This window comes from Castor canadensis, chromosome 2 (genome assembly GCF_047511655.1).
Source record: "Castor canadensis chromosome 2, mCasCan1.hap1v2, whole genome shotgun sequence".
NCBI classification, from domain to species: domain Eukaryota; kingdom Metazoa; phylum Chordata; class Mammalia; order Rodentia; family Castoridae; genus Castor; species Castor canadensis.
The window spans coordinates 138,902,783-139,479,498 of record NC_133387.1 but is presented as its reverse complement, the minus strand read 5'-3'; the positions used below and the strand labels follow the sequence as shown (position 1 = coordinate 139,479,498).

Genomic DNA, 576,716 nt, shown 5'->3' with positions numbered 1-576,716 from the left:
TTGATCTAATGTCCACATATGAGGGAGAACATTCGATTTTTGGTCTTTTGGGCCAGGCTAACCTCACTCAGAATGATGTTCTCCAATTCCATCCATTTACCAGTGAATGATAACATTTCGTTCTTCTTCATGGCTGCATAAAATTCCATTGTGTATAGATACCACATTTTCTTAATCCATTCATCAGTGGTGGGGCATCTTGGCTGTTTCCATAACTTGGCTATTGTGAATAGTGCTGAAATAAACATGGTTGTGTAGGTGCCTGTGGAGTAACCTGTGTCAGTCTTTTGGGTATATCCCCAACAGTGGTATTGCTTGATCAAATGGTAGATCGATGTCTAGCTTTTTAAGTAGCCTCCAAATTTTTTTCCAGAGTGGTTGTACTAGTCTACATTCCCACCAACAGTGTAAGAGGGTTCCTTTTTCCCCGCATCCTCACCAACACCTGTTGGTGGTGGTGTTGCTAATGATGGCTATTCTAACAGGGGTGAGGTGGAATCTTAGTGTGGTTTTAATTTGCATTTCCTTTATTGCTAGAGATGGTGAGCATTTTTTCATGTGTTTTTTGGCCATTTGAATTTCTTCTTTTGAGAAAGTTCTGTTTAGTTCACTTGCCCATTTCTTTATTGGTTCATTAGTTTTGGGAGAATTTAGTTTTTTAAGTTCCCTATATATTCTGGTTATCAGGCCTTTGTCTGATGTATAGTTGGCAAATATTTTCTCCCACTCTGTGGGTGTTCTCTTCAGTTTAGAGACCATTTCTTTTGATGAACAGAAGCTTTTTAGCTTTATGAGGTCCATTTATCTATGCTATCTCTTAGTTAAAAAAGCATGAATTATGTTTCTTCCTGCCTATCAGTGGAGCAGCCCAGTGAGGAGTCAGTAGCAACACTGCCTCCTACTTTAGTTTCTCTAGCTCAGCAATATGCAATCAAAATTTTAATGTGAGTCATTTAAGTAAGTTCTAATTTACTAGTAGTTACATTTAAAAAGTCAAAATAAAACATGAAATTAATTTAAATACCATGTTTAATTAACCCAGCACATCCAATATATTATTTCTATGCATTCAATACAAAAATCATATTGATTATAACTGATGTACTAATAAGCTATTTTACAAATTTTATATTAAGCCTTCAAAATCTGGTGCATATTTTATACCAAGAGCACTTTTCTGTTCATACAAGAGGCATTTCAAGTGCTCAAGGGTCAGGTATAGTGGCTACCATATTGGACAGCATAGTGGTTTCCCACTATTGCTAATCTGTAGGTTGAAAAGCCTTGTTTGGCTTTTCAGTCACTTTATCACTTGTGTAATTGGTTCCCAAAATTAAAAGTCTTCTATTGTAAACAGTTTCAGAGTGGGGGAGGAGTGATTAGAGCTGGCTGAAATAAATTATTTAAAAATGCTAAGGAAGGACTGAGAGTCAGTAAATGGGAAACTTTAGCAGCAGTCACCAAAGCACCATCCAAAGAGAGTAATTTTTGTCAATTATATTTTTGTAATTATGAGGGACTACATTGCCAGTCATGCTGGAAAAGGGGTCTCAAAACTTTTAGCAAGCAAACAATGATTCATCTCCTTTTCATTTCCTTCCTTTGTCCCATTGCTGCAAGTCAATGCATCCTAAGCAATCTGCATTCAATATGGCCTCACTAAATGGCAGCTTTAAAAACCTGGGCTTTCAGGGCACTTGTGTTCAAGTGTCTCTTCTCTGCAGAATCTTGCTGCACATAACAGGCCCATCAGGAGTGTGCTGTATTGCTTCCACTCAGACACCTGGCCTTCCAGGTCTTAGCTTTTTGTACTTAGGCTAACTCTCCTTTTGTAAAAGAAGAAATGGATTTGATTCAGCTTTTATGTTCATAGAGAGGTCATAGGAAGAAACTGTAGTGTCAATTGTTTCAAACCCATAATTTTTACACACAGGAAAAGAGAGGTCCATAGAGATTAAAACGTTTGTTCAAGGTTATACAGCAAATTACTAGTAGAGCAGAGATTAGGACCTATGTTTTCTGCTTCTTGGAACAGGGTTCTTTTATACTGCATTGCCTATTAGATTGTTGCCTTACATCCTAAATAAGAATCACAAAGTTAAACTTGTTTAATAGTTGGATTCTATAATTCAGGAATTCATATATTACTTGGCCCACCAACAATTTTTGACATTTTATTTGAAAATTTATGTGTAGTTTACTAGAATATTATGTGTGGATTTGGCCATGAGAAATCAGGTTAGGATCTGAAATGCTGCATTTAACATCTTAGACCCTTGAGCACAGTGTGCTCAGAGCAGGGTTGGTAAAAATATGTTGTGCTCCAAGCAAGTGTAATCAAGCTATCATTTGCTGAATGGTGCTGAGAATGGTAACATTTGGAAAATGAGCAGAATTCATTTCAAATAGCAAACTTTTTAAAGCTTGAAGATAATATTTATTAAGATTCAACCAATCAAAGTAGAATAAGACTCATTCATTCATTGGGTTTCTTTACTGATTCTTGCAAACACCCTGCTGTTGCCAACAGTGAATTAGTGAATGCTGAACCATTGTTTCTAGTGGGAATACAGGATTAGGTTCTGTGAGTAAATGATCATAACGCTTTTGTCAACAAATTAATATATAACTGTTTTACATGTGCTTTGCTTAAAGGTTATCTTATTTAATATATGTTCTTAATTCATTAACATTGAACTCAAGGTCAACATCACTATAAAACATGCCTGAATTGAGCTTACTTAATGTACATATTTTCTCTGAAAGGTATAGCACAGTCTTATTGTATTCAGTGTACACTAAACAGCATTTCAGCAATGTACAAGAGGTTCATTTTAAAGAACAAGATAACCAATGAAAGTGTGAAAATGTGAGCAATATTAAGTAACTCCCCTAAAGTCCTACAGTTTGTAAATAGTAGAGCCCAAACTCCTACCCTGGGGTCTCTGAATCCAAAAATCTACATTTTAAGCTCTTATCCCTTAATGTGTTGCCTACTATGAGTTTTTATTGCCTCCCAAAACACTTCTTTTTCTGGGTAGAGTTCAGTGGATGAACACCATGTTTTGTAGTTTGAAATGGTAACTTTTCTTATGTGTAAATCTAGGTATGACTTACCCTGTCAAACATAGAATGCCTCTTTTTTCATTTAACTGTTATGTCTTCAAGCACACTGCCTTCCTGCAGAATGAATTGGCAAGGTGTTTAGCCCAGATAGTTATGTCTGAGTTGTATAATAGGGAGAGTGAACAATGCTGTAACAGACCCTTCTGAACTTAAGAAATTTAGCTCCAAAGTTAAATTCCATGTAGTATTTGAGGTAATGGAATCAGATTGCACATCCTCACTGAAAGACAAATATTAATTTTAACATGATAGGGAATGTGACCTTCTGTATTAAAATAGCAAAAATACATAATTATAAAAGGCATCACTTACTGAAGTCTTATTTAATTACTAAATGAAAACACACTTGGTGAGGCACTTACTGCTGTAGATAAGGAAAAGCAATGAATGTTTTCAAGCTTGCAAATACTTCGCTCCTTTTTCTTCAAATAAATACCCTATGGATCTACAGCTCAATCCTTGTATAGCTTCCAAAATTTTTCTGCTACTGGCTTATTGATAAAGTGTTTTTTAAATAGATTCTGCAAGAAGTATTAGTTCTATGCATAAATGCAGAGCTTGTTAAACTGAGCACTTAGAATACTTGTCTCTAGCAACTCACTACTCCTGATTGTTCTGTATTCATCAAGAATATTACTTGCCAGTCCCCACTGAATATAAATAGACCATATTTAGCAATATGACATGAAAACAATGACTATCCTTGGCCCCTTTCTCCCTTTCTCATGAGGGCGTGGTGTTCATTGTTTATTGCTTGGAGAGTTTTGCCAAGAACAATGGCTACTCAGGCCAGTAGCATTTATTCCAGTTACATCCTGAATTGATTAAAAACTATTTCTCCTTGCAACAATTATTTCACCTTGAGCCAAAGGAGGAGTTTAAGGGATTTGGTTGGATCATTAGAGAAATAATGATATGGAAAGCAAGAATGAAATGATAATTGTGTTTGTCAGCTACAACATGAATGCACAATTATTAAGGTTTGACGAAACCAAATAGCAAATTTTTTGACTTAAAGATAAAACATTATTTTTTCATCCATTGGATTTTAATATTTTTTTGAAAATTTGGAAAAAATGAGTTGATGATAAAAATGGGAAGTTTTTTTAGTTAGACCAGGCACTCTAAACTTTATTTTTAGTTTGTGATAGGCACAAAAGTAGAAATCTTCCACTGGGCAAAAATAGTAATACTCTGGGGGTAATTTAGGAAACTATCAACAGATACAAAAAGAAGTAGTAATTCAAAGGAGCTGGAAGGAAAAAGGGTGGAGTGGCTATTTTGAAACAGTCTATGCATTCCAGGGAATGGGCAAGTATTGAAGTTAAAATAAGTTCCAAAGAAATAAAAACATCCAAGCTGAATTGGATGAAAAATAGATATAATTCAATAATACAGATATTTAAGAAAATAAATACTTTGGTCGAAGATTTTCATAACTACTCAGAATGGTTTCTAACTAGCCATTTGGAAATACATGAATTTAGATGCTAATGAATGGATGAATCAGCAGAATACATTAAAAAAAAACCTGAAGTAGATATATAAGAAATTTTGCTTTCATCTTTAGAATAAGACCAGATAATTTCTAATTCCTCATGAATTACAGAAATTTTTTTTCCTGAAAAGTCTAGTTTAATCTGTTCAAGGAAAAGTCTAGTTTAATCTGTTCAAGGAAGGCAGGAGATTTTGTCCAAAAGACAGGTAGGTTAAGGAAAATATGAAGTTAAAATTGAGTATTGAATATTGGTGGGCTATCGGTGCCAAAAGGGAAGAGAGGAGCTTTTAATTAAACTTTAAAAATTTAGCTTACAGCCAGGCATGGTGGTCCATCTGCCCCATCTCAACACTTTGGGAGCTAAAGCAGGAGGATCATGAGTTTAAGACCTTCCTGAATCACAGAGAGAGTTTGAGCCAGCTTGGACTACATAGCAAGACCTTGTCTCAAAAAATTAGCATATATAGTATTCAATGTATTTAAATATATGTCATCACTTGGTACATATGAACTGATGTTATGGTGTTCTCTTAGCAATGTCACCTGACAAGAGGTCAGGTTTGTTAGGTTATTTATGGATTATCCACCTTCACTCTTTTCTTCGAGACAGAGAGACAGGTCATTCTGAGTCCCTATAAAGATTGCCTTCAGCTAGGGAATAACAGTGTCAGTTTTAAAAATACTTGACACTCTTCTTTTTTCCTTTTTAATCTAATCTAGTTAGATTTTCATTGTTCCCTTATAGCATGTGAGAATATCCTTTGACAAGCATTAGTCCTTCTTTAAAAGTGATAATTGTTCTGATTATCATATTTTACAGAAAGATCTACTGAGTCTGCATGTATACATGTAAATTACTTAACACATGCCAGGTACAGTGTAAGAATAAGCCTTAGTAAGCCACATTTCACGTATTTCATATAAGAACTATGAAGACCTGAATGACAACAGTAACTATTGACAATAGCCCATTGTGCTTAGAACTCTAGAAACAGGACAAAGCATCAATGTCAATGCTGGCGGAAAGCTTCTTGGGAACTTAGTGTACATAAGCTGAAAGAAGTGGCATTCCAGAGAAGTTGGTAAGACATGCGTACTCACTCAAACTTCTGCTCCCCACTACCTAACACCCACTAAATCAGACCCCAATATGAGACAAGTCACTGAGAGCTAGACTACTATGTATTTTTGGTGGAAGTTCAAGAACATGCAGTTATTTCCTCTTCTTTTTCTCTCAAATCCCACTTCAAAAATAAAATAACTTTTCACATTTGTCTGAGCATGTTTTGAGCAACAGCCTAGGCCCAGAGGTCACTGAGTTAGGGTCATTGTAACAAAAATATAAAATACATAAACATCTAAAAGACTTCACTTTAATTCAGTTAAGACAGGCAATGAAAATAATATCTGTTTAAGAGAATTAAGCTCAGCCAAAATTTTGCCCAAACCCTCAGAGTCAACTTCCATTGCTGTCAGTTGTAATTAGCCAGAAATATTTAAAAAAGGAAATTCAGATCTATGATGCATCATTATGCCAACACTTTTCATCTATTGCATATTGTTAGTTTTTTCTCCCCAACCACTTGCCAAAGTTTAAAATCAAGTATAAGGTAAAATAAATTTTTGAAGCACTTAATTTAATTCCTTAATATTCTTATCCAAGGAGAGGAGAGAAATAAAACATTTCTCAACAAATAGGTAAGTCTTAACATTTTTATCCTGTCATGCAATAAGGGGATGGAACATAGAATGGCAAGTTGTTTTATATTTTCATGGGAGCTGTTTCATGTGTTATGGGTTCTCAAGAAATGTCTGAATTCATTTTCTGACTCCTAACTCTTCAAGATACATATAGTTTTCTCTAAGCTTCCATGATGTAAGCACTCATTCAATAGTTTTCCCATTGTCCTAGAGTGTAATGAGTTCTCTCTTAATTTCTCCCAGAAATTCACAAGTCAGGAAGCCAGAAAACCACTGCAGACAAATACTGCTAACTTTTTGGCTGGGATTGTAGATTATATTAGGGGTATCTCTCTCCAAGTACAGGCTGTACCCATAACAGAATGACAGGCATGCCAAGCTACTCAAAATAGTTCTTCCAATACCAACACATCAGTTTGTATTAAAATACTATATTATTATACTTGGAGAGAATTATTTGACTTTTCCTTTTAGGGTCTACTTATGAAAAATAATGAGCAGAATAAAATTTATAGAGTTGAAGAAATAACTAAATCCAGTTTCATCTTTTCCTGTGGACTCACAATTCACATACCAGACTGCACACGAGGCATCTTCACCAGAATGTCACAGGTGCTACAATCTCAACATGCCTAATATGTTCTCTGCAAGACATGCTCTTCTTCTGGGAGGTTCTCCTTCAGTTAGTGACATCATCATGTACTCAAATCAGAAATTCAAGAGGTCTTTCCTCCTCCTGCATTTCCCTGATTTCCCACACTAATTAACCTGCCCTGCCTTCATGGAGGATCTTAGCAGTATCTCTCAGGTATATTTCTCTTTTTTCCCTCATATTTCCCAACCATTCCCTCATTTTGGGCCCACTGTATCTCTTCTCTGAACAACTGTAATTGCCTTGAAACTAGTCTCTTCAGTCTTCTATGTATCATCCCTTCACAAAGCCAGGGAAGGAAATTTCTAAATCATAATCTTATTACTTCCCTTCTTAGCCACTCTCTTCTTGGTGACTTCTAAAGTTTTACGTATGAAAGGTCAAGTTCATCAGTATGGCATCTGAAGCTATTCAAGGTTTTTCCCTTCAAGACCATGTTGTCATTTTTTCCTTCTCTTACAGTAGTGAGGTCCCCAATTCACTTCCTTTAATAGCTACTGTTTAGTAACATCCAAAATAGCATACTGGGCCAGCTATTTCATTAGCTATTATTTGCATGCACAACTATAAAGACTTCCCCCCAAAAATATCTAAAGACCCCTCACAGCTAGGGGTGTTATCTAGTATTGCTCTAAATCAATCACGTAGATTCATGATTGTCGCTATGTTGCACCAATATTTCCCTTTGGTTCCCAGTATAGTTTTGTGATCTACTTAGCTTTTTATCCAGTTTTTCCTTAAAACATGCCTCTTGGTTTCTTACATTTGTTTCTGAGCAGGAAAGCCTTCAGAAAAGTGATGCTCCACCCCCACATCCTACCCCAAGTTCCCTGAGTTGATCCTAACAAGGGTCCATCTGTAGCCTGGGATGAGTCTTTGCCTTTGGTTAGAATACAGATACCTTTCATTGATCTAGCTCAAATATTACCATCTCTGCGAAGCTTTTCGTGCTTTATCTGGATTAAGATACTCATTTCTTCTTATTTACAGTTCTATACCTTACATAAATTACTATTTCACTTCTCACTCTGTTGTGTGACCAATATCTTTAAGTTTGTTATGCTTGATATACGAAAATGAGAAAAATCAACTCTGAGTTGCCATCATACAATAGATACTCAACAAATGTTTACTAAAAGCTACTGGTGGAAAGCCATATCTATTATAGAGATCAAGAATCGCATTTTTATAAATATAAATTCCAGTTATTTGCATTTCAAATCTGTAACCCTGGCTATAACTGGGTCTTCAATCTCACAAAAGGTCTTAGAGAACTACATTGCATTAGACAAAAATATTAATAATTATGAATATACACAGTCTTTGTGTATTACCGCTAGTAAATAGAATATTTATTCATACAATGGTCTGCTTACAATGAAGTTGTTCAAGGAACTTAAGAGTGTTGTCATTTGGTGAAACACTGTCACCTGTGATAAACTGCTGAACTTAGAGCCACAATTTATAGATAGCATGCCTTTGCACAAATATATCTTAACATCAGTGTTTCCTATATAACTCAAATATCAGGAAGTAGTGCAAGGATTCCTTTTAGAGTAATTCTATTCTCTAAATGGAACAGATTTTAAAAATCTGTTTTCTATCCTTATCACATCATTTAATAGTCACCAATACTGGTATTCTGTCTTTGTTCTTTTTACCCTCTTTGCACTCACTATTTGGTACTCTTGAAACCCACTTTCTTCTTTAAAACATTTTCCTCTTGGTTTCTATAATGCTTAGCTATTCTGATCTGTTTCCAAACATGTCCCTTCTCAGTTTTTTTTCCTTTCTACAGCACATAAATATGGGTTCCTTCTTTGTTTCTTGAGTTTCTGTGCTTCTTATTCTCTATTCTTTTGCTTCCCTAAGATGAGCAGATGGCACGCAATCAATATCAGTCCTGCATTTATCCCAAGACCCAGTTTAGAATTTCTTTCTGTCTGTTAGCTATTTCCACAAATTCATGTCAATCAATATTTTAACTATATCCAATTGCAACCCTCTCAGGAATGAATTCTGTCTTTGCTAATGATGCTCAATGCATTAGTCATATAGATATTTGATTAATGAACAAAACATCTTAAGTATATTTTCCTCTGGCCAATTGGAAGTAAGATATAGATACAATCCTCACTTTTTAATAATGTTTACTTTACTTTTAAACTTTTCTATCATTAATAGGACTAAACTTATCCAGATGGATAATCAACATAATAAATAGTGATAAAACTAATTTTAAAGAAAATATCCCTGCCTTTTTCTCCTTTAAAAGGGGAAATAGGAAAAATAAAAGAATAATGCACAAAATTTTGTGTTTTTAAAATTGCAAATAGTATGCTGTATGTACATTTTTTGTTTTTTTTTTAAGCAGGGAATTTCCTACTCATTCTCTTGTTCTCTTTTCTGTCTTTCTTTTTTTTTTGGCTGTACACTTGTTTATTTATTGGCTGATAACTCTGAGTTTGTGTAGAAAGTTGTGAAAATCTATAGAAACCAATTTAAAAACATTTCCAATCTATCTTCTATTACTGAAGACATTAATCAAAACCATTTTCCAAGAGATATTTGGAGTTTTGATCAGTTCTGCTATTTGATCAAGGTTATGTTAATCTTAGTCTATCAGAATTTTACAGATTTTCTGACTTTATAAACCTATTTGTAATAAATAAAATGGTTAAAATTCTAACTCATTTAGAAAGAGAAGAGAACTCATTTTACAAAACAAATGCTTAGAAAATAGTAAAGTAAGAGCATGAAATATATAATGAAAATCTAAAAATGCATTCTACGATATTATAGAATAAAAAATAATTATGAGTTAGGAGTTCTAGGTTCTAATCTACTAGAATACAAATAAACAATGACTCCTTGAGCCTTAGTTTCCCCATGACTATAATAATGCAGGACCAAGTAATTTCAAAAGTTCTCTGATTTGATGACTTTTCCAATTTTCATATATATATATGTATATATAGTGTAAGAAATAGGGCTCTCATTATGGCATTTAACACATGCATATAATGTACTTTAACCATATTGGCCCCTCTATTACCCTTTCTCATTTTCCCTCCCTCTCTCCTTTTCCCCCCTTCTACTTCCTAATAGCCCTCCTTTTACTTTCTTTTCTTTTTTATTGTTCTGCTGTGTAGGGGGCACATTATGGCATTTACAAAAAGGTTCTTCCAATATATCAAATATATCGTACTTCAATTCACCCCTCCATCATTCTCCTGTCTCATTCTTAAGGAATAGCCTTTTAGATTTTAAGATTGTCAATCTATTCCAATTTGTACATTAAAGTTTTCTACTAAAAAGTATCTTGAGGATTTCATTTTACAAAAATTTAAGAAAATAATTTCCATTAGATCTGTGCTTAGCAAAACATGCTCCATCATCACTTTCTCCATGTCTCCAACAATACCCTACAAAGCTACTATAGGATAGATTCTCCTTTTTTGTCCCTCCTGGTGGTGGTGAGCTGCTGGTGGAGTTCTTCCAATGCTCCATAGACTCATGAAAATCATATGTGTAAATAAAACTCACAATTGGCTGAATTTCTCATCTCACTGTTTAAGCCTCACCCATGGGATGATTCAGATTGTGTTTACTCAACTGTAAACTATTTTTCTGAACTCAACATAGAAAATCCATGAAGCAAGCTAGTTCTTAGGGCTATGAGAAGAAAGATAGGATGCTCACAGAAAGTCCACAGATGAAAAAGTGTGTTCTTTTCAGGGTCTCAAAGACTTTTGCCTTTAGTTCAATGGAATTATGCTTTACATTATGCAAATAAATAGTTTTAGTATTACAGATACTAAGCAAAGATGTCATGGCAACTGTAAGCAGTGAATAAAACCTCATACAGAAAAATCTTTTCCTTCCCTTCTTAAGAAATACATTTTGCTCCAGTTTTGCACCTAACAAAACCAAAATCACCTAACTTAAAAACAAAGGGATAAAAAATATGCTGAAGAATGATGAACTGAAGGAGACAATGCCATGTTGGGGACCATACAAATCTTTGTGTGGTCTTTCTGCTTTAATAATATTCAGATGTCAACTACTTTCTTTTAGATTTTAAAAATACAGCAGTATGCCCCCTGGTTTTGCAACATTAGGCTCAATAAAGGCTTCTCTTGAGTGTTAAAAAAAATAATAAAAATAAACAAATAGAAATAAAAATACAGCAGTACAAGATGTGAGGAGCTACTGGGAAATCTATCTAATGGTCAGAACTTAAAGACAGTTAACATTTGTTTCCTCCTCCCACCCACTTCTATTTGATCTCAAGATTCTTTTGAAATTTGTATAAAACAAATATTTTACACTTCAGAGAATTTTTTACTACAGTTTTCCTGTGTAAATTGCCAGAAAGCTTTGGCTAAGCAAACTGCTCAACCAAAATTAGAGTGTTCTAGAATGTTGGTTACCATAAGAAGAAGCCATCTATAGTAAGTCTGTGGTTTCCACTCCTGCCTGAAATGGGGTTTGAATTTAACTGTTTGCTTATTTATTTATTTCTGCAATTCTGAACCCAAACTTCATTTTTAATCTAAGATAGTATTCAAGATTGTGAATTTTTTAAATTCTATCCAAAAAAACACCTGTGGCTATTTCACTAAGAACAGTTGATTTGGACCATCTGAAACAAGTACATTAAAAGTCAATGCCTGAAGGTATCACGATACCTGACTTCAAACTATATTACAAAGCAATAATGATAAAAACAGCATGGTACTGGCACAAAAACAGACATGAAGACCAGTGGAACAGAATAGAGGACCCAGATATGAAGCCACACAACTATAACCAACTTGTCTTTGACAAAGGAGCTAAAACTATATGATGGAGAAATAGCAGCCTCTTCAACAAAAGCTGCTGGGAAAACTGGTTAGCAGTCTGCAAAAAACTGAAACTAGATCCAGGTATATCACCCTATACCAATATTAACTCAAAATGGATCAATGATCTTAATGTCAGACCCCAAACTCTAAAGTTGATACAGGAAAGAGTAGGAAATACTCTGGAGTTAGTAAGTATAGGTAAGAACTTTCTCAACGAAACCCCAGCAGCACAGCAACTAAGAGACAACATAAATAAATGGGATCTCATAAAACTAAAAAGCTTCTGTTCATCAAAAGAAATGGTCTCTAAACTGAAGAGAACACCCACAGAGTGGGAGAAAATATTTGCCAGCTACACATCAGACAAAGGACTGATAACCAGAATATATAGGGAACTTAAAAAACTAAATTCTCCTAAAACTAATGAACCAATAATGAAATGGGCAAGTGAACTAAACAGAACTTTCTCAAAAGAAGAAATTCAAATGACCAAAAAACACATGAAAAAATGCTCACCATCTCTAGCAATAAAGGAAATGCAAATTAAAACCACACTAAGATTTCACCTCACCCCTGTTAGAATAGCCATCATTAGCAACTCCACCAACAACAGGTGTTGGCGAGGATGCGGGGACAAAGGAACCCTCTTACACTATTGGTGGGAATGTAAACTAGTACAACCACTCTGGAAAAAAATTTGCAGGCTACTTAAAAAGCTAAACATTGATCTACCATTTGATCCATCAATACCACTCTTGGAGATATACCCAAAAGACTGTGACACAGGTTACTCCAGAGGCACCTGCACACCCATGTTTATTTCAGCACTATTCACAATAGCCAAGTTATGGAAGCAGCCAAGATGCCCCACCACTGATGAATGGATTAAGAAAATGTGGTATCTATACACAATGGAATTTTATGCAGCCATGAAGAAGAACGAAATGTTATCATTCACTGGTAAATGGATGGAATTGGAGAACATCATTCTGAGTGAGGTTAGCCTGTCCCAAAATACCAAAAATCGTATGTTCTCCCTCATATGTGGACATTAGATCAAGGGCAAACATAACAAGGGGACTGGACTTTGAGCATATGATAAAAGCGAGAGCACACAAGGGAGGTGTGAGGATAGGTAAGACACCTAAAAAATTGGCTAGCATTTGTTGCCCTTAATGCAGAGAAACTAAAGCAGATACCCTAAAAGCAATTGAGGACAAAAGGAAAAGGGGACCAGGAACTAGAGAAAAGGTTAGATCAAAAAGAATTAACCTAGAAGGTTAGACACACACACAGGAAATTAATGTGGGTCAACTCCCTGTATAGCTATCCTTATCTCAACCAGCAAAAACACTTGTTCCTTCCTATTATTGCTTATACTCTCTCTTCAACAAAATTAGATAAGGGCAAAATAGTTTCTGCTGGGTATTGAGGGGGTGTGGGGGAGAGGGAGGGGCAGAGTGGGTGGTAAGAGAGTGGGTGGGAGCAGGGGGGAGAAATGACCCAAGCCTTGTATGCACCTATGAATAATAAAACAATAAAAAAAATAAAATTAATTAATTTTAAAAAAAAGTCAATGCCATGTCTAGCTTCAATAAGACCTCTGAGAAAGATCCAGTCTGTATTACAGAACCCCTGCTTCTGATCACAACCTACATTCTGATTTTAAAACCTGTGTGAGAAGTCACTTCATTACCTGCTTGGACACAGGTTTAGTCATAAGATGTTTGAGTCACTGTATTATTTGTTTTTAATTCTTCAGGCCATGCATTTTGATTATTTTGCAGATTACCTCACTATGTCTTCATCAAGAATTTGAAACTCATTAAGCCTCAGATACTTTGGTTTTCTAACATAAAAAATTGTCTGACAGAGGCAATGTAAGGAAATGTGCTTTAATCAGATAAATATCAGTTAATGGGACTAGCTGAGCAAACCATATCCAGAACCAATCAATATTTGTGAAGTCCTTCAAATATTTCTTTATTCTAATGTACTGAGTTGGAAATTAAATAGCTATTAAATCTCTAACATAAAGTTACTGCTGTATGAATTTGTTCATTCAGCAAGCAAAAGGTGCTTTACCATCAGTGTATAGTATATAAGAATACAGGATATATGAGTGGAAGCTTCCAAGGTCAAGGAGTTTATACAATTAGGTCTTCTGCTTGATTTTTTTTTTTTGTAGTGTATGCTGCTGTTACAATCTCTTTTTTGTACTACCTCCTTCTAAATAGCACCTTCAATAAGATTGGCAAACAGGGAAAGAGAAATTAGGAAATAGTGACCTCATTTTAGTATGAAAATTTAAGATTTGGGGGATGGTTAAGGGTATTGTGTTAGCTTTCCATCACTATAACAAAATACCTGAGAAAGTCAAATTAAAGGAGCAAAGATTTGTTGTGGCTCATGGTTTGAGAGATTTCAGTTCATGACCACTTCCGCTGGTATGTCTGGGCTGTGATAAGGCAGAATGTTCTGGTGGGGAGCATGTGGTAGAACAAAGCTACTCATCTCACGGCTTTCAGGAAGCAGACAGAAAAAGGAAGGGACAAAATATACCCTTCAAAGGCTCAGTACCAGTGACCCACCTTTTCCAACTTGTCTTACTTCCTAAAGTTTCCACCACTTCCCAATAGTGCCGCCAGCTGGGGGCCAAACTTTCAACACATGAATATTTGGGGGACACTCTGTACCTAAAGTATAACAGGTGTTTACCACTCACCCTAGCAACTAGAAAGCCTATCTGCTCCCAAACTAACACTTAGACACAGTATGGGCCGACAGATTTAGCAAATGAAATTATAGCCTGCTCCATTAAATTTGAATTCTAGATAAACAATGGAGTTTTTTAGTTTATAACCCCCTGCATTATTTAGAACCTACTTACACTAAATGATTTGTTATTTATCTGAAATTAAAATTTAACAGGACACCCTGTGTTTTATCTTAAATGACTGATTTCCTACCTATGTGAGGATACCAATAAGAGACCTGTTATTTACCACTCCAGACAATCTCATTTCTACAAATGTACATGAGGACTAAAAATGTAAGTACCACTCTGAAATAAAGCAAATCACTGTGAAGTTAAAAATAGTTGAAATTATGGTACCTTTCCTTCTAATCATACACATGATTCTTTTTAAAACATTTTTATTTTCATTGAAGTATTTATTTTGCATAGTTTGAGAGATCAAAGAGCAGTATAATGATATAAGTAATAAGAGCTATTCCCTACCTTGCTATGGAATCCTACTTCCCAGACAACCAATTTCAATTTTCTGTTGTTTCTCCTGATGTTTACTTCAATATTTCTCAGTTGTGTGCATTAATGGCTATTACCTTTTAGATAGTGTCTGTTCATTTAGGTCTGTAAAAATTAGAATATAGCTATCTTACACAGCTCAAACTCCCACGTACATGGTACCTTCCATCCTCACTTTGCACCTATTCTCTCAATATAACTACAGCAAGCCTCTGATAGAATAAATAGGAATATTACATCTTTATTAACATGTAAATGTGGTTTACAACAAAATCACACAGTGTGTATTATATTTTCTTCCTTATACAATTTTTGTTTCCCTGAAATTAGAAACAGCTGAATTTTTCAGTATTTACTCTTCAAGGCACTAACTGTAATTTATTTCCAAATTCTTCTAAAGAATTCTAAATCCCTTTCTAATATGTCAACTATAACATGTTATAAGATCCATTTTATTTTTTTCTTAAAGGAGATCTATGTCTTCTTGCCTCATATGAACTAGTTACTATGAAGGCATTCTACCCAAGTATTGATCTAATCTTTTTGTTCACTGATGTGCTGAGACTTCATTCATATTTATTCTATTGACCTACTATTATCTTAAATCCTGTGTCTTCCTCTTTGTTTAATTCCTTATGTTAGTAGAGCACATATTTAGGACTTTGGGAGGAAGGAAGGAAGGAAGGAAGAAAGGAAGGAAGGAAAATAAAAGTTTGTTTCAGTTGAGTCTAATGAAAATGATGTTGAACAGGATAGTACTTTTGCAATTCTTCAATTTATACCCTTTTCTGGCCCTGAGTATGAAAGTGAAGGCATTGCCTATATGTAAACAAAGGTCTTTCACTATTAAGCAAAAATATCAAACTTTATATCAAAGAATTCTCAAAGTTGACCAGGCTTCCAGTGATAACAGATCCAGAGGACTATGCTCTGGGTTTGTGCCTAATTAATTAAAATATAACCTGCTTTAGAAATGTTAATGTTAGCACACAGTGTTATGAACTCTTTTCATCAATTCTTGAAATGCTTTGCATCCATGGAATTTTCCTAGCTTCTGAAATCACGCGTCAAATGGTTTGTGATCTGTTGAAAGCTATTTGTGACCTTTCTTTAAGCTTGAAAAGAAATAATTCAATCTGTTGGAATCAGCACCAGGGAATTCTGGAAAGGGAGAAATCTCAGAAGTACGGAGAAAAGAAAGGCATTTTTTCTCCTGACCTTTGAAATTGTAGTATCATGTTAATTGAATCTGAATTTCTTGTTAACAGCTATTTCATCGGAACATTTCTGGGAACTGTAATAAATAAAATGCTTATAGGAAAGCAGGTGCTTCCTTTCATGTTTGTGTGTTTTTATATTTTCTACACAATATCCATTTCTCTTTTTTCTGAGTAATTCACTCTAATGTGCTCCTGACTTTTTACCTTGTAAATAAATCTCCTTCAGTGAATAATTCCTTGTTTAACAAATACTTGTTGAATAAGTAAATGACTAAATAGTTGAAAGCGATACTTTCTCCCTAGTAAACAATGTGACTTTATCAGTAATCATTTGAGCCATAGAATAAATACTTAATTGAGAGAGCCCCACATAAATATAATCTGTCCATTTGCACTTTATTTCATTTTGAAATCACTTAAGTTAAAAAAATAAAGAAAAAAATGCTTTTCATATTTACCTTTAACTATTTCCTGGGATCTTCATTTCCTTGTTTAGACTGGCAGAAAGGAAGAAGAGAGAAAGACAGAGGGAAAGAAACACAGACAGAAAAGAATGTCAAGTGGACTTGACCATTCTAGGATTGTTTTCTTAGCTGCCTTTGATTGCCGATGGGTAGATATTCTAAACTCCTCAATAAGGTTTCAACTCCTCCGCCTGCTCTGAAAGAGCACTGTCAATCACAGATCCAGTGGGTGGTAGACTACTTTTAGAATGAAGTAAAGTGGGACTGGGAAAGAGAACATTATAGAGCTCTTCAGAAAGACTATTTTTGTCATGGGCCAAGCAGAAAACTCAGCCAGCACAGCTGGCTGAAGGCCTTCAATAGCCAAAGCAACCAGCCTCTCTTATCAAGGCCAAGCACCCATTAAAACACCACCATATGGGCAAGAAGCTAAAACCAAGTGCTAAATTGGGTGTAGTCTTTTGAACCCCAAAGAATGAGTGAATTTAGCAACTTGGCATATCCTGTTAATCATCCTGGGAGGAGTGTCACGGGCTCCAAAAGTGAAATGCTCCTCTCCAACATATTTGGTCTGATTAACCGGAGTACTAAAAAATAATCCAAGTTCAAATTCTCCTACTGTTTTTTCTTTACATACTAAGCTGCTCCTGAGGCTTATTCTCATGAAGCTCAAGTAGAATTCCTCTATGTTTTCAGAAAACATTCCTTAAAATTCATGGACCTCTAGTTATGAGTGGGCACAGCCCTGAACACCAAGTGAAATCCTAAGAACACTCATTTTATCCTCATTATCATAATTTCTGGGATTCTCAAAGTCCATAGTTTACCTCATGAATGATTCTTCACATGATTCACCAAAGTCTTTCATTCACCTTATTTTTATTTCCATAGCTTCGATGAGGAATTAGAATTAATCAGGTATACTTTAGGAGATTGTTGATGCACTGTTTCTAGAGTCTTCTTTTGAACTGAATTTTCCAGAAAAAATAGTAAGATGTGGCATTTTTTCAAAGCTCAGGGCTGGACATACTGTTGTGGCAATTGATTTGATTTTGGTCTGGATTTCTAATATCAGAAAATTCTGTCACAGGTGTAAAGCACACTCTTACTGGCTATATACTACCTCATACCTTCATTCTAGCATGTTTAATATCACAAAATACATTTTCTCCCCTTCTCTATGGTATCTTAGCACTCAAACTTGGAATAGCTATGTCCAGATCAAGTTTCTTGAAGGAAAAGTCTTTCTAACTAGACATCTTGTTCTGATCTGAAATCAAAGGAGAATGAAGTTTATTAGAAAAGAAAGTTAGAAAAAACAGGGTGATCAAAATTCCCTTTCTTTAGGGGACCAGGAACTAGAGAAAAGGTTAGTTCAAGAAGAATTAATTTAGAATGTAACACATATGTACAGGAAAGCAATGCAAGCAAACTCCCTGTATAGCTATCCTTATCTCAACTAGCAAAAACCCTTGGTCCTTCCTATTATTGCTTATACTCTCTCTTCAACAAAATTAGAGTTAAGGGCAAAATAGTTTCTGCCTGGTAGCAAGAGGGGAGAGGGGGAGAGGGAGGGGGGCAGAGGAAAGGGAGGGGAGGGGGAAGGGGGAAGAAATGACCCAAACATTGTATGCATGTATGAATAAAAGAAATTTTAAAATTCCCTTTCTTTTACAGCATTATTCATTATAGCCAAGATATGTAAACAACCTAAATGCCCATCAATTAAAGAATATGTAAAGAACATGTGATATATATACCTGTATATATGAATGCATAGTGGAATAATAAGTGACCTTTAAAAAGGAATCCTATAATTTGCCACATTATAGATGGATTTGGAGGACACTATGCCAAGTGAAATAAGATAGACACAAAATAATCATGACCTTGTTTTTTATGGAATATTTTATAAAAGAGCTCAAAATACACACAGATACAGTGGTTACTCCAAGAAGAACATGGTGGGGAGAGTAAGTGCAGATATCTAGGTCAAGGAACGTAAAATAGCAGATATGTTGAATGTACATGTTTAGAAATATAAACTACAACATGAGGACTAAAGTCAATAAAATAGTATTGTTAGAGATTTTTGCTAAATAAGTAGATTTTAGGTATTGTTACCACCAAAAAGGCAATTATATAAGATGACACACATTAACCTGTTTCACTATAGTAACAATTTTACTAACTATATGCATCTCATAACATCATGTAAACCTTAAATATGTACAATTTTCAAAATTCTTACCTCCTAAAAGAAAGCACTTGATATTGATTCTCTAGCATTTTCAACAATACTTAAATTCATTATATCTGCCTAGGTAGAGGATTTAATGATATGTACTGAATGCTGTTGAATAATGGGGAGTGGGAGAGAAAGGTTAAGGAAGAGTAACAGAGGGGGGTTGAACAGACTAAAGTCAAGTATATTCACAGCTGGGATACATCAAAAAAACGCTTTGAACATTGACTTTGGAATTAAAAATGAAAGAACTATAAAATAGGTACAGTGAGTATGGGGGGAGTATTTGTGGGAGGGGAAATTGTGAATGAAGTTGATGAAGGTGAGGGAATATGGTTGATGGGCTTCATATACATACATGAAGTATAATGATGAAACCTCTTGCAATTGCTTTTAAGTGAAGCAGGGATGGGGATACAGGAAGGAGATGGTGAAGACAATCTAACCAATGTACAATGTAAGGCTATTGGGAACTTGCACAATGAATTCCCCCTATACAATGAATATATGCTAATAAAAATGGGGAAATAAGAAAGCACTTGAGAAGCTAAAGTTTTAATTGAAGACACAAAGGATGGATATCAACCAACCTAAAGCTTTAATGTTATCAGAAGCTGAAACACTAGAATCAGATAGGAAGAATTTCAAAATCTGACTGTTTCCCTTCATCCACAGGTGAGCATAACAACAGAACTTTGCCTTCCATTTGTTTTTTTCTTTCCCTGTATCCCTTGCTGGGGCACAATACATGCTAAATCCAGCCTCCCCAGCTGCCTCCTTGTCTTCTTGAAGCCAAGAATTCACCAAGCTGGGATGACAGAAGTGAGTATTTAAAAAAGTAATTCAGAAAGAAAATGAAATATTTTCACAGTGGCACATTATACTTATAGTTCTTTTGATTCAAGTCACTTTTGGCAGTGTGAAAAGCATAATTGTTTTAAAGATTATCTTAAATGAATCAAGCCTTGTATGCACATATGAATAATAAAGAAAAAGAAAAAAAAACAATCAAAAATAAAAAAAATTTTAAAAAAACCAAAAAAAAAAAAATAAGGATTATCTTGAACATAGTTGATTGTAATGACTGAATTGATGGGGGAAATAAAGGAATAGGAGACAGACTAATCAATCCCCATCTCTACCTACTTTAAGCTCACTCAATTTTATCTAGGGGATAGTCTGATGGAAATAATTAACAGAGAACTCAGACCAAAGCCTGGAGAAAGTAGACAAGTTTCCTAAGGTAGAAAAGACAGAGCAATCTAAATTGGTAAGAAAAAAGAGGTTCTTCATAGGGGAGGGAATTCCACATATGTATATGATAGTATCCTACTTGGGTAGCACATAGAGATGAGAAAGTAGACCCATTATCCTGATTAGCTACTGGAAGCAAATAGGATAAGTGACTCATCTTCCCCATCACAAAGCATGCTTTGTATAAATTGCAATCAGTGGCTGAGGTTAGAATCTATTCTCTGCACTCTGGATAAGGTTTTTTTTCCCCCAATGGAGTATACTAGCATGACTTTTTACATTTAGGGTTAATAGAGAAAGACAGCCAAAGATGGTGGATTGCAAGCTTCCTCCCTGCAACTCCATGAATGACAAGAGTCAGGATAACAAAGGACAGAATATATTCTGAAAGGGAAAAAGAGAATCAGGAATCAAGAAAGAGGTAAAAGGAGAAATAAAAGGTACGAGGAAACAGAAATGCATCATGGAGAAAAGTAAGAAACAGTCCTTAGCTCCAACCAACCCTAGTTGCCCAGGGGACAGAAAGCCAAAACTGTAACAACAAGATGTAACAGCACTTGTTTTCTCCTCTCTAAGTAGTAATGGCAATCAAGCAATCAAGAAAACACTGATCACTAAGAATATCCCCTTTAAAATCAGAAGAGATATCCATCTCAAAAGATGCACAAATTACAACTTAGAAACACAGAATTTTAAAAGAGCAAGGTCACATGGCTCCTCCAAAAGTTCATAAGTCTTCACTAACTGAATCCAAAGATAATGAAATGGTGGAAGTGGCAGACAAAGAATTCAAAAGTCTGGTTTAAAAAATGATCAATGATGTCAAAGAGGATTTTTTGTTATTATTTTATTATCATATTATTGTTGTACTGTGGGTACATCATGACATTTACAGAAGTTCTTACAACATATCATAGTTGAATTTACCCCCTCCATCATTCTCCTTTATCCACCCATCCCCTAATTCCTCAAATAGTTTCAACATGTCTCATTTTTTCCATTTTCATGCTCAAATAGAATTTAAATAAACAGAATGAATGAAGTTGAGTAGTCAAAGACCTGGACAAGAAATTCAATAATTTGATAAGAAAGTCAGCAGTTTGGATGAAAAATTCAGCAAAGAGATAGAGATTCTGAGAGAAAAAAATAAGAAAAAGAAAAAAATCCATGGAAATCTTGGAAATGAAAAGACCTCCAGGACATGATTAAGAGACCAAGCATAAGAATCTGTGGTATAGAAGAGGGAACTGAGATTCCAACTAAAGGGATATAAAACTTATTCAGTAAAATTATTATCAATTTTGCAAATCTAGGGGAAAAATGGACATTCAAATACATAAGGCATTTAGAACCCCAAATAGACATGACCATAAAAGAACCTCTGCATATCATATGATAGTTGAAATGCCAAGGGGACAGAACAAAGAAAAAAATATTAAAAACTTCAAGAAAGAAGAGTCAAGTTACATACAAAAGTGAAACTATCAGAATAACAGCATACCTTTCAGCAGAAACACCAAAGACCAGGAGAGAAAGGCCAGATGTATTTCAAGCCCTGAAACAAAATTAACTGCCAACCAACACTTCTATATCCAGTTACCTTATAAAAAAAAATCAAAAGAGAAATGAAGAACTTCTGTGATAAACATAAACCAAAGCAATTCATGACTACTATGCCAGTAGATCTTGCAGAAGATACTTAAGGGAATACTACACACAGAATGGGAAGAAAATTAAAGATACAAGAGCTTAAAGATACAAAGAGAAATAAAGATACAAGAAAAAAGATACAAGAAAAGATACTAAAGATACAAGAAAAATCTCACTACAAGAATAGATAAACAAATGAGAAGAAGGAAAGAATCAAACATTATTAACTCAGTAAACCAGCAAACCTCTAAGACAAAGAAGGGAGACATTAGTACAGACCTCTCAATTATAACCCTAAATGTAAAATGATCTTAAATTGCCAATTAAAAGGCTGACTGAATGCATTAAAAAAAAAAACACAACTGTTTACTGTCTGCAAGAAACTTACCTCACTATTAAAGACAGACTCAGTGAAAGGTTGGAAAGTGATATTCCAAACAAACAGAATCCAAAAGCAAGAAGGAATTTCTGTACTCATATCTGATAAAGACTTCAATTTGAAATTAATCAGAAGGTATAAAGAAGGTCACTACATATTAATTAATGGAACAATTCATTAAGATGATACAATTATAAATATATATGCACCTAATGTCAGTTCACCCAATTTCATAAAAACACAGTACTGGACATAAAGGTACAGAGAGGAAAACATATAATGAGAGTGTATGACTTCAATACCCCACTCTCACAAATAGATAGATCATCCAGATAAAAATTCAACAAAAAGACTTCGGAGTTAAATTATACCAAATATCAAACTGTCTTAACAGACTTCTGTGGAATATTCCATCCAACAGCTGCAGAATACATGTTCTTCTCCACTGCCCATGGAAACTTCTCCAAAATCATTATTTTAGGTCATAAAGCAAATATATATATATATATTTTTTTTTTTCTTTTTTAGCAGCATTGGTGTTTGAACTCAGGATTTGGCCCTTGCTAGGCAAGGGCTTTACTACTTGAACCATGCCTCCAGCCATTTTCGCTTTAGGTAGTTTTTCAGTTAGGGTCTCAAAGTTTTGCTTGGGGCTGGCCTTGGACAATGGTCCTTGTACGTATGGTTCCAAATACCTGGCATTATAGGTGTCTGGATCATTTGTTGAGATGAAGTCTTGCTAACTTTTTGCCTGAACTGGTCTCAAAAACCAGATCCTCCCAATCTCCATCTCTTGAGTGGCTGGTATTACAAATGTGAACCACTGTGCCCAACCCATAAAGCAAGTCCTAACAAATACAAAATATTGAAATAATGTCTTGTATCTTATCAGATCATAATGGTATACATTTAGAAATCAATACCAAGAGAAAGAACAGAAACTATGCAAACACATGGAGATTGGACAATACACTTTTAAATGATTTAGTGAGTGAAGAAATCAGAAAGGAAAATTTAAAATTCCTAGAATCAAATTAAAATGAAAACACAACTTACTAGAACCTTTGGAATATAGTAAGGTACTTCTAAGAGAAAAATTTATAGCTATGAAAACCTACATTAAAAAATCAGAAATAGTTTAAATAAATAACCTAATGATGAATCTCAAGGCCTTAGAAAAACAAGAACAAGCTAAACTCAAAATTAGTAGATGGAAAGAAATAATAAAGATCATAGTGGAAATTAATGAAACAGAGACTAAAAGAATGGTTACTTGCAAAGATGAACATGATTGAAAAATCCTTAGCCAAAGTAACCAAAAGAAAGTGAAGACCCAAATTAATACAATTACACTTGAAAAGGGATATATTACAACATATATTACTGAAATACAGAGGACCATTAGGGAATACTTAAAAATTTTATATTCCAGAAATTGGAAAACTTGAAAGAAATGAATAAATTTCTAGACAAAGTTGACCTAAGAAACTCAACCAGGAGAATATAAACAACCTAAACAGATCACAATGAGCAATGAAATTAATGCTGCAAAAGAGTATACAAGTACCACATTTTCTTGATCCATTCATCAATAGTGGGGCATCCTGGTTGTTTCCATAACTTGGCTATTGTGAATAGCACTGCAATAAACATGGGTGTGCAGGTGCCTCTGGAGTAACCTGTGTTGCATTCCTTTGGGTATATCCCCAGGAGTGGGATTGCTGAATCATATGGCAGGTCTATGTTTAGATTGTTAAGAAGTCTCCAAATTTTTTTCCAGAGTGGTTGCACCAGCTTGCATTCCCACCAGCAGTGGATTAGGGTTCCTTTTTCCCCACATCCTCACCAACACATGTTGTTGTTGCTGTTTTTGATGATGGCTATTCTAACGGGGTGATGTGGAATCTTAGTGTGGTTTTGATTTCCATTTCCTTTATGGCTAGAGATGGTGAGCATTTTTTCATGTGCTTTTTTGCCATTTAAATTTCTTCTTTTGAGAAAGTTCTGTTTAGTTCACTTGCCCATTTTTTAATTGGTTCATTGATTTTAGGACAGTTTAGCTTCTTAAGTTCCCTGTATATTCTGGTTATCAGTCCCTTGTCTGATGTATAGCTGGCAAATATTTTCTCCCACTCTGTGGGTGGTCTCTTCAGTTTAGAGACCATTTCTTTTGTTGTGCAGAAGCTTTTTAATTTTATGATGTCCCATTTGTCCATCCTTTCTCTTAGTTGCTGGGCTGCTGGGGTTCTATTGAGGAAGTCCTTGTCTATACCTATTAGTTCCAGAGTGTTTCCTGATCGTTCCTGTAGTAACTTCAGAGTTTCAGGTCTGATATTTAGGTCCTTGATCCATTTTGAGTTGATACTAGTACAGGGTGATAGATATGGATCTATCAGTTCTTGCAGAAAGGTAGCCACTTTTCCCAGCAACATTTGTTGAAGAGGTTGTCTTTTCTCCATCGTATGTTTTTAGCACCTTTGTCAAAAATGAGGTGGGTATAGTTGTGTGGATTCATAGCTGGATCCTATATTCTGTTCCACTGGTCTTCATGTCTGTTTTTATACCAGTACCATGCTGTTTTTATTGCTATTTCTTTGTAATATAATTTGAAGTCAGGTATTGTGATACCTCCAACATTCCTTTTTTTGCTGAGTATTGCCTTGGCTATTTGCGGTCTCTTGTGTTTCCAAATGAACTTTAGAGTAGATTTTTCAATCTCTGTGATGAAAGTCATTGGGATTTTGATGGGAATTTCATTAAACATGTAGATTGCTTTTGGTAGTATAGCCATTTTTACTATGTTGATTCTACCATTCCATGAGCAAGGGAGATCTTTCCATCTTCTGTAGTCTTCCTCGATCTCTTTCTTCAGGAGTTTGTAATTCTCCTTGTAGAGTTCATGCACATCCTTTGTTAAATTTACTCCTAAGTATTTGATTTTTTTTGAGGCTATTGTGAATGGAATTGTTTCCATATGTTCCTTCTCAGTTTGTTCATTGTTGGTGTATAGAAAGCTAACGATTTTTGTAGGTTGATTTTGTATCCTGCCACCTTACTGTAGTTGTTTTGGCGTAGAGTTTTTTGGGTCTTTAAGGTATAGGATCATATTGTCTGCAAATAAGGATATTATGACAGTTTCTTTACCTATATGTATTCCTTTTATTTCTTCTTCTTGCCTAATTGCTCTGGCTAGAAATTCCAGTACTATGTTGAATAGGAGTGGGGAGAGTAGGCACCCTTGTCTCATTCCTGATTTTAAGGGGAATGGTTTCAGTTTTTCACCATTAAGTATGATGTTGGCTGTAGGTTTGTCATAAGTAGCCTTTATAATGTTGAGGTACATTCCTTCTATTCCTAGTTTTCTTAGAGGTTTTATCATGAAGTGGTGTTGGATCTTGTCGAAGGCTTTTTCTGCATCTGTTGAGATGATCAAGTGGTTTTTGTCTTTGCTTCTAGTGATGTGCTATATTACATTTATAGATTTGTGCATGTTGAAAAACCCCTGCATCCCTGGGATGAAGCTGACTTGGTCATGGTGTATGATCTTTCTGTTGTGTTGTTGGATTTGGTTTGCCATTATTTTATTAAGGATTTTTGCATCAATAATCATTAAGGAAATTGGCCTAAACTTCTTTTTGGAGCTGTCTTTGTCTGGTTTTGGGATGAGAGTAATATTAGCTTCATAAAATGAGTTAAGCAGTGTTCCTTCTCTTTCTATTTAATTGAACAGTTTAAGGAGAGTTGGTATTAGTTCTTCTTTAAATGTCTGATAGAATTCAGCAGTGAATCCATCAGGTCCTTGACTTTTCTTTTTTGGGAGGCTCTTGATTGCTGCTTCTATTCCTTTTTGTGTTACCAATCTATTTAGGTGATTAATATCTTCTTGGTTCAGTTTTGGGTAGTTGCTAAATTTCTAGAAATCTGGACATTTCTTCAAGATTTTCAAATTTATTAGTGTACAGGCTCTCAAAGTAGTCTCTGATGATTTCCTGGATTTCCATGGTGTTTGTTGTTATCTCCCCTTTTGCATTTCTGATTTTACTGATTTGAGTTTTTTCTCTCCTTATTTTAGTCAGGTTTTCCAGGGGTCTGTCAATCTTATTTATGTTTTCAAAGAACAAGCTTTTTGTTTCATTGATTCTTTGTATGGTTTTTTTGGTTTCTATTTCATTGATTTCAGCCCTTATTTTAATTATTTCTCTCCTTCTGCTTGTTTTGGGATTTGCTTGTTCTTATTTTTCTAAGAGTTTGAGCTGTAGCATTAGGTCATTGATTTGAGATCTTTCTGTGCTTTTAATATATGCACTCATGGCTATAAACTTTCCTCTTAGGACTGCCTTTGCTGTGTCCCACAGGTTCTGGTAGGTCATGTTTTCATTTTCATTAACTTCCAGGAACCTTTTAATATCCTCTTTTATTTCATCAATGACCCATTGTCATTGGGCAATGTGTTGTTCAGTTTCCAATTTTGGCATATTTTTTACTGCTATTTTTGTTGTTGATTTCTAGTTTTAATGCATTGTGGTCAGATAGAATGCATGGGATTATTTCTATTTTCTTATATTTTCTGAGGCTTGCTTTGTGCCCTAAGATATGATCAATTTTGGAGAAGTTTCCATGGGCTGCTGAGAAGAATGTGTATTGTGCAGAAGTTGGATGAAATATTCTGTAGACATTGGCTAAGTCCATTTGATCTATAGTGTGATGTAGTTCTATGATTTCTTTATTGATTTTTTGTTTGGCTGACCTATCTATTGATGATAGGGCAGTATTAAAGTCTCCCACTATCATTGTGTTGGAGTTTATATATGTTTTTAGGTCCTTCAGAGTGTGTTTGATGAAACTGGGTGCATATAGGTTGATAATTATTATTTCCTTTTGGTGTATTTCCCCTTTTATTAGTATGGAGTGCCCTCCTTGATCTCGTTTGATCAATATAGGTTTGAAGTCTACTTTGTCTGAGATAAGTATTGCTACCCCTGCCTGTTTTTGGGGGCCATTGGCTTGGTAAATCTTCTTCCAGCCTTTCACTTTCAGCCAGTGCTTATTTCAGAATGAAATTTTACTCAGCCATGAAGAAGAATGAAATCTTATCATTTACAGGTAAATGGATGGAACTAGATAACATCATTCTGAGCATGGTCAGCCAAGCTCAGAATACCAAAAATCATATGTTCTCCCTCATATGCAGACTTTAGATCTAGGGCAAATCCAGCAATGTGGTTGGACTGGGATCACATGACAAGGGGAGAGCACATATGGGTGATATAGAAATAGGTAGAAAACCCAAAACATGAAAACATTTGATGTTCCCACTCCAGAGGAGCTAATACAGAAACTTTTAAGCAACAGAGGTTATCATGAGAAGGAAATCAGTAACCAGTGTAAAGATCAGTTAGATATGAATCAACATGTATCATAACACATGTACACAAAAGCAATGCTAGGAATATTTTTTTAGTTATCCTTAACTCAACTAGCAAAAAAAGTCTTCCTTATTATGCTTCTCTTTTCTTCAACAAAATTAGTGATAAAGGAAGAACAGGACCTGCCTGAAAGTGAGGGGGAGAAGGGGGGAGAGGGTGGGAGATGGGGGCAGGGGGAGAAATGACCCAATGTATGCACATGTGAATGAATGAATAATAAAAAGAAAATGGGGAAAAAAGTATACAAACAAAGGAAAGTCAAAAATCAGGCAGGTTCAATGCTGAATTCTATGAGACTTTTGAAGAAGAACGAAATTGTGTCATTGGAAAGAAAATGGATGCAGCAAGTGACCATCAGATTACATGAAATAAACCAGAGACAGAAAGACACTTATCCTAGTGTTTTTTTAAAGGCATAAACGTTCAAGGGGGACAATTTTGGAAGCAGAAGCAGAGAGCAGGGATACGAGAAAAAAGTTAGCAATGAATATGACCAAAGTACATGGTATCCCTGGATTAAAATAGAATGAAATCAATTATTTTGCACAATTAATATATGCTAACAAAAAGAGATTATAGAGAAAGAAAATAGAATTCTAGAAAGAATAATGAATGTATCTGAGTTGAAAAATTCAAGTGCAGAGAGATTTGTTTGTTTTCATCTTACTGGATCCATGTATTATTGACCAAAGCCTATCTATTTAGATCAAGTGACTCTATTTGGTGAATACATTTTTTTTGTTCATATGTGCATACAATGTTTGGGTCATTTCTCCCCTCTCCCACCACCCCCTCCCTTAATTATCCACTCCATCCCCTCCATGTCCGCCACACCACCTCGATACCCGACAGAAACTATTTTGCCCTTATCTCTAATTTTGTTGAAGAGAGAGTATAAGCAATAATAGGAAGGAACAACGGTTTTTGCTAGTTCAGATAAGGATAGCTATACAGGGAGTTGACTCACATTGATTTCCTGTGCATGTGTGTAACCTTCTAGATTAATTCTTCTTGACCTAACCTTTTCTCTAGTTCCTGGACCCCTTCTCCCATTGGTCACAGTTGCTTTTAAGGTATCTGCTTTAGTTTCTTTGAGTTGAGGGCAAAAAACGCTATCTAGTTTTTTAGGTGTCTTACCTATCCTCATATCTCCCCAGTGTGCTCTCACTTTTATCTTGTGATCAAAGTCCAATCACCTTGTGTTTTCCCTCGATCTAATGTCCACATCTGAGGGAGAACATACGATTTTTGGTCTTTTGGGCCAGGCTAACCTCACTCAGAATGATGTTCTTCAATTCCATCCATTTACCAGTGAATGATAACAATTCGTTCTTCTTCATGGTTGCATAAAATTCCATTGTGTATAGATACCACATTTTCTTGATCCATTCGTCAGTGGTGGGGCATCTTGGCTGTTTCCATAACTTGGCTATTGTGAATAGTACTGCAGTAAACATGGGTGTGCAGGTGCCTCTGGAGTAATCTGTGTCAGTCTTTTGGGTATATCCCCAAGAGTGGTATTGCTGGATCAGATGGTAGATCAATGTTTAGCTTTTTAAGTATCTTGCATATTTTTTTCCAGAGTGGTTGTACTAGTTTACATTCCCACCAACAGTGTAAGAGGGTTCCTTTGTCCCCGCATCCTCGCCAACACCTGTTGTTGGTGGTGTTGCTAATGATGGCTATTTTAACAGGGGTGAGGTGGAATCTTAGTGTGGTTTTAATTTGCATTTCCTTTATTGCTAGAGATGGTGAGCATTTTTTCATGTTTTCTGGCCATTTGAATTTCTTCTTGTGAGAAAGTTCTGTTTAGTTCCCTTGCCCATTTCTTTATTGGTTCATTAGTTTTGGGAGAATTTAGTTTTTTAAGTTCCCTATATATTCTGATTATCAGTCCTTTGTCTGATGTATAGCTGGCAAATATTTTTCTCCCACTCTGTGGGTGTTCTCTTCAATTTAGAGACCATTTCTTTTGATGAACAGAAGCTTTTTAGTTTTATGAGGTCCCATTTATCTATGCTATCTCTTAGTTGCTGTGCTGCTGGGGTTTCGTTGAGAAAGTTCTTACCTATACCTAGTAACTCCAGAGTATTTCCTACTCTTTCCTGTATCAACTTTAGAGTTTGGGGTCTGATATTAAGATCCTTGATCCATTTTGAGTTAATCTTGGTATAGGGTGATATACATGGATCTAGTTTCAGTTTTTTGCAGACTGCTAACCAGTTTTCCCAGCAGTTTTTGTTGAAGAGGCTGCTATTTCTCCATCATATATTTTTAGCTCCTTTGTCAAAGACAAGTTGGTTATAGTTGTGTGGCTTCATATCTGGGTTCTCTATTCTGTTCCACTGGTCTCCATGTCTGTTTTTGTGCCAGTACCTTGCTGTTTTTATGATTATTGCTTTGTAATATAGCTTGAAGTCAGGTATTGTGATACCTCCAGCATTGTTCTTTTGACTGAGTATTGCCTTGGCTATTCGTGGCCTCTTGTGTTTCCATATAAATTTAACAGTAGATTTTTCAATCTCTTTAATGAATGTCATTGGAATTTGATGGGAATTGCATTAAACATGTAGATTACTTTTGGGAGTATCGACATTTTTACTATGTTGATTCTACCAATCCATGAGCATGGGAGGTCTTTCCACTTTCTAGTCTTCCTCAATCTCTTTCTTCAGAAATTTATAGATTTCCTTGTAGAGGTCGTTCACATCCTTTGTTAGGTTTACACGTAGGTATTTGATTTTTTTTGAGGCTATTGTAAATGGAATTGTTTAAATATATTCTTTTTCAGTTTGTTGATTAGTAGTGCATAGAAATGCTAATGACTTTTCTATGTTGATTTTATATCCTGCTACCTTGCAATAGCTATTGATGGCATCTAGGAGCTTCTGAGTAGAGTTTTTTGGGTCTTTAAGGTATAGGATCATGTCATCTGCAAATAGGGATATTTTGACAGTTTCTTTACCTATTTGTATTCCTTTTATTCCTTCTTCTTGCCTAATTGCTCTGGCTAGGAATTCCAGTACTATGTTGAATAGGAGTGGAGATAGTGGGTATCCTTGTCTAGTTCCTGATTTTAGAGGGAATGGTTTCAGTTTTTCTCCATTAAGGATATTGCTGGCTGTAGGTTAGTCATACATAGCTTTTATAATGTTGAGGTACTTTCCTTCTATTCCTAGTTTTCTTAGAGCTTTCATCATGTAATGGTGTTGGATCTTATCAAAGGCTTTTTCTGCATCTATTGAGATGATCAAGTGGTTTTTGTCTTTGCTTCTGTTAATGTGATTATGTTTATTGATTTTCATATGTTGAACCATCCCTGCATTCCTGGGACGAAGCCTACTTGGTCATGGTTGAATAATCTTTTTGAAGTGTTGTTGAATTCAGTTTGCCAGTACATTGTTGAGGATTTTTGCATCAATGTTCATTAAGGAGATTGGCCTAGAGTTCTCCTTTTTGGAGTGTCTTTGCCTGGTTTTGGGATAAGTGTAATGCTGGCTTCATAAGATGTGTTAGGCAGTTTTCCTTCCCTTTCTATTTCATGGAACAGTTTAAGGACAGTTGTTATCAGTTCTTCTTTAAAGGTCTGATTGAATTCAGCAGAGAATCCATCATTTCCTGGACTTTTCTTTTTGGGGAGACTCTTGATTGCTGCTTCAATTTCATTTTGTGTTATAGATCTATTCAGGTGATTATTATCCTCTTGGTTCAGTTTTGGATGATCCTATGTATCTAGAAATCTGTCCATTTCTTTAAGACTTTCAAATTTATTTGAATATAGGTTCTCAAAGTAGTCTCTGATGATTTCCTGGACTTTAATGGTGTTTGTTGTTATCTCCCCTTTTGCATTCCTGATTCTGCTAATTTGGGTTTTTTCTCTCCTCATTTTAGTCAGGTTTGCCAGGGGTCTGTCGATCTTGTTTATTTTTTTAAAGAACTAACTTTTTGTATCATTAATTCTATTTTTTTTTTTGTTTTCTATTTCATTGATTTCTTTTACTTGTCTTAGTTGTTTGAAGGTTTGATTGTGTGTACCTAAGTTGAGGTTACTCTCTCCCTTCTTGCTTTTCCTTTTCCTGTAGTTTGGTGCTGCCTGTCCTTTCATGCTTATGTTGGGTTTCACTTTCTGTGTGCAGAATCCCTTGAAGAATCTTTTGTAGTGGTGGCTTTGTGGTCACATATTGTTTTAGTTTCTGCTTATCATGGAAGACTTTTATTGCTCCATCTATTTTGAATGATAGTTTTGCTGGGTAGAGTATGCTGGGATTGAATTTATTTTCATTCAGTGCCCAGAAGATCTCACCCCATGCTCTTCTTGCTTTTAATGTTTCTTTTGAGAAGTCTGCTGTGATTTTGATGGGTTTACCTTTGTATGTTATTTGTTTTTTCTCTCTTACAGCCTTCAATATTCCTTCTCAGGTCTGTGTATTTGTTGTTTAAATGATAATATGCCATGGGGTAGATCGATTTTTGTCTGATCTTTGTCATGTTCTGGAGGCCTCTTGCATCTGTATAGGAATAGCTTTCTCTAGATTTGGGAATTTTTCTGTTATTATTTTGTTGAATATATTATGCATTCTCTTTGCTTGCACCTCTTCTCCTTCTTCAATGCCCATGATTCCCAGGTTTGGTCTTTTAATGGAGTTGGTGAATTCTTGCATTTTCTTTTCACAGGTCTTGAGTTGTTTAACTAATAGTTCTTTGGTTTTTCCTTTAATTACCATTTCATCTTTGAGTTCTGAGATTCTGTCTTCTGTTTGTTCTGTTCTGCTGGATTGGCCTTCCATTTTGTCTTGTAATTCTGTTTCGTTCTTTTTTTCTGAGGTTTTCCATATCCTGAGTCATTTCCTCTTTAATTTTATCTATTTTTGTCCTGAGTTCATTTATCTCTTTATGAATCGTGTTCTGTGTTTCACTTTGGTGTTTATACAGGGCTTCTATGGTTCCCTTTATTTCTTCTTTTGATTTTTCAAATCCTCTATTTTTGTTGTCTTGGAATTTCTTGAGTGTCTCCTACATTTTGGTTGACCATATCCAGTATCATCTCTATAAAATTCTCATTAAGTACCTGTAGTATGTCTTCTTTCAGGTTATTCTTTTGGGCTTCATTGGGTTCTTTGGCATAGTTTATCCTCATTTTGTTGGAGTCTGGATCTGAGTATCTGTTTTCTTCATTTCTCTCTGGTTCCTGTACTAATTTTTTGCTGTGGGGAAACTTGTTTCCCTGTTTTTTCTGTCTTGCCATCATTGCCCTTGGTGTTATTATTGTCTGTACTGTGTGCAATTAAGTATTTTCTAGCTTGTAAAAATAGCACTGGTGATATTTAGAATGGAAGGGTGAGAGGAAATGGAAAGCAAAGAAGTTAAAGGAAAAGGGAAAAGCAAATAAACAAGTAGAAAAAAACAAAACAAAGAAACAAACAAAAAAGTTTCAAAGATATAAACAGGGACAGATAGTGTACTAATCAACTGTAAGCTGAGCAGGCATTAGAGAGACAGAGAGAGGATTGAAAATAAAAAATAAAAATAAATAAAATAAAATAAATAAAAATAAAAATAAATGAAAAAAATATATATATATGTAAAAATAAATAAAATCTCCAAGTTCAAATGCAAGAAAGTTTCAGTCTTAATAATTTTGGTGTTCTTCCCTCAGCCTCTATCCTGGAGATGGTGCCTCAGAAGTAGTTCTGTGGTTGTCTCATGAAAGGGGAAAAAGACTGGAAAAACCAAAATAAAACAAAACTGCACAAAACAAAAAGAAAACCCATAACGTGTCCCAAGTTCAAAGAAATACAGTTTCAGTAAGTTTTTGAGCATGCAGGTGTAGTTCAGTTGTTGTCTCATCAAAGGTAGTGAGAGAGAAAAAAAAGAGTCTGGAGACAGTTCTGTGAATGGCTATCTGTGGCTGTGGCTTGCCTGCCCGCTGCTGTCAGCCTGCTGTTGCTGGAGGCTTTATTTATGCAGATCTCAGGAGTGAGCTTAATACTCACGTGGTCCCGCAGGCTTTGTTTACTCAGAGTTCTCCTGTGCGCGAGCCACTGCTACAGGCTTTCCCCTTTCCAAGCACACTAGGGTAGGTGACACTGCACCTGCTTTCTCAGGTCAGCATGTTTATTTACAGTGCACATGGGAAGTGGGCCTTCTCCCCTCTCCTGTGGAGTTTTCCTCTCACTGCCGCTTTTACAAGCTTTCCCGCTCCTGGTTGCTGGGTATGTGCCTCCATACCTGCCTTCTCAGGCTGGATTGTTCATTTACAGCTGACATGGGAAGTGGGTCCATGTCCCTCTGTCACTTTTACAAGCTTTCCCACTCTTGGTTGCTGGGTATGTGCTGCTGCTCCTGCCTTCTCTGGCCTGGCTTGTTTATTTACAGTTCCGTGAGGGATTCCTCTCCCCTCCCCTTCAGCACTCAGGGCACCCCACCCTCTTTGCTACGTGTCTCTTTTTTTGTTGCTGTTATTGCTTATTATTCATTTTTCTTTTTTCCCTGGGTGGGGGTCGGTCTGTCCAGGGGGCTATGCTGATCTGGCCCAGGCTTGTCTGTGGGGGTACCGCATACACTTAGATCACCTTGTGGTCCGCATCTTCCCAAGTCGTCTGGGCACTGGCATTTGTCCGCGGCGCAAGAGCCCTCCTGGTTTCTCCCTTTAACGTGAAGTGGAGATACTCTGCGCAGGCTGGAGGTGTGGAGAAGTCAAAGTTTTGCCTCTTCTCCTGGTGAATACATTATTCTAATTAACTACTTAATAGTATTGATCACTCAATTCACTTTTAACACTTTAATTTATAACCCTCATGTTCACATGAAAGAAAATAAGTGGTATTTGTCTTTCTGAATCTGACTTACTTCACGTAACATGATGATCACTAGTTTTAACCATTTTCCTGCAAATGACATAATTTCATTCTTCTTTTATGGATAAATGATACTTCATTGTATATATGCCACATTTTCTTTATGCATTCATCAGTTCATGAGTCCCTAGGCTGATTTCATAACATGGCTACTGTGAATAGTGCTGCTATAAACATGAGTGGGCAGGTATCTTTATTGTATACTGACTTAGATTCTTTTGGTATGCCCTCAGGACTGGCATGGCTATATAATATGATAGTTCTACTTTTAGCTTTCTGAAGAACCTCCATACTGATTTCAATAGTGGCAGCATTAGTTTACACTCTTACAAACAGTAGACAAGACTTTTCCCCACTTCCTAACCAGCAGTTAAGGTTGTTTGTTTTCTTGATGATAGCCATTCTAACTTGATGAGATATAACCTCAATGTAGTTTTTAATTGCATTTCCTGGATTTCAAAGCATGTTGAAAATTTCTTCTTGTTTTTATTGGCCCTTGTAGTTCTTTTTCTGAGAACTGTGTGTTGAGTTTTTTGCTCATTTACTTATTGGATTATTTGTTCATTTGCTATTTAATTATTTGAGTTCCATATATATATTCTGTATATTAATCCACTGCTAGATGTATAGTATTCTGTAGGCTATATCTTCATATCTTTGCTGTTCAGAAGCTTTTTAATTTGATACAAACCATTCGTCAATTCTTGCTTGGAGTCCTATTCAGAAAGGCATCATCTATGCCTATGTCTTGAGGTATTGTCCCTATTTTCTTCCAGTAGTTTCAGATTCATATTAAGGTCTATGATCCAATTTGATTTTGTTATTTCCTTTTTCTTTCTTTTTTTTAACCAGTTATTTGGGTTTGAACCACTTGAGCCATGCCTTCAGCTCTTGAATTGATTTTTGTAGCAGGTGAGAGACAAGGATCTTTTCCCAGGACCACTTGTTAGAGACTGTCTTTTCTCCAACATATGTTATTGCCACCTTTTTTGAGAAACAGGCAGCTGTGGCTGTGTGTGCTTATTTCTGGAACTTCTATTTCACTGTCCCTGCATCTGTTCTTGTGGCAGTACCAAGCTATTTTTGTTATTATGGCTCCATAGTATAATTTGAAATCTAAAATTGTGATATCTCCAGCATTACCCGTATTGCTCAGGGTTGATCTGGTTATTTGAGGTCTTTTGTGTTTTCATATGAATTTGATTGTTTTTTCTATGTTGATATAAAATGTAATTGGGGTTTTGATGGAGAATGCATTTATCAGTTTTGGTAATCTGGTCCATTTTCACAATGTTAATTCTGCCAAATCCTAAACATGGGAGGTCTTTGCATCTTCTAGTGTTTTCAACTTTCTTCTTCAGTGCTTTACAGTTTTCATTGTAGAAGTCTTTAACATCCTTGGTATTGTTCATTCCCAGGGTTTTTTGTTTTTAAGATACTGTGAATGAGATTGTTTCCCTGATTTCTTTCTTGGCATATTCATTATTGGTGTATAGGAATGCTACTGATTTTTTATGTTGATTTTACATCCTGTTACTTTCCAGAAAGGGTTTAATCAGATCTAAGATATTTCTGGTAGTCTTTACAATCCTTTAAGTATATGATCATATCATTTATATATAGGGTTCATTTGAGCTTTTCATTTCCTATTTGTATCCCTTTTATTTCTTTTTCTTGTGTTAGTGTTCTACGAATTCAAGCATTTATACTAAGAGTGAAGACAGTAGACACCATTAGACTTAGTTTTTCCCTGTTGAGTAAAATGTTGGCAGTAGGTTTATTGCAGATAGCCTTTATTATGTTGAAGTATGATCCTTCTAGTTCTAATTTCCCTATTATGAAGGGATGTTGAATTTTGTCAAAGGTTTTTTTCTGCCTATTAAAATGATCATGTGATTTTTGTCCTTGATTCTATTATGTTTTATGATTCTATTATGTATTATGCTTATTGGTTTATATATGTTGAACCATCTTTCTATTCTTGGAATGAAACCAACTTGATCATGATGTAAGACTTTTTTAATGTGTGGTTGAATTCAGTTTGCAAGTATGTTTTTGATGATTTTTGTATGTATGTTTATCAGGGAAATTGGTCTACAGTGTTCTTTTTGATTATATTCTTATCCGGTTTTGGTATCATGATAATACTGGCTTTGTAAAATGAATTTGGAAGCCTTCCTTCTCTTTCTATTTTATGGAATATTTTGTGGAACACTGATGTTGGTTATTCTTAAAGTCATGGTAGAATTCAGCACTGAATCCATCTGGTCCTGAGCTTTTCTTTGTAGAAAATTCTTTACTACTGCTTCCATCTCAGTGCTGTTATCATTAGGTTTATGTTGTTTACATATTTTGGTCCTATTTTGGTAAGTAATATATGTCTAGAAATCTATGTCAATGTGTATCTTTGCTAATAATGTGAGGTATCTTTTTTCTTTTTTTTTGTGGTACCTGAGTATAATTCCTCAACATTCTCTTCAGTCCCTGATACTGTCTTCTGCTTGGTCTAGTCTGTTATTGATGTTTTCCATTGTTTTTATTTGGCTTTTTGAGCTTTTCATTCCCAATCACAATCTCTTTCTCTTTGCTGGATTTCTTATCCAAGTTGTTGAATTTTTAGTCCAGATCTTTAATTGACTTCATTCATGTGTTTAAGTTCTGTTTGTGATCATTGATCATTTGAAAAACTAGACTTTTGAATTATTTTTCTGGCATCTCACCCATTTCAATAGCTTTGAATTCAGTTACTGAAGAATTGTGAAGTTTTGGAGGAGCCACATTGCCTTGCTTTTTCATATTTCTTGTGTTTCTAAGTTATGACTTATGCATCTTTTGGGACAGATACTTCTTCCAGGTTTTTTGAGAGGGGTCTTTGTGAGCAGCCTTCTTTTGAGGTTTCAATCCCTAGTGCCACTCAGAGGAGGGAAAATAAATTGCTATAACAACACGAGTGTGTGAGTTGACAGCTGGATCAGTCAAGGGTCAGTTGTCAGCTCCAGGGTTGCATCCACTTTAGAAGCTTCCCTCCTTGCATACCTAAAGAAACTGCTGACCTCAATGTGTTGCAGTCTGTGGACTTGAGAGGCTCCCAGCTGCTCCACAGGCACCCCAGTGTAGACACATGGTGGCAGCAAATGTCCAAGTTAGGGGTGTGTCCCGAATGTGTCAGAGAATGGGCAAAGCAAACAGAGTACTAAGATCTGCACTGGAGAGGGAACCAAGCATTCTGCCTGGAAGTCTTAAGAGTTTTCAGAGCCTTTCCAGTAATATATAGCACTGCAGGAGGGATGAGGCTGGAGAAATTGGGCAATTTGCTAGACCTAGGCTCAGAGCTTTTAGTCCAACCTGGCAGCAAACCACAAACAATAGGGAGGCAGCACTGGTGGTCATGCTATCAGCTGGCCATGGGCTGGGAATCCTTACACTCTACTCTAAAAAGGTGGGGCAACAGACCACCATGCCCTCACAGCCTGAGATCAGTGCCTGAACTTCTCAGCAGATCCACCTCTGACCCTCCTGTTTCTCATGACTGTGTCCTACCGAGACACTGTGGAAGGATGTCCCTTAGCTCTCTGACTTGTGATTATTTCTTTTTTTCAGGTCCCCAGGGAAGCTCAGTCTCAAACAACAGCCCCTCTCAAGATGGCACCAGCTGTAGCTCTAGAAGATGTAGAGAGCAACACAATGGATTTCTTCTCCAATTCTGGCCTGCTGCTCATATCAAATCCCTACACTGGATTTAGTGCTCACAAGAAATGCGGGCCTATTCTGTGGTGAAGTCTGCCATTCTACTGTCACCAGATTTGCCTTAACTTTTTGTGGATCTGGCTTTCCCTCTCCCTGAGGAGCCAGGGTTGAATCCATGAGCTGTTTCCTACTTTTCTCTGCATAGCCTTTCTGTTTCTCTGTACTTTCCAGCTGTCCTGACACCTTTTTCATGATTTTCAATGCCCTTCCTCACTTTCTTTCTTTGGCTTAAGCCTGTACTTTGTACCCTTGACTCTTCTCATTCACAGAGTTACATGGAGGAAGCTTCTAATCCATCATCTTTCCAGAGCTGACTTTTTTTTTTTAAATCACCATGTGAGAAAGAGGTAGTAATGGGGGAAGGGTCAGTTGCACTCCTTATCACTGCTCTCTGGTGAGTGTCTCCAGGAAGGGCTCCTGAGGATTTTCAGGCATCTGGTGATAATAAAAAGCAGAACAACTTTTAGTTGGCTTTATTACTGTTTTTAAATTCTCTACAGAAAATGTATCTCCTTATTGCCTGCACCTAGTGCAGAATGCTCTCACAGCCTACACATCATCTCCCCTTGGGAGCCATCGCACTTCTGGGATTTCACCTAGATACCAAAAACTTACAATGGAAGTATCATTGAAAACTCCACCACCACCACCTTTCAGGAAAAATTTGTCTCAGAGACCTGTCAATTTCATATACTATTTGAAAAAGGCTGAAAATATTATGCTTTCCTGCTTGCAGGAGATAACAGAGAAATAAAGGTTTTATTTCCTGAGTAGAACGCTAGGCAAGATTAGAAAGGAAAAAGAGTTTAAGAAGGCTTTGATCAATGTCAACAGAGTCTAAGTAAAGATTTCTCAACAACCATAGTATTTTTCTTGACTTGGACACAGTGATTGTTGACATGGGTGCATCATACTAACTTGCATGAAGTGGAGATTCTACATTAAGAACCAGCAAATCTGAGTTCAGACCCTAACACCACCATTGACTTTCTCTGTTGTCTTCAACAGATTGTTAAATAAATATGTATTTTAGTCTCTGCTTTTTAGAAGATGGGTTGATCATATCTGCTGTCTTCCCACAGGGTTGTTCTGAAACAATGTGAAGACAATAAAAGTGGGACAACAAGTGTGGCAATAAGAGATAGACAGAACCTTCCCAGTCAGATGACTTCTGCATCTCCTATCCTCAAAAAACAAGTGACCACTTACCATAAGGTATATCCCACATTCTACTGGGTGTACTTTTATATACTTTCATAGTATATAAAAGACTTACTGGTCTATGTTCTTTGCATTCACTGAATATATAAACTGGTGCTTGGAACCAGTTTATACTGATACCTTGATTTTTATAATCATTATGACTATGTATTTCTATAGAATTAAAACATAAATAGTGAAAAACACATAAATCACAAGGGTATATCACAATTATTTATCAAAAATTGAACACATCTGTTCCAATAACAAGAAGTAGAACATGAACAGCACCCCAGGAGTCACACTTGTGCCTCTTTCCCACTGTTCCTCCCAAGGTTGACCACTATCCTGACTTCCACTGTCATGGTTTTCCTGGTAGCTCTTTAGTAGGATAGATACACTACTCCTATGCAGTTGCTAACAGCTCAAACTGATATAAATATTTCTTTTTGCAGAATGTACTTCTTAATAATTTATGTGGGAGAGGTGGGTAAAGTACAAGGATAGACACAGAAGCTAAGACTGGAAATTATCTCCACAAAATATTTTTAGTTTCCAGAAGGCATATGATTTTATTATAGTTTTGGGAAAGGAAAGCTTAATGAAATTGGAACTATGTGGTGCTTTGTCTCTGATATGTTGCAAAATATCATTTATAGAAAAAAGTTTTAAAAAAGGAAAGCGTTTCTTTGTGACTTAACTTGGTACTTGTTCATACTTGGTGAGAGTTAAGAGAGGTGCAATCTAATACTGTCATTTTTAATTTTTTAAAGTCCTTTAGCATGATATTTCAAAGACTACAAACAGAATCCAAATGCCAGATCTTGCCCTGATCACCAACGCATTTCCTAGATGATGATGAGGGCACTGGGGAGAAGAAATGGCAGAAGGGGAGGGAACAGGGTCTATGACCAACCACCTCAGGGCAGGAAACCTAGCTTCCTTTCCCTTCCCCCATATCGAATCCTCAACCACATTCCACAGTTTGTGGGGCCACCACAGCTGTGACTGTTTCCAAAATGAAGATGGACTCTAGCCATACTTGGATTTAGTATTCCCTAGAAATGCTGTTTCTCTGGGCATTATTTTACAAAGTATCATATATTGCATAGGGATTTCATTTTTCTAACTAGCATGTGAAAAAATAATGCAGATCCCTTTTCCCCCAAATATAAAGGACTGATCTGAAAGTCTTCTCTTCATTACATTTCCTTTGAGATAGTCTTATCCAAATGGAAAAAAGAATATGATTGCTTGACACAGCTCTGCCTAAAAAATTTTTTGTTTTCCTCAGAGCAGATAAATTGTATATCATAATAGCCATAAACTGCTATGTATTTGACGTAAGAGTCTATGGCAATTTCTATGGCAATTTCTTGTTACGTGGACTGCTCAATAAGATCAACCAACATTTTCTAAGAACCTACACTGTACCAAGAATAGTGTCAGATACCGGTGATAAAATTACAAGTAGGACATTGTCTCTGCTGAGAGGGACTTTACAGCCAGGCACTAGTGGCTCACACCTAAAATCCTACCTACTCCAGAGGCAGAGATCAGGAAGATTGTGGTTAGAAGCCAGTCTGGGCAAACTGGTCATGAGATCCTATCTCCAGAAAAAAAACACCCATCAAAAAAAAAAAAAAAAAGGGCTAGTGGAGTGGCTCAAGGTGGTGTAGGCCCTGAGTTCAGACCCCAGTACTGCAAAAAAGGACCTCACAGATCAGTAGGAAAGTAAAACCATTAATAACTATATAATTGCTTATTATAATGAAAGTGCTATGTACAATGGCTTGTATAAGAAATTATTTATTCTCTCTGAATGCATAGTCAGAGAAGACATCACAGAGGAGGTGTTGCAGAATAATTGGTCAGCAGAGAAGAGAACCACACATGCCAGGCAGAAGGAATAGAAAATACAAAAGTACAGAGAAATCACATAGCCTATTGTTATTCAGAAACTCTAGAGATGAAAACTAAGCATAAGGTGGAGGATGGCAGTCAGAGAAGCTAAAGCGTAAGTTTGGGGCCAGATCATGGAGTTCACTGTCCAAAAGGTTTTAAGCAAAGGACCAACAGAGTTAAATATGCAGCTTAGGAACTGAAGCTGGCATGGGAGAAGCTCAATTAAAAGAGGATGATGAAGGCAGAAGACTGTTTCAAAAACTGATGCTGTTCTCAGGTTTAAAATACACAAAGGCACTCATGTACACACTCATTCTCTTCCTTACTATTCTCTTGTTCACTTCTCCCTCTTTTATTTTTATAACTGCCTTTCTTCCTCCACACCTCTATAGATCTTCCTTTTACTTTAAATGTAATACAACAGAAATGTTAGGACAAATCCTTAAGAACATCCTGTATCATCTCACAGCTAATATGCCAAGTTCCAAAGACATCTTAGTAAAGGAAATGAGGATGTTAATACAACCACTAAAATGATATGTCATGTTAATTTTTCTATTATTGTAAGTATCTTGGAGAGGGAACCTGTTAAAAGAATAGATGTGTCTGGTACTTCTTTCCTGGCTCTGTTTAAATGATGGCAGAGTTGGTAGCAGGGATAGATATGGTTTCACTACCCTAATATATAGCTAAGAAGAAAGTTTGTCATTACTAGTGACCTCTTGGTGATGCCTATGCTTCCCTGGAACACTTACTTGGCCTTTAGTCTTTGGTTTACCAGCTCTGATCTCATGGGATGTGACATAGTGATTCCTTTGTACACTTCTGTATAGGTTAGCTGGCTTCCTTGTATCCTGATCCCCTCTGAAGAGCATGGGTTTACAGGGAAAAAGGAAGAGACCATCTGTGATGGGGAAACTGCTCCATTTCTGAACAGACAGATGAGCCACAGTCTGACCAGTTAAGGAAAAGGCAACTTGAAGTGAAAAAGAAGACTGCCAAAGGATCCCCACATGGGCAGGTATAGATGAATCTGATAGGCATAAATGATTTGCTCTTCCAACTGAGGAAATGTATAGGAAATTCAGGAGAGAGGGACAAGAATTTGAAAAAATATCTAAAATGACCATTTAAAAAATGTAAGCCAAAAATGTTTTATTTGCTTAGAAAATTCAAACATATCAGAAGAAAGGTATGGGATATTTACATCTGTAAAAAGGAAATATGAGTACATTTTTGTTTCTTTTCTGCAAACTAAAAAACATTTCTCTAACCTCTACCCCTCTAATTCACATGGTCAGAAGGAAGCAGGAAGGAGTGGTCAGCAAAAAGGAAAAAGCTCAAATTCAATTCCCACTGCAGTAGTTTAAAATATTTTTTCCTTCTATTGTTAAAGTAGCCCCTTTGTCTCCAAAAGTATTATCCCTTGAAAGAGATATTTGAGAGGGCATGCCTTTGAAAACTGTACACACTAGGAAAAAATATATTATTTAAAGCCACTTGCAATTGGCAAGGAAATAAAATATTTAAAGTCTGTTTGCAATGAAAAAAGAAAATCTGTACATTTCCTAAATAAATTTGACTTTTCCTCTTTAAGCAAAAAAATAAAATTCACTTTCATAAAGGCCAACTCAGGATAAAGAATTATATTGCACAGTATCTAAGAGACTTACAGAGCTCTTATAAGCTTTTAAAAAATACTTCATTGTGGTATAATAGAAAGAATATCAACTCTGTAGTCAGAAAAAAGGGTTCAATCTACAAATTAAACTTCCACTACTTGCTAAAATGGAGTAAGCCTACTATAATCTCTCTTTTATTATAGAACACTTGAACAACACTATCAACCAAACTGTCCTAATTGACACTTGAAAGAAACTTCAAACAGTAACAGCATAATATACATTTTTTTTTAAGTTCTAATGACTGGGGTACTTCATTTGTTCCTCTACAGCCTTTCTTTCCCTATAGTTAGTCCGGGACTTGCCACGTGACCCGCTCTTCAGCAGTATAGCCTGGATTTCTGAAGATTCCACATCCAGATTTAAATATCTCTCTTTACATTGATTTCATATGAGAACTAAAATTAATTTACTTTTAGAAGAACATCTTAACTCCCATTGTTAAAATAAACTGAGGTGTCCAGACTTAAATTTGGAAAACATTTTTAGCTTTACAAAACTATTTTCCAAAAGTAACAAAGACTTCTATTTTTTTTTTAATTCAAACAACATGTTTTCAGGGAAATGTGTTTTTGAAGAAAAAAAGAAAAAGTAATTCTTTCCCCTAAGATTGTAAAACATTAAGCCACTTTGTTCTGTAAGTTTTCTTCCTTCCTTCCTAGTTTCCTTCCTTTCTCCTGCTCCTCCCTCCCTTTATTCCTTCCTCTGGACAAAGTGCTTTAAAAATCACAACTTATGTTGTATTGAAGTATTAAAGAATTCTTTAGTTAGTAAGATCCCATCTCAACAAATAAGCTGGGCATGGTAGTATGTACCTATAATTCAAGCAATATAGGAGGTCATTGTTAGGAGGACTGCAGTCCGAGGATGGCCCTGGGTAAAACCACAAGACCCTATCCAAAATAATAATAATAATAATAATAATAATAAATTTTAAAAAGGATGGGGGGAGGAAGAATGAGCTCAAATGGTACAGTGCCTACTTAGCAAGCATGAAGTCCTGAGTTCAAACTGCAGTACTGCTGGTACTGGAATAAATTATTTGGGAGTCATCTTTGAAGGCTATGTTAGCCACCATTCACATGCAAAACCATACTCATTCTGTACCATAAAGTTTTTACTGCATTATGGCATGAGTTTAAGTTGAGTATCATATTATCTAAATCATGTCCAGATAGAATAAAATTCATGCAATTGTTTCTCAGGAGCAGATGCTTGTGAGTGGCACTTCTTAGTCCAGGTTTTCTAGGAAAGGACCACAACAGAAGAGGGAGCTGGGGAAACAGAAGGCACGAAAGTAAAATTGTTGTTAAGGTTCCCTACAATAAAGGCAGGGGATGTTCCTTGATCTTGGTTCAGTTTAGTCTTCTGGGAGGGGTTTCCTAATCCATTGCTTTTCTCAATTCTTGGCTCCTCCCTCTGGGATTTTGACTACATCCTGGAGTCATCCTTTCTCATAAAAATTCACAGGTTATGGGTTGGAAATATTTCCACTAAATTCTACTTTCAAATTGAACAGTGCCTTCTTTAGTTCACATATGTCTTCCTGTACATTATCATGTATAGCTATAAGAAGTTACTTGGTACTTTCAATATTTGCCTAGAGATCTTTTTAAGAGATCGACAGGCTCATAAGGTTCATTTTCTGTCGTCGATGTTAAGACAAACATTCTATCACTGCATAACTTAGTTAAATAAATAACTCCAGCATTTAGTAATTGCTTTAACAGACTCTAGTAAGGCCACTTTCTAGTAAGAGTTTGTTCATTCTCTTCAAGGCTTGACTAATAGCTTCATGTTACTTTTCTCTTGCTTCTGTAAAAAATTACCATAAAATTAGTATGCTTAAGCAACACACTATTATATAGTTCTATAGTCTAGAAGTCCAACACAGATCTCACTGGATTAAAAGCAAGATTTTGGTTGAACTATAATTCCTTTTTGGAGGCACTGGAAAGAATATTTCCTTGCTGTTTCTAGCTTCTTAGATGTTCCTACATTTCTTGGATTGTGGTTCCCTTTGTCCATTCACAAAGCCAGAAAAGCAATGGACAACTGAATCTTTCTTATTTTTCATCATTTTGATATCCTTTCATGTTATCTAATTTCTACTTTTAAGGATTTTTGTGCTTCTACTGGGCCTATCCAGGGTAAATGGTCCACTTCAAAGTGTTTAACTTAATCACATCTGCAAAGTCAGTCCCTTTTAAGATATAAGGTAGCATACTTAAGGTTTTGGGGATTTGAATGTGGACACCTTTAAGAGCCATCATTCTACCTACTCCACTGTCTTCTTGGCCTCCCCTACAGTTGCCTGGCCACTCTCAATTTCTACCTGTCACATAGTCCTAAAGCCAATACTACCTATTCTAACTTTGTTATGATAACACTCCACTCCTGATAGCAATTTCTATACCTACTACTAAATAACAACCTACCTCCAAATTTTTTTTAAAATACTGATTTATTATTTCTCACAAATCTGTTAATAGTTTTTCTCCACATGTGTGATAGGGTAAGTTCTGTAGCTCCATTCAGCTGACTCTTTAGTTACCAGATGCAGGAAAGGCCTGCCCTCAAGTTTAGCAGCATTTTGTATTGAGTCAGGAGACAGCTGAAAGCTGCTGACCTCCTTTCTTACAGGTGGGCAGGGAGTCCTTTCTTGAAAGTAGGAGGATCACAGGCTAAGGTTGGCTGGCCTGGGCAAAAAACATGAGACCCTATCTAGAAAACTCCAAAAACTAAATGCAAAAAAATAAAATAAAAATCAATAAAAATTAAAAAACAGCCAAAAGCAAAAAGACCAGAGGTATGACTCAAGTGGTAGAACAGCTGCCTAGGAAGCATGAGGCCCTGAGTTCAACCCCCAGAACTACAAAAAAACCCCAATACCTATGTACTCAGTTTTAGGAATTAAAAACCTGCTCTCTTACAATTTCTGATCTCTCCTTTATTCAGAAAAAGAACCTCCTGGATTCATCCTAATCATATTTTTCCCTCCTACTTTCTGAGAGATTAAGTGGAAAAAACAAACAAAAAACAAAAAAATAACTTCATGTTAGGGTTAGATATGACCTTTAAAAAGAAAGTCTAAACAATGTCTTGTTGTTTGATTAGCTAGTTAATTCATTCTAGTGGCAGTGGAAGAATTACTGAATAAAGACACTGAGGTCATAAAAAATAATCAGCCCAGCACTGGTATGAACATTACAGCACAGGTGAGGCAACTCTCTCCATAAAACACAACATTCTATTATACATATTCAATAAGATTACAGTGGTCAGAACCTCAAAGGGATTGAAAAACATAATGGTTAAAAATAACTTGGAGTACAGTGGCCTATCTCAGAAATCCTACAAGAAACTTCCTGTTACAATGATATCATACAGTATATGTACAGATCAGCACATGAAGACTTTCATTCCACCCACCTAATGCTCATTTTTGTGAATTTATGATAGCTTTTATTTAAATAATCCCCAACCTCCTTTACAACAAAGGCTAGTATTGTCTTTCCTTTTAAGGTTTTCTCTTATATTAAATTCAGGGTATCTGTAGTTTGTTTTTTCCTTTATAACCACAGTTGAGCATTAAGCTCTTAGAAATTAGAATTTCCCTATTCTGCTACTGTATTTTACCATCTAACTACTGTACTGAATATTTTAGCAATTACTTTTTAATTTCTAAGATCTCTTTTGTGTTTGTATTTTTTTTGTACTATATCATTTTTTAACAGACTCCTTTCCTGAAGATATCTGTTTTCTTTTGTTCTCTGTTCATTTGGGTCTCCCTTTCTCCCTTTCCCCCTGTTTTTCATGTGAAAGATTTTACCAATTGTCTAGTGATAGTTGTCTCTTATGTATGGGTGGTGATTTTCAACTGGTGCTCTTCAATGTAGGCTCATTAAATGTTTAGCTAAACTTTTCAATGGAGCCTTTTAACTGTCAGTACTTGGAGACAAAAAAAATTGGTCAATTATCTTCTAATAACATGGAAGACAGAAAATCTACCTAATGTACTCATGACATTTGGTGAGATTCTGAGGCAGAATAATAAACTGGCTTCTAGTCACTATAGTAGATAAGGTACTTTAAGAAGGACAAGATCAAAAGTACAGAGGTGGGTATATAAATAGAACTGAAAGGAAATACAGAACCTAGGATATTCAGGATTGGGAAATCATGCCCTTATCAAATAAAATGTGACCATTAAAGACAATCTTAGGACAAATACCAAATCAAATGGCCTCAAAGAAAATAGAATTTTCTTTTAAAAATTAGCATATACTACTATATACTTCTTAAGACTTCTAATGGGATTAAGGGGTACCTGCTACCTGCTAGCTGAACCAAAGTGCTCCTAGAAAGATTGGGAAACTTGATATATGTAGGACTGAGAAGTCTCCACAAACTGAGTCATGGGTACTTTGAGCATCTGTAAATGTCTATGTCTCTAATCCTCCTCTGCTGCAGCCTTCCACAATGTACTCCGCCAGTAACTCTAACTCCATATTTAGGTGAGTCCTAATTCCCTGACTCAACTTCTTTGAAATTTATGTAATACTTGTATTGAGTCTCCGTTCCTAATCAAATCCAGATTAAAACACCTGGCATTACTAAAAATAGAGAGTCTGAGAAGAAGATTAAATCTATTACTCTATTAGAAGGTATTTCCCAGGTTGGCAAGAAAGGAAGTGAAGGATGGGAAGCAAATGCAAATTGATAAATGACTGAATAACAACTACTGCTATTTCATGAAGAGCCATTGTCAATCTTGGCAAGTATACTTCTTAGCTAAGTGGTACATCTCTGGACCAGCAGGATTAAGACAGTGCTTCTAAATAATCCATCAGAGGAAAGGACAGGAACTTATGACTTCTTCTGTCTACTGATCAAGTTAACTTTGCTAATCTTCCAGACTGCCATCCCTACACCTTTTGACAGTCACTAGGGAAGCTCTTTGGCACGGCATTCCTACAGCACAGATATGTTGGGATGGGCCATGGATTCTGGGAATGCGGCTAATTGAGCTCAAGCAGAGGAAGGAAACACACAGCCTGCAGGTAGTCTGTCACTACATAAGGTGGCAGCGAAGGCAAATCAATTGGTCAGGGTCCAGGAAATAGTAAGGCTGAAAACCTGCTCTGGTGCTTGACATGAATCTGCTATAGTATCCCCAAAATGGGATCATCTATTGCCACAACAATGCTGGAAAATAAACAGATAAATGTCAGTGGCTTAACAATAGGCATTCCTTGCTCATAGTTAGGTGAGTTTCCTAACCTTGGCTGGGGATCACTCACATATTTGAGGGTTGGTTATCAGCCAATCTAGACAGGATTCAGTCAGGGTAACAAGGGCAACCTGGCTCTGTTCTATGGGTGCCTCGTCTTCCAGCAGGACAACATAGCCATGCATGTTCATATGTCAACAGCCAAAGCACAAGAGTTAAGTAGAAACTCAACAGATTTTTGGACATACATATGGCTTAGATTCAGGAGAGGGTACTTCAAAAGAACCTAAAAAAAAGGACCATCAATATGAGGTGGGGGAGGAGCATAGAAGTAAAGCCATTTTGCAGTCTTTCATACCAAAGAAAAACAAGACAAGTACAGCCAATTCATTGTTCTAACAGGTATTATTATCTTCTTTTGGAAAGAACTTGAGATTTTATCTGACTTTAGTTGTACATTGGCTTCTTCTGAAGTATGTAGGTCATCTTTCTTATGCCAGCTGTGGGATGGGGACAAATGAGTGATAGGATTATTCTTTCTCTCTTCTTTTTCTTCTCCCTTTTAACTTATGTTTAGCTGGTTTGTAAAGCAAGTTAAATGGCAATACATTTTGGCTCGGGGAAGTCTAAATTTAGCCCAAAGAAATTCAACCCTGGCCCTGCTTAAATCAATTCAAGCCTTCCTCTATTTTCCAGGGCCAAGTTTAAAATATGAAGAAATCTATTTTCTATTTTAATTGCTAAATAAGCCAGTTTATTTGGCTAAGATGATGGACCTAATAATGTTCAAAACTTATATAATCCACATTCCTATTTATAATGGCCACCTTACTGAACCAAACCAAGTAAGAAATTTCAGATTTTAGACCATGTTCTGCCACTAACTGCTTGTGTTACCTATCAACAATTTACTTAATTTCTTTCCTCCTCAATTGCCACATGTATATAATCAGGAACTGCTCTAAACTACAATATCTCAAATGTCCTATTTCCACTGGATGTTAACAGACATTACACAGGCAAGTAAGTTTAAAGCACACTAATTTAAACAAAGTTCATAATGTTTATTTCAGGACTTTTCACAACCTTTAATATGTATGCTTTTTGAGTCTCCAAGAGAGAAATATAATTTGCAGCAAATTAATTTCACCAAAAACTTTTTTCTCATAAACATATTGTGTCCAATGTGTATATACAATGGTAAATGTATAGTTATTTTTAATATCTATAGTCAGAGTCCCAGAAAGAAACAGAAGGTGACTTCAAATGAGGACATTTGAGAAAAATATAATAAAAATGATTATTTACAAAGGTAAAAACAGGGTTTAGGGAAGTAACAGAGACAATCTTCTACCTGGAGACTTATTAACAATGGAACCCATTACTGCCCCAAAGTAAAAATGGGCAGAGTGAGCAGGGATCTGAACCCAGAAAGGAAACTAGGATAACTACTTGGAAAGGGAAAGGACACCTGATAGAATGCATTCTGTAGAGGGACACAGCCAGCCCATGTTGACCTAGCAAGAAAGGAGTCAAGAAAAATAATGATTTCATCTTCCTCTCAATCTCCAATGTCATGTTGGTGCTCCCCATTTGCTGAATCAAACCAAAAGCCAGAGAACAAGGGAACCTACCTCACAGACCAGAAAGCAGAATTGAAAACAGTGGGGATGTTCCAGAGGAGCAAACAAAACCTATCCAGCACAGTAGGGCTAGACTTGTCAGCTACACCTATGTGATTAAATAACATAATCAGGACTTAGTCTCTCCTTTTATCTCACCACTCTGCCTTCCTTTTTGGGATTCATTATAAGACATCAGTCTTTTTACCTGGTAGCATAGATAGCCATCATCAGCTGCAGGCTTAAATCATTCTTAGCTCACAAATTCTAAATAAATAATTAAAACAGGAAACACACATGCAGTACTTATATTCTATGTGCTGCTGAAAACCCATTATACACATTCATTCAGTTACTTCTCATAATAATCCTGTAGAGTAGCTACCATATCCCTCATTCTTTACAAATGAAAAACTGACATGGCTGCTAAGTGGAAAAGCAAAGTTAAGATTTAGACACTTTGTCTAGTTTCACAGTCTGTGCATTTAACCACTGTACCATATTACCTTTTGAAAATTTAACTGCATTTCCTACAGCATCCATAATACTTATCAAAGTTGGGTCATGTGCTCATCTTTGGATCAGTCACTGTGTTCAGGAAGAGTTGGGGCACTTAGCTTGCTCAACTAGGTCCTATGTTCATCCTTAAGTCAGGATCACATGATTGTTAGCACTTTCCCCTAAGAAAGAAAAATGCCAGGCAGATATGAAATGTCCATCACAGTGTGAACTTTGAGAAACAGCACAAGAAACTCGTTTTGCCTGTGTGTGTCACTAACCTCAAGCAAATCACCTAACATTTTTTTTCAGCAAAAAGATTCTGACCTCATCTCGGTCCCAAGGTGGTGGTGAGTACATGTGAAAAGATAAGATCTCTAAGCTGACATCAAATTATAATTACATAAATATAATACATTATATTAAAATGTAGCAACACAATTGATATGCCAAATTGAAAAAATCACTTCTGAACTAAGTTTTTCAATAAACTCTATATTGAAAAATTGCCTGAGGCACAATTTCCTTTCTAAAAAGATCAGGTAAAGTGAATGATACACAAGACTATTTCTCTAGAATAAGTGAAGTACGACTATAAGTTTATTAATTTTAGAAAAATAAAATGACAGATGACTTGTTAACTAATGGGTAAGTTTTGTTGATTCTTTATCTCCAGCGTATTTGGCATTCTTTATCAACTGGTACATAAAAGAGTAGAAAAATAAAAGATTGTCATATTGTCCTCTGTATTTCTCTTTTAATATGTCAGTATGGTAGTCTACTAGAAAGTAATAAATGGCTTCGATTGTGGAGAGGAAAGTATCTGGCTTCCCTTTTTGATGGCGCCAAAAGCAAGTTTTCCTTGTTTTCAATTCAACTTGTAACAACCCTGCCAAAAAAAAAGGAAAAATGTAAATATGCTGTATAGAGTTGGCACAATAATAATGATTTTTCTTAATTATTTTAAGGATTAAAAAAAATAGTACAGGTAAATCCCTTCAATCCTGATTCCAACCAGGAATTTATCTTAAGTGCATTATGGTACATAAAGAAGCAACATAACACAGAATGAAATCTTACCCAGGACAGTCACCTCCCAGTCTTAGACCTTGTAGCAAAATGTAGTTAACTTTAAGTTCTTCATTTGTTTCCATCTTCTATCTACCAGAGTCTTTTCCAGTTTTAACCTGTTGCAGTACTAAATTCACCAATTTTCAAGAGTTTCATTTACTAAAACTGATTTTTAAAATGTCACTCCAAAACTCATTAAGAGAGATGGGCAGCTTAATGGTAAAGTAAAAGTTCACTTTTAGCCTGTATCTTTGTGAGCAGATACCTAGAGTTATTTCTTTAGCTCATGTCCATGCGTCAGAACTTCAATGATAAAGTGAACTAGATGCCTTGCTCTCGGACATTTCAAGAGGAAATGATTAATGAAGCAGTGCTAATCTCTTACGACTCATTTACCAGCATGCAAGCCCAGAATGCTCTTAGTTCCTTAGACCCGTGGTCAGACTCACGCTATATTTACCACTTTTAACATATCTTCTTATAAAATAGTAAAGAGAGAAGTTAGCATCAAAATTGATCCACTGGCCAATCAGGAACTTCAGTCATCAATGATTTCCTACTGTTACATCAAATGTCTAAAAGCCTGTTTATACAGACAATACAGTTAAAATCTTAACATAGGATTCTGACATCATCAGCATAATTTATAAAAAACAAATTAAAGATGACTTAACAAAGTGTTTTGGTTTCTCTAACATTTCTAATTGTTCTAAAGATGTTAAATACAGAAATGAAGACTTAGTGGTTATCACCACTAACCCAATCTGTTTTTAAAAATTGCTGGAAAATATATAAGAACCTTTAAAAGTTTGAAATACATATATGTTAGATTATATTAAAAAATAATACTTATTTAAAATTCAACATACATTTAAATTTTTCTTTTGCTAGTATATCTGGCAACCAGTAACTTTTAAAGCAGAGATTTACAGATAGCTTTTCCTTCCAAAATTGTTGCCTAAATTACTTCAACTGCAAAATGAGTATGAAATTCTTAACCTAACCTCATATTCTTGTTGTGAGGACTGAATGAGGTACTACAATTATTGACTTAGACATGTGGCTTATTTTTTTTTCCAGTTTATAGTGGTCTGAAAATGATGCATGTTCAGTAGAAACCATCCTTCCAATTGTCCTCTGAAGGGGGCGCTGTTTCTCATGCTCCCTCCCTTGCTGAAGCAAGCTTTTCTCTCTCTCGCCTTGGTTATTACTTGACCTAACTGGGCTTAACTGGAGGCAACTGGAGATTTTAGAAAAGATACAGGATAGACAGACAGACAGACAGAACTTTGGGGTGAGGTGTGTTGTGCGCTTGGCTGGAACGCACAACCCTCATTGCTTCTTTTTCTCTATCTTGATTCTTTAAGGCCTTGCTCCTTGCAGTTCTTTAAAACTTTGCTTCTAAAACCTTCTTTAAAACCTTGTTTAAAACCTCTTTCCTTAGGCTCACACTGTTCCATGTTTGTGCTTAGCTTATCTTTAGCTCAATTGCCCTTAAAGTCTTTTGCCCCTAGGCTTGCACTGTCCCATTTCTCTTAAGCTCTCTCAAAGCCTCAGTGCTCAAACTTGCAAACAGCCCAACCTGCATATGCATAACTCTTAAAGTCTTGGTCCTTAGACTTGCACTGTGCACTGTCCCATGTTCTCTTTGTCTTTTCTTTAGCCTTAGCTTTCCTAAGGCCTATGTATGAAGTTCTTTCTCAGCTTTGCTTTCTGAAACCTATGTTAAAGTTCTCAGTGCAGACTTTCTATCAACCCCTCTTTAACATTTTCCCTTCAATAACTCTTTTCCCTTCCAAAAGCTTCCCACACCAAAAAGCCCAAAGTAAAACCCCCAAAAACAAAAGCCCAAAGTAAAACCCCCCAAAACAAAAGCCCAAAGTAAAGTCTCAAAAGGCAAAAGCCTCTTTTCCTCCTTCAGGGGTCTTTTATAGCAGCGAACAGGGTGGAGCCATGGGGCTGGGCGTGACATTGTAACAGGAGAAACCTGTGTTTCTCCTTCTCTGAACACAGCTTAGCAGAGGCAGCTGTTCTGCCTTTCCCTGCTTCATGGCCAGGGGCTGTGCCTATCTCGGCCTACAGGTAAAAGCAATTAACTGCATCTCGCCTTGCTTGTGTCCAGTTCTCATAGGCTTTAATCCACTCCCCACTGTCCTCTTTTCCCAGGCTAGTGATATGCAGAATGATGACCTGCTGAGGTACTGGGCAGCAACAGAGAGGCAGCTTCCAGTTGGCCATGAGATCAGGAGAGTAAACAACTGATGCTCTAGAGGAGACTGTATTGCTAAGCTATGACATGAATGTAGGTTAAGTGTATCAACAGCATTTTCAACTTAATATTTTAAAATACTTATTGGGATGTAAACCCTATGCAAGTAGATGAGTGTCTGTATATGACTTAGACTCTCAAATGACACAGTGAGAATGCTTATAAGATGAACAAAAGTACCACTTCAAAGGTTGTATCAATACAGTCAAAAGTAAGAGAAACAGCCGACTAACTTTTGCAACAAATTAAAGTACAGTGTCATTTTTAATCATTTTGACCCCTCTTACAAAAGGAAGCTATCTTTCCTTCCCATTTTCTCAAAGCTTCCTGTGGTGAATCTTCAAGAATGTTATATCACTCTACACTTGTAGTTTCCAGCTGACTTTTTATAATTAAATTAGGCATTCCACCTTCCAGTGTTTTATTTTGACAGTGAAACATCCATTGTTAAGAGTTCTTAACCTCAGCATCCATAATAAGAAAATGGAAATGTAAATTCTAATACATTACATATGTGGTTTTACTGAGTTAGTTTGTTCAGCTTAACTCCACCAAATGATGAAATGATTTAAAACCTTAAGCCAATGATTTACAACACACATAGATTATTTCTTGTGGAAGTAACTTGGTTTATCCAGAAACTGGTATTTCACACATATACAGGTTATAAATATGTGCAAAGCCCCAATTAATCCCTGTACTGCAATGAGGAGCCATAGGGAGGGGAGTGAGTTAGGACATAAGTAGAAGCCTGCCTTTGGAAATGTGTTTATTTCATGATTTAAAGGGATTCAGAAACCCCTTTTAAGAGCTGTGAGTGATCTAGGGCTGGCAGAGTGGCTCAAGTGGTAGAGCTCCTACCTAGCAAACTTATAGGTCCTGAGTTCAAACCTCAGTACCTCAAAAAAATCAAAACAAAAAAAAAGTTGTGATCTAACACAGAATTGAAACATGCTTTCTATGTGAACTATGAAGGAATAACAGAAATCTTTTACAGAAATTTGATTTTAGGCAAACTTAAAACAGAAGCAGACTTTGGATGATGCCAGAATCATTCCATTTATAGCCTTTTCAAGTATTTTTACTTATAATTTTTCAGTTGATACTTGCAATTACCATATAAGGTAATAATAAAGAAAAACAGCCCAGAAAACCTTCTAAACTGAGAGGTATGTTGCTGCTGTAAACATCTAAGGGAATGGAGCTGGCGGTGCTCCCTCTTCCTTTTTCAAAGAACAAGGGCATTAGGGGTTTGTCTTTCTTTAAAAATCAGTAACAAAATTCTTCAAAGGTACTATGCTCTGTAGTTTCCCTGCCCCGTGTCTCACACATATAGACAAACACAAATTGCCAAAGCAACCTTACTAACTTTACTAACATGTATGGGTATCTCAGAGGTATAAACTATATAAATAAAGCTAGCTAAATGGAGTGTTGTCACTTTAGCTTGGGACTGATGAACACAAATCAGTCTGCAATCAAATGCCTCAAATTTTCTCTTCTAGATGATTTACATTTCTAACAATAGCCTAGGAGAGCTCCCATGCTAAACCTTTTGGCAACTGCCTAATACCAGCTAGGTAGTTCTCTTGCCTTCTAATCATACAGAAAGTCATCAAACAACTGGGAAAAAACAAACAAACAAAACTGTAAATCTTTTAAGGAAACTACTGAGAAAACCTGAAGAACTAAGCAAGATATAAGGAAACAAGAGAGGCAGCATGAGTTCCTATTCTTCAAATGACTAGTTGTATTACTTGGGAAGTAAAGTAACTTTTAAACCACTGTTATTTAAGATTAAGCATTTCACTCAAGAGAGAAAGAAATACAAATATAAAACAAAAGAAATAAAATTCCTGTAATATTAAACCTAAAACAAGACTATGTGAAGTCATGATACATATATATTTATTTTCCTTAGCTCTGTCCCCTGAAGCAATGACATCCAAGTGGTAATCAATTTACCAGATTAGTTTTTAGTATCATTTCCTTCTTAAAGGAACTAAGGTCTTTAGAAAAATGATCAATTCCAGGTATGAAGCAGAAAAAAGTACTAGCAGATTTGAGATCTCCTGTTGCACCAGAAAAACTAATGAAGCTGTGCCACAAAGGACTTGAAAGGTTCCCAATGGTGAAATTTGAGACAATTTGAGCATCAAAAAGTATAGAATCATGAGAAATTACACCATATTGAATTATAAATAAAATCATTAAGATTAGTGATCTTGAAAAGAAGTGTGCGTGAAAGGAAAAAAGAACAGGGGAAAAAAGAAGCTGTCCTTTATGTAAGAATGTCAGTTAATCAGCAAGGTAGCCTGGTGCCTATAGTCCCAGCTATTTAGCCCACAGGTTGGGGACCAGACATAGTAAGACCTCTCAAAGCAAGAACAAGAACAAAGAAAGAGAAAGAGAGAGGGAGGGAGCGAGGGAGGGAAGGAAGAAAGGAAAGAAAAAAAGGCAGCTAACACATGTAGAAGAAACAATATAATTAAAAATTGTGCCATTTTTCAATTCTCAGTGTAGCTACTGATTTAAGCAATGACCAATGCTTAAAAAGTTGTTGAGAAACAGTCTATACATAGCCTGAAAAGTATCACTCCACAGATTATTACTGATTATAAATAGAAAAATAAACCTTCATAATGGAAAAATCTGGCAATCAAATAATCAATTATCACAAACAATGAAACAACTTGATTTAATGTAACAAATATAACTACATGTATGAATTCCTTAACCATACAATTGATCAGCTAAAGGTTCATTTCTGACAGTAAAAGGATACGCTATTAATAATTCTACCAAATAATAGATTAAAAAACTGGAATAGTCACAGACAACCCTGGATTTATCCTTATATATATCCTAGCCGAAATACTTACACTGACCCTAATCATGAGGCATTCAGACAACTGCCCACTTCACAAAAACTTAAGCCATGAAAAACAAAAATAGAGAACTGTTCTAAATTAAGAGACTAAAGATATATATAATAACCAAGTGAAATGTGAGAAGTTTAAATGCTGTATCAAGGGGGAAAAAAGCTACAAAAGACATTTTTGGATCAATTTGGGAAATTTGAAAAATAGACTGCATATTAGATGATATTGTGGACTCTTTATTAATTTTCTTAGGAGAAATACTAATATATTTATTATGCAAGAGAATATCCTTATTCTTAAAAAGATATATACTTAAGTATTTAAAGGTAAAGTGTTGCAAAGGCTGCCACTTGCTTTCAAATAGTTCAACCAAAAATATGCATCTGCAAATACATATTTCAACCCAAAATATGCATCTGCAAATACATATTTCAACCCAAAATATGCATATGTAAATACATGTATACACATAATATATAAAGAGGAAAAAAGGAAATTTGGGAAATGTATAGATATTCTATGCAACTCTTCTTTCACCTTTTCTGTAAGTTTGAAGTTTTTCAAAATAAAAGTTGGAAAGGAATAATCCAAAAAACATATTTTTCCTACCTTGAAGTCGCTCATCAGTGAGTATTTTGTTTGTTTGGTTCCAGGTGCTATCTATAAAGATAATTTTTTTCAATGTTGTGCCTTTGCCCTCATTCAAATCACAACCCTCCTGTTCTTCAGTTTTCTTGCGTTTAAAACATGGCTTGTCAGGCTCATCATTTTTGCCTCTATCTTTATTTTGAATCCTTTTTTGCAGATGAAAAGAAATATCTTTTATTGAAATAGACTGAGGTCCAGGAAAAACAAGAGCAACCTAAAATAAAGAAACTCAGGTTAGCTGTGTACTAATGAGATCCTCAACATGAATTCTGATTGACTTAACACTTTAAGAAAAAAATATATTGAATAGCTGAGAAATAAGCATTTCATTGGTTCTATTATACGTTTCTTCAATATAAAGTTCTGACTCTTTCCTAATAATTTATAATCATATTATAGTACTGAAAAGTGTGACTTCAAAATTAGGCCAAGTTAATAATACCTTGAATCAAATAATGAATATTTTATAAAATAAAATGACAAAGTGTATCATGCCTTACAATAAAAGAACCACTGAAAGCTATTCAATGATTAAATGCCATTCTCACTTATGTAATAAGCAAAGATAAAACAAAATGGTGTAATGGGCCTTTATAGCCATTACTAAGGCAGGGCTAAATAGTATAGCACAGTAGAGCATGGTGGTGCATGCCTGTAACCCCAGTACTCAGGAGGCAGAGGCAGAAGGATCTCAAGTTCAAAGCCAGATTGGACTACGTACACTGTCTCAAAAATAAAAAAAAGAGTCTAGCACAGTATATTCTATTTAATTAACATAAAAGGATAAAAGGTATATAGTTGACCACAGAAGGAAATACAAATATATTCCTAGACCAAACCACATATTATTTACAAACAACTTTTCATATAAATTAAATCAAATATAGAAAGACAGAAAGAAAAATCACATACGTATGCATATATATACATACATATATTATATATATGTATACATACATATATTATATATATGTATACATACATAGATAGATAGATAGACAGGAAAGTAAAATAAAAATTTCCCAAGTTCGTTCTGAAACAAATTAATATATTAATTTTTAATTTTGTTCTATGTTACCCACACTCACAAATGGCTCTTATGAAATCAATATGCTTCTTTCACAAGTACCCAATGCCTAAGTTTTTGAGATCTATTTAAAATTATTTTTCAGCAAGAAGACTAGTAACATCTCACCAATGTGATACACTGTGTGAAAACCAATTAAGAATCTAGAAATAAACAAGGAAGACATCTGAGCAGCCAAAAGAAGAATTATAAAGACTATTACTAAGCTCTTGATTTAGGAAGACTCCCTAAACTCATTCATTCTTTTCTTCTTTTAGAGGCATTCCAACATTTGTAATTTGGTCTCCTAGTCTGCATCAAATTAGACCATCTAATGCAATAAAGGCAGGAGAATTATTGGGGAGGTGGGAGGAAAAGTAGGAATAATAATATTGGCAAAGAGTAAAATCTTGAAAAAGTAAGGCATAATAATTATAAAAATTTAGCAGAAGACTCAAAACAACATAATAGCTTAGCTGTGAAGAAATCAATGAAGTAACCCATACTTTTAATGTTCCAGGAGCATTATACTAGATTAAGAAAAATATTAAATGATGTTCAAGTAAGTTCAGAAAGACAATGGAGATGAAAATTTATTTTATATTCAATGTGAAGAATTATAAGAAATAAGCTGCTTACCTCATGGTCCTTTCCTTCATATTCTGGAATACAAGGGTATGTGTAAATATTCACAAATTCAGGTGCTAAGAGTTTTGCATGTACAGCAGTGCTTTTGCCATCTGTTTCATTTGGATGTTTAATAATGTCAATCTTCAATGGCAGCTAAAGCAAAAAAATAGATGAACCAAATGAATATAAAAATTCTAATTTTTATTAAGAAAAACCCTGAAAGCTAGATAGCAAGCTCCCACTAAGTTCATACATACGTACATATACATGTACATAGTTTAAAGTCATACTTTTCTAGACCAGAATATTAAGAATGGTGAAGTTATAAAGCAACCCCAACTTCCTTCTTCAATATTGTTATCAACTGTTTTCAACTCACTTAACATGAATCTGTTCCTAAGCAGAGATCCAATGTTACATTCGTTTAAGTTATAGTATCTGGGTATCAAGCCCAATTCCTCACATTTCAGTATCCATGCCAAGAACATTTAAAAAACTCCTATGAACTCTAAGCTTGTTTATTTTATACTGTTTTAAAAGGAAATGCAAGTTTGAACAATACTTCAGATTTAAAATTCAAGTTGAAATTGTGTTCCTTATATATCCTTTCAAGTCAAAGGTACTGTTTTTTATTAGGAGCATCATGATTTTCAGCAGCACAAAATAAATTATCAACTGGAAAAACAACAATAGAATAGGTACAGGAGGTGTGATCCTTATATCACAAACAGCTATTTTCAAAATTATTTTGCCAAATTTCCCTTAATAGACATTATTTGTTCATTACTTGTTATGAATTGTGCCCTACTCTCTTGGATTTCTTGAGTTACATTTTTCTATTATTTTACTTTGATTTGTTTGATTTAGCTCTCTTTAAGATGCCTTACAAGTCCTGTATTCATTCATGATTATGAAGATGAAAAATTAATATATTAATATATATTAATATACATATGGGGGATATGACTTAATTTTTCATTTTAATAATCATATATATATAGTAAGTCCTCTTCAGATGGGTTCTTCCATTCATACTTTGAAAGACTTTTTTTTTTTTTTGGCAGTAGTGAGGTTTGAACTCAGTGCTTTGCTCTTATCAGGTAGGTGCTCTACCACTTGAGCCACGTCTCAGCCTTTTTTATTTTTAAATGCTAGGTACTGTGCTTCATCTCTAGCTCCTCATTCCATTCTATGCAAGCATATTCTAAGAATTTATCCTGGGGCACACAGCTGTGATACTCTAGAATGCAAAATTGTTTTTCTTGTGTTTTAAACTGCATATATTTTAACTCTATAAAACATTAACATTTAGCATAAATTATACCTGTGAACCAGTCATTGTAATTAATATTATGATATGCAACTACCAAAAGTCCTCCCTTTCCCATTAACCATTATGCTTAATCTTCAGGCAACCATTAAGAGCTATCACTTTATATTAGTTGGTGTTTTCCAGAATTATATAAATGGAATCGTACAGTATATACTCAACATATACTGCAACTCAGAATAATTATTTTAAGGTTAATATATATTGTTGTGTACATCATACAAATACCATACACGAGAAGGATGCTGGCCTACAAGTAAGTACTTCAAACACCATTATCTCCTACCTTTCTCATTTAGGCCCAGTGATCATTTATAACTTCAGGCCAACTGCTTCAAATTATCAAACAACTTCTAGTTACAGAAAATTTACCATTTAAGTAGCACAAGCAAGGTAGGAATGAGAAGAGGAGAGGAGAGGAGGGGAAAAAAGGGGAGAAGGGAGAGAGGAGGGGAGAGGAGGAGGGAAAGAAAGAAGATTGTGACAAAGTATTCTATTGTAATGCCATTTACCGATGGAACCTGGGTGACTAAAGCCATAAAAAGATGAGGGGAATACTAAGTCCTGCTCAATAGCCACTTTAATGAAGTATATATTGCTTTTTATAAACTCCTTTTACACAGAGAGCATTTAGTCAGAAAAAGCATGCCAAGTATTATGTGTCAAGGTTACATTAGCACAGAGAAGCACAGTTAAAATTAACTCTTTGTTATGTCGCCTTTAAAACAGGAACAGAGAAGCAGGAGAAGCACACAGTCAACATAACCTTCTTGTTTACATCTGAAGGACATGAAGCCATCTGGGAACCTTGAATATTGTTTTTCTGTATGTCTGGCTTTCTCACAAGGCCAGACGCCAACTCACACAGGCAGAGTTTGGTCTGAGACTTTTGCCCCAGTTCCTTGGAGCTTTCTCACAAGGCCAGGTACCAACTCACACAGGCAAGGTCCCATTGCTGGCTCCAACATTCTATTACTAATAAAACTGACTTTCTAATACAGTTGAAGAGTAGAGTTGAAAATTCCAAGGGCTATCACCAACATTTCTGACCAGATGGCTATCTTTAAATGATATAATTAGTATCTAGAACACAGAACTGAATGTTACTAGTGAATTTTACAAATCATGTACACAGTCTATTTTTAAACTACACAATAAATGTTTTATGGACTCCAATAAGATAATTATGCAAAATTTGCAATCTCAAGACCCAATTCTTAGTTCTCAATAAAATTTCTTTTTTTTTTTTTTACAACACCACCAAACATACTTTCAATAAAATTTCTTACACTATGAAACCAAAGCATAGAAAGAAATCAAATTATGGAAACACACGCTTGTATTCTAGTTGACATGTTTTATAGAAGAGACAGCTTAAAAAATGACAGAGTATAGAGTAAACACTAATATGCTCAACAGAGGGCAATCTGAGCAGAGATGTTCTGTTTCCAAATATGTATAGAGTATCAACCTGTTTTCTAAAGTCTATGTTTTCTACAAGAAATTTGTTATGACCCTTTTTGCCCAAATAATGTCAATATACCATTAGCAGGAAGATCTAAGCACATTTGTATGTGATTATCATCTTTCTCAAAAAGGACACAGAAAGTCTTTTAAAGTCTTTGAAAGTAGGACTCTAATAAAGTTGAAGTTTTCTTTTACCTTCTGACTTTTTCCTCTCCTTTTTAAACAATGCCAAGAGTACCAACCATCTTTACTCATGCATTCTTCATGGCTTTAAAAAATCATATTCTGCATTAAAATATAAGTATTTATGAATAAATTCATGAATTCATTTCCTAGACTAAAATTTAAAGCTTGAGAGGGACAGACTTAACTTCCTTACAAAGAAGGATATCTAAAACCAAATGTTGAAAATTTTGGTAAAAAATATGGATACATTAGAAAGATCTTTTGTAGAGAGTTCTATTACATACAGATATATAGGCAGGTAGGTAGGTAGGTAGGTAAGTAGGTAGGTAGGTAGGTAGATATAGATAGATAGATGGATGGTAGAGATAGAGATATTTATCAAATTTTATATTTGGCCACTAAGGAAAAAACACTTTAGAAATTGCACAGTCTAAACCATTCAGAGTTGATCAAATACTTGGCATAGTGTTTTGAATCACTTCTATCAAATAGTGGATATTGGTCCACTGATTTGGAAAATAATCCTCTGTTACTAAATTTCTATGAAAACATCAGCCCTATAAACATATTGACATTTTGCAATTTCTAATCTGAAATCTGAAATCTAATCTGAAATCCTTTTTGGGGCACAATATATCTTAAGATAAAACTTCTAATGAGCTACTTTCTTTATCTGGGTGTGACATATATAGAAGATAGAATATATAGAAGATAGAATAATTCTATGTATATTTCAAAAACTATAATTTGAGATGTGACACTCCTATAATTTAAGATGTAATAATTCTGTACGTTTGAAAAACTTTAATTGAAAAATCAAGTAATGGAAAAATTAAGAAGAATTATTAAGCTCAAGCTCTTGGCTTTTCTGAGTAAGCTATGAAGATATTTCCCTTTCTTGGCCAGTAACATTTTCTTGTCTGTACATGTGATTTTAGATCCCTGTGGAAACCAAGGGTTTGCCAAGATTACCTATAGTCTAAATTGAAATTCAAGTAACAAAATGAGTGTTAAAATGTTTTACATAGTACAAATTTAAATAAACTTTAAATCACTACAAGTAGTTAAGAATGTAACTGCAATTTATATTCTTACTGGTAAATTCTAACGAGACAATGTGTAGAACATCACTCTAAAAGTTCTAATAGATACCAATCACATTTTATATATTGTTTGATTTACTCATAACATTCAGCTCAGTGCTAGAGAAGTTAATACATATGCAGTAAATGCTTCTATTATGTAGAGGATGATGTATGGACACTTCACCTATATAAAAAGTAGTCAGTCCCTGGGCTGGTGGAGAGGCTCAAATGGTAGAGTGCCTGCCTAGCAAGTGTGAGTGCCTGCCTAGCAAGTGTGAGACCCTGAGTCCAAACCCCTGTACCACCAAAAAATAAATAAATACAAAAAGTAGTCCTGACAAGCATCAAAAACCATAAAGGTAAGCAATCAATTCAAATCAACTTTTAAATCTAGCTTAAACTCACAAAAACTACAAAACAGCCCAATGAATACGACTTAGTCTTAAATTTTAGTTTAGTTTAGAGCATTGACATCTGTTCCATCTCATCATATAGTCTGAGGCTAAGTCACATAAGCCAAGGCAAAAAAAAATCAATCCTAGTTCTATTAGGATAGTGCTTTCTCCAGCCGCAGACCAAGGGCCTAAGGAAGTTTTTAAAGCTTCTTCAGGAAAGTCTATACACTTGTCTTTTTCATACCAGACTTTTTCCTGTATTATAAATAAATTTTTTAATTATTTCATTAAAAACTATACCATTTATTTCAGACCTAAAACCTAAGTGTTTTTCCATAGACAAGAAAGTGTTTTTCCATAGACAAGTTTTGCAGGATTGAATTTTTCATTAAAACAATTCATTTTCTTGACACTATTTATCAAGCATCAGTTATATTAGAACAGGCATATGTAAAACATCTTTTTAAAATCCATTTTCTTACTTTCAAACAATAAACTTCTTACTAACCTTCACAAATGGAATCTGTTCAGTAGGCACATTTTCAACAGGGACATAACACGTATAGCAATAGAACATCCTTGAGCCACCACATTTGAGACACTTTGATCTCCCACTTCGCTGAGCTTTTTGAAGAACTTCTTGAGATGCTAAGCATAAGTTTTGAAGTGGATCTTCTGCTGCTATAAAAACAGCCTGTGACTGACTTCTTTCCACAAAATGTGAATTATTTCCTTTGCTTTCTTCAAGAAATACAGATGTAGTAACAGACATTCTTCCTTCAAACCAAAGTTTAAGAACTATTCCAAAAACACGTAACATAGGTCACTGTAAAAAAAGAAAAAGTGGGGGAGGCAGAGCAAAATAAAAACAGGAAACATTTTAAACTATTGATCACTTGAATTTACAACAGTTTTAGTACTTATTTTAATTAATAAGTTTTTAGTACTTAACAAATTTAGCAAGTTTTGAAACCATTAAATTGGTATGTATTAACATATAAAATAAAGAATATAAAAAATATTTAAAAATTATATCAAATACAAAGTTCAGGCACTCAGAGTCCATTTTTCTAGAGTTCTTTTTGTTCCAGAGATGGCAATTTTGCTTTATAAATATTAGGAATTCATTGGTTTCATGAATCAGCCAGGTTTCGACTGAACTTTGTAGACTCTGACTTTGAATTGACATTGCATGACACAACATTAAATCTCATGGTAAATGCAATGAAAATAGAAATCTGCAGTTATGTCAGTAAAATTTAGTTGGAAATTGTAGTATTACACACAGACACACATACACAACAACATTCTGTATCATAACAGGGTAGACTATAGAAACCCTAATCTTAAATTCTCCCACCTACTTGTCTGATAGTAAACGTAAGACCCCCATTTCAGAAGGGACTCTGCCCCTTACCCTGAAAGAAGTAAGGAATGACAAGGAATCTGACAGACAGGACTTGCTGAGATTTCCACCCAATTTGACAATCATTCCTATGCAATAGTCTCCATTAAAAAATAAAACATGGGGTTTGGGAGCTTCTGCATAGCTGAACACACAGAGGATCACAGAAAGGTGAACTCATCTACATGCCAGGAGGGTGGGACACCTTGAAGCAACAAAGCTACTGAGCTGGGGAACCTTCCAGACTCCCTGTGCATTGCTTCATCTGGCTACGTATGTGTCTTTTAAAATAACATTTATAATAAACTGGCAAATATAAGTATTGTATTTCCCTGAGTTCTGTGACCACGTTAGAAAATTAAATAAAGCTGAGGAGTGGCTTTTGGAAATCCCAATTTGTAGTTGGTCAGTAAGAAGTTCTTAAGGGACCGTTGTGACTGGGTGTAAAATTGAGGAAGTGTTAGGGACTGAACCCTCAACTCATGGGACTTGACACTACCTCCAGGTAATATTACAAATGAGTTAAATGAGAGGATACCCAGCTGGCTTCAGCTGCAGAACTACTTGCTTATTGGGGGGGATGAAATCTCCATACCTTTTAAGGTCACAGGAGTTTTCCATGTTGATTGTGGTGCGAGAGCAGAAGAAAAACAAGACCCTTCCCTAACAAAGACATGCTCTAAAACATATACTAAACATAACATAGCCACTAAAAATGAAAGATATCTACTGCCAATTATAATCTGTACAATATTCCATAATGTCAGACACATGACCTTAGTAATTATAAAATTATACACAGTAACATTAATATCCACTCACTATAAGAATTTATAGTGCTTTTTAAAAATACACACAATTGAGATTCTTTAGCACTAAAAATAAAATAACTTTCTCAGCTAATGTTTTCTTCAAAGAGGACGAGGGCTGCCAACGCATACCCTGGATGCAAGACATCTTTCGAGGCAGAAAAGAGACTGAGGCTCTACTAATTTGTTATGCATTCCACAACTGTAAAATGATTCTTACTGTAGAGCCTATGGCATTATGGTGTTTAACTGTGCAGGACAAACATTAACAGGAGAAATGCTGTGACTCCTACAGGAAATGTTTTCTGTGGTCTCCCACACAGAATTTGAACAAAAAGACCAGAGAAACATAAAATACAACATAACTTATTATCAAGAGGTTTGTAATGCTAATTTCATTATTCATTAAGAGTTGGCTCTTTTTTTGTCAGATTTTAAATTTTAGTGAGCTTAAGACCCAAATAAAGAGATGTGAAGAAAAGAATGCCAGTCAATGAAGTAAAAGGAAAATGTGCTTACAAATTTACCCAAAGAAAACAACAAAATACATAGTACAAATACTTTTGCTGGGTACTGTTTAGGCACACTTTACATTTAAAGTTGCTCAGAGAAAGTATTACTTGAGAATAGGTCTGGCAGAGTGGCTAAAGTGGTAAAAACACCTGCCTAGCACGCATGAGATCCTGAGTTCAAACCCCAGTGCCACCAAAAAAAGAACTTAAAAAAAAAAACAAACCAGAAATAGACTTTGGACTGGTGGAGTGGCTCAAGTGGTAAAAGCACCTGCCTAGCAAGTGTAAGGCTCTGAGTTCAAATCCTGTGCTGCCAAAGAGACAGAGATAAAAACACACAGAGAGAGAGAGAGAGAGAATTAATAATGGTAATCCCTCTTCGTGACTCACAAATGGAAAACATTACCTACCTCTGACACTCAAAACCACCAGCCTAACAATCTGTCTTTGCAAACATGCCTTTTGCAACTAGGAGAGCACAACATACTTAGCTGCTGCCTTTTTTTGTCTCAGAAGTCTTTAGGAATCATGTGAAAACCTTGTTATCTTATCCCTAGAAAATGTATATGTGGACCCAAAATTCCCCACACAATTTCAGGTGTTTTTGGAGAATCTACTTACAGATCCAAGAAAAGAAATCCTAACATAACAAATCAATTCTAAAACAGATAAAGCCTTGAAAGTTTGGAAAGAGAACCTATTTGTCCCCAGAAATCAGAGGTTCTCTTGCCCAAGTGTCAGCTATAGCAAGCTAATAAAGAGTCCTGCATTGCTGTATTTAGGCAGCTGTTTCATCTTGGTTTGGGTTTGTTCTGATGTCACTTAAAGTTCTTTCTGAGAAACATTTTAAGGGTGAAATAATTTTGACTTATTCAGATATCCAAATATATTGGACCCTACTAATCAGATCTAACTTCATTCCTATGGGTATTTCAGTAGCTACCTAGTAGTTCTGCAAGCACCCTGCAAAGGGGCTAAAAATTTCAGTCCCTGTGCATGCCATGAAAGTCAATGTGGCTGCTTGACATTCAACAGAAAACTGCTAGTGAGTCTTTGGAAATATTCTAGAGCCCACAAAGTGCATTCTCTGGAGATTTCTCAGAAATATAATCCTGAATTTCACTTGTCTTCCACCTACACAACTAAATGGGTACTAAGGAAGCTTTATATAAATAACCTTCCTCTACAAAATCAAACACAAATACCTGTGAGGTAGTGAAAGGAAAGTGTTTCTGGCTCCTTCTACTTCACCTACAGACTTTCATCTATGGCAAAGGCAGCCACCTAAAAGAGGTCAATAGTTGTAGAATGTGGACAGTTCTCTCTAAAGGTCTCTGAAACCATATGATTAAGGCATGTGCCCTGACCTAGCCAACAGCCTGCCCCAAATGTATACAAATCATTTTTTGCAAATATGCTTATCCAAAGCCTTTGAAATATACTTATTAACATCAAATGTGTAAGGGGAAATATAGCTAGAGTTGTAGGGGTCAAAAAGACAGGTAAGTATTCCTAAGGAACAATAGTTTTAGCATCTTGATGGTATAGTCAGCATTCTGCAACTTAGGCTGGAAATATATATTTTTTTACTCCTACCCAATTCCAAAGAAAAACTAATTATATTCACCAAGTTACATCATTTTTACCTTGCATATCCCCTTCTGTTTTTAGACTCAAAGTGGGGATTCTAACTCAGTTCTTTATCAACTCATATATGAGCTAAGACACTCTCACACCTCTTTATTTCTAAGTACTTCTTATTGGTTCCACATAGTTGACATGGAAAAATGTTCTTAACTTAGAGGTACCTTTCAGTGAACCTCCCCTTCTAGACTTCAACTCTGCAAAAGCAGAATTCTTTCCTGATCTCACCTATTCCTGATTCTTATGTACTCGAATTCAATGTTCATTAACTAATTTAAAACTATCCTGAAAAAAAGACATCCAGTATGCATCTCATTACTGAAATACCTGACAAACTACCTTTATGAGCCCTACACAGCCTGGCAATTTTTTTCCCCCAAAACAATAGAAATGGTTCCTACCTTTCCCATTATTGTAAGCTGATTCACCTCCCAATAGAACATTACCTAAAAATCCCTTACCCTCAATTCAGTACTAGATATAATCCATTTCAAATCTTCTTTTTGGAGTTGTTTTTGTTTGTTTCAGGGGTGGTACTACAGTTTGAACTCAGGACCTCTTACTTGCTAGGCAAATGCTCTAACCCTTGAGCCACTCCCCCAGCCTCTTTCTGGAGTTATTCTTAAGAACTTCTCAGTCATATAACATATAAAGATAGATAGATCCAATATCTAATTTTTGAAATCCATCATTTTTAAAATACAGGACTAGTGATCTTTCCCACAGCAACCACAATATGGTATGCAGACTGTCTTGCTGTTTTTCACGGCACACTGGGAGTCAAAAACTTTCCTTAAATGTTGCAACCTTAAGTATCAATTTTATTGTGCAATTGCGTGGAACTGGAACCTGAAATTGTTAATATACTTCATTTGTCTCACATTCCCAAGAAATAATTTAGACACAAGAAACAAACTCCTTTGCTTAAGAGGGAACCGTGCTCTTAATATGTTAAATGTGCTGCACAGTACACGCATTTCTCTGTCTAAACTAGGCTTCTCTTTCCCTGATTACCAATTCCCGCAAACCACCCCCAAGACTAAAAGTGAAATAAGAGCTCACAGGGGACTGACTTTGCCAGATTTGATTTCCCTGGACGGGTGGAAAGCACCGAAAATCATTGTTAGGGGAAAAAATGTTCTTAATTAGTGAGCCCTTTTCCCAAAGGGCCCGCAAGTTCCTGAAAACGTAAGCTCCCGCGCAGAGACCAGGGTCGCCCTCGCAGGTGACCCCCAGCACGACATCCGCTAGGGTTTTGACAGAGAAGGTTCACGTCCCTCAAGCAGCACAGCTCGGGTCGACCACTGGTCCCCAGAGATGCGGAAATCACCTCGGGGGACCGGAGTGAGACTCAGACCTGTACATCCCCCGGAATCCACGCGCAGCTCCACGAGTCTTCCATTCCGCCCAAGTGCGAGCGGCGCGCCGGGCTGTGATCGCGCACGGACCAGCGGAGCTCTTTCTAAGCTACACCAGTGGGAGGAGCCAGGCCGTTGCTAGGACAGTTGCTAGGGCCGGACGTAGAGCAGACTTCCGCGGCGAAGGTAGCCCGCGGGAGGAGCTCAGAGAGGAGTTGGCCCGGAAGTCCCGCCTCAGACGCTCCAGCGTCAGGCGGCGGCGGCGCGCGTTTGAGAGGCGCTGGTGGAGGTCAAGGCCAGGACCTCAAAACTGGGACGAAGTTCCTCAAAATACGCTTCAATGGGTAGCTGGAGTGAGTTGTGAAGAAATACTGATCTCAGAACACTTTCCGTTTTACCAGTCCCCGACATTCTGTAGTCATGCAAACTTGATTCTATTTCTTTGTATGGCTATATCATGATAAGTAGTTTCGAGCCCTGTATAGTTACCAGGAAAAGTTTTTAGGTTAATGGCTTGGTTTGCTTAAAAACACGCATATAGAGTTGGCATTACTGTGCTTTTTTACGATTTGAAATTAAGCATAATGTGTGCATAAATTATTAAATCATTTTCCTATGCCCCACCCCAAAGAAACCCTGACAGAAGGAGTTCATGTTAACAATTGTAGGATTTAGCCCTATACTGGGGCGGGGAGGGGGAAAATGTGTGATTTACAAGCAGTGGTCAAATATTGAACAATGTATTCATTGTCCTTTGAATTTAATGAAAGATAAAGGACAGAACCTAGCTCTGGAAGTGCTTATGATAGTGAGTTGAGCATGACTAGTACATAAAATACAGTATGATCTAATCAATGATAGGAATTTCAAGAGCTTGGAATAGAGTGCTCAGGAAGGCTTCTTGACTGGATTTGGGAAAGGTCTCGATTGGTTGTAGTTTAGGACAGTGTTTTCAACTGGAAACGGTTCTGGGACCCATTGTTGGAGGTCTTGACTCACTTGTAAGCAAGAAAATCTCTTTAGTCAAAACTACATTTTTAAATAATGAAATAATACAAAGTGCAAGTATCAGTACATGACACTTAGAGAAGTTTTGTGTTGCTTAATTTTTAAATTATATATATGTGTGTGTATGTATGTAATTAGAATGCACTAGGCTGTGCGTGTATAATATGTTTCTTATGGTCCACTATTCTGAAAAGTTTGAAAGCCACTGATTTAAGAGGAAAGATGAACTTTCTGGGTAGAGAAATCAGTAATTGTGAAATTGCTAAAGCAGGAATAAATAATTCACAACTGTTTTCTTTTTAAACTTAATTTAGTTCTAGCAAAGAAGTTCAGTTGCACAGATTAAAAAGCAAATGATCCTATTTAGTAGAGTAATGGGTTTTTATGCCTTTGTAATAAATTGCTTCAAAATGTAGCTTTTGAAACATCCATTTTATTATGTTCACAAATTATGTGGTCAGCAGGACACAGTGGATCAGCTTTTCTCTGGTCACTCGACTGGGAACATTAGAAGTGCTAGCATAGCTCCTATTTATAACTTCTCCCTGTGGCCTGGGTTTCCTCACATTAAGGCAGTCAACAATGCAGAAACTGTATGTATTTTTTTTTGTTTTAACCTGGCTTCAAAAACCAACACAGTGTCACTTCCCTCACAGATTTGAGACTTGGTTTTGCTTATGTAGATCAAGCTGGCCTCAAACTCAGGATCCTCTTGCCACAGTGTCCCTAGTAGTGGGAGTATACCACCATGTAAAGCAAAGAGCAGATTCTGTTTTTCTGTTGGTTTGTTTGTTGTGTGGTGCTGGTACTTGAACTAAGTGCCTCACACATGCTAGACAAATGCTTTACCACTAAGCTACATTCCCAGCCTCTGCCCATGACTATTTTTTAAAAACCAATGTAAGTCAGTGATAATATCAATAGAAAGATAAGAGATCCATTATGAATGCCCCTTCTAAGATGAAATACTAGATTCAAGGACATGAGTTTCTATGTTTAGTGGTTCCACTGCCTCCTAGGGTTTGGGGTCCATACCTTTTCTGATGAGAAAGTATGATGAATCACAAAAGAAGTTGTAAAGGTCAGCCCTAAAAATGGAATATATTAATTTCGCTAGAATTTATTCTCAGAGTCCCCACTTTAACTACAAGAGAACCTAGAAAAATACAAATATTGGCAAGCACTAACAGTTTTCTACATTCTAGGTTTTAAACCAAAATCTTACAGTCTCCAACCCCTTCATTCTATTCTCAATTTTTTTCTCTTCACAGGAAAATTCTTTCAAGTCTTTTCAATATTTCTTCTTTTACGCACTCCTTATGTTTAAATGTATTTATATGGCAATTTCTTGATTTTTCAGCTTCAGATATTATCTATGACTTTCTCCTAAGGAAGGCAATGATATAGATAGATCTTTTCTAACACTACCTCAAGCATATGAACATCCCCTATCTCCAAATTTGTGTGTGTGTGTGTGAGAGAGAGAGAGAGAGAGAGAGAGAGAGAGAGAGAGAGAGAAACATTTTCTTGTCCCTGTATCTCTCAGGTGTAATAATTTGGGGTTAAATAAAAATTTAGTGTTATTACTAGCATGTCTGAGTAAATATTCAACCCTATGTCACATAGTGTACTATGATCATATTAACTTTTAATATAACTTTTACTTAATAATTGTCATATTTATATAAATATTAGCAATTTATCCTCACTCTGACAAAATGATAAAGCATTACAATCAAATACATTAATGTTTCTTACAGATACTCTTCCTAGAGCATTACAACCTCTAGACCATTCAAGATGGTTTGCTTTCGCCAATCCAAAACTGTTCTCCTGTGTTGGATCACTTATTCTTTTTTCTTTGTTTAAGCTTTCTTGCTTTGAAATACATCCTTTAGTACCTTCCTGGAAAAAAAATGAAATGGAAGTGTAGGTAACAAAGTAATGCCCCTATATATATATACATCCTAATTTCTAGAACATATATGGCAATTAAGTAAAGAATCTTGAAATTGGAAAAATTACTCTGTATCATCTGGGTGGCCTGGTGTAATCACAAAGCTTTATAAGAGGAAAAAAATTGGTCAGAGAGGATAATTATTCCTCAAGGCTGACTTTGAGGTTAGATGAAGGAACTTTGAGCAAAGGAATACAAGTGACTGCTAGAAGCTGGAAAAGACAAGAAGCAGATTCTTCCTTAGAAGTGCCAGAAGGAACATCAATCTGCTGACCCATTCAGACTTCTGATCTCAGCAATTGAGAGATAATGAATGAGTGTGTGTGTGTGTGTGTGTGTGTGTGTGTGTGTGTGTGTGTGTGTGTGTGTTAGGGGGTTAGGGTTTTGGAGTGGACAGTACTGGGGTTTGAACTCATGACCTTTCACTTGGTAGGAGGCCCTCTACTAGTTGAGCCACGTCCCCATCCCTTTTTTTCACTTTAGTTATTTATCAGATAGAGTCTTAAGTTTTTGCCTTAGGCCAGACTTAGACAGTGATTCTCCCAATCTCTTAACTCCTGAGTAGCCTAGATTATAGGCATGAGTCACTGTGCCCAGCCCTTAGATGTATGTGATTTTAAGCCAAGAGGTTTGTGGTAATTTGTAACAGCATTAATATGAATCTAATATGGGAAGAAATGATATTAGCATTTTATAGATGTGAACAATGCCACACATAACAATTGTCTGTCTATATTTAAACTTACTGGTTGAAGTCATTCTCCCAGCACAACCTTCTAAGCCCTTATCTTTTTCCCTCTGATTCTTGTTTTCTTTATCATTTTTGTTCAAGATTTATTCAACTTTTTATTCACATAAACTTATCATTGACTAAATTGTATATTTTTCTTATTGTGTATTCATTTATAACATGCTGTTTTGCTTTCAGATATACATTATCTAGTAATAGGGTTATAAGACTCTTAAAGACTTCTGAAATTTCCTCTGATCCCTACATTGATTGTATATTCCCAGATTTTATTTTTAGTTATTTTTTAAATTCATTTTTGTTCTTAAATTCATGCTTTTCTTTTATTATTCCTTAAATATCTAATAATCTCTAGCTTTCTATTCATATTGAAGAATAAGTATGAAAGTGGTGATAGAAAGCTCATTGTTTCTGAACAGGATCAGTGTATCAATCAGCTACATAGCAGGGCAAGGTTTATCATTGAGACTTTCTCAAACATCTATAAAAGAACAGAAACTAAGAAAACTAAGAGGAGATATCCATGAAATTGAAAAACAAATACACACTATAGACAAAAGAAATAAGGCCCAAATTCACTCTTTGAACAGATTAATACAATTGGTAAACTTTAAGATAGATTGACTAAGAAAAAGAGAAAACTCAAAATACAAATATCAGTGATAAGAAATGAAACATTGCCACAGACCCTACAGGTAGTAAAACTATGATGATATTAAGAATAAGTATTTGTGCCAAAATATTTGACATTTTTTTCTTTTATATTCCTGGAAAAATAATTTACCAAAACTTGATATTAGAAGTGATAGAATATCTGAATGATACAATCTTACTTTTGATAAATAGTATCTATCCACCCCAATTCTCTGCTCAGACGACTATAATAGAATACCACAGACTGGAAGGTTTAAACAACAGAAATTTATTTCTCACATTTCTAGAAGCCAGAACTTCAAGATTAAAGTGGCACCAGGATTGGGTTTCTGGTGAAGACTTTCTTCCTTGCTTGTAGACCACTGTCTTCTCACTATGTCCTCTCGTGGCTCTACCTTGTATATATATATATACATTCTCGTGGCTCTACCTTGTATATATATACATACATATATATATATATATCTACCTTGTATATATATATAGAGAGAGATAGATATAGATAGATAGATAGATAGATCTATATCTATAGGATAGGGGAGGGAAGGGAGAAAGCATATTTGGGCTCCGATGTCTCTGTTTACAAAAACACTGATTTTTGTCTCACTCCTATGACCTCTTTCAAACTTAATTACCTCCTTAAAGGTTCCATCTCCAAATACAGACACAAGGGGGTTAAAGCTTCAACACACAAATCCCTAATAGTGTCCTTAATTTAAAACTTCCTCATAATTTCAGGTTAGGGCACATCACCACTAAGGTACACCAGACATTTAAGGGAAGAAGAAATGGTACTGATCTTTCAGATTTCAAAATTCTTTCAGAGAATAGAAAACAAAAACAAAACAGATATTTCCCACTCTTTTTTTCACCCGGAATAAAATTAAGTCCACATTCTCATGAGAGCATTATAAGAAAGAAAACTTTAGGCCAATGTTTCTTATAAACGTGGTAGTTTTTATTATTAGTGCCACTTCTCTATTTGTTTTTGCATACCTTTACCTTATGACATTGCAGCACATCCCATCTCCATGAGCAGCATATATTTTCTCATCCCTTGACTCTGTACTTAACACATGACTTGCTTTGGACAATGAGATATTAGTAGACAAGATGCAAAGAAGACCTTGAAATGTGGTTACACAATGGAGTCTTCCCACTTTTGCCTCTGCCATCATGTAAAAGAAGATCTTCCAGCTAGCTTGCTGGTCCCAGGAGAAAGGAGAGGCAGTTAGAGCAGAGTCATATCTAGGCGCAGAGCTACCCCAGCAATCTGAGGAACCTGCAATGAAGCAGAGTCACCCACTGAGAGTCTAGCCTAGATCAATTAAATATCAAATCAAGCAACAAATGTGTATGAAAGAAAAACTTATTTTAAGCCACCAAGTTTCAGAGTGGTTTATTATATTAACCAGTCAATTAGAAAATAGAGACTCTAAGCAAAATATATCCAAATTGCGTTAAGGAAGAAATAAGCTATCATTACTGTCAACATGATTCCATTTGTGAAAAATCCAAACAGATCTACAGATACTGTTAGAATTAGTCTTCATATTTAGTAAATGAAGGTTTAGCGGGAGGTCTTCTAACTGTTGGGGACATGCTCTTGAAGGAGATAGTAGGACACTGCCCCTTCTTTCTCTTTTGCATCCTGGCCATGAAATGAATGCCTGGAAGTTGCTGGATACAGAATCAACACTGACAAGTAAATTGTAAAGACTAATACTACCAGACTTCAAGATTTACTATAAAGCATTTGTACTCAAGGTAATATAATATTCACAAAGGAATAGCAATTCCCAAAGTAGACCCACACAGAAATGGTCAATGGATGTTTGACAAAGACGCTAAAGCAATACAATGGAGAAAAGATAATCTTTCAACAAATGGTGGTGGAACAACAGGATATGCACATTTTAAAAAATGTAGACACAGACCTTACAAACTTCACAAAGAAATTAATTCAAAATGGGTGATAAGACTGAAGCATAAAATGCAAAACTATAAAATTCAGAAAACCTAGATGACCTTGGTTTTGATGACAACTTTTAAAATATAACACCAGAAATATGATCCATGAAGCAGAACTGATAAGTTGGACTTCATTAAAACTTAACACTTCTGCTCTGAGAAAGACACTTGTCAAGAGGATGAGAAAACAAGTAATAGACTGGGTAAAAATATTTGCAAAAGACATATCCAATAAAGGACAAGCAACAGACTTGTCTAATAAAATTGTTATCCAAAATATACAAAGAATCCTTAAAACTCAACAACAACAAAAAAGAACAACCTCCCCCCCAAAAATAGACAAAACAGCAGTGCATGGTGGCTCACACCTGTAATTCTAGCTACTCAGGAGGCAGAGATCAGTAGTCTTATGGTTTGAAGCTATCCTGGGTAAAAAATTAGCGAGACCCCATCTCAATAAGCCAGGCATGGTGGTACTTACCTGTGATACCAGCTACATGGGAGGCATAGATAGGAGGATCATGATTCTATTGCAAAAATAACCTACAAGTAAAAGTGGCTGGAGGCATGGCTCAAGTGGCAGAGCACTTGCTCAGCAAGCACAAGGTCCTGAGTTCAAACTCTAGTAACACACACTAAAAAAAAGGAGGTAAAAGACTTAGCAAGTATCTCACCAGAAATGATTTAAAAGTGTTAGAATACTTCATATGTCATTATGAAATTACAGCTTTTAAAAAAATGAGCTACCACTACACAGCCATTAAAATGTCCAAAATCTTAAACACCATCAACAATAAATGCTAGCGAAAATGTCTCCTGTTGCTGGTGGGAAATGTAAAATGGAACAGACACTTTGGAAGATACTTGGGAAGTTTCTCACAAAATTGAACATTCTATTACCATACAATCTATTAATTGCATTCCTTGGTATTTACCCATATGAGCTGGCAACTTAGATTCACACAAAAACCTGAACATGGATGTTTGTAGCAACTTTACTCGTAATTGCCAAAACATGGAAGAAATCGAGTCCTTTCAGTAGATGAATGGATAAACTGTCATACACCCAGACAATGAAATATACTTCACTACTATAATTTGGATCTGGACTATCCCCCAAATGCCTATGTATTAAAGGCTTGTTTCCTAGCTTGGTGCTATTGGGAGGTGGCAGAATTTTTAATTGGCAGAGCCTAGTGGGTGGAAGGTGTTTTGACCCGGTGTGCATACTCTTGAAGGAGATAGTAGGACCTTGCCCCTTTCAGTCTTGGGCATGGTGGTTGTGAGGTGAATGTATTTGGTCCCCACATACTCCAAACATGATATGTTGCCTTTCCATAGGTTCAAAAGCAATCTGTGTGTACTGAAACTTCTAAACCCATGAGCCAAAATAAATCTTTTTATAAGTTGCGTATCTCATGTTTATCATAGTTATGGAAGACTCACCACATGACTGCCAGAAAGAAATGAGCTATCAAGCCATGAAAAGACATGGGTAGGAACTTTGAGTGATGGTACATGCCTATAATCCCAGGAGGCAGAGATGAGAGTATCATGGTTCAAGGCCAGCCCAGGCAATAAAAGTAGCAAGACCCTTTTTCAAAAAAAGAGCTGGAACTGGTGGTACACACCTTTAATCCCAGCTATGCAGGAGGCTGCAGTAGGAGGATCATAGTCTTGAAAGGGCCCCTGGCAAAAGTGTAAGACCCTATCTGAAAAATAAAGCAAAAAGGATTGGGGAAAAAAGGAATGAATGAATGAAAGAAGGAAAGGAAAGGAAAGGAAAAAAGAAAAGACATGGATGAAACTTACATGCATTTTATAAAGTAAAAGAAGCCAATCTGAAAAAGGCCACATACATTGTGATTCCAAATGTCTGGTATTCTGGAAAACACAAGACTAAGGAGACAGTAAAGAGATCAGTAGTTGAGGAGAGAGGGAAGGTATGAATAGGTGGAGCACAGATTATTTTAGGACCATAAAACTGTCTTATATGATACTCTAGTGGTGAATGTTATTATGCATTTTTAAAAACCCATAAACTGGCTGGGGCATGGCTCAAGTGGTAGAGCACTTGCCTGGGAAGCACAAGGTACCACCAAACAAAAACATAAAAGTAACTACTAAAAGAAATTGTGGATATTTGGTGTTGATGCACCAATGTAGGTTCATAAATTGTGAGAAGTATTCCACTCTGGGGCACAGGATTGATAATGTGGGATGCTGTGCCTCTGTAAAACTATGGGTATGAGAACTCTCTAGACATTCCACTCAATTTTGCTGTGAACCTAAAACAAAAAGTGAAGTCTTAAAATGAAGAGTGAACTGTTCAAAAAGGTTTGTCTTCTAGCCATGAACATCTTAGAACATTGGAAAAAATAAAGGTAACTGCTGTTTTTGCATATTGGACAAAAGGAGCCCAGGACTGTGCTCTCAAAAACGAAATGAGCCTTACAATCTTCAGTATTCTTCCTGAAGCACTTTCTGGAACATGGCACAGCAAGGTAGGAACGCAAGTAGAACACAGATAAGCTGCCAGTTTGGAGAGACTTCTGTCAGAATTTAACAAGGCCAACGAACTGGGCTTTTCAGACAACAGTACTGGAGAATGAGTAACTCTGAAAAAAAAAATGCCCCAGAATTCTGTAAAGAGGTTTACTTGCATCTTTGGCCAAACATTATGCACATGTATAGAATAAAATGTTGTAGGCTAATAAACGAATAATTATCAGGGAGATGAACGCTGTAAAATTCCTAGAGCTATCACAAGACTGGGAGATGTTCAAGTTCTGACCTGAGTTGAGGTACCTAGTTTAATACAAAGGCCATTTAGTGGAGACCCCAGATGGTCTCACCCTACGAATAGGACTAAATTACCTTAAGAGAGAAAGTTTCTGAATACACACTTATAAACCTAAAAACCCTCCTCAAAAGACTCATGCTGATTATAAATAATTGCCTGACAAGACAAACTTCAACACACTTTGAAGGAAAATTTAGGCACTTGGAAAAAAAAAACATTCTCAGTATTAGACATTCAATCAAATAATTAATCAAACATCTGAAAAAGCAGGAAAATCAGACTAAAATTTTTCAGGAAAAACGTTTATGACAAAGATTGTGGAAATAACTCTGGACTTTTAAAAAGCTGTTATAAATATGCTCAAGATTTTACATAAAAATGTGAACATAGTGATATAGAAATTTTTTTTAATATTGAACTTCTAGAGCTGAAAAATGTCACCTTGGTTGAAATGAATACTTCATTGGGTAAACCCAACAGCAGATTAGCCATATCCGAAGAAAAACTCAGTGAAGTTGAAGATACAGCAATTGAAACTCTCCAAACTAAAGCACAGAAATTAAAAAAAAAAGTTGGAAGGAGACAGGCTCAAGCTATTTAACATAGATACAATTTGAGTCCTCGAAGGAAAGATAGTAGCAGAAAAAATAAATGATGAATAAGTGATGATAGTTATCCAAATTTGATAGAAACTATAAATGTACAGATTTAGAAGTTCAACAAACCAAAACAAGATTAAAAGAGAGAAAAGTAGGAAATACAGAGGAAAAAGAAAAAAAAAGCAACTAACAGCTGAAAACCAGTAATAAAGAGAAAAATTTTAAGGCAGTCAGATGAAAGAAACAGATTACATATAGACGAACAAGGATGTTCTGTGTTTCATCCTTTAAAGGACTGTATGTTCTTACAGTTGTGGGGCTTAGTTATTCTACAAATTAGGTTAAATTGCTTAATAATGTTCACATCTCCTATTTCCTTTTTGATTTTGTGTATACTTGATTCATCAATTACTCATTCAAGTGTGTTATATCTCAACTGTAAATGTGATTTTTTATTTTTCCCTTTGGTTTTATCAATTTGAGCTACATTTATCTTGACGTTTGTTATTAGATACAAACATATTTGGCATGTTATGTCTCCTTAATAAACTATCACTTTATCAGTCTGTCTGGCAATACTTTGAAGGCCTATTTTGCCTGATAGTAATATTAAACACATCAGCTCTCTTATTTATTAGTATATTAATAGTTATAGAATTTTCATGTTTCTTTTTTAAAGTGTCCATTTGTTTTGAAATACACTACCTCTTTTTAAACTATTGTCCAACTTATATTGTAAAATCTTTAGTGTACTTATTATAGTTATTTTAAAGTCCTTGTCTGCTAATTACAATAACTATTTTCTCAGTTCATTGATTTATATCAATATTTTTTCCTGGATTATGGATCCCATTTTCCCTCTCTGTACAGCTTGCAATTGTATTGTGGGTTAGACATTTTGTAATGAACATCATGGAGGCTGAAGTTTAATTTTGTTTAATTTTCAGAGAGCACAAGCCTTTTCTTTTCTTTGGCATTTAGAATGAAAGGCTGACCTGCAGAATCCTCGTAGGGTTAGGATGAGCTTTAGGGTTAGCTGCAACCTGAACTAGATTGAGTTCACCTGTGATTAACTCAACCTCAAATTTCTTCCTTCATAGTAATCTCTTGTATCTTCTCAACATTTCAGCTGGGAGAAGTTTGACTGAAGTTTTAGATATTTGTAATTCACCTTTGGGGTCAACTCTGGGCCCTAGAATCCAACAGTTATAAGAACTGTTAGTTCTTATAACTAACACAGAAACTGTGTTAGTTATAACACAGTTAGTTCTTATAACTATGCACAGAAAAACTGTGCATAGTTTTTCTCTTTCCAGCCCCCTTCTTCACTGATCTTTTTTGATGAAATTCAAAAGTGAGATTTGAGGGTGAGGGAAGGGATTGTTTGGCTGAATCATTGTTTTTGCATTTGGGTATCTCTCCAGTTTGTTCCCCCAGCTCACACTGACACCTAAGGCCCAGCTGATTTCTCTTCATCTCTGCAAAGTTGTGCACCATGGCGGTCCAGTGGAAGCGTCAGTGGATGCCCCGATTTAACTTCCAGGTAAGGAAGTGTCACAGCTTTACTCTGACTTACTTTCCTTTCTCTCTGAATTTCAGGTTGTCAGAGCTTTCAGGCAGGACTGGCTTCATGGGCATGTGACCTCTGCTATTGCAGAGGGCCCAAGTTTCATTTTCTGATATCACCGTTTTGAAATTCTTAGTACTTTTTGAATAAAGGAGTTTGAATTTTCACAAATTCTGTAATTAGTAATGGTTACTTGGCATCTACTCATTTTCTCTGACCCCATAAGCAAGTATAATTTTTATTTCATCGAAGTTTTTTCTTATTATTGTCATGGAGCATACTTCTGCATCTAACAAAAGTAAAAGTCTGTTTAATTTATTGGTTGATCTCCTTTTGTGTGTGTGTGTGGTATTGGGATTTGAACCAAGGGCCTCACACTTGCTCAGCAGGTACCCTACCATTTGAGCCACACCCCTAGCCCTTTTAGGCTTTAGGTATTTTTCACTTTTGCCATGGATCAGCATCAGACTGCAATCCTCCTACCTACTGCTTTCCATGTAGCTGGGATTATAGCCACATGCCTGTATGCCCAGCTTATTTGTTGAGATGGTGTCTCACTGACTTTTTGCCCAGACTGGCCTCAAGCTTCCATCTTCATGATCTGCCTCTCGAGTAGCTGGAATTGCAGGCATGATGCTTCACATTTTACTTTACCCCAGAGAACTTTGGAATTTTATATTGAAAGTAGCTGAAACTTTCCTCTGCAACTTTCATTTCCTTAATTCATATTTCTACTTCTCATTAATTGAAATGTGGGTAATATTTTTTAGCTTGTACTAGAAGTAATTTGAGAATCACTGAAAGAAAACAGTTAACATTTAAATTATTTTAATTAGGTTCCTTTATATTGTGTGCATTAAAAAATATACCGCTAGTTCCTTCTAGCCAAAATGCTATACTAATGATCCTTGAAACACCGTTCTGCCTCTGAGCCTTGTGTGCTCCATGTCTCCCATCTCTGTTTCTCACCTCCTTTATCTGACTAGTCTCAAATCCCATGTTTTCCACAATATGCACTTCACAGCACTATTCATCTTTGCGTCTGTCTAAAAACATTTTCTGTAATGGTTGTCACATATGCCTTTTGTCTTATTATTATTTATTTATTTTAGTTACATATTTACTTTCATACATCATATATTTTAAACAATATTAAGAGAATGAAATACCTCAAATGTGTAATTACTTCTACAAGCATAGCCCTGTGATTTTATAATCTTGACTATTTTTATATTGATGTAAAATTTATGTTTTAGTAAATTAAAATGTGATTGTAATCTTTTCAGCCACACTGTCATGGCTATTAGGATGTTCAACTCTAAATTCTTCTTATTTTTCTCATCTTCTCACTATTTTACCATTCTCTAGCAATGTTCTTATTTTTTATTTATTTTTTTCATTATTTTATTATTCATATGTGCATACAATGCTTGGGTCATTTCTCCCCCCTGTCCCCACCCCCTCCCTTACCACCCACTCTGCCCCCTCCTCTCCCCTCCACCCCCTCGATACCCAGCAGAAACTATTTTACCCTTATCTCTAATTTTGTTGAAGAGAGAGTATAAGCAATAATAGGAAGGAACAATGGTTTTTGCTAGTTCAGATAAGGATAGCTATACAGGGAGTTGACTCACATTACTTTCCTGTGAATGTGTGTTACCTTCTAGGTTAATTCTTCTTGATCTAACATTTTCTCTAGTTCCTGGTCCCCTTCTCCTATTGGCCTCAGTTGCTTTTAAGGTATCTGCTTTAGTTTCTCTGCGTTGAGGGCAACAAATGCTAGCTAATTTTTTAGATGTCTTACCTATCCTCATATCTCTCTTCTATGCTCCCGCATTTGTCATTTGCTCAATGTCCAATCCCCTTGTTGTGTTTGCCCTTGATCTAATGTCCACATATGAGGGAGAACATACGATTTTTGGTCTTTTGGGCCAGGCTAACCTCACTCAGAATGATGATCTCCAATTCCATCCATTTACCAGTGAATGATAACATTTCATTCTTCATGGCTGCATAAAATTCCGTTGTGTATAGATACCACATTTTCTTGATCCATTCGTCAGTGGTGGGGCATCTTGGCTGTTTCCATAACTTGGCTATTGTGAATAGTACTGCAATAAACATGGGTGTGCAGGTGCCTCTGGAGTAACCTGTGTCACAGTCTTTTGGGTATAACCACAGGAGTGGTATTGCTGGATCAAATGGTAGATCAATGTTTAACTTTTTAAGTAGCCTCCAAATTTTTTTCCAGGGTGGTTGTATTAGTTTACATTCCCACCAACAGTGTAACAGGGTTCCATTTTCCTGCATCCTCTGTTGTTGGTGGTGTTGCTAATGATGGCTATTCTAACAGGGGTGAGGTGGAATCTTAGCGTGGTTTTAATTTGCATTTCCTTTATGGCTAGAGATGGTGAGCATTTTTTCATGTGTTTTTTGGCCATGTGAATTTCTTCTTCTGAGAAAGTTCTGTTTAGTTCACTTGCCCATTTCTTTATTGGTTCATTAGTTTTAGGAGAATTTAGTTTTTTAAGTTCCCTATATATTCTGGTTATCAGTCCTTTGTCTGATGTGTAGCTGGCAAATATTTTCTCCCAATCTGTGGGTGTTCTCTTCAGTTTAGAGATCATTTCTTTTGATGAACAGAAGCTTTTTAGTTTTATGAAGTCCCATTTATCTATGCTATCTCTTAGTTGCTGAGCTGCTGGGGTTCCATTGAGAAAGTTCTTACCTATACCTACTAATTCCAGAGTATTTCCTACTCTTTCCTGTATCAACTTTAGAGTTTGGGGTCTGATATTAAGATCCTTGATCCATTTTGAGTTAATCTTGGTATAGGGTGATATACATGGATCTATTTTCAGGTTTTTGCAGACTGCTAACCAGTTTTCCCAGCAGTTTTTGTTGAAGAGGCTGCTATTTCTCCATCATATATTTTTAGCGCCTTTGTCAAAGACAAGTTGGTTATAGTTGTGTGGCTTCATATCTGGGTCCTCTATTCTGTTCCACTGGTCTTCATGTCTGTTTTTTGCCAGTACCATGCTGTTTTTATTGTTATTGCTTTGTAATATAGCTTGAAGTCAGGTATCGTGATACCTCCTGCATTGTTCTTTTGACTGAGTATTGCCTTCGCTATTCGTGGCCTCTTGTGTTTCCATATAAATTTAATGGTAGATTTTTCAATCTCTTTAATGAATGTCATTGGAATTTTGATGGGAATTGCATTAAACATGTAGATTATTTTTGAGGTACAGACATTTTTACTATGTTGATTCTACCAATCCATGAGCATGGGAGATCTCTCCACTTTCTATAGTCTTCCTCAATCTCTTTCTTCAGAAATTTATAGTTTTCCTTGTAGAGGTCATTCACATCTTTTTTTAGGTTTACACCTAAGTATTTGATGTTTTTTTGAGGCTATTGTAAATGGAATTGTTTTCATATATTCTTTTTCAGTTTGTTCATTATTAGTGTATAGAAATGCTAATGATTTTTCTATGTTGATTTTATATCCTGCTACTTTGCTGTAGCGATTGATGATGTCTAGAAGCTTCTGAGTAGAGTTTTTTGGGACTTTAAGGTATAGGATCATGTTGTCTGCAAATGGGAATAGTATGGAATGTCCTTCTTTGTCTCGTTTGATCAATGTAGGTTTGAAGTCTACTTTGTCAGAGATAAGTATTGCTACTCTTGCCTGTTTTCAGGGGCCATTGGCTTGGTAAATCTTCTTCCAGCCTTTCATCCTAAGCCTATGTGTATTTCTTTCAGTGAGATGGGTCTCCTGTAAGCAACAAATTGCTGGATTTTCGTTTTTAATCCATTTCGTCAAGTGGTACCTTTTGATGGGTGAACATTAAGCGTTAGTACTGATAGGTATGTGGTGATTCCTGTCAGTTAGTTGTCTTAGTTGTTTGAAGGTTTGATTGTGTGTATCTAAGTTGAGGTTACTCTCTACTTTCTTGCTTTTTCTTTTCCTGTAGTTTGGTGCTGCCTGTCCTTTCATGCTTATGTTGGGTTTCACTTTCTGTGTGCAGAATCCCTTGAAGAATCTTTTGTAGTGGTGGCTTTGTGGTCACATATTGTTTTAGTTTCTGCTTATCATGGAAGTCTTTTATTGCTCCATCTATTTTGAATGATAGTTTTGCTGGTTAGAGCATCCTGGGGTTGAAGTTATTTTCATTCAGTGCCAGGAAGATCTCACCTCATGCTCTTCTTGCTTTTAATGTTTGTGTTGAGAAGTCTGCTGTGATTTTGATGGGTTTACCTTTGTATGTTATTTGTTTTTTCTCTCTTACAGCCTTCAATATTCTTTCCCTAGTTTCTGTACTTGTTGTTTTAATGATGATATGTCGTGGGGTAGTTCTATTTTGATCTGGTCTGTTTGGTGTCCTGGAGGCCTCTTGCATCTGTATGGGAATATCTTTCTCTAGATTTGGGAAATTTTCTGTTATTGTTGTGTTGAATATATTGCGCATTCCTTTTGCTTGCACCTCTTCTCCTTCTTTGATGCCCACGATTCTCAAGTTTGGTCTTTTGATGGAGTCGGTGAGTTCTTGCATTTTCTTTTCACAGGTCTTGAGTTGTTTAATTGATATTTCTTCGGTTTTTCCTTTAATTACCCTTTCATCTTCGACTTCTGAGATTCTGTCTTCTGTTTGTTCTATTCTGCTGGATTGGTCTTCTGTTTTGTTTGCAATTCTGTTTCATTCTTTTTTCTGAGGTTTAACATATCCTGGGTGTTTCCTCTTTAATGTTGACTATTTTTGTCCTGAGTTCATTTATCTGTTTATTAATCGTGTTCTCTGTTTCACTTTGGTATTTATACAGTGCTTCTATGGTTTCCTTTATTTCTTCTTTTGCTTTTTCAAATTCTCTATTTTTGTTGTCTTGGAATTTCTTGAGTGTCTCCTGTACATTTTGGTTGACCATATCCAGTATCATCTCTCTAAAATTCTCATTGTATGTGTAGTATGTCTTGTTTTAATTTATTCTTGTGGGCTTCATTGGGTTCTTTGGCATAGTTTATCTTCATTTTGTTGGAGTCTGGATCTGAGTATCTGTTTTCTTCATTTCCCTCTGGTTCTTGTACTAATTTTTTGCTGTGGGGAAACTGGTTTCCCTGTTTTTTCTGTCTTCCCGTCATTGCCCTTGGTGTTGTTATTGTCCCTGTACTGTGTGCAATTAAGTATTTTCTGGCTTGTAATAATAGCACTAGTGATATTTAGAATGGAAGGGTGAGAGGAGATGGAAAGCAAAGAAGTTAAAGGAAAAGGGAAAAACAAATAATCAAGTACAAAAAAAAACAAAACAAAGAAACAAACAAAAATGTTTCAAAGATTTAAACAGGGAGAGACTGTGTACTAATCAGTCTTAGGCTGAAAAGGCATCTAGAGACAGAGAGAGGATTGAAAATAAAAAATAAAAAGAGTAAAGATAAGAATAAGAATTAAAAAATAAGTAAATGAAAGAAAAATGTATGTATATACAATAAAATAAAATAAAACAAAATAAAAACTAAATACCTCCAAGTTCAAATGCTTTGAAATTTCAATCTTAATAATTTTGGTGTTCGTCCCTCAGCCTTCAATCCTGGAGATGGTGCCTCAGATGTTGTTCTGTAGTTGTCTCATCAAAGGGGAGACATAAAGTAGAACAAAACCACACACACAAAAAAAACAAACCCACACAGTGTCCCAAGTTCAAATGCAATACAGTTTCAGTAAGTTTTCAGTATGCAGGTGTAGTTCGGTGTTTTCTTGTCAAAGGTAGGGAGAGAGAAAAAAAAGAGTCTGGAGACAGGTCTGTGAATGGCTATCTGCAGCTGTGACTTGCCTGCCTGCTGCTGTCAGCCTGCTGTTGCTGGAGGCGCTATTTATGCAGACCTCAGGAGTGAGCTTAACACTCACCTGGCCCCACAGGCTGTGTTTACTTAGAGTCCTGTGTGTGAGCCGCTACTACAAGCTTTCTACTTTCCAAGCACACTGGGGGAGGTGACACTGCACCTGCTTTCTCAGGCCTGCGTGTTTATTTACAGTTCACGTGGGAAGTGGGTCTTCCCCCCTCTCCTGTGGAGTTTTCCTCCCACCGCCACTTTTACAAGCTTTCCCACTCCTGATTGCTGGGCAGTGCTGCTGCTCCTGCCAGCCGGCATGTTTGTTTACAGCTCACGTGGGAGGTGGGTCTTCCCCCTCTCTTGTGGAGTTTTCCTCCCTCCACCACTCTCACAAGCTTTCCTGCTCCTGGTTGCTGGGTGAGTCCTTGCTCCTGCGGGAGCCTCTCCAGCCAGACCCGACTTGCTTATTTACAGTTCCGGGAAGGATTCCCCTCCCCCCCTCATTGGCACTCCGTGCACCCCACCCTCTTTGCCACGTGTCTTTATTCTTATTGCTTATTACTCAGTTTCTTTTTTCCCTGGTGGGGGTTGGTCTATCCAGAGGACTATGCTGATCTGGCCCAGGGTTGTCTGTGGAAGTACCACATACCACTTAGCTCACCTTGTCTGCGTCTTCCCAAGCCGTCTGGGCATGGGCGACTGGTGGCCCAGGGGTCCTCTTTGTCTCTCCCTTTAACCTGAAGTGGAGAGTCTCTGCGCAGGCTGGAGGTGTGGAGGGGTCAAAGTTTTGCCTGTTCTCGGTGGCCTTGCCTGCAAGGTGTGTCTCCAGCATTTCTCCAAGATTTCACTGTAGGAGGCACACTTTCTGCTTCCTCCCTCTAGCCACTGTCTTTCTTCGATTAGTTTTTAATGTGATGCCTTTAAGAATAATATTCAAGCCAAGATGTGGTGGCATATGTTTGTAAACCCAGTACTTAGGAGGTGGAGGCAGGAGGATCACAAGTTAGAGGCCAGCCTGGACTACATTGGGAGGCCTTGTCTCAAATAATCAAGAACTGGGGATATAACTCAGTGTGTTCTTATTTTTTAAACACCTAGACAATTCTCCCATTGATCTACTCATTTCTTCATTAATTTATGCACACAGCATACTTACTGTGCAGAGACTATGACTGTTGACTATATTACTGTGCATTGAGATTTAGATAATTCAGCCATGATTGCCCCATAGTTTCTATCCCCATAGAAATATAAATAGGCAGTATGTTATTACCGTGCAAAAAATTAGGGGGGTGGGAATGAAGGCTTCCTAGAAAAGGGGTCTTTTTGTTTCTTTTGAGACAAGATCTCTCCATGTAGTCCAAGCCAGCCTGGAACTCATCATCCTGCCTCAACTCCCTAGTGCTGGAATTATAAATGTGTACCACCAAGCTAGGCTCAAAACAGTGATTTTTAGTATGATATTTGAAATAGGAGCTAAATAGGCCATGAAGGGGTAGGAAGAAGAGGGTTTGGGACAACAAGACTTCAGAGCAGAAGAAAGAATTGTGCAGTCTTTAAGGCAAGAAGGAGCAATGTTTGTCATAGTTAAAATTAATTTGTCTAGTGTTGAATACATTTTCAACTCACAAAGAAAGCACTATATAATAAAATGGGATTATGACTTATTAGACTGAAATAGCCAAATATTTAAATTATTTTCATCATTTCACTAGTATGTTTTTAAAAAATACTTCATCAGCAATAGGAAAATGTTATTTTATTTTTAGTTGTGGATTTATTGTAGATACTACCCACAATAGGCCAAAATATCTTGAAACATTTGTAGGAATTTCAAATGAGAATATTCAGCAAGATTTGTGTGGAGTTTTTTTCTAGAGGCAGTGCATAAAAGAGAAGCTTTTTAAAGAGCCTCAGAACTTAAATATTTATCTCTGTCCTTTTCAAAGTACAGGGACTTTATAAAGTGAACATTTTATAATTTCTTAGAGCTCTGAAAAATATAGCTTATTAAGCAAATTATGTAAAATTATTGTATAAAGCTGAATGTATGTCAATGATAATACTGAATTTGCTTCATTAGAAATTTCAAGAGCCTCCAAAAAGCTTTGAAGAGTTCTTAAAAGTTCAAAATTGGGTGAGTAAAGAATTCTACTTTATGGGCCAGTGCAGCTTTTTAAAATGTCATAGATAGAGTTATAAAAATCATAGGAATATACTCTAAGTATAGAAATTTAAAGCCTTCATTTTTAGCTTTATGCTGTTTTAAAATTTTTCATTGACTTCTCAGCCTTTCTAACATAAAACTTTAGAAGGTTATCCTTATATTTCTTCATAGTCATGATTCCAACACTTCAGAAAGATTTCACATATCACTGTCCAGTTTCTCTGACAACTTGACTTTCTGTGCTATCAATAAATGTAAATTCTTTTTCTTATTCTTAGGATGATTACCCAGAGAAGAATTTTCAGTCCTTTTTTTAGACATTTTCAACAATATCTTCCACAGCAGATCAGAGAATAAGCAAAAAACTACAATGGGTAATGAATGTGAGCCTTGGCCCCATGTGGGGCATCATAGGAAAACTGCAGTGAGCATGTGCACCTGCACAGGTGCCATTTTGTTACCCTTTGTAGGTGTGCTTGCACTTGAGAATCTGGGCATGTGCAGGAAAGTGTATCACAGCTGAAAAATAACCGAAGGATCTTTTTCTCCCTTGGACACCTGAGTAAATATATGTTGTATACTTGTATTTTGACTGCAACATGTCACATAGGCACTCAAAAAACTTTGGATCATACAGCATTTCAGATTTCAGATTTTTACATAAGGAGTACTCAGCCAATATATTTCATTATCTTAGGAATAGGATGTGATGTCTCAAGACTAACATAAAGGTTACACTTTCATAAAGATTTGCATGTATTGTAAAGTCTTTTCAAATACCTTTTATCCTTTTCCCACTTCCTCAACTTCCCTAACAATAGCAACACGTGACCTGTAAGGATTATGTTTTTAAAGATGGCTGTCATTCTAAATTGACAGCATCTTTCTTCAGAGATTTTTATCCTGGAATTTTATGTTATCCTGAAAGTTTTGTATTTTGACATTATTTTTCTAATTTTAATGGTAGAAAACTTCCCCAAGTGGTTATGTGTCTTATTTAATATATGCATCTGCAGGATTTTGGAGAGAGAACTTATGTATCTTCCTAATACTCTTTTTTCCCCAAAAATGACAGGCAACCTAGGTTTTTCTGGAAAATTTTCTAGTGTTAAATGCTGAGAAGTACTCAAGTGCCTATGATTACTAGAAAGCACAATCAATAAATAAGGACATGAAAGATGGGTTTAGGGTGCACTAGAGGAAGAAAAATGAAGGTGGAATAGACTAGAGCTGACTTCAAATTCCTAATCTGCATACTTCATATTTCTTCCCATTTGGCTAAATCCCCTGTATATTTTATCCAAATTCCATTTAAGAGTATTATACCAAATAATCTCCTTACTTTAGAGAACATTTTCTTACTTATAAACATTTAATTAGGTTGAATGGCTTTTCTTGTGTTGCTACTATTTAGTTATATTAAAAATAACCTTGTATTTGTATTTGCAAATATTTTTTATGATTCCCATTCTTTTTCCCTTCCCGTTATTCCTCTTTCTTTTTTTCTGTCTCTTCTCTTCCTGAACAATTTAGTGCAAAAGCCATTTGAGAGCCAAAACAAGACAGTCTTACACATTGGTATTAGTATGGTGGTATGGTGGCCCAGAATAGGTTTTGAGAGCCCAGGAATGGTGAGTAAGGTGTCCATGTGACAGAGCCCAAGGGAATTGGGACATGTATATTCACATACACTGAGAGTAGAGGAAAGTAGTGTACCCAGACACCAGACCACCATGCTTGGCAATTCTAGGAGCAAGACCACCCACAGACCCTACCAGATGTCCTGCCCAGAATCACTGAATGGGCTGACTGGTGAAAGACTTTGTGTGCTGACTGTAGACTATACAGACTAGAAGAAGCACCTATTTCTTCACATATGCAGTCATCAGTGAAGGTCTACAAACTGACAAAAATGTTCTCATGAGCTACAAGAGAATACAAACAACTAAACAGAATCAGGAAAATAGTAAATAAAGAGAAAGAGAACTTTTAACTGATGTAAAAACCATAAAAAGAAAACAAACAAATTCTGGAGTTGAAGAACATGACACTAAACTGAAAAAGTTCCATAGAAAACTTCACCAGCCAACTTTATCAAGCAGAGGAATCAGTGAGCTCAAATACAAGTAATTGACCTGGTAAAGAAAGACTATGGAACTTATGAGATGCATATAAGTCAAACAATATAGAGAAATGACAGAAAACTTCCCAAATCTTGAGACAGAAATCAACATCCATCTCCACAAATCCCAAAGAACTCCAAATAATTTAGATATAAGATCTTCACTGCGACACATTGTGATCAACTTCACAAAATCAAAATCAGAGAACTTTAGAAGCAAGAAAAAATTTACTCATTACATACAGGGAACCCCTATAATTGGATTTATCAGCAGTAAGCCTTCAAGCCAGGGAAGAGTGGGATGATATTTCAAAATGCTGAAAGAAAGAAAGCTATAAACCAAGAATTCTATGCCTGGCAAGGCTGTCCTTCAGCAATGAAGTAGGACTAGCTCAAGTGGTAGAGCACCTGCCTATCAAGCATGAGGCCCTGAGTTTAAACCACAGAACCACAAAAAAGAAAAATGAAATAGAGAAATAACGGTTTCAGATATTCAAAAGCTGTGCAAGTTCATCACTGCTAAATTTGCCTAGCCATAAATGCTAAAGGGAGTTCTTCAAATTGGAATGAAAACACTAACAGTATGAAACATGAGTATGAAAGTCATTGTAAAGGTAAGAATGTGGTCAAGTTCAGAATATAAAATGGTGCATAAATCACTTTTAACTCGTATAAGAGTTAAAAGGAAAAGTATTAAAGATAACTATAGCTACAATAATTTATTACTGGATACATGCTATATAAAATCTGTAAATTATGACATCATTAGAATAAAATATGGGGGATTTTTTATATAGTCAAAAACAAGTTGTAATCTCAAAACAGAATATAATACATGTAAGATGTTTCATGTAAGCTTCACATAACCATAAAGGGAAATCTGGTATAGATATACAGAAGGAAAAAAAAGGAAATTAAAGCACACTACAACATGAAAATCTTCAAATTAAAAGAAAGACAGCAGGGGAGGAAGAATGGAACAAAGGAATTGCAAAACAGACAGCAAAGAAGTTAATAAAATGATACTAATCTTCACATATCAGTAATGACTTCTAATGTAAATGTATTTAATGCTCTAATCAAAAGACGTAAGTGATGCTGGTTGGCCAGTAGTTCATACCTGTAATCCTAGCTAATCAGGAGGCAGAGATCAGGAGGATCAGGGTTTGAAGCCAGCCTGGACAAATAGTTCTGTGAGACCCTGTCTTAAAACACCCTTCACAAAAATAGGGCTGGTGGAATGGCTCAAGGTGAAGGCCCTGAGTTCAAGCCCAGTACTGTAAAAAAAAAAAAAAGTAAGTGGCTACATGGCTTAAAAAACATAATACCCACCTATGTGCTGCCACCATTTAATGACAAACTGTTCCTTTCATTGATAGAGTGAAACAGAAGAAATGGGAAAAGATACATTATGTGCATAGTAACAAAGAGAGCAGGAGTTGCTGTGTTTATACTCAAGAAAATATGCTTTATCTCAAAAATTGTCAAGAAAGAGAAAGTACATTACATAATGATATAGAGTTTGATTCACCAAGTAGGCATAATTATAAATATATTTGAAAAAAACATGAACACTTAAAATATATTAACAGAACTGAAAGGAAGAATACATGGGAAAAATAATAGGAGACTTCAATATCTTTCAAAAAATAGATAGGTCATTCAGCAAGCAAATCAACAAGGAACTGGTACTTGAATGACTCTATAGATCAAGTAGATCTAATAGGTATATGGAGAGCATTCCATTTAAATGCAGCAGAATGCACATTCTTCTGAAGAGTACAAAGAACATTCTCCAGGGCAGATCATATGTTAGAACACAAAACAAGTCTTAAATATAAAATTGAAATTCTATCGAATATCTTTTCCAACCACAATGGCATGAAATTAGAAGTTGGTATCAGGAGCAATACTGGAAAATTCACAAATACATGGGAATCAAACAAGAGGCTCCTGAACAATCAATGGGCCAAAGAAGAAATCTAAAGGAAAATTTAAAAAAATACATCCTGAGACAAATTAAAATAGAAACATAACATGCCAAAACTTACAGGATGCAGCAAAAGTAGTTCTAAGATGGAAGTTTTTGTTATAAATTCTTACATTCAGAAAAAAAATGTTAAACAACCTAAGTTTGTAACTCAAGGAACAAGAAAAAGAGCAAGTTAATCCCAAAGTTGATAAAAGGAAAGAAATAATAATAAAGATCAGAGTAGAAATACATGAAATGGAGACTAGGAAAACAAGAAGATCAATGAAACTAAAAGTTGATTTAAAAAAAACTAATCTGACAAACCTTTAGACAAAACACAAGATTTAATCAAAATCAAAAATGAAAGAGCCAATACCACAGAAATACAAAGGATCATATACTACTATGAAAATTTACACTAACAAATTAGATAATTTAGAAGAAATGGATAAATTCCTAGAAACATAGAACCTAGAATGACTGAATAATGAAAAATTGGAAAATTCAAACAGAGCAACAAGTAAGGAGATAGAGTGAATTAGTAATCAAAAATCTCCCATCAGAAAAAAGCCCAGGACCATATGGCTTCCACAGTAGACCTCACCAGACATCTTTGTTCATGTACTGGAATAATCAATACTGTCAAAATGTTCATTATTAACCAAAGAAACCCACAGATTCAGTGTTATTCCTATCAAAATTCCAATGTCCTTTTCACAAAAATAGAAAAAGCAATCTTAAAGTTTATATGGTGCTACAAATTGCCCAAGCAATCCTGAGTAAAGGGAACAAAGTTGAAGGCATTATAACACATGATCTCAAACAGTTCTACAAAACTATAGAAGTAAAAATAGAATGGTACTGGCATAAAACAGACAAATAAGACAATAGAACCAAATAGCCTAGAAGTCAATCTGTTCATTTACAAGGGATTGATTTTCAACAAAGATATCAAGAAAGGACAATTCCTTCAATAAATGGTGTTGAGACAATTAGATATTTACATGAAAAATGAAAGTAAACTATTTTGTTACTGGAGAAAGGAAAGGAACAAGGATAATTTCCCCCATGAGAGAGAAGAGGAGAGGCCCTTGACTGAGCTTCCTAATTTCCATGCAAATCACAGGGACTTGAAATCCATGACAGAAAGCATTTCCAGGGGTTTCACAAAACAGGGAAACCCATGGAAGTAGAAGTTTAGCAAATGTTTATTTAGCAAAGCAGGGAGAAATAGAAAGGGAGAAAGGAGCACACTCTGCATGCTGGTAGGGAGATCATTTTGAGCTCAAAATGGTGGTCCTTTTTCTGGGTGTATTCATTCTTACAAAAACCGCTGCTCACAAAGAAAACTCACGAGAAAAGTCTTACATCCAAGAGCAAAGTTTAATGGCAGGCTCAAACTACCAGGCTGGCTGGGGAAATATGCACAGCACAGACTCTGGGCCAGGTGTGACTTTTATAGAAGGGGAAGGTTAAGGAAATTAGCGCATGGGCGATAGTCTCTGGTAGGGGTGAGGCTGTCTTAGAGCATGGGAATTTCTGTTAAGGGGTGGGGCTGCCATTTTGCCACCAATTCACAAAATAGCGACATTATTACTCTGTCATTCCCCCATATTTTCTTTAATTATGATGAGGGTAGGGGCTGAGGATCAGGAATTGGGATGAAGTGTCAACCTCTTAGCTGATTCCTGCTGGCAGGGGGGTGCTGTATAGGGCAAGATCCCCAGACTCCTGTGGTGTCCTGGAAAGGACCCTCATAGCAGTCCTCTGGATGGTTTTGGAGAGGTTTATATCCCTGGAGGTGCAACTGGTTATGATAGAAGGGAGGAAGCTTAAGAATAGGAGAGCAAGAAACATAGGCATTAGGATGGGCATTGGCCAGGAGAACCACTGTCAAATGTTGTTCCCTAGAGGATTCCAAGAGTCCTCCATCTCCCATCTCCATTTTTCTAACTTTCTTGAGAGGTGTCACCACTGGGGGATCCCATTGAGCTTGACAGCAGTTGGTGTTATGAGAATGACCAGATAAGGGCTGGTCCACTAAAGTTCCAATGGAGAGGATAGAAGATCCTTTAGGAGAACAAGATCCCCTGGTTTAACAGAAATTGTTATGGGGTGGGGCAGGATCTTGTCTGCATGCTCTCTGAGAAGTTCCCTGAGAAGGTTAAGATAAGGTAGATAGTCAGCCAGAGGAGCAGGGTCTGTTGGAGGCAAGTTTATTAGAAGGAGCATAAAAGGTGTCTGCTAAAGGACTACATATCTAGGGATACAGATTCTGCAAAATCCCATAACTCCCAAGAAAGCTCTTAGCTGCTTTATGGTATGGGGGAGAGAGAAATGGAAGATTGGGTTGATTCATTCATGACTCGGAGTGAGTCTGTCCCTTTAAGGCCACACCTAGGTAGGTGACCTGTGGGAGGCAGGGGCTGTCAGGATTTAAATGTAACACTCTTGGATAAAAGAGAGCTCTATCTCACTTTTCATATAACTTTGTAAATATTTGTACCATATTTAGATAAAGTATAGACACAACACTGTTACAAGGTGGTCATTTAAGACACATGAGCAAATATGTAAATGAACTCTGATTTAGTAGTACTTAAAGCTTGACAAGATCAGAAAACACAAATAATTTCCTTGATAAAATCTTTCTCTCTAACAGTTTTTTGTGGCTGTTACTCAGAGTAGAATAATATTAAGATAGCCTTATTATTTTATAGACATAGAGAATTTGACTTTAGTTTGACATGACCCTAAAAATCTTTTAGGCAACTCTTAGATTATACTCAACTTTAATTTTATTACACACGGAAGCTTTTTATTATACACTTTTAAAACTTACTCAAACCTCTATATAACATAGTAAACCCTTTGATGGTTTGTCCTTATCCCTCCTATTTGAAACAATCTTTGGGACAAACCTTTCTTTACAAAATCTTTTCTCATCCAAAAACATTCCTTTTTCCTTTAACTTCTCAAAAAATACATTCACTACCTATCTATATCCTTTCCAGTTGTTTACTTTATAACTTGTATTTTAAAATTAACTTTTATAAGAATTTTAAATTTATTATAGGGGCTGAAGCAACTAATTAGTAGCCCGTGTTGTTTATGATAGGCATAAGGCCTCATCATGCCTCAGGCTTGAGGGGATATTGTTTTGGGGGTGGAAACTGTGAGGGATCTTTGAGTTTTATTTGAACAGGGAGGGCCAGCCTGGCTTACCCTACACTCATCTCATCAGTCTATACTGTGGGAGCTATTTGTTCCTGAAGGAGAGGGCAGCAGAAATAGCTGCCTGGGGGAGAGGAGAATTTGAGCTTTTAATTAAGATAGTAAATCCCATCCCAGCAGAGTCACTGGAGTTTCAGGAACTATGAGGAAAGAATGACTGAAGAGAGGTCTCCCAAAGAGCAGGCCAGAGGCTGGGTAAAGTAGCGCTCTATGGGCTGGCCAGATTTGCCCCAAACGATAACCTTGTCATTGGACCGGGGACCAGGAGAGAATGGTAAGACAGACAAACAGGCTCCACTGTCTAGCTAGAAAATTATCTTTTGCTTTTCTGCCATAATGGCTACCACGAGGCTCCTCAACATCAATGCCAAGAAATGGAACGTGGACAGGAGGCCAGGACCCATCAATCCATAGGAGGTGGCACCTCACCTTCCGTCTGGAGATCGGGGGCACTTAGACCTCCAGTGGTTACCTTTGCAGAGAAGGCAGGGTCCCAGTTGGGGGTGGGGCTATCTCCCATACGGTCCCCCCCTTTTGAGCATCCTCTGCAGAAGTGCCCCTCCAGTCCACCATGGTACCAAGTTCAGGATGCAGGCCCCAGTCAGGTGGGGGCAGCAATGAGGTCATGATGTCTCTTGTCTTACTCTGTTAGTAATGTCCTGGTTATAGTATACAGACATGGTTAGCTGTATTAGTTGATCCAATGACTTTTCTTCTTCAGCCACAGACTGTTTTCTACAAATATCTGGGGCTGACTGTTAGGAATTTATCTTTGAGGAGAACCTCTCTCACCTGTGACTCTGGGTCCACCGTGGCATGCTTTCTGGTAGCATCCTTAAGATGCTGCAGAAAGGTAATGGGATTTTCTTCAGGACATTGCTGTAAAGCAAAGTTGTTATTTCACATTGACACCTGATACTCTGGAGAGCAGGTCTCTGAACTGTTTTGGGCCTCAGTTTCCTCACTTGAAGAATGAGGAATCTGGTCTAGGTTAAACTACTTTCTTCCACTATGAAATGGCTGAAGTGACATTAACACCACTTAGCTTCCTTACTATTTCTTTTTATTTAGAAATGTTGGGGAATTGAACCCAGGGCCTTGCACATGGTGGGCAGACACTCTTCCACTGAGCTACGTCCTTATCCCCAAATATTTTTCTCTTTCCTTTGGCTGTACTGGGGCTTGAACTCAGGACTTTATGCCTGCAAAGCAGCACTCTACTGCTTGAGCCATATCACCAGCCCCTTTTAGTGTGGATCTGTCAAGGGGACTGCCTGTGCCCCTGTAGGTAGGCGCATTTATTCCCTCATTTCCAGGCGCCACTAGCATTGGGGCTCATTGTAAATGGTAATCATTTCCAATCTGAATGGCCTGGGCCAGAACCCATTGCTTTTCTAATGGGAAAAGAGTCTGGTCTATTAGAAGCATAATATCCTTTCATGTCAATTGAAAGGTTTGGATCACAGAGATAAAGGCTTGAATGTATTTGTCTGGGCATCAGTATAGCTGTCCAGATGTTTTTTAATCTCCCTTAGATCTGGTAGCCCTCTTCCTACCATTACCTATTAAAGGGGGAAGCACCATTAGGAGGTTCTGAATATTGGGGTGGCTTAGAAGGTAGGGCAGAGGGTGGAGCAGTAGGGGTGGGCCTTGTCATTGATAAGGGGCTTTTCTGGTCCTCCTTTCCATATTTATCCTGTGGCTTACAAAGAGTGGCCAGCGTTTGAGTATCTAAATAGCAATTGTGGAGCCAATCTGAGATGAAAGAAAATTTGTGCAGGGGATCTCAGTTCACTTTTTTCCCCTTTATAGAAAAGGTCTAATTGGAGTATGGTATTATAATTTAAGGAACCCTGTGAAGGACACTTCTCTTGGTCACCTGAAGCATACTGAGGCCAGGCCTCAGTGCAAAGCTTCCAACATCTACAAGCCAGAAGACTGGAAGGTTCAGGTCCCATCTAGAAAGAACAAAACGCTAGGATCCTATCTTTTAGCTAACAGCAGGCAGTCTCTTTAATAAAGGCTACCTTTTTAACAAAGGAATAAATCATCTGTAAAGTTAGAGAAGGGCATTCAGAGGGCATCCTGGGCCAATAACTACCATACGGGACAACTAGTGTTAATATCTGGAGGGAAAAATTTATGCTGAAGCCAAAAGTATAGAAAAATTTAAATGAGAAGTTTAGAGACTACATAGTGTCCATTTTGCTATTTCTGGGACTATAACCTTGAGCTAACAATTGGCTTACAAGGGCTGGGTCTGGTGACCCAAGGTGTGAGGTGGGGCTAGGAGCAGGGTGTGCACAAGGCACTGACCCCCTCCACACACACCTGAGACAATCGAGCCTGACTGCCTGGGCCTGATCCTGTGGCCTGTTGCCCCTCCTCCCTTCCTGTGTACTCTGCACACGTTTATTCTAGGGGAAGTGGCGGCGGGCTACAGCCACCTCCATGTGCAGCTGGCAGCCTAGGATGTGTGTTGGGTTGGCCTATGGATTCTCTTAGCTATGGCAGGCGTTCCCTCTGTGCACAAGCATGCCTATTTGCTTTCCCTCTTCCCCTTGTGGGGGTGGAGTTAGGGCGTTAGTGTGGCAGCCGCAGTTTTTTGGTTTTTTTCTGTTTTTGGAAGCACTTTTGACTAGCAACTGATTTAATGTTACTTTAGACTGAGAGGCCTGGCAAACTAGTTGGAATAACTTAAGTCATAAGGTATGATGCTACAAGTTTTTCATGGGAGGCAGGGTCCCAGTAAGCCCAGGGAGGGGAAGGCAGACAGAGACCAAGGACAAGTGGTGAGACCATGGAGGAAGCAGAAAAGGTATCCTGACATCTTAGGTAAGGGAGGGGAAGGCAGATCCTGGAGGCATGACACATGCCTGAGGGATTAGCAATCACCTGTGCCTCTAGGTCGCTCCCATTGACTGGTACTGGAACACTTTCAGCAACATGAAACCTCCACTCTCCAGTCACTGAATAAACCCTGGGCTTGGTCTCAGCCCACAGGGAGGGAGCATGAGCTCTCCCAGAGCTGGAATCACCTTGAGGCCAGAGTTGACAAGGAGTGGCTTGACACCATGATGGGAAAGTCCCTCAGGAAGATAGGAAGAGACACACAGTGTGAGCAGTGCAAGAAGTCTGCTTACATGGGGAAGGAGGAGGTTCAGGAGAGGATTTGGTTCATTTAGAAGCTTGTTTAGAGGCTAATAGAACTTGCACAGGGGAACAGGAAGTACAGAGGGAGGGTTTGGTGCAGAGATAGGAAAAGTATTGGGCATAGGGTATTTCCTTCCATTTACCAGCATGCTCACAGAAATTGTATAAATCCCTTAAAATATTGGGATTGAAAATGCCATCAAGTGGACGTTTGGGGCATTGTCTAATGGGTATTGGGGCCATGCCTGCTTATAGAGAAAAATTACTTTTCATGGCTTAATATCAGATGTTAGGTGGAGGGGCCCAAGGTTGGCCAAGAGACATCCCAATGGGGAGTCTGAAGGAATTTGGGATGGTCCAGTCTCCCTGGTGATATGTGACCTAAGGAGAGATATGCGGGCATTCCCGAAATATCAGTTCCTCAGGAAAGAGTAAATGTGGAACACCCGGGAGGAATGTCTTCATCACGGGGGCCCACAGTCCTAGAGAATCTGGTTCCTAGGGATGGGAGCAAGCCAAGACCTAGCACTAGGATTTTGAGGAAATGAGAAAGAGATCACAGCTCTGCATGTGAGAAGGACTCACCGAGAGAGGACCTTGAGGGAGGATTGGCTGGTGGTGGATGGCAATTGGAGACATGCTGGGGCAGAGGAAATTCCCTGTGAGCAAGTGAGGGAGCAGTGCTTTCTAGGATTGGGGGTCCTAGTAAAGCAGCTCAGATCCTGGAGGAAGGAGATGGGAGTTTAAAGAGGGAGAGAGAGAGAGAGAGAGAGCAGGATGGGGTGAGGGAGGCCGGGAGAGCAAGGTCAGTGCTGGGAGCACACCCCAATCCAAATCATGGCACCAAAATGTTAGGAAAAATGCCACTCACAAAGAAAGCTCACAAGAAAAGTCTCACATTCAAGAGCAAAGTTTAATGGCAGCCTCAAACTGCCAGGCTGGCCAGGGAAAGATGGCACAGCACAGACTTTGGGCCAGGTGTGGCTTTTATAGAAGGGGGAGGTTAAGGAATTTAGCGCATGTGCGGTAGTCTCTGGCAGGGGTGGGGCTGTCTTAGAGCATGGGAATTTCTGTTAGGGGATGGGGCTCTGCCATTTTGCCACTGATTCACAAAACGGCAACATTATTACTCTATCATTCATGCCTTTTGAGCTGGGGGATTCCATCTTGATCCCCACCTTGATACATGATCATGTCACATCTAGTGATTTTGCTAAGTTTCTGAACATGGAGACAATAGTTTTAGGGTGGGTCTGTTATTAACCCCCAAAACATGGAGACAAGGGGCCAAGGGTGGACTCGTTGTTGCCCAAAACACAAGGACAATAGGTGTAACATTTGGCATTCCTTTCTTTTTTTTAAAAAAAAAGTTTTAAAAGCATTTTTTGGCAGTATAGTTTGAACTCAGAGCCTCATGCTTGCTAGGCAGGAACTCTACCACTGGAGCCACACGTCCAGATTAGAGCATTCCTTTTTTGTCAAAGAATCCATTCACAAATGTCTTTTAGTCTAGCTTTTTCCTACCCATTCAAAGTGCTTGAAAATTGACATTTAAAAGAAGGGAGGGTAATGGAAGGAATGCTTGCTGTCTTCAGTGACTTTCAGCCTTATTTCCTGGTTCTATTTTAATTCCTAAACCTGGCTTAGTTTGTTGTATACCTAATGTTTTAAAGTTTATTTTCCAGTCACCTTATCTATCTATACTGCCTCATTGTGTTACACCAAGTACAAAAATCAACTGAAAATAGATTAAAGGCTTAAAAATAAGACTTGAGACTATAAAACTAGTAGAAGAAAAAATGAGGAAGCCCTCTAAAATTGACCTGGACAATACTTATTTGGATATGATCCTAAAAGGACAGATAATATAAGCAAAAATTAACAAATGGGATTATATCAAACTAAAAAGCTGAAGAGCCAAAAAACATTCAACATGAATAAGCAACCCACAGAATGGGAGAAGATATTTGGAAACCATACATTTGGTAAGTGGTTAGTATCCAAAATATATTAGGAACTATATGTAGTAGGAAGAAAACAACCTGAAATAAAATGGGCAAAGAACCCAAACAGGCATTTGTCAAGAGACATACAAATGGTGAACTGGTAGTGTAAAATGTTCAGCATCACTAATTATCAGGAATGCAAATTAAGATCACAATGAGATATCACTTCACTCCTATTAGGCAATAACTATTATAAAAAAGATTTAAAAATACAAATATTGGCAAGAATATGGAGAAATAGCAACCTGTGTATACCGCTGGTAGTATTATAAATTACTACAATTGTGGATATCAGTATAAAGTGTTAGCATGATCTCGCCATCCTAGATGTCTCTGCCCTGTGACAAGCCCAGGATAAAATGGAAGCTTACCCAGCTGCAGGGCCCCTTGCAGTACAAACCTCTGTTTGGCAAAATGTGACTTAGCCAGAAAAACTGATATCCTAATCATGGCTAACTGCAGGAATTTCCCTTGCTCGAAGTGTTAACTGGTGCAGTCTGTGATGAGAAGACTTCCAAATTCATTGTTCTGTGTGGAAGAATCCATGGCAGGACGCATAGGTGTCAATGGAATTTGTTAAAAATTAGGTAAGGGAAATACAAAGGGGAGCATGGTAGGGCCCAGTGGAAGCCAGAACCTGAGTGTGTTTCTGCTCTTCAGGTGCTTTTAAAACCTAACATAACCTATGGGAAGGGGAGAACCAGGTATTTCCCATCTAATTATCAATGAATTGGGAGGGCAATGGGTTCCAGAGCCAGGTGAAGGCATGTCATTACCTGGCTCCAATGATCTTTGAGCCAGGGGGAGGAGCTGAGCAGACTTCAAGGTACACCTTTGTTAATTCTCAGGTGCCCCACCCATGAGGTTGGAGGTTCCCATTCTTTCTAACTTAGTGTAATTACAATGGAGCTCTTAAGGCTTTGTCAGGGAGGAGTCTCAGTCCCAAACTTTCCCTAATTCTAGCCTGCCTGAAAAGTAGCACTAGGCACTCCCTTAACCTGAACTATAATGTCCCAGTTTATGAGCAGAACTGGGCTCTGGCTTAGGCTGGTGTCCTTGTTACTAGGTTTTGTTCCCAAATAAACCTACATTGATGTTGAGCTGCCACTCTCTACATTTCTTTCCTCACTGCTCTCAAGCCTAACATGGAGGTTTCTCAGTTAAAAATAAAACATGCCACTTTTAGGCATATCTTCAAAGGGAACAAAATCAGTTTATCTGTACTGTCATGTTCATTGCAACATTATTCACAACAGCCATGGTATACAGTCAACCTAAGTGTCTATCAATGAATGGAAAAAGGAAATGTCATTTAAGTGTGTGTAAGTACGCACACATATATACATACAATGGAATATTACCCAGTCTTACAACAGAAGGAAACCTGGTCATTTGCAATTGCATAGATGATCCTGAGAACATTATGCTAAGTGGAATTGGGCTATGCCCAGAAAGACAGTTACATGATCTATGTTATATGTGAAATCTAAAAAGTAGAACTCATAGTAGCAGAGAGTAGAATTAGTGGTTTCTAGAGGCTAGTAGGACGAAGGAGGGGAAGAAATAGATTAAAGTACACACAGTTTTAGTTACATAGGATGAATAAATTCTGGAGATCCACTGAACAATATGGTGACTCTAATTAATATAGTATTGTATGGGTATGTAGTGAGGTAATGGGTATGGTAACTAGCTATACTTTGGTAATCATGTCACAAGGCATGTGTGTATGTTAAAACATCATGTTGCATACCATGAATGCCCACAGTTTTTGTCAGCTTACCTTAATAAGACTGGGGGAATTAAAAGTAAGCAGAAACTCGGCCTCTTAATTCTCTCTCCTTCCCTCTCTCCCAAAACACTAAGGAACTATTTTAGACTGAAAAGTACTAAAAAGATATGAAGCCTAAATACAATGTGTGAGTCTTAGTTGATTCTTTTTCTATAAAGGGCATTATTAATTCAGTTGATGAATGCAGTATGAAATTAGATAGGGGCAATGTGTTGAGATCAATTTCCTGATTCTGATGCTGTACTGTTATTACATAAAGGATGTTTTGGTTTTTCAGGAATATATGCTAAAGTATTAAAGGCCATCAAGTGAACAATTTATTCCCAGATGATTCAAATGTAAATCTCTTGCAAATTTTCTGAAATTGTGATTTAAATTTCCTTTAAAAACATTTCATAAAAAACAATGCTGTAGAATAAAAATTCAACTTATGCTCATTGGCTTTAAACTCTACTATTTAAATGTATTAAAAATTAGTTACCTTCTTTCTTTTACAATTTTTTGCAGGATTATTGGCCCAGGGATGTCAATTTGGTAGATAATGAAATATGGATCTACAATCTGAAGAAAGTAAAAGAAGACAGTTCATTTATTTCAGTTTATTCATATTTGTGGGAGAGTGTCCCTCGAATATTTGAAGCAGGTGTCACCATGGAGTCAAGATTAAAGGAATGCTCACTTCTTTTGCATGATCATGCTTCCAAACTGTTTGAGTGGGACAGAATGATTTCCAAGAAAAGTAAGCCTTATTTGTTTTTATGTGAGTAATGTTCAGCTGTGTGTGTTTGTGTGTATGTGTGTGTGTATACATGTGTGTTTGTCCATCTACTGCCTCTATTTGTGTTCTCATAATGAAACCATAAAGTATAATTTTGTTTTTCTTTTTTGTGGTACTTGGGGTTAAACCCATGGTCTCATGCTTGTTAGGTAAGTGCTCTACCACTTGATCTGTGCCCCCCAGCTGTCAGGTATTAAATATCTTAAAACAAAAAATACAGTTTTGTTTTAAATCTTTATTATTTAAAAATGATCTATTACATATTTTGACCTGGACATAAACTATTACTAAGTCAAGCCTAAAACAGTTTTGAACTTTGTTAACCTGGAGTGGAGGTAGAAAAATATTAGGGATTCAGGGAAACAAGACAGCAATCAAGTCAGCAAAGGTCAGGATAGGACAGAAATTTCTAAAACCTAAAGTAAAGAGATGAGAAGACTCATGGTCTAGGTTAGCTTGCAGGAATATTAGTATTTATTATGGATAAATGAATTGGTGAAAAGCATATCCTATAGTAATGATATTTTTTCCTTCTTTTTAGTATTTGTATAACTATTTTTCTTACCTAATTATATTGAATAATAGTTTCATAATAATTTGAAATACTATTGGCGACTGCTGTCTTATTCTTGATTTAATGGGAAAACTTGAGAATGATGATATTAGTTATAATTGTAGTCTTTTCTATGTATTAAATAACTTTTATTAGTTATGAGACCATGTTTTTGATTTTTGATTTTTCAAATTCTGAGAATATGTTTAAATATGCTATGATTAAATTCATTACTTATTTTAAACTTTCATGTTGAATTTTTTTTTATATTTTAAATTTATACAAGCTATATAGATAGCTTGTGTGTATATGCATGCATAAAGTTTGTATAATGTCTATATACCTACATATACATGCAGCATATATGTATATATGAATATATGTGTATGTATGTATATATATTCAAACTGTTTATATGTATACACATAATACATGTGTGTATATGTATACACATACATGAATAAATTGTTTTTGAAGAAAATAAAATATCTATAAGTAAATCACAAAATATGAACATATCCCATTGTACCTTCCCCCTGCTTTAAAATATAATTATATATATATATATATATATGTATGTAGTCATTGACTTCAATATATAAATATCAGAGAATAGATTCAAACCTAGATTATGTAACTTAAAAACACATACAATCTTTCCTTGGGCCATGCACCATAGTACTCCACTTTATTGAATCTAAGATACCGATGGAACAACCAAATCTAAAATGGCTGAGCTATTTGAAAAATGTGTCTTAGTAGCAATCATTGAGGTAAAACCTTAAATATAGAAGTCCCATAGACATGTTAAGTGAAACATGATATTTCACAAAAACAAAAGAATCAGAAGACAAATAGTTACAATTAGTCATTAAGAGTGTGCCTAGTATTACACTTATCATAATTTCTAGTTCTCACTGAATCATTTCATACATAATTTCTTTAACGTATTTAAATTTTTATTCATTTTAGGGCATATATTTATGTATGTTGTCAATTAACTTTTTTTAAAGGTTCTTATGAAAAATTGGAAGCATACAAGACATTTCTGAAGAAACACCGTAAAGAAAACAAAATAATGGTATATATTTATGTTTTTATCTTCCCTCAAAAATTGTATTTTCATAGAAAATATAAGCACTAAAATCCTCAAATAAGCACTGATAACATTTTTTAAATGTTCTTTTAGTCTTTGGTTACCTAAAAATTATGTATTCTGTGTTTCAAAAATAGCTAGGTTCATCTTCTTTTCACAGTCTATAGCATTGGCATCTTCACATCACTACATGTTATTTGAAGATTCATCTTAATGTATACATATTCCTTCTTTTGTTATGTAATAATTTATAATATCTTATATTTAGTAGTGTAGGTCTGATAGTAGTACTGTTCCTTTAGGAAAAAAATTAATTCTTTTCATGACCTTTGTTTTATTTTGTCAATTTTTAAAAAAAATCTCCTTATATTTTGATTAAAATTATAATAGACTTTTAAATTAGTTACATATACTTAGTCCCTCTCAAAAGTACATTCTAAAATTAATATTAATGATATAAAGGATCAGACTTGTCACAAGTCTACCCACTTCATTTAATATTATTTTTTAAATTTAAAAATCACTTTTAAATTTATTATTCTTCATTATAAATTACTAAGTAGAAATTTTCAAAAATTAGAAGAAATAGATAAGCACTAAAAAGGATTACCATCATGATTTTATCATTCATAGATAAATCACATTTATCTTATCCTCTTTTCTCTTTTTCCTTCTTGGGTTTTTATTAGCCGTTGTGTTTCTATTATAGTGAATTGCTTATTTATGAACTTTGACCATTTTTGAGCTTGTTTTTATTTCTATGAGCTCTTTATGCTTTAAAAATATTAAATCTTATCAATAATACATGTTATAAATATTTAGCCCACTTTCTACTAACTCAAAATAATTTTTCTATATAGAATTTTATATTGTCATGAGCATGTAACTTTTATAAAATTGTCTGGTTTTGTTAATGTAATTTAGAAGACTTTCTTCATGATGGGATCATATATATAGTCATGCATGTATTAGTCTTACAGTTTTTAAAATTTTAATTCTTTAGTATACATTTAATTCTTTTATGTAATAGGTCTTTTTAATTTGTGCTTATTTTTGTATAAAGACATAAAATGTGAACATCTTATTTTAAATCCATCAATAAATTTGTGCTTTCTCCATGTAAGTTCTATACATTCCCTGTTATATTTTTCTTAAGTATCTTAAAGTTTCATCAATATCAATCAGATTGTTTTCCCATGGTGCTGTTAAAAGTGTTATAGGTTTATAGTCATAATACTAAGGATTCTCATGTAATCTCTGACATTAATGGAAAGGATATAAGTATGTTGCTATTAAGTATAACTAGATGTATTTTCCACATTAAGAATATTTATTTTTGTTAGTAGTTTATTAAAATATAGAGAACTCTATGTGGATATCTATGTAGATGAAGAATAAATATGTGGCAGATTACGATGGCAACTTTTCGGACACTGATCCTCCTCATATGTGCTTCTAATGTAGTACTGGATTTTATTTTCTTTGTTTTATTTAGATTTTGCATCTATGTTTGATAAGATATGATTATTTTTTCTTTATTATCTGTAGTTGGATTCAGTATCAAAATTATACTAACCTCAGAAAATCAGTATTAATTTTTTATCTCTTTCTGGTCTAAAATAATTTGTAAAATATTAGGGTATCAATTGTTGTGGTTGTTTTTGGATGATTGGCAAAAGTTTCCTGCAAAGTTTCATTGATATTGATTTATTATTTATATTTTGCAGGGGAACAACTAGATTGGTAGAAAAGCTATGTGGAAATTAAGTAATTACATAAATATCAACTTTAGTAGAGTTTCAAAACTTAATATTGAGTAAAGAAAGTAAGTTACCAAGTAATATATACAGTTGATATCTTTCCTTTAATTTCAAAGCACACAAAAGTCTATTCTTCATGTGTATGTACATGTGTAAAAGTATTTTTAATGAAATGAATGGATACAAACCAAAAAATATATATGCATAGCTACTGTCTCAAAGAAGGGGAAACTTGGGGACAGAGCTAGAGATCATGATAAAGGGGGATCTAAATGTTACATTTTATTATCCATAAACTTCATACTCTATTTTAAACTATAGTCTTGAAATATATGCTAAAACATCAACAATAACCTTTTTGAAGTTTTGTGTGACAACATTGGAATACTGATATTCATTGATATTTTTTACTCAAAAGAAGTTTTAAAATTATGACTGTTGAATTTTATCAAACAACTTTTCAGAATTTATTGAAATTAGCTTTAGACGAATTGTACTGGCAACAGATTTAATAATGAAATAATTATTAAAAATAAATTCTTATTTGGTTTTCAGGGTTGTAACATGCAAAAGTCCCTTAACTTAGTGTTTTAAAGATTTTATTTTACATGTTTTCCAGCTTTCAGATGAAATGGAGACAGAAAAGAATATAGAGGTATTTAAATTTTCTGTTCTTCCAGGTTGTATATCAAAAGTATTCTGTGGGGCTATAAGAATATTTATAATGATATAGATAGATATAGATATAGATGAATAGATGTGTGTGTGTGTGGGGGGGAGAGAGAGAGAGAGAGAGAAGTTGGGAACAGGTATAGATGCCTTCTCATTCTGCCTAGTTCATATTACTTTATATGTAATCTAACTAAAATGCTAATCATTTGAGCATATACCATATTTCTGCAAATTGATTTTGTTTTGCTTTTGGATTTGATGCATGAATATGCAAAGATTCTGAATTTCACAGGAGCAAAAATTATGAAGATTTTTCTTTGGAAGAACACATAATTTTTACTTAGTATGGTTAACTGAAATAAAATATTTATATTAACTGAGTGGTGGTTAAATGTTTACCTGTCTTTTGTAAGTCATATGAGACTACTATACTTAGAAAGTGAAATAATTTCTGTTCTATTCTCTTTCTCTTTTTTCTAGGGTTGCAAATTCTCAGGTTTCAAAGCATATGAGCTTACTCAATTGCCCAGACATTTGGATGCTAAACGAATTTACCTTTTTATTTTAAAAACCCATAACTTTGAAGTATGTAAATATTATTTTATTTCTGTTGTATAATAAACTTTGAGAATATGATACAGTAAACCAAACCTTTATTTAAAGATATGAAAAATTATACATTAAGCAAGATACTATTCTTTGGACATTAAATTTGGCAGAAAATATCAGGGATGTTTTACATTCTGCTTACCAGGAGAGAATTATTAGACAATGTGTTAGTGCCTTAGGAGTCTAAGGGTGCACTGGCTGGACATGTGCCCATAACAGGTGCTTTTCCTTCCCTGTTTCTACTAACAGCTCAGGATAGTTTGATTCTAAAATAACTTACGAGAGCTCCACTCCACAAGCCTTTTCCATGTACCTTTTAAGCTTAAAAGTCTCCTGGGGAATTTTTGTACAAAAGTGCAGGTGAAAAAAGATAATTAAATCAATGCCTAGTGATTACCAGGAATAGGATGAGGTTAGGATAATTACTGGTAAAACTGTTTTCTCCTCTGTATTTCAATCTTCTACTTTCATGCTTATGTACATTATATATGTTCTTTGTAACTAATAAGTACTAAATCTAAGTTGAAGTTATCAGTGAAGTCCATATTACCTTTAATAGCCTATTAAAAAGAAGTACTCCACAGAATGCACAATAAAGAGTTTTCTTGCTATAAGAATTTGCATGATGTCATTTTTGTTGACTTGAATATGGGAAACAAATATTGATACGTATGGACTTCATTAACATACATGTTGAATTCTATTTGAATTTAGTATTGAAAACTTTTGTGAATAAGAGCATAAAATGTTCTAGTTAATCTACCTATTTAAACAAAAATTTATAGTTTCTAGTCGTCATGGTAAATATGTTTAACCTTAGGTAGTGATGCATTGTCTGCTTAAAGGGAAAACTATGTTTAGACAGACTCATGAACGGGATTATTGAGATATAATTCCATGACTAATTGTTGATAATTTATTTTTAATGAAAAGGGGGAGAAATTATGGTGTGTATCTTACATTTTTTCTGTTCTTGGTTTATCCTATGCCACCCTTTCCATAGTTGCTACCCAAAGTTGAGTGTATGAAATGTAACTGGTTTGACTGAACACCTGAATTTTTCATTTTATTTCTTTTAATAAATCTATATTTAGATATAAAAACTACCATATAACTCTCAATTATGTTTGGGACAAAACTACAAATACATACTATATGAAGTTTAAATACTAATGTAGTATTTGATGAAAATTCAGTGTTCAAATTGAGATATAAGTATAAAACATATTCCATATTTCAAAGACCTATTTCCAAAAAATGCAAAATTATTTCATTAGTATTTTCATTCAATTATATGACAAGATTTTAAGTATGTTTGGTTAAATAAAATATGTCATTAAAATTCATTTCATCTTGTACTTTAATTTAGTTACTAAAGCATTTAGTATCATCTAAGTGGTTCAAGTTAAACATCTATTGGATAGTGTTTGTCTAGTGAATACAGACTCTTTCTAGAGCATATCTACATTAATATATTTGTATTCTTTTTTAATGTAATATCCACATATCTCTTTTTTTCCATAGGAAAAAGTGTTTAAAATCTGGAAAAGTCATTTTCTCTCAGATGCCTCCATTGCTCTTTTGCATGACTCATTTTGGTGGTGGTTTCTCTATAAATTTAAGGTAAATTATATTTTCCAAAGTTCTGTTTTATAAATTAATTTGTAGCATAATTAATTTTGCCATAGAATAACACTACTACAAAAATGTTTTTCTGTATCTTCTTACAGAGATTAGTTTGTGAGCAGTCCACACATGTTAAAAATCTTATTTAAAGTCTTCTTTTACGTTAGAGTAAGACTTCAATATGGATTTCAAAGACCTTGAATCTTCATTGACTAGAAAGATTATGAAATCAAACACCATAATGTATAATAAAGTTATAATTTTACTTAATATTATTTATTATGTGCTAGTAAATACCAAACAGGAAGTCCACTGCAAATCAGTGACATTGAAGGAGGTTCAATTTGGAAGAGTCTGCAGATAAGAAAGAGGATGTTTACTTGATTTGGAGAGGTGAGAATTCTAATTGGGATTAAAAAGATAAAGAAGGGTTTATCTGAGAAAAATAAGAGAATAGCACATGAGACAGTGTTTGACTAGAAAAATTTCAGTAAGGATATAATAATACCCTTACTATTTCTAAAAGTTGTCCTTTGGACTTTGGCACCCCAAAAGATACAAAAAGCTGGAACATGTATCATTACCACTTATGTAACAGCAGCAAGTCATATAACCTTCAAAGTTACAATATTTTTGTGCCAATCATACAAAGCTGATTTCAAAGTAATATTACCAGGGATAAAGAGAAACTGCATATGATAAAGTAGTTGATTCCACAGGAAGAAATAATAATCCTAAATGTTTACGTACCTAATAAAATGCGTCAGCCCACATTTAACTACAACTCTTAACATTTCAAAGAGAAATAGACAAACACCTAAGTATAAAACAAAAGATCAACAACTCACTCCCAGTAACTAGTTGAACATACAGAAAATCAGAGCAACACTGGCTAACAACTTGACCTGACATTTATGAAGCATCCCTTCTATTGCAGTTCATTTTGAGTTGCTATAACAGAATGTTGCAGAATAGGTAATTTGTAATGAACATAAATTTATTGGCTTATAGTTATGAAGGCTAAGAAGTCTAAGATCTAGCAAGGGGCTAGACATCTGGCAAAAGGATTCTTTATGGGTCAGCCCATGTGGAAGGTTGTTAATAAATGTGTGTTTGAAGCATTTTTCTTATAAGAAAAACAAAACACAAACTACAGACCAATAATTCTTACGATGAATATAGATACAAAAATTATCAAAAGTTTTAAACCAAATTTAGCAGCATATCTTAAAGGTAATACACTGGACCTATGGAATTTATCCCTGGAATGCAAGATAATTCAAAATATGTTAAGTAACTTAATCTGATAGATACCTTGGAAACCCAAATGCCTGGTAGCTATAAAATACATTTTCTGATCAAGTATACACAAAACATTCACAAAAAATCATACAATTTTGCTACTTAGTCTCCTGTGGTACTGACATTGGATTGAATCATATTATTAAAGGATATGTCCTGGAACTTTCTTTCTTGTATAAATTGCTCCTTTTCATAGATGTTATGTGTAAATTACATAGTTGAAACATACTGACTTTCATGGGTAAATGTTATATTTACATATAATCTCATTTGATTCTCAAACAACTCTATCTCAGAACAACTGCCTATTGTGTAAGTGACCAAGAATTGCTGTTGGCATTTATCATTATTGTTTATGCTATTATCTCCTTTCATAAAGTTATTTAAAAGGTATTAAGAGTTGTATTGAGAGTAAAGAGACCTACATTCTATTGTGGTTCTCGATTACTTAATGAATTATCTTGAATAATTCTCTTAACTTTTCTGAGCATTGGTGTAGTCACTGAAGTAGAATTTAAACTAGATTATACCTAAGTTCATTTTAGATCTAAGATCCTATGTATCTATAAATCCTATATCATTTTGTTTTCTAATTTCATAGAAAACCACCACTAAATTTGATAATTTTAAGTTTTTAATACCTCATCATTAATGCTAGCTTATGCTTCTATAGCCAATGTCATAAATGAATAGAACCCTTAATTCATCTCTTTTGCATAATGGGTTTGATTCTAATTCATCTCTTCATTGCATAATAGAGCAAGAATTCAGGATGCTACATTGGGACCTTACCATAATATTGATATTATTATTTTATAAATCCTTCTTTCCTTTTATAACATATTAACTTTGTTTCCAATTTAACTATCATATCACAATTTTACTTATTATGGTTGTCTCATTCCTGAAATTGCTTTAATTTCACGCTGAGGTACTGATAATGAAAGAGTTTCAATTGTAGATGGTAACTAAATCATTGTTTTCAGTGTCACAACTGTTGTGCAAGAGCCTGTATTAATTCCTCAAGTGTTTACATGTGTTCTGTGTACTAGGCATTATGCTGAGGCCCTGAAATGCAATGTTACATAAAACATGATCTTTGTCTTCATTTAATTTTACTTCTTCATATATATGACCTAGGTCTGTAAGATGAGAAAACCGGGACTGCCCATGGTAATGCAGCTAATAAATAACAGAGCCAGTGTTCAAATCCAGCTGGGCATGATACCAAAACCCAAGCTCCTTCCATTATATCAATTGATCTACCCTTTAAGAATAAATAAAAATTACTGATAATGTGCAAATAAATTTTCAACTTAAATTCTAATATTGACTTTAATTTTTAAAGTCATTTTTTAATTTTGTTTTGTTTTTAGCCTGACAGAAAATTTCAAGATTGCTTATTTGACAGAATTTCAGAAAGCTATGTAGCACTTTTCCTGAGCATACCTATAAGTCGAAAAGATGCATTCTTTCAGGTAAGCATAAAACTTAAAATTTATGCTAATTACTTTTAGAGTGAATGAAATAGAAAAAAGTTATTTTATTTAAACACATACAAGAACATACTTTGTTACTTTTGTAACCAAATTGTCTGATGTAGAGTAAGTAATGGTAATATTTTAAAGTTTATGCCCTTACCTCCACTACTACCATGCAGAATATTTAATTCCCTTGCCTCAAAGTATTACAGAATCTCTTTAGTGGTATAGGCATTTTGGTTGTAAATTTTTTACTTATTCTATGTATGCTTTTGTTTTTTTCTACTTACCAACAAAAGTGATTTATCTTTTTTCATTTATTATATTATTGTTATTATTATTATTATTGGTGTTTTGAGACAGGCTGTGTACCCAAGCTGGCTTCAAACTTGTTATGTAGCCCAGACTAGGCTTGAGCTCATGATCCTCCTGCCTTAGACTCCTGAGTGCTGGAATTACAGGCATGCATCACCATGCCTATTTGTCTTTTATGTTCTAATGAATCTTTTGATGCATTTGAGAGGAATTGACTAGCTTATGTTACACTTAAGGACTAATCGTCTGTTACAGTAAAACACAAGGCATAAAATTAAGAATCAAACACTTGTTTTGTTTTTCTATTGTTATAATAATGCATAAGATTAAATAAAATAATGTTATTGAGGAATGTGGAATCAAGACTGTATGAATTTCATTTTGATATTAAGTTTAACATCTAGCATTTCAAATACTTTGTAGTTCTGGCAATCTATAAATCAGAAATATGTAAGTATTTTGAAGTTTGTAAATGTTTTCATGAGTAAGGCAGACCTATAATAAAAAATGTCCTTCACAATGAAAATATAAATAAACCTGAATTCACAAATTTGCCAAATTTATATGTTCACTCTTGACCTATCTTACTCACAAATGCTTATGTAAAGTGTGATAGAGGGAAACCACTAGTGGACTGGTAAATAAAGAAACAGCTTTATGTCTGGAATCTCATAGAAATGACCTAGGTGAGCTTGACAAGGCACTCAACCTTTCAAGTTCATAACTGGGTGGTTGGTTAGGTCCACAAGTCTTAAAATTGTTGTCTTGTGGAGTGGTAGTGTTCTGAAAGATAAGGTTGTCTCTATTGTGATTGAAAATAAGAAATTTTCAGGAAAAAGTTAGTCAATGTTTAGGAATTTTGCAATTGAATCATCTAGAAGTAAGAAAAACAGCTGTGTTTCTACCCAGCTAATCTGTAATTTGTACTTACTGAGTGTGCCTAACCTATATACACAGTTTATTTACCACAAATACAATATGTCATCTTTTCTGGTAGTAATTATGTTCATGGTTTATTAAATAAAATTAAATATGTTATAGCATTCTCTCCTTTTCCTCACACATGCTCTCTTCCCCCCCCCCAAAATTATGAAGGTATTAAAAGAGCACCCTTTATTAAAAGAGCAAATGTGAGCACCATTTCATTAGGTAGCCATATTCATTTCCTATTGCAGCTACAGCAATTTATCACAAACATAGTCATTTAAAACAACAGAAATTCAGCTTCTTAGTTGTAGAGGCCAGAAGTCCAACATGAATTTTTGGGGACTAAAATCAAGGTACTATCTTAGCAATACTGTTGTCTTTAGAATGCATCCTTCCTTCTTTAGGGTTTGGAGGCTGCCAATATTCTTTGGCTATGGTTGTATCACTCTAATACCTGCTTCTGTTGTCACATTGTCTTCAGTAGTCAAATTTTGATCAGCTTCCTTATAATGACACTTGTGATTACATTTGGAGCACACAGGATAATTCAAGATAATCTGTCTTACATTATGTTTATTAATTTATCAGAGCTACAAAGTTCTTCTGCCTGGAACATTTACAAGTTCCAGGGAATAATACAGGTAAATCTTTTGGACCATTATTAAGTCTATCATGGTACCCTCTAAGGACCCTCCCAATTCTAAAATCTTTCAGAGTACCAAAATAGAGATATAAATTTGCATTAAATATAAAAAGATTGTATCCTTTATGTTTGGTTATTCCTTGAGAGGAATTTAATAGTTTAGAGATTTGAAAGCTAATGGGATACTGATAGTGACATTTATGTTGGTAGTTGATTATGATTTTAATATTTGAATGATATCAATTACATATATAAATTCATCTAAATAAGCTCCAATTTTTTAAAAGTATAGTTTACGTTATGACCATCATATACACCATTTTGTAAAAGAGTATAGCAATAGCAAGGTTAAATGAAATAAATAGCTAATCATCACACTACCTTAATTGTTATTTTGGAATTAAATAACTTTGCAAAATGTGAACAATCAGGTCGACTTAATTTTCTTCTCTTCTTTGTTCATCTCTCAATTAGAGTAACAAAGAAGTAGTAAAATGGTTATATATAAGCTGTAAGAAAAAAGCAACATGTGTATTTTACACACAGAATTTCTTTGATAATTAAGCTATACTGTATAACATACAAAATTAATTTTTATAGGTGTATCCTGATTGTTTAGCACAAGCTATCTATGCAACATTCCAGGAAGCATTTCCAGAATCTAGTAACCTCTTTAATGATGAATTTAAAGAAGATCTGGGGAATACCATTATTCTTTGGTTGTCAGGTATGAATATATCATTTAAGTTTTGATTATTATGTTGTCTCCTAAAATTTTTGGATTGATTTTTTTATTCCATCAAGAAAGCAGTATTTCTTTGCCTTATAAAAACATGGCATATCAATGCATCTATTTTATTTTATTATATTTTTGTATTTCTTTTATTCATATGTGGATACAACGTTTGGGTCACTACTCCTCCCTTCCCCCCGCCCCCCCTTCCCTCACACCCCCTCCCTCTGCCCCCCACCCCCTCGCTTCCAAGAAGAAACTGTTTGCCCTTATCCCTAATTTTGTTGAAGAGAGAATATAAACATTAACAAGGAGGACCAAGGATTTTTGCTAGTTGAGGAAAGGATAGCTATACAGGGAGATTCCTAGCATTGCTTCCATGTACATATGTGTTACATTCTAAATTAATTCTTGTCAAAATAACCTTTTCTCTAGTTCCTAGTCCTTTTCTTCTATTGACCTCTGTTGCTTTAAAGTTTCTGCATTAGTTCCTTTGCATTGAGGACATCAAATGCTATCTTGTTTTTTTGGGGTTTCTTGACTATCCTCCTTCCTTACTTGTGTGCACTCGCTTTGTCATGTGATCAAAGTCCAATCCCCTTGTTGTATTTGCCCTTGATCTAAAGTACACATATAAGGGAGAACATTGGTCTTCTGGGCCTGGCTAACCTCGCTCAGGATGATGTTCTCCAGTTCCATCCATTTACTTGAAAATGATAAGATTTCATACTTCTTCATGGCTGTGTAAAATTCCATTGTGTATAAATACCACATTTTCTTAATCCATTCGTCAGTAGTGAGGCATCTTGGCTGTTTCCATAACTTGGCTATTGTGAATAGTGCTGCAATAAACATGGGTGTGCAGGTGCCTCTGGAGTAACCTGTGTCGCATTCCTTTGGGTATATCACCAAGAGTGGTATTGCTGGATCATGTGGCAGATCTATGTTTAGATTTTTAAGAAGCCTCCAGATTTTTTTCCAGAGTGATTGTACTAGTTTGCATTCCCACCAGCAGTGAATAAGGGTTCCTTTTTCCCCACATCCTCGCCAACAACTATTGTTGGTGGTGTTTCTAATCATGGCCATTCTAACAGGGGTGAGGTGGAATCTTAGTGTGGTTTTGATTTGCATTTCCTTTATGGCTAGAGATGGTGAGCATTTTTTCATGTGTTTTTTGACCATTTGAATTTCTTCTTTTGAGAAAGTTCTGTTTAGTTCACTTGCCCATTTCTTTATTGGTTCATTGATTTTGGGAGAGTTTAGTTTTTTGAGTTCCCTATATATTCTGGTTATCAGTCCTTCCTCTAATGTGTAGCTGGAAAATATTTTCTCCCACTCTGTGGGTGTTCTTTTCAGTTTAGAGACCATTTCTTCTGTTGCGCAGAAGTTTTTTAGTTTTTTGAGGTCCCATTTGTCTATACTTTCTCTTAGTTGCTGAGCTGCTGGGGTTCCATTAAGGAAGTCCTTGCCTATACCTATAACTTACAAAGTGTTTCCTATTCTTTCCTGTACCAACTTTAGAGTTTGGGGTCTGATATTAAGGTCCTTGATCCATTTTGAGTTAATACTAGCACAGGATGATAAACATAGATCTAGTTTCAGTTTTTTGCAGACTGCTAACCAGTTTTCCCAACAGTTTTGCTTGAACAGGCTGAATTTCTCCATCGTATATTTTTAGTGCCTTTGTCAAAAATAAGTTGGGTATAGTTGTGTGGATTCATATCTGGATCCTCTATTCTGTTCCACTGGTCTTCATGTCTGTTTTTATGCCATTACCATGCTGTTTTTATTGTTATTGCTTTGTAATATAGTTTGAAGTCGGGTATTGTGATACCTCCAGCATTGTGTTTTTTTTGTTTTTGAGTATTGCCTTGGCTATTCTTGGTCTCTTGTGTTTCCAAATGAATTTTAGGGTAGATTTTTCAGTCTCTTTGATGAATGTCATTGGGATTTTGTTGGAAATGCATTAAACATGTAGATTGCTTTTGGGAGTATAGACATTTTTACTATGTTGATTCTACCAATCCATGAGCATGGAAGGTCTCTCCACTTTCTATAGTCTTCCTCAATCTCTTTCTTCAGGGATTTATAGTTTTCCTTGTAGAGGTCGTTCGCATCCTTTAAGTTTACTCCTAGATATTTGATTTTTTTTGAGGCTATTGTAAATGGCATTGTTTTCATATATTCTTTCTCATTTTTTTCATTGTTAGTGTATGAAAAAGCTAATGATTTTTCTACGTTGACTTTATATCCTGCTACCTTGCTATAGCTGTTGATGGTGTCTAGGAGTTTTGGGTAGAGTTTTTTGGGTCATAGCATATCATCTGCAAATAGGAATATTTTGACAGTTTCTTTACCTATTTGTATTCCTTTTTTTCCTTCTTCTTGCCTTATTGCTCTGGCTAGGAATTCCAGTACTATGTTGAATAGGAGTGGGGATAGTGGGCATCTTTGTCTCATTCCTGATTTCAGAGGGAATGGTTTCAGTTTTTCCCCATTAGGTATAATGTTGGCTATAGGTTTGCCATATATAGTTTTTATAATGTTGAGGTACTTTCCTTCTATTCCTAGTTTTCTTAGAGCTTTCATCATGAAATGATGTTGGATCTTATCAAAGGCTTTTTCTGCATCTGTTGAGATGATCAAGTGGTTTTTGTCTTTGCTTATGTTAATGTGCTGTATTACATTTATACATTTGCATATGTTGAACCACCCCTGCATTCCTGGAATGAAGCTGACTTGGTCATGATGAATGATTTTTCTGATCTGTTGTTTTGTATTCAGTTTGCCATTTTTTTACTGAGGATTTTTGCATCGATGTTCATTAAGGACATTGGCCTATAGTTGTCCTTTTTGGAGGTGTCTTTGCCTGGTTTTGGGATGAGTGTAATACTGGCTTCATAAAATGTATTAGGCAGTGTTCCTTCCCTTTCTATTTTGTGGAACAGTTTAAGGAGGGTTGGTGTTAGTTCTTCTTTAAAGGTCTGATAGAATTCCTTAGAGAATTCCTCAGGTCCTGGAATTTTCTTTTTTGGGAGACTCTTTATTGCTGCTTCAATTTCATTTTGTGTTATAGATGTATTCAGGTGATTAATATCCTGTTGGTTCAGTTTTGGATAATAGTAAGTATCTAGAAATCTATCCATTTCTTCAAGATTTTCATATTTATTAGAATGTAGTTTCTCAAAGTAGTCTCTGATGATCTCCTGGACTTCCATGGTGTTTGTTGTTATCTCCCCTTTTGCATTCCTGATTTTACTGGTTTGAGGTTTTTCTCTCCTCATTTTAGTCAGGTTTCCAGGGGTCTGTCGATCTTGTTTATTTTTTCAAAGAACCAACTTTTTGTTTCATTAATTCTTTGTATTTTTTTGTTTGTTTGTTTCTATCTCATTGATTTCGGCTCTTATTTTTATTATTTTTCTCCTTCTATTTGTTTTGGGATTTGCTTGTTCTTGTTTTTCTAGGAGTTTGAGATGTAACATTAGGTCATTGATTTGAGGTCTTTTAGTCTTTTTAATATATGCACTCATGGCTATAAACTTCCTCTCAGGACTGCCTTTGCTGTGTCCCATAGGTTACAGTAGGTTGTGTTTTCATTTTCATTAACTTCCAGGAACCTTTTAATTTCCTCTTTTATTTCATTGATGACCCATTGGTCATTGAGCAATGTGTTGTTCAGTTTCCAGCTGCTTGCATGTTTTCTGTTTTTATTTTTGTTGTTGAGTTCTAGTTTTAATGCATTATGATCAGATAGAATACATGGTATTATTTCTATTTTCTTATATTTGCCGAGGCTTGCTTTGTGCCCTAGGATATGATCAATTTTGGAGAAGGTTCTGTGGGCTGCTAAGAAAAATGTGTATTGTGTAAAAGTTGGATGAAATGTTCTGTAGACATCAAGTAGGTCCATTTGCTCTGTGGTATGTTTTAGATCTAGGATTTCTTCATTGATTTTTTGTTTGGATGACCTATCTAGATGGTGATGGGGGGTATTACAATGCCTCTATTTTAAAATAATGATAACTATTTTATTCTGAAATTTTGATTATCAAAATTAGTTATTTATTAACTTTGAAGGGCAAATAATTTTGAGAATGCAATCTTATTTTTTTCAATTTTTTTATTATTGTTCTGGGGACACATTGTGACATTTATAAAAGTTCTTACAATATATCATACTTGAATTCATCTCCTCCATCATTCTCTTTTATGCCCCATCTCCCTATTCCTGGAATAGTTTCAATGTCTCTCATTTTTCCATTTACATACATTGTACATAATATTTCTTCCATATTCACCTTCCTACACCCTTTCTTTATATCCTCTCCCTCCCACTGATACCAACTCCCCAGACAGGACCTGTTTTGCATTCCCGTTCTCCATCTTTGAAAAAAAATTGACATTTTTGTTTGTTTAGGATAGCTCTACAGGGAGTTTTCTTGTGACATTTCCATGTTTTTATGTATTATAACCCAAATTGGTTCATCCCTTCTATTCCCCTTCTTATAATAAGTTCAACAATTATAAAAAGTCTATATTCATTCTTGTATAGGAAATATATCAACCATATTCACCTTTTAAACTTCTTTCTTTTACCTCCCTCTCTTGTATGTGACATCCCCTTAGCATGACCTGTTTTTCATAATATTGCTTATATTTGTATTGCATCTATATTCCTCATATGAAAGAAAACATATGGTCTTTCACTTTCTGAACCTGGCTTATTCCACTTAAGATGATGGTCTCCAGTTCCATCCACTTACTTGCAAATGACAAAGTTTCATTTTTTTTTATAGCTGAATAAAATTCTGTTGTGTATAAATGCCTCATTTTCTTAATCCATTTACCAGTTGTGGGGCATCTTGGCTGTTTCTATAGTTTAGTTATTGTGAATAGTGCTTCAATAAACATGGGTGTGCAAGTGTCTTTATTGTAACCTGACTTGCATTCCTTCAGCTATGTCCCTAGGAGTGGTATTGCTGGGTCATATGGTTGTTCTATTATTAGTTTTTTGAGGAGTCCCCATACTGTTTTCCACAGTGGTTGTATTAATTTACATTCCCACCAACAGTGTATGAGGGTTCCTTTTTCCCCACATCCTCACCAACATTTGTTATTGTTTGTGTTCTTGATGATAGCCATTCTAACAGGAGTTGAATCTTAATGCAGTTTTGATTTGCATTTCCTTTATGGCCAGCAGTGTTAGCATTTCTTCATCATGTTTTTTGGCTTCTTCTTTTGAAAAACCTCTGTTCGGTTCATTTGCCCATTTCTTCATTGGGTCATTGATTTTTTGGGGAGTTTAGTTTTTCGAGCTCCCTGAATATTCTGGTTATTAATCGCTTGTCAGGTGGATAGCTGGCAAAGATTTCCTCCTATTCTGTGGGCTGCCTCTACAATCTGGTGACCATTTCTTTTGTTATGCAGAAGCCTTTCAATTTCAAGTAGTCTCATTTGTCAATCTGAAATGCAAATAATTTTAATCAGTGGAATTGTTTCAGAAAACTGAATTGCCACAGAAATAAAGTTACTATATATTTTTATATATACACTGTATGTGGAAGATAAATATTTTAAGCTGCTATGAAGAGCAGAAAAAATTCCTACAGATTTCTGAATTGTATATTTATATGTTGAAGTGAAGTACTAACCCTATTACACTTTTTAATGTGACTGTTACTTGGAGATAAGGCCCTTCAAGAAGCAATTAAGGTTAAGTAAGATCATATGGGTGATCCCTAAACTAATATGGTAAGTTCCTTATGAGAAGAGGGAGAGAAAAGTGATGTAAGCAAGATGATATGGAAGGAGAAATCAGCTGTCATCCCCCAACAATGACAAAATCCAATTAGCTATGCATAAACAAATAGTCCAAAGAATGACTCAAGAGTCCAATTAAGAATCTGCAGCAACACAGTGGAGCGAAAAATAGAATAACCACATAGAAAAGATCACTTGGGGAAGGGGATAGCCATATGTGAACCATCTGGAGATAACTAGGAGAAAGAACATGGGTGGGGGTTTTTAGAATTAGGCATGTGACAGGCACAACTGTGGACTGCAGTGACCTGCTCTGCAAAGGACTATGACAGTCTTTGCTGCTAAGTATCTCACAGCTGCCACAGACTCCTGGAAACTTTCACAGTGGATGTCCCCTTAGTGTTCATCAACATAGACCTCAACACTCAGCAGTCTGCTCCACAGAGGACACTGGTGACTTTTTGCCACTGAGGTAACTAACATCCATTGCTATTGTGGAACATTGGAGAGAGAGATGCTGCTGTGTTTCCACTTCAATAAAGACGCACTATTGTGGTGCCCCAGAACTACCATGTCTCCAAAATGGGAGCTGCTCCCTTTTGGTGCATACCTGTATTCCAGGCCCTGGCTCTATGGCAGCAGTAGGTATGACCACACACCTCATACTTCAAAGCCATCTTAACAATGAGCTAGCCTGCACTGTGGACCCTGTTACTCTGCATGTCTGAGCTCCAGACACTGGCTCTTTAGCCACCTAATAAATGCCTATTGTGTGGAAATCAGAGCTACTGCTATATCAGGTGCATCTGAAATGCAGATGCCAGAGCAGCAGTAAATCTGCACATGTCCATGCTCTGAACCTCAGATCCTAAGGCAAAAACCATACCTAGAGTCAGTGCCATAATGGGAGTACTTATGTCCTGGACCCAAACATACTGTAGTTCTGCACAGATGCACATTTAAGACCTCATCTGTTTATTGTTCCTAAAGTTCCCATACCTCACACACTATTGCCAATACTGTAGCAGGACACCAATACCATTTCTACACACACCCTGGGTCTCAGTTCTTCCATATGTACCCATCATCCATGTCCTACCTCTATGCCTGCAACATGGGCACTGCATATGAAACTCTGATGCCACTGCCACCATGAGCCTATCTACAAGCTGAATCTGGCACCAAGAGATATCTCCTAAGGCAAGAGATTAGTAATGTCCCAGCACCCTTCACCACTAAATACCTTAACAGCCCTCACAATGTTAAGACACCAATAGCCATGGCCACTGAAATTTTTACTAATGCATGGTGTTAGTCATTGTATTCTTTAGTTTCAATTGACACACGTGCACAGAAATCATTCTGTTGTTTACTCCTGAAGGTCAGAACTGCCACACCTAACTGGCATCTCACACCCACTCATAGTTGAAGTTATTTGCCCCCATTGAAAGTTATCTATAAAGTCTGGAAGAGGGTGAATACTCAAGGCAATAAGAAATACAAAAACAAAGAAAACATGACACACCAATGGAACATAATAATTGTCTATTAACCTACCTAAAAGAAAAGGAGATTCACAAAGAATTCAAAAAAAATTATTTAAACTAAGTGAGCTAAAAGATCAGAAAAATAATACTTGAAAAAACTCTAACTCTTGAATAAATAGATAGAAATAAATTTTTTAAAGAACTCTGGAGCTAAGGAATACAATCAATAAAACTGAAAAACACAGCAGAGTGCATGAACAGCATTAAGTGAAATAAAAAGAATGAGGAAATTCAAAGGCAGATAATTTGAAAAATATCCAGTCAGAGGAGAAAAAAGAAAAAATATTGAAAAATAATAAATAAAGTCTACAGGACTTATGGGAAATATCAAAAGAGTTAAAATTTGCATTGTTGCCATTTTAGAAGAAGGAGAGAGAAAGGGGGTAGAAAAGTTATTTAAAGGAATAATAGTTAAAATTACCATAATTAGGGAAGATTTATTGACATCCAGGAACATGAAGCTTAAAGCTCTCTAAAGCTCAACACAAGACAACTTCACAGAGATACATTATAATCAAACTATCAAATATCCAAGACACGTTACTATCAAACTGACCAAAAAGAGTTCCACTAATAAGATGGCTGTTGGGAAGCTCCTGATTTTTCACTCTAATTATGTTCCACAAATAAAACCAATTCAATGAATAAACAACAAATAACTATCTAATCATCAGTTTAGAAGGTGCAAGGTAGCAGAGATTGTAGGATGAACAGGTCTAGAGATCTAATGTACACCATGAGGATCACAGTTAACAAAATTGTGCTGTTAAAAAAAATCAAAGATGGAAAGACAATTTTGAAAGGAAAAGCCAAAACAAAAAAATAGAGTTCCTTGCAGATAAGAGAACTTTCATAAGGTTGTTAGCAAGTTTTCAGCAGAAACTTTATAGGCCAAGAGGGGACAGATGATATAGTCAAAGTAATTAAAGAACAAAACTCTGCTAACTAAGGCTATTTCACCTGAAAGCTGTCTTTCAAAAGAAAAAGAAAAAGATTTTCTGAAACAAACAAAAGTGTGGGGTGGTCATAACCACTAGACTTAAAGGGAATTCGTCAAGATGAAATGAAACAATCTAATTAGTAACATGAAAACATATGAATGTATGAAATTCTGGTATTGTTAGGGTCCGAGAATCCTATTCTTCCGAGAGACAGAGAGTCACGCGTGAATGCAATCAACAAAGCAGAGTTTATTGAGCTGGCAAGCCAGGGTCAAGCTCCCACACAGACACACAGGTCCGATTGGGCAGACAAGACCCCGAGCCTCTTTAGGGAAGATCTTATATAGGCCCCTACTGGCCGTTACAGCAAAAGCCCACACAGTACATAGCCAATGAGTTTGTAACACCACATACATTTCCAGCCTATCCATTTAAGAGTACATTACTTCTTAGCCTATAGATTTAAGGGTCAGTATTCGTGCACGCGGTTACATTTAGCAAGCAGGCAGGGCACATCTTGCACATACTTCTAGTCGTCTTTCAAAATCTGCTCACATTTCTCACATTTCTCACATTCCACCTGCCCCCATCCTGTTTATCTTATCCTGCATGGGGCATCCTGTGCTGGCTTTACTGGTTTCTGCTATGGGGATCTGCTGGGGCAAAGGGCACATCCTTTCATTCCCCCCTTTTCTTTGGGCTATATTGAGGAATCATTCTCAAGGGGATGAAGAGCCTGGTATTGTTGGCGGAGGACCAGAAGTTGGACAGTGTTAATTCGGTTTTTGATGAAAGTCACAAGTCGGTTTAGAATACAAGGTCCTACTGTTAGAGTAGAGACTGGTTGTTGCACACGCCGCAAGGTAAAAAGGGCTCCTGGATGATTTGTTTTGTAGAGTCTGACTCCCCAGGATTTACCCAATTCCCAATTTGTCACCTTTTTTCCTAAATCAGTGAAATTTATCATAATGGGATTACAATTGGGGGGAGTTGGGCATCCCTTGTTTATAGGTCTAGGTTGGTGGTATGTAATACCAGATTGAGAGACTCTACTTAACTGAATAAGGTCCCCCTGTTTGGGGGGTGGCCACCATATATCCCCTGAGCTCTCACAACCCCATGACTTACAATAAAAGTCTGCGATTCCTCCACATTTTTCTGTGGTTGGGTTGGGGAGCGGGGCAGACATAGAAGTAACTTTGGCGCAAATCCCATTGTCCCCTGCCAATGAATAAGGCCCTTAAGTCAAAGTATAATTCTGGGAACCAGGTGCTGGGAGGGGTCACCTTGGAGGTCTGGTTAAGAATGTCTCCTGTGGATACATCTACAATCATCCAGGTCAGGTTAAAAGGTTGATGTGGATTTTTGTATGCCCCAAGCAAGTGGTGGACAGGGTTAGAAAAAGGAATAAGGTTACCGAGGTCCAGTTTGCTGAAGTTTGAGTTTGAAGGAATTGTCCTTGTGGTGGGACACCCTTCTTGTTGGCAGGAAGTCTTCCTTCACAGCTACCGGGTCTGCCGGTCTGATGTGGGTGTAGTGGACCCAGGTGATGATCCCATTCTAGGAGGGCTGTGGAGCATCTGGGGTGTTTTCGTTTTCCGGAGCATCCCATATCAGCCGGAGCTTGAGTGGATTTGTGGGATGCTGTCGTGCAGTCCAATTTCCCTGCTCCTCCTGAGGACGTGCCCGTCTCACATGGGAGTGGTGTACCCATGGTGCAATTCCATCGACCTTGAGGGCGGTGGGGGTAGTAAGCAGTACAACATAAGGTCCTTTCCATCTAGGCTCTAGGGTTTTGGACTGATGCCTTTTAACCCATACCATGTCACCCGGGACTATGCCATGTTCCGGAGTCGGGACCCTCTCAGTAGTATGGTACGCTTGAATTAAGGGCCATATTTGTTGTTGCACCTTAGCTAGAGCCTGTAGCATAGTCAGGTAATTTGGGGCCAGATCACCTAGTCCCGGGCTTAAGGTCCTTTGAATGATGGGGGGTGGAGCCCCATACAGGATCTCAAAGGGGGTTAGCCCATGGACATAAGGGGAGTTCCGGACTCGGAAGATGGCCAAGGGAAGGAGTGTCACCCAATCACCGCCAGTCTCCAAGGCCAATTTGGCTAAAGTCTCCTTTAATGTCCTATTCATCCTTTCTACTTGCCCTGAGCTCTGGGGGTTATATTCACAATGTAGTTTCCAATTGGCCCCCATAGCCTGGGCTAGTCCCTGCAGGACTTTACTAACAAAAGCCGGACCGTTATCTGACCCAATTGCCTCAGGCACCCCGTACCTGGGTATGATTTCCTCTAGTAAGGCTTTTGCCACTACCTGACTCGTCTCCCTCTTCCCAGCTTCTTCCCGGGGCCCTCTCCCATTCCCAAATACCTGTGTGGTGCCCCTCCCTTCGTCCTGGTTTCATAGCTGTACAGCTAGCACAATCCTCCACAATTTGACGGAAGGCCGCGGTCTGGTTTGGAAATCGGAGTTGTGCAGATGTCAGCAAGTCTAGCAACTTTCTCCGCCCCAAGTGGGTGGACTTATGTAAGTTAGCTAACAGGAATCGGCCGAGTTTCTCGGGCAGGATTAGCTTGCCTTTCAAGTCGCTTCTCCATTTATCCTCCCTTTTTCTAGTGAGGGAGTGGGCTCTAATCCAAGTGAAATCCTCCGAGGAGTACTCTGGTCAGGGAGGTAGCGAAGGGAGCTCGGGGACAGGCACATCTATAGCCGTGACCACGGAGGGACTCACCATTGCTGCTCTCCTAGCTTCTTGATCCACCCTGTTGTTACCGACAGCTTCCGGAGTCTTGGCAGACTGATGGCCTGGGACATACATCACTGCCACTGCCTTCGGTTTTTTTCACTGCTATTAATAGACGCAGGACTTCGGCCAGGTTTTTTAAGCCTTTCCCTTCTGCTGTGCGAAATCCCCTTTCGCGATAGATGGCTCCGTGGACGTGGATGGTACCGAAAGCATAGCGGCTATCGGTGTAGATATTGACTCGTTTTCCTTTTGCCCTTTCCAGGGCCTCGGCCAAGGCAATTAATTCTGCCTTTTGGGCTGAGGTTCAAGGTGGGAGGGCGCTGCTCCATACCGTGTTTCCTTCTTGGTCGACCACTGCTGCCCCTGCCCTTCGGACTCCATTTTGGACAAAACTGCTTCCATCAGTGTACCAGTTTAATTTACAGCCGGACAGTGGGGTGTCCTTTAGGTCAACCCGTACCTGGGTAACTTCGGAGAGGAACTCCTTGCAGTCATGGACAGGTGTCTGTAGTTCCGGGTTGGGCAACAGGGTGGCAGGGTTTAGAGTTACGGGATCTGTGAAGGTGATCCAAGGGGAATCCAGCAAGAGCCCCTGGTAGTGGGTGAGCCTGGCATTCATCATCCATTTCCCAGGGTGTTGTTTAAGGACTCCCTCCACCGGGTGAGGGGCCGTGACCTGGAGGGCCTGTCCAAAGGTTAATTTGTCTGCTTCTCTCACTAACATGGCAACGGCCGCTATGATGCGGAGGCATGGGGTCCATCCTGATGCTACTGCGTCTAATTTCTTGGAAAGATATGCCACAGGTCTCTTCCAGGGACCTAACTGTTGGGCCAGGACTCCTTTGGCTACCCCCTTTTTTTTATCCACAAACAGAGTGAATGATTTTGTGGGGTCTGGTAGGGTCAAGGCAGGGGCCTAGAGAAGAGCGGCCTTTAGCTGGTCAAAGGCCCGCTGTTGTTCCTCTCCCCACCTCCAATCCGGAGCCTCTTTGGTGGCCTCATATAGGGGTCTGGCTATCTCCGCAAATCCCAGAATCCAGAGTCTACAGAACCCTGCGGAGCCCAGAAACTCTCTCACTCCCCTAGTGGATGTGGGGGGTGGAATAGTCAAAATAGTCTGTTTCATGGCATCAGTCAGCCATCTTGCCCCATCTGCGATCCGATAACCTAGATATGTCACTAACCTTTCACAGATGTGGGCCTTCTTGGCACTCGCCCGATATCCCAGCTCACCTAACGCCGTTAGCAGGTGTTCAGTAGCCTCGCTGCACTCCTCTCGGGTTTCTGCCGCTAACAGTAAGTCATCAACGTACTGTAGTAGAGTGACTCGCGGGTGACTCCGGCGAAAGGGCTCCAGGTCCTGACTCAGGGCCTCGTTAAACAGGGTGGGAGAATTTTTAAATCCTTGTGGCAGTCTGGTCCAAGTGAGCTGTCCGGTCCGGCCCCCATCCTCTTGCCATTCGAATGCAAATAGCGGCTGGCTGATTTCTGACAATGGAATGCTGAAGAAAGCATCTTTCAAATCAAGGGTTGTATACCATATTTGTGAGGGCAGTAGGTGACTGAGCAAGGTATAGGGATTTGGTACAGTGGGATGAATGTCCTCCGCCCGCTCATTTACCTTTCACAGGTCTTGCACAGGCCTATAGTCCCCGCTTCCCGGCTTTTGGACGGGGAGCAGAGGAGTATTCCAGGCGGACCGACAAGGCCGCAGTACTCCTTCCTTTATTAGCCTGCGGATATGAGGGGCTATGCCTCTTCGAGCCTCTTTGGGCATAGGATACTGTTTTACCCGAATGGGAAGAGCGGAAGCCTTCAATTGTATAACTACGGGAGGGAGGTGTTTGGCAAGGCCAATTCCCACAGTCTCTGCCCAGGCTGTGGGAAACCTTTTTAGCCATTGGGCTATGTCCCCTCCTGGCTCCTGTCAGTTCTCAAACAGTCAATATTCGTCAGCCAATGATAGGGACAGGACGTGTATCGGGCTCCCCTCCCGATCCTCCTTTCTCAATTTCTCCTGGGCCTCCCTGTCTTCCTTTCTCCTCCTTTCCTCCCTTTCTTCTGGAGTTTTCCTTGTGGTAAAGACCTTCTCTGCTATCTGTAACATTTCCCTAATGGTTATCTCCCCTAAGTTTCCTGTTTATTGAGTTTTCTCCTAATGTCTGGAGCTGCCTGATTAATGAATGAGAATACCACAGCAGACCGGTGGATCTCCGCCTTGGGGTTAATAGGGGTGTACTGACGGTATGCCTCATAGAGGCGCTCTAAGAATCCGGCCGGGCTTTCATTTTCCCCTTGGACAACTGCCTTTACCTTTGCAAAGTTGGTGGGCCTCCTAGCAGCCGCTCAGAGACCTGCCATAAGAGTCTGGCGGTAGATTCGGAGACGCTCCCTACCTTCTGCAGTCCCGAAATCCCAATCAGGGTGGCGTAGGGGGAAGGCCTCGTCTATGGCTGGTTGGAGGGTTGTGGGTCTCCCGTTGTCCCCCAAGACGTTCTTTCTAGCTTCGTAGAGGATGCGCTCCGGCTCCTCCGTCGTAAAAAGAGTATTGAGCAGCTGGTGACATTCGTCCCATGTGGGGCGGTGTGTATGCATGACGGACTCCAGGAGATCTATGAGACACTTAGGGTCTTCTGAAAAGGGTGGGTTCTGTGTCCTCCAGTTATATAGATCACTGGAGGAGAAGGGCCAGTACTGAAACTGTTGCCCCCCTCCCGGTCCTCCTTGGCCTACCGTCCGGACTGGAAATGTGGGGACAGTTTCCTCCCCATGTGTTGATGAGGAGGGCCCATCTTTTCCCTCCCTTTCCTGTACCCCTCGGGGGCGGAGTCTTCGGCCCATTCCTCCTCCGGCCGTCGGCCCTGTTGAGGAGGATGAGGAAATTTCCTCCTCCGGAGCACTGGCCTGACCAGGGGGAGTCACGTATGGGGGCGGCCGATCTTCCTCTACCCCCGCGATGGATGGGTAAAGGGGGGAACTCTCTGGTAAGACCGGGGGTGGTAAAGAGGGTGTCCTATTTTGAGGACTGGTCAGGGAGGGAAGGGGAGGTTTCTCTTCCTCTTTTATGACCAAGGCAGGCGTGACTGGGGTTTTAGCCCCGGGAGCCGAACTGGAGGGGTGAGTCAGAAAAGCTGTTAACTGAGAGGGGGGTTCCCCGCTAAATCTTCCCAAACCAAAATGTAGGGGACCTGATCTGGGTGGCCTTGATTGCTTGGTAGGAAAACGACAGCCTTGACCTTAGTGATCAGGTCTAGGGAGAGGGAACCTTGAATGGGCCATCCGACTCCGAAGGTGGGCCATTCTGCAGAACAAAGGGTGTCGAACTTACCTTTCTTAATGACCAGACCTGCATTTAATGCCCTTTTTTTGACTTCTGGAAAGTGAGAGAGAATCAAAGACTTTGGGGTTGCTTGTCCCTGTCCCATTGTGGGATGAGAAGCAACCGCCAGGAGAGATAGAACAAAAAGGGTGAAAGCAACAATAACTCCACACACACAGAACACTCTCCACCACTCACTTGGACCGGTCCTTCTCTCACACTGGTGCGCACCCCATTCAATCTCCTCACCGTCCAATTTGGATATCAGGCCAAAAGGTGTCCACTTGACGGGTGGTCGGTCGACTAGTTCAATTAGTTCTTCACCTGGCGCCAGGATTCCTGAAATGCTCAAGCCCAAATGAGAGGAAAGCCTCTCCCAGCAGGACCTTGTGGTCCCCTTAACGAGAGTCCCAGAATGAATCTCCCCGGGGATTGGCCAAATCCCTGCCACGGCCCAAACGGGAACAATCATCTACCAATTAGTTCCCTCCAAATGAGAATCTCAGACTCTCCCAATGCCTAGGACTTGGAATCACCTCTGCTTTCTCGTGGACGGTCTGCCTTCTCGAAAAAGGGTGGGACCTCCAAATGTTAGGGTCCGAGAATCCTATTCCTCCGAGAGACAGAGAGTCACGCGTGAATGCAATCAACAAAGCAGAGTTTATTGAGCTGGCAAGCCAGGGTCAAGCTCCCACACGGACACACAGGTCCGATTGGGCAGACAAGACCCCGAGCCTCTTTAGGGAAGATCTTATATAGGCCCCTACCGGCCATTACAGCAAAAGCCCGCACAGTACATAGCCAATGAGTTTGTAACACCACATACATTTCCAGCCTATCCATTTAAGAGTACATTACTTCTTAGCCTATAGATTTAAGGGTCAGTATTCGTGCACGCGGTTACATTTAGCAAGCAGGCAGGGCACATCTTGCACATACTTCTAGTCGTCTTTCGCAATCTGCTCACATTCCTCACATTCCACCTGCCCCCATCCTGTTTATCTTATCCTGCATGGGGCATCCTGTGCTGGCTTTACTGGTTTCTGCTATGGGGATCTGCTGGGGCAAAGGGCACATCCTTTCAGTATAAGTAAGTATCTTGTCAAATTAGAATACCTTAATACTATATTGGTTGGGCATGAATAACATAACTCTAGTATACAGGTTAAAAGACAAAAATGCTTAAAATAACTGTACCTACAATAACTTATGGATACACTGTATAAAATATGTAAATTGTGACATCAAAACATGTATATAGGAGAGGTAAGTATAGAAATTTTAGTATACAATCAAAGTATGTTATCAGAAAAACTGTTATAGCTACTATTTGTTTTATGTATGCTTCAAAAAACCTATAGTGGAAACCTAAGCTAGAAAAGATTGAAGGTGTATGAACACAGAAAATTATCAAATCACAAAGGAAGTTAGGAGCAGGTGAGTATCTCATATAATGACTATTGGTGGAAAAATCTTCATCAAACTGCCAGCCAGATGAATTCAATAGCACATTAGAAGAATCGTACACTCTGAATATATTACTCAAACATACTTTGTGCAAAACAAAATATCAGACACAGGAGAGTAGATCTTGTATGAACCCATTAATATAAAGCTCAAAATCTGTTGTCCTAAAAGTGAGAATGATAGCTGCCTTTTGGGATGGGCAATAGCTAGAAAAGAGGACTTCCAGGTGCTGGTTTCATAGGCATCATAGAAAATTTGTGAAATGTTATTGAGCTGTACATTTATGACTTACTCATTTTTTAATAATTATATGCATCAATAAAAAGTTGAAAACAAAGGTAATAGTAACTGCACTAGAGCCTCTGTGATTTATTTGATCATGAGTATGTTCCTACAGATTTCTCTCACATTGCTTTCTCTCACAATGCATATCCATCAAGAGTCACATGTTTTCTGAGTCTATTCTCACAACTTTTTTCAGCCTTTACTAAATTTTTACCCCTCATTTGTGGCTAATTATTTTTCACTGGCTGGAGCACTTGCTGAAAGAATTTTATAAAACATGTTTTTCTCATTTATTTGTTGAATAACAATAACATTGTTCTAAAATACTGGATTCAATATTCTCCTCTTTAGTGTATCAAATTTCTCTTTTCAGAATGAAGTAGCCACTTTCTAAGGCTTTTTGACTTATACTGAGTTTCATTATTTATATTATCAATTGACTTTCTTTCTTATTCATTTTTATACAAATAAAATTTTCATTGTCAGAGTTACTTGTGCACAATAAGAGAAAAAGAGTACCAGAGATTGTATTAGTTTTCTTTTGCTGCAGTAATAAATTATTGCTTGCTGGTTTAAAACAACTCCAATTTATTGTTTTGTAGTTTTAGAAATCTGAAGTACAAAGCAAAGCAACCAAGATCATGAAAGTAAAAGGGGACTAAAAGGAAGATAGAAAGAAAAGGGTGAAGGAAGAAGGAGGGAGGATAGAAATATTAATAGTGGGGTGAAAATTATCAAAATTACTATGTGTTATGGAGATGTCATTATGAAATCCCTTACTGTGTACAATTTAATATATACCAATTAAAAACAAATCTAAAATTTAAACTAAAATTAAAATGTTGACAGAGCTGCATTTCTTTTACAAGCTTTAGGGGAGAATCCATTTCTTTGCAGCTTCTAGATGCTACCTGCATTCTTTTACTCATAGTCCTCATTCATCTTCAAAGCTAGTTTGTGAGATTCTTTCTTACATGACATCACTCTGACACTGACTACTGTCTCCCTCTTCCATATTTAAGGAGTTCTGGTCAATACAATATAGCCTCTTGTTTTAAGGTCAGCTAATTAGCAAGCTTAATTCTATCTGCTGTCTTAATACCTCTTGGCCATGTAGTGTAACACATTCAGTTTGGACAGAGACGCATCGAGATTTTGTATGATTGGTTGTACTTTGTCACAAGCTTGATTACTGAATCCCATATTCTAGTCTTACAATGATCAAGATTAAAATATGTGCCATGCTTTATAGGTTTTTTTTAGAAAGTTATAAAAGATATTGCTCTCAACCCACCACCAAAAAGCACTGAACTATGCAAATTCATAACTATTCTTGAGAATGATGAAGGGGGTGAATTAAACTATGATATACTGTAAGAACTTTTGTAAATGTCACAATGTACCCCCAGTACAACAGTAATAAAAATTAAGAAAAAAAATTTCTTTAAATTGAAAAAAAAGAAACAAAAACCTACTTTTGAACTCATCAGAGGTCACAGGGAAACCAACCCAAAATCTAAAGAAAAACAGGTGCCTCCAAGCAGAGAAGAGAATTAAGCTTTATTTACCTCGTGGAGATGCAGCAAGATACCCTAAAACAAGAACAATTTGGGCAAAATTTTAAATGAATTGCTAAAAGCTTAGTGTGGGCTGCCACATGAATTTAAAATCTTTAGGAACCACGGAAATAAAGAGAAAGTTACCTCCACTTGTAAGCTTTTCTCTATGAACTCATAAGAAAGCATGAACATCATGTGACTGTCCTAAGAAAGCCTGGGGGAATGGAAGAACAACCACTGTAGGAAAGACACAAAGCCTTGCCTGAACTCCTCCTCTCCTATTTACTTTATGTAAAAAAAGCAACAAAAAGCCTTAAGCCAAGGGATACAGAGACACAATTCACTACAAGAAGTAAACAGAGTTTAAAAAAAATCTCTACCCATGAAACCAGAAATGCATGTTAGGCCCAGAATATTGTAGGTCTACCACAATTAGGGCAACGCTAGACCACTAAGAAGATCCCACTCCCAAACTTAGACACATAGCCAGGACTGAGGCTGATTCAGAACAACAGGCAGTACCCCCAACCACCAGACTAACAAATATCAGTAGTCTATTGCTAGGAGATGGGGAAAGAATGTGGGAAAATGCCATTTCTGAGAAGAAGGCACAAAAAGAAGAGCAAAAGCTGAGAGAGGAACACGAAACAAATAAACCAAAGCACTTCTGGCAAAATAGTTCCCATCCTAAAAGGAACTCAAAGCATGTGGAATACCACAGGTAAATACAACAACAGAACCCATATAGAGCTTATTTCCTGACTAGACTGATTCAATTTTCCATGTTAGAGATAAGCAAAACAAATAAATATCTCATTTTTACTATGCATAATATGTCTGGCTTTCAATAAAAATGATAAAGGCAATGGAAAAGTTTTAAAAAACTGACAAGAGACAAAGCAACCAAAAGAACCAGTTTCAGATAAAACTCAGATATTGACATAACAGGCAGAAATTTTGAAATGACTACTATGATCAATATGTTAAGTGCAGTAATGAAAAGATGGATAACATTCATGATCGGATGTGCAATTTCAAAAGATGTGGGAACTAAAAGAAAAATGGAAATGTTAGAAATGAAAAACACAGTAACAAAGATGAATAATGCCTTTAACAAGCTTATCAAATAAACTTGACACCACCAAGAAAAGAAACCATTAACTTGAATATAGACCCCAGAAATTGAAAATAAAAAATACAGGATATTCAAGAGCTGTGAGACAACCTCAAACAATCTAGTATATATGCAACTGGAATCCCAAAAGAAGAGAGATAGTAGATGCCAGAAGAAATATTTGAGGAGATAATGGTTGAAATCTTCCAATACGGGAAATAGTAGTCTTTTCAAAAACTTGTCCTGGAAACTCCAGTAGCTCAGCAATTAAAAGATTGTATTGACAAATGGGACAACATGAAACTAAAAACCTTCTGTATAGCAAAGGAAACAGTTACCAGACTGAAGAGAGCCTACAGAATGGGAGAAAATCTTTGCCAGCTATACATCTGACAAGGGATTAATAACCAGAATATTTGGGAGCTCAAAAAACTAACCTCTCAAACAACCCACTAAATAAATGGGCAAATGAACTGAACAGACAATTCTCAAAAGAAGAAGCACAAATGGCCAAAAAATACATGAAGAAATGCTCAACATCTTTGGCCATTAAGGAAATGTAAATCAAAACTACACCAAGATTCCACCTCACCCTAGTCAAAATGGCTACCATCATAACACAAACAACAACAAATGCTGGCAGGGATGTGAGGGAAAAGGAATACTTTGACACTGTTGGTGGGAATGTAAATTAGTGCAACTGCTATGGAAAGTAATATGGAGCTTCCCCAAAAAAACTAAAAATAGAACTACCATATGATCCAGTGATAACACTCCTAGGCATATATCAGAAAGAAGGTACTTCAGGATATGATAGAGCAGTTGCACACCCATGTTTATTGTAGCACTGTTTACAATAACCTAGCTTTGGAAGCAGCCCAGATGCCCACAACTGATGAATGTATTAAGAAAATGTGATATATATACATACATACAACGGAGTTTTATTCAGTCATAAAGAATAAAATTATGTTGTTTGCAGGTAAATGGATGGAACCTAGAGAATTTCATGTTAAGTGAAGTAAGACAAGCTCAAAAAAGCAAAGGATGCATGTATGTGGAAGCTAGAACTATAAGTTAAATGTATATATAGAAACGTATGTGATCATTTATATATGTATATATAGTGACAGAGAAAACAAAATTGTATTAGTGAGTCTGTTTGAGGGGGCTACAGGAGGTGGGAGAGTGAAAATCAATGGCAAAGAATGAAAAATATTGAAACAACCCATATATATAAATATAACATAATGCATTATACAGTAAGCTATTGAATATTATGGGACTATGAGTAAGTAACAGAGGGGATGGGGTAATTGGATAAAAGCACGATATATACAGACCCTATGTACCAAGGTGAACCCCCCTTGGACTATCAATATTTTAAAAAATGAAGCACAGTAGAGAAAAAAATAAATCTTTTCCTGGGTGGGTACCAGTGGGAGGGGAGTGGGCACAAGGAAAGGGGGAATGAGGGTGAATATGGTAGATGTATTTTGTATCCATGTATGAAAATAGAAGAATGAAGCCCATTGAAATTGTTCTAAGGGAAGGGCCAAAGAGGGAGGATGATGGAGGAGATAAATCCAACTAAGATATATTTTAAACATGTATGTAAATATCACAATATATCCCCCTGTACAACTATTATATGCTAATAAAATCATTAAAAATTGTGGAGCAACAGAATATCCATATGTTTAAAAATAAACATTGATTTATACCTTAGAGTTTATGCAAAAATTAACACAGGTCTAAGTGTAAAACATTAAACAATAAAACTTCTAGAAGCAAGCAGAGGGAAGTTTTTGTGACTTAGATTAGATATAGTTTCTTAGATATGACGCCAAAAGCATATGCATAAAAGAAAAGTCTTGACCAACTAGACTTCATTAAAATTAAAAACAGCTACTCAGAAGATACTATTAATAGAATGAAAATACCAGCCATTGCCTAAAATAAAATATTAGCATATAACATATGATAAAATGTTTTTATCCAGGTATATGAAGATCTCAAAATTTAGTGAAAAGACAATGAAGACCTCAATATAAAAATGATAAAGCCAGGTGTGGCCATACACACCAATAATTCCAGTTCTGAGGAGACAAACAGAAGAATCACAAGTTTGAGACCAGTCTGGGCTACACAGAAACAGCTTGTCTCAAATTAATAAACAATGAATCAATAAATTTTAATTAAAATAAGTAAAAATGGGCAGAATATTTGAACAAAATATTTGATCAAAGCATTTATATGAACTTAACACAATCTCAAGCTATTGGTATAACTGTAATAATTCAGGAAGAAATATACAACTCTTTTAGTAACTGAAGAAGAAGCAAGCAAAAGGCAAACAAAATCCAGGAATGGCAAAAAGGATTTAAATGCATGATTAACAAGCATGAAGTAATTCATATATGTAAAATGCTGCAACAGAAAGATACAAATTGCTTTCTAACACATAAAATTTCTATAAAAATTCTCCATATTTTCAACCAAAAATCAAATACCCCTAACTTTCAAAGTATTTAAATGAAACAGGGCATGTTGAGTCATTGGATGGAATTCAGTAAGTTAGATGAATAACCAAAAAAAGTCTGTATGCATGTGGAAAATAAGAAATATGTGCCTGTTTACATCAGCCCAAATATGGAATCCATCCAGATGCCCTTCAGTGGATGAATGGATAAAGAAAACATGAACAAAATCCTGTCATTTGCAGCAACATAGATGGAATTGGAGATCATTATGTTGAGTGAAACAAGCCAGGCACAGAAAGACAAATATCACATGTTCTTGCTCATTTGTGGAAAACAGTAAGTCAACCTTGTAGAAAAAAGGAATGGAATAGTGGTTGCTAGAGACCAAGAAGGGCATCCAGACAGTAAGAAATTCAATTAGGGACACCAAAAACATAGAAAAATCACTCCTTATTCTTCATTAGCATAATAAGGTAACTATTGGTTAAAACAACTTATGATATATTTCAAAAGGACTTAGAGGAGCAGAAAATTGCCAACACATAAAAATGATTAATGGCTGAAGAGATGAAAATGTTTATTACCCCAACTTGATTATTACACATTGTATACATGTATTGGATTACCATTATGTACCCTAGAAAGATGTATAAATTAAGAAAAAGGAAAGAAATATGTCCTAAAACCCCCAATGTTCAAAGAAGAAATCATAATGGAAATTAGAAAATAGTTTTGAACTGATAAAAAAAAATACTATGTAACAAAATTTATAGCATGTTGCTATGGTGATTCTTAGAGGGTAATTCATGACCTTTAATGATATTCTTTAAAAAGTATACAGGATGAAGATCAATGATATATGCATCTATTCAGATGGAAAAAAAAGATCCTTCAGCCTTTTCAAAGTCAGGTCTCTGTGCTCTGTATTATATTCACAAAGAGAAAACAGAAAAATCAGGGGAGAAAATAATCAAAAACGTACTTCAGAAAATTTCCCATACTTGATTTTCCAGTTTGAAAGAAATTAGGACAAAGGGTAAAAGTAGCTGTATGCTGTAGGACATTATTGTGAATTCTCAGAACACTAAGAACAAAGAGAAAATATTAAAAACTTACAGACAACAGAAGGATCAAGAGACACTATGAGATCAGCCCTCTCATCAGCAACTCTGAATGCTACAGGATGATGGAGGGAAAACTTTTCATAACTTAAGACCTAACCAGCTGCCAAATAAGTGTAAGAATTAATTCAAGACATTTTTCAGCTGTCCAAATCCTTAAAAAGTTGCCTAGCACACAACTTTTCTTATGAAGCTGTTGGAGAGACTGCCAACAAAATAAAGAGGAAGAAAAGATGGAGATTCTACCCTATGAGAGAGGTAAACTGAATCTTCAAAATAATAATGAAGGGAGTTCGAAGGATGATAACTGTGCAGCAAGTGTAATGGAAAATTGTTCACATGAGAGCACATTTAAAGTTTTTGGGGAGATATCTTCAAGAATGTTAAACTGAGATAGTAACTATTGCATTTGAATGCATTTAGCAGCTTCTTAGACAATGGAGAGTAGGTTTAATTAAGAGCTAACTTAACTCTAAATACATAAATGCAATATTAGACAATTACATTCAGAGAAAACAAAATTTTTTACGAACATAATTATAGCACACTACATGTCTCACCTGTGAATAAGATTTTACACAGTAAATACTGATATTTAGCCAATAAAAATTACATGATATTTCTAACAGGTAGAAAGTGAGACCTTATGTGATAATAATGGGATCAGAGGGTGAAATACTGCTAAATCTTTATCTTTTCTATTGGAAAATGTAATGCTTAAAGTGGAAACATCAGTACAGCCCACACTTTTTTAGTAAGATACGGACATGAATAACAAATAAAGCTGGTTGATTAGGAGAAGCAGGATATGGTATTGGGAATGTATGAGGAGCTATTACAGTTTTGTAACATTTGACTCTAAATTATATATCTTTTTTAATTTAAATATTTTATTAGGTAAAAGCATAATATTTGAACATCATGCATGGATTTTCATTACTTTACATATTATCATGAAAATACCATGTAAATTTTATTAAAGTCTAAGATAAGTACACCATATTCATGGAGAAAAGAGTACAACATAAATTAAATAAATGTTAATTGCAATAGAGTCTATATAAGATACTACTATCTCAGGACCATAATTCTTGACATTCCAGCATTATAGTATAATTAGGGTAAATATTTATGTGCATAATTTAATAACAGCATGGAGCATAATATGTACTCAATAAAGGTCTACTTTCATACCCATGAAAGTCCAGAATGGCAGAGATGAGTGAAGGAATCTAGAAAGGCTTCTCAGAGGATATGTGGTTTGAATTTACTTTGTACTAAGGAGAAATAGAATGGGATCAAGGGATATTCTGGTCAGGGTGAATCAACAAATACAAGCAGAATAACAAATTTTATGAATCTATGACTTTTCATCAGCATTATCTGTTTTATAGGGATTATCTATAATATCTATTAATCTATCTCTAATAAGCCAATATCATAGACATTATTTTTGTAGAATTATCTAGTACTTCCCATCTATATGTTAAAGGGTATTTTTGCCTAATCACTATGAACTTCTGTAGCTTTATCCTACTATTATTTAGGTAGCAAAATTATTATTATTTCACATTTGGAACTGGCACAGTAGCACATAATCAGCACTCAGTAAACATTTGTTATGGTTATTTTATTAAATTAAAAAATATAAAATGTAAAAACTGCTATCAAAATAAGTTCTGCAGCAATTTTATCATCTATCAGAGCACAACTTCAGCTAATCTCATGTTAACTTCATGCACACTAGGTCTATTTTGTCCTTTGTCAATGATTTGGACAGTGGTGGGTGACAGGTTTCCTCTATTGAATCCTTCCTTAGGACTGAAATGTCAACATTCCTAAAGAGTTTTAATTTTCATGCTAACCTGGTAATGATATATGTTGAATAATGCAGTATCAGAAAGCCAGATAAAGAAATTGATAAAAGCCAAGTACATGGTAATTAGAAATAGTCATAATTATATTATTGGTACAGAACATTTTTAAAAATAAATTCTTGACTGGGAATTATGTATTATAATACTTTTATATTGTTTTAATGCAAACATCAGTGTTTATATTTTCAGGGAATAATTGAAATTTTCTAGGTTATATTGATTATTTCTATGCTTAAAATGATATATATAGTGTTAAAATTCTCTTGTGCATATCAGCTATCCATGATTAGAATGAAAATAAATTTCCAATGTGTTTGTTGAAATATACGACACACTATTTCTACTAAGTTCTGTCTATAAAGACAAATAAGAAAGAATATTTATCACATTATTACCATTTTTAGCTGTCATATTTACTAAAATAATTGAGCCTACTAATTAATAAAATGTCACCTGATCTAACGTTACCTTTGTCTTTTGTCTATGCAAATAAAAACATCTATATAAGCTTAAAAATATTAAAATTTAAAACACAGAAAGTAATTGCAAAGATAATTTTGGGATTCAGCTCTTTATTTTGTATGCCATTTGTTTTTAAGCCCCATGTAGTATCAATTTCTGATGAAATTTAATAGATCCTACTAGATTAAAAAATTATAAAAAATAAAGAATACACTTTGAGTGTTGTGAGCTTAGATTAATGCCAATTTTTTGAATAGTCTATATTTAAAAACCCATTTGACTTTTCTTGCTTGTAAATAATGTCAGGATGTAGTCACAACTCATTCAGTGATTAACTTGTAAAAGAAGCAACAGAGTGACTTATATAAAGTGCTTACTGTGCACCAGGCACCATCCAGTAAGTAATTCACTGCTAAATAATTTCACAGCAGCCATAACAGAAGACAGGAACTAAAATAAATTGGGTTTTGTATCCCTTGTGTCAAGCACATAGTTTGGTACATAGAAAGCCTTCAAGAATGTTTGAAGTACTATGCTATCTTTCTTTATATATCAGTACCATGGAGGGCTTACCCCAGAAATGAAAGAGTTGTTCAACACTAGACTGTATTAACCATGAGTTATGTTTTCTGTATTATGATGTTTTAATATCTGGAACCTTCCTAACCCTGGAACTTGCTCTTCCTAGCTAGTTTCTACAGATAGCAAATAATTTACCCATTCTCAAATCCAAACCAATCTAGAGCCCACATCACAATCACCCTCTTTACTTGGTTCTCAAACTCAGAAGGCTAGCCCCTTGCCTATTCCAGGAGCAGGTACCAGGCAACTAGAGACAGCCCCTAGGTCCTAGGGCCTGAAGAAATTATTCAAATTAGCTGATTATAAGCCTGATTACCTTATCTTACCTATTCCTTTCTAAGGAAAAAACTGCAAATATGGTTTCCCCTTCTTCCTTAGCCTTCTGACTGACCTCAGTGCTTCCCCATGTGGCTCCCTGTGGTGTGGCATGCCTCTTCCTCTTGGGAACTGTAAATAATAAGAAACCATTCTTAGTGTGGTTTTAATTTGCATTTCCTTTATTGCTAGAGATGGTGAGCATTTTTTCATGTGTTTTCTGGCCATTTGAATTTCTTCTTTTGAGAAAGTTCTGTTTAGTTCACCTGCCCACCAACAACAGGTGTTGGCGAGGATGCGGGGAAAAAGGAACCCTCTTACACTGTTGGTGGGAATGTAGACTAGTACAACCACTCTGGAAAAAAATTTGGAGGCTACTTAAAAAGCTGGACATCGATCTACCATTTGATCCAGCAATACCACTCTTGGGGATATACCCAAAAGACTGTTACTCCAGAGGCACCTGCACATCCATGTTTATTGCGGCACTATTCACAATAGCCAAGTTATGGAGACAGCCAAGATGCCCCAGCACTGATGAATGGATTAAGAAAATGTGGTATCTATACACAATGGAATTTTATGCAGCCATGAAGAAGAACGAAATGTTATCATTCGCTGGTAAATGGATGGAATTGGAGAACATCATTCTGAGTGAGGTTAGCCTGGCTCAAAAGACCAAAAATCGTATGTTCTCCCTCATATGTGGACATTAGATCAAGGGCAAACACAACAAGGGGATTGGACTATGAGCACATGATAAAAGCGAGAGCACACAAGGGAGGGGTGAGGATAGGTAAGACACCTAAAAAACTAGCTAGCATTTGTTGCCCTTAATGCAGAGAAACTAAAGCAGATACCTTAAAGCAACTGAGGCCAATAGGAAAAGGAGACCAGGAACTAGAGAAAAGGTTAGATTAAAAAGAATTAACCTAGAAGATAACACCCACGCACAGGAAATCAATGTGAGTCAATGCCCTGTATAGCTATCCTTATCTCAACCAGCAAAACCCCTTGTTCCTTCCTATTATTGCTTATACTCTCTCTACAACAAAATTAGAGATAAGGGCAAAATAGTTTCTGCTGGGTATTGAGGGGGGGAGCGGGAGGGGGTGGAGTGGGTGGTAAGGGAGGGGGTGGGGTCAGGGGGGAGAAATAAACCAAGCCTTGTATGCACATATGAATAATAAAAGAAAAATGAAAAAAAAATAAATAAAAAAAAAAAATAAAGAAAAAAAAAAAAAAAAAAAAAAGAAACCATTCTTTACATTAGCTGATCTGTTGGCTTTAGCATATATCACGTTTATTGTTATACTCAATATTTTAAAACATAGGCTGTCAAGAAGTACTCAAGTGAATCAAACTAAAGGCTTCTGAATAATTTATCTAGTGGCAACTAATGCTAAAGAAGTGATGACTGAGGCCAGATGTGGCAACGAACATCTGTAATCCCAGTTTGTTGGGAGTCAGAGATAGGAGGATCACAGTTGGAGGCCAGCCCAGACAAAAATCTAGGGAGACTCTATCTCAAAAACCAAGCTAGTTGTGGTTATTCACATATATAACTCCAGCTGGCAGGAGGCAGAGGTAGGAGCATCATAGTCTGAGGCCAGCCCTGGACAAAAACATAAGACCCTATCTGAAAAATAAACAAAGCAAAAAGGGCTGAGGTATGGCTTCAGTGGTGGGACAAGGCCCTGAGTTCAAACCCCAGTACCACCAAAAAAAAAAAGTAATGACTATATCTAAAAACACTTAGAAAGTTCTGATTTGAAAGTGAAATCTTATTGGGCTGAATACACATTTTATATTAACAGGTCTAAAACCTCAAAGGGGCTTTTGGAGCCACTGGAAACTGAAAGAACTCTCCACAACAACCATCCATGGAAGCAGGAAAGCCCCTGCAAAATCGTTAAAGGAAAGGATCACAAGCAGTCAAGAGCGGATTGCAGAGAGTAAGTACTTGCCTAATTGGCAGGATGGCAGAGGTGACCAAAAGCAAGTGTATCCGCTTAGTGATTGGTGGTAATTCGCACTCACTTTGTGAAGGTCTTAATAGCACTTGATTTAGTGTTTGTTGTTACAGTGGTTTGTGCTTATGGCCTTTTCCTGTGTGCCTGTTAGAACATTTTTGTACTGATTTTTAGGAACATTCTTGTCTCTGTGTAGACTATAGGCATCCTCACTTTCAGCTGTATTGCTAGTTGGATACTAATGTGTTTTGCCAACAGATGAGTTCTAACATTTTTATTTAGTACATTTAAATTATGTTTGCTTTAGAGTTTCAGTTTTGTGGCATTTTGTTAATACTTACCTAAGATTATAAAAATACCCACCTGTAGTAGTACTTCGTCGTTTCTTCCGTATTTGATTTAATTCTTTAATCCATTTGGAATTTATTTTCATAAGGAAGATGGTTATTTTCCCCATGATGTTTTTTCCAAAGGACTCAATTATTAAATAGTGTACTTATAGATCATTTAAAATTCCAATTTACTTGGATATATTTTTGTATTCTCCTCTGATTCTTGAACTGCATGCCAAATTGCTGCACCAGGAACAAACTCCTCAATTACTCTACATAAATGAGATTTGTAAGGCAAGTTTATTTTCCTTTCTTTATGCTGTGTCTCTACTACCAAACACAGGGCCTCAATTTTCAGCAGTTTACTCAGAATCTAGGCTCACTATTTTGTATAGCTCCTTTGATGATTTTGATATGCAAGTAAAATTAAAACCACTAGTGTACAGAGATACTTTCCCAATGTGTTCCTCCAGGAAGACCAGAGGAGAGGAGGGGCTGACCTACTCAGCCAACTCTTCTGAAAGCTATTATTTAGTTAATTCATGATTCTAAGTGTTTAATTAATTACCATTCAGGTCTATACACTGAAACTTATAGAATCACTGGTTGAGCTGTGTTTCCCTCACTATCACCTTGTAAATATCACTGCATATGATTTATATCTTTGAGTAGTTACGTGAAATTTCTTGTTAAGGTTGCTAATGTCAACCTTGGTGGATCTTCTAGAACTTCATATATATTTGTTATTTGTGGCATCTTTTCTAGGAATTTGGAGTCAAAAGAGAGGTAGGTAGTCCACAATTCTGATTCAGATTTGCATATCTGTTTTTACTTCTGACCCTTGCATGTGAATAATTACTTGGTTCAGGACACTTTACCTGTAAAAGGCCAGATAGTAAATAGCTTAGTCATTTTAAAAATATGAAAATTATTCTTAGCTTACAAACTACATGAAAAATAGGCTGTAGGCTAGATTGGTGTAGAGACCATAGTTTTCTGATCCTTAGTCTATGTTATGCACCTTTTTATCCTCAGTGTTAGATTTTTGTCTTTATTTTTGGTGCTTAGCAATTTGTACGTTATGTGCTTATATAATTCTTTGTGTTCAGCATACTGGGTACTTACTGAATTTCTTAAATCTGTGATTTGATGCTTTTCACAAGATTGGGAAATTTCTTCCCCTATATATTATTTTGTTCTATTTTTTGTTTCTACTGGGATTTCAGTTCAATATGTATGATATTGTCACAACTACTGGGGTGTTTTCTCTTCTTTTTTTGTTCTGTTTCTCTGTGTGTGCCCTAGATATTCTCAAAGTTCACACATAAGGTCTTCTGTGGCAGTCACCTACTAAAATCTCCATTTAGTACTTTTAGCCATTCAGCTGTTTCTTTCCACTCATACTTCCTCCATTCCAACCCATGCATGAATAACTCAGGCATGAGTTTGTAGCATGTGTTGGCTGGAGTTTGTAACATGCAGATTTGGGGCTTCTTACTCTATAGCCCTTTTCTTTCCAGGATTTCTGTCACCTCCCTCATTTTCCAACCCTCTGATGATTCCAAACCCATCCTCTGATACCTCAAATCAGTAATATTTCCACTTTCTGTTTGAATTTCATTCACCCTTATACAATGTAAACTAAGGAGTATCATATCCAAAAACTGCAACTGTTTTCACCTCAGGTCACCTCTTTGAAGGTTCAACTTCCCTTCGGTCTCTGCCTGCTATTGCTCATTCCCTGATATTTCTAATGGTTGTGTTTAGAAAACATATTTTGCCAGAAATTATAATTTTTTTGTTTATGGGGGAGTTAGTCTGATGTAAATTAAATATTTTTATTTGGATATTGGTTTTATTTTCCAATTTAAACATCAAATTCTCAAATCACATTTTTCCCATAGAACTGTAGGATTTATTTTATAATCTTCTACTACCCAGTCTAGTAGAGAAGTCTAAAGCCAACCTAGTTTCCTCTTCCTTTATAAGTGATATTTGTCTTGATAGTCAGATGTTTCCAGGATTCCTCCTTCTTAATAAGCTCTGGTTATTATGGCATAAAAGGGTAAATATAATTAACAATAATGCATTATAAATCCAAAAATAGTTAAAAGAGAGAAATTTGAATGTTCTTATCATAAAGAAATGATAAAAATTTAAAGTGGTACATATATCAATTATTCCGAATTGATCATTACCCAACGTGTATGTACATGAATCAAAATATTGCATTGTACTTCATAATATGGTAAATATTGTGTATCAACTAAAACTCTTTTAAGTCTTAAAAATAAAATTCTTCCTTCTAATTACTTACCTGTTTTCTTTATATATTATGTTTTTATATGCTATATTTTCTTTATATACTTTAATATATAAATATATACTTCACAAAAATCATAACAGAGTAAACATAAATACTAGAACTCATCTTCTAAGCTAGATCTTAAACAGGTTTTTAAAATGTAAAACAACGTTACTGTTTTTATTTTTTGTGAAAGTAGTTATTTTTTAGAAGATGCTATTTCTGTTGAGATTAAATGTGTTTATAATTGTTATACTTAATGAATTAATAAATACCTAACATTTTATACTTTTAATTTTTGGTATAGGAAATATTAAGTTACAAAAACTCACATAAACAAAGTTCCTTTGTGTCTTCAATTATTCTCAAGAGCATAAAGGGACCCAAAACCTTGGAGGACTGCTGTCCTGCGGGAACTACTGTGAATGGGAGTAGCCCACATCTATCCTGCTTGTAGTTTAGCAGTGTTTGTGTTGCATATCCCCAAACTGACTCATTCATCACTATGGAAAAGCCTTGAATATAATATTCAGATAACTTATTTATTGGAGCCATAAAAACTTCTCTATAGTCTGTAATGTTTCTTCAGCTTTAGCATATTCAACTTGTACATAAAAGACTTGAATGTCTTTGAGTAAAGCGTGTAACTTCCTAAAGGCTTATTTTTCCAACTGAAAAATAAAGCGATTACATTATTTTTGTAATCCCACTTTGTGATACCTTGTTACTCCATGACTTCTACCTGTAGGTGCTGAGTACTTACAAAGTTGTCATTGTCTGTTGAGTTGGGATTAACAATAGAGACTGGTGATGTAGGATTCATGATTTAAAGTTCTTCCTTTTCCATAGCTGTGGGGAGGGGAGGAGATATCATATATATTAAAATTTTAATCTTTGTGCTGGAGGAAGGCTGAGTCAAATCAAAAGAGAATCAGGATAAAACATGAGAATACACACACACACATACATATATACATATATGTAATTATATATTTACATATATATGTTATAAAAGTTATATATACATATATATAAAACTTTTAAGAAATAGAATAATCTGTGCTGCATGAACACTGGTATTTTAGAATTGCTTCTTCTAATCCAAAACATATTTAAAACATAATTTCTTCTTCTTGACATTTGAGATGCTTCTTGTCATGTGGAGTTAACTTTCTCCCAGAATTTTAATGAAAAGAACTTTCTGGTTTTGTTTTTAATGAAATAAACAGACAGCGGATAGTTAAAAGTTTGCCTTCTAAACAAACTGGCACAATATCTCCCTTTTAGGACTGGAATGTAAGCAGTTATAGAATTTCAGTATCTGGGATAACTCAGGATTTACAAGCCAGCTCTCCTTAACCAGTGTATTGTCAGATTACTTACAAGACTAAAGTTTTAATGTTGATTTCTCTTATTGTGGTGTAATATAATTTAAGGCTATAAACTTAAAAAAGATCATTGTGAAAATTATTTTTATACCTCTCCCCAACTTTAAGCCAATTTTTTCCTTTTTATGTGAACTTTAATGTTAAAACATGGACAGACCTCACTATTTTTATAAATTATAGTTTAAACCACAAGCAATAGAAAAGTTATTATGTTCCATTAACATGTAACTTTTTTGACAGTACTGGGGTTTGAACTCAAGGACTTGTGCCCTCTAGGCAGGTGCTTTCCCTCTTCAGCCACACCCCAACATAATCATATAACTTTTAAGTACCTAGTACATATTACTGTATGTGGTACTATGCAGAAATTCAAAAAAGTATGATAGTTATTTATACACAAGTACTACTTGATATTTAGCAAAATGAAGTAACAGAAATACTTTAAGTAATAGCCTGATGGATTCTCCATATGTTATAAAGAGCAACTTGAATTTTAATTTGCAACTCTGTCATTTTGTTACCTTTTCACCATTAGCACTGCTCAGGGAGAATGAGAAAAGAGTCCTTAAAACTAGGATATAAGGTAGCATTTTGAGAATTAAGCCAGTAAAATCTCCACAATATGCTTTTCATCAAGTAATATTGAAAGAAAACCAAGAAATTTACACAGCGAACAAGTGAGGAAACCCCAAAACACTTTTAAGAGGGTAAGGCATACAAACTCCCAATATAGTAGCAATTTAATAAATTTTATTATTGTGTTGTTATTGGTTGAATTTTGTACTAAAAGGAGAAAGACTGTGTGAAAAGAAGTGTAGTGTATAACACAAATTGCCTACAACTAGAAATTGGCAGTTTTTACAGAACTATCCATACTTGATCATTGTGAACTAGTTTTCATTTACATATTTATTTTAAAAACACTTGAATTCTCTTTTCTTTGATGCTATGCTTATCAAGAAACTTTGAATTACTAATTTAGCTCACAAAATTAATTTCAATAGGGGCCCCACAGTGCCTCCCTCCCCTGAATCCCTACCCCAGTGTATTGGTTTGTTATTCGGTAGCAATGGTCAGAGGTACTGGATATCATTTTTATCCCATGTATCCAAAATATCACTTTAATGTGATCAATTTAAAAGTATTAGTAAAGTCCATATATTTTTGTTACTAACCCTTAAAAATTCTCAGTGCAGATTAAGCTTCCAGCACTTGTCAAATCAAAACAGCCATATTCCAGGACTCAGTAGCCCCATGGGGCAAGTGCATGCCGCACTGCGTAGAAACGGCTGAGGGCTATGATGCTCCTGACCTCTGAGAGGTGAATGAACTGAGATCTCCCTTTCTGCCATGTAAGGAAACATGCTCTCCTTGCCAAAATCTCCCCTCGGGCCCAAGTGGGGAAGATGGTGCCCTGAGAGACAGTAGGTGTCTGTGAGAAGGAAGTCTGTAAAAGTAAACCACTGCTTCCCAACTGCTGATGCAGGTAGGAGCCCATCTGTCTTCAGATATCAGACAGTGAACAAATGTGATGGTGTCCAGAGGGGAGAGGACCCCATGTCTTCAGGGTCTTCAGTTCTGTCCAAACCTTGACCACCAGAGTATAAATAACATATTATATTGAATGATATGAAAATACTATGCTATGAAGAAGTGAATAACAGAACATAATGCTTCTGAGAGATTCAGACATCAGTTTGCACAAACCAAAGTTTATAAATAGAAATATAGCCATATATTTCTATTATTTGCAACAACTACATTTGTACCATGTTTAGATATAAGAATGATGCTTTGTAGTAATGTGTGCTCTTTATTCTGTCACAGAATTGGAATTGGTTTTATGCATTCACTCAGTGAATGCTTACTGAAAACAGTGAGTATTTACTGAGTCCTTACTTAATTTCTGGAGTATTTACAAATATTTACTTAGTGCTTAACAGATATTCATAAATGTGTTTTAGATACATAACTGAACCTATAAGCATAATAAATTGTATGATATGTGTAATAGGCATACAGTACCTTCTACACATCTCTAGATTGTGGGATAAAAATATTGTGGGAGGAAAAAAAATTTTCCTTTGACTGTGCAGATTCAAAGGGAAGCAGTGTCCCAGGGGGATGACCAGGTAAATGAGTAAAATGTATAAATGTAACAAATTGTTAGCAAAAGGTTCCACTAATCAGTTCCATCTTGCAAAAATGACAATATTGGACTTTGTCAAACACAAAATAAAGTCTACCAGAAAGCTAAGAACAATTCTGAAATTGCAGTTCTTAGTAATCTACATTTCTCTAAACAATAGAACTTGATGAACCTGATGCTTGGTGTGTGGGGTGTGTGTGTGTGTGTGTGTGTGTGTGTGTGTGTGTGTGTGTGTGTGTGTGTGTGTGTGTCTTTCCCACTACGACAATAGAAATGCTAGTTTGGTAGTTGTTTAATATATGCACACTTATATTTAAGACTTAAGTATTAAAGTTGAGGCTAGATAAAGTCAAAGTACAGTGCATTTAATACACCTAACCTACTGAAAGCATGTAACATACCTAACCTACTGAACATCATAGTGTAGCCTAGCCTGCCCGAAACATGCTCAGAGCACTTACATTACCCAACAGTTGGAGAAAAATCTAAAACAAAGCCTATGTTATAATAAAGTACTAAATGTCTCAGGTAATTTATTGAATACCTGTATCCACAAAACACTAGCAATACAGTGCACTGTAGAATGTTGGTTGTTTACCCTTGTGATTATGAGCAGTTCACTGCTACTGCCAGACATCATATGACAGTGTCATTCTTCATGTCACTAGTTCAGAAAAATTTCAAAATTCCAAAGCTGAAGAATAGTTTCTACTGAGTGTGTATCATTTTCACTTCAATATAAAGTCAGAAAATTATTAAGTCCAGCTATCATAAGTTGGAGACCATCTGTATATATTCTCTGAAATTGACATACTAAAGATTTAAGCTAGTATTTTTTCTGATAGTCAGTCAGATATCACTTAGGGTTGTTAGTATTTGTTCCAAACGTAATTGGTTATACATCTGCAGGCATGTAATTTTTTTTGAATTTCGAAGCATGACTTTTATTACCACTATTACACTACCTAACACTGTACTAGATATTATACACATACACATATATGTATGCACATACACACAGATACCCTATACATATATTCTTGTAACCAAAATGCAGACATATATCCAGAAACTGTGTGTATGTATTTGTGTTACTTAAGTAGATGAGAATAAGGAGAGAGAGAGAGAGAGAGAAATGTAGATATATATATTCTCCAGTACTAGATTAATGGCATAGACAAATACAGTGGGAATTTGGAGAAGAGAAAAAATATTGCAAGGCAAAGTTAAGACTGATAATAGTCCATTAAGAAGTGGAATCTTGATTTTTGTCTTTAGTGTTACAGCAGTGAGGGTATGGATTCATAGTGAGAAGTTGAAATATTCTAGAAAGGACAATATAAATGAATCTCAGAGATGGTGAAATATGGTATGCATGGAAGATGATACGTAGAGTGGTCTAAGGAGACTATGAGGTTTATGAGAATGAGGAAATCAGACAGTAGGTGGAAACAATTGGTTGACAGGCTTAGTTTCTAGTTTAGAGAATTTTGATCAAACTCAGTGAGCGTAGGGAACAACATGGGTTCCATTAATGGGAACTGACAGTTTAAAAACAGATATTTGCTGAACAGGGGTAGCAGGATTTGAGAAACTTGAAACAGAAAAACAAATAGGTTGCTATTGTTAAACTTTAGGCCCACATTATAATGATGTCATGAAAATAATGACAAAAGAGATAAGACTAACTAATGGATATTAGGAAAGATGAGTTTAGCATTACAGGTGATTTCTAGCAAGTCAAAGAGACAGATTTTCAAAAAGAACATTCAGGATGGACCTACTACTAAAACTCTAGAAACACAGACTTCATTATTATCAAATTATGGAGTAAGTTAATTTTATGAAGTGAGATAAGCAATGTGGATGCGAGATTTGACATGTAAAAGGTCACACTCTTCATTGTACCAATGAGTCACTAGTTCCCACCGTGCTGCTTGCATAAAAACAATGTACAGAAGATAATTTTTAAAAAATTATAATTCCCATTATTGTTCTGATCATAAAGGTGATGTATATTACTTTATAAAAATTGAAGATAAATAAGTATGTAGAAGAAACTATTACCTTAATAATATTAAGACATGATCAATTACCTCTAGTGAAAGGAAATTTAAAATTATAATATTATTTTTGAAACAGAGTAAATAGAGCCAATTCAAAACAATTATTAGCAAAATGTTAACACTCTTTTTTTTATTCATATGTGCATACAATTCTTGGGTCATTTCTCACCCCTCCCCTCATCCCCTCCCTTACCACTCACTCTGCCCCCTCCCTCTCCCCCCTACCCCCTCAAAACCCAGCAGAAACTATTTTGCCCTTATCTCTAATTTTGTTGAAGAGAAATTATAAGCAATAATAGGAAGGAACAAGGTTTTTGCTGGTTGAGATAAGGATAGCTATACAAGGAGTGACTCACATTAATTTCCTGTGCATGTGTGTTACCTTCTAGGTTAATTCTTATTGATCTAACCTTTTCTCTAATTCCTGGCCCCCTTCTCCTATTGGCCTCAGTTGCTTTTAAGGTATCTGCTTTAGTTTCTCTGTGTTGAGGGCAACAAACGTTATCTGGTTTTTTAGGTGTCTTACCTATCCTCACACCTCTCTTGTGTGCTCTCGCTTTTATCATGTGCTCAAAGTCCAATCCCCTTGTTGTGTTTACCCTTGATCTAATGTCCACATATGAGAGAGAACATATGATTTTTGGTCTTTTAGGCCAGGCTAACCTCACTCAGAATGATGTTCTCCAGTTCCATCCATTTACCAGTGAATGATAACATTTCATTATTCTTCATGGCTACATAAAATTCCATTGTGTATAAAAACCACATTTTCTGGATCCATTCGTCAGTAGTGGGGCATCTTGGCTGTTTCCATGACTTGGCTATTGTGAATAGTGCTGCAATAAACATGGGTGTGCAGGTGCCTCTGGAGTAACCTGTGTCACAGTCTTTTGGGTATATCCCCAAGAGTGGTATTGCTGGATCAGATGGTAGATCAATGTTTAGCTTTTTAAGTAGCCTCCAAATTTTTTCCAGAGTAGTTGTACTAGTTTACATTCCCAACAACAGTGTAAGAGGGATCCTTTTTCCCTGCATCCTCACCAACAACTGTTGTTGGTGGTGTTGCTAATGATGGCTATTCTAACAGGGGTGAGGTGGAATCTTAGTGTGGTTTTAATTTGCATTTCCTTTATTGCTAGGGATGGTGAACATTTTTTCATGTGTTTTCTGGCCATTTGAATTTCTTCTTTTGAGAAAGTTCTGTTTAGTTCACTTGACCATTTCTTTATTGGTTCATTAGTTTTAGGAGAATTTAGTTTTTTAAGTTCCCTATATATTCTGGTTATCATTCCTTTGTCTGATGTGTAGCTGGCAAATATTTTCTCCCAATCTGTGGGTGTCCTCTTCAGTTTAGAGACCATTTCTTTTGTTGAGCAGAAGCTTTTTAGTTTTATGGAGTCCCATTTATCTATGCTATCTCTTAGTTGCTGTGCTGCTGGGTTCCATTGAGAAAGTTCTTACCTATACCTACTAATTCCAGAGTATTTCCTACTCTTTCCTGTATCAACTTTAAACTTTGTGGTCTGATATTAAGAATCTTGATCCATTTTGAGTTAATCTTGGTATAGGGTGATATACATGGATCTAGTTTCAGATTTTTGCAGACTGCTAACCAGTTTTCCCAGCAGTTTTTGTTGAAGAGGCTGTCTTTTCTCCATCGTATATTTTTAACACCTTTGTCAAAGACAAGTTGGTTATAGTTGTGTGGCTTCATATCTGGGTCCTCTATTCTGTTCCACTGGTCTTCATGTCTGTTTTTCTGCCAGTACCATGCTGTTTTTATTGTTATTGCTTTGTAATATAGTTTGAAGTCGGGTATTGTGATACCTCCAGCATTGTTCTTTTGACTGATTGTTGCCTTGGCTATTCGTGGTCTCTTGTGTTTCCATATAAATTAAACGGTAGATTTTTCAATGTCTTTAATGAATGTCATTGGAATTTTGATTGGAATTGCATTAAACATGTAGATTGCTTTTGGGAGTACAGACATTTTTACTATGTTGATTCTACTAATCCATGAGCATGGGAGATCTCTCCACTTTCTATAGTCTTCCTCAATCTCTTTCTTCAGAAGTTTATAGCTTTCCTTGTAGCTATCGTTCACATCCTTTATTAGGTTTACACCTAGGTATTTGATTTTTTTTTGAGGCTATTGTAAATGGAATTATTTTCATATATTCTTTTTCAATTTGTTCATTATTAGTATATAGAAATGCTAATTATTTTCCTATGTTGGTTTTATATCCTGCTACCTTGCTATAGCTATTGATAGTGTCTAGGAGCTTCTGAGTAGAGTTTTTTGGGTCTTTAAGGTATAGGATCATGTCATCTGCAAATGGGGATATTTTGACAGTTTCTTTACCCATTTGTATTCCTTTTATTCCTTCATCTTACCTAATTGCTCTGGCTAAGAATTCCAGTACTATGTTGAATAGGAGTGGAGATAGTGGGCATCCTTGTCTAGTTCCTGATTTTAGAGGGAATGGTTTCAGTTTTTCCCCATTAAGTATAATGCTGGCTGTTGGTTTGTCATATATAGCTTTTATAATGTTGAGGTACTTTCCTTCTATTCCTAGTTTTCTTAGAGCTTTCATCATGAAATGGTGTTGGATCTTATCAAAGGCTTTTTCTGCATCTATTGAGAGATCAAGTAGTTTTTGTCTTTGCTTCTGTTAATGTGGTTTATTACATTTATTGATTTTCATATATTGAACCACCCCTGCATTCCTGGGATGAAGCCTACTTGGTCATGGCATCAAAAAAAAAGATGTGTTGTTGAATTTGATTTGCCCTTATTTTATTGAGGATTTTTGCGTCAATGTTCATTAAGGAGATTGGCCTGTAGTTCTCCCTTTTGGAGGTGTCTTTGCCTGATTTTGGGATAAGTGTAATACTGGCTTCATAAAATGTGTTAGACAGTTTTCCTTCCCTTTCTATTTTGTGGAACAGTTTAAGGAAGGTTGTATCAGTTCTTCTTTAAAGGTCTGATAGAATTCAGCAGAGAATCCATCAGATCCTGGATTTTTCTTTTTGGGGAGACTCTTGATTGCTGCTTCAATTTCACTTTGTGTTATAGATCTATTCAGGTGATTTATATCCTCTTGGTTCAGTTTTGGATGATCATATGTATCTAGAAATCTCTCCATTTCTTTCACATTTTCAAATTTATTTGAATATAGGTTCTCGAAGTAGTCTCTGATGATTTCCTGGACTTCCATGATGTTTTTTGTTATCTCCCCTTTAGCATTCCTGATTCTACTAATTTGGGTATTTTCTCTCCTCATTTTAGTCAGGTTTGCTAGGAGTTTATCCATCTTGTTTAGTTTTTCAAAGAACCAACTTTTTGTTTCATTAATTCTTTGTGTGGTTTTTTTGGTTTCTATGTCATTGATTTCAGCTCTTATTTTTATTATTTCTCTCCTTCTGTTTGTTTGGGATTTGCTGGTTCTTGTTTTTCTAGGAGTTTGAGATTTATCATTAGGTCATTGATTTGGGATCTTTCAGTCTTTTTAATATATGCACTCATGGCTATAAACTTTCCTCTCAGGACTGCCTTTGCTGTGTCCCATAGGTTCCAGTAGGTTGTGTTTTCATTTTCATTGACTTCCAGGAACTTTTTACTTTCCTCTTTTATTTCATCAATGACCCATTGTTTATTAGTAATGAGTTATTCAGTTTCCAGCTGTTTGCATGTTTTTTGTCTTTACTTTTGTTGTTGAGTTCTAGTTTTATTGCATTGTGATCAGATAGTATGCATGGTATGCTTTCTATTTTCTTATATTTGCTGAGGCTTGCTTTATGCCCTAAGATATGATCTATTTTGGAGAAGGTTCCATGGGCTGCTGAGAAGAATGTATATTGTATAGAAGTTGGATGAAATGTTCTGTAGATATCAAGTAGGTCCATTTTATCTATTGTATATTTTAGATCTTGGATTTCTTTATTGATTTTTTTGTTTGGATGACCTATCTATTGATGATAATGGGGTGTTAAAGTTTCCCACAACCACTCTGTTTGAGTTAATATATGCTTTTAGGTCCTAAGGGTATGTTTGATGAAATTGGGTGCGTTGACATTGGGTGCATATAGGTTGATAACTGTTATTTCCTTTTGGTCTATTTCCCCTTTTATTAGTATGGAGTGTCCTTCTTTATCTCATTTAATAAATGTAGGTTTGAAGTCTACTTTGTCAGAGATAAGTATTGCTGCTCCTGCCTGTTTTGGGGGGCCATTGGCTTGGTAAATCTTCTTCCAGCCTTTCATCCTAAGCCTATGTTTCTTTCGGTGAGATGGGTCTCCTGTAAGCAACAAATTGTTGGATCTTCCTTTTCAATCCATTTCATCAAACGGTGCCTTTTGATGGGGGAATTAAGTCCATTAACATTAAGTGTTAGTACTGATAGGTATGTGGTGATTCCTGTCATTTAGTTGTCTTAGTTGTTTGAAGGTTTGATTGTGTGTACCTAAGTTGAGGTTACTCTCTACTTTCTTGCTTTTTCTTTTCCTGTAGTTTGGTGCTGCCTGTCCTTTCATGCTTATGTTGGGTTTCACTTTCTGTGTGCAGAATCCCTTGAAGAATCTTTTGTAGTAGTGGCTTTGTGGTCACGTATTGTTTTAGTTTCTGCTTATCATGGAAGACTTCTATTGCTCCATCTATTTTGAATGATAGTTTTGCTGGGTAGAGTATCCTGGGATTGAAGTTATTTTCATTCAGTGCCCAAAAAATCTCTCCCCAAGTTCTTCTTGCTTTTAATGTTTCTTTTGAGAAGTCTGCTGTGATTTTGATGGGTTTACCTTTGTATGTTATTTGTTTTTTCTCTCTTATAGCCTTCAATATTCTTTCCCTAGTTTCTGAACTTTTGTTTTAATGATGATATGTCGTGGGGTAGTTCTATTCTGGTCTGGTCTGTTTGGTGTTCTCGAGGCCTCTTGCATCTCTATGGGAGTATCTTTCTCTAGATTTGAGAAATTTTCTGTTATTATTTTGTTGAATATATTTCATATTCCCTGTGCTTGCACCTCTTCTCCTTCTTCAATGCCCATGATTCTCTAGTTTGGTCTTTTGATGGTGTCGGTGAGTTCTTGCATTTTCTTTTTACAGGTCTTGAGTTGTTTAACTAATAGTTCTTCAGTTTTTCCTTTAATTACCATTTCATCTTTGAGTTCTGAGATTCTGTCTTCTGTTTGTTCTATTCTGCTGGATTGGTCTTCTGTTTTGTTTTGCAATTCTGTTTCATTCTTTTTTCTGAGGTTTTCCATATTCTAGGTCGTTTCTTCTTTGATGTTGTCTATTTTTGTCCTGAGTTCATTTATCTCTTTATTTATCGTGTTCTCTGTTTCACTTTGGTGTTTATACAGTGCTTCTATGGTTTCCTTTATTTCTTCTTTTGCTTTTTCAAATTCTCTATTTTTGTTGTCTTGGAATTTCTTGAGTGTCTCCTGTACATTTTGGTTGACCATATCCAGTATCATCTCTATAAAATTCTCATTGATAACCTGTAGTATTTCTTCTTTTAGATTATTCTTGTGGGCTTCATTGGGTTCTTTGGCATAGTTTATCTTCATTTTGTTGGAGTCTGGATCTGAGTATCTGTTTTCTTCATTTCCCTCTGGTTCTTGTACTAATTTTTTGCTGTGGGGAAACTGGTTTCCCTGTTTTTTCTGTCTTCCCATCATTGCCCTTGGTGTTGTTATTGTCCCTGTACTGTGTGCAATTAAGTATGTTCTAGCTTGTAATATTAGCACTGGTGATATTTAGAATGGAAGGGTGAGAGGAGATGGAAAGCAAAGAAGTTAAAGGAAAAGGGAAAAACAATAAACAAGTAGAAAAAAACAAAACAAAAAAACAAACAAAAAAAGTTTCAAAGATTTAAACAGGGAGAGACAGTGTACTAATCAACCGTAAGCTGAATAGGCATTAGAGAGACAGAGAGAGGATTGAAAATAAAAAAATTTAAAAAATAAAAATAAATATAAACAATAAATAAATGAAAATATATATATATTAAATTAAAATCTCCAAGTTCAAATGCAATAAAGTTTCAGTTTTAATGATTTTGGTGTTCATCCCTCAGCCTCCAATCCTGGATATGGTGCCTCAGAAGTAGTTTTGTGGTTGTCTCATCAAAGGGGATTAAGACTGGAAAAACCAAAATAAAACAAAACTGCATAAAACACAATAAAACCCCACAAAGTGTCCCAGGTTCAAATGCAGTATAGTTTCAGTAAGTTTTTCAGCATGCAGATGTAGTTCAGTTGTGGTCTCATCAAAGGTAGGGAGAGAGAAAAAAAAAAGAGTCTGGACACAATTCTGTGAATGTCTATCTGCAGCTTTGGCTTGCCTGCCCACTGCTGTCATCCTGCTGTTGCTGGAGGCTTTATTTATCCAGATCTCAGGGGTGAGCTTAACACTCACCTGGCCCCGCAGGCTTTGGTTACTCAGAGTTCTCTTTTGCGTGAGCCGCTGCTACAAGCTTTCCCCTTTCCAAGCACACTGGGGAAGGTGACACTGCACCAGCTTTCTCAGGCTGGCATGTTTATTTACAGCTCACATGGGAAGTGGGCCTTCTCCCCTCTCATGTGGAGTTTTCCTCCCACCTCCACTTTTACAAGCTTTCCCGCTTCTGGTTGCTGGGTGTATGCCCCCGCTCCTGCCTTCTCCAGCCTGGCTTGTTTATTTACAGTTCTGTGAGGGATTCCCCTCCCCACCTCTTCAGTGCTCAGGGTGCCCCGCCCTCTTTGCTATGTGTCTTTTTTGTTGTTATTGCTTATTACTCAGTTTCTCTTTTTTCCCTGGATGGGGGTCAGTCTGTCCAGGGGGCTATGCTGATCTGGCCCAGGGTTGTCTGTGGGAGTACCGCAAACCGCTTAGCTCACCTTGTGGTCTGCATCTTCCCAAACTGTCTGGGCACTGGTGTCTCGTTAACACTTTTTGTTATAGGGAGATATCATAAATATTGGGCAAATGAATAACAGTTCAGTGGTATGTACAATAAATTATAGGCATGGTTACATACCTGGACATATCTTCCTACATATAACTTATTTTCAATTTTATTAATAGATTATTCATATGTGTCAGTAGTCAGTATGAAAAAAGCATGGTAATATGCCTCCAAAGTAGCATATTAATTTTCTAGCAACTGACCCCAAAGTAAAGAAAATTAATGAAATGCTTGATAAAGAATTCAAAAGAATGATTCTTAGGAAGCTCAATGAGATACAAGGGAATTCAGACAAATAATTTGATTAAATTAGGGGGGAAAATCTCATGATATGAATGAGAAATCAAAAGAAAAATTTAAAGCTTTTTTAAATAAATAAAATGGATATAAAACCTATCAAAACCTAAGTGATACAGCAAAGCAGTACTAACAATGACGTTTATAGCAATAAGCACTTCCATCAAAAAAGAGAAAGATTTCTTATAAACAACCTAATGATGCAACTAAAGGAACTAGAAAAGTAAACCCAAAATTAGTAGAAGGGAAATACTATAAACACTGAAGCACAAATAGAAACTAGAGACTGAGAAAAATTCAAGTGATTAATTAGATATTGTTTGAAAAAATAAAATTAATGAACCTTTATTCAGCCTCATCAAGAAGAAATGAGGGAACACCCAAATAAAGAAAATCAGAGATAAAAGGGAGTTTACAACTGATATCACAGAAATATGAGTTCATTAGAAACTATTATGAACAACTACATGCCAGCAATTTAGAAAATCTAGAAGAAATGAATGAATTTCTGGGCATATATCACCCACTAAATTTAAACCATGAAGGCATAGAAAATCTGAACATACAAATAATGAGCTATAGGACTGAATCAGGAATAAAAGGGTCCCAAGAAGGAAAATCGGGCAAGCTTATAGCTTCATCACTGAATTATGTAAAATATTTAAAGAGGAGCTGATACCAGTTCTTCTCAAATTATTTCCAAAAAAAGTGGGGGACTATAGCAAACACATTCTTTTTGGCCAGAATTATACTGATACCAAAACCAGACAGAGACACAGGAAAAAAAGAAGACAACAAATCAGCATCACTGATAAACAAAACTGCAAAATTTCTTGACAAGATACTAGCAAACCAAATCCAAAAACACATCAAGAACATTGTATACCATTTGAAGTGTGAGTTATCCAAGGAATGCAAGAAAGGTTCAACATATGAAATAAATAAATGTATAGTATATCAATAGACTGAAGGGCAGTAATCATCTCAATAGATGAAAAAATGCATTCAATAAAATTTAGCATTCCTTCATGATAAAACCCTCAGGATATTAGATATAGAAAAAACATATCTCACTTGGGAAAGGCAATATATGACAAACACATAGTCAACATCATGCTAAAAAGGGAAAAGTTGAAAGCATTTTTCTCTAAGATCTGAAACAAAATAAGGATATTCATTTTCACAGCTCCTATTCAACATAGTACTGAAAGCCTAGCTAAAGCAGTTAGGCCAGAGAAAAATAAAGTGAGTTTCATCCAAAATGGACAGGAAGAAGTGAAGTTATCCCTGATGATATGATGATATGATCTTGTATGTGGAAAACCCTGAAGAGCCCACCAAAAAGCAGTTGAAACTGATAAAAAAAATTCACTAAATTTTCAGGATACAAAATCAGTGTATAAAACTCAATAGAATTTTTTGAACTGATAATGAGCTGATTGAAAAAAAACTATGCCATTTACAAGAAATAAAAAATAAAATACCTAGGAAGAAATTTAATCAAGGAAGTAAAAGATCTCTACAATGAAAGTTATAGAGAACTGATGAAAAAATACAGAGAACACAAGACAACTTATTGAAAGATCTCCCATGCTCATGGATTAGAACAAATAATATTATTAAAATGTCCATACTACCCAAATCTATCTCCAGATTTGATGCAATCGCCTTCAAAATCCAAATGACATTCTTTACAGAACTAGAAAAGACAATGACAAAATTTATATGGAACTATAAAAGACACCAAGAAATGTCAAAGCAATCTTGAGGGGAAAAAAAAAGAACAAAGCTAAAGGCTTCACAATGCCTAACTTCAAGAGATACTACAAAGCTATAATAACCAAACAGCATGGTAGTGGCCTAAGCACAGACATATAGACCACTAGAACAGAATTTTTAAAACCCAGGAATTAATCCAAGTATTTGCAACCAACTGATTTATTTTTTACAAAGGTGCTAAGAACATATATTGGAGAAAGGACAGTCTCTTCAATAAATGGTGCTGAGAACTGAATTTACATGCATAAACAGAAGAATGAAATTCTACCCCATCTTTTAACCGTATTCAAAAATCAATTCAAAATGGTTTGAGGACCTAAATGTTAATTCTGAAACTTTGAAAATACTAGAAGACAACATAGAGGAAATATTTTAAGGTATTGGTATATGCATAGATTTTCTGGATAGGACCTAAAAAGCATAGGGAGCAAAAGCAAAACTAGACAAATGGGATTACATCAATCTAAAAAGCTTCCGCACACAAAGGAAACAATCAACAGAGTTAAGAGACAATTTATAGAATGGGAGGAAATATTTACAAACTGTCCATCTGATAAGGGATTAGAATTCAGAGCATATAAGAAACACAAAGAACTCAACAACAAAAAAGTGATAATATTATTTTTAAATGGGCAACAAATCTGAGTAGACATTTCTTAAAAGAAGATATACAAATGACCAAGTTATATGAAAAATGCTCATCCTCACTAATAATCAGGAAAATACAAATCAAAGTCACAATGAGATATCATGTCACCCAAGTAGAGTAGCTATTATCAAAAACACAATAACAAAGATAGCTGAGGTATATAATCATCCAAGGTGTGCCCATTGATTGATGAATGGGTAAAAAGTCTGTTGTATATATTGAAAAAATATATTCAGCCATACAAAGTATGAAATTCTGTCATTTGTGGCATTATGGATATAACTGAAGGATATTATGTTAAGTGAAGTAAGATAAACACAGGAAGACAAATACTGCTTGATCAAACTCACTAGAAGAAGCTTAAAAAGGTCTATTACATAGAAGCAGAGTGAACAAATCACTGGAGGATGGAAAGGCCAGGTAAAAGGAGTGTGGATAGTGGATAATAAAACACAAATTAGAGAAGTAGTTCTAATGTTCTGTAGCACAACAGTGTAACTATGTCTACAATAATCAATTATACGTTTCAAAATAACTAGAGGAGACAAAATTTGAAGGTTCCCGGTACGTAGAAATGGTAATATTTGAGGGGATAGAAATGCTGCTAATTGCCCTGACTTGGAATTAGACATGGTATGTATGCATCAAATTATAAGATGGACTCCATAATTAAGTACTAATATGTCAATTAAAAGGTAAAAAGTGATAAGAGAATAAAATCTGACCAAGCTTATGAACATAAAGATTAGAGACAATATTTGTCTACTCCCATAAAAACTTCCTCAAAATCAAATTTTCAACTCCATTTCTTGTAAACATCCTAAGAAAATAATCAGAAATGCAAAGACAGACACAAATGTTCATGTTTATATTACTGTAAAACTTAAAACAACCATAACTATTGTATCACATAAGTAAGGGTAAAGTAGAAGCTATTTCATTTAGCTTAGTCAGATCCATTAATTATCTGAGTAATAAAAAATTTCATTAGATTAGGGAATAATTTAGTTGATATATATGCCCTAAATAGTTTATGCTTACTGCAAATATTAAAAGATACATTCATTTGTCAAATTTTGATGCAAGTCTATGGCTTTCGCCCTAGTATGATTCTAGTAATTATCTTGCCTATTAAATAATGTCTCTAAAAGGATTTGGGACTATATTCTGTGTAATATGGAAAAGGATTATAATTTTGAACAGATGGGATTATGTGATCAGAAATACATGTTAGTAGTATTCTGGCTGCTCTCCTTGAGAATGGACTATGAAATGGAGTGGATTTTTGTGCACTTTGTAATCATTTCAGTGCAAAAGTAATTATGGATCTCTTCCTGGTGTTTCATTTCCTTTTAGCCTTAATTGTGAGTAGCAAAACTATGGAGGCATGTAGGAAAACTGAGATGTGGGGAGAAGTGTAATAGAGCTCTTCAAGGTGTTTAAAGAAGAGACAAAAATAAAGAAGCATTTATGGTTCCTAAGGAAGGTTTTTTGGGTTTTGTTTTGTTTTTTTTTTTTTCAACTTACTTAAATAGGTCTTGGTTGCAGAACTTATATTAGAATTTTCTAGGAAGTTATTTTTTAAAAAAAGCAAATGTACCAATGAAGCTGGGCTGAAATGACGTCTAAAACTCATTGTTCTAAAAAAGAAAACAAATTCCTTCTGGCATTGATGGGCTATGCATCTGGCATTGAAATCAATAGCTTTCAAGTCTTTTTAGGTTTTCTTATGCTCAAGTGGTCTTGGACAACTTGTGATTGATTACCTCCACCATTTAGGACAAAACTCTCTATGGTCCGAAGAAATTTGACTGGCATCTATTCTCTGACGGCAGAGCAGTTAAGGGGAAGATTACTTTCAGGTTGAGCCTCAAGGCAGGGAAATTTCCATCATGTGGAGACAAAGGGACATTATCAGTTTTCCAACTACATCAGGAGATCTAAGGAAGCACTACTCAGGCTAGTAAAAGGTTTAGACTATCATTCAAACATTTTCTTAATTTTCCTGTCTAAGAGTGAACCATGCAGTATCCATCAAAGAGGGATCAAGAATGTTTCCACAGAAAATGTGCCTATTTCATCTGTTTCTCTGAGGAATGGCTCACCACCAAAAACCATGAATTATTCTTACTAGCCTTATATGATCCCAGTTTATGGTATTAGTCTTAAAAACATTTAGTTTATGACTTGTACTGAGATGGCCTCCAGTGATTCTCATCTTCTAGTATTTACTGCAGAAGGCAGTACCTCCCCTTGAGTGTAAACAGAAGTGACATCTCATTTGAGATCAATTTTTTTTTTAAACTCTGGCTTCCATTTTGGGCACTTTCACTTTCTCTGATAGGAATCCTCTGTAGGAATTAAACTGCCATGTTGTTAGCAGTACTATGGAGAGACTCATATGGTAAGGAATTGATGTATCCAGCCAACAATGAATGAAGACCTGAGCTTGATCCCTTTCTGATCGAGTGCTAGACTACACTCCTGGTCAACACCTTGATTGAAGCTTTATGAAATACTGACCTATGCCCAAGTTTCTGAACCCTATGAAACAGTAACTATTCATTGTTTTAAGCCATTAAGCTATCATTTGTTACACAGCAATAACTAATGTATGGCTGAATTCATTAAGAGAAGGACTAGTCATCTTCAAGTTGAATGCTATGATTCATCCCTGTTTCAATTATTCAGATAAGTACTGATTATATGAAAGAAAATAAAGTTGTACAGGTTCTCATAAGTTTAATGATGAGAATTTGGAAAATGGAATCATATAACAACCAGAAAGAGAAAGGAAGAAAATATGTCTCTTCTCAAGTGAGTAAATACCTGGTGCCTAAGAGGTATCATTTGAAAAGGGAAATATAGGGAAATGTTGGGAAGAAACTGCAATTTTATTATTTCTTACTTCCTGTCAAGTCTCCTCAATTCAAGAGAAAGTAAGTTTTCTTGACAAACCACTCAAAGTTGGAGGATGGATGGGAGGCATGTGTGAACTTGAAAGGATGTTATTTTTGTTGAAGGCAGCAGCTTTGTTGAATAAATATAGTAGAATAAAAAAAGTACAATAAAGAGTAGCTTGATAACAATGTTGAAACAATAATAGAAGTTTTAATTAACTATTTCATATTAAGATACATGTTAATAACTCAAACCAGAGAAACAAATTAATATATATTTTCAAAAAAAACTGTTTTAAGATGATCATAGAAATGGTCACAGCTAATAATCATCTGGTATCCACAGTTAATCATAGTGGCCTGCATCCATTCTGATGGATCAATGGTACATTCACATTGGCCAGTAATCACCCATACTGGTTGTTAAATGCTTTTAATATCACTCCTGTACACAGTGATGTTAGATTAAGTTTTGTTTTTCTTCAGCCCTGTCTTATTTATCTCTTGTATCTTCCTCATGCCCAAGTAGGTGACAGTGGACTGGATGTGCAAATGAAGCCTTACATAAACCTTGTATATCCCTGTGAAGCATCAGTTTTTCTCACTGGTGTTAATTGGAGTTGTTTTGTATTAAAGCAAACACAAATGTATATTGGAGTAATATGCAAAAATTGCTTGAGTTTTAAGAGAAAAGATTTTCAAGAAATTTCTGTCTTTGGTGGACAACCTTTACATTATTCCCTAGAGTCTCATTCTATACCTCTGTTGTAAGTATTTCAATAGAAAGTTGTGAGAGTTACAACTTCAGGGCATTTGTGGTTACAGAATTGCTTTTACTACAGCTGGTCAATCTTTATCTTCTTTGGCACTCTGAAGAACAGAGTGCAACTTCTACAAGATAGACATTGTTAAGAACTTATCTCCAGCTTCCCTTCTCTTCTGTTGGTTATAAAGTGGATTTATAACCAACTCAAAGACTGACAATTTATATTATGGCTTATCTATGTTAAAATGTTTGATTTCACTTATTGCATTAAAAGTAACTTTTTATTAATTTTGTTAACATTTCATATTTGTTTAGTTTTTTCCTTCATAATTATTGGAAACCTATGTATTTTTCTAATTTTCTCTTTTAATAACATAAAAAGATTTTTTTTCATAATACTTTCCAATTTTAAATAAAGGTAGCTAATAAAAATAATAATCTTAAGAGTAAAAAGCATACCCTAAGTGATCTAGATTCTTGTGTCAGTTCTGTGTCTACCCAGCTACATGACCTTGAGTATATCAAAACCTCAATTTCCTGATCTAAAAATGAATAAGTATGAAAGCCTCATAGAGTTTTAAGGTTCTAGAATTCTATATGTATATAACTAGAGCATATTTTATTTTCTAAAATTTGCACGACGAGTGTAAAAACAGGACAAGAATAAGAATTAAAAGTAAATGTTTCTAGAATGATTTTGTAGATGATCAGTTTTGCCTCTAAGTGTTGATTTTGCCTAATTCAAACTGAATAATCTGATGGTAACTTGATAGTAACTATAATTTGATGATAACTAAAACTCATTTTATACATATATATATATATATATATATATGTATGCTATTTTTATAATCATGTTTGGCCCCAACTTTTTGAAATTAGATTAGTTTCAGTATAGATTTTCTTTGCTATTCAAACATTGAATGAATTCATATAGAGAACTGATTATGGGTAAGCCCTCTGCTAGGCACTAAAGAAACAAATATGAAAAATACAAGCCCCCTTCTACCCTACATACACTCACAAGACTCAGTCACAGATGCCTGGTCTAAAAATCTGGACTAACTATATCCTTCAATCAGATAATAGTTCAGAATACCATTTATGGCATCTCTCCAAAGTGTTCTGAGAAAGGGCAATTCTTCCTATCTTCCTATAGCCTGGTCATGTAGGTGAACAACAAGAAAATCAAATGACTGAGTTGTTTCTGTTGACAAAGCCTTTTCATGTAAATCTTACCTATAACTCTATCACCAAATAATATTTTATATAATGTAAAGAGACTTGAATGGCAAACATTTGAAATTAAAACCACAATAATTAGCATACAACAACTTAATTTAGATAAATGTTGACATCTGGTTGTTGAATATGTAATGTGCTACCAACATTTGCTAATGGAAGAATTTTGAAGTGGATATTCATCTTTATAAGAAGCCTGCCGTCTGTGGCCTGATCTCAGCCTCCCTGGTATTCCTAACTAAATCCCCTAATTGGGCCATTGTGCTCTTGCCATTTAGCAGAAAAATAACTTTCAGTACTGCCATCTTTTGTGTAAAAGATATTTGTAGAGATTAGAGAATTAGTGCCTTTAAGTTCACTTAATTTTAAAATATGAAACTTTTCTACTCATACATTCAAATATATTCTAACTTTAAAATTCTGCAACTTCTTTTATCTGGAGTGATTTTACTTATATGATGCAATTTAATTGGCAAGAGTATTTTGGCAAAACATTTTTTACATATTTGTGTTGTTCTCTGTGAGACATCTATTGTAAGCCTTGCTGCCGGCTGTCATTTTTGTCTGTGATCCAGGATTTGCTGGCCCAAGTACTGTGTACTAGACTTGGTATTGGTCACAGGGGGGAGGGGAAATTGCTGTTTGGCCAGACGGTTTTGTTATTCCTTTAAAATTAAAGGCATATGAAACAGATACAGCTTATTAAGATTTTTTTATAAATAACATAAACTTAAATAACAAAACAATAAAGTTCAAATACAACTTAAAATAGAGTTTAATGCTGTAACCACAGGAAAAAAAGCATGATTATTTGTGGGAAGAACATAATTAAAAGCCATATTCCCAAATATGAATTATATAAAAGACAGATTATATTACTTAAAAAAACTTAAAGATTTCTGAATTTTACTTTTAGAGGTTATTAAGTGTCATTTTGTGGCAAGTGAGATGAAGTACAGTATTATCATCATTATTGCTATTTTATGTACAAGAATTTTTTAAACATCCTTTTAGCAATACCCTTTCAATTTGAGCAGCATTCGAAATTTTTTTCCTTGTTAGTAGATATAAACATGTTCTAAGCCTTTAATTTTATGAAACTACCTATTTGATTCAATTCCATAATAGGCTATTTTAGAATATTCCTTATTTTCTGATTGGAGTTTAAGCATATAATAGTTTTCCACTGGAAAGCATTTCAAATACTGCTCATCTTCCATAGTTAGTATTGGCTTGATTATCTGACAAATCATTCCAGCAGCCTTTAGGTCTGACATATCATATATAACACCATCTGCATATTATTATTATTATAGCAGCCATTTTATAAGCAGATAGGAATATTTAAATAATCATTATCAGATAATCAAATCTAACATACTCTTCAGGGTAAATTAACTTAAGAAAAAACATTACTAACACCATGATTGTACAATCAGTTTTACAACTTTTTACAACTTTTAGTTACTAAATCTGATTTTTGTGTATATTTCTCAAATCTTTCTTTAATGCAGTCTCTTAAAATAAACAAAAATGCGCAAGTCCAGCTTGATCAGTTTTTCAGTAGTTTTCCAGCCTTTCTTGGTTACTTTTAAAAAAAAAAAGAAAGAAAACAGTCCACTTAAAGAAATCGCCCTGCTGAAACTGGTCTCTCATATACCATACATGGTTAGGTTATTGCCATAGGAAGAAAGTGGGCTGTTTTTTGTTCTTTCTTCGTTTTTTTCCCTCTTACAGGAACCCCTTTTTGATTTAAGGCAACAAACATTTCTCCTCCACTGTGTGTCCATTTAGCTGATGCATATGTGTTGTAATGGTTTTCCAGAATTAATTCTTTGAAGTTGCAATCTTCATTGCATTCTTTCTGTTGAAACAACAAACATTATTCCAGTGAGTTTTAGAGGCGTTCAATTAAACTGAGAGAAAGCAGATAATATTTTGGGAAATTGAAGCATATATAACTTTTTTAAACCTTAGATTGAGTAGGCCTAATATAGTTTATTAGATGTGTCTTTATATTTTTTCAAAATATATCTTAAGTTTAAAATAAAATTAAAAAGGTAGCATAATACAGATTTAGGTATGCAGCATTGCCTTGAAAATGTCACTTTTGGCAGTCCATTTCTACTGTTCTATAATATTAGGACCTATTTCACCTTTGCCATGCCAAGTCACTTACTCGCTAACTGGTTGCTAGAAATTTTGTGTAGTAAGTGTAGCCTCTGCCTCTATCAGGTGAGAGAACTATTCCACAAACTTTTCTTCATTTATTGTTGAATTTCCTTCAATGGTAGTGAAAAATGAAAGATTAACTTATTTGCTCATCCGTGCAACCATTCATTCAGTTACATATTATTATGTAATTTAATTTTCCTGTGCCAGCCATCATGCTGAGCTATAGGAATTCAAAGGAAAGTCAATTATACTTTATGATAGTGGGATGAACTGTTACATATTTCACATTGTAATAAAGTGGAAACAATGTGAACACTTATAGTTCAAAGCCTGTAACTGTTAGATTTATGTTGATAAATGAACTGAACACTTCAGGATTTTTTTCTAAAATTTTCAGGTCAGCAATGTGCAAATTGGGTGAACTTTAACAAAAAGAGCTTTAATACTAACAGATGGGAATTTTAGATTTCAAGTATCTAAAATGCACATGGGAGTGTGGAGCTGTAAGGATCCTGAGAGGTCAGCTTTCCAACTAATTTTACACATGAAGAAACCCAAGTCCAGATAGCTTAAGCAATCTGTCCAAGGTCACAGAAAACTTCTTCTTAATACTTGAGTATAAAGTGTTTTAATGAAATCACTAAGTTATACCATTGGAGAGAAATTAATTCCATATTTGCTTTTTAGAAAGGCAAAATATTTTTGACAAAAATAAATTTGAAAAATAACTCTAGGCTGTCAATGATTAATACCTTTGCATAGAGTTTTCCTTCCTTGTTCATTGCAAGGTAGTATTCACTTTCAACCCCTTTGATTGCCACAATTCCAACTGCCACTGTCCTGATTTCCATGATATCTGCAAATAATCACAGACAGATATATCTGTTATTCACTCAGATGTAAATTATCCAAGAATGGCCATTTGTTCTTATTTGTTTCCTCTGCAAGCTGTTAAAATTATTGATGGGATTATTTACACAGCACAAAACTTCCTACTCTTAACATACACACACAAACACCACAATAGTCACTAAACACAAGAAGTGCTTTTATTTTGTAGAAAAAGATATCTGTATCAAAAGAAATAGCTACATATTCGGATTTGCTCTCTAGGACTTCACTTCTAATTTACCATAAGAATAATGGCAATAATATCTATTGACCTCATACTCAATGCCGAGGATTGTTCATTGCTCCTATGTATTACTTCACCTACTCATCACCACAGACTGTGAGTCAGGTACTCTGCAATTTCCATTTCACATAACAGGGAACTGAAGCACACAAAGTTAAGTAATTTGCCCAATCCTTTGGCTGGAAGTGGCAAAACTGGAATTTGAACCCACCCAGATAATTTTGCTGTTAATCATTATGTGATATTATAAAGTATATAAGGTTATACTTTTACTAAAAAAAATTATTGCTGATTGCATAGTTATTGACTATACTGAAAATGAATGAAATTCCGATTAAAACAATTATAAATAATGGTAAACAGAGCCTAGTGCCTTAAAAAAAGATTAAATGTTTTAAGCTAAGTGGTTTTTAATGCATGAAAAGACTCTTTAGAGCAAAATTATAAATCCTGTGCATATAAAATTTTATAATTAATTTTATATCTTTCTAATTAATTTTTAAATCTGTGAAATTGTTCTTAAAAATATGCTCATAAGAATGTTAATCTACTATTCTCTTTTATTATATGTATCTTTCTTTTTTGTTTTTGGCAGTACTGTGGATTGAACTCAGGGACTTGTGCTTGCTAGGCAGGTGCTCTACCACTTGAGTCACTCCCCTAGCCCTTTTTACTTTAATAACTACTTTTGAGATATGGTCTTGCTTTATGCCTAGACAGGCCTAGACTTTGATCCTACTATTTATACTTCCCACATAGCTCAGCTGATAGGTGTGAAACCACAGTGCCCAGCTTTTTATTGGTTGAGATGGGGGTCTCTCAATCCCCACTCCCCTCCCACAGCTATGTATGGACTAGCCTTGAACCATGATCCTCCCAATCTCTGCCTCCCCAATAGCTAGGATGACAGGCTTGAGCAACTGAACATGACCTTTATATCTTCCTGAAATATTGTATTTTAATGACATAATAAATACAGTAGATTACAAGAAAAAATTTAAAATGACATAGGATATAACTTGTCACTAATTATACTTTCTACATGAAAGCACAGCCCAGAAACATTCCCTTACCTGTGCCTAACACAATACAAAGAAAATTATCTCCAAAAGTTGTTTTCCTTAATATTCACATAATTAAAGGAAAATGGTTTTTTAGTCCATACTCCTAGTTCAGCTCTTAATCTTTTTTGTTTCAGTTTTTCTGTCTCGATAACAAGATCACTACTCATGTCATGGGATTTAATGTAACCTAGCTAGTCTTGTCATCTACTTCATATGTATGTTGCAAACAGAAGCCCTCTTCTCCATATACTAGACATAGCACTGGTTAGAGTTCATCTGGTTGAGAGTTTCATGGCTACTCAGTAGAAATTGGGGGTATTGTCAAATGCATAGAACCCTACTGTGCTTTAGAATATAAATGAAGAAAAATAGGACTGGGGTCATGGCTCAAGTGGTAGAGCACTTGCCTAGCAAGCATAAGACCCTGAGTTCAATCACCAGAACCACCAAAAAAAAAGAAAAAGAAAAAGAAAAGTACTCCTGGTTTTTGAACTCCAGAAATTAAAATCTAATAGAAATACTAAGCATTTCTGTGTCTTCATTAAAAGATAAGAAAGCTTTTGGGAGAACACAGAATACAGAAAACGTTACTAATCATTTACAAGCACATTTCAGATTATGATGCTGTGCGTTCCCACAGCATTCAACAGGCCTTTACTGAAAGATAGCTCTATGCCTGGCTCAATCACAGACAAGCTCTAATCTCTTAGAGACTGTTTCCTGGTAACCGTACCTGTTCTTCACCTTCATTAAAGAAAGAACAAAGGGAAATAACATAGCATGCAGCAGAATCCCATTAGGTTAAATTTATACTAATGCAATAAGAAATAGTGAAGAAATACAAATATTTGATTCAGTATATTTGCCATACCTTCAAATCTGAGTAAATCTATTTAAGAATGTATGATATATTTAATTTCTTACCATTGTAACATTTTATGAATTCAACATATTTTCATTCGAGTCCCTTTACTCCTGCCATACTTCCCTTTGTTCAATATTATATTTTCCTTAGATAGAAAGCAGAATGCTGATGGAAATGTTAAGGGTATCTTTCATGATCAATTGTTGTTAGAAAACAGAGTCTGTTTGGCTTTTCTTTTACTGAACAATTGCTGAACAGTTTCTTTTACTGAACAATTGTCTGCAAAATATCACTGGTGAATGATAAAGTCATTGTTACCATTATGTGTGAACTCCTTCTCTTTTAGGCCCAATCATGATAACATGCTCATATTGCCCTATGCCAAAAAGCTTTTCCTCTATCCCCTGCCTGTGTATTGCCCACCATTTCTTCATTGCAATTTATACCCTGCAGGCGATAAACGTTGTTAGTCATATCCCTCCATATATCAGAGCTATGGATTCAAAATATTTGAAAAAGAATCTTTGTAAAGATTCTACTTTTAACCTCTATGAGAACAGACTTGAAAATGTCTAAGTTCCTATATTCTTAATTGCCTGACATATTAAAATATTCTTTCACACTAGGAATTAAGCATATATAAAAGTCATTTGCTTAGGTTAACATTATATAGTGCTGGTAACATTAAGTAGAATAAAAATCCTAGCACTCCTGATTTTCTAGTTGTTTTGCTCTGTGTGCTATGTCCCTTTTAAATCAAGAAAGCCCAGAAATGAAGAAATTAACAGTATTCCTGTCTTGTTTGGGTACAGAATGAGAAAAATGTTCTTTTCAGTGTCCACAAGCATCTGTTAGCATGTAAACTTCTGAAATTCTGCCCTCCATACACACACACACACACACACACACACACAAACAGGTACCAGGGAGTTGTCAGAAAATAAAATATAAGAAATACAATGTGCAGATATTAATGTAGTTACCAGCATAAGTTTATTAAACTTGGTTTCTTTACCTATATAAGACAAACGGACCCCTGTTTCTGTTTAAGAGAAGCTTGTACATGTAAATAGTACTCAAAGTAAATTTATTCTCAGTGAGGTAATGACTATGGCAACAAAATGGCAGAGAGAGAGACAGAAAGAGAGAGACTCATGCAAAAGAAAATGAAAATGAGCTAATTATGTAAAGCACAGTGACTATTTAGCCTTGTTAACAATACTATCAATAGTATAAATTCATTGTTCAGGATGTCATTCTTACAAACTAAGGAATATGCCCTAAATGTCTTCCCTCATTTTTTCCTGTCATTCAGTCAATCACGAATTCATCTAAACCTTTTTGCCTGATTAAAATTTAAATTTGTACCACATCTGGAGTGAGAAGTAAGGAACCTTGGGATAAATTGGTATTACTGGCTGAGCAACATAGAACATGCCTGTAATCCCAGCATTTGGGAGGTAAAAGTAGAAAGATTTTGAGTTCAAGGCCAGATTGAGCTATATATCAATATCCTGTCCCAAAAAAAAAGTAAATTGCTATTTCTTTTTAAATTTTTTCAATACTAACTTCCAGAATGTAAACGTTTCCCTAATCTTGCATTTTGGAAATTGATGCCAATGCCTTGTTTTTATTACCAATAGTGTTTTCAGCAGTCATGTCCCAGGTGTTTACTCTGTTGAGAAGAAAACTTATTTTCACACAAAAATTTGAACATGAAAGTTTATATCAGCTTTATTTACAATTGCTAAAACTTAGAGGTAACCAAGGTGTTCAATAGGTGAATTGGTAAACAAACTGTGGACAAACTGATACGTTCATACATTGGTTTTTATGTGTATTTTTAACGAGCTATTAAGCTACAAAAGACGTAGAGAAAGCTTAAATGCATGCTGCTAAAGGAAAGAAGCCAGACTGAAAAGGCTATATATAAATTCCATTTGTAAAACATTTTGGAAGAATCTATAAAAAGAGACCAAGTGTTACCAAGAGATTGGGAAGAAAAACAGGAGGAAAAGGTGAATGACAGGGGATTTTTAAATCAGTGAAGCTATTGTGCATAATATTGTATAGCAACAAATAATTATACTATGTATCTGTCAGAACTCAGAACTGTCCAAGAAAAAGAGTGAACTTTACTGTAAACTATGAACTTCAGTTAACAATATGTGTCCAAAATCATTATAGCAAATGTACCACATCCATTCAAGATGTTAATAATGGACTATGGGGCGAAAAGGGGGTGGTAGCTGTGAACTTTATTATCTGGTCAATTTTTGTAAATCTAAAACTGTTCTAAAAACAAAGTCAATGTTTTCAAATACAACATAGAGTTAAATTAATAATATATTATATGATTGAGTGTAAAGGAGGTGTTTGTTCCGATGTTGTTTTGGTGGTGCTGTGTTTTGAACTGGGGCCTTGTGTTTGCTAGTTAAATGTTGTACAACAATTTTAATAGTTTACTCTTGTCCAAGTTATGTAGGATACATGTGATTTGTTATTAATTGCTATTAATAATGTCTTTGGTGGTGGATTATGATCTGTTTATAAAATGAATGATTCCTTTCTGTGAATATGAACAAGTATGAGGAATAAAGTTATACAAACATACTTAGGAAAGTGTAGGAATACAAGTACTCTATACAATACACTATTACATTTGTAAGTGTATAGCATGGCTGAGGTGTTTAGGGATGGGACATGAGATCCAGTATTATTTTAGAAACTTGATCTGGTGACTTTAAATATGATGTCATCAAAATGTCCAATTTTATCCATATTAATAAAATGTGTATTGAAATTCAGATAGTATTTTCTCTTTCTACAGACAAAAAAAGAATGATATCCAGTAATACACACCCATTGTTAAAAAATAACAGGATGGAAAATACATTTCATAAAAATTCAAAAGAAAGATGTGTTATACATCTGAAGTGGTCAAGGGAAGATTTGAGGAATAGATAATAGTTTGAATTAGATCTTTAAGTATGGATAAGGCTAACATGGGTAGAAATGATGAAAGTGTTGCAATTGAGAAAGAATAGCATATGCAAGGTCATGGAAGCAAAGCTGTGAAAATCATGCTTGTAAGATTGAAACTGGAGCTTGTCTGGAATGGGAAGTGCAATGAGACAACAGGAGAGTGTAGAAAGGGGTTACGGCCAGACTGTGGAGATCCTTGAATGCTGAGGACAATAAAGGTCACTGGAGGTTTGAAATTTGAAAAATGTGAGCTAGAAATCACATTGCAGGGAAATTAATTGGATATGAATGGTAGGGTAGGGGAGAGAACAACTAGAACTGTACTATACTAATATTATCGGTGTTCACTTTGACCTATAAAGAGTTATTTTATTATTTTTTTAAAGCTGATAAATGTTTTCAATATGTCATAGTTTAAATTTATAATTAATTAAACTTAAGCAGTTATAGCCCACATATATAAAAGATCTTTATGATCCTCAATCGTTGAGAGTGTAAACTGGTCTCAAGACTAAAAAACTTTGAAAACAGCTTTTCTAAATTTATTTCATTTCTCTTGGTGTATTCAGTTGCAATTTAACTGTTATGTTGTAAGTCCCTTTTGCTTGTGGGATTAATATCTTTGGCTGTTTATAAGCCTTTACATACATGGGCTTATAAATAGAAACTCCATGCAAATGCATACAGAAATGTTCAATGTGTTCCAAAATGTCTACAAAATTTCTTAATAGTATTTTAAATAAGCTGAAAATTATAATTAAATTATATAAGTAAATAGTAAACTGTGTAAAACATTCATGTTTGATCACGTTGGTTACTTGTTTACTTTAGTATGGCTTCGATTAAAGAATAAATCTAAAGAATGTATTTATACTGCTGTTTTATGTACGCTAACACTGTTGCAAGCATAGCAAAGAATTTTTCTAAATAAGCACTGCATTTTTGACACAAAATTCTGTATCTCAGTGTTATATTTTTGACATATCTCTCATGTAATTTCTTCAATTATTAAATATGTGTGTATGTATTTGCTACAGTAAATTCAAAAGAACTGCCTTTAAAAAGCACTTGATGCTTGACTTGGTCATCTCCCCTGCCTTTTATGGACCTCTTCAGTACCTCTTTTCTGACTTTTGATCACAGGAATCCCTTTTTTCATTTATTTTCTCAATCAGAGATGTTTAAAGCTTTTAATAGAATCTAGATACTGTTATCACCTGAGAGTACCCTACACACATCAATCATATTTATTACATCGATCTTACCCAACAAATACAATATTTTATAAAGATTTTTTTAAAGAGAGAAGACAAGATTACGGGCACTTTATTTGTTATTGTTTGGTTTTTGTCTGTGAAGGTAGACCTTTCCTGTGGGGATAATAGGGGAAGGGAGCTACTCAGTCCTTCAAGTCCCTGCCTTATCATGGCTCCCAGCACTATTATAAAGTTTTATATAATTTTTCTTTTGAGATTATTTGACCTAATGTAAATAATTGAACTTACCCTTTGCTATAAACTTTCTGCAGATATTGTACATTCTTGAGAATTCTTACAAAGTGAGAAATATTGTCAAATTTTTCAAATGCTATAAAATTATTAAATTTAATAATGAAGCTTGCCTAATGGCATGTTTTATTGCTAATTATTTGCCAATATCTATTTTCACTTTTTCCAAATTTTTCTGTCAATGTCTTAATTTTGAAGTTTTAAATATATTTGTAAGCTCTTGAAATTTTCATAGTCTATACGCTCCCGCTGTTACTGAAATCTTTTTAAAAGACTGCCTTGGCTCCTTTCCATCACTACTCAATTTTGTGAACATATTGCCTAAGTCAGCCCAATTTTTAATTTCACTCTTGTATCCCAATTTCTAATCCATTAATTGGTTTTCTTTGTCAAGATAATCAGTGACCTCCCAGTTATATCAAATCCAAGTGGTTTTGCAATAGTCATGACTCTTCTATGCACTCTTTGACACTTGCCATTCATTATTTTATTCCCAACTGCCACTCTTTCACTAATGCTACCCTGCTGCATTAATTTACTCAAAAATGATTAATACTTGACCTGGAATTAGTGGCATATGCCTGTAATCTTTGCTGCTAGGTAGGCTGAGTCAGGAGGATCACAAGTTCAAGGCCAGCCATGACAACATAATAAGACTCCATGTCAATTAAAAAAAGATTAATTTTTGTTTAACCTTATCTGTAGATATTTTAACAATTAATTATACTTATGCTTAAAAGTCATTTTCATCCCGTCCTCTGAAATCTTATTTTAGTCCAATTTTTATAATTTGAATTTTAATTCAGTAATACATGATACGATGATACCCTAAACTAATATGTTATTCTTGCAAATACCTATCCAGTTTTTCAACCTTAGTTTTTAAATATTCCATTCCCTTTCTTAATGGGACAACACATCTCTTTTACTGTCGCCTTATTTCATTGATTTATCTGTCAGCTATATACCCACATTAGCTTATTATATGTTAACAATTCTCAAGTGGTTTATTATACTTATAAGTACCTCTGATTCTAGGTATCACTAATTGTTCTTGGCTATTTCCTCTGAATCTATGCAGAATAAATCAATCCATTTCTACATAGTCTTCAGAAAGGTGAAGATATCAATCATGCTCACCATCATCCATAGTTTCTTTGGCCCTTCCTCATACGGCATGAATTCCAGCTCTTCACCAGCTAGCTGTATTATTTACTTAAAATCAGCATCACAGCAAGAACTGGACTGAGACAGATAGCCTAAGGCAGAACATTATTCTTTATTTTCCTTGATACAGACCATAAACTTGTTATGTAGTAATACAACTTCACGACCTTCATTAAGAATATTTTAGTCTCTCATTATTTTATGGCTTGAATATAATAAAAGGTGTACCTATGAATAATAAAATTTTGTTTTATATTGGTTTACTTTTCAAGGATGTATTATAGTTTGTTTAAATACAGTAGGTTGTATTTTATATATAAAGTCAAATGCTAATGTCCCTCTGTAACAAATGATGAAAGCCTCTTTATTTTCTTTAAATTAATTATGTAAAATCATGATTTGTAAATAAAATTTAACATACTCTCTGTAGTATGTGCAAAATTAAAAGTATATTAACTGAATATAAATAAAAATATAAATGCTATAGCATCAGAAATGATAGAGCATGATTTCCTGATCTGATTATTAAAATCACCCTACTTTTAAAAAAAAATTAGCTCACTTATTTTTACAATTTCTTTGGCTTCTAAATAATGAAGTAAGAGAATGGATTCATTCTGTTATTTGCAAATATTGCTCCACAAATAAAATATTGAAGGTGTAGAGAGTTGTTATAAATACACAAAAGTGACATCAACCCCAATATGACTGTTATAATATTTTCTGTAACATACAAAATTATTTAACTAATTATTATTGCCACATCCCATTCGAGGCAGATATTTTACTGATCTGAAGAAGATTACCTAAAAATGAATTGTAAATTTCAAATATACCTCAATACAAATAAAAATAAGTAAATTTTGCATTTTATTTTGTGCTTCATAACTCAACTACTTTTATACTTTTTTGTTGCTAGCCAACAGCCTGCTAAGATTACAAATTTAACAGCATATGACAGTGAATGAACCTATTTATGTAACCGTGAAAGTCATCATGACTTGATTAAATGATGAAAGAAAGGAGTAAGTCATGAACAGATTTATCTCATCTCTCTAATTTCTAGGCATCCATGTTTGATATGCTTGTAGAAACACAAGACCATTCTGTTTTAAACTAGAAAAATCAAAATATATAACTGATTTTCAAATGTGTAAGTTGATAAGAGAGAGGATGGACAAATGGGACTTCATAAAATTAAAAAGCTTCTGCACAACAAAAGAAATAATCTCTTAACTGAAAAGACCACCCACAGAGTAGGAGAAAATATTCGCCAGCTATACATCAGACAAGGGACTGATAACCAGAATATACAGGGAACTTAAGAAACTAAACTCTCCCTAAAATCAATGAACCAATTAAAAAATGGGCAACTGAACTTAATAGAACTTTCTCAAAAGAAGAAATTCAAGTTGCAAAAAAAGCACATGAAAAAATGCTCACCATGTCTAGCCATAAAGGAAATGCAAATCAAAACCACACTAAGATTCCACCTCACCCCTGTTAGAATAGCCATCATCAAAAACACCACCAACAACATGTGTCGGTGAGGATGTGGGGAAAAAGGAACCCTAGTCCACTGCTGGTAGGAATGCAAGCTGGTACAACTACTCTGGACAAAATTTGGAGACTTCTTAAAAATCTAAACATAGACCTGCCATATGATCCAGCAATCCCACTCCTGGGGATATGCTCAAAGGAATGTAACACAGGTTACTCCAGAGGCACCTGCACATCCATGTTTATTGCAGCACTGTGCACAATAGCCAAGTTATGGAAACAACCAAGATGCCCCACTATTGATGAATAGATAAGAAAATGTGGTATTTGTACACAATGGAATTTTACTCAACCATGAAGAAAAATGAAATCTTATCATTTGCAGGTAAATGGATGGAACTAGAGAACATCATTCTGAGCAAGGTCAGCCAAGCTTAAAAGACCAAAAATCATAATTTCTCCCTCATTTGTGGACTTTAGATCTATGGCAAATGCAGCAATGTGGTTGGACTGGGATCACATGACAAGGGGAGAGCACATACGGGTGATATAGAAATAGGAAGAAAACTCAAAACATGAAAGCATTTGATGTCCCCACTCCAGAGAAGCTAATACAGAAACCTGAAAGCTACAGAGGTTATCATGAGAAGGGGATCAGCAACCCGGGTAAAGATCAGTCAACATGGGTCATAACACATGTACACAAAAGCAATGCTAGGAATATTTCTGGGTAACTATCCTTTACTCAACTAGCAAAAACACTTTGTCTTCCTTGTTATGTTTGTCTCTTTTCTTCAACAAAACTAGTGATAAAGGCCAAACAGGACCTGCCTGAAAGTGAGGGGGAAAGTGGGGAGAGGGTGGGGGAGGGGGACAGGGTAGAGAAATGACCCAAACAATGTATGCACATGTGAATAAATGAATAAAAAAATAAAAAATAAATGTGTAAGTTGAAAAAAGATTCTATTATGTCTCTATTCAAATTAGTCTCCACAAGTACTTTGAAACCTCTAGGTGGTCCATTTACAGTTGCTTGAGAAATGATGAGTTGTCAACTAGCAAAAATGCTATGTCTTTCTTATTATTATGTCTTCTCTTCAACAAAATTGGAGAAAAGGGCAGAACAGGTTCTGCTTGGAAATGAGAGGGTAAGGGGGGAGAGGGAGGTGGTGAGGGAGAGGGGGGAAGAAATGACCCAAACAATGTATGCACATGTGAATAAATGAATAAAGAAAAAAGAAATGATAAATTGAATCTCTTAATTCAGACTAAGACTATGTTAACTAGTTTAAATGCAGTAACATAGTGGTAACATATCGAGTTTACAAAATGTGAATAAATCACATCAACAATTTGTCATCATGCAATTTATTTTTTGCTAAAGTTCAGATCTTTACATTTATGTATAATTCTCAGTATTCTTTCCTGTCACACTTTTTTTGACTTTTAATTTAGCCACCTCAATTTTGTTTGTAAATTGGCAGGTAAATAATAAATAAATAATGTATATTAAAAACTGCAGCATCCAATAAATTAACTATTCCTTTCATTTATTTAAGAGATGTCTTCATCAATAATATCATGTAGTTATTTTCTATCTTCTATTTATCATTGTCTCTGTGTTTTTAATACCCATTGAACACCTATGCATTTTGAACTTGGTCTTTCTCTTGTGAAATATATTAAGCTTTTGGTTCAGTTCTCTCATTGTTATATCTATATTTCTTAAATCTTCAAGCTCATTCACTCAAACATACATTGGGCCTGGAAGCTGAGGAAAAGGGGCATATCAGTAGAAATGAATTTATGTGATAGAGGTAATATGGATCATTGCAATATAAATTGTTTTTCTTAGCTACGTTCAATTGCCTCCAAGCATTTCTGAATGCTCCATATTATTACAGAAAGTATGAGATGCTTTTGTGATTCTTTCAAAAAGACAACAATCACCATTCTTGTTTAAAACATCATAACAGTTAATTTGTGAATGATGCAATTTATTGGGCACTTAACTATCTATGTTTAGTCCTCTGCATATTTGTTCTCTTTCTTCCCTTTATCAGTTAATGATAGTTTGGATTCTTTAGCTTCTTTTAGATTTTTTCTTCTTGGCTTCCTTTCTGAATTAGTTTTTGGGTTTGCCTTTTTTTTCTTTGGGCAGATGTCTTACTTTATTGCCTAGGCTGATCATGACTTCATGATTTTCCTGCCTCAGCCTCCCAAGTAGCTGGTATTAGAGGGGTTCATTCTATTACCTCTAAAATTACTTCTCAAGCAAAAAAAAAAAAAAGCACCTCGCGCTTTTTCACTTTCACGTCTAGCCAAGAAAAACAATTTATATTGCAATGATCCATATTATCTCTACCACATAAATTCATTTCTCCTGATATGCCCCTTTCCCTCAACTTCCAGGCTCAGTGTATGTTGAGGCCAAGACATAAAGAGTTAAAGTCCAGCAACATTTCAAACCCTAGTCATTTTGAGAATGAATGTATGAGAAAAGTTAGGAGGATGCAATTTTTACTGGAGTAGGAGTGATAATGTGCTGGAGTTTTTTGTGCAGATACTGAATTTGAAGTGATGGTTGTTTTGTGTACCCTGTTCCTAAATTCAGCATGAGAAAATCACTTTGTGATTTAAATCCACAATGAAATTGCAGCTGTTCACTAGATAATGTAAGGTTAACAGAAGTGTTCTTAGCAATAAAAAAGAAATTTGCATAGTGCCAAAAAACTTCAGAAGATAATCTGACTTAAAAATATAGTGACAATGTTAATGGTTTTAAGTTTTTAATATTTAATATTTACTCGGTTTCCATGTTAAAGAATTATCTGTAGATGTCATTTTAAGTATCCCACATGTGATGCTCACATGTGATCCTCTACCCTGCTCCCCTCTTTAATCTACAATCTATAGTCACATTCTAGAATTTCGTCATTTTCCATGCTTTGATCACAGTACAAAGGTCTTCAACAGAAGGAGAAAAATCAAAATTTTACCATTTGTCTATGGCTGTGTTCAGAGCTTAAACTTTACTAGCATGAATTATACTAAGAAATACAGTAAGGCATAATTAGCACTTCTATTTAATGCCTTCCTTGTTGATAGATGGAATCACTAATCATTGTACTGTGAAAGCAAGAATTGTTTGGTTTGATATGGATATGCAGTTTCTCATATCTCTCTTTACTATGATCATTTCTCATTTTTTTAATTCATTTATTCACATGTGCATAACATTGTTTGGGTCATTTCTCCAACCCCCCCCTTCCTCCTCCCCCACCCTTTCCTCCCTCCCCCCTCACTTCCAGGCAGAACCTGTTCTGCTCTTATCTCTAATTTTGTTGAAGAAAAGACATAAGCATAATAAAGAAGACAAAGTGTTTTTGCTAGTTAAGGATAGCTATACAGAAATATTCCTAGCATTGCTTCCATGTAAAAATGTGTTACAACCCAAGTTGATTCATCTCTAACTGATCTTTACACTGCCCTCAGATCTCCTTCTCATGTTAACCTCTGTAGCTTTAAAGTTTCTGTATTAGCTCCTCTGGAGTGGGGACATCAAACACTTTCATGTTTTGGGTTTTCTACCTATTCCTATATCTCCCATATGTGCTCTCCCCTTGTCATGTGATCTTAGTCCAACCACATTGCTGCATTTGCCCTAGATCTAAAGTCTGCATATGAGGAAGAACATATGACTTTTGGTCTTCTGAGCCTGGCTAACCTTGCTCAGAATGATATCCTCCAGTTCCATCCATTTACCTGCAAATGATAAGATTTCATTCTTTTTCATGGTTGAGTAAAATTCCATTGTGTACAAGTACCACATTTTCTTTTTTTTTTATTGTTTTATTATTCATATGTGCATACAATGCTTGGGTCATTTCTCCCCCCTGCCCCCACCCCCTCCCTTACCACCCACTCCGCACCCTCCCTCTTCCCCCCACCCCCTCAATACCCGGCAGAAACTATTTTGCCCTTATCTCTAATTTTGTTGAAGAGAGAGTATAAGCAATAATAGGAAGGAACAAGGGTTTTTGCTAGTTGAGATAAGGATAGCTATACAGGGAGTTGATTCACATTAATTTCCTGTGAATGTGTGTTACCTTCTAGGTTAATTCTTTTTTTTATTTATTTTATTATTCTTATGTGCATACAAGGCTTGGGTCATTTCTCCCCCCTGCCCCCACCCCCTCCCTTACCACCCACTCCGCACCCTCCCTCTTCCCCCCACCCCCTCGATACCCAGCAGAAACTATTTTGCCCTTATTTCTAATTTTGTTGTAGAGAGAGTATAAGCCATAATAGGAAGCAACAAGAGTTTTTGCTGGTTGAGATAAGGATAGCTATACAGGGAGTTAACTCACATTAATTTCCTGTGTGTGTGTGTTACCTTCTAGGTTAATTCTTTTGATCTAACCTTTTCTCTAGTTCCTGCTCCCCTTTTCCTATTGGCCTCAGTTGCTTTTAAGGCATCTGCTTTAGTTTTTCTGTGTTAAGGGCAACAAATGCTAGCTAATTTTTTAGGTGTCTTACCTATCCTCACACCTCCCTTGTGTGCTCTCGCTTTTATCATGTGCTCAAAGTCCAATGCCCTTGTTGTGTTTGCACTTGATCTAATGTCCACATATGAGGGAGAACATACGATTTTTAGTCTTTTGGGCCAGGCTAACCTCACTCAGAATGATGCTCTCCAATTCCATCCATTTACCAGCAAATGATAACATTTCATTCTTCTTCATGGCTGCATAAAATTCCATTGTGTATAGATACCACATTTTCTTGATCCATTCATCAGTAGTGGGGCATCTTGGTTGTTTCCATAACTTGGCTATTGTGAATAGTGCTGCAATAAACATGGATGGCAGGTGCCTCTGGAGTAACCTGTGTTGCATTCCTTTGGCTATATCCCCAGGAATGGGATTGCTGGATCATATGGCAGGTCTATGTTTAGATTTTTAAGAAGTCTCCAAATTTTTTTCCAGAGGGGTTGCACCAACTTGCATTCCCACCAGCAGTGTACGGGGGTTCCTTTTTCCCCACATCCTGCCGACACATGTTGGTGGTGGTGTTTTTGATGATGGCTATTCTAACAGGTGAGGTGGAATCTTAGTATGGTTTTGATTTGCATTTCCTTCATTTCTCCTTTTGAATTTGCTTTTATTATGACTCCCTAGAACCAGAAAGATGATGGCAATATGTTTCAGCCAGTAGCTCCCCAAGCATATTCATGCTGATATAAACCATTTTTAAAGGCATAGCTTAGTTGTAGTGAATACCTTGGAAGTAAATATTATTTCCTTCGCTGTGCCAGCAGTTGTTGCAGACAATGTCTCATCTACTTTTATTCTGCTTTTCATAAAATCGTGGTCTTTAAGTAATTTATTGAATTTTTAATGACACCTTATGACTTAATCCATAACCCACTATCTTGGCCTTGACTACCAAAATAAAGCTTTTACTTTTTCTATTCTGACTCTAAGAAAGGAAACAAAAATTATTGTACTATGAAAAGCCAAATGATACTTACAATAATGTTATTACTTATAATAATAAGTAATGAAGCTGCATAATATATTAGAATTTAATATAAAATTTTTCTAGTGATTAAATTAATTTTAATTTTGAGTATCCCTGAAAAAGGTAGCAGTTTTCTATATAAGATAATACTCAGTGAATATTTATGTCTAGCCAAGAAATGATTCTTTAAAGCAAATGTATTCTAAAGCAGGGTAACATCAGTCTCACATTATTCATTGTAAAGAAACTGCTTATAAGGAAAGAAAATTTAAGGATAGTACCATTTTAAGTTTATTTTAGTCTTATTTTTTAATATGATTCATGAGTCATTTATTTTCTTGTAGACAATTTATATAATTCATCTATCATGAACCAAATTTTATCAAAGTGTCAAAATTATATAAAATATATTCACTTAAGAACATGAAGCTTCAAGGTATCAATACAAAATATAAGCAAGTAACCTTTAATAATGTGTACATATTATTTACAGTTAACTTCCTTGAAGTTACAATGAAACAGACAGAAAACTCCCAAATTGTGAGCACTTAGATTGAAATAAATTTGTTCCATAAATTAAACAAAGTAATTCACTACCATAGATGACATATTCTTTTGTCAGGTTAGTGTTTGGGTTTGGACAATTTAAGTAGATATGCTGTACACATGTTGACTTTGCTGCCTGAATATAGCAAGTCAGTGTTTGAATTGGGAAAAGAAATGAATTCACCTTCTTTACATTTCTTTATTTACTTTCACTTTGAGGGTCAGCACAAAAGGCTTTGTGGAGATAGTGACCTCCAGCAGACTGGATACAAAACTTGCTTCCAGGTTCTCTTTCTTTTCCTATGAACTGTGAAATCCGGTATTATAAAATAACACAATTGATACATATGGTTGATAATGTTAACCTTGTATTTGGATCACTTTACTGTAAGAAAGCATGTCTTGTAACTGTTAAATAACAGATCTAAGACAAAACTTTGGAGTACACTAAAAGAAATTAGAAAACTAATCAAATCAAAGCCAGTAAAAAAGAAGCATAAGTAGATAAATTATTATCAAAACCCAGAAAGTTTAATTCCCACCAAATCAGCATGAAATTCATTCCATATGATTGCATAATTGCTGGTTTCAAATATAACTGAAATATTCTGCAACAAGAGAATTGATTCCACAACATCATCATTGGGAGATAAATGAATTATAGTTCTTATCAGTCCTATCTCTATTTTATAATGATGTCAAAAACCACTTAGATGGCTTCTCAGGGTAAGTAAAGAGAATCATGTTGTTCATATAGGAATTTATTAAGAAAATAAGTAAAACATTGGGAAGCCTTTAGAAAGTACATAAGCAAGTGGTACAGTGAAGGGAATGTTTTCTTTTGAAAGAATTTAAGTTGCAACAGCTTGTTTCAGCAGGGTTAGAACTATGCCAATTTGAAGCAAACAATTTGGTTGTACAATAAATAGGGTATAATTTATCCAGTAGCCTATTACTGAAGAGTGTCATGGGAACATAACTGAGCTCTATTTACAGACTTAAATTTCTATACCAATTTACTAACCTGATTTTTCTTATCATTTATGGCCTCTCTGGAACTTAAGAATCTCACTTTTCTCCTTTGAACCCAAGGAGATATGTTCCCAGAATCATATATGAGGAAATATTCTTTATTTACTCTGTAATCACTGGATGTTGTAAGTTTTTATTAACGAAGAATTATTTGTCTGGTCATATAGAATATTTACATTTGCTAAATATAACACTTTCTTGTAAACAATTCTAAAAGTCAGAATAGATGTGGATATGTGAATCCCAGAATATGTGAGAAAACATCATATTTTTATGTGAAATAGAAATAATTGAAGCAATCTCTTTCTACCACCTAGAAAAACTTTCTCATTTTTTGGTTTCCTAATGAATAAAACATTCAATAGGAAACCTAGCTTTCATTACCTAAGATTAAAGGTAAGTTTAAAAATATAAACATACCTGGGAAAGATTATACACAGGCATAAATTCATAGTTATATAAATGATTTTACCTTTTCTGAGATCAGAGTTTGATTAGGTTGATTAGGTTAATAGGAAGTGAGCATACAAGCACCACAAGTGAAAGTGAAAGGAGAAAATGGTCATAAACCAAAATAATAATGGAAACTTGTGTTAACATTTTGCTTATAGCTAGCTGTAGGAGTCAGGGCATCTTAATAGACTTCCTGTAATTCATAGAGAAACCAGCTTAGAAGATCAACTACATATCCACGTAATCCTTCTATTTTAACTATTGTTATGCTGTGTGAAATTTTGCTGTCTTCTTGACAAGAAGCGTTCTCTCTTCTTTCCCTCTTTAACTTGTATTTAAATATTCTGCTGCATTCAAGCAATAAGATCATTCCAAACTTTGGTTTCAAGTCGTGCTAGTCGTCAACGTTGATGAATTAAACCCATTTGGGCATTGGCTCTTGGGAATTTTTAAGCAGGCATTCTTTTCCAGCAGTGTAAATAATGAATTCTGATGTGGAGTAGTTATATTTTTTGCAGAAATGAAATTGCAAAGAAAAAGGAAGAAATAAAAACCATCTAAGTTTACACAGGAAGATATTTAAAATATTGAAAAGGTATTCAAGACACCCAAAGTTTTTTCTCAAAGATAACCATATTTTACACAAAAATAAGATAAAATTCTCCCAAACCATAATCCATTTTATCCCTTTTCGATAAGACATCATTCAAATTGAAGTCAATCTAGAAACAGAGTGAGGAGATTTGCCTCACTATGCTTTGGCACTGAAGGAACATGGGGAGCAATTATTGAGGAAATTATTAGGACCACATCCCAGTTAATTATTAGGACCACATCTGAGGAAGAATGTTCTAGAAATTGTTCAAAAATGTGGGGCAAGAGATGATTCTGCACATGGACATCCCAAATGGGAAATATCATCAATTCTCATGTCTTTAAAGGCATTCTCTATTAATAATATCAAAGAAAAGCATATTCTGATTATAACAAACCCCAGGCAGCTGTAAGTGGAAGCAAGTGGCAAAATGTGCCATATCCAAGGGTATTGGTTATGAAAATCCAGGATCTTAGCCATGTCTGTTCAGAAGGGGGCAGGGTTTCAGCATCACATGGTCTTCATGAGAATTCTGACGTGGCTACTGTTTATGTAGGTAACTGAGATATTTTCATAACCTCCAAGCCTAATCAATTTTCCCAAGACCAAAGCATGGATAGAAATAATACCTTCCTTCCAACCAGACTGCAAAGGTTCCATGAGATGGTATAGGGAAAAGAGCCTTGCACATTGCTATACATTACAGAGGCTCCATGCACATTAATCCACAAACAACCAAATTCATTGCACCCCAAATTTTTGTCAAAATTGCTTACATTTCTTCTATTTCTATGTTACAAATGCAGCTCCAGCACTTCCCTACTGTTTCTATTGCCATCAATGTTAGTCTGGGCCTTCATTATCTTTTACCTCAGTTTACCTCAATTATCTTAGTTTCTTAACTAGACCCCTGCCTCTGACCTCTCAGACTTCATAGTTACTCTTTATGTATTCATAAAGGACATAATTTAAGGTTTACTCTTCTGCTCCAAAAACTTTCAGTGTGCACTCTATTAAAAAAAAAAAAACTTTTGTTCTTAGAATTCAAAGCCCTCCAGAATCTGACTTCAATCTACTTTTGTTTTCTCCTATTGTTCCTTTAAAAATTACCCTTTGCCTCAAACAAACTGATTTACTCATTGTTTTTCCCTTCCATGAAAATGCCAAGCCCTTTCCCTTCTCTGCCCACCAAGTTCTCATGACAGAAGATTCTCTATTGCCTCTAGCCAGATTATCTGATGTTTATGCAAATCCCTGGTACTTGGTACAGGAATTTCTACTTGGCAGACTGCCATTAAATGATGAAGTAGATATAATGCTATATAAACTTCATACTAACTAGTGTGTCAGGTTATAAATTAGCAAGTAAAAGTCATTAATCATTCCAGAATAAGAGAATTAATGAGTGTCTTAATCAATAAATGTCAGAGGAACTAAAGCTAAATGATGGGATGAAACAGAAGTATTTCCTTCTAATTTTCACAAAATTCCATGGTTAATTCAAACAATAGTTCATCTCAGATTGTTTCATGATTCCAATTTAAAAAGGTTGAGAGAACTCCAAACATTTCGAGTTTCCCCACCAATGAGGTTTTTTGTTTTTGAATTTGGCTAAACTGCTCTTAAACCTATTTGTCTTTTTAACATGCAGTTTTTATATGGGTGACAACTTCCATATGTTTTCTGTTTGCTGTATAATATAGTGCATCTATTTGTCTTGTCCCTAGCAGATTATGATATTAAGAAGTGCACACCAACTCTAACATTTCATGAATTAACTAACAAGTCTTTTTTCTTCTTATCAATATTTTTATGATTCTACAAACATTGAATATAGTCTGTCTTAATGTTCATCTTAATAAATATTCCTTATTCTAGATACAGCTGTATGTTCTTAGTCTATATCATATAGTACATGTCTTGCATCATTTATTCATTCATTTTAATTCCAGGATACTTGCATTGTAGTATGTAGTCCTTTTAACACTTAGCAAGGAAAATGACATCTGTATTCCAGATGTAGATATATCATGATGTTTACATAGAAATATTATAATATGTTCTGTTTTGTGTCATAACATTCTTCCTCATAATGCCCATTCTTTTATTGTTTTTTTGGCTGCAACTTCATGTTTAGATAATATCTGTAGGCAGACATCCAAAATTATTACTCTGTGCCTTTTTTATGAGGAAGTCAATATTATTATTATCTTACAAATATTATTTCAATTTTATTGTGAAATTTGTTACATTAAAACTCCTCTGCCAATTCTCTGTCTACCTATATATTAACGTCCTATTTTCCAACACTTTATCATCATTAGCTTACTTCAGTTACTAAAAGATGTTGGCATGACCTGTAGTCTTGGATTTTTACTATACATTCTCACTTTTAGGTCATTCTGAAAATGTCAGCTAAATTGGGTCATTTTACTGACCTCTGAATAATCTCACTGTTACATATTATCATTCAAAATATTCATTTAAACAAATTCTTTTTCTTTTTTAAAAAATCAATGTATGATAGAGAGTAAGATAGACTTGGGGTGGGGGTGGGTACTGTTAAGCAAAAAAAACCTTCCTTCTTGAAAAGGTGTCAGAAACTTTTTCAAACTATACATACTCTGAGAAGATTCTGATTACCTCATTTCCTACCTGCTTATTGTAGGAAATCCATCCCCTGCCTAGGCCATACCTCATGAGGCTTATCACAGTAATTAACCAATGATATTAATTGAATTATTCTTTAAATAATAGGTGTTTAAGGGTGGAAAAATTTACAACCTATTCAAAGCCATATTTTTAAAAATATTTTACTTCCCCAATGAAAAGGATTGGTTTGTCCTAAGATCGTGAGAGTAACTTTAATTAACCTTGTTTCTTGAAACACATCAAATTATTTATCATTTATTTTCTCAAAGAGCTTCAGTAAATAGGCATAAGTTTCCCCTTACAAAAACTATCTTACCTTTTACTTAATATCTATTCTACAGACATGTAAATACTTTATAACAGCAGAGTAGATAAACAGGGAAGATCAGGCAGAAGAAATTGTATGAAAGAGGTACTGAAGCATAAAACACCCTGATGTTTGGGGCCTAATCTGCTGTGCTTAGAGCATGTACAGGTGGACTGTCAGGAGAAAAAATAAGAAATACAGGCAGGGTGAGATCATGAGAACCTTATATGACTAGCTGAGCTTAAATTTTTATCCTGTAAAAGATTGGGAGCCACAGACAAGTTTTAAAACATGTCTCTAACAGCAGTATGGCAGTTGGATTAGCAAGAGGTAATCCCAATGAAGAAATAGTACTGATCTAGGCAAGAGTGGATGAGGCCGTCTCCAAAGAAAATCTAATCAGGATTGGGGGTGAGAGTACTTATTTCTTCATATTGGTTATATTTGCATAAATGGTTAATCCAAATCTTAAACCCTATTTTGGGTGACTTAAGATACAACCTCTTAAAAGACCTCAATGTATTGTTGATATTTAGAGAGTCTTATAGTTACATCTAGCATTGGCACAGTTCCAGCATGCCATAATTGAACGTATATATGCCTAAATTAGGACCTAGAGAAGAAAATGTTCTTATTTATTTTGAATATGCAATTAAGTTTACCATTTATCAGTCATTTTCCAAATACAGTCATCCCCTTTTGTAAATGTCAAAGTCTTTACTATTCTAGCTCCTTTCATATATTGATATTTCATATTTAATCCTTCAAAGATATTTTAGCTTAATTGATAGCAAAATAAATTTAACAGGAGAATGAGGAAAGGAAAGCAGTCATAGAATGGAACAAAGGAAGACCAGTTTTCCTCCTGTTGCTAGTCATCATTGTGACTTACCCTTTCTTTCCTACCCTATGCCCTTTAGTTCTATGCCATGGATTGTGCACAATAATCAAGAGACACAGTGTTAAAATAGAATCATGAGAGATGTGCAAACTATTTGCCTTGTTGAAAAAGAGAATTGCAAGTCTGAACTAAAGATATTTCTGGACAAAAGTTAGATCTCCAGCCAGTGTGAGGAAAAAAAAGGATTGTGGAACAACAATCCCATTTTAAGAAATCTCATCTGAGAACATCTAAATTTAGTAAACATATATATTAGGAATTACTATTCATGTTGAAAATATTTTTAGATAGGATTTTCTGCAAGTTAATATAACTGAGATCCTTTTTATTGTACTTACATGTAAATAAGGTACATGAATAGCAATAATCTTTCAAAACTATACATGTTACATAAATCAGGGAGCATAGTGACTATATGCAAATAGTAGCACTCAACTGTTTGATTCAAATTTAAATCAACACAATAGCATAAGAAAAAGTCAGAATTGCGTTCATTATTTTTTGATGGCTTGAGAATGTACACCTACCCTATTTGGATACATACTGCATAAACCACTCTAACAGTATTGCAGAATCAATGCCATGTGCCTGCTGCTTTCACAGAGATATTACCAGCAATAAATGTGGAGAAGCAACAGCTCAAAATACACAGTTCTCAGATCAGCTAAAGTCTGCACTGAAAGATAGACATGATGTCAAATAAGCTTCTGTTCTCTTCATAGCTTTGATAATGACCAAGGAGTATTTAATCATTCTCAGGTCTACATAAAATGAACCAAAGTTATTGACAATGTGCCTATCCACTGTCTAGCATTGTACACAGATGCATTGTGCAATACATGGGGAACACAAAAAAATAAGTTACAACTCTCTATCTTTGAGAAATTAATTGTCCTTTCAAATAAGAAATGTACAGTTAGCCCAAATGACAAGGAAAATTCTAAACGGCAAAGTAATAGGAAGAAAAAGAATCTTTGCCCCTAGTCCTGTCAAGGACAAGAAGATAGGAAAGTCTTAAAAAAGTCATCAAGGTGGGCAACATTTGAACCAGTGTAAAACAGACTAGAAGGAGACAAACAAGAAAAGTGGAAGAGGTGTGGTGAAGGTCATTGTGCTGGAGAAAGTTTGCCTCACTAGATAAATATCACCCTCCTTTGTAGTCCATGTGAATGTCAGGTATCAACACTGGATTTTGACATAGTAGGATTTAGTGTGAGTAGTATTCCTTCAAAAAAAGAAAAACTAAAGGCAAAACCAAACAAATTCTTTAAAACAAACAAAAACCTATTATTTGATATTTACTTCACATACAAAGACCACATAGTTCTGGCTTCCTATATGTCTGCTCAGAGCAGAAAATCATGTTACCAAGACAGAGAAGCTGGACAGTTTTTATAAGTGTCAGAGAAGGTTTAGATTGTTGTCATTATATACGTGACTGGTATCAAGAGTCCTATTTTTTTCATACTATAATGAATAAAATGTGTGTGGGTTAAAATATTTGTTTTATGACTTGTATATTACTAGAACATTTTTGGAATTCACTAATACTCCTACTTCAAATATTAATAATGATCATCTGGACTGTGAAGGAATATCAAAATATAAGTAGGAAAAACGAGAAATAGTGGTATAACAGATTTAGAATTTGAACAAATGTGAGTACATGAGTTCCAGACTTTGCATGGAGTTAGAGATCATATGTTGACACATAATACATATGTGAAACAAAAAAATTATATTTCATTCCACTAAAATCAAACTTTACCTCACATAAGCAATACTGTATGTGTCTCAGCATATCATTTTCTCTGTGTGGATTGGTGATTTATTATGTAATTAAGTATGCAGTTTATTTATTTCTATACTTAATCTTCTTTAAAGGCTTCAGAAGTCCTTTCAACAGGGAACAGGGAAAGCTGTCATTTCTTATCCTCTTTTCAGAGTCCAGGGCTTGGCTCTCCCATGATAACTTGATGCTCTGATTTTACTTTATTTGCATGGGGTACTACAGCACTAACAAAAACATGAAGTCTGTTCTTGGTAAAGACAAACAACGTAACTGTGAGGTGTGGTATCAGGGAGGAAAGTGATAGCTGTGGAAATTTCACTGATGGGTTAGGATGCAGCTCTGTGGAAGGGTGCTTGCCTAGCACACATGAGACCCTGTGTTCAAAGCCCAGCACCATAATAAAAATTTTAATGTACAAGCAGTGGATGGACTGATAAATATTTAACAATAGATTCTCCAGAAGAAAATACATTGATTTCTAGCTTTTGCCAATTTTCCAGTTTTGAAGGTGTAACTACTTCCCCCGTGTCCAGTTTCATGCCCATATCAAGCTATCAGCATCATGTTTGGAAGAGATGAATATGAAGTTGGAAAGAGAAACACACTGGCACTCAGGAACCAGAATGCACCAGCTCTAGCACATTACCACCTACAAGTCCCAAACAGTTCATGCCATGAACTGTAGCATGGCTTCAGCCCCTGAAACTGTATGAGATCATTTTAAGGCTATAAAACAATAACATGTGCTACTATACAAATAATAGCTGTAATTATCCCCCTAATTTATAAATTTACATAAGAGCAAAATTTGCAAAATACTAGACAACATATAAAAGGAAACAAGAGTACTTTAATATTTATAAAGATAAAGATAGAAGATGCTACCTACTTTATCAGATGGGAAAGGAAAAACACTTAACACAATGCTGATTCAAGTTCATTATTTTATTTCTTAGTTTGCTACCTCAAAAAAAGAGAAAAGAAAACATCAATACAAGAATGTGCCACACCTGGACTAGGAGGTTAATAAAATGCACTGAATGGATTTACTAATTACAAATATTTTAATTCTAGACATTTTTGAGTTTGTTGGAGACAGCAAATGATTATGTCATTCCTCCTGAGAGTACCTAATGGAGAGAACCTGTCAAGAGTCTACTCCTCCATGGTTGGAAGTAGCCAAACATGCAAATCTCTTCTTCTCTGTCTAGGACAGCTTACATCTACACACCAACTGCAAAGTGATAGGAGTAACATAAATGCACACATACCTTTTTCCTGGGAAAGATTTTGGAGTTTTTTGGAACTTTCTAGAGAACTCATAATATACTGTAGTACTTATATTCATATTACAAAAAGAAAGATGTATAACTGAGTATTAACTATATGACAGTAATTTTTCAAAACAATAAATTAAGGACAATCAAAGGAATTATCTATAGCAGATTAATATTTTCACAGTCAGTGATATTTTTTATTAAATAGCCCATTGAAAAACAAACTAGGGGAGGTTCCAAGATGGTGACTAGAGGGAGGATGCATGCTTCCTAAAGTAAAGTCTTGGAGAGATGCTGGAGATACACCTTGCAGGAAAAACCACCAAAAAGAGGCAAAACACTGACACCTCCACACCCCCAGCCCACTGATAGCATCCCCACTCCACATTAAATGGAGAAACCAGGAGGGCTCCTGTGCTGCCAGATATCAGCTCCTAACCTGCTTGGGAGAACAGACCACCAGGTGAGCTAAGCGGCACACAGTACTTCCACAGACAACCCTGGGACAAATCAGCAAAGACCCCTGGACAGACTGACCACCACCCAGGGAAAAAAGAGAAACAAACTGAATAATAAATAAGCAGCTAAAAAAAAAAACAAAAGACACATAGCAAAGAGGGCAGGGTGCCCTGAGCTCTGGAGACTGGAGGAGGGGCACTCCCTCACACGAACTGTAAACAAGCCAGCCGGAGAAGGCAGGGGTGGCGCCACCTCCCTCAGTGTGCATGGAGAGGGGCACATCCCCACACAAACTCTAAATTAAAAAAGACTGCAATTACAGCAGGTGAGTAGGGCTGTATACTGGAGAAAACAAAAGGGACATGCATCCAGGAGAACTCTAAATAAACAAAGCCTGCAGGGCAAGGTGAGTGTAAAACGCATTCCTGAAATCTGCAATAAATAAAGTCTGCAGCAGCAGATGGCTGACAGTAGGTGGCAGGTGAGCCACACACTCAGATAAACATTCACAAAGCTGTCTCCAGACACTTTTTTTTTCTCTTCCTTTGATGAGACAACTACAGAACTAGGATTGGATGCTGAAGGACTAACTGAAATTGTATGGCATTTGAACTTGGGACATTTTGCGGCTTTTTGTTTTGTTTTTCTCCCCTTTGATGAGACAATGACAGAACTACTTCTTAGACACAAACACCAGGACTGGAAGCTGAAGGACTAACACCAAAATTATTAAGACTGAAACTTTATTGCATTTGAACTTGGGGATTTTTTTTATTATCCCCACTCTGTCTCTCTAACAGCTGTTTAGCTTACCATTGATTAGTACACTATCTCTCCCTGTTTATTTCTTTGGCTCTATTTTGTTTTTGGTTTTTTGTTTGTTTGATTTGTTTTGTTTCCCTTTTTCTTTACCTTCTTTGCTTTCCCTCTCATCTCACCTTTCCATTCTAGATATCACTATTGTTATTATTACAAGCTAGAAAATACTGAATCACACACAGTACAGGGACAGTAACAATAGCAAGGGCAGTGATGGGAAAACGGAAAAAAGAGGGAAACCATTTTCCCCCAATAATAAATTAGTACAGGAATCAGAGGGAAATGAAGAAAACAGATACCCAAATCTAGAATCCAACAAAACGAAGATAAACTATGCCAAGGAACCCAATGAAGCCCACAAGAACACTCTGAAAGAAGAAATCCTGAAAGTAATCAATGAGAATTTTATACAGCTGATACTGGATATGTTCAACCAAAATCTACAGGAGACACTCAAGAAATTCCAAGACAACAAAAATAGAGAATTAAGAAAGCACAAGAAAAAATTAAATAAACTATAGAAGCATTGTATAAACACAAAAGTGAAACAAAGAACACGATAAATAAAGAGATAAATGAACTCAAGATGAAAATAGACAATATGAAAGAGGAAAAGACTCAGGATATGGAAAACCTCAGAAAAAAGAATGAAACAGAAATGCAAAACAAAATGGAAGGCCAATCCAGCAGAATAGAACAAAACTCAAAGATGAAATAGTAACTAAAGGAAAAACAAAAGAACTATTAATTAAACAACTCAAGACATGTGAAAAGAAAAAGCAAGAACTTACTGACACCATAAAAAAACTAAACCTGAGAATCATGGGCACTGAAGAAGGAGAAGAGATGCAAGCACAGGGAATGCGAAATATATTCAACAAAATAATAACAGAAAATTTCCCAAATCTAGAGAAAGCTATTCCCATACAGATGCAAGAGGCCTCCAGAACACCAAACAGGCCAGACCAAAATAGAACTACCCCACGGCATATCATCATTAAAACAAAAGTTCAGAAACTAGGGAAAGAATATTGAAGGCTGTAAGAGAGAAAAAACAAATAACATACAAAGGTAAACCCATGAATATCACAGCACACTCTCAACAGAAATATTAAAAGAAAGAAGAGATTGGGGTCAGGTCTTCCGGGTACTGAATGGAAATAACTTCAACCCCAGGATGCTCTACCCAGCAAAACTATCATTCAAAGTAGTTGGAGCAATAAAAGTCTTCCATGATAAGCAGAAACTAAAACAATATGTGACCACAAAGCCACCACTACAAAAGATTCTTCAAGGGATTCTGCACACAGAAAGTGAAACCCAACATAACCATGAAAGGACAGGCAGCACCAAACTACACGAAAAGAAAAAGCAAGAAAGTAGAGAGTAACCTCAACTTAGGTACACACGCTCAAACCTTCAAACAACTAAGACAACTAAATGACAGAATCACCACATGCCTATCACTACTAACACTTAATGTTAGTGGACTTAATTCCCCCATCAAAAGACACTGTTTCACGAACTGGATTGAAAAGGAAGATCCAACAATTTGTTGCCTACAGGAGATCCATCTCACCAACAAAAATAAGCATAGGCTTAAGATGGAAGGCTAGAAGAAGATTTACCAAGCCAATGGCCCCCGAAAACAGGCAGGAATAGCAATATTATCTCTGACAAAGTAGACTTCAAACCTACATTGATCAAATGAGATAAAGAAGGACATTCCATACTAATAAAAGGGGAAATAGACCAAAAGGAAATAACAGTTATCAATCTATATGCACCCAATGTCAACACACCCAGTTTCATCAAACATACCCTGAAGGACCTAAAAGCATATTTTAACTCCAACACAATGGTCATGGGAGACGTTAACACCACACTATCATCAATAGATAGGTCATCCAAACAAAAAAATTAATAAAGAAATCTGAGATCTAAAACATACCATAGATCAAATGGACCTAGTTGATGTCTACAGAACATTTCATCCAACTACTACACAATATACATTCTTCTCAGCTGCCCACAGAACCTTCTCCAAAATAGATTATATCCTAGGGCACAAAGCAAGCCTCGGCAAATATAAGAAAATAGAAATTATACCATGCATTCTATCTGATGACAATTCAATAAAACTAGAACTCAACAACAAAAATGAAGACAAAAAACATGCAAACAGCTGGAAACTGAATAACTCATTGCTTAATGAACAATGGGTCATTGATGAAATAAAAGAGGAAATTAAAAGGTTCCTGGAAGTCACTGAAAATGAAAACACAACCTACTGGAACCTATGGGACACAGCAAAGGCAGTCCTGAGAGGAAAGTTTATAGCCATGAGTGCATATATTAAAAATACTAAAATATCTCAAATCAATGACCTAATGATACTTCTCAAATTCCTAGAAAAACAAGAACAAGCAAATCCCAAAACAAATAGAAGGAGACAAATAATAAAAATAAGAGCTGAAATCAATGAGACAGAAACCAAAAAAAACCATACAAAGAATTAATGAAACAAAAAGTTGGTTCTTTGAAAAAATAAACAAGATCAATAGACCCTGGCAAACCTGACTAAAATGAGGAGAGAAAAAACCCAAATCAGTAAAATCAGGAATGCAAAAGGGGAAATAACAACAAACACCATGGAAGTCAAGGAAATCATCAGAGACTACTTTGAGAACCTATACTCAAATAAATTTGAAAATCTTGAAGAAATGGACAGATTTCTAGATACTTATGACCATCCAAAACTGAACCAAGAGGACATTAATCACCTGAATAGATATATAACACAAAAAGAAATTGAAGCAGCAATAATGAGTCTCCCAAAAGAGAAAACTCCAGGACCTGATGGATTCTCTGCTGAATTCTATCAGACCTTTAAAGAACTGATACCAAACCTCCTTAAACTGTTCCACAAAATAGACAGGGAAGGAAAATTGTCTAACACATTTTATGAGGCCACTATTACACTTATCCCAAAACCAGGCAAAGACACCTCCAAAAAGGAGAACTATAGACCAATCTCCTTAATAAACATTGATGCAAAAATCCTCAGTGAAATAATGGCAAACTGAATTCAACAACACATCAAAAAGATCATTCACCAAGTAGGCTTAATCCCAGGAATACAGAGGTGGTTCAACATATGAAAATCAATAAATGTAATACAGCACATTAACAGAAGCAAAGACAAAAACCATTTGATCATCTCAATGGATGCAGAAAAAGCCTTTGATAAGATCCAACACCATTTCATGATGAAAGCTCTAAGAAAACTAGGAATAGAAGGAAAGTACCTCAACATTATAAAAGCTATATATGACAAACCCACAGCCAGCATTATACTTAACAGTGAAAAAATGAAACCATTCCCTCTAAAATCAGGAACTAGACAAGGATGCCCACTAACTCCACTCCTATTCAACATAGTACTGGAAATCCTAGCCAGAGCAATTAGGCAAGAAGAAGGAATAAAAGGAATACAGATAGGTAAAGAAACTGTCAAAATAGCCCTATTTGCAGATGATATGATCCTATACCTTAAAGACCCAAAAAACTCTACTCAAAAGCTCCTAGACACCATCAACAGCTATAGCAAGGTAGCAGGATATAAAATCAATATAGAGAAATCATTATCATTTCTATACACTAATAATGAAGAAACTGAAAAAGAATATATGAAAACAATTCCATTTGTAGTAACCTCAAAAAACATCAAAAGCCTAGGTGTAAACTTAACAAAGGATGTGAATGACCTCTACAAGGAAAACTATAAACCTCTCAAGAAAGAGATTGAGGAAGACTATAGAAAGTGGAGAGATCTCCCATGCTCATGGATTGGTAGAATCAACATAGTAAAAATGTCTATACTCCCAAAAGCAATCTACATGTTTAGTGCAATTCCAATCAAAATCCCAATGACATTCATTAAAGAGATTGAAAAATCTACCGTTAAATTTATTTGGATACACAAGAGGCCACGAATAGCCAAGGCAATACTCAGTAAAAAGAACAATGCTGGAGGTATCACAATACCCAACTTCAAACTGTATTACAAAGCAATAGCAATAAAAACAGCATGGTACTGGCAGAAAAACAGACATAAAGACCAGTGGAACAGAATAGAGGACCCAGATATGAAGCTACACAACTGTAACCAACTTATCTTTGATAAAGGCACTAAAAATATACGATGGAGAAAAGACACCCTCTTCAACAAAAACCTCTGGGAAAACTGGTTAGCAGTCTGCAAAAAACTGAAACTAGTTCTGTGTTTATCACCCTATACCAATATTAACTCAAAATGCATCAAGGACCTTAATATCAGACCCCAAACTCTAAAGTTGGTACAGGAAAGAGTAGGAAATACTTTGGAACTAATAGGTATAGGCAAGGACGTTCTCAATGGAACCCCAGCAGCACAGCAATTAAGAGATAGCATAGATAAATGGGACTTCATAAAACTAAAAAGCTTCTGCTCAACAAAAGAAATGGTCTCTAAACTGAAGAGACCACCCACAGAGCAGGTGTTTATTGCAGCACTATTCATAATAGCCAAGATATGGAAACAGCCAAGATGCCCCACTACTGACGAATGGGTTATGAAAACGTATTTATACACAATAGAATTTTATGGAGCCATGAAGAAGTGTGAAATCTTATCATTCACAAGTAAATGGATGGAACTGGAGAACATCATTCTGAGTGAGGTTAGCCTGGCCCAAAAGACCAAAATCGCATGTTCTCCCTCATATGCGGACATTAGATCAAGGGCAAACACAACAAGGGGATTGGACTTTGATCACATGATAAAGTGAGAGCACAAGCACACAAGGGAGGTATGAGGATAGGTAAGACACTCAAAAAACTAGATAGCATTTGTTGCCCTCAATGCGGAGAAACTAATGCAGATACTTTAAAGCAACAGAGGCCAACAGGAAAAGGGGACCAGGAACTAGACAAAAGGTTAGTTGGAGAAGAATTAATTTAGAAGGTAACACACATGTACAGGAAAGCAATGCGAGTCAACTCCCTGCATAGCTATCCTTATCTCAACTAGCAAAACCCTTGTTCCTTCCTATTATTGCTTATACTCTCTCTTCAACAAAATTAGAGATAAGGGCAAAATAGTTTCTGTCTGGTAGCGAGGGGGTGGGGGTGGAAACTGAGGGGGTAGGGGGTAAAGGAGGGGATGGGGGGAGAGGGAGGAGAAATTACCCAAACTTTGTATGCACATATGAATAAAAGAAAAAAAAAGAAAAACAAAATAATTATATTTATAGAGTAGATGTTTGGCAACCTAAGAAAAACAGACCAAATGCTTGTATGGGGAAAGAGTACTGTTAATTAATCTGCAAGGCTTATTTTTTCTATAAATTGAATTTATAGAATAAATTTCTAAAAGACAATGTTTTAAGACTTCAAAATTATTCACAACTCTAACTAATCCCATTGCTTTTATGAGACCCTATCATAAAGTTGGTTTTCAGTTTTGTTTTCTGAATATTACATTTTCATTTGTATGAAATCAGAAAATATGAGCACATAAAGTTCACTCTGATTTCTATAAAGACAAGAAGTTGGCAATGGTATAAAGCAATTTTTAGTCATTCTGTTCTTAAAGAGTATTATCTTAAAATGCATGAAGTGTGTTGGATCTTAAATTAGGAAAAGAGGGAACATGAAAATCTTGGATGAAAAATAATCCAAATAAAACTGAAAAGTTTAAATGATAATTAATTAGAAACAAAAGTTTACTCTGCTGGAAGTGCATGTTTATGAGTTTAAATGACCTTTAAACATGACTCAAAGCCAGTAATAGCTTACTTGTGGATTATGACTATTTAAATGTTCTATTTTTTTTGTTCTTTTTCTCCAGAGAATCAGTAGTTTATGTTGACTTACCCATCTTATCAAACTGAAGTCTTATCTTAATACCTTTCATGAAGTTTTCAGAGAATTTTTACATATTTTATCTCATTTTATCCCCCCAACAATAATCTTGCTGCGAAATGAGTATTGTGCCTTATGGAAAAGTAGCATCAATCATGAAGGTGCTACCTAAACAAAGATAAATAGTATCAATGAATGTTTAAAGGCTTTGTTCCAATATTGTTACAAAATCAGATGATTTTAATTGATTTTTATACTATTATGAACCTTTCCCCAAAATACATTATTTATTTGGTGACTACAAAAACTTATGTTTCTTCAATATAATGCATTCATAATTCTTTAAGATAATATAACAATTAATATCTCAAATCTTGCCTTCTATTTTCTAAATACTGACTTAATAGACATTGGAAACCTACTGTTACTGTTACCTTGGGGCCACTTCAAAGGTTCTGCTCTGAGAAGATCACACTCACAGACACCTTTTCCAAGACTACATTCTATGGTTTCTCTCCTCTTGAGTAATGGAAAAGTTTCTGTTCTTTAAGAAATTTGTAATGTAGTCACTCATAAAAAATATTGTTATATATTTTTTTAAATGACTCAAGTAGTTATATCTCACCAAAAAGTTCAGTTCTTTTAATTTTCTGTTGTATTCAGTGGCATCACTATTTTCCAAACCACTCAACTGTGGCATTTAAATGCCTTTTTGAAAACAATTCATTTCTCATAGGTCACCTCTAATCACCACTTTCTATTAATTCTATCTACAGGGTGGTGTGCACATGGGTCCCACTTTGCCATTTCTATTACCAACACCACTGTTACCATGCTTGGAATATTACAGTTTAGCTTCTCTCTGTCTCTATCTCTCTCTCTCTCTCTCTCTCTCTCTCTCTCTCTCTCTCTCTCTCTCTCTCTCTCCCCTTCAATCCATCCAGAAAACTTTATTAAAGATATTTAAAAGCTTTTAATAGTTCCTCACTGTCCATGAAATGAAATCTAATATCTCACCTTAAATTATGGAGCCTTTCTACTTTGGCACCACAGTATAGTGTAAAAGTGATAATTGACTTTGAGTCATGGCTTTAAATCTAGATCTGTCTCCTCCCAAGTTCTATAATCTTGGGCAAATAACTAACTTTTCTAATCCTGAGCTTCCTTTACTATAATAATGGAGTAGTAGTATCTTTCTTAAAAAAATAAATTGCATTATAATACACTTATCATAGTGCCAAACACATACTAAAAACAGCTACCTATGTTTTTCTCCCTTATTTTGTAATTACTTGTGTGGTTATGTTATATTTTCATTTGCAACATTTACTTCTTGAGGAAGAGGCCAAAAAACATTATTCTTGAGTATTGTTTTTATATGTCCAGTTGAATATTTGCCCATGACAGAAATGCTGTATTTATTGAATGAATGGAAATAAAATACTTGAGAAACTTTAATTCAAGTATGTTACCCATATAGCATTGCATTTTACATTAACCTTTCTTAACCCTGTCAAGCAATTTTAATTGGCAGAATTGACTTGTCATGTAAGATGCTGTCCAGCTGCTTTCCCTTTCCACTATTTCTTTCAACTTCTAAATATAACTCTTTGCTTCTCTCTGCTTTCACAAAGGATTCTATTATGATCGCCAAACACATTATGGGAATTGGGGTTATAATTCAAGACTCAGAGGGAAATTGGGTAAAAAAATGAAATTCTGAGGAATTAACTGAAATATATCATATCTGGAATAAAAACCAGAAAAATCTCAATAAAATATGCTTAACAGAAAAAAAGATTTCTTTAATATAGAGCTTAGACTTACTTAAAAATTTAAGAATGTCTCAAAAGGGCAGTTAAAAAGGCACAAGTAGCAAAAACATGTGGTCACACTATAACAGCACGTTGAACCAGTTCATAGTTATTTGTTAATGGTAGCTCTCTCAGTGTATTATTGATACTCCCCTTCTGCATCAACTTCTAAGCCATTTTTGAACTCCAGAGTGAAAATCAGGAGGAACATATTTCTAAGTACCATACTTGAGACAAACAGAAAATTGTCTCCTGTTAACTGTACCAAAAATGAAGCATATTTTCTCATTTCCTCCTACTTAAGACAAGAAAGTATTTCAAACACCAAAAGCATTTATTTCAGTGTTCCCATTTTAAAATGTCTGTGTAGAAGTAAAAGAGGTGTGTTAAGAAATTGTTCAAATATTTCTTAATTTTTTTCTCTAAATTTTTATTACTGATGATGAACTTAACCACAATTTCAGTAAAAATATCTTATCTTTTTCAGTGCTGCATTTGAGCATCTACATGGTATAACACTTACTACTTTTAACATGTCCTTATTACATTTTCATTACTTAAGAGTACACTTAAGCTATTCTGAAAAGCACTGTCTTTTGATGAAATTTTTGTGCATAGTGTTCAGCTTATATTTTTTAAAAATATAAACAAGGTATAAATACAGGTTGACATTGCTTTACACACTAGTTGAGTTTGTGACAAATATAAACACTATACATTAGATCTGCCTTGTCTACTGTTAACCCTATATATTCAGCACCTAGCGCAGTACCTGACACAAAGATAAACAGGAATGTCATGTAAATTTGAGGTGCCTAATTTTTATCATGCATTCAGATCACCTGAGAAACCTGTTAACAACAGAGATTTTGATTCAGTGGGTAAGGGTTGAAGCTTAGAGAATATGCTTGATAACAAGTTTGGGTGATCCTCAAACTATACTTAAGTCATATTGTTCTGTATCAGAGGGTTCCTGTTATCCATTCCAGCTCACTAAAATCCCTAGAACTGGTTTATGGAGAATGGTGAGACTGAAAGCCTGCAAAGTGTTCTTTAGGAGTATAGCTGAGAGGAATCTCCATCTTGGAAACCTTATCTAGAGTAGAGTAAGATAAATTGAGTGGAATAAATGCTCTTTCACTATTAAGGAACTCCACAGAACTGAATTTACTTGAGAATATGTTGATAGATAAATATTTTCTAAATACAGAGCAGTATTAGATAAATACTTGGTATTATTATTATTATTACTGTTATTATATCAAGATTTCTACCATAGGTAATACTAGTAATTTCTTCTCCCATTTTATCTGTATATGCTATTTCTGGGATTAAACTGAAAATGGAGGAAAGAGATGGCACATAGGAAAGGTGTGACAGTACTCTTTACTCTGGGAACATTTGGATGATCCATAGTATATTTTAGAGATTCCAAGTCAATTTGTTTAGTCCTTCTTTCTGATAACAACATGCGAGTCTTCGATACAGCATTCACTCTGGGTTTTGTTAAGGTTTGTCTCATCATTGAGGGGAAAGATGATGAAAGGGAGAGAGACTGGCTAATGAAAATATGCAAAAATGTAAAAAGAGGGTATATTTGAGGCACAAAAAATCAGGTATAGAATAAAATATAGAATGTTAGAATAAAAGGAAGAGGATGATAGCAAGAGATGTGAGAGCCTGGTATTGAATTTGATCCTCTCAGTACAGGAAAACTATCAAATTGTGAGCATTATAAATAGGAATGCAATAATTAGATTTTGGTTTTAGAAAAATACTTATATATTGACATCTGGCAAATAGATTAAGCTTAGGAAATGGAAAAACACACATCACTTAAAAGACTTTTGCAATAACCTATTGCAGGGTGTGATAAGAGCCTTAACTAAAGCAGTGTCAGCTAGAAAAAGAGAGGAAATGGAAATGAATTAGCCTCTACTGATAATTTCCTGTTATGTGTACATTATGCACTTTAAACCTTCTCCAACCTATTTTACAAGTGAAGAAAGTAAGTCCAATGAACTTAAAATTTCTTGTCCTAAAATGAACATTAATTAGGAATGAAGTAGAGTTACAAACCTAAGTTTATTAACACATCTTTTCAATTTTACCACACTGCTTTTCCAGCCATTTAAACTGCCTAGGAAGTTTAATAATCCCATTTGAGAGATACTTAAGTGATAGGATAGTAGGTAGGACTCAGGGACCAAAATGGGAGCAAAAGGAGGTGGAGGAACACAGAGCTTCCCACTTGGTCAACTTATTCAATGATGACATAACCCACTTGTAAAGAATACAAGAGTGCAGACATGATGGTGCACACCTGTAATGCTAGAACTTAGAAAGCAAAGGCAGGAGGATCATGAGTTCAAGGCCAGCCTGGGCTATATAGTGAGACCCTATCTCAATTTTTGTTTTATTTTTTTAATTATGCTGCTAATATAATAATGATTTAATAATTACTTTTCTATTTTCTTTTAAAACTATGAAATATGTTTTATATTCCATTAAAGTAAATGAAAAGTTAGAGCATATTTGATGTTTGGTTCCCATTTTTATATTCCCCATTTTAACAACTGTCTTTTTCTATTCATATATTCTTGAATAATTACAGGTATCTTATAAATTTGGTCCCTATGGGAGAAATATGCCTAAAGTGAATAAAACCCTAACTTTGGAGTATTTAAAGAAACTTCATGTGATCATTTTGTTCATATCATACTAAATAAGCATATAATGGCTAACATTTATTTGGTGCTTATGGTGCATTGTGCCCTGTCCTGTGCTTCACATGTACCCATTATTTTGATAACTTGTAGCTCTATATATTATATATACCTCTGTCACTGCAACGAAGAAGCCAAGATTCAAAGACATTACATAATTTTCCGAAGGCTAATAATATTTGTGTCAAGTCTTGGATTTGAACTCAAATAAATGTCTAATATAGTTCCTAAAAAGTTGTATCCAAGAGGCCTCTTTTTAAGATAGTTGCTTAAATGAAAATAACAACTTGTGGCTGCATAATAGTTTTATGTAAGACGTTTTCTTAACATGCTAGAAATTTATATTTCAGTTTTTCTAGTAGATTTATACTTTTTAATTTGTTTACAATCATCCTTTTTCACAGTAAGTGTAGAGATGTAAACCAGTGTTTCTTTTAATTTTCACAACTATGAATTAGTGAAACAGCTAGTGTTTAAAATTATGTATGGAATCTTTTAAAATATGTCAAGTAGTGAAGTGGAATATTATATTGAGAGAAAGTTTTACCAAATGGGTTTTTTTTATCCAGTTATGAAACCCAGTCTCTCAAATTCTGAAAGGATTTTGGATCCTGGATTCAAAATTCACCAGTTGCAACTGGAAAACCCACATGTAAAGTAAGTCATTACCTAAGAGATTGCAAAATATATCTTAGTTTTTTCTCCTAGGTATTTATCTAACCTTTACTGATTGATACATAACTGACTCTTAAAACTTAATAAATGATTCTAAATAAATATTGGTAGGATCAGTCCTCAAGAATGCCTTGAAAATACGAAGATATACTTGTGATTTGTGATGTACTTAGAATTAGATTAAGTTTATGATTATATTTCATTCATATTTAGTCAAAATATCAATGTAAATGAATGTATTATATAGTCAGCACAAATTCAAGGTGAATTGAAGAATCATAATAGGATAGTGAAATAGTTATGTAAAGATAAGACTTTTAGTAAAGTTAAGGTTTCAGAACTCAATTTCATTGTTAATTTTATAATATGATATATACATATATATTTCAAAATGTATATATAAATATATTTCCATCAAGGAATATGTTCCTCTCTAATTTGAGTGGTGCTTTAAAAATTAGTATTTACTAGTTTCAACACTTCAAGAAGAAAAAAATCAAAATTTCACCACTGTGATCTTCATTTTGTGCCTAATAAAACTTTTTTACTTTCTATAATTTCTTCTCTTGCAAAACCTTAGACTATATGATATATAACTATATATAGTTGCCAAAATTTTTTGAAATTGTCAAGCTCTAAATTGGTTAGCATTCAATGACAGTTTTATTATTCCACATATAAGTAGCTACAGTTTTAATATTTTGGAAGAAAATACATATAAATCCTACAGAAAGTTGTTTCTGATGTACTTTTTATAGTCATAGGATTCAAATCTGACTGAAATTTTTAATTGAATAAAACTATATCATAAAAATTAATTTTTTAGAAAGTGACTATGTCCCCCTTCCATGTACAGATGTGTCCTTTGGCCCATTCAAAGGAGCTGATTGGCTGCAGACGTGTTTAGTTATATTTTCCAAACAGGTTTGGCCCACATGTGTGTCTAGAGAAGCTAAGCTACCTAACTGCTTGTAACAGATTTTACAAGAAAACAAGAAGAGATTAATTTTTAAATGAATTAGATAGCAAGTTCAAACTTACTAATTTCTTGTTGAATTGGGTTTAAAGATCAAAAAAGTAATCGAAAGTCTATGGTGTGAGAATTAAGAGGAAATTTTTCTTCTCCAAAATGTCTTTCTCATCTACACTCTTGATTGCTGCAACCATTGAAATTGTGGCATTGGAAACTAACTGCTCTACATTAAGCATCGTATGTCCATGCAACATTAACTAAAGGGCAATATTCCCATGAAAGTTTATATATTAATCTGCTGATCATTATAACATCAGTTAATGAAATTGATCTCTAGTGGCATGACTGGCTAAAAGAAGGAGAATGGCTTTGAAAAAACATGGCACTCAGGAAAGTTTTGAAGGGCCCAAGAAGAAAAAAATAACACATCGTCTGTAACAACATATAATCAGTGACATTGGCTCATAGCAAGGAACTGTGTATGGCACAATAAAAGTTCCAAGATTTTGAAAGAGGGAAAGCCTATAATGACAGAAAACCACTAAAAGATGATGAAAAAGGCAATGAACACACAGTTCATTGATGTCTCCTGTTAGCTGAGTCTTGACATATATATTAAATTCACTTTTGTGCCACTCTAATTCCATTGTGGTGAATTTCTTTGAAGTTAATTTCCCTCTAAGAAGGCACAGTTATTCTACAACTTTCCATTTGAAATTTGTTTCTGATCTTATAAACTTATACAACTTTGGCATGTGATTGATGATCCACTCCTTATGGGCACATGCAGCTGCATGAATGGCAATGAATGAATGGCAGTGTCACAGTCTAATTTGTGATTGAGCATGTTGGCCCCTTTGCCTATGCTTATGGAGCATTCACACTATATGTTTCTAAAAGTCTCTTTTCTAACTCAGATATTATAACATTAGAAAAATCACAGGATGATAATACCTCTAAAGTTAAGTAATCTCTATAAATATCTGACCTTTCACATGTAACTTTTTATAATGGTCTACAATGTTGGGAAAAAAACCAACAAAATAAAATCCAAGAAAAAGAATAGCAAAGTGCCATAAACAAAGGTTCAAAACAGCAATTGCACAAGTACAGAAGCAGAAAGACCTGACTTGGCAGCAATTCACTTGAAAAAAAGTCCTGGAACTTTTAGTAGATAAGCGTAAAATGATAAGCTCTAAACTATATTAATGGCAAGCTTGGCTATCTTAATACAAGCTTAGTGTTGCCAAGGAAGCAGAAATCTTACTGTTCTTGGCTCCACCCTGCTTGTTTGGAGCATTGTGTTCTGGATACTCTATTTTAGATAGTATCTGTAAGGACTGGTGGGTAATAAGAGGTTAAAAATCATATTTAAGTGTAATGGTTGAGGAAATCTACATTGATTTACCTAGAAAAGATAAAATTAAGTAGAACTGAAACTGCCTTTATTAAAATATTATCCTATGATTTATGAGTATGAAGTAAGTAAAGTTTACCTATTCATGTTCTTACAAAAATAGGTAACAATAATTATTAGGAGACTAATATGAACCTATGTAAATGTAAGTTATTTTAAGTTTCAAGAAAAACTTGGGCTTGAAAATAGTCTGAATAGTTTTAGAAAGAGTTAGTAATTCTCTACAGACTGACAGTATCATTCAGATCTCTATTCAAATCCTATCTATTAGCCAGGCCAACATTTTAAATAGCCAAAAGTCACTTAAAAATCACTCCAAGTTACTAGAGCCAAAAAAGTTTGTAACAATAGGTTGGTTTCATCTTCTTATAAAGAATTAAGTCTGCGAAAAACTGAACAACTTACAGTTTATAATGGAAATCACAATAAATCAGGAACCAGAACTCTGGTTTACTGATTCCCAGTTCAGAGTTAAGTTTATTCATTACATTAGTTACATCATTATTTAAATGATACTAAAGGCATCGTTTTCTCTTCAGTGTATAAAACATTAATTATAGAAATTCCTCATTTATTTTTCCATCAATTACATAACCATTAGGGAATAGCACCAGAAAGTAAGCAGAAAGGCTTCTAAAGCATGAAAACAGAAGTCCTGAAAATTTATGTGCTAAACTTATAAATTCCATTTTGGAATAGAATTTATAAATCACTCAAGTAATTTATCTAAACATCAGGTCTATTCAAAGTTATCTATTCCCTCATTTGTACAAGAAAAGTAATAATGCCTGAGTCATTGAATTATTTTAAAAATTAAGTTAGATGCTTATCTTTTTGCCTCGCACAAAAAAGGAGTTTCATAAGTGTCAGAGCTTATTACTATGTATTAATCATATACTGGAGAAGTGACATAATGTCCCTGGCTTCTGTAAGAGAACAGAAATGGACTTTCCCTACAGGTCCCAAAAAAAGGTGAGGGTCTCAAACTAGCCAGCTATCTACTTCTCCATGCAATGAACAATGGAGGTTTTCTCATCTGTCATATGAAGATAATAATACCCACCTCATTAATATTTATTAAACACCTGTATGTAATTCTGCCAAATATATACAACAGGTAAAAGTACTGCATTTTCTTTACCAATTGTAACTTTGATAGTCTAGAAGAGATTGCAAATTAAGATGTTTTATAAAGGTTCAGATCTTAAATCTTGCAAACTACATTTTACTATTTGAAAACATTTTTATTTCTGCCCTTTTACACTAGAGTTCTTTCTGGTAGGAAAAATAGTAAAACATTTTTGCAAACATTTTTCCAGAATTATTAAAAGCTGCTTACTCAAGAATCTCAGCAAGAAAGATTCTGATACTATTTACAGATTAGTGCGATCTGAATATGATTTGAATCTTAAGGACCAGGTGATCCTCTAAATCATCCCATGCACATTTAAAACAGAAGCCAATATCGAGCCATTTCTAAGTTCATCTCCTATAGTTCCCACTCTCTTGTATTCACATTTCTCCTGGCAAATTTCTGCATTTATGTTTATTTAGTTATTTCTCTTCCCTAGTAATTGTAAAAGGAATAACAGTTGTTTGTTCTCTTTTTTATGCTAATGGTTGGCCCTGGAACTGACACAAATAATGATAAAATAAATATTTATAGAATTCATCCATCCATCCCCTCATCAAATGTTTCTTGAGCACCTATTATGTTCTAGACACCACTCTGAGTGCTGGGTCTTTAACAATGAATGAAACAGACCAAATCCTTGCCTTCTTCTTATAGTTTGTAGGCCATTGTAAGATATTACACTTTGAGTAAATTAGGATGATATTTGAAAGTTTTGAGCATAAAGTGACATGATCTAAATTATATTTTGAAAGAATCACATTCTGTGTTAAGAGTAGGTTTAGGAGTATAAGGGTAGAATCAGGGAGATCAATTAGGAAGCTATTGTATTAATATAGGTAAGAGACAGTGGTAAGTTAGACTATCTAAGGATATAAGCTAAAGATATAAACTTGGTGGTCACTAGTCAGGAGACTGGATGAAATAATGAAAGGGATGAGTGTCAACAGAAAGGAATGCATTATTTCTCTTATAAAAGATTTGCATATCAATATTACTCATATGCAGAAAAATGAGGGAAAAAAACTTAAAGTATGGATAATTCCCTAGGTATAAGAAAGTGTCCCAACTGTTAGGGCAATGCAGTATTGGGATGAACTGGTTAAGAAGATTACAGAGGTTCTAATCTTGGAAAGCATCAAGGAAAGTTTTACCAGTTATCTGTCTTGGATTGCTAGCCTATTGGGTATTTGGGGGAGCTTTACTTGTAATATCAGAGTATGACTAAAAGATGGAATTGACAGCTACAAGTATTAAACAGCAACACAGCTTATAACACATACATAAATATATGCATATATGTGCATGTGCATCAAAAAAATTAGTAGATGTACATCAAATAATATTTGGAAATCACTAAAAATATAAATAGAATAATCAAACCAGTATTGTAGTCTAGTATATTTTTTTAAAGTTATTTTCCTGTGCATTTTGATAAAATTATAATTATTTTGAGTTAGGGTTTTTAATGCAATAAATATAAATTATTCTAATTTCTTTTTGAATTCAAACATAGGAGATGTATTCATTCACTTTAATGAACAATTAAAAAGTGCTCCATTTCTCTACAATGTCTAGGTGAAGCACAGAGATGGAGAAAAAGATCTAAAAGAGTTACATGGGAAGAAAGGGAGAAAAGAAGAGGAAAAGAAAGAGCAGGGAGAAGAAAAGAGAGAGGGAAAGAAAGCAGGAAAGAGGAGGATAAGAACAAGGAAGATGTGGGGCGAAACAAAAAGGTTTGGAGGATAGTGAGATGCCAAGCAGAAGACCAAAAAAAAATTTTTCAGTCATTTTTGAGAGAGTTCTTGGAATCCCAAGAGTATAAGCCTCTAACTAGATGTGTGACCTTGGCTCACAGAAGTTCAAATATATTTATTCCAAAGCTCAATTATTGGGCAGTAATTTCTAGACGCATACAAATAATTAGTTAATATTCTCAGGTTTTTACAATTGTCAAAAGAAGTAACAGTATAGATGTCCCTCAAAAAAACTAAAAATAGAACTGCTGGATCATAATCCACTACTGACTATACATCCAAAGAAAACAGAATCAGCATGCAAAAGAGATTATTGCATGCCCCTGTTTAGTGCAGCACTAGTCACAATGCCAAGGTATGGAATCAACTGAGGTGTACACTAACAGATGAATGGATAAAGAAAATGTGGTTTATCTACACAACCATTCAACCATTAAAAGAATAAAATCCTGTCATTGTGGCACCATGTATGGAACTGAAATAAACCAGGCACAGAAACACAAATACTGCATGTTCTCACTCATGTAAAAGCTAAAAAAGTTGATTCCATAGAAGTACAGTTTAGAATAGTGACCACCACAGTCTAGGAAGGAGGAGGGAGGTTAGATAACAGTTACCAAAATTCAGTTAGATAGGAGGAGTAAATTCTATTGTTCTAAAACACAAAACAATGACTATCATTTACAATAATTAATTATATATTGTATTTAAAAACTAGAGAGAAGATTTCAAAGGTTCCAAACACAAAAAAGATAAATGTTTAAGGAGATGAGAATGCTAATTGTCCCAATTTTGATTATTAGACCTTGTATATTTATTTTTTGAATTATCAAAAATATTTATAGACATTACAGTCTATAAATATGTACAATTACTATGTGTCAACTTTAAAAATTAGAAAAAAAATAACAATATAGTGCAAGATTATTCACACTGGGATGTTGGATTACATAATAGCACTTTGTCTACATAAAAAAATACTATAAGGATCAGTTTTTGAAAGCTCTTATACCTGACCTTTGGCATGGTTTCACTCAGTGCTTAGGGTAACATTAGTGGGATCATAGTCCATTTATTCAGTATAAAATCTTCCACCTCTAACCCCAAGGGGTATTTTGCTTAAATCTGTCAAAATCTCTGGACTTCAGAAATTTAAGGGCATCCCTCTGCCTTTTATCTCTTCTGATTTCTCCATGTGTCTGTGTATTCATTTTCTTTCTGTTTAGTAATCACTCCTTCATGTCTTCTCCTCCTGCTTGTATCTTTATTTACTTTCTAACATCTGTCCTTGTTTGACCTCCCCCTTTGCCCTCTTTTTGCACTCATAGCTTCTCTTTTCATAATATGAAGTTAAAATATGTTTTGAAGTGCTAGCTCTGGATTACCACTTTCCTTGGACCATGTTCTCTAGCTACACAGAACAGTGCTCCTCATCCTCACTCTTGCCCTACTGCATCCTTACCTTTTTCATACTTTATTCTCTATTTTTAAAAAAATCTCTTTGCCCTCTATAGAAATCTTTCAACCAATTCCTCCTTTGTACAAGTGCAACTTTTCCAGGAAACTTTCCTAATTCTCCCACTCTGTCTTCATCATCTTAGGTACACTTAGAAGTATTCTCTTTCACTCTCTTAATGTCTCCTTTGTTCAGATGAAACTTATTAATAACTTTCAGAACTTACCAAATTATGTACTATGGAAGCACATTAAAGGAAAAAACTGTATTGTTTAACTTTGTGTGCTTTAATAAAAGCACAATATCACCTCTACAAATAATAAATAAAATTGTTTAATAAAACATTGGTATTTAGAAATTTACCATAGTTTTGATTTATAAGAAAATTAAAACTGAAAATATCTTCATACTAATAAGGGAAAATTTTATCAGTTTTATAAAATTATAATGTAGTTGTGGAAATCTGAAAGTTTATCAGTTTTAATAAGAAAATATTAATAGTAGTAAGGTATATTCACATACTGATGTAGCTGTCTAATCTCAAATGACTATAATGTAATATGTTTTAGTTTGACTGAAACTTATTTGTTGATAAGAGTTTCAAATACACCTTATGTTCTTTTGTTTATTATTTCTTGGCAAATGAGCAGGACCATATTTTTAACTGTTGTTTATAGTTTTTAAAAACTAATCACCTATTATCATTTGAGTCTGCTAGATCATAGACATTTTATATGACCTGCATAGGAGAAAAGTTAACAAAAAGAGCTTATTTGTTTTGCATAAAATGTCATAAAGGAACAATAATAGAAAACTTGAATTCAAATGGACAAAAAAGATATAGAGAGAAAAATTTAGTATGATAAAAATTAACTTTCAAAATTATGGATTTTTACTCTGAAAAGAAAAGGATTATAGAGGATATACTGAAAACTATTCAATTACCAGGGCTTTAATCAGGTTGTTCATCAAATGTCACAATACTGATAAATGAAGATTTCTTTATAAATTTGAGTGAATGTGTTAGACAAATATTAACAATAAAAAGAGTGAGGTCAAACTTAATGCCTTAGGTTTTAAATTTACTATCTTCTTTAGGCTTAAGTTAATTCTTGAATGAGAGATTCATGCAGAGTATTAAAAGAGCTAGAATTACTTGGATTTTCTTTCTAGCCTTCAAGATAGACCCTAAAAGATAATCTCAAAATGTTTTTGGTCTGCATCAGGAACAGAATATTAGGCTTAAAAGATTCCTGATCTAATTCAGATCTACATGTATAGGCTTCATTTGAGCTTGAAGTAAACCTTATGTTCTGTAAGACAAATAACCTTTTGATAAATGGGATTAGACACAAGTAGTACAGGCTCTTGATGGTTTTGTGCAGAAACTAGTATTTGCTTGTATACCTACTTTTTATCCTAAAATGTTTTAAAAGACAAATATGGAATAATCTATATTTTTTATCTTTTTACTTTTTATACTACAAAAGAATAAGTCACTGTTTAAACCAATTTTGATTCTTGAATTTTCAAGATCTTTTTATAGCAATACGAAATGCTAAAATGTTAAAAAGAATAAACATGGGACTAAATTGCTGAATTATGGGCTTCCATTCTTTTTTCTATTTGCCTTAAGAGCAGCCATAATTCCAGATGAGGTAGAGGGACTATTAGAATGGAAAATTGCATGGTTCTCGTTAATGAATATTCTACCATCCCACCAGTGCCTCTGCCTGCTAAAACATTACTGTCAGCACTGTCCTAGTCTCCTCATAACAACAGTGACTCGCTCTGGTTTTCCTAACACAGTCTCAGTTTATACCTGCTATCATGATGTAATTACTTATAGAGCCATTTTTTACTATCAAAAGTGTACTCATGTGGATGACACATTATATACAGAAGTATGCTGTAAATGTTTTAATAACTGACTCTCAGAAAAAAGTGAACTTGTATATGCATACATAGTTTGCTATTAATTTTGCTGATGCAAAAGAAGCATAGCCCATAATTTCACAAATAAGATTTGCAATGCTCATAAAATGTTTTTTTAAGTTTTTTTTTTTTTGAAGTCCACCTATAGTTGCAATAGAGGAACATTTATGGTTCCTGCAAAAACTTTATTGTCCATTTATTCTACTAAGATGAAAATGAATCAGTGAAGATTATTCTGGAGTTTCATTTTTTCAGTAATGTGAATGACGTATTTACTGAATCAAATAATAGTTTTAGGGATACTGGAATAATTCTCTGTTATATTCATAATGTAAGGCACAAACACAAAATGCTTAGATTTAATCTGCTTTAACATCTCTCTATCATTCTCTTAAGTCTAATAAAACAACAAAACAATAATTCCAGTCTTAACTTCTATAATTTGCCATTTTCTGTGGCATAAATGCTCGTACCATTGTTGGTTCCAAACTATCAACAAGACATCACTGGATAGAGTTGGGAAGAAATACACAGTAGCACATTATCATGTCGCATTTCCATCATACAAATACATTAGAAGTGAGCAACTTCAAAAGCATGGACAGTAGTAAAATAATTCAGAAGTGAAGAATTTGATTATTACCTTTGTTTTAATGTAATGTATTTAATTTTATAAGATTATATATATAATTAAGTATTTAATAATGGCTATGTTTAACAAATTCACAGAATTTCTGAGCCAGTATAAGCCAGCTCTAACATACCACTGAATATGATCACTCTGCTTATTCAAACATTCATTGGACATATATTTTTAAGTATGTAATATGTGCCAGGAACTTTGCTAGTTACTGGGGAAGCAATACAAAATGGTTTAAGATTAAAAAATCTATTTCTTCCCTTACATAATTTCTAACAGTCTCTCTATTTGCGTCTGTCATTTCCACTCTTTTCCCAAGCAACCCGTTGAGTAGTGTGAGCAGCACATAATTTGTGAATGTCAAGAAGTGACAAAGGATTATGTGCTATGTGTATTATGTAGAGGCCCAAACAGGGTATCACTAAAAAAAGAAAGCAAATAGACATTTGAAATATCTGGTATAAAGAGCAAAAAGTTAGACCTGAGTTTTTCTGTTGGATTATTAAATAACAATGTTAGTGAATTTCCTTTATATGCATCGTTATAATGGCAGGCAATGTAAAAGGACATTGAATATGTAATTAGTGAGTAGTAACTACTCTGTGCAAAGCACTGGCCGAATAGCTAAGGTGGGAGGTGAGGGGTTAAAAAATGGAAGATGGTGAGAAGAGAGCTGGAGAAGAGTTGGTATAATAGATGGGAAGAGCTATGATATTTGGAACTGATCTTGAAGTCTACAAAATTACAATATTCTAAGAGGAAAAGATACCTTAATTTTTGTACTGTTTTATTTATTTTTTTATTATTTTTCAGTGGCACTGGGGTTTGAACTCAAGGCCTTTATACTTTATCCTCACAGGGTACTAAGCAATGTAGAAGGGTTGACTGAAATGGCCAAGAGGAGCTTCATGGAACAGTTGGGACCAAATCAAGGCCCTGAAGAATGGATAAATATATTGAGAAAACAATTATATCCAATATCATTTTCCTCAAACTGAAAAGTATGAATGTTTATAGTCTTTGGGGAAAAGAGTAAATAGACTAGCTATCTAGAATAGACTGTTTCCTAGCAAACAGTAGAAAATAAGGTAAAAGAAAAAGTGGAACCAAATGACAAGTTTTTAAATTATGAGCTGAGGGAAGCCTACAATGTCTTTATTCACTCAAGTTTTTATTTCTTTTCATTTAATTCAATTACCAAAACATTTATTGTTTCTGACTATGCTGAACACTATGCTGGGTTCATGGATAAAAGATGAAAAAGAAACAATCCCTGACCTCAAGGAGATCTACTCAGAAAACCAGACACATACAATTAATTCTAATACTTAGAATTCACTCTGCTTAATGATAAAAATAAATTCACTCTGCTTAATGATAAAAATAAATACATAATTACAGTGAAAATGTAGTCTCCCCTCCTACTGCCAACTGAGAATCACTGTATGAATTTAACTGACATGAATGCAATGAGATATATTTTTTTAAATACCTCTCAATGAACCTACTGTTGCCACAAATACTGCTAGGCAGAATAAAAATTACAACTTATGAAACAGTAATATCATTATTATCTGAGAGGTTGAACATATGAAATAATGTGGAGTCCCTGAAAATGACTACTAAGGTGAATTAGAGTATTATACTATCTCATGAAATCCCATCTTCCGTTCTGTCTGTACACTGAAATCCTAGCAATCTTCATGCCCTGCCTTGTCTGTAAAAGCTTCCTGGGCTAGAACTCCTGTTGTAATCATGACCAGTTCCTTACATTTTCTGGATCTCTCATTTTACTTTTGTTTTACTTTATCTCATGCTGATATTAATTTTATTTTTTTAAAATTGAATTCTTAGAGGACAGATCCAAGACTGACATGTTATTCTTCCTTTGTACCCCTTAAAGTGCCTATCACACTGCAGACTCAAATTGATGCTAAAAAAATGTGAATTAAGTGTTTAATTTGAAAATAGAAGTCATAGGCATCTGGGCAGCACTTGCAGTATTGTTTGGTGAGGCCTGCTGACATTCCTCTTCTGTAGTCTCTTCCACTTCAATATACCCTTCTCCTAAAACAGTGATTTCCTGTTCTCTATATTCCATCCAGTCAAAGCCTACACTCAAGGGCTTTAGTTATCTTATTTACTCATTCATGTTAAAGGTATAAATTAGTCATAAAGCTTCATTCTGTTTTGGCATAATTTGCATTTTAAAAGAAAACAAAATATTAATCCAAAAAGAATGAATCTCTAACAGTTTTAATTGTATTTATATTATAGATGACTAGCTATAATCTATTTGTTGATCTTTTTCCTGTATATAAACACTGGGTTTCAATCCCTTAAATAATATGGTGCAAATTATTTTCTTCCCTTTTCTGAAGACTCTTTTACAATCATGCATCACTTAATAATTGAAATACTGTGAAATGCGTCATTAGGCAATTTATTGTTCTGCGATCATAGAATGCACTTATACAAACCTGAATGTTATAGATCAACCACTCAATGTGACCTCTTCATGCAATTAAAAGATAAAAAACACAAGATGTATGAGTCAGCTGCTGAAAAATGTAGCCTACTGCCTCACAATAATCACTTTTTATAAGTGTAAAAAATATACTCTAAAAGAACAATAGAAATTATGGTATAATGTGGTAAATATATAAACCAGTAAAATAGTTGTTCATTGTCATTATCAAGCATTATGTACTACAATAATTGTAGGATACTTTTAAATGACAACCAGTATAGTAGTTTGTTTGCATCAGCATCACCACAAATATGTGAGTAATGTGTTGCATACAATGACCTTGACATCATTTGTGATTGGAATTTTCCAGTTCCATTATAATCTTATAGTACCGCCATCATGTACATGGTCTTTCATTGACCAAACTATTGTCATGTAAGACATGATTATATGTACACAAGGTATGTCCACTTTCACAATTGTGGAGGGCCCAAAGGGAGAATGATCCAAATAGCAAGGGTATATAAATAGAAGAAAACAACTACATTTTTGATTTTACAAACCATAATAGCAGTTCATTCATATGCACAGTGGGTTTAACTTAAAGAATATTGAGCTAAAAACCACAAGACTTTAATTTTAGCCCAAACCAACATGATTTTGAAATTCATCTCCTTCTTTGTGACTCATTTCCTTCATGAAATAAATAAGCATGATAGATTATATTAATGATTTTTAATTTTGGGGAGGGGAGGAATACAGATACTTTTGAGAATCCAATGAAAGCTTTGAATTCTCTCCCCAAGATTTTATGTACAATTTTTTCTTACCAGTTTCCCTAAGGGTCACTTAGAAACTCTTATGTCAAAAAAAATCTCTGGACTAGATAATCTCAAGTATTCCTTCCAACCTATAATTCAGAATGAAGTCTTTGTTTCATTGCAACCATTAGTGTGCTTTGCAACCATTAGTGTGTTTTTTAATTTTTTTTCTTTTCTGCCAGGGGTGAGGGGTGAAGTGGTAGTGGGAATTGAACTCAGGACCTTGGCAGGTACTCTACAACTTAAACCATGCCCCCAGCCCTTTTTGCTTTTAGTTATTTTTCAGATACGGTCTCACAATTTTGCCTGAGGCAGCTTTGTATTGCAATCCTCCTATCTCCACTTCCCAAGTTACTGGCATTGGTGTCGCAGGCCTGTGCCATCATGCCCAGCCCTCAGCATGCTTTTAAGGAAATCCTTTTGCTTCCTCAGTCCTGCAAAGTTGGGGATTAACTCATGGAATAAGGTTTCATTTCTGAGTGTCCAATAAGTGAGTCAGCCACATGCTGCTAAGAAAACCCTAAGTCAAATTAGCAGCTCCCATAAAAATAGCTATCTACTCCTCAGTTTGTTGAGAAACAAGTTTTTTCCATAGGCTCATGACCCTGTCCTGTTCTATTGTTGCTTTAACTATACCTTTATGTGTACTTTGAGTCCCATCTTGACTAAAAACGCTTCAGCTGCCAGCCTCTGATTACACCTTCAGTGATTCCTACCACTTAGTATTCAGTATTCCCATTCAAACATAGTTACCACCCACATTTTATTAGGGTTTATATATGCGATCAATAAAATAATGCAGAAATTATGCCATTTCACATTGCAGCTTCCATCTTAATATTTCTCTCTCTAGCTCTCTCTCTCTCTCCCTCTCTCCCTTCTTCCCTGTCTCCCTGTCTCCCTCTCTCCTCTCCTCTCTTTTTCTCATTTTCATTTTGGGGGAGACCAATTGCCATGTCATGAGGTTGTCCACTCATGGGAGAGAGCTTAGAAGCAGATCCTGCATCCCCAGGCAAATCTTGAGAAAACCTCAGCCCTAGTTGATAGCTTGACTGCAACCTCATGAAAGACCTAAACTGGACTACTCAATTAAGCTTCCAGAGTCCTAACCATCTGAAACTGTGTGAAAATATTGTTTTAAGCTGCTAAGTTTTGTGTAGTTTGTCATGCAACAATAGATAACCAATACCCTTTTTTCTTCTCCTCCTCCTCCTCCCCTCCCCCTCCTCCTCCTCCTTCTTTCTTGTTCTTCCTCTCTCTCTCTCCCTCTCTCTCTCTCTCTCTGTCTCTCTCTCTCTCTGTGTCAGTATTATTAGCAACACTTTACAATTGAAATCTATTCAAGCAATGTGATCTAGCCCCCTTGATTTTAAATTAAAAATATAAAAATAAAACAGAGGCCCAGTATGATGAAATACTTTTCCAGGGTCATTCAATTAATTATTGGAAGAAAAAGAATCAAAACCCAAGAACCATAATATCCAGGACAACATTATTTCTATATCCTCATGCTGCCTCTCATGTTCCTGTCAATCCAATCTACTCCTTCCTAAGAGTAATAATGTAATGATGTTTATACTGCAATAGCACTATTTGGTATGATAAACTAAGACCAATAAATCTTAGTTGTTCTAAGTTGGTCTTAGTTGTTCTAAATTTGCTCAAGCCTACTTTTTCTGACTTTTCTCTAATTGTTAATATAGTCTATAAGTCTCTACATCAAAGTGCCTGGAGAGGAAATTAATGCATATTCATTAACATGGTTGATTTTGCTACTTGTGGGTAGCTCTGGTAAGAAGCTTTGGTAAGAACAGAGGTTAAACTTTTTAACAAAATCATTTGGAGGGTTATTAACACACATTAGTTATTCAGATTATTTTATAAATAATGTAAAGAAGTGGTTTACTATTTCTACTGTTCTTCTTCAATAGCTCTTTATTACTAATAGGTAAAGTCCATGTTCCCTAAAATGAAATACAAGTTTCCAAGATATGACTTTTCAGTGAAGTCTCTTCTCTCCCTCCTTCCTATCTTGAACTTGGTACTCCAGAAACACAAATTCCCACACATATCTACTTATACACAACCCAGCTTTACCTCATGTGCTGTTTATCAGGAAGGGATGTCCTTTCTTCTGACTCCTTCATCTCCTGCCTCTCTAGCTGATTCATTCTTAACAGCTCTTAGAGATGAGCTTCCAATGCCCTGTAAGAATCTTTCCCTGCCTCTCACAGATTCCATTGGCTGCGTTCCACTGTGGCCTCTTAACATCCTGAACATACCTTTATTACAACACTTACTATATGCTATTAAATTTGACCTTTGGAGCTAGTGTTCCCCAAATGGGTTGAAATTTTTCCAACAATGGGGTTTTATACTGTGTATCTATGAAGCCACAGTATATAGCACTGTGAATAATAAATATTGCAATAGATACTATGCAATTGCTGAAAAGATCCCCTGAAATTTTCAGAAGACAAGACTTCTAAAATATTTTTTTAAATACTGGGAGAACCTAAGGTCAGTCATATCACAAATAATGCATATGTCTAGTTTTCAAATAAACATTGAAAAATAAGAGATACCATGTGATTTAGTCAGAAATAGGATTCCAGATATACTATCTTTGCATTAACTCATCATTTTTGCTTCCTTTATTTTTGCCTCTTTCTTTTTATTGGGAAGAGTCCTAAGAGGATTAGTAACTGAGAACACACAATAATCCTGGACAAAAGAAAGAACCAACTTGCCAGTAAACTATTCAATGACTCTTCAGAAATGCTGGTTACAACAAACTCTCTGTTGTTTATTTTATTTGCTTTGTGTTTGTTCCATTTGGATTTAGTGGCCTTTAGAGAAGGAAACTATCTTTATGTACTCTTAAAATTGTCTGATTTGTTCTCTAAAATTAAATTGTGTGGATGTATGCATTATATAATAATTGTATAGGCACTAATATTCAGGAGTATAAATATTTTTATAGGTGTCATCAAGGTGTCTAAAATGCTACCAAAATAACTTTTGCAGCATCTTTAGCAATTTGTAAGCAAAATAATCTGAGTATTGCTACACCAACTCAGGAGAAGACAGATGGAGATGTTTTATACAAGGAAAATTGGAGTAAAGCGTTTATTTAATAGAAGATAATGCCAAGTGCTCATTAGGTCATATTACAGAGAAGAAAATTTTATCTGTTTTTACTTATTCAGGTGCAAATTATCTCACTGTGTGATACAAATTAATATGTGGTGTTTTAATAGCACTGTGATCCATATGTTAATATACAGTGGTCTACATGTTAATAACTAAAACTCTAATTTAGAGTTAAAACTACTTGAGTTCAGATTCCAAGTCTGACAACTGCTAGCTGGGTAGCCTAGAGCAAGCTACTTAACTCTGTGAGCCAGTTTTCCCATCTGCAAAATGAGCATAAATCTGCCAACTTTATATGTACTCTGTGATTATTAAATGAGATAGTATATATAAAGTGTTTATCACAGTTCCAGGCACACAACAAGCACAGTTGTTGTAGTAGTGTTTGTTGTTATCTTAAATAATATTAATCAGCTATGTTTTTCTCCTCTAAAGTATCATAGTAACTTGTCTTATCTATAAGTAAACTGGAAGATTTAAAATGATATTCTGTGTGTAGTGCTTTAGTACTCCTATATGTGAACTTCTTGCTCTTTAATATAGAGGGATGCTAATCACACAGTGAATTCTTCACACATACTATTCAGTTCTACTCTTTGTAAGATTACTTACTACCTGCATATTTCCAGAGAACAATCAATCAGTTCACACATGTTTTTTATTTAATCCATTGAATCATCAGCAAGTTTGGAGCATCAATATTTCTTTAAAATGAACAACACTGAAATATGAGGTAAAACAAGACTATGTATAATTTTAAAACTAAAACTTGTATACCAGTGAACTTATTAAGCTGGCCAATCTCCTGAGGGCCTTTTTCCTTTTTGTGAAATGAAGAATATGATTGCAAGCTTATAACAGGAAGTATTTTGAGAAGTGATTATAATGTAATTAAATAGTGTGTGCTAGTTTAGCTATATACTTAATTTAGACACTCAATAAGAATGTTCCCAGTTGTATTTTATACAATATTGCATAGCCTAAATTAGAAGATTTATGACAATACTGACAAAAAATTTATTTCTATACAGTGCAATAATTTTAATGGTAATATTAATGTGAATATCTGATAAACTATTAAATAGAACTTTAAAGCATAAATTTTAAAGTACAGCTTAATAACCATGATATAGATTTATGTTCCTCTTCTTTGGAATATATTATTATTCAATATATGATCAACTCAAGCCAGTTAAAGAAAAATTTGAAGACCAAACTTTGTCAGAATCTTTTCAGGTCCACAGCACATCTGTGTGTCTGTTAAACATCCAAAATTATTTTACAACACATTGTTTACAGAAGAAGTGAGGTGAGCCTAATTTGTCAGAAACAGAGACACCTCAGTTGTCTTATCTAAGTGGGAAAACACCTCTTTTCCAACTTCATATTTAGATGGAATAAGACTATGAACAGCTGCCCTGATTGTTTTTCTTACTTAGTTGAAATAATGATATAACACAGTAGTAAAAGTGTGTCTTATCTTAAAGAATGCAACAAATAATCTCCATTATTTTGTCCCTTTAAATGCTAAACCTATCCTTGAAAGTCATTACTTCTCTCATGTCTTAGGAACTCTTATGGAAAAAAATTCTCCATAATTACAATGTACCTATTGCCGTGATTATTTCAGTACAGCTGACTTATACAGCTGTACTCAAAACTTAAAAATAAGGGCCAGTGAAGTCACTCAAGTGATAGAGTGTCTACCTAGCAAGTGTGAAGCCCTGAGTTCAAGCCCCAGTACTGCCAAAAAAATTTTAAGTAAGAGAAAAATATGCAATTACTCAGAAAAAAACTGTATTACTCCCGTTGGTATAACTTGAATTGTTTCTTCAAAAAAGTTACCCCTTATAGAAGAGACATCATATGAAACATTGAAAGATAGGTAAATTCTTTTTCATTCTTTTTAAATTCAACAATAGTCACCAGTACCTCCCCTTGCCACACCAAGGATATAGTAGTAAAGAAATCCCCAATCTATATTTTTAGAGAACTAACAATTCAGTTGGAAGTAGTTATATTTTTGATAAGTATATCAATTGAAAGTTTGAAAATTGTTTAAAATAAAATGTTCTCATGTTTATTGAGATTGGAAAATAAGGACTACCTTGGTGAGCTCCATATTGATACTTGGAAAGTTGTTAAATCACTTGCCATTTCTCAACCTCACATCTTCATAACAAGCATTTATAAAAAGCATTTCCTCTCAAGCTAACACATCTGTCCTCTATCATGTTGGGTTAAGTAATCCCCTATGTGCTCCAACCTTGGCCCCTCTGACTTATTCTCACCTGACCCCCAAATAAACAGTTAGTTCTCTAAAAACATAGGCTGTGGATTTGTTCACTGCTGTATCCTCAGTCTGGCTAAAGGATGTATCATAATGGTTTCTTGAATTTAACAAATGAATGAGAAAAGATCATCAATCGTTCAAAATTTGGCATGATATCTTCATTACTCATGCAAACAGAAGAAGAAAGTTTCCATCCTCTATAGGTGCCCTCCCCATGACAGCTGCCTCAGTAAGAACCAAACCAAGCAGGCCTGTGGTCAGAAGTACAACTAGAGACACCAAAATACTCTCCTCAATATCAGGTTTCTGCCAATAAAAAAAATTTAGAATGGATTCACCAACTTTCCACTTCTCTCCAGTTCTCTCTCCCTATACATATACCCTTTCCTCCCTTCAATGCTGTTCCCCAACTCTAAGGTCAATATCCTTGGTGAGCAGATCCCTACCTAAAAATAATCAGGCCACTGCTTGTTTTCTATTATATAACTCAATTAATTCTTAAAGACTTTTTCTCTCTATGTATCCTTTTAATACAGATATTCCTTAAGCCAGTATCAATTGAGTTGTTTTTTCTGGGAATAGTTTTTACTATGCAAGGATTATTTAACAATCAAGTAAGAATAAGAATGATGTTAAGGAAACCATAGTTCTTCCATGCTTTGTCTTCACAATACCCTGACATTAACTCTTCTACTACCAGCAGTGGTACGTGTGCCTGCTTATATTGTTGGCTTCTAAAATAAAGCAACTTTTCTACTAGTTCCTTGAAATTACCCAAAAAGATATTAAGTCAAATTGGCTCTGGAAAGGGAGTAAGAGAAGTGAGAGGTGTTTTGCCTTTATTTCAATAAGTTCTTGTCCACACGAAATTTTCAGTGATAATTTAGCAATGTACTTCTGACTTATAACTAATTTTAAATATGTAATAAATTAAAGGAAAAGTATATTGAATGGTTATAAATCTTTCTGCCTTCTTCCACCTCTTCCATTGGGTGAAGTCCTATAATTTCTACCATTTGGAATATAAAAGGAAGACTAAGATATGGTGCTCATTTTTCCAGAACTGACATTCTAGTGGCAGTACCATATCCAAACTGAAAGAACCATAGACATAATAGATGTACTCTGTGTGGGGAGGAAAGCAACTGGGGCACATAAGAGAATAAGAACATTACTGACTATCTCTATTTAAAATCTAAAATGAGTGACCTCAAAGGATGATGAAATAAAAATTGACAATCTCTCACTCAGGTTATGGTCAATTTTAAATTTTAGAATAGCTTTTTCAGTAAATGAAACTTGCCCTTTATTATTAAATTGAAACAACTACAACTTTTGCTCAAACTAGTTTTTGAAAAGTTAAAAAAAAAATTTATTGTTTAGGGACATATGATAAGATTTTTTCAATCATGTTGGAATCCTGAAACATTTTTAGGTTACTGTATGGGAAATGCTTTTGGTCAGCTCTTAGGTTGCTCAAACAGCTATTGGGTATCATTTCATAGGAGAGTGGTCCTATAAGACTCCCCAGAACTCAGCAAGTTCTTTAAATTAGGCTTAAATCCTACTACAAACCTCTGAATTTCAGCACAGCATCCTGAGGGGATCAAATTGAAGACCAAAACACCATCCTAATAGTCTAAATTAGTATCTGACCTCCTGGCTTTAGCATAACAACTGCTTGGTTCAAGTCTTTCTTAAAATATTGGTTCCGGTCAATTCTATAGCTTTTTTATATAGCTCAAATAACTGAGTGACAGTTTGGTTTAGTTCTTGACTATGCCAAGGATAGATCCCAAAACAGTAACTCTCACGTTGCAATTTAATGAAATTTAAATGTTCTACTCAAACCAGAAGTTACAAGTGAGATAAGAAGCAAGAGGAATGATCTCTTGTCTAATAATTTTGGAAACACAAATGTACTCTTTTCTGAGAGTTTTTCAGTTTACAATGGTGTAGTGTAGGCTCCAAGAAATCCTGCTGTAAAAGACTTGTTCAACTTCATTTAACCTAATATTTCCCAACAAGCCAGCCACAGAAACTGTGCTTCAGGAAACAACATTAATATCTCAAGGGACACTTAGTGTTCTAAGAAACACAGTTTGGAAATACTGCCTTAAGAAAAATATGCAGGCTGAGTTGATTTTGAATTTGGTCTCAAACTTTTCAACATTATCCACAATTACATCTAGAATCCAAATAGAAAAATAAAGTGGTAAATATTACCATAGAACATGAAAAATATGGTATTTGAAGATGTTGAAACATCCCCCATTGTATTATATAAATCATAAAAATAAACTTGGTTTCAGAATACTTCCGATAAATAAGCAAGGATTAGTACAGTTTTTAGGCACAAAATTAATAGAATCAAAACTTTTCTTTCAGTACTGTGATAATCTATTCTCATTTCAAACCCTTTGTACACTATTACTACACTTTCTACTTAAATCAGCATTTTAGTGGGTTTTTTTAGTTTTGTATTATTCTTTAGATATTCTTCCTTTTCTCTCCTCTCAATCTAATGCATTCCTTAAGTGCATCCAAAAAGTTAGTAAATGTGGCTCCAGTGGTAGAATGCCTGTCTAGCAAGCATGGAATCCTGAGTTCAAACCCCAGTACTGCCAAAAAATAAAAATGTTAGTATAGTTGTATCTTATGAGACTCTTTCATACTTTATGTGAGGATTATGGAAGATTTAAAATCCACTAATTTTTATAAAATCTTTTTTCCTGCTTTGCTGTTTTCCCTCCTGTTCATAAAGATATTTTCTTACTTTATTTATTTTTAGACAGATACTACTAGCTAATGGCACTCTCAAGTACTCATGACCACTCCAGTAAGAGATTACTTTCTTCTTTAGGGAAGAAAGCAACTAGAGAATCTCCAAGAGCCAATCCTCCCCCGTGTGCATCAAATATTTTCCCTTTAAGAATAATGTTCTCTGCCTAAAAGACAAGGTTTTACCTGGGCATGGGTACTGGATACTTCTCCTTTCTCTTTCCCCACCATAATGAAACCCATTCATACACATAGCCAAGAAACTTCAATGCTGTTTTCTTTGTTAGTAAATTTGATGTGGCTTCTCTACTTAAGTTAGGTCCAGATATAATCTGAAACACAGATGTGAAATGTGATTAAGAAAGAATTAAATGGTTAGTGACTTTTGGCTTTTCAAACCTTGTGAAAGACAGAGGAGTTTCATTTTCAATCTATTTTGGGTGTAGGAAGGTTGGATATGGTTTGGTAAAGGGAGGAGATCAGATTGAAGCTCAATTTCATTTAACAAGAGTTACTTTTTTTTCTTCATATTACTTAAGTATGTACAATTCTTGCCTTTTCTTCTATGTGCCATATGCCATATGTGAAATTTGAATATAGAAAACTGATGTATTTCTAAAATGATGCTAGGGGGAATTATTGTGCTACCAAAATTATTTGATAACAAAAGAAAATAATGAGAGTTTTGCCTTCATGCTGTGTATTATCCCAATCTTACAAAGAGAACAAACCTGTATCTTCATATCCTTTTCACTGATCTGGATGGATCCTTTGGACTTGTGGCTTTCTCCCTGCTGGGTTTTCTAGGTTGAAGACCATCTCTTTAAACTGCCTTTGAACTTGGTAGGGTGGCTATAGGAAGTAAAAGCCTAATTTGGAGGTATCTTGGTTCATAGTCAGAACTGGCACACTTTGGTAACAAATAAACCAACACTGATGTCTATACCCCAAGTCGCCTGCTTCAGCAGACCATGAAAGTGGCTAAATCAAGTCTACCTGTCATTATGAGACTCTGACACAGGACCTGTTCTTCCTTTTAGCTAAATCATTCCCTAAATCAACCTTATATATAATCACTACAGAGCTGTCATCATGTAAAATGTGGTGAAATCCCAGTTTACCACATGTTGTAGCCACTGAGATTTGTCAGAGCAGTCAAATTGGCCAAGAAAACTCCCTCAATGCATAATTCAGAGATTCATTCCTGGTCAAACCTATTTCAAAACCCTCTGGGGAGGTCTAGGCTAAATTCAAACACTTGGTTTCCTTAAGCAGTGGCTTGCAAACTTAGCTACACATTTGAATCACTGGAGAAATTTAACAAACACTGATTCCTAGGTTCTCTCTGCCTTCATGAGTTCTGACTTAATTGAGCTACAGTTTACCTAAAAATCTAATGATCTCCTTATTCCATTGGTTCTCAGCCTTGGCACCATGTCAGAATTATCTAGGGAGCTTTTAAAATTCCTAATGCTGAGACTGTACCCCAGATCAATTTAATGAAAATCTTTGTGGATGGGACCTGGCATCATATTTTTAAAGGCCCCTAGCTGGTTACAATATTTAGCCAAGGTTGAGAAATAGAAGAATCTAGAAAAGCAGCTCCTTCCAGATATCTAAAAGCTGGCTTCTTGTGTTCTCTCCAATTCACTTGAGGCTCTCAATGCTCTAACTCTGTAGGCTAAAGAATTATCATATAGTTAAGTCACAGGGAAAATATGCCCCCAGGTGCTCTAATTTGATATAAAAATGACAGTGATACAGAAATAGTTCAGATGAAGATTTACAAAGTAAATAAAAGATAATGAGGTATGCACCTGTGATAACAATTGAAGTCATTAGCATTTAATAAGTGCCACGTAATAAATGGTCATTAGCATAGTTCTGGCTACTTTTTATAACCAAAAAAGAGTATTACAAATGAAAAACAATCCTTAATGTTAGAGTTCTCAAAGAATACCTAATGTTTCCAAATCTGCTCCCCAGAAATGTATCCATCCTTCATATTTTAAGGCTTTCACACATTATTTAAGGGAATTCAGGTCACCAGTTTTATAGGGTACCACCTTGTCAATAATTTCTAGGGTTTTGTTTCATGCATGAGTTCCACAGAACTCCTTAGATATATTCCTTATTGTCTTTTGTTCAAAGACAGAAGTTGTCATTATATTGTTTTTTATTTTTTGACACTGTGAGTCATTATTCTTTTAGATAACTTGCTAAGAACTGTTTGGAAAACAAGCAAATTTACCCTCTCCATATTCAAGGATGATATATATATTTGATAGCAACTAACAGACTATTGTTGAATAGGAGCCTATCCAAAGAATTGTTGACAATTAAGTCGCTGAAGGTTTCATTGCCAAATCAAATCCAACAACACTGTGTTTATTTGCTTTTTGCCAGTTGTTAGGACATACCCATCACAATCTTACAGTCCAAAGGAGAGGATTGCCAAATCTCTGGCCGGTTCTCAGAAGAGCTGACTCTGTTCTCGCTGTGGAACTCACAATGCCCTTGGATCAGAGGTTTTGACAATGCTGGATTTCTCTTAACAGTACTATAGTGACCATTGCTGGGAATGATACAACCGTTTAGTAATTGAATAACAAAAGCAAGAAAATAATCCTGAGGGACTGGGTTCTCTGTTCCACATCTCTGTCTCAGGGCAGTTGTGGGGTACCTGCACACTGCTGCCATCTCTCACTTGGCACCTCAATTCCCAGCTTAAACAGCAGTGTTATTTTTATCAGGTGTGGAGTGATTGCCTCTGTCTGCTATGGTCTGCCTCATCCAATAATTATCTAAATTCATCCTGTAGGCTTGTTTCCAAAGGAAGAATCCTGACAACAGAAATGCAAGTATTGACCATTCATTTCCAGACCCTTTGTGATATTATCAATGTTCTCCTTCTGTAGAGAACGTGAATGTTTATTCCTGCTTTTATTCTCCTTATTAGCTCAAGTTAGGTTCCAGCTTCATCACTTAGAAACCTACTCTAAAGCTAAATGTAGAGCCACTAAAAAGAACAGAGGCTTTCAGCCTGCTTAACAAGAGCAGTGTGTAATCCCTTAGGACTAGTTCTCTGACAGCAGTTTCTCTTCTCCTCCAGAGTCAGAAATGTGGTCCAGTTTCTCTTGGTCTCTCCTGAATTTCCCCATCTACATAGTTCTTGCCTATGTGACTGCAAATATAAATCTTATTTCTGTTGAGTTCCTTGGTATACTCTGTAGTTTATTCATTATAATATAAATTTAATTATTTCACAAAGCAGTGCAGTAATTCAGGTAAGACTGAAGTAACTGAGATCTTCACAATCCAGGGTACCTTAAGTAATTTTTCAATTTCCCTAAAGATATAAAACATGAGTGACTACACCTACCACCTCCTTACTCCCTTCTTTTCCTCCCTTTCCCCATTCACCTATCTCAGCCCAACTCTTTCTGGAGGCAGGATTTATACACCCAGATATTCAACCTCTTCCCACTAATGCCAATCAAATTTACTTACATCTTATAAACCACGTTCCTAAGGGATAGGTATGTGGCTTGCTGTAGAGTGCTAGCGTGAGCATGATCTGAGGAGCTGTGCTTCTGCTGGTAAAGAAGCCCTCCGAGTCCCATTAACATCCTCAGGTCTTTTTCCCTTTCACTCAGAAATCAGTCATGAGAATGGACAGGGGCTCTTCTATAGTAACCAAGAAAACGATTACATTCTACATTGCTGGCATCTTACTTTTATCTAAGGCATTGTAATCTGTACCATTCTAAAGACCTCCAAAGAAGCTCAGCAACCTCTTAAAATTTAAGTCTTCAAAACATTGAAAATGAAATTCAGAGTTTAATTCTGATCTTTGTTACTTCCTGAATTCTGCTGCAATTGAATCTAGTAGGCAATCCAATTCCTTTTAATGACAATAGGAAGAAAGCATCTTTTCTTCATTTGTTCATTCATTCAATTGATTGGATGTAAAAGGACTGTAAAATCATCTTCAAAGTTTTAATTTCAAATTTTTCATCCTTTTTAATTATTTTAGACAAATTCTGCTGGATATTTTCTTTGTACCTGGCTTTCCTTATACACTATCTCTAACTTCACATGTGTCAGTTTGCATGTTTTACCTGTGGGCATTCATTCTGAAAATGAGTACAGCTGCCCCTTAAATGATAAGAAATGGTTATTAGAGTTTTCTTCTAACAAGTTATTCTCCATATAATTCTTCATTGAAGTATTTCCTTCTGTAACTTAGAATTTCCTATAAACAAATGTACCTTAGCCTCTTTTTAACCTTGGAGAACTTTGTTGACCCCTTTTTCAATAGGACAGAAATACAACTAAGCAACAATTTTAGGGATTACTTAAAGGATTCTGATGAAGATTTCTCTTTCCAGGAGAATTTACCATATCAAGAAAGTATACCATATATTGTGACTATAAAAAGCTTATAAGTGAAGATTATTTATGTAATACATATCATGTGTTTTTAGTAGCATGACATTCTCACAATGATATTGAATGACTCTTCTTCTTTCTTTTTGCTATAGAATCAGTGTTAGAGGAGAAATGGTTTACCAATTTGGCTTTATGTTACTTAAGGTTAGCACTAAATTGTGTTTCAACCTATAAAATAATTTAGCATTTTTTATATGTGTACAAATACCTGAGCTTGAGTTTTAAAAAATCAAAATAAAATTCATATATACAAATGCATTCCAATTATAAATATTTTTATCCCAAATAACCACACATATTCATTTGTGCTAAATATTACATCTATTTTTTTTTACTTTTTTATTCTTTGATAAAATTACCCAAAGGGAATTAGCCAACATATAGAAGAATCCTACTGTCCATGTTTGATAATCTTATTACTACAATTTGATATTAGTTCTAGTAGCACATCTTTTTTGTTACTCAAATGTTTATTAGACTTGCTAAATGAACATCAAAATGAAAAACAGCTATATTCCTGTAGGCACATAAAACAATTGAAATGCAATAAAATCTGGTTGCCCAATTAGCCACTGATAGCGATGTTTCCTGGTGCTAAATTGCTAGTAGCACCTCTTATCATTGAGATAATACTCTCTTTCATTGTGGGCAACAATTATCTAATAGGTACTTAGGCTTCTTCACATTTACATAATCTATGACTAGGAGATAATAGCCTATAAGAACTAGAAAGTATATGGTAAAATGTCCCATGTTTTACAGATCAAAGATTAGAAAACTAAGAAGTGCTCCCAAGGTCATTCACAGAGAAGGATCAGACACATGTGTCATAGCTTCCACCTGGGTTTTAGCCACTCTACCAGACTTCATTATCCATGAAAATATTCCCTAATTTTTAAATAAACTGACTATAAGCCAAATTCTGTAATAATAATAAAACCATAACTGTTAAAAGTCCATCAAATGATCCTGTATTAATTATATAATTCTGTATCAATTCTGATTAAAAACATCACCTCATTTTCATATTGGAAACATAATTCCCCCAAAACCTCCCTTACTGGTTGATTAATTTAGAAGCTTAAATGCCATAATAAACAGGCAACAAAAGTTTTAAGTAATCACTGTAAGCCTGGTGTAGTACTAGGCACATGGCTATACCACCATCCCCATGTATTCTTTTTCAACTAACTTCAACACACATATTATAAAAATGTGCAACATTAACATTGTCCAAACACTAGTAATGCAAGCAAAATTTATTGTCACGTAGAGATTTTAAATCATTAAGTAAAAATGTCAAGGTGTATATTTTACACCATTAAATTAAATACTGTTGAAATTGGTTACTAATCATAACCATTAAATGAAAAATCAAGCCCTAATATTTTAACATGAAAAAACTGGTTGGGGGGAGGGAATGTAAGGCTTTTCCATAAAAAATCATGGAATTAACAACTCTTCCATCTCACTTTTCTTTCCTGACATTTATGTTTCTTGTTTCCCTTAAAGTACATAGAGCTTACTTGCTATAGATAATGTTAGAAAGATCTATTTCTCTGCCTATGTAGGTAATTAAGCAACCTAATATAAGCACATATGACATGAATGGATGAGGATACCACAGATTCCCTTCTGTTTTAGAATGATACACAATTAAATAAGAATGCATTTTAATACAGATTAAGTATATTGCATCATGGAAATATTCTTTCAGTGGAAACTAAACTAAAAAATAAATTCTCTATTCCTCAAACTACTGATTAGTAGTTTTGGTGAGCATTTATTGAAAACAATATTAGAATTCCTAATGACTTCTGCTAGGAAAAAAGTGATATTTGAGTGTGACTATCATCTACATTTTGCTTAACTTACACATAGAGTGTATGCTTTCCAGTATATACTGGCTTGGACCATCAGTTCCAACTATAATGTTAGTACATTTGCCAGGCTCCAACACATATTTTAGGAACATAGTTCAATAATCCCAATACAGACAAACTAGAAGGTTATAATTACATTTAACTTTTTTCATGAAAAAGAAAACTGAGCATGTCACCTGAAAGATGATCCTGTAACAGATTGTTAGGAGTTAAAAGCAATGCTTTAAATAAAAGACATTACTTACTGTAATTGTTCTTCATCTCCTGGGTCCCTTTCACTTTGCCTCGTTTATCAATCCTCAGATACCACTGCGTTCGACAGAAAAGTCTTCTCACTCTTATATCCCCTCCTTCCATGTAATCATAACTTCTTGTATGTCGCTCGGGGCTGGAACAGTTCACATTTGTAGCCATTTGCTCTGGAGTCATGTCATTGCAAGCTAAAGATATAGTGCCCACTAGACAGACAATGTGAAAGCATGATCTGTAGAGCAAAGTTGGCAGGATCCATGTCAGTATCCATTTGTGCATTATAGTATAGTGCTCCGGGTGTTCATGAATAACATAATGAAAATTAAATCTTGAGTTGATTGTTATTCCTAGGTCATTGACCTCTTCCTATCTGTGAATTGTAGATCAACTTAAGAAAAGAGTAGTTGCTCTTTCCAAATTGTTACCCTTATCCTTTCAGTCTCTGATAACAATGCAGGATTCCTCCTTAAGTAACTCTTTGTTGATAAATCCTTATAAAAACAAGTTGTAATAAGGTCAGTTGCTGCAGCGCTGTTTGCTACTTGACTTCTGTTTGCAATGAAAGATTAAGAACAGGGAGGGAAGGAGAGAGGAAGATAAAAATTGTATGTATAAATTTTAGTGGGTACATAGTAAAATAATATTCAGTATAGTTTATACTTTGAAGAAACATTTAAAATAGCTTTCACAGGGAATGTCAGTCAACCTTACCATCCTATTTGTAGATTTATAAATTTACAGATTAGTAGACAAATCAGAATATGACAGTACCATTCATCCCATTTATTCTATTGTTAGAAACATCCTGCACTTAGAGCTATTGATTTAAATCAAGTTCCACAATTGCTATTAACAAAGTGTAGATGCTTTCCCTAGATTTCTTTATTATATGCTTTTACATTTCTGGTTAATCAGTTATTTTCTCCTGAGCTGCCCACAGTTTTCAAGTTAAATGTCAGGATTGCTCTGGAGTACTCCAACCTTATCTTTACATAAGTTCTACAGCAGAATTACTATAGATATTTACATGGCTCAAAACTTTGGTAACTTTACTTTTCCCCTCAGTACCATAACCAGAGAAAGAGAAAACATTCAGCATTGTTTTTAAAGACAAATAACAGTAACTTACTTGCTCTGTTTATAACAGCTGGATACTCAAGAATTCCATGTCTGTTGTCTGCCTTGTGCAACTTGAGCCTCTCTACTGTAGCTACAAACTATTTCTCAGCTGAGAAATTCTCCAGCAGAATCATAATTGTTTCCATAAATCAACAGGCAAGAGGATTTTCTCTCTGTGTGTGAGCGGGTGTGTGCTTGTGTGTGTGTGTGTGTGTGGAGCCTTTTATTCAGGGCTTTTTGATAAATACCTTTGCTGACCTCATTGGAAGCAATTAAAACTTAACCAGTAAGCTGTTAGTTGAATACAACAGCAAGAATAAAAAGAGGCTTGTATAATATTCAATGGTCATGAGAGGGAGCTATAAACATGGTTTATGTTTAAATCTACTAGTGGGTATCTACTTTGTAGAAAAAGATCTCTGATTCTGAAGCAGTTAGAAGAGGAAAGGAAAATTTTAGACTTTTTTTTTTACAACACAGCAGTTGTATAGGATTTAAAAAACATATATACATTTCAGAGTTTTTAATAGTTAGAAAATCTTTTCTATAGCTTTGTGATACATGTATTTCTTCAATTATTCCTTTGTTCTCAGAATGTTAGAATAAAACCAATATGTACTAATTCACATCTTAGTGTTTAAAAAACTGTATTATTGAGTTAAGACTATACTTTTCCACACAGAGATAGTTCACCATTGCTTATGAGTATATTGTTATATTTTTATGTTCTTAGGCTGAAAATGAGAAAACCTAGTTTCTTGTTTGAGTTAAGCTGCTAATAACCAGTATGACCTTGGACAAGTCACTTGATTGTTCTGGGTTTTGAGGTCTGCTACATTTGTAAAGTTAATGTATTAGTCTAAAAGACCCCATGATGCTTTGTAACTTTGAAATTCTGTGTTCTGTGACTTACACTAATGGCTAGTGTAAAGAAGAGGACACATAATTTTAAAAATCATTACTCTTAAAAATTAAAAATAAGAAAATGGTTTACCTTGGTTATCAATGTTTGACTTTTACCTCAATAAGAATATTAACACAATAAATAAATATTAATTTAAGTATGGAATTATAAGACCTATAGCTAAAATAAAAAAGAAAAAGCTAAAGTATTTTTCCAAATAACTATTCTCCCCCTTTACTTCCTACACTAGAATATTGATGATAGCATTTTATTAGATATTTAGATCTAAGAAAGTGATTAGGAATGGTATAAATACACCAAACATACACACACATATACACATTCTTCTGCCCTTAAAATATACTTCTTTACCACCAGGTGGTGCATGTAGACCAAATAGAAAAAGGAAATTAAGTCCATTCAACTGGATTATACTTTGTGATTTCCCTTTATGTCTATACTTTTAAGAGACAGACTCAAGAGAACAGAATATTTATAAACATAATAAGTTATCTTTTATTCATGAAATACTAAAAGTGTTACATTTTTAAAACAAAGGAGGTTGGGCACTTCTATAATTGCATCTGTTGAAGGATAGCTCAAAACATTCTCATTCTTCTTAAAAGGAGGAAGAAAGAAAATATTATTGTGAATTATAACACCACTAGTTTTGGAGATAATAAAGCACACAGTCATAATTCCTAGGACTTAGATTATACTTACTCCTCACTCAAGACAGATTCTCCAAGAACTAGTAACTTTAGTTATCTCTAGGGAGGGTAACTCTCTTAAGTTTTTTTTTTTTTAATTAGACATTGACAATCATTTACTGCTCTTTTTTTGATGTACATACAGTGATTGATTAAGCACAGAAATCCTTTGAAGAATTGTCTGTCTTTTGTTGTTTCTAGATTGGGTTAACTCTGTTGTTAATTGAAAATAACTCCATCTTGTGACTTTTAAATTTAAAAACAAAAGATTTGCATCTGTTCATATATTTTATTTAAAATTTTCTCTTTAAGATGTCCTCTAAAAGTAAAAGTTAGCACCAGAAATTCTTCAAAAAGAAGCAAGGTTTGATACTTGTCCAGTTTGCTTTGTGGATAAAATATATGAAAAGAAGACAGAAAATTTCTTTCAGTGAATATCATGAAAACAGACTGTTTTTAAAGTAATAATTGACCATGTAACTTTGCTTAAGCATCCTCCATTATGTCCTTTATTCTATGAAGAGGTAAATGATAGCCAGTAAGTTTAGTTTATTAATATTTTCATAATTAATTTAAAAACTGTGCCTCATTCTTAATTATGTATAATGTAATCAGAATGAAACATAATTAAATATTTTCTTTTTTTGTATTCTTGCATACTATATTCTGTTCCCCATCCTCCCGGTTTCCATTCATAGTTATTAGTTTTTTGCATATTGTTCCACAGTTTCTTTATGCTTATACATACAAACTAAATGCATAGGTATATGTGGTTTTTACTTTATTCCTCCTCTTTTTATATAAAACGTGGTATGCCATATGCATTGTTCTGCATGTCACTTTTTTCACTTAGCAAAAATAGAAAATCTCTTTTAGTATTTACACAGCTTTCTCACATTTTTACAAAGTGAATGGGTTTTCCACTGAATGGTTGTATCTTGATGTTTTTCAACAGCCTCTGTTAGTGAACACTTAATTTTTGCCCACATTTCTATTATTAAAATACTATAGTGAATAAAGTTATAAATATGTCATTTTATAGTGTACAAATATATTTATCGAATCAATTTCTAGAAGTGAACTGTGTGGTTCAATATATATATATATATACACTTTTGTATATATATGTATATATATATATTTTTTTAAATAGAGATTGCCAACTTATCCTTCAGGGAGAGCATGCTAGGTTTTTAATCCCTCTAGCAATTCCTAAGAATGCCCATTTATTTGTTCAGCATATATTGTTGGGCCTTGCAGATTTTACTAATCTGACAAGTAAAAATGGCACTTAATTGTAGTTACCCCTTTCACTTCTGTTCTTATGAGGAAAGGTGACCATCGTGCACTATAAAGAAAAGACGCATGTCTTATTAGTGTCTACAATAGGTGGCAGAATAGGTTATTCTGCAAAAACATCTACAGACTACAATTCTAAGCATGAGTGGAATGAACCAGGTAAAGAAGTGGGAACTTCTTTATCTGGGAATTTAGTGGGAATATATAAAAATCTTATGTTAAAAGAGAATACATACTTATCAGCAACAAAATACCAGTGTAGCATTAGTGGAGAGAATAAGAGGGATATGGTACATGGACAAGTTGGAGAGGCAAGCAGGATCTCTGTAGACCATGGTAAAGTGTTTGATCTTTATCCTAAGAACACAATGAAGCCATTATATTATGTTAAACAGAAGAGTGATATGATCAGAATTGTACTGTCTGCCTGTGTTCTGTTCAAAACTTAATTCCTATAGCAGAAAAAATTTATGAAATACTAATTTATATTCATTCGTCCTATTTTTTTCTGTCCTTCATACTGTCAGAAAAGTAATAAACTGTATCATTGGAATGGCAAGGTTGGAGCATGGTTGTGGGTAAAAAGTTATATATGCTTCCTGACTTAGATAAAACCTGAATGCATTTCAAAAGACCATGTTAAGTGCCATAAAAATAAGGGAAGCATAAGAGAGCTTTTGATAATCAGCACAATGAAAATAGAGTCCCATGAGCCAGAGGGCATGGACAAAAGTCTAGGGGTCACCTATCTGAGGAGCCAAGCTCCTGTATTTCTGGTAGCAGGACAACATGTAGCACAGAAATCAAAACTCCAGAAATAAGGTTTATATGTCTAAACAGATGGAGCAATAAGCAACTCTCGTAAAGATGTCTCCTGTTTTAGACGAAATCTGGACGCATCATGGCCTGAAGGAACTGTGTGAATATAATAGGTGAACACCCCAGAAATAAACAGAATAGACGAATGATTCAGCAATCAAAGGACCTTGCCTTGACCCTGCATAAAAGTGTTGAGCCTTATCTGGAAGCAGAGAAGGAAACCCAAGAATAACTGAGGTCAAGTTTTCTACCAACCTAGGATGATGGAATTCTCAAAATTGGAGCTAGGTTGATTTTTTATGAATATAAATGTATATGTTATTCCCTGCATCTGAAATTGTGGTGCAATATTCATTTCCACTACATTTCTACAGCTATACTCACACTACAAATTTGTCTTCACCCTTTCTTCTGTCAATACCATTCCATAAATTCAGCCTCAACTCTGGATTATACCATACAACCAATGTTACCTATCTCCTTGATTCATCCATTTAACAAATATTTATCACATAGCTTCTTGTTTCCAGATGCTGTGTTAATCTTTTGAAGATACAATAGTGACTACTTAGAAAGTGATCTCTGAAAGCAGATACCTTAAAAGCAACTGAGGCCAATAGGAAAAGGGGACCAGGAACTAGAGAAAAGGTTAGATCAAAAAGAATTAACCTAGAAGTTAACACACATGCATAGGAAATTAATGTCAGTCAACTCCCTGTATAGCTATCCTTATCTCAACCAGGAACACTTGTTCCTTCCTATTATTGTTATACTCTCTCTTCAACAAAATTAGAGATAAGGGCAAAATAGTTTCTGCTGGGTATTGAGGGGGTGGGGGGAGAGGGAAGGGGCGGAGTGGGTGGTAAGGGAGGGGGTGGGAGCAGGAGGGAGAAATGACCCAAGCCTTCTATGCACATATGAATAATAAAACAATAAAAAAAAAAGAAAATGATCTCTGCCCTTAGAGAGTATGCATTCCAGTGAGAGGACAATATAAACAAGTACATTGGAGGTAGTGGTAGGTGGTGGGAGGATGGGAAAGATTTTGTGTTCCAAAAACCAAAAGAAGGCCGGTATGAATGATGTGCATTAGCAATGGGGAGAGTGGTGAGAGATGCATGAAGCTGAAGAGTAGACAGGGACTTTATAATCATTAAGAATTTTGTAGGTCATAATAGGAACTTGGGTTTATTCTAAATATAATAGGAACTGTAGTGCGGACATGTCTTTCCAAAGCTGATGGACCTGGTCAAAGACAGAAGTTTAAACTCAAGAGTAAAATCCCAAAAGTAATTGTGCAATCTTGAGGTCCCTATAAATCCTCAACTTTATAAACTTTGTGCTTACTCTAAGCATAATGCCCTAACATTTAAAAACTAACTGTATATAAGATGTGAAGTCTGAGTCATATGTCAAAATTGTGGTGTGCCTGTGACTCAACTACATAAATATAGTCTGTTTGCAACTGCTATTTGATTCTTTGTGTCTCTGAGTCTACAAAAATATGTGTCATTTACTTTCATATATATAAAAGTTCTCTGAAATGCTAATCTAAATTTAACATTCTTCAAATTATAGTGTGAATTTATTAAATTATAGGTCAAGTTTAGACCTAGAGCAAGATCTCTAGCTGGAGCTACTAAGCTATTTGTAAATTTGGTTATTGTAAATCTCTATATAATGAAGGCATATTATGTAATTCGTTCTTGATTGTCTTGATAACTATTTAAGTTACTGCTCAACTTTAAGAAAAAAACAATCTCCTGGTTCAGTGATATACATTGGTGCCTGATTATGACAATTTCAATGCCATTCAAAAAGTTGAAAAGTAGTTGAATGCAGAGTTTTGCTTAGTCCCTCGGCAAACATTATGAAAAACACAAAGATCCTGTACAAGTTAGGGTTTTTACATTGTTTGCTTTAAATTTTCATTCTTTACTTCCATATTAATCACCTATACCTACACTTAGTAAAATGAAGGGTAAAATTAGCAAAAACAGTTTTTAAATGTTTATAGCTATCAATGTGTCAGGAGCAAAATTGTTTTCATTTTTATTTCATTAACTTTAAACTATGACTTTACAGCACCCAATGAACTTTTTAAAAGTAGGAGAAATAGTTAGTATGAAGGCAATTGTGATAGTAAAGAAGAAAAAGAAAGTTATGGAGACCACCATCTTTAGTGTAAAGATGAGGAGTTCAGGAAATGCCTCACAAAATATGACACTTTGGTGTGTTGATAAAGGGTACTTGGGTAACAACAGATGCAAGCAGAGGCTTTCCAAAGACATTGATCCTTCAGAAGGAGCTCCCCTCCCAAGCAATCTTATCAACCAGAGAGGAGACTGAAGGTTGACACCACACCCAGACAGACTGTCACCTCTTCTGAGGACTGCTAGGAGACAACTTTTCATTACCTAAGAGACTTTTTAACATGCATAGGAAGCAACCTGTATTTACTATACATCACCTCCCCCCTCCAATAACTTGTGTCTGCCATAATCCCAGAGAGGCCCCAAGCTTCTATTTCTTTCTGTACTTCAGTATGCTATAGAAAGAAATAAGTCATCTGACTTTACTTTGAGTATCATATTTTGTAGAACTTATGAGCAAATGTATGTGATCAAAGTGGTTTTTCCTCTCCTGTAAATCGTCTTATGTCAATTGAATTCATACCCCAGCCAAGGAACCAAGAAGAGTAAAGGGAAGTTGTTTTTCACTCCTCTACAAGATATAGCCACAAAAAAGCTAAACAATGTATTCAGGTAAAAACTGGTGGCTAGCACCATAACATTTTGTATTTACCCTTAAGCTTCTCTTCAGGCTAAATATCTGTGCTATCTTTATACATTATTCAAATTTTTCCTCAATAGTATTTAATATTAACTCGGATGTAGTGAGTCCTTTTTACTCCTTTAATCAATTTGAAAATTATCAATTCTACCACAACTTCTTCCATATCTGTTTCTTCCTATCAGTTATTACCTTTACATCTTAAGTCAAGTCATTGTTATGACTTGTGTTAACTTTATTCCTAACCCATCTCCTTACATCTCCAATCTCTAATCCATCTTAAATGCTGCTATCTCCTTTTCCTGAATAAAACTCTGGTTTTCTTTTTCTAATATACTACTTGAAGACTGTTCCCAGTGTCCTCCAAAATCTTCAATATTCCATAAACACGAGGCTCTCTAAGTTTGGGCTGATAAGAGATTCACTCCACCACCACCAGTTCTCTTGGTAGAGAAAGAGACTATCGGAGAGGAAAAATCTCACAAATTCTCTCCTCTCCTTTAATCCCCCCTCTCTTCTTTTACTCCCTTCTTATATATTTAGTGGGTAAGGGACTCAAGAGTAATGAAAGCAATTGCATATTGAATTTTCAATAATGGAATAAAATCCTTGGTCCTATTTATTCTGTTAGCTTAGCTAATTGCTTTAAATCGATACTTACTACATATTCTAATAATGTACCAGATGATAAAGATAAACTGTTCCGTAAGATAGGGAAGATCCCTGACTTCATGGATCTTATATTATGGAAGAGGAGGCAAATAATAAACATACAAAGGTAATCTCAATGATATTTCAGGAGAAATAAGTAAGTCACTATGGTAGCAAATAACAGAAAGATAGAAGTGGTTAGAATCTGGTGACAGAAAGTTTTTCTGAAGAGGTAAATTTAAGCTGAAATCTGAAGCATAAGAAGAAACCAGAAGTGGAGGTAGAGGTGTTAGGGTCCGAGAATCCTATTCCTCCGAGAGACAGAGAGTCACGCGTGAATGCAATCAACAAAGCAGAGTTTATTGAGCTGGCAAGCCAGGGTCAAGCTCCCACACAGACACACAGGTCCGATTGGGCAGACAAGACCCCGAGCCTCTTTAGGGAAGATCTTATATAGGCCCCTACCGGCCGTTACAGCAAAAGCCCGCACAGTACATAGCCAATGAGTTTGTAACACCACATACATTTCCAGCCCATCCATTTAAGAGTACATTACTTCTTAGCCTATAGATTCAAGGGTCAGTATTCGCGCACGCGGTTACATTTAGCAAGCAGGCAGGGCACATCTTGCACATACTTCTAGTCGTCTTTCGCAATCTGCTCACATTCCTCACATTCCTCACATTCCACCTGCCCCCATCCTGTTTATCTTATCCTGCACGGGGCATCCTGTGCTGGCTTTACTGGTTTCTGCTATGGGGATCTGCTGGGGCAAAGGGCACATCCTTTCATTCCCCCCTTTTCTTTGGGCTATATTGAGGAATCATTCTCAAGGGGATGAAGAGCCTGGTATTGTTGGTGGAGGGCCAGAAGTTGGACAGTGTTAATTCGGTTTTTGATGAAAGTCACAAGTCGGTTTAGAATACAAGGTCCTATGGTGACCAGTAACAGGAGGATTACTATTGGCCCTGCTAGTGCAGACAGGAGGGTAGCTAACCAAGGGGACTGGTTGAACCAAGATTTGAACCAGCCTTTTCTGGCCTCTCTTTTTCTTTTTTGTTGCTCTAGGCCTTCCCAAAGTTTGGACATAGAGTCGCGAACAACCCCGGTGTGGTCGGCGTAAAAGCAACATTCCTCCCCTAGAGCCGCACAGAGGCCACCATTCTTAAGGAACAGTAGGTCCAGTCCCCTCCAGTTCTGGAGGACTACCTCGGATAGGGAAGTTAGGGATTTTTTAAGGTGGCTAATGGATTTTTCAATATGGTCTAGGTCCTCATCGATGGCCGCCCTGAGGGAGGTGAGGCTGGAGTGCTGAGTGGCCAGAGAGGCTATGCCGGTACCCTCCCCTGCCAGGCCTATTCCAAATAGGGTAGCGATGGTTAGGGTGGTAATGGGCTCCCTTTTTGCCCGGGGGTGGTCGGACCAGTAAAGAATGGGATATTCAGCTGGATGGTAGAGGATTCTAGGCACCACTATCACCATCAGGCAGAATTCCCGGGAGGCATTAAAGACCGATCCAGCCAAGTGGGGGGGTCAGCCCGTTCAGCAAGCATGCCCACCAGGCACCTCCGGCCGGGGTTATCCAATGGGAGGCATTCCAGTTTGGGTACTCAATTATAGTAGTGCACAATTTTTTATTTTTTTTGGGGACCTGCCCTATACAAGTCCCTTGGCCACTGATCTGAGCCATGGTCAGGCCGGCGGGTCAGGCCTCCCAACCCGTTGGAGTGGTGGTGTTGACTACAAAAGAGGAATTGATTTTAATAGCCTCATAGAAAGGGGGCAAAGGGCTGTAGCAAAGCCAGCAAGCCTCAGTTAGATTAGGGGCTGTCCTATTCAAGGTCTCAAATGTAGCAAACAGCAAGGTCTCCAGGGGGCTAGGTGGTACAGTGAAGGGAACGGTGGTTGTGGGTTCTGGGGGTGTCGCTTTGGGACTCTGAGAGTCGTTGGGAGTGGTGTTCTGGGGCATCCGGGGAGTTGTGCGTGGAACCAATTTTGCCTCAGACAACTCTGGCTTTAACACAGGATTAGGCCTTAACACGAGATTAGGTCCTATTGTTAGAGTAGAGACTGGTTGTCGCACACGCCGCAAGGTAAAAAGGGCTCCTGGATGATTTGTTTTGTAGAGTCTGACTCCCCAGGATTTACCCAATTCCCAATTTGTCACCTTTTTTCCTAAATCAGTGAAATTTATCATAATGGGATTACAATTGGGGGGAGTTGGGCATCCCTTATTTATAGGTCTAGGTTGGTGGTATGTAATACCAGATTGAGAGACTCTACTTAACTGAATAAGGTCCCCCTGTTTGGGGGGTGGCCACCATATGTCCCCTGAGCTCTCACAACCCCATGACTTACACAATAATAGTCTGCGATTCCTCCACATTTTTTTCTGTGGTTGGGTTGGGGAGCGGGGCAGACATAGAAGTAACTTTGGCGCAAATCCCATTGTCCCCTGCCAGTGAATAAGGCCCTTAAGTCAAAGTATAATTCTGGGAACCAGGTGCTGGGAGGGGTCACCTTGGAGGTCTGGTTAAGAATGTCTCCTGTGGATACATCTAATCATTCAGGTCAGGTTAAAAGGTTGATGTGGATTTGTATGCCCCAAGCAAGTGGTGGACAGGGTTAGAAAAAGGAATAAGGTTACCGAGGTCCAGTTTGCTGAAGTTTGAGTTTGAAGGAATTGTCCTTGTGGTGGGACACCCTTCTTGTTGGCAGGAAGTCTTCCTTTACAGCTACTGGGTCCGCCGGTCTGATGTGGGTGTAGTGGACCCAGGTGATGATCCCATTCTAGGAGGGCTGTGGAGCATCTGGGGTGTTTTCATTTTCCGGAGCATCCCATATCAGCCGGAGCTTGAGTGGATTTGTGGGATGCTGTCGTGCAGTCCAATTTCCCTGCTCCTCCTGAGGACGTGCCCGTCTCACATGGGAGTGGTGTACCCATGGTGCAATTCCATCGACCTTGAGGGCGGTGGGGGTAGTAAGCAGTACAACATAAGGTCCTTTCCATCTAGGCTCTAGGGTTTTGGACTGATGCCTTTTAACCCATACCATGTCACCTGGGACTATGCCATGTTCCGGAGTCGGGACCCTCTCAGTAGTATGGTACGCTTGAATTAAGGGCCATATTTGTTGTTGCACCTTAGCTAGAGCCTGTAGCATAGTCAGGTAATTTGGGGCCAGATCACCTAGTCCCGGGCTTAAGGTCCTTTGAATGATGGGGGGTGGAGCCCCATACAGGATCTCAAAGGGGGTTAGCCCATGGACATAAGGGGAGTTCCAGACTCGGAAGATGGCCAAGGGAAGGAGTGTCACCCAATCACCGCCAGTCTTCAAGGCCAATTTGGCTAAAGTCTCCTTTAGTGTCCTATTCATCCTTTCTACTTGCCCTGAGCTCTGGGGGTTATATTCACAATGTAGTTTCCAATTGGCCCCCATAGCCTGGGCTGGTCCCTGCAGGACTTTACTAACAAAAGCCGGACCGTTATCTGACCCAATTGCCTCAGGCACCCCGTACCTGGGTATGATTTCCTCTAGTAAGGCTTTTGCCACTACCTGACTGTCTCCCTCTTTGTAGGAAATACCTCCACCCAGCCCAAAAAGGTATCTATGAACACTAGCAAATATTTGTACCCAAACTTCCCTGGTTTTACTTCGGTAAAATCCACTTTCCAGCTTTTTCCCGGGGCCCTCCCCCGTTCCCGAATACCTGTGTGGTGCCCCTCCCTTCGTCCTGGTTTCATAGCTGTACAGCTAGCACAATCCTCCACAATTTGACGGAAGGCCGCGATCTGGTTCGGAAATCGGAGTTGTGCAGATGTCAGCAAGTCTAGCAACTTTCTCCGCCCCAAGTGGGTGGACTTATGTAAGTTAGCTAACAGGAATCGGCCGAGTTTCTCGGGCAGGATTAGCTTGCCTTCCAAGTCGCTTCTCCATTCATCCTCCCTTTTTTTAGTGAGGGAGTGGGCTCTCATCCAAGTGAAATCCTCCGAGGAGTACTCTGGTCGGGGAGGGAGCAAAGGGAGCTCGGGGACAGGCACATCTATAGCCGCGACCACGGAGGGACTCACCATTGCTGCTCTCTTAGCTTCTTGATCCGCCCTGTTGTTACCAACAGCTTCCGGAGTCTTGGCAGACTGATGGCTTGGGACATACATCACTGCCACTGCCTTTGGTTTTTCCACTGCTATTAATAGACGCTGGACTTCGGCCAGGTTTTTTAAGCCTTTCCCTTCTGCTGTGTGAAATCCCCTTTCGCAATAGATGGCTCCGTGGACGTGGATGGTACCGAAAACATAGCGGCTGTCGGTGTAGATATTGACTCGTTTTCCTTTTGCCCTTTCCAGGGCCTCAGCCAAGGCAATTAATTCTGCCTTTTGGGCTGAGGTTCCGGGTGGGAGGGCGCTGTTCCATACCGTGTTTCCTTCTTGGTCGACCACTGCTGCCCCTGCCCTTCGGACTCCATTTTGGACAAAACTGCTTCCATCAGTGTACCAGTTTAATTTACAGCCGGACAGTGGGGTGTCCTTTAGGTCAACCCGTACCTGGGTAACTTCGGAGAGGAACTCCTTGCAGTCATGGACAGGTGTCTGTAGTTCCGGGTTGGGCAACAGGGTGGCAGGGTTTAGAGTTACGGGATCTGTGAAGGTGATCCAAGGGGAATCCAGCAAGAGCCCCTGGTAGTGGGTGAGCCTGGCATTCGTCATCCATTTCCCAGGACTTCCTCCACCGGGTGAGGGGCTGTGACCCGGAGGGCCTGTCCAAAGGTTAATTTGTCTGCTTCTCTCACTAACATGGCAACGACCGCTATAATGCGGAGGCAGGGGGGCCATCCTGATGCTACTGCGTCTAATTTCTTGGAAAGATATGCCACGGGTCTCTTCCAGGGACCTAACTGTTGGGCCAGGACTCCTTTGGCTACCCCCTTTTTTTCATCCACAAACAGAGTGAACGATTTTGTGGGGTCTGGTAGGGTCAAGGCAGGGGCCTGGAGAAGAGCGGCCTTTAGCTGGTCAAAGGCCCGCTGTTGTTCCTCTCCCCACCTCCAATCCGGAGCCTCTTTGGTGGCCTCATATAGGGGTCTGGCTATCTCCGCAAATCCCGGAATCCAGAGTCTACAGAACCCTGCGGAGCCCAGGAACTCTCTCACTCCCCTAGTGGATGTGGGGGGTGGAATAGTCAAAATAGTCTGTTTCATGGCATCAGTCAGCCATCTTGCCCCATCTGCGATCCGATAACCCAGATATGTCACTGACCTTTCACAGATGTGGGTCTTCTTGGCACTCACCCGATATCCCAGCTCACCTAACTCCATTAGCAGGTGTTCAGTAGCCTCACTGCACTCCTCTCGGGTTTCTGCCGCTAACAGTAAGTCATCAATGTACTGTAGTAGAGTGACTCGCGGGTGACTCCGGCGAAAGGGCTCCAGGTCCTGGCTCAGGGCCTCGTTAAACAGGGTGGGAGAATTTTTAAATCCTTGTGGCAGTCTGGTCCAAGTGAGCTGTCCGGTCCGGCCCCCATCCTCTTGCCATTCGAATGCAAATAGCGGCTGGCTGATTTCTGACAATGGAATGCTGAAGAAAGCATCTTTCAAATCAAGGGTTGTATACCATACTTGTGAGGGCGGTAGGTGACTGAGCAAGGTATAGGGATTCGGTACAGTGGGATGAATGTCCTCCACCCGCTCATTTACCTTTCACAGGTCTTGCACAGGCCTATAGTCCCCGCTTCCCGGCTTTTGGACGGGGAGCAGAGGAGTATTCCAGGCGGACCGACAAGGCCGCAGTACTCCTTCCTTTATTAGCCTGCGGATATGAGGGGCTATGCCTCTTCGAGCCTCTTTGGGCATAGGATACTGTTTTACCCAAATGGGAAGAGCAGAAGCCTTCAATTGTATAACTATGGGAGGGAGGTGTTTGGCAAGGCCAATTCCCGCAGTCTCTGCCCAGGCCGTGGGAAACCTTTTTAGCCATTGGGCTATGTCCCCTCCTGGCTCCTGTCAGTTCTCAAACAGTCGATATTCGTCAGCCAATGATAGGGACAGGATGTGTATCAGGCTCCCCTCCCGATCAGTCACAATTATTTTATCTGGTTCAAAGTAGATACGGGCCCCTACTTTGGTGAGCAGGTCTCGTCCAAGCAAGGGAGCGGGGCTCTCAGGGACAACCAGGAAGGAGTGTGTGACCTGGTGTTTTCCTAAGTCTACCTTTCTTTTGGTAGTCCATGAGCATAACTGGGTACCCGTGGCCCCCTGTACGACACTTGTTCGTTCCTTGTTCAAAGGTCCACATGCCTTGTTTAAGACCGAATACTGGGCGCCGGTATCCACCATGAACCCCATCGACTTCCCCTCCACACATACAGTTACCCAAGACTTGGGGAGGGGGTCCGAGCCCCGTCTCCCTCAGTCCTCTTCTCCAGCTAGGACTCTGGCCTGCTCCACTGCTTGTTCCCTTTCCCTGTTACCTCCTGGTCTCCTGCCAAACCCTCTTCTTCCCTTTAACTTAGGGCACTCTCTCTTCCAATGCCCAGTCTCCTCACAGTAAAAACAGTGTTCCTTATCCGGGGTCCTGGCGTGGCCCCCTTCCCTGAGTTGGTCCCGGACACCCGCTAGGAAAATACGGGCCATTTCTCTTTGTTGCTTTCGGTTCTCCTTAGCCTGGAACTCCCTGTCCTCCTTTCTCAATTTCTCCTGGGCCTCCCTGTCTTCCTTTCTCAGCCTTTCCTCTCTTTCTTCTGGAGTTTCCCTTGAGGTAAAGACCTTCTCCGCTATCTGTAACATTTCCCTAATGGTTATCTCCCCTAAGTTTTCCTGTTTATTGAGTTTTCTCCTAATGTCTGGAGCTGCCTGATTAATGAATGAGAATACCACAGCAGACCGGTGGATCTCCGCCTCGGGGCCAGTAGGGGTTTACTGACGGTATGCCTCATAAAGGCGCTCTAAGAAACTGGCCGGGCTTTTATTTTCCCTTTGGACAACTCCCTTTACCTTTGCAAAGTTGGTGGGCCTCCTAGCGGCCGCTCAGAGACCTGCCATAAGAGTCTGGCGGTAGATTCGGAGACGCTCCCTACCTTCTGCGGTCCCGAAATCCCAATCAGGGCGGCGTAGGGGGAAGGCCTCGTCTATGGCCGGTTGGAGGGTTGTGGGTCTCCCGTTGTCCCCCAAGACATTCCTTCTAGCTTCATGGAGGATGCGCTCCCACTCCTCTGTCGTAAAAAGAGTATTGAGCAGCTGGTGACAGTCGTCCATGTGGGGTGGTATGTATGCATGACGGACTCCAGGAGATCTATGAGACACTTAGGGTCTTCTGAAAAGGGTGGGTTCTGCGTCCTCCAGTTATATAGATCACTGGAGGAGAAGGGCCAGTACTGAAACTGTTGCCCCCCTCCCGGTCCTCCTTGGCCTACCGTCCAGACTGGAAATGTGGGGACAGTTTCCTCCCCATGTGTTGATGAGGAGGGCCCATCTTCTCCCTCCCTTTCCCGTACCCCTTGGGGGCGGAGTCTTCGGCCCATTCCTCCTCCGGCCGTCAGTCCTGTTGAGGAGGATGAGGAAATTTCTTCCTCCGGAGCACTGGCCTGACCAGGGGGAGTCACATATGGGGGCGGCCGATCTTCCTCTACCCCTGTGAGGGACGGGTAAAGGGGGGAACTCTCCGGTAAAGAGGGTGTCCTATTTTGAGGACTGGTCAGGGAGGGAAGGGGAGATTTCTCTTCCTCTTTTATGACCAAGGCAGGCGTGACTGGGGTTTTAGCCCCGGGAGCCAAACTGGAGGGTGAGTCAGAAAAGCTGTTAACCAAGGGGGGGGGTTCCCCGCTAAATCTTCCCAAACCAAAATGTAGGGGACCTGATCTTGGTGGCCTTGATTGCCTGGTCAGAAAATGACAGCCTTCACCTTAGTGATCAGGTCTAGGGAGAGGGAACCTTGAATGGGCCATCCGACTCTGAAGGTGGGCCATTCTGCAGAACAAAGGGTGTCGAACTTACCTTTCTTAATGACCAGACCTGCATTTAATGCCCTTTTTTTGACTTCTGGAAAGTGAGAGAGAATCAAAGACTTTGGGGTTGCTTGTCCCTGTCCCATTGTGGGATGAGAAGCAACCGCCAGGAGAGATAGAACAAAAAGGGTGAAAGCAACAATAACTCCACACACACAGAACACTCTCCACCACTCGCTTGGACCGGTCCTTCTCTCACGCTGGTGCGCACCCCATTCAATCTCCTCACCGTCCAATTTGGATATCAGGCCGAAAGGCATCCACTTGACGGGTGGTCGGTCAACTAGTTCAATTAGTTTTTCACCTGGTGCCAGGATTCCTGAAATGCTTGAACCCAAATGAGAGGAAAGCCTCTCCCAGCAGGACCTTGTGATCCCCTTAACGAGATTCCCAGAATGATTCTGCCTGGGGATTGGCCAAATCCCCACCGCGGCCCAAACGGGAACAATCATCTACCAATTAGTTCCCTCCAAAAGAGAATCTCAGACTCTCCCAATGCCTAGGACTTGGAATCACCTCTGCTTTTTCGTGGATGGTCTGCCTTCTCGAAAAAGGGTATCTCGGTGGAACCTCCAAATGTTAGGGTCCAAGAATCCTATTCCTCCAAGAGACAGAGAGTCACGCGTGAATGCAATCAACAAAGCAGTGTTTATTGAGCTGGCAAGCCGGGGTCAAGCTCCCACACAGACACACAGGTCCAATTGGGCAGACAAGACCCCGAGCCTCTTTAGGGAAGATCTTATATAGGCCCCTACCGGCCATTACAGCAAAAGCCCGCACAGTACATAGCCAATGAGTTTGTAACACCACATACATTTCCAGCCTATCCATTTAAGAGTTCATTACTTCTTAGCCTATAGATTCAAGGGTCAGTATTAGCGCACGCAGTTACATTTAGCAAGCAGGCAGGGCACATCTTGCACGTACTTCTAGTCGTCTTTCGCAATCTGCTCACATTCCTCACATTCCACCTGCCCCCATCCTGTTTATCTTATCCTGCACGGGGCATCCTGTGCTGGCTTTACTGGTTTCTGCTATGGGGATCTGCTGGGGCAAAGGGCACATCCTTTCAGAGTGTTCTAGATAAAATTAACAAGGAAAACAAAAGTTCTGAGATGAAAATGAGCTTATTGTGTTCTAGAAACTAAAAGATAGTATAACCAGAGCATAGTGAACAAGGAGAAAGTTCAAGGATGAGTCCAGTAAGGACTTAGGATTTGATTCTGTTATACCTTATAACCAGTGAGAGGTGTGATCCTACTGAAAACTTTGGTGAAGAATGATCTCCAAGATGGCAAAAGATAACAGTGAACAGGCTATGGTTGAAATTCAGGTCAGAGGTGATGCCATCATAAACTAGAACTGTGGCAGGGGAGGTGACAGTTTGTAGGCAGATTCATGTGAAAGACAAAGATTGATGATAGATATGAGAGACAAAGAGGAGTCAGTCAAATTCCAGAGGCCTGATATTTGTAAATGGATAAATAGTGACGTCATTTGCAGAGCTAGAGAGGATCGGAAGAGGACCAGCACTGGAGGGAGTTGGAAGGTTTGGGTTTAAGGAATGTAAACACCCAAAGGCCACCTCACTTTAAATCACAGGAATTTGGATCTCTTACTCCCTTGAAATAAGAACCAGGAAGCATCTCAAAAATCAATTACCACAAAAGTGCAGAAATAAAAATAGAATATCTTTGTAAGGATTCCTGATGCAATGAAAGTTTTTCTTGTGGAGTATCAGTTATGGGCTGGTGGTGGGAGTTGTTGTTGTTTTGTTGTTTTTTACTTTTGTTTTTTTATGTGGGTTTTGTTTTGTTTTGTTTTGTTTTTTGTGGTACTGGAGTTTGAGCTTAAGGCCTTGTGCTTGCAAGCAAGCACTCTGCCACTTGTGCAAACATCCAGACCTTTTTGCTTTTGGTTATTTTTTAGATAGGGTGTCACATTTTTGCCTGGAGCCAGCCAGGACTATGATCCTCCTACCTATAGCCTCCTGTGTAGCCAGGACCAGAGGTACATGTCACCATGCCAGCTGAATGGTTGAAATGGGGTCTCTATAACTTTTTGCCCAAGCTGGCCTCATACTATCGTCCTCTCAAACTATACTTGCTGCATAGCTGGGATTACAGACATGAGCCACTGTACCAGGAACCTAATTATACATTTTGATGAAAACGTTAAGGGTAATCTTCCCTCATTTTTCTAATTAAGCATGTCTCTGACAACCATACTATGATAAGTCCCCATATTAAAGCACATTAAATATATCAAAAGTCAAGCTATGTTGTAAGATCTAATTGTAGAAGCCTAAACAGTTTTATTCTTTGATTTCAGCCATAAATGAGCTTGAGAGTTGTCAAATGTAAGTTAGTGCTAATAATGAAGGACAGGAATGTAAAACAGGTACTAGTAGGAGGGGGAGGAAAATGGAGAGGGTAAAGGAGATTGACTATGGTTGATGTACTTTGTGTACATGTGTGAAGACAGAACATTGAAGTTATTTTAAGTATGGGGAGGGGGATGAGGAAGAATGATGGTGGAGGTGAACCTAATCAAGTGACATTGTACACTTACATGAAATGTCACAATGAAACAATGAAACCCCCTGCACACTATTGTATGCCAATAGAAATGTTTTTTTAATTAATTATTAAAAGTTAGTGCTCAAGTTAATGCTTATGACTCTGAGAAAGAAATTTCTGAAGAACCGCAATGTTGGCATTTTAAAAAGAAATTGGAGATAAGACAAGATGGGGATTGGAATTGTTTTAACTCCCTGAATGAGATGAGACTATTTTCTGAAGAGAGAAAGAGCAGAAGAGCATTGGGAATCATGAAAAGAGTGGCAGGACAGCAGAAAAGCACAGAGAAACCCAGGAACACAGACAAGCAGCAAACAGTTCCACACCCATCCCTGGCTACCTGGGAGGGGAAGACAAGCTGAAGACACCATCATAAGGCTGGCTGGCAATTATAGTTGCAAGATATTTCCACACCGCCTGCAGTGCCAGAATCTGATGAGACAGTAACTGCTCCTGGTGTGGAGTGACATTCTGCCACTCCTCTTATCTGAAAGGAGAGAGTGGCAGCATCTTGAGAGAAGGTATATTGTTTGAAACTGAGATACTCTGGAAACCTGAAAACAAGAGATACTTCTGACTCAGGGAATCTTGGGACACCCTACAAAAGTGTCTGAGTTTGGAGACAGCCAGGATAGGTAGTCAAGGAAAGGAAGAAGGTCAGATATGGTTCCACACAGAAGTTCAAGCAGCAGGGAGCTCCAGCAGTTAAGAGTGCAATGGCCACAGACCTCAGCCTCCCTGGAGAGGGAGCAAGTCCAATTGCCTGAGGCAATTTGTTTGGAAACAAAGCACCAAGGATGTGACTGATTTAACATTCAGCCTCCAGACCCTGCCTCCTGGCTGTGTGTTGACTGCTAAGTGAGTTAAAGCCCTGAGCCCAGAACCTCTGAATCCCATGATACCCACAGCCTCCAACAAGTCAATTATAAAGGCAAATCTATCAAAATTGCAGCGGATTTCTCAATAGAATCTCTAAAAATAAGGAGGACTTGGAATGATATATCCCAAGCCCTCAAAGAAAATAACATCAACCTAGATTAATGTATTCGGTAAAGTTATCCTTCATAATTAAAGAAGAAATAAAAATCATTCATGATAAACAAAAACTAAAAGAATCCAGGACCACTAACCCAGCACTGCAGAAGATATATAAAGGAATCCTATGCACAGAAGAGGAAGATACATGCAACCAGAAAAATACCGGAAAGAATAAATCCCACTATACAAGTAGATTAGCAAATGAGGCTTTGGAAAGAAGCAGACATCACAAAAACAACAAAATGTCAGGAAATACTACATGCCTTTCAACATTAACACTGAATGTTAATAGTCTCAATACTCCAATCAAAAGACAGAGAGGTGGTTTTGATTAAAAAGCAAGACCTCCACCATTTGTTGCCTAAAAGAAATACATCTCACTGACTAAAGGCAAACATTGGCTCAGGGTGAAAGGATGGAAATGGAGTAGTTGTACTCATAAAACAGACTTCAAACCAAAATTAGTTAGAAGAGACAAAAAAAGGTCACCTCATATTAACAAAGGTAACTATCCATCAAGAAGCGATAACTGTTAACATGCATGCACCAAATGTTGGCACACCCAATTTCATTAAACAAACACTATTGAACCACAAACATAGATAGACCCCAATGCAATGACAGTGAGAGACTTCAAAACCCCACCCTCATCAATAGATAGGTTATCCCAGACAAATATCAGCAAAGGAACTTCAGAATTAAACAACATTATAGACTAAATGGACCTAACAGACATCTACAGATATATCTACAATACACATTCTTCTCAGCAGCCTATGAAAGTATCTCCAAAATAGATCATATTTTAGGACATAAAGCAAGTATTAATAAAATTTAAATAACCTATTGTATCCAAAAAGCAAGTATTAAGAAAATTTAAATAACCTATTTTATTCTATCAGACCACAGTGGAATAAAACTAGAAATCAACAGCAAAAAAAAAAAAAAAAAAAAAACACCAAAAATATGGAGGCTGAATAATGCATTATTCAGACCAATGGTTTGTGGAAGAAAAAAGGGGAGAAATCAAAAAATTCCTAGAATCTAATTAAAATGAAAACACAGTTTACCAACATGTCTGAGATACAGAAAATGCAGAGAAATTACAAGTAAATATGCTAATAATGCACCTGAAGCTCCTAGTAAAACAAGAGCAAGTAAAACCCAAAATTAGTACATGGGAAAAATATAAAAGTTTAGGACAGAAAGTAATGAAATGGAAATTAAATTTTAAAAATACAAAGAATCAATGAAACAAAAAGTTGGTTCTTTGAAAAGATAAATTAGATTGAGACATCCTTAGGCAAACTAACCAAAAGGAGGGAGAAGATCCAAACTAATAAAATTTGAGATGAAAAAGGGAATGCTATAGCAAATAACAGTGATTTCCAGAGGATCATTAGGGAATATTTCAAAAACTTATTTTCTATTGAACTGAAAAATCTAAAAGATGTGGATAAATTTAGATGCATATGACCTACCAAAATTACATCAAGAGAATGTAAACTACTCAAACATATCTATGACAAGCAATTAAATTAAAGCAATAATAGTGTCCCCCAAAGAAGAGATTTACTTCTAAATTCTACCAGACCTTTAAGGAAGAGCTAACACCAATGCTTCTCAAACTATTCCATAAAAAAAAGAAAGGGAAGGAACACCAAACTCATTTTATGAAGCCAGTATATTACCGTAAGAACAAAACGATAAGAACAGAACAACAACAAAAAAAGAAAATTATAGACCGATTTTCATGGTGAACATAGATGCATAAACTCTCAAAAAATACTTACAAACCAAATCCAGCAACATATTAACAAGATCATTTTTAAAACCACATTAAAAAGATTCTGGTGCATTAAAAAGATCATGCACCATAATCAAGCTGGTTTCATACTAGGAATGCAAGGATGATTCAACATATGCAAATCAATAAATACAGCACATAGCCAGGATAAAGGACAAAAATATCATGATCTCAATAGATGCAGAAAAACCCTTTGACAAAATTCAAATTTCTGAAGAAATTTAATAAAAATTCTGAAGAAACTAGAAATAGAAGGAATCCACTGCAACATAATAAAGGCTATATATAATAAACCTATAGCCAACATTACACTAAATGGGGAAAAACTGAAACTATTTCCTCTAAAGTCAGAAACAAGACAAAGATGTCTTCTTCCCCACTCTTATTCAATATAGTAATTTCTAGCCAGAGCAATAAAGCAAGAGAAAGAAATAAAAGGGAAATGGGGAAGGAAGAAGTCAAATTATCCTTATTTTCAGATGATATCCTATACTTAAGTGGCCCTAAAAATTCTGCCAAAAAACTCCAATATCTGATAAACACTTTTAGCAATGTAACAAGATATAAAATTAGAAAATAACTCCATTCACAATAGCATGAAAAATACTTAGAAATGAACTAGGTGAAAGACCTCTACAACAAAAACTATAAAACTTTGAAGAAAGAAATTGAAGAAGATGCTAGAACATGGAAAGACTTCCCATGTTCATGGATTGGTAGAATTAACATTGTGGGAATGGCCATGCTTGTGAAAATGATCTAGAGAATCTATGCAATTCCTACTAAGATCTCAATGTCATTCTTCACAGAAGTAGAAAAATCAGTCCTAAAATTCATATGGAGACATAAAAGACCCCAAAAAGAGTAAGGCTTCAAATTATACTACACAACTATATTAACAAAAACAGCATGGTACTGACACAAAAAACAGATATAAAGACTAATGCAGGAGAATAGAAGACCTAGATATAAACCCACACAGCTACAGCCATTTGGTTTCCCACACAAGAGCCAAAAACATACATTGTAGAAAAGATAGCTTCTTCAACAAACGGTGCTGAAAAAACTGATCACCTAAATGTAGAAGACTTAAACTAGACCCCTATCTCTCACCATGTACAAAAATCAATTCAAAATGGATCAAAGATCTTAATGTAAGATCTAAGATTTTGAAACTACTACTGTAAAACATAGGGAAAACACTGGAAGATATAGACATAGACAATTATTTTCTGAATAAGACTACTTGCTCAGAAAATACATGCAAAAATTGACAAATGGGATTGCATAAAATTATAAAGCTTTTCTGCACATCAAAGGAAACAATTACTAGAATGAAGAGACAACCCACAAAATGAGAGAAAATCTTTTCCAGTTAGTCATTAGATGCAGAATTAATATCCAGATATACAAAGAGCTCAAAAAAATTAAACACCAAAAGAACAAATACATCATTTAATAAATGGGCAAATTAATTGAACAGACAGTTCTCAGAAGAAGCAAAAATGACTAATGAATACATGAACAAGTGTTCAACATCTTTAGCCTTAAAGGAAATGAAAATCAAAACAAAACTGAGATTCTATCTCTCACTCTGGTTAGAATGGCAATCATCAACAAAACAAATGCTGGCTAGGATGCAGGGGAAATGGGACTCTCACATACTGTTGGTGGGAATGTAAATTAGCACTACTACTGTGGAAATCAGTATGGAGGAGGTTCATCAAAAACAAAAGATAGACCTACCTTATGACCCTCCTGTACTACTCTTGGGCATATAGTCAAAGGAATGTAAATCAACATAGAAGAGAGATACCTGCAACACTCATGTTTATAATAGTCAAACTGTGGAATCAGCCTAGATGCCCAACAACCAGTGAATGAATAAAGAATATGTGGTATATACACACAATTTCATATTATTCTGCCATAAAAAATAATGAAATTATGCTCTTTGCAGGAAAATGCATGGAACTGAAAATCATCATGTAGAGTGAGATAAGCCAAACACAGAAAGTTAAATATCACATGTTTTCGTCCATATGCAAAATGAAATGATGATGATGATAATGGGACAAGAGAATAAAAGGGGGACTGTCTGAGGAAGGGAATTGGGGCAGGGGAGGAGGAAAGGAAAGGGTACTGGGGAGGGTGAAAAGGATTGAATTACATTACATGTATATATAATATCTTCATTCACATATATATGGATTCATACATATGTACAATATGTGAGTGAAGATAGCATAATGAAAACCACCAAATACTGTTTCAAAAAGTGGGGGAGGAAGGAAGAGGTTTTAGGCAATACAACAGAGGGGATGAACTCGTTAAAAGTACACTGTACACATCTATGAAATTATCACAATGAAATCCCCTTTAGTATTAATGTATGTTCATAAAGGAAAAAGAAGAAAAGATAAATATATTTTCAAAGAGATAAATAAAAATAATCAATACTTAGCTCTGGTTATTTTACCTAAAATAAATTGGTTTCATATTTCATATTTCCTTCAGAAGGAAGAAATATATTAACTGAGAGACCTAATAGTAGAGTAGTGTATATAAGCATATAACATCACAGTGGATTACACAGTAAAAAATACAACAAAAACTAAAATTTGGTCTATCTAATGCCATGAAAAATTGAGTAATTTGGAAAAAAAAGAAATAATCATTTTTAGTAATTTAATAGTGGCCAAAAGGACAACACAAGACTGACTGTTTGCTGCACATGGTTATAGCTTTGATTTCCTAGCTTAAGGAGTTTGGGAGTTGGAAACATTGTATCTTGAGTTTAGAAAGTTGCTGAATAAGGAAAAAGGCAAAATTATAACATATTTTAAAAGAAATGCTTATTAATGCCAAGTACTATGTGTGTAATAGAGCCAATCTCTTTGCATAAATGAATCTATACAAAGAATATGGCAAAAGATTATCAGCTTATCTTCAAATGTAGATGTGAAAGTACTAAAAGACTGAAAATTACTCTCCCTCTTAAATATTTTTAAATTTCCTATGACAACTGGTATATCTTATTATTTTGCACAATCTTGAAAATGTGTGCAATGCAAAGGGACAAGTTGCCATCCAAACTCAATTTGGATGATAACAAATTCTAAATTAACAAATGTTGATATATTAAGTTTTACTGCATTTTAAATTCTCCTAAGAATGAGTGGCTTATTAAGATAATATTCATTACATTACTTTTGCCTTGGATAAATAAAATCAAAGACAAAGATTCTAGTTCTCAATACAAATAGAGGTTTTATTTAAAGACAAGTTAGTGCATAGAAGCAACGCTAGGAATCTCTCTGTATAGCTATCTATCTCAAACTAGCAAAATCAGTGTCTTTCTTATTATCTCATGTTTTCTCTTCAACAAAATCAGAGAACAAGAAGGCAGAACAGGTTCTGCCCAGAAGCAGGGGTTGGGGGAAGGTGGCCTGAACAATGTATACACATATAAGTAAATGTAAAAATGATAAAATAAAAAAAAAAGAAAGAAATATGGATAGCTCTCCCTTAAAGTACATACATAGCCATGACTGAGAAACACACATGGCCAATAAATGCGCAAAAATATATATGAAACCCCATTAATTATCAAATAAATGCAACAAGTAATAGTGGGATAAGGATCTTTAAACTACCATTTGTTAAAAATTTAAAGAACAAATATCTAATATTTGTGAATTATTCTGAAATGCACAATCTTTGGCATATTTCTTTCATCAGTATAAACTGATTCTTTTCTGGAAGTAAATATGTAGTAAAAGTCTTAGGGAAATATAGTCATTTTATTCAACAAGCCCATTTCTAAAAGGTTTTCCTAAAGAAGAAAATTGTATGAAATTTTATACTAATAGGCAGAACATATTTTTAATAGTAAAAATTTTTAAATGACCTAAATGTTTACTCATAACTAACTTGCCAAATAAATTATTGTATATTACAAGTATACTACTGTTACCTATTCTGATAATTGTATATTTTTGTCAGAGAAACATCTCTAAGACACTGCTTAATAAAAACAGCATATTATGTGAGTGTGTGTACCATGATTCAATAAAGATAAAAATGAAATTTATATTCTTAAGTGTACTAGCTATATTTAGAAGGCAATAAAAAGGCTTTTCATCAAGGAATGGCTTTTCTCCAAAAAAATAAATAAAGAGAAGTTAGAAAATCATTTGTGAGGCATTCCTCCCCTCCCTAGATTGCCTTCTCCATTCCTTCCATTTCATTTTATTCCACTCAGCATGCAAATATATTATGGAAATAAATATATCTTATTTCCAAAATAATTAAATATAAAATTAGGAGGTAAACTCAAAAGTGTCAAAAGCATTATTGTTCTTTTTATTTCTCAGAAAAGGCAAATAATAAGGGATGAAAAATACAAAAATTTTGGATTAATTTACCATATATAGAAAATTTCATATTTAGATTTAATAGGACAGTTTTGTATTTCAGCAAGTTCCCTTGTGCCATTAGTACTTAATTTATGTCTTCTACACTGGAGACCAACTTTTTTTGTTTTCTACTTCCTTGATTTACTAGGTAAAATTAAATTATGGCATTTCCTTGGTGATACTAAATATTTACAAAGATTGGGATTTTTTTGTTACTGTTTTCAGTTCCTTGAATTCCTCCTTTCCTTTCTTCATTTCTCAACTTTGCTGGGTTTTTTTATTCTGATCACTTCTCTCTCTCTCTCTCTCCCCTCACCACTCTCCCCTCTCTGTTTCTCTCATACATTCTCCAGTGCTTTTTCTATCATACCCATGCTTTAGGTTTTTAGAAACCTCCTTAGGTCATTCTTACATTGCTTTTCTATTTTTTTGTCTTTTTTTCAGTCTTGTAGAAAAACACATCTGGTTTCTATTCTAATCAGTATTCCTCTGAGAATAAATTCATATTATAGAAGGCAAACAATTCTCAAGTACTAACCCATAATTATGCAACTTCCGGTAGTGGTAATTTAAACTTTTATCCAATAATTTTAAAAGAGCTATTCATGTCATCTAATTTGGCAGATATTTTGTTTGTTTGTTTTTGAGATAAAAGTTTTTGGAGATGAGGTTTATATTAGTAACTATTTAAAGCTTGTTAATGCTTGAAAATTAATATTTTTGAAATGAAAGACCTTGAAAACTAAACTCTACTCATTGGCAATTCATTTCTGAGTCTTTACAAGTTAAATGACACATCCAAATGCTTTGGAAATGAAGAGAGAGCAAATCCTTTGTACTGAAAAAAAGGAAGACAAAAAAATTGGACCTGCTAAGGAACACAAATAGACATTTAAGAGATGGTTTGCATACAGGCACATCCAAATTTATTGTTCTTAATAATTGTGTAATATAGGCAAGTTAGTTAACTTCTGCAAGTCCATCACACACAAAAAGAGCAATAAACTACCAATTTCCCTTTGAAGAAAACTGAAAGGCTTGGGACAAAATGCAAAAAGAAAGAGACTCTGAAAAAGGAGTGCAGTTAGGAAAGAGGAAGATTTGTAGGTAATTGTAGTGGCAGCATTCTGGTGAGATTGAGCAAGAAACTTGTGGGGGAAGGGAAGCCAGAAAGGAAATCAAACAAAGGAATGGTGAGAGCCTGAATGAGCCTAGTAATAGCAAAGATGAATATAGTAATAAACAGAAAGAGACTACTTTGCTGACATATTTTATACATCAAATGTTTATGCATCATTTTCTGCATACCAGGCAATTTCATAAAATTAAATAATGTAGTCAATTCAGATAACTCATCTTGAAAAACTGTTGGTGTTCCTTACAGAGCAGCCTGCTTTCCACCAGGCAGCTATACCTTGGATAGAGGGCTTCCAGAACTCACTTTGCCTACACATGAAGGACCAGAATTGATAACCCTGAGCCAAATTCCTTAATTACTGACTGATGAGGGAGGTTAATAAACTCTACAACTTCCCTCTCAACCCCTGTTTTTGACCAGGATAATTCTGAGGCATATCCTTTATACTTTTTTTTTTTTCCTTAGAGACTCCCTAGGCAATTATGATCCAGTCACTCACTGTGGCAGCTGGCTTGATACTGCATCTTCCACTGGCTGCTGGTTTTTTGTTTGATTTGGTTTAGTTTGGTTTTTTCATGTATCACCCTTCCCATCTCCACTCCATGTCCCTTTCTCCTTCCAATAAACTGCTTACACTTGAATTCTTGGCACAGAGTCTGCTACTGGGGAACATGAATTTTGGGTAGACGTGAACAGTAATAATCAGAGATATTTAAGTACTTTTGTTTGCTTCACTTTTAAAGCTCACAGTTTGCAACTCATTTTCAAAATGATTTAGCAAAATAAATACAGAAAAAATAAATGTGACAAAATTATTAAAATTATTGGATTTAAATATAGGATATGAGGTATTCATTGTAATAGTTTCACAATATTTTTAGACTTAAAATTTTCAAGATAAGTTTAAGAACATGTTGGATGATTTCTGGTTTGAAGATGCAGCATAAAGTTGGCATTTCCCCTTTCTGGTCATGGAAGGCCTCCAAAACCAACAAAGAGTAGAAAAAAGCAGCACAATTTCTACTTATAGTAAAACTAGTAGATAAAATCAATATACAAAAAGAAGGAAGAACTGTCCAAAACTGGGGAAAGGGGGGGAGGCGGAGGAACAAGTAAGACAAATGAGACATGAAGGGCCAGAAAAATAATACCTTGGAGTGGAAGAAAATTATAACTAAATATTTTGCCACACATTTAAAAACTTAATGATGTACTTCCATGCATGAAAATCAAAAGGCATAGAAGAAAAGCATAGTGAAGGGTCAGATTGAAAAGACATTAAAAAGAAAGCCATCAACAGAAATGAAGGTAAAATTGAAAGAAACCCAAGAGATATTAGAAGACACTCATGAAAACATAGTAGGGAACATAGAGGAAATTAGAAAAATGAGCAAAATGAAAACAAAATGTTAAATGTTAGGGGAAATGATGGGTAGTAAAGACAAGCACTTGTATGTGGAATTTAGAAAAGGTGACCTCACAGAACTTAAGAATTGAATAATGGTTATCAGAGGCAAGGAAGGAAGGGAAATTTTGGGAATAGGTACTAAGCTATAGTTAGATAGGAGTAAGAGGTTCTGGCATGCTGTTGCACAGTAGGGTTGTTATAGATAACAATTACGTGCTGTATATTTCAGTAAGATAGAAGGAATTCTGAATGTGTTCACCATAGAAAACAGTAAATGTTTGAGGAGATGGTTATGTTTAACCTCATTTAAGAATTACAGAATATACACATGTACTTAAACATCACATGGTGCTTCATGAACATGTGGTATGTTTTTAGGTATTAGTTAAACAAGGACAAACATTATAAATGGACTATAAACCAGGTTACCATAATAATGATCATCTGCAGAGATAGAATTTATTAAGCATTTTCATTATGACACCAAAACTTTATAGTATTCTGTCTAATTTACAAATAGTCTGTTTTACAAATAAAGATAAACAATCTCTCAAATTTTCAAAGTTATAAGTAATGGTGTTGGGCCTTGTGACATGACAAGAGCAATATAGAAAAATTCAAACATGCTGAATGTTCGATCCCTTAATTTTGTGTCTGGATATGTCTTTGTTTGACTTTCAATATTTAAGGGATATTTTTGTAATCTTATATGTCTAAGTTGGTAGTAGGTTTTGGTTTTGTTCAGTATTTTTCTTTTGGCACTTTAAGCCAGTTTCCACCGTTTGTAATGATAAATCCTATTGCTCCTTTTGAAACAAAACATCTTTTTTCCTGTCTGTTTAAAAGATTTTTCCCTTCATCTCTAATTTTTAGCAGTCTGAGTCTTATATACAGTATGGTTTTCTTTATATTTATCCTCTTTATCCAAACTTCCCTCTTCCTTATCTCCTTTAGGACTTCCATACCCTGCCAGGGTCTTTCCATTGTGTGTGTGTGTGTGTGTGTGTGTGTGTGTGTGTGTGTGTGTGTGTGTCTTTTAGTTTCCTACGGATATTTTCTAAGGACTTCTTGAGGTTCACTAATCCTGCCTTCTTCTGTTAAACACATTGAATAAGTTTCTAATTTCAGATATTGTTTTTATCAATTATAAAAAAATCTCATATCTTTTCTAACAAATGGAATTTTTCCATTTTCCTCTATTTTGTTCAATTATTCTATTAATTTATTGAATATGTTTGTAGTACTATTTTTAAGTCCCTTGTCTGTAAAAACAAAGACAGAAAATATAATACATGTATAATCTATGTGTCCATTTCTATCATGCCCTTTGCTTTTCTTGTAATCTTTATTGTACACCAAACATTGTACATAAGTAACTGCAGAGCATGTAAATGATGTTATTTCCAGTAGAGATGGTTTTTTTTTTCTTTTTCCATTTAAGATCAGGGACTGAACACTATTATTTAATTATAGTTCAGCTGGATCAGACCTGGATTGTAGTTTTGGTAAGATTGTCCCACCTCTGGTTCTTCCCTGTCCTTTGGACATGGCCTTTGTGGACTTTAAATAAAGAACCTGGGAAGTCTCCTGAGGGAGAGTCAATTCCATCCTTTGAATGTGTTGAACACTTTTTTTTTGACAGTAAAAGTTTCAACTCAGGGCTTTATGTTTGCTAGGCAGGCACTCTACTTCTTGAGCCATGCCTTTAAGCCATTTTTGCTGTGGTTATTTTGGAGATGGGGTCTTGCTTTCACTTTTTTCACAGGCCAGGCTGTAATGTGATCCTTCTATTTTATCCTTTCTGCCATCCACCACCGCCATTGCTGGGATGACAGGAACATGCCACCTACTACTTTCTGTTGAGATGAGGGCCTCACAAATTTTTTTTGCCTGAGCTGGCCTGAAGCCAGAATCCTCCTATTTCAGCCTCCAGCATAGCTTGGGATGACAGGTGAATGCCACTGCACCTAGCTATTTGTTGAAATGGGTGCTCATGAATTCCCTGCTCCAGCTTACCTCAAGCCACAATCCTCCCAATCTCAGCTTCCCAAGTACTTAGGATTTCAGGTGTGGGCTGCCAGCACTCCGCTTGAGCTAAACTCTTTAACTGTCAATACCACACATCTTCAAAACTTGATATAGGTCTTGAGGAAAGACGAACTTAGTACTTGAGAGAGTTTCTCTCCCAGTCACTGTGAGAACTGTAAGACTTCAAACAACCTTCATAAGATTCTGCCCCAACATTAGATCAAGGGCAAACACAACAATGGGATTGGACTTTGAGCACATGATAAAAGTGAGAGCACACAGGGAAGGTGGGAGGATAGGTAAGACACCTAAAAAATTAGCTAGCATTTGTTGCTCTTAACACAGAGAAACTAAAGCAGATACCTTAAAAGCAACTGAGGCCATTAGGAAAAGGGGACCAGGAACTAGAGAAAAGGTTAGATAAAAAAGAATTAACCTAGAAGGTAACACACACACACAGGAAATTAATGTGAGTCAACTCCCTGTATAGCTATCCTTATCTCAACCAGCAAAAACCCTTGTTCCTTCCTGTTATTGCTTATACTCTCTCTTCAACAAAATTAGAGATAAGGGCAAAATAGTTTCTGCTGGGTATCAAGGGGGTGGGAGGAAGAAGGAGGGGGCTAGGGGGTAAGGGAGGGGGTGGGGGAAGGGGGGAAAAGTGACCCAAACATTGTATGCACATATGAATAAAAAGAAAAAAAAAGAAAGGAATATGTGGTAGTGATTTGTTGAATGCAGTCACACACATGCACAGACGCACGCACACACACACATACACGTGCATGACAAACGTGTTAATGTCTTCCTAATATATATTTCCTAGGATTCTTTTTGACAGATTTAACTATTGTTACCTAAAGAGAAGTATTAAAATATTCTACTGTAATCATGGATTTGTCAGTTAATTCTTAAGAGTGTAAACATTTTTGTTTTATATATTTCTAGGCAATGATTTTGGTACCCACGTGTTCATGTGTACTTTATATTCTTGTTGGATTTTTTTTTAACCAGTAGTCCTTTTCTCTACCTCCTTTAATGCCTTCTTCCTTTAAGTTTTCTGGTATAAATATTATTAAATCAGCTTTGTTTTGGTGAATATTTATATGATATTATTTTCCCCATTGGCTTATTTTTAACTTTTCTAGGTATTTTGCTTTATTGTAAAAAGAATAAAAATTATTTAAAAAAAATCAACTTGAGACTTTTTTCAGTAGGATGAGGTAGGTCTCTTAGGCAATGTTTCCACTTTGGTAACCTAAAAAACCGGATAAATTAAAAAAATACTATTTTTAAGGACATTGAAAAGCATGAGAATAAAAGAAATTAAAATTCCAGAGGGGAAGAGTCCTCTAGGTGAGCGGACAACCTCTAATTATTTTCATTTCTTGAAAGCATTTACAGATTCTGAGTACTTCTGGGGATCAGGGTGGCATAGGCAGAAGTTCTCTACTAGGGAAAAGATGAACCATCTGAGCTTTAGACAGTACGCTGGTGTGAAAACAGAGGAGCATGGCAGATAATTTTTACCACAGTATATTTGCTGAGGTGTGTGGTGGCATGGAAGGCTGGGGCAGGGCTGGGGCAGAATCTTATTTTTTTTTTATTGTTTTATTATTCACATGTGCATACAATGCTTGGGTCATTTCTCCCCCCGTCCCCACCCCCTCCCTTACCACCCACTCCGCCCCCTCCTTCTCCCTCCCACCCCCTCGATATCCAGCAGAAACTATTTTGCCCTTATCCCTAATTGTGTTGAAGAGACAGTATAAGCAATAATAGGAAGGAACAAGGGCTTTTGCTAGTTGAGATAAGGATAGCTATACAGGGAGTTGACTCGCATTGATTTCCTGTGCATGTGTGTTACTTTCTAGGTTAATTTTTCTTGATCTAACCTTTTCTCTAGTTCCTGGTCCCCTTCTCCTATTGGTCTCAGTTGCTTTAAGGTATCTGCTTTAGTTTCCCTGTGTTGAGGGCAACAAATGGTATCTAGTTTTTTTAGGTGTCTTACCTATCCTCATACCTCTCTTGTGTGCTCTCACTTTATCATGTGATCAAAGTCCAATCCCCTTGTTGTATTTGCCCTTGATCTAATGTCCGCATATAAGGGAGAACATACGATTTTTGGTCTTTGAGCCAGGCTAACCTCAATCAGAATAATATTCTCCAATTCCATCCATTTACCAGCAAATGGTAACATTTCATTCTTCTTCATGGCTGCATAAAATTCCATTGTGTATAAATACCACATTTTCTTGATCCATTTGTCAGTAGTGGGGCATCTTGGCTGCTTCCATGACTTGGCTATTGTGAATAGTGCTGCAATAAACATGGGTGTGCAGGTGCCTCTGGAGTAACCTGTGTCACAGTCTTTTGGGTATATCCCCAAGAATGGTATTGCTGGATCAGATGGTAGATCAATGTTTAGCTTTTTAAGTAGCCTGCAAATTTTTTTCCAAAGTGGTTGTACTAGTTTACATTCCCACCAGCAGTGTAAGAGGGTTCCTTTTTCCCCGCATCCTCGCCAACACCTGTTGTTAGTGGTGTTGCTAATGCTGACTATTCTAACAGGGGTGAGGTGGAATCTTAGTGTGGTTTTAATTTGCATTTCCTTTATTGCTATAGATGGAGAGCATTTTTTCATGTGTTTTTTGGCCATTTGAATTTCTTCTTTTGAGAAAGTTCTGTTTAGTTCACTTGCCCATTTTTTACTGGTTCATTAATTTTGGGAAAATTTACTTTTTTGAGTTCTCTATATATCCTGGTTATCAGTCCTTTGTCTGATGTGTAGCTGGCAAATATTTTCTCCCAATCTGTGGGTGTCCTCTTCAGTTTAGAGACCATTTCTTTTGTTGAGCAGAAGCTTTTTAGTTTTATGAAGTCCCATTTATCTATGCTATCTCTTAGTTGCTGTGCTGCTGGGTTCCATTGAGAAAGTTCTTACCTATACCTATTAATTCCAGAGTACTTCCTACTCTTTCCTGTGTCAACTTTAGAGTTTGTGGTCTGATATTAAGATCCTTGATCCATTTTGAGTTAATATTGGTATAGGGTGATATACATGGATCTAGTTTCAGTTTTTGCAGACTGCTAACCAGTTTTCCCAGCAGTTTTTGTTGAAGAGGCTGCTATTTCTCCATCGTATATTTTAGGTGCCTTTGTCAAAGACAAGTTGGTTATAGTTGTGTGGCTTCATATCTGGGTCCTCTATTCTGTTCCACTGTTCTTCATGTCTGTTTTTGTGCCAGTACCATGCTGTTTTTATTGTTACTGCTTTGTATTATAGTTTGAAGTCGGGTATCGTGATACCTCCAGCATAGTTCTTTTGACTGAGTATTGCCTTGGCTATTCGTGGCCTCTTTTGTTTCCATATAAATTTAATGGTAGATTTTTTCAATCTCTTTAATGAATGTCATTGGAATTTTGATGGGAACTGCATTAAACATGTAGATTACTTTTGGGAGTATAGACATTTTTGCTATGTTGATTCTATCAATCCATGAGCATGGGAGATCTCTCCACTTTCTGTAGTCTTTCTCAATCTCTTTCTTTAAGTTTACAGTTTTCCTTGTAGAGGTCATTCACATCCTTTGTTAGGTTTACACTTGGGTATTTGATTTTTTTTTAGGCTATTGTAAATGGAATTGCTTTCATATATTTTCTCAGATTGTTCATTATTAGTGTATAGAAATGCTAATGATTTTTCTATGTTGATGTTATATCCTGCTGCCTTGCTGTGGCTATTGATGGTGTCTAGGAGCTTCTGAGTAGAGTTTTTTGGGTCTTTAAGGTATAGGATCATGAGTCATTTCCTCTTTAGTGTTGTCTATTTTTGTCCTGAGTTCATTTATCTCTTTATTAATCATGTTCTTTGTTTCACTTTGGTGTTTATACAGTGCTTCTATGGTTTCTTTTATTTCTTCTTGTACTTTTTCAAATTCTCTATTTTTGTTGTCTTGGAATTTCTTGAGTGTCTCCTATACATTTTGGTTGACCATATCCAGTAGCATCTCTATAAAATTCTCATTGATAACCTGTAGTATTTCTTCTTTTAGATTGTCCTTATGGGCTTCATTGGGTTCTTTGGCATAGTTTATCTTCATTTTGTTGGAGTCTGGATCTGAGTATCTGTTTTCTTCATTTCCCTCTGGTTCCTGTACTAATTTTTTGCTGTGGGGAAACTGGTTTCCCTGTTTTTTCTGTTCCTGTCACTGCCCTTGGTGTTGTTGTTGTCCCTGTACTGTGTGCAATTAAGTATTTTCTAGCTTGTAATAATAACAATGGTGGTATTTAGGATGGAAGGGTGAGAGGAGATGGAAAGCAAAGAAGTTAAAGAGAATGGAAAAACAAATAAACAAGTAGAAAAAAACAAAACAAACAAGCAAACAAAAAAGTTTCAAAGAAATAAACAGGGAGAGATAGTGTATAAATCAACAGTAAGCTGAACAGGCATTAGAGAGAAAGAGAGGATTGAAAATAAAAAATTTTAAAAAATAAAAAATAAATAAATGAAAAAAAATCTCCAAGTTCAGATGCAATAAAGTTTCAGTCTTAATAATTTTGGTGTTAGTTCCTCAGCCTCCAATCCTGGAGATGGTATCTCAGAAGTAGTTCTGTCGTTGTCTCATCAAAGGGGAAAAAAACTAAAAACCAAACAAAACAACACAAAACAAAACAAAAAAAACCCACAAAGTGTCCCAAGTTCAAATGTGATACAGTTTCAGTAAGTTTTTTAGCATGCACGTGTAGTTTGGTTGTTGTCTCATCTAAGGAAGAGAGAAAAAAAGAGTGTGGATACAGTTCTGTGAATGGCTATCTGTGGCTGTGGCTTGCCTGCCTGCTGCTGTCAGCCTGCTGTTGCTGGAGGCGTTATTTATGCAGATCTCTGGGGTGAGCTTAACACTCACCTGGCCCCACAGGCTTTGTTTACTCAGAGTTCTCCTGTGCGCAAGCCTCTGCTACAAGCTTTCCCCTTTCCAAGCACACTGGGGAAGGTGACACTGCACCCACTTTCTCAGTGCGGCGTGTTTATTTACAGTTCACATGGGAAGTGGGCTTTCCCCCATCTCCTGTGGAGTTTTCCTCCCACCGCCACTTTTACAAGCTTTCCCGCTCCTGATTGCTGGGCATGTGCCACCACTCCTGCCTTTCTGGCCGGCTTGTTTATTTACAGTTCTGTGAGGGATTGCCCCTCCCCGCCTTTGGTGCTCAGGTCACCCCGCCCTCTTTGCTACATGTCTTTTTCATTGCTATTACTTATTTTTCAGTTTTTTTTTCCCTGGGTGGGGTTTGGTCTCTCCAGGGGGCTATGCTGATCTGGCCCAGGGTTGTCTGTGAGACTACCATGTGCCGCTTAGCTCACCTGTGGTCTGAGTCTTCCCAAGCCGTCTGGGCACAGGCAACTGGCGGCAGCACGGGAGCCCTCCTGGTTTCTCCATTTAATGTGAAGTGGGGATTCTATGCATGGGCTGGGGGTGTGGAGGAGTCAGTTTTGCCTGTTCTGGGTGGTTTTTCCTGTAAGGTGTATCTCCTGTGTCTCTCCAAGATTTTACTTTAGGAGGCACGCTTTCTGCTTCCTCCCTCTAGCTGCCATCTTCCTGGATATCCACATATTCCTTTCAAGTGCAGGTACACATTGAACATTTGAAAATTTTCTACCTACTGTCAAAAATGAAATCTCCACAATTATATCCTCTCTTACCTAAATAAAGCACTATGGTGAATAATTACAGCTATTCCCTTGCATTCACCTTCAATTCCTTTTCCCATTTTCCACTTTATGACTTACTTGAAAAAGCCAAACCATCATGCCAAGGCATCCAGGACAGGCTGAACAGCCCCTAACTTATTTGTACCCACAGCAGCTTGAAGGACTTCAATAGCAAGAACTTGCAGATCTTCACCTCAGTTTTCCAGCTTGAGATTTCTGCTGCATTTTTGTCTCTAAAAGAATTAAATCATATAAATATAATTCTCTACTTTCTCCACACCTTAATGTAAATAGAAAAAAATTGCAGCCATGCTTACTAGTCTCATTTATAATTCACAATTACATAGCTCAATTGGGCCTTAATTCTGCAGATAATCATACTGTATATGCCTTCCTATTCCCCCCTTTCCCTTCAAATCTCCAGCACTACCTTTCTATCCTCAATGTCAGATGGTGATTTTGCTTTCTATTTCAATGAGATGTTAAAGCAAATTCCTATAACCACATCTAGCAATTACCAGCATTATCCACCTTATCCTGTGCTTTTCCTTTTTGCTAATGTCTAAGGTGAAATTGTCCAGCACTTCACAAACATAATTTCACTTACTCCTCCAGTGATCCTATGAGCCTGGTGTTCATGGGTCCATGGTATCATCCACAGTTGAAAGCACAGATGGAAAGTCACATCGCCAGGGAAGTACTACTCAGCTTTACGTGCTGTGTCCCTCAAGGAACATCATACTACTGTTATGTGCTGGTGTGAAATGTTGTGGGCTGGTGCTGAGGGTTCTTGCCTGCACAGGCCAGAGAACTGGCCCATGAGGCAGCTGATTGACTTGTGACTCAAGGCCAGTATACAAAGTAGGATTTATTAGAAAGAAAAGAAAGGCTACAGCTAGAGCAGTGCAGCAGAGCCTGGAAATCAGTGGCTCAGGTGAAAGCTGGGGCTTTTTATGGACACTTTAACTCTGGTTAAAGGATGCTTTCTTTTATATTCCTCTGCATCCTGACAGTCAACCTCTATTTGCCTTTAAAGTCCTCACTAACCCCTTACAACAGCAAGCTAGCCAATTTGTGGTCCTTCTGTAACAACATATGGACCTGGGCTCCTTGGGCTACCTGAAGCTCCTCAACATTGATGTTAATAAGTGGAGCCTGGACAGGAGGCCCCGGAACCCATCAATCCATGAGAGGTGGCACCCCACCTTCCATCTGGAGACAGGGGCACTTAGACCTCTAATGGTTACCTTTGCAGAGAGGGCAAGATCCCAGTGGGGTGGGGCTGTCTCCCAGACTGTCCCCCTTTTGAGCATTTCCTGCAGAAGTGCCCCTCCTGTTCACAATAGTACCAAGCTCAGGATATAGATTTCCATTGGGTGGGGCATTCCCTGAGAGCTGCAATTAGATCAAGATTTTTAAAAACATTTATCTCTTTTTTGTAATGTCCCAGTTACAGTATACAGACATGGAGTGCATTAGTTGGTCCAATGACTTTTCCCTTCAGCCACAGACTTTTGGAGTTTTTTACAGATATCTGGGGCTGACTGAGTTAGAAATTTATCTTTGAGGAGAACCTCCCCCACCTGCGACTCTGGGTCCACTGTTGTATGCTTCTGGATAACGTCATTAAGATGCTGTAGAAAGGTAAGGGGTTTTCTTCAGGGCCTTGTTGTACTACAGTCACCTGGGAATAGTTTAGAGGTTTGACTTTGGTCCTTTTTAGCCCTTCCACTATAAGATGGATGAAGTGGCATCAATGCCATTCAGCCTCCTCATCATTTTGATCCAAATGTGGATCTGCCAGGGAGACTGCCTGTGCTCCTGTGGGCATGGGCATATTTATTTCCTCATTTTCAGGTGCCACAAGCACTGGGACTTGTTGTAAATGGAAATTGTCTCCAACTTGAGTGGCCTGGGCTAGGACCCATTGATTTTCTAATGAGGAAAGAGTTTGGTTCAGGAGAAGCATGATGTCCTTCCATGCAAATTCAAAGATTTGGATTACAGAAATAAAGGCCTGGATATATTGGGCTGGGACATCAGTATAGCTACCCAGATCCTTTTTAATCTCCCTTAGATCTGATAACTGGAAGGAGACATAGACTCACCCTCTTCTTATCACTGTCTATTGAAGGAGGTTCTGAATATTGGGGGTTCAGAATATTGGGGTGGCTTAGAAGGTAGGTCAGAGGGTGGAGCAATAGGAACAGGGGCCTTGTCATTGGTAAGGGGCTTTTCTGGTCCTCCTTCCTCGTGTTTATTTTGTGGCTTACAAAGATTGCCAGTGTTTGAATATCTAGATAGTAATATGGAGCTATTTTTGGTGGTCCTGGAGATAAAAGAAAAGATGTATATAGGGGACCTCAGTCCACTTTTCCTCTCTTTTACAAAAAGTTTAATTGTAGTATGATATTAACATTTAAGGAGTCCTCTAAAGGCCACTTCTCTTGGTCACCCAAGGAATATTGAGGCCAGGCCTCAGTATAAAGAAAGATGAGGGGGTTTTCTTCTGAGATTAATAGGGTCAAGGTCTTTCCAATGTTTCAGTAAACAGGTCAGTGGAGACCACTTGGGTACTGAGGTGAGAAGACTGGAGATCCCATCTAGAACAACAACAACAAAAACTGGGTTGGTTTCCCTCTTGTTAGTGTCCCGACTGGGATTGACCTAACAAGAACAAGTGTCCTTGTCTCATGATTTCCTTCCATCGTCTGTGGGCCAGAACCAAAGGAAACGCAGTGACTGGTCAGACTAGGCCACTAACACAGTGAGAAAAACTCTAGGATCCTGCCTTTTAGCCTTATATTGCCAAAAGCAAGGAAAGAAAGCAAGCCTCTTTAACAAAGGCTACCTCTTTAACAAAGGGATTCATCACCTGGAGAAGTGCCTGTAAAGTTAGAGGAGGGTAATCAGAGGTAGTCCCAGGGCAATCACAGTGCCACAAAGGGATGACTAGTGTCAATATTTGAAGGATAATTTTTCTATGCTGAGACCAAAGGTGTAAGAAATTTTAAATAAGAAATCTAGAGACCATAGCAATGCCTTTTTTTTTTTTCTGGCTGTTCCTGGAAGGTTACATTAGTGCTTCTTGGGGACCATAACTTTGAGGTAAGAATTGGCTCCAAGGGCTGGGTTGGTCAGGCTCAAGCGTGAGGTGGGGCTGAGACTGGGGCTTGTGTAAGGTGCTGCCACCCTCCCCCATGCCTGGGATGAGAAGCCCTGTCTGCCCAGGCCCATTTCTGCAGCCTGTTGCCCCTCATCCCATGTACATGCACCTCTGCACACTTATTTTCCTTCTTATCCCTTTTTGGGGGAGTGATGTCAGGTCGCAGTCACCAGCATGTATGGCTGGCGGCTTTGGATGTGCAGTGGGCCCTTTTATGGATTGCTTTACTTGTGGCAGGTGCCACTGCTGTGCCCAGGGAGTCTGGTGCATGCTTGCACCTGTTTGTTTTCCCTCCTCCCCTTGGGGGGGGTGGAGTTAGGGTATGTGTGTGTGTGTCATGGCAGGATGCCTGTGTTGGTCCTCACCCCCAACAGCCAGTTTAAAGCTGGTGCAGACCAAGGGGCATGACAAACTAGGTGTTGGAGTAACTCAAGAAAGTCATGAGGTACCATGGTATGAGTTAACCATGGGAGGCCAGGGTCCCAGTAAGCACAGGGAGGGGAAGGCAGACAGAGATGAAGGACTAGGCAGTGGGACTGGGGAAGGAGCATGTGTGTAAAAGTATGTCTGCTGCTTCTGGTGGGACAAAAGGCAACCTGACATCCTAGGTAAGGGACAGGGGACAGATCTGGGAGACAGAACACATACTTGAGGGATTAACGATTAGGTGTGCTTTCAGGTCACTCCCACTAAGTGGTAATGGAACACTGTCATACACACAAAATCTCCATTCTTAGATCACTGCCTCCAGCAGAAGGGGATATTGATAAGTGGGAGAAGACGAAGATTGCCAGGTACCAAAACCCATCAGGTCTCCCCCAGTGTAGCATAAGGCATACCCAAATAAACACCAGGCTCAGTCTTGGCACACAGGGAGGGAGCAGAAAGCACCCCCAGTGCTGGAATCACCATGAGGCCAAAGTTGACTAGGAGCTGTTGGTTCAATATCATGATGGGAAAGTCCCTCAAGAAGACAGGAACAGAGAGAGAAATGGGGAGCAGCACAGGGAAGTCTGCTTTTGGTTAGTCCTCAGCAGGTGGTTTCCCCTAGCAGGAACATCCTTCAGAGCATCAGAGGCTCACAGCTGCACCTTAGGCAAGCTCTTGCTGGTTTGGTGCTCAAGTCATACAGACCTTGGACCAGGAGAGATGTCCCTTCATGTGATCGTCAGAAATGTTACATTCTAGTGTGAAATGTTGTGACTGGTGTCAAGGGTCCTTGTCTTCACAGGCCAGAGAACTGGCTCATGAGGCAGCTGACTGACTGTGAGCCAAGGCTGGTACACAAAGTAGGATTTATTAGAGAGAAAGGAAAGGCTACAGCTAGAGTAGTGCAGCAGAGCCTGGAAATTAGTGGCCCCCTGCTCAGGTGAAGGCTGGGGCTTTTTATGGATACTTTAACTCTGGGTTTAGGGTATCAGTTAGGTGGGTTTTTCTCATTGGCCATGGATTTGCAGGTGTGTTCTCTCTTAGCTGAGCTGGTCTGTTTGCCCCTTGGGGGGTAGGGGGTGGAACAACTTTTAGAGCATTTTGTTTATCAGCCCCATGGCAGATTTATGAGACCCTGTACCTCCTCCTCAGGGTGCAGGAGTGCAGTTTTGTAACTCCCTCTCAGGGTGCAGGGCTCATAGTGGGATACTCACTCATCTGTCCTTTAGGTTCCCAGTCCCAACACTACTCAAGGACACCACCTGTGGTGTCATTAGGTCCCACATTTACTTAAACTCTTTTAAAGAGGACATTTTTTTAAATCTCTGGTGTTTTTTATGCCATCTGATGTTTAAAGAATACGCCCGTGTACCATTTTGCTCTTTCCCATGTACTTTCTAATATAAAATAGTGACACCAATTATTTTTAAAATGAAATTGGTTCTTAGATCATGTAGTAGCACTCAGTCTTTCTCCCTGAGGAAGTCTCATTAAGAAGACACGTCTTCCTTCCCAAGGTACTAACTAATTCAAACCTTCCATAAATCCTATTAGTGTCTTGTGTTCTTACAAATGAAGCTTCTGGTGGTGTTCCTTCTCTTGGTGTGATTGATTTGATTAAGTTTGTATTCAGTTAGTCTTAGCAGTCAGGGTAGGAGCTTAGTAGTAGCTAGATCAAAGAATTTGGGATTACCAGCCTTATAAGAGCCCATTCTTATTCTAGTCATTCATTTTAACTGTTAATTTTTCATTCACTGAGAAAAAGCTTGGTTTAATTAAAAGCAGAACCAAATTTTGTAAATTTGATCTCAGAATATGGACTTCTTTTAAGGCATATTGTTAGTGGTGAATATTGAAAATCCAACCATGGAAAGAGTTTGAGAGCCTATAATTTATTTTTTAAAATAATGGAATCAAATTCTCATTTATTTGTTTAGTACAGAAGTCTGACTTACAGTAAACATTCTGATGGAAAGATTTGGTGAAAGCGGGGGTACTGACACTGCGTCACCAGGGCTTCTGCTAACATTTTTCCCATTAGAACACAATGGCTCCAAACAAAGAGGAAATGATACAGATGAACCACAGCACCCTCCATTTAACATTTACACTAAGAGGAAAGCACAATGGACTCTGGCAAAAAAATTTCTCCCCATTGCATCTGACCCTTCCACCTACATTGTAAAAGATACATATGTATTTCATGTAAAGGAGATCTCACATTGACCTCACCTTTATCATTTTGGTTTCATTATATCAAGGTTTTGCATTTTTAAACTAAAAACACTTTCCTTTATTCCTCTACAACAACAGGTAACTGCATTCCTGGCACCTCTCTTCACCACCAGTTTCCTAGTGCCTGATTGGCCCATTCCTGTTACTATTACAAAAGACTATACTCGGCTAACAAAAAGTTTGAAGCCCTTAGCAAACATTTTAAAATTATTGGATGATAATAAGTAAAAGAGACATAATTGCTTTTAACTTCCAATAAACTATCATGTTACCCTTCTCCTTTATAAACAATCTATGGGGAAATGAAGTTTATGATAATTTGAAATAATTGAGCTCATTAGCAACTTTATGACTTAAAGGGTAAAACCACATCACTCACATCATTTGTTAAGCAACTGTAGTATTTAAGTGAACTCATAATTATCCACCAATTATTTCAATCATCCTCAAAGATTTATATTCATTGTATTCTTTCCTGACAAACACATATTTAAAATCTTCTTACACTAGGATACCACTCCATTCTAATGTCCTTTGCTTTCTTTCTTCTTCACATTCTTAAAAGTAAAGACATTACCAAAAGAACTCTTTGCTCCATCCAGGGTGGTCCTCTCATGTTCCTGCCCAGTGCCTTCTTACACAGCCTCACCCCTATGTAAACTCCCTGGTTAAATTTTTTTTCTGTGTCTGAACCCCTGCAAATCTAATTAATTTTTAGCGAGGCTTCTCTGATTTACCTTATCCCACAAATAATCCCTGCCCCTTCCTAAAAGTTTCATTTCTGATACAATCCATTTGCCTTTTTCATGTTATGTTAACTTTGTGACAGATGTTAAATTTCCCACAAGTTTGAATTATGCAACTCATATACATATTCAAATATTATCAACCTATTTAATTATAAAATGGACTGCTAAAGACTATATCCTTTAGGCCAGGGCATGGTGGTTCACACATGTATCCCAGTTACTTTGGAGGCAGAGACTGGCATGATTCAGGTTCCAGAGCATCTTGGCAAAAAGTCAACAAAACCTCATTTCAACAAACAAGAAGGATGTGGAGGTGCCCTTCTGCAATATCAGCCTCTGCAATACCAGCTACATGAGAGACTGTAGGTATGAGGACTGTGGTCCAGGCCAAAGTGAACAAAAGAAATGAAACCCTATCTGAAAATAAACTAAAGCAAAAAAGGGCTGGGGATGTGATGCAAATGATAGAGTGCCTACCTAGCAAGTGTGAGGCTCTCGGGTGAGTTCAAATCCCAGTACCACCAAAAATATATGCATCCTTTACTTCTCTAAACTTTGCAGTATTTTTCACAGTCTACAAGAAATATTTCTTTTCTGGTTATTGCTTTTATTTGGGGTTTTTTTATTGTTTTATTTTGTTTTTGCAGTGCTGGGAACTGAACCTAGGACCTCAACCATACTTGGCAAGCACTCTACCTCTGAGCTACATTCTGAGCTCTACAAGAACTATTTCTTAAAGGAACATGAGCATATACAAACAAATGGAAAACAGCGGATTTAATAGTGGCTCAAGAAATCACATTTATGTTTTTTTCCCACTTATTAGAAGTAGAATAATTTGATCTACCTCATGTCTTAGTTATTATAATTTAAAATGAGACATAATTTGAACATTAACTAAATTTGTTCAAAAAAACCTTACTTTTACAAATGAAACCCAACTGGGAAGTGGATTGCTGGCAACTACATTAAAACTAGAACTTAGATCCTAAATCCTAACCCTGTGTTCCAGTTTAATGACTAGTTTATTAATCAGTAGTAGTGATTGCTTTTTCTATTTCTTTAATTTATTCAATTATTGTATTAATATGTATGAACTACTTGATCTTGTTTAAATTTTGTATAGATATATGCATGTATGAAAGACTATTAGAATAAACAACTGCAAAAATGGGTGGGTATAACCTATTTACTTATTTGAGCATCTCTTTGCAAGAGCAATAGCATCCTTAAAATAAATAAGGAATAATTATGTAAATGAAATTTTCCTGTACAAGTAGAAGACTGGAAGCTTTTTATTTTTTATTGTTGTGCTGGGTGGGGATACATTTGTGGCATTTACAAAAGTCCTTACAATATATCAAATATATCATACTTGGATTCTTCCCCTCAACCATTCTCCTTTATCCCTCCTCCTCCATTCCTGGAGTTGTCAACAAGTATCATTTTTCCATTTACATTCACATGTACACAGTATCTGCACCATATTCACTCTCCCACAACCCTTCTCCACCTCCTCTCCCCTCCCATTGATACCAATCCCCAGGAGGGATTGTTTCACCCTCCTGTCCTCTGCTTTTGTAAAAGATAAAAATATCAAAATGACATTTTCTGTTTGTTAAAGATAGCTACACAGGGATTTTCCTTGTGGCATTTCCATGTATATGTATTATAAACTGAATTGGTTCATCTCTTCTATTTTTCTTCTTTCTACCTCAGTCTCCTTCTTATGGTGGCTTTGACAGATTTAAAAATTCTATATTCATTCTTGTATAGAGAGTACATCAATCATATTCACCTTCTTAACTTCCTTCTTTTATCTTCCCCCTCTCATATGTGACCTCCCCTTAGTGTGACCTGTTTTTCATAATATTGCTGCATTTGCATAGGTCTATATTCCACATATGAGGGAGAGCATATGGCTTTTGGCCTTCTGAACCTAGCTGACTTACTTAAAATGATGTTCTCCAGCTCCATCTATTTACCTGCAAATGACAAAATTACATTCTTCTTTGTGGCCGAATAAAATTCCATTGTATATAAATACCACATTTTCTTAATCCATTCATCAGTAGTAGGGCATCTTGACTATTTCCATAGCTTAGTTACTATGAATAATGCTGCAGTAAATTTGGGTGTGCAGGTGCCTTTGTTGTAACATTTGTTTGGGTATATCCCTAGGAGTGGTATTGCTGGATCATATGGCAATTCTATTTTTAGTTTTTTGAGTAGCTCCTATAATGGTTGTACTAATTTACATTCCCACCAGCAGTGTATAAGAGTTCCTTTTACCCACATCCTTGCCAACATTTGTTGTTGGTAGTATTCTTGATGGTAACCATTCTAACAAGATTGAGGTGGAATCTTAACATGGTTTTCATTTGCATTACCTTTATGGCCAGGGATGGTGAGCATTTTTTCATGTGTTTTTTAGCCATTTGGACTTCTTCCTTTCAAAAAGGTCTGTTTAGTTCATATGCCCATGTCTTCATTGGGTGGTTTATTTTTGGGGAGTTTAATTTTTTGAGTTCTCTTTAGTTTATATTCTGATAATTAATCCTTGGTCAGATGTATGGCTAGCAAAGATTTTCTCCCATTCTGTGGGCAGCCTCTTCAATTTACAGACCATTTATTTTGCTGTGCAGAAGGTTTTTAATTTCATGTGGTCCCATTTGTCAGTCATTTCTCTTAGTTGCTGAGTCATTTGTGTTCTATTTAGGAAGTCATTGCCTATGCCTATTAATTCCAATGTATTCCCTGCTCTTTCATACACTAGCTTCAAAGTTTGGGGTCTGACATTAAGGTCCTTAATCAACTTTGAGTTGATACTTGTATAGGGTGATAGACATGAATCTAGTTTCAGTTTTCTGCCGGCAGATATCCAATTTTCCCAGCAACATTTGTTGAAGAGACTGTCTTTTCTCCATCATATCTGCTTGGGACAAATGTTTTACAATGATGCTACTCAGGAGACTCATTGGTGGGGGGCTCCCAATCATACGGAGTCACAACCTCACCTGCTGGCTAAAATGTCCTAGAATAATCTCAATCTAAGTAACTGCTGTTTACAGATTGATGATGAGAAAAAGGTCATTAAAGAGATTACTGACAAGATAAAAAGAAAAAGCTTGCCCATGTCCCTGTGTAGACCTGAAAGGGACAAAGTCCCAATGACCTATTGGGGGCTTGTTCTTTACCCTAGGTGGGTTCAAGACCTTAATAGGGACAACATTCCTTGTCTTAAGAGCATACCTGATATTACTCTGCCTAATCCCCCAACACTGCAGTCTTTATCAAGATGATGCTTTTTGATCCAGAAGTGGGTCCAAGCATCAAAGGGGGGAATGTGGTAGGAAGACAGGGAGGGGGAAAGAGATTAATGAGTGCTACAGTAAAACAAAGGAAAACCAGAGTTGGGAATGTTACCTGGAGACCAGAGGAGGGTCACCTAGCCCCAGAGGTTAAAATAGCCAACAAAATAACGTGATTATGTATAGGACAAGCTGTAACCCCCCATTTCTGTAACCTCCTTTAAATGGTATATAGGTAAAGCCCCCTTTGTTCTCAATGCTCAGCCTTTGGACATGAGTCTGCTGAGTTGCTGCTGGCTTGTTTGATAAACTTGCTTCCCAAAAGTCTTGGTGCCCTCTCAGTCTGTCTCAGCCCTCCTGCAACATTTCTGGGGGCCCATCTGGGATTTGGAGGGTGCCATTTTCACCTCCTCCTTGTCACTGGCTCAGCATCCCCGGCCTGCCTTGAGGGCTGCCCCTGCCAGGTGTCACCAGACCATGTTGATCCAGGGGAGGGAGCCTCTCTCCTGGTGAGCCAAGGAGATGAGTTCCAGTTGGATAAAGGAACCTGGAAAGGCTTGTGAACCAACCTGGGCACCCCATTCATCAGACTGATAAGAACCTGGGTTCAAATTCAGGCCTGCTGAGGAGGCAGAAGGGGAATCTGATATACTCTCAAAAGGCACACAAGTAACATCCTTTTGGGGGGTGAAACCATGTCTTTCAGGTTCAGGGAATGGGGTGGAAGTACTGTGCTTCACCCCACACACTGTGTGAGAGTGTGTGAAAGTGCAAGCCTGAGGAATAGCCTGGTTACAAAGCGAGTGTGGAGTCCTGATCTGTGGGTCCATGGTGAACTCATATGGTCTAGGGTGAGCCCTAATAGGGCCTCTGGTCTGGGGCTTATACGGACTCACTATGACCAAGAGACGCCTAGATCAAGACAGACAAAGTGAGTGCTGTTATTTGTTTTCCTTTGTGTGCCGGAGAGGAGAACCCTTTACCTCCTCTCCACCGCCCTCATCTGTCTTTGTCTCTGTCTAGACATCTGGCAAATGGGAGGAATGGGAGGAGGTTAGAGTAAGAACACCATCCTAGAACTTTAAGAGGGGATTTAATGGAGAATACGGGGTCAAATTGACTCCTGACAAGCTTAGGACCACCTGTGAAATAAACTGGTCTGCTTTTGGTGTAGGATGCCCATTAGAGGGGTCATTAAATAAGGTCATAGTCAATAGAGTTTTTAAAGTGGTTGTAGGGGATCCTGAAACACACAGATGGTTCCCTATGTTGACTGCTGGCAGGATGCAGTCCTCAGTCAGCCCACATGACTAAAGCCTCACCTAGAGAAAGCATGTAAGATTATGGTAGCAAGGGCAGCAGCAGCTTCCAAGTACAGGGAAAAATGTAAAAAGCCAAAAAAAAACTCATATTAATGGGGGACTCCAAGGAGTTCCTGCCTCCCTTATGGGCCACTGTACAGATTAAAGAATTTCTGGGAGCTGCAGGTTTCTGCCACATCTGATCCCCAATTGCTCTCCCTTGAGAAAGCCCCTTTATGAAGCCACAAAGGGGGGAGAGTGGGAACCTATGATATGGGGAGAAAAACAAAACAAAAAAAACAGCCTTTAAAAAAAAATTAAGAAGGCATTCACAAACGCCCCTGCTCTGGGCCTGCCAGATATGATGAAGCCCTTCTTCCTATATGTACAGTAAAGACTGGGAGCTGTAGGAGTCTTGACCCAACTACTAGGTTCTTGGCACTACCCAGTGGCCTATTTATCAAAGCAAATTGATACAGTTTCCCCAGGCTGCTCACCCTGCCTGTGCACCTTGGCAGCTACTGCCATTTTGGTGGCTGAAACAGACAAACTTATAGTCCAAGTTCCCCACTCTGTTTTGACTCTCATGAAATATAAAGAAAATTATTGGTTAACAAATTCCTGAATGGTCAAATATAAAAGGATGTTATGTAAAAACCCACATGTCCAGCTATAGGTTATTAAGACCCTAAACCCAGCCACCTTATTAAAGGTCAATTCAGGCCCACCAGAGCATGACTATTTAGAGATTATGGATGAGGTATTCTCCAGCTGGCCAGGCTTAACCAACCAGCCCATTAATCCAGACATTGAGTATTTCATGGATGGCAACAGCTTTGTCTGAAAAGACACATGTTCTGCCAGATATGCAGTAGTGATTCCGGATGCTGTCATTAAAAACACTACCACTGCTAGTTGGGAATTCCAACTTGGGAAAAAAAGTGTTAAATATGGTCAGAAAAATTCTAAAATTACTAAAAGCTGTATGGGCTCCTAAGCGAGTAGTCGTCATGCACTGCTGAGGGCACCAGAAGGGGGAGACAACAGCTGCTCGGGAAAATTGAGAGGCTGATTGGAAAGCCAGGTAAGCAGCCCTCACAGGATGACAAACCTCGGCCTCACTGGCAGCTGTCTTGTTCCTGTGTCCCTTATCTGAATGGGATCCATGGTATATTTCACAATGACAGGCTTGGTTTGAGACTAAAAGAGAAATTTTTCTACTGGATGGGTGGTGGAAGTTTACTGATGGCCAAATTGCCATACCTGAGTCACTGGCTCCCACATTTGTCAAACAGTTCCATGAAGGAATTCGTTCAGGACAAATAGCTCTTGAGGCCACCTTGGCCCAGTATTTTTATGTCACTAAGCTCTCCAGCATAAGTAAGACAATATGTAAAAGGTGCAGTCTGTGTGCCAGAAACAATCCCTGATGTTTGCTGGTGTTTGTCTACACCTTCTCAGGATGGATAAAAGCCTTCGCCACTTGGACTGAGAAAGCACAAAAAGTGGCCAGGTGCCTGTTAAAGAAAATCATCCCTCGATTTGGAATACCTGTGTCTATTGGGTCAGACAATGGGCCGGCCTTTGTGGCTGAGGTGGTACAGTTAATGGCTAAGAGATTAAAAATGACTTAACAGTGACACACGGCCTCCCACCTCCAGGGTTCAAAAAAAAATAAAATGTATAAATAGGACTCTAAAAATTACAATTTTAAAAAAACTCTGCCATGAGACCCACCTACTATGGGATCAATTACTGCCCATAGCCTTGCTCAGGATTAGTTCAAGCCCCATCAAACTGACGGATCTCTCTCTCTCCCCTTTTGAATTTTTTTTTTTTTTTTGGCATCTACCCCCTTTAGTCAAGGGCCTGCGAGGGGAGCTTAAGAAAATAGGTGACCTCACCCTGAGACAACAGATACAGGTCCTTGATTTGACTTTCTCAAAAATCAATGACTGGGTAAGAGAGAGACTCCCTGTTTGCCTGACAACTCCCACTCACCCTTATAAACTAGAGGATGCTGTTTGGGTAAAGAAATGGAATGGGAGTGCATCTCTGACCCAGTCTCACCATAGAAGATCACCTTCAAAACACTAGCGCCCTTCCCCAACAGGACCCTGCATCCCGGGAGACAACAGGAAACCACAGACAATGAGACATCAGCCCTGCTCTAGTCACTCTAGCAACTGACTAGTCTATGCATGGTGGAAGCTTGAGGTGTTGCCCATCTTACCTTTGAGGACCAGTCTGTTCTGTGTATTCTTCTCGCTAATCTTGGTCAGCTCTCTATCTGGGAACACCAGGCTTTGGACTATGGCTCATGTATACACACTACCTGAGCAGGGAGTGGTGGCTGGCCCAGGAAAGGACCTACAGATTAAATGATAAGTATATATGCCCAAATGATAACAGTATGAACAATTCTAGTGCCCTTATTGAGGTTGTGAAAGGTGGGCAACTTGGGTAAAAGGGGAGGTCCATACCTCACATGGAACTGCCACTCTTTTATAAAAAGGAAAGCAACCTCTGACTGCATTCTGTAAATTTCACTATTTTCCACTTCAATGAAACACGCTGGGAAGTTGGCAAAAAGTTTGACATTTTAATCTATAAAAAGGAAACAGACCCCAGTACTTGCTGCATTTTCAACTCATCATGATCACTCATGAGAGCTCCTCATACCAGTCCTTTCACTCCTTTTATGAGGAGATACAAAGTGAGTTTCCCATCTCAGTTACAACCAAAAGTCTGTTACTCTCACTATTTGAGTTCATAGCACAAACTCTGAATGTAACTTTGTGTTATGTTTGTGAGATGAGAGACCATTGGCCATGGGAGGAAAAGAGCTAAACCAACAAGAGCCCTTTAATGAAACCACTCCCCCAGCCACAGAGAGAGCATTTGGCTCCTAAAAACCTCTATTATTGGGATTACTGTATCTCACATCCAAAAAGCCATTTCTCCACTCCAGTTAGGAGACTTGATCTGCTTGGGACAAAAGTTTTACAACGATGCTACTCAGGAGACTCAGTGGTGGAGGGTTCCCAATCACACGGAGCCCCAACCTCACCTGCTGGCTAAAACATCCCAGAATAATCTCAATCTGAGTAACTGCTGTTTACAGATTGATGATGAGGAAAAGGTCATTAAAGAGATTACTGACAAGATAAAAAAGCTTGCCCATGTCTCTGTGAAGACCTGAAAGGGATAAGGTCCCAGTGACCTACTGGGGGCTTGTTCTTAACCCTAGGTGGGTTCAAGACCTTAATAGGAAGAATTAACTTAGAAGGTAACACACATGCACAGGAAATCAATGCGAGTCAACTCCCTGTATAGCCATCCTTATCTCAACTAGCAAAAACCCTTGTTCCTTCCTATTATTGCTTATACTCTCTCTTCAACTATATTAGAGATAAGGGCAAAATAGTTTCTGCCGGGTATCGAGGGGGTGGGAGGAGAGGGAGGGGACGGAGTGGGTGGTAAGGGAGGGGGTGGGGACAGGGGGAGAAATGACCCAAGCATTGTATGCACATATGAATAATAAATAAATAAATAAATAAATAAATAATTTTTTTAAAGACCTTAATAGGGACAACATTCCTTGTCTTAAGAGCATGCCTGATATTACCCTACCTAATCCCCCTGGTACTGCAGTCTTTATCAAGATGATGCTCTTTGATGCAGAAGTAGGTCCGACCATCAAAGGGTCCAGGAATGTGTCAGGAAGGCAGGAAGAGGGGAAAGAGATTAATGAGTGCTACAGTAAAACAAAGGAAAACCAGAGTTGGTGAACGTTACCTGGAGACCAGAGGAGGGTCACCTACCCCCAGAGGTTGAAATAGCAATGAAATATCAAGTGATTAGATATGGGACAAGCTGTACCCCCTCCCCAATTTCTGTAATCTGCTCTAAATGGTATATAAGTAAATCCCCCTTTGTTCTTGGTGCTCAGCCTTTGGACATGAATCCACTGAGTCACTGCCAGCTTGCTTAATAAATTTGCTTCCCGAAAGTCTTGGTGCCCGCTCAGTCTCTGTCTCAGCACTCCTGCAAAACTATTTATTATACATATATAAGTGTTGGTTTTATTTTTGTAGGTTTTTTTCAATTTTTTTCTTTGGTTCTTTTTTCTCCTTAAAGTCCTCTGTTTGTTTTGTCATTTATCTCTTACATTTTGAATCTACTGCCAATTATTCCTAGCCTAGGTTCTTTCCTTGATATTTATGTATACTACTTTCTGTTGGCAATAATTCTAAAATCAAGATCAAGTGATCTGAAAAGAAAGCTTTTCATAGAGGGTACAGTGTACATGAAGTACAATTTCCTTTATTATTAAAATTGTACTTCTTCATAGAAGACCAGAAATCAATATCACATAAATATTACTTAAGAAATGGTTCAGCCAGGCACAGTGACTCATGCTTGGATTCCCATCTACTTGAGAGACAGAGACTGATAGGATTGCAGTTGGAGGCCAGCTTGGGCAAAAAGTTAGTAAGATCCTTATCTCAACCAATAAAGTTGGGCGTGGTGGAACATACCTGCCATCTCAGCTATGTGGGGGGTAGCAGTCCAGGACGATTATAGCCTAGGCTGACACAGACAAAAATGTAAGACCTTAAAAACAAAAAGGCTGGAGGCATGGCTTAAGAGATAGACCTCCTAGCAAATGCAAAGACCTGAGTTCCAACCCAATACCAAAAAAAAAGAAGAATGATTAAATTGCCCAGCATAATGGTACATATCTGTAATCATAGCACTTAGGAGGCTGAGGGCAGAGAATCTAGAGTTCAAGGTCATCCTGTGCTATGCAGTGAGTTCAAGGTCAGCTCAAGGTCTACATAAAGAAACTTTGTCTCAAAAAAAGAATAATTAAATATTGAGCAATTAAAATATTACATACTTTATTATCTTTCTTTTCTGTCCTAATTCCAATTTACTTGATTCTACTCAAATTTTAAAATGTAGATTCTTTGCTAACCAATTCTTTAATCTTTAGTGGTGCTAAATGCTTACCTGCCTCTCATATTTCAGGCTACTGCCTAATATTTCTTAATGAGTAGTGTCAAAAATCAGTTCAAGTGCCTTTCCTCAACTAGAGGCTCATCATTAACAATACAACTGCCAGATCTGACTAGTCTCCTGATAACTGATGATTAGTGCCGGAATCCAGAGCAAACCTCACAGATCACCATTATTCTCTGCTCTGTGTTGAGCTGTATTTAATACCTAGCTTGGCCTTTTAGTTTGATTGACATGACTGCTTAGTTTTCTTTTCCCTTCTAGTCATGGCAAGATTCCCTCAATACCCACATGCATCTTCATGCTGACTGGAAGGAAAGTTCACCAAATCTTTCCTTTTCTGGATATGTTGTTAGAATCTTTGGGAAAAGTGAACTCTGACATACAGACACCCAAGCCTCCCACTGTGTTTAAGTAGAGGGTCATGGAAAGAACTTTGGACTTAGATACAAAAGACCTAGGTCTTCATCCTTTTCCCTGCACTACTAATAAACAATGGCTTAGCCGAGTCATGGAATTTCTGCACTTTAGTTTTCTCGTATGTAAATTGTGGAAAATGTTACTTAGCTTACAGAATTGTTTTGTGAAGATGACATGAGATAATGTAAATGAATAAACTTTATAAACTCTAAAGCCCTATTTAGTAAAAATGTGAGATAGAGTATTCATTTCTTTGACTGGGACAACCCATGACAATATTCTAACCTTTTCTCATCCATGTTTGCCTCTCTCCAGAGTTGTTTAAGGTGTATTGCTAGAGGGGAAAAAGGAGTATCATGCTTTTTATGAAGTAAGAAATATAGCATAATTTTTAAAGTATTTTATTTTCTATTTTAGCTATAGACTTCAATATGGCAAAAATTTTAAAGAACCCAAAGGCATATGTAATGCCGGTATTCAAGAAAGAATCAAGTATTTCAAGACTAACAACAAAGGTTTGGAGAATATTAATTGTTTTTAAAAGTTCGTTAATTTTCTATAAAGTTGGAATTGGCCAACTTCACATAGGTAATATTGGCTATTATATTCTCACCCTTTAATTTAGAAAATAATTTAATGATCAGAAGAGGTAATATGTCATGATTGTAAATCCCCCACTTTTGGTGGGGGAGAGGGAAGCTGGTACAAGAGGAGGGGAGTAAAGGAGAAGGGGAGGGGGAGGGGAATATGATCAAAGTACCTTATAAATAGATGTGAAAATAGCATGATAAGGGAGGAGGGGGAGAGGGAATAAGAGGGAATAAGGGGTGAATTTGATCAAAGTGCATTATATGTATGTATGGAAATAACACAATGAAACCTCTTTGTGCAATTTCCACCAATAACAAAAGATTTATTTCATGGGGTTAAGGCTAATATTAAAATGTTCTCTTTTCTTCTGAAAATATCCCCAACTATGATGAAGAAAATCAGAGCATTCATCTTTTCCTCACAGTATTTCTTGTCACTACTTCTCCTTGTTGACATAAAAGATTTCTTCTGTTGTTTTCATGTGGCTGTGATCTCAATAAGCATCAGGCTGCAGCAATGGTTGACTTGTCTTCACTTCTTCAGTGATGATCCAGGAGTAACTGAAAACCTATAGCTACTGTTATCTTGACCTTGAATGCTTAGTTTATCTGCAGTCTTTAAGGTGTCTGCCAAGAGATACCACAGACTTGCCGCCTTGTGTTCTTTTAACCAAGATTTGATGAGGCTACTGGCTTAAAATTCTGAATTTGATTTCTTAATTTGTTGGATATTTAGGGTTTTAAGTGTGTTACAGTCTTTATTGCTAAAACTTTATCTAATTTACCTGGTCAGTTCTGACTGTTATTTAAAATGAGAACTTATGCCTATAAAAATCCACTTTCTGAATGTCAGTATTAATGTATTTCTTGGTCTTTAATAATAAAGTTTCATAAAAATCATTTACTACCATATTCCAACCTTCACAATTTTGCCATGGATGGTTTGTATGTACTTAGGACAGAAACTATAATCTGTAGGAGTCAGTATTAGATAGATAATATTGTCACACTATTTCCTTTTCGGGCAAGATTGCCAGATTTAGAAATCAGAGAAATATAATAGAAATTATATATCTAATCCTTGAAGGGTGTATTTTATTCCCAGCCCCATCCCCTCTCTTTCTTCTTTCTGGCTGCAAACAAATGAGTAGCTTTCTTCCACCATATGCTCCCCACCATGATGTTCTTCTTTACCACAGACTGAAAACACAGGCCAAGTGACCACTGACTGAAACGATGAGACTAAATAAACCTTTTCCCCTTTATGTTGATCTTCTCAGGTATTTTGTCACAGTGACAGAAAACTGACTAGCACATTAGCCGATATCCTTTTAATTGAGTTCTAACATGGCAGAAGGAGAGAGAGGGAGAGAGAGAGAGAGAGAAAGCTGTGGTCTCCTATTATGACACCAATCCCACTGTTGATGGCCTAATTATCTTCAAAAAGGCCCTATCTCAAAATACCATAATATTGGGGATTGGTGGGGAGTCACAAACATTAGTACATAAATATAAGATCTACTCTATATTAATTAGACATATGGGGAGGATCACAGTTGGAAGCTGGCCCTGGGAAAAAGTTCACAAGATTCTATCTCAACTAATACTAATTTAAAAACAATGGCAAAAATATTTAGAGGTATTTCCACTGATAAGAAAAAGACTCTGGGATCAGAATTATAATTTTTCTGTGTGGCTCCAACAAAGTACAACTTAAGGAAAGGCTAAGGGAAGACAGATGTCAGCTCAACATAAAGAATTTTCTTAGGACCAAAGGTGTCCAAATGCTGAATTGATGTTGTGAATCACCACTGAAAGTGACATTAGATTTGAGCATCAGCAGAACACACATTCAGTCCTCAAAAATCATAGTTTAGCTTTTTTGTCATTGTCAGGAATTATGCTTTCATAAATTAACAGAAAAAAAGGGCAGCAAAGCCACTCTTTGGACTTTCTAGTTAATCTCTTGTAATCATTCCAAAGTTTACATGATTAATAAAAGCTCTAAGAAAACTAGGAATAGAAGGAATGTACCTCAACATTATAAAGGCTATATATGACAAACCTATAGTCAATATCATACTTAATGGGGAAAAACTGAAACCATCCCCCCTAAATTCAAGGGTGAAATCCTATTCAACAGTCCTGGAATTCCTAGCCATAGCAATAAGGCAAGAAGAAGAAATAAAAGGAATACAATAGGAAAAGAAACAGACAAAGTATCTTTGTAGGTGACATGATCTTATACCTCAAAGACCCAAAAAATTCCACCCAAAACCTTCTAGACACCTTAAACAGCTTCAGCAATGTAGCAGGATACAAAATCAACTTACAAAAATCAGTAGCCTTTCTATACACCAACAATGAACAAATTGAGAAAGAATACAGGAAAACAATTCCTAAAAAAAAATTAAATTCCTAGGAGTAAACTTAATGAAGATTGTAAATGACCTCTTCAAGGAGAACTACAAACCACTGAAGAAAGAGATCAAAGAAGACTACAGAAGATGGAAAGATCTCCCAAGCTCATGGATTGGTAGAATCAACATGGTAAAAATGGCTATACTACAAAAAAGCAATCTACATGTTCAACAAAATACTCATTAAAATTCCAGTGACATTCATCACAGAGATTGAAAATCTACCCTAAAGTTCATTTGGAAACACAAAAGACCACAAATAGCCAAGGCAATACTGAGCAAAGAGAGCAATGCTAAAGGTATCACAGTACCCAACTTCAAACTATACTACAGAGCCATAGCAATACAAACAGTATGGCACTGGCACAAAAACAGATATGAAGACCAGTGGAACAGAATAGAGGACCCAGATATGAATCCACACAGCTATGCCCACCTTATTTTTGACAAAGTTGCCAAAAACATACAATGGAGAAAAGACAGACTCTTCAACAAATGTTCCTGGGAAAAGTGGCTATCTGCCTGCAGAAAACTGAAACTAGATCCATGCCTGTCACCCTGTACTTGTATCAACTCAACATGAATTAAGGACCTTAATATCAGACCCGAAACCTTGCAGTTAATACATGAAAGAGCAGGGAATACCCTGGAAACAATAGGTATGAGCAAGGATTTCCTCAGCTGAACTCCAGCAGCCCAGCAACTAAGAGAAAGGATGGACAAATGGGACTATATAAAATTAAAAAGCTTCTGCACAACATAAGAAATGGTCTTTAAACTGAAGAGACCACCCTCAGAGTGAGAGAAAATATTTGCTAGCTATACATCAGACAAATATACAGAATATATTTAAATATATATCAGAATATACAGGAGGCTCAAAAAACTAAACTCTCCAAAAATCAATGAACCAATAAAAAGGTGGGCAACTGAACTAAACGGAACTTTTTCAAAGGAAGAAATCCAAATGACCAAAAAACACATGAGAAAAAATGCTCACCATCCCTGGCCATAAAGGAAATGCAAATCAAAATCACACTAAGATTCCACCTCACCTCTGTAAGAATGGCTATCATCAAGAACACCAACAACAAATGCTGGTGAGGATGTGGGGAAAAAGGAACCCTCATACACTGCTGGTGGGAATGTAAGCTCATACAACCACTGTGGAAAACATTATGGAGGTTCCTTAAAAACTAAACATGGATCTGCCATATGATCCAGCAATCCCGCTCCTAGGGATATACCTGAAGGAATGTGACTCAAGTTACTACAAAAGTATCTGCACACCCATGTTTATTGCAGCATTATTTACAATAGCCAAGCTATGGAAATAGCCAAGATGCCCCACAACTGATGACTGGATCAAGAAAATGTGGTACTTATACACAATGGAATTTTACTCAGCCACAAAGAAGAATGAAATTTTGTCATTCACAAGTAAATGGATGGAACTAGAGAATATCATCTTAAGAGAAGGTAGCCAGGCTCAGAAGGCCAAAAATTGCATGTTCTCCTTCATATGTGGATTATAGACCCAAAACAAATGCAGTAATTTTATTGGACATGGGTCACACACTAAGGAGAGAACACCCATGGGAGAAATAGGGAAAGGAAAGGAAACCTAAAACTTGAGTGTGGTTGATGTGGTCCACGTTGAGGAGCAAATAAGGTAATCTAAAATTCGCAGAGGCTACTATGGGAAGGGGACTAGAAAGTAGTGGTCTGGTAGAAATGAACCAATGTGAGTTGCAATACACAAGTGCATGGAAGCAATGCTAGGAATCTCTCTGTATAAGCTGTCTTTATCTCAAACTAGCAAAAATGATATGTCTTTCTTATTATCTCTGTTTTCCCTTTAACAAAATCAGAGAAGAGGGCTGAATGGATTCTGCCTGGAATAAAAATAAACAAAGTTTACGGGATTGCTTAGTTCTTCAAATTTAGTGCTAACTTTTGCCTATAAAAGTTTATTTATAGAATCTTAAAGTGCTTTATCTTTTGTGGGATGAATGGAAGCATGTGGAACTTCTATGAATTGATTTGGCATTTGGAGTGACTATAGCAAGACATTCTTTGGGTAACTTGATATCTTCTGCTTAAAGTACTTGAAAAAATTAATGGTTTCATAAAAAAACTCAATTTCCCTTTAATATCAAGTTCAATTCTTGCCTAGTGGAACTGCTGTTAAAAATCATGCACACTCATGGAGAAAGAGCTATGAGCTATCATTTTCCCAATTTAATAACATGGCAGGAAAGTAACAAAAATGCTTATTTCTAAAATTTTAGTTACAGATTGTTTAGCTTATACTATCCAGGGCAGAAGCAGGAAAAAGGGTCACAAAGTCTCTCTAGACAGGCCAGAATTTTTGGGGGGATGGGACTAAGGTTTAAACTCAAGGCTACATACTTGCAAAAGCAGGCTCTCTACCACTTGAGCCACCTCTCCAGGCAATTTTGCTCTGGCTGCTTTGGAGATGTTGTCTCCTGAACTATTTGTCTGGGAGCCATGATCTTCCTGATCTCAGGATTACAAGCATAAGTGACCTGGGTGCCAGATCAGATTTTTTAACCTAGATTGAGCTTGGACTATATGTTAGCTTTGTGCCACTATAACACAATACTGAGGGTAACAACTTAAAAAGAGGGAAAGTTTGTTTTGGCTCACTGTTTTTGAGATTTCATTCTATGGTCAGTTGGTCCATTGCTTTTGGGCCTGTGGCAAAACAGTACATCACGGCAGGAACATGTGTCAGAAAAAGCCTGTTCACCTCATGGCAGCCAAAAAGTACACACAGAAAGAGAAGGCTGGGGTCTCAGTATCCCCTTCAAGGGTATTCCCCCAATGACCTAACTTGCTCCAACTATGTCCCACTATTGGGAGGCTCCACCACTTCCTAATAGGGCCACAGTTAGGGGGTTGGGTCAAACCTTTAAGACATGAGCCTTTGGGGGCTATTTTAGATCCAAACTGTTGCAGACTAGTTTGCATACATTTTAAAGAACAGGCTAGATATAATCTGGTGTGAATTATTATGAGAATTAAGATAAAGGAAATTATTTACATCATGGAAAACATGACTGATACTAAGTTTTCACCATCAAAGAACTGCTTTTTTATTATAATAGTCTCATTATTTGAAATAATCCTCTATCAACAGGAACTCTGAAACATATTATTTATAAAAACACAAAAAAATTTAAAGTCCGTAACCAAAAGAAATTCAAGAGAATTTTATGAATCAAGAGTAGCAAACAAAAATAAGGTCTTATTTTCCCACATGAAGTGGAATCAATAATAAATCTCTCATCTTTATATTACAAAGATCGAGGGAAGACTTAAAATATTAACAGTTGCTATACTGAACTTGTCTCCCAAAAGAATAACAGAATATTGAAATGAACATATTTATGGTTTTCTTCTTGACATAGAATTCTTGATCAACGGGTTTTTTCCATAAGCACTTTGATTATGTTATCCCACTGCCTCTGGCCTCCTTGGTTATGATAACAAGTCAACTGTTAATGTTATGGAGATTACTGGATATGGGATGAGTTCTTTTTCCCCTGTTGCTTTTAAGATTTTTCTCTTTATCTTTGTCTAAATATTTTGTCTATGGTATGTCTAATTGTGAATTTGTTCTACTTAGAATTCATTAGACTTCTTGGACATATTTTCCATAAAATTTGGAAAGTTTTGGCCATTATTCATAACTTTTTCCTATCCCTTTGTTTGACTCTGTTCATTTACTTCACTTTTTTCTTTCTGTTCTTCAGACTTACTGATCTCTATTGACCTATACTCAAGCTTAATGATAAATCAGAAAGCCGGAAGAATCTTTCTGCACAAACTCAGACTTACACTTTGGTGAAGTCCTCTAATTAGAAGATTCTTAGCCTGGTGTTGTGGTGTGTGCCTGTATATCAGCACTCTGGTGGCTGAAACAGGAGGATGGAGAGTTCAAGTCCATCCTGGACTGCATATAAGACTCTGTCTCAAAAAAACAAAAGATGTTTCGTAAAATTTCTTTTCGAATAGCAACTTTATTTATACTTATAATGCAGAATTCACTTATAGTTCTTTAAAGATACAAAAGTAATAATTGACTCATTTGGTTTTCTTCCTCTTATAGTCCCATTATCTGAGTAGTGGTCCAGAGTTTCACCGTGTTCTCTTCAATTTTGGAGGCCAGAGTCCACTGATTTTATATTATCTTAAGATGCATGAGCTAGCTGGTATTTCCAAAGCCCCTAGACAAACCAAGATTAAATTCACTCAAATATCCCGAGAACCATATCCTTTTTTAAGGTTTGCGTTAATGGGATCAGTTTCCAAAACATTTAAAACTTTTACTAAATGTCTCAATTTAAAAAGAAAATGCATACATTTTAACCATTGCTTTTATATAGCATTTATTCATGCTTAAAACTTTTGAAGCATGTTTGGCTAAACCATATAGTTCTAAGGCTATGATTTTGCTTGTAAAAAAAAGTAAAACAAACATAAAAATTAGGACCTTTAAAAATGGGTATACTTAGCTTTCTGATAAAAGACTACCTCTGCAAGTTTACTGCTAAATGTTCAGTTTCAAACATTTGTCAGATTCGTTAGTCATGGGCTTTTAGGATTCTCAAAAGAGAGTTTTAGACACATTTTAGCTGTGGATCCTTTGTTCAAACGAAAATTTCCCAGAAAGTTCACTGTGTAAAATTATAAACAAGCAAAATTGGAGCTCTTTGGTTGCAGGAGGGATGTGGTCCAGAGTTTTATCTGCTTACACTCCTGTGTCCCTTCCATATAATCCATCTCACTGGAGACTCAAATGAGCCCCAAAGAGATCTAGTACAGAGAATTCCAAATGGATGTGTGTATGGTTCTGGATATAGAAAATAAAATTAGGATTCTTACTTATAGTATCTATTTCTAACTTGCTATATTTTACAAACATTTGGTAGCAGGAACCCTCACTTAGCTTACATTTCAGTTTTCACTCTTCTATGTTGAGGGATAACGATGGCATCTTTGTGTTATGTTGTTTTCTGAATATTACAACAGATGACAGTTTTTCTTTGGGCGGTTAAGCAAATTTATAGATTATATCACCTGTTTTTAACTAAATTGATATTCACAAATAGATTGGTAGCTTGAAAATACTCCTGAATTGAAATGGTAGATTGATGATAATATTTATGATGCCAGAATAAATGTTTAAAAACAAGAAAATGGCAGAATGATATTTTTCCTGCTCCCTGAAGGAGCTCCTTTTCAGCCAGGCTAAGGGATGAAATGTGTGATGACCCAATAAGTTCTGCTATGATATAGGACAAAACATTTAAAATAAACATTTCAGAAAGACTGTGAAATATGGTCACACATCATTATTATGAACAATGAATCCAACCTTATGTGCAGACTTTGCTTTTCAATATTTGCTAATGATAGTATCATACTGGTTTAATTTGCCAGACATTTAAAAACCCATTGTTCAGACATCTGTGCAAAACTCTACAATTTAGGAATAAAAAAGCTTGGTACAACATTAATAATAAAATAAATTAAATTTTGTTTTAAAAATATTTTTCCATCTTTTTTTATATTTATACATCATATGTCTTTTGCAATATACATAGTAATACATATTGACATACATAATTTATAAACTTAAAACTATTCCTATGTGGCAACATGAACACGTATTTTTTAGTCATGGGGTATATGATCAAATAAGTGTAGAGATCACTATGCTAGAAGATTCTTGGGACCCTTCCCAGGACAGATCTTCCAGACATTTCAGACCAGACAACCTCCAGAGACTCATTGACCTCATGCACATGAAATTAACAGCTCTTGGAACACAAGGAAAAAAGGTAAACCACAGGATTAAGTCAGTCTGTTCTTAGACTTTAACTTCAGTAGTGATGCAAGAATTCTCATCAACCTTGGATTATATCCAAAACAAAATTTTAAAAATGTTTATAAGTGAAATTTGAAAGCCCTTCATAATAGATGACTTTTGTTTTTAACTAAGTTTTATTTCAGTTATAAAAATGTTGCTCTTTGATTGCTTTTGCATTTCTGATGAGCAAGGGTTTGCCCTACAGCTATGCAAGGATTCATGTTACCAGTTTACTGAGACTATGGGAAAAGTGTAAGTATGTAGGGTGGCAGAGGAGGGAGGAAAAGGATATCTAGAGCAGGAAACCTTTTAGGAGAGGATTTCATCTCATAAAAATTTGAAAGAAATCACCCTTTGGAAAGCAATGATCTTTCCATAAGCTTATAAAGAAAAAGTGTTCCCAATTTAGTGAACAAAATGGTAATGACACCTCACACTGGACAGTTTTTCAAAGTACATGTCAAATTTCCCTCTATGTATTATTGTGGAAATGACAAGAGTCCTGTGAGAGTGGGCTGCACTCGTTATAGTCACTTTAACAGATAAGGAAAAAAGACAAAGAAGTGAAGCGGCTTGCCTAGGTGATGGCTAGCAGAGTGTTACAGTTGTTCAGCCACAGCTGTTTTCCTGACATACAGTGATCCAGACCAGAATTCTCTCTGAGCATGGTACTGGTAGTTGGTGACAGAGCCAAAAAAGTGTTTTCTCCAAGACTTAATAAGATGCTTATGAAATTAGTGTCCTGATTTCCCATAATTACCCATGAGGACTCTATGATCATTGAATTTATCACTATCACCAAATTTTACTTTGAAGCTATGCAGCATAATAGCTTTTTCTGGATTTATTGGAGTTGTATGGCTTTCCTGAAGTGAAGAGAAGCTTTGCAGCGAGTGCACCTACATAGTGAGGGAGTGAGGAAAGTAGAGATGGCAGAGAAGAAAAAGAAAACAAAAACACAGTGTAATTAATCATATTTGAGGTAGGAAGACTCTAAGATGATTCCCAATGAGCCCCAACGTCTGGGGCTTGTATGTAATTCCTGCCACTCAAGTGTGAGCTGAGCCTGTGACCTGCTTCTGCAAACAGAGTATGGCAAACATAATGGAATGTCACTTCAGAGATGTGGTTACTGACACCGTCCTGGTCCTCCTCCTTATTGTTCTCTCAGAGCCCTCTGGGAGAAACCAGCTGCCATGTTGTGGGGAGGGAGTTCACATTACAGGAAAGGAGGATGGCTGCCAGCCAACAGCCAATGAGAAACTGACACCCTTAATTCAACAGCCCATGAATAAATAAATCAAGCCACTAAGCATGTGAGGACCTTGGAAGCAACTTTTCCCTCAGTTGAACCTTGAGATGACCACATTCCCTGCCCATACCTTGACTGCAGCCTGCAGGACACCTAATCCAGAAGCATCCAGCTAAACTGTGCCCAGAATCCTGGTTTGAAAAGCTCTGCAGTAGGAAAGGCTTTATTGAGCTGCTAAATTTTGGGATATTTGGTATATATTAATAGATAACTAAATACAGTATTTGAGTAAAAGTTTGATTTAGATGACTGTTCAATAATTGTTTAGCCCCAATCACTTATTACACTGTAATGCAGCCATCCATTTACTTGTTTTTCTTACCTATTGGAGAACAAAGAATTATTTGCCTCTGTATTCCTAAAGCCTGAATAAAAGTATCTAGCACATAAAAGGTGCACATGGGCATACCATGGCATTATATAAAAATCAGAACAAATTTCCTTTCTTCCAACAAAATTTGACATTATAGTTAAAATGATAAGATAGGGATAGAGATAGAAATTTGGTTACAAAGTTAATGATTGTTAAAATGATGTTTTAAAAAATTAAACAGTTCCTGTGTACAGATTCTATTCTAAATCTTCACATTTATTGAGTCATTTAATTTTCATGCAAACTTTAAGTTGAACACTAGTATTGTTGCTAATTTACAGATAAGGAAACTGAGGCACAGAAACATTAAGTAACATGCCTGACAACGCTAGAGTAAGTGATAGCACTTGTCATCAACAATTGACAAATTAATTTCAGAGCTGATGGAGGAAAGTGAGGACAGCCTCCACAACAACCAGTGAGAGACTGATATCCTGGGGATTAATTGTTTACCACAATGTGTAGCTATAGAACAAGACAAAAGTATATTCTAGGCTTTTGAGAATAATCAAAAATATGGCTTTGGGGAAGAATGGTATGAGACACAGGAGACAACAGAAGGCAGACAAGAAGGGATACCATGATAATGTTCCTCATATTTGAGGATGAATAGTTCATTGAAATTTCTGATTAGTCCTACATCAAATCACTCTAGCACTTTTCCCTCTGTACATTTAAGATTGTATAACCATGCACATTCTATTTGAGAATCCCTTTACTGATTTAGTAAAAGATTCTTCTTACTTAAGCAAGCTCAAATGCAGGACAATATCATATTTAGTCACTGCACAGTCTGTAAATCAGACACAGTTAAAAATAAATTTAATATTGTAGGTATTTAGTTTTTTAATAACTTTACTTTTTGGTGGGATTGGGGTTTAACCTCAGGACTTCACACTTGCAAAGGTCTACCACTTGAGCCACACCTACAGTCCTAGTTTTTAAACAATATTAACAAATTGTAGCTATATTTGTTGTACAATGATGTTGTAAAACATACATATGTATACAGTGTGGAATGATTGAGTCAAGCTACCTAACATTCATCACCTTAAACATATTATTTCTGTCTAGCTGCAGCTTTGTACCCTTTCCCTAGCACTTCCCCACTCCCCTCAACCCCCTTAGGTAACATTTCTACTAATGCAGAGTGACTTGCCCAAGTCACAAGAGAAGGATGACTGTGTGAGAGTCACAGTATGCAAATACTGAGAGCACGGGAGATGTGTGTGGAGAGAATGGGAAGGAGTCACTGCAGTTGTACATCACAGGCATGACTAGGTCTTCTGAAATAATTTTAATGTATATTTATAAGGAAAATGATAAACTACTAGTTGATATATATTTAAATATTATTAGAAAATATTAGTATAGTTTTCATATTCAAATTTGTATAAGTTTATGTTAAAATCAAGTATAATTTTATGAATATCTTTTGAATTTCATTTTTAAAAATGTGAGCATTTAATATTGGTTACAAATAAAGCAAGAGAGAAATCTTTGACTTCTTGGGCTCAAAGAACTGAAAATTTATTCAGAACTCCTATTTTCCCTTCACATATTATCTCTATTTTTGTAAACCACCCATGTCCTTTATTCATTGAGAATAAGCTAACAAATAATACCTAAAAATCTAATAACTTTTTAACATGTGAAATGCAATTTATTTAAAAAATTGAAAACTCAGGAACAAAATGTTTGTGTGGGTCCTATAAAATGAAAATTTGATAGGCTGTATGTATATTTCTAATGTGAGTTTGAAACATTCACATTTTCTTGCAGTTTTTAAAAAGCTGACTCAATACAGGGTTATTGTGTGTGCATCACGTCACTATTGACACATCACACACTCAGATATAGGCATTTTTTTTAACATGTAAAAAATGACCAGAGACAAGCTGGGCACTGGTGGCTCACACCTATAATCCTAGCTATTCAGAAGACAGAGATCAGGAGGGTGACGGTTCAAGTAGATCATGAGATCCTATCTGAAGAAAACCTTCACAAAAAAGGGCTGCTGGAGGAAGGGGGTTGAGGGGAGAGACAATGGGGGTGATGTAACTAATGTACAATATAAGCCTACCTGGAATTGTCACTATGAATCCCGCCCCCCCATATAACAAATATATCCTAAGAAAAAATTTATCAATAAAAAATTATGAAAAAAAAAAGGGCTGCTGGAGAGGCTTAAGGTGAAGGCCCTGGGTTCAAACCCCAGCACTGCAAAAAAAAAAAATGTCCAGGAACAGATTATTTAAACTCTACAACTGAAAATAATGTGGGATATCTCAACATGCATCCCAGCATAAAAATAAAAGCTATACAAAGAAATCTGGTGTGAATTACCTGTGATGTGAGAGAAGCAAATAGTCAACAGTGAAAAAAGAAAAGGAAAAACCTCTGAGACTCCAGGAAGGCCATAAGCTCTGTACAACACTCCATTGTCCTACAGGAAGACCCAGCAGACCTCCTCAGAATTACATGCAACTTTTTCTCACCCTTGTGTATAGAAAGATTGCCAGTAATTTTTATCACATGTACACACATAGATTTCCCCCCATTAACCAGTATGTGAAGAACAGCTCACAAGATGTTACTAAAGTTACTATCAATTTTATTGGTCATTTCAAGTTGGTGACTTTTTAATATATACTAAGGATCTGGTTATCCAGACACATTTTTAAAAGTATAAATTACTGGGACTGGAGGCATGGCTCAAGTGGTAGAGTGCCTGCTTTGCAAGCCTGAAGTCCTGAGTTCAAACCCTAGTCCCACTAAACAAATAAACAAAAAAATCCAGCAGTGGTTTTCCTTCTAAAAAAAAAAAAAAAAAAAAAAAAAAAATAAAAGTATAAATTAGCTAATAGACAAATGTCTGAAAAAACTTTGACTCCAGAACCTTCCCACTTAGGTTTTTTTTTTCCTATATATCGAGGTAAAATTATTTTTTCTCTTCACTACTTTTAAAATACTCAGGGTAAAATGAATAGGAAAGTCTGTACTGCTAGAAAGCTTGTTCCAAAAAAAAGTTTTTACAAAAAAAAAAAAACCTCTCACTTTCCTTTAACTTCAAAAATCAGAGTATGGATATCACATAATGAGACTTTTCAGATAATGGACACCAAATACTAGCTTGGTAGAACGTGAAGTGTTTTAAAAAAACATTTTATTAGCATATATTAATTGTACAGGATAATAGGCTTCATGATGACATTTTCATACATGCATATAATGTACTTGTGAGGTCTTTTTTTAATGCATTTTTGTTTAAAACACACAGCTCTGAAAATCCCATGACAGCACAGAAATAAAAGATTTCCTTTGACACAGTACAAAGATTGATATTTCCTCTAATTGAAAAAAAAAAAGAAAAACAGAGACACAGTGAGTTCAGGCTGGGGAAAGTAAGGCAATGAGAGGAAATGAGGAAGCAGAAAGGAAACCAGAATCATCAGATACATGATGGACAGACCTCTTCGGCAGGATAGGAACAAAATTTTACTCCTCCATCCATATCAATCAGAGGGATTGGACTATATGCTTTCAAGTCTCTTCGATCCCTGGGAATTTATTATTCTATTGGAGTAATCTGATTTTCCACACCATCCATGACTGAATTGATAACTGAAATTCACTGAAATAGTGACATTTTCATTTTGTCAACTCACTGTAGAACCAAGTTCTTCTGAGGCTACATTAAGAAAAAGGATGCTTAAATACCATTTTCCTTGTTAGCTATTGACTCCATAAAAAAACAAACAACTGTTAACCAAGCAAAACTAAGTTTTAATAGATTTGCTACAGTAAGGAAGCCTTTGAGATGCCTTTGTTCCAGTTGTCATCTGATCTCAACTTCCTGAGAGAATCCCAACTAAGAACAACCTAGCTAACCCCAGTCAGCACACAGAGATGATAGAGTAATGATAGTGATAAATGACAGTTGTTGTTTTATGCCAAGTTTGAGGTTATTTGTTATGCAGCCATCAATAACTGGACCATGCTCCCTTCCCAAGGCAGTCCACATCCGTTGTGTGGTGGTATATGTAAAGATCGGACCTTTCTCCCCAACTCAGCTTATTCTAAAGATTCATCCCAGTGCCAGAACTTCTACAGGGCCATCTGAGACTTCTGTTGGTACTGTGACCACACTTCAACTTTTCCCTCTGCCCAGTTTTACTTCCTTTCCTTATAACCACAGGCAGCAGCATCAAGAGCACTCCCCACTAAACCTCCTCCATACTGCTTCCCAGAAAACCCAACTTGGGAAAGTATATTTGTACCCTGAATTATTAACATAGGGATAAGAATTATGTTGTTTCAGTTCCCAGTATTATATAGGAAATAATCACCTGATTGCTTGCTACTTTTCTTCTAGATCTCTAATAGTCAATCAAATGGAAGCAGAGGGGAAAGTGTATAGGAATGGCATGTTTTTAAAAATCCAACAGTGTGCTATGGTAAGATTTCATTTGCTACTGTACATGCAGTTACCTGCTCCAGTGAGCAGAATTAACCAAGTGGCTTCCTGTATCATCTTGCTAAGGAAAGACTAACATGATCTAGAAGGAGCAGCTAAACTAACCATCACATAGCTAGTAGTCGTTTTTATTGTGTTGTTAAGACATTTAAAACTCAAAGTCTTGAATTTGCATATAACACAGACTGCAGGATGTACTCACACTGTGCTATACAGTCCTTATTTCTCTACTGCACGAATTCAAGAAGTTGCAAAGGAGCTTAACAAAAAGGAGAACACAATAAATAAGAGGCAGGAGGGACTGAGAATAATTCACTGATCATAGAGACTGAATGACAGCATATGGTTGAACAGGTTATATGCTGTTCAGTGTGGCCCCTATAAGAACTTCACGGTAAATAAGTGCTCAGTGGTACATGACGGCTTTGACAACACGCTGTGATGGGGAGATGTGTTGCACCTGGAGAAACCTGTTTCAAACAGTGAGTTAATCAGCAGTCTTTCTATTGCACCTCTTCACTCCTTTTTATCCCTGTCTTTGGTCTTTGCCTGAGCATTCCTCTCCTGTCCAAATCCTCATTTTTGAATCTATTCGAATTATTTTCCATATCATCCCAATCCTGCTCACTAAGTATCTGATTCCACCCCATTACCCAGATATGCCTTCAATACCTGAATGCAGATTCCAGGCTGTTTCTTATGGCTCATTTATCAAACATTTGTAGAAACCTGCTATGAGCTGGAGAATATGCCTTATACTAAGGATGGGGCCACAGTCTCTGCCTTCAGGTAACTCATTCTCCAGTGTTTTACCTTGTCCATGACACCAAAGACACAGCCTTTTTCTAGCCTTTCTCCCATACTTGCCTGAGCAATTACCATTCTTTCCCTGTATCTAAAAGCTTCAACTCAATAGTCTTTAAGAAAGGCAGCACTTACAAAGATCTCAAGGGGCGGGGTGAGGTACCTTGTGTCATTTACAAAAGTTCTTACAATGTATCAAATATATCATACTTGAATTCACCCTCCTCCATTATTCTTCTTTATCCTTCCCTCCCCCTATTCCTGGAATATTTTCAACAGCTCTCATTTTTCCATTTACATACATGTGTACACAGTATTTGCACCACATTCACCCTCCCACACCCTTTCCCCAGGCAGGACTTGTTCTGCCCTCCTGTTCTCTGATTTTGTAGAAGGAAAAAAAATGACATTTTCATTTGCTTAAGATAGCTACACAGGGAGTTTCCTTGTGACATTTCCATGTATATATGTATTATAACCCGAATTGGTTCATCTCCTCTATTTTTCTTCTTTCTACCTTAGTCTCCTTCTTTATGGTGGTTTCAGCAGGGTTAAAGTTTTTGGTTTGGGTTTTGGTTTTTGCATGTTCTGAAAGCATCAGAAACATAAAGGAATTGCTTAGAGGTTGAAAAAGGGTATTTTTTTTATTTTTGTAGGTACTATAGTTTGAACTCAGGGCCTCCTCGTATTTGCTAGGCAGGCACTTTACCACTTGAGCCACTCTGCCAGCCCTGTTTTGTACTGGGTATTTTGAGATAGGCTCTTTTGAACTATTTGCCCACGGGCTGGCTTCAAACCACGATCCTTCTGTTCTCTGCCTCTCAAGTAGCTAGGGTTAGAGACTTCAGCCACTAGCACCCTGTGAACAAGGGTATCTTGATGAGAAGCTTAGTCTGGAAGAAAATGGAAAAGGGATTCTTCAGGATGCCTTTCTGCAAGGAACCAGCACCGAAGGGGAGTCTGCTTCCTTTCTACAGTTCCACGTAGTCATATTTGTCTACATAACCCTATACCAAGATGACCTGGTGAAATTTCAGCTGGAAGTTAGCCAAAGACAGGAGGAAGAAGAATAAGGGAAGCTAGAGACAAAGAAGGAACCCAGAAGCATGGACATGCACTGAGGCTAAAAAGCACCTGTCCATATCAATCTTGACAACCATGGGTGACAATGGGAGACTAGCTCACTGTGTCTTTGGTTACATTCACCACAGAGCAAAAGAACTCTCAAAGGCATAGTCTGATAAAGGACACATAGGTATTTAAATTTTGCTCTCAGAAAGCATACATCTTATTTTTAGATGACTTTTACTTGAAGCTGCTCTAAACTTGTTGAGTAGGTTACTAAATTTCTTCACTTCACAAACTGGCAATTAAGAGTGAGGGGTGAGTTTATTTTAATGAAAATTATTTTTTAAAAGAATTTGAGGAACAAGAGGGCTTTGTTTCACATGGGCATGTGATGGAAGCATTTTTCAGCCACCTCGAACCAGAGATAATTACACAATTGTTGGTAAGATCTGGTCTTTTCTATCACAGATTCAGTTGAAGTTCTACTTAAGATTTTTCTTTTCTTTTTAATAAAATACACAGACCACAGTTCACCAACTTCTTATTACTCTAACTAGTGAAATAAAAAGAAGACTTTAGTTGTTCAGTAATTAGGTTCCAGGGACTGAGTTGTATCAGTTTCTTAGCTTTGGATTTAGATTATAAACACATCTCAATGGAAAACTAAGGGTGGGGACAGGAGGAATTTTCATCCTGGAAACTTAGTAATAGTTTAGGGGTTTTTTTTTAATTTAGGAAATATAATAAAGCCCAACTTATATCAAATAAGAGAAGAAAACTTCATTTTCTAGTAGTTAAATGAACTTCAAATGTTGGGGAAAGGGTATTCTTACTGTAAATGTTCAATAAAACCAGACGGGAAAGCTTTTTAAATGCATTGAATTTAGACTGAAAATTCGCAAATAAATATTAAAATTTGACTACATAATTTTGTGTTTGCCTGACCCATTTCTCCTTTTTTGTGGTGGGCAGGCAAAGGAGAAAATAAGTAAAACCTACACTGTTAGGTACATCTGACCCACAAAAATTATGGCCAACTTCTGGCTCCCATGATTATGTGAGCTGCTTTAGGACATCAGAAAGCAAAAATCATGTTCTAGCTAAAATCCCAAGTTCTGTTTATTTAAATCAGCTCCTTTGAATGGTTGCCTCACATGTATCTATTTTCTGTTAAGTCTATAATATTCAAATTTGTCAATCTCAGGGAAGAAGGAGCTCCAGAATTTCTACCTTTGTATGATGGACTTAGATAATCAATCCAGTTACAAAGTGGAGGGCTAGGGAACATGTCACAAACCCAGAGTTTTATGTGTAGATTTGTGGGGAACGGAAGGGTTAATGGGGCAGATATGGCTATAATGTCCTTGCAAATAGCCCTTGGAGCTCTCTCTGTAAAAGGACCTAAATTATAAACGTGCTCTATAAATCAGCAATTTGTTTATCACCTGCCAGGCTGGTACTATTACAAGGGTGCTAAGCCATCCAATAGCAAAGACAGGAGATAGATTAACCTTGGATACTATCGTAACCCAGAGAAACACCTTCATTCAATCTGAAACTACCCTATCCTAAAGGAGCAGACTGCCAGGTTTTTATAGTCTTTATGCCTCAATTTTATAGTTCTTCTGCCTCCTACTTCAAAAACTGTCTGTTGTCACTTCTCATTCTTTCTAAATCCTTAATGGTGAACATTGTGTCTTACCCATCTTTGTGTCTTAATGCTTAATAAAAATCCTGGCAAGTTTTTAGAAAGCCTTTAGTTAAATGTGTTAATACCTTTAGTAGTCCTATTTCCTCCATTTTTCTAGACTATATTATACATCAGCACCAATAATATAGCAAATAATAAAATTTAGAAAACTGTAACCCTATTTTACACATAATATCAAGCCATATAGAATCTGGGTAAGATTCCAACAATGATACTATCTCCCACAGAATAAGGTATGTGTGCTTAGTGATAACATTTTTCTTTTTTAAAATTTCTGGAAATATGACTATGTTATAGATGTTTGGCACTCTTACAAAGCTAACAATAAAATATTTGAAGTGTGAGCACAGGTAAACATCAAGCAGAGGTAACTATTCTAACATCAATTTGGGCCACATGCTCATCAGTTGTTTTAAGAGGTTAGTTTTTAGAGTTAAGAATTAAGTGCATTCTGGTGTATAGAGGAGGAGATTCCAGCCACTACTTACTGCCTTTCCTTTTATTTGTTATACACAATGTACATTATGTGTATGATTGGTACTTGAGCCTCAATCCTTTCAGAAGCAAATCTGAAGATACTCCAGAGAGCAGCTCTAAGAGACAGAAGGTAGACAATCAAGCCTCCTGCAGCCTTTCTCCAAGAAGGAACTTCTAATAGATAAAAGCAAGATCTGCTTGGGCCCTTCTCCTGCATCTTACACACACCTGAGCTCTCAAATCAAGGTACTTTGCTTTTAGAGGCCTCTGTCTCCTCATCTGCAATGCAATAAAATTGAGCCCATGATTCCTAAGATCCCTGTTTCTCTAATATTCTGTGACTCCAAAAGGAGACCAAAGACTCCAGATTCTGAATCCAGGCCTCTAGGATATCTTGGGTTTGTCTTGGTTTGTCATAGCCCAACCACAGCTGCGGTGAAGTCCTGGAATAGGACCGTTTTATTTGTCCTGAAGTGGTTCTTTCTCCATGTAGTGGCCTGCCATGTAGCCTCCACGTAGTAGTGCATGGGAAAATGAAGTAGGAGGCCAGTTCAGACGGTGAAATTGGAAAACATTGCCACACTCATCCCCAAGGAACAGAATAAAGCCACTGTTCGTAATTTATAAGTTTTAAGTCCTCTATTCTTCTACATTTGGAGAAAAATGATGGCATTAAGTATCTGAAGGGAATAAAAATTAGGATGCTCATTAGCACACATTAACAGATGTCAACTGAAAACTATCACCATTAAGTAGTACAAGAAAGTATTGAGGTCTTAGTCAACACCAGCATAATACAGCCCAGAACCTCGTTACACAGCGCAACTGTGACCAAACTTTGTAAACAATCAGAATGACTTTATAAAGAACATATACTCAGTTTATTTCAATAAAGCCATATGTTCAAAATTAATTATTTATAAGAAATACAACATAAATCTTTATTTCAATACCAATAGTATTTTCTTTGAAAACCCAATTAGTTCAAAGTGACAAACATATCATCTTCCTCAAAAATACTCAATCATTGAAGCCATGCACTAGAGAACAACTGCTGGGTGAAAATATGGTGTTGCCCAGTTTAATGGCCCTTTCTTGTGTCTTCAAATTGATCTTTATTACACTAGACACTTTCTCTTCACATTTTCCTTGATTTTCATCTATTCTCTAATGTCCTCGAATCTGTATCTGCTCCCACTGCTTATCTGCATTTATTGAGTTTCTAATGCTTACAGCTAAAATATTTCTTATCCCCTATAATAAACCCTTCACCTGACAGACTTGCCAATCCCTAAATAATGATCCCACCATTATCCTGGCCGTATGTGATCTCCTCCTCCTGCCTCACATCTAGTTTCCACATTCAGTAATAAACTTCCTCCCTTCTTCCTTTTCTAAATTTCAAATTCCATCTCATGCTGTCCAAGTTTTGCCATCACTTTAGTGATGGGTCCAAACTTAATCTTATACCCTTCTTTATGGAAAGTCATAATAGGAAGAGACTATAGGAATATCTAGCTGAACTCCATACTTTGCAGATAAGGAAAAGCCACCCTGGTTAACTCTGTTGGCTGCCTGGCCCCAGCAGGTAAGAGCTGCATGCAGCTACAGAATTAGATCTTAATCTCCATAATGTACCTATCTATAATCCATGGCACATGGGTCTTGCTGCTGCCAGTCAAGAGCAGAGGAGTAGAGTACTAAGACAAAAGAGAAGTAAAAGGCACTAAAGACATACACTTCATTGACTGACCAGTTTGGCTTCCAGCTGGCCCTGAAGACAGCTCTATCTTGAATGAGTCCTTGTAGCCCATCATGAGAGCATTCTCACTCCTCATATGTACAGGTACGAGTCACTGCTGGACCACATGCTAGGGATGCTAGATGCTATCACTGCGCTGATTTGATTTTCACCTACATAGTGCAAATATACTTTTTATTGTGACATTAAACAGTAAGTAAAGGCTTGTCTCTGTGTGACTCCAGTCATAGTATTCATGTTGACACTTGAGATCCTTCAAGACTGGGAAAGTCCAGTCAGAAGGCTGCCTTGGTTTCCCTGTGCAGGATCCTGTTTACCTCTTCCAAATGTTCCTAATTAGAAATCTTTCCTTAACCATAAGTCTAGCACATCACCTTCTCCAACGTACCGTGACCTTATAAAGGAGACAAAAAGACAATTTGCAAAGAACCAAAAGGAATTTAGGATGTAAGTTCATGCCATATTATTATTTAATATAAAATATTTTTTATAGCTGGAAGCAATCAGAGAAATCATCCAAACTTAACTCCTAAAATAAGGGGTTGTTTCTGAACATCTTACAAACGCAGATGATCTTTTCAAGGTAAGTGTCAAGGGTGTATGTTATAAACTATGGGACCCTGGCAGGTGTCAGGCACTGAAGAAAGGAAGTTTTGCCATGTGTGGCTGGGGGTACACACCCCAACATAGGGTAGCCTGGAGCAGTACAGATGAGTGCTATACCTTCATCAAGCTATATCATGGGAGAAGCAGAAAGGCTGTCTACAGTAGGAAGAGCTCCCTGAGCTTGGTTGGCAGCTGGAGTGGGGGTTCAAGGAAGCAAGACAGAGGTCTTTTGTGAAATGTTTCCTGAGGGAACACTGTCAGCTAAATAGAAATGAATGCTCATGGCCAGTCATGGCATTTTTATGTGCTAGAAGTTAGGAATGGATTGTGAGAAAATATCCATGAATTTTTACAAGATAAAATTCTGTCCATGGTATCAAGGTTACTGCCTAAAGATTTGGTTGCCTGAAGAGGGGGGAAAGACCGGCATCATGGGTCCTGATGGTATTCATCAAAGAGAGGACAATGGAGGGAAAAGCAGCCAGGCTGTGGCCAGCAGGCAGAAAATAGTGGGAGACTCTGCTTTCCGTGGGTCCTTGTCCCTGCTGCCTATGCACACTAAGTCACACGATGCGTGTACACACGCATGCAAGCCCCACAGAGTTCTAGCTTAGCAGGAAGACAGGAGAGAACACCTTGCTAGAAGGCCCTGCTACAGAAGTAGCAAGGTAGCCTGCAGGCCACAGCAGGTGTCGTGGGTGTGGGCAACGCCACTGGCACATTTGTAAAAGGGAAGGAGTTTGTGCACACCAAGCAGTCCCTCGGGAAAAAAGGATTGCTTCCTAAAGTTCTTTTACTGGCATTCAGATATCAGTGAACTCTTTATTTATTCTTTCCCGACTAGGATTGCTTGTTCTGTTTTAAAATTTAACCCTGAATTTTGATTCCATAGGGAAAAGCAAATAATTGCTGAAGAAATAAAACTCCTAAAGGAGCGACAGGAAAGAATTAACAAGGAGCTTAGCAGGTTTGTTTCTCATTCGACTTTGTAGTGCTTAAAGTCATTCCCAATTGAACAAATATGTTACATGAAGCCACAGTGGGTTTATTAGGTAAAAATATACCAACTGGAATGTCTACAGAGGGTTTCTACTTAACGGCTCATCTAGAGCAACACTGTTAACATTTTTATCCAAAAAACACCTACCATGCTAATTCAATTAACTGTTAAAAGTCATCCTCTATTGTTCCTCCTCCAGCCGTAGGATTTAAACTCAAGCCTATTTTTTTTATTCACTTACTCACATGTGCATACACTGTTTGGGTCATTTCTCCACCCTGCCCCCCACCCCCACTATTTCACCCCCAACCCCCCTCGCTTCCAGGCAGAACCTGTTCTGCCCTTATCTCTAATTTTGTTGAAGAGAAGACATAAGCACAATAAGAAAGACAAAGCGTTTTTGTAGTTGAGCCAAGGATAGCTATATGGAGAGATTCCTAGCATTGCTTCCATGTACAAATGTGTTACAACTGAAGTTGATTCATCTCTAACTGATCTTTACACTGGTTCCTGATCCCCTTCTCATATTGACCTTTGTCGCTTTAAGGTTTCTGTATTAGCTCCTCCGGAGTGAGGACATCAAACACTTTCATGTTTTGGGTTTTCTACCTATCCCCATACCTCCCGTATGTGTTCTCCCCTTGTCATGTGACCCAAGTCCAACAACACTGCTGTATTTGCCCTAGATCTAAAGTCTGCATATGAGGGAGAACATACGATTTTTGGTCTTCTAACCCTGGCTAACCTTGCTCAGAATGATGTTCTCCAGTCCCATCCATTTACTTGCAAATGATAAGATTTCATTCTTCTTCATGGCTCAGTAAAATTCCATTGTGTATAAATACCACATTTTCTTGATCCATTTGTCAGTAATGGGGCATCTTGGCTGTTTCCCTAACTTGGCTATTGTGAAAAGCAATGTAATAAACATGGGTGTGCAGGTGCCTTTGGAGGAGCCTGTGTTGCATTCCTTTGGGTATATCCCCTGGAGTGGGATTGCTGGATCATACGGCAGATCCATGTTTAGATTTTTAAGAAGCCTCCAATTTTTTTTTCAGACTGGTTACACTAGCTTGCATTCCCACCAGCAGTGTACAAGGGTTCCTTTTTCCCCACATCCTCGCCAAGAACGAGTGGTGGTGGTGTTTTTCATGATGGCTATTGTAACAGGGGTGAGGTAGAATCTTAATGTGGTTTTAATTTGCATTTCCTTTATGGCTAGAGATGGTGAGCATTTTTTCATGTGTTTTTTAGCCATTTGAATTTCTTCTTTTGAGAAAGTTCTGTTTAGTTCAGTTGCCCATTTCTTTATCGGTTCATTAATTTTGGATTTTTGAGTTCCCTGTATTTTCTGGTTATCAGTCCTTTGATGTATATCTGGCAAAAATATTTTCTCCTACTCTGTGGGTGGTGTCTTTAGTTTACAGACCATTTCTTTTGTTGTGCAGAAGATTTTTAATTTTATGAAGTCCCCTTTGTCCATACTTTCTTTTAGTTGCTGAGCTGCTTGGGTTCTATTAGGAAGTCCTTGCCTATACCTATTACTTCCAGAGTGTTTCCTGCTCCTTCCTGTATTAACTTCAGAGTTTCAGGTCTGATATTAAGGTCCTTGATCCATTTTGAGTTGATACTAGTACAGGGTGAAAAACATGGATCTAGTTTTAGTTTCTTGCAGACAGATAACCACTTTTCCCAGCAACATTGGTTGAAGAGGCTGTCTTTTCTCCATTGTATATTTTTGGCACCTTTGTCAAAAATAAGTGTATATACTTGTGTGGATTCATATCCAGGTCCTCTATTCTGTTCCACTGATCTTAATGTCTGTTTTTGTGCCAGTACCATGCTGGTATTATATATTGCTTTGTAATATACTTTGAAGTTGGGTATTGTGATACCTCCAGCATGCTCTTTTTGCTGAGTATTGCCTTAGCTATTAGCGGTCTCTTGTGTTTCCAAATGAACTTTTGGGTAGAGTTTTCAATCTCTGTGATAAAAGTCTTTGGATTTTGATGGGAATTTGCATTAAACATGTAGATTGCTTTTGGTAGGATAGCCATTTTTACTATGTTGATTCTACCAATCCATGAGCATGGGAGATCTTTCTACCTTCTGTAGTCTTCCTCGGTTTCTTTCTTCAGGGGTTTGTAGTTCTCCTTGTAGAGGTCATTCACATCCTTTAGTAAGTTTACTCCTAGGTATTTGATTTTTTTTTTTTGAGGCTATTATAAATGGAATTGTTTTCATATATTCTTTCTCAATTTGTTCGTTGTTGGTATATAGAAAAGATAATGATTTTTGTAAGTTAATTTTTTATCCTGCCACCTTGCTGTAGCTGTTTATGGTGTCTAAGAGTTTTAGGGTAGATATTTTTGGGTCTTTAAGGAATAAGATCACGTCATCTGTAAATAGGGATATTTTGACAGTTTCTTTACTGATTTGTATTCCTTTTATTTCTTCTTCTTGCCTAACTGCTCTGGCTATGAATTCCAGGACTGCATTGAACAGGAGTGGGGATAGTGAGCACCCTTGTCTCATTCCTGATTTTAGAGGGAATGGTTTCAGTTTTTCTTCATTAAGTATGATGTTGGCTGTAGATTTGTCACATACAGCCTTTACAATATTGAGATACATTCCTTCTATTCCTAGTTTTCTTAGAGCTTTTATCATGAAGTGGTGTTGGATCTTGTCAAAGGCTTTTTCTGTATCTATTGAGATGATCAAGTGTCTTTTGTCTTTGCTTCTATTAATGTGCTGTATTACATTTATAGATTTGCATATGTTGAACCACCCCTGCATCCCTGGGATGTAGCCAACTTGATAATGGTGGATGATATTTCTGTTGTGTTGTTGGATTCGGTTTGCCATTATTTTATTGAGGATTTTTGCATTGATGTTCATTAAATAAATTGGCATTTAGTTCTCCTTTTTAGAGATGTCTTTGTCTGGTTTTGGGATGAGTGTAATACTGGATTCATAAAATGGGTTAGGCAGTGTTCCTTCCCTTTCTATTTCATGGAACAGTTTAAGGAGGGTTGGTATTAATTATTCTTTAAACGTCTCATAGAATTCAGCAGAGACTCCATCAGGTCCTGGACTTTTCTTTTTTGGGAGACTCTTTATTGCTGCTTCAATTTCATTTTGTGTTATAGATCTATTAGGTGATTAATATCCTCTTGGTTTAGTTTTGGGTGATCATAAGTATCTAGGAATTTGTCCATTTCTTCAAGATTTTCAAATTTATTAGAATATAAGTTCTCAAAGTAGTCTCTAATGATTTCCTGGATTTCCATGGTGTTTGTTGTTATCTCCTTTTTGCATTTCTGATTTTACTGATTTGGGTTTTTTCTCTCCTCATTTTAGTAAGGTTTTCCAGGGGTCTGTCAATCTTATTTATTTTTTCAAAGGACCAGCTTTTTGCTTCATTGATTCTTTGTATATTTTGTTGTTGTTGTTGTTTCTATTCCATTGATTTCAGCCCTTAGTGGGATTTGTTCTTGTTTTTCTAGGAGTCTGAGATGTAGTATTAGGTCATTGATTTGAGATCTTTCTGACCTTTTACTATATGCACTCATGGCTATAAACTTTCCTCTCAGGACTGCCTTTGCTGCGTTCCATAGGTCCTGGTAGGTTGTGTTTTCATTTCCATTAACTTCCAGGAACCTTTTAATTTCCTCTTTTATTTTATCAATGATCCATTGATCATTGAGCAATGGGTTGTTCAATTGGGTTTGCATGTTTTTACTGTTGTTTTTGTTGTTGATTTCTAGTTTTAATGCATTGTGATCATATGGAATGCATGAGAGTTTTTCTATTTCCTTATATATGCTGAGGCTTGCTTTGTGCTCTAATATATGATCAGTTTTGGAGAAGGTTTCATGGGCTGCTGAGAAGAATGTACATTGTGCAGAAGTTGGGTGAAATATTCTGTAGACATACAGAATACTAGGTCCATTTGATCTATGGTATGATTTAGTTCTAGTATTTCTTTATTGATTTTTTGTTTGGATGACCTATCCATTGGTGATAGGTGGATATTAAAGTCTCCCACTACCACTGTGTTGGAGTTTATATATGTTTTAGGTCCTTCAGAGTATGTTTGATGAAATTGGGTGCATTGATGTTGGGTGCATATAGGTTGATAATTTTTTTTTGGTGTATTTCCCCTTTTATTAGTATGTAGTGTCCTTCTTTATCTATTTTGATCAATGTAAGATTGAAGTCTACTTTGTCTGAGATAAGTATTGCTACCCCTGTCTGTTTTGGGGGGGCCACTGGCTTGGTAAATCTTCTTCCAGCCTTTCACCCTCAGCCAGTGCTTGTTTCTGTAGATGAGATGGGTCTCCTGTAGGCAGCAGATTGTTGGATCTTCCTTTTTAATCGAGTTTGCCAAATAATGTCTTTTAATGGGGGAATTAAGTCCTTTAACATTCAGTGTTAGTATTGATAGGTATGTGGTGATTCCTGTCATTTAGTTTTCTTTGTTGTTTAAGGGTTTCATTGTGTGTAGCTGAATCAGTGTTACTCTTTACTTTCTTGCCTTTTCTTCTCCTGTGGTTTGGTACTGCCTGCCCTTTCATGGTTTTGTTTGCTTTCACTTTCTGTGTGTAGTATTCCTTGAAGAATCTTTTGTAGTGATGGCTTGGTGGTCAAATATTGTTTTAGGTTTTGACTGTCATAGAAGACAGTCATCTATTTTGAATGATAGTTTTGCTGGGTAGAGTATCCTGGGATTGAAGTTATTTTCATTCAGTGCCTGGAAGACCTCACTCCATGCTCTTCTTGCTTATAAGGTTTCCATTGAGAAATCTGCTGAGATTTTGATGGGTTTACCTTTGTATATTATTTGTTTTTCCTCTCTTACAGCCTTCAGTGTTCTTTCTCTATTCTCTGTGCTTGTTGTTTTAATGATAATATGTCATGGGGGTAGTTCTATTTTGGTCAAGTCTATTTGGTATCCTGGAGGCTTCCTGTACCTGAATGGGCATAATTTTCTCTAGATTTGGGAAATTTTCTGTTATTATTTTGTGGAATATATTTTGAATTCCTTTTGCTTGCACCTCTTCTCCTTCTTCAATGCCCATGATTCTCAAGTTTGGTCTTTTGATGGAGTTGGTGAGTTCTTGCATATTCCTTTCATAGGTCTTGAGTTGTCTGACTTATAGCTCTTCAGTTTTTCCTTTAATTTTCATTTCATCTTCAAGTTCTGAGATTCTGTCTTCTGCTTGTTCTAGTCTGCTGGAATGGCCTTCCATTTTGTTTTTTATTTCTGTTTCATTCTTTTTTTCTGAGGTTTTCCATACTCTTTAATATTGTCAATTTTTGTTCTTAATTCATTTATCTCTATTTATGGTGTTCTCGGTTTCAGTTTGGTGTTTATTTAGAGCTCCTCTGAGTTCACTTATTTGTTTTTGTGTTTTCTCATATATTCTTTATTTTTGTTGTCTTGGAATTTCTTGAGTGCCTCCTGTACGTTTTGGGTGACCATGTCTAGTAACATCTCTATGAAATTTTCATTGATTACTTGCAGGATTTCTTCTTTCAGACAGTTCTTGTGGGCTTCATTGAGTTCCTTGGTATAGTTTATTTTTGTTGGAATCTGGATCTGGGTACCTGTTTTCTTCATTTCCTTCTGAGTCCTGTACTAATTTATTTTTGGGGAGAGAATGGTTTCCATCCCTTTTTCGTCTTCTCATCATTCCACTTCATACTGTTTCTGTCCCTGTTATATGTGTAATTTAGTATTTGCTAACTTACAATAGTAAAACTAACAAAACCAAGAAAGAAAGAGAAAAAAAGAAAAAGAAAGAAAAAACATGGAGAACCAAAGAAATCAATAGGGGGAGATGGTGGACAATCAAACAGCAAACAAGACAAACAAACACTTAAAGAAAAAAAAAATTCCCAGTTCAGGAACAGTAGAATTTCAGTCTTAGTAGTACTGGTGTTACTTCTTTAGCATCAGTCCTGTTTGTCTAAGTCCCCTAGGCAGGTTTGGAGCTGGTGTCTGGCGGTGCTGGAGGCCTCCTGTTTTCTCAGTGTAATGTGGCATGGAGAAGCTTTTTACAGGCTGGGTTCAGGGTTTCAGAGTTTTGTTTCTTCTTTTTGTTTTGTTTTGTTTTGTTTTTTTCCCCAAGGGTGGTTCTAGCAGGAAAGTATTCTGTTTGGTCTGCTGAAGATCTCCCAAGCATGTTTGGAGCTGGTGGCCAGCAGGCTAGAGAGCAGGCGGCTGAGACCAGTGGGTCAATGGGTGGGCAGGTGGTGGCCTGGCTGGCAGGCGGGTAGCAGTAGCATGAGGGTGGCCTGCCTGTTCTTTCAGTGTATCATGGCATGGAGAAGACTTCCATGGGCTAAGGGTTCAGGGTGCTTAAGTTTCAGCTCTCCCTGGTGCTTTACCTCAGCCAACCATGTCTCCAGTGTCTCAGCAAGGTCCCTGATTCACGGAGTTCACGCTGTCTGTGTCTGTGTCCCAGTTTCCATTTTGGATCCTCCTTAAGCCTTTTTTAAAAACAATGAACCCATGCCTGCCCACATCCTGCCCTAAGAAAAATGAAAACTACAAGAACAATCTACTCAGCTGACCTTATCTCCCTCCCAATCTGCTGTCTTCCCTACACTCCCAAACATTTGTCCCCAAAAGCAAGGACAATTAGGCTTCTTGAATCTGTTTATTTCAAAAGCTGAACTGTAACAGAGAAGACAATAAAGTATTCAGACTCACCCACTTCTTCCAACACACCCATATGCACAAGAGTATCAGAGGAGTGCAGCCCTTTATCAGCCCATGGGAAACAGTAACTGTCACTCATGCCACTACACTTGTAAACACGTTGGAACTCGCCAAGCTGCTTTCCCTGTCACACAAGAAAATCCAGACCATTACTTTCAAATCTTAGCTTATCTTTCACCAAAAACATCAGCTAGTCTCGGTCTGATTCCAAGTGATACTTCTTTCTTCACAAGATAGGGTCTCACTATGGAGTCCAACGTGGGCTCAAAATCAAGGTCCTACTGCCTCAGCAACTCCCGAGTGCCGGGATTTCAGGCATTAGTCACCATGCCCAGCTTTCCAAGTGACTCTCAGAAGTTCTCAAAACTTAGAATTCACACAGGACAGAATTTCTCACCACTGAGAACACAAAGAAGAAAAAGGGCACTTCTTAGAGTAACTCCAAAGAAGCATTCAAATATGTTTCATGCCAGGCACCAGTGGCTCACACCTGTAATCCTAGCTACTCAGGAGGTAGCGATCAGGCAAATAGTTCATGAGACCCTATCTTGAAAAAAAAAAACCCTTCACAAAAATAGGGCTGGTGGAGTGGCTCAAGGTGAAGGCCCTGAGTTCAAGCCCTAGTACCACAAAAAAAAAAAAAAGTTTCATGTGGTGGTACATTGTTGGAGAAAGTGAAGGGGAAACACTCATCTGATAAATAAACCTGATGTACCTGTTAAATTTATAGGCACAGTAATGAGCATCCATCTGCAATCTTCTAAAAAGAGATTCATGGAGAGGAAAGGTAATCAGAAAAATGGGGAAGGAATTAGTGACAGTGGTTGCACACTTCATGTATGTACAAAAAACTTGAGTTGCATATGGTATGCAACCTATATCTCAATAAAACTCTTTGGGTATGGGTTTTTTTTGTTATTTGTTTGTTTTTTGAGACAGGGTCTCACTATGTAACTCAGGCAGGCCTGAAACTCAACAATTCTCCTGTTTTAGGTTTCCAAATGCTGGGATTGCAGGCATGTGCCACCACTCCCAGCGTTTTTGCTCTTTTAAGAGAGGGGATCATAAATTAGAGTGAGCTGGAAGATGGGTTCATTGTAACATAGTGAGATGAAACAGAGTCTGAGGGCACCAGGAGTATTTGGGAGTATGTTTAAATAGGATTATGAAGGCAGATTTGAGACATGTTATCAAAGGACAGATTCGACCCTAAATAAATGAGAAAATCCAGATGAGGAAGTGACATTGACAGATGGAGAATGAGTGAGGGGGTCGTGTCACTCACAGGGCACAATGCCAGAGTCCTCTAACCAGGCAGCCCACTGTGGCCTCAGTAGTAGCCTGGACTGAATGCTGAAGAGCCTGAGGCTAGGCCTGGCAGGGGTGAGTGAGTACAAGCTTCCTGCTTCAGCAAGGTGTACCTGGAATTTTCAGAAAATTATACTTCCTACCCGATTCATGGAAAGAAAAATTTTGAATGTTTCACTTGAAAGTTGCAATGAAATTGTAACTATTGCCAGATATACCCCCTCCCCCCTTTTTTTCATTTTCCTTTCTCTCACTTTTTCCCCCTTCTTCCAAGTTCTAACATTTCCTTCCTGGTCTACCTCTGCCTTGCCCCACATCTTCCAATCTCTGGAAAGTCCTGCTGCTTCCTGAATGCAACTCTTTCATAAATACTTCTTGAATGAATCCTTGGTGACAGAAACCATGACAGACTCCTGGATTTCCACCCTCCATGGGCTCAGTCTCCCCCTCTGTCTTCCCCACACCAGGCTCTTTCTTTTCCCTCTTCTCTCTCCACTGCTGCTGCTTCAAGTTCATGCCAGAGCCCAGTGACCATCTCGGCACAGCCGGTGAGAGCCACACAGCAGTGGGCACCAAAGCCTTAAGCCACAAGGCTTGGGTTCAGATCATCTGCTTCTTAGCTGTACAAATGTGGGACACAGTGGTTTTACCTACCTGACCCTATTTCCTCAACAAGAAAATAGGATAAAAGTCCCTACTTTCCAAGATCATTGTGAAGGTGACTGAATTAATATATGTAAACTGCCTAGCAAATGCACAATACATTAAACTCTTTGCAAATGTTGGGTATTAGATGTGGATAGTTTGACAGTTTTCTCTATTCCATGTTTAGGCTTCAAGAAAAGGCTACCAAGAAACCTTTTGAAGTTAAGAATGATTTTAAGAATTTCCTACATAAAATGGTATGTTTCCTTCCTGAAAATAATTGAGAATTCTTGCTCTAGCTTTTTCTTACATGGACTTGACAGTATAGTTCATAAGCAATGTATGGTCATATCCAAGTTATAGCTATAGAACAGAACACATTTTTTTTCTTTTTTGGTAATAATGAGGTTTGAATTCAGGGCCTCATGCTTACTAGGCAGGTACTGTACCCACTGAGTCACATCCCTTGCCCTTGTTGGTATTTTAATTTTTTTTATTTGCTTTTTCATTTTTTGGATAAGGGCTCATGTTTTTGCCCAAAGCTCACCTTGGACAGCAAGCCTCCTACCTATGCCTCCTGTGCTCTGGTGTAGCTGGGGTTACAGGCATGAACCACTGTGCCTGGTTTATATGTTAAGATAGGATCTAACTTTTTTCAGAAGCTGACTTCACACTGTGATCCTCCCAATGTCTGCCTCCCAGGTATTTGGAATTATAGGTGTGTATGACTCCATTGCACCTCCAGAACACATTCTTGTATGTAATCATCCACATGCACATTTATGATAATCTCTGTTTTTCATACTTAATGGTGACCTTATGCGCATTTCCCCCATTCCTTGCTTCTTACCAGGGACAATTTATGTAACTAAAACTCTCTAAGGGCAGGCTGATTTACAAATGAACGGAAAATTATTGGTGTTTGAAGTTGTATTTAGTTTCTCCCTAACAAGTCAGCAGAGTCATATTGGATACAAATTGTGTTGTCAATGACCCTGTCCCCGATTCACGGTCTCACCAGATTCTGAGCAGAAATGAGTGAGAGAAGGAAAGGAAAGAAAGGAGACTGCTGGGTTTTTTTGGTTTTCCTTTCCTTGCTCCTCCATCTCCTTTTACCTTGTTCCCTTTACCTCTGGGCTCCCTCCTTCCCTTCCCCCTTACTCCCTCCATCCCCTTCAAGTCCCCTCTCCTCACCTTCCCCTCCCCTCCCTTCCCCAAGCAACAACAAGTGCTATTTTTTAAGTGAGCCAGGTATCTTTAAAGAATTATATACCAACCACAAATCCTTTGTGGAAAATGACAAAGTATTAAAAAACAAAGGATTATAAATTTAAATAAATTCAGGTCTTAGATTATTGGGTTTAAAGAGCCCAAAATTCTTTCAACAAATTTGACTTAAGCTTTCTCAGGTGTTTACTTTTCTGCTAAAAATGAAAATGCACAGAAGTTTATTTTAGAATAGAATTGTAGCTTTCCTAGTATGACCATTTTCCTTCAAGAAATATTACAACTACTTTTGCCAAGGCCTCTTGGAGACAGATTACAGTGATGAGGTCCTGTCACTGAGCTGCACATTAATGAACAAACACACCATAGAAAAAATAGAAAATTGTGAGAAGTTCCTGAATTATTTGAACTGCAAAACTGCTGTCTCAGTTACCTGAGTAGTTAAGCAAAACACCTTCTGGTGTAAACCATCTTATAACTCAGGAAGGGCTTCTTATGGTCTGGCCATGAAAAACGCTTTTCATTCACCAATACCTCATAGCCAGACATTTCTGCCCACTTCTGAAAACTGTGCATAGGTTCCCACCCTCACCACCAACCCTAGAGTCCACCTCAAGCTTTTGCATGCTCACTCTCGCCCACATATCTGCATACCTGCCCTACACTGGTGCATGTATACAAACACACAAAACAGGATGTGAGGCAAGGGTGGGGGTTTTCCAGAACAGTGAGCATGCCTTCTGGACTTGAGGGGCATTTGAGAAAAGGTAGGGTAGAGTAGGAAGAAAGTAAATTTTATGAACAAATCAAGTTACCAGAATTATGGTCTTGATAATTGTCTATTTCACTGTGAATAGAGAAAGAGTCTTAAAGGTCTGTCATCTAAGTGTCTCTGTGAAGTGGGGGAAAGTGTTGAGGACCAAAAGAGAAAGATGATTGCTTATACTATATCACATGGGTTTTAACATTTTTTTTAACAAGACTTAGATTTTCTTCCTAAATCTATCTTTTGCCAAAAAAAAAAAAAAAAATAGAGTAATCTTTAGCATCTTCATAATTGGGGGACTCTCAGCTCCAAGTATTCAATATCTAAGAAAACCTGTGAATTCTTATTCATCTTTCACAGCATGTCGAGGCTAAACTTGAGAAAGAACTTATGGCATCACGGTCATCGTCGTCATCCACGACAACAGATGACTTCTACAGCTTCAAGGAAGAATAATATTGAGGAAACCAGAAATGAACCCTACTCAAGAATAATGCACACAACTCTACTGTGTCATCTGATTATTAGTAAACTTTAATTCAGGTCCAATTCATGTAGTGAAAGTGGGTTCTACCATTGATCTTTACAATCTTCAAACCAATAGATGTTAGTAAATCACCCTGAAAAGATCTACCCAAGCACCATCTCAGCTCTTATTGCTTAGAGAAAATAAAAGAAAAAAACCCGTATTTTCAGATAGAAAAATAATCATTGTACAGCACTGAAAGCTTCAACCATTTCTTTGGAAATCCATCTTGATAATAGCAGCCATTCATTATAATAGAAAACAGAAAGGGGACTAATTTACTGTGGCACAAGTCCTGCCAGTTCTCAAATGCCCTAAATAGTTTCTCTGAGATTTTTTGCATTGTTTAGGCCTCAAGGAAAACCAAAGCCCCGCCTCCAGGTTTGGTAGCAAACAAACTCTCCTTCTCTGGTGCTAGGTTGCGACCACTCCTCTGGTAATAAGCTTCGCTCACACTTGCCAGGAAGCTGGACAGCTTGTCAGCAGGTACTATGGACACTGTGCAGCCTCCCCATCCTGCTCCAGTGAGGCGTGAACCTTCAGCCCCAAACTTCCTGAAACAATGAGAGAAAAGAGCATTAGCACCTAGAAATGAAAGAAAACAAGAGTGATATGCTTGGTGCTATGTGGCACACAGCATCCCCAGGTTCTAAGAAGGGCACATGGGTGGGGGGAGGTTCAGGGTGCTGCCAAACATTTCAGGACATTAAGAAGTCTATACTGGTTCAGAATATGATTTGTATTTTTTTGGCAGTACAAGGGTTTGAACTAGGGGCCTTGGCTTGCTAGGCAAGTGCTCTACCACTGCCATTCCCAAGCTGGAATTTTTAAATTGTATCTAAAGCTAGGGCCTGGTTTTGACTGGAAGTATAACTGTTGGCAGTACTTCCATTTCATGAAATCTGGCAATAACCCAGTGCAGTCTTCATTCCACATAGCAGCCACTGGAAGATGTGTATAACAAGCCTACAGGTAAATCAGGGAGGGTGAGGAAGAAGACAGGCAGGTGATGGGCGTGGTTAACATTAAGAACCAGCTCACTTCAGGGGAGTGCAAATCAAAACTCAATGCACACATCTTAAGTGGGGGCTTCCTTCCTCCAGTAGCTATTTCAGCTGCTTTCTTAAGACTTAGCTATTTCACGTAAAAGAATCAGACTCCTGGGGCTGGGAGTGTAGCCTGGTAGTAGAACTCTTGTCTAGCATGCATGAGGCTCCGGGTTCATCATCAGTACTGCAAAAAAAAATGAGGTTCCTAGAACTGATAGCCTAGGTTTGTTCTAAATAAATTTATTAACACAGAATTTATGATTAAACTCCAGGTTGACTGGTTTGTTTAATCACTGACTGAAAATTCTGCAAACCTTTCTGCAAAGAGGATGGTATCCCCATAGGCACATGCCATCTTCCCTGCATACTCTGGAGCTGGCGTGACAACTGCATTCGGAATTTGCTGTCAGGTGAGGGCCTCTGGTTGAAATGGAAACAACTGTACAAACTACCATGCAGCAAGAGATCATTTTAGTCACCGCCAACCAGGCACAGTTTCAAACCCAAGATCTGACCCAAGTGAAAGGCCTTACACAAGCACAAGGATCACTCATCTTTAAAAGATGCAATTTACTCTGACAACAAAAGTTAACATATCCTTCTAATTATTTCTTCCTAATAAAATTTACTCCAAATTAGTAGCAGATTAAAAACACCATAATTAGTTTAGCACAATTTATGCCTTTTTTTTCCATAAAAATGAGCTATTTTACTTCCTGGAAAATATCAATAGTTTATTACCTCTATTCTAGGACACTGAGAATCACACCAGTAATTCATTTTCCCCTTAGTGATTTTCTCCACTGACTTCTTTTCATCATCTGTTTTACTCATTAAAATATGTTTTTCAGACAAAAATAGATGTTTATGGAAGTAAAAAAGAGGCTTACAAACAATGAAAGATTGCCAATCTCCTCTTGCCCCTCAAGCACTTAGCTCTGGCCCGGTAGCTGAACTAAGCCCAAACTCCTATCTATCATCCAGGCTGAGAAGTTTCTCTGACCTGGAGTTCTGGAATTATTCTGAGTTGCTAGGCTGGCAAGGGGCCTGTTTGTAGTTTGTTGATTGCTGAAAAAAAAAAGCTGTCATGCAAGTACATCAAGAAACATCTCTTACTGTGAAGATACTGGGAGAAACTGAGTTATCCCTGAAGCATCTCAGAAAGGCCCTAAAGTCTGGGCATCAAAGCCAACCACAGCATGGTCTAGTGAAGGCCAAATGTGTCTGCTTGGTTTTCTATGACCCAGACAGTACCATTTTACTGAACCCAATTCACCAACTCTTCAATGGTCTTCAATGGACTTCTAGGCACATTTTCTTACACTTTTTCATCTGAACAGTTTTGAAAGGTATGGTTTCAAAATTGACTCAAAAACAAAATTGAGAGCATTGCTTCTAATCTGGCATAAACATCATGAGGATTGTGCCAGAATGCCTTTTTTCCTCCACTACATCTACCCATTTCCACAGATCAGAAGCTGAGTCTTTCTAGGTAAATGTGTGCTCTTCTGAGCCTCCAGAACTGCTCTGTCACCACCTGGCCAGCTGTAGAAGAAAATGGACTTGATTGTGTCAGCCATAAGGTCCAAAATCCTCAGCGCTCAAATTTCCCAAATAAAGGACAAGTATAATTATGAATGGCCTCTGCCCCTGAGTCAGTGGCACTGGGGATCACAATCCAGGAACTTCCCTGTCGTGGTCAGAAGCCTGTCCTGCTGCACACATGCACACATACACGCACTCCATGGCACAAAGGCCCTGCCTGCAGTGTTTCCAACCAGTGCTTAATGTGCCCTTTGGCCTACAGCACTGAAATTCCAAGAGAGCCCCAAGTTAGGAGATCAATACAGGCTTTAAATTAAGGGAGAAAAGAGGGTGAGCCAAGGCTGTTAAGTAAACTTTTCACATTTGAAGTTTTTCCCTGGGAGAACAGTAAAACAAACAAACAAAAAAATCTCTCCTGCACTATTGTACATCAGCGAGGCAACACAAGCATTTCAAAACAACCACCCTAAAGTTCCCCAGTCACCTCTTTTGTGACTGTGCTGACTGGACGATTTGTCAAGGCACAAAACTAAGGCTAGGGTAGATGAGAGATGGAGAGGATAGGAATGTTCCTTTTGCTCATTTATCACCTGAAAGTGTATTCATGTCCTAAACTGTCCAGACACCAAATATAGCCTATCTAAAATGCCCTACTTTTAAATGAACCGATTTGACCATAAAGCTCTTAGCAATGCAAGGGTGAGAAGGAAACCCAGAGAGCCCCAATTGTGCTACAAACTAGAAAGAAGGAAATAAGGAATGATGCCTTGTATTTCAGTTTGATTTCACTGAGTTCAATAGAAGGAAAAAATAGGGCTAAGGGTGTGGATCAGGTGGTAGAGCTCTTGTCTAAACAAGGACAAGGCCCTGAGTTCAGACCTCAGTACTTCCCCCCAAAAAGAACAAGATAAGTGAAATTGTATAATAGAAAATATCTATTATACAAGTAGATATTAAATTAATTCCAGTAGAAGTCCAGGTATTTGGTGGATTCTACTAGATGACTGCAGGAGGATTAGATCTGTTTTAATATATAAAATATAGATCATATATTACATATAAATATGAGCAGTCAGTAGTATATTCTTCAACTGGAAAGACTTCTAGCTTCTACTTTCTAGAAACTGGCAAGATGTCTTAGAAGAACAGACCTTCTAGAACTATTCCTATGATTTTCACACTCAGGTTAGAAACAACGTTCTCAAATTGTTTTGGGTTCAAGAAACCATAGCCTTCAAATATAGTTGAAGTAAGAAAGAATAAGAAAATGTGCCTACAAGTCCATTTTAGAAATGTAAGCACTGGCAGCCATTGACAAGAAGTTGCTTGGTCTGAGCAGATGGTATATGCAAGTTTATCAATAAGTGGAGAACAGAGGCACAAAGAGAAGCGAGCCTGGTGGGCAGGTAAAGTGGCTCTCTCCCTCTGTCTGGCAGGGCACACAGCTGTGTATTTGCACATAATTCTTATCCCAGACAAAGTCAGGAGAATGGGCACAAGAGGCTGAGCAGCCCAGCATGAAATACAACTAAGGAAAGGCTTCTGAGAAGAAAAGGCAAAGTAACTTTTGTACCACTGTTGGCTCATTAAAATTTGTCATTCATCTTCCTTAATGGTTTGGGCAATCATAACAGTAATACAGCAATGAATCTTCTCTAATTTCAACAAGTGTCAAAGAAGAAATAAAGGCATTAACTATTTTTTTCCAAAAGTAATGTCAGGGAACCAATAATAAATGAGCTGTCTCACACATAAGTGACTTGGTTTCAAAACTGTTCTGTGCTCCTTGAGAAATTCTACTTTAAAATTTAGTCATTTCTTTAAATTCACATTTTGTTCATTAAAAAAAGATACTTTTTTTAATTGGGCAAACATCATCTTTCTCCTTCATTATTCTACCTCACATAACTGAAATTCTAACATTAACGCAATAAAAGATTAAAAACAGCCCTCTTCTGGCCCTTTCTTTAGATTCTAAACCGATTTTCTCTTGAAGAGATGTAAATGGCTCAACAGGAAACAATAGAAAGCACTGGTGATTTGCTCTTTTCTTCTCTCCTCTCCACTTGGGTCATAAAGTTGTTCTGTGCATTGTCCTACAGCTAACTAGCCAGGGAGCCTTCCACGTATGGTCTAGCTCAGCTCTTCCCTTGCATGCAGTGCCTTGGGTATGTCAGGCATCCATGTCCTTCCTTCCTTCCTTCACTCATTCAGTTAGCTATGCCAATAGTTTGAAAAGCCTTCTGAAACACAAAAGAAATTTTAAAGTGCCACAGGTGGATCAGGGAGACAATCCAAAGACCACCTTTGACAGCGATCCTCCCTGAACCCATTCTGGCTGCTGTCCTCCCTCATCTTGTCTCCAAAGACAACCAACCTGCTCATGCTGCCAGTCTCAGTCACACCTTCCCCTCCTGATACTAATATATTTCAAGATGGCTGGGAACTTTTGAGGCAGTGTGGTTCTTAAACCAAGCCAGGATCTACAGGAGGGGCTCACAGCAGGCCTTGCACGGGCCCTTCCCAGCACATCCAGCATTGCCCCTGCCTGACTCAGTGACACTTACAAAGCTCCAGAAGGAATCAGGGCTCAAGGGCATCTCTATTGCTCTTCTGAACCTTTCCTTTACTTTATTCCTACCTTCTTTTGCAGTCTTCTGAACCCCTCCATTTTGCCTTATCTCTTCTCAAACATCCACATAGGGCCACAACTTTTGAAGGCTCATAAGGTACACAAATAGCCATGTGGAAATCATGGTTTGACACAGGAAGCAATGTCACCAATAGCTGATCCCCTTAGTCCCCCTTAGGCTATCCTCCTTGAGCCTACTGTGCCACAAGGACCTTCAGTACTACCAACTAGATGGAATATGTGTAGGGTATTGTCTGATGGTCACACAGCAGCCAAGGAATTGTTAACCAAAAAAGAGACCAAAGAACCAACTAGTCCAGCCTGTATTTTCAATATGCCAGAAGATAACCCTTTAATATGGGAAACTCAGACCTATGGTTATGAAAGAAGTAGAAATTCATTTTGATACTTAACAATTGGCTATCTAAACTAAAACAACCATGATAAAAAGGGATGAAGCTCCTTATACTAGACACAACTGATTTTTTGCCAGAAAATTAATGCAGCAGGTGACAAGCCTAGTCACAAATATTTAGCTACCATTAAGAAAGGAATTTTCCATTCTATGCTCCTCTGCCTAGCTGCCTGCCATTTTCTCCCCCTTTTAATGATGTTCTAATAAATCTTTGCTTTCTCCTAATTAAAAAAAGAAAGTTTTCCCAAACAAAATTAAAAAATAAATAAGAGGTGCTCTTCCAAACCCACTTAAGACATAGCCACAAAATCATTCACTAGAACCACATTATTTAAAATGTGTAGACCTTTACAGCAGAGGACACTGGAGATTATAAGGGAAGACAATAAATAGCAGAGCTAGAACTCAACCTTCCCACCTTCCAGCCCCACTGCTTTGCATGACTTTGCTCCACATTCAAATGTTGGAAACCACGACAACTGAGGCTTCGCTTTGAAGGAGAAAAATACATTTAAGGATGGCCCACAGTCGAATGCAATCATATCTCAGAATAACTATGGGGGGAGGGGCAGGTGCAGCAAAGCACTGGATTGGGAGCCAGATTTTCCCACCAGCTCATGGTGTGAACTTCTGCAAATCACCTCTTGGTGCCGTCTCAGATCTATCTCTTCTGTTTGCTGCTTTAAAATCTTACAGTACTGTGAATTTGTGAAAAATGGCTGCCAAAAATGTGCCTTTTAGAGAAACAAGGAAAAATTCTCAGGCCAAAAACCTAGGAGTCATCTTGATTCCTCTTTCTTCCACAATGCAATTGTGTCTTCTGGCCAGACATATTTGACATCACTTAGCCTCTCCATTGCCCCCTTTCTGCTCTTAGAGCCCAAGTCTTTCCCACAATCCACAGGCCCCTGTGTATGGCTCCCAGTGACCTCTCTCACCTCATCACCTGCTGCTCTCTCCTTCCTTCACTGCCCCCACCATCCTCTTCTTTCTGAGTCTCACACACTATGGCCACATACACCCCTCAGGGCCTGCTCACTTTCTGTTCTCATTCATTCACTTCTTTTGGGTCTCTGCTCAGATACCACTTCCTCAGAGAGACTTTCTTCAACCATTTCCTATGAAGAATACCCATTCAACCCTGGCAGTCTCTTATCTCTTCTCATTTTTGTTCATTGCATTTATCACTGCCACTCAATTTTTTCTTTAAATTCTCATTTCTCTTTCTTCCTACAAGAATGGAAGTAAGTACTGGTTGATCAGTTGAAACTCCATTAGAGAATTTCAGGAGGCTGGCAAATGCTGTTGCACAGCTTTTCGGGTAGGATTCAAACCACCCCATTCCCTTCCAGGCAAAGAGGCCTCTTCTTCATTTCTGCACAAATCATCCCACTTTCTCCTAGTTACAGAACTGAACAATACTGGTCTGTTCCCCTCACTGTGCCCTTGATATTTTCAGAAAAGAGGACTCATAATGAAATAGGCTGTGGAAGGCTTTTTGGCAATTACTGAGCAAATGCTAACGTCAGCAGAGTGACTCTCAGCAATGCTAAGTTCAAGTCTCTGGACAAGATGGGTTTCTCAGGCCATTTGTGATCATAGGAGCTACTTGACTTCAACTTTTCAGGCTTGGAGTATGGTGGAAGTAGGGCAAGCCACAAGCGCCAAGTGGTTAATTGTATTTCCAGTACTAATTGTATGCAGCCCTGAATTATCTTCTCATGGTGAAATTACATCTAGCCATTTGAGAGTTCTCCCCATTTCCCTTTCAGTTTTCCCAAGGACAGTGAGCTCCCTCCTAGTCAGGGCCCACTCCCCTGTCCCCATTCTTTCACAATTATAAGAACGTTGTTTTCAGGTTTTGTGAAAGTTTCTCTCCTTACACTTCTGTCTCAACCATTTATAAACTGAGATTTCTTCACTCCTCATTTCCTGCAAATTGCCTAAATGAACCTGGAAGGCAGGAAATGCTGGCCATCAGCCACCCTCCCTTCACACACTTGACCTGTCAAGCTCAAGGCCCCCTTTTGGCTGTCTCCTTTCTGAATACAACTATTAGTCAAGACACCTGACAGGCGTTTCTAACACAGCTGCAGTGAAATACTTAAACGATCATGAGGAAGCAACAGTAGGGCCCCTGTCTGAGAAGAGCTGCCTTCCTAAAAGGCTTAATCATCCAAAGATGGAAAAATCCCTCTTAGAAGGCCCACTCCAAACTGACTCCAAACTCGGAGCCTTGTGAAACGACAGAACAAGGTTGGTTCTATACCATGGGAACCCCATCCAGGAAGTGAGGAAGGATCTTTATTCACACAAATTATGAAACTGTTGCCCTTTTATCATTAATTTAAGCAACATTCTTTCGTGGCATCCCTTGGTTCCCTCCCCACCCCCACACAGCTCTCAGCCTCACCGACAGATGTCCACCAGCTGGTCCAGCTCCGGGCAGCTGCACTCGTACATGTCCCGGCAGCTCCTGTGGCTCTGGTTCATTAGCTCCCCCAGCAGCTGGACTGTGTTGTCAGGTGCTTCTTCGCATATTTTCTTAAATTGGAACACTCGGGCAGCCTCGCTGTACACATGCTTTGCCCGCTGGTAGAGTTTGAAGATGAGCACTGAGGAAGGAAGGGCATGGGGGAAAAGATTAGAGTTACAGACTATCCAGTACAAAGAAACACACGGTATTTGTTTGCTTGCTTGTTTGTTTGTTTTGACACAGGGCCTCACTACGTAGCCCAGGCTGGTCTCAAACTTACAATCCTCCTGCCTCTGCCCCCTGAGTATGTACCACCACCCCAGCCATGATTCAATTTTGAGTGCTTCCATTTCCACCTTCCTTTTCAATACCTTAGATTTTCAATGAGTCTATTTCACTGAAAGAGTGTTTCATAGTTGAAATTTATCTATTTGGAATTCTGTTTTACTCCATTCTTGATACCGAGTGGAATCATTTCTTCATTCAGCACACCTGGACAAGCACATGCACTTAGTCTAAACCATCCCACAGGAAGGGAGAGGCAGCATGCACTGAGAACTTCCTGCATGTCAAATGCTTTTAGAGTGTTCTCAACAGCACCGGGACACGAGCAGGACCATCTTGCTTCACAGACAAGAGGAGGAGGCTCAGCAGAGTTAGGGGACATATCCGACACTCAAGTTGCATTCTTTCCACTATGCCCCATCAGAAAGGACCACCGAAAGTGTTCATGCTGGCAATCATGTTTATAAAAGCATATCCTAGAGAAACAACTAATCACAACTACTTATATAATAACATTTATTCATATTTTTAGATATGTACCTCTGTATACTGTAGCATTATCTATCATAGCAAAAAATAAGAATCCAAATGTCTAATCACAAGAGCTTTTAAAAAAAATTACTCATTTAAAGATATGACTGCTATAAAACTCAGATTCTAAGACAAAGTGCTGCATGGGAAATTGTTCATTATTAACAACATATATATATGCATGACTGATGCTGATTTTGCATATACAAATATACATATTCACGTACATTTCAAATTTTAAGAAGTGAATGTTAGCAGTAGTTGTCTTATGGCCCATCATGGGTGGTTTTATTTCCTCTTGACACACTTTGCCTACAATGGCTCTGTAATTCCAGTTACAGAGACTTGTCCTACTGTAGTGGCTGGGTCTATAAGCCTAGCATGTTCCTTTGAGGAACAACAGAGACCTTGCCAATTTCACACATGCTGTACAGTGGCTGAACTGGTGTGGTAGGTCTGGGAAAATTCTGGAAATTTTAAGGAAGTTCCCTGGCCTGGTAGAAAGAGCCAAGGCTGAGAATCAGAAGGTCTGTCATTTCTCATGAACTCTGACAGCCAGCTGTACCCAAGTTGCTACTTCTACAGAGCTCTGTTCCTCATCTTTAGAATGAGGTTGAGAATTACATCTCGGGATCCATCCAGCTCTCACATTTATATTCTATGAAGAGCTTCCTCCAAGCATATACCTTTAACATGCCCCCATATTGTCACCCTCTATAAAGAGAATGCTGTGACTATCACTACTGTCTGTGCTCCTACTTCAACTCTCTACCCCATTCCCCCTGCTCTCTGTCTCCATAGGCTGACCTTAGGAATTACACCACGGGTTTCTTGCTGTCTTATCAGAGGATGAGAGAAAACCACCAAGAGAAGGTAGGTGAGAGAGTAAACCCAGAGGATTTATTCCATAGCCCCCTCCTTGCAGAGCCACCAGGAACGGACTCTGTCCCTCAGCTAAAGGGCACTAAACTTCTTTTAGGGTAACTTTTCTACAGGACTCTTTTCTCCTGGGGCTGCCTCCAGGTCCCTCTCCCTTAAACTATAATTGCTTTCTCAGAAGTACCTTTACATTTTTACTTAACACAACAACAAATCCTATTAAAGATTCAGGTTACATTTTCTTCCTCTGCAGTACTGTCCTTCTAACTCTTAGACATGGATAAAAAGGTAGTCAAGGATAGAGCAAGTGCATAGCCATTGTTATGAACTGCATATTTGTGTCTCCCCAAAATTCCTGTGTTGAAACCCTAACCTCCAATGGGATGGTATTAAGAGGTGGGGCCTATGGGGAAGATTCAATTCAGATAAGGTAATAAGAGTGGAGTCCTACTATGAGATTTAGTGTCCTTATAAGAAGAGAAACTAGAACTACAAAGAGTAGGATAGAGACTTTACCAGACACCAAATCTGCTGGCAGCCTAATCTTGGACTTCCTAGCCTCCAGAACTGTGAGAGATAAATTTCTGTTGTTTAAACCACCTGCTATATAGTATTTTTATTATAGCTAATTAACCAAACAAATTAACTAACACACCATTCTTAGCATTCTTATGATTTATGTAAAAGCCTAGTGATTATAAGTGTGGGGCTAAATTTCCTATAAAATAATAATGAATAATTAAAACTTATCTTCTAAAGGTGTCCAGTGAGTCATATGAGACCTTAAATTTAGCTACTTGCATCAATGAGATGATGCAAATTCATGTGAGTTTTCCTATTCTCTTTCAAAGAGGACTTATATTTAGTCATCAAATCTACTCAGTCCTTTCCCAGTGCATCTTGTAATTATCCCTTCGTCCTATTCCCACTGCAATATCCAAATTTACACTTCCATTCTCTTTTCTACTGGACTATTTTGCCATGATCTGCTAATTGATATCCCTGCCATGATTACTCCTCCCTGCCTTTTGTCAACACTGACAGACTCAGCTTTGAAAACACAGCCTTACTCATGTTACTTACACCCAAAACCTTGGCCATTTCCCCAGTGTTTACCACAGTCCAAAATCCATCCTTCACCATGTTCAGTTCTAATAGGATCTCTTCCCTTCAGTCAAGCCAACCTATCTGTATTTATCCTAACACTCCTTGCTTCTGGATATACTCAGTAGTTTCTCATGGAAATAGCTTCTTGCCCTTTCCGTGTCAAAATTTTGCTCTTTCTGAAGGTTCTGATTACATTTTATGTCATCCATGAAGCCATGAGGACCTCAGCTGGAAACAATTTCTTGACTCTGAACTTGTACCATGCTTGTAGTCCTTGGCTTATCATTTGGTACTTATTGTACATTTTCCATAGTAATTGTTTTCCATATCTCTGCAAAGAGCTTGCAAGCTGCTGGAGAAAGACATCAGGTCTGCTAGTTCCATGTACCTCCCCCCCAAAAAAAAAACAATTCTCGCCTCACATCCGACACTGCCTTACATTCAGGAAATCAATGGGTGTTTACCATTGGTGATGATAACAATAAGCACTTTGTTTTTAACCCCAATCCAAAATCACAATACCTCCATCCAGGCAGTGTTGTTTAAAAAAAAAGAAACAAATGAGGTTCCACTCTTTAAAGCTTAACCAAGTGTTGAGGCTGAGGAAAAAGGACAATAAGGATTCCTTTTGTAATTAAATCTACAACTCCTGGCACCAACTATGGGTGAAAAATAAGTCGGGGAGGGGGAGGGTAACAAGTTAAATATAGAAATATAGGTGGGGAAAAACATGAACAACATGTTTTGTTCCACTGCAGCCAGACCACACTTCAATGTGAATGTGCTGTTTCCATCAATCACTTCCACTGAAATGGGGCTATGATTTATTTTAGCGTCTGGGTGTCAAAACATCCCAAGGGAAAAGTCTTACCAACACCCAAAATGCACTGTATGAAGAAATAGCACAGGAGTTTGTGGTAACAACTCCTCACAATCTCCCAACAAGAAAGAAAAAAGAGATGACTGACTGACGTGCAAGTGCCTGAGACGGTGCCAGTCACTTCATACCCGTTAACATAATCCAGGTGGTAGAAGAGACATTTTGAAAGGAAAGAAACTGACTCTAGTAACTGTAGTTTAAGATTATTCTTTTTTAAAACTTGAGGTTGAAACAAAATATTTATAATACCAGCTTTAGGATTCCATATGTTTCAGTTTTACTTTCTAACTCCTTTACCTTCCCACACCATCTCAGACCAAGTTACAGAATCGGAGCACTGGAGGGAGAGGTGAGTACTGTTTCCTTTTGACTATAACGTCCCCTGGATAAAGAAATCACCTAGTTTGCAGGTCCACTACATTTATAGCTACAGCCCAAAAGGCACAATAAAGCAACATTCTCTATGACCATAAAACAGTGCTTTTGGGTCAGCAAATCACTGCACAAGTTCCAATGTGCAAAGACTTCTTTTACTTTGAATAATAAAAGACATGACAGTGGAGAAAATACCGTAGTCAGGTCCATATGTCCATCACCTATGTGAACAATTTTTAATTACTATTTTCAAATAAGTTATAGGTGACTTATATATTTCCCCCTTACATCTGTTAAGTGTGACCCTCTGTAAAATAAGACACTCTCTTAAACATTGCATTGCTGTCACACCTCACACAACTCCCACTGATTCCCGAATGCTGTCTCAGAGCAGTCATATTTAAATTTTCCCAGCTGTTCCAAATTTAAATTTCAGTTGGCTTACACTAAACTCCAGAGTCCCCACATTATATTCAGATGTTATATCTAATAAGTCTCTTTTAATCAAGAATTTACAGTGACTTTTTAATATTCTGGAGTCTCATGTCATATGCATGCACATTTCAGGGCCATATCCCATAATAAAAGTCAATATAGTTGTGTTAGGGATATTATGCTTTGATTTTCCTTTAGGATTACATATTCCTTTCAGATTAAATATTTGCCTTTAGGATTAAATGTTCTGTGTTAGAAACTGTGCCGGGTATTGAGGGGGTGGGGAGGAGAGGGAGGGGGTGGAGTGGGTGGTGAGGGAGGGGGTGGGGGCAGAGGGGAGAAATGACCCAAGCCTTGTATGCACATATGAATAATAAAACAATAAAATAAAAAAAAAAGAAACTGTGCAGAGATATGTTTTCTCTTAAACCTTAGTGCTTCGCTTGGGACAAGAAGCACTCAGAATGTGCTGAGAGAGATTACTGGAGCCTCACAATCCTGGCAGCAACTTGTGTCCATTTTCTCCCCACAGAGGAAGAGGTGTGGCAAGCCTTCGGAGTGGGGATGTCTAATGAAGGCTCTTGCTGGCACTCCACGGTGCATGAGCGATGACTGCGGCTCGCACCCCTGAACGGTAGTAACGCAAACAAGAGAAAGGGCAGAGAGGGCATCTGTTTTCAATTGCAATCTAAAGATCTTGCCAGAGGCTACACAACTTGGAGACCACCCTTTGGGAGGGAAAGCAGCTCTGTGTTGGCTGGAAATTGCAAATGCTCTGTGCATTTGGGGCTTTGGCTCATTCCATGCCGGCAACTCATCAGGCCTCTTGTACAGACACCAACAATCCAGGAAAACCTGAAACTGTGTCCACATCAGCTTTCTTCCCTGTCCAGTTAACTTTATAAGCAGATGTTCCATCTGTCTATAAGCTCTTGTAATCCTGGAGAGCAATTATTACATTAAGGGATGAGGGAGCTCCTTCTTACTGTGTTTCTGCATGCAGTGTGCATGATTACTTCCAAGGCAAACTCAGCTTAAGAATACAACACTGATGCTGTTTTCCTGTAATAGAACCAGTGGGCTGTCTTATTCACAGGAAGTCTGAGGCTCTAAAGCAGGGCATACCACCTAGATTTTGGAACAGTATTTTTGTTTTGAATCTTGCATAATTACTGAATTGAATCCTACAATCATGGCACTGATTCTAAAATCTACATGTCTGTGGTCATCCACATTTGAACTGCAAAATAAATATTTCATTTTGTTGTTGAATAACTTTGACATAATAAATTCTATTTGCTAGCTCTAAACTTTTCTTTCTTTCTGACTCCATCCCCCATCGCCTACCCTTTCCCTAGCCACACTGGCCTTGCAGTGCACCCCACAAGGGCTCCTGCCATAGGTCCAGCACAGTAGCTGATTTATTGACCTGACATGCTCTTTCTCCTTCAACTCTCAGATGTCATGGCTTCAAGGAGACCTTCCCTCCACTCCAATTGGGAGCATTCCTCCCCACAGACACACGTTTTCTCCATTCTATTTTATTTCCCCAACACTTAACACCATCCAATATTTTCTTGTGTGCCCATTTGTGTATGGTTTATACAACTTCATACAAAAAGAAGATCAGCTCCAGGACAGCAGAGGCCTTTTCTGATTTCATTACCATTGTATCTCTAGCAGCTACAATAGGACCTGGGCAAACCTCCTTCCCTCTGGGAAATGCCATAATGAGTCACTATAACTCTTACAAGCAAATGTGCCCCCCTCCATGGGAACATTGCTAGCTCTGTATTGCATTATACTCTGTCTTCATGGAGTTTCTACTCTTTGGTCTTAATTGTGTTCCCCAGACATACAGAAACACAAGGTAGCCTTCAGATATCTGAAGCCAGCTCTCATGTCTTACATACACACTGTTGAGGATCCACTGTGTGCCAGCTCTAAAATAAGGAACCAACAATAACAAAGAAGATATATTCTTCACTCTCAGCAAGTAATATGACTACTGGAGATAAATCATCAGAAAAGACCAAGGGCAATACACACTAAGGTAGCTCCTTACACCTGAAGTGGAGGCTCAAAGCTATGAGGGCATCCTGATCTATGTTAACCTAAAAGCAGAGCCTGGGACAAAAAAGCTGGGTGCAGGTGGCAGGACTCCAGGAAGCAGGGTGAAAAGAAGAAAAGTCAATAAAGGGGTTTGATGAGCAGGCTCCTAACATGGACAATCTAGGCCCAGTTACTCAGAGGTCTGTCTTAACCATGTAGAATGTACCTTAAAATTGTCCCACAAAGGATGGAAAAATAGGCACTAGCCTATTTTTTGAGTGTTGACCAGTTTTTGAGTGTTGCCTCCAGGAGGGGTTAACTTCTCCACAAAGATGTGCCTGGATGGACAGCTGCCTCTAGTGACTTTGGGAAATGCCGCAACTCCACAAAGAGGCACTCAGACCATCTACTTAGCTGGCATGGGCTACTAAAAAGTGTTGAACTCAGGCAGCAAGAGAATGCAGCACAGTGACCATAACCTTCATGGGGGCAGTAAAAACAGTGCAGTGTAAAAATCTGAGTAGCTCTTCAGCAAACCAAAGGACTAAGAAAAGGATTGAGAACCTAAGGCAGAAAAAACGTCACAGGCAAAAACATGGAGATTTAAAAAACATGATGTTTTAGAGAACACACATGACTTTGATTTGACTGATGTGTGTGAAATGAGATGAAGAAACAGAAGGAACAATGAAAGAGAAAACTGAAGTGGGAGGCAGCGGTAAGCTGCCTTGCTAAGGCATTTAAATTGCATGCTTTCTGCAAGTGGTTCTTGGCCTTAAAGCAATGACCCCTCTCCTCCATGTGAGTACACAAATACTCAAAATGTTTCATGAAGACCAACATACACACAAACTCCATAAATCTATGGTTGGATCCAGATGAAGATTTCAGCTTAAGAAAGCATCACAGGTTGTAGCAATTATATCAGTCAAGATTCTTGTCTGTAAGCAAGAAAGCTACACCAACTAACTAAAAAAGGAACTTATTTGGAAGACGTTAGGGATTTCACAAAATCTATTAGGATTTATTGCATATTCCCTATTAGAGTGTGAGAAAACCAGGGGGGGAGGCGGTCAGAAGTCAAGGAAAGCAATAGTGAGGAAAGCTGCCAACATTCCACAAGAGCAGTCTGGATATGACATTGGACTCCAGATAATTTATTAGCTGACTTGTGCCTTCCAGACTCAAAAACTCACACATAACCTTGACCTAGGATGGCAGAGGAGCCTGGAACCCTTGCTCACATCCAAAGAGGCAAATCTGACCCCTCACCTTCCACCACCAGAGGCAAGACCCTCCCTCTTGCCAACATACACAGCAAAGATTTCTCAGAGCTGAGAAAAGGCTCAGAGGCCCAGCCAGGAGCACCTGCCCTCTGTCTCCTGCAGCAGTGAAATGCTTTGACTAGCTTTTGAATCCCGTCTCCAAGACCCACCACCCAGTTTCCCTTGTAGGACTGGATTTCAAGAATTCCACCCGCTTTTCTTGTGAATACACCTTGGTCTGTGTTTGCCATTTTATTTTTTTACTTCATTTCATTTCATTTCCAGTGCTGGGGATTGAACATGCTAGGAAGTAGTCTACCACTGAGCAAAACCTCAGCCCTATGTGTGCCCCCCACCTCTTCTTTTTTTTTTTTTTTTTTTTAAACTCAGGGCCTCATGCTAGCTAGGCAGCCACTCTACCCCTTGGGCCACTCTGCCAGCCCATGCGTGCCCTTCCTAAAGGGTAGTTTGGGAACTGACTGCAGTCCTGGTTGTTGATCCAATGTGTGCAAGGGAGAGTAAGGCTGGCCTCTCAGTGCAGTGACTTCCTCCATGTAGCCTCATATTACCAAACTACATAATGGTTTATGAATTCAAGAGAATTCAGAATACTGATTATTCAGCTAATGAGCTAAAAGGTGACAAATATTTTGGAAACCAGACTTCACCTCAGAATAGTTAATCAAGGCAAAGTAAATTTGCTTGCCTGAGAGAATTAGAAATCTTTATCATCCGAGAGTATCATTAATCCTTCTGAGGCTCTCCTCCCCCCAAATACTTTCCCAGTGCTTGAGGGAGAGCCTAAAACATTGCAGCATGAGCTGCCTTGCACAATCACCTAGCTGCATGCTACTGGCCAATTTCTCTGCAAAACAGAAAGAGCCACTGGCCTAAACCAAGAGCTGGTTTCCAAGAACAGCAATTCAGAAGTAGATGGGAAACCACTTCAGAATCCACTCTGGGTTCTCTGTTTTCCTATGCAGCAGTTATAATAAGTCCCTGTTCTGAGGCCTCGACTCTTTGGAGTGTTTAAGCATTATAATGGAAAAACACTATATAATCCTTATTGAAGTTGGACTGTGGTTTCAAATTTATTTTCCTAGTAATAATATTTTTCATAAATGTGAAGTTTCTGAAATGGTCAAACCCACAAAGACTAAATTGCTGTTTTCAGCCACATTAGTACTCCATTCCCATGCTGCAAAAATTAAATTAAATTAGCATTTTACATTTAAAGGGGAAAATCTTTAACTACCTGCTTTTAAAAGCAAAACCACCAATGAAAAAAATATATGCGCACTGAACACAAACCACATTAATCCATGGAAAACTGCATTCCAAGAGGCATTTGTGAATATTTTAAAGTCCTCAGCATTACGCCATTTTGTCTGCGGAGAGAACAGCACCCACATGTTTATAGTTTCCCTTTCTCAGATTTCCAAAGAAGCAAGAGCTAGCACTGCCTGCTTCATCATAAATCTGACTCCTTCAACTTTGACTATAGTCACCCTCACCTGCAATCTACACTGGCAATACTAAACACCTGTGAGTAACTCCACAGTCATTCACACGATGAGACAGAGCCTATCGCCCCCTTCTTTCCATTCTGTGACTACCTCCTTAGTTTGGATTTGTATCCTATGTCTGAACCACTGCATCACCTTCCAGCTGATCTCCCTCTCACCCCTAATCAGCCTACACATGGCTGCCATAACAAACTTCCCAAATCGCCATCTTGATTGTGGCATTCCTAAGTATTAAGTTGCATGAGTCTCTAGCAAAATTTTCCATTGTCAGCACATTAAGGCCCCTGAATGTACTCAGCTCTTTCCTACCTCTTATGGCATGGTTGTGCCACTACTGCCCCTGACTCTACTTGAAATATCCTGCCCCATCTGCCTGTCCACCACCAGCACAGAGTCCCAGACAGGAAGCCCAGCATCAGTGTCCCACATGGACTGATTCTGCGATTCGCAATCACCCTGGATACCACGTCTTTCATGAAGCTCTCCAAGAACAGGAGTCAGAGGCATCCATCCTCCCAGCTTGGGACAGCTCTTTAATACATGGTTTCCTTTCTAATTATAGTCATCACACACTGCATTAGGAAGGTAGGGACTGCTCCCTCTTCACCTTAGAGCCTCATAGAATGTTTTAAATATGGCAAGTTCTCAATAAATGTCCTTCTGCTCCCATGTCACCAACAAGGGAAGAAACTGAAGCTGCTTCTCCAATGGGCCCCATTTTTGTTTCTTTCTCTTTCTTGGGAGAGGTACCTCCCTGCTAACTTCCCAGAACTTTCCTACAACGTTGTTCTTGGAAACATGAAAAAAGACAATGATCTCAAGTCATTTGAACAGGAGCCTTGGGAGTTGGGAAGGAGACTTGGTCAATGCAGAGCCCAGTGAAAGACTGTGGGAACAATGTCACACTTGCCTACAGCTAGCCTGTCCTGGTATTTTGACATAAAAGGGAATGAGTTCCTGTCTTAGCTTTTTTCTATTAATTGAATTACAGGCAAAAAATGCAAAAGAATAAAAAGGGATGAAAGAGAAGCAAAGGGAAAAACAGTGCTTATCTGACAAATGGTTAGTATATTTCCATCAGGACACTTTAGTAATTACTTTATTGTCGTCTTCCCACCAAATGCTAAATTAAATGAGGGCAAGGATGATGTTGACCTTACTGCATAGTACCTAGCACAGTGCTGAAGTAATTGGCCCTCAATGGGATATGTGTTCAGTCAGGAGTAAAGATCTACTTCTATTTACTTACTCATTTGTACCCAATGTGACCCAAACAGACAGAACACAGGAGCACTTTAAGCAAATGTGAAACTATGTTATCTGCCATGAAAACAAAACAAAAACCCATACATAGGCTGCTACCCCGAGTTTTCCTTTGAAAGATATGCACTGGAACAGACCAGGAAGAGTGCCCTGGGCACTGGACAGAGGTGACTGGAAGGGAGCACTGACCCATGTGCTAAATGTGGCTCTCTGAATTTCCTCATGGCAAGTATTGAAAGACAATACAGCAACCTGAGGGTGTAGTCAGTGATAGAAGGCAAACTTAAAGACAATACACTTGCACTGTACTGGAACTTGCCAAATGTGGTGAGGTAACGGGAAAATAAAAATGTTTTGCACTCACAAGCATCTAATGAGGTGTCCCAGTTCTCAACGCTCACACAGTACAACTGGCAACACCATGAAAAGGTAAGAGAGGACACTGCCATTTTTGCGGTGTGACTGTATGAGCTCTCCAAGGGGACAATGGGGGAAATGAGTGCATGCAGGCATGAGTTTGTTTGTGGTTTCTCTAAATTTGTGTCTAAGTGCTTTTCTGTGTACACATATCAGCCTCTCTCCTACTATCAGACATTCTTCTCCTATATTTTGCCCCCTTCATCTTCATCCTCACTGTTGCCTTTCCCTTCTAAAGCTGAAATACAGATATGAAGCATATATCTATTTCTTGCATTAATTATGTAGAATTTTACATTTCTTCCTAGAATATTTTATAATTTCTCTATCATATTATATATTATATGCCTTTCTTGTGTAGGTAGTCTCTGGTCATTTTTTGCTGTTCCATCCACTGATGACAGAATAAAAGTCAATCTTTGTGGTCTCTCTACTCCAAGCCTTTCTAAAGACAGTATAAGGAGCCATTTTCCTCAAAATTTTTAAAATCCTATCCAATGTTTCTCCCCTGAATGTAGAGTGGTGGCCTGTTAAACTTTCATCTATAACCTCCATATGGTTAAAACTGTTAATACCAGTATTGATACAATGGACTGTTATTTTTCTTGTCTTACTATTGCCATTTGGAACAACCTGCTAAACGTCACTAGATCCAGTCACAATTACTTACGTGGAAACAAATGGCAAAGTGGGTAGGAAACGGAAGGCAGAGATACAGCTAAGGTCATGTCAACCAAAGGGAATACTGGATATATTTCCTTTGACTTAAAGACACATACTTACAAGTTTAGAGATTATAATTTTTCCTTCCATAAGGCAACCAGGAAGAGCAGGACCAGCAAGGCTAGAAGCAAAAAGTATTTGGGACTGAGGAGGGACAGGAACCTCAGGTCAGAGCCGAAGAGGCAACAGAGTCAGATGGCAGTGGTCACAGCTGAGGAGCCCAAGGAGGCCAGTGATGCTGGAGCCACAAAGGCAGGTGGGTTGAAGAAAACAGATGGCAGTGTCAGGAAATTAAACACATACATGGGGAGCAGGCAGAAAAATAAATATACAAAGAATAATAAGAGGTACTTTTTATGCTTCAAAGGTCTGTGTAGGGTACCTGGTGCCACGTCAGCTCCTGCATGTTGTGACTTATCTGCTGGTTTCAGGAACCAGAGCCATGGCCACCCTTAGCCTACTGGGATAAAAGGCAGACTACAGTGTTGGCCTACCCACCAATGTCTTAAGTCCTAAACAATACACAACATACAACACTGGTATGATTCCAACACACCAGTCCTAGGCTCTACCTGCAGAAATTGAAAGTATTAAGATGCTACATCTTGAGCCAGGCACCGTGGTTCATGTCTGTAAAGTCAGCAACTTGGGAGGTGGAAATAAGAGAAGCACAATTCAAGGCCAGCCTGTGCAAAAAGTTAGCTAGACCTTATGTCAACAGGAGTGGTGGTACTTGCCTTTGGTCCCAGTTACACAGGAGGCCATGCAAAATGTAAAAAGCAAAAAAAGGGCTAGGGGTGCCTAGCAAGCACAAGGCCCTGAGTTCAAGCCCCAGTACTCCTGAGAGAGAGAGAGAGAGAGAGACAGAGAGAGAGACAGAGACTACTTCTTTTTAAAATCATACTTAATCAGATATGTTTGATTCAGCATTCATCTTTAGTTCCTTAAATTCTTGAAGAGAGAAGGGAAACCAAGAGGAAGGATGGATCAAATACACCTGGAAAGGAAAACAAGAAGGAAGCACCATTTCCACTCCTAAGTTACCTGACATACCTGCTCAGCTCATTTTTTCTCCCGGAAAATAAAGTAGGAATGTTTACTCCTGTCATGAACCTGTCCTCCATGGCCAGAGAGCTAAGAAGTCATTAAAAGCTAAAGAAAAAAAAAAATACCAGGCAGAGAGGAAAAGAATAAAGACTAAATGAAAGCAAATTTTCCCTAAATGACTTCCAAAACAACTTAAAGTATAATATCTTTTGTGTTTAACAAAATAGTTAATATTTGATTTATCCTTTCATACTTTGTTTCATAACATTCTATTTATTTACTTCATCTTGTAAAAATGAAAATACACAAAACTAAAGGACCCTGTTGTTTGGTCTTATCACTAGAAGTTCATCAAACAAATTTTAAGGATTTATGCTCAACCAACATCTATAACCTCCAGGAGGGTCTAGACTTTCCTTTGTAATTTCTTTTAGCTTTTTATGGTAAGCTTTTCTTCCAAAATACTATAAGAACAACTGAACCTATTGAGATCATAGAGTTTAAAGTCTAATATCTTACTAGCTATTTTTAAATCAATTTCCTTAATATCTGAGAACAGTTAATTGGGAATTTAAATTACTGAACTGACCTTTTTATACTGTAAAGCATGTTTCTGCATTACCATTATAAAACAAACTGCTTCTCTTAGACTTAACTGAGACACCCTAAGAGAACTGCATTTTCATCAGCTGTGAAAATCCCATAGCATTTCTCATGGCTTTTCTATACCAACAACAGCTCATGCACATATGGCCAGCCTGACATAAGAATGTAATGATGGCATTTGCTATTGATAGGTGGGATTGTAAATTAGTCCAGCCACTATGGAAACCAGTATGGAAGTTCCTCACAAAAATCTAAAAATAGAGCTACCACATGATCCTGCTATACCACTCTTGGGCATACATCCAAAGGAATCTAAGTGAACACACAGGAGAGGCACCTGCATACCTATATTTATTACAGCACGATTCACAATAAACAAGTTATAGAATCAGCCTAGGTGCCCATCAACAGATGAATAGATAAAGAAGATGAGGTACAAATATGTGTGTATATACACACACACACACGATAGAATACTATTCACCCATAAATAATAATGAAAACAGGTCATTTGCGGGAAAATGGATGGAACTGGAAATCATCATGTTAAGCATGATAATTGTCAGAAAGACAAATATTGCACATTTTCTCTCATACGTGGAATCCAGATTTAGGGCTGAGAGTATAAGAAGGCCTATTGGGAGAAGGAAGGGAAACAGGAAGAATGGGAGAGGGGGACAAGAGATGGTAATAGGGGCTGAATATGATCAAAGTACATTATATACGTGTATGAAAATGTCATGATGAAATCCATTAAAATGTACAGAAAAATAAAATGAAAATAAATAAATTCTCAGAAAAAAAGAACAAAAGAAAGAGAATGGGATTAAGTCAGAAGACTAGGATTTGGGCTTGTATTACTTCTGTTGTCTTGGCAACACACATAACTCCATCATCACGTTCCTCATCTGTGAAATGAGGATGACCATGTGCACCACAGTTGTTGTGAGATTTAAATCAGATGATATATGTGAAGAGTGTGATGTGTAAACCATAAGAAAATAGCAAGAAGCTTTGTTGGTAGTTTGGGGCCTAGGGGTGGGATGCTTTGTTTTGTTTTCTACCATGGACTCTGGGTGTCCTCTGAAAGGGCATTCTGTGCCAATGCCCTGTGCTTAATCAAAGGCCCTGGTTAGCACTCAGGACTTTGGAGGTCACAGGATTCAAACAAATTAGTCGGCAGTTGGCCAGCACTCTGTCAGCACATGGTCACAGGCAATGTTGATAATCCAGGCAACAAAATTTATGTCTGGTTCAGCACAGTGCAGCTAGGCGGCCAGGCCACCCCATCCCAGAGCATAGTTACAGACACCCCCAAAAGGAATGCTCCTAATACATTCTCCCTCTCGCAACTTGGTATCCAAACTATCTGGTCCATACTTACCTTAGTTCCCATTTCCTCTATGAATTTCTCTATTTGTCCTCTAATGTGTGTCCTTGACTGCCTCCTGTGCCTGACACATGTGTTCATCTCTCCTGGATCTGGCCACAGCTTCAACTTTTCCTCTTGGGTCATACCTTACAAAATATCCCTCCCAACTAAGTGTGGTTCCTGAGCCTCTAGGACCCCAGACCACTAGACCACACACTTAAACAATTCCTACTGGTAGGCAATGCCCAGAAAGAACACCTATTCCTAGCCAGTTCCTGATGATACTTTGTAGCCATTCTTTAGAATAGCTAAAGGAGTTGAGGATTTTGTTCTGTGTGTGTTTAATTTCAAGGGTCTCTTGGCATTTCTAAATCTGATTGTTAGAAATTTGGAAAGAGAAAATTACAACTGCACATGGACCTTTGAGGAGTCTGGCTGGTTGAGCAGAAGCTGCAGGCCAGTTTGATTTAAGCATCTCTCCCTACACTGTCACTTCAAGGTGAATACCTCACAACTCCAGGTGAACAAAGTAATTTTGACAAAATAAGAGCACAGAAGGTAGAGTCTCTATGTCCCTAAAAGGCATGGTGTTCTATAATGGAAAAATTAGCTCAAGTCAAAGCTAAGCATGTTGAAGTATAGGCACCCAGAGTAAAGGGGAAGTGGACCCTCCAGAGTCTCCTGCTGACATCATTTGTCTTTTTTGCCTCCACTAATACAACCTAAATACAGTATCATCAACAATAGTCTTCTAAATGATTAATAAAAAAAATTGCTTAAGGTCTTAAACCAAACAAACCAAAAATTCAGAAGAATAATCCAAAGAGATAAAAAGATTTGGGTCCCTAAAATACAGCTGGAAATTTGGCTGGGGTTAGATGCTAGAGTTAGAAAGTAAATCAAATTACATTAATCTAGGCAACTCCAGAATCCATAGTCTCATTTATGCTCATAGTTTCTTTTTTTTTTTTTTTTAAATCTACTCAGTAAGTAAAAGAGGAAACCTTTTGAGGGTGATAGAATTACAAAATGGATTCATCCTTTGTTTTGCTTTTTTTTTTTTTCTTCTTTTTTTTTTGGTGGTACTGGGGTTTGAATTTAGGGTGTCCTCTACCACTGAACCACACCCCCAGCCATTTTTGCTTTAGTTTGTTTTTAAGATATGTTCTTGTGCTTTTGGCAAGGCCAGCCTCAGATCATGATCTTCCTACCTCCACCTCCTGAGTAGCTGGCCCATAGGCTCAAACTATGACTCCCAGCTTCTTTCTGAGGTATGATCTTGCTAGCTATGACATGAGCTAGCCTCCAATAGCAATCCTCCTATCTCATTCATTCATTTAAGATAGATTTATTGAAAATAAAGAAAACATAAGTAAGTCATAGAAGTGATACAAGGGAGACAGTGGAGTGGTTATTTTAGATAAAAAGATAGAATGAAGCATGTATCATTTTTACAAAAACAATGAAGTCGTTATTCTTTAGGGAAAAGACTTGAATATTTACATAGCAATATATGTTCTATGATTAGCAAATTATCCTCTGTATTTTCCCCAAAATACTAAAACAGGAAGGGGAGGGAAGATAGGCAGGTGCAAAAAGAAATACAAATACAGATAAAGAGAATAGTTTGTGAGTTGAGAAGTATAAGGAAAAGATAAAAATTACATTGAGATTTTCAGGTACATAGAAACTAAATTTCAGAAAAGGGGGAGATCTGAAGGCATGACTCAAGTGGTAGAGTGCATTTCTAGCAAGGGTGAAGCCCTGAATTCAAGCCCCAAAAGAAGTAAAACTTTGGGCTGGCAGAGTGGCTCAAGCAGTAGAGCATCTGCCTAGAAAAGAGGGAAAGTTCAGTTAAAAGAACACTGTTGTTTAGGATTAAAAGCCCAGAGGTAAGGCCAAGCTTCCGAGAAGTAAGGGCACAGGCTAAGCCAGGTAACACTGCCCACATCCCTATACATGGAGTCAAAAGGCAGACAGGACAGAACAGAATGCAGGCTGAACTGAGAAGAAACTTAGCATGTTAAGGCAACTAGTAATGGTGAGCCTCTGAAGCTTTCTGAATAAGAAGTGACAGCAAGAAGAGGGTGCTTGAGGAGATTCCAAGATGGCGGCTAGAGGTAGGAAGCAGAAAGCGACCCTCCTATAGTGAAATCTTGGAGAGACGCTGGAGACACACTTTGCAGGCATAATCACCGAGAAAAGGCATAACTTTGACTCCTCCACGTCTCCAGCCGGCGCAGAGAATCTCCACTTCACGTTAAACGGAGAACTGAGGAGGCCCCCGGGCCGCCAGTGGCCGGCGCCCATACGGCTAGGGAAGACGCGGACCAGGTGAGCTTCGCGGTACCGCGGTTCCCCCACAGACAAGCCTGGGCCAGAGCAGCATAGCCCCCTGGACAGACTGACCTCCACCCGGGAAAAAAAGAGAAACTGAGTACTAAGCAATAAGAACAGTTAAGACACGCTGGAAAGAGGGTGGGGCGCCCTGAGCGCTGAAGATTGGGGGAAGGGAACCCTTCCCGGGACTGTAAATAAACGAGCCGGGCGGCCGGAGAGGCTCTGGCGGGAGCGGGGCGCGCCAGCAACCAGGAGCAGGGACGCTTGTGAGAGGAGGGAAGACCCACTTCCCACGTGAACTGTAAATAAACACGCAGGCCTGACAACGCAGGGCAGTGTCGCCTTTCCCAGTGCTTGGAAAGGGAAAAGCCTGTAGCAGAGGCCCCCCTCCCCCGCACAGGAGAACTCTGAGCAAACAAAGCCTGTGGGACCAGGTGAGTGCTAAGCTCACCCCAGAGATCTGCATAAATAACGCCGCCAGCTACAGGCGGAGAGCAGCAGGCAGGCAAGCCACAGTTGCAGATACCACTCTCAGAACTGCCTCCAGATGCGTTTTTTTCTTTTTCTCCCTACCTTTGATGAGAGAACAACCGAATTACACCTGCAAGCCGAAAAACTTACTGAAACTATTGCATTTGAACTGGGGACACTTGGTGGGGCTTTTTTTTTATTTTTTCTTCTGTGTGTGTGTGAGTGTAGTTTTGTTCTACTTTATGCATCCCCTTTGATGAGACAACTACAGAACAACATCTGAGGCACCAACTCCAGGACTGGAGATTAAGACGGACATCCAAATTATTAAGACTGAAATTGCATTGCATATAAACTTGGAAGTTTTTTGGTTTTTTTTTTTTTTTTTAATTTCCTATTTTCCATTTTATTTTAATTCATTTTTATAAATAGATATTACTTTCATATACTTATTTTTTATTTTTTTTATCTTTGATTTTCAATCCTCTCTCTGTCTCTCTATTGTCTGTTCAGCTTACTGTCGATTAGTACACTAACACTCCCTGTTTATACCTTTGAAACTCTCTTGTCTGATACCTTGTTCTGCTTTCTCCCTCTTGTCTGTATATTTGTTTTCCCCTTTTCTTTAACTTCTTGCTTTCCATCTCAGCTCACTCTTCCGTTCTCAATATTACCATTGTTATTATTACAAGCTAGAAAATACTTAATTACACACAGTACAGGGACAGTAACAACACCAAGGACAATGACAGGAAGACAGAAAAAACAAGGAAACCAGTTCCCCCACAGCAAAAAATTAGTACAGGAACCAGAGGGGAATGAAGAGAACAGAAACTCAGAGCCAGACTCCAACAAAATGAAGATAAACTATGCCAAAGGACCCAATGAAGCCTACAAGAATAATTTAAAAGAAGACATACTACAAGTACTCAATGAGAATTTTATAGAGATGATACTGGATAGGGTCAACCAAAATGTACAGGAGACACTCAAGAAATTCCAAGACAATAAAAATAGAGAATTTGAAAAAGCAAAAGAAGAAATAAAGGAAACCATAGAAGCATTGTATAAACACCAAAGTGAAAGAGAGAACACAATGAATAAATGGATAAATGAACTCAGGACAAAAATAGACAACAATAAAGAAGAAAACAGCCAGGATATGGAAAACCTCAGAAAAAAGAACGAAACAGAACTGCAAAACAAAACGGAAAGCCAATCCAGCAGAATAGAACAAACAGAAGACAGAATCTCAGAACTTGAAGATGAAATGGTAATTAAAGGAAAAACCGAAGAACTATTAATTAAACAACTCAAGACCTGTGAAAAGAAAATGCAAGAACTCACCGACTCCATCAAAAGACCAAACTTGAGAATCATGGGCATCGAAGAAGGAGAAGAGGTGCAAGCGAAGGGAATGCGTAATATATTCAACAAAATAATAATGGAAAATTTCCCAAATCTAGAGAAAGATATTCCCATACAAATGCAAGAGGCCTCCAGGACACCAAACAGACCAGATCAAAATAGAACTACTCCACGACATATCATCATTAAAACAACAAGTTCAGAAACTAAGGAAAGAATATTGAAGGCTGCAAGAGAGAAAAAACAAGTAACATACAAAGGTAAACCCATCAAAATCACAGCAGACTTCTCAACAGAAACATTAAAAGCAAGAAGAGCGTGGGGTGAGATCTTCCGGGCACTGAATGAAAATAACTTCAACCCCAGGATACTCTACCCAGCAAAGCTATCATTCAAAATAGATGGAGCAATAAAAGTCTTCCATGATAAGCAGAAACTAAAACAATATGTGACCACAAAGCCACCATTACAAAAGATTCTGCAAGGGATCCTGCACACAGAAAGCGACACCCAACTTAACCATGAAAAGGCAGGCAGCACCAAACCACAGGATAAGAAAAAGCAAGACAGTAGAGAGTAACATCAAGTTAGGTACACACAATCAAACCTTCAAACAACTAAGATAACTAAATGGCAGGAATCACCACATACCTATCAGTACTAACACTTAATGTCAATGGACTTAATTCACCCATCAAAAGACACCGTTTGACAAAATGGATTAAAAAAGAAGATCCAACAATTTGTTGCTTACAGGAGACTCATCTCACCGACAGAAATAAGCATATGCTTAGGATGAAAGGCTGGAAGAAGATTTACCAAGCTAATGGCCCCCGAAAACAAGCAGGAGTAGCAATACTTATCTCTGACAAAGTAGACTTCAAACCTACATTGATCAAACGAGACAAAGAAGGACATTCCATACTAATAAAAGGGGAAATAGACCAAAAGGAAATAATAATCATCAATCTGTACGCACCCAATGTCAACACACCCAATTTCATCAAACATACCCTAAAAGACCTAAAAGCATATATAAACGCCAACACAGTGGTTGTGGGAGACTTTAACACTCCATTATCATCAATAGATAGGTCATCCAAACAAAAACTCAATAAAGAAATCCAAGATCTAAAATATGCAATAGATCAAGTGGACCTAGTAGATGTCTATAGAACATTTCATCCAACCTCTACACAATATACATTATTCTCAGCAGCCCATGGAACCTTCTCCAAAATAGATCATATCCTAGGGCACAAAGCAAGCCTCAGCAAATATAAGAAAATAGAAATAATACCGTGCATACTATCTGACCACAATGCAGTAAAAGTAGAACTCAACAACAAAAGTAAAGACAAAAAACATGCAAACAGCTGGAAACTAAATAACTCATTACTTAATGAAGAATGGATCATCGATGCAATAAAAGAGGAAATTAAAAAGTTCCTAGAAGTCAATGAAAATGAAAACACAACCTACCGGAACCTATGGGACACAGCTAAGGCAGTCTTGAGAGGAAAGTTTATAGCCATGAGTGCATATATTAAAAAGATTGAAAGATCCCAAATCAATGACCTAATGATACATCTCAAACTCCTAGAAAAACAAGAACAAGCAAATCCGAAAACAAATAGAAGGAGAGAAATAATAAAAATAAGAGCTGAAATCAACGAAATAGAAACCAAAAAAACCATACAAAGAATTAATGAAACAAAAAGTTGGTTCTTTGAAAAAATAAACAAGATCGATAGACCCCTGGCAAACCTGACTAAAATGAGGAGAGAAAAAACCCAAATTAGTAGAATCAGGAATGCAAAAGGGGAGATAACAACAAACACCATGGAAATCCAGGAAATCATCAGAGACTACTTTGAGAACCTATATTCAAATAAATTTGAAAATCTAAAAGAAATGGACAGATTTCTAGATACATATGATCATCCAAAACTGAACCAAGAGGAAATTAATCACCTGAATAGACCTATAACACAAAATGAAATTGAAGCAGCAATCAAGAGTCTCCCCAAAAAGAAAAGTCCAGGACCTGATGGATTCTCTGCTGAATTCTATCAGACCTTTAAAGAAGAACTGATACCAACCCTCCTTAAACTGTTCCATGAAATAGAAAGGGAAGGAAAACTGCCAAACACATTTTATGAAGCCACTATTACACTTATCCCAAAACCAGGCAAAGACACCTCCAAAAAGGAGAACTATAGGCCAATCTCCTTAATGAACATTGATGCAAAAATCCTCAACAAAATAATGGCAAACCGAATTCAGCAACACATCAAAAAGATTATCCACCACGACCAGGTAGGCTTCATCCCAGGGATGCAGGGGTGGTTCAACATACGAAAATCAATAAACGTAATAAACCACATTAACAGAAGCAAAGACAAAAACCACTTGATCATCTCAATAGACGCAGAAAAAGCCTTTGATAAGATCCAACATTATTTCATGATAAAAGCTCTAAGAAAACTAGGAATAGAAGGAAAGTTCCTCAACATTATAAAAGCTATATATGACAAACCTACAGCCAGCATTATACTTAACGGAGAAAAATTAAAACCGTTCCCTCTAAAATCAGGAACCAGACAAGGATGCCCACTATCTCCACTCCTATTCAACATAGTACTGGAATTCCTAGCCAGAGCAATTAGGCAAGAAGAAGGAATAAAAGGAATACAAATAGGTAAAGAAACTGTCAAAATATCCCTATTTGCAGACGACATGATCCTATACCTTAAAGACCCAAAAAACTCTACTCAGAAGCTTCTAGACATCATCAATAGCTATAGCAAAGTAGCAGGATATAAAATCAACATAGAAAAATCATTAGCATTTCTATACACTAACAATGAGCAAACGGAAAAAGAATGTATGAAAACAATTCCATTTACAATAGCCTCAAAAAAAATCAAATACCTAGGTGTAAACCTAACAAAAGATGTGAAAGACCTCTACAAGGAAAACTATACACTTCTGAAGAAAGAGATTGAGGAAGACTATAGAAAGTGGAGAGATCTCCCATGCTCATGGATTGGTAGAATCAACATAGTAAAAATGTCGATACTCCCCAAAGTAATCTACATGTTTAATGCAATTCCCATCAAAATTCCAATGACATTCATTAAAGAGATTGAAAAATCTACTGTGAAATTTATATGGAAACACAAGAGGCCACGAATAGCCAAGGCAATACTCAGTCAAAAGAACAATGCAGGAGGTATCACAATACCTGACTTCAAACTATATTACAAAGCAATAACAATAAAAACAGCATGGTACTGGCACAAAAACAGACATGAAGACCAGTGGAACAGAATAGAGGATCCAGATATGAAGCCACACAACTATGAGCAACTTATCTTTGACAAAGGAGCTAAAAATATACGATGGAGAAATAGCAGCCTCTTCAACAAAAACTGCTGGGAAAACTGGTTAGCAGTCTGCAAAAAACTGAAACTAGATCCATGTATATCACCCTATACCAAGATTAACTCAAAATGGATCAAGGATCTTAATATCAGACCCCAAACTCTTAAGTTGATACAAGAAAGAGTAGGAAATACTCTGGAGTTAGTAGGTATAGGTAAAAACTTTCTCAATGAAACCCCAGCAGCACAGCAACTAAGAGATAGCATAGATAAATGGGACCTCATAAAACTAAAAAGCTTCTGTTCATCAAAAGAAATGGTCTCTAAACTAAAGAGAACACCCACAGAGTGGGAGAAAATATTTGCCAATTATACATCAGACAAAGGACTGATAACCAGAATATACAGGGAACTTAAAAAACTAAATTCTCCCAAAACTAATGAACCAATAAAGAAATGGGCATGTGAACTAAACAGAACTTTCTCAAAAGAAGAAATTCAAATGGCCAGAAAACACATGAAAAAATGCTCACCATCTCTAGCAATAAAGGAAATGCAAATTAAAACCACACTAAGATTCCACCTCACCCCTGTTAGAATAGCCATCATCAGCAACACCACCAACAACAGGTGTTGGCGAGGATGTGGGGAAAAAGGAACCCTTTTACACTGTTGGTGGGAATGTAGACTAGTACAACCACTCTGGAAAAAAATTTGGAGGCTACTTAAAAAGATGGACATCGATCTACCATTTGATCCAGCAATACCACTCTTGGGGATATACCCAAAAGACTGTTACTCCAGAGGCACCTGCACATCCATGTTTATTGCGGCACTATTCACAATAGCCAAGTTATGGAAACAGCCAAGATGTCCCAGCACTGACGAATGGATTAAGAAAATGTGGTATCTATACACAATGGAATTTTATGCAGCCATGAAGAAGAACGAAATGTTATCATTCGCTGGTAAATGGATGGAATTGGAGAACATCATTCTGAGTGAGGTTAGCCTGGCTCAAAAGACCAAAAATCGTATGTTCTCCCTCATATGTGGACATTAGATCAAGGGCAAACACAACAAGGGGATTGGACTATGAGCACATGATAAAAGCGAGAGCACACAAGGGAGGGGTGAGGATAGGTAAGACACCTAAAAAACTAGCTAGCATTTGTTGCCCTTAACGCAGAGAAACTAAAGCAGATACCTTAAAGCAACTGAGGCCAATAGGAAAAGGGGACCAGGAACTAGAGAAAAGGTTAGATCAAAAAGAATTAACCTAGAAGGTAACACCCACACACAGGAAATCAATGTGAGTCAATGCCCTGTATAGCTATCCTTATCTCAACCAGCAAAACCCCTTGTTCCTTCCTATTATTGCTTATACTCTCTCTACAACAAAATTAGAGATAAGGGCAAAATAGTTTCTGCTGGGTATTGAGGGGGGGAGCGGGAGGGGGTGGAGTGGGTGGTAAGGGAGGGGGTGGGGGCAGGGGGGAGAAATGAACCAAGCCTTGTATGCACATATGAATAATAAAAGAAAAATGAAAAAAAAAAAAAAAAAAAAAAAAAAAAGAGGGTGCTTTAAGAACATAAATTGGCAGTGAATATCCTCAGCATCTATTAAAACTTCCTCACCTCTTCACCAAATAAAATTATTTCATTTCAATCTTCACCTGTTCTACAGTTTTATTTAGGTAACTTGCCATCACACCAGATTCAACAACAGAGAAAAAGAAATGAACTTGTTATCTTGCCTCCACAATCACTTTCCATACTATAATTCTGTAATTTTCTCAGCTATCCATATCTTGCCTTGACTTACCTTCTATTGCTTACCTATTTCTTTTCTTTTTTACTTCCTCCCTCCACTCCTTCCTCTCTTCCTCCTTTCCTCCCTCTCTTCCTCCTTTCCTTCTTCCTTCCTTCCTTCCTTCCTTCCTTCCTCCCTCCCTCCCTCCCTTCCTTGACATAATTCCAACTATTTCTTTTGCAGTCTTGAGAATATACCAGTTGAGCCACCCACCAAAAATCTCTTCTCAGGCTTTTGTTATTTGGTATACAGTAAAACTCATTTCCAAATGGGCAGGTAGTCTATTTGTAATCCATCTCATACTTCACACCATGTCTCTTGACACACTTTCTTTAATACTCTACTCCTTAAGGTTCTGTGTCCCCATTCAGGCTCTAGTTTCTAGAATAGCTTGTCAACTCTCTCAGTCTGGGCAGCTCACAACTTTCTTTGAGCCAGCTCAAATCTGAGCCCTTTTCTTCAGGCATTTAGCACTCCATGCTTTCAGGGCACTTTATTTTTCAGGGTACCTTTATTATAACAGGTACAATCTATATGTTTGCATATAATTTATACATTTGCATATATTCTAAGTTTGCGTTGTTATTGGTTTGCAGCACTCTCCCCTCTTAGACACTAAGTCACAAGGAGGTAGAGACCATGTCCTGCTTATCTTTGTATCGCAGCATCTGTCACAATACCCTGTCCAAAGAAATCAATGTATATTTGTTGAATTAAAGAAACCAGACAATGTCTTAGATCAAAAGAAAAATGCTGGTTAAAGAAATCAGACGATGTCTTAGATCAAAGGAGAAAGGCTGGTTCTCTCCCCATCCAATGCCCTACCCAATTTCTTCATTCAATAAACACTTTATTAACTCCCCCATTCCCTATGAAGCACACACATGTGCAAGCAAGCACACACACACACACACACACACACACACACACACGCACACACACACACACACACACACACACACACACAGCATCTAGCGAAGCCTTTTGTGATCAGGGCCTATCTACAACCTCAGACTGATGCAAAATTGCTCTCCATTATGGGAATTATTTTCAAAAAACACTCACTTAACTCTGTACTTCTCTGGACATAGAATCCTCTATCATTCTTCTCTGCTCTCTACCTGCTAACTTGTCTGCCCAGAATTCTTTCTGACTGCTTGTCTACCTAAGAAATTCCTATTTAGTATTTAACTTTTGGTTGGTTGCTCTCTCCTTAGTGAGTACAGTTTTGACTTTTCTGGTCTCCCAAGAACACCTCCATTAACACACTCATCTCTCTATGAGCACATCGTTATGAAGCACTCTGTTTAACCCATTACAAGATTGCTCTTCTGAGGGCGGCATTCCCATTATGCCTCTTTTTATGGCAAAACTAAGGCATGCTTTGAGTGACCACTTTCCAGGATTAGAGTCAACAAACTTTTCCTGCAAAGAGAAGTATTGTAGGTTTTGTGGACTATTCAGTCTCTCTACTCAACTCTGCTGTTGTAGTGCACAAAAGCAACAATGGCAAATACATGGCTGTGGTCTAGTGAGAGTTTATTTTTACAAAAACAGGTGGCAGGGCTCACTTGGACAGTAGGCCATAGTTTGTTCATCCCGGTTCTAGAGACTCAATTAGTGTTCATCAAATTTAAATGATTCTGACAATGTTAGAAACTGACACCCAATCCCTGCCCTCGGATTACTCCCTTATCCTAAGTTGTCAGTAGTCTCAGACTTTATGACGTTACTTGCAGGCAAATGCACAGTACACGCTCAATAGCCAGGTGTAGAACTGAATTGAATGGGATGGGATGGAAATGGGTCCCTGAGACTGATCTTTGTGCCTATCACCCACCCTCTCTAAACTCCCTCTAGAGGGAAATTAAATTTTAACTAGCTCTCTGGCATACTGGTCTCCCATAAATAAACAAACTTTACTTCTTAGAGGAACAGCTACTCTAAGACTGTGCCTCCAATATGTGTCCAGCCTTCATCCCAGTTCCTGATGTTATCAGTATAAAACCAGAATTACCTGAAAGCAGCAGGCAAATGAAGGTGAGCTTCCACACTAAAGTGGGCTGCCAGTTTCAATTTAAGCAGTAAAGATTTTCTGGTGTTCCAGAGTATTACTCCATAGCAGTTATGAGCAATGCTCTAACCTCTATCTTTTTATATAAAGAAAATGGATAGGAAAAAAATAACATGAAAAAGAAAGATTGAGCTGTGAACCTCTTGAGGAATCATATCTTATCCACCTTTGCCTACACAGAATGCCTGACATATACCAAGAAATGATTGGTGATTAATGAGTTAATTAATTAATTTAGGAAGCTAAAGACCTAGAAAATTAAGTTTGTCAAAACACATATATTCTCCAGTCCCCTAAAGTGCACTTTGCAATCATTTGGATCCATGGGGTAGTTGGAAAATCTTCCACTCGTAAGTGAGGGAGTGACTCGTGCTCTCCTTACTCCAGTAGACTCACCATCTTGAGTATTTGGACTCAGGATTTGAGTTCGGAGTTCCTCCAGGCTAATTCCCAGACACCTGCAAATCTCCTCCTGGCTGTAGGGTTCGGAGTGAAGGGCATCCTCTGTGACTGCCTGCATTTCTTCCAGACTAATCCCTAGTCTGCCCTGCACCTCTTCCAGCTGCAGGACTTTGTCCCATTGCAAGCCTTTGTACTTCGCAAGGAGCTGCAAGTTCAAACCAAGAAAATGGTCAGTTTTCATTTTAGAATCTGATAAGTGCTGTTTTAATAAGCCAGATTCAACTGTCTGCCACTTGGATCGTTTTTTCTCCCTTGCATTCAACCTATCCAAATTTCCCATTGTTGCTTAGAAATTCATGCTGGGTTCAGATGTCTAGAATTAAATATGGACTAGTTAAGTACTTGTCCTAAAACACATGTGCACACACACACACACACACAGCTAATCTCCCACTTTTTTTTTTGCGTGTTACCACTTTCCCTCAGGAAATGTCATTCTTTCATCCCTATTCAACTCATCCGTACTATATCCCTCTGAGTAAAATCTAGAGAAAACTATTCAAATCTCATTTGACCTGGGTCTAAGATGGATACTGTATGCCCAATTTCATTAGAGCACTTCCTGTTTACTACATGCCTCTTTGAAAATGGCTAATGAGTTTAAATATCTGGGCGTTTGGAGTAAAGTCCTAGATTTTAAATAAAAACCTCATTGGTGACTTTATTAAAAGTGCCTTCATTAGGTCACTGGTAGTAGTAGAGCCATATGTTTCTCCACCCTCAAGAAAAGAGTGTGGCTTCAGTTGCATCCTGAGGCTGCTCTACAATCTGCTGGAGATGCTGAAGTACAAACCAAGTCCTTCTAACCAGGTCCACTCATGGGAGCCCAATTCAGAACATGTTTCTCTCATTTTCCCTAAACCACTGACAGCTCTTTTGAGCAGGTGACAATGAAAGTAAGGAAGATTTTTCTTTCCCTGATGTTCAAGCAATTCATTGCCTGGTTGTGAGGACAGCAGGTGCAAAAAGAAGCAAGCAAGAGAAGGGAAATGTGCATCTGATTTGCTCTTCTATTATGCTGATGATTTGATTTTCTTTCTTTTTCACAGGAAGCAGGATTTACCAAAAGACCATTGTAGCCTGGTTAGCATCATTCACTTCTGAAGAAAGTTAATAAACATCTTTTTTTAAAAATGCCTCATACATTTGAAAAGAGTTAATTTGAAGGCAGAAATGGGAAAAGAGAGAATAGAATGGTGTTTCTCAGTTCTATTATTTCACAGAGCATGGTGTTGTTTTTAAAGTAAGGATAGGAACTAAGACCTTTCTTTTGGCCTTGTTTGCTCAGCACCCTAGTTAAGCAAACAAGGCCAAAAGAAAGGTCTTTTTTTATTTATTAGCCTGTGGATTGATAGCTCCACAGATTGACCCATTCAGTGAATTCAGTCATACTCCAATGCATTCCAAAAACATTTTGAGAAAACTTTTGTAAAAATACGTAATGCAAAAGAATAAACATACAACATACTTATTCTATACAGAAAAGAAAAGCTGAAGTTAATGATCTACAATAATGCTTTCTGGCAAAACAAATCCAGAATCCAACTGAGACAAGCAACAAAACTAACAAAAATAATAATCATGCTATATGGTTTAAAACAGGCTTTTATTTCTCATAATCATCAACAACCCTATGAGATAGTTTTTACTACTCTATTTAAGAAATGAGAGTACCTGACATGACCAAAGACACCTAACTAGTAAATAACAGTGCTGAGAAATGCTGTGACAAATGGATTCCTTTTGAAAAACAACAGGAAAAGGATAAACACCAAAGAACATCTCCCTGTGACAAAAGTGGGTACTTTCTAAGAACCTTTCAGTCAACAAATTCCCATCCCCATTCTAGCTAGATCATTAGGATTACAGTTTGAGGACAACACAGGTAAAGTTTGCAACTCTACCAATAATTGGGTATGATGGTGTATTCCTGTCATCTCAGCTATGCAGGAAGCATAAATAGGAGGATTGTAATCTAGGCCAGCCTGGGCAAAAAGCAAGAACCTATTCCAAAAATAACAAAAGCATGAAAAGGGCTGGGGGTGTGGCTTAAGTGATAAAATGCTTCCCTGGCAACAAGCATAAGGCCATGAGATCAACTCCTAATACTGTAAAAAGGTTAGATGAAAAAGAATTAACCTAGAAGGTAACACCCACGCACAGGAAATCAATGTGAGTCAATGCCCTGTATAGCTATCCTTATCTCAACCAGCAAAAACCCTTGTTCCTTCCTTTTATTGCTTATACTCTCTCTACAACAAAATTAGAAATAAGGGCAAAATAGTTTCTGCTGGGTATTGAGGGGGTGGGGGCAAGAGGGAGGGGGTGGAGTGGGTGGTAAGGGAGGGGGTGGGGGAAGGGGGGAGAAATGAACCAAGCCTTGTATGCACATATGAATAATAAAAGAAAGAAAAAAAATTAAAAAAATAAAGACCAGTCTGGGCTAAAAAAAATAATAATAATAATAAATAAAACACTGGACCAGTGATAAGTGGGGAGAAAGTCTGCAAGAGACCTGTAGTCTACAAGGTTCAGTTTTCAAAGAGAACCTCCATCTGTATCCACAGTGTTTCCCTGCAGATAGGTCTACTAACATACAGAAGTTCACAGTCTTTCCAGCTACACACCCCAGTTTGCTGTTAGCCCAGTGTCCACTTCACCCTCACTTTACCGCCAACTGGGTGTGTGTCTCAGTTATGGATGAAATCTACCACATGCCCTCAACAACAGCTGCACAGCTGGGGAATTGCACTAGGAGAGTGAAATAGAAAAGCCACTTAAGCCCTTTGAAATTTGGCTCAGGACACAGAAAGATGACTTGCAGATGAGAGAAGAGGGTGGGTAAGACTGCTATTGCTCAAAGTCAGAACTTAATGAGGGAGTTTGTCACTTGTGGCCCTCGTGACCGGCAAACTTCATATTTGTGAGGGAGTGCTATGAGTCAGGGATACGGGTTGTTTCATCACAAGTTCCTCACTCAGTAGCAGGGTGCAGAAATAAGAGACAGCAGCTCTTTGTCAGCATTCAGTTTCCTTTTCACCATAGCAAACATTAAGTATTCCTATCAGATACCACTTTTGGAAGTTCCTGAGCTCTGTGGACATGAAAGCAGGCATAGTCATAAAGACACTGATAAACAGTGATAGACCTTCTCTTGGGTTGGTTTCTCTCAGCAGCAGGCCCAGAGATAGGAATTTGGAGAAAAAAAAGAAATGTGTGGAAGGTGATCCTAAGAAGCACTGGTGGAGAGGTAGAAAGAGAGACCAGAAAAGCAGCCAAAAGGAGGGACACTGACTACAGGCCAGGCTGAGCCTTCTGGGCCCTCTGGGATCTGGACGTGTATGTCTTACCTAAGAGTCAGAAAGCTGAGGTGTTTACCATGAACTCCCAGTCATTGATGATTGAGGCTGCTCTTAAGGTTAGTATTAACTCCCCAGCACTTCCAGGTTATCCCAGATGCAAACTAAAATACTAAGTCCTCTCCTACAGCCAGAAAGGCTCTTGCTCTGAAATTGGCCAGGGGTTCCAACAAAATGGTATGGTAAGGAAAGTACAAGGAAATGGACCCTAACTCAGGAGCCAGCTGGAAAAATCCACCTCGTTTTGACTTTCTCATTGCATTCAGTAGTATCAACCTGTCAATGGGAGCAGTACCAAATCTTCTCTTCACCAGTTCACCAGAAAGAGAAATGACTCTGCAAACAACAATTCATCCAACAAACTGCTGTCCACACAACAAAATCAGTTGTGTTGCCATGTCTGGTTATATAAACCAGGTATTCTTGTAAAATTTTCAAACACATATTAAAGTTCAAAGTATAAAAATTCTGAAATTAAATCATCTGCAATCACCCCAATGAGCTCACCCCCAACTGCCATTTTGAAAATCAAACTATCATGCATTTCTTTGTGTATGTCTACACATATAGTTTGACATTAGTGGGATCAAACATAGCTGCTTTTATGACAGATAACTTTCTTCTTTTTAATCTCCCCTCACCCTTCTTCCAACTACACAGAGCCCTTCCCCAGCATCTCAAAGCACTTAGTGACTCCTATGTCCATCTGCCATTCATAACCACCACAAACACATTTGCTACCTTAGCCATATCCAATTGTCATATTCTCCACATTAGTGTGCACACCACAGAATACATCTGGTTGTGCAGAATGAACATACTGTAATCCTCCCTACATCCTCAGCACAGCCTCTATGGCAGCCTTCTAATGCCTAAGGGGTACTAGAGGAAGAACAGAGGCTCAGACTTGCCTAGACTTCTCCACTCACTTAAAACAAGTTACCATATACTTTAACCTGAAATTCCCAGTATGTAAAATGAGGCATTAAATGGCTACCTCACAAACTATTGTGAAAATTAAATAAGATGTTAATAAAACAAGTAGCATCTTAGCTGGCCCAGAAAAGGCACTCTGGGAAGATCAGGTTTCCTTCATTTCTGAAATTCTCCTGCCTCTCTATTTAGTTCTCTCCCAACCCTTTTTATGCTTTCAAACATATGCAAATGTTTCCTCTCTTAAAATTCATTAGTCATCATTTCCCCATCACTTTCACTGTCCAGCAACTAGAACTGGTGGCTATACTCACCATTTATAGGCCTTCACTCTCATTCTGACCATATGGTTGCAATATGCCTCCCAAAATTCTTCTAGATCTCCTAAAACCACTTGCAAATCCACTGGACTTTTCTCAGTCTTCTTAATCTTTAATGAATCAGTAGCTTCAGGCACTCTTCAGTATCCACCTTCAAATTCTCTGTTGCTTTGGCTGCTATGGCACTGAATTTTTCTCATTTTTTTCTCATCTCTCTGGTTCTCATGCCATTTCCTTCCATGACTCATTTTCCTCATTTTCTTATTTGAAAAGCTGAAGCCATCTCTCAAGTTTATCCCTAGACTTCTCACCTCTCATCATATTCTTTACTTCAGCAAACTGAATTTAACTCTTGGTTTCAACTATTATCTCAAACCAAATGTATCTGAGGGCTATAGTCCTAGTCAAGAGACACATTCCAAGCCAAAAGTTCCAAATACTTATAAAAAACTTCCATGGGAGCATTGCTACACTTTCCACTCATCATTTCAGCTTGAAACTGCAACCCTTCTCAACTCAATACTTTTCCTTCCTTCATGCATGTCTACATGCAGTCTGTGTTTCCTTAGTAACAACTACTTCCCAGGCCCCAGGCAGACAGAAGTGACTAAGGCACACCTGGCTCTCGACCACACAGAACTCACAGTCTACTAGAGGAGACAGAATGTTAAATTCAAATTACACAGGAAAGAATTTAATCCAACTGCAATAAACTGTTATAATTGATAATTATAGGACATGGTAAGAGCATTTAACCTAATGGAGGCAGGGAAGTGGTCCTGGGAAACTTCTCAAAGGAATAGCATATAGGGGTCTGGGGGGAGGGGGTGTGGCTAGGTGGTATAGGACTTGCTTAGCATGCATGAGGTCCTGGATTTGATCCCCAATATCACAAAAAAAAAGGAATAGAATATATGCCAAGAGGAAAACAGAAACCCAATCGTAGAGGGCCTTGTATTCAACCCTTTACTAAGTCTAGTGATAGCTTCTCTCATATCTGTCCCTTTTTAGCCCACTTCTCTGATACCCTACCATGGACTTCTCTTCAACCAAATCACAAGTTTCTACTTCCAGATTAATATTTCTAAAATCCCTTGCTAACAGCATTAATGGCTCTCTGACTGCTTCGAAGGCCAAGCCTGAGTAATCCTTAGCACAGCAATGAAGGCTCTGCCACAACCTGGTTCTGCTGAACACATCGCCCCTGCTCCCCTCTGCCTCTGCCATGAAGCTTGGCCTCACCATTCTCTGAAAACTTCAACCAGAGTCTTGGCAGAGTAAGCTCCACTGGATCAATAGAATGAGTGAAATCAACCACATTCTTGGGTTTTTGGTTTTCCTCTGCTCAAATTCAAGGAAACTGCCAAAGCTGTGAGATTATGCCAACTTCTCTTCACATTCTATCACCAAAGAACGAGTTCCATATTGACCACCAAGTGAAAAACTGGGTGAATGTTGGCTCCTGACCAGATAGGACCTCTAAAAATTCACTAAATTTTCCCTGAAGTGTCAAAGGACCACATGACGCTCCCTACGTCATTGCTTCACATGTTGCCACAAAGAGTTCAGGATATGCAAAAGGCAACAGTATAATCTCCCTGCCCCACTGGACTTCCGATAATACTTACTGGCATCACATATTTTATCTCTCAATATAACTAAAGGATACTCTCCTTTACAGGCATAAAATATTTCTGGAAAAGTTTAAGCCATGAAATAGGTATAAAATATGAAAAATTTTGTGCCCATTACAGCTCTCTGGCCACTTTGTTAATTTAAAAACATAAAAATGTGCCTCACATAAAAGTATCATTTACGCAAGTAATAATTATAAATCTCTACTGAGTTTGCTTTGAAATGTTTTTAATTTTAGTTCAAATGCTCTACAAGACTCAGACTTTTAATGAATCTAAGTTAATTAGGTTTTTTTTTTTTTTTCCTTAAGAGTGGGTGTTGCTATGCAGTCCAGACTTGCCTGGAACTCACAATCCTACTGCCTCCTAGTGTTGGGATTACAGGTGTATGCTACAACACCTCACTTCAATGAGTTTTTGAAAAGAGACCCTGGTAGAGAGACTGAGAAAGGAAACTTGAGAAGAAACTCAATATTAGGGCAAAACAAATCATGTTTATTGACTTACTGTACTTCCATTCCATTGATTTACTGTACTAACTAGATATAGAAGGAACTCACTTTCAAAAATGGATTTTAGACAGTAGGTAAGGAAAACTAAGAGTTACTCATTACAACTTTGTCTCTTGTCATTTTCAAAACTTTATTGGCTAACCGTTCCCCACTAACACTTCATTATTATTTTCGTCTGAAAACAGAAGATTCATGCAGGTTGAGATAAGCGTCTTCTCCTTTTTACATGAGTTTGTTGTGAGAATATTTTCAAACAAAAATTAAATCCATTCACATGTTGCCAAAAATGGAAGAATGGATCCAAACAGCAGGGAAAACATGCTTAACAGAATCTGAACCTATATTCCTAAACAAAAACACATTCCTAACATCAGTGTCTCTGGGTGTGGTGTATGTTAGCAGGTTTATCTCCACCTCCCTCTGTACATAACCCTGGATTCTAATGATTCACAACACCAGATTTAGAAACACCCTCCACTGTGATGAAGTCTCTCATTTTTCTTTCTTCCACATTGTAAAAGAGAGAAAATTTCATAGTATTTAAAACAATATGTTCTAGCTACATCAGCTGGAAGGAATGTGTGAAACAAAGCCAAATTTAGATAACAATTTCACTGACCAATTCTACTCTACAATGCATGTAAATATTTTACGCAATTAAACTAAGAAGACATCCTTAAAAAAGACTCTGGAGTGGGCTAAGATCTTCAGCTAACACTGCTTCCAAAGGGATGCCCTTTTCTAGTTAACTCTCAAGACATTCCCCACAGATCAGTGACTTTCATTATAGAGATTCAGCATTACAATCCTCATTCTCACATCTTTGGAAGAGAGTAGTTACCACATAAGCCCATTTTACATGTCTCATCCTTGTTTCAGCTCATCTGTTGATCTGGCAGATGGGATCTATTTCGTGATAAAACCTTGAAAACAATGTTGTATATGTTTGAAGTCTCTTAAGAAGACAACACTTACTCATCGACCTCAAGATAAAAAGTCAACAAGGGTAGCCCTTGAACAAATAAGACACTAATTTTTTCCATCTCCTGTAAAAGGAAGTATGTCCTAATCGAGGGGAAAAAAATTCATCAAATCCTTGATATTGACAAGTTTACTACCTTTCTTCTTCTGCATGTATGTACCAATCAGAGGCTATGAAGAGCTGAATGTTAAAACATTTTTCCTACATAATCTTTAGAAATTAGTTTAAGAGCTGGAATGTGGCTCAAGTGGTAGAGTGCCTGAGGCCCTGATTCAAACCAAAAAAAAATAAAAGAAGAAGAAAGGAATTAGTTTAATAAGTAAATTCCAAATTTAAAACATTTAAATATTGATTTATAAAAATATATCACCCCCACATTTTCCAGAAAAAAAAAACAAAACTTTTATTTTCCTGGATCATCATAGCTCTCCTTTCTCCAACTTCAAACCTCTTGGGGTGGGAGTAAGAAGAAAAATGCTAAGTCAGTCACATGGGATCACTATACCTTACACACCTCCACAAGATCTAGGTCAGTGCCAGGTACACAATGGGCATTTGTAAAAAATTGCAAAATGGGGGAAAATAAATGGGATAAAAAATGTAAAACTGGGAACAGTCACTCACTTATTCCACAAATGTTCACCTGTGCCTACTTAAGCACTACATCAAGAACTAGGGACACAAGAGGTAACAAGATAGACACAGTCTCAGCTCTCAGGTAAAACTAAATCTGAAAGAGGAAACAGACATTAAACAAATAATTGTTGTAAGTACCAAACTAAGAAATCTAAGATTAAGACCAAGGAAGTTTCTTGAGGGACATTCAGACTAGGATTTCAAAGAGGGCTTGGAGAAGAATGTCTGGGGAATGTGCAAAGTCCATGAGATGAGATAGGGCCTTGTAGCTGGAGTGTGATAAGTAGGAGATAAAGAGGAGGTCCACAGGCCTTATGGCTCTCCTGGCAGCAATAAACACTTTTTACTTTATTCCAGTGAAATAGGAAGCTTTTGGAAGGTGGTAAGCAACGGATTTGCCTTATGAAATTTAAATTTCTAAGCCATCATTCTATTACTTGAAGAATAATTGGGAGAGAGACAAGCATGGATTTAAGGAAGAGTGAGACACAAATGCAGATACTCTAAAGCGACAGAGGCCAATAGGAGAAGAGAACCAGGAACTACAGAAAAGGTTAGTTTGAGAAGAATTAATTTAGAAGGTAACACACATGCACAGGAAAGCAATGCAAGTCAACTCCCTGTATAGTTATCCTTATCTCAACTAGCAAAAACCCTTGGTCCTTCCTATTATTGCTTATGCTCTCTCTTCAACAAAATTAGAGATAAGGGCAAAATAGTTTCTGCCTGGTACCAAGGGGGTAGGGAGGAAGAGGGAGGAGGTGGGGGGGTAAAGGAGGGAATGGGGGGGGAGGGGGGAGAAATTACCGAAACATCGTATGCACATATAAATAAAAGAAAAAAAATAATAAAATAAGAGTGAGACACAAAAGTCAAATAGATAAATGAAAACTGTGACGAATGGAAGTATCAAAGGCTCATGGGAGAAAAGATTGTGTTCAATTTGAACTCACTCAGTTTGAAAAGTCTATGAATCATTCAAGTAAAGATGTCTGATATGGTGTTGAATATACAGGTATGGAGCTCAGGCAAGACAGCTTGCATTGAAAATGTTCACTAGGAATTCATCAGTATACAGTTGGAAGTTGAAGCTGTGACAGGGCATAATATGAACAGAGGAAAGACCAAAAGGAAGAAAAGAAGGCCAAGGCAAAGGCCTTAAAGAACTCCTAATCCAGAGAGACACACGGATATGGTAACAGGAAGCCAAAGTCTGTATGACCACATCTATTCCAAGCACAAAGTTTGTGATAAGACCACTTTTGTAATGAGAATTCAAGAGGAATAAAGAAAGTATGAAATTGTTACTAAAGAAAACATAGATTTCAGGCTGTGTTTAGGACCTGGTGAAGGGTGATGATGGTGAATTTTAGGACAGCCCTCAGTTCAGAATGGAAGATATCAAAAGAAAAGGAGTAGAAAGCACAGAGGGGCTCCTGACCCAGAATCCATTCTCTGACCTCCAGCCTCAGTTTTCTCTTACTTCCTTGTCACACCATGTGTCACTGTAGAGCCTCCATAACATGTAATTTCTTTGTCCCTTTTTAGAGCACCAGATCACTTACTACTTGAGTACCCACTAACCACTTTCTACTGAGTATCTCCCTAATTTCAACTCTCCACTGTCCTTACTCCTAGGTCCTAGGCGTGTCTGCTTTGGTGTGTCTGCTGCTACATGTACAAGAGCTACTCAATGAGTGTTTCCTAAATGGACTTAGGGCTTGACTGGCAAGAGTCTTATAAACTGTGCAACAGAGAAGTGCCAAGACTCCCTTCTGAATTGTGTTTCCCTAGTAGACATGAAGAAGCCTTCATTATAGACATAAGGTAATGCACTAGCTGTATTTTCGAAGTGACCAGTGATAGTCCAATTTGAAAATGGTGCATCGGGAAGACCAAGAGGGGTGAGGACCAGGAGTAGTGAGGCAGCCAAGATTTCTGTTGCGAAGACAAGACCAGCTACTGTCATTCCTCCAACTATCTTTTTCCACCTTTAGTCCTAACCCACATGGCCTGTGCTTCACTGATAAACACTATCCTCCTCAACGCTTCCCAGAAGACTCAGATGTGAAGTTCATATAACATCCAAAGGGCCAGGAAGCAGAAGGTGCACCTGCTAGTTTACCTGTTTGAAATCAGATTACTCTCAACCCAAAGGCCTTCAGTTAGAATGCTGCTGCAGTCAGAATATTCCCCTCACCTGGGGAAAACTACAAATACTGAGAATAGAAAAACATCAAGAAAGGCCCACTTCAAGCTTCACTGACTTGCCAACCTCATACCTTTGCAGCCAGGCGACACTCCATCACCCTGATATTGAAATGGGAAGTTGCTGCCTTATTCATTTCCACACAGCTGTTGGCAATCACAAATACTGCTCCACTTGGGAGTTTCACATCAGTTGCCCTCAGAGGACTGAATTCTATTAACTTGGCCTATTGGAAGAAAAATAATGGGTGATTTATACTTTATTAGGATTGAGAAAATGTTTAAATATCTATGCACTTATTTAGCTAACAAAAATCTTCCCTCAAAATGCACTCATTCATTCAAATATTACTTATTGACATTCAGGCACTATACGAGGCACTGAAGATAAAACTCATAGGTAGAGACAGATGCTGTCCTCCCCTCACTGAGTCTACAGTAGAAGGCAAAAAGCAGTCAGGTAGACAGAAAAATACATTTCCAAGTGTTACAATGGTAGTGAAGAACAGAATGCTATACAGACACTTAGTTGAAGCACCTGATCAGACAGAGCTTAGTGTAGTCTCCTATGGATGGGAACGGGAACTCTAAACTGAATCCTAAAGGATGAACAAAACTAGGGCAGACACAGGGTTTCTTTCCTTAAATAGGATGCCAAGAAGAAGAAAGAGCCTGTACAAGTTCAGAGGCAGCAAATAATAAGGGTGTTAATGGAGCTTTGAGTTTTGAAATTTGTCTGGAGCTTAGAGTTCAGGGAGTGAGAGGTAAGGTGGAAGGCACAGCAAGGGTCCAATGGTGAAGCACTTTGCAAGTCCAAAGAACTTAAGGCTCTGTTCAGACGCTCTACCTAATCTACACTAACAACAGGGCTTGTCAGGTCTCATCCCAAAAACTCAAGAGTGTTTTCTTAGTATTAAACCGAATTTCCTCATGCGTCATGCCTTTGTTTTAGAGGAATCAACAACAAATATTCTTAATAAGAAGGAATCCAGGTGTTCTTGGAAAATAGCCAAACCTGTAGGAATCTGATGCAAAACTAAGAAAAGATCTTAAAAAATGCTTGCTTATTTTGGAAATGGGTAGTTTATGGGCAACAACCGAAACCTCTACCCTGCCTGGAGGAGTTGGTAGCCAAAGGGAAGTGGCCTCCAGCTCAGGAATTCAGTCCTGGCTGACTGTCAACATTCTTCCTCCTACCACTGAAGCCCCAAAAAATGTCTGCAGAGAAAATGATACTGAAGAGTAAATTACAAAAAAAGGGGTTTGTGAATAGAACTGGTAAGAAGACTAACATTTGGGTTTAAAAGCCAGCACGAGATTATGAAAATACCATAAGATGAAGTGACTGAAGACAGGAGCAGGAAAGGAGGTCCCAATAACTAGGAATTGAAAAATCTCATCTTCACAATGCAGTAGACTTGAGCTATGTTTACAGACACTTCAGGTTGAAACAAACAACATGTAATACAGTAAATTAACTAGTGGTAACAAAGCAGTTACAAAGCAGTTGAGAAATATCCTAAATAGAACCTACAGAAATAAGCTACCCACAACCAAGCATGTTGGGGATCTCCAGGCCTTCCTCTCCATGTTAATTTTCCCCAGTTGATATTTCCAAATAACTCAATACCACCTACAGTTCCTTCTTCTGCAAGAAATGATATGGACTGGTCCATGCCTCCTCCTTCAGTGCCAATATAACGCTCACTCTTGGCACAGATTTCTGCAAGTTCCACCTGAAAAAGTAAAAATTGATTGGTGCTGTGATTATAGTCATATCCTATTTCTCACCCATTTCTTCATCCAGACATGACACGTAGGCTTGAATTCTGGTGCCAACTCTAATCAATTAATAATAACCACCCAGAAGAATGTGCTAAGGACTCCAGATCACCAGCGAGCCAAGTAGGAAAACATAACAAGATCAATTACCAACTCTGCTATGGGTGTGAAATAACGTACTGTCTGCACATGCTGTTTTTGCTCTCCCTAAAAGACTCCACAGGGCAAGCAGTTTCTCCAATCTTTCTTTTTACTCCATCACTCTCAGGACTGGAGGTGTGGCTCAAGTGACAGAGTGCCTGCTTTGTAAGTGCAAAGCTCTGAGTTCAAACCTCACTCCCACCAAAAAAACAACAACAAAAAATCCATCACTCTCTAAATGTGTCACTGAAAATCTCATGTGGGCACTGGTTCATGTCCACCTCAGCTTCCTTTGTCTCCTGACACTGGACTATTCCACAGTCTTCCCAAAGCCAAAGTAGGATCACAGTTTCTATTCCAAAAGCAGAAGTAAAGCGGTCTCTCTGACATATCCATGAAATGTAAGAATAGAACCTCTCACCACATACCTCATCTTTCAACCACGATGATGAGGCCCAACAAATGAACATAGTTCTAATCTAAACTGAAATCTGAGTATTTGTTCAAGAATGTTCAATGGCTTCCTACTGATTAATGAAGCAAGACTCTATTCCCACAGAAAATTGTAAGTCCTGTGAGAGATAAAGTGCACCTTCTTTTGTTGCCCTGCTGCACACAACGCCAAACACATAGTAAATACTCAATAAACACCTGCTGTTTTTACTTTCTGAGAATAGAGGCCCACACACCATCTGAAAGATTGCAAGTGTCATGTTTCTCATTGGTCATGTGCATTTACTAACATTCAATCTGCCATGTGACATGAGGAACATTTGGAATTTTGATGTCAAGGGCATTGCACATGGCCTACTGACACACAGAGTCACTGATCTGTCCATAACAGACACATAAAAAACAAATTAGAAAGCAGAAGGTCAAACATTTGGACTTAAAATGTAGAGAAATGACACACACAGGTGAAGCACACAGCATTCAGTGAGGAATTACCGGGTGCCCAGCAAACTGTCACTGGGAGCCAGAATGAAAAGCTTCCTCCTCTACAGCAGTAGCAGCTATATTTCCTGAGCGCCATGAGTGGCCAAGAATACAAAGACTGTCCTTCACATCCCCAACAACTCTCTGCTTATCCGTCATACAGATGAGGACAATGGCATTTACAGACACAAAATGGAAGCTCAGGATCTGAACCTTCATCCACCTGCCCCTAAACTCTGAGCTCCTTTCACAGTGAACCTCAGTGACATCCTCCAAAATAGATAGTGGAACCCATTTTCTCACTACTTCAAAGTGATATGAGAAAACAAATGAGACTCACCAACTCTCCCTCTTAAGAGGAAATAAACTAGAGCATTAAGAAGTCACTTAGTGCTCGCTTTGGCAGCACATAAACTAAACTTGGAACGATACAGAGAGGATTAGCATGGCCCCTGCACAAGGATGACATGCAAATTCATGAAGTGTTTCATATTTAAAAAAAAAGAGAGAAGGGGTAAATTTATTTTTTTTAAAAAAAGACTCTTGATGTGTAGCAAAAATTGATGTGTGGCAAAAAAAAATTAATAGAAATAAAATGTTAATTTCTCAAAACTATCTGGACACAATTCAGAAAGACCCCCAAAAGAGCCATCTTTGTGTCCCCATCCACAGGGCAGGGGACATCCCTATACCTTGCTGTTACCTCTTCTGATAAATTCTAACAGAGCAATCCCATATCTGAACAGATAATACTCAACAGTTCTAATGGAAGAAACACAAAGAAAATGAAGATAAGGAGGTTAAAAGATGAAAGAAAGGATGAGCCCCATTGACAGCTCCACAGAATGCTTCAGAAAATTGGAAGCAAATACCCAGAATCTCCTGCTTGTTAGCTGTGACCTTAGCTAGATTGTGTTGCGTCCTTGAGATTCCATTTCTTCCTATACTATTAACACTAATAAATGTATGTACTATATGCTAGGTACTGCTCTAGTTGCATTGACTGAGTTATTTACTTCTCAACCAACCTTATAAAACAGATATCTCTCCATTTTACAAATGAGGAGATTGAGTAGGTTTATTAGCTGAGTCTAGGTTAGTAATTACTAAAGCTAAAATCCAAGTTCAAATTCAGCACCTATATTCTTAATCACTATGCTATTACCTTCTACCCATAATATGGAGAAAAATCATCAGCTCCCAGCCATGGGGTTACTGTGATAATCCTAAGAATTAAATGAAAATACCTCAAATAAAAACAACTCACAGTGCTCTAAAACACTATTTTATTTGTTGATTTTGTTATTTTTTAACCAATGAATAAGGAATCATTTGATTTACATGAGAAGGTAGCTAAATTGAAGCAAATGTAAACACGTAATTATTCTGAAATACAGGACCTTTTTTTTTTTAAGTGTTCAGGGAGAGATAGAACTTTAAAGATTCTAGATACCCCCACAAAGGTCAGTTCAACAATAGAGAACAATGAAGCCTGAGGTAAACAGAAAAGTGTATGCCCCATTTGAAGTATCTCAGTCCAACTGAGGAGCAGAAAAGTTCCTGCCCCCTAAAGAAAACATGTTGTAGTGAAAAACTCAACTGCAGACCCACCAGCTAGCTTCCCCATTAGCCTTACTTCTTCACCCCAGTACTAAAAGCAGAAAGGGAAAATCCTAAATGGTTATGAGTTGTGAAGAAACTAGAAACAAAAGTTAAAAACAAACCCAAATCCTATTTAAGGAAAATACTTTCAGGCTTTGACATAATCAAAAATTAGTTAAGTCCATAGCCCAAGTCAGAGATGGCATAACCTAAGCTCGGAGAACCATTAACGGAGAGACGTGAACAGCACCAGGCTACTAAAGAAGGCAGAGAATGCACGCATTCTGGATGATGGAAAGGAGACACGTGAGTCTGCCTACGCCTTTTCTGTCCTTTGGGATACTGGAAATAGAATCATAAAATATCCTACAAGAATTATAATCAGAAAGTGACTTGCAAAGACACTAAATCAACACTCCATACCTACTTACAGTGTGTAAAATCTCAACTGGCTTCATGGGAATAAGACGCAGCTGCCACAAACACATTAACAAAAGTGTTCAGAGAAGAGGAGTATTGGAAGCTAACCACAGAAAAATCAAAATGAATTCAGGAACCCAATTCTGTTTTTCAAAGGACAAAGTCATCTTTCTACTGATGGCTGAGGAAGCCTGAGGTTTTCCTATTTCTCTGCACCCCACAAACACAAACACATAACCTGAAAACTCTCAAGGAAGAACAGCAAAGCTATAACCAAGAAGGGGTTCACTCTCCTTCCCTCTAGTGTATTTTCTTCTGTTCTTACACCTCAGCACTTCAAGAATCCAAGGACCTCCCAACTAGTCACCTGTGGCATTTGGCTCTCTATCCCTTCCTTCAAATCATTAGGGAAGACAATTTGACTATCCGAAAAACTTTGTTAACATTTGTGGCCAACAATCGTTATCTATTCTGACTTTTGACCTCTAAACAGTTAGAGGAACGCTGACATTAAATGTAAACCTTCTTTTAAAGCTACTGAAGAGTCTTAAGTCATGTGGGTTCCCTAAATTAACCAGCTTACCCATTTGCTGGCCAATGAGACTTGAGGCAAAAGGAAAAATAGCAGAGTTAAATTTAATAGTCACTGAAAAGTGCTAAAAAATCATGAACGTGTTGCCTAGCTAAACCTAGATACTTATATAAACAATAATTAAGAAAAGACTCAAGATATTAATACAGTGAAGTCTAACTTTGTTTAGCAGCTTTACCAATGAGACTGTTAAAAGGAGAATTACACAGAAAGGAATATTAATCTATTTGAGTGAGTAAACCATACCTTTGCAAAGTGTAACTATTCAGAACACATGACCTAAATCAAGATAGAATCAAAATGTTATTGTCAACCACTTTAAGTCAAAGTCAGGATAAAGTTAGGAAATGAACAACTCCGTTCATTCATTCAACAATCATTTAAATAGTGTACTACGGATGAGTGAACAGCATCTGCCCTCAAGTAGGTCACACTATTAATACTGTCTTCGAAAGAAAATATAAAACTACTGCGCAGGATAGCTTCAGTTTTCTCCCTCCAGATGTGCTGTGCACCTGGCTTCACCTATTGTTCTGGGAGGCACTTCCCAAACCAGCTGCAGCAACAGGCTCTTGTGCAATCTGCTTCTCTTTGGGTTCTTCCAACAGAGAACTCTGGTGGAATTTAAGGAGGGAGAGGGAAATAGGTCAGGTCCCCCTCTGACAAGGGCACTTTCAGGTGAAAGGGCAATAACAACTCAGCTCTAGTTCTGAGTTTCCCCTCCACGCATTCCTTTGCAAATAGTCTTTATGAAATAAATTGCCCTTTATTACTGAGCATGCTCTCTCTTTTCTAATATAACCCTGACTGGTATATCTTGATAAGCTGAAAATATTAACAGTTCCTCTGACTTTTCTTTACCTGGAATATTTTCTCTGGGTTCTCTTCCTGTAATCCTTTTCCACTCTAACTTTCAAAACACCTGGGTTCTTACCTGGAGCTATTTTCAAAGTTCTTTCCCAAACTGGCAAACTCATTGGTAGAGTTCAGCCAGAAAGGAGAAACTTTTCATGAAATAGTTACCGAAATAAGTCTAAAACAGACTGAAGTAGCCTCACTTGATTTTGTAACATGGCTTATGACCAAGATCTAATTTGGAGACACTCTGGAGTAGTTCAAAGAAAATACAATAATAGTAAGAATAGGCCTGATTAAATTTTTTTTAAAAAGGAGGAGACTATTACTTCTTCAGATCTCTGACACTTTATATCATACATAACTTAAAGGAATTAGTTAACTTTTGCATACTGGGAGAAAAGTTGTCTGAGGGTAATGACAGCCAATTCCCAAAATGAGCATAGTAGGTACAACTAACCCTGATAATTAAGGCTGAAAAGTTCCAGTAGGTAATTCAGGAAAGAAACAAGAAGGAGTTCAAATACTAAAACAATCAGAAATTAGGAAGAGTAAGATTTCATAAAAGTAAATCTGAAAATCTGCTAAAATCTCCAACCACAAAATAGTATTTATTAAGCACGCATGAAAGGCGATGTCACAAAAGAACAAAAGTGGACTCTTCCATCTACACACACTGGCAAGGACGTGATCTAATGAACCCAGAGAGGGCAGGAGCATGTCCCAGTTCTCTCATGAGGTTCCAAAGATATCTGAGGTATTCAGTCAGGACAGAAGTACAGTCTTCAAATTGGTTCCCTCCAAACTTGGCAAGAGAGAGACAGAGACCACTTGCTTCCCTGATTCCCTGAGAATCTGACTCAGATTCTCAGCTGGGAAACAGGGTGGTCTTCTAGGCCCATGGAGAGCTAAAGGAAGTATCTATGGCAGGCTTCGGCTGAATCTCAACCATCCCTGCCTGTACTGATGAGGAGGAACCTTCTTTGTATCTGGTAGTGTACAACCTTTGCTATTTCTCCAAAAGATGTGAAAGCATATATGGCAAAAACCATTCAAATGTTAACATGAATCTAACAGGTAATCACGAGATGCAAAGGAAGGAAAGAATACAGTGCACTCAGGTACAACCCTAGTGTCACTGGGGAAGTAGTCAGAGCACACAATCTCCAGCCCCACCCCAGACATGCTGTGTAGGAATCTGTGGCTTAACAAATCCCCAGGTGACTTGCAAACATATTAAATTTGAAAGTCTTCTAAATGATGTCTTGCACTGGGGGGGCTTTCCTGATAAGCAAACAGGAAAGAATCTTATGAAGAAACGGAAGGAAGATAAACAGATGTTAGATATCTCCTAAAGGACACTATACAAGGTATTTTCTATTTATTATCTTATTTAATTTCCAACACAACCCTGAAGTGTCAGAACTATAATTGTTATTTCACAAACAAGGAAATTGAGGCTTAAAAAAGTTAATAAACTAACCTAAGCTAAGACTCAAAGCCAGATAGGCCATGCACCAAAGTCCACCAGGCTACCTTGCCACTCTGCTTCATGGAGCAAAGGCTGTGCCCAGACACAAGGCCTGCGTGAGCAGATGGAGCATGATAGGAATGAACAATGAAGTTGACCATAAGCCCTAAGCTGCAGACATTTCCGAGTCATTGCAATTTCATTCATTTTTTCTCAAATTATAAAAAAAAAAAAAAAGAAAAGAAAAATTTACCTTACTGATGGTTTGAGGTAAACACAATCCCAAACATGTCCCTCCCAAAAGTCTAATGTGCTCAAGTTCCCCAACCCAGACTGACACATTAGGTATGACCTCTGCAGCCTGGTAATAAATAATAGCAGCTTATACATTGACCCAGACACTGTTCTAAGCACTTTTCATGTACTAATTTCAAATCCATGAGAGAGGTTTTTATTACTGAGTGGATTTGTTTTTTGGCAATACTCAACTTTGAACTCAGGGCCTCCCACTTGCTAGGCAAGTGAGCAACCACTTGAGTCACACACTCAGCCCCTAAATTAATTAAACAATGAAGAAACTAAAGCCATAAAGAAGTTAAATAAATTGCCCAAGGTCATTCATTAGTAAGTGGCAGAGCCAGAATTTGAACTCAGAGTCTTGGTTCTATGCTTTTAAGCACAGTGCTATATTTTATCCCTAAGAGAAGGATTTGGGGGATGGACCAGGAGCCCAAAATTCAGTAGCTCAAGAAAAGCCTTCCTTCCTTACCTATCTCTCACTAGCACAATTAACACAGTTAGATGAGTCTCTTCCATTGTTTAAATTCTTAAGGAAAAAAAAAGTGTGAAATGGCAACAAGCAGGTAACTATTATTGGGAAGACAGGAGGCACAATTGCCGGAAAAAAAAAAAAAATTGTTGTGGGAAGACAGCAGGAGGCAGAGGTCTGGCCAGACTGATGGAATCAGACAAGAATATGACCCAAGTCACTGCTACTAAATACCAGTGGGCCTCCAATGCCTGTGGTAAAGGCTGGTGTTGCTTCCTTGGCTGGCAGATTGCTTATTTTGGCTTGGACCTTCAAAAAACACTAAATAATGATGATAATAAGGGATGGGTGACAGGCCTGCAAGCTCCGTGGTTTGGCAAATGTGTCTTGGAACTGCAAGTCCCTTCCCAGGGGACCTTCCCACTCCATGGTGGTGGTGGGGGGGCGTTGTTCATACTGTTTTTAGAACAGTTCTGCCCCACCCTGAGAGCCAAACTTCGGGAACTCTGATTGTAAACCAATATAGACCCTCCCAGGAGAAGGTATAGAAAAGAGGGGATATTCAGCAATTGACTGTTGTTTTTCCCCAGTTAAACTATTTAACACCTGATAGTTTTACTAATATGGATCAGGTAATACAGACACAGACCTAAACCAAAGAGAAATATAATTTCCATCAACCATCATCTGACTCAAGCAAATCCATAACTCAATGTATGGATTTATGTAGGATAAATGATTCCATGTAAGCAACAGTGAATTCATAATGGCATGAAATGGGAAGAATCCTTAGGGTCAGGAAATGGCAAGGGTGTCCAAAGAGTTGGTACATGAAAGAAATGATTTTGTAGAGGCCAAAACTCAGAGGTGTGGTCCGCAATGTAACCGTACTGAGGGGTGGGAGAGCCTTTAAGAGACATTTGGAGTCATTGATTAATACTTTTCTTGCAGGGATGGGTTAATTATCACCGGAGTTTGGCTGCCTGCTCTACATGTGTTTCCACCATGCTATGCCATCCACCAGACTGGGATGGAGAAAGAGAGACACATCACACACAGCTGCTCAATCTTGAAATTTCCTACCTGCGAAATAATTTTTCTTTATAAATTACCCTGGCTAAAGTATTCTTTTATAGCAACAGAAAAACTTACTAAGACGATTATGTTTTGTGTGCTCTAAGGAATCCATGGGAGAAATTCATTTTAAAATTTAGAACCCCCAGGATTACTACTACCTCTTCTACAGAATTAAAATGGTTCCTCTATTCTGATCAAAAGAACTATAATAACTTTGCACGTTTCTCTTTTTACCTTGGTTTACAGGAATCTCAGTGAATAGGATTAAACAAAACAATTACAGTAAGTAATTAACAGTATGTTTTCATTATCCTTTCCTTTGCTTTGGTTTTCCAGCTTTTCTAATTTATTAACCTTATTGTATATATATTCTAGGTTGTATAATTTCTAGACTTGTGTTAAAAGAAGGCAGTAAGTACAAGACTAGAAATTTAGCTCCTGTGAATGTTGAAGCACAGAATTCTGCTCAGGTTGGGATGTGACTAGAATAAGTATACACACAGGCAGAGGGCCTGAGATCTGGGGTCCGGGAACAGTGGTCTGTATCTTAACTCAATTGCTGAGGAAAGTATACATTTCCTTGCCCTCCCCCAAATTTTAAAATCTTACAGGTATTGTGTTCAACAAAAGATGGAGATGAGGGGGTGGGTACCAGTGGGAGTTGGATGCACACAAGAAAAGGGGGGATGAGGTGAGTATGGTGGATGTATTTTGCATCCATATATGAAAATAGAAGAGTGAAACCTGTTAAAACTGTTCGAAGAAGGGGGGAGGGGGAAAGAGGGAGAATGATGGAGAAGTAAATCTTTGTAATTATTGGTCATCCAGGAATCAATGTCCCACCACTTCAGGATTTTACATCTACCATTCTCAGTCAAGAATGTTCTTGTCCCAACTCTCTGGTCAAATGTCACCTCACCAGACAGACTTTCCCTTGCCTCTCTGAAATATCTCAATACGTCCTGCAACTCTCCATCTCACACATGGTTTTTTCTTCAAGACTTTTGCCACCTTATGATATCATTTCATTTGTTTGTTCCTAGTGTCCCTCCCTATCTCACTCAAGTGCCAGTTCCATGGAATGGGCACTGCATTTCAATCCTACTCTACCCTGTGCCTAGAGTACTGTCTGGCACAAAGTAATACTCTATAAAAATGCAATTGAATCACATGAATTTTTGTTGTATTTTGAATATGTTTAATTTCCTAATGCTTTCCAGTGAGGGTACACTGCTTTGATAATAATAAAAGTAACTGTTAAGGATGGCATGCGAGAGCCTTTTGACAGTCCTAAAAGGTACCCTACGATAAGTACTTCAGAACACTGTGACTGCAATAATAAATTCCAGTCAATGCGCATGTATGCATGTATGTCTACATTTAACTACTTAGCCTCAATAAAGAATAGTATCTCTGGGGGAAAAAAAAAGATGGTTGCTATGCTTCCCACATCTACCCATGGCTTTGGAACGCTCTGGATTACAGATGCCCTCAAAGCTAACACTCACACTGGGAAGCCGCATTCTCACTGTCATTCCTTTCAGTCAATATTTAAGATTTTCAACCAAAATATTTTAATTAGAAATATTTAATTGATTTTAAATCTTACTTTACTACTTTGTGACAGATACATAATGTTTATCTTTCTCCAAAGGAAAGAAAACTAGAAAGCAAAAAAATAAGGGCACATGAATCTCACATTAAAGGAAATACAATTAAGGATAAAAGAGAAGTTTCCACATCCATAAAGAAATTTCTCCATTTCTGATAGCCAATTACATGTCCCAGGAATGCATTCTGGGTCTTTGCCTCTTTTGCTGTGGTACCAACTCCCTATGTAATAACTCCATCTGAGAATGTTAGAGGCAGGGAATAAAATTCAGAAAATTCAACAGTGGGGCCCAAGAAGAACAGTCTTTAGAAGTACCATTACTATAATAACTGTGCTAATTCACATGTCTGGATTTATGAGGCACACTTTTACATATGGATGCAACAGACAAAGCTTCTTAGCTGCTAGGAAATGCTCAGAACCTAGCACGAATGCCTGAAACTCAGGACATTTTTAGCAACCAGAGTGGCATAGAGTTCAACTAATCAGAATAGACATCAGTCTTAGGACAGGAGGGAGAGATAGTGGATCAGCCCTTCCAGGAATAGAACGCCTTAATGAATGAGGGTGAGTCTAATGGCAAAACAAGAGACTCTCAAGTAGTTACATCAAACAAAAGCAAGAATAATTATTTATGTTATCACCAGGAAATTATCATGGTGCAAATGAGACCACATTTTTTTCTTAATTCAGTTAGGTACCTGATCTCACTGAATCAGGACTGCCTGATCCAAATCGGTTATAGTTTGGGTCTCTGGGGAGCCAAAGATTTAAAAAGGGGTAGTGCCTATGCTTGAAACCTTGTAGTGGTCTAGAGGAAAACATTTGCAATACAAAACAAGAAGCACTATAGTGAAGTTAGAGGTCAAACTGAGGTCCTACAGGCCAGCGGGATTTAATCAAGGAGGGGGAAATCCATTAATCCATTTTACAACTACAGACATAACCCACAGTCCCAGTCAGCATTCACAAAAGCATGCCAAGTGACTCAGATGGTACTGAGTGAGCAAACACATGTGAACTCTGCAGTAACCAAGCACACAAATACCAATCTGCCTCCTAACGATGCAGCATCAACCTCTTAAAAAAAGGCCTGCACTGTTTATCTTTCTTTCCTATAATGCACAAACTACATGACTAGAAAAACCTAGAAGGATCAAATGACAGTCCTGACTTCTATCAACACCGCCCACCTGGAAAGAAAAAAAGAAGGTTAACACACAGAAGACAGGATACAAATGCAGTCTGTGCCCCCTATGCCAGCCACCCTCAAGTCCACCTGTTCCCTAAAGGAGCTCTGGCTTGTACCTGACATTTATTCAGACAGGCTGCAGTATCATTTTTATAGTTACATATATACTACTGATCAACTCTATTAATCTAACATAAAGCTTTGAAGAATGAAGCCTGTGTAGAATAAACCCCTTAAAAGATTACAATAATTAGAGATGCAGAGACATGTAAATATTTGTGAGTAAAACCAAATTTGTGTTGCCTGGTATTTTCTTTGGAGACTGCCCATGTCATTCCACTGAAATGTGATATATACAAACCCTGAGAGACTGCAAGCAAAATAATGTGACCCTATATACACAGTGACAGTTTAAAGTTACATTTGCTTTGGTTATTTTTGTGTTAGACATCTTGGTTTATTCCAAGCTTTAGAACATTTTGTTTCCCAAACAAAACAATGAAAGAAAACTTGGAAATACTTAAATAGCAACAAAATAATGAAGAATTTTAATTCCTTTTAAAAGCCAAGGACCTGTCATTTTAATTCATCACTATTTTCATTAACTCAACAAATATGCATTAAGTATTATATGTATTAAAAGATACCAGAATGACTAAATATAGCGTGGGTTATCACTTTCGGTAATTTTTTCGTAACTGTTACTAACAGAAAGTTCACCTGCATAAAAAGGAATTTATACCTAGGCTGCAACATGTTTTGGATAGGCAGCAGATTTATACCCATCTCTAAGTATTAAAAAAAATTAAGTACAGTCAGAGAAACGGAGACCGTATGATGTGATCCACAGAAAAGAGCATCCATTGCAGTATTCTTGGGGGCAAGGAGTTAGTCTTAATTCAATAATTAGGCAACCAGATGACAAATCCAAATTGAAAATTTTTTTTGGCATCACTGGGATTTGAACTCAGGGCCTCACACTTGCTAGGCAGGCACTCTTACCATTTGATCCATCCCTCCAGTCCTTTGTTGTGTTGGTTATTTTTGAGGTAGGGTCTCACTTTTTGCCTGGGCTGAACTTGAACCATGAGCCTCCTGACTTGCCTCCTAAGTAGCTAGGATTACAGGAGTGAGTCACCAGCACCTGGCCAAATTAAGGAAATTTGACCCAAAAAAAAGCCAAGATTTTTTTAAAACATCAGCATCATTAAAAGACAAAAAAGGCTGAGAAACTGTTCTAGACTAAAAGTAACTAAAGAAACATGCCACTTAAATGCAATGACTCATGCTTATGCTTGAGTAAATTCTGGATCAGAAACATTTAAAAGAAAGTGGGGTAAACTGAAAAGATCTGCAAGGGATGTTATCATTGAGGCAACTGGGAAATTTGCATATGGACAGCATATTAGATAATAGTATTGTACCATTGGTGAATTTTCCCAGCATGACAATTATATTGTGGTTAAGTTGAAGAATGCCTTTCTCTGAGGAGACCATACTGAAGTATTTAGGGTGATATCTGCAATTAACTCTCAAACGGGGGGGGGGGGGGGGAAGAGTATAGAGAAAAATAAAGCAAATTCAACAAGTAACAATTTTATCCCAAAGGATATGCAAATCCATAAAAACATCTACATATAAAGTCATTCTACATTAAAACATAGGTTTCTATGACTTATTCCTAGGGAAAATTTACATCTTTAAGTTTTTCTGATGACTGGATATATGGCTCAAGCAGTAGAGCACCTGCCTCACAAGCACAAAGCCTCAAGTTCAAACCCCAGTACCGCAATAATAATAATAATAATAAATTTTAATTTTTTCTGATACATTTTTTGCTTTACCATCAAATTTTTTCCAAATTTTATAAATTTTTTGTTTTATCATGAAATATAACTCATTTGAATTAAAATATTTGTAAAATCTGACAATTATATTTTAAGCCATGAAAATAAACATAAATGCAACTTTAATTATAAAAATTAAAAGGAGCATTTTCATCCCTTTACAGTGAAGAATCCTTCACAGCATGTAGAGTCCTGACTGAAGTTTTTACATATGTTTTACAAAGCAATAACACAATTTTATCAGAAGAGGAAACATTAATCAGCTATCCTCTGGGTGCCCTGGGCCACAGAAATCGTGACCAATTTTACCTTCCCTGTAACTTACTTGAATTATAGGAGATTAAAGACTTTGATGACCACATATAAAGTCCCACAGGCCTGCTTTCCCTTGATTTTAAATAAACACAGTTGAAATTAACAACTGTTAATAGGCCAGAATGTCTTCTTATGTGGGATATTACCCAAGATTTCTGAAACAATTGTATTTTATTTGAATGCTTAAAAGAATTAAATCAGCATATTGGTCAAAGAGTAACCTGGGTGGCACTCATTAAAATCTATCATTTGGAAGTGATACCAAAAAAAAAAAGCCGGCCACCTGGTATATGTTGCAAAACCAGACTGGCACTGATGCACAGCAGGAAACATGGGTATTAACAGCACAATCTGGGTTTCTGGAAGATGAATTTTTATAAACTCTGCGTTCGTTATGAGGATAGGATTCATATTCTTGCTTCCACTATAGCTCCAAGAAGTTATGATGTTCTATGGGAAAGAGGTTAATTACATGTTACAACCTTACAGGATAAATCACTTCAACATATCAAATGGCCAACTTAATAGAGTGGATAGTCTACACATATGAAAAGACACTTTAGAAAAAGTTAACTTTGCTGTTCACACACCCCAGAAACAAATCTTTCTACTTGGAAGAATTTATTCTTTAAAAGATTTTTTTGAAGAAAATTATCAAGGAAAACAGTAAGAATATAACAGGCACTTAGATACTGCTTCTGCTAAGAAGCATGGACTCCCTACTTGGGTCTGCAAATGTCCAAAGGATAACTAAAAGCAGGATAAAAGCCTAACATCCCTGACTCCATTTTACATCTGTCTTTGCTCTGAGCCTTTCTCTCCTGCAGCCACCTTGGAGCCACTCTGGATTCTGGGAAGGACTGGACTGATGGATAAACATCATGTGACAGGGGTCAAAGCTACCCTCAGCCAACAATGGCTTTCTTATCCTGACCAAGTCCCACCTGACCAATCCTGAGATGATCAAGTGGACTACACCTTTGACCACTGAACCACACTTTGCCTAGGACTGTTTAACTATGCATACCTCTCTCCCTCTGCCCCAATTCTTCCTCTATTTAAACCTAAAGCTAATGTTTGTACCCAGAAGATATGCTGAGGGCTTACTTTGCCTTTCTCCACTACTTTCTCTGCCCTTCACAACTACTCATCTCTTTATTTGGCATATTGGAGCAAATGGTCAGACCTGACATCCTTGGAGTTGGGCCTGATTTAGGATTCTGGTTACACTTTAGACATTTTACTCATTTATTGTGGAATCTCTCATCACATAACAGTGAAATGATGGCTAGAGAGATATGATAAAGTAATGAAATAAGAGTTAAAAGCATAAAGTATACCACCATGGACAACGGAGTAAGATTTGTTCATAAAAATAAAAATACTGCCAATATCTATGTACCTCACTCTGACCAGTGTCAAAGATTGGGACTTTAGCAGGACAGGTCCAGAACAGCAGCCTCACAATCCAGAGCTCATACAGCAATAATTTGATTGGAAAACAGAAAAGGCACAATTTTTCCTCTCTGATTTTGTTCTTACCCCTGGATGTTAATGCTGCCATTTAATAAATGACCATCTTTGATTTCCTAGGATATGTGAGGGCTGCTATGGTGCTCCTGTCCCTGGTGTTCACAGTTCAACTAGAACTCTGTTGAGAACTTGGAAGGGATATGTGACAAAGTAAGGTTTGGAAATCCACCAGAAGCTTTATTGATGTTTTAGGGCAAACTTCTGAGAATTTCCACAGACTAAGCTCAGTCACCATCCCAATACACCAAGTAAAAAGACCAGTAGTGGTGAAGGGCAGAGAAAAGAGATTTAATCAATGTGGCCATGTCAGGAAGAACAAAGGGGTTCTGGGTATTGATATGAGCTTTAAATTTAAATACAGGAAGAACTGGCAAGAGGTACGCAAAATTAAGCAGTATTGGACAAAATGTGGCCTGTTTGATTATTATCTTAGTTTTGGTTCTGCAACATGGCCTGAAGAAGTCCTTCTTTTTTTCGCGGGACAATCCAGTTGCCATGAGATGATTGCTCCTGCTTGGGGGTGGTTTTGTCATGGGGCAATCTTTCTGTGAGGCTTTGCTGTTACTGGAATCCAAGTAACTGCAGGTTTGGGACAGTATCTGGAGACTTTCAGTCACCTTTTTGGGGTCTGGAACAGGAAACTGTAAAAGCTAACAGTAAAATGCCTCAGTTGCTCTTATTTTTGTGCCTTCAGCATTAAAGGGGGATGAGATATCACCAGTTTTCACCAACACTCTGTGAATGATTAACGTGCCTATGTGTAGAATTATCAAGAGTCTAACTCAAAGCTTTCAGACAAAAGAAACAAATGTAAGATGAAGGTAGGGATGTCAGACTTTTATCCTGCTTTTAGTTACCTTGTGGACCTAAGTGAGGAGTCAGTGCTTCTTAGCAAAAGCAATTTCTAACTATCTGTTTTAGAAGATCCCAATCAAGAAACAAAGATGACTGCCTTGAAGTTACCATTCCACTGACTCTACTTTCAACTAACTTCAGGTATCCCACAAAAAGGAGACAGCCCAGGAGCATCCCACTCTACTATAGCTCTCTGCACCAACCAAACGGCACAGAATCGTCAAAAGCAAAAACTCTATACCCAAAGAGTATCAACAATCCCTCAAGAGTATCATTTTGCAAACCAGCAAGGTAGATGTGTCAGAGAGGAAAGCTTCAAAATAGCTAATAACTAAATGTTGAAACAATATTTTTAGCTTAAATGCCACTTTCTACATTCTCACCCACAACAATGCCAATTTTACCAATAATTGGTGACTTTTTAAATTTTTCTCTTCCAAACTTCTCTTACTCTACCTAAAGAAGCCTTTCTCTAAATCATTCTCCCTCATCGTGAGGCTTCATTCCCCTTAAATAAAGCAGCTATGTGAAAATATCTTGCCCATTCATGTGCTATCGTATCTGCTTCTCCCACCTCCAGCATAAGTACTTGTCTACCTATGTCCCTATGTCCAACTCTAGAACTGCTTGCTTAAATAAATAATGTTAAATAAAGGCATTAAAAGTAAAGTTATTTTTACTACCCTAATTCATTTGGGTTTATGGAATTCCTGTATCTCAGAATTAGAAATAAAAAGGCTTCCAGTGAAACTAGCCTACTCCAGGGACCCAGAATGCCTCACCTGCAGAGAAAATCTGTAGTTTAATAAGTGGAATGAGAATATAGACTGATATTACTATTATTATCATGATTGCTACCATCACCATCATTATCATTACTATGATGTTGTCACCATGACAACAATGATCGTTACAGCTTACTATAACATTATGCACATGTTCACAACAAGGCTACTTCTCTTACTTTATTTCTTTGTACCGATTATATAACCTAAAGCAGCCTTTCTCTAGGTCATTCTCCATGATTGTGACTGACAAAGTAACTGTGTAAATACTATTATCACAACAAAAAGGTTCAGAGAGACTAAGTAATGCATTCTGGGAGACCAAGGACTGGTTGATTCTGGAGGCCCTATTCTTCCCACCATACCACACCATGGTTACTGTGCTGAAATCAACCCCTTTTCATTTCATTTTTTGGTCATTATGATCAAGCCAAACTTTTTCTGGCTCTTGATCCCTTAGCAATCCTGCAATTATTAAAATTAAGAAGTTATATCCATATACTCAAATTCTAAATAATCTGCAACAGTACTTCTGATGTATCTTATATATTTAATTATCAATGAAAACTTAATTTGTAAAATTAAGTTTCCCTTGGTCAGTCATTTTAGAAATATTATTAAATTACTTTTCTGTACCTTTATTACTCACTAGGTAGTAGTGAATAATTTAGGCACTGGCTTCACTAAAACTCTCCACAAATATATTATTTTTCTAGTCTCATTCCTAAGCACTATCATCTAGGATTTGATGTTGGGCTCTTACTTTCATAATCATCAAAGACTTTACAATAATGGAATGGGGGAAAAAAATCACAATAAATTCACTAGATGCTTCACAACTCTGAAAAAATATGAAGTCTTAAAACTTGCTCAATGTGCTTTTAAAAGGATAAGCTACTAAAAACTTTAATAGAAAAATACTCAAAAGAGAGAATAAAAATTATGTCTGTAAAGATTAACCCTAAAAATTAAATTTGGGAAACAAGGAAATATGATAAATGACATTTTCTTAGATTTTTCAAAGATACTGAATTAAACACAACCATTTCAAGGGATGTGGGTATTTTCAAATTAGGTCAATATTCTTATGTTTTTTAAAATTATAGTTGCAAAACATTTTAATGAATGCATGTTTGTTACAAATGTCATTAGACCTGAGAGTAGCAGCATACCCAAATTTTAGAAAAAGTTTCAGCATTACATTCATGTGAAATTATATTTATTGAATTTAAATGTTATTAACTTGAGGACTATAAGTTTGAAAAAAGAAAACATGCATAACCATTTGAATTTTCCCTAAGTATTTGAGGTGATGCATATGTTAACTAGTTTTATTTAATTATTCCACATTGTATTCATAAGTGTGCTTAATTTTAATGGCAGGAAATATGCAGTGCAGCTTTGAAATGCTTCATAGTGAGTTACAGAGTACAGTTTTTAAATCTGTTCTTAGAGCCATGGGAAAGCTGGGTTTCACACTCAGTCCTCACACCCTCACTTTTTTGTTGTTGTTCTTTTTATTTTCCTCTTTTTACTTATTCATTTACTTTAATTAAAACTAAGAGCACACTGCCCAGAAGTAAAAATATGTTAGGTCAGTTCCAGTATTTGGCTACCCCAGTATCACCATCTAGTGGACATTGAAGACTATACAGTTTATTTCATCCAGTAAATTCCTATTTGTCAAGTTTATTAAACAAAATAATTATGAGCAAGAAAAACAGACAAAGGGTAGCAGGTACTATCCTAGGTATGGAACTCTGAATTGGAAACACCAAAGTAATCATGTTACATTGTTACACTGTAACAATACCCAAACGTACAATGTTCAAATTTTGTTAAAATTTGGATATAGCAGCAATCATCAAGAAAACAAATAACAAATGGTGGCAAGGATAGGGGTGTAGGAGAGAAACACTTATACACTGTTGGTGGAAATGTAAATTAGTACAGTCACTATGGAAATAAGTTTGGGGATTCCTCAAAAAACTAAAAATATAACTGCTGTATGATCCTGCTCTAACACTCTTGGGCATATGTTGGAAGGAATTGTAAGTCAACAAATAATAAAGGTACCTGCATGCCCATGCTTAAAGTAGCACTGTTCACAGTAGCCAAGCCATGGAACCAGCTTAGATGCCCAACAACCAAAAAATGGATAAAGAAACAGAAGTACCTATACACAATGGAATGTTATTCAGAAATAAAGAAGAATGAAATTATGTCATTTGCAGAAAATGGATAGAACTAGTGATCATCATGTTGATTGAGAGAAGCCAAGCTCAGAAAGACAAATACCACATGTTTTTGCTCATATGCAGAATCCAGACATCATCATCATAACAATAATAATATGACATGATCATCAAAGGGGTACTGTTTGGAAGGAGGAAAGGAGAGGGTGGTAGGGATGAATATGATCAAAGTACATTATATTTATAAAATAGCAAAATGAAACCCACTAAAAAATGTTAAAAAGTGGGGGGGAGGGGATAAGAAAGAGTAATTGAGGGGGTGAATTTGATCAAAGTACATTATATCCATGTATGAAAATATCACAATGAAAATCTTTAATTAATTTATGCTAATAAAAACATGAAAAAATTGGATATATCTTTCCAATATTTTTGTTTGTTTTGTTCCATTAAGATATATAATCTTGAAAAATCCATTAGTATATTTGGATATAAACATAAGTTCATTATTATGTAATTGTTCAAAAAAATTATAGTCTTAAGAATTGCTTCACTTCTCATATCCTAGAATCTTAGTGCTAAAAAGAACCTCAAAGACTACTAATTATCAAAGTTTGCTTATCTTACTAGTGAGGAATCCAAGCCCCACTGACAGTAAGTAATAGCCCATCAATTTTAAAACTGGGGGTAATGGAGCTGTTTTTGCAGTCTAGTGCTTTCACAGGAAAAAGGCACTGCTTTCTTTGGAGCAAGTATTTATTTTATGCTTTTACATAATTCATCAAAATATAGTACTAATAATAGGGGAAGTAGTTATTTCACAGGTAATAGTAGTGATGGTAATTCACCAAGTTTATCCAAACCAATTGCTTCCTTCATGCCAGGCATGGTAAAGATGTCCATTAGAAAGCGATACAATCACCCTTCTTCTGGGAGAAAAGTTTTTAAGATTACTTATTATTTGCCAGGCTGTTTGCACTTCTTTTATTCTAAATGGATATATATATGCTGTTCAAGATGAAAAAGATATCCCCATTGTTAGTTACCAGTGGCTCACCCAGGTCCTGGCTGGGTATAATGAGCCTGACTCATATACACAATAACTGTGACCTCCAAGTATTGTGTTTCTTTGCTATTGATGAGTTTTGGCATTTTTAGGCCATAAGGAGAAGGGGTGGGGGTACCAAAAGTGAAATCTGCTTACCTATTTGATATCACATGCAATCCAGAGTTCCAGCTAAGCAGTGCTGTAGTTATGATCCAGCAAATATCTGAGAGGCAAGTCTCTAGTCTAAGAAGTTGGCAGTTGTACCTCACATTACAGAGCTGAGTATCCTCACATATGGATCATAGTAAAGGTCTTTGAAATTTTCCAAGTGCCAAATAGATGCTAAACTGCATTACTCATGGTTCAAAAGTACAGATTTTATTAGAAAAATATTCCTGCTTACAATAAAATCAGTCACAATTTTGGTTCTCTTGAGTAAACTTCTGAAGATACAAGGCCAAACGTGATAGCTACAGAGCTCTGGGGTCCATATAAAGGAGAAAGAGGCTTATTCTTCAGAAATCCTAACAGTAATCCTTGAGTCTATCAGACTTCAAAATGAAATGAAAGAATGTAGAGTTATTTTCCAACTCAAGAAAGATAAATGGTCCCATCCTATGTGATTGCTTAAAATGATTGAAGTGATTTTTGCTTCAGAATTACTATTTTTAAAAACCCAAACAGGTGGGCATGAGGTACTATAATCCCAGCCTGGGCGGCATAATGAGCATAATGAGACCCTGCCTCATATGTCAAAGGCAAAACAAAGCAAAAAAGAAGTCAAACAGAAAACTGGCTTGAGGAGAGTGGATATTTTCAGCATATCACAGATGAATAGTTAACATATAAAGAGTTTTTGTAAATAAGAAGATGATTAATGAATATTCCAGGAGAAAATGCAAGTGATCAGGAAAAGACATGGAAAAGACATTTATGCCCCTAACAGCATCTATCATACTGGGAAATATTTTTTAAATCAAGCCAGTGTTTATAAGAGTGTGAGGAAATGTATCTTCTCATACAAGGTTGTTACAATATTAGTTAGTAAAATCTGTCTAGATGGCAATTTGGCAATGCATTTCAACAGTAAAAATGAAATATCTTTTCATCCAATAATTGTATGTTCTAGGATATGTGCCAAAGAAAGAACTAAGCAGGTGTGAAAAATAACTGTTTAAGATTATTAATCAGAGCTTTTTTTATAGTAGCAGAAAACTGGAAACAACCTAAATTTCTTCCAAAGAGGCTAAGTTAAAGAAATTAAAGTACATTCATACAAAGAAATAGTGTTAAGTACTAAGACTGAAATATAAAGCCCTGAAATAACTGAAATGTCTAGTAATGGGACCAAGTTAATTCTACTATGACTCTATATCAGAAAACAAGGCAGCCATTAAAGAGAATTCAGTATGTGTATTTGTGCTGACATGGAATGTTTCTTAATTTTCAGTTTTAAGTGGAAAAGCAAAAAAATGTGGAAAAGTAGATATACATAAAGTACTTTATATATGTAATTTTTGTGTTTGGCACAAAAGGCAAAAGCACATATGTATATGTTACAAACATAGATAACTGTATATATTTATACAACCTTTGATAGAGTACATCTGAAAGGATACACTTTAAAAACCTTAAAGGCCAGGCAAGGGTGGCTCACACCTATAATTCTATCTACTTGGGTGGCTGAGATTAGGACGATCACAGTTTAAGGCCAGCCTAGGCAAATAGTTCAAGATATCCCACCTCCAAAATAACCAGAGCAAAATGGACTGAGCAAAATGCTCAAGCAGTAGAGTGACCACAGGGGAAAGGAAAGGAAAGTGAAGGGAGGGGAGGAGAGGAAAAAAAAGAAAGAAGCACCATCAGCACTCTAGAACATCCCTTTGTGTCCCCATCTAATCATTTTTCTTTCCTAATTCCAAGAGGCAGCCACTATACTGAATTTTATTTCTAATTTGCTAAGTTTTTTATCATGAATAAATGTTAAATTTTATCAAATACTTTCCTTTATCAAGATGATTATGTTTCCAGCAGACTAGAACAGGTGGAAGACAGAATCTCAGGGACTGAAGAAAAAATAGATATTAAAGAAAAAACAGAAGAACTTTTAGACAGAAGATTCAAAAGCTGTGAAAGGAATACATAAGAATTCAGTGACTCCATCAAAAGACCAAACCTGATAATCATGGGCATCAAAGAAGAAGAGGTGCAAGTCAAAGGGATACATAATATTTTCAACAAAATAATATCAGAAAATTTCCCAAATTTCAAGAAAGAGTTGTCCATTCAGGTACAGGAAGCCTCTAGGACACCAGACAGGCTTGACCAAAATAGAACTGCTCCACAGCATATTATTGTTAAACAGCTAGCACAGAGAACAAAGAAAGAATATTGAAGGCTGTTAAGAGAGAAAAAACAAATAACATGTAAAGATAAACCCATAAAAATAACAGCAGACTTCTCAACTGAAACCGTAAAAGCAAGAAGGGCATGGAGTGAGGTATTTTGAGAGCTGAAAGAAAACAATTTCAGTCCTAGGATACTCTACACAGCAAAAGTATCACTCAAAATTGATGGAGGAACAAAAGTCTTCCATGATAAACAGAAACTAAAACAATATATGACCAACAAGCCACCACTATGGAAGATTCTGAAAGGAATCTTACACACAGAGGACAAAAACAAACATAACCAGGAAAGGACAGGAAGTATTAAACCTCAGGAAAAGAACAGACAAGCACTCAGAGAGTAGCATTGGTTTGGCTGCACACACTCAAATCCTCATACAACAAAAACAACTAAACGACAGGAATCACCACATACCTCTCAATAGTAACAATGAATGTTTAATGGACTCAACTCCCCCATCAAAAGACACCATTTGGCAAACTGGATTAAAAAGGAAGGCCCAACAATTGTTGTCTACAAGAGACCCACTTTCATTGACAGAAACAAACACTAGCTTAGAGTGAAAAGCTAGAAGATGATTTACCAAGCTAATAACTCCTGAAAAGAGGCAAGAGTAGCAATACTTATATCAGATAAAGTGGACTTCAAACTTAAATTACTCAAAAGAGATTAAAGAAGGTCACTCATACGAATAAAAGGAGCAATACATCAAGAGGAAGTAACAATTACCAACTTCTATGCAACCAATTTCAGTGCACCCAACTTCATTAAATGTACACTAAAGGAATTAAAACCACATATAGACCTCAACACAGTGGTAGTGGGAGACATTAATAACCCTCTATCAACAATAGATAAATCTTCCAAACAAAAAAGTCAACAAAGAAATCCTAGAACTAAATGACAACATAGATCTAATGGAAATGATAGACGTCTACAGAGTATTCCATCCTGCAACAGCACAATATACATTCTTCTCAGCAGCCCATGGAAATTTCTCCAAAATAGATCATATCTTAGGGCCCAAAGCAAGTCTCAACAAATATAAGAAAATTGAAATAACCCCCTGCTTACTTTATGGGTTTTTGGTGCTACTGGAGGTTGAATTCAGGTCTTACACTTGCTTGGCAGGTATTCTATCATGTGAGACACACCAGTTCTTTATGTTTAGTTAGGTATTTGTTAGTTTGTTTGTTTGCTTTTATTTTTGATTGGTGGTACCAGACTTTGAGCCTTATTGGTGCTGTGGCACTTTCTAAGCAGGTGTTCTATGACTTGAGCCAAGCCTCCAGCTTGAACTTAGGGACTACACCTTGAACAAATCCACCAATCCTTTTTCGTGATGGTTTTTTTCACAATAGTGTCTCAAGAACTATTTGCCTGGGCTGGCTTGGAACTGTGATTCTCCTGATCTCTGCCTTCTGAGTAGCTAGGATTATAGGTGTGAGCCACTGGTGCCAGGCTCCAGCCTTCTTTAGTTAGTATTTGAGATAGGTTCTCACTTTTTCCTTTTTGCCCAGGTCAGCCTGGACCTCTATCCTCCTATTTGTGTTTCCCTATGTAGCTGGAGAGGACAGATGAAATAAAACTAGAACTCAACAACAAAAGCAACAGCAGAAAATACTCAAACAATTGGATGTTGAACAACACATTCATTGCTCAATGATCAGTGGGTCATAGAAGAAATAAGGGAGGAAATCAAAAAGTTCCTAGAATTTAATGAAAATGAAAACACAATGTATCAGAACTCATGGGACACAGCAAAGGCAGTCCTAAGAGGAAAGTTTATAGTCATGAGTGTATATATTAAAAGGACAGAAGGATTTCAAATAAACAGCCTAATGCTATATCTCAAATGCCTAGAAAAACAAGAACAAGCTAAACCCAAAACAAGTAGAGGAAGAGAAATAATAAAAATAAGGGCCAAAATCAATGAAATAGAGACCAAAAAAAAAATACAAAGAATCAATGAAACAAAAAGCTGGTTCTTTGAAAAAATAAATAAGATTGACAAACCCCTAGCAAGTCTGACTAAAATGAATAGGGAAAAGACTCAAATTAATAAAATTAGAAACACAAAAGGGGAGATAACAACAAACACCAAGGAAATCATCAGGGACTACTTTGAAAACTTATATTCAAATAAATTGGAAAATCTAGAAGAAATGGACAAATTTCTAAGTATATATAACCATCTAAAACTGAACCAAGAGGATATAAATCACCTAAACAGATCTAAAACACACAATGAAACTGAAGGAGCAATGAAGAGTCTCCCCAAAAACAAAAGTCCAGGAACTGACAGATTCTCCACTGAATTCTACCAGACCTTTAAAGAACTAATACCAACACTCCTTAAACTTCTCCATGAAATAGAAAGGGCTAGAACACTGCCTAAATCATTCTTTGAAGCCAGTATTACACTCATCCCAAAACTGGATAAGGACACATCCAAAAAAGAGAACTACAAGCCAATCTTCTTAATGAATATTGATGCAAAAATCCTCAATAAAATAATGGCAAACTGAATCCAACAACATATCAGAAAGATCATTCACTACGACCAAGTTGGCTTCATCCCAGAGATGCAGGGATGGTTCAACATACGCAAATCATTAAATGTAATACAGCATATTAACAGAAGCAAAGACAAAAAAAAAAAACTGATCATCTCAATAGCAGAAAAAGCTTTTGATAAAATTCAACACCATTTCATAATAAAAGCTCTGATGAAACTAAGAAAAGAAGGAATGTACTTCAATATAATAAATATATGACAAACCTATAGCCAACATCATAATTAAAGGAGAAAAACTGAAGCCATTTCCCCTAAAGTCAGGAATGAGACAAGGGTGCCCACTCTCTCCACTCCTATTCAACATAGTCTTGGAATTCATAGCCAGAGTAATAAGGTGGGAAGAAGAAATAAAAGGAATATGAATAGGTAAAGAAGAAGTCAAACTATCCTTATTTGCAGATGACATGATCTTATAATTAAAAGATCCAAAAAACTGCACCAAAAAGTCCTAGACATCATAAAACAGCTTCAGCAATGTAGCAGGATACAAAATCAACTTACAAAAATCAGTAGCCTTTCTATACACCAACAATGAACAGATTGAGAAAGAATATAGGAAAACAATTACATTTACAATAGCCTCAAAAAAAATCAAATACCTAGGAATAACCTTAACAGAGGATGTAAATGACCTCTACAAGGAAAACTACAAACCACTGAAGAAAGAAATCAAAGAAGATTACAGAAAAGGAAAGGTCTCCCATGCTCAGGGATTGGCAGAATCAACACAGTAAAAGTGGCTACACTACCAAAAGCAATCTACATGTTCAATGAAATTCCCATCAAAATCCCAATGACATTCATCACAGAGACTGAAAAACCAACCCTAAAGTTCATTTGGAAACACAAAAGACCACAAATAGTCAAGGCAATACTCGGCAAAAAGAGCAATGTTGGAGGTATCACAATACCTGACTTCAAACTATACTACGGACATATAGAAATAAAAACAGCATGATACTGGCATGAAAACAGATATGAAGACCAGTGGAACAGAACAGAGGACCCGGATATGAACCCATGCAGCTACACCAACCTAATTTTTGACAAAGGTGCCAAAAACAGGCAATACAGAAAAGACTCTTCAACAAATGTTGCTGGGAAAAGTGGTTATCTGCCTGCAAAAACCTGAAACTAGATCCATGCCTGTCACCCTGTACTAGTATCAACTCAAAGTGGATTAAGGACCTTAATATCAGACCTGAAACCTTGCAGTTAGTATAGGAAAGAGCAGGGAATACTCTGGAAGCAATAGGCATAAGAAAAGACTTCCTCAGTAGAACACAAGCAGCTCAGCAACTAAGACAAAGGATTGACAAATGGGACTACATGAAATTAAATAGTCTCTGCACAAAAAAAGAAATGGTCTCTAAATTGAAGAGGCCACCCACAGAATGGGAGAAAATCTTTACTAGCTACACATCAGACAAGGGACAGGTAACGAGAATATACAGGGAGCTCAAAAAACTAAACTCTCCAAAAAATCAATGATCCAATAAAGAAATGGGCAACTGAACTAAACAGAAATTTTTCAAAGGAAGAAATGCAAATGTCTAAAAAACACCTGAGAAAATGCTCACCATCCCTGGCTATAAAGGAAATGCAAATCAAAATCACACTAAGATTCCACCTCACTCCTGTTACAATAGCTCAACTCCCATCAAGAACACTACCAACAACAAATGTTGGCAAAGATGCAGGGAAAAAGGAGCCCTCATAGGGTGCCAGTGAGATTATAAGATAGTACAACCAGTATGGAAAGACAGTATGGAGGCTCCTCAAAAAACTAGCAAGAGATCTGCCATACGGTCCAACAATACCACCTCTAGGGATATACCCAAAGGAATGTGAGTCAGGTTACAACAAAGCCGCCTGAATGCCCACGTTTATTGCAGAACTATTCACAATAGCTAAGCTATGGAAACAGCCACGATGCCCCACTACTGATGAATGAATTAAGAAAATGTGATATTTATTCACAATGGAATTTTATTCAGCCACAAAGAAGAATGAAACTTTGTCATTCACAGGTAAATGGATAGAATTGCAGAACATCATCTTAAGTGAAGTTAGCCAGGCTCAGAAAGTCAAAAGCCACATGTTCTCCCTCATATGCAGACTATAGACCTAACACAAATACAGAAATATAATGGGACACGGGTCACACTAAGGAGAGGCTGTGCAAGGGAGGGATAGGGCAAGGGGAGGAAACCAGAAACTTGAATGAGGTTGATGTGCTCACTATATAGAAATGAATATAGAAATTTTAAACTGGTCAGAGCCACCATGGGAAGTGGACTAAGGAGGAATGAAGAGGACTGGAAGAGGTGAATCAACTGGAGCTGTAATATACATATGCATGGGAACAACATAAGGACACTCCTTGTGTAGCTATCTTTATCTCAAACTAGTAAAATGTCATGTTTCTCATTTTATCTTTTCTGTTTTTTCTTCTATAAAATCGGAGAATGGGAGGGTGGAACAGGTTCTGCAGGGGTGGGGAGTTGGGGGGAAGGTTGGCACAAGTGGGAGTGGGGAGGAAGGGGTAGGAGGATATGGTGCAAACTATGTATACACATGTATGTGTGTACATGCAAAAATGATACCTGTTGAAACTATTCCAGGAATCGGGGGAGGGGGATAAGGGAAAGAAGTGGAGGGTGGAGAATTCAGCTATGATATATTTGATGCATTGTAAGACCTTTGTAAATGCTACAGTATACCCACACCCAGCACAACAATAAAAAAAAATTTTAAGATGATTTATGTTTTATTTTATTAATATGGTATATTACATTGATTTTTTTAATGATAAGCCAACTTTTAATTCTTAGAATAAAGCTAACTTGGCCATAATGTATTATCTTATCATAAAACTTGATTAAATTTGTAGATATTTGATTTAAAATTTTTCATATATGAGGTCATGAGAGAGATTAATCTGGAATTGTTTCCTGTGATGTCCTTATCAAGTTTGGCATCGAGGCATCACATATGGTTTTATATTAAGGTTAACTGGCCTCATAAAAGATGTTACAAACTGTTCTTCCTTTTCATATCTTTTGGAGAAATTTGAATGTCCTACTCCTGAATAACATTTATATTTTCATGCTAATCTAATCTTTCCACCTAAATTATAAATTCTTTAAACCCAAGGATTACACCTAGGTAGGGTTTTCTGTATCCTGAGTATCCAACCTTTTGCTTGGATATAGCAATGTTTCAAGAAATTATCAGTTTTACTACGACAGTGTAAACTCTGCTATCTACTTAAAAATTCAATTCACATTATTAAGCATATACATGAAAATTTGTGATTCACTTCCTTTTTTTCGGACATCAGAAGGATCACAGAAGGTAGGGGCTGGACCTCACCTTCAGGATATTCCCTGCGTCTGAGATACTAGGTACATTATACCATAGGTAACAGCCTGGTTGAGTAATAAAGGATCTATTTTTGGTTCAAACATCTGTACTGGAATCCAAACAACTCCATTCACAAATGTCTTGTCTTTAATCACATTATAGAAATTCTCTTGTCTCAATACTTCCTCTGAAAGACTGAAATAATAAGAGTTGCTTTACAAAGCTACAACAGACTAGAGATGATGTGTTTAAAACATCTAGGTGCTTAATAGTAATGGGGGGAAAGTCATCTTTTACTGTTACTGCAGTACACAGCTTAGTCTCCAGTCATTAACCTTTTCCACTTAAGCCACTCTCTTCTCTACATAATACAGTTTGCCTCCTTACTGTTCACATGACCAATACACTTACAAAACTTCATAGTTAAAAAAATTTCCTGACTGCTCATTTATTTTCCTACTTCACCTATTTTCTTGTTAAACTCTTTCCCTAAACTTTTCTAAAATCTCCTATAAGAAAGGTCAGAGAACAGGAGGTATTAAACCAACTTACCTGCTATACCCCTGTGAAATTAAAGGAAGCACTAATTTCACCCTCATTTTAGAAACTGAAACTAAGGCATAGGGAGGTCATCACAAGTTACAGATAAAATTGGTCACAAAGCAGGACAAGGTCTAGACAGCCTTTCATCATCCTCCTTATGGTATCAAATATCAGCCTGGGGGTCAGTACAGGATAACCCTTGCCCAAGATGGCTCTCCCACACCTGTAAGGAGAAATGCATGGAAACAGATGACAAGCACTTCTACATTTGTTAGGAGGATTACTTAGCCTTTTACTTTTATATTTTAGGTATCTTCAATGCACACAATTAGAATAGTTAAGGGCTATCTGTTCTTTACTTAACATCACCTGCATTGTTCTAGTTAATTCTTTAAATACTGGGTAATACTTAACTTTATTGCTGGGCACAATCCAAAGTTTAGAGACCCCAAAAGTTCAAAACACAGCCAGGCGTACTTATGGACTTGCAGCAACAGTCATTTCATTTGAAACCACTTGGAAATGGTGAGCCATACTCCAATATGCCATTCTCTAGTCACGTTTGCCTTCGTTTATGCTAAAGGTAAACATGTATTTAGCCCAGGAAAGGAAATGGAAAAAAACAAAGGTGGCACAAACAATCTGCACAGCAAGCCTTCTAATCTGCAGTCAACTAGCTTAGTCATATCACCCAAGTGATCCCAAACTACTCAACATCATTAAATTAATGGTTCAGTCTCCAATCCTCCTCTGAGAATGCAACCAGAGGCACAAACACCATCCATCATAACTGAAAGAAACATAGTACTCTTTTATCAATAAAACTATGTCAATGGTTTTGTATTTATATTGTTAACTAAAAACTTCAAACATATTTAAACACAGGCCACCCAGGGCTAGCACTAAAGCTTCCTAGGTTTAGTACTAGTGAGCACATGGCTTTGGTCCATGTTCAACACTTAATTAAGAGATTCTTTTCAAAGGTTGTATTCTGGATTTACCATCTTCTCAGAGGCCAGCTGCTGCAGTTCATTAGCAGTCAACATCTGGCTGGAATATTTTAAACTACTATTTTCCTTAACTATTACATGGATGAGGTTTTTGTTATTCTAAGCAAACTGAAACAATGTCCTTGTGTGGACTTCTAAACATAATAATTAGTGACAGTGCAAATCAGTTTCTGATTTTTCTTATACCATTCAGCAAACTGCTATTAAAACATTCAAATTATACTTTAAACTTTTGTATAATTGTGAGATAGTTTTCATATCATAATGTAGACATGCCTTTCCTTTTTAAGCACAAGGTCTCATTCTGAAGGCCAAGAAATATTTCACTTAAATGAAGCTATATGGGAAGAAAAATATAGCCGTCAGCTTTCTCAAGGAAAAGGACCTTATAAATTCAGGAAAGTGAAGACTGGGACATTTTTGGCACAGAACTTTGAACATTCCACTTACTCTGCTTCTGAAATTCAGAGGTCCCCTGCACAGTATAGATTTCAAACTTCAAAAACACTCTGAAAAGAGTATCAACCATGTCTGCACAGCTAATTTGCCCCTGAAATTAAGTTAACTAAATCTGTTCAGGGACTTAAGCAACTAGAAAACATTCCTGTAGTCAAATAACTTTTTAAAAGGAATTTCATGAGGCTGCATAAGAATTTCTAGGCCTCAGCTGACACATATTTATAAGTCTGGCTCAGAGAACTGTTACAACACACGCGTGGGTTCCTGCTGCCTAAAACGCCCCGGGGCCCCTCCCAATACTTTATGTGAAGACACAGCCTTCTCTTCCTCTAAAATGGTCTTAGAACTCATGATTTACTTGAAATTCTCTCGGTTTAACTTAACAAGGAACCATTGTTTTCACCTCTATTCTCCATTCACATACAAAATGCTTCACACCTTGATGAGGTCAATGTTCAATTAATAAATCTGTTCACACTCCACTATGTGCATTTAAGTTCCATGAGGAAATTCACCACTTTTCTTTTTAATTTTGCTTCTTCCCCTGCCACTGTGGGGTACAGACACCATGGTAGTTCTAGGAGAAGTGACCAACATAAAACATATCTTCCCAACTGTAGCTCAGAGCCCTCCAAAGGCTTTCTTTTACTCTGAGAATGAAAGCCAACACACACACACACACAGCCCCTGACCACCTCTCTCAGCTCACCTCCCTCTACTCTGCCTCTTCCTCACAGCACCCCCACCCCAGTCATTAGGGCCTCTGCCAGTCCTGGAGCAAGACAAACTTGCTTTCATTTGCTCTTTCCCCTGTCTCCCTTCTCTCCTCCTGCCCTTAGGTCTCTGTTCAATATCCCCTTCCTTGAGGAGAATTTCTCTAACTTCCTAGCTAAAACAGCCACTCCCCCTTGCTTCAGAACCTACTCTTCTTTACAACCCTATCTAATGTTATATTATAGATTCATCTGTGCAACTGTTCATTATCTAAGTCTCACTACTGCCACCAATAACAACACAGAAATTCCATGGAAGCAGGGACTTCCTTGATTTTGTTCACAACTGTATCTCTAAGTGCCTAGAACAATGCCTAGCATATAGTAGATGTTTGACAAATGTCACTGAATCACTGCCTTCATGACTTAAGACAGGAAGATTATACTGCGGCTAAAAAGCCTCTCTTCTCTGGGAAGGACCTCTTGCACATCCAGTGTTATTTCTGTTACAATATTTCAGGGTTCCTAGATGACCAGCAGGATTCTTAATGCCAACTCTGAGCATCCCCAGCTTCTTCAGTGGACTGTAATACTCCAGGGACAGATTTATGCCCAATCCATAGTCTAGGTTACTTAAAATTACATGAATTGTATTTTTGACAAAATGCTAAATATATCCACAGAATGTCTCCCTACCCCAGTGTTCCTGCTGGTCATTTCAACCTTCATCAAACAAAATAATAAGGGGTTTTTCCTTTAGGTTTCAGTAAAGGGGGTGTAGCTCAACTCCTCTACTATACCTCTCAGAGCCTCCCAAGTGACTCTTCTGAACATCATAAATCATTATAAATTCAAAGTCTATGCTCCACCCCCCGCCCTATCAGAAGGAGAAATTTGTAGGTAGAAACCAGCCTAACATACCTTACTGTCTGAAATGAGCTGTTTTGTCACAACCTGTTTCCCAGGTCAGCCAGTTATCTCTAACAGCCTTAGGCGGCACTTGGTCCTTCTTTCTTGGACTCCAAGGACAACTCCAAGAATGAATAAAAACTGGACATAAGTCTAGAGCAACCTGAATCCTGAGCTAACAAAATTCAAGCATAAATTTACAGCATACCTTAGCAATTAACATGGGCTGGGATACTTCTTGAATTTTGATTCTCAAACTTTATAGAATATTCAGATCAGTCAATACAATGCTTTTTGAACGATGCTTATGTATGGAAAATATATATTCACATCCTAAAATCTCAATACAACACTGCTAACAAATGGTGTGCAGAGGCCTGAGATACCAGGTGTCAACAAAGAAGACATACAGACATTACTATGCGAAGTAGCTGCTTGTTGGCAACCTTATTGTTTGATGTTCTGGAAAAATAGTGTGTTTTTCATACTACTTCTGTATTACTTACAAAGAGGAAATTTTACTGTTTTTGTAACATTGCAGTAAATTAGAAGTTTGAGTTGAGGAACAATGCATTATACTTTTCCTGTTTAAAATAATAAGGAATAAGCCCCTGCGTAATGATTTTGTGCAGAACATCAGATTTTTGGAATGGACTACTGCCATGTGATGGAAGATGCCTGTATTTTCTTGGATACTTTCACCCAAAACCCATCAGCAAGCTTCTCCCTGGGCTTTTCTGATTTGGTTATGTTCCAGCAGCTCATCTGTTCTCAATCTCTACCCTTGATTCTTGAATCCTTTCTTGCCTCCTCCTCTTCCAATTCCCCTAATTGTGGTCATTCAGGTCATCCACCACTGCCTCTCTTATTTTTCATGCTATCCATTTTTCTTTCCCATCTTTTGTTTATTTTACTTTCACCAAGGGGATATATGCACATAATCTAAAAAAATAACAAATGGAGCTCAGAGACTTAGAACAACAATGAAACACAACAATGAAAGCAGTCCCCAGCTCTCACCCTCTTACCCCTATCCCCAATGTGGTGTGTATAGAGGCAAGCAATTTCAACTCTGTTCTTGCTTCAAATGACCAAATACTCTGGGTGAAACATTATCGCCTGGTTGTTTCATTTGAAACTTTATCTATTGCTCTCCTGTCATGGTCAACAAGGATTTGGCTACCTTTCCTTTACCCCTCCCATCTATGAAAAATCTTGTTTAAAACCTTATTCACTGCATTAATTATTGAGGCTATTTTTCACATTTGGGACAAATACTGAAAATTATTTTCTTTCTTGCCCAATTTTTTCTGTTTTTCTTGTATCTAACAATTGCCTAATTTCCTCAGTTGCTTACTTTATTTATATATCTAGCTGAGCCTCCCCACACTCTACAAGTGCTCTATGAAATCATTCTCAATCCATTTTTCACAAGGTTGAATATGTTAAACTTATCAATTTTTTAACTGATAAGATTTGTAAGTTCCATTTCTTCCTCTCCCTCTTTTCGTTTTAATCTGTATTGTTTCTCAACTGCTGGATGTTATGGGTGTTGTGTTGGGATTTCCCTTAACCAATATTCTATCAATAGCCAACTCTTCTCTTCTTTATTGGATTTTCCTCTTCCTAATTCACATGTCATCTTCTTTCTTGGTTTAATCCCTAGTTTTGGTGGATTGTACCCTTTCAACACTTAGACTTTGCATGTTTAAAATGTTTTAAACTATCCTCATGCTTGATTAACACACTTAGATATTCTAAGCTAAAATTCATTGTTATTTTAAAGACATTGCTCTGTTGCCTTCTGACTTCCAATACAATTTTTGAAAATGATCTGTTGTTTTGACTATGATCTTTTTTTTACTATGATCTCTTTCCCTTCTTTACTCTTGCATCTCAATCAATAGTATGTTTTCTATCAACACTTGAGTTTCAAAATTCATAGATGATATGCTTTGGCTTGGCCTTTTTCATTTATTATGCAAATACCCAGTAAGCCCTTTGAATCTGAGAGTTCACATTTTCACTTTGGAGAATTATATTTAAAAAAAAATATTCTAATGATTGTTTTAACTAGTTAGAAATTTTCTGAAACTGACCCATAAATTTTCTTATTTTCTCTTTCTCTTATTGTTTATCCCTTTTTCTCTAATGCTATGAGACAGTTCTAAATACTTTTACTGATTTTTTAGTTTTAGTGATCATATTTTTAATATTTAAAAGTCCTTTTCTGTACTTAGTTTTTTTAAATATTCTTTTTTCAAGGAGTTGTCACTTTCTTTTTTATCTCTGAGGGCATCATGTCTTCTTTGAAGCATTCTACTCTCAGCATTGTCTTTGTTTCTCTTTGTTTATTTGTTTGCTTCATTTTGGACACTTTCTTCCAAAATCTGATTATCCTTTGATGCCCTATCATATTTAAGAGTGAGTCACTAACAAGTTGATGAGAATCTTTGAAAATGGACTTTTAACAGGGTCCAGAGGAGCTGAAGAATTTTTATGGCAGGGGTGTCAACAAATGTCAGTGTCAACAGGTTTTCTCTGGGACAGCTCTGTTTTCTATGAGAAGAATCCTCCGGCAATCCTGGTAGATACTTACAGAGTGGTAAGACTGCCAGTGTTGTCTGCTAGAACTGACCAAAGGAAAGGAAGGAGAGTGTCCTTTAATCCCCCAGTTTTCAATCTATCTCTTGTCCTGTCTCTCTCAATGCTCGGTGTTCCCAAGTCCAGGAAGTCTTTGGTTGTTTCTCTAGAGACTCTGGCATAGATAAGAGAAATGACCCCAGGTAAGAGAAAGGGCTTTGAGGGTCTAACTAATCCTCATAAAGACCTTCAATGGTAGAGTGTTTGCATAGCATGCACAAGACCCTGGGTTTGATTCTCAACACCAAAAGGGAAAAAAAATAACCTGCATACCATATTATCCTGCTTTCTTCTTAAGCCATCCAAAGAGTCATGGGAGGAGTCAGCTTCCTTCCATCTACATCTCTTTCCACAAGCACTTGGCTTTGACCTTTCTCCCTTCTGCTAAGTCATACACTATTCTTCCATCCACTTTCCATCTTTGCGTTTTGTGGTTTAGGGTTATTTATGTCTTCTTGGTTTCTCAAAGACAGAGCTTATATTTCCTTTTCTTAAATTTCCCTGTTGTTTGGGAATGACTTTTGAGAAAAGATTGAAAAAGGAACAGAAAAAGAAAGAATAGATATGTCTTTATTCTGACATCTTGAAACCAGAAGTCTTTAGCCTTTTCTTTCTCTAAGTCTTTTCTACCAGGACTATCTGGATTCATAATTTTTGCTTTCTAGATTATGTGTGGGACTAGCCATTTTGTTTTTCCAGTTTCAGATATGCAACATTTAGTTTATTAATGAATTAATAATTTCTACATATACTTATTATATCTCATTTAATTGTTAGCTAAATGGGGTATAGAGATGTAAAACAATTGGTAGAATATTAGCCACCGATCTCTTGTGGGACTTGGTGACCCATTCAAATAGGCGGATTATTCCATTGGTGCCCCTGTCTGTCCTCATATTTCTCCCTGCCCCAGGAGGCTGACCTCAATAGAAAACTTCCCCATCCATTCCCTCTCATTGCCATTTCCATTCATGTCCTTTTTTCCCCGTCTTACTGGATTTCTAGCAACATTATTCCACAGTCCTTGTTCCTAAACTAAAATGACTTCAAGCTTTGCAAAGTTGCCCTTCCTAACTGGTTCCTTTGACCTTATGTCTCTGTAAATATTCTCTTTATTAAGCTCTCTTTAGTTAGACCCTATATGCCATTTTTTCCCTAGCAGGGCACTAACTGATATATCAATAAAAAAGAATTTTGAACTAGCTCATCTCTAAAGTCCCCTGAGTTCTCACAAGGAAAGTTAGGATATACATATGCTTTTTATGCTACAGGCATTGGAGTCACATAGCTCTGAGAAAAATATTCTTTATTTTGAAAAACAGAGATGGCAAGAATTAATTCCAAAAAATTCAAGTGTTTGTTTTTTTATCTTCTTTTCTTTTTTCCCCTTAGAAATTCCTATTATCAAGGGGCAGAAAAAATGTGAAAAGTAAGCTTCTCTAATCCTCCCATTAAAGAAGAAATGAATTCCTCCCCCAACTTCTCTTCTCCCTACACCCCTCTCCCACCACTATGGGGTGGGCAGTTTTGCTCCAACATGCCCTTCTGCCAACAAATTGTTCCAGGGAAGGTATATTTTACCTATGAATTTCCTTTCCTCCAATTTTCTTCTCAAAAAACAACAAATAATAAGTACGCTATCTTTCCTCCCAAATGAGCCATTGCTTACAAAGGACTAATTAATGTATACTTACAGATAACTAAAGAAATTTCTGTCTAAGCCTTTGCTTTCTCCTTCATTCTCACTTTCTGCCTACATATAAAATTTTCAAAATAAAAGTTTAAACATGTTTTAAAAGACTAAGAATATGGTTAACTTTCTCTTGATCTGTCTGATGCCCAATCTGTTCTAAGCCATCTATAAATTTGATAGTTATGTACATGGGTTAAAAAGAAGCTATGATAACATTTTATTTGAAGCAGAACACCAAAGCATTAATTAAAGCTAAGCACACCCACTCTGAACTGCAAAGTCAAATTTATGTGAACTTGTAAAGTTAAGGCTTTCTGACCTCTCGTAGGGCTTACATTCCCTTTAAATAAGCATTTCCACTTTGTAAGCAATATTTTTAGTTTTATTTCAGTGACTGATCTTCTGGCATAGATAGTTGTTGTTCAGGTCCTTTTTACCTGGTGTTTACCCCTTTTACCTACTGCTCATGGAATATTTAAGGTTTGGAATGAAAATAAGTAGATCCAATCACTGAGGCCTAGAGTAAATTTAACTTGTTAGTGAGATAATCTTTTTTAAAAAGATCCTTGTATTCAAACTCCATATTTAACCCAAGAGTGTTTTAATATAGTAATGTCTAGATCTGTTGTTCATTCACTGTTTGGAGAACATAAGCAGCCTTACAGTGATTAATCATAAGCAGACTTGGTAAGTTATAGTGCTTGCACACATATATAGTCCTTTCTGGCAAGACAAGATTTTTTGATCAAAGAAGACATCCTAATTTTGAGATTCGAATGCTAATGCCTTAAGAGAGGAGTCTGTGAGGTTTACAATCACAGATAGTTACCTTGGATAAGTTCATTCCCAGCATTGTGAGTGTCACTAAGCCAGCACAACAGACCAAAGCACTAGAGCTCGAGAGGCCAGAACTTGGTGGGATATTTCCATCTACCAGGCAGTTCATTCCAGCCGGGTTACTAAGACCAAAGTGCTCCTAAGAGTATAAAGAAGAATAGCAATAGCAACTTCAGCATTGGATTCAAGAAGCATAAAACCTTCTTTCATTCCTCAGAGAAAAAAAGTACATCAATAGACTTACTATAATATATACAGAATCTAGTTATGACATTCAATTAGTGTAGACTACATAATATTTAATAGCTCTTATCTACAGGGTAAGGTAATTATTACTTTGTGCAACAAAAAGCTACTGAATTATTTCCTAAAATTGCCTGAGTGTTCTTTTTCCTTGAATATTAATTTATTTGAACAAATATGGACAAAATATAAAGTGACTATAATTCAACTTGTCGAGCACAAATACACAATTGTCAGTGAAGTAGCTTAAAACTCTATGTAGTGCACCTTCAACACTCTGTTATGAAAGTCTGAACTCCAAGCAGTGGCTTGTTTCCACAAGTGTCTTGCTTCAGAAGGCCCTCTAAAAAAAAAGCATTCCAAACTTTTTCAATTCTGTCTTACTTATAGAAAAATCTAAGCACAAGGGGATTAAGAGACTTTCCCAAGATCACACATAGGGAGCTGGGAGTGGGGCCCAGGTCTCTGATTCCCAGTTGCAAACTTCTCCACTGCAGTTAGAAACCTGCGCCAGCAGACTGTCACTGTGATTTAATGTAAGTCAGCTATATGAGGAAATCCAGATTTTTTACGAGAGTTTGTAGATATAATTTGGCCATATGGTAGCTTTAAAGACAGCCAAATTAGAATTCAGCCACAAATGACAATGCAGGCTCCAAATAAGGCAGGGGAACTCTGTTTCTACAAACAGATAAGCTCACATAAATAATCAAACTATGATTTAAAGTAGAAAGCTCTAATATATTTTCATGAATATCTAAGACTAGGACCCTTTGAATGATACCATATCATAACCTTTGTGGTTTAGGATTAAAAATTAATTCAAGACCACCTCTTACTCCAGAAAAAGTGCCCTCATCTTCACAAAATACTCAAACAACTCAAGATCAAAGTATGAAATGCTATTATGTTACCTAATTATGCATTTCATAATACATATTATTCTAGGGAGAAATTTCAATAAATAGTGGGAATAACTAAAGTAACAACAAAACTTTGCAAATAGAAGTTTTATTTTTTCTTTATAAAAGGAAAAATATGGGGGGGTTTTCCTTTAATTTCTTTGTCCTTTTTCTGAGATGGCAAAACTCTTGCGCCACAAAAGAAGAGATTCTGTTGGATGTACTTCTCTTCTTGATTTCAAGTCATCTAAAAATTTATTTCCAGAAATACAAACAAATTATAAACTGAAAAGTGCTGCTGCCAATGCCCCTTCATACAGAGCATCAGACAGCTTGTTTAAAAAAGTAATCCTTAGAGAATACTATAGCTAACTATAAACCGATCCACAGGGTGTCTTGAATGTGAATCATACTTACACACTTATCACACAATGTTTAAATTAAATGTACAACAGATTCAAAAACCCAAACGTGTTGTGCCAAATTCTGTAATAGCTCTATCCCAGAAGGATAGCATGTTCAATTTCATATAAACAGATTATCCTCTGGAACTTTCTAGTATTTTAATTTGTAGGTTTCTGAACAGGCTAACATTTAAATTACTTTTTTGCCAAAAGCTCATTGTACAAACCTGCTTTTTTACACATAAGTTGTTGAACCAAAGAGGAAGACTTTAAGCCGTAAAAGGCTCAAAACAACATACACTGTTTAGGCCTCGTTACCATATGCTACAAAAAGGCATATTGTTATAAGGAAGATCACACTGCATTTGCCATGCGAATACTTCCAAATTCTATAATTCCCACTAATGTGCATGGCAAGCCAGGCGATTTGAAGATTTAAAACCTATCAATAACTTTTCCCAGAACTTATTACCATGTGTCTGGGAGAAAGACACATATTCAAGAAAGAAAGAAAGAAATCCTGTAATGCTAATACTAGACCTCCACAGTTAGAGGACAGAACTGCACATTAGAAATAAGTTTGATGCATATATCAAAACACTGAGTCCCTGCCACTCACAGGCTTCTGACAGGACCACCAAGCAGTTAGGAAAACAAGCTCTCAACCAGCAAAAACCCTTGTTCCTTCCTATTATTGCTTATACTCTCTCTACAACAAAATTAGAAATAAGGGCAAAATAGTTTCTGCTGGGTATGGGGGGGGCGGAGTGGGTGGTAAGGGAGGGGGTGGGAGCAGGGGGGAGAAATGAACCAAGCCTTGTATGCACATATAAATAATAAAAGAAAAATAAAAAAAAAAAACAATTTCTAAATTTAAAAAAAAAAAAACCACAGCTTGTTTGCTTCTGACTCACAAAGACAGAAGACACCTCTTAATGTCCTTTACCTATCACTGTATACAAGAGTCACTACATCAAAAACAGTGCTTGATGTGCACACTGTTAGAGCTTGGAGTAAGGTCACAGCTGGCCAATGAACCCACAAGTGTAGGTAGCATGCCACATTAGTGGCAAGCTTTTAACTAACATTCTACTCTAGCCCAGTGAATGGAGCTTGACAGTAACCCATGCTACAAGTATGAAAAAAGAAAAGAATTATTAAACTATAAAAGCTGATCTAAAATATTGATTTTTTATTTGTGCTTCCTACTTCTTTAATTATGAAAGTGGAAATATTTCATTTGCCTGTTCATCTTCAAGATGTTAGAGATTTTCAAGGTAACCATTCAATGTTTCTAGAAACTTCTTGTACTAAAACATTTCACTCTATCTTTTTTTCTTTTTTAACTCCACCTGGACTAGCAGTAACAATACTCTACCATTTGCTGAATGCCTACTGGTGCCAACCACTATGTCATCCTTCCAACAACTCTTTGTTGGGATAGTAGTGACATCATTTTATAGATAAATCTGAGACTTAAGTTAAATTAACACAGCTGGGTAGAGTCCAGATTCAAATCCATGACTGTTTGACTCTAAATACCATTACAGCATACTTCTATATATCCTGAGAACAAATGTAAATAATATTACTAGAATATATCTTCAACAGAAAATATCAAAAAAAAATTTTAAACCAGACAGATGTCTGTCCGATGTACCTGATTTATGAACAACAGCCAGTTTTTGAAAAGACCACAACTGTCCCCTGTGAACACCACCCAGAAACAGCCATATCTTCCCCACCCTCTGAAATATAGGTCAGCAAAATAGAAGAGAAACACCAGTTAGTGTTGAAAGGAGACAAAAATGATATAATAAATAAATTTGATGTAACTCACATCATAATCTCAACTGCTAGAAGGTGCTTTATAAACTAGTTTACCTGAATTCCTTTAAATCCACATAGGAAATAGTTGTACCACAAAGGCTTGGTTTTGTCAATCTGAATGTTATTAGCACTAATACTGAAGTCCCTGCAAAAACAAAAGACACCATTAATTTAAATCATGTCTCGAACTGCAAAAATTAATGGCTGACTGCTGCCATCTTGTGACAAGATAGTGATACTGAAATCTCTTTTTCCATTTACTTTCAATGTATGTACTTCAGTCTACCCCAAAATAATGAACATCTCCAGCTGCTAACAGTTAAGAAAGGAAGTCGTAGTGGACTTAATGACTAAACTACCTCTGACTCTTTTTATTTCCTGAAACAAAAAGTAATCAATATACGTTAGCATAAGCTACAACCATCTTCTCTTTCATGTTGGTCCTTGTTAAGCTGGTGTGAACCACATGAATGCTTTATCTCCTGGGCCTGCTGTTTGGCAGATCCCCAACTGAAACAGGAAGACTCAAAGCCCTCTTTCCTCCACTCCCTGCTACCCACCCAACTTGACTATCTGCACAGTTTAAGAAAAAGAAGTAATACGCAAACAAATAATTATTCTAATAAATTATAATCCAATGAAAAAATAAGATTCTGTGAGTCTATACTGATACAAATTAACAAGCGAATAAATAGAAATGAAGGAGAAGGAAAAACTCTTACTAAAATGCCAATTAACAGATATAAGAGAAATGATGAAAATGTAAAAATCACTACATGATGAATTCTATAACTTTTTCAGAAAACAATCATTAATGAATACTAAAATTAAAGACTAAAAAAATTGATATTTACATAGACTCAAGTATTTTCCCCACCAGATACTGATTAATTGGAAAGAAAAAAACCAATAACTTTATATTTGAAAAATCTGGCAGACAACTTGATCAAAATTAGTACCACAAGGGCCAGGCTCAGTGGCTTGTGCCTATAATCCTAGCTACTCAGGAGGCAGATATTGGGAGGATCTAGGTTCAAGGTCTGCCTTAGCAAAACATCCCCCCCCCTCAATCAATAAGCCAAGTGTGTTGGCACACACTTGTGATCCTAGCTACCCAGGAGCCCTTAGGCACAAGGATCATGGTCTGAGGTTGGCCCTAGACAAAAATGTGAGACCTTACCTGAAAAAATGACTTAAGCAGAAAAGAGGATGGAGGCATTCAAGCTGTAGAGCACCTACCTAGTAAGTGTGAGGCCCTGAGTTCAAATCCCAGTATTGCCCCAAACAATTAGCATCACAAGTACAGAAACATCATGCTCCTCTTTGGTATGGTACACTCAGGATATATCCTCGAATACGTGTGAATTTTGTGAGTCACTTGTAAGTAAAAAAAAATACTCAAAAATAAAAGATGATAGATCCATAGATAAGTAAACTCATCAGAAAGCTACAATATATAGCAGAAAAAGAGGAAATGAAGCAACATTCCCGTATTGACTGAGTGTTCTCCGTGTAACTTACTAAATATCTACTATGTGCCAGGCTTGATCTTGGATAATCTCCATAAAACATTTAATGACTGACCACCTAAGTATGCAAGGCATGCAGAGAAAAATAAAAGAGGCAGAGGACTTGTCTTTTAGGAGGGTAAAATCTAGACAACATGAACACAAATCACTTCCAGACAGAGATTTTACACGATAGTATGTGATACTAAGCAGTATATAAGGCTAAGGGGATATTATTTCTACAGTCAACACTGGGTAGAGAAGAAAGGCCTTTCAGGAGGCAAAAATGTTTAGTGACTTTCCAAGGGTACAGTCTGACTCCAGCTCACAAGCACTTTTTTCTATCATACCCATATAAGCTAAAATATGTCTCCCATAGTCAACAAGGGTCATGGAATTTAGAAGCAAATAAAGTCATGTTAGCAAGTCTGATGGGTTCTGTTGTTAGCTAAGAGGAGATTTTGAAAGTCACAAAGGCCAGAAAGAAATGGGGGGAAGGGTTATTTTAGGAGGTTTTTAAAAAAAAAAACTGCTTATTGATTATTTATTTCTTCTGCTTTAGTATCTTTGTCTTGTTTTCTACTTAGTCTTTTTCTGAGGTTCAAAAATAGACATTCATTTTCACACCAACCCTCTCTCCTACATTATCAGCAATCTGCTTTCTTCACTTCTGCTCTCATGTTGCAGAATTCTGAGAATAAAATTCCTGCTAAATGAATAGACATGACTCACTAAATTTATACTTTCCACCTGTACTTTCGTTATTTTGGTTGTAGTTGTTTTAAAACACAATCTCATTATGAAGCCTAGACTGGCTAGGAACTCACTGTATAGCCCAGGCTGGCCTTGATCCTCCTGCCTCAACCTCCTGAATGCTGGGATTACAGATGTGAACCACCATGCCTGGCTCCCAATTATACATTTTATTCATTAATTCACTTGTTCTTCCAATGAACATTTTTCAAGTGTCTATTCTGTGTGTGTCTAGTACTGGGTTAGATCATTATAATAACAACAGCAATGAAAAATATGAAATACTTGGAAAGATGTACAAGACATGTATCCTGAAAACAACAAAATACTTCTGAGAGAAAAGGAAAAAGACCTAAATAAATGGAGAGATATACCATGTTCATGGTTGAAAGATTCAATAGTGTTAAGATTTGCTTCTCCCCCAAATTAATCTATATATTCAATACAATCCCCCACCAAAATCCTGGCATACTTTTTCATAGAAATTGAATAGTTAATTCTAAAATTAATGAAGAAATTAAAAGCCCTAGAATGACAAAATCACTTTGAAAAAGACAACATAAGGAGACTTATATTACCTAAGTTCAGAACTGCTTATACAGCTATGCTACCAGAAAATGCGCTCTTGTATTGATTTGTTTCTTTACACCACAAATGGTGTGAGATAATTGGATAGAATATGCAAAAAATAACTCTCAACCCTTATTTCATGCCACGTATAAAAATGAACTCAAAAGGGACCATAAATCCAGGGGTAAGGGCTAAAGCTATACAGTTTCTGGAGGAAAACACATGGGGATGGGGGTAAATTAAGTGATCTTGGGTTTGACAAAGATTTCTTTAATACAGTCAAAAAGTACAAACTGAAAGAAAGAAATACACAAGGACTTCATCAAAACTTAAAAATTTCCCTCCTCAAAAGACACTGTAAAGAAAGTGAAAATCCAAGCTACAGACTAGATGAAAATGCTAGCAAAATATATACCTGATGAAGGACTTGTGTCTACATTAGGAATTCTTACACATCAAAAATAGAAGATGAAAAAGTAACTAAAAACGCATAAAAAATTGGAACAAATCCTTCAACAAAGAAGATACCCATACGACTACTGGCCATGACAATACATGAGCAGTTGTTTGATGCCATTAGTTAGAGAAATTAAAATTTTATTTTTTTTCCTTTTTGCTGCCAGCATTTTTATTATCAGATTATTATTGTACTGGGAGTACATTGTGACATTTATAAAAGTGCTTACAATATATCTTAGATTCACCCCCTCCATCATTCTCCTTTATCCCCCCTCACCTCATTCTTAGCTTAGTTTCAACAGGTCTCATTTTTCCATTTTCATACATGAGTACATAATTTTTCCATCATATTCAACATGCTACACACTTTCCTTGTATCCTCCCCCTTCCCACTGGTACTAACCTGCAGACAGGACCTGCTTTACCTTCCTGTCCTCTATTTTTATTTGTTTAAACATCTATACAGAGAGTTTCCTTATGACATTTACATGTATATAAGTATTATATCCCAGATTGGCTCATTCCTCCCCACACACACACACATTCTTCTTTTTTCTACCTTAGTCCTCGTCTTATGATGATTTCAATAGGTTTGAAAATTCTATATTCATTCTTATATATTTCTATATAAGAAATATATACATCAACCATATTCACCTTCTTTATTTCCTTCCTTTGCTCTCCCCCTCCCCCTCCTGTTAGTGTCCTCTCAGCATGACCTGGTTTTCATTCTTGTCATTCATTGTTTAGGTGTCTATTCATTGTTTACTGGGATTTTTGCCTTGGTATCATACTTGTTCATGCATTGTGCTTAAGTCAATGTAACCCCCCATCCACTGCACTTCCTTGCCCTTTTCCCCCATCCTGTGTTTTTTAAGTTTTCAGTATGTTTCTTTGTATCTTGTTCCTACACAGATGTGATTATTTGCTACCTTTCCTTCTTTTCCTCCTCCCTTGGTCTCCTCTACCAGTCACCCTTTTGGGTACATGCTCTGTACATATTTCTATATAAACATAATATTGCTTGTATTTGTATTAGGCCTATAATTCCACATATGAGAGAAAACATGTAGCCTTTAGCTTTCTGAACCTGGATAACTTCACTTAAGATGATGTTCTCCAGTTCCATTCCTTTACCTGCAAATGACAAAATTTCATTTTTATTTATCACTGAGTAAAATTCCATTGTACACAAATACCACATTTTCTTAATCCAAGCTGTGGAGCATCTTGGCTGTTTTCATAGCTTGGCAATTGTTAATAATTCTGCAATAAACATGGATGTGCAGGTGTCTTTATTGTAACCTGACTTATATTCCTTTGGGTATATCCCTAGAAGTGGTATTGCTGGTTTATATGGCAGTTCTACTTTTAGTTTTTTGAGAAGCCTCCATACTATTTTCCATAATAGTTGTACAAATTTACAATCCTACCAACAGTGTATGAGGGTTCCTTTTTTCCCACACCCTCACCAGCATTTGTTGTTGTTTGTGCTCTTCATGATAACCATTCTAACAGGAGTGAGGTAAGAAATTAACATTTTAAAGCACAATTTTTAAGGGCAAATTTTTGAGAAAGGCTAAAAATTTAAAGGACTTGTCAAGAAAGATGTGGAGCAACTTCCACTCTCATATAACACTGGTAGAAACATAAAAAGTACAACCCCTTTGGCAAACAGAAATCTTCTTAAATAGGTCAACCAGACATTCTAGGTTTCCTAGGTATTCACCAAGGAAAACAAAACATATGTACACACACAGATTTGCACACAAATGTTCAGAGTAGCGTGATTCATAACAGCCCCAAACTGGAAATCACCTAAATGTCCAATACTGTTAAATTTATAAGCAAATCATGGCATATCCATGCAATGGGTGCCACACAAGTGGACAGTCCTCTAGGAGGCTCTCTGCATTTCAGTGTAATGAAGTCCCTTGCCTAGAGCAGGTATTACCTACTTTGATAATTCACCTTCACCTCCCTAACTCATTTATCAAATTCTTTTATTACTGCTGCTATAATCATTTCCCAAATATTTCTTTTCATCCAAGTTTATCTCAGTATCTGAGATGGATCATTTCATGAAAAAAATGAAACTGAAGCCATATATTCACCATTGTGGGAATGGTTAAGAGAATTTGAGTAAATAAATATGACAAAATATTATGTACCCATTTAAAAATATTCATAAACAATGACACGAAAATGTGTTTGAGATAACAGGTTTTCTTTAAAGACCCTAAATTATAGATAAGATATATTAGCATCCATGCAAAATCAGTAGGGAAAAAACCTTACACAATGAGTTCTATATAGTAGTAAGAAATCAAAAAAATAGTAAGAAATCTGTGTCTCACAATCTGATATAACAAAAATACTTGATGAATTAATGAACATCACTGCAGCCAAACAAATAACAGTAAAACAAAAATATAATGAACCAATTATATCTTCATTTGTAATTTGTAAATCAAATTCATCATAACATAGTCATGAATCATTTAATGATGAGGATAATTCTGAGAAATGTATCATTAGGCAGGCAATTCTGTCATTGTGTGAACAACATAGAGTATATAGTGCTGGCACAAACCTAACTGGTATACACTACTACGCCCAGACTATACGAGACAGCCTATTTCTACTATGCTACAACCTACACAGCATGTACTGTACTGAACACACCAGCAACTGTAACACAGTGCTAAGTTATTTGTGTATCTGAACACATCCAAAAATAAAAGATCAAAAGGGTACATTTGTGGGGGGTCGAAGGACTAAGACATTACTATATATGACCATAGATTTGTAAACACTCTACACTTGAGCTACACTAAAAATATTTTTAATGTTTCTTTCTTCAATAAATTAACTGTAGCTTACTATAATTTTGTAACTTACATTTTAATTTAAAAAGCTTTTTGACTCTTTGGTAATAACATTTAACTTAAAACACAAACATATTATAGGCAAGAGGAATTTTTCAGTCCCATTTATAGTCTCATGGGTTCCCATCCTATATGTGATTCATCATTGACTAAAACATTGTTATGTAATATTTTAAAATATTAAAATATTTTTAATGTTTCTTTCTTCAATAAATTAACTGTAGCTTACTATAATTTTGTAACTTACATTTTAATTTAAAAAGCTTTTTGACTCTTTGGTAATAACATTTAACTTAAAACACAAACATATTATAGGCAAGAGGAATTTTTCAGTCCCATTTATAGTCTCATGGGTTCCCATCCTATATGTGATTCATCATTGACTAAAACATTGTTATGTGGCAGGCAGCTATAAGACTCATCCAGAAAATGCAAAGATAGTTCAATATTAGAAAACCTATCAGAGTAATTCACCATATTTTTAGAAACCAAGCTTTGAAACTGAATAGCCATTTAATAAAATTCAATAAAGGTGATCAAATATTTAGCAAACACCCAATTCAAACTATACTACAGAGCCATAACAATAAAAACAGCGTGGTATTGGCACAAAAACAGACAGGAAGACCAATAGGTCAGAATAGAAGATCCAGACATAAACCCATGTATCTATAGCCAACTGATCTTTGACAAAGAAGCTCAAAACACATAATGGAGAAAAGACAGCCTCTTAAAAAAAATGTTGCTGGGAAAACGGGATATTCACTTGTATATGTGAACCTAGATCTTTCTAGGTTCTTTCACCTTGTACCAAAATCAACTCAAAGAGGATCAAAGACCTTAATATAAAGCCTGAAACTTTGAAACAACACTAAGAAGTAGTAAGAAATAACCTGAAACATACAGGTATAGAGAATGACTTCCTAAGTAGAACTCAAAAGGCTCAGCATCTAAGAGAAAGAATGAGCAAATGGGACTGCATCTAACTGAAGAGGTTCTGCTCAGCAAAAGAAATAGTCACTAGACTCAAGAAATAGCCCACAGAATGGGGGAAAATCTTTGCCAGCTACTCATCTGATAAGGGACTAATATCCAGAGTCTATAGAAAACTCAAAAAACTCAACCCCCAAAGAATCAACATCCCAATGAAAAAATGGGCACATGAATAAAACAGGGTATTCTCAAAGGAAGAGGTACAAATGCCCAGTAAATACATGAAGAAAAGTGTTCAACTTCCCTGCTTATAAAAGAGATGCAAATCAAAACAACACTTAGATTTCATCTCACCCCAGACAGAATGGCCATATTCAAGGGCAATAACAATAAATGCTGATAAGTATGCAGCAAAACAGGAACCCTATACACTGACAGTGGGAATGCAAATTAGTACAACCACTATGGAAAGCAATATGAAGATTCCTCAAAAAAATTAAAGATAAAACTGTCAAATGATCCAGTGATATTGCTCCTGGGCATCTACCCAAAGGAATGTAAGTCAGGATACAGCAGAGACACCTGTATACCAGTGTTCATCACAGCACTATTCACAAGCTTTGGAAACAACCCAGATGCCCTACAACTGATGAATAGATGAGGAAAATGTGGCATATATATACAAAGGAGTTTTACTCAGCCATAAGGAATAATGACATGTGGTTTGAAGGCAAATGGATGCAATTGGAGGACATCATGTTAAGTGAAGTAAGCCAGGCTCAGAAAAAGACTTTATGTTTTCTCTCATACACAGAAGATTCAAGAAATAAACATATACACAAAAACAAGCATGATCATACACAAACTCATATGAAGAACATGTTTGTAACAGTGGAACTACTCTATGGAACTAGGGAAAGAGGGAAAGGAAAAGAGAATGATAGAGCATCACTAATATCACCAAACCTAACCTCTGTGAAGGTAGAGAATATAAGGATGTGTACTGACAGCTGTTGAAAAATAGGGGGTGGGAGGAAAAGGGGTAAGGGAGAGTAATGGAAGGGGTTGAATGGACCAAAGTAAAGTATTCCCATAGTGGGCATATATTAAGAAAACCCTTTGACGTTCAACTTAAGTATTAAAAATGAAAGATAGGACTATAAAGTGGGTACAGTGGGGGAGTACTTGTGGGATGGGGAAGGGTGAATGAAGGAGATTAAGATGAGGGTATATGGTGGATGGACTGCATATACCTATATGAAACAGAACAAAGAAACCTCTTGCAATTGCTTTAAGTGGGGTGGGGAGAGGGTTGGAAGGAGAGATGATTGGGGCGATATAACTAATCAGAATTGTCACTATGAATCCCCTCCTGTATAATTAATATATTGTAATAAAAAAATTTAAAAAAAAAACACTTCCTTAACTTGATAAATCATGTTATAGAAACATCTATTATGCATCAGGCTCTGTCCTGCACTGAAAAGAGAGGCCACAGTACCTAACATCACAGAGTTTAAAATCAACTGAGGGGTACAGGTAAATAATCAGAGAATGACAATACACAAGGTAAGACACACTGACAAGAGAATGAGAGGGTGCCGTAGCAACATAGGAAGGGCAGCAGAACTGACTTTGCAGGAAACAATTACCTCAGAAGATGATTAATACCTCTGGGAAAAGACCAGAGCTATTTTCATCTGTGTGTTGCCCAGTATCTAAAACAATGTCTAGCACAAAGTAACTTTTCAGTGTTTCTTAAATGAGAAAAGACTAAATAGTGACCTTGGGATCTATTAAATATCAGGTACAAAATACTTATAAATTGCATAATTTACTCTACAGTTGATATTATCTAAAGAGTTCATCTGCATCCAAATACACCACCATGCACACACACACATTCATTACATACCCATTAGCAATCCTAAATACTTACGGATACAAGGGATTTGTATTGGACAGACAGAGTGTGTGTGTTTTTACAGGTTCCACAGCTATTAACATGTCTTGTTCTACAGCCATAGGAAGAACAGAATATCCACAGTAATCTATGTGCTCTCCTAGAAAAAAGAGAAAGCATTTTTTAATCATTGTTGGCACATTAAGCAAAAGAAGCTCAAGTAAGTTGACACACAGTATAAAACATGACCATGAGCCAGAAAATAAAAATACTATGAGCAAAGAGCTATTCAATTTCCTTTTTACCCTAGATATCAGTCAGGAACTTCTGCTGTCATAAGTATATTAGTTAGTTTTAGTTAAATTTGAACTTCTTTTCTTCTTAAGCATTTTTTTGCAATTTTGATTTTACAATGATCATTTTCAAACAGTTTTGTCATGTAACTAGCTATAAGAGCATTAAGAAAATTAATACCTCCATCCTCTGTTGCCCCCTAGTATTATCTTTTTGAATATGAAAAGTGAAGCCTTAAGAACACTCTCCCTTACATTAGCATTATTTGAATTCCACTCTCTCCCTTACCAGCTGATGAGCTCACTAAAGGTAAGGACTACGCTCACCCGTGTGGCCTAATCAAATGTCTAACGATTAGATCAATACTGATAAGTCACGTTTAACATGCCTGACATACAATGAAAAAGAAAAAGAAACTAGAAAAATATATCTAATCTGTACTTTTAATGTATAAGCAAATAAAGGAAACAAACTATTCTTTCTAGTTCTTCTATGAATCTCCAGCAGAAAAAGTTTTCCTATTACACTGTACTGCTTTATGCAAGTTACCATTTAAACTCAAGATCGTTATTCATAAGACTTAAACACAAAATAACAAATTCAAGAAAGATGGACTAAGAGCTGGGGCATGGCTCAAGTGGTAGAGTGCCTGCCTAGCAAATGAAAGAACCAGAGCTCAAAACCCAGTAACAGCAAAAAAGAAAGAAGGAAGGGAAAGTGGGAGGGAGGGAGAGAGGAAGGAAGGAATGTTCATTGATATGGAAGATAATAATCAACTAGGAAACACAAAATTAATAGAAGACAATTCAACTGGTCAAATTATATTTTTGTTCTATATATTATGACAAGGAACAAGCCTTGTTTCAACAGTGATATACTCTTTAAAATGGAATAATAAAGTTTTTATGGATTAATAACGATAGATGGAAAACTGGCTCAGAGTTATCTATCTACCCAACTAAGTTCAAAAAGACAATATGAAGCAAATAGAAAACATGTATTCAAATAAGCAGAACCGTGCTGGGTGTGATACATAACCTAATCCCAGCTACTCAGGAGGCAGAGATTGGGAGGATCACAGTTTGAGGCCAACCAGGCAAAAAAGTTATTGAGACAATCTCAATAAAAAGCTGGGCATGGTAGCATGCATCTGTCATCCCTGCTACTTGGCAGGCATAGGTAAGAGGATTATAGTCCACCCAGGCAAAACGATCCAGACCTTAACTGAAAATAACTAAAACAGAAAGGGCTGGTGGTGTGGCTCAAATGAGACAGTGCCTACCTGGCAAGCACAAAATTATCACCATAATAATAGAAGCTGGAAGATAAGTACATGGAAGTTCATTGTACTATTCCACTTACATCTTCATACATTTCCATTTTCCATGATAAAAAGTGTTTTTAATTCTTCTTTGACCCTTGGATTTTTCTTAACTTTTCATCCCATTTTCTCACTATAAAATTTATTAAACTAAGAGAAAGAATGGACAAATGGGACTTCATAAAATTAAAAGGCTTCTGCACAACAAAAAAAATAGTCTCTAAACTGAAGAGACCACCCACAGAGTGGGAGAAAATATTTGCCAGCTACACATCAGACAAAGGACTGATAACCAGAATATATAGGGAACTTAAAAAACTAAATTCTCCCAAAACTAATGAACCAATAAAGAAATGGGCAAGTGAACTAAACAGAACTTTCTCAAAAGAAGAAATTCCCAAAACTAATGAACCAATACAGAAATGGGCAAGTGAACTAAACAGAACTTTCTCAAAAGAAGAAATTCAAATGGCCAAAAAAACACATGAAAAAATGCTCACCATCTCTAGCCATAAAGGAAATGCAAATTAAAACCACGCTAAGATTCCACCTCACCCCTGTTAGAATAGCCATCATCAAAAACACCACCAACACCATGTGTTGGCGAGGATGTGGGGAAAAGGAACCGTCGTACACTGCTGGTGGGAATGCAAGCTAGTGTAACCACTTTGGAAAAAAATTTGGAGGCTTCTTAAAAATCTAAACATAAACCTGCCATATGATCCAGTAATCCCACTTCTGGGGATATAGTAAGGGAATGTAACACAGGTTACTCCAGAGGCACCTGCACACCCATGTTTATTGCAGCACTATTCACAATAGCCAAGTTATGGAAACAACCAAGAGGTTGTTGATGAATGGATCAAGAAAATGTGCTACGTGCACACAATGGAATTTTACTCAGCCATGAAGAAAAGTGAAATCTTACCATTTGCAGGTAAATGGATGGAACTGGAGAACATCATTCTGAGCAAGGTCAGCCAGGCTCAGAAGACCAAAAATCATATGTTCTCCCTCATATGCGGACGTTACATCTAGGGCAAATGCAGCAATGTGGTTACACTTGGATCACAAGAAAAGGGGACAGCACACAGGGGAGATATAGGAATAGGTAGAAAACCCAAAACATGAAAGCATTTGATGTCCCCACTCCAGAGGAACTAATACAGAAACCTTAAAAGGACAGGTTATCACTAGCAGGGGATCAGGAACCAATGTAAAGATCAGTTAGAGTTGAATCAACATAGGTCATAACACATGGGTACATGAGAGCAATAGTAGGAATCTTTCTGTATAGCTATCCTTAACTCAACTAGCAAAAACTCTTTGTCTTCATTATTATGCTTATGTCTTTTCTTCAACAAAATCAGTCACAAGGGAAGAATGGGACCTGCCTGAAACTGAGGAGGGGAGGGAGGAAAGGGAGGGGAGGGGGGAAGGGTGGGGGAGGGGGGCAGGGTGGAGAAATGACCCAATGTATGTACACGTGAATAAATGAACAAAAAAAAATAAAATTTGGTATTTATACACGATGGAATTTTACTCAGCCATGAAGAAGAATGAAATCTTATCATTCACAAGTAAATAGATGGATCTAGAGAACATCATTCTGAGCAAGGTTAGCCAGGCTCAGAAGATCAAAAATCGTATGTTCTCCCTCATATGCGGACTTTAGATCTAGGGCAAATACAGCAATGTGGTTGGACTTGGGTCACATGACAAAGGGAGAGCACATACGGGAGGTATGGGGATAGGTAGAAAACCCAAAACATGAAAGTGTTTGATGTCTCCACTCCAGAGTATCTAATACATAAACCTTAAAGCATCAGAGGTCAATATGGGAAGGGGATCAGGAACTAGTGAAAAGATCAGTTAGATCTGAATCAACTTGGGTTATAACACATTTGTATATGAAAGCAATGTTAGGAATCTCTCTGTATAGCTACCCTTAACTCAACTACAAAATGCCTTGTCTTTCTTATTATGCTTATGTCTTCTCTTCAACAAAATTAGAGATAAGGGCAGAATGGCAGGGGGGGGGGGAAATGACCCAAACAATGTATACACATGTGAATAAATGAATAAAAAAAATTATTCATACTAGAGGTCACCAATATAACTTTCTCCAAAACACTTTTCTAGCCCCTTCAAATCTGGATGGAATAACCTTCCTAAAAATTTATATTATACCTGTTCTTCCCTATAAATTTTTTTTTAATTTCATCTGTAGATATCTTTGTTCAAATGGAATTTTATATGGACATAAAACAAGTACAAAAGATAGCCAGGAACAAGTGGCTCATGCCTATAATCCTAGCTACTCAGGAGGTTGAGATCAGGAAGATCACAGTTTGAAGCCAGCCTGGGGAAGTAGTTCAAGAGACCCTATCTCAAAAAACCCTTCACAAAAAAGGGCTGGTGGAGTGGCTTAAGGTGAAGGCCCTGAGTTCAAGCTCCAGTATCAAAAAAAAAAAAAGATAAACAAGGGGCTCCTCTTGTTGAGCCTTTGTATGGCCGATGTCCCTATACAATCCCTGAACAAACTAAAATAGCATTTAAGAAGTCCATCATAATTGCTATTGGACTGGAAGGTCTGAGGGTGGGACTATGCCTATTCATTCTTTCCAGGTCTAACATCAGGCCTGCCACGTAAAAGATGCACAATAAATCCATGGGATGAAAGAATGAATGAAAGACCTCCTTTTGGTAAAATCTGTGGGCCTTCTCCATTCCATAGGTCTCATGTGTAGCACCTGAAACATGTCTCTTTTTTGATATGGTCTTTTCCTGCACTTCCAAGATAGCATTTATGATAGTTCATTTCATGTGTTGACTTGATTATGGGATAGCTAGGCAGCTGGTGAAGTGTTGTTTCCGGGTGTGCCAGGAAGGATGCTTTCAGAGGAGACTGACATGTGATGGAGTGAGTGAGGAAGATCTGCCGTAAATATGGAAGGACACCAGTCAATTGTTTGGGGATCCAGATGGAACAAAAAAGCAGAAAAAAAGGAAATTTCTCTCTCTCTCTCTCTCTCTCTCTCTCTCTCTCTCTCTCTCTCTCTCTCTCTCTCTCCCTCCCTCCCCCCTCCCACTTTCTTCTCCTGCCTTTGGACATGAGAACTCAAAGTTCTCCAGCCTTTGAACTGTGGGGCTTGTACCAGCATCTCTGGGTTCTGAAACTTTCTACCTTGAGTTGGGAATTATACCACCAGCTTCCCTGGTTCTAAGATCTTCAAACTTAGTTTCCCTGTTGCTCAGACTCCAAATAGGACATTGCGAGTCTTCTTAGCCTCCATAATCTTGTGAGGCAATTCCTCTAATAAATCCCCTCTCATAGTATAGCCTATTGGTTCTGTTTCTCTGAGTAAAACACCATTCTTTCCTGGTTTTCCTCCTCCTTGTCTGGCTTTTCATCCTCATTCTCTTTGTGGGACCCATTTCCTCTGCTCTTTGTTAAATATTCCTGTTCCCAAGGCTCCCATCTTCAGTGTTCTGCTCTTCTCTTTATTTATACCTTCATTTTCTAGCTATGTCCATTGACCCAAATCTATATCTTCAGTCCCATGTTTCTCTCAATAATCTTCAGAAGCACATTCCAATGCCTCTTTTCCAAATTCCTAAGGCATTTCAAACTAAAAAAAATATGCTTATAGTATTCTCTTCCAGGATCCCCTTGCTTAGAAAAAAGTACCAGAATCTACTCATTTGTTCAAACAGAGCTCATCACTCAGTCCTTGTAGCTAACCACCTTGTGACAGAAAGCCAGGGCAAAGACCCAAAACTTCTGCTGCTAAGTTCTTCAGTACTGCCTCTAGTCTAATTCAAGTATCCATGAAGTCCAGATGCATTTTGGGTTTCTATTGTCAAAAGAAGAGATCATGTGAAGATATAAATTAATTGTTCTTAATAATTTTAGACTCTAGTGCTTCTGTAAGAAAAGGCAGTTCCTTATGGAGACAAGACTATCCAAATCAAAAATAGCAGGTATTTGAGACACTATTAAGACCATAACTGAACATGTACACAATGAAGAGAAATAAAAAGTCACCTCCTCTATTTCCATTCCTCAGGAAGGTATGTGTTGCCTAAAGGCCTAAGGCTTATTTTGGCGATAATACTTTTATACAGAAAAGTTTTTAATTCTTCTACCTCCCCTTCAAAAAAGAGCTGAAAAACTGGCCTCAGGACAAAATGATATATTAAGTCTACTAAAAAGCAAGGAGACTCCAGTTTCAGCACAAGAAACTTTCTGTCTAGAGTCCCTGGAATAGAAAGAGCTTTAGAGGCCAGTGAGTGTGAGCACACTCAAGGTACAGGTTTGAGACTATTGGTCTATATTTCTTCCCCTTTATCACAGGGATGTCTATCTTGGGCCACTTGAAGGTTGCTGGGTTTTGACCTATTCAAGTGGCCCAGACACAGATCAGTTCCAGTAGAGAGGGCTCCATTTATCTGATGAGTTTTGGTCCTTACCCCACTTCCAGAATCCATCATGCTAGGATTTGAGCCAGGTAAGGCTGTGGGAAGAACCACAAGTGAGCCAACCTCTGTGTTCTACTTAAGAGAAGAATGGGAAGGGCTGCTTGGGATAGCTGGGGCTGATGTAGGCTGTCTCTTTTGCTATCTCTCTACTCTGAATCTTTAGTTTGTGGATGCACTCAGGTCCTTGAGAGGTATATAGCTAGCATCTCTTAGTATGCCTATTCCTCAAAATGCTGGATGCTTTCCTGGGTCTATTTTGTGATCAGAGAATTCACGATGACATGGGAAGCTTTAGGCTTCACACCCAGGACTTGTCCATACTGTCAATGGCAGATAACAGGATCAAGGCAGAGGATATGCCAGCCTCTTCTTCCTCTACTATACAAGGTACTGATACTTGTGCTCTGGAATCACTGGTTTCCAAGGAATGCTGCCCCTGTCCAATGAAGGAGAAATTAGGGAGGTAAGGTCTTCAAGGGCATTATCATAACTGAATGCCCAGTGGCACACCCCACTGGGCATCTTGCCTTAAGGCCCACTAGGTTCGCTAACAGGCATTTCTGATTGTCTTGAAGCTGCTCAAAGTCTGGGATCCAGGTGCTTTATCTATGTAGAATTCCAAGCTAAATCCCTGCTACCATAGTGAAATGATGCAATGACTCTGGTTTCTCTTCAAGTCTCATAAATATTTCACCTTTTACTAAAGAAATGGTGTGATGGCTATGCTGACAAACATGTTAACAAGAACACTGTCCAGCTGTTGCAAATTAACAAAGCATCCAGGGAGAGTCCATCCAGAGGTTCCCCGCTTCAGTGAAGCCACCAATGCCCTAAATCCCAGCACCGAAAAGGTTCAGAGGACCCACATCTCTTAAAGGGCTGTGGCACAATCCATACCCAAGCCATGCTGGGACTGGTAGCAATTCTGAAGGTCTCCAGCACCCTTGAGGGAGCACTGGCCCTGGATCCTGCTCTTATAAGACCCTTTCTCTCCCTTGTTGCTAAATACACACAAACAACGCACTCTCTGTTATTTGAACTGACTAAATGAATCCTTTTGTTTTACTTGGAGTCGTTTGGCTACAAAGGAAATAATTTACACGAGGCAATTCCTATATGGTTGATTTCCTATAGCATCTTTTAAATATAGCATAAAACCAAACTGCACACTTTATAAAACAATTCCACCAAAAAGTCAAATGCTAAATTTATTGAATGAATTCTCTAATAGTCTGGTCAAAATGGACTCTATGGTACACCATGTAAAAGAATCAGTGGAGGGGTTGGGGGTACGGTTTGGTGCCTATCAGGTGTGAGGCCCTCAATTTGATTCTCAGCAATGTAAAACAAAAAGAAAGAGTGGACATCATAACTTTCAGGGCATCTTTTATGGTGGTGTCTTTTGAAAAAGGGTCTTAAAGAATAGACATAAATTGGGCATAGACTGCATGTGGGGTAAAGGTATTCCAGATGGAGAAAAGGACATGAGGAAAACCAAAGATGGAGTAACAAAAAATGTGAAATCAACTCAACCCTTCCAACATCAACTAAGTACATCCTAAACAAGTAAATAAAAAATGAGATGGATATCCTTCAAGGTTTTAAGGGTTAGCTGGCATTCACCATGTCCCTTATACTCTGGACCTAGACAGGAACTAGCCACTCGAGCCACTTTTAGGACCAAGTAGCCAGAGGACGCTCAAAAATGAGCAGAAGCAGTTTCTCCTCCTGATATTCCTGGCAGCCAACATTTAAACCAGCCAGCCCAGTCTGATAGAATATTCAAGAATATGGAAATGTTCTATGCCTGTGCTGTCTAATACAGTAACCACTAGCCACATGTGGCTACTGAGCATTGAACAGTGGCTGGCGCACTGTTTATTTTACTTCACTTTAATTAACTTAAGTTTAAATAGTCACATGGGGTTAGGGGCTATTGTGACAGATAGTACAAACGTACAAACGCATGATTCATATCCTCAACTAAGGTAAAAATACTCTTTTTATCATCAAAGAAGGTATGGTAAGTGGCGTCATGAGCAACATTTCAACAATATCTCCACAGTAAACTTAATAATGGAACTCATAATGTTAGAGACAAATAAGAAGGTACAACTTGTTGAAAACAACTCTGCATGAGAAGTATGCATATTTCTGAAATACAACTTGATCTAAAAAGAACTTAGAAGCTAGCAAAATAAGTTCCACATGTCCTCAAAAGAATGCTCCATTAATATTTATTTCAACAAAAATTCAAATGATAGCAATCTTGCTCATCAGAAAAAAAACACTTATAAATTCCCTTTGTGGAAAACAAGAACTTAAATCCCATGAAAAGGGGTGCATTCTTCATTCTACCTACTTTCTTTCCACCTGAAAAAAACCTCACCAGAAATAATAAAATGATAACATGAATAACACTATTCTCATTAATGTATGATGAAAGAAAACTATTAAGTAAATTATAGAATGTCAATTTAGTAGGCTATTATGAAGGCATTATAATAACTCTGATCTCTATAGAAACATGGAAAAATATGTGTGATGTTAAATGATAAAACGGTATATAATCTAAAATTGTATCAATTATTATATACATATGGAGATAGAAAGATTGTAGACAAAATTGTTTAAAAAGCTATTATTTACTACTAAAATGTAGTAAAACTCAAAAGCATTTCACAGGATAAACAAAAGATAAATACACCTAGAAAATCAGAAAAAATATGGACTACATTTTTTTTGGTGATATTGGGATTTAAACTCAGCCTCTTACTTGCTAGGCAGGCTCTCTACCACTTGAGCCACACCCTCAATCCTGGACCCCATTTTTGCAAGCGAAGAATTATAAGGTTTCCAAGTGTCCTCTCCAACTCAAGGAATAAATAAAAAGCCATCAGAATTACTTACCATAGTCTAAAATGACCTATGGCATAGAAGAGATTTTCATCTTCCTCAAAAACAGTATTTACAATTGAGTAAATAATACTCAAATGATAAACAAATTAATAGATTTAGAAAATGACTGGACAAAATTATCATTAATAACATGGATTTGGAAAGATGAAAGTGTGTTCCTTATGTAAAAACATATCTCACAATCAGGTATCAGTAATCCTAGTTACTTGGGAAGCTGAGATTGGGAGGATCACCTAGGCCAGCCCAGACAAGTAGTTTATGAGACCCCCATCTCCAAAATAACCAAAGCAGTATAGACTAGAACAATATAGCTCAAGTGGTAGAGAGCCTGCTTTGTGAGCGACTGCTTTGCAAGCACAAAACCCTGAGTTCAAATCCTAGTCCCACCCAAAAAAAAAAAAAAAATATTCTGTTTAGGGGGAATATTAAGAAAGAAGTATAGTAACAAATCTTACCAGAAAGGGAAAATTAAGAGAAGGAACTTTTGAAATACCTATTATGTTGACTCTTCCTGGTGCTCGAACATAAAACTTGGGTATGGATCCAAACTTAGAGTTAAACATCTCTTTTAGCTTCACCAATCTGCAAACGAGAGTAGAATATTTCAAAATATTATATACAGAAAGCCCATGATAGCTGGGGATAGAGCTGAGTCATAGAGTGAATGTGCAGCATTCACTGACCGTGGGTTCAATCTCCAGCACTGCAAAAAGAAAAAAAAAAACCCTAAGATGCACACACACACACACGCACACTTCATGTAACTATATAGCTAATCACACTGAAGAATTAAAAAGTTACCATTGATATACCCATTAGAAAAAAAAAAGCTATTTCCTTTCATTAGGAAGAATGTAACAACTGTCAATATAATTTTTAATGGCATTCAAGGAAGAATCTCTTTATAATGAAAGGAATTGTGTATTTATTTCCTAAGGCTGCCATAGTAAAGAACCGCAAACTGAGTGGCTTAAAACACCAGAAATCTATCATTTCACAGTTCGAACCTTTCCTTCAAGTGAATGGCTTCTCAGTCCTTTGCACTCCCTGGCTTGTAAATGCATCACTCCAATTTCTGCCCTTGTTGTCACATGGCATTCTCCCTGTGTCTCTAACTCTCCGTGCCTATGGTCACATTGAATTAAGGCCCACTCTACATGAGTATGACTTCACCTTAATTTGATTACATCTACAAAGATGCTAGTCCAAACGAAGTAACAGTCTAAGGATCCAAGTCACCATGAATTTGAGGCGGTACAGCATTAAACCCAGTAAAGGGAGTCAGATGAAAATCAAATGGACATCAGGGGTCCACAGTTACAAATCTAATGGGTCCTCTAATTCAATGCCATAGTTTGGGAAGTCACTTTACCTTGACCTCTGTTCTCTAAAACTAGAATTTGAACTAAACATTATTTTATTTTTTTATTGTTGTGCTGAGGGTACACTGTGGCATTTACAAAAGTTCTTACAATATATTAAATATATCATATTTGAATTCATCCCCTTCATCATTCTTTTTTATTCTCCCCTCCCCCCATTCCTGGAATAGTTTCAACAGGTAAACTACTGTAATTTGATACCAGCAAAGCATGTTCTTTGAATAGCTCGCACATCACATTGTGCCTAAGCAATAATGCCAGTACAGTACATACTTATTAGAGACTATCATGTTCAAAAAAACTGAGTAATTAATTGGTCTTAGGGATTTACTGGTTGCAAGAAATAGGAACCCACAGAAAAAGTTCAAAAGAAAATGTAAATGTAGTATGATGATAGAAAGGTATGTTAAGTAGTGTTGGAAGTTATTCAAGCTAGCCTTCTGGAAATTGAAGAAGTCATCAGAAACTCTGTTTATATTGGTGTCTTTGGTGCTCTCTCTTCCTGCCTCTTTCTCCCACCCTACCAAGGACATCATCCCATTTCTGTCTTCTCAGTACACCATACATTCTCCTGCCTCTGTGAGCCTTTTAGTTTCTGTTCCTCCACACCTTCAGTTTTTATGACACTGTAGCTTGACTCTACAAGACTTAACAGCTCCAATGTCCTGTTCTATCTGTCCTATACAGCTCTGTGTCCTTCAGTTTAAATTGTCAAAGAATATGTTTGGCAGAGTTTGGGCCTTATATCCATCATGGTCCAATCATCTATGGTAAGGTTATTTGTTACAAATAAAATCACTTATTTTAGGTACAAATATGATCGAGTCCACTCCTTTAGCAGAAGCTATGGAGGACACAATAGATCTCAACAGAAGACAGCGACTGATATCTCTAACAAATTATTCAACAAACATTTACTGGACTCTCAGTTAGATATAGACTATGATGGCTACCTAAATCTTTTATCTTCCAAAAACAATCAGAATGACAAGAACAAATAAAAAAAGCACGTCTTCCATATAACTAGAAGATAGAAAATGTCAAATCTTATCTATTTCAATAGAAAAAGAAAGACCACACTGAGCAAATAGAAAAAGAACTTGAGTGAAAGAAAAAAAAGAGGAGAAAAATGAAGATTAATCTACAACCACCACCAGAAAGAAGGGTCCACTCAGTTAAAATAAGGATGTTTAGAGGGAAAAGATGAAATAGAGGGATCTCATTGATTGCAAAGTGGGTAACGAGTAGTTAAAGGATAAATTAAAAAACCGAAAAAGCAAAGATTTGTTCAAGTTATGGTACAGATACATATAGGGATATTATTAAAATATACACACGTACAAGTGTGTTAGGCAATGCAGTTAGGCAGACCTGGGCTTAAATCTCTTTTCTATACATAATGAAATTCATTAACCTCACTCACCTTCAAATGGGATGGAAATATGCTATGAATTCCATAGAGTTGTCGAGAAGATTAAAGAAGGTAGTATAGAACCAGTGTCTAGCCCAGCCTTGACATGGAGTAAGTGTTTAATAATGGTTATATTATTACATCTTGATTCCTGGGTTTGGTATCAGTTCTAGTCTGCAGTGTGTAAATAAGAATGCATTGGAGGAAATGAGAAATGGTCAGTAATTAGCATATGTCTGTGTCAGAACTGCAAGTACTGCCATAGCACTGGGTAATTTTAATGATGCTATTGATAAAACTTGGTGCCCTCTGTTCACCTTGTTCCACTTTACAGTGAAGGTTGAAACAGCTGAGGTTGTTTGTCCAGATTCTAAAAAGAATGATTTAAAGTGTTTTTCAAATAGAAAAATAAAACTGACAAAGCAGATAGTAAAAGCTTAAATAAGAAAAACTATTTTCTGGGTCAGGTAGGTCACTCAGACCTGTAATTGCAGTTACTTGAGAGGAAGAGATAGGAAGATCACAGTTCAAGGCCAGCCTAAGCCAAAAAGTTAGCAAAACCCCATCTCAACTGACCATCCAGGCATGGTAGAACACACCTATGATGAAAGGAAAAAAAGAGAAAAGGAAGAGAAGAGAAGAGAGAGAAAGAAGGAAAGGAGAGAGAGAGAGAAGGAAGAGAACGAAGGAAGAGAGGAAGAAAGAAAGAGTAAGGAAGGAAGGGAGAAAGGGAGGGAAGAAGGAAGGAAGGGGAAGGAAGGAACAGAAGGAAGAAAACAGTCCCTTAGTTTCTAAGGGCACTAAAATGAACATAAGCACCAAGGTAACCAACAGCACAAAAACACAATTTTCCTAAGTACTAAACAAATTTCCAAAATAATGGAATAAAGCAAAATAACTGATAAACACAGAAAATATATCCTAACACATAATTATAAAATATGATGGAATGAAATAAAACATATCAAGTTACATTAATAAATATGACAGGGCCTACCACACCTATTCAAACCAAAAGATTTGCCATTTGGATTCTAAAACAATACTGAACTATACGCTATGTAAGAGACATAACTAAATGTGACTCATATAGACTAAATGCTAAGACATAAAAGTATTCCAGACAAATGGAAGCCACACAAAAACAGTGGGAATAATCCTGATATCAGACATTATAGAATTTAAACCAAAAGATGGCCTCAAATTCACTATGTAGCATAGGCTGGGATTAAAATTTACAATCCTCCTGACTCAGTTTCCCAAGTGTTAGGATTACAGGAGTGTGCCACCATGCCCAGCACAGGATACTGCTTAATACCAAGAGCCACAAGTCAAAAATAGGTATGCGCTAAGAAATGCTCTAAATGAAACAAAAAAAACTATAAGGCAAAAACCATAGGCAATGTAAGAAAATATGGATAGAAATAGAGATTATAAAACAACTTCTCCATAGATCATTCAGATAAAAAACATACATAGAAAAGACTCAGACAACAAAATCAATAGATTTTATGGGTACATACAAAACTCTGACCTCAATGCACCAAACATGAAATAATTAACAAGAACAAATCATAGAAAGCTTCTCCCTGCCTGAAATTTCTTAAGTCACTCTTGACTAGAGAAAAAGAAATGAAAGCATAGCCTTTCTAAAAATAATAATAATGATAATGATAATATTGAAAATACTATGCTGATGGAGTGACTCAAGAGCACCTGCCTAGCAAGCCCGAGGCCCTGAGTTCAAACCCAAGTACCATTAAAAAAAAAAAAAAAAAACAGGCTGGGGGGCATGGCTTCAAGTAGTAGAGCACTTGCCTAGCAAATGCAAGGCCCTGAGTTCAAACTGCCAATATATATACCTAGAAATAAACTTAACAAATGTGGGAAACCTATGTGAGTGTTTTAAATAGACTTTAAAAACTGGACAAAAACTCTCAAGTATTTAAGGTTAAAAAGGCATGTTAGATAAAAGTTATGGAAGGCCATTGTTTTGGGCTGAGCTCCTGCACTAGGATCTAGCAAACCAAACCAAACCAAAATGGAGTTAAGGGAGGGCACTGGTCATCAGCCTAACTAACTCCATGTTGTTCTCTTTGGCTCTATTTGTGTCTCTTTAATTTTTGCCTCAAGTCTCTCTTGGAATCCAGGAAGGACAGGACTGCCCCATTAACATCTGGTGACAAGAGTAGGAACTATCCCTAGGAACAGCATAGGCTTATAGAACAGACTACCCCCAAGTGAGGGAAATTATCTAAAATGATGAGGCTGCACCCCTCATGGGAACCAAATTGCTCCCCTCAGTGATGTCTGTGATAACGACTTTTCTGGAATACCTCAAAAAAAAACAGAACTGTGACAAGGATCCCTGGCCTGGCCAAGAACACCCACTCTTTCAAACCCTTCCTTTGTCTCTCTTTTCTACAAAACCTCAAAGTTCCTAAGCCTCTCAACAACAATCTTGTGGTCACTAAACCCATTTATCTATCTTCTTGTCACGACTGCATTCAATTAAGATAAGTGGCCAAACCTAGTCCATTTGGGACTCCCAGAATCTGGGCTTTTCTCCCTAAAACTCCAGTTACAGAGTCACTCAAACTAAAGTTCCATGCCATCAAACAGAACCTAAGTTGTTTCTCTGACCTTCTGAGCAATAAGGAGACGACCAAATTCCTGAACAGGCCAAACTGACCCAGCATGGTAGCCAAGCCTCCTCTGTCTTAACCCTCACAAATACCCTGAAGTAACCTAATACTAACCAATCTGCTCTTTGTACTGTGCTATTTCCTTGTTTCTTGCTCAAGCAACCTTATAAAGCTGACTGTTCTTCCATGCCTAATGTAGCACCTGTTTTTCAGAGATGTGGCCAATTCATGAATTGTAAATCAAACAAAAATAGATTCTTTAACTAAATTTGTTGAAATTTTGTCTTTTGACAGGCATCAAGTCTTCAATCTCAAACTGTTCAAGAAAAAATTAACAGCACAAAGAGGGAATGATAAAGCAAATGTGGTAAAATGTTAAATTTGAGGAATCTCAGAGAAAAATGTAATTTTTTAAACTATTATTTCTATACATCTAAAATTGCTTCAAAATAAACTGTGTTTTTAAAAAGAAACATTAACTGATGCTTTACTAAGTATTCTTAGAAAGGAGATTATACACAGTCTTTGACCTCAAGGAATATGAAAGTATAACAGAAGAGGAAGATGGGTTAAACCAAAAATTACAATACAAGGAGAAAATTACAATGCGATTTCATCCAATATGGTCCTTTAGGAGCACACAAGGCCACTTTGCCCATACTGTGGGAGAATAGGGAGGGATGAGAGACAAAAAGAGGGAAATAAGCTGGAAGACTCCCCCCAAAAAAAAATGTGAAAAAGAAGCTTCCCCCACCCAAGCAATGGTTAGAATGAGTTTTAAAAGAATGATTTGGAGTGGGACTCAGGGAAGAGGTAAAGCATCTAGGCAATCATGAAAAGGCCCAGCATGCAGCATTCAGAAAACCACAATTAAGGCTTTAAATACATCAGAAGCGAAAAGGAAGAGAGGAGGCTGAAGGGTGATGGAGGCCCAGTTGCCACTTTGAGGAACGTGTGTGTGTGTGTCTGTGTGTCTGTGTGTGTGTGTGTCTGTGTGTCTGTGTGTGTGTCTGTGTGTTTTGGTGTGTGTGTGTGTGTGTGTCTGTGTGTGTGTGTGTCTGTGTGTGTGTGTATGTGTGTGTGTCTGTGTGTGTGTGTGTCTGTGTGTGTGTCTGTGTGTGTGTGTGTCTGTGTGTGTGTCTGTGTGTGTGTGTGTCTGTGTGTGTGTGTCTGTGTGTGTGTGTGTCTGTGTGTGTGTGTGTGTGTGTGTCTGTGTGTGTGTGTGTCTGTGTGTGTGTGTGTTGGGTGTGTGTGTGTGTGTCTCTGTGTGTCTGTGTGTGTGTGTCTCTGTGTGTGTGTGTGTGTCTGTGTGTGTGTGTGTCTCTGTGTGTGTGTGTGTGTGTCTGTGTGTGTGCGTGTGTCTGTGTGCGTGTGTGTGTCTGTGTGTGTGTGCGTGTGTGCGTGTCTCTGTGTGTGTGTGAGTGTGTGTGTGTCTCTGTGAGTGTGTGTGTGAGTGTGTGTGTGTGTCTGTGTGTGTGTGAGTGTGTGTGTGTGTCTGTGTGTGTGTGTGTGTGTGTGTCTGTGTGTGTGTGTGTGTGGTGTGTGTGTGTGTGGTGTGTGTGTGTTTTGGTGTGTGTGTGTGTGTGTGTGTCTGTGTGTGTGTGTGTGTTTTGGTGTGTCTGTGTGGTGTGGTGTGTGTGTGTGTGTGTGTGTGTGTGTGTGTGTGTGTGGTGTGTGTATGTGTGTGTGGTGTGTGTGTGTGTCTCTGTGTGTGTGTGTGTCTGTGTGTGTGTGTGTGTGTGTGTGTGTGTGTGTGTTACAGGGGAATCCAACCCAGGGCTTCACACATGCTAGACAAGCACTCTACCACTACAACCCCAGCCTTTCTATTTTTATTTTGAGACAGGGTCTCACCAAGTTTCCTGGACTGGCCTGGAACTCACCATGTCACCCAGGATGTCTCAGAAATTGTGATCCTCCTGCCTCAGACTCCTGAGTAGAGGAACCTGGCTTTTAACACACAGGCAGTGAGTGTGAATAGATGTTTAAGGTTGGAGTAATATTGCCAGTTTGCCTTTGAAAAATTGGGGGAAAATGGGTTGTTGAAAGAAAGTAATCTAATAGGTATCACACCCAGACAGCAATGCTGAGGGTATGTTAGTGGTGGAGATACGAAGAGTGAAATTAAATTAAGGTGACACTTAAACTTTCAAATCCATAGCAACTGGTAACAATTAGATGTAGGAAAGATGGAGATGGGTATGATAAGTCCCAGCTTTCCAATTTAGCTAACTAGCCTGCAGTGGGGTTATGTTTCTGGCTATGAAATCCATATACAGATAAAATTCAAGTTCAGCTGAACTTGATTACTTATTAATTTGCTGTTATAAGCACTGTAAACACAAAGTGAAATGCTTACAAAGGAGTTAGAACAAGTGTCTACATTTTAATGAAAGGATTTTATGTTACCCAACTCTGTGTCATTTACCAGACTCCCTTGGGAAGGCAGCCTAATTATAACTGTTCTACTGCCAACAAGCTTGCTGTACTGCATTCCTACCTTTGAAATTCAAATGGATGGTGGCTATAAAAGGAATAAGGAAGGTATTTTTCCTTTGAGAATAGAAAGCATTGACATATACAGGGTTTTTCTAAACTTCATACCTAATCCTCTCACAATGAAGCACTGTAACTATAATTAGAGAAGTAGCTGTCCTTACATCTGGGCTAGGCACCAGCAAGACTCCATGCCTTCATGTAGTCACTGAAAGTACCCCAAAAAAGTTCAAGGACCATTTTTGATATTAAAATAAAAGTTCTACAAAGATCATACTGTAATGGGGGGATTGGCCAAAGTATCACAGCACAAGTTGCTGTTTCTGGAGCTCTAAATGTTCTTTTGACGTGTCTTATTTTTTTTAATAGCAGTATTAATAACAGAACCTGAGAAATAAAATTCCAATTGTAGTGATTAAAATAGATTTTACTGAAAGGATTGATTCTCAGACCATGCAGTCAACTGCTGAGATGATTAAATTAAAATCTCAACAGAGAAGACATGTATTTTCAGTTTTCTATTATGACTTTGGTCATACTACTCTGTGTAGGGTTCTTTTTTTTCTCTCTTCAATGTCAAGATACCCAATCATGGCCTTTCAGAAAATATAACTTTTAAAAACTAATTGAAGAATTATTGGTTATTAATATGAATTTTATGGTAATTTTTATGAGTTATTCTATATCTCCCTTTCCTCATCTACAAATTGAGGATAATACTAGAACTAGCTGCAAGGAGTTTTATTGAGGATTTTATACAACAATTGTTAGTAACTAGTATTATTACTGTTATATTTGAAATTTTACTATATGGTGGAATTTCAAAGTATGGTGACTGCCATTGAGGGAAGAGAGGAAATTTGAATCTCTTCTTTGTAACACAATAAATTCCTCCTAGATAAGAAATTAAACAAGGGCTGGCATAGAGGCTCAAGGCATAGAGTGCCTGCCTAGCAAGCATGAGGCCCTGAGTTCAAATCCCAGTACTATCAAAAAATAAAACAGATAGTATATATGGTGTAAGCAGTTACATAGACATGAGCAGAAACAGAAAAATGCTCTGTTACAAGATTTCAGTCTACAGCCCCAATATGGCCCAGATTTTGCACCAACTATTAAGATTATGGCTCTATATCCTCCTTAGGGTACATACTCCCCCACATTAAGGTTGGGCATGTGCCTTGAGGGTGTAATGACTGCTATATGACCTTCCACCGATGACCCTAAACCAGGAGGGGCAAAGAGGACAAATGCACAGGGTATACCTTCTCACACCCAGGCAGCCACTGAGAAGTTAAAATCATTTGGGGAAGGACCACAGTAGGAGAGCGTCAGTTTGGAGCCACCTAATAACCCCACTTGATTGGACAAAACCCTAAGTCCCAACAGCTTCCACACAGTCAATTCTTACCTGAACTGTCTGCCTCACCCTGTCCCTGGTTTACGCAGTTAACTTCTTTTTAATGGTGGTACTATGGTTTGAACTCAGGGCCTTACATTTGTCAGGCAAGCTCTTTACCACTGGAGCCACTTCACCAGCCCTTTTGTTGTGTTGGGTATATTTGAGAGAGGGCCTTGGTTTTTTGTCCAGGCTGGCCTCAAACCATGATCTTCTTGATCTCTGCCTCCTAAGTAGCTAGGATTAGAGGTGTAAAACACCAGTGCCTGGCCTGCAATTACCTCTTATTCAACTGCTGCCTCATGCCTCAAGGTATACTTATGCTTTGCCAATAAATCACTCTTTACTGTCTTCCTATTCATTGTGGCTCTTTTGCCCATCTGGGGCAGCGTCCTAATCTTAGGCATTATGCCCAAGAACCAAAAAACACCTGGAACACCCCAATAATTCAATAGCCAACCCTCATTTTTGTTTTATTTTTCTTGTTTTTTGTGGTACTGGAGTTTGAACTCAAGGCACACACTCTACCACTTGAGCCACACCTCCAGTCACTAGTCTTCATTTTTTAAGTAAAATTTTAAAAACTCTTAATGTGCTACTAATGTCTTTAATTTAATAAATGATATTTACCAGAAATAGAAAACAACATATTTGATGGCAAAATATTAGAATCATTACTATTAACAATGTTCCAATAAAATCAAGATTATAATGATGCCATTATCATTATTACCCAACATTGTTCTACATTACATATGTTATAAAATGTCTACACAACAAAAGACATCATAAAGTTAAACTAGGAGCTATGTATATAATATATAAAACAAATGAAACAAAGAGCTACTAAAAACTAACAAGAAATAGACAATCTAATGACACCTTTTTTGCAGAGCTGTTTGGCTATCAAAATTTTAAATGCTAATTACCTTTGGCCCAGTTGTATTTCCACAAATGAGATTAAAAAAATATTCACACAGAGACAAGAGGATTGAGAGTTCAAGCCTAGCCCAGAGAGAGGTAGCCAGACTCTTACCTCAAAAACAAAAGGGCTGGGGGCATGGCTTAAGTGTAGAGCACTTGCCCAGCATGGAAAGGCCCTGGGTTCATTCTCTAGTACCAGAGGGAATTTTAAAAAAAGGAAGATATTCACACAAAAGCTCAAAAATATGCATATACAGATGTTTACTGCAGCATTGTCTATAGAGTGAAAAATTAGAAATCTAAGTGCACTAACAATGGCATTCACAATATAAAATAATTTCAAGTCCTTAAAAACAGTGAACTAAGCCAGTGGAGTGGCTCAAGTGGTATAGCACCTACCTAGCAAGAAGTCCCTGAATTCAACCCCCAGACCCACCAAAAAAAAAAAAAAAGTGAAATATTATTTGTATGAACTGATTAGTCTGGATCTCTGAAAAAGATTAAGTGAAAAAGTGACAGAACAACAAATACAATTATTTCACTTATGTAAACTTATCTTTTTTATAAAAATGATAACAATATTATAAGGATTTGAAACAAATGGACAATATTAAGGATTTGAAACAAATGGAAACTTCTAATAAGGGAAGTAGAACAGACAAATAGGGTAGAAACTGAGACAATAGTTAAGAAGGAAACTGTGAGAATTTCAAGCTTTACTGAATATGGGTTTAAATAGTCCAAATCTTTAATATTAAAAATGTGCTCAGTATCACCCAGTCAGCTGAGTGGCAGAACTCTTCTTAAGGTTTCATCCAACATCACATACAGCAGCACTGCTTGTAAGAGCCAAAAAGTGGAAGCAACCCAAAAGAGTATTTAACAAACAGATAAACGAAATGCACTGCATCTATACAATAGAGTATTATGTGACATTAAAAGGGAATGACTTACTGATACACGTTACAATGTTGAAGACATGCTAAGTGAAAAAAAGCCAGTCACAAAAATCACACATTTTATGATTACATTTATTTGAAATGTCTGAAACACCCAATCTATAAGGATGGAAAACAGATCAGTAGTTGCTTGGCAGGCAGGGGGTGGAGGCTGCGTGGAGCCCAAGGTGATGATTTAAGCGATGCTGGCGATTTTTTTGAGTGAAGAAAAATGTTCTAAATTTGATTGTGGTCATGGTTGCTCAACTCTGGGAAAATACTAAAAACCACTAATTGCAAACTTTAAATGGGTGAATTATACGGTATGTGAACATCAATGAATGATAACCCATCAATTTAAATCTGAATCCCAAAGGAAAGGGGAGGAGAAGAGATATCACTGCTAAGAATGCGAAGCAACAACAGTGGAATTTGAAGTCTTACAGGGAGCAAGCAAATACAGAAAGACAACCTTAGTGCTTTTATTTCTATTTGACTCTTATTGAAAAAGAAGTTATTTTACAAAATGCATAATGTGGTTGGCCAGGGCCTTCACTCAAAGGATCTGAACTTCATCTTCAGCAAACAGCAAGAGCTCTACAGCAGACAGGCTCATGATGGGCGGAGGCCCCTGAGAATTGCAACATCTACCAGTTCAATAGACGTGGAGATTACCCTATCTAAATTTTAACAAAACTCACCCCTCCTGAAGTATGTGGCTTCAGAAGATTCCTGGAAACAAAACATGGCTCCAAGCTAATAACTGCAGTGTACACACCAGTGGAAACATAAAATAAAAAAGCTAATCTATTATGATCTTTTCTGCGGCAACCACAGAAAAATAGGTATTAACATTAAATATTTGGTGCACGAGTAAATACTATCAAAGTAAGGGAAAAACACGAAGGAAATTTGGGAAATTATTCTTTACTTTTAGTTCATGTACTTATTTTTGTTATCATCATCCTCCCTACAGAGTAACTGTAGAAACTAATCTGTATGACTAAAATCATATAAAATGAAAGTTGGGTATGGTAGTACATGCCTGCAATCCCAACTATTCAGGAGGCAGAGGTAGGAGGATGGCAGTCTAAAATTGGCCTGGACAAAAGCACAAGACCCTATCTAAAAACACAGAAAAAGCAAAGGACTGTGGAGGTGTGGCTCAAGTGGTAGAGCACTTGCCCTAGCCTGTGCCCCTGATTTCAATCTCCACTACTGCCAAAAAAGAACAAAAAAAAAAAAAAAAATCATATAAAATGAAAACATATTTGAAATTTATACATGGACATGTTTCATGTAAGATTTAACTACAAGGGGCTGGATTCATTTTCATGTAACAAATTTCTCATGACCCTTTATTAAAGCATGTCTTTCACAACATACCCTAATTCACTCAAATATATAAGCATAACAGTACTGTGAAAAAACCGCCAGAGAACTGCAATCAAAGACCTTCAGAGGTAGTCCAAAGCTACGCTGCTCTTTGAGAGAGAGAAAGAGAGAGAGTGTGTTTTGGGGAACTAAAGACTCACTGTTTGCTAGCTTAAGCGCTGAAGTATAATATTGTCAACTGACACATAATAGTAGTAAAGCAGGAAGCAAGAAGAACTTAAAGAGTTAACGATGTTAGAAAACAAAGTTAGATGGGGAAAAGTTTAAAACAGCAAAGGAAGAGAGAAACCAATCTCAGAAAAGCCCTTGGGCTACCCATAGATCAGAACAAAGTATTTCTACAATGAATCTGTAATTTGAAAGATCCTCCACCATACATCACTAAATTATTGGTTATTCTGTAGCTAGGGATTGGAAACAAATTAATTCCTTAAATGACAGTTCAGAGCTTCCCGGATTCTTTTTTAAAGAAGATGCAGAGACCAAGGGAGGATTCTGTGTATTTGTTTTCAATGAGTATTTGGAACGGAGACTTTTAAAAGCGGTATTAACTGGCAAGCAAAATGAAGCCAAGTGCAAAGTTGAGTTGGCCGTTTTTACTGCAGCGGGTGGAAAGAGCCCACCTTCAGGAAGAAAGGAAAAGAAGCACCTGCATGGATGAAGCAATGCGCGCAGCCTTGGGGGCAAGTCAAGGCGGAATGGGTTTGAGGCATGGTTTTTCGTGCAGGCCCAGCCACAGGGCCTTATAAGTCCCAGGGTTCCATCTGCCTCTGGGGACAAAAGCAGCTCCTCGCGACCCCTACCTGCACCTAGCAAACCCAGCGGTGCCAATGCGCATCTCCTCTCCCCCACCTGGGATATTCTGCCACCTGGACTCGGCGCGTGACAGGGCCCTCCGAAGCCATCGCTAGATCAGTCTTTCTCCGGCAGTTTCGGGTGGAGAGGCAAAGCTCCCGAGGCGATCACGAGATAACTACGGCGGGAACCTCTTTCTTCCGGAGAACCGGACTCTGGCTCTGCGGAAATCCTGCAGCGCGCCGAGGTGGCTGCTGCACGGCCCCACCTCCGACTCCTCCCCGCTCCGCGTTGCCTCCCCCCGCAGCGGTCACGGGCGGCCGCGGCCCCGCCACCACCCGGGCACCGGGGCTCTCGGCACTACTCCTGAGGGACGTCCCTTTTCTGCGCCCTGCGGTTAAGCTCGAGTAACACGGAGACCTGCACACACTGGTTTCCTGCGCTCTCAGACTTTTCTTGAAGTTAGGGTTCTTTAATGTCCACTAGCTTCCCGCACAAACAACACTAAAATGTTTAGCTATAGCTTCTTAACGTGGATTTATTTCCAAGCCAATCAGCATAAAAGTGATGCAGCACTTGATGTAAATGTATTTGCATTTACCTCCAGAATCTTGACATTGGTGGGCCTTCCCAGAACACACTTAATAGTGAAAAGAAGGAAACACACGTCTTCAGTCTGTGTGAACCCTTGGCATGCAGTCCAATCCCTTCATTCTCCTGTCACCTAGAGGAGTCCCAGATACCCTATCCAAAGAAGTACACCATGTCCCCCACATCATCCACTATATTACTGTTCTTAGTCTCGAGGGTACCAAAAAATCACCCTACATACTTAAGTTCTCATGCATTTATTTTCTGTCTCCCACCTCAGCCATCACTACCACTAGAGGATAAACAACTTGAGTGCAGGAGCCTTTCATCCCCAGCACCTGCAACAGTGCCTGGTAGACTGGTTTTCTTTGTTGTACTGGGGTTTGAACTCAGGGCCTCATGCTTGCTAGGCAGGTGCTCTACCACTTAAGCAACTCTAACAGACTATACTGGTTTTTAATAAATAGCCAAGATTAGCTGACTGAATGACTGAAAGATGAAACAATGTATATAAGGTCATACTGCTTATTGGTAGCAAAATTAAAATTCAAACTTACTGTCAGTGCCATGGCTTATACCTGTAATCCCAGCTATTCAGGTTTAGATGAGGAGAACCATGGTTTGAGGCCAACCCAGGCAAAAATTTAGCAAGACTCCGTTGTCAACCAATGGAGTGTTGACACATGCCTGTTATCCCAGCTACAAGGGAGTTGAGTAGTAGGAGGATCATAGTTCAGGCCAGCCAAAAGTGCATTACTCTGCTGAAAAATAACCAAGGCAAAGAAGGCTGGGGGCATGGTGCAAGTGGTAGAGCACCTGCTTAGTAAGTTCAAGACCCTCAGTTTGAAGCCCAGTATACATACATACACACAAAAAAAATTCATTCCTGTTAATTCTTATGCTAGTCCACTTTGCAACACAGAATATTTAGAGTAAATCTAACTGAAGCCAGCTAGCAATACCCCTATTCCAAGACTTTCCAACTGAGCAAGCTTGAGACAATATGCTTTGATTGGTCCATTTTCTGTTGCTGAAATAAAATACCTGAGGATGGAGACTTTACTTTTAAAAAAAAGGTTTATTTAGCTCACAGCTTTGTTTTTTAATTTTTATGGTACTGGGGTTTGAACTCAGGGCCTCATGTTTGCTAGGCAGGTGCTCTGTCACTAAAACCACCACACCAGCCCTAGCTCATAGTTTTTGAGGCTAAGAGTTCAAGATGGGGTGGCCCCATCTACTTGGCCTCTGGTGAGTACCTTGTGACAGATGGGAACACAGCAATGGGAGCATGTGTAGAAGACATGATGACATGGTGAGATAGAAAACTAGGGAGATTCAGGGGTCAGGCTCCTCATTTATTAACAACTAATTCCCATGGAAGCTAACATATTCTGAAACCAGCCTTAATATTTACCAGGGCAATGCCCCCAATTACCTAATTACCTCCAACTAGACCCATCTTTTCAAGTTTCCATCACCATCTCCACACTAGAGACCAAGCCTTGAACACATGAGCCTTTGAGCAACACATTCAAACTATAGCAATATCCAACACACTAGGGGTAGTAGCATAACTTAGAGAAATTCAATAAGTTGCCAATCATTTTTCTGTATGTATGTCAGGACGGGGAGGAGGGGAGAATGGAGGCTAAAGTGGGAATCAATCAATAATACTGAAGTTTAGTCAAGGGTGGAAGCCCCTCGACCCCCCGAGTTCTTATTGTAAACGGTCTATCATGGAAATGAAGTTATTCTGGCCTCAGACTTCTTTCTCACTGTTAAAATTTGGATCTCAAATGTCCCACAAAGGCCATGTATTAAAGGCTTGGTCATCAGCTTGTGGGACTCTTGGGAGGTGGTGGAATCTTTAGGAAGTGGGCCTAAGAAAGGAAGTTAGGTCATTGGGGGTGTGCCCTTGAAGAGGACGTTGGTATCCTGACTTCTTCCTCTCTCTATTTGCTTCCTGGTTACCATGAAATGAGTAGCTTTGCTCTACTACACTCTCCCCACCATGATGCTGCCTCACCACAGGCCCAAAAACAATGGAGCCAAATGACCACAAACTAAACTTCTGAAACCATGAGCAAAAATAAATATTTCCTCCTTTTTTTGAGTTGATTTTTCTTAAGTACTTTGTCACAGTGAAGAAAAGTTGCTTAACACACTCACTATCATCTAGAACTACAAATTATTTCCTAATGAATTGACTATATCTTCTTTTTTGAACCCTAATAAATCCCAATAATAATGTTCATTGTGCCTTAATCTTGGGTAAGGAGTGACATTATTTCAACATCTTGTAAATAGGTTCTCTCTTTATTGGAAGAGAATTTAACTAAGAAAAAATGTAAAAACTTTTAGGAATATCAATCAGTAAATATAGAAAAGAACAGAACCATTTTTATTCAGATCTGCATCTAATATATTCTTTTATATTAATTAAAAAATAATCACATTTTAAAACTTTGAAAATATTGCTTCTTTTAAAATAGTACAAAACTAGCAATGGTGGCATACACCTGTAATCACGACATTCAGGAGGTTGAAGTGGGAGTATTATGAGTTCGAGGACAGCCTACACTACACAGCAAGTTCAAGGGCAGTCTGGGATATATAAACAAAAAATAATACAAAGCAAACTCACTTTATACAGGGTAAAAAAATGAACACAAAGACTACAGAAACTCTTTTGCTAAAGAAAACATCCTATTGAATGTATATTCAGTTATCAAACATTCATTTGCCATATGGTAAATGAAACAACTTTATTGTAGTCTCACCAAAACTGATGCAGACAGGAAATCTTTGTAAAAAAAAAAAATCCTGTTTTCAAAATGATTGGCCCAAGGTATTAAAATCCAGGTCTCTGGACTCCTACCCCAGATACCATACTACTTCTGACTATGACCTTTGATGAGACCTCAGCAAAGTATGCCTAAAAATAAGTTATTGAAACTCGTAGTTCTTATCCCAAAATTGAGAAACGTGCATTATAATGTTCATAAAGCATTGCTCTTAAAATAACTTGTCCTCAAACTACTAGAAAACCCTAAATGTACACCAAAAAAATCTAACATTACTTTCTTATCCTATCTTCCTTATGCCAGGCATCTTGTTAAGTAAGCACTTTACATATTATATTACTACTATCTCTTTAAATCTTCCCAAGGTGGGGAGGAAAAGGGTAAGAAATATGACAAAGGGGTGAACTTGTTCAAAATATACTGTATGCATCTATGGCATTATCACAATGAACCCCATTTACTATTAATGTATGCTAATAAAAAAATAGTAAAATAAATCTTCTCAATAATCATGAGATAGAAAAATCTTTATTAAGAAGGTATGCCTATATTTTCTTCTGAGTTTTATAATTATAACTTCTATATATAGGTCACTGACTCACTTTGAGTTAGATTTGTATATGGTATGAGGCAGAAGTCATTTATATGTAGAAATCCAGAAATCCAATTTGTTGAAAAGGCATTGAGATGGATTTAGTACCCTTGTCAAAAGTCAACTGGTCATAGGTATATGGATTTATTTCCAGACTCAATTCCATTCCATTGACCTGTATGTCTATCTGTATGGCAGCAGCACACTGTTTTGATTAATGTGGCTTTGCACTAAGTGTTGAGTACAGAGTATGAGCTCTCCAACTTTATTCTTCTTTTTCAAGGCCAGGAGGGCTATTTGAGAACCTTTGCAATTCTATTTTTAAAAAAGAAAGAATTTCTAGAGCTGGGATCTCAGAGTGGTAAAGCACTTGCCTAGCAAGCACAGGCCTGAGTTCAAATCCAAGTACTTCAGAAAGAAGGAAGGAAGGGAGGAAAGAGTTGCTAGACAATCAGATAGTGAAAATATTTGCACATTTAAAAGTTACAGTATTTTTATGTTCACAAGTATTAAATCTCTCATCTTTATTTTTTGCGTGCATGCACACTTACAATAGAGTTTAGTCTAAATTATAAACTACAGATGGTATAACATGGTAGATTCTTAAACAGAGACCTAACTAAAAAGCTTGAAATTGTTTATTTTCCAATGATGTCAGTCTCAATTCAGATAAAATATTATAGCAAACTGGGCTGGGGAGGTAGCCCAAGAGGTAAAGTGTTTCACCAGCAAGTATGAGGTCCTGGGTTCAATCCTCAATACCAATAAATAAATAGATTGATAGATGATAGAAGATAGATAAATAGATAGCAAACAAAATACCAAAATAAAACAATACAAAACATGATCCAAAATACAACAAATGCATGTGTGTTATTCATACAGACCTGGCTAATTCCTATAGACATATAGGTCTCACTTAGAACACTTTCTCCTGTAAGTTTTCTCTGTTCCTTACACTCACCTTACCTTCAAAATTTAAGTATCTATGCCCACAGAGAGACTGATTGTTTATCTAAAATGTTGTTTCTGTGGTGTAGCCTATTTGTGCAACCTCTACAAACAATACCTTTTTTGATTTATAATAAAGTAATAAAATCAGGAGAATATAATTTCAGTGACTTACTATGGGTATTTCCCCATCATGGCAAATAATATAATAAACTTCCTTAATGTCTTCTTTATAATAATGCTACATTCCTTATTCTGGATATAGAATAGATACTGATCCTTATTCTGGATATTGAATTGCATCTCTGGTATGCAATTATTTAAACAAAAAGGTAAAAGATATCCAGAAATCAGAGAAACATATATTTACATAGTTAAATATAGTTTTATAGTCTTTCACAACTCAAAATGAAAACAGCAGAAATTGTGTGAAAATGCCTTTATAGAACATGGATGGTTTTCCGAGTGACAATGACAAAAAAGTCTCTAAGTGCACTCTGCCCACTCATACTCATCAGCACTGGTGCTGAATTGCTTGTGTTTCCTTGTCTTCCAAGTCTAAAACATTGCTGCTCACAGTCTGAAGTTCAGAATAGCAGTGGCATAACCTGGGAGATTTTTACAAGTGCACATTCTTGAGCCCAGATCTACTGAATCTGAATTTACATCCACAACAAACATAAAATTTTTAATTTTCTAGAAGTAACTTGAAAAAGAGTAAGAAGAAATAAGTGAATCCAATTTAAATAGTATATTTTATCTAGTATATCCAAAATATCATTTCAAATATAAAAAATACAAAACATCATTCAGATAGCTCACTTTTTCATAGGAAGTCTCCAAACCCCAGTGTATATTTTACACTGAGTACATCTCAATTCCTACTGGAAACATGATTGCTGTATTAGACAATACTTATCTAATGTATAAGCTCGCTGAACACCGGGACTGTTTCAACCTGGTTTTACAGACTCTGGTTTGGTGCCCACTGGAAAATCAAGGAACATTTAGTGAAGGAATAAATCAGTGACCCTGGATTAGACTGTTGGAGTCAACCACTGATGAACTGTGGCCACAGGCAAGTCTGAAGTCTCTCCTCCATGAAAGGAAATAAAATATCTTTTTATAAGGCTGAAGATTTTAAGAACCATCCCAACCATCCCTCCAGTCATTCTCTTTCCCCTAAATCTGGTTTGTTGTCTTTATGGCTGACTGAATTCACTTTAATTATTTATTGATTTTCATGTTTATTATGTCTCCTTTACTAGAGTTAGCATTCCAGGTTTCATCACTTGTCCTATCATCATTAATTCACTTAACAAATGTTCCTCTGTGCTAACATGTTCTATTCCATGCACAGGAGACACAACTATAATCAAAAAGTTCCTTTTAACTAATTTAAAATTAGTTAATAAATGAACTGATTTTAAAAATCAGTGCAAAATCTGCATTTACTATACATTCCATCGGTAACATGAAATCTGAAAAAAATTGAAATTAACTTGAAGATAGAAGTTTGGATTTCAAGCTTATGGTATACATTCAGCTGGCCAAATTGCAGATAAAGTGCTATAATTTAAAACTATATGGTTTTTCCTTTTACTTCTTGACCCAGATACTAAGTTTAATACCAAGCTTGTTCAAGGTAGATAATACTTTCCTCATCGTGACCATCCAATGTTGCCTATCTCAATACAGACTGATTAGGATTCTTACACATTCTTTTATTATTATTATTATTATTATTATTATATTGGCAGAGGATCTCAGGTGATTAATATAATTTAAGGATTTATTTTTCTAGGAAAATAATTGAGAGTCAAAACAATCTGTGACATCTAAGCACATTATATTCTATGTAGAGAAAGTTTTTATTATCTATTAAAGTCATTCTGGGGCTGGATACTGTGGGACGTATCTGGAATCCCAGCACTCAAAAGACTGAGGCAGGAGGACCGTGAGTTCTAGGCAAGCCTGGGCCTACGTAGTGAGACAACAACAACAAAAAAACTAAGTCATAATGCAGTTTCACAATACTGGTAACTCATCCATAATCCAGAGCCCTCGAGTCTCAAACCAAGCACTTAACTGGGGGTAGAGCTAGGGAAGGAGATGGGGGAAACAGATCAGGATAAAGAAAAGAGACAGAGTCTGAAAAATAAGCAAAACCTAGAGGGGATAGAGAAAAGCTGTGATTTAACAGGAGCTAGAGGGGAAAACAGTAGTTCCTAGAATCTGAAACCAATTCTGTTAAATAGCATTAGTCCAGTGGTATCCAAGCTGGAAAGGAGGTGATATTGGGAGCAGCAAAGTAGAGAGCCCCTATGTGTTCTCTGCCTGTGACAATTGTTAGTGACTGTGCTGCTCCTTAGTTCACAGGGAAATCACAGGAAGATTAATGTGAAAAAAACTTAAAGAACTATAAAAGAAAACTACAGTAAAGAAGCATGCTGTACAGGAGAAAAAACCTTTTCCTCTACCCTTTTAATGGCTGGGGGCATATATTAGTCAGCATTCTGTTACTGTAACAAATACCTGGGGTAACTAACTGATAAAGAGAAAGGGTTTATTTTGCCTCTTGGTTTCAGAGGCTTCAGTTCGTGATCAATTGGCTCTGTTGCTTTGGACCCATAACAAGGCAGCACATCACGGTGGAAGCTTATGGAGTAGCAAAACTGCTCATCTGATGGTCAGGAATTGAAACAGAAGAAGCTGGGGTCCACTACTCCCTTTAAGAGCACTTTCCCAATGACCTACAACTTCCCACGAGGCCCCATCAACTCCCAATAGCACCAAGCTGGGGACAAAGACACACATGAGCCTTTAAGAAACACTTCTTCAACCCATAACAGGACTACAAGTCAAACAGAAAAAGAAAGATTAACAGAATAAAAAGCATACAAATTTAATTAATATTTTAAATTTTATGTGTATCCACTTAGTATGGTAAACATTGTAAAGAAATTTCAATTGCTCTTATCAAATTGTGCTTAATAAATTTGGGTATGGCCAAGGAAAAATTATGGCCAAAATTTAATTGACATTTTCCTAGTTTTTCTAGTCACTGGTTTACTTGAATAATTATTTCCCCATTGTGGCAGGACGGCATTACATTGAAAAGTAGTAAATTATGTAAATAATTCAATGTAAATCAACATCCAGTTTTATACATGTGATCAGTATGCCCATAGTTAACAGATAATGAATTTTAGAAATGCTATCTTGAGGTAAAAGTAAAACTATGAGCCAATAAATGTCTTAACTACCATGGGATTCTGTTCGCTCTTTTGAAGAACTGTAAATTACAGGTAAAAAATGTACCTTCTTGTCTTAACTTCTGAGAGTGATGAGTGGTATTAATTATTATCTGGACCAACAGCACTAAACCACCTCTGTATTATGCAAATTGAGAATGCAGTCAGTGATTGGGAGGTTTTGCTTTGTTTTAAAACTACAAGTACAGATATCTAAGCTCCTCCCCAGAACTAGTGAATCAGAATCTCTATGTGCATTTAGAAAGTTTTGAACTCAAAATGTTATCATTAAAGATTCTTCTGATTCTAAAATTTTATGCTTAAAGAGGAATTTTAATATAGAATGGAAATTATTATTAAATGATATCAGGGAATTATTAATATTATGTGTAATGATGATGTTATGATTACATAGAGGAATGTCCTTAATTTTAGGAAGTATACATAGTGGCATTTAGGAGTGATGTATCATGATATCTGCATCTTGCTTTCAGTTAATTCAGAGAATACACACACACACACAATTAAAGCTGAGAGGTATACACCTGCCCACTATTCTATTCTTTCAATTTCATGTATGTTTGAAATTTCTCATAATGAAATGTTGGGAGGCAAAGGCTATTAGGGAAAATATTTGTGTTTATTGACGAGACAGTATTATTATTATTAGAAATACAACTTACAAACACTATGACCAAAAAAGATGCCAATTAAAGTGATTACTAAAAACATCCTGCATATAATTGTACTTTTTTCTTAAAAAAATAAAGTATCAGTGATATTGAATTCACAATTGTTCAAAATAGTGTTATTGTTGCAACATTCTGAGTGAATAACAAAAATTACATTGCATTTGTCCATTCAACATAGAGATTATACAACCACTGAAATAATCGTCAGGTTGGAGGTCTAGCTCAAGAGGTACTGCACCTGCCTAATAAGCGCTGAAACCCTGAGTTCAAGCCCCAGTACTGTCAAAATTAAATAAATAAATATCACTGTCAAGAATATGCTAGGCATGGGGGCTGACACAGGAGAATCTCCAGTTCAAGGCCAGCTTGGGCTACATAGTAAGAACTTGCCTTCTCTCTCTCTCTCTCTCTCTCTCTCTCTCTCTCTCTCTATATATATATATATATATATATATATATATGTACGTGTGTATATATATTGCATACATTGATCTATTTTGCTACGTAATTAGATGCCAAAAAATCCAAGATTGTATCTATGCTATAACTATAAATCAAGTGGACAGAATTGGAAGTTTCTATGGAAAATGCTACTTGTTTGAAAAGCAGGTTTATCCCTTTATTTCAATTTTATTTTTCCTTTATTTCGAATGCTACTAATGATTTTGTGACAACAATCAATTTTTTTAAAAATTAGTCATTAACCTTAATTTGATCCCAAGGACAATAAAATTCAGTTTATAATTCGTTGACTGAGTAAAATTTAAGGCGCCTCAACTGATTAATACATACCTAACTTAGGATGTACAAAGAACTGTTTTGCCAACTACATATATAACAAACATTTCGTGTAAATTGTGTTACTGAAAAAGTCTCCAAACATCACAGGAGCGCCCACAGCAACGTGTGGACTCAATGCGCATAGACTGCAATAGAAATTCTACTACCTGTTATATAGGACGGGCATCTCAGCCTTTCCTCCACGAAAAGCTGATACTAGGCTGCCCCTTAACTTTCACCAGAACGAGATGTTTCCAGAGTTACAGGGTAGGGAAGGGACTGTTCCCTCACCCAGGAGGCTGGAAACTACTCAATATGAGCGCAGGGTTTTCTTACGCCCCTCCGCCCCGACCGCCGCATCAGGTTCCCTAGTTGCTATGTTTAGTTGCTAAGGCTTCAACCGTCTCGCAGGAAGTGGGGTGATGCACTCCCTTTTGGCGTCGTAGCAAATCCTCTTGAGACTGAGCGCATTGGTTCCGGGAGAAAACTCAGCTCCTCTAAGAGCGACGGGAAGGAGAAGAGAAGCTGGGAGTGACGCCTATGAGCCGCGGAGGATTGTGGGAGGAGGTTGTCTCCAATTTCTCCTCCCCTCCCCCCTCCCGGCCAAGATGTCTGACATGGAGGATGATTTCATGTGCGATGATGAGGAGGACTACGACCTGGTGAGGCGCAGGGAACGGAACTTTGGGGCTGAAGATGGTGTGTGGCTTTCGGGGCCGAGGCTGAGGCAGCTGTGGCCTCTCTTGGTAGAGCATGTGCCCTTTCTGGCTTTTCCCCCCCATGCAGTGACAGGACGGGTTTATCTCCTCCCCCTTCCCGCACAGGGCCTGGGCCCTGCTTCTTCAGCATGGGGGAGGGGAGGGAAAGGAGGCAGTGCGGGGGGTCCTGGCCTGGCTCTCCAAGCCTGAGCGCGGCTTGGGCCCCACGGCCGCCCGGGGGCCCGGCGTCCGGTGCCCGGCGCCTCCCGCCCCTTCCTCCCCGCCGCGCGCGCGCGCGCCGCCACGGGGGCCGTGCGAGGTCGAGGCCCCGGCTTCCCTCTTGGGACGCAGCGTTCCGGGCCCCTCTTCTTTGAGCTTGAATTGAGCGGGTGCGACTTAGCGGGAGAAACAGTCTGAAAACTGGGGGGTGGGGTCCTCCTATGTCCAGGCCTGAGCACCAAACGCTTCTGGGGGGGGAGGGTCCCTTGGAAACAGCTTAAGTTTTGTCCAGGGTCAGTTTTGTTGTTTTTTTTGGGTGGGGGGGTTGTCAGGCAAAGGTACAAGGGAGAGTTCACATCAAAAAATTTAGTTGAAAAAGAAAAAAGTAATTGAACTTACTGCTCAGTTCTTTAAAAAGAAAAGCTGGGAGAAGGGTTTGCTTTTTGTTATTGTGGGGGGGGGGTGTTTTTTTGTTTTGTTTTGTTTTGTTTTTGGTGTTGAAAGGGTGGGGGTTTGAACCAATAGCTTTTTACTTGATTTGAGAAATTTCCCAATATTCAAAGCTTAAAATATTAACAACATAGAAGTAAATGAGTTTATTTGGTTGAATATGATGTTTTAAAGATGAAAGTGTTAATATGTGGATGGATTTTTAAAAACTCACCAACGTGTCAGGTTGACACTGAAAAGCACTACCTGTGGAAACTACAAGAAAATTGTCTTCACCAAAAAGCAGCATCAACTTTTGTTGGGCTTTGTGTGGCTCTTGTATATTATGGTGATGTTATATTACAGTAAAGTTGTGAAGTAGATGTTTTGGGAAGTCTCGTTCATCTTTTTAACTATCAGAGATTCTCAAGATACTGGTAATTGTTTTGAGTTAGAGTATAGTATATAATTTCTTTGTATAGGAGAATCCATAAGTCATTTCCAGTTAGTCTTTACATTAAAAAGGCATATTGTGTGCAAAGGGAGAGGAAAATGCTTGCTGTTCCTCGAACGTCATAGTAGTGATTTTGATAATTCTCAAAGTGAGGTGTAGAGTTTTGCTAATAGTTAGAGTTTCTGCCCTGCATTTTAGGTTTGAACAAACCAAGCTTTTGAGTTGTGGGCAGTGCCTTCAGTTCATTCAGAAAGAATGAGTTCCTTATGATATCTATGAATTTTTATGTATTACATGTTTAAATATTGCAGATGTTTTTGTAACTCTTTTAAATGTGTTTGTAGCTTTATGTTTTTACACATTTCTACTCATCTCTTTCTTGATCATCTATTGAATACACAGATTATTAGGACTGTGATTAACTTGTTTGAACATGGTTATTAAAATGTTATGTAGGAATGACAGTGAGAATTTTATCACTAAAGTAGCTGCAGGTTTTTGCAAGATTTCCAATTAAACATATAATTTTTGAAATTGGCTATATGTCCTCAGCATTTTAGGGCCGACACTACATGCACAGCACAATAAAGTTGAATGTTTCAGTTCTTTAAAAAAAAATTTCTCAAAGTAGTAAGATCTTGACCTATTACAAAATTAAATGAGATTGTCTCTTTTGCATTCCTACAAAATTGACGTTTTTCTTTTTCAAGCAGTCTGTTAAATAGCTCTCCCTCATCTGACTCATGTAGATGCCATTCTGGATTCCCAACTATATCAGATAATGGAAGCTGTTAACACTCCTTCTGCTAATTGTTAAAGCTTTTGGTGACTTTAAACTTTTTTAGTAATTTATTTTTTATATGGTAGTCAATTTCCTTCCATCATTGTACGTTTTTAAAGAAAGGATTAAGGGGCAGTAGTTGCCATTTCATGCTTACCTATCACTAGAAAACTTTCACTTGAATAATTATTTTGCTTAGGTCGTTTTGTTTTGTTTTGTTTTTCTTTTAATCTGTTTCTTCATATTTAAAAAGTATAGGATTCACTTGCTGTCTTTGGGAAATTTCTTTTTTAAAAAATGTGTTTCCTGGAAAATTGGATATCACTTCGTTTTAGTTAAGATGTTAAGTATCACTCTGAATATTTCTGACCACAGTGATACTCAGCATGTCTTTATTATCCACTGATACATTGTAATGCCCTAAACTGCATCTAGTGGAAATAGGTGGTTAGGATACCACCTGAAAAATTAAAATTCTTCTATATTGTTTTTATCCAAAAAAAAAAAAAACAGTAATTTGTGCTTAAAACTTAAAAGAAGAAACAAATTTAGATGAAATTCAGTATAGTTGTACTCTTAATTTTAAGATCTGTTTAATTTTGATTAGAGGCAGAAGCAGGCATTTTTCTAAGCATTATAATGTATGCAAAAGTGAATGGAGAGGTAGGAGATGGTACTGGTAAATGCCTTTTAATCTAGTGTAATTATTACATATTTGTAAGTTACTTGCTGATCTAATCATGCCAAATAATAATGTTAGTGCCATTCATTAAGTCAACAATTGAAGTTATCTACTGTAATTAGACAGTCCAGCCATTGTAGCATCAGAGTACTTAGTAAATCAAATAATATTTTTAGAATGGATTTAAGACAAACTGACTTCATTTCAAAAGTTATTCTTTAGTTAAAGTTCTGCTATATAGGCAAGGTATTGTATTTTTTAATATAATTACTTAAGTGAATTATAAGGAAATTGTCCAAAAAGAGAATAGTTTTATTTGGTTAAATATATTACCAGGCTGTGAGCCTCATTACCTTCCCCTAGTCTAGGTCATAGTTGGGATTAGTGAATGATGTTTATTAGTATGATTTTTCTTGTCCTAAGATATATATGTGTGTGTATATATATATTGTCTTAATATATGTTTTAGTGCTCGAAAATTTTACTTTTTTTTGGTGGTGGTGGTGTACTAACTGGTAGAACTCAGGGCCTTGCACTTGCTAGGCAGGCACTCTGTCACTTGAACTATTCCACCAGCCCCAAATTTTACTTATTTTGTCTATTGGGGTAGGGGGGTATCTTAGCTAGAGAATATCTTACAGAATCTCATTTGTCACCATTTCAGTAAGATTAGGAGAAAGATGAAGGGTCCTTCACTAGTGATGCGTGCACAGTGAACACATGTCTACTATATACATGTTAAGTTTAAAAAAATATTGAAGATAGGGCAATCCTTACTATCCCAGTTTTGTTAGGTGGGAAAAAATATAGAAAAATATCTGGAAATAAATTATCGGGTTTTTTTTTTTTAATTTTGCAAACTTCTCACAGTAAACATATTTTATTGCTGGGAGGCAGATTGTAGGGTGCAAGTGATGAACAAAATTATTACTTTGGGATTGGGGCTATAGCTTAAGTGGTAGAGTTCCTGCCTTGCAAAAATGAGGCCCTCAAAAAAAAAAAAAAATACAATGCTTTGGTCTCAGTTGGCCAGTAGTGATTCTGTCATTGCTCAAATTTTTAGAGTTCCTCCTAGGAAATTGTCTTTGGAGCCTAAAAAGCACAGTTAACCTACCTATTTTAAAAAGGTAATATGTATGATTCAAGTACAGAAAATATAAACACACATGTGGAAATTTCCTTTCCATTCCTGTTCCTCACCTGCCCAGTTCCACTGCCCCCATAAGTAAGCAAATAAACATCCAAACCCCCTCCTTTTTTAAACTAGAATATACCTTATATATTGTTCTGTACATTACTTTTTAGTTTGTCTTTGAGATTTTCATGTAAGTATGCAAAGAACTTTCTCTTTGTATAGCTAAATAGATAGTGTGAATGTAAACAACGTGCAGCTTTAAAAAAAAATCTTTAGGTAGAGACAGATTTTTGACCTTTTTGTAGTTATAACTGTAGGTGAAAATTATATTCATTCATATTTAATAACTAAGGTAGACAATCAAACTGGATGATGCAGTTTTAGTTTAGAAATGCCTGAGTCCAGTAAAGTTAGTTTTCTTGAGGATTTCAGAAACATTACTAAGATCCATGTATTGTCAGAATAATTTTACTGCCTTTTGGAGCTACTGCTTCAAAGAAAAATGTTGACTTGTAATATAAATTTTAGTAAGTTTTCAAAAAACCTGCTGTGTTGCCTCATATGTGTACCTTGTATAATGAAATTAGGTTCAAACAAGGAAAACTAAAGTAATGGGAGACAGCGCTTACAAGTTAAGAATAAAAAAGTTATGCTCATATATATAAGTAGCAAATTAATAAATTTAGTAATTAAGCAAGCATAAATAAATTTAATAAGTAATAAAATTTTAAGATTTTTCAGGTAAGTTAAATTTGTAAACAGTGAATATGCAACAAAGTGAATTTGTACCTGTACATTGCATTCTAAATGAATGCATAGACCTCAGTGGGAATTAAAAACTTCCCACAGGGAACTCCCATGTGACAGAAGAGGAACTAAAGCATTTCGAGCGAGTAATGTATGTAAATCTGTAGGACAAATTAGTGAGGCAGTCGGAACTAGAGCCCAGTTCTAGTGAATTTTATGGCTCTCCTCGAAAATCTGATTTGAAGACTAAAAGTTTAGGATAAATAAAAGATCATTTTAATTTTTGCCATAAGAAAAAAAGTTAAGAACTGTTAAGTGAAATTTTTAAGTTTAGATAACTTTGTAAATAACTTAAACTACAATGGCTACCTAGGATCTGTATTGTATCTGGCATTTAAGGATAATAGGTGTGCCTCCTGAGAGGTACTACTGTCTAGACCTGGTCAAGTATAAATAAGTCTTGTTTTTCCTAAAATACAGTTCTTAAGACTTGTATTGGTAACAGACCCAAGAGTACATAATTGAACCATGGAACTGACCCTATTTGTCAGGGCTGCATTCCCGTATGTAGTTAGAACTGACCCTGGCTGATGTGTGTTAATTTGGAATATTCACCCGCTTTTCACTTCGACTAAACATTTATTGAACACTTTACAAAAGTGTTGGCTCTGGAAGTACAAAAGATGAATAAGAGAATTCTTGCTTTTAGAGGTTCACAGTAGACAAAGTAAGGGGAGTGGGAACAGTATCCACACAAAGCTCTCTGTTTAATATCTATTTATATTTCATTTTCTTCATTTTCAGATCAAGCATCCACTATCGCTTTTCCATGTTTTTAAGAGTAATCAGTGACCAGGCTACTGTGCCTCACACTTGTAATGGTAGTTATTTGGAAGGCTGAGACCAGGAGGAGGTGGAGGAATGCAGTTTGAGGCCAGCCTGAGCAAATAGTTTGCAAAAATACCCAACACAAAAAAGGATTGGCAGATAGAGTTCATGCCTAACAAGTGTGAGGCCCTGAGTACAAATCCCAATACCTCCAAAAAAAAAGTAAGAGAGTAAGCAGTGGGCTTATCTGCTACCAGAGTGCTCTTCCTAAAGCCCAAATCTGTATCCTTGTAAAATCCTTTAGTAGCACTCCATCAGATCTGTCTTATTCTTCTGTTGTCCTCCTCTGTCCAATACAAGTTCATCTCTCATCAGTCCTTTGTGTATATTCTATACACACAAAGGGTATACACAGCCCAAACTATGTATGTATCATTCTTCCAAATGTGTAATATACTATTTCAAGCTTCCTTGCCTTGGCATATGTTGTTATTTCAGCTGCCCTTCCTCATCACAATTAATTCCTAGTCATACTTTATACCTGATTCAGATGTCTTTTTCTTCATCTGACTCTTGAGTAGTTGATTGTTCTTTTTTCTTTTTTTCTTTTTGGCTTGAACTCAGGGCCTCATGCTTGCTAGGCAGGCACTCTAGCAATTGAGCCACTCCTCCAGCAATTGTTCTTTTTTTTTTTGAAATGTCACCATACCTAGTATGTGTCTCTGTTTTGCTTTTATTGTGTTATGTTATAGTTTCATTTGATTATCTGACTGTTAGTAGACCCTGAGTACCTTGAGAGAAAGGACTTAATTTACATTTGTGAGCCCAGTACTTAATTGCTGGCATGTAGTCACATGATGATTTTTGGGTCAGTAATGGACCACATATAAATGATTGTAGGTGCACAAGATTAGGTTCCCTAGTGACATAATGGATATCTTAGTTTGTGTCAGCACACTCTATGATGTTCACACAATTAGGAAATGCCTAATGACACATTTTTCAGAATTTGTCCCCATTGTTAAACAAGGCATTGACTGTATTAAAGGCCATGGTTTTTAAGCATAAACAATTAAAGCATCTAAACAATAGAATCGTTCTTCTAAAGACTTTTTAACATACCATGTGTAAAATCATGCCTTTGTCATAACTGAAGAACAATTAGCTGTCATGCACAGCTTGTGGTGATTTGATTCACTGAACTGCAAATGATAGGTTGGTGATGTCATGATAGCTGGTTCAAACCACATGAACATGGTGTTACAGATCATAGCAAGGGACTGCCTATTCAAAAGTCAGTCAGAACATCAGCTGGGGCAATTCTCATGTCTTTATGTATATATATATTATCAATAACATTTAATGATTGAATCGCAACTATGCAAACATGCATTATAGTTAATTATATAATATGTCAAACCAAAATAATATATTCACAGAATGTTGAGAACTGGATTGAGTCTTTTGTCAGTCATTATGATTTTTTTTGGAGTTACACCATTTAAAATTTAGAAATGTCATTAATCTGAAACCTGTCAAGTCTCAAATTATAGGTGGCCAGTCGTCTACAATAATAGATACTCAGTGATTGAATGGAAAGGCCAGACGTGGCAGGAAGTGTAAAGATCCTGTTTCAGCAGTCTATCACTGGTTCAATAATTTTCCAGATAATTGAAATTAAGCTCCAATTTGCAAAATACTTTCAGTTTCCCCCTTGCTCCATAATTCTAGTCCTACTATTGTCATGTGTACCTCTCAAGTTCTACTTCCCTCTTCTTGTGCCCTGGTCTGGCTGTTTTTTGTAACCTGTTCCTGGCCAAGAACCAAAAATAAATTGACTCTGAGGATCTAAATTCTTAAACTTCGTGATAAATATAAATCAGAAATATTTTTCATTTACTTCCAGATTTAGGGTACTCTGAAAGTGAGACTTAAACATCAATTCTCTGATACAACTTAGACACAAGTTTTTGGAAATGTTTATGTTTTAAAGGTAAGACAGAGAACTGATTTCCAAAAGCATAAAGGAAGTTTCATAGCTTTGGTTCTTTACTCCAAGTCTTCCTTGAGGAGATGGCACTTTAGCTGAGATCTGAACTGTGTCATAGTTAATAAGATGAAGAGCTGAGGAGAGAAAGGAGTAGCCTGTAAAGGTAAGAAGGAGTTTGGTTACTTGTGAGATAAGGCTGTCACAGTGAGGAGTCAGCTTTGTATTATTTTTAACTTAACTTTATGAGCAATGGGAACCTATTTCTGAGAAGAGAAGGGAATGAGACAATTTATATTTTATGAAGATTTTTCTGGCTGCTTACCATGAGAAGAGTGGAACTTAAAGGTTGAAAAAAGAACAGCAAGGCAGAGTTTGTGGATGAAAGTTGCTTGGCAGGGAAGGATATGGCAAGGGAGAAAGAAGGTAGGTGTATTTAAGATTTATTTTAAAGGTAGAATCAACAAGAACTTTATTCCAGCAATATAACTGCTTCTGCTTCCTCAGTTGCCTCCCATTGTTTATGCTGTTGTTGCATGTGCTGTTTCCTTTACCTTCTCTTGTTTTGTCTCGGAAGCAAACTCCCATTTATCTTTCAATAAGATCATGTTACAGCATCATTCAGTCACTATGATACACAGATAGCTTTTGATTCTTTATCAGTTTTTTTTGTTTGTTTTATCGGTTTTATTATACTCAAACCTAGATTGCAAAAGTAAAGAAGTGAGGGAGTCACTAAGAAAATGTATTTACTGCCCATAATTTGGTCTTGTCCCTACAAATGTTCCAAGGGATTTTTTCTGTGTCAAACAACCAAATTCCAAGTCTTAAGTCTGTGACACTGAGTGCCACTCTTGTCCTCAAACAAGGAAATTCTCCTCCAGAGGGTGCACATTATAAAGCCACTGTTTGATTATTGAAATATTCATCTTGTGTTAATGTATTTTTGAGCTTTTTAATCACTTAAACTACATTTCAGTGTATTTTTCCTTATTCCTCTGTCTTTGAGACCACAGAATTTTTCATAAAACATTTTTAAAGAAATAAATTGTATTTGGATTACAAAGTAATTGTAATGCTATTCTTGTCTTTTTGTGTTTATTCCCCTCCAGTACTGTTCTTAATTCCATATAAATTTGCCCCTTTGTTATGACTGATAGCTGAAGAGGAAATAATCTCTATCTTGTTTGTGGCTTCCTTTAAAATAATTTTCATTATGCCAATTAATGGATATTTTGTCATCTTCATTATTAGATTGACCTTGGGACTATTTAAAACTTGTTTACACTGTTCCACATAATAGTTGTTTTATTCCAATTTTTCCTTCTGCCTTACTGTTTTACTTACGGGAAGATTTCATAAGGTTATGTAAACCCATTTTCCTTTACTTATTTTGATTTGTTGTAAAGCTTGTTAAATTGCATTAATATAAAAAGCTATAGCGTAGGATGCATATGAAACATTTTTATCATAGGTTGCTGGTGGATCAAGCCTGTAATCCTAGCTACTCGGGAGGCAGAGATCAAGAGGATCGAGGTTCTGAAGCCAGCCTAGGCAAATAGTATGAGAGACCCTATCCTGAAAAAACCCTTCACAAAAAAAAAAAAAAAAAAAAGGGCTGGAGTGGCTCAAGGTAAAGGCCTTGAGTTCAAAACCCTAGTACTGCCAAAAAGAAAAATTTATCAACATGTAATTTTAAGCATAAGACTGCTCTGCCACATAAAGATTACCATCCTATCTAGTTAGGCATGTGTGAGAATAAGGAAATTTAGACTCGGGGAATGGGAAAAAATTAGAGTATGGACCCTTACATTAGATTTTTCTAATATTCAGTGATCAACAAAAGATAATCACTGGAGAATTGGTACTTCATTAGCCAGTTTTAGTTCTTTGCATTCTGCTCTTTTGTGTTGATTTTATGGAGGTTACAGTTTTTGTTTTTTTTCTTTTTTTGGTGGCACTGGGGTATGAACTCAGGGCCTCACACTTGCTAGGCTGGCACTCTTACCACTTGAGCCACTCCACCAATGAAATTAATTTTGATCTGAAAGAATTATTTCTACACTATTGTACACTTGATTCCTTCTCCATTTTTAAACAGTGGTTAAATATCAATGACATTTTACCTATGTGTCCAAGGTTGTTTTGTTTTTTTGTAAATGTATGTTTTTTCCATTCTAACAGTATTCACTTTTTACAGTGCAGTGTGTGAGTTTCTTCCCCCCCCTCCCCAATTATTAGCTCTTTCTTTCTACACACAGGAATACTCTGAAGATAGTAACTCCGAGCCAAATGTGGATTTGGAAAATCAGTACTATAATTCCAAAGCATTAAAAGAAGATGACCCAAAGGCAGCATTAAGCAGCTTCCAAAAGGTTTATATTTTTCGAGTTGGTTCTATTTCTTAAAGTTTATTTTTTTAAGATGTGTTAGAAGTAATTTTTCACTATATCTGAAGTGATTTTATCTCAGAAATGTGTTTTGAATACTTAATAATAATCCTGTCAGATAAGATTGAATTATGCACCACAAGTATATATTTCAAAAGGGCTACACATTATTTTTCCAGTCAGTCTATCTGTGAAGTAGGGTTATTGTCCTGAAAAGCATGCTAGCTTTCTGGAAGGAGAACCTGTGTGATGGTAAATTGTATTATTACTACATTCTTGTTCATTTTGGGGACAGATCATATTGTTATTGACTTCAAGAACACTTGGGTTATTCAAGTGAGTTTGTATATGTATAAGCAAGAGATAGTTCTTAACCTTTTAATGAAAGAACTTCAAAATAAGCTTGTTTATCTATAAGTAAGTGATTCAAGACATCTTTTTCTTCTTTTCATCCTTTTAAAAATGATATTAAAATGGTGGAGTTTGGGGGGAAATTTTTTTCATGAATATGATGTAAAATTAATTCAAAAATTAGACATTGGATGTCATTAGAAAATAATGTGTTAGTATTGAGTTCCACTAAAAATTTCTTCCCTTTTTTTAGGTTTTAGAACTTGAAGGTGAAAAAGGAGAGTGGGGATTTAAAGCACTGAAACAAATGATTAAGATTAACTTCAAATTGGTAAGATTTGTTTTGAGGGGACTTAAACTGATCATGAGTAAATTCTGTACATTAAAACCTTATTAGAATAGTTTCTGCTGGGTATTGAGGTGGGGGGGGAGGGAGGGGGCGGGGTGGGGGCAGGGGGAAGAAATGAACCAAGCCTTGTATGCACATATGAATAATAAAAGAAAAATGAAAAAAAAAAAACCTTATTAGAACAAAATGCCATTATAGCTACTTCTCCAAAATAGTTCTGCCCTTCTCTCAGATAGCCATGTGGCTCTTTCCACATTTAATTGAGGTCTCTATTCAAATAGCACCATACATCAGGGTGGCCATCCCCTGACCACCTGATACAAAATAGCATCCTTCCCTTCAACACTTAATTTTATTATACCCTGCTACATCCCTTCCCCCTAATTAATAGTAAGCTCCATAAGAGCAAGATTTTGTTTTGTTCACTGTTACAGTCTTAGCTCCTGTAATAGTGGCTGGTGTTTGGTAGGTACTTAAACATTCTGTTGATTGAACTCATAAGTTGAAATTGTCATGATTTTATACTCTCATGAAATGCGAATCCTCAGTTTCTTTAAACTGGACGGATAAGATTCAAAAGCACAGGGTAGCTGGCACCGGTGACTCATACCTTTAATCCTAGCTACTTGGGAGGTTGAGTTCCAGAGGATTGAAGTTCGAGGCCAGCCCACGCATATAATTTGCAAGACCTCATCTCCAAAAGAGCCAGTGCAAAATGGTCTGGAGGTGTGACTCAAGCAGTAGAACACTTGCTTTGCAAGTCTGAAACCCTGCGTGCAAACCCCAGTCCCACCTTAAATTAAAAAAAAAAAAAAAAAACAGTGCAGGGTAGAAGTAGAGGGGAAAAGAATCAGGAGATGAGATGAAAGGACCAAGTACAGACATGAATCTTACATCAACACGGGTAGAAAACTTTGGAGAAAAAGATAAAAGTTGGAGATTGGTTTAGCAGAGCTAAGTAAGCACTTGGGAGGTATAGAAATATAACTAATGAAAAGATAGCGGAAAACCTGTATCACGTTCTTTTTCCAGTTTCTGTATTTCCTGTATGCCTTTCTCTTCCCATTTATCCCATCTATCTGGAATCGAACTCTGATTAACAGTATCATCCAGTTAACTTCCACTATTCTTACACACCTATCTTTTGTTGTGTTCTCACTCTGTTATCATCTCCTACCTTTAATATGAGTGGTCCTTCATAGCATCTCCTACAAAAACTATACATTAAATATTTTGGCTCATTTCTTCCCAAGAAAACTATCAGGACTGCTCAAAATATGGTAAATGTTATTAAGTATTTTGTATAATTCATTTAAGTGTAGTTCACAAAGGACATATACTTTACATTTACCCTTTCTAGTTTTGCTGCTCATGTATTCTCAAAGATCTTTTTGTTGCACAGAGCCCCTGCACTTTGTTTCCATATATTGTTTGTGAAAATATTAAACTAGTATTTACTATATTTAAATTAACAACTTAGAAGGCTACAGAAGGAACAGCAAGTATCCTAAGGGACAGATTTTTGATTAAGCAATCATAATGACATTAAGGGCTGAATGTTCAACTCTTAAGGGTCTGTGATTTGAAATAATACCAAGAATTCTCATAGAAATCAGCTATATTAACATACTAAGAGAGGTTCGTTTTTATAAGCCTGTTTAAATAGTATGCTACTCTTAAGACTTGGTTTTACCATTTTACATTGCACAGAGATGGAAAGGATATTTGTATTTTATGCTATTTTGTCTACCTTCTGTTTGCTCTAACAGCATCTGTGAACAAGTTGTGATTCAGCAGAGTGGTTTCAGCTTCGGTCTTTGCTCTCGTTTTCTCGTTGTACTCAGAGTAGGACCCATATTGCTGTGTAGTTAGGCAGAAAAAACGTAGGAAGATTCATTATTAACTGCGCTATGTAGTCATCACTACAAATAAAACAACTTTACCCAGTGTCCCTCAGTCTTTATTACAATAACTGATTTTTGAAAAATGAGCCTTAAAGTTATATAGCATAAGAGATTTAAATACAAAACTAACTTTTTGGTAAAATCCTATTTTAGTACCAAGATATAATCTCAAAGTTGGGACAGTCATATTTCTCTGATCTCCCTTTTCCTATAAAATATTTTCTGTAACTTAGGTTTTAGTAGCTCACTAATTAGATGCAGCCCATTATCTCCTCCCACATGAAACTTGTGACAAAAAATAGTTTGATAAATACAGATATCTATGTATTTTTTTGCTGTTGGAATCAGGATTTGAACTCAAGGCTTCCCGCTTGCAAAGCAGGCACCCTTTGTCTTGAGCCACACCTCTAGTCCATGTTGCTCGGACTATTTTAGAGATGGGGTCTTGCAAACTATTTGTCCAGGCTGACTGCAAATCGTGATCCTCCCGATCTCAGCCTCCCAAGTGGTTAGGAGTACAGGTGTGAGCCACTGGCACCCAACTAGATTCTATCATTTATTTATTCCTTACCCTGATAAACACGTGTTCAGTTAGTCTAAGCAAAAAGCATTTATACCTGCCAGTGCTCCATCTCCTTACTTAAAAGAAGCAGACTCAGTAAAAAAGAGAAATTAATAGCAATTGGAGATTGTGAAAACAGGATGCAAGCTAAGGGTTAGACTTCTGAATTGACTTACAGAGTGTTCTTAGGAATAATAAACCTCCCCCAGATATTAACTGCTGGACGTTACACTAGTGCCCCTTGTTTCTTTAGATCTTTCATGTTTCCTGGAATAATCCACAGTAGTATGAATAGTTATGCAAGGAGTAGCAACATTAACTGTGTCTACTATTGAGTATGGCTTTAGGTGGGAGAACTTTTGTTTTTGTTTTTTGATACAGGGGTTTCCTATGTAGCCCTGACTGGCCTGGAACTGGAGAAATTACAGGCTTGTACTACCTTGCCTGGCTGGGAGGACTTTCTTGACATATAGAGATGAGTAGTGGGGTCTGAAGAGATTCTTTAATTTCACATTTTTATGTGGAGCCAGCCAGTTAAAGGGACAAAGAAAACATGTAACTCTTACTGAGGAACTTCCTAATGAAGTGGTGAATCTTTAAGGAGAGTATAGCTGATGTCTACATAGCTGGTACCCAAGCATTTGAAAAGTTGGATTTTATTTTATTAAATAAACATTCTGTGAATATTTTAGTAGTTCTGTGTTTTAAATAAACGTGTTGTGTGGTGAGGAATAATGCTTGAAACTTGGACAATGTGGAAGTTGCACTTGATTTATAGACAATTCATAAATTTTGTTTGTATGTCTGAATTTAAGATAAAATGGCTAGAGTGTTCCTGACATATATATTATAAAGGCATATTATGAATTATATGAACTATATTTCAGTTAGGTAATATATGTACTATTTTATAGTCATGTGTACATATGTTAGTATGTAGTACATAAATGTATCTAATAATGCATTTTTCTTTCCTCACAGACAAATTTTCCAGAAATGATGAATAGATATAAACAGCTATTGACTTATATTCGGAGTGCAGTGACAAGAAATTATTCTGAAAAATCCATTAATTCTATTCTTGATTATATCTCCACTTCTAAACAGGTTAGACTCATTTTTTTCCTTGTACTATTCAGTGTATTATTTATAGTAAGGGTTTTGTTCTTTAAAGATGAAAAAGGCCTACAGATTCTACTAAAGTAATAATGCTAGTTATTACTGCACTTCAAAAAGAGGATGTGCTATTTCTTGATTTTAGTACTAATTGTGTAATGTTAAAAGCTAATAACTCCAGCTTAATATCTTTAAATAATACCTTCAGACACTAAAATCATCTGTAAACAACGTTTGCACTTACACTTAGACTCCTTACAGTTACTGTCATAGTTCCTGTATTTCTTTAATCGATTGTGGTGGTGATGATTGAAGCCAGGGCCTAATGCATGCTAGAAAAGTGCTCTACCACTGAGCTGCATGCCTAGCCCTCAAAGTACCTTATGATAAACTGTCTTTAGCTAGACATTGGGAGGTGTTAAATATTGAACATTGAATCACAGGTTGTGTGATTTGACTAGATTAAGATCCTTCCTTAAGAAGAGTCTGTACTCATACTAATTAGTCTTAGTGTCAATAGGTGTTCAGTAAATGCTTTTGCAAGGATAATAATTGACAGAAGGAAGAGCTGATGATGAAAGAAATGAGCATGGAAATAATAGTACTTTCATTATTCTGGATTTGGATTGTTAAAAAAAGCAATGCTTTTTTTTTTTCCATTTTGTGATGTTGGTTTGAGATAGAGTCTCATGAACTATTCCAGGATAGCTTTGAACTGCCATCCTCCTGATCTCTGCCTCCTGAGTAGCTAAGATTACAGGCATGAACTACTGGTGCCTAACTTCTTTGAAGCAATATGACTCTAAATTTGACCTTTCTTACTCTGATATTTGAGCACAAGATGTATTCTGTATCATTTAGTATTCCTTTTTGTACTCAATTATAATTAAGTGTTCTCGGAATCAGCCTCTTATTTTCTGTCTTTTCCATTAAATGTCATTTTTAAGATAGTTCATTTCTGTTCTTCATATTTTAAATATATAATGGGAATAGAAGAAAGATAAACCTTATTTAAATAGTTGTATTTACTATATTAATGCAAATGTATATTTTAATGGAAAATATATTTGTAAATATAGTACTCATGTTTTATACATACATATTCTTTTTTTTTTTTTTTTTTTTTTTTTTTTTTGGCAGTACTATAGTTTGTACTCATGGTTTCGTGTTTGTGAAGCAGGTGCTCTACCATTTACACTGTACCTCCAGCCCTTTTTTTGAGATAGGATCTTACTGTGTAGCCCAAGCTGGCCTGGAACTTAAGATTCTCCTGCCTCTACCTCCCCAGTGCTGGATTACAGGTGTGTACCACCACATCCAGCTTAAATAATTCTAAAATTAGGTTACATATTATTGGGCTTTTTATTTTTATTTTTTTTCTTTTTGGTGGTACTGGAGTTTGAACCCAAGGCCTCATGCTTGCTAGGCAGGCATTCTGCCAAACCTTTTGTTGTGTTGGGTATTTTCAAGATAAAGTCTTGCAAACTGTTTGTCTGGACTGGCTTCAAACTGAGATCCTCCTGATCTCTGCCTCCTGAGTAGATTACAGGCATGAGCCACCGGTGCCCAGCTCCAAGGGCTTTTAAGTGAACAAAATATCACTGTTAACAGTGCAGCACATCATTTATTTCTGATAATATAAATGAGTTATTGAATTGGGAAGGACATACCTGCACCATTATAAGCCTAAGAAAGTATGGCAATAAAACATATAAGAAATTTTTTTCTACATTTTTTTAAAACAAACATAAAAACAGATCTGGGCACTTCTTAATTTGGTCTGTTAGGTTTTGGACTGCAGAAGATATTTGATAAGATAGTGTGTCATGTGTATTAAAGTTCAAAGATGCACTTTTAGTTTGTTCAAATTAACTTTATTAACAGGTACAAATTTGCTGTTTACAATTATAGAATTCTGATTTTTTATGTCAGATGGATTTACTGCAGGAATTCTATGAAACAACACTGGAAGCTTTGAAAGATGCTAAGAATGATAGACTGTGGTTTAAGACAAACACAAAGGTAACAATTATAATTATGTTTTTTTTTTTTTTCTTTTGATGAGTGGGTAAATGTCCTTAGTATTCTCTCCTAAGATACATACCTTCTTCAGTTAAGACCTTTGATTTTAATAAGTTTACTTTTTTACAGCTTGGAAAGTTATATTTAGAACGAGAAGAATATGGAAAGCTTCAAAAAATTTTACGCCAGTTGCATCAGTCCTGCCAGGTAGTATTCCCTTATATTCTTGTTAACATTTCTTTTTAATAAAAAAGCATATGAAATAATTATATTTCAAATATTGTTTGGGGATGTTTTTGTACAAGCATCCATCCCACAAATAAAATTTAGAAAGTTTTTAAAATACTAACAGTTAGACTTAGACAGGAGCATCATAAATTCAAGGCCTACTACATAAAGAGACCCTGTCTCAAAATACAAAAGCAAAAATAAAAAACGCTAATTTTTTTCTAAGTAATGCCCTTCTTGTTTTATTGCTAATTTTAATTCTTATACTTTATGACAGGAGGTATGGTTACCAATAAACAAATAAACCACTCATACTAAGAATAAGCCTTGTCATTTTAGTTATTCACTCTAGGAAAATACAGCACATATAAGAAAGATAATTTTATGTTGTAATTTATGATACGAATCCTGTGGCATTACTGTCTGATAGAACTTAAAGTGATAGTGAAAATGTTCTATGTCTGTGCTATCTAGAATGGTAGCATTTTGTACATATAGCTAGCTATCAAGCATTTGAAATGTGGCAGAGGTCCTGAGTTTTTACTTTTAATTAATTTAAATATGAATAGCCATATGGTTGGGACAGCACAGCTCTCACTTTAACTGGACCTCATTTTATACTTCTTTTTTCATCTTCATCAGATAAGCCATTTGATAGTAGTTTAAATTTTATATGGAAATTCTATTTTCAATATTTTTTAGCTCTTTAATGGTATGTACTATTATTTTAATAATACCTGTCATTTCTATGAATAGGTAAAACAATCAAGAAATTATTCTAATCACTTGTGGGTATTTTAACATAGTAATTTTGCTTTATAAAGCAGATTAGTCACTTATGAGTTGTTTCTTATCTACAAGTTCTTAGATAAGCTTAGTTTGGTAAATAAAGAGCTGTAAGTTGAGTCCCACGTGAAATGGAATTGGTAGAGAAACTTTGAATGGAGAAGTATCTTTCAGTATGTACATAAGGGATACTTAAAAAAAAGAAAACCCTCTGGAGAAGTCTTGCTTGGTTTCCTTAGGAGGGTGACAGAAGTGCTATCTGGATTGTAAATAGCATGATAGTACATGTGTTGATGGAATCATGTGGAGACAGATGCATGATAATAGGGACATGTAGGTTGTTTTGCACGACACATATTTTACTCTGGGTATGATTCATTATTGAACAACTAAGCCAAATTTTAAGTTGAAAGACCCAGTTAAATAATAAATTTTGGCTTAGTGTATGCAGTGTTTGATATTTATGGCTATCCAACTATAGACCATATGCTGTTTTTCTTAATGCATGTTTTGTGGCCATCTTTCAAAGTCAAGCTCAAATGTCACCACCTTTGAGTACTTTGACATTCCCCCAGGGGAGTTAGCTCTTTCCTCTTCTCCTAAATGCTTCAGCTAGAATCATTATATTGTAATTTATCTGTCATAGTAACCATCCACTAGATTGTGAACATTCTGAGGTGAGGAACTTTATTTTACTTTGTATTTCCCCAAGGAGGCAATCAGGAAGTGGTTTTTTATTTAATTCGTGGATCGAAAGCAATTGTGAAATTTGGGAGAAACTATAAATAATTCCCTAGTTAAAAACATAAACATCAAAATATTTCACGCACACTAAAAACTTCTAACGACTTTTTCCTTTTAAAAAAAAAAAATGGGCAGTAATGGGGATTGAACTCAGCCCTTGTGCTTGCTAGGCAAACGCTCTCCCACTTGAGCCACCCTCCTTGACCACTTTTTCCTCATCCAGTAACTAGAAAGTAAAAGGGATGTGTAGGTTTCTTTTGCCCACTAAAAGTGGTATTCTGAGTACACTGTTCCCAAATAAAATTTAGCACTTTTTCACACAAAAACGGTATCATAGACATAGGGTTCCCAGGCCAACTCAAATATCACTAGGTTGTCTCTTAATCCTGTCTTGACTAACATATTTGCTTTCTTAGACTGATGATGGAGAAGATGACTTGAAAAAAGGTACACAGTTATTAGAAATATATGCTCTGGAAATTCAAATGTACACAGCACAGAAAAATAACAAAAAGCTTAAAGCGCTCTATGAACAGTCACTTCACATCAAATCTGCTATCCCTCATCCACTGATCATGGGAGTCATCAGAGGCAAGTTTGGTTTGGAGAGGGTGGGTGGTCATGTGGGAAGGTAACAGTTAACATTGCCTATGACTGTACAATTCTGAAGGTTGTTTCCATTTGACTGAAAGTAAATGGTAAGGTATTAAAATCAATCAAATGGTTTAGTCCTAGAAAGAAAATAAGCTGCATTCTTGTCTTGTGAAAGTTACAACAATAAAGAGTCTATTATTTTTAAATTCACTTTATGAAACCCTATTTCTGATTTATAACAATGTGCATAAAATTATTTTCTGTTTCAACTGTGGGTAAAGATTTGCATATGATTGGCTGATACTTGATGAAGAACTTGCTTGTTAGCATTAAAGTACATACCCTGAGCCTTCTGAGCTTCAATTACAGAATTCAAATTCTGAAAGCCAATGAAATAGTTTTCATTCGGTCTTTATAAAGTAGTCAATCTTGTTATTACAGAACTGAAAATGTTTTTTTTCTCATGTTTTATTCTTTCTAGAATGTGGGGGTAAAATGCACTTGAGAGAAGGTGAATTTGAAAAGGCACACACTGATTTTTTTGAAGCCTTCAAGAATTATGATGAATCAGGAAGTCCAAGACGAACTACTTGCTTAAAATACTTGGTTTTAGCGAATATGCTAATGAAGTCAGGAATAAATCCATTTGACTCACAGGAGGTGTGTGTGCTCTGTTAATTTCTCTTATCAGCTATCTTTTGTATACCTAAATAGTACTCTTTGCTTTTTTTGTTCACAGACATAATTAGTTTTTTGTGTTTTGTTTTTTTATTGTTTAGGCCAAGCCGTACAAAAATGATCCAGAAATTCTAGCAATGACGAATTTAGTAAGGTAAGATTTTATGTTTCAGTTAAGGTAAATTTCTTTAGAACAATTCAGAGAGGAGAGAGAAAAAAACTTTTCAAATTCAGTTAATGTTCAATATTTGCTCTTTTGTATTTTTGTATGAAATATACAAAAGTTCATGAGGTTTTTTATCTTCTGAAGCCATTTATTATGCTGTTTCAGTTAGTCACAAAATCTTTTAAAACCAAAATCCTGTTTGGTTTTCTGTTTATTTATTGCTGTTTGTTTTTCTTGTTAACCATGTGTTTATGTGTGTTTGTACCTGCATGCTTGCTGTTTTCCAGTGGAAGACTAGTTGTGAATGTCTCAAAACATTGTTTCACAATGTCTACTGCCTCTTTTTACCTTAATCCAAAATAAAATTATTAATCAGTCCAAGATAAGTCAGGAAAAGACAGCATACACATATTTATTTACTCTTGGACTTTCTCAGTGACAAGATGATTTTCTGAGGTGTAGGGTAAGGAGGCAGAGGCTCATTCTGGTAAGAAATCCAAAGATTTACTGAGTATTTCCTCAAAGAAAGATGAATAAAATGATAGTTAGCCATGGAAGATCCTGCCATAATCAGTTAATACTAAATAAAATTACAGTGGTTAAGACCAAACGAAAGTTTAGAAGAGCAGGCCTGGTTTTGCAAAAGAAGTTAGTAAGCAAGAAAGACTTTCCTTTAGGCCAGGAGTAAATGCCACTCAAGCTTGTGAGGACTTTCTTTGTAGAAAAGTGCTAAGAAACTGACTAATTTTCTTCAAGTCCTTTGTTTCCAGTTGGACAGCTGAGTTTACCAAAGCTGGAAAAATGTAATTAGCGAGATAGTACAGTTTTTTTGTTTTGCTTTGCAGATATATAGATAATTTAACATGCTTTTAGTAAACTTTTTTCATTTAAAAAAAATACTATTAGACTATAAATTTGAGTCAACTATAGATAAACTTTATATATATTTACTTGTAGAGATGGCTTATTTCATGATATTAACTTCCTCCTTTGTAAAATATCCTCATTTACTCTGTATTTATTTGGCTATGACTTTTACAAGTAATTAGGTTGTTTTGTCTTTAAGAAACCTTAATTTTAGCCATAGAAAGGAAAAATAAGCTTTTTTCTAGGTGAACAAGGAATGTTTTGTGATAAGAACCCTAAATTGACACATTAGAGATCATTTTCTTTATTGTTTACTTCTTTAATCTACTTTGTTTGTTGAATCAGTCTGGTTTTAGTTGTGAAAGACTTCTCCATCTTGGTTTCAAGCAATATATTTCATCTACATTTAGCCACATTAACTGTGAGCTGATTTAACTTCAAAATACATTTTAAATGTTTTGCCCATGAAGTTAACTTGCTAAGCAACAGAGTAAACTGAAAACTCTTAAGGAAATAGTAAGGAAAAGTTTTTCGCTAGACATTAGTATCTTATAAAAATGGGTTAAATACACTAAAATGGATTGAAGAGCTGATTTATGAAGCCTTTGAAAATAGTAATTGTGTTTGTATATTATGTCTGTTTACTCCAGTGAAGTCTCTGGGATCTCAGAAACTTATTTTAATGATATATGTTTACCCCAACAAGTGACCCAAAGTATCCCACAGTTTTCATAAGATTTAAAAAGACAAATAAAAAGAACTACTGAAGTAATGGGAAAATGTCTCACAGTTAAAATATCTGTGTATGCAAATACATGTCTGTAAATGTTTTCTCTACTTGAATATGTCCTCCTATAGTATATTACAGTAATGTATTTGGGGTAGGTAAGAAAGTAATGCTTCCTAATTTTATCTTCCTAGTCAGTTGCCAGCAGACTAGAGGAAAATAATTCCTGTTGAAGCACTTGAATCACCTGCCCCTAACATGAAGTTACATTGCGACCCAACAGATGGAAGCACAGCAGAGGGCGTGCAGAATGGTTGATGATATGTCTTACATTTAAAGCAGACAGTGGTGCCATATCCAGAAGGTTGGCTTCTTCCTTCTCAGCACCTTTAGCAATCCCATAGTGCCTTACAGAACTATTTCAAGAGTAGATGCTAGATCCCTAAAGAGAATTACGATCATAAATCAGCCTTTGGCCTTCTGCAGCAGGGGATTCCATCACTCTACTCTGTGTATATGCTCACTTGGCACTCATTATCTGCCACTGACGATTCACATGCTGTTTCTGCTCTGTAGTTCAGTGGAATTTTTAGGGTATAGAAAGATTTGAGACTCAAATGTTTCTTTTGAAAAGTTTTGGCAATTGCTGGTAGCTTTCTAGAAGATAAAAATTAGGAAGCTGCATTTTCTGAATAATCTTCATAGAGGATATGCTTTGACAGATAAGGCCAAGCTCCTTATGTATTAGTGTGCATGAAACCTGGTTTCTTTCATTAGGAACTATTAGGAAATAAATGCACAATTTAGTTATAAAACATCAAAGATTGAGTAAGTGTTAAATGTTTTACTGTCAACTTTAAACAAAACTAAGATTTTGAGATTATTTTAAGTAGCTGTGTATAAATACAGTTCATGATCCAAAAAAAGACTTATTTATCCATTTGTACTTTCCTAAAAAAGTAGCATTAAAAGGGAAATTTGGGGATGGTGAGGGTGCTGGAGATTGAACCGAGGGCCTCATGCTTGCTAAGCATGTGCTCTACTACTGAGCTAGATCCCCAACCTGAAAATTGATCTTTTTTTCAGAAGGATGTGTGTCTATCTGTATATATGTATGTGTGTGCATGTGTGTGTGTTTAATTCTGATTGCCATGATAGAAAAAGTAATACAATTTAGATTTTTGAATATAAAAACTGCAAAACATACTCTGGATTATGATTTAATGTATGACTTCATGTATGACAAATTTACACTTTTATTTCTGTTAGTGCCTATCAGAATAATGACATCACTGAATTTGAAAAGATTCTAAAAACAAATCACAGCAACATCATGGATGACCCTTTCATAAGAGAACACATTGAAGGTATGTTGTTCTGCTAACTGAATTTAATTACATTGTGACTGTCAAGCAAATGCTTCTTAATGGAGTTGCATATGATTAAAGTATAGTGTTGTATCTATATGCTGTCATGGTATATGAAGCTGTTCTAAGATTGCCAATTTTGTATTAATAATCAGGTTCTTATAATGTTCATTTTATTTGAGGAGGCTTTTTTTTTTAATTCATTCATGGTTTTTTTTTTTGGTAATACTGAGGCTTGAACTCAGGGCCTCGGGCTTGCTAGGCAGATACTCTACCACTTGAGCCATACTTCCAGCCCTTTTTGTGTTTGTTATTTTGAAATAGGGTCTCCCTTTATCCCAGGTGGACCTGGGCCACAGTCCTCCTATTTGTGCTTTCCCGTATAGCTGGGGATAAAGGTACATACCAGCCACTGATTATGGGGGTCTTATAAATTTTTTGCCCCAGGTGTCCTTGAACCATGATCCTCCCAATTTTCACTTCTCAAATTGCTAGGATTACAGGCCTAAGGCACCACACCTAGCATACCTTTTTATTTTAACTTAGATATTGTTGTTAGTTGATTATTATATTAAGTTAAATGTTAACTTTTAACATTTGTCAAAAAGCTTTGAAAATACCTGCTATGTATAGATTATGCTAAGATGCACTTACTACAAAAGGTAAGGTATCATTGGAAAGGTTTGGTTTCATGCCAATCTGTAATAAGTTCTGTTGAATTACCAAAGATAAAAATCTTTATTCTGAAGCCTCTTAAAGCTCCAGTGGTCCTACCTATAATGAAGCTATTTGAGAGTTTTTAAATGACCATTTGGAATAACTCATTTAAATACTTAAATTTGTGGTGCATCACAATAATTTGAAGAATAATTCAAAAGTAATGTTCTGTTTTCCCTTTCTTTCTCATTCATATTTTTATCGTAGTTCTTTAATGAACCCAGAATGGTACTATACTTTGCTTGTGTGGAAGAATGTAGAAGCATTATCCATGAATTCTAATCAAGTTTTAAAAAATTAAAAAGACAATTGTATATGAAGAAATTTAGGGAATTTTAAGTGTATAAAATATATTCTAGATTTGGAGAGCATCAAACAAAGAACTTGACTCGTATAAAATCAGCTTCTTCAAACAAAGCAAAAAGATACATTTTGAGAAGACAGACTATATAGTTAGTTAATATAATTTAGAAGTACATGATTCTTAAAGATATACAAACTATTAAATTAAATATTCATTTTTGTCTTTCAGAGCTTTTGCGAAACATCAGAACACAAGTGCTCATAAAATTAATTAAGCCTTACACAAGAATACATATTCCTTTTATTTCTAAGGTATTTATAACCACAAATTTTAATGATGTTTATAATTAGTATTTATAAATGCAGTATACCTATCTTCCCTTTTCAAAGAGTAACTCTAACTTGGAAGTATTATATAGTACTACATTTTTAAAATTTAGTGTACCATAAGGGCTTTGCTTTTAATGTGACTTTTTCTGGGGCTTCTTGTTTTAGAAAAATTGAATTAGTGGAAAAGAACCTTAAAAATTGTAGCAGAGAAATTGGGAATCACTAAATATCTAAAGATTTCTTCGGTCTCAAGTAGGAAAAAGAGTAGTGGCTAAAGTATATCACTGATGAAGGGCCAACCTCAACCGCTATAAAACCATAGTAGGAGTTTACTTCAAAAGTTACAAAATTAGGGCTGAGGATTCGACTCAGTGGTAGAACACATGCCTAGCCATACAAGTTCCCGGGTTCAGTCCCCCAGCAGCATCATATAATGCTTTGTTAGACCTGTGTTCTAGAAGATCTTTTGAAGTAACTGAATTTATTTAAAAATCTCTCCATTGTCAAAGTATAGCTCAGTAGGAGAACACTTGCCTGCATGCCCGAGGCCCTGGGTTCAACCATCAGCATAACAAAAAAACCAAAAATGATAAATTTAAGAATAGAAACTCTTCGCTGATTTTCCTTTCAGTGGTGAAATATCAGAATGATTATGTAAGATCATAAAGTATTTTAAAATGTTAATTAGTAGAATGATAATGAATCTTTTGTCTTAGGAGTTAAATATAGATGTAGCTGATGTGGAAAGCTTGCTGGTGCAGTGCATATTGGATAAGTAAGTACTCTTCAATTTTTTTTTAATCACAAAATGGGACTATAAATTGTGAATAATGTTGAAAACAGTAGCAGTTGAAATCTTGATTTTCCAAAGGAAAAAAAAAACCTCTGCAGCCATGACTCCCTATTAGAAGAGATACATGTGTATGTATGATAATTTTTGATGAATGAGTATCTTCAACTCATGATCTCTACAAAAAATCTAAGTGGTTTTTCAGAAGAATTTCTCACTCAGTATATGACCTATTTACAGCTAAAGAATTACTTAGTGAATATTATTGTGTTTTTAAGTATAGGGTATATGGTACAAAACAACTTGAAATTATATCTTTTTTAAAAGCAGTATGTTACCAGAAGCTTGACAGATAACATTTGCCCTTTATCAAGTAGGTGAGTCTATGTCTCTTGATTCTGTCAATGAAACTGATAAAAAGGAGCTGAAATCTGGTTTCTTAGTTTGAATAAGGCAATAAGTGCCATAACTATCCACTCATTTAATGTGGCAACAGTTTTTTCTTTTGCATTTACTAATATTATAGATATTTTATGAAATATTAGTTTAGGAGTCATACTTAGTGAAAATGATTTATTTATTTATTTCCAGCACTATTCATGGCCGAATTGATCAAGTCAACCAACTCCTTGAACTGGATCATCAGAAGAGGGGTGGTGCACGATATACCGCCCTAGATAAATGGACCAACCAACTAAATTCTCTCAACCAGGCTGTAGTCAGTAAACTGGCTTAACAGAGAACAAGCTTTTACAGACGTACTTAAGACAACAGTACAGAGATGTAATCCTTAAAAGAACTGGGAATGGCAAAACTACTGTCGGTTGATGTGTCCTGAAAATTATTGGAGTTATGGCAGAAGTGCTTTTTTGATCAACTGGTTTGTGTTTTGCTGCTGCATTTATCCCAAGAAAAACAGCTTTAATCTCCAGAAGAAAACCAAAATACCATGGGATTTATGCTGTATTGACATCTTGCCCTAAACATACAACATCATAGTAATTTGTCATGGGCAACATGACCAGAGAGAAGATTTTTGTCATGATTTTAAATACACTGACACGCTACTGTTGGTTAAATTTAAACATGTTTTACCTGCAGAAATTCTCTCACAAATAACCTGCAATAACTTGAAATGCATACCCTTTTGAACACTTCCTTTTCTCATGTATAAATGAAAATGTTTGCTGCATTTTGCAAAATGTCAATTCTCCAGAAATGTGTCCGTATATTTCTGTACCTGCAGTGGTAGTAAAGGTTTAGATGAAACCCCATAATTATAGTGGCATACTGTCACTTAGGTTTCAAGCAGCAAAATAAACAGTGCAGCTCAGAAATTGTAGTTTGGTTCTTGATGTGTTTTTATTACATTTGGGGTTTTGTTTTTTTAGTACCTTAGAAATTTCAAATAATTTTATCTTCAGTTAATGATTAAAAAGCCTGGGGGCAAATAAGTTCGTTATTTGCTTTCAAGTTTTTAAAAGTATTCTTTATTGATAAGTAAGGAGAACTACTTTCTAACAAACACTTGCATAGTACTTATTTTGACAGTGATGCTTTAAAGGAATAAAGTTCTTTTTTTCAAAGAATGATATTCCTTTTAAAAAGAATTAACTTTTAACTCTCAGAACGTCACTTTAAGCAAATATGCCAGAACATAGACAGCTAATGAATGTTACCCTGCATAGTGATGATGCTGGAAGATTATTTTCTAATGCCAGCAACTACCATTGCCCAAAACCTCTTTGCTCTTTTAGAATTGCATCCAAGGTTATTTTAAGTCACAGACTACTAACCTTATACATTGTGTTTGTTTTTTTAAAAAGTGTTTCCGAGCTTGATTGTCTTTTAGTTGTCATTATTTGGCACCAGATGACAGTTTCCAAAAGTTAAGTCTCACTTTGATTGAGGTAATGCAGGAAATATGCAACTGGTTTGAAAGCAATCCTAAAAGAGTTTTAAAGATATTTTGTGCAGTGGCAGTATAGTTAAGAGAATGAACTGTGGCCTTCCAAGGTGACTGACTACCTTAAAGGAACTCAGCTCATTTGAATGTATTCAGTTTGGGATGTATTTGTTTCATTTTTTTTTTTTAAGTTCACATTATTTTATAGTGTCAAAAGGAAGAACTAAAATTAACATAACTTCTTTGGTTTTTCTATTGCTTGTTATGTAAAAACTTGAGTGGCAATTCAGAAGGAAGACTGTTGTAACTGAAGAGTGATGACCAAGAATTTTGATCATTAAATCAAATTTTATAAACAGTGGAAGGAGCATGGACTTAAAACAAGGCATGCTTATTCGGTTTTGTCAAAATTTTACGAAAATATGTGATATATATTTATACTAAAACTATATAATCCTTAGATTTAGGAAAGCAATCAGTTAATGTCTTTAGCAGATTAAAGCAGTATTAAATACAGGTGTAAGTTGGAGATTGTAGAAAACTGAAAGAAAACGGAAGACAAAATGTCAATGTTAGGGAATAAAAAGTTTAAGATATAAAATTATGTGTATTTTCTTCTCTTTTACATAAGTCATTTGTGAAAAGTGTGCTAACCTTTTTTTTTTTTACAGGAGTGTGATATTCATTAGGATTTATTTTTCAATATAATTTGGAGACCCTTTGTTACCCAAATAAAAATAACAAGTTTCTGTGCCTGTATTCAAATATGTATGAATGTGATAACTTTGGGAAGGTAAAACCCTGCTTAAGTTTGAACTGATGAAAACAGAAGTGAAAGGATTTAAATGATGTGATTTAACTCTCACCCTCACACTCATAAAGTATCCAGGTTTCCCATGATGTCTTTACTGCTTGCAATACTGCATCTTTTGGTTTCTAGAAAGCATGTGTTTGTTATTCTTTGGAAAACTGGACCAAGTATATAATATCTAAAGATATAACCTTTAATTTACCATAACTATCTTTATCACACAGGCTTTATTTACTATAGTGTTCCCCAAATACAAGTGTGTTCTTTTCTTGTTAGTCATTTGCCACTTTAGTTCTAGCATGCAGGTTTTTTGATGTATCTTAAGTCTAACTAAAAGATTATTATTTTGTCTTTTTTTAAGAGCTTTTTGGGGGGTTTCATGCATCAAATTTTGTTGAGTTGAATCTTAGTGTTACCAAAATATAACTAAGTTTAAGGAAAGTTAAAAAAAATGGATAGCAAATTCCAAGCATTTTATCCATTGATTAAACCTCCCTTGTGTGAAAACTACATAAGTGCTTAACATCAGATGTCAATGTGTTCTCTCATTTTTCTTTTTATTTCTAAACCTAGTTAAACTTACTCCACAGCAGTCTTGGGCTGCCACAGGTGATACTATCTACTACAGGAGCTGGATTTCTATTAACGATCTTGCTCTCACATTAGAATGTTGATTAAAATTTCTTTTTTTTAAAAGACAAGATAAAGTATTGCTTGCACTATAGGCTGATAGTGGTGGTGTGTCTTTTGAAAACAGTGAGCCTGATTTAACAATGGGACTATAGTTTTAAGTGAAGCCTGTTTAAAATGAGCTAGCCAGGCAATGGTGACTGCACTGCCTATAATCCTAGCTACTTTGAAGGCTGAGATCAGGAGATTTTGGTTTGAGGCCAGCCCAGGCTAATAGTTCTTGAGACCTGCATCTCCAAAATAACCAAAGCAAAGTGGACTGTAGGAGTGGCTCAAGCTGTAGAAGAACTGCTTTGCAAGCACGAAGCCCTGAGTTGACACCTCAGTTCCACCAAAAATTAAACTAATAAATGAGCTGGCTATACTGTGGATGGCATAGTGCTATGTCTTATCTTTTATGTGTTCATCCCAGACTAAGATTGGTATTTAAAGTATTTGTAATGGTAGAGATTTTTCATTTTAATCAGTGTTTTAACCTGGAAAGTTTTCATTTGCTTGAAGTCTTTAAAGTGAGATTTTAACTACATAAGACAAAGCTATGACTTACATTCTTTATATGGGATTTTTTGACTATACAGTATCTGTAGCATTTGTCTTTTTTTTTTTTTTTAAACTTGCTGTGTATGTAGCTCAGGCTGGTCTGGAACTCAAGTTTCCCCACCTCTCAAGTACTGAGATTACAGTTGGATACTTACCACACTCAGCTCTCTAGCTTCGAAGGAGATAAACACCTTAAACTGAGGTAACAAAAAAATAAAAAATTGACATTTAACTGTTAGTGCTAAAGAATATTATCCAGATACTTACAACAAGAGACTAGAATCAAGCCTCAGAAATTGAAACACAAGGCATTTGGCCTTCATTTGCATGGCCAAAATAAAAACTTTTCTTTTTTGGAGGTTTTCTTAGTTTTGTTGTCTTGATGTTAGGGTTTTGCGCACACACACACACATGCAGGATCTCATACTTGTTTTGATATAAGTAGGAATTTGTAAGAACTTCCTTAATATAGGCATCTGTAATTCAAGTTGCTGAGTTTTGCTGTATAACTTTTAGGTAGGTAGTGTGTGTCCTTGATGACTTGGATCAGCCAGTGGCTCAAAATTTCTAAAGTATTATTTTAATGCCATCTGAAAGATTTATCTTTTATGATATTACACACCACAAATTAAAACTAGACAACTGTCAGTAATTCTGAATATTCCTCAAAAACTTAAAATTTAATAACATTTATTTTAATGTAGGTAATAGGTAATAAAAAACCAGCATGTGATTCCCAGATTTTTGCTTTTTTTGTGTCATGTATTGTCCAAAAACTTTGAATAATTAAAAAGCTTATGGCATGAAAGGTGCCAACTCTACCTTAAAACCCTGCATGACAGGCAAAAAATGTATCTATATCTCTTAAATATTTTATTATTTGGGGCCACCTTTGTTTCATGTTGGCAGAATTGTAAACCTTGGTCAGAATTTCCACGTGAGGCTGGGGATGTTGCTCAGTGGTAGAAAAAGTGCTTAGCATTTACAAGACCCTGGGCTCCATCCCTGCACCAGGTGGATTCAGTGGATTCACATGAATGGCTGCCCAGCCATGTATTTTGTGGATGGGTGTGTATATGTACTAAGTGAACAGATTTGTAGAAGTATGAAATTCTCCCCCTGACCATGATAATTTTCCCCCAGTTTGCTTAATTTTACTTTTTCTGATTCAGGTGGCTTATTGCCATGAAAAAAATTACCAGTGTACCTACAACTCATGTTACAGTTTCATGTGGAGGATTAAATTCTGAAATACAGGCACTTGGGGATCACTTTGTCAAGGCTGTGTAACAGGCACTCAATGTACGCATGTGAGTTTTGAGATTTAAAAAAGTATTTTGCCATTTTATAAACATTCTTCAAAACTGTCCAAAAACTTAGCATCCTTGATTATTCACAGCATATTAATGTTAAGTTGTGAATGTCTACGTTTTGTTAAAATGTTTGCCTATCTCTTATTATTTATAGCTAAATTTTTATGCATCTATTTTAAGTAACACAGGATAATTAATGTTTTTCAACTACAAGAAATGCAGCAGTGATAATGGAAAATACAGTGGATTTTACATTGTGTTACATAATTGAGTTAGGAATTTTCTTAATTCTGATTACAATAACACCAAAACTGGCAAATTCCTTGAGTTCACATTAGGTGATAAGTAGTAGATGACTAGGAATAGAGCAGAGAATGTTTATCTGGAATTGGAAGGTCCACAAATTAATGCATGCAGGAATGGCCACAAGATGCCATACGGCTTAGAGAACTTTTGACTCATCTGGAAATACACATTCTCTACTGGTAATAAAAATTATATAATCACCTCTTACAAGGTACTTAGTAAATATTAGTTCAAATTAGTATAAGACCAGCACTGTGACTTTAAACAGTACAATATATATATATATATATATATGTTGGATAAAGTATTTCAATAACATGCATTTCAGTAAAATAGCTTTTGAATGTCAGAAAATAGTACTTAAAATCTTATTCATTTGGTTTGAAAATCAGAGTTACAGTGTTTTAAGATGATCTTACCCTGCTTTGAAGCATTAATGGAGAAGAACTTGGCCTCTCTTGAACCCTGTTTAATTATCCTGGCACAATTCATGTTGCAAACAAATGTCTCAAGACTTATTCCTTTAGTATAAAATTAAACTTTTTTCTGGTACCAGGGTTTGAACCTCAGGGCTTCACACTTGCTAGACGGATGCTCTGCCACTTGATCCACTCCATCAGCCTTTTATTGAGTACTTTTGAGATAGGGTCTCATGACCTGGGCTGAGTTTGAACCAAGATCCTCTTGATCTCTGCCTCCTAAGTAGCTAGAATTACAAGCATGAGCCACCAGTCCCCAGCAAAAGTAAACATTTCTAAGCAGGAAATTAAGCCAAGGAAAGAAGTCAGGAGAAAAAAAAAAATGTATTCTCCCAAGTCCCTGGTATTGTGCTTTTAAATGAACCATTTTAAGAGCTGCTACATGTAAGAAGCCACACGTGAATTTTTTACGTATCCAAAAATAGTACAGTTCTCAGGTATAACCTTCAACCCAGTGGAATGGGCCAAACCCAATTTCAAAGTACAATGATAATACAATCAGCTTCTTGAAAGTCAAAAGAATATTCAGACTAACAGCTGTGTGACCAAAAAATTCCAATATAAACATCTTAAAAACAGTGTCACTTTGTATATTGCAAATCCTTTGGTCTTCCAAATTGTGGAGGTAGAAGAGTGAAGCAGATTAGCTACTTCCTCAACTACGTTTCAAACAGCGGTGGTGGGCAGCAGTGTTTATGTTGATGCCGTTAACCCAGCAAGGAAGTACATAGCAGTATGTATCTAACATTTTGAGTTGTTTTTTGTTGAACTTAATTTTGTGTCCCTAACTCTTAGTTTTTAGAATAATGAATGGAAATTTATTGTGTTCTTTCTAGAAAACTAAGTTTTGAATTGTGATTGATCCTCTATAGGTTAGTGAAGAAGGGTTATGTATCAGACTTGTTAAAAATAAGTTATTTAGTGAATGAGTACAGAGACCAAACTGCTGTGCTGTATTGGATAGGATAGTGTGGATTGTTAGAACTTGCTCACTCCCCTTTCTTATTATTGTCTGCACCACCACAAAGAAGTTAGAAAAGGAAGCCAAATGTGCTGGAATACTAAATACCCTTTCTCTGCTGCTTTCATCTGCTTATTGAATAGGTGTTTATAGAGTGCCCACTCTGTGGCAGGGGCCATTCTAAAGCTGAAGAAAACCATATGGAACAAATTATCCTTGTGGTCAAAAAAGTTCAGTTCTATGGAGAGAGAGGCAAATAGACAAAAAATGAAAGTTGGCTTCACACTTGATTTAAGCAAAGAAGCTTACAAGTGTAGGGGAAAAGGAATTCAGGCAGAGGTTAAGTGCAAATTCAAGTAAAGGAGGATTGTGTGTGATGATTAGATTGGAGAAGTGGTCAAGGGCCAGGTTATGTATAGTCTTAGAATTTGAAGTAATGAGTTGAGAGCTTATTCTAAATGCAATCAGAAGCCTTAGGAAATTTAAAAGATAACCCTGGTTACTGGTTGGAGAAAGATTGCATGAAGTAAGAATGTGGTCAGGGAGGCCAGTAGAGAATAATGCATGAAAGATAGTGGAGGTTTGTTTGGAGCTTAGGAGAGTAATACACAGAATCAGGATAAGGGCCAACAGGATTTGCTTATGAGTTGAAATCAGGGAGATTATTATGGAGAAATGAGACAAAGAGGAGGGCTCTTAGGTTTCTTCCTGAGTAACTAGTGAATGGTCTCATTAAAGTGTAAGAATGGGGCAACCATATATTTTGCAAAACAGGAGGAGCCAACAAATGAAACCATGGACTAGAAGTTTAGAAGTAAATGAAGAATGTTACATGGAAGTTAGGCAATTTAAGTAGGAAATCATGATCAACTGAATGCTGCTGGTAGTTTGAATAAGATGAGGGCAGAGAAGGCTTAGGATTTTGCAAGCTGTGAGTGTTTGGTGATATTAAATGACTATTTTCAGTGGAGTGAGGGAATATTCAGCTCTCTGTTTGACCATGAGGAACTTCACTTAAACAGTCATTTCCTGTAATTTTCCATTAAAAATTAGAAGGTTTTTTTTTTTAAGTCCATTTTGGGTGAAGTGTGATAAGAACACTTACCATGAGATTAGATCCACTTCACAGATTGTTAAGGGTACAAGAGATTATTGTTAACTAACTGGCCCAGTGTTGTGCAGCAGATCTCTCTAATTTACTCACCTTGCATAACTGAAAAATAATATGCATTAATTAGCAACTCTCTTTTTCTCCTTCCCACAACCTCTGACAGCCATTTTACTCTACATCGACGAGTTTGACTATTTTAGACAGCTCAGGAGGTGGAATCATGAAGTCTTTGTCCCTCTGTGAAAGTCCATTCTTTATAGTCCCTCGGGAGCTTAAGCAGGATAACAGGAAATTGTGAAATAGAGAAGACCATACCTTCAGATACCTTTCAAATAGGCTGCTACAAAGTGTTTCTCTCTTCTCTCTCTCTCTCTCTCTGATTTTCAAATTAAACTCAAAGAATACCAAGGGGTAGCTAAATATTTTTAAATCATAATCTCTATTCTTAGACATAGTTACTATCAACAGATTTTCTGTCCTTCCAGAAATTATCTGTGCGTACAGTTTTGCATAAATGGGATCTGACTAAATGTTCTGCCACTTGCTCCATAACAAATGTGTCTATTTTAAGCTGATGTGAAAAAAGCACAGCAAGACACGATGCAGTATGACATTTCACAGCATTATATGCTTTTGTTCTTGACTGCCACATAAAGTGCCTTAAGTGACCTTTTGTGTTAGTATGTATGGTAGAAGCATACGAGTTTTACAATAAACAATATCTCACAATAATGGCTCATTATTTGGAGAAAAAAAATCCAGCAAATATCTTGGGAAAATGTCATCATGCATCTGTTGATAAGTGAGCAAGCGTGGAGTGGGATTCCTGTCTCGTTCTGCTACATTCCATATCCAGTCTCACAAAGAATGGGATTGTAAGAAAACTGATTTGACCAGTGGGTGATGTTTGACTAAAAATTTTTTGACCAAGATACTCCCACCATTTTTAGGACCTCTAAGCTAGTTAGATTTTTAGAAATGAGCTCCACAAAAAAGCTAAATGCCTATTATTTTTAGCGCTGTGAATGTTTTCACTTTAAAAAAAAAAACTTAAACTAGTTAATTATTTTTAATGTCCACCATGTATTCAGCTATGAGGAATGCATTGTGTACATTGTCTCATTTAATCCTTGTACAAGGTAAGGTAAGCACTGTTCTTTTCCAGATTCCTCTTTGTTAACAAAACAAAGACATATGAAAGTTAAATAATGCATTCCAGACCACACTTCTAAAATGGGGAAATTGAGATTTAGGTGCAGGCCAGTCTGATCCCAGAGACAATATGCTAACCTCTGTTCTACCCCCATGCAAAACCTTGTCCCTTTTCTTCCTACCTTTTCTGTGGCCTACCCCAATCAGCACTTTTTCTGTGTCAGCTTAAACAGCAGATTGCCTTTTTTTTTTTTTTGCCTTTTGTTTGTTTCTTTTGAACCAGGAAGTGCTGTTCTTACTCAGCTCATAGAAGAAAGGTCATCACACCAAAGTGAGAGAAAGAGGTCACATTGGCCAGGTGGCCTCTTCCTGAAACCTGAATGAAGATGGTGCATCCACTCTGCATGGCACAAGTGCCTGGTCCCCAATACTGGTTTTTATATGATCTCTATCCATAGGCCCATGTAGTCTAAGGGTGAGCAGATAAACTCGTCACATCTGGTCCTGAATCCTCTCATAGACTTCAGGAATTATCGGTCTCTATCCTCTGTCTTACTGTCATACTCTTAACTCCCCCTCACACCTACCCAGTCTTTTTCTCACACAACCTTATATTGTATTCTTTTTCTTCTGCTTTCATACCTTTGGATTGCTTTCAGATGAACACGGGTATGTGCAAAAGTGTGTGAGAGAATGAAAGTACATGTAGTTAATTGTTTAATGGATCAGTACATGGATAGGTTAATGGGTACTCATGTGCCTAGTACACTCCCTGATAGGTGGCCTAATAGACACTCCACATGTAGTGATCTGTATGATAAATGAGAACAAGGATACAAAATTCCTTTTCTGTAACAAAAGCATGGTAGTACTACAGGATTTCATGCTCTTTCCCCAGCTAGCTAACTTCTCTTTCCCTAATCATGCCTTGCAACATCTCTTGTCTTGATCCTTACAGAATACTCCTATCTTCACATTCCAAATGGGGCTCCTAAACTTTTGTCTTTTAATTCATCCCAGTATACAATTTCAGATGTCTTCCTAAAGCTCTCTACTTGAGAACCTACATAGATAGACTAAATTTTCTCCCCCTACCTCCAAGTTCATATGTTGAAACCTTAATCCCTAGCATAAATGTATTAGGAGATGGTCCTTTAAGGAAGTAATTAATGTTAAATGAAGTAATAAGAGTAGGTCCCCACCAGTAAGAAGAGGAAGAGAGATGGTCAAGCCTCCATCATCTCCTGAGAGATTATTTCAATAGCCACCCAAGTAGTCCCTGTGCCCTCACCCTTTAGTTTATTCTCAGTCTACAACTGACACAGCTGCCATAGTGATTGTGTGAAAGTATGTCCAGTTATTTCACCCTTCTGCCTAAAACTTTCCATTGTTTTCCCATCTCACTCAAGGTAGAAGACCATATTGTTAAAATAGCCTCCATGGCACTACCCATTGCTACACATTCCCTTGCTTGCTGTGCTGGTCTACTCAAACTTTCTCACACCAGCTAGTCACATCCATTCCTCCTTAGGATGTTGCACTTGCTGCTTTCTGTAGCTGGAATGCTCTTTCTGCTGAATAGCCCATGGCCAATTCCTTCATTTCCTGTGCCTTAGCTCATGTATATCTTTTAAGAACCATAGTCCCTAAAACACTATCGTAATTTGTACACAACTACCCAACTTCTTACTTCACTTTTCTGCTTTATTTTCCCACTGACACCATATAGAATACTATATATTACTTATCTTTGCTTATTGTTGCATTCTAGAATGTAAGCTCTCTTAAGAGTAAAGAATGTGTCTACATTTATTTCTAGATCTCTAGTGCCTGATACATAGTAAGTACACACAAAATCAAATAAATCCCAGGTCATCTACCTTCCTTTCTTTCTGATGTAATTTTTCTAGTTCACTATCTCAAACCACAGTAGTATCACTCCCAATCTGTGGAGAGCTCAACTGTCTTTTGTTTTATCTTCCTGGCCAAGTTGTAAATTTCTTGAGGACAAAGACAAAAAATTTTCTTTCTATAACCCTGTACCTCACAGAGTGCTAGGCATGTAGTCAATCTTCATTATATTCTTGATGAGTAGATTCTATTTCCAGGGAACTAGTCTTTCAAGATGAGGCTGCATATTGGATTTACTGCAAAAAAGAATCGTCAACAAGGCCAGGCAACTGGGCAAAAGGTAGACTGCTTTCTTGTATATTCAAATTCTTTGTAATAGAAATTTTTCTAGATAGAGTGTTGTTTATTGGGAGTTTGGGGAGGTGTGAAAGCTGCATAGGAATCATGAATAATTTCTATGATGGTGTCTTGAGGAATCCACACACAGTCATAATTTTTCTAAAAGTCTATTTCTCAATCTCCAGCTATATCTGCTAAAAAAAAATAGGGAAAAGCCAGGTCCAGATGTATATCTAAATGCTGAGCGGTAGCTTTCAAATCCTGGGGTGGAGTTTATGAAACATTAATGTAGCCATTCCAGAAGACAGTTTGGTGGTTATGAATATAAAGTAGCTATTTGACCCAATAGTTTACTCCTAGGTATTTACCAAGAAAAATTAAAATATATGTGCACATGAAGACGTGCATATGAATACTCATAACAACATAATAGCCCCAAACTAGGAAAAAAAAAGACCAAATGTGCTACCTTCATGAGGTGGAATACTCAGCAATCAAAGGAAACGAGTGGACATCGGATACATGGATGAACCTCATGCACATGAAGCTAAATGAAAGAAGCCAGACAAAAATAGCCACATATTGTCTGATTCTGCTCATATGAAATGTCCAGAAAAGGCAAATCTATAGAGACAGAAAGTAGATTAGTGGTTGCTAAGTGGTTGGGGAGTGGGAATGATCTCAACTGTAAGCGAGCATGATGAATCTTATTAGGATATTGAAAATGTTCTAGGATTGACTTCAGGAAGTGGTTGTAAAATATTGTATGCACATAGGAATAAAAAAATAAAATAAAATGAATCTGAGGCCTAGCGAGATCAAAAAAAAAAAAAAAGGAAGTGGTTGTATCACTAGGCAAAGTTACTAAAGGTCATTGAATTGTACACTTACCATGAGTGAATTTTATGATGTTTAAAATACATTTAAGTGAAGTTCTTTTTTGAAAAAGTCAGTATACCTTTTTATGATTGCAAAAGGAATACAAACTCATTTTAGAAAGTATAGAAAATAATCAGTACTTATAAAGAGATTTTATTTCCTTCTTTTTTGACGTGTGCATTTCATATAGCTGAGATCATTCTCAGTATGCAGTTTTATGTCCGTGGTTTTCTTTGCTTCTTTGTTTCTTTATTTTTTCTTTTTCTTGCTTTATTTAGACAGAGCCTTACCATGTAGTCCAGACTGGCTTGAACTCACAATCCTCCTACCTCCACCTCCCATGTATCTTGATTTTCTGATACATATTATGTTATATGCATTCAACCTCATCATCAAAATTTTTTAATAAATGTCAATAACTGAATAATATTTCATCACAAAGATATCATAATCCATTCAATTGCACATTATTGCTAGATACTTCCATTTCATAAATAATACATACCAAAAATCTTTGTACAAAAAAAAAAATCACTAAGGCTTATTTTTCAACTTAGTTTACCTCCTCTTCTTAGTCTATCTTATAAATCTTGAATGTGGGAACATGACCTTTGAAATAAGAACTTCTTTATTTCAACTGGGGAACTGAGTCCTTCTTAAGAACAGAGAATTGCTTATGATTTCAAAATAGTGCAACGGGGTGATGGCAGAATGGAGTTGGTTGGCTAGGCCAAGCAGGTATCAGGGCTGGAATCTGGGATCTTCTCCAGAGGAGGAGGACTTCAGTGCAGTGAGAGGTCAGGAATAGGCCAAGGAGGCTGGGGACAGGTGGCCAAGGCCCTGGAGCAGACTCCTGAGTGTCAGTGTGTTACCTGGAGTCAGGAGTGAGCTGCTGTCTGAAAGCCAAGAGGGACCCAAGCAGAAAGAAATCATCGTGTCTCTCAACTCTTGATAACAGGGACCCAAAAGTGAACCTGGCTCTAGGGCAAAGACTGTTTTTACAAATGGACTAAAAGAGCACTGTGTGTGCTAGAGTAGAGAAGCCATGGGTAAGCCCTCCTACATATCCAGAGGTAGGACTGGAATTATGAGATGTCACTATCCCACCAGTCTTGGTTTGAAAAATACCATTTAATTATAAAACTCAGATGTGGAAACTGATTTCAAAAACCATGTGAAATAAAAATATTTGTTTTCTCTTAACTCGTAGAAATCAGCCAAGAATTTTGAAAAATCGACTGTAATGATAGCAGCACAAACTTGATGAATAACGAAAAAATGTTGACTTGTGTACTCTATGTGAGTGAATTTTATAGGATCTGAATTATGTCTCAATCAAGTTGCTTAAACTTTAAAGAAAGAGAAAAACAATTGATTATGATGGGCTGCTCTTTAACATCTAGAAGTGGGGCCCAGGAACTCACCAGGTTCAAAATTTCTGCTCCACTGAGATTTCTACACTGCAGATTAGTTCCTGTGTCATTCCATTTCTCCATTCAATCCTCAAAGAACCCTGGGAGACTCAACTAAAAGGAATGGTGGTTAAGAAAACTGTGCCACTTACCTCTGGGGGTTAGTGGACCACCATGAAAGGCTGCATGAAAACACTGAAACACAAGGTATGAAATCCATATGCTACATCATTATAACCAAATAGGAAAAATCTGTGTCAAAAAGAAGTTTAGAAGATATTAAATTAAAATGTAATAGCACTGGTGGCTCACACCTGTAATTCTAGCTATCCAGTAGGCAGAGATCAGGAGCATTGCAGTTGGAAGCCAGCTGTGGGAAATTGTTCATGAGACCCTCTGTTGGAAATACCTAATACAAGAGGGCTAGTGGAGTGGCTTAAGTGGTAGAGTGCCTGGTTAACAAGTGTAAGGCCCTGAGTTCAAACCCCAGTACTGCCAAAAAAAAAAAATGCTAATAGCTATGTAAAGTGGAGATTGATTTTTCACTGCAATTAGCATTTGAATGTTTCTTTGCCTGCCAAGAGATAACATTTTGTAGTTTTTAACAATGAATTATTACAAAGAGACAGTACACATCCAGTTCTCTTCAGAGAATTTACTTGATGAGACCTTTTCTCCTTGACAAAAGGAGTCCAGGGAGTTATGAAAACTCAAAGTGCCAAAAAGGCTAAAAGAAAAAAAAAAAAAAACAGAGGTAAGGGGAAGGAGAGGGAGCAGAGTTGCCTTTTGTTATTTTTGTTTGGAGCTTTTGTGTTTAACCATATGCAAAAAACATTAGTTTAAGATTTATAGCAAAATAGGACAACCTGCTTTATCTTCTCTTGGCTTCTTCTACTTCAAAATATTTTGGTTGTGAAGATAACCAGATACCAGCTGCTTATTTCCCTCTTTTAGAAAGACATCCTACACTAGGTGAGCTGGAGTGAATTCACCTGGGTCTTATCCTGAAATGAGAATAGAAAAAGAATACAAATAGGTATAGTAGCCTTTACCTAGACACCATAGCTAGTTCAATGTGAAGGACAAATGGTACCTGTGCTCCAACTCTTTGCAAGTTTGATTCACATTGGAAAAGATGTGGTCTGATGTGGGGTGGCTTATTCTGCAAATGATAAAACTGAAGCCTAGAAGTGATGATCTCTCCAAGACACAATGTCTCCTGTCCTGTAGCCCAGTGTCAGGCCTTCCTAACCCAAACCCAAACTTGACTCTAGGGAACCTCGGAAGGTTTGCTGTCCTCCTCTCTGCTTGCGATTCTTTTGAATCAAATCTGCTTCTTTAAAATAGGAAGATTCAGTCTAAACTGTTTCTGCAAAAAGTAAATTAACATGGTTTGGCGAGACCCCAAAATGTACCCTTCACTACTATAAAATATAGGATGCAGGTTTTATTTTAAAGCCATTATATATACATTCTATGTCAAATAAAGTTTATATCACTGGGAAATTGAGTTTCTTTCATTATTCTAACTAAAACTAGTGTTTATAAAAGTCATAAGAAATCATCTCTAATTCATGAGCTTAATCTGAGTATTTAGGAAATATTTTTGTACAGTAAAACATCTGTCACTGTTTTATCTCATTTATATATTAGAATGAAAAAATGTGCTTCAGAAATTTAAAATACCAAATGTGTGCATATATATGATTATTTTATGCATCATTTTAAAATGAAAATTAAATACTTCTAGTGAGTCCACATGAGAAATTTTGAAAATTGGCTAAATGAGCTGGAAAATGAAGATGATTCCTACTTTTAGCATTTTAAATGTCTTCTTAGTGTATTTCAAAGGCAGAAAGACAAATTTGGATAAATGCCTAATACACTGGATCCCAGAAAAGATATTTGGACAGCCCAGTAAAGTGAACTAAATGATCAAAGCAAGAAAGTAAAATTTAGCAGTAATTGATATAAAATCTTGTATTTGTGTTCAAAAAAGAAAGATGCATCACTTGGTTTGTTTGTTTTTTTTTTTAACTTAAAGGACACTTAGAACAAAGTAACTATTTTCAAATAGGAAAGCACATTCAGAGAAAGAAGAATTGGCCTTACTTGGTATTGTTCTCGAAGTTAGAACCAGGAGGCCAGAAGGAGGGAAACACTGGGCTATTCTGAGAAATAATTTCTTTCAGCTACAGTTGAAGGCAGAGGAATGGGCTGTATGGTAAATGGCAAATTTCTGCTGAAGAGATTTCAACCAGTAGTTGTATAACTGTTCAGATCACTATGGTTTGAGGGAAATAAGCTATTACAACTTTCTCCACCCACCCCTGCTTCCCAAGGCCAACACGGTGGTTTGTGCATGACAATCCCTCGAAAAGTTTTTTTGAGTAAGTAAACTCCTAAGTATGATCTAATGGTTATTGTTACATAACAGCAAAATTGTGGCTATATAACAAATTAAAATCAAAGTATGTAGTCAATCTGATAAAAAGACAGTCAAACAAAACTGATGAAACATTTGTAGCCCTTTATAACTTTTTAAGCATTTTTTTATATTGAAAACATTTTGCAGGGCTACGGATCACACCCATTATTGAATATTTGACATACTTATTCACTTTGTTTGAATTTAAGGTCGTGTGCAGATTATTAAATAAAAAACGTTATAGCAGATGTCTACACCACTGCAAAAAAAATCAATTTGTTTCACAACAAAGCCATATTTAGTTTTAGCCCATCTAAGAGTCCCATGTGAGGCAATTAAAATACTTTGTAGCTAGGGATGATATTTTTACTACTGGAAAATATACCCATAGTTGTTACCTGTTTCAATTTTTTAAAAGCAGTGCTTCCGCCACCTCTGACCATACAGAAAAGTAATATAAGCGCTCTGATACATGTGTATATGTAAGCATTCATCTATATTTAAATAAATAAATATAGGAAAAATCAAGTAAAATAAGAAATAAAGAAGTGAAGCTCTGGAATCCTTTTGCCCAGAGCACTCAGAGGTCATCACTACTCATTTGCATATTCAAAACAAGCAAATTAAATAGGCATCCTGTTTCATATTCAGGTTGACTCCTGCTCCCTTTTTACTTAATGTTACATTCTGCATAGGTCTTTGATAGTTTATAAAAAGAATTCTTTCATGTTCCTTTTATTCTCTACAATATTAGGGTGTGTAGTTCATTCCCTGCTGCGCCCCCCAAAAAAAATTTGCAGTCACTCATCCATCCAACTTGAATGTCATTGTTTCAATGTATAAACTGGAGAATTTGCAAATTCCTTACAGTAGAATTTAAGAAAATCTTCAGTGTTTCACAAGTCCTATCCTATTCAATGTCCCATTTTCAGTCTTTTTTCCAGAGCAGACAAATTCCCCAGAGTTATGCAGAGTTCCAGAGCATCCTTTTTATTTAATTATTTTTGAAGGGTGAAAAGCTTTTTCATAGTACCCCACAAAATCTGCTATACCAAGCACCACAAGAAGTCGCACAGCACTGGGCCCAGCATAATGCCTGTGATTGTAGCTCTTCCTCAGCCTCTTGCCCTTTATTCTTTGCGCCTGTGATTTGTACACGTTTGCTCCTCTGCATTTAACACTCAAATGCCCGGGAATGCCACACATCTTCCAACATCTGTCCTGAAGAGCGAACAGGTTATGTTTTCTTGTATCAGCATGAGGATGGGCTACTTTTCTTGGGTTACTTGTGAGCTGGTTGTGTTGAGGGATGATAGGAGGAACCATGTTTACAAATGACTACCAACTCTTCTGAGGCCCATGCTGCCCATTCTGGACTGTACCTTTCTACAGATGACTGGTTTGAGCTTAGAAGCTATATTCAGGGAGTGATTTTATTCAGATACCCACCTTGATACACCTTTATCAAACAATTTAATCTAGAAACTTCACCAGGAACTATATTGCTCAGAGACTTTATATGGAGAGTTATTTTTCTTCTTTGTGTGTGGGTGTGTGGGTGTGAGTGTGTGTGTGTATGTATGTGTGTGGGTGTGAGTTGTGTGTGTATGTGTGTGTGTGTGTGTGTGTGTGTGTGTGTGCTGTTTACTTTTCTGGTTTGGGGAAAACTGCCCTTTTTTTTTTTTTTTTTTTTTTGCAGTACTGGGGTTTGAACATAGGGCCCACACCTTGAGTCATTCTGCCAGCCCTTTATTTGTACTGGGTTTTTTCAAGATAGGGTCTCTCGAACTATTTGCCCCAGCTGGCTTAGAACTACAATCCTCCTGATCTCTGCTTCCTGAGTAGCTAGGATTAGACATCACAGGCATCTGACTGAAACCCTGCTTTTGAAATGTAACATTCCACTGATATTACTTCAGTTGTGCTGTCAAAACCAAAAGGTTAGGCCTTGCATCACTGATCCACCCCAATGTTAACTGAGAGCCCCTCAGTCAACTGATCACTTGTCCCCAGCGAGGTCATCTCCCAGGCAGGTCTGAGAGGCTTCACCAGTTTCTCCCTTTCTTTCTCTCTCTCCCTCCCTCTCAGATCCTGGGAATTCTCCACTGCCAGGAAGATCAGATCTGTGTCCGTGGCCCCCTCTAGCAAGTACGCAGAACTTCAAGACATATATACATGTCTCATTGCTGGCTTTAGCTTATTTTTCCCCACTATATTTCTGTGTAATAATTCTGTCATGGGTATTTAAAATATTTTGGGAAGCTGCCCAAAATTCTTTCAGGAGGTGTAAGTCAATAGGTGATTTTAAATCAATTGCTTATATCACACCAAGTAGAAAGAACTCTGATTGTCCTTATCTTGAAGAAGTATTCTTGTTCATAGGCATTTATGTAAGAGCTATGTGGACTGCTGCTCTCAGGAGGTTGACAATATTTAAAAGTCCATCCTCAATTGTCTTCCTTACAATTCCTTTCCTGCCTTCTGTAGCAGACTTGAAAAGGCAATCAGTACCAGGTGTGGTGGTGGTACACACCTATAATCCCAGCACTCAGGAGGCAGGAGGATTATGAGTTCCAGACCAGTCTGGGCTATATAGAAGGACCCTGTCTCAAAACAACAACAACAACAGCAACAGCAACAACAACAACAACAACAACAACAAAAAACCCATCAGGAGAGGCCATGTTAAAAGGAAAGAAAAGAGACTATAAAACATGCAACTCAAATTCATTTAAATTTATTCATAAATATATTATATACAGTCACATTGTTTTACTGAACTAGAACTCTGTTTTTCTGAATTAACCAATAGAATTCTTACTCAGGTTGATAGGAACTAGAAGCTAAACAGACTTGACATGATATGTAGATAAATAAGCTTTTTAAGTTATCTTAAACATATAGAGGAAAGTAGGTTTATCTTGTATACAATTTAATCTTAATTTAAGAGATTGTCTGGACCTTTTAGAATACTATTCTACTTTGTGGATGTTTAAGAGTGTAGGCCTGCTTTTTTTTTTTGGTTGTAGTGGTAATGGGATTTGAACTCAGGGCCTCACATTTGCCAGGCAGGCACTCTACCACTTGAGTCATTCAGTCTGCTTTTGGTGGGCATGTGTTCAAGGTTCAGTTGGGGAAGGAGGAAGAGTAACAGATCATTGTCTAACCCTGGAGTAGAGTAAAAAGAGAACAGTGAAGAGAGAGGTGATGAGCCACTGTAGCCAGACCTGTTTAATATAGAAAAGAAACTTCTATAAGGTCATTTGTTAGCAAGTTATCAGTGAAGAGAATTTCTTTCAATCAGAGAACAGAATTATTAAAGACTCTAAAACAAGTTACCTTTGTATACCAAGTCAACATTTATAACATTGTACATGTGTATTTCTCTGCAATATATTTGTAATATATGTTTCCTTCTCTCTCTCTCTCTCTCTCTCTCTCTCTCTCTCCTTTTGAGACAAGTTCTTGCTATGTTGCTCAGAGTGACCTCAAGCTTGTGATGGCACCTCAGCCTCCCCAGTGCTAGGATTACAGGCTTATAACATATATTTCTATGTACACAAACATCTGCTTAGTATGTTCTTATTGTTATTGATAAATGTACAGCAGCTTTAATAAGTAGGGTGATAGTTTGGTGGAGAATAAAACTCAAGGTTAATCTCAATCTCTCTATACCACAGCCGAACATTTTGCTGCCTCTTTGAATTATAAGACCTGAAAAGTTTGAATTACAATGAATTATATTTTGTTGGTTCTCTTCAACTGTGTTGGGATGTTCTCACACCATTGTGAATAGCTGACATCTGTCTTGTCCTTATTTGCAGAGCTAAAGCTAAAGAAATGAATCTCTCTTTTTTTGTTTGACTTTTATTTTTATTTATTTTCTGGTGGTAGTACTGAGGTTTGAATTCATGGTCTCACACTTGCTAAGCAGATGCTCTAACACTTGAGCCACTCCATCAGCCCTGTTTTTGTGTTGGGTATTTTTGAGATAGGGTGTCTTGAACTATTTCCCCAAGGCTGGCTTTGAACCATGATCTTCCTGATCCTTGCCTCCTGAGTGGCTAGGACTACAGGTGTGTGAGCCTCTCCCACCTGGAGTAATGAATCTTGAATGCAGCTGCCTTTTGTTCTTGACTGATAATTCTTCTGTAGAAGCAAGCCATGCTTACTGATTAACAAATAGTATTTATTCAGTTTAACTCTGGGTTTTTTTGTGTGTGTGTGATTTCTTTGATCCAATTACTTTAACTTTTTCTCTAATTTCTTGCTTATAATTAAAAGCTTTGCCAGTTGTGCAAACTGACATTGTGCAATTTTTTCTATTTCACCAAATCAGTTCTCTATAATCTCACCTTGATATCTATTACTAACTTTGCTAAAGGTAAAACAAACATCTTAAGAAAGAGCTTGAAGTGTTCCTTCATGCAGTTCGGTACAATCTTGCTTTATTACAACATACATTTCACACAAAAAATCTCAGCTCCTAGTTCTCTCTGAAGAATCTCTGTTGTTCTTTCATCTATAGGCCCAGCATTTACTTTCGATGAAAAGGCAGCATTTTGTTGGCTCTAATTAGTTTGGCTCAAGCCATTCGGGCTATTAACAATACCCTAATTGTCAGTGAAATTAGCCTTTTATCTGTCACTCTCTCCCCTCCTCCACTGTCTAGTCTAGTGTAGTAGCAAGAACATGCTGGAAGCAAATTATTTCATCCCGCTGAGCCTCACTTTTCTTATCTGCAAAATATGCACGGCGATGTGTTCATCTCAGAGTTGCTGGCCAAAATGGCCCAATTCCCCACAAAGAGTCAGCACTCAAGAAATGGAAACTTCTTGCCCTCAAAGAAGAAGCTTGGAGGAAATTATACCAGCAAAGCCAAGTCACTGGAAAGCAAGAAGTCATCTCTTAATGTTCATTTTACATCTAAACTTTGGTATATACAAAAATCGCTGTCAGGCTGGAGGCCCGGCTCAATGGGTATAACACCTGCCTCGAAAGCATGAAGTCCTGAGTTTGAAACTCTGTACTTCCAAAAACAAATAATTTTTAAAAAGAAAAATTATTCTCCCAAATAACTTTCAAAATTTTCAAGCAAAGAAATAAAAAGTCCAAACTGATGCTTGGAAAAAAGCATTTTTAATGTGTCCCTCACTTAAGATTAACTTCTAATTTAACACTCCAATATGATAAATGCCTCCTCACAGCATTTTGCACTATCCCTCACAGAATTTATCACAACTGTGATTAAATGCCTAGGGCCCTGGTGGTTTGTGAGCTGTGTCTTGAAGGGAGCTGCTTTGTCTGTCTGGGTCACTTCTCTACCCCCAGATGACCAACAGGAGGTGATGTCAAACATTTGAGAAGCCAGTGAGAGCTGCTTCTCCTCAAAGCAGTGCTTCTGACAGGCTGTAGGGAATGTACTTTGAACCCATTTTCTCCATTTCCCAGCAAACTTGTGGGGAAAGGATCACTAATGCTTTCTCGCCATTTCAGACTGCTTTTCACTTGGCCTATCTCATTAAAAGAATCTAGTTCTCAGGTGTGAGTCATGGTACTCACACCTGTAATCCTAGCTACTTGGGAGGCAAAGATCAGAAGGATTGTGGTTACAGGCCAGACTGGGCAAAAAGCTTGCAAGGCCCCATTTAACCAGTAAAAGCTAGCAGGGTGGTATGTACCTACCATCCAACTAAGAGGGTTGGGGTCCAGGCCAGCCATGGGCATAAAGTGAGACTGTCAAAAATAATCAAAGCATATATATATATATATTTCTCACTGATCTTCCTTCTGCTCTATAAATAAATGCTTTAATATTTGGGGAAGCTAGGCTAAGAGGCACAGACTTCTATTTGATGAAGCGTTTGTGCAGAATCACTTTATTAAAACAATCTTTTGACTTGTGAAAACTGGTCCTTACATTTTTGTGTAGGACCTGTGTAACTTCATCTAAAAATAAAATGGTGTACTGATATTTCCTAAGGACACTCAGTAAGTATTCTTAAACACCTTCCTAGAAGACCAAACCCCACAATTTTAGACAAATTCATTTTAGTTTTTTCCTATTCTAAATTTAAAAATCTACTTGCTACAACTACAAGTAATTTCCATCCATTATTTAATTAAAAAATTCATTGAAAACTCTCTTAAAATCCATCATTAGGAAAAGGGAAAGAATTTAATATTTCAAGTAAACTGGGGACTGAAAAATGGAAAGAATATGCCAGGCGCAGGTGGCTCACACCTGTAAATCTTAGCTATTCAGGGGCAGCTATCAGGAGGATCATGGTTCAAAGACAACCCTGAGCAAATAGTTAGTGACCCTATCTCAAAAAAACCCATCACAAAACAACACTTGTGAAAAACACTCTTCTAAGTCTGAATTAGTTCCCATCTTACCCCAGCCCTTAGAACAAGGCTTTCCATGTACTTAAGAATTACCTTGAAGTCTGTGAAGAATGCATGTTCAGCAGGTGTGCAGCTGGGCTCTGGCATTACATGTTAACCAGCAGGCTATGACAGTTTTATGAAGACAATTGATAAATTATGCTTAGAAAACTGCTGTTTTAAGAAAGAAGTGGACAGCTAGGTGTGAGCTGAACTCTGCACTTTTCTTCTTTTTCTTTCTCCATTTCTGATTAGAAAACTGAGCACCTCAGATTACTTTGCCAGACTTTCTCTGTTTCTCTCCAGCACAGACCTATCCAGAGGAGATCCATGATGGAATGTGGTCTCCCACTCCCATCCTGGGTCCTCATCCCACACTCCCACCTGGATTTCCTTTTTAAACCCATTCTCCTCCCAACCAGGTTTTTGTCTTGGAACTCTGTGAACCACAAGGACAATCTAAGGATGCATCTAGAGTGCAGTAATCATGGAAACCACAACCATGTGGAACAATAATAGGAACTGGAGCATTTACTTCAAGATGATTGCAATGTGTTATGATAGTTATCACGGAGGGGATCGATGTCTTATGGAAGTTAGTTTAGACTCATTCTGTGAGTTCTGAGTCCTAATGAGGACACCTGAGCAGCAGTTACACAAAAAGCAGATTCTGGCTAAGGAAAAATTTAAAACTTCCTTATTAAACTGCAGAAGAAGAAAGACAATCAGAGAGTAGCACTGAATCAGCTGCACACACTCAAATTCTTAAACAACAAAAACAACTAAATGGCAAAATCACCACATACCTATCAATATTAACAATGTAATGTTAATATGTTAATGTGGTCAATGTAATCAACTTCCCCATCAAAAGACACCATTTTGCAAACTGGATTAAAAAGGAAATCTCAACAATCTGTTGTTTAAAGAGACCCACCTTCTTGACAGAGATAAACACTGGCTTAGGGTGAAAAGCTGAAAGAAGATTTATCAAGCTAATAGCACCCGAGAACAAGCAGGAGAAGCAATACTTATATCAGACAAAGTAGACTTCAAACTTACATTAGTCAAAAGAGACAAAGGTCACTTCATACTAATAAAAGAGGCACTACATCAAAAGGAAATAATAATTATCAACCTATATGCACCCAATGTCAGTGCAGCCAACTTCATCATACATACACTAAAGTACTTTTTTTTTTTTTCCTTTTATTATTCATATGTGCATACAAGGCTTGGGTCATTTCTCCCCCCTGCCCCCACCCCCTCCCTTACCACCCACTCCACCCCCTCCCTCTCCCTCCACCCCCTCAATACCCAGCAGAAACTATTTTGCCCTTATTTCTAATTTTGTTGTAGAGAGAGTATAAGCAATAATAGGAAGGAACAAGGGTTTTTGCTGGTTGAGATAAGGATAGCTATACAGGGAGTTGACTCACATTAATTTCCTGTGTGTGTTACGCTAAAGTACTTAAAAGCACATATAGACTAAAACACAGTGGTAATGGGAGATTTTAATACCTCTTTATCACCAATAGATAGGTCATCTAGACAAAAAAATCAACAAAGAAATCCTAGAACTAAATGACACTATAGATCAAATGGACCTAACTGATGGTCTATAGAATATTTCACCTTGCCACAACACAATATACATTCTTCTCAGCAGCCCATGGGACTTTCTCTCCAAAGTTGATCATATCTTAGGGCACAAAGCAAGCCTCAACAAATAAAAGAAAATAGAAATAATCCCTTGCATACTATCTTATCACAATGCATTAAAACTAGAACTCAACAACAAAAGCAGCAGCAGAAAATGAGGGTTGAACAACACATTGCTCAATGATCACTGGGTCATTAATGAAATAAAAAGGGAAATCAAAAAGTTCCTGGAATTTAATGAAAATGAAAACACAACCTATCAGAACCTATGGGACACAGCAAAGGCAGTCCTAAGAGGAAAGTTTATAGCCATGAATGCATACATTAAAAACACAGAAAGATCTCAAATGACCTAATGCTACATCTTAAACTCTGAGAAAAACAAGAACAAGCTAAACCCAAAACAAGCAGAAGGAGAGGAAAAACTAAAAATAAGGGCCAAAATTAATGAAATAAAGACCAAAACAACCATACAAAGAATCAACAAAACAAAAAGCTGGTTCTTTGAAAAAGAAAAAAATATGACTGACAAGCCCCTGGCAAATCTGACTAAAATGAGGAGGGAAAAAACCCAAATCAGTAAAATCAGAAATGAAAAAGGGGAGATAATAACAAATACCAAAGAAATCCAGGGAATCATCAGGGATTACTTTGAGAACCTAAATTGGAAAATCTTGAGGAAATGGAAAAATTTCTAGATACTTGTAACCATCCAAAATTGAGCCAAGAGGACATTAATCACCTGAATAGACCTATAACACAAAATGAAATTGAAGCAGCAATTAAGAGTCTCCTAAAAAAAGAAAAGGACTTGATGGATTCTCTGCTGAATTCTATCCGACCTTTAAAAAAGAACTAATACCAACACTCCTTAAACTTTTCCAGGAAATAGAAAGGGAAGGAACACTGCCTGACTCATTTTATAAAGCCAGTATTATACTCATCCCCAAACCAGACAAGGACACATTCAAAAAGGAGAACTACAGGCCAATCAATGCAAAAATCCTCAATAAAATAATGGCAAATTGAATTCAACAATAAATCAGAAAGATCATTCACCATGACCAAGTTGGCTTCATCCCAGGGATGCAGGGGTGGTTCAACATATGCAAATCTATAAATGTAATACAGCACATTAACAGAAGCAAAGACAAAAACCACTTGATCATCTCAATAGATTCAGAAAAAAAAACTGATACAATTCAACACCACTTCATGATAAAAGAGCTGATGAAACTAGGAATAGAAGGAATGTACCTCAACATTATAAAGGGTATATATGACAAACCTATAGCCAACAACATACATAATGGGGAAAAACTGAAACCATTTCCCCTAAAGTCAGGAACCAGGCAAGGGTGCCCACTCTCCCCACTCCTATTCAACATAGTCCTGGAATTCCTAGCCAGGACAATAAGACAAGAAGAAGAAATAAAAGGAATACAAATAGGTAAAGAAGTAGTCAAAGTATCCCTGTTCACAGATGACATGATCCTATACCTTAAAGACCCAAAAAAACTCCACCTAAAAAATCCTCGACAACATAAACAGCTTCAGCAAAGTAGCAGGATACAAAATCAACTTACAAAAATCAGTAGCCTTTCTATACACAAATAATGAGCAGACTGAGAAAGAATATAGGAAAACAATTCCATTTATAATAGCCTAAAAAAAATCAAATACCTAGGAATAAACTCAATAAAGGATGTAAATGACCTCTATAAGGAGAACTACAAACCATTGAAGAAAGAGATTGAGGAAGACTACAGAAGGTAGAGAGATCTCCCATGCTCATAGGTTGGTAGAATCAACATAGTAAAAATGGTTATACCACCAAAAGTAATCTACATGTTCAATGCAATTCCCATCAAAATCCCAATGACATTCATCACGAGATTGAAAAATCAACCCTAAAGTTCATTTGGCAACACAAAAGACCGAGAATAGCCAAGACAATACTGAGCAAAAAGAACAATGCTGGAAGTATCACAATACCTGACTTCAAACTATACTACAGAGCCATAGCAAGAAAAACATCATGGTTTTGGCACTAAAACAGACATGAAAATCAGTGGAACAGAATAGAGGACCCGGATATGAATCCATACAACTACACTCACCTAATCTTTGACAAAAGTGCCCAAAACTTTTGGGTATGATGGGGAAAAGATAACCTCTTCAACAAATGTTGCTCGGAAAAGTGGTTATCTGCCTGCAGAAAACTGAAACTAGATTCATGCCTGTCACCCTGTAGTAGTATCAACTCAAAGTGGATTAAAGACCTTAACATCAGACCTGAACCCTGAAGCTAGTACAGGAAAGAGCAGGACATACACTGGAAGCTATAGGTATAGGCAAGGTCTTCCTCAGTAGAATTCCAGCAGCCCAGCAACTAAGAGAAAGGATGGACAAATGGGACTCCACAAAATTAAAAATCTTCTGCACAAGAAAAGAAATGGTCTCTAAATTGAAGAGGCCACCCACAGAGTGGGAGAAAATACCACAGAGTGGTAGCTATACATCAGACAAAGGACTGATAACTAGAATATACAGGGAGTCCAAAAAACTAACTCCCCAAAAATCAATGACCCAGTGAAGAAATGGGCAACTGAACTTTTTCAAAGGAAGAAGTCCAAATGACAAAAACGCATGAAAAAATGCTCACCATCCCTGGCCATAAAGGAAATGCAAGACAAAAGCACGCTAAGATTCCACCTCACTCCTATTAGACTAGCTAGCATCAAGAACACCACCAACAAATGTTGGCGAGGATGCGGGGGTGGGGGCTGGGAAGGAACCCTCATACACTGCTGGTGGGAATATAAGTTAGTACAGCCACTATAGAGAACAATATGGAGGCTCCTTGAAAAACTAGATCTCTGCGTCCTGAATAGCTAGGATTACAGGTGTGAGCCACAGGTGCCCAGCTTTGATAGCTTCCTGTTTGATGAAGGAAAATACTCTACCAGTGAAGACCCAAATACATTCCTTTATTCATTATTCAGTGGAGCACGTGGATGGTGCCCTCCAACAGTGTGATGCAAACACAAATACACCATAGCATGTGTTGAAGGAGCTCAAAGTCTAGCAGAGATTTGGGCTTTGAAAAATGCATCGTATATTGGGTAGAAGAGTGCACACAACAGGCATGTATCCCAGGCACGTGAGCAAGCAAAGCCTCCAATGTTCCAGCTCTCAGGTTCTGGCTCACACCACGTGAAGCCTCAGCAAGTTCCATGTTACCCCCAAGCTCAGCCAAATTGCAGATTTGGAAGCAAAATATACACTGCAGTTGTTTTAAGTACTATATTTTAGGATGGTTTGCTATGAAGCAGCAGACAACTGGAATGAGGATGAAATGAGTCCATTCATTAAAGGGCAGGCAACAGTTGCTTAGCACAGGGTAAATGCTCATTAAATATTAATGACTGTTTATTACTATATTCTTAGTTATCATTTTATGTGAAAATGATACTATTTTAAAAGCATTCTGTGCCATGATCTTTGTCAACTTTTTTCAGCTCTATTGCTCTGTATCTGCTCACATTCCCTGCCCTTTCCACATGCTTCTTCTCTTCTTCCCCTGCTGTCTGCATGGCTCAGAACCAGGGGCAGAAGATCTGCAGGGAACTAAGTATTTCACATTTGCTACTTTCCTCACCCGGACTATTGCAGTACTTTCTTCTTCCTGGTCAAGCCACTTTCAGATTGATTCTGATCCATTCTCTTCCATAGCAGCCAGAGAGATTTTTTTTTTAATTCAAATCTGACTGGACACTTAAAATCTTTCTATGGCTTCCCACTGTTCTTAGGATACAGCCTCCAGCCCTAACCTTGGCTTCAAAGCCTGTGTGATCTGCCCTTTGCTCGCCTCCCCAGGCTTATCTCCTTAGATCACTGTGCTGCAAAAATCCTGCTGGCCTGTACTGCTCTCCTTTCTGCTCCTGGGTCCTGGAGCACATTGTTCTTTCTGGTCCTCAAGCTCTTTGAAGGGCCTTTTTATTGGGTTAACTCCACCTCTTGGGGATGACCTTGAGTTTCACATTCCTACAAACGACCAGAGAAGTTAAGTGGTAAACAAATGATAAGAAAATAATAATTATGTTTATTATTGTATAATTAGAATAATTTTGCTTTAGTTTTTTTTTTTTCAGATAGGGTCTCACGCTTTTCCCCCAGCTGGACTCAGACCATGATCTTCCTACATCTGCCTTCCAAGTAGCTGGGATTACAGCTGTGTGCTACCACACCTGGCCTAGTTATGTCTTTAATGTCTGTCTTCACAAAGACAGGGATGATTTCTTCATAACCACATTCCCCAAACCTAACACATCGGTAAACAAGTGTCAAATTGACTCCTTGCAGTAGAGTGTGCTTAATGTGTAGACATTGTACTTTATTGTTCTAGAGTAGTTTTAGGTTCACAGAAAAATAGAAAGCTCCTCTACAGTTCCTAGCCCTACAACATCTCCACAACCTTACCGAAGTGCACGTTGCTTGCAACTCTCAACCTACATGGACACATTGTTATCGCTCAAAGTTCATAGTTCACATTATGGTCATTCTTGGTACTGTACGTCCCAGAGGTTAATGGCATGATTGTACCATTACAGCATTATACGGCATAGTTTTCACCACCCTGAAATTCCCTGTGCTCTGCCCTTCATCCCTCTCTCCCCCAAACTACTGGCAACCATGACCATTTTCGTTCTCCATGGCTGTGCCTTTTCCAGAATATCATATCTGGAATCATACAGTATGCAAGTTCTAACTAATACTCATAGTATTATGAGTATTACTCATAGTTCTAACTAATAGAACTAATACTCTAGTTCTAACTAATACTCATCTCCTCTGGGACTTTATGCCAATACCTTATCTCACTGCTCAGGACACTACCTTTGCTGGAAAGAGTTCATCAGCTAGTGCAGGATTCAAAAGCAATATAAAAATGAGAATCGCTGGGTGCCATTTGCTCATGCGTATAATCCTAGCTACTTGGGAGGCAGAGATAAGATTGTGGTCTGAGGCCATCCAGGCAAATTGTTCCAGATACCTCATCTCCAAAACAACCAGGGAAAAATGCACTGGAGGTCCAAGTGGTAGTGGACCTGTTCTGCAACCACAAAACCCTGAGTTCAAACCCCAGTCTCACCAAAAAACCAAAACAAAACAATAAGACTACCCAAGAATTCCACCCAAAAATGTTGCTTACAGCTATGAGTTAAAAATCTCTATACAGAGTGTAGCTTTTATTTTCTAAAATCACAGATAAGTCATATGTATGAATTATAAATATGTAAATACAATTTTGTATTCAATGTTTGTAATTCATGGTAAAATCTGATTTTGTGGTAGGCTAAGTACAGTCCCTGTGAAAGGAATGTTTGTGGCTCATGTCAGTGTGTGAACACACATGCACCTTGAAGTTTTAAGTGCATGTGATCATTATCTTCCTTGAGCCTTATAATCACAAGGGAATTCAGTGGAAAAGTTTATGATGACTTGTCCTCTGTTGCATTTTAAAGTTACTTCCTGTAATTTATTTTCAGTGCATAATTAAAAATTTCTCTCTCCCTCCCTCCCTCCCTCTCCCTCTCTCTCTCTCTCTCTCTCTCTCTCTCTATATATATATATATATATATATATATGTATATATATATATATATATATATATATATGAGTAGGCATCAAGGACTGGAGGTATGGCTCAAGTGGTAGATTGCCTGCCTAGCAAGCATGAAGCCCTGAGTTCAAACCCCAGTACCTCCAGAAAGGAAAGAAGGAAGGAAGAAGGAAGGAAATTTAACCAGAAAGACAGGAAGGAGGGAGGGAGGGAGGGAGCTAAGAAAGGAAAGAAGGAAGAAAAATAAATAAAAATTTTTAATTCATTTATTCACATGTGCATACACTGTTTGGGTCATTGCTCCCCTCTGCCCCCCGCCCCCACCCTCTATCCCCCCACCCTCTACCCCCTCCACCCAATAAATTTAACCAAGAGAAGTGAAAGCACATTTTCATACAAAGGCTTGTACATGAAATAGTAGTTTTTTGGTAATAGCCCCAAACTGGAAACAACCCAACCACCATCAGCAAATGAATAAATAAATATTGTTATTATCCATACATTAACATGCAACTGTGTAATAAAGAGATGAAATATTAATACACACATTTATGCTTAGTGTAAAAAAGTCAGAGGAAAAAGAATACATTCTGTATGATTCTATTTATGTGAAATTCTATTTTGATTTTTTTTTTTTTGGTGGCACTTGGGCTTGAACTCAGGGCCTCATGCTTGTAGGCAGGAACTCTACCACTTGAGCACACTGCCAGCACATTTATACAAAATTCTAAAAGTGGAGAAATACCTGTACTCCCATGTCCATTGTATCACTATTCACAATGCCAAGATGTGAAATCAACCAAGTTGATCAATGGATAAGTAAGTGGATAAAAAAAAAAAGAATGAGGCACATAAACACAATGAAACATTATTCAGTCATGAAAAAGAATGAATCCTTGTCACCTTCAGTTATACAGATGGAACTGGAAGACATTATGCAAGTGAAATAAGACAGACACAACTACATGCTCTCATTCATAGGTAGAATCTAAAAAAATTTATTTCATAGAAATACAGAATAGCATAGTGGTCACTAGAGGCTAAGAAGAGATGGGGAAGGGGAAGAAGGAAGGAGAGAGATTAGATAATAGGTACCAAAACATATTGATAGGATAAATGAGCACAGTAGGATGACAGTAGTTAACAATTATTTGTTACATATTTTATGAAGAAATAAGAGAGAAGTTTGAAGTTTCCTAACAAACACAAAAAATGATGTTTAAGGAGACAGAAATGTGCACGGTACAATTATTCTGTGTCAATTAAAATGCTGAATGGTTCTAAAAGTATCAAAGTAATCTATACTTACAGATTGGCAAATAGGTACAGTTTGTTGAGGTATGTCAATTATACCTCGGTAAAGTTTTCAAAAAACAAAACCAAAAGAAAAACACTGCCTAGGTGTTTTTTTGGGCAATTGGCAGTTCACCCAAATGGAGGACCACAGGTTTGGAGGAAGACAATGAGTTCTGTTTGGGATACATTGAGATGTCAAAAACTTTTGGCTGGCCTCGAACTCGTGATCCTCCTGCCTCATCCTCTTTGCCTCATTGATTACCGGCGTGCGCCACCACGACCGGCAAAACTTTTGGATACAAGAGCCTCTCGGAGGAGGACTATCCAGGCTGGAGCCATTCTTTTACAACTGAAATGTACATATCAAATTTTGTGACATCCAATATTAAAGGTTGAATGATAAGGACAGAAACCAGATAAGTAGACTGAGGGAAAAGCACAGAAATGTAGAGGGAAAAATAAGCAGCTCTTTTGATAAGTTCGGCTGTTCTGAAGAAGCGAGAAATGAGGTGAGGGAGTGGTGTCTCATTTTTAGTAGAGGAGGAGAGGACACGTGCAAGACACGTGCAAGACACGTGCCCGGAAGTTGGTGACAGGTGAGAAGACAGCATCCTGTGCTCATTGGGAAAAACACCTGCCATTGACCGAAAGAAGATTTTAAAAAGAGAGTAATTTAATCATTTCTGTTCTTTATGCGTGCTCAACGTGCTCATTAGGAGCCCCATGGGCCCATCATCCAGCTTCAGTGATTTCCGGCTGACACCCTGTATTATCTCACTTGTAACCTGCTCTCTACTCTGCCAGGTGAATTTGAAGCAAATCGTAGATCTAAAAAGATACTTGTAATGACTATGCCATTATTCAAACTATGTGAAATTAACAAGCCACGTGTAGGTGGCTCATGCCTATAATCCTGGCTACTTGGGAGACTGAGATCGGAGAGACTGCAGTACAAGGCCAACCCAGGCAAGAAGTTTGTAAGACCCCCCATCTCAACCAAGTGGTAGAGTGCCTGCCAAGCAAGCACAAAGTCCTCAGTTCAAACCCCACTACTGACAAAAAGTTAATGAACAATTCCTTAATATCTCCCAGTATTCAGCTGATATAGAAGTGAACTGCTGACCCCGTCTACAGGTGGGTATAGGAAGAATCCTCCGGAAGAAAGGAACCAAGGTTTATGCTGAAATGCACACCTGGCTCCTGACTGCAGTATCGTCACGAGCATCTCCCCAAAGCAGACAAGTACTGAGCACAAAAATAAATGGAGCCAGGGCTACAAACTCGGGTGGTCACAAGGCTCAGGTCCCAGTACTTGGCCTGTGGCAAATCCAGACACAGAAACTGAGGCCTCTGTAGCCAGCACTTAATCAACCCATTCACCGTTCACTATTTTCTACAGCCGTTGGCTGTGCTAGGGAAATGTCCAGGGCTCTGGGCACAGAGATGTTAGCAAACCACACATCATCTTTGGTTTCCTGTATCACTCAGCTTACTCCGATGACTCTGTAGGGAGAATCTGTAACTCTCCCTCTCTTTTACTTCATGCAATATTGTTCTGTCTTCCGACTTGTATTTGTTGCTAAAATAATAAATATCATAAAAGCAACTTTTAGGAAAAAATCATCTAAAAAATTCAAATGTCATAATTGATTGTATTTTTTCTATGTACTCTTCTACAACCCATAGGGTCTGTAGCACATACCTGTAATCCCAGCTACTCTGGAGGTGGAGGAAGGAGGATTGAGGTTTGAGGTTAGCTTGGGCAAAAAAAAAACATAACAAGACCCATCTCAACAAATAAACTGCATATGGTGAAACACCTCTGTAATCCTAGATAGTTGGAGGAGAAAGTGGGAAGATGGTGGTCTGAGAACAGACCTGGACAAAAACCTCCAAACCCTATCTGAAAAACCACTAAAGCAAAAATGGCTGGGACCCTTTTTGGCTCAAGTGGGAGAGCTCTTGCCTAGCAAGTTCAAGGCCCTGAGTTCAAACCCCAGTACCACAGGGGGAAAAAAAGCAAACTATATGTCTTCCAATGTGGAATCATTACATTCAAAGGATGATAAAAATGATGAAGTAGCTCTGAATATGTGTACGTATTATAAACACTCAATATATATACACAAAATTTGCCCAAGTCCATGGCACGCAAATGTGAGAATGCGTCAGAATTATTTGGAGGGCTTGTGGGCAGATAAAAGATTCCAAGTCTCCTCTGTTCCGAGGTGACCCCAGTGCTGCTGGTTGGGGGAACTACATATCAAGAATCACTGCCCTATAACTTGATTCTGTTAGACAAGCCTTTTCAGTTTGTTTGTTTTGTTGGCTTTTGTTTTCATTTTTCTCAGTACTGGTGATGGAACCCAAGGCCTTGCACATACTAGGTAAGTGCTCTACCACTAAGCTACACCCCCAACCTTCAAAGACAAATTCTAGTCTCTTCAGGTGTTTCATGCTGTTCCCATTCAGTGTTCCAAAGCAAATGGCTATTTATTTAAGAGGCCATTAAAACGAGTACAAAAGTATGTCAGGAACTGAGTTTGGTATAGAAGCGAAAGGTACTGAGCTCTGTTCTGCCTAGTAATAAAAATGGAAACTATTTGATTTCTGAGGAAAGTTAGAGGAGGAAAAAAAAAAAAAGAGATGGGAAGAAAAATTACTAGGGAAAAAAGACCCAGGGGAACTTTGGAACAAACTGAAATATTCAATTTTAATTTATTTGCTTTTCTGTGCTACAGTACACCTATTGCCTTATCTCCAAATATTTTGATACTGCTTTGTCAATAGTATTTTGGGGAGCAGAAGTGTATTCCATATAAGATGATGTGGTGCAGAAAAGCGCAGCACAGGGCTGGTGGAGGGGCTCAAGTGGTAGAGCACCGGCCTAGCAAGTGCAAGGCCCTGAGTTCAAACCCCAGTGCTACCAAAAAAAAGAAAAGGGCTGGTCCAGACAGTAAGACCCAGAGCAAGGATCAAAAAATTCAGCAGTTGCAGAGATCAGAATCTGACTGGGAGAAAAGCCAGCCCCAAGGAAGACACCATGGGCTGTCAGCTGGTACCCAGCTAAGGACTGATGTTAGGTGCAGACAACAAGGCTACGTGTTGACAACACTTGTATGTTGCAAATGATGGAGGCAGAGACACGATTGTGACAGAGAATTGAGACAGAACATAATTAATAGAATATGCTTACTCCTGGGATAGAGTCTCCCCAAAATCTGCGATGAGTTTTTATTGATGTTGGGGTCTTTGTCGTTGTTACTGAATTTTTGTTTTGTTTTGCTTTTGCAGTGCTAGGGGTTGAACTTAGGGCCTCATGCTTATAGGCACATACTTGAGATGTACCCTTTTTGAGATGGGATCTCACTTTATGCCCAGGTTGGTCTAGACAGCTATCCTTCTACTTGTGCTTCCCCACATAGCTGGGGTGACACACTCACCATTGATTGAGATGGGGTTGTCCCAAACTTTTTGCCCAGGCTGGCCTGGAATAAGTCTTCGTGATCGCCACTTCTCAAATAGCTAGGATTATAGGCTTAAGCCATCACCCTAGCACTGTTGTTTTGTTTTGGTGGTACTGGGGTTTAAACTCAGGACCTCACAATTAGTAGGGGAGCACTGTATCACTCGAGTCATGCCCCCAGCCCTGTTTGTTTGTTTAGACAGGGTCTCGCTATGTAGCCCAGGCTGGCCTCAAGTTTCTATCCTCCTGTCTCAGCCTCTAAAGTGCTGGGATTACAGTAGGCCCAGTTCTGTGATGAGTTTGAATGGTTAATGTTTGGCCAAGGAAAATAACTCTGCCGATAACAGCAAGGATTTTCTGATAAAGAAGTGAGTAGTTCCATACGACAAGAAACACCTTCAGGGACAAATTTTATGTTAACGTCTGTGCTATCAGTGGCCAAACTAGAGCACCCTCATGTAAGAGGAGGCACCCATGTTAACAGTGCTGTTTTTTTTAATGATAATAAATTAGCACAGGCTCTGAGATCAACAACTGTTTAACAACCTGAAAACTATTGCTTTGTGATGCATATGGTTTGCTTTTCCACAAGCAATGCAGTAAGTGAGTCTTTTGTGGAAGCAAGATTGAGTATAAGGGGCACCCTGCCTATGCCTCCTATGGGAATGGGTAGTTTCACATGTGCTCCCATGGTACCATTGGCTAAATTCAGTGGTAACCCTTCTTGTATTAGATCTTAATGTCTGATCATTGGTCTTTGTCCTCCTGTGGACTACGAGCCTCTTGAAGTCCGGGACTGTGTCTCCCATTAGAACACTACACACCCTAATAGGAGGAATTTTTAAAAATAAGTGCATCAAGAGTTGTATGAGTCTCATAGTAGCCAAAAAATAATAATACTGGGCTTCAAAATCTTTTTCTATGAATTGATAGAGTTGAACTGTATGATGGCTGAGGTCTGCAGATGTTAAGGGCATTCTTTGCTTCTGACACACAATATGGGGAAATGATTTAGAACTTGCTTAAGGTTTCTCAAGAATTCACCCACTGTTGAGTCAAGCAGTTCATTAACAATTCAAGGGGCACCTGAGATCCCAGAGACCAGGGTCTCCACTAAGCACTGGAAAATCCCAAGGCTGTAGGCAATGGTGGGATGGCGAGGTGGAGATTCTTTTGGGAGTCTGCAGTTTCATCTTCAATAATAAATCACTCTAGATGAGAGAAACCAGACCTAAAAGGTCTCATATTGTTTGGTTCCACTTATATGAAATCCAGAACAGGTAAATCCATGCAGACAGAGAGCTACTTAGTGGTTGCCACAGGCTGGGGGAAGAGAGGAGCAGGAGTGACTGCTTAATTGGGTAGGGGGTTTCTTTTAGGGTGATGAAAACAGTCTGGAAATAGAAAGAAGTGACAGTCATGCAACACTGGGGATATAATAAATGCCACTGAATTGCATATTTTAAAATGGTTAATTTTATGTTATGAGAATTTTGCCTTAATAAAAAAAATAAGTGGGCTGGAGGCATGACTCATGTTGGTAGAGTGGCTGCCTGGTAAGCATGAGGCCCTGAGTTCAAACCCCAGTATCACCAAAAAATTAAAACAAACAAAACAAGAGGTCACCAACAACCTTGAGTATGGTCAAGATTTATATCAAACATCATTCTCTGAAATTACAAATAGCATGGTGTTAACTAACTGTAGAAACTTTTCGAAGGATCTACTTAGGTATTTATTTGTTTTGGGTCTGTAGTTCCAGAAATCTATTTTCCAATGGACTTTAAATTAATGATGTTAATAATAATAATTAATAATAATAGCTATCATTTATTTTGTGCTTACTATGTTACAGGCATGTTTGTAATCACTCTATTAACTCCTCTAATTTTCACAATAAACCCATGAGCTTGGTACCATTCTTATTCCCTTTTTGCACTGGCCCAAGTTCGTCTACCTCAGCAAGGTATGCAGGTAGATGAACCTCAGGTCTCCAATCTGACTGATTCAAAGTCTGTGCCTTTGGTTAAAGAACATAATTGATACATGTTGTCCACATTGCTACATACAACTAATTTCAAGAGACTTTGATAAGATAAGCAATTCTTCATATGTTTTTCTAATTGCAAATGAGTGTAATGATGTGGTCTAGTTGGTGAGCAACAAACTTGAAATAGAAGATGCCAAACAGACCCAACCCAATTAAAAGGAACAAAGCCAGAGTGACTCTTGTAAGGTCCCAGTGCCTGGAGATATTTGGAAAATCTGCTGATCCCTTCTTCAACCAAACAGCCATTCTGCACCCAGGTCCCTATAGTCCTTCTCAGAAGGATTTACCTGCAGAAAGGCAGGGAGTACTTCCACAAAGGATTCTTTGGCAAAGTCAGCTATGTGAACATTGTAATGTTGAAGATATCCTGGCTTTGTAATTTGGGCAAAACACCTCATAAAAAATACAGTAAGCAAAGTCTTTATTAATGGCTGAAATGCCACGCTGCACCTCAGTCATTCACCAATTCATTTATCCTGCTACACACTCCACAGTGTCCTAAGGCAAATATCTTCCACCTTCTGAGTATGATGCAATGCTTGGATCTTGATGACCTGTGAATAAATAATCCAGATCATCTGATCTCGGGTGATGTGACCCGATGGCATAAGTACTGGGCTTCCATCCAATAGCATTTGAACAGCTTTTTCAAGGTGGCCTTTCTTCATCCCCAGTCCACACTCCGTATCTTTACATCTGTGACTCAACCACATCCTCCAACAGAGGTTAATGTGCCTGAACCTGACTTACAGATATTATGGAACAGGCATTCCTTCTGCTCAGCAGCCTCTGTTGGCTAGTTTCTGCTTAGGTATGGGCAGTCTTTAAGGTACACATGGTCTCACTAGTTTAGGCCGTTCCTAAATGTCAAATTTTAATTGCTTTGCAGGCACTGTTGGAAGAATTGATTGTGAACTCCATAAACTAGGTGATTCTTCAAGATCCCGTTGAATTCTCCACCTCTATAGCAAGGAAACAGAAAGCAAGGCTCTGCAAGATGGGGTGTCATGTCTTCGATAAATGCTGAATTCTCTTTTTTCTAAATTCAAATCTCAACCGGGCTCCAGTGGCTCATGCCTGTAAACCTAGCTATTTGGGAGACTGAGATTAAGATTGTGATTTGAGAGCAGTCAGAGTGATTTGAGGGAGTCAAGACTCCATCTCCAAAATAACCAGAGCAAAATGGACTGGAGATCTAGCTCAAGCAGTAAAGTACCTGCTTTGCAAGCATAAAGCCTTAAGTTCAAACCCCAGCCCCACCAAAAAACAAAACAAAAAAAGAAAGAAAGACAAGAAATTCAAATCTCTAACTAATAACTAATGGTGGTGGTAAGCTCTTAATAAACTCTAGACTTTCTTTACAACTGCTTACCTTGTATCTCCACTCAGATATCTGAAACTTAGCATGTTCAAAACTGGACACTGGATTTATTACCTTTCTCCCAAACTTTACCAATTTCTGTAAATGACTCATCCTTCACTCACCGCTCAGGCTAAAAACCCAGAGGTGATCTTGAATCTTCTCTTTCCCTCATATCCAAATTATCATCGTATCCTTTTACCTCCACATATATACCAAATGCATCCTAAGTTGGAAAGCTCTCATATCCTCTCACTTTGGCCACTTCAGCAGCTTCTCCTCTTGCTTTCCTGTTTCTACTCCTGCTCCCCTACGTTTGTTGCTAACCAGAGGCCAGAGTGATCTTTTGAACCATAAGTCAGATCATGTCATTGTCCAAATCATCCAGTGGTTTCTCATCACATGTACAATGCAATCCCAACTAATGATTTTAGCCTGCTAGGCTTTGCATACCTTTGTGGCTGCCAGACTTTGCTTGCCTCTGATTCTATACTAACATAGCTGGTCTTCTTGCAGCACTTTAGACTCACCAAGTTCATTTTCATCTCAAGGCCCTTGTACTTGCTATTCTTTTCATCTGAAACCTGATTCTTCTCCAGGTGTCGCTCAGCTTTTACTGCCTCATTTCTTTCAGAGCTCTGTTTGTCACTTTTTAAATGAGACCATTCCAAAATTTTCTATCCCTTTACCATGCTTGATTTTTATTTTTGGCAGATTATCACTTCTGATACATTTAATTATGATTTACCAACAGTGCTAGAGAGTGAATTTGCAAAACCTAATATCCAACTTTCTACAGAAAATCACTGCATTTTTTCCTCTCAATATAGTATATTCCCCTCACAACATATTTTCTCTTGGCAGTAAAAAGAATATCTTAACACTTTTGAGACTGAGTCAAAACTAATAGACAGAAAATATTAGGTACACAAAAGTAATAACACCCAACTAGATCCTAAGAAAGATTCAGAGGAAAAGCCTGAACCACTGATTCCCACAACACAAGAAAATCTTTCCTCTCCAAAAGTGGAACTGCAAAATAGTATATGTCAAAGGTTACCACAGGGTCAGCATGGAGGAGGCAAGGACTCTGGACAAAGTCATACCACTGAAAAGGATGTGATGCTGTCAAACTCTGACCTGAAGGATCAAACCCCTTTGTGAATGAGGACACTGATCACTTTAGACTTAAATATCACACTCAGCTCATTTCTTAGTACAACAACATAGCAATAACTCACACTCCAAGATCCAGGGCTGACAAATTTTTTTTTGAGCTTACAAGCTGCTGTGTAGGGCACTGGCGGGGCAAGAAAACCAAGAAGGTGGTGAATGATGGAGAGATGGATAAAAGAGTGGGAGAATGAAGGAGGCTGAGAAGGGAAGAAACGCAGGATACTTGATGAGCTGGAACGGAGAGGCAGGGACTAGTAGGTTCATATGGGATTCTAACAGAACAGTTCGTGCCCCAGCCACCTCATTCCTGTTGATGGCCCTGGTGCCGGTTCTGCAGACAGGCTTTGGTAGTGGGTATGGTGGCAAACAGGAAAGCCACACACCCAGTTCTCAGGGGTGTCCAGAAGCCTCTTTTCGTTGTCTCTCCACTTGACAGTCATTTTTCCTCTCCTTTCTTGGTTTCCTCTCTACATGGCCCTTGTCCCTTGGCTTTCCTCCCCATAGTCCCTGGTTTTCCATTATTTGGAATGGCACATTTATTGCCTGCAAAGGGGACATAGGTTTTCTTGTACCCTGGGAAAGTATGCTGACATATTTATGGGCATTTGTGCCTCTCAAACAGCTTTGCTAAAGGGGCTACTACTGCTCTCTGATCCCAGTTGATGGGGACATCCAAACCCATTTCCTCCTGCTGAGGAGGGGTTTGTGGACTTGCTAGAAGGACCTTTCGTCTTGAGCCTTAGTTCCTCTTTTTGTCCCAGTCTGACCATATTTCTAGTTTGAGGTTATTTTTGATGTCAGAGCATTTTCGGCTGGCACAGAGAGCAGACACTAAGCCTCAAACCGTGAGTCATATTGTCAGGCATGAGTTGTACTGTCAGGGTACTTGAGACAAAGTACAGCATTTAGAAGACTTGCCCAACTCAGGATATAGCAGCCCATGGGTTCCAAGGCAAACTGATGTGTCCCCTGCATTAGCATAGCTTGGCACAGCTGGGAACCTAGAGACCTCAGGACCAGCAGGTGAGTGAATGGCTCCCCTGTTACCTGTTTCTTCTGACCTGAAGAAACAGAGCAGGTCAGCCAGAAGCAACAAGACAGGATTACTACAGGAGATGTCTTAAGAGTTCTGCCTACTGATTATGGAAGGACTATGAAGAGGCTGGGTTTTATAGGCAATTATGGTTTCTTATTGACTTTTGTTGTTGATGATCTTGGATGAAGCCACAGTGGGATAGTTTTAATGCTATTCTCTGTACTCCACACAATTCTAGGATTTTATACTACTAACTCCCCCCCACCCCCACCCGCCACACACACATTTATCTAATACTGCTCTCTACCCCCAGATCCAGTCATGCAGGGCCTCAATAGTTGGGCAGGGAATGTGACCTTAATAGAATTACCATGAAGTTTCCAGCTGCCCTTTAAGTGGATGGAAACCCTGTTCTGGTTTGGTTCTATTCTGGGGTCCCTGATGACTGCGTCATGCATCAGGCAGAGCAAGTTAGGCACACTTTGGGGTCAGTCATGGGGTCACTTCTCTTAGATTCCCATAGTCTGTTTCAGGACCTTCACCAGTTCCCAGCTCTCAAGCTCCCAGAGGAGGGAGTAGCAAGTTCTTCTTACCCCATTTCTAGAGAGTGGGAGGATATTCTGTTGTATACTAGGTCTAAGCGTCTCCAGGTTACTAGGTCAAAAACTGCCATTTAGTAGATGTCTATGCATTTAGGTGAACAGAAACTGGAAAAAAAAATCCTCCATAAATGAGAATAAATTGTGGGTAATTTTCTTTCTTGCTTATTCTGCTCTTATTGCTCTGTTATTTATGCAAAAACACTTAAAACTCAAGAAAAGATGACCAAATTCTGTCATCTATCACGGGTGCTTTTTAATGGTATTCCTTGGAGCAGGAATTTTTTTCTGAGGTGTTTTCTCCACTAGTTTTATTTATTTCACTGGTATTTTCTCATTTTCCTTTGAGGCTGGTGATCACATCTCACCTGGGCAAGTTGGTTGGAAGCCTGGTATATATATACCAAGTCTAACAAGAGCTATACATTTCCAGGTGGAGCTTCGTAAACTCCTGGTTCCAAAAAATCAGGCCCTGTTGATGTGGTCAGTTCCTGCTAGTTCAGAAAGAACATTCCAGAAAGAGCATAGACTTGGGAAGCCATGGATATGAGTCACTGACCTGAAATTCTAGATATCTTGTTTGTTTACAAAGGCTTTTAAAAGCAGGGTGGGGGCGGGGGGGGGAAGCATTGAATGGAAGGAGACTTTTCAAGTCAAGCACTTCCAAATGTAGAGAAACTGCCAGAGATTTACTGCTTTCACTATCACAAGTGAATGTCTTCTAAAGAAAGACTGAGACAGAATAGTTCATGAAAGCATCAGAATAAATCTTGGAAGATATTTCCTGTTTTTAGCTGGCCTGTCTGAAGACCTCACTGCCAGAAAAATGAATGGCATGTTTAACTTTTTATCTGGTTCTCAAAGTTCACTGACTTAATAAATTCATTCATTTTCAACTTACTCTTCTTAAATTACATTATTCACAAGACACTCTATTGTGGCTGGTCTTTATGTAGTTGATCTTACTGTCCACAGATCATTTGGGGGATGTTATCATCTGTTTTTATTTTATTCACATGCAATTTACATTCTCAAAGGTGCTTGGGATTTTTCCATTTAAATCCACTTCTCTTCCTTCTGGTCAATCTGAGTCAGCTATCGAGGCAAGCTCATTCATTCAACAACATTGTTCAGTAACACTGTTCTCAAGGAGTGCATACTCTTAGAGAAGAAATAATTACATCAATAATTACGTAAATAATTATACACAGTACACGAATAATTCAAGGCAGGATATGGTACAACAGACTAGAGGAATTTTGAGCAGGATCCTTTTTATCCAGGAAATGGAAGAAATATTTTCAATATAGCCAGGGTATGCTAAGTAGGAAGGATTACATGAGCAAAGGAGAAGAGAAAATACATTTAAGAAAGGCAGTAAGGCATCATTGAAGTGTTTAGACTGAATAAAATGCATGCTCAGAGCTTCCATCTGAAACTGCAACAATAAATCTATACTAGCTATGTGTTAAGCAGTGGTCTGAGCACTAGAAATACCCACAAGTGCTCGAAGCAAGCAAGCAAACAAACAAAATCCCTGCCTTGTGTACCTTACATTCACCTGGAAATTGATAGTCAATAAACAAAACAAAATATACAGCATTGTAGATGGTGATAAGTGTTATTGACAAAAGACTAGAAAGGGAGATGGGGTATACTTGCCTGCTGTTTTAAAGGGAGGGGTCAGGGATGGTCTTACTCAAAGGTCATGGCTTGGGCCATGTGAGGTAACTGGGAGAGGAGTATTACAGGCAGTGGAAGCAGCAAAGCCCAAGGCTACTAGGTGGGAGTGTGCCAGTGTGGCGGAGCCAAGTGAGGGAGGGAGGAGTTGGAAAGGAGGCCAGAGGCATGGTGTGGGCCTGATCATGGAGGCCTTAATGGCTACTCTAACAACTTCAGCTTTTACTCTGAGATGGGAAGTTCTATGGGAGACTTTGAAGAGGAGCGACATGCCTGATTTAAGATTTGATGGCTCAGTCTGTGTGACTGGGAGATTATTTACCCCAGAAATTCTGATTAAGTCTGAAGAAAGCGTTGAGCATCTTAGGTTTAAAAGTGCCCCTCATTGGGCTGGGGACAAAACTCAGAGGTAGAGCGTTAGTCTAGCATGTACAAGATTCCCCGCCCCCCCGCCAAAGAAACCCACAAAAGTGCCCTGCAGATTGGAAACCATTGCTTTAGAGTTTGTGATGTGTTCTTGCACTCATTATCTCAACAACCTAACACAATGTGCAGATGAGGAAAGTGATGTCCAGGGAGGTTCCAGTGACTTTCAAGGATGTATGGACTATAAGGGGCATAACTAAGATGTAAACCCATTGTCAATTCTTAGTCAATTAGTGCTCTTTCCATCAAAATGCTGATATTGTTGATGGAATTTTTTTCCTGTCAGTATGCCACAGCAATTTTAGTGGATTTATTTTACATGCTAAAAACATGCAGGTTATTATCTCTAGTAAGTTTTGATTAAGACATTATTGATTCAGCTTTGAGTCCATGGTCTGTTATCTTAAATACCCTCTTATCTCTAGATCCACAAACAAAACAACAAACAAAACAACAAACCAACAACTATATATATATATATATATATATATATATATATATATATATATACAATCAAGTTCAGCTGTGTTCTGACCTTGGTGATTGGCTAACATCTGCTTTTTAGCTTCATCTTCACCTTTGGTCAAATTATACCTTTTGAGTTAGAGATACATGTAGAATTTGAGTAATGATTAAAAGCATGCAGTCACAAACACATGTTGGAAATTAAAAGTCTAAATAAGAATAACTGGGGTTGGGAGCATGGCTCAAATGGTAGACCACCTGCCTAGCAAGTGCAAGGCACTGAATTCAACCCCCCAGCACCACTACCAAAACCAAACCAAAGACAAAAGGAATGACAATCTTAAGTGTACATCTGAAAACATTCACAAAAGGCTTCAATGAAAAAGGAGTCATCTCTATTGTCAGATAAAACTTTACCTCACTCAGTTCCTATTAAAAAACCATCCAGTATCCTATACTAGCAGAGCTGGCTCAAAACTATCTTGTTCCTCGTGGGACTCTAGTGGAATATGGAACTGAGGCCCTCAGGCTTGCCAGGCAGATGCACTTGAGCTGCTCTGCCAGGCTGAAAATGGACTTTTATTTAAGATTACAATGGCCAGTTTTTTTTTTTTTTCATTTTTCTTTTATTATTCATATGTGCATACAAGGCTTGGTTCATTTCTCCCCCCTGCCCCCACCCCCTCCCTTACCATCCACTCCCCCCCTCCCTCTCCCCCCTCCCCAATACCCAGCAGAAACTATTTTGCCCTTATTTCTAATTTTGTTGTAGAGAGAGTATAAGGAATAATAGGAAGGAACAAGGGTTTTTGCTAGTTGAGATAAGGATAGCTATACAGGGCATTGACTCACATTGATTTCCTGTGCGTGAGTGTTACCTTCTAGGTTAATTCTTTTTGATCTAATCTTTTCTCTAGTACTTGTTCCCCTTTTCCTATTGGCCTCAGTTGCTTTAAGGTATCTGCTTTAGTTTCTCTGAGTTAAGGGCAACAAATGCTAGCTAGTTTTTTAGGTGTCTTACCTATCCTCACCCCTTCCTTGTGTGCTCTCGCTTTTATCATGTGCTCATAGTCCAATCCCCTTGTTGTGTTTGCCCTTGATCTAATGTCCACATATGAGGTAGAACATACGATTTTTGGTCTTTTGGGCCAGGCTAACCTCACTCAGAATGATGTTCTCCAATTCCATCCATTTACCAGCGAATGATAACATTTCATTCTTCTTCATGGCTGCATAAATTTCCATTGTGTATAGATACCACATTTTCTTAATCCATTTGTCAGTGGTGGGGCATTTTGGCTGTTTCCATAACTTGGCTATTGTGAATAGTGCCGCAATAAACATGGATGTGCAGGTGCCTCTGGAGTAACAGTCTTTTGGGTATATCCCCAAGAGTGGTATTGCTGGATCAAATGGTAGATCAATGTCCAGCTTTTTAAGTAGTCTCCAAATTTTTTTCCAGAGTGGTTGTACTAGTCTACATTCCCACCAACAGTGTAAGAGGGTTCCTTTTTCCCCGCACAATGGCCAGTTTTATGACTGCAGGAACACCTAGGAACTAACAATGCTGAGAAGTTGTTGTTGCATTATTTTAAACTTCTAAAGTTTGACTACTAAAATTCTTAATAAAATTATAATAATGATCCAACTGTTAAATAAACACAGATTTGTTTTATATCCTAGAAGTACTAATTTTAACAATTGGCCCTTCTCCATTCAGACAAAATATGAAGTCAATAAACCTTTTCAAAATCCTCCAAATGACTTTTTGACTAAAAATTGAATTCAAACTCCTTATCATAGTCTACAAATTCTTGCATGAGCTGGCTTACTCTGGCTTCCAGTTCCATCCATTGTTCTCTGTGCCCTCCCCTTCCCCCTCATTTTTATTCACTGTGGTCTCTCCTTTCTTTCTCCAGTACATTTTCCTCTTTCTGGTCCTTTGCTTTGTCTTTCCCCTCCCCTTTTTTTTTTGTTGTTGTTGTTGTTATTGTACTCAGGGCCTCATGCTTGTAGGCACACGCTCTACCACTTGAGCCCCTCCGCCATCCACCAGCCCTGTTTGTGTTGAGTATTTTTGAGATGGGGTCTCAGGAACTACTTGCCTGTGCCAGTCTTAAACTGAGAGCCTCCTGATCTCTGCCTCCTGAGTAGTCAGGATTATAGTGTAAACCACTGGCATCTGGTTTCCCTCCTTTTTATACTACTTAAATCTCAAACCAGATTATCACCTCATCAGAAGTCAAGTCATCTAAAGCACTCCACCTCCCTCTACATCTGCAGTTATCACGTTAGCATGTTTCATTTCCTTATCTGAAATTATATTTTCTTATATACTCATTGTCTGTCTACCAGAATTGTCAGTTCTATGAGTGTAGGAACTTTGTCTTGTTCACGATTGTATCCTCACTACTTAGACCAGTACCTAGCGTGTAAAGGGTGTTCAAAAACCCTTAAATGAACATGAATATGATATTTAATAAGAATGCTCTTAGTTTTAAGCAGGTCAAAGGACCAGGTGTTTAAGCCAGGTGTTAATCTGCCATGTAAGGTAAACTAAGAAATTATGGCTGGGCCATATGCATCACTCACCTCCAGCCCTTGGTGTGGTGGGGTGGACATGATGACTCATAAGGAGTATTGCTTTGGAGCTCCCTGATACTTACGTGCCCCCCTCCACATACACTCCCCACACAGGAAAAAGGAGATTCCTCTCCTTACCTCAAGCTATGTGATAGGAGCTTTCAGGGAAGCACTTGGAGAACTTGATACTTGTCTCCTCGAGTCTAGGGAATGCAGGACTGGGATCTGATATTTTGCTGAGAAAACCAAAGACAGAGAAGAGAGAAGTACGTGGGCAAGGGGAGAAATGTTGGGGATAAGATGCACCTTTACTTACTGTAGATATATACAAATTTTTCATTGGGGGAAAGTGTACTGAAGTCTGCAGTTAACATTGATATGCACGAAAAAATAAGACTAACTGATGGAGTGGATAAAGGGAAGGAAGGATGGATAGCCATATGATAAAGAAGGGTAGCAAAATGACCCGAGGGATTGGTGGGAGGCAATTCTGCCTGAAGCCATTTTAACAGGGATTCCAGCTAAAGAGGATGTCTGTCTGAGCCTCAAAGGGATCGAAGAGAGGGGAGAACCCTCAGAAGACTGAGTGTTAAGGTCATAGTGGCTGTCCTAATCTTCCATTTCCCTCTCACTACCCAAAAAATCTGGAGGAATTTAAAAGTTTAATCAGAGAGCGGTTAAGGAAAAGGAGATACAAACATAAAAAAGTAGAAAACAAAACAGAGGTAGACCATGCCACATTCCCCACTGCAGACTTTCATTCTGAAGCAGAACTGAGCAGGGTGAAAAGGAAAAGCTTTGATTTGTAATGAAGTGTGTATGACCTTCGTTAGATTTCACCCCGGGGGGAAAAAAAAAGAAATAGTCTTCAGTGAATTTAAAGAGGCAGTGCAGTAAAAAATAATTTTCTGCTAGTATCCTATTGATTCCTGCTCATCCAAAAAGAGGCAGGTGCCTAACACAGTCACAACCCGGAATGAAAGAATCCTGATTTAATGTTAAATCATGTGATGATGTATTCACTGTGTATTTATTGAGTGCTTGCTACATACTAGGCATTGGTACAGAGACTGAACATACGACAGTGGGTAAGACAAACATTTGACGTAAGTAGAGAACTTTAAAGTCATGAGGGTAATGGTAATATTCTATGTCTTGATGGAAATTTGGGTTACACAGGTGCATGTGTTTAAAACTAGACTTGGTGACAGCTTTTGTCCTTTTGATGTAAAATGTACACATGATGACATGTACATACCTTAAATATATATATTTTTTGCTGACTTTTAACAAGTGTGCGCTCAGCATAACTGCCTTCCTTCAATGTCAGCAGTAACCGTGCTTCCTCCTTCACTGAGAGCAAAAGCCAGAAGACTAGCATTGCTTGAACTCTCTGCACCAAACATAAATTTATTTTTTCTTCCTTTCGTTGTTACAGTGAATATGTCCTCCCTACTTCCACAGGAGGCCAATTTCTTCCTCTAGTTTTTGTATCCTCTTCCCTCCAAACTTCTCAGAGGACTTGCTCTGTGGCATCCAAATATGTGAGGTTTTTGTTTGTTTGTTTTGTTTTGTTTTTTGGTGGTACTGGGGTTTGAACTCAGGGCCTTGCCCTGCTAGGCAGGTGCTCTACCACTTGCTTGAGCCATTCCACCAGCCCACCATTTCCTCTTCTTGAAACAACTTTCCCTGCTTCTTCTCATTTACCCATCACAGCTCCTACTCCAGATCTTTGCTTAGATGCTGTTTCTTCAGCTATGCCTGTTCAGACTTTATATCCTTAAACTATCAAACTTCCCTTTTTACAACACTCGTCTTACTTGTAATTACTTGCTGTATGTGTATCTTGCCAACAAGACAAACATAGACTTTGCTCTCACAGTGTCACATTGACGGCTGTACATTCAGCGCATAGCATACTACCTGGCACAATAAATACTTGTTGCTGAATGAAATAACTTGCATTTATTTGTATCATCTATAAAATATGTATTTCTAAATGTCTTCATTTTCTCCATAGTTTTAACTTTTTCTAACGGCAATTGCCATCACTTTTAAATAAGAAAGGGATCATGACATTTTGTTCCTGTAATTCTTATAATTTCTTAAGCTTCTGTTTTCATATTTTACATCAATTATCTTACACATAGAGGATTCTCAATGAGAACAATTTCAGACATAAAACCCTATAATGGGGTGGGCAGAGTGGCTCAAGTGGTAGAGCACCTGCCTAGATGCGTGAGGCCCTGAGTTCAAATCCAGTACCACCAAAAAAATAACAAAAAACAAAAACCCTATAGTGTGGAAAGATCTTTGGAGATCCCATATTTAAATTTCTTCCTAAAATTCTTCAGAAGAGAAAAAAACCTACAGCACGTTTACTACTGCATTGTGTTTTTACTCATATGAGGGTATCTTATGGCTAGAGACCACTAGAGGGAAGACAACTTGAAAATTAGAATTCACGTTATCTTTCCGTTGTGAAGGAGAATGATCATCTGTTAGTTTACATAACTACACTGTATAAATAGATTCACTTTTTTAGCAACCATAAATTCATTCAGCATTCACTGAATCTTGACAAAGTTTGTAATAGATACCAAGGTCCTAGCATTACATTAATCACGTTTGCAACATTCATAAATACATGTACGACTTAAACACAGGTGAATACAGAAGAATAAAACCAGACAATGAGAGATCTCTGTGTGCAAGTATACCAGTCTCTCCTTACAAGTTGTTTCTGCTGCCAGCCTTCACCAGTCTCAGTGACACAATGTAGCTCCTTTCAGGGGGCCAAAATACAGTATTAACAGGAGTACATTTAGGGACTTCACAGATCAGCCTCATCTTAGAGACTTGTTCAACTAAAACAGGATTAACAATGTAGACTAACTGAAGGGGTAATTCCAATCTTTATTGACCTCTCTGAAGTATGACATTGCAAATTTCTTTAAATCACTTTCATTTTTCCAGCTATGGACCTCAAAGTGTCCCACACAGCTGCCACCTCTACCTTCTTTCTTCACTTAAGTGTAATTTAGTTTATCCATTTATAGTTCTTTCTCACCCTGGAGCTGACCGTGCAAGAACACTTCAGGGGTGTGTGTGTGTGTGTGTGTGTGTGTGTGTGTGTGTGTGTGTGTTGGAGACCTTTGCTAACAGAAATTAACTACCTGTTGGGTGGTGTGAAAGTACACTTAGGGTTCTGAGATGGGACAAATCAGCCTGGCATTGGCCCTGGAGGTGGACCTAGACCAGAACAATCAATCAATTAGTAAGTATTTGTGGGGCTAACAAGACTTCTTTCCTATGGCTACTCTGCGTGTGCATTTTTTTTTTGGGGGGGACACAAGATCCCATTATTTTCATTCCTTTACTCTCAAGACTCCTTTTATGGGGTAACACGAGGAAGGCTCACATATACAGCGAGCAGCCCAACGCTCTCCCAACGTCACTAAGAGGTGGTTTTGGGTCCTGACGAGGTCTCTGAGGCCCCTGAAGGCTGGAGTAATCCCAGTGTCCTGGGTCCCAAGTGTCCAACGGTGCTGTAGTTGGGCAGTCCAGGGAGCAGTATGGCTTTATTGCAGGCACCAAGCGCCGGCATCCCACGTGGCCTCGCTGGGCCTGCATCATTCCGCCAGCCGGTGCGCAGGCTCCGCCCCCGATCCTCCCCCAGCCTCCCTGCCCCCCACCCCCCGTCCGCGCGCCTCCACTTCCGGCTCCGCCTCCCGCGCTTTTGGGCATCGCCGGCTTCCGTCCCAGATGATCCCTCCCCGGGGCCACCGCCGCCGCCTCCTCCTCCCGGAGCTGCAGTCGCCTCCTCTGCCAGTGGCGTAGCCGACGGGGCGCCGCAGAGCCGGGCTGGACGCGAGCGGGGGGCCATGGAGAAAGCGGCCCGAGGCGCCCCGCACAGCGACTAGAGCAGGCCGGCTGCGCTGCGGGCGCCATGGACCGAGCGCCTGCGGACCAGGTACTCGGCCCTGCCGGGGATCCGGGGGTCGGGGTGGGGGGCCGTCTCCGGGGGTCACCGGGACCTCGCGGTCCAGGACGCGGTTCCAAGCCTGGGGCCCCGACGGCTGCAGGCCCCCGATACCCCCCGCCCGCCTGCGCCCCTCTATTGCTCCAGCTGGGACTTGGGGGACCCCCCCACTCACGTCACCTCGCCTCAGCTCCTGCGCTCCAAGTTGTCTGGGGACCCCTGTTCCCCCAGTGCCTGTCGGTTCTGGGGCGCGCGTTCCAGGTCCGCTCTGGGCCCTTGGAGAGCCCGGTGTACTTGAGCGAAGTGTTGTTTTTGCAATAATGCCGTAAGGAGGAGATAACCACGCTTTCCCTCGTCTTCCTATTCAGCTATTTTGCAAAAATTATCGTTAGTTTTTCTTTTTTTTAAAGGAAGCTTGCATGTTAAGGAGCAGCTCCTTTCCCAGCTCGTTTTAATATTTACAAAATAGTCCCATTTGTGTTCTGTTTTAAAATTGCATCAGATTTTTGATCGGTTCTGGGAGGTGGGGATGACAATAGAAAAATAATCTAAAATCATAGTTTTCATTCTTTCCCCCACCCCCTCGCCTGTATTTTCCAGTGTTAAGGTCACCACGAAACGAATTGATTTGATGGAGTCTTTTAATTTTGTTTACTCTCCATTCCTCTCTTCCAAGGCCTCGCCCTGGGATGAATTAAGCAGATAGTTGAAGGAAGAAAAAAGGCTAGTGATTTGCCTGTTAATTTTACAAATAGATAATTAGCACCTGAATAAAAACACAGGATTTCCCCCAAATTCCCGCATCTGTCTAGACTGTTGTTAGAGCCAGTTTGGGTTTTGAAAGTGGACGCTTAGTAGTCAAAACACAGCTTCCTACTCGTGTATATTTGTTTTACACGAGTGGTTTTTGTTTTATTTTGTTTTGCTTTCTTTCATTCTTTTTTTTAAAGTTAGGGTCGCTTGTCTTGTTGCCCAGGCTGACCTGAAACTCCTGTGCTCAAGTGATCCTCCTGCCTCAAGCCTCCCATAGTAGCTGAGACTACAGGCAGGCCTCATGTGCTCTGCAACATACACAGCTTTAATTTTAAAAAGAGACTAAAATGTAAAAAGCTTTATGTGACTACAACTCTGAAAACACTAATCAGTTTTAGAAAACAGCATGTGATGAATTACCAAAGCAGAATTGATGTGGGGGCATCTTGGCAAATACACACAGAACTTCCTGTGATCCAAAGAGTTCTTCTATATCCAATTTAATTTAAGAATTGTTTTTGAAGGTATTTATCAGAAACAACGGAGATTTCAAAACTAGACAAATGAATAGGAAATTCCCTTCAACTATTTCCTTGTTATGTGTGTCACTAATGAAAGGGTCCTTCACTAAGATGCTCAAACTATAAACAGTAATGCTACCATGTGTATACTTAAGGTTCCTTTCATCCAGGAGGAGATGTAATTAACTATTTAGATGGTAACTTTTAGCATAGCTGTTTCTGTTGCATTTATCTAAAGAGCAAGTGTTATAAGCAAATTCTTTAGAGTCTCTTCCTCCCAAAGTTCACAACCTATTAAAACCTTGTGGAAATTTAAGAGCTAGAGAAAAGCCATGAAAAAGATTTTCATTTGAAGTTTGTTTCCTCTCAACCTTACCCTAAATGGGAGGATAATCTGAAATTACATTATGTTCCCATATTCTCTGAAAACAGATGTAGAAAAGTGATGTGTCTGCCTACTTCATGGATTAGGCAGTTAATTCTGGGGACTCTTACTGGCCTGGAAGGAGTGCACTTCATCTTATTTATGCCTTTTTTTAGCGGGGAGGGGGTGGGTGGGGTGAGGGGGGTAGGGGGGGAGGAGAGGAAGAAGAGATTGAACTGGGGGCCTGGTGCTTGCTGGCAGGTACTCTACCACTTGAGCCACAGCCTTTTTTTGCTTTAGTCTTTTTTCAGATAGGGTCTTAGTTTTTGCCCGGGGCTGACCTCAGACCATGATCCTTCCAGATGTCTGCCTATCCAGTAGCCGGGATTACAGGCATGTGTAACCACGCCCTCGCTCTGGTCCATCATTTAAAAAAGGCTAAGCACCATTGCCTTACTTGGAGTGGAGGGGACTGAGATTTCTCAAATTTGTGGAATTCTTGGTTCTTTGCACTGTACCATACAGTAATGATTTGGCTTTTCCAAGTATTTGGAATATGCTTTTATAGTTGTACTGAAATGAACTCATAGGTGAAAGTCATTATAAGGTATATGTGGCATGTGCTGAATTTCCTTATGTTTTGTGTTTTTTCCTTTTAAACCCATGTTGGCTTATGTTTAAAATTTCTGGAAATGCCTACAGCATTAACCATTGTAGCAGTTAGCAATTTGCAGGAATTTGACTTTTAAACAATACTACTTATTACAGACTTTTGCATTTCATCTTAGCCTAATTAAATCCTTGAAGTACTGTACAAGGGTAACTTTTTTAAAAAAGGTAAACATTTTGGAGCCGAAGCCATTCATGTTGCTGTTCTTACAAACTACCTATTTGTATTTGTACTATTTTCAGTTTTTTTCTTTATTCATTTATTCATATGTGCATACATTGTTTGGGCCATTTCTACCCCCTGCTCCCTAGCCCCTCCCTCTCCCCACCACCCCCCCTGGCTTCCTGCTGAATCTGTCCTGCCCTTTTCTACAATTTTGTGGAAGAGTAAATCTTTTTATGCAAAGGTAAATTTTACTTATGTTGATCAGATTATAAAAATAAGGATGGGAATACAGTGCTAGGTGGATAATATTAATCACAATAGTGATGATTTGAAGGAATGTTATAACCAGAAGAGAATCTCTTTTAGCGAGATTATTAAATCAAAACTTGTGGCTTAATTTTAACTACCAGAGTTAGATGTTGTAAGAACTTGATACAGTGCATTTCTTTTCCTGAAAAACAAAGCAAAACAGGGTGTGTAAGGGGATGTGAAGAATAAACTATGGGATTCATTTTGTTGCTAAAGTTTTAGTGTCTCTCTTTTTAGGAAGTTTAGGACAGTGTTTTGATATTTTAAAATAAACAGTGAGCTTAGAAGTGACAACACTTGAGATTCACAGCCTCTTGTATTATCACAGTAATTTAAATGTTGGCTTAATTTTAACTTTAAGTAAAATTAAATTAACTCGTAAGTACATTAAAATTAACTCTGAATACGTTAACTTTAGATAAGTTTTTTAAAAAAAATTTGCAAACTGTTGGTTCTTAGGCTCTTTAATTCTTAGAAAAACAAACTTTTAACAAATACATGTGATTTCATGGAGGGTTGTTCACCAAGGAGAATACAAAATAGTTTGACTTACAGTTTGTTCTTTAAAAACCTAATAAAGTTCAAATAAAATAACAGCACTACAAACTAAACAAGTAGTCATTCCTCCATACCTATAGGTTCTGCATTCTTGGATTCAACCAACTGTGCACTGAAAATATTTGAGGGGAAAGTGGGTCTGCACTGAACCATGTACAGGCTGTTTTTCTGTGTTCTAACAAATACTTACATAGCACTTGCAATGTATTAGTATTAGAAGTATTGTAGAGGTGGTTTGCAGCACACAGGAGGACACGTGTAGGTTAATGCACCATTTTATGTAAGGGGCCTGAACATCCATGGATTCTTACTGTCTATGTTGGGAATCCTGGAACCAACGCCCCCAGATATGGAGGGACAATAATATTTTAAGTAAGTTACTATGAAGGGTTTATTACTCAGGAATACTTACAGTTGGCCTTCATATATGGATATAAATAACCTATCTTATTAGATTTTTTTAAGTAATACTTTTAAAATCAGAAAGTAAATATGTGCTCATTTAGGAAAAAAAACTTGGAAATTTAAAGACATTCTCAAGTCTTAAGGTCAAAGAAGAAATTAAAAAGTAGAATGAGAGGTTATATTAAGTATAAAATATTTTAAGATATTTTAAGGCATAAAAATCACATTTGAAAACTTGAGATAAGGCTCATAAGTTTACTTTGAGGCAAATGCATAGTTATAAATGCTTTCATTGTTAAACAGTTTAAAAGGAAAATGAAATTATCCATCCAAGGCAAAGAAGTTAGGGAAAAACCCCATCAAAGCAAGAGAGAAGATAATAAATGTAAAAACAAAGTAAGTGAATTAGGTCATCTAAAAACTCATATTAAGTCTAGAAAAGTACCATCAGATTTTAACAGGATTAGAGCTGGCCTGTTTTAAGGAAAGGGGCAAAATGAATGTTGAGGGAAGCAAGTGGACAGAGGCTGTGTTAAATGCTTTGATTTTTTTTTTTTTCCTCCAGTATTTTCTGGACTCTTAGAAAACTTTACAGCTAGTTTGTTTTGGCAGCGGGTTGCTTTCAGTATAAGCCAGTGCATTCACGAGACAACACAGCCAGCAGGTATCTGAAGCATTAGCCATTTTTTTTTTCCTTCAGAAGACTTTTATCTGTGGCCACGGGATATAAAATATCTCAATGTTTGATGTATTGTATTTTTACCTTAGCACAGAATATGGAGGGTTTCCATGGTCATATTTTTTTCTGTGGGTGTGTGGTACATACTCTGAAGTTTCACTGTGGGAGAATGTCTCATTATGTTCTACTTCAGTTTTGATTTTAAGTGGGTGTCATTTTTCTGTTGCTTAATCTGGGAAAATTATTTGCATTCTCCTGGAGGCCCTTTCCCTTGAGAAGTTTAGCGTATTCTTTGCTGATGTGTGCTTCTTAAACCGTTGCCATTTCCCTTAAACTGCTCTGGTACAGTATGTGTGCTCAGTGCAGATTTGTTGAACTATATCATTTGTCAGTGATCTAAATACATTTGTCTAATAAGCTCTTTTAAGCTAGGTTTTTATAGTTTTGTGTTCTGATAAATTCATTGGTTTTCTAGACTATTTATTAGTTGACATTTGCTTTAATATATACAAAATTAAAAATAAGTGAAACTGCTTAAGTATTTTTTCAAAGACAGGTTTCTGGAATTACTCTTATTTTTTATTAATTTGGAAAATGCTGAAATAATTTCTGAGAAATAAAGATAATGTTACCATGTAGTTGGATTTCTTTTGAAGCAGATAGTAGTGCAAGAATGATTATACTGTATTCAGTATAGTTTAGACTTAATTCTATGCTTATATTTTCTTTAAAGAGTCAGCTCCTTGCTATGAAATTTCAGGTTCCCTCCCCCCCCACAAAAAAGAAAAAGATTATGGCAGAGGTAGAGAGATGAAAGAAAGCTGGAAATTCGTACTGAGGAGTAACATTGAATAAAGCAGCTTGTCTGATTTTTCCACATTTTGTTGTCTTCTGTGCAAGATATTTTTCTTTGATTTCTACACTAATATTAAATAGTGCCAGAATCTGTTGTTGACATTGTATTACCTCTGTGGACTTTATTATGTGAAATTTTAAGAATTATTTGGAATTTTATTGCTGGTTGGGCCGGAAAACAACAGTGGTGTGTATTTTGCTATATGATCGATAACGAAGTCTTCAAAGTCACAATAAACAACTTTGAAACTGTCAGAACTGTAGCTGTAGGAGAAGTTTGTCAGTCTGTTCCTACTGGTGATGTCTTCTGTTTGTGCAGCTGTCCACCAATGCAGCTCCTTGCTTTTTTGCTAAAAACAAAGGATCATTTCAGGGTTGGGGCGTTTAATTGTTGAACTCTGCTATCTAGAATTGTACTTAAAATAGAAACCAATACAAACCTTACTGTTTATAAAGATATGTGCTTGGTATGTACAGACATTCATTATAAATACTACATGAAACTTTTGAATAGTGGATTGCTTAAATTCATAGATTTTTTTTTTCATTTTTTAAATCTATTATTATTGTACTGGAGGTACATTGTAACATTTACTGAAGTTCTTAAAATATATCATAATTGAATCCCCCCCATCATTCTCCTTTCTCACCTCTCCCTTTCATTAGGTCTCATTTTTATACATGAGTACAAAATATTTCCGCCACATTCACCCTCCTTCACCCTTTCCTTATATCAAGTGAAACTGGGCATAAAAATTTGTTGCAACTTTTACCTGAACAAGAATTTGAACTTGTTACCAAAGTAATTGATGAAGGATTTTTTTTTTTTTTTGAGGGGGCAGGTGCAGGAAAATTGCTATTTTAAGTTATTTATAATTATGTTATTCTTACTCCTTGCTTTACCAAAAAAAAAGTCTAATAGTCCAGATTTATAAAACCCTTCTAGTTCTCATATGTTCAGAAGAACTTCTTGATTTTTAAAAGAAGTCCTAAAAATAACATTTTTAGTGCTGTTAAAATGTGGTTTAAGGTTCCCCTCTTGTGCATGTGTGTAAATGATACAAAGCAGGTTTTCATTATCTGTGCAATATTGTTGGAAGTCAGCTCTTTTCCTAATTGGGGATACATTTGTTATTTTGATATGGTACACGTATATGAATAAGTTTTGAATTCTAATGAGTATCACAGAGAATTACTAACTTATTAGCATTTAAAAGTGGCATTACCTATGTTACATAATTCAAGAAACCAACCTCAGGTCACAGATACTGGGGTTACTACTAACTACTTCAGATTTGGTTAATAGTGCAAGAGTGGATTCCAAAGTTAGATCAGATAGCGAGGAAGGGTATTGACTTAATACTGCTGTGTAGTTCAGGTTTCTTTCCCTACCTGCTAATAAGTATTTTGAATACTTAAAGTGGAATGTTTTATAATATCTTTTCTGAATAAAAAGCTTTATGTTATGCATATTAAGTGTTGTCTTTGGATTTTCATGGATTTGTTACTAACTGCTTCTGTGAGAAGTGATAGCCATGCTTGGGTGGGAGCTTCTGATGAATATCACCCTACTGAGATGATGGGAATACATTCTGGTTAGGACTGCTGCTTTTAAGGTAGTTGTTTCATGTACTTAAAACATTGGCTTGCATTTCACTAACTTGTTTCATTGAAAGAAGTGTTTAGTGTCTTTTTAGATTATAGTACTTTTATTATAATGCTTCTTTTGCAGAATATACCTGTGGGTTTTTTATAGTTCAAAAATTCAAATTTGTTGTTTAATACGTCATACAGAAAACTGTGAAACCAATGTACGGTTTGATAAATCCTTACAAGGTAAACACTTTTTAAGTTTCACCCCAACAGAATATCAGGTACCCTAGAAGTTCTTGAGGTGCCACCTCCTAGTTTCAGGTCCCTCTTTCCTAAGTAATTTCTATTCTGACATTTGTTGATCTTATTTACTTTTCTTTATTAATTTTGTCACTCATATGTGCATCTGTAGATACTATAGTCTTAAAAATTTTTTAAACTATTTATAGATTTATTATAAGATAAGACATAAAGGATGCTAAAATGGAGTGCGTATTATGGATTACATTGGTTTGCTCAAATGTCTACTGGGAAACTGGAGTTCTCATTCTTTTCTCTAGTTTAAGTGTGAACCAGAATTTTTTTCTCTCTTACATTAAGTATTTTTTGATTCATCTTAGACATTTTCCTTCCTTTTATTTTAAGAATACTAATCTAATTTCCTGAAATTGACAGAAATAGACTATTTTTTAAACTATTCAAACAAATGTAATTATTCTTCAGAACTCTGTTTAATGATTTTTCCCCCTAACAAAATTAGTTAAAAACGCATTGTTTTGTCTGAAGAGAAGAGCTAGATTTCTTTCTACCACTTTATTTTTAGATGTTGAAGTATGACTTCCCTTGTGCGCTTGATTGTTTTAACAGCTTTGATTACATAAGAAATTATTTCATTGAAATATAGTAACCTTTGATAAATTTTTCCTTACTTCATTAATGACTTTGTCTAATAACTTCATTTACATTCAGTTATTTTTAATTGCTCTTCCTTTTGTGTATTTTGCAAATACTGAGAAGAAACCTAATTACCGTTTGTGAAGATTGGCTCTTGTGTTTGTAAAGTGTGAGTTTGTATGGTTTGCTCACTCGTTACTCATGCCTTCCACTTTCTCTTTGAAGAACATTAAGCTTTCAGCTGAAGTAGAGCCATTTATTCCCCAGAAGAAGAACCCAGACCCGTTTATGATCCCAATGGCCCTCCCAGGTGATAATGGAAGTGTCTCTGGAGCAGAACCAACTCCAATCCCCAGCTACCTGATTACTTGTTACCCATTTGTTCAGGAAAACCAGTCCAATAGGTAACTTCTTTATTATTTTCTTTATTATGTGTGTGTGTGTGTTTGAGGGGGGGTAATAGAACTTGGTAAAGCATACTCAGTCTTTGTCTTTTTTTTTTTTTTAACTTTTAAACATTAATCATTTATTTGTTTTTTTTAAGAAGAGAAAATGCACCTAAATGATGGTAGAAATTTGAAAATCGTTGACATGGATTATATTCTCATTTTTTTCTAAGAGGAAATAAAATTTTTGAGTTTTCCCTTTTATTAAGTCATTAAATTTATTTGAAATAAATTGACCCAAAGGGAGAAGTGAAATATTTAGAAACCCCTTTTTGAGATCAGTTGTCTTATCTGATAATTGCCAGGGCAGTGTCTGATATAAGAAGAAAATACCAAAGGTTAGTTTTAACTTTGACATTTTCATGGTTAGGCAACTTGTAGTTCTAGACTGTGATTTTAGCTTAAATTTGGTGTTCATGCTATCATCAACTGCAAAAGTGCCTATAATTCAGGCAATGTATGACACAGTGGTTAGGGTGTTAATTGTGACAGTCGTGATAGCCTTGCTGACCTCTTCCACTGTCTGAGTCACTGGCACCTCATTGCTGTAGTTTGTTTTATTGCTGTATAGAAGTGCTGTCAGCTTTTTTCAAGTTACATCACATACAGAAAATTGTATTTTTCCAGCACTGTGTGGTAAATTGATGATGCAGCTGATGGCTTTAGGCTCTGCCTAACTCTCTCTGAGGGCTTAGGCAACCAGTGTTTTCTCACATGTGTAACCCATATGGCACTAGTGTGGCAGTGCACATTCTTTGAGAAATTCTGGATGTATAATTTATAAGGTCACTTACAAACTTCCTTCTCAAATATTAAATGTTCAAGTTAATATTCTGAGATCCTTAATAAAGAGTGTTAGGATCATACCTGTAATCCTAGCTACTCAGGACACAGAGATCAGGAGGACTGCTGTTTGAAGCCAGCCTGGGGAAATACTTCTTAAGACTTTATTTTGAAGATAAGCAATACCCTTTGCAGGAGGGCGAATATGGTAGAAATACTGTGTACTTATGTATGAGTGGAAAAATGAGACCTGTTGAAACTATTCTAAGAATGGGGGAGGGAGGGATAAAGGAGAATAATGGAGGGGATGAATTTAACTAAGATATACTATGAACACTTGTGTAAATGTCACTGTGTACCCCCAGTACAGCAATAATATGATAATAAAAAAAGAAAAGAAAAACGAGCAAATAGGAAAAATAAAAAGAGAAAATACCCAACACACAAAAAGGGCTGCCAGAGTGGCTCAAGTGATAGAGTACCTGCCTAGCAAGCATGAGGCCCTGAGTTCAAACCCCAGTACTACCGAAAAAAAAAAAAAAAGTTTTAGAGGTTGGACAAACAGTAGAAACTAAGGATTCCTCTCAGTTGAAGTTATCATTATATTAAAAATCTTATACTGTGCAAGATGATTCATAAAATAAATTTAATAATACTGTTTTCCTATTTGGCAGAATGATCAAGTGTTCAGTGTAATAAATTTAATTTGTTTTCTTGCCTTATCAGATAATCTTTGAGAATTCATGAGTAAGCCAACCTTCAGATTATTTTTGAACAGTTTAGACTTTTTTAGTGAACATTTTTCCATTTTGCTTTGTCATCACAGAAGACAGTGAGGAAAGGCTTCGACTGCCCACTCCCAAGGACCTCTATTCAGAAGCAGCAGCCTTTGGCAAGAGGGCTGCTGAGAGGAAGAAATCTTGCTGTGCTTTGTAGGAAGTGCATTAGAAGAAGCTGCAATACTGAGGATAAGATGTCAGTGGAGAGGCTTGCCTCTTTTCTTCTCTTCCTTGGACCTGGAGCCTGCTTCTGTTGCCAAGGAGAGAAGCCAGGAAAAGAGCTGGACTTGGCCAAGTAGTTAGGGGAATATGGGAGAGGAGTAGGAGGTCCTGGAATGTGCTAAAAAATGAGAGGTGGAAGAAATCACCCTGTGTAATGATAACCTTACACAGTGACCACCTTTGCTTTTTGCAGAAGTCTGTCACAGTTGTTAGCATTGGATAGGAACTTTGGACTGGCATATTTGCAGACCACGTAGCTTGGTGTTTAGCTTTTAGTCAGAAATATCTTGAAGAAGTTGAGGGCAGGGTTGCAAATAATAATGGTATGTGGAATGCCATAAAACTATGAGGCTGGATTTCTTTATACTGTCATTTAAATCATTATAACAGGTACATGATACTCTCTAATTATAGCAAAGAAATTTATAAGATGTTAATTTTGTTTTTTATTATGCAGCAACTGTTCTGTACTTTTTTTTTTAATTAAAAAAAGAGACAAATTTTGCTTTAGCAGTATTTTTAGACTTGGCAATACATTTGTTCTTTTTTGATTTGGTTTTGCAGACAGTTTCCCTTATATAACAGTGATATACGATGGCAACAGCCCAACCCAAATCCTACTGGACCATACCTTGCCTACCCCATAATATCTGCTCAGCCACCTGTTTCTACAGAATATACATATTACCAGCTGATGCCAGCACCCTGTGCCCAAGTAATGGGCTTCTATCATCCTTTTCCTACACCTTACTCCAACACCTTTCAGGCAGCAAGCACTGTAAATGCTGTAACCACAGAGTGCACTGAGCGTCCAGATCAGCTGGGGCAGGCCTTCCCACTGTCCAGTCATCGGAACAGGAGCAGTAACAGAGGACCGGTAGGACCAAAAGTAAGTGATTATCTTTGTTTGGCTTTTAAATCTGATGTTTCTGTTGTTAATTCTAGTATAAGTAATTTGCTCTTTGTATTGATTGGCCTTTAATCTCTGAATTTACTGCAAAATATTTCATTCACTAATAAAAAGTATCATGGGAACATAGTTTTAAAATTCATTTTTTCTGTGATGTTTATAGTTACTCAGCCTTGATTGGTGATGTAATTTACAGTCATCTTCATGTCCCCTTAGAAAGTTTTACATAAACATAATACACAGTCATTTCCAAATTATTTTAATTTTGTGATAAAAATTCTCCAGTGACACCACCATTAAGTTGGTGCTAGGAGTGTTGAATAGCTAATGCACTTCAAGTCATTTTGCTCTTCAGAAATCAGCAGGAGACATGGAAAAGAACGTTTGTGATTCGTTAGATCTCTTCGACTTCATTGTTTCTAGCCTGTGAATTTTTAGTAGGAATAACACTTTGTTATTTATGAGATGCTTTACTCTTACATGAATGAAGGGTCTCTTAAGTCTGAAGGGAATGAAAGATAAATATGTGAAACTACTTTTATTCAGGACCAGCCATTTGACTAAGGGAAAAAAAAATAAATGACCTTAAAATCACAAGAGAATTGAGGTTTATTCTAGGTCTCTTTTTCCATTGAAGCTTTAGTATCAAAACTAATCAGAAGAAAAACCTGTTTCTCATCAGCACTTGGGGGCTGATGGAGACAGCCTATGACTGTTGCCATCCAGAGTTGATTTCCCCATATTCCATTAGCCCTGCTTCTTCAGTGAAAAGTCTTTGCTGCTTCCCGGCATAATTTTTACAAACTAAAAACCAAGCAAGCCATAGAGGTGATTTTGAAAACCTGTTTTGTCTTTGTTCATGGAAACACCTTGGGTCAAGGGACCAACTTTTGGGACCTCTGAGAATGAAAAGAATTATGTATTAAAAACAAGGTAAGAATTAAAAGAGCATAATTTCTCAGCAGTTCCAATTTAGGAAGTTAAAGCAGTTACATTTAGAGTTCCACTGTGTAAATTATTATCAAGCAATTTCTCATATTTTAAGATGAAAAAAGAAGTCAGCTTTTTTATGTTTCTTTTTTGAACTCCAAAGCAGAAATTGTTTTGTACATCATTGCTATCATGATACTAAAATTTGGCTTTGGGATAAGTGTGTGTTTGTTTTTTCTTTTTTGTACCTTTTAAGGTAACATGATTATACTGTTGTTTTTTATTGAGAAAATAAAAACCTGCAAGTAACAATTTTAAATGAATTCCTATTTTATTAATCATGTTAATGTTAAGTATGTAGTGTTAATGTATGTGTAAGACATTCTTTAGCCTATTTTGCTTTGCTGCAGATAATTTCACAACACCTCAAAACAGTAATTGTGTTGCATGTGTTGAGAGCCATTGATTTCTCACATATTTTGGGTTTATTTTGTAATGGGTATGTACTTTATAGTGTTTAGTACATTGAGTAGTTTTTTTTTTTTAATTTAAATCAGCAACAGCTCTTACAACAGCATATAAAGAGCAAAAGGCCACTGGTGAAAAATGTAGCTATTCAGAAAGAAACAAATGCAGCAGGTCCTGATAACCGATCAAAAATTGTGCTTCTGGTTGATGCTTCACAGCAAACCGGTAAGGGAAAGGTTCTTCGTATGCATCCCTGATTTTTATCTGTGTTTACAAGTGGATTTTATAGCTGTGACTATACTCTTTCTCAGGACTGTAGACTTTGACCCTTCCATGTGTCCTGCCACTTTGTGAAATTCTATAGGAATCATAAAACGATCCTGTCCTTAATGTTCTTCCGCCTTATTTTTTGGCTTATGTGAAGCAGGGTATACTGTTGTCCTTTCTCTTTGTAGTACTGGAGCCATTCAGAAATCAGAGGTAGAACTTTGCAGATAGCGTAGGAATTTGAATGACTTAGTTTGGTAAAAATCAAAACTGTACTTTTTTATAACTAGATTAAAGCCCTTTATGAAACACCCTAACATCCTATACCATCTTTATAGAAAGAACTTAGCAAGTTTTCTGTGCCAAATTTAAGCATGGGTCCAGACCTATGAGTGGTGATACTGTCAGAAAAATAAATATTTTAAACTAGTCAGATAATTAATTAAAAAATTTAAAGTACTGTAATAAGCATTAAACAAGAAAAGCTTTATCCTAACAATAGATACGAAATATCCTCACAATATTCTAAGTATTTTCGAATTTATATGAACTTCCAATTTGTATCGCTCATCTCAGTTTATTATCTGTAGATACCTGTCTTCTCATCCATTTCATCAACATAGTGAAAAATCCTCCTTAACGATCCAAGTCCAAGCTTTTCATTTCTGTACCATCTGTACTTAAATAAGGTCTAGGTTGAAGCCAGGCATGATAGTGCACACTCGTCATTTGCAGCCCTCTTGAAAGGCTGAGGTAAGAGGATCGTAAGTTCAAGTCCAGCCTGAGCTACATAGCAAGACCCTGTCTCAAAAATCATCACATACACACACACACACACACATGCATGCACGCACGCACACAGAAAGAAAACAAAGCCAAAAAGGGTCTGCGTTGCAATGAATGAGATGGCTTATACTTTCCTTCTCTTGGGCTATGCTTTTTCTTTTTCTGTTGGATATTTCTTTACATTCCTTTTACAATTGCTTACTTCCTTTAGGAGTAGAGAAAGGGCCTGGAATCTGTCAAAAAGCCATCTTGTTGACTGTTTAATCACTGTGTGGTTTGTGGGGCAGAAAGCAGTAAGAGTCACAGACTGATAAATGCTTGGCGTGGCCATGAGAAAAACTCATGATAGGTAATATAGTCTGGAGTTTCTCTTTTGATTATTCCCCATCACAGTGACCCATTTTTACATCTTTTCAACCCTGGGAAGGCTTTAGAAAATTTATGCTTCTTTAGTTTGCTCATTAAATCACCATGAAGACAGCCTTTTGAAGTATGAGAATTAGAAAATGAAAAGATTTGAGTAGACGATCATACATTCTATCAGTATTCTTTAGTTTGGTTTTAATTTTTGAGGATTAATTGGTATCAATAAGAGATAGAATTAAATATTATAGCTTGATATAATAAATATTCTACTTGTGATAAATTTTTCTTTTAAACATAAGCTTACATCTATTAATAATTTTAATAAGATGGCTAGATATAAACTTTTGTACAAAAGTTTAATTGTATTTCTTTTATTTTTTTTTATTGTTTTATTATTCTATGTACATACAACACTTGGGTCATTTCTCCTCCCTGCCCCCACCCCCTCCCTTACCACCCACTCCACCCCCTCCTTCTCTCCCCCACTCCCTCAATACCCAGCAGAAACTATTTTGCTCTTATCTCTAATTTTGTTGAAGAGAAAATATAAGCAATAATAGGAAGGAACAAGGGTTTTTGCTAGTTGAGATAAGGATAGCTATACAGGGAGTTGACTCACATTAATTTCCTGTGCATGTGTGTTACCTTCTACGTTAATTCTTTTTGATCTAACCTTTTCTCTAGTTCCTGCTCCCCTTTTCCTATTGGCCTCAGTTGCTTTTAGGGTATCTGCTTTAGTTTCTCTGCGTTAAGGGCAACAAATGCTAGCTAATTTTTTAGGTGTCTTACCTATCCTCACCCCTCCCTTGTGTGCTCTCGCTTTTATCATGTGCTCAAAGTCCAATCCCCTTGTTGTGTTTGCCCTTGATCTAATGTCCGCATATGAGGGAGAGCATACGATTTTTGGTCTTTTGGGCCAAGCTAACCTCACTCAGAATGATGTTCTCCAATTCCATCCATTTACCATCAAATGATAACATTTCATTCTTCTTCATGGCTGCATAAAATTCCATTGTGTATAGATACCACATTTTCTTAATCCATTCGTCAGTGGTGGGGCATCTTGGCTGTTTCCATACCTTGGCTATTGTGAATAGTGCCGCAATAAACATGGGTATGCAGGTGCCTGTGGAGTAACCTGTGTCACAGTCTTTTGGGTATATCCCCAAGAGTGGTATTGCTGGATCAAATGGTAGATCAATGTTTAGCTTTTTAAGTAGCCTCCAAATTTTTTTCCAGAGTGGTTGTACTAGTTTGCATTCCCACCAACAGTGTAAGAGGGTTCCTTTTTCCCCGCATCCTCGCCAACACCTGTTGTTGGTGGTGTTGCTAATGATGGCTATTCTAACAGGGGTGAGGTGGAATCTTAGTGTGGTTTTAATTTGCATTTCCTTTACTGCTAGAGATGGTGAGCATTTTTCATGTGTTTTTTGCCATTTGAATTTCTTCTTTTGAGAAAGTTCTGTTTAGTTCACTTGCCCATTACTTTATTGGTTCATTAGTTTTGGGAGAATTTAGTTTTTTAAGTTCCCTATATATTCTGGTTTTCAGTCCTTTGTCTGATGTGTAGCTGGCAAATATTTTCTCCCACTCTGTGGGTGTTGTCTTCAGTTTAGAGACCATTTCTTTTGTTGAGCAGAAGCTTTTTAGTTTTATGAGGTCCCATTTATCTATGCTATCTCTTAGTTGCTGTGCTGCTGGGGTTCCATTGAGAAAGTTCTTACCTGTACATACTAATTCCAGAGTATTTCCTACTCTTTCCTGTATCAACTTTAGAGTTTGTGGTCTGATATTAAGATCCTTGATCCATTTTGAGTTAATATTAATATAATTATCTATTAATAATTTTAATAATTAATAATTTTAATAAGATGGCTAGATTTAAACTTTTGTACAAAAGTTTAATTGTATTTCAGCATGCCACTAGCAAACAAAATTTAAGAAAATGTATAATTTATAATAGCAACAAAAATACAGAGTTTCTAGGAATAAATCTTGGGGTGTGTGAGACATATACAGAAAACTGTAAGACTTTATTATTGGACCACAAGAAAAATCTAAACGTTGTGTTTTGCAGGATGATTTCATATTACAAAAGTCAGTTTTCTCAAAGCTGAGTCTGCAGATTCAGTGCAGTTCTAATAAAAATTCCAGTGGGAAATTTTGGGGAATTTGACAAACTAATTCTAAAGTAAAAGAGTATTTGTCTGAGAAGAGCCAAGACTTCTCTGGAAAAGAACTTTTCCTCTATATATTAAGACATAAAGTCATCCTAATTTCTATAAATTTATATTATCAGTGCAATATACAAGAATTAAACAAAAAGGAGAGGCCAGAAACGGACCCCATGTGTGTGAAGAAAACAACAGATAATTTTTCAGGTCCCTAATTTATATTCCACTGAAATTTATTCCAGATGGATTAAGGATTTAAGTGAAAAAACCAATGGTAGGAGAAAATAGGCAGATGTCTTTATGACTGCTGGCAAAGAACTATTTCTAAAGTTAAGAATTTTAATTTAAAAGAACAAACCACAAACTTGGAAAAGACTTTTACCATACTGACAAAGGATTAGTCTGAGACACACAAAGAATTTATATGGTTCAGTAACAAAATGATTGTGTACTGCTCTTGGGGCCTGTGGGACATAATGCCAGGGGGCTGAAATAACTTGGCAGGAGTGTGGGAGTCTTTCTTTTGACTCTGTCATTCCATTGTTGTGAATATATCGAAGTGCAGTTTCCCTTTTTAAAGAGGAAGGGCTGTTTGATTAAAAATGCACATGATTGCAGTGTAAGAAAAACACTGCCACTTCTTAGTGTACAGTAGCAAGTGATAGATATATCCTGAAAAATAAAGACCCTACTCCATGGAATCATGGAGTCTCATACAGTAAAATTGTGAAGACTTGTCATACCATATGTAGAACGTCATATTAAACAGCCCAATGGCAGATTGTGTCCATGTTCTATAAAATCACTAATGAGTAGAGATACGGAAAAGGGAAAACTTGTTATTTATTGTGAGATGATTGGAAGAAGCTATTTTTTTTTGGAATGTGTTACTGTAATTATAGTTTGTAAGATTAAAAAATTAAAAATAGCCAGGCGCCAGTGGCTCATACCTGTAATCCTAGCTATTTGGGAGACTGAAATCGGGAGGCTCGAGGTTTGAGGCCAGCCCATGTAGGTAGTGAGACCCTATCTCCAAAATAACAAGAGCAAAATGTACTGGAGGGGTGGCATAAGTGGTAAGAGTGCCTGCTTTGCAAGAATAAAGACCTGAGTTCAAACACCAGTCCCACCAAAATTTAAAAACAGAAAACTCAGTAGAAAATAAGCAGAAGTCAAATAATCCAAAAGTAAAATTTACAGGAATTTCACAAAAAAGGAGAATATTAGTGCATTAGTGGCTAAAAGCATTAGAGAAGCTGTTTAACCTCATTATTAAGTAGAAAAAATGCAAATTAAAGCCCACAATGAACCACCTTTTCATACTTAACAGATTGGCAAAAATTGTAGTCTAGGAGAAAGGATCAAGTATTTGGTGAGTATGCAAATTAATAGGGATATTTTTATCCTGTTGGAGTATAAATTGTTTTAACCAACTTTGAGAGTGATTTAGCATGCTCAAGTAAAGTTGAATTGGTGCATACCCTAAAGTCCTAATCATATTTACCCTCAAGAAACTTACTTGCACATGTGTAGATTCATGTGTTATGTATGAATGTTTATAGACGTGTTGTTCACAATAGCAAAATCAGAACAACCAAAGCGTCCCATTAGTGGGAGAAAGGATGAGGCCAGGGTGGCATGTCCATGCAAAGGCATTCTAGATTCTAATGACATTAATGAGTTAGAGCTACATGCATCAGAATCTCAGAACTAGTGTTAAGGCAACAGGGAGCAAGTCACAGGAAAATATGAATACTATGATTTTTTTGTAGTAAAGTTAGAAGCTGCAAAATTACATTACTTATATTTTAGGAATATGAAAATCTATAAAGAAAAGTGAGTGGCTGGGCATGATGGTAAATGCCGGTAATCCCAGCTGCTTGGGAGATGGAGGCAGGAAGATCGGGAGTTTGAGACCAGCCTGGGCAACAATTAGCAAGACCCCATCTAAAAAAATACCATCCAAAAGGGCTGGGGTTGTAACTCAAGTGGTAGAGCACTTGCCTAGCATGTATAAGGCTCTGGGTTCAATGCCCAGTGTCACTAAAGAAAAGTGAGTGAGTGATAAACAGAATTTAGGATAGAGTAACCTGAGTGGGGGCAGTGCACACAGCAGACTTAGGAAAATTAGTGATGATCTCTTAAATGGCTAGTGGTTGTTTTAGTGTCTGATACAAATTTCATAATAGGAATGTTATAAATCAACGTCTTTTAATGATCTTTTCAAAAAGTCACATTTCTCCATTTTATTTTCTTAAACCTTAATGATAATTTAATAACAATTTGTTGAATTTGGTCATCACTTGCCTTGCCTTATAGATTTCCCATCAGATATCGCTAACAAGTCTCTGTCAGAGAGCACTGCCACGATGCTCTGGAAGTCTAAAGGCAGGAGGAGGAGAGCGTCTCACCCAACTGCGGAGTCCTCTAGTGAGCAGGGGGCTAGTGAGGCCGACATTGACAGTGACAGTGGTTACTGCAGTCCCAAACACAACAACCAGCCCACCACAGGGGCCGTGAGAAACCCTGACTCCGGGACCACAAGCGTGAGCGTACGTAGCGTTGCCTTGGTTTCTTTATCATCACCAGTGTTGGTATTACCTTTGTGTCCTCTGCGGATGCTTACAGAGCTATTTTTGTTAACAGTTGCAAACTGACCAGATGGTTAAAATATATTCTATGTATTTGATTATTAAGGAGGAAGAATTATGGAGCAGTGTTCTAAGGTGGTAATAAACATATTTCAACTAGATTAAATTATGAATCATTTTAAAGTATATGATGTGACTAGAGTAGAAAATAATTTTTTTATTTTTATTTTTTTTTAGCATGTGGAATCATCTGTATGTGCAGGTACTTATTTTCTGCATTGTTTTGCTATACTTTCTTTGTCTACGTCAAAGTTTTCTTTTTATGCATGAAGCTTGCTGGTACTACAAAACAAAAACAGAATGAAATAAAATTTTAAATCTTTCAGTGGTTCAAATTAATTTGAAAAATACAGCTTTACCAAACAAATTGAGAAAATGCCATCTGGAAGTATTCTGCCAGGTGACCTTTATGTTACTAATAACTGGAATCCCAGTTTTCAGTTTTTCTATAAACTCAGGGTTTGTAGAAAAAAAAATCAGTATTACATTTATAGTGACTGAATTTTAGTATATAAAGTTAAGGAGCAATTTAGATTCTGGCTTCTCTTGTAAGCAAATTGTATCGTTAAATGTTTGTTATAGGTGGTGTAAATTGGTCCAATGTAACTTGCCAGGCAACCCAGAAAAAACCTTGGATGGAAAAAAATCAGTCATTTCCCAGAGGTGGAAGGCAACCTGAACAAAGAAATAGTTCGCAGGTAATTTGAATTAGGCTGGAGAAATTTGATTAGGTGCAAGATTAATTATTTTAAATTTGTTAAAATAGTGATATAGTGATTATGAAGGACAGTATCCTTAATTTTTGAAGATGCGTATTAAGTTATTTAAAAGTGAATTATGGTATCTGTAACTTTAAAATACCTTAGTCAATAAAACCTATTTAAATATTGAAAAAAATGATGAAGTTCTGAATGAAAGTGGTGAGTATAAGGATATAAAATGGATCATTTTCTTCTTCCCTGTATAGTGGAATAATTTGTAATTTTAAAAAAGAACGCCCTCAAATACTGTTTCATCATCTTTTTCCTATCCCTGTAAAAGTTTAAAAGCCTTCTGTGCCTTAAGTATTGATTGTTTTGAACTTAAGGACTGCAGCTTTGTCATCTGTGTTCTTATTTGACTCAACACCCTCTGTGTGGCAGTGCTGCAGTGATGGCTGCCTCCTGCCATGATGTGGCCAGAGAGAGCAGCTGCCCGAGTGGCTTGAGCAGTGTTGTAAGGATCTGTGAACTTCAGCAGCTGTGTGGCTGGCTGTGAAATCAGAGAGATTGTTTTTTTATTTATTTCTGGGGTGGTGTCAGTATTGAGGTTTGAACTCAGAACATTACCACTTGAGCCCTGCTCCCAGCCCTAATAACTTTTCTTATGAATTTGTTAAATTTTTTGAGGTGGAGAATCTTTTTTTTTTTCTTTTAAGTCAAAATGTTTTCTCCTTTTGTAATTTCTGATAGTTTCTAGGTTTAAAAGTCTTTTAGAAGTAATTTACAGTGTAATGCTTCAAGACATTTTTTATCTGAGATTTATCTTGATGCATGGTAAGGCACACTTTCACAGATTTTCAGAGCAGTTGACCAGTTGCCGGAATGTTGTAACTCATTTCCTTCCAGCTTGTGTCTCTATTAGAATCATTTGCTCATTTCTTAAGGTCCCACTTGCTGTTTCTTGTCTGTTTGCTTTATCAGATTTTTTTTGTGCTCCTACCATGCTGTGTAACCAGCATTTCAATATTTGATAATGTAGGTCAATTCCTACATTCTGGTATAGCTTTAATTTTAAATTATGGAAAGAATCTAAAAACTTACATCTTTTTAAATGGCTTTATTTTATGAAAAGGATAAAAAATAGATGAAAAAGGTCATGCAATGGAAAAAAAATCTCATTTCCTGTTTTTCCTTGTCTTCTCTCCCCTACACCTGTCCTACTGTGATTCATTTCTTGTATTCTCCCAGAGTTCCTTCATGTGAATATAAGTAAATGCAAGTATGAATCTTTTGGTTTTGTCTTGCTCTTACACAAAAGGTAGCACATCCACTCTGTTCTGTGCTCAGTAATCTGTCATTTCTGTAGTAGTACAGAGGACCTTGCTTTTTTTTAAACAACTTCTAATACTGAATGGCTGGTTGCACCCTGTTGATTTCTGCAGTCCTCTTGATGGACACCTGAGTTGTTTGCAAACTTTTGATGTTGTAGACTCACTGAAGTGTCACTCACTAACGTGTGCAGCAGTGGAGTTTCTAGGTAAGGGACTGCAGGACCCAAAGGTAAATTCATCTGTTGCTTGGTAACCACCATCTGATTTTACCAGTTTGTATTCTCAATAATGTGAAGAGTGTCTTTTTCCTATGTAGCTTTAGAAATAGGGCTGGGGTTGTGGCTCAAGTGATAGAGTGCCTGCCTAGTAAGCTCAAGGACCTGAGTTCAAAACCCAGTACAGAAAATAAAACAGAAAGTGTTTTCAGGATTTTGGATTTGTACCATATATTTGGCAGCTTTTTGTCACTATAACAAAATACTTGAGGCAGAACAGGATTATAAAGAAAATATGTTTAGTTCACAGTTTCTAAGGTTAAGTCTGAACAGCATGGTGCAGGCTTTGGCAAGGGCTTCAGGCAGATGATGCAGTGTGTGTGGGAGGAAGAAATCACATCTTAGTACAGGAAGCCTGAGAGAGACTTGGGGTCAGACTCAGGCTTTTATAAACAACTTGCTCTTGTGAGAACTCACTGCAGGAGACTAGTATTCCCTCCAAGGGCAGTGTTCCCAACAACCTAAGGACCTCCCACTGAACCCTACTTCTTGCAGGTTGCATACTCCCACTACCACCATTGCTGCCAGGGGACAAACAGCATCCAAGCTGGTTAGCATGCCATTTAGGTAAAATGTGGCAGTGTAGTTGAATATCTTGCCACATGTTCAAGGGCATTTGTAGAACTAGGCGCAGTGACTCACATCTGTAATCCAGCTACTCAGAAGTAGAGTTCTGAAAGATTGTGATTTGAGGACAGCCTGGACAAAAAGTTTGCATGACCCCCATCTCAAAAGACAAGGTGGGCATGTGGCACGCACCTGTCATCAGACACACAGGAGGCAGAGATCATGGTCCATGCCCTGGACAAAAAACTAGGACATGGGTTCAAAGGGTAGGCTCTGTTTTCAAACCCCAGTAAAAGGGGGTCATTATATTTGTTTTTTTGTAAACTTGTCTGATCATGTCTTTGCTCATTGTTTGAATCTAATGTATTTCTTTGTACTTTTTTTTTTTTTTTTTGGCAGTACTGGGGATTGAACCAGAGCCTCATGTGTGCTGGACAAGCTCTCTACCACTTGAGCTCTGGCTCCCAGTGCTTTTGTTTCTATTTTGTTTTTGAGACAGGGTCTCACAGCTGCCTTTGCCCAGACTGACCTCAAACTTAAAATCCTCCTGCCTCTGGCTCCCAAGAGCTGGGATTACAGGTGTGTACCTTTAGGTCAGCTGGGATATGATCTCATCTTTTATTTCTTTTATTTTCTCTCTTCTCGCTTTCCTTCTTTCCTCCCTCCCTTCTTTTTTTTATGGTACAATTGGGCTTTGAAATCAGGGCTTTGCACATGCAAAGTAGGTGTTCTGCTTGAGTCATGTTTCTAGTCCATTTTGCTCTCGTTGTTTTTGGAAATAGGGTCTTTTAAAATATTTGCTTAGGCTGGCCTCGAATCACAATCCTCCCAGTTTCAGCCTCCTAAGTAGCTAGGATTACAGGTATGAGCCACCAGTACTTGGCTCTTTTTTGTTCATTTTAAAAGCAATTTGATGAAATCAAAAGTATCTAGGAGTCATTAATCTGTAATATGAGTGACAAATATTTTGCTAGGTCTTTGTCTTTATTTTTTACTTTGCTCATTATTACTATTGCCAGGCACACTTTTGTTTTAAATAACATTAAGAAGTTTATTTTTATAAATTGACTATTTGGGCTTTAAATCCGTTGAAAAAGCCTTGTCCCAACTCCAAGATTATAAAGGAATTCACAAGTCTTTTCCTCTAGAATATTATGTTCTCTGTCTGTTTGTTTTGTTTTGATTTTTGGCAGTACTGGGGTTTGAACTCAGGACTTTATGCTTGCTAGGCAGGTGCTCTAGCACTTGAGCCACTCTACCAGTCCTATTTTGTGTTGAGTATTTTCAAGATAGGTCTTGTGAACTGTTTGCCTGGGCTGGCTTCAAATCATGATCCTCCAGGTCTCTGCCTCTCAAGTAAGTAGGATTATAGGTGTGATCTACTGGATCCCAGCAGGTCTCTATGTTTTTAATTAAAAGCTTTATTCTATTTGGAGTTTTCCTGTGGATATGATGTGGAATACTGATCCTAGTCTTTGTTTTCTTGGTGGCTACTCAAATCTGTCAACATCATCTATAGAAAGGTTCATCTCTTCTTTACTGATTTAAGAAAGCCACCTGTCACTTACTAGATTCCCACGTGTATTGGAATCTAGTTCTGGACTTTCTGTTTTGTGCCTTTGATCTTTAAATTAATCTATAAACTTAGAATCAACTGCTTTTACATTGTAACATCTTTCTGTACAAGAAGAACATGTCTTCCTATTTTGGAGTCACCGTTTTGGTGTTCTTCAGAAGTGTTGTTTGTAAAGTTTTCCTAAAATAAGTTAGTACATATTATTCATATGTCACTTCCTATGTACGTTTTTGTTAGTATAAGTGGGATATGAAAAGAATCTTAATGATCTTAATAGTGTTTGAAGCCATTATTTCTGCGGTTTTGTTCAGTGTGCTCACTTTCTATCAAATAATCTCTGTGTTAGAAATGCTGGGAGGAATTCCATGTGTGGCCTTTGTGAGGTTATCAATTCATTCATGGTTGGTTGAATATTTGCATTTTTGGTTCCATGAAATTTGTTGGGACTATTAGTTTGGGGGGTTTAATTTAATCCTGGCAAATGTTAGAATCAAGTTGTATTTGTTTTTAAAGAAAATTTGTTATAATGTTTGTAACACCATTAATGGGTATATACTAATTCTCGTTCACCACAGCAAGGATGGGAATAGCTAGGTGGCTGCAGGTCTTTGTGTACCTGTGTTGAGTTGAAAATTCCAGGTCTGCCTCAAATTGTTTATTGTTAAAATTTTCAAGTAACTGTTAATGAAGATCGTACTTTTCACATCTTTTAATTGTCCTAGTTATAAAGAGGAATTTAATATCAGTCACAGTGTGTAATTCATTTTGCAAGTCCATTTTGTGGTCCATTTGGGGTGCTGTGAAAAAAGTACCACCAGGCTTATAAACAGAAATGTTTATGTTGTTCTCATAAACAGAAATATATTTCTCATGGTTCTGGAGACTAGGTGTTCCAAAAGCACTGGCAGGGTGAGCATCTGAGGAGAGTCTGCTTCCTGGCTCCTGGATGGCTGTCATCTTGCCATCTCTTCACATGGTGGAAGGGGTGAGGGATGTCTGTGGGATCCCTTTCACAAGGCCACTTGTCCCACTCGTGTTGGCCCTGCTCTCATCACCTCCCAAGGCCCTATCTCCAAATGCCATCACAGTGGGCATTAGGATTTCAGCACATGAATTTTGGGGACACAAACATTTAGTCTATAACATAGGAAATAATTTATGCGATTGAATGAAAATTTTATTCTTTTAAATCTATTTTCTGGAAGCAAGATTTTTTTTTTTTCTTTTGGTGATACTGGGATTTGAACTAAAGAAGGTGCTCTACCAGTTCAGCCACATCCCCAGCCCTTTTTTGCTTTAGTTATTTTTTGAACTTGAGCTTTTTGCCTGAGGCCAGTCTTGGACCGCTATTCTCCTAACCTGTGTCTTCAGTATAGTTGGCACCATAGGCATGGACCACCATGCCTGGCTTTGTTTGTTGAGGTGGGGTCTCACAGACATTGCCTAGGCTGGCCTGGCACCATGATCCTCCTGATCTTCACTTCCCCAGTAGCTGGGATTATAAGTATGAGCCACCATGCCTGACCATAAGCAAGATTTTTATTAAATACATTTCCCTAAGAATATTAAAAAAGTATAACTAGTTACCCAGTCCAGTTATCAGAAGATTTACAACAGTTAAATTAAAAAACATAATGTACAATTTCCCCAGTGGTAACACCTTGCAAGACTATTACAATATCATAAACAGGGTGTTTCCTTGACACTGTCAAGATGTAGAACAGCTCCATTACCACAGGACCAGTAGCGTTTCCCTTCTATAGCCTCTTTCTCCCCCTTCCCCCAGTCCCTACTCCTTGTCCTCATTTTCCGTAATGTTGCTTTGAGAATGTTTTGTGAATGCACTTGTGTATGCCACTTGCCAGGTTCTCTAGAGGGTCTTCTTGGTTGTTGGGTTGACTAGTAGTACATACTTCTTATGGCTAATTACTGACCACTGTTCTGTTGTGTGGATGTGCCGCAGTCGGTGTTTGGCTCTTAGGAACACAGCTGATAGAAATGCTTATGTACAGAAGATTTGTATGCCATAGTTTCACATTTTTGTTATAATTATCTTACTTGTCAGAAGTTTTAGCTTTTTAAAATAAATGATGCACTTTATGAAAACCATTGACTACTTTTGTGTACTTTTCTCCAAGTGTGTTATACTTCAGTAAAATATTTACTTAAAAAATAATGTTTTCTTTCCCTTCCTGGGGTTACTTAGGTTGGATTCAGATGCCGAGGACACAGCACTTCCTCAGAAAGAAGACAGAATTTGCAAAAGAGACAAGATAATAAGCATTTAAATCCTAATCAGTCTCATAGAAGTGACCCAAATTCTGAGTCTTTATATTTTGAGGTATTTTTTTCAAACTCTATTTATAAACTGTTACAGAAGAATGTTCCCATTAAGAAATTAATTTGGTATATTGTAAATATTACAGTATTTCTGTCTTAATATGTAATTCTACTACTAGGCTGTAAATTACTGAGAAGTATTGATGCATTTTTATTTGCCTTGGTTGTACATGTTTATTATACACTAGCATCTTGCATGTTTATTTTTATAAATTTTTATCCTATGCGTTCATTTTGAGGTAACGTGTAGAAGCAGAACCTGATTCCATGTGGTTGTCCTCCAGTGTGAAACTTTTCTCTTAGTGTTTGCTCAGTCCATTGTAAGATTTTTCAGACTTGAATAGTTCAGTGTAGTTAATTCGTGCTGCCATTTAGAGTCTTGGAGCAGGGAGAAGGATGACTGTTTTACTTCTCTCAGAGGCAGTGAATATCCCAGTTGTCTTATATGCTCCTGTTGGCAGCCCGTTACCCATGTACGGTCAAGAGCCGTGAGCAGCACGCCAGGGTGAATGGTCACACCTTTCTGAGGAGGCTGCTGTGTGGTAGAAGAATCTAGACACATACCAACCTATTGGTTAGACTTGAAAATAGAGCTAAGTTGTGTATGTGTATGTGCAGCCATTTGGAATGAGTAAGATTTGGTCCTGTCAGGCATCCCTAGTAACTCATTGGTGTAAATCCTTTTGCTTGGATCATAGCTCTATAAAATAGATTATAGATGGGAAGCAGGGATTAGACTAGAATTCTTGAGGTTAGAGGACAGTGATGAATAATCAGTTTGACAAGTTCAGTAACTGACCCAAAAGAGTAGAGAGTATATCAATTATTTTATGAAGAATAATTTTAATACATCTAGATGTGGTAGTTTTATTATAGGCCCCTATTTGTACTGTTGGTCCATACTTATACTTAAAGATATTAGGACCAGGAACACAGTGGCTCACACTTGTAATCCTAGCTACTTGGGAGACAGTGATATGAGGATTTGATTTCAAGACAAGTCCAGGAAAAACTTAGTGAGACCCTGTCTCAAAGAACAAGTCAGGTTTGGTGGTGCTTGCCCGTATTTCAGCTATACAAGAGGCAGAGGTAGGAGGATCACAGCCTGAGGACTTCCCAAGCAAAAACACAAGACCCTACCTGAGAAAATAACTAAAGCCAAAAGAGTCTGGAACATGGCTCAAGTGGTACAGCACCTGCTAGCAAGTGTGAGGCCCCAAGTTCAAACCCCAGAACCACTGAGAAAAAAAAAAAGATACAGTTTTCAGTGTAAAGGAGGGTATTGGTTAAGAAATTAATTTAACTAGAAAAGATTGTCTTAAATGTTTTTCTTTTAACTTTTACTCTTACAGTTGGGTGTAGTAATGTGGAACATAATGTATATTAAAAAAATTAATCCTAAACTTTAAAATTTTTTCCAAATTATCAGTATATTATAAAATCTAGTTTGGGTTTTTTTCAGTTACCTACGTATCTTAAGATAGAATTAGTAATAAAGATGGAAAAGTAGATGCAAAAATCCCAAGTATGGACATGTGTGTGATAGACCCCACCTTGAGTAATTAAATGACTAGGTTCAACATGTGAGAAATGAGGTTTTTCTTTATGACTGACTTTAAATACCTTACAGTAAGATCCTAAATAATGATTTCCCTGTTTTTCATTATTGTCATGGCTAAAGATGGAGTTTAGAGGTAAAGCATTCATCCAGCATGTGAAAGGCCTGGGTTTGATCCTCAGCAACACCAAAAAAAAAAAATTTTCTTAGGAGTTGGCCCTGACTTGTTTTTACTTAAAGTGTGAAACTATTTCAGGATGAAGATGGGTTTCAAGAACTAAATGAGAATGGAAATGCTAAGGATGAGAATATTCAACAGAAACTTTCTTCAAAAGTAGTAAGTGACTCTCTTCAGAAAAGATAAGCCAAGTAGAACACCTTTAGAACTGTGGGTATATGTAAGGAGAAATATTAAAGGTCAGTGCAGAGTTCCATGGAAGCATGGAATAGAGGAAGCAGCAAACCTTTAATATTTCTTTTTAACATACCCAAAACAAAGGTGCTTTCCCATGAGAGCTGTCATTCCACTGCTAGATAAAAAGGTACCATTAATTAAATAACATTGTGTAGGATAAATCCTGTACAGAGACCTCCCCAGATATTGTGACATTTTACTTTGGAGGGTTTTGTTTGTTGTTTTGTTTGTTTTCAGTCAAGGATGCAGGCAAGCATCACCCGTTGCATCATGCTGTTTTGTTCCTTTATTTCCCAGTCTGCAAATGGTTCCACCTTCTCATTCTGTTCTTTACATTGACTCCTTTAAAGATTCTAGTCCAGCTATACTGTAGAACATCCCTCACTCTGCATTGTCTTTCCTTATGATTAGACTTTTATGAGCTCACTAACAAGTGCTTTTTTCTGGTTATCATAGTTGGATGACTTACCTGAAAACTCACCCATCAACATAGTTCAGACTCCAATTCCCATTACCACTTCCGTTCCTAAACGTGCAAAAAGTCAGAAGAAGAAAGCCTTAGCAGCAGCACTTGCCACAGCTCAAGAATATTCAGAAATAAGTATGGAGCAAAAAAAACTACAGGTATAGAACCATTTTTTTCTGTATAGTTTGGTAGTTTAGTTGCTGGGTTTGGTGGGATGGATAGAGGGAGTGCTAAGCATCATTGTTGTCACTCATGACACATTTGGTAACAAAAAAATAAATCTCTTCATTTCCACCTTGAAGGAAGCTTTATCAAAAGCAGCTGGGAAAAAGAACAAAACACCTGTGCAGCTAGATTTGGGGGACATGTTAGCTGCCCTGGAAAAACAACAACAAGCAATGAAAGCACGGCAGATCACCAACACCAGACCTCTGTCATACACAGGTATGTCAGCAGTCTGAGCAGTTTGCTGTGAGACTTTAGGTACTGTTATTTCCCAAATACTGTTAATCTAAGTTTGTGTGTTTGCATCTGTATAATTTCTTTTTAGCTGGCTGAAGCTACACACCTTGGAATTGTCTGTGTTCCTTCTCTTTCTACACCAAGTCTCAGCACATCCTGTCTCTTCTGCCTTCAAAACATATCCAAAGTGTTCTCACCATCATTACACTACACCACAGTACCCTCCTATAACCAGCTACCTTTCCCTCCTCCCATCCCCACTTTATCTTAAAAGAAGTGACCTTTTAAAGACACAAGCCAGATTATATCACTCCATGGCTCAGAACCCTCCAGTAGCTCCTTATCTCACTTGGAGTAAACTCAGAGTCCTAAGGCAACATCTCAGCTGACCCTATCACCTCTTCACCCCCATCACCATTCTCTCCTAACACTCTTGGCCCCAGCCACTATAACATCCTCCAGTGTACTCCAGCATGCTCCTAAATCAGTGTCTTTGGGCTTCCTCTTCTCTTTTCCTGGACTGCTGCTTCCCTAGATGTCAGATGTTTGTCCCTCAGGTCCGTCACGATTCTGTTTACATGTCAGTTGGTGTGCATTTTAAAACCACCATGTTTTTTCTTCATAGTTAAAATAAAAATCAAAAGGTAATTTGACTCTGCTAACTGTCCAATTATCCAGTGACAAACATAAACTTTTGTGTATGTGCATGAGAAAATGAATCTGGGCTGTTTTAACAAACATCAGATTTAGAGCTCTAATGTACTCCCTCATTTCCTTTTTGTAGTCTGTATTTTAGAGGGTGGAGAATGGGACAAAATGAGGGGAAGACACCAATAAAAAATACTAATGTTGAGAAGGAGAATTGAGTTTTCTGTTGGTTCTGTTCCCATGTGAAGGGTTGGGGTTGCTTAGTAGACAAAAGGATAAGTGACCGTATATAGTTATTATCCTGTGTGCAGTGTTTAAACCTATAGCTAGTTACCAATTCAGTATAAACCTCTGCCTTCAGTAACTGTTAGTAAAAATAATATTAAATTATATGAAGTTTTATCACTGCATGTTATTGAGATGGGGAGAGTGTCAGGAGCATTGCTCTACAATCTGCTGTATGGAATAGAACTGAGAGTTAGCTGTGTTGGGAGGGAGTATAGCCTAATAACTAAAGGCAGGGGCTCCAGAGACAAGCTGTCTTCATAACTCCTAGTCTTCCATGTATTTCTTTGGGAGGTTACTTAACCTTCCTGTGCTTCAGTTTCCTTACATTAAAATGGGACAGTGATTGTACCTACTTCAGGCTTGTTTGGGGGAGTAAATGAGACAATACAGTATAAATGAGTTATAATCATTTAATAAATGTTAACTCACTATGAAGAGGAGGTTGCTAACCTGTGATATTTCAAATGGCTTATCATTACAACTTGGATTATTTAGCAAATGTTAGTATATACAAATATAAATATATATAAAACATCTATCAGGAACTGATTACAGAGACAATTAATACATACTTTTGTTCAAGAAGTTCAGTCTAGTGGTGGAAAAAGACAAGCTGATCCGAAGTAGTGAGAGCTCTAAGGAAGATGCCAGCAAGTTTTATGAACCTGCAGAAGAGAGAGTGACTTATGTCAACAGGGAACTATGGGAAAGAACTTCATATAAGATAGGTTTTGAGCTAGGCTTTTAAGAGAGAGTATGATTCTTGATACAAATGCAGTTAACCTCTATCACCAGTGAAAGTATTAATTACAAAGAAAGCTACTGGGAAGTTTGAAAAAAGAGTGGGACTGTGGTAGTGATGAAGAAGGATTGTAAACAACTGACTGGGTTTTTTAATAGTAGGGTACAGGAACAGGTGAAAGATGACTCCAGCTCTGGCTTAGATGTGTGGTGAAAAGGGCAATGATAAAGACCAGTATATATAAGGATTATGGAGAATTCTGAAGGGAAGAACAGATGATGGTCTTGTACTTGAAATGCTAGCAGTAGAGATCTTGGTGGTTCTTGTTTGACATGTAGTTAGGAATGTGAAGTTTATAAAGAGCAAAGGAAATAAAATGGTTTGAGGAAGGAAAATTTAGGGTAAAAGACATTTGAGAGTAAAGCCTGTGGAGTGCTCAGATTTCAAGGACAAAAGGAAGAACCAGTAAGTTTGAAAAAGAGTAAAAATGTAGGAAATTAAAGTGAGTCAATTCCCTGTATAGCTATCCTTATCTCAACCAGCAAAAACCCTTGTTCCTTCCTATTACTGCTTATACTCTCTCTACAACAAAATTAGAAATAAGGGCAAAATAGTTTCTGCTGGGTATTGAGGGGGTGGAGGGGAGAGGGAGGGGGCAGTGTGGGTGGTAAGGGAGGGGGTGGGGGCAGGGGGGAAGAAATGACCCAAGCCTTGTATGCACATATGAATAATAAAACAATTTAAAAAAAGTAGGAGAATATACTGTCACAGAAGGCGAGGGAGGGAAGAATTTTGAAGGAAAGGATGTAATCCTTGTGCCAAATGTTAAAAGAAAAAAAGAAAAAACTAGAATCAAGTGCAGATCAGTGAGTAATGCAAGGTTCTGTATGATCTTGACAATAACAGTTTCAAGACAGTGAGCAGGACAGAGGCCAAATTGTAATGATTACAGATAGACTGGTGAGAAGTTTAACAGGGAAGGATAGGGCAGTGATGAAGGGAAGTCTGTCAAGGAAGGGCTTTGTTGGTTTGTCTTTCAGAGAGTTTAGCTTGTTGTGCACACAGTCAAGAAAAGAGTCCAATTAGGGAGGAACTTGAAAAATGCATGTGGAAGGGAATAGAGCAAGATCTAGAGGAACTGAAGTGGAGTAAGAGCAGAGGTGTTTAGTGAACCTTGGACAGGAGTAAGGATATCTACCACCTGTTTTCAGGTGCTTTATAAGTTTATATCAGATGACATCTTTTTAGGGACATGGCAGGAAAGCTCTGCTAGAGCAACTGAGATTGGAGGCTTAGAAAAGTTATAGGACTGGACTACCAGTAGAGAGTGACAGTATCAGCCAGGCATAGAAGAACTGTTCAGTAGCACTGAGAGTGCAGGTGAGAGGCAAATCGGCATCCCTACTGACAATTGATGTGAGAAGGGTGATGGGCTGTGAAAGAACCTCAGGTAAGGGCGAGTGGCAGATTGAGAAGGAACAGGGCAAGTGCAGTGTTTTGAAACTTCAAAGATCTGACTGAAGACCAAGTATAAGGAACTTTCATACTTGAGGGTTGCTGCAGCAAAATAGAATTGAAAATTTCTTTGTTCTTGCTTTGAAACTCCAAATAGGCTAGTTACATTGACTTGTCTTTTTTATCTTATGAAGGCTAAAAAGTTGGGTAGACGCTATACCTGAGGGACCCTGAATAGCCATGCACTGCTTCTACTAATAGTGATATGTATTTTTTCCATGGTAAGAGGATGTTCTTGGTTTTGTAGGTATATCATGGGAAATTTTGAAAGTATATAGAACTAGCCATAGTTGTAAAACTAATGTTCTTGTTTGTTTCAGTGGTTACTGCAGCTTCTTTTCACACTAAAGACTCTGCTAACAGAAAACCTTTAACCAAAACTCAGCCTTGTTTGACATCCTTTAATTCTTTGGACATTACTTCCTCTAAAGCAAAAAAAGGAAAAGAGAAGGAAATTGCAAAATTAAAACGACCTACAGCACTTAAAAAGGTAACCCAAACTCTGAAGATACATATTTTAGGATAAATAAAAGATTTAAGTGTGTTTTGCAAAACTAGTTGTAGTGTTTTAGCCAACAGATTATTATGAAGTATTCATAGACATGCATCTTTATAATGACTGTTTAAATCTTTATGATGACTGATTAATTCAAAGTCAATACCTGGGCATAGTGGTTTATAGCTGTAATCCCAGCTATTCAGGAGGCAGAGGCAGAAGAATTGGGAGTTTCAAGACCAACCCAAACAAAGTTACTAAGACACTCTCAAAAACAAAAGGACTGGGGGCATGGCTTAAGTGGTAGAGAGCTTGCTCAGCATGTGTGAGGCCCCGTTCAGTCCTCATTATTTAAAAAAAAAAAAGAAAGAAAAAACCAGCAGAGTAACTATTATTCTGTGTTGAAAAAGGCCTTCCATACAAGGTTAAAAAAAGATAACCCTAACATTTGATATCCAGCAGCATTAATCTTTAGGAATCAAAAGCATAGATCTTTGCTTTGTTTTTTTTTTTTCAGTGTTGGGGATTGAACCCACATATGCAAGGCAAGCTTTCTGCCAGTGAGCTGTGCATACATCCTTCCTATTGGTTTGTTTTGTACAGTACTGGGGATTGAACCCACTGTGTCACACAGGCACATGCTCTGCCTCTGAGCAACCTAGCCCTGGATCTCAGTACTAACTTCAGTGCTTGCTCTGTTTATCATTTTATCATTTTAGACAAATTTTTTTTCACTCTCATCTTCCTCATCTATGAATTGAAGATAATATCCAATTTTGTTTACTCACTATTGTTAGAATCAGGATGTGATAATCCATGTTAGAATAATTGGAAATTGTAAAATGTAAATCAAATGAATTGTCTTAGATACTTTCAAACTTAGTCATTGTGTTGGTAACTCTAGTTTGTTACCCAGGACTTAAAGAATGAAGCTTATAAGATTTGTTCAGCTATATATTCCTAAGCATAACTGCTTCCCTTAATTTCATGTATTGTATTTCCTTCAGTTTACAGTGCCTGAAGTTACATTTACCTTTCTGCTGGTCAGTTTCTAGGTAGCCAGGGAACAGAGTCACTAAAGCCCTCATGTACCTCTGTTTTAGTGTACATTGTAATCATTCAGTGTCTAGTCAAAGAGTGATCAGTAATTAAAGACTGGTATAATGACTTTTAGGTTATTTTGAAAGAAAGAGAGGAAAAGAAGGGACGTTTAACTGTGGACCACAACGTTTTGGGATCTGAGGAATCAACAGAAATGCATTTAGATTTTATTGATGATTTGCCACAGGAGATTGCTTCCCAGGAAGGTAAGGGAGTCCTTCTCTTCTCAAGGAATATGCTAGACTATTCTAAAAGCTAGGTAAGCCATCACTAGTTATGCTTCTAAATGGAGGTCGTGCTCCATATATTATATAAATTTCTTTATTTTTGGAGAATGACTTCTTTTGAAGATACTTTTAAAGGCAGATGGCTAAGGGAGGGAGCAAATGTTCCATAGTAAATCTTGACATTTTTGAGGCTTAAATACAGAATTTGCAGTGACCCCTTAAAATTAAGATCTCAACTAGTGCATGAGATTACTTCTGGAACTGTTTATGATTCTTTCCTTTTTGTCTTTTATATCTGAAACACTGCTGGTTATCTTTCTTCATGGGGCTATTTTTCATTGAGTCATTTTTATTGATTTTCTTTTTTTGCTTTTGGAGAATTAGTACATTTGCACAGTGAAGAGAGAATTGCAAAGCAGAACCCAGTTGGTCAATAAGATTCAGTCCACATAGTTACTAGTTAGCATAGATGATTTTGTAACACATTTAAATCTGATTTATATATAGATTAAGCAGCAGTGTTTCATTATTTTTAGAAAAATGAATTTACTTCTAAGAATTGTTCACCTAGGACATAGTTGGTCAGGATTCTCTTTTATTCTCAGTTTACTATGATTTCCTTTGTATTTATATGTATCCATCCTTCCATCCATCCATCCATCCAGCAAACATTTATTGAATACCATGACATGAATTTCAAAGACTGTGGGAATGGGGAAGCTGGAGATTGGAAAACAGACTTTGTAAGTGCTGCTGTCAAAAAGCTTAGAGTCCATTAGGAAGATGAGATACACTCATACCTGCTAATTACTGGACTGAATATACAAATAAGAACTCATTTCCTGAGTTGAGCTGTTTAGAGAAGAAGCAGGAACTTAATGAAGGAAGCAGTAGAGTCAAGAGTTGGCCTCTTAGCTGGGCACTGGTGGCTCACACCGGTAATCCTAGCTACTTGGGAGGCTGAGATCAGCAGGATCTCAATTTAAGGACAGCCTGGGCAAACAGTTTTTAAGAACCAATCTCCAAAATAATCAGAGTGAAATGGACTGGAAGTTTGGCTCAAGCAGTAGAGTGCCTGCTTTGCAAGTGCACTGCCCTGAGTTCAAACTCTAGTCCCTCCAAAAAAAAAGAGAGAGCTGACCTTTTAAAATTGTGGTTTCCCCATTCCCTCTAAAATCAGGAACCAGACAAGGATGCCCACTATCTCCACTCCTATTCAAGATAGTACTGGAATTCCTAGCCAGAGCAATTAGGCAAGAAGAAGGAATAAAAGGAATACAAATAGGTAAAGAAACTGTCAAAATATCCCTATTTGCAGACAACATGATCCTATACCTTAAAGACCCAAAAAACTCTACTCAGAAGCTTCTAGACATCATCAATAGCTACAGCAAGGTAGTAGGATATAAAATCAACATAGAAAAATCATTAGCATTTCTATACACTAATAATGAACAAACTGAAAAAGAATGTATGAAAACAATTCCATTTACAATAGCCTCAAAAAAAATCAAATCCCTAGGTGTAAACCTAACAAAAGATGTGAATGACCTCTACAAGGAAAACTATAAACTTCTGAAGAAAAGAGATTGAGGAAGACTATAGAAAGTGGAGAGATCTCCCATCCTCATGGATTGGTAGAATCAACATAGTAAAAATGTCGATAATCCCCAAAGTAATCTACATATTTAATGCAATTCCCATCAAAATTCCAATGACATTCATTAAAGAGATTGAAAAATCTACTGTTAAATTTATATGGAAACACAAGAGGCCACGAATAGCCAAGGCAATACTCAGTCAAAAGAACAATGCAGGAGGTATCACAATACCTGACTTCAAACTATATTACAAAGCAGTAACAATAAAAACAGCATGGTACTGGCACAAAAACAGACATGAAGACCAGTGGAACAGAATAGAGGACCCAGATATGAAGCCACACAACTATAACCAAGTTGTCTTTGACAAAGGAGCTAAAAATATACGATGGAGAAATAGCAGCCTCTTCAACAAAAACTGCTGGGAAAACTGGTTAGCAGTCTGCAAAAAACTGAAACTAGATCCATGTTTATCACCCTATACCAAGATTAACTCAAAATGGATCAAGGATCTTAATGTCAGACCACAAACTCTAAAGTTGATACAAGAAAGAGTAGGAAATACTCTGGAGTTAGTAGGTATAGGTAAGAACTTTCTCAACGAAACCCCAGCAGCACAGCAACTAAGAGATAGCATAGATAAATGGGACCTCATAAAGCTAAAAAGCTTCTGTTCATCAAAAGAAATGGTCTCTAAACTGAAGAGAACACCCACAGAGTGGGAGAAAATAGTTGCCAACTATACATCAGACAAAGGACTGATAACCAGAATATATAGGGAACTTAAAAAACTAAATTCTCCCAAAACTAATGAACCAATAAAGAAATGGGCAAGTGAACTAAACAGAACTTTCTCAAAAGAAGAAATTCAAATGGCCAAAAAACACATGAAAAAATGCTCACCATCCCTAGCAATAAAGGAAATGCAAATTAAAACCACACTAAGATTCCACCTCACCCCTGTTAGAATAGCCATCATCAGCAACACCACGAACAACAGGTGTTGGCGAGGATGCGGGGAAAAAGGAACCCTCTTACACTGTTGGTGGGAATGCAAACTAGTACAACCACTCTGGAAAAAAATTTGGAGGCTACTTAAAAAGCTGGACATCGATCTACCATTTAATCCAGCAATACCACTCTTGGGGATATACCCAAAAGACTGTGACACAGGTTACTCCAGAGGCACCTGCACACCCATGTTTATTGCGGCACTATTCACAATAGCCAAGGTATGGAAACAGCCAAGATGCCCCACCACTGACGAATGGATTAAGAAAATGTGGTATCTATACACAATGGAATTTTATGCAGCCATGAAGAAGAATGAAATGTTATCATTCGCTGGTAAATGGATGGAATTGGAGAACATCATTTTGAGTGAGGTTAGCCTGGCCCAAAAGACCAAAAATTGTATGTTCTCCCTCATATGTGGACATTAGATCAAGGGCAAACACAACATTGGGATTGGACTTTGAGCACATGATAAAAGCGAGAGCACACAAGGGAGGGGTGAGGATAGGTAAGACACCTAAAAAATTAGCTAGCATTTGTTGCCCTTAACGCAGAGAAACTAAAGCAGATACCTTAAAAGCAACTGAGGCCAATAGGAAAAGGGGAGCAGGAACTAGAGAAAAGGTTAGATCAAAAAGAATTAACCTAGAAGGTAACACATATGCACAGGAAATCAATGTGAGTCAATGCCCTGTATAGCTATCCTTATCTTAACCAGCAAAAACCCTTGTTCCTTCCTATTATTGCTTATACTCTCTCTTCAACAAAATTAGAGATAAGGGCAAAATAGTTTCTGCTGGGTATTGAGGGGGTGGGGGGAGAGGGAGGGGGTGGAGTGGGTGGTAAGGGAGGGGGTGGGGGCAGGGGGGGAGAAATGACCCAAGCCTTGTATGCACATATGAATAATAAAAGAAAAAAAAATTATAAAAAACAAATAAAATTGTGGTTTCCTAAGCACAGAAACAGGCCAAACAAGAAACAAGCAGGTGTGGTTCCTTGAGAATCAGGAGTGGTATAAAGAGAATGATTGAGATTGAGTTTGTCATTGCCAGCAACAATTTAAAAAAGAAAAATTTCTAAGAATTAAGTCTAAAAGTAGAAAACAAGGAGATGGGTAATATGTGAAAAGAGCTACAGATCCTTGTTCTTTAATTTAAATCCTCTGTGGCTACATCTTTTGAATAATTTGGCCTTCTCTCATCTCCTCTGGAGATTTTTAGGCTGTGCTTTTGTTATTAGCATTGTATAGTTGTACAGGGGAATACATTGTGACATTTATATAAGTGCTTACAACATAACTTAATTAGATTCACCCCTCCATCTTTCTTCTTTATCTACCCTCCCCCTGTGCTTGATTTTTAGAGTATATTTTAATATATAATAGGAAAGCTTCATTTTTGTAGCAGATGAGAAATGTTAATTTATGGTAGGAAAAATGCCCAACTTGATAGCTTCTGGAAAATTAGAAAATGACCAAAAAGACAACTGTCCTTCTAAATTGTGTGGATTGATACAGAGCTTTTCAGTATTTGAAGTTTCTGAATTCTTTCCCCTCCATCTCATCTTCTCTAGATACTGGACTGAGTATGCCCAGTGATACCTCATTGTCTCCAGCAAGCCAGAACTCTCCGTATTGTATGACCCCTGTGTCACAAGGCTCTCCTGCTAGTTCTGGGATAGGCAGTCCAATGGCATCATCAACAATAACCAAAATCCACAGCAAAAGATTCAGAGAGTAAGTTTTTTTTTCTCATTATTGAGGTTAAATAATTTAAGGATCTTGATTGTAGGTCTCGATTTAGTGTTGTCATTATTGCTTGGTGAGTTGAGCAGGTGAAATACCTAAGATCTTTAAGTTCTTTCTGATTTTGTTTAATAGCTTGTTTTGCTGTATTTAAAGCATTACTTACTGCAGTGTTCATGTAGAGTGATTTGACAGCAAACATGTTCTCTTGATATGATACAGTGTTCTACCCTAGAATCCTGGCCTCTTCATCTTATGTATATAACGTTCTACAGTGAGTTTTGCTCTTCCAAATGCTTTTGCTCTTTTATATACGTTATTGCCCCCTCAAAAAGCTCTCTAACCAATTACTAACATGTAATAATAGGGTTCTTTTTATCTAAGACCCTATTATTATTACATGAAGTTAATGTATTACATAAAGTTATTTGGTTTTTGTTTTTTTAGTTTTTTATGGTGCTGGGGATTGAACCCAGGGTCTTGTGCATGTTATCCAAGCACTCTACCACTGAGCCACATGCCCGCTCCAAGCTGCTGTTTTCTAGATTTTAGAATAACCTTAAACTGTTATTGCTGTGAAGCATTTTAGTATTTTAACATTTGTGCAAATTAATTTCATCTTTGAAAATGACATAAAAAGGAATCCCAGTGTGAAAGTATAATCTCTGAGCGTCTAAATCGTACTGATTTGTTTTGTTCCTTTCCTTATTCCATTGTTTTTAAGTAAATACTTCTTGCCTAGCTTTGAGACGCTAATTAAATGTCAAATAGCAGATGTGGAGCAATTGAAACACTTGGGGAGTAAAATGTTACATATGTATGAAACAAACAGCTTGGAAGAAAAAAGAATGAAGAAAATTGCATCTTTGATGTTCTATAATTTTAAGCTCTTTATGGCAGTTAATCGTCCCTCAGTCTGTCCAGTTATGTCTTCTCTTCTCAAGTAGTGTCATACTTATTTAAACATTTTTCATGTAAAACAAAATTCCCAACACAATTTCTTTTTGATAAAGAAGGGCAGGCCTAGGTTTTCCCACTATATAACTTAGAAATAGACATTTGCTTAATACTAGATTGGATATTATCAATTCTGCTTGCTAAATACCAGCTATGGAAGAGATGAGGAATGCAAACTAGAAAAGATTATATAAGAAATGTACTTGGATGACTTCCTTATTCCTGGAATTAAGACCTGTAGTCACTTCATACTTCCTTTCTGTTCTTCACATTATAGCCATTAGGCATGTGGCTTTTACCTCGGGCCTCTTAGACTTTGTCTTCAGTTTTAATTATTGAGTTCATCTTCCACAACAATAGATGTTCAGAGCTAGAGAGCCATTGAAGCCATCTTGCTAATGCCTTATTTTTATGTTGAGAAACGCTTTTATGGTTGGGACTTATCCAAACTCGGAAGATGAATTGTTATTAGGACATTCAGGTACAAGGTTGTTTTTCTCCTACAGAAGAATCTTTAGCATTTACTGGAATGAAATAACTTTTTTATGTCTTTAGTGAGCACAGTGTATCTGTTTTTGTCACATAGCAAGATAACATTTATATCTGTAGGAATTTAATAATTGGGAGTTCAGATAGTAGTACTTCCCTGAGGTTAAATCCATCCTTTACTCAAATGTTGAAATTCAGAATTGAAGACAATCTATATCACTCTTCTTTCTGTCCTTGTAATTGAGTAAAGAATTTATTTAGAAGCTTTAAAGACTTGACTTTTCATAAAAACCCCCTTTTGGATGTATTTTTTCTTAAAGATAAATATCTTTATAAAATATTAAATAATTTTATAATGACAGAAAATGAATTTAACACAGTTACTTATTTTTTGCTTCCTTTACAGGTATTGTAATCAAGTTCTTTGTAAAGAAATTGATGAATGTGTGACTCTTCTTCTCCAAGAGCTTGTCAGTTTCCAGGAACGCATCTACCAAAAGGATCCTGTAAGAGCAAAAGCAAGAAGACGGCTGGTTATGGGTCTACGGGAAGTTACTAAACATATGAAGTTAAACAAGATAAAGTGTGTTATAATTTCTCCAAATTGTGAAAAAATACAGTCAAAAGGTATGTGCATTTTATTTTTGAGGTGTTTGATATTTATTTGGTCCAAATTTGATAGGGCATTTTAAATTTTTAAATGAGATCCATATGTCTTTCTCTGCAGAAGTGGTCATAAGACAAAATACTGAGCATGAAAAAAGAAAATGAAATTTTTCTATACCTATAATTAAGTAGGATAGTTGAGAATACATTGTAAAGGAAACCCTCATGTCTGAACACTGGTGAAGGATTCTGGTTGGGGCCACTTAATACCCCTGTTATAGTCAGAGTAGGTACTAGTAATAGTACATTTTTTTACTTTATGCAAATATATTCTGCTTTAAAAGCTTTTTACATTACCTTCCTTCAATGTCCTTCTCTTAAAAAAAAAAAAAAAAAAAAAGGTCTCTTGTTTATGGTGAAGATTTGTCTCCCAACAGCCAGCAGCTACACTCAGAGGGGTGTTGGGTAAACTGGTACACTTACTGGGCCACTCTCATTGCCCATTTTGGTGAAGGAGCCACTTCGGGTGTATTGGAGTAGACAGATCCATCAAGTAGCAGCAGCTGGCATATGCACAGGGGAGAAATACTAACAAAACCAGGCAGGAAGTTTGGAAAAAGGAATTAGTCACCATTAACAATTTAAAATAATTTCTTCATAATAAATGTTAAATTGAAATTTGATTCTTGCTGTGCTAATCCCTATGGCCAAACAAAAATGCTGGATTTGAAGGAATTTGGGATTTAATTGGTGGAGAAGAAAATTACATACATAAATGGATATATAGGTCCACATGTAATACAAATTCCAGTCGGAGAGTATGTGTTAATACCATAAGTGCTACATGCTTTCAGAGAATGTTTTCCTGCACTGTTCTGTGCTTCAACTAGATTACCTTGGGGAATGACAAAATTGAAATCTCTGCATATGGTGATTTTCTTAGGTGGCCTGGACGAAGCACTCTATAATGTTATAGCCATGGCCCGGGAACAAGAAATTCCTTTTGTGTTTGCTCTTGGGAGGAAAGCTCTCGGTCGCTGTGTGAACAAGCTGGTTCCTGTAAGTGTGGTGGGAATCTTCAATTACTTTGGTGCTGAGGTAAGAATTTAGAAGACACACACCATCACTCCTCCAACACAGCCCCTAGACAGCATTTTCTATTGTCAGTACATTTAAAGGAATGACGTAGTGATTCTGAAAGGATGAGTGGAAATTCTTGTGTCTTAAGTTTCCTTTTTAGTAGTGAAAACATTTATTTAGGTTAATCCTACAGGTGTTTGAAAAAGATTTTATTCCTATGTCTGCCAAAGTGTTTTTTTCACCTGAGCTCAACTGTAAAATACTTGATAATTTATTTAACTGCTAGTTGAAGATATCCAGTATTATGTAATGCAAAATAATCTCTTTAGTCTCTATGGTAGTTATATTTTGTGTGGTAGGCGTTAAGAGAGTAAAGAATCCTTTAATGGAAGGAATTTTCCTTTAGAAAATGAAATTCCTAAACCAGTTGTCAGAATGGTTCTTACCCTTGATACTGTCCCGGGGCAGCCTCCTAATTCAGAGCTTGCTATAGGAGCTGATAATACGGAGGCTACTAAATTAGAGTGGCATTTTAGCACTTCTTTGTGAAGTTGATTCTAAAGTACTTTGTGATATCATTGACAGAATCTTTCCTCTTACCAGCCATACTGTTTATATATTTAAGTATATCTCCAGTCCAGTTGCTTCCTGTCCAGTTGCTGTGTTTGCATGGAGTTATTTATTCCATTCATTCTAATTTTCATTTAGCTGATATTCTGGTTATTTAGCTCCACATTCTACTTCCAGGCTCTATATTCTGTTTTTATAATCTGCCTTTGGTCCAATAATCATGCTTGCTATCTTGCAAGTACCATATTTTCATCATCTCCAGTGCCATAGGTATCCATGCCATCACTCACTTCCTTTTGGCCTTCTTCACTTATTCCAACAAGAGCATGTCACAGGGAGCTTTCAACTCCTGTGGATTCTGCCATCTTCTACATCCCTGAACACTCATTCCCTTATATTCTAATTCAAATAAGACTCCCCACTGCTCCCTCAACAAGCCTTGTACTATTCTTGGGCCTGTGTCTTAATTCATGATCTTGCTTGTTTAGCTAAAACTGCCTTATCCTCACCCCTTTTCTAGTCCTGTTTTGTATATCATCTTCCTCAGTGATGCCAGGAGTTAGATTTAATGCCTTATCTAAAGCCACACACTTTTTTACCTCCAAGCATTTATGGCACTGTACCTCGAATTATAGCTGTCTCTCATCTCCCTTCAGTCATATACAAAGGTCTGCAAGAGCAGAGTTGCTTTTTCAGTACTTGTACTCTGGTGCCAGCCTAAAGGAGAGTGCATTTGTTGAATTGATAAATTTCTAAGAACCTGTACTCAATTACATTTAGTGTTTGAATCAAGAAATTTCCCAAAGCTTGTGAGAATTACATAAACCATGGTTACATATGTTCCAATGTATTTTGTAAGGTTCTTTTGATTTGTATAACATTTTGTCCTGATTAAAAGTATACCTGACCCTGAAACAGATATTTATTGCTAGAAATATGAATAAAAAATACAGTAAAAATGAACTAATCAGAATCTCTGTGTCTTTTAGAGCCTATTTAACAAGTTAGTAGAACTCACTGAGGAAGCCAGGAAAGCCTACAAAGACATGGTTGCAGCAATGGAGCAGGAGCAGGCAGAGGAGGCCTTAAAGAATGTGAAGAAGGTACCACACCACATGGGCCACTCCCGGAACCCCTCTGCAGCAAGCGCCATTTCCTTCTGCAGTGTTATTTCTGAACCCATCTCTGAAGTAAATGAGAAGGAATATGGTAAGTTGTTGCATACCATTTTAAATGAAATAATTTTAGTGATTAAAATCATTTCCTAAGTAATTTTCCATTTTACCTTTTGTTGTTATCTTTATTCTTGATTATTCATATTTTGCTCCAAATTTTGGCTATACATTTGCATTAAATATGCCCATTAAAAATGAGAATATTTGAGGGCTGGCAGTGTGGCTCAAGTGGTAGAGCACCAGCCCAGCAAGTGTGAGGTCCTGATTGCATATCCCTGATTACACCACCAAAAAAGAAAAAATAGAATATTGGGGACTAAGAATTTCTATGAGACCCTAGAATTTAATTGTAGTGCCAAAATCTTTTTTTAAAAAAAGTCCAAGAGAATCTAAATATCAAAATGCACCATACTATGTAAATATTAGGGGTTTTTATTCTAATATCTCAGTAATTAAAATTTTATATTTACTAAGTACACTAAAGACCTGAATATTATTCAGAGTAATCCTATAAAACCTAGACATGTGGCATTTGCTTTGAGTTGAATCTGATTGTAGTCAAAAAGAAATACAGACTAAAAAACAGTGCTTGTGTTTAATGTTTAACCTCATTTATTGCTGTCTACATCCTAGTAGTTTGTCTTGTTTCTACAGTACCTTGAACTCTTTTAATGAGCTTCTTGAAGTTCCTGATTCATTTCCTTTTTTCTTTTTTTTAAGTATAGCTGCCTTCTCCTTTTTATCTTTGTTCTTTCTTGTCATTTCTCATTTTAATCTTATCTGGGAAATTTATTACATAGCTTATTGCCACTGAGTTATTTATTTATTTATTTATTTAGCAGTTTCTTCCCACTCTTCCTTTTCTGGACTCCTCCTTAGGTGTTTGGAGTGCTTTTGGTAAAGTTCCAGACCAGAGGCACTTAACAAGTTGTCTGCCTTTTAGCAGACAGGTGGACAGGTGTTACTGCTGGCTAGAGGCAGACATGTTTATTTTGCTGGAATCATAACTAGTTGAAAATAAACAAAATAAAGTGCTAGCTTTGTACATAAGATTAACCATATGTAGTGAAACGCCAGATCTCAAAAGCAGACTGCAAGATAAATCTATAAAGCTATGGGTTTGGGGAAATGGCAAGAGTGATAATGGTTTTTATATGGGCACATAGAGAGGAAAGTCACATGAAAAGAGAGAAACTCAGGAGACTTAGCACCAGATTTAAAGTGTTCAAAATGGGTTTATTTGTTTGTTTGTTTGTTTTGGTGGCCCTTGGGTTTGTACTCAGGGCCTCATGCTTGCTAGGCAGGCACTTTGCCACTTGAGCTGCTCTGCCAGCTCTTAAAGTGTTCAAAATGGAACCCTTGGTTTTGAACACTTGACCAAGGGATTTTAGTTTTAATTAATTAAACTCTGGACCTCTCTTTAGGAAATAACTTGTAAGGAAATATAAATGTGACTGTAGAGGTTTTTTTCCCTAATTAAATACTTGTGAAAATGTTCATTTAATATTAATAGTTTTTTTTTTTTTTTAAGTACTTACTATATGGCAACTGGAGTGGGAGTGAGGAGGAGGGATGAGGCATAGAACAGCAAACAGAAAAAGTGGGAGTTCAGGTCAGTGAATGCCTCTCTTAGGAAAGACTTCACAAAGGAACTAACATTTAAGAGTGGTTATCAAGGATGTGTAGGAGTCTGAGGGTAAAGTAGGAAACAACTCGTACAGAGCGAACAGTGTATGCTGAGGCATAGCTTCTGCTGTAACTTCAGGGAACAGTGAGAACTCAGTGATACAGAGGAGGCATGCATGGCTGGGAGAGTGGAATAAAATGGGACCAGAAAGAAGTAGAAGGGTTAGATCATGAAGGGCCTAACTGTGCCAAGTGGAGGAGTCTGAATCCTGTTCCCAGGTAATATGAAAGTCAGACAACAATACAATTAATTCATAAAACCAGTTAGGAAGACATAGCAAATGTATAGCAAGATAAAGAAGGCATGAGCTAGAGCTGAGCTGGGCAGGTAGCCCACTGGTACAGTGCTTGTGTAGCATGCACAAGACCCTGGGCTAGATCCCCAGGACCACAGAAAAGAAAGAAAAAAAGTCATGAGCTAAGCAGTGACCAGAAGTAGTAGTGTTTGAGCTACAAGTGACATGATACAGTGATGAGTTAAGTGGAGTGAAGGGGATGGTAAAAGAGAAAGACAAGTTGTAGTGAAAGCTCACATTAATGTATTCAGCCTGATTGTCATCCATGGACTACCCAGTGATACAGACCATGTGTGGGGCACTTTAAGTCAGGTACATGGTTTATACAGAAAAAAGCTTTCTTTCCTACAGATACTTCAGTATAGAACAGGCCCTCCCCACTCTCAGTCATACTCCATGACAACCTATTTTCGCTCAACATTAATGTGAGTATTTCACTACAACTTGGTAAGAATAGTGTACCTATAGAATATACATAGTAGCTTCAAGGTAATTGAATGATATTTTAATTTAAAAAGTAAAACAAAAAAATAGGGTGGAGGATGTACTTCATCTATTGATTCTTGGTACAGTTCTTTTTTTGTTTTGTTTTTTCTCTGAACTGATTTCTTCTTATTAAGATTGTCACCACTGTATATATAATAACACCTTTTGGCCTTTCAAAATGACTGTGTAAGTCAGGCAACATGCATTATAAAACTAATTTTCACAGGTGTTAAAAATCCATAGATGGATTCATTGCCTATAAATGGAAACACATGACCCAAAACTTAGGCAATATGCTGACTGAATGTGGTCCAAGCTCATGAAATTAGAACTATTTTTGCTGGATATCCTGACTCTGCTATTTGTGAGTTGTGAGTCCTTAAGCTCAATATACTTCTAGGACATGTACAAAATAGACAGTTGATTTTCTTTGACTACATGAATTTTATATATGAATGCTGATGGGTTCCTGATAGTATAAGATCTTTTCTTTCCAAAGCATTAATATATTTTTGACTCTTTGTTTATTTTGAATGCACACTTTTTTTTGAAAATTGCTTTCCCTTTATGATATTTAAACTAGTACTAAAACTAAATTTAAAATTTTTCCGGTCAGTTGTTGAACCAAACAACAACTTTTGTATTTGTTCTTCTCTCTTAATTTGGTGTTTTTAAGTTCCACAGTTCTGAAACGGTGTTGTTTTAAAAAATGTGTCTACTTTTTATAGAAACAAATTGGAGAAACATGGTAGAAACTTCAGATGGACTGGAAACATCAGAAAATGAGAGAGAGGCGTCTGGTAAGCACAGCACTTCTGAAAAACCCAGTAAGCTTCCATTTGACCCAGCTACCGTTGGTAAGCAGCCGTTATTAGTGGCTGCAGGCGGCACTACCTCAGCCACGAACCCTGGGAAGTGTACAGCAAGTGATAAAGAGGAAGTGAAGCCTGATGACCTGGAATGGGCCTCGCAGCAGAGTACAGAGACTGGTTCTTTGGATGGCAGTTGCCGAGATCTTCTGAATTCCTCCATCACCAGCACCACCAGCACTCTTGTACCTGGCATGCTTGAGGAAGAAGATGATGAAGACGAAGAAGAGGAGGAAGATTATACTCATGAACCCGTATCAGCAGAAGTGCAGCTCAACAGTAGAATTGAGTCATGGGTCTCAGAGACCCAGAGGACTATGGAAACCCTTCAGCTTGGAAAAACGCTTAATGGTTCTGAGGAAGACAATGTGGAGCAGAGTGGAGAAGAAGAAGCAGAAGCAGCTGAGGTTCTGGAGCCAGGGATGGACAGCGAGGCATGGACTCCTGACCAGCAGGCCAATCCTGAGCAGCAGAAGCCTAGCAGCTCCACAAAGAAAGAACACTCTGATTCTGCTACACCCCAAAATACGTAACTCAGGAAATGTCCGCTCTCTGTCTCCAGCTGTGTGAGGTTGCAGTCATTATCCTTGATGCTTCATCTCAACATTTTGCACTGTCCAGTAGTTAATTGTTGCTTAATTCCCAACAAATTCTTTGTAGCTTTTAACTGTTTTATTATCTGTAGCTTAGCTTTTATTAGCATCTAAGTGTCTTTCTAAGAATTGTGTGAAAAATCCAGATTTATTTCAACTTATTTTGTAATGAAAAACAATGATTTAAAAAATGAAGACCAGGTTCTAAAGAAAATAAATTTAAAATATCTATTTAAGGTCATTTTGAGAGCTCAAGATCAAGGTTTGAAGGGTAAGAACAGTTATCAATGTTTGTTTCAAGACTAGAACTCCTCATTCTTAATTTGATCAAAAAGTTGTTTAGACTTATTTTAAAAAGAACTGGAAGTAGGGTCAGAAAAGTAATTAACAGGCGAGGGTAACAAGTCAACAAAGTATATTATGTTTAAAAAGTGATGCAGTTCTGTTTGGTGATCATTGTAACTTATTAAAGTTGGGATGGGCTAAAATAGCTTCCAGAACTTAGGCAAGTGAAGTTACCGTGCCAGATGAGAGCGGCTGGCCTCATTTGTGGAAAGTGATAGGTGTTGTCTGTAATACTGAACAGTTAGTCACCCATGATAGGACCTGCCAGGTTCTGTCTTATATTTGCTTCTTACTTACCTCAGGAATGCTCTTGTACATAATCTTATTTACATAAAATTAGGCAGATTTTGACAGATGAATAATTGTAACTGATTGTATGCACTTACATGTTGACTATCCAGAAACAAAGATATTCTGGTGTGTTCTTTCTTGGCTTCTGTTTCAGGGCCCTCTTGATTTGAGATAAGGATTTTTTTGGCTATCTAAACTTGTCCTGAGTGCAAAACCATTTCATCTTTTTAAAATACACATTTCACACCTAGCTTTGAGTACTTTCCATATAACAGTGACCATAGTTACTAACAGAAAGTCAGGGAAAGGAATTTTGCACAACTTGTGTTCTGATAAGGCTTAGAAGAGGAAATTTTAGAAGAAAAGAGAAAGTTCTAATTGTGCTGAATCTATTAGATGATTTAGAGTGTACAGACATGCAGGAATTAGTTTTTTTATTCACTATTATTTATCTCTGCCCTTCTCTTGAAGTATGTGTACTTGCTTGGGAGAAATTGTACCTGGTGAGCCAAACATTTTATTTCCTAGTCAGTCACCACCTGGATTTTAGTTTATATAATGGTGGAAGAATTATAAATTACCCGTTTTCCATCTGACCTCTTCCATTCCCAGCTGGCGCACGTACACACGCATGCACACACCAGCTTTCCACTGAGAGACGCTCCCATAAGCAGACACAGACTGAGGAGGGAGGGGTAGTTTCTCTGCCCTGGATAGATGGGGCAAGGCTTTGCGTCACAGAGGCAGCAGAGAGGAGTTGGGGAAATTCCTTACTGTGCTAGTTTTGATGTTTTATAATGCTGGCATTTAATTACTGGAGAGATTAGGCTTAGTTGATGAATTGTTAATTCGTTGTGATTCACAATTTGTGAATCATAAAACTTTAGGAGCATTGCTGTATTGAAAATGCCAGTCAACTTCATTAGTGGTGTGCTGAAAAGAGGGCATTATTTTACTGACCTGTAGAAACTGTCACTAATTATTCAATACCTAGAAAACATCATGTAAGGAATGAAGCCTCCGAAATAATGATCATGGATTTACATGTGGCGGATTTTACTGTCTCTACACACTTGGAAGTATTAATTTGTTTAAAGAAATGATAGAGATTTTGAACTACTGACAGTCTTAAAAGTGAATTTAAACTTTTCCTACTTTTTATGGTGTTAATTTCCTTTGCTCAATGTCAGTGATTCAGAGAACTCTTGATCTTGAGGTAATAGCTTTTCAAAGGTTTCTTATATTTTGTATCTATTCTGAACATGAATCGTCATTTTAGATTTTTGACATTTGTATCAAAAGAGAAGTTGAGGAAATCTTCAGAACACCAGTGAGATAATTTTGCTTTGGACTTTGGAAGTGTGTGATTAAATATTTGGTAAATGCTCTCACACACAGTACCTCATCTGCCAGCAAATCCAAGGGACCATAATCTTTTTTATATGAAACAGGACATTTCTAGAGGACAACCCAAGAATTACTAAAGGAAATGCTACTATGCTGAGAATATACTTAAATACATATGGATGTCTTTATAATTTGTTTCCCTTAGGTAAAATTTGGAATTCGTGTATATTGAGTTACAGGCTTAAAAGAAGTGTGAGAATTAGGAAAGCCTTTTTTTGTTTGTTTGTTTAAGTTAATGTGATTCACTCTTCGGAGACCTAGAAAGAGATAAAATGGTAAGAGTAAGGGTTTATCAGCACAAGAAATAGAAACAGTGATTTTTTTTTTTTTTTTGTAATGTGTAGAAGTTGTTTAACAGGCACTGATTAATGTTAGATTTCTATTGTAGTACATAGCATATAAATGACAGTGTGGATTACACTCCCTAAATTACATTTCTGCTTCAGCAGATTTGTTTGCTATGAAGATTACTTCTCAAAAGACAAATGTTCATGATAGCTTAATTTTTGGTTTGAATATGTTTGTAAATGATGTAATATAATTTCTTTTGACTAAACAGCAAAAAAATAACATGTGTTACACATGGAAAAGTTTTTACAGGCTTTAACAGAAAGTCATTTTTGAAGAGATGGTTATTTTATATGCTTCCAGTATTTGGAAAAGAATTAGTCAAAAGGAATTCACATAGTTTAAATATTGATAAACTAATATACAAATAATGTACTTGTCTGATTTCTTAATAATCTGGGGGAGGTGGGTGGGATGGGAATTATAATGTGCAAATGAATAGTGATCTCTACATTCGTTTTCAGCTTTTTAACATAAAATTGCTAAATCGTAACACATTGTTACTTTAATATGTGTATAAAGAAGTATTACTGTTTGTAAAGCTGCTTGTTTGCTTAAAAAAAAAACTTGTCATGTAAGTATTTTCTGTACATTGTGCCAACAGGTTAGAACATTAATCTGCTAAAAACTTAGTGTTTTTTATTTAAATTTTTTTCTGTGAAATAATTTATTTACAGATATCTTCCACCTCCTTTATCCTTTCAACTTTTACCCACATCATAGAATCACCCACTCTTTGCTTAATAAGAAATCTGAATTCTGATTAATGATAAAAATTTAAACTTTGTTGGCACATCACACCGTAAAAGTATTTGTATTATTTTGTAATTTAATTTCTAAATATACCACATGACTTTATAATTTAATGTCTTAATTGTAATGCTCTAATAAAACTAGCAAAATTAGTATGAATTATAACATGAAGAGATTTTCATCTTGTTCTCTTGCTGTATGAAGGATAATTGTTAAGTTTTGGAGGGTGATAACAGCTGTTTTGCACTATGTAAATACTAGTGAGGGTCTTCTGTACTAATAAAATGATTATTGAAATTTAGCTTATTATTTAAGAATAGATACTTGATCTGCTCACCATGTAGGATAGAAAAAGAAAGATTTAGCTCATATTACTCAGCCCTCACATAACTTTACCAAAGAACATTTTGTAAAATCTTCATGAAGAAGTTAGTGAAAGTCTCCTGGGGGGGTTAGTGTGACCGTGGCATGGACCTAGGCATCTAGCCAGAGACCATAGGTGTTGGAAGGCTCCTTTCTAGCAGCTCCTTTGCTTGTGCCAAGTGCTGTTCTAATCCATTTCCCAGTATTAACTCACTTAGCCTCACAATGCCCTGTGAGGCACGTGTCATTCGTACTGTACTATTCACTTTTCAGATGACAAAACAGTCGGAGATATTAAGTAACTTGTCCAAGATCCCACAGCTGGTCAGTGGCAGCACTGGGATTCAAACTCAGTCCTGTTCCTTGTGTCTGCACAAAGTGCTCAGGTGTGCAAACTAAGCATGCATGTCATTACCTTCGGGTGTCTCTTCTGCAATGTAAAACTTGAGGAATGAACTAATCGCTTTAGGGACTGGTTTCTTTGGGGCTCACCTGATCACTCTTCCCCTATAGTAGTTCCAGATTTTGTCACAGTGTCACAATGAAACGCAGGGAATCTGAAAAGAGTCTTGTGTGTTAGAAAGTAGCAGGATGCTAGTTTTCCTAGCAAAAGGACGTTTGTTGATCACAGAGAAAAGAGGGATATTGCATCAGTGTATCAGATTTTCCCTTAATCGATGTTTGTAGTTCTTTTCTCATTAATAGTCAGTTTTTCTCCTACGTGACCAGAAGAGGGTGTGCATGGCACTTAAAAACAGTGGAGAGCTATTACGGAATATTCACGTTTGAATGTGGGATAAGGAAGGGAGTATCCTCAACTATAGGCCTTGCCATAAAATGTGCTTAATTCTGAGTTCGCTGAGAACTCAGAAACCATGGGTATTATGTTGTCAAAAGACAGTATTTGAGGACCAGATATCTGATTACAGATATCACACCTGTAATCCCAGCCCCTCAGAGGCAGGTAGTATGATTATACTTCAAAGCCAGTCAGGGCAAAACATGAAAAACTGAAAGCAAAAGGACTGGGAGCATGGCTTGTGTAAGGACCTGAGTAGAGTTCCCCAGTACCGCCAAGAAAAAAAAAAAAGACATTTGGACCATGTGTTGAGTAGTTGTGTGTAATTTTGAAATTATTTCAGCAGTCCAGTCAATACTTCTGGCTTGGGTTCAGGTGGTACTGCCATAGGAAATGTGACAGCTGGCTTTTTACATCGTAGGCATCATTGGCCTCCTTGTGGATTGCAGAGGCAAAGCATGTTCCACTAGAATTCCCATAATGCAAGGTTTGAGGAGTTGGGAGGTGTTTCACCTCAAGCCCTGTGTTCCTCCCCAGCCCACTCTCATCTTGACACCATATATTTTGCAACCCTGAGACAAAGAGATGTTTACTCTTAAAGAAATGGCATGGGTAATTGTGTGGCTATAACCAGTCTGTGCGTGTCCAACCTTTCCTTCTGGAAGCAGAAGGTTGGCTTAAGTAAGAATGAGAGCCAAGACAGTTGGAACTTCTAGCTGAGCATGGCACTCTTTATCCAACTGCTAAGGAACCAAACAACAGAATTGTGGCCTGTGAACTGTGCTTTCGGAGGCTAGAATCACATAGCTTTCTGTGGGAGGGAGGGGTACTTCATCTTGGAAGCATCAGGCATGACCTTGGCTTTGAATTACCCAGAGGGAACAGCCTTCCAGGGAACGGGGGTGGATTTGAGGTTTCAGTTGTACCTGTATCTGCCAGAGGGAGGGAGATGTTAGTAAAAGTGGCATCTACTTAAGTGTGTACTTCTTTGTGTCTCAGCTTTCTCTCTCTCTGCCTGAATTGGAGAATTGAATTGCTTGAGAAATTTATTTATTCATTCATTTATGGTACTGAGGTTTGAACTCAGGGCCTGGTGCTTTCCAAGCAGGTGCCCTACCACTTGAATGATGCCCCCAGCCCTTTTTTGCCTTAGTTCTTTTTCGGATAGGGTCTCATGCTTTTTGCCTCAGGGCTGACTTCCAACAGTAACCCTCCTAGCCACAGCTGCCTGCGGAGCTGGGATCAGTATGAAATCAGAACTGGTGGTGTCCCACCACCCCCAGTTCTATTGGTTGAAAAGGGGTCTTGATAAATTTTTACTGGGGCTGGCCTCAAGCCACAATCCTCCTATTTCCACCTCCTGAGTGGCTGGGATTATAGGCATACATACTGCACCTGGCTTGATCCCCCATTTCTAAAGCCAATATTCTGGCACAACTGGTGAGTTTCTAACAAATGCAGCAACATTGTAATTAAGGTAAAAGAATATATTCCTACTTTACAATATTCAAACACAATGATGACCAAGATCATGACTAACTTTTACTCTTTCCCCTAATACTTAAGATGCGCTATTATTTAAACTATTTAATAAATAATCTTTTACATGAGGTATCCAGCAAACTGCAGCCTATGGCCAAATCAGCCAGCAGCCTGTTTTGTAGCGTTACGTTGGAACACAGTCATGCTCACTCATTTACAAATTGTCTTTATGCTACAGTGAGGAGTTGAGTAGTTGCAACAGATCACAAAGTCTAAAACACTCACCAGCCCTTTACAGAAAAGGTCTGCCAGCCTCTAAAATTGAGATGATGTCCAACGGTGCTTTACTGTCCAGTTCTTTCAGGTCTGGAGATGATGCATCTGCTGGGGATTTGCATATTTTAAACGCATTCAGCTTTGCCTGGTGGTGGACAACATGGGGAGGCATGGGAGGAGTGTTGCCAGATGCTCTGATCATACCAGGCCTTGGGAGGCCTGAGTTTATGTTGTTCCATTCTCTATTCTGTCACATTGGGCAAGTCCCTTGAATCTCTAGTTACTGGTTTCCTACTCAACCCATGAGAGACACACCAAAAGGCTTGGCTCCTCCTTAGGAAGACAGAGTATTCTTTGACCAAGAATGGTCATGAGTTGGACCAGTGTTGGACACATTCCTAAGACTACCATAGCCAAAGACTGCCAGTATCTTCAATGTGGCCTAGCATCCAGACTGGGTCTAGCAATTAAGCCTATCTAACCCTTGCTCCCTCGAAGTTTTGAATTGGAGGCCACAGGAAGCAGAATGGGGCAGGTGTGCAGAGAGAGCAGGCTGTGGGGGCAACAGAGCAAGGAGCTGCCTTCAGTCCTGCTGGCTTTCATGTTTAGTCTGTGCCCATGCCTTTATCAGCACTCTCCTCTTAGTTGTGTAGTTTTTTATGTGCTTGACATATTTAATAATAACCAAAAGGAACCTGTCAACAAAAACACAACCATTTTCTCTTCCATAACTGACTTCTTAAACTCTGACTTCAATATTTAGACAAAGAAAATTAGTGGAGTTCGTAATAGCCAAGCTATGGAAAAAACCCAGATGCCCTAAAACTAATGAGTGGAATAATAAAATGTGATTATATATATGTATTCACACACAAAGGAGTTTTATTCAGCCATAAGGAAGAATGAAGGTTTGAAGTAAATGGATGCAACTGAGGGACATCATGTTAAGTGAAATAAGTCAGGTTCAGCAAGACAAAGCCTGCATGTTTTTACCAACATATAGAAGATAGATCCAAAAGATAAACACATACACAAAAACAAACATGATCATATACCAACTCAGATGTACAACATGTTTGTAGCACTGGAACTACTCTATGGAACTCGGGGGGAGGAGAGAAAAGAAAAGAGAATGACAGACAACAATATCATAATACATAGCTTCTGTGAAGGTAGAGGATATAAGATAAGTATTGAAAACTGTTGAATGCTGGGAGGTGGAAGGGAAAGGGTGGAGAAGAGTAACCTGAGAGATTGAACTAATTAAAGCACACTCACATCAGGGACGCACTGAGAAACCCCACTGAACATTGACTTAGGAATTAATAAGGAAAGACAGAGGACACTCCATACTAATAAAAGGGGAAATAGACCAAAAGGAAATAACAGTTATCAACCTATATGCACCCAATGTCAATGCACCCAATTTCATCAAACATACCCTGAAGGACCTAAAAGCATATATTAACTCCAACACAGTGGTTGTGAGAGACTTTAACACCCCATTATCATCAATAGATAGGTCATCCAAACAAAAAATCAAAAAGAAATCCCAG

At 37.0% G+C, this 576,716-nt stretch overlaps 6 protein-coding genes and 2 non-coding genes across 18 annotated transcripts; 5 read left to right on the top strand and 3 right to left on the bottom strand.

Moving 5' to 3' along the window:
• Positions 1-51,052: 51,052 nt before the first annotated feature.
• On the bottom strand, positions 51,053-69,386 carry Dtwd1 (DTW domain containing 1). Of its 5 annotated transcripts, none has more exons than XM_020166136.2 (5): positions 69,231-69,386; positions 64,012-64,329; positions 59,050-59,193; positions 57,306-57,558; positions 51,053-51,363 (listed from the first exon to the last, which is right to left on the bottom strand). In XM_020166136.2, exons 2-5 carry the CDS (start codon positions 64,321-64,323, stop codon positions 51,116-51,118), a joined length of 957 nt encoding a protein of 318 aa, XP_020021725.1. In that variant the 5' UTR covers positions 64,324-64,329; positions 69,231-69,386; the 3' UTR covers positions 51,053-51,115. The 5 variants fall into 5 exon arrangements, with proteins under 5 accessions (XP_020021725.1, XP_020021724.1, XP_020021723.1 ...); XM_020166135.2 differs by having other exon boundaries at positions 69,204-69,359; XM_020166134.2 differs by having other exon boundaries at positions 68,936-69,327.
• A 33,312-nt stretch (positions 69,387-102,698) lies between these two features.
• On the top strand, positions 102,699-319,658 carry Fam227b (family with sequence similarity 227 member B). Its single transcript, XM_074058881.1, has 15 exons — positions 102,699-102,707; positions 103,322-103,553; positions 105,159-105,226; positions 107,621-107,656; positions 108,154-108,258; positions 109,807-109,905; positions 112,587-112,688; positions 115,177-115,303; positions 142,717-142,854; positions 286,448-286,545; positions 293,176-293,336; positions 307,293-307,370; positions 308,422-308,496; positions 317,397-317,466; positions 319,563-319,658. Exons 1-15 carry the CDS (start codon positions 102,699-102,701, stop codon positions 319,656-319,658), a joined length of 1,494 nt encoding a protein of 497 aa, XP_073914982.1.
• Positions 163,873-234,329, bottom strand: Fgf7 (fibroblast growth factor 7). The gene is made up of 4 exons (XM_020152955.2): positions 234,108-234,329; positions 232,972-233,527; positions 168,617-168,720; positions 163,873-167,553 (listed from the first exon to the last, which is right to left on the bottom strand). Exons 2-4 carry the CDS (start codon positions 233,255-233,257, stop codon positions 167,359-167,361), a joined length of 585 nt encoding a protein of 194 aa, XP_020008544.1. The 5' UTR covers positions 233,258-233,527; positions 234,108-234,329; the 3' UTR covers positions 163,873-167,358.
• Positions 319,659-319,715: 57 nt separating the features above from the next.
• Galk2 (galactokinase 2) lies at positions 319,716-438,340 on the bottom strand. Of its 6 annotated transcripts, none has more exons than XM_020160576.2 (10): positions 438,145-438,338; positions 425,196-425,284; positions 415,723-415,846; positions 406,727-406,817; positions 403,286-403,432; positions 366,744-366,842; positions 365,181-365,333; positions 354,457-354,667; positions 327,783-327,984; positions 319,716-320,282 (listed from the first exon to the last, which is right to left on the bottom strand). In XM_020160576.2, the coding sequence occupies exons 1-10, from the start codon at positions 438,195-438,197 to the stop codon at positions 320,075-320,077; spliced, it is 1,377 nt and encodes a 458-aa protein (XP_020016165.2). In that variant the 5' UTR covers positions 438,198-438,338; the 3' UTR covers positions 319,716-320,074. The 6 variants fall into 6 exon arrangements, with proteins under 6 accessions (XP_020016165.2, XP_020016166.1, XP_073922009.1 ...); XM_020160577.2 differs by lacking the exon at positions 438,145-438,338 and adding an exon at positions 438,096-438,122; XM_074065908.1 differs by lacking the exon at positions 403,286-403,432 and having other exon boundaries at positions 438,145-438,340.
• LOC141420977 (U6 spliceosomal RNA) lies at positions 368,356-368,462 on the top strand. The gene has a single exon (XR_012445686.1). It is a non-coding gene; the product is annotated as a U6 spliceosomal RNA (small nuclear RNA).
• LOC141421066 (small nucleolar RNA SNORA62/SNORA6 family) lies at positions 405,833-405,979 on the top strand. The gene has a single exon (XR_012445755.1). It is a non-coding gene; the product is annotated as a small nucleolar RNA SNORA62/SNORA6 family (small nucleolar RNA).
• Positions 438,341-448,257: 9,917 nt separating the features above from the next.
• Cops2 (COP9 signalosome subunit 2) lies at positions 448,258-475,209 on the top strand. 2 transcript variants are annotated; one of them, XM_020160575.2, is made up of 13 exons: positions 448,258-448,413; positions 457,973-458,086; positions 458,706-458,783; positions 462,249-462,374; positions 464,316-464,405; positions 464,535-464,612; positions 466,580-466,754; positions 467,239-467,417; positions 467,537-467,589; positions 470,465-470,562; positions 471,812-471,894; positions 472,629-472,687; positions 473,294-475,209. In XM_020160575.2, exons 1-13 carry the CDS (start codon positions 448,360-448,362, stop codon positions 473,436-473,438), a joined length of 1,332 nt encoding a protein of 443 aa, XP_020016164.1. In that variant the 5' UTR covers positions 448,258-448,359; the 3' UTR covers positions 473,439-475,209. The 2 variants fall into 2 exon arrangements, with proteins under 2 accessions (XP_020016164.1, XP_020016163.1); XM_020160574.2 differs by having other exon boundaries at positions 464,295-464,405.
• Positions 475,210-522,450: 47,241 nt separating this feature from the next.
• Secisbp2l (SECIS binding protein 2 like) lies at positions 522,451-572,405 on the top strand. Its single transcript, XM_020160573.2, has 18 exons — positions 522,451-522,665; positions 530,666-530,844; positions 533,235-533,559; positions 535,068-535,203; positions 540,891-541,123; positions 541,400-541,424; positions 541,805-541,920; positions 547,879-548,013; positions 549,827-549,907; positions 550,442-550,609; positions 550,754-550,895; positions 554,427-554,596; positions 555,777-555,909; positions 560,118-560,280; positions 562,142-562,362; positions 563,285-563,439; positions 564,981-565,200; positions 568,363-572,405. Exons 1-18 carry the CDS (start codon positions 522,642-522,644, stop codon positions 569,034-569,036), a joined length of 3,300 nt encoding a protein of 1,099 aa, XP_020016162.1. The 5' UTR covers positions 522,451-522,641; the 3' UTR covers positions 569,037-572,405.
• The last annotated feature ends 4,311 nt before the right edge of the window (positions 572,406-576,716 follow it).

Coding starts and splice junctions, on each gene's coding strand:
- Fam227b (XM_074058881.1), top strand. Junction 109,906..112,586: donor GGTTTCTCTATAAATTTAAG/GTAAATTATATT, acceptor TTTTGTTTTTAG/CCTGACAGAAAATTTCAAGA. Junction 142,855..286,447: donor TCAAGAGCGGATTGCAGAGA/GTAAGTACTTGC, acceptor TTTCTATTTTAG/CTATAGACTTCAATATGGCA.
- Secisbp2l (XM_020160573.2), top strand. CDS start 522,642: ATGGACCGAGCGCCTGCGGACCAG. Junction 562,363..563,284: donor TGAAAAAATACAGTCAAAAG/GTATGTGCATTT, acceptor TGATTTTCTTAG/GTGGCCTGGACGAAGCACTC. Junction 565,201..568,362: donor AGTAAATGAGAAGGAATATG/GTAAGTTGTTGC, acceptor TACTTTTTATAG/AAACAAATTGGAGAAACATG.
- Dtwd1 (XM_020166136.2), bottom strand. CDS start 64,323: ATGTTACGTGTTTTTGGAATAGTTCTTAAACTTTGGTTTGAAGGAAGA. Junction 57,559..59,049: donor ATGAAGGAAAGGACCATGAG/GTAAGCAGCTTA, acceptor TCTTTATTTTAG/GTTGCTCTTGTTTTTCCTGG. Junction 51,364..57,305: donor CACTGATGAGCGACTTCAAG/GTAGGAAAAATA, acceptor TTTTTTTGGCAG/GGTTGTTACAAGTTGAATTG.
- Fgf7 (XM_020152955.2), bottom strand. CDS start 233,257: ATGCACAAATGGATACTGACATGGATCCTGCCAACTTTGCTCTACAGA. Junction 168,721..232,971: donor GGAGATGAAGAACAATTACA/GTAAGTAATGTC, acceptor GATTATTTGCAG/ATATCATGGAAATCAGGACA. Junction 167,554..168,616: donor AAGGAAAACTCTATGCAAAG/GTATTAATCATT, acceptor TTGTTTCAACAG/AAAGAATGCAATGAAGATTG.
- Cops2 (XM_020160574.2), top strand. CDS start 448,360: ATGTCTGACATGGAGGATGATTTCATGTGCGATGATGAGGAGGACTAC. Junction 464,406..464,534: donor GGTTTAAGACAAACACAAAG/GTAACAATTATA, acceptor ACTTTTTTACAG/CTTGGAAAGTTATATTTAGA. Junction 464,613..466,579: donor AGTTGCATCAGTCCTGCCAG/GTAGTATTCCCT, acceptor TTGCTTTCTTAG/ACTGATGATGGAGAAGATGA.
- Galk2 (XM_020160576.2), bottom strand. CDS start 438,197: ATGGCTTCGGAGGGCCCTGTCACGCGCCGAGTCCAGGTGGCAGAATAT. Junction 415,847..425,195: donor AGGAAGAGTCAACATAATAG/GTATTTCAAAAG, acceptor TCTTTTTTCTAG/GAGAGCACATAGATTACTGT. Junction 403,433..406,726: donor GTGGATTTAAAGGAATTCAG/GTAAACTAGTTT, acceptor TTATACTCTTAG/GAGCACTTTGGTCTTAGTAA.